The sequence below is a fragment of the Macaca nemestrina genome, chromosome 1 (assembly GCF_043159975.1).
Source record: "Macaca nemestrina isolate mMacNem1 chromosome 1, mMacNem.hap1, whole genome shotgun sequence".
In the NCBI taxonomy this organism is placed as follows: domain Eukaryota; kingdom Metazoa; phylum Chordata; class Mammalia; order Primates; family Cercopithecidae; genus Macaca; species Macaca nemestrina.
Window position 1 is genome coordinate 99,059,913 of NC_092125.1, and position 533,893 is coordinate 99,593,805.

Sequence of the window (533,893 nt, forward strand, 5' to 3'; positions counted from 1 at the left end):
TTATGTTGGAATTGCTTGTTTAGTTGTTGATTACTCCAAGAAAGAGTATAAACTCCATGAAAGGAGGGTGATCGATTGCTTTGTTGCTCTGTATATTGCCAACACCCAGAAGAGTGCCTGGCACATAGTAGGCACACAATAAATATTTGTTTAATAAATAATTAATGCTAGGCACTTTAAATTGGAAAAAACTAGCACAGTAATACAAAGACCAATGTTAACTAAATCAGTTAACTTGTACTTTCTTTCTTAAACGTCATTATAAAAAGGAGGAAGAAAAGTGAAACTGACTCTGCTAGAACAGTGCCGTGCTTTTCCGCAGAAGGTTAGACCCTGAGAGAGATGGCTCAGCACCACCTATGGATCTTGCTCCTTTGCCTGCAAACCTGTGAGTTCTGACCCTTGCTGATCCCCTCCTGGTTTTCCATAAAGTTTTAAAAATTGCCCTTAAGGAAGATATTGAACTGTCTTTTTGATCTGTATTTAACAGAACATCCTGGGTCTCAGTATCCACTGTACTCAACAGGATCCAACTGGCTGGGGAGAGACTTAAAATTCAAACCTAAGTGTTTTTCAGCTTTCAAGTTTATATTTCTGAGTTTTATCTAGTTTTGGAGATCTCAGTTTTCAAAGGTCTGAGGCAAAACCTTCTCAGAGGAATCAGCACTTGGTAAACCCACCCACAAAGCCTGGCAAAAAAAGATCATCTAAAAGCTCAAATGACTTACAAGTAGTCTCTTCTTAGCACTCAACTGTGATGGTGTTTGAGGGAGAAAATGTCTTTCCTAATTATCGTTGATTGTTCTATCAGGTTAGAGTGATGGATGACTCATCATTATCATTGTTAAGCTTCATCTCTATAAACTCCCTTTATTTTCAAAACACAGTTAGAGCTATTACTCTGCTTTTATCCTCAAGAAAGTCTAAAATAAATGAGGAAGAGATTGTTATCCCATTTTTTACAAATAGTCTCAAAAAAGAATTGGAGAACTTGAATTTAAAACCCTATTTTTCTCATTTGTGGCATAAGAGTAAACTAAAAGAACAACATGAATATTGATTGTTATTGGTACAAAGGAAATTATAACAACACAGTTGTGGGAGTGCTGTGTCATTGTACATATTATCTCATTAAATACAAACAACTGCTCTGTCTAACCGAAATTTACTATGTTTGGAACTTCTAAATCTACTTCTAGTATCTCTTGCCAGTCCTGAAAATGCACTAGCAAAATTCTGGCGTGAGTTAGAACCCTGGGGACCTAGTACATTAGGATTTTCTGAAAAAGGTACAATCAACGGACCGTGATCTCTCTGGTTCCCTTGGCCATTTCAAGCTATGGCTCCTTTAATTTGAACTTCATGGAGATTGTAATCACTAGTCAGACCAAATTTTTGGAGCCTCTGAAATGCAAGTAGGTGAGGAAAAGTTGGTACTAGGGATGTCCTTAATCTTCCAGAGAGAGATTAGACAAGGTAGCATTTGATACCACTTAATTTGCAAAACATTCTATGATGTTTATGTCTACATTTTCATGTTATCCATATGAAAACAATTGAGATGGGAAAGATAGATGTTATTAATCCCATTATGCAAGAAAAATAATAAACTAAGATTTAGGAGTTAAAAAATTCACCTGGAATTTCACTACCTAAATTGGTAGAGCTGGAAATATACGTTGGTTTTTCTAATCCCAAGGTTAATCCCAATCCCATTGGACCTTCTTTCTGCTTCACCTGACCTCTTCACTCATTGCTTTCAAATTCTTGATGCTCTTCAAAAGGTTAACACCTGCTAAAATAAAAGGTAGCTCTAGGATACACTGCTTTCATCTACTGAAACTGAAATAAAGTTGTCAAATCAGCTAGTAGTGAATTGCTTATGAGTTTTGTGACCTAGAGGAAGTTATATTCCTCCTCTGACTCTTGTTTCAGCTTCAAAATGGGAAGGGTATTAATACAGTAGAATTCTTTTGAGAATCAAAATGATGATAATGCATGTATAACACTTGGCATAGTACCTAAATATATTAAATGCTTAACAGATATTAGCTAATGCTGCTGTTTTTCACACTCGCTTTTCATGCATTATTAGGAAGAGCCATGGCTTTACCACACAGAGATCCTGGGCAGGACTCCTCTGTCAGGGAATTGTCCAAGGAACATAAACAGGAGAAAAGGTGGTGGGAGTTTGAGCTTAGGTGTTGGTTTATCGGGGTTCTGGAAAAGGAAACTAGGAGTGAGATACTCATTTCATCAAGGATCCATGAAAGGGGAATGGGAGCTTGTTTTATAAAAGTAAAGCCATTGAGTACTTTTTACATACTGTCCACCTTTACTGAATTATCTGTTTGCCTCTTAAGGATTATTCTGAAAACTTTTCTGAGCATAAAAATATACCTTGAATTCCTCCTGCTGCTGTTACTGGTAGAGGTAGTCCCTTACATTCAGTATTGGCCTTAGGAGTCTATACTTTATGCATTTCCCTGGAATTCAGAGCAGTTAAAGAGGCTGAGAAGCAGTGGAGAGATGCAGGGAGAAATCCCCATTTCCCCTCAGAAATCACCGACATAAGGAAAGTCTGAGTGTGCAAACTTATGACTGTTCCATGTTGGAAAAGTTTTCTCTGAGTCAAAATTCACAGTCTTATGCACTGATGTCAACTTTCTGATCATGACTTTGGAAACACCATGACTCTGACTGTCTCTCCACATACCCTAGGAGACACTCCCACTCTGAGGGTAGGAGATGGAGGAGTCCACCAGTTTTAATCCTTGCCCATCCACTCTACATATTCTGTCTCACACTCTTAAGTCTTCCTTTTCTCTACCCCATTCCTATTTCTATTTCTTCAACTCCCTGTCTTGTCTCCCATCAGTAATAGTAATAAATAACCATTTATGGAGCAATCACTGCATATTTGGCATTACTCTAAGTAGTCTACAGTTATTATTTTGTTTAATCCTTACAACACACTATGAGATAGGTACTGTTTATGTGTGCATATACAGATGAAAGCATTGATACACAGAGAGTCAAAGTCATTTAACCAAAGAGTGAAAGAAGTAGAATTTAAACTTCAGAGTCGTTAGACTTAACCTCTGCGTCATGCTGCCTCCACCCACTTTGATGCTGAAGTGGAGTAAATTACTCTCCCCACTATTAATATATGGGAATATGGCAGCAAAGAGTGATGATTTATTTAGTTCTGTCAAGACAGGATTATTTGGATAGAAGCTGTGCCTTTCTCTATACTCACCCATAGAGGAGGAAGGAGCTGCTGGCAGGTCCTTGCCAATAACAGAAGTTTAGGCAGGGCAGTGAGGCAGAATACCCAAGCAAATAACCATCTCCAGACATGTTTCAAATACCATTCACTTTAATATTATTCAAATGTGATTTGAATTAGTTTCTTTAAACAAATGAAAGTCCAATATCAACATGATGTTGATTTCCTGTTGGATGTTGAACATGGTCATGGACATTTCAGCAGTTGAGACTTAAAATTCCAAGAAATGAGTGGACCCACTGTGGGTAACTGCACCCCAACCATCATCCTGGGTCTCAGAGACAGGAAGCATACCTGTGGAAGTATGCTGACAAAACAACCTGCCACTGATCTGAAGTCCTTGCATCGTGGGGTCTTCAAGATAAGGACAAGGCCTCTGTATTAGAATGAGATGTAAGCAGACAACTACCATAGACATTCAGAAAGGGCTCAAAAGCAGAAATCCAGTTATAGAAATGGAAATATATTATATATGGGTAAAACTGGTTATCAAATACCCAGCTTCCAAACAGAGGGTGGGAAGCTGTTCCCCCTGTAATAACTCAGGCCTTCAGTGGAAGGTAGTGGAGGCCTACCTTGTCAACTCCAACTGCTGAAGCAGTCCTGGAGATCACTATGGAGTCCAACAAGGCAGCCGGAGCACCTTCACAACAGGAGCCTGATGGTCAGTGCCAAGCCATTCAGGCTACTGAAGTATTCCTAAATCAAACCTTTCTTGTGTTGGACCTTAGGAGAGGGATGGACCTGTAAGTTTGGAGATCACTGGGCTCATCTATGTGAAACTTGGAAGGAGGTATGAGCAATCATTTGGGGGCTGATATAGGTGAAGCTGACTAGGTACTCGTGTTTCCTTTGTTATACTCAATGTTCAAGTACCCACTAATAGAGGGCAGCAATGTTAGAACAGTGGATGAGCCATGATCTCATGTCTGTTTTGAGATTGTGTGTGTGTGTGTGTCTGTGTGTGTGTGTCTGTGTATCTGTGTATGTGTGTGTGTGTGTGTGTTTTGAAGGAACCAATTCAAGTAAACCTAAATCCCAATAAAGGTGATATAAAGTAAAACTCCTAGGGGAAAACCACGTACTATTGCATGGGGGTAGTAGGTTCCTTTTTCTTAAAACCTCATGATCAAGGACTTTCCGTTCCTTTGGAGAATGACACAAAATTTCTGGCTGCCCAGCCCTGTGCTTCCTCTTTCCCTCTACATCCCTTCACTCAATGTGAACAGTTATAATGGACTGTCTTCTGGGTACCACATGCTAAAGCTACCTCTGGTCACTCTCCCAGACCTACAATACTCAGCAATGTTCCACCCCCACTTTTTGACTCTAGGAAGCAGTGGGTGGAGAAGAGAGGGAAGTTTAGCTAGTGCCACAAAAAAAAGGACAAGAAATGTTTATCTGGAGGATCCTAAGAAAGTAAGGGGGTAGAAGTGTCTGTTAAGCAACAGTACAGTCTTCCCCATTTTCATTCTTATTAATAGCTACTTGCTGACTTTAACATCTCCCCAATACCCTAACTCTAATATTTCCCTTCATAGTTGTCTGAGGTGTTATTTTAGTCTCTTTGAAGATATTTATTTGTTTTACATAGCAAACACCTCTAGTGCCAAGCATACGCCAGGCACTATTCTAAGAGGTCTACAAATATCAATTCATTTAACCCTCATAATATTTTTATGAGGTCAAATATTGTGCTACTATTACCTTCACTAATGTGCTAATATTACCTTCATTTTAAAGTTAGGGAAACTGAGGCACAGAGAGGTTACTGACTTTCCCTAGGGTTCATGGACAGTCCCTGAGAGAGCCAGGATTTTAGCCCAGGCAGCCTAGGTCTCAGTGACTAACTCATTGTGCCACACAGTTGACTCCACAAGGCAAGGCTCCCCTTGGAACCACTAGACTCTTCTCCATTAGTACACACACTTGAGAGCACTCTCGTGTCATTTAATCCTCATAATTCCTCAAAGTGGCAGGACAGCTCTGTTTTACTTCTTTTACCAACTAGAACCCTCGGACTTAGCAAGTAAGTGACATTCATGGTCATTTAGCTAGTCCACAACAGACCCTTGACTCAAATGTGTTTCCTAATCCCTGGTTCAGGACACTTTTACTAACTATGTTGTGGGTCCCCATTCTGTAGATCTAAAAAATTTTCTTCACAAACAATATAGAATATAGAAGGAAGTTGCAGTTAGCCATCTGCTGCTTGTTAATAATCAGTTTAAATACTTGACCTTTCACATCAAGACCCAGAGATCAGTAAAGAGTCCTCTCTTGCCCTCACTCTTTCTCTTGCTGAGATTTTTTGCCTTGTTTTTCTATTGTTGGAAAAGGATAATTGAGTCAGTTGCAAAAAAAGAAAAAAATTTTTAAGACAGAATCTTGCCCTGTCACCCAGGCTGGAGGGCAGTAGCACAATCATGGTTCATGGCAGCCTTGACTTCCCAGACCCAAGTGATCCTCCTGTCTCAGCCTCCCAAGTAGCTGAGACTACAGGTATGCATTACCACATCTGACTATTTTTTTTAATTTTATTTTTCATAGAGATGGGATCTCATTGTGTTACCCAGGCTGGTATTCATTTTTTCAACAAACATTTAATAATCATCCACTAGTTATTGGAGGAACAGTAGTGATTGAAACAAACATTTGCATTCTTGATAATTGCATTATAGTAGCAGTGTATTGAGGGGATAGGTTGGGAGACGATCAATAAATATGCACAGGCAATGCTTTAGTGGTGATAACTACAATGAAGAGGATAGCAAGGCAAGGCAAGAGAAAATGATGGGGTGGGGATTGCTATTTTAGGCACAGTGACCAGGAAAGCTCTTTCTAATGAGGTGATGTTGGGACAGAGACCTGAACAAAGTAGGGGGCTGCTGAAAAGAGTGTGGTAGGAAAAGAGGAGAACAATGGTGCAAAAGCTCTAAGGCAAAGTGCCCTTGGCCTGTTTACAGAACAGAGGGAGCTGATGTGGTTGGAGTAGGAGAGAAGTAGGGGCTGATCAGGCAGAGCCTAGTAGTGATGGTAAAGGTTATGAAAGAAGAATAGAGAGCTCCCCAAACTCCAAAGGTACACTGTGTTCATTTTTAATAGAATCTAAGGAGAACTATGGGGTTTTAGGTCTAAATGACCTCTCCATTGTCATCCGTATTTGACTTTGGATTCCACCCAACACTTCAGTAGGTTTTGCTTGCCCAGCCTTGAAGAATTTTCCTCTTACCAGTTAAAGGCCTCATACCCCATCCATCTTTATACTTCATATGGGTTTCTGATTCTTCCTTTTTTGTTGTTGTTGTTGTTGTTTTTTCAAATATTCTTCTTTTTCTCACGATCCCTGTTGTCTTCTTCTAGTCAGTGGCTTTGAGCTGCCTAACCATGAAATGTACATTTGTAAAATCCATCCATACAACTAGGATCATCCAGGGAAACAGGGTTATCATCTTAGACACAGAAAGGTGTATTGCATTGGGAAGGGTGCCCCAGCCCAATCCAGGAGGGGAAGTCAACCTCCAGTGAGCAACCAGTCCTCAGTGCTCTCTTTCAACACTGGTCATCCTGTCCCCTGGGTCCTGGGCTCCCTCTCTGCCATAGCTACCTAAGAGTCACAGTGAACAGGTTTTTCCATCTAAGCCTTCACCCCAGGGTTTCAGCCTTTTCTTGCCTTTGCTTCTCCTCTGGAGGTATGGCCTTTCTCCTACCTTTCCCATTTGTGTTCTGGCATAGGAAGGTCACAAAATTACACTGGAAAAGGTTGTAAATGTGGGTTACTGCTTCTTCACTGGGCTCCCAAGGGTACTTAGCAAACACTTGATCCCCTTCGTCAATCTCTTCTTGACTCCCTGTGGTGTTCCTTATAGTAACATTTCCTCCCAATTTTTACATTCACCAAAATAATAGCAACTACCATTTATATGTGCCAGGCATTCGTAATTGCATTTAATAATTATCCAAGAGAGACCAGCTAGGAGGTATACAGACTAAAGGTGCAGATTTTGAATCTAGGAATATTTGAACCTAGCTGTGTTATCTTGAGAAAATCATCTGAGGCACCTGAGGAAGAGTGAATTTCAATAATTTTCTCAAGATGACACAGCTAGGTTCAAATATTCCTAGATTCAAAGATGAGGATAATTATCCAGAGAGGCCATGGGCAGAAGCATCTAACCTAGAGCAGGCCCACTGGGGATATCTCTCTCTGTTCACCCTCCCTAGCACCTCCCCCACAACCCCCCGTCTCTTCTATTTTAAAACGAAAATAAATTAGTTTTACCTGACCCTCTAGCTACTGTCCTATCTCATCACCCTTCTTTCACTGTCAAGTTTTTCCTCCACACTTTACTACCTACTCTGTCAGTCCCCTAGACTCTGGCCTTCCATCAAGTTGTCTTACTTGCACTATATTCTCAAAGGCCATCAATAACCTCGTAACGGGCAAACCCAGGGCCATTTTCAGTCTTTATCCCATTGAACACTGAATCATTAGACATCAGTGGCAATCTCCTCCTTGAGACTCCTTCTCCTCTCTGTGATATCGTTCATTATTGGTGCCTCTCTTGCACTCGTACCGCTTGGTCTATTGTGTTTCTTTTGATGGTGCCTCTTCTATAAATGTGAGCACTCTTACAAGGCTCAGTCGCGGACTTCAGGCTTACTCTTCCTGAATGACCCTCCTCTCCTTCACCCACTCCATTTCTGTGGATGATTTCTAAACCTGTTGGATTTCAGTGTTACGGTAAGTACCAGAGACACTGAAATAAGAATGCCTTAAACAAGAAAGAAGTTTATTTCTTGCTCATGTAAAAAAGTCCGGAGTTGGCAGTTCACAGTCGGTAGAATAGTTCACAAGGTCGTTGGGGTTCTGACTTCTATCTTCCTGCTCCGCCATCCTCAGAATTTGGCTTCCTCCTCATGACACAGAATGTTTGTCTAAGATCCAGCTGTCATGGACTTCTGGTCTGCAAAAGCAAGGAAGAGATGAAAAGAGCAAATTTCCCTCATGTATATATTTATTTATTGGTTTTTTTCTGAGACAGGGTCTCACTCTGTCACCCAGGCTGGAGTGCAGTGGTGTGGTCTTGGCTCACTGCAACCTTGATCCCCTCGGGCTCAGGTGATCCTCTCACCTCAGCCTCCTGGGCAGCTGGGACTACAGATGTGCACCATCATGCCCAGGTAATTTTTGTACTTTTTTGTAGAGACAGGGTTTTGCCATCTTACCCAGGCTGGTCTTGCACTCCTGGGTTCAAGCGATCCACCTGCCTCAGCCTCCCAAAGTGTTGGTATTGCAGATGTGAGCCACCACACCAGGTTCCCCACTCTTCTTAAAGACATAGAAGTCATATACAACACTTCCATTTTTATTCTGTTGGGCCGAACTTAGTCATATGACCAATGTTAGCTAGAAGAAAGCAGGAAAATATAGTCTTTACTCTGGGTGGCTCTATGCCCTGCTAAAATTTAACAATTCTATTACTAAGAATGAAGGAGGGAACATATATTGGAAAACAGCTAGCAGATTCTGCCACAATGCCCCAAATAATACTTTAAGTCCATTCTCTCTCCTTATCTTCCATCCTTCCAACAGCTTACTTACAGGGTCCACCGTCATCTGAAATTTAATATTTCTAAGATTAAACTTGTCCTTCCCCCTTTGACTTATTTCCATCATAAACTTTATGAGTTTTTCAATGACATAAAATAGAAACTCAAAATATATTGATGAACAATTGAATTCTAGCAGATGCCTCTTTATTTCTTGCCTTTCTCTGTGTTATCGTCAAATCCAGCCCTTCCTTTCCATTCCCGTTATCGTCCCCTGGTTCATGCCCGGAAGACTACAGTATTCCCTAAATGGCCTCTCTGATGCAGCCTCTCTTTCCTGTTTTCCTCCCCACACATTATTACTAGCTTACGATGACTAAAACATTATTTTAATCTTCACCCTCAAAAACCTTAATAGTTCCCCTCTGCCTCTGGTGGAGACCTCAAACTGAAGGCTGTCTCAAATCTAAGCCTAATTTGTATCTCCAGCTGTACCTCTGTCCACTCTGATATGCAAATTTATATTCATCCAACTAACATCACAGTTTCTGTTTCTAAACTTTTATTCAGGATCCAAGGACTTGAGACACTCTTCCTTTCCCTTTCCATCAAGTAGAATTCTATTCACCCTTCAAAATCCTCCTCAAATTCTACTTTCTTTGAGATGTTTTTTCTAACCACTACAGCTCAGCGATCCCTCCCTTCTTAGAATTCCTATCGTAACCACTGTTTCTACCATTCACTTGAATTTATTATTTACTATCTCATATTGCAAAGCAGAATTGTATGTGTGTGTGTGTGTGTGTGTGTGTGTGTGTGTGTGTGTCTGTGTGTATCTTATTTCCCTAACCAGGTATCAAATTCCCCCAAAAAGGCAGAGAATCTGTCTTTGCCATAGACTAGCATAGTGCATTTCATGGTAAGTCCTCAAGATGTTTTTGTGCCATAAGTTATCTCTGAAATTAGATTTTAGTAAGGTCATTTCCAGTGATAACATAATGTTAGAGTCCCCTTAGCACCTAGAAAAATAAATATTGGGATTGATTGATATGGACATTCTTTCTTTTAAATCTTAAAGTCTTCTAAGAGCAGAATAAAGTCTATCCAGGGTACCTAAAACTGTCCCCCCAGGCTTTACTTGAATTAGCCCTTAAAAATGGCTGTTGATATATGCTCCAGTATGGCCCTGGCATCACGAAGACCATCATAACGATGGCCTAGGGCAGGCCCAAAGGGCAGGTACCAATTGTTAAAGTGATGATAAAGAACATATGATGAATGTTAAGGTATCATTATCAACTCCAGAAATAACTAACATTTATTTTGCCTTGATGATCAGCAAAGCATTTCTACTCATATTACATCATTTGCTATTCACCAAATAGGACAAATAGCATAGTTATTATTTTCATTCTATGGATGAAGAAACGGAGGCTCAGAAAGGTTTTGTGACCTGTAATCCTAGCATTTTGGGAGGCTGAGGTGGGCAGACCATTTGAGGTCAGGAGTTCAAGACCAGCCTGGCCAACATGGTGAAACCCTGTCTTTACTAAAATTACAAAAAGTAGCTGGCCATGATGGCATGCCAGCTACTCAGGTGGCTGAGGCAGGAGAACTGCCTGAACCCAGGAGGCGGAGGTTGCAGTGAGCCAAGATCATTCCACTATACTCCAGCCTGGGTGACAGTGAAAGAGTAAGACTTTGTCTCAAAAAAAATAAATAAATAAAAAAGAAAGGTTTTGTGACCTCGTTAAGGTTGTCCAGCTCATAAGTAGAAGTACTTACACCTATGCCTTCTGCCTCCCTATCTTTCCACTGCATGCAATGGTTTTGCAGTTGCCTCTCTCAAAGCACAGTTGGAGTGTTTGAAGGTGGCAGAATCTTCATCTTAAACATGTGCAACCCCTTTGCCTTTTCTAGCAAGCAAAGTATTCATGCCAACAACACCAGCAGCACAAATAACAGCTTCCCCCAGCTTTGCCTATCCACCACCCCCACTGCCTGATTGCTGTTTGATACCCCACCATCACTTCCTGAATGACTTGCTACAGGAGATGAGACATACTTTTAAAACTGCACCACACACCAACCACTGTGGCTGCTCAACGGCCCTAATATTAAGAAGGTCTCAGCCTTAATAATCTACCTACATACTTCCTGGCGTTTGGTGAGAGAACCCAGCAAAATTACGAGTCTGTGGAATCTATGTTCTGTCTATCTCCTCACACCTAATCTCAATCCATAGCGTAGTGTGGCAGTTAAGCACTAGGGCCTGACTTCAAAAAAGACTTGAGACATGGGAGATCTGAGACCAGGACTGGCTAGATGATTTGCGAGGCCCAGTGCAAAATGAAAGTGGAGGGCCCCTTGTTTAAATATTATGTAGAATTTAAAGGTGGCAACGCAGCATTAAGTCCAGTTCAGGGTCCTTTTGAGCTCAGGGTTTTGTGCAACTGCATAGATCACATGCCCATTCCAGGACCATCCAGGGATTCAGGCTGGGACACTACAAACACCCCTCTCCTCGAACTCGTCAGTACAGAAAAACAGTTTATCTGGGAGAATTAGTGTTCTTGAATTTTAGCAAACTATGACTCTTACCACCAAAGGCAGCATTAGCCTCTTTCTGACCTGCCACCCCAATGGCTTATTTCTATTGCTTTTACCATTTAGCACTCATCGTGTTGTGTTATCTTTCACCTGTGTCCATATCTGTCTTATTTTCTGGGCTGTGAGCTCCTCAGGGCTGCAACAATGTCCTGTTTATCCCTGTGTCCCTAACACAGCATCTGACACATAATTAGCACTTAATAAATGTTTGCAGATAAGGGTTCCCAATTCCCCCTTCCTACTCTCACCCCACATACTCCCCACCCTGTTATATCTTCTGTACTTAGCCACCCCCCAACTAAATCCTCAGGCCTTGTCCTGGATACTGCTCCTACGGGAAAATCTCTGTTGGTCAGAAAGGAAAGAGGTTTACATCAGCTGTCCCTAAGACTCTTTCAGTGGTTGCTGAGCTAAAGAGCAAGGGTAGCCAAAGTGAGACAGCACCATCAGGTTAAGAAATCCCTTTGTTTTGTACCACTTTAAAGTGATGTGTATACTTTATGATCCTTATTCTTCCATATACCAAGCCTTGGATAAACTTTAGGGTCAGCCTGAACACACTTATGTGGAAAACTGATGTTGTGGTCATCAGAACCTACATGCAGCCAGTACACACCAGAACCGCCCAACTAGTTTTGTTTATGGCTAACACCCTTTCTGATTGGTCAGGGTCCATGTCATATTGGTTATTCAATACTTTGGATATCATCCATGCTTGCCCCAAACAGTATTTCTCACTAAAGAGCCCTCATTGAGAATTACAGGATAATGAAGAAGAGGAGGAGGAAGAGCAGAAAAATAATGTCTTAAAATTAGTTGTCTCTCATTTTACAAACTATATATTAAAACAGTTTATCTTCAAAAGTGATAGAGGAGAGAAAAGGGAGGAGGAAATAAGCTTTTCATCTTCCTATGTTACATTTTAAAAGCATTCATCCTTCAGCTTTCACTAGGAAATGTTCCCTGAATTCCCAGAGCAGATCAAGTCCCCTTGTTGGTCTCTCTCAAATCACCATAATACTTACATATTTTGTGCCTATCCATTTGTTTGTATGATTATCTGATCAACATTGGTATCTTCCTCTGACTGTAAGTCCCAAACAGCAAGAATTATGTCTGTTCTTCTCGCCATTGTATCCCCAGCTCCTTGTATCTTATTTAAAAGGGTAGATGTCCAAAAAACACTTATATTATGAATTAAATTAATAAATACCCACCATAGTATCTGGAACAAAACTGATCCTGAAAAAATACACGCATTCATTCACAAATGTATGAATGAATAAACAAAACTTGCTTACTTCAGAAGTTGTTCCAAGAGAGTCTAGGAAACACATGAATAAATTCTATCAATTAATTCCACAAATATTTATTAAGCCCCTTCTATGTGTCTGGCACTCTTCTAGAGACTAGGAATATGGAAGTAAACAGAAAAATATCCCCCAAAATCACCAACTTGGGGAATATTTTCTCCAGAAACTCCAAGCACTCTCTTCCTGTATCTTCCAAGAAGAGAGACAAAACGGTTACTTGCTTTTTGCAGAGATCACAGGAAAATAAAAAGCAATGACCCAAGACTCCATCAGCCAAGATATTCCAGGTTCTTGTTCCAGCTCTTCCACCACTTGGCAATATGATCTTGGGAAAGAAATGCACCTAATATCTTAGACTACATGGAGGCTTATGGCCTTCACCTCTCAAATGCCTTCTAGCTTTCAGAGTCTGTAAGTCTAAGTAAAAATATTTTTAACAAAATGGATCTCTAATGAGAAACTTAGCTTTTGAATGAGAATGCTGTAGAAAATTTAGTTGTCATGACATATCAAATATACCTAGAGTAGAATGCACAAAAAAAAGAAAAAGAAAAAAAAGACATCCTCAAGAAACTGGGTGAACTGCATTTGTGGCAGCTCCTCAGGGAGCTCCAAGGCCAGAAAGATTAGGAATTGAAAAAAGTGCAACAGTCAGATGGCTACAGTTTTCTTTTTATGTTCTCAGGGCCAGAAGCAGCTGGAAAAGACTCAGAAATCATCACAGTGAATGGGATTCTGGGAGAGTCAGTCACTTTCCCCGTAAATATCCAAGAACCCCAGCAAGTTACAAACATTGCTTGGACTTCTAAAACATCTGTTGCTTATGTAACACCAGGAGACTCAGAAATGGCACCCAAAGTTGCTGTGACCCACAGAAATTATTATGAACGGATACATGCCTTAGGTCCGAAGTACGATCTGGTCATTAGCGATCTGAGGATGGAAGACGCAGGAGACTACAAAGCAGACATAAATACACAGGCTGAGCCCTACACCACCACCAAGCGCTACAACCTGCAAGTCTATCGTAAGTCATGGGAAGACGGAGGGCTTGTGTTTTATTTTTACTTTGCAAATTTGCTATCTGAAACACATCTACATTTCTGATAATTGGGTCCCCTAAATCTTTTTATATCTATAAACACTTATATATTAATACATCAATACTTCTAAGAGGATGCAGTCTTATTTCAGACCTGGATTTGCCAACTTCTAGCTATGTAATCTTCCATCTGTAGTTGGTCCCCTGGGCCTTGGTTTTCTTTTTTATATAATGCCAATGATCATACTACTCACTTCCCAGAGTTATCATGAGGATCAAGTGAGATAGTGTATGCAAAGTGCTTTAAAAAAAACTTTTTATTTTGAGTTAATGATAGATGCAAAGAAGGTACAAATAAATGTACAGGGAGGTTCTGTGTACCCTTCACCCTGTGTTAACACCTTGCATAACTACACCACAATATCAAAAACAGGAAATTGACATTAGCACAATCTATAGAGCTTATTTAGGTGTCACCACGTATGCATGCATTCATTTATGTTTGAGTATGTGTGTAGCTCAGTACAATTTAATCACATGGGTAGTTTTGTGTAACCACTACCATAATCAAGATTAACCATCACAAGATTCCCTCATGCTCTCCCTTTACAACCACACCTCCACCTTTCTATTCCCCAATTCCTGAAAAACACTAATTTGTTCATATCTACAACTATGTTATTTCACACACGTTATGTAGATGGAATCCTGAAGGATATATCTTTTTGAAGTTGGGTATTTTTCACATAGTAATGTCACTGAGATTCATCCAAACTCTTGTGTGTATTAACAGTTTGTACCTTTTTATTGCCAGATAGTATTCCATGGTATGGGTGCACTAGGTTGTTTAACCATTCACCTCTTGAGGCACATTTTAGTTCTTTCCAGTTTGGGGATATTACAAATAAAGCTGCTGTGAATATGTATGTACACATTTCTGCATGAAATAAGTTTTTATTTATCTGGGATAAATGCTCAAAAATGTAATTGTATGATAAGTCCATTTACAGCTTTAAAATACACTGACAAACTATTTTCAACTTTCCATTCTCACCAGGAATGTATGAATGATCCAGTTTCTCTACATCCTTACTAGCATTTGGTATTATTATTTTTCATTTTGGCCATTCTGATGGGTGTGCAGTGATAACTCAATTTATTTTTAATTTGAATTTCTAGTAGTTGATGCAAAGTGCTTTTGAAAGGTAAAATATTATAACTATTTGTTATCATCATTATAATTGCCACAATTCACTGGGAGATGTGCGTACTTTGTTTGCAAGCTACCCCAAGCGTGGTCTGTAAACTGGCAGTATCAGCATCAACTGGGAGCTTTTTGGAAATGCAAATGTTCAGGCCCTGCCCCTGACCTTTGTGAATGAATGAAGTCCAGGAATCTGTGTCTAATATTACCTCTGGATTATTCCAACCTGTGCCAAAGTTTGAGTAAGCACAGACCTAGTGCTGTCCCGTTCAATATGGTAGCCTCTAGACCCATGCAGTTCTTGGGCATCTGAAATGTGGCGAGTCCAAATTGAGATGTGCTGTAAGTGTGAAATTCTTACCAGATCTTGAAATCTTAGCACCAAAAAAATATATAAAATATCTCAATAATTTTCTTTTTTTCTTCAATTTTTATTTTAAGTTCAGGGTATATGTGCAGGATGTCAAGGTTTGTTACATAAGCAAATGTGTGCCATGGTGGTTTGCTGCACAGATCATTCCATCATCTAGGTATTAAGAGCAACATCCATTAGCTAACCTTCCTGATCCTCTCTTTCCCCCAACCCCTCTCCAACAAGCCCCATTGTGTGTTGTTTCCTTCCATGTGTCCATGTGTTCTCATCATTCATCTCCCACTTGTAAGTGAGAACATGTGGTGTTTGGTTTTCTGTTCCTGCATTAGTTTGCTGAGGGTAATGGCTTCCAAATCCACTCATGTCCCTGAAAAGGGCATGATCTTGTTCCTTTTTATGTCTGCATAGTATTCCATGGTGTATATGTACCACATTTTCTTTATCCAATCTATCATTGATGGGCATTTGGGTTGATTCCATGTCTTAGCTATGTGAATAGTGCTGTAATGAACATACATGTGCAAGTATCTTTATAATAGAATGATTTATATTCTTTGGGGTATATACCCAATAATGGGTTTGCTGCAACAAATGGTATTTCTGCCTCTAGGTTTCTGAGGAATCACCACACTGTCTTCCACAATGGATGAACTAATTTACACTCCCACCAACACTGCAAAAGCATTTCTTTTTCCCTGCAGCCTTGCCAGTTTCTGTTGTTTCTTGACTTTATTAATAATTGCCATTCTGACTGGCAGGAGATGGTACCTCATTATGGTTTTGATTTGCATTTTTCTAATGAAAATGAGCTTTTTTTCACATGTTTGTTGGCTGCATGAATGTCTTCTTTTGAGAAGTGTCTGTTCATGGTTTTTGCCCAGTTTTTAATGGGGTCGTGGGTTTTTTTTTTTTTTTTTCTTGTTTTTTCCTTAAACATTTAAGTTCCTTGTGGACTCTGGATATTAGACCTTTGTCAGATGGATAGATTAGAAAAATTTTCTCCCATTCTGTAGGTTGTCTGTTACTCTGATGATAGTTTCTTTTGCTGTGCAGAAGCTCTTTAGTTCAGTCAGATCCCATTTGTCAATTTTTGCTTTTGTTGCAATTGCTTTTGATATTTTCATCATGAAATCTTTGCCCATGCCTATGTACTGAATGGTATTGCCCAGATTTTCTTCTAGGGTTTTTATACTTTGGGGTTTTACATTTAAGTCTTTTTTTTTTTTTTTTTTTTTTTTTTTTGAGACAGAGTCTCGCTCTGCCGCCCAGGCTGGAGTGCAGTGGCCGGATCTCAGCTCACTGCAAGCTCCGCCCCCCGGGTTCCCACCATTCTCCTGCCTCAGCCTCCCCAGTAGCTGGGACTACAGGTGCCCGCCACCTCGCCCGGCTAGTTTTTTTTTTTGTATTTTTTTTAGTAGAGACGGGGTTTCACCATGTTAGCCAGGATGGTCTCGATCTCCTGACCTCGTGATCCGCCCGTCTCGGCCTCCCAAAGTGCTGGGATTACAGGCTTGAGCCACCGCGCCCGGCCCTACATTTAAGTCTTTAATTCACCTTGAATTAATTTTTGTTTAAGGTACAAGGAAGTGATCCAGTTTCAATTTTCTGCATGTGGCTAGCCAGTTCTCCCCACACCATTTTTAAATAGGGAATCCTTTTCCCATTGTTTTTGTCAGGTTTGTTGAAAATCAGATAATTGCAGGTGTGTGGTCTCATTTTTGAGTTCTTTATTCTGTCCCATTGGTCTATGTGTCTGTTTTTGTACTAGTACCATGCTGTTTTGGTTACCTTGGCCTTGTAGTATAGTTTGAAGTTGCGTAGTGTGATGCCTCCAGTTTTGTTCTTTTTGCTTAGAACTGTCTTGGCTATTCAGGATCTTTTTTCATTCCATATGAATTTTAAAGTAGTTTTTTCTAATTCTATGAAGAATGTCAATAGTAGTCTAATGAGAATAGCATTGAATCTATAAATTACTTTGGGCAGTATGACCATTTTCATGATATTGATTCTTCCTATCCATGAGCATGGAATGTGTTTCCACTTATTTGTGTCCTCTCTGATTTCTTTGAGCAGTGGTTTGTAGTTCCCATTGAAGAGGTCCTTCACTTTCCTTGTTAGCTGTATTCCTAGGCGTATTAATCTTTTTGTAGCAGTTGTGAATGGGAGTTCATTCATGATCTCTGCTTGCCTGTTGTTGGTGTATAGGAATGCTAGTGATTTTTGCCCATTGATTTTTGTATCCTTGAGGATTGCTAAAGTTGTTTATCAGCTTAAGAAGCTATTGGCCTGAGATGATGGGGTTTTCTAGATATAGGATCATGTCATCTGCAAACGGAGACAGTTTGACTTCCTCTCTCCCTATTTTAATATCCTTTATTTCTTTCTCTTGCCTGATTGCTTTTGCCAGAACTTTCAATACTATGTTGAATAGGAGTGATGAAAGAGGGCATTCTTGTCTTGTGCCAGTTTTCACAGGGAATGCTTCCTGCTTTTGCCCATTCAGTATGATATTGACGTGGGTTTGTCATACGTGGCTCTTATTATTTTGAGGTATGTTCCTTCAATATCTAAGTTATGGAGAGTGTTTAACATGAAGGGATGTTGAATTTTATTGAAGGCTATTTCTGCCTCTATTGAGATAATCTGTGGGTTTTGTCTTCAGTACTATTTATGTGATGAATCACAGTTACTGATTTGGGTATGTTGAACCAACCTTGCATCCTGGAGATGAAGTCAGCTTGATCATGGTGGATAAGCTTTATGATGTGCTGCTGGTTTTGGTTTGCCAGCATTTTACTGAGGATTTTTGCATCAGTGTTCATTAAGGATATTGGCCTGAGGTTTCCTTTTTTGGTCTTATCTCTACCAGGTTTGGTATCAGGATGAGTTAGGGAGGAGTGCCTCCTTTTCAATTTTTTGGAATAATTTTAGTAGAAATGATGCCAGCTCTTCTTTGTACCTCTGGTAGAACTCAGCTGTGAATCTGTCTGGTCCTGGGTTTTTGTTTTGTTTTGTTTTGTTTTTGGTTGGTAGGCTATTTATTACTGCCTCAATTTCAGAACTTGTTATTGGTGTGTTCAAAAATTCAACTTCTTCCTGGCTCAGTCTTGGGAGGGTGTATGTGTCCAGGAATTTATCCATTTCTTCTATATTTTCTAGTTTATGTGCATAGAGATATTTATAGTATTCTCTGATGGTTATTTGTATTGCTTTGGGGTCAGTGGTGATATCCCCTGTATCATTTTGTATTGCATTTATTTGATTCTTCTCTCTTTTCTTATTAGTCTAGCTAGCAGTCTATCTATTTTTCATTTTTTCAAAAAGCCAACTTCCGGATTTTTTGATTTTTTTGAAGGGTTTTTTTGTGTCTCTCTCTCCCTCAGTTCAGCCCTGATCTTTGTTGTTTCTCGTCATCTGCTAACTTTGGGGTTTGTTTGCTCTTGGTTCTATAGTTCTTTTAGTTGTGATGTTAGGTTGTTAACTTGAGATCTTTCTAGCTTTTTGATGTGGGCATTTAGAGATGTTAAGTTTCCCTCTTAACACTCCTTAGCCTGCCTTGCAGAGATTCTGGTACATTGTCTCTTTGTTCTCATTAGTTTCAAAGAACTTGATTTCTGCCTTAATTTCATTGTTTACCCAAGAGTCATTCAGGAGCAGATTGTTCAATTTCCATGTAGTTGTGTGGCTATGAGCGAATTTCTTAATTTTGAGCTCTAATTTGATTGTGCTATGATCTGAGAGACAGTTTCCCTGAATGATTTCAGGTCTTTTGCATTTGCTGAGGAGTGTTTTACTTCCTATTATGTGATCAATTTTAGAGTAAGTGCATGTGTTGGTGAGAAAAATATATATTCTATGGAATTTGGCTAGAGAGTTCTGTAGAGGTCTACAGGTCCACTTGATCCAGAGCTGAGTTTAGGTTCTGAATATCTTTGTCAATTTTCTGTCTCAATGGTCTAATATGGTCAGTAGGGTGTTTAACTCTCCCACTATTATTGTGTGGGAGTCTAAGTCTTTTTGTAGATCTCGAAGAACTTGCTTTATAGATTTGAGTGCTCCTGTATTGTGTGCATATATATTTAGGATAGTTAGCTCTTCTTGTTTAATTAAACCCTTTACCATCATGTAATGTCCTCCTTTGTCTTTTTTTATCTTTGTTACTTGAAAGTCTATTTTGTCAGAAACTAGGATTGTAACCCCTGCTTTTTCTGTTTTCCATTTGCCTGGTAAATTTTTCCCTATCCCTTTATTTTGAGCCTGTGTGTGTCTTTGCATGTGAGATGGGTCTCTTGAAGACAGCATACAGATAGGTCTCAGCATACCAGCTTGCCATTCTGTGATTTTTAACTGGGGGCATTTAGCGCATTTACACTTAAGGTTAGTATTGTTATGTGTGAATTTGATCCTGTCATCATGATGCTAGCTGGTTATTTTGCTGACTTGTTTATATAGTTGCTTCATAGTGTCACTGGTCTGCGTACTTCACTGTGTTTTTGTAGTGGCTGGCACCTATTTTCCCTTTCCTTATTTAGTGCCTCCTTCAGGAGCTCTTGCAAGGCAGGCCTGGTGGTAGCAAATTCCTTCAGCATTTGCTTGTCTGAAAAGGATTTTCTTTCTTCTTCACTTAAGAAGCTTAGTTTGGCCAGATATGAAATTCTGGGTTGAAAATGCTTTTCTTAAATAATGTTGACTATTGGCCTCCAATCTCTTCTGGCTTGTAGAGTTTCTACTGAGAAGTCCACTTTTAGTATGATGTGCTTCCCTTTGTAGGTGACTGGACTTTCTCTCTCCCTTAACATTTTTTCTTTCATTTCAACCTTGGAGAATCTGATGATTATGTGTCCTGGGGTTGATTTTCTCATGGAGTATCTCACTTGTGTTCTCTGCATTTCCTGAATCTGAATGTTGGCTTGTCTTGCCAGGCTGGGGAAGTTCTCCTGGAAGATATCTTGAGTATATTTTCCAACTTGGTTCCATTCTCCCCATCTCTTTCAGGTACCCCAATTGGTCATAGGTTTGGTCTCTTTACATAACTCCATATGTCTTGGAGGTTTTGTTCTTTCCTTTTCATTCTTTTTTCTTTTTTCTTGTCTGCCTGTCTTATTTCAGAAAGATAGTCTTCAAGTTCTATGATTCTTTCCTCCACTTGGTCTATTCTGTTATTGATACTTGTGATCAATATTTCGTGTTGTGGTTTTCAGCTCCATCAGGTCAGTTATGTTCCTTTCTAAACTGGCTATTCTGACTATCGGCTCCTGTATTATCTTATAATTCTTATCTTCTTAGGATTGAGTTAGAACATGCTCCTTTAGCTCAGCAAAGTTTGTTATTACCCACCTTCTGAAACCTACTTCTGTCAATTCAGCCATCTCAGCCTCAGCCCAGCTCTGTGCTTTTGCTGGAGAGGTATTGTGGTCATTTGGAGAAGAAAAGGCATCCTGGCTTTTTGAGTTTTCAGCATTTTTGCATTAATTCTTTATTTTCTTTGTGGGCTTATCTACCTTTGATCTTTGAGGTCACTGACCTTCGAATGGGGTTTTGCTGAGGTCTTTTTTGTTGATGCTGTTGTTTTCTGTTTGTTGATTTTTCTTTCAACAGTCAGGTCACTCTTCTGTGGGGCTGTTGCAGTTTGCTGAGGGTCCACTCCAGACCCTAATCGCCTCAGTTTTTCCTGTACCTGGAGGTATCACCAGTGAAGTCTGCAAAATAGCAAAGATGGCAGCCTGCTCTTTTTTCTGGAAGCTCCATCCCAGGGGTGTACTGACCTATTGCCAGCCTGAATACATCTGTAGGAGGCGGCTAGGGATCCCTGTTGGGAGGTCTCAACCAGTCAGGAGGAACAGGATCAGGGAGCCACATAAATAATCAGTCTGGCTGCTTTTTGGTAGAGCAGGTGTGCTCCATTGGAGGGTCCCTTCCTTGTCCAGACTGTATGAACTCTCCAAAGCCAGCAGGCTGGAACAGCTGAGTTGACTGAATGGCAGAGATGGTGGCTGCCCCTCCCCACAGGAGCTCTGTCCCAGGGAGAATTCAAAGCTCCATCTGTATAACCCTGGCTAGAGTAGCTGAAGCCCCTGCAGGGAGGTCCCACCCAGTGAGAGTAAAGGAGCAGTCTGATCTGGCAAAGCAACTGTGCTCCGTTGTAGGGGACCCTACCTCCTCCGGATCATTTGAACTCTCCAAAGCTGGTAGGCTGTAATGGCTGAAGCTACTGAACCGCAGAGGTGGCAGACGCACCCTCCCCAATAATTTTCATATTAGGGAAATGAAATTTTTGTTATATTGGGTTAAATATAATGCATAATTTAAATTAATATTACATGCTTATTTTCACTTTTGAAATGTGATTATTAGAAAATGTAAAATTACATAAGTGACCCACATTACATTTCTTTTGGGCAATACTAGTTTCTAGCATAGAGAACACCTTGGCCATTTCTCAAAGATTTCTCTGTTCATCTGCCTCATTGCAGAAAAACACAGAAATGTGGCTAATCCATGTTGTGACAGATGCAATTCAGGTATATAGGTCACCCACCAAAATGCAAGTTCCATAAAGGCAGGGACTTTGTATATTGTTTATCACTGTATTCCCAGCACCTACATCATCAGGTACATAGTGGCTGCTCCAGAAGTATTTGTTGAAAAAGAATGAATGAATAGTAATTTTCCTAGGTTTCACAGTGCTTAGCAATTGTGAATGTTCGATTAATGTAAGATGATTGAATCAGATTCTATCTAGATGGACAGCATAGTGGAAAGAACATTAATGTTGGGATTAGGCATACTTTGTCAGTTGTATGATCTTGGGCAAGTTGTTTAACCTCTCTGGCCCAAAGTTTCCTCACTTATAGAATGTAGATTGTAATTGATGGTATTAAATGAGATAACGGTAGTTGAGCTCCTAGTGTAGTGCATGCCTTAAAGTAAATGCTCAATAACTAGTAATCATTAATTTTTTAATCCTTATCCCTTTAAAAAAAATCTCATTATGAAGGACTTCCTAGACGAAGAAGGCTCTGCATTAAGCTTGAATAATGTAGTCAAAGAGCCATACCCAAATGTCAACCCTTTAGAAAATATTTAACTCATTCAAGAATTTTGGCTGAGAAAATAAAGATGGCATTCAATTTTAAGATATTTATTTTTAATCCCTTTATATGTTTAATTTTGCCTACCCAATCTTCAGAAAGTCTTCTACCACCTACAATTAGGACAGAGTGCAGTAATATTTTAAAGAAAGACGTACTGTATGTACAATAAAATCTGTACCTTACGGGTAGTTAGTTGGGAAAATAAAGAGAAGAAAACTAACATTTATTGAACACCGTATATGTGTTTGGCATTCTACTATCTATTTTTAAAATATATACATTATACATATTCAAGCACTGTAACATGCACAAAAAGAGCAAAAGATAATACAATGAGATATAACTCTCTCTTCTCAGAGGCAGCGGCTGTAGCCAGCTTATTCTGTGTCTTCCATAGATAATTAATGTGCATACCAGCATAGACAGACAGATAGATGATAGATAAGTAAATAGGTAATTAGAATAATCTTTATCTTCAAAAGCTCATTTAATCCCCACAACAATCCTATTTAGGGAAAAAAAATTTGTTCTCATGTTATAAATAAGGGAGCTGAAGCTCCATGAAGCTGTATACATTCTCCATTATCCATAGCTAGAGAGCAGTGGAGCCTGGATTCAGAACCAGGTCTCCAGTGGCTTCCACACTCTTGGCTTGGGAGGATGAAGATCTGTCAGCCATGACTCTGACTTTCTCTTCCCAGCATCTTTGTGTAGGTAACACCACTGTTCCTGCTGAGAAAAGTGAGATGGGATCCTCTTCTTCACCACTATCCCCTATCTCAACACCAACCCCCAAAAATCTTTCTAAAAATTGGTAAATATCAAGCACTGCCTAGGCATTTTTGTAAATCAAATTTCTAAAGAAACACACATGCACACACACAAAATTTGATTCACTTTCCACTAATTGATATCATATCAATCACTATTATATTTAATCCAGGTCTTTTCCCCAAACTTGTTTTGGGTTTGCTCCAAGTCATCACTAATTCTAATATGGAATAGATCCCTCTAAAAGATTGTTAGGACCAGAATGTCTGGCTAGCTTGGAATCAAACATTTTTACAGCTTCTTACTGCTCATGTTGTGCTCCTTCACAAACACAAGATAATGGTTCTTATATCTTGTGTCTACACTTCTGAATTTATTGCCTTTCTAGACCCACCCTAATTAGAAAGTTTTGCACCAGTTCTTTCTGACTCCTCTATTCCCTTCCTCACATAGCTACAGTGGAAGAAACAAACCTCACCACAGCAACTTTGCTGAGAGGGCGCTGAACTTATTAACTGCAAATGTCGTCATTTTCTTATTCCTGGTAAAAGAAAAAACCTTACCCTTCTCCATGCCAGCTCCATTCCTAGCTACCACTTAAACTGAAATATTATTGTTCCTTAGTAACCCTTTACTACCCTTCAACTTTTATAGTTTACTTTTTGATTGCTTAAGTAAAAACATTTTTAATGAACTTTTAAAGAAATTATAGCTTTCCATCACAGATAGTTAAAAAAAAAGAAAAAGAAAATATACATACATCAGAAAACAGAACCAAAAAAAAAAGTAAAGATTATTTCGGCCAGGTGCAGTGGCTCATGCCTGTCGTCCCAGTACTTTGGGGGGCCAAGGAGGGTGGATCACGAGATCAGGAGATCGAGACCATCCTGGCTAACACGGTGAAACCCCGTCTCTACTAAAAATACAAAAACATAATTAGCCGGGTGTGGTGGCAGACGCCTGAAGTCCCAGTTACTCAGGATGCTGAGGCAAGAGAATGGCATGAACCCAGGAGGCGGAGACTGCAGTGAACCGAGATCATGCCACTGCACTCCAGCCTGGGTGACAGAGCGAGACTCTGTCTCAAAAAATAAAAAAATTAAAAAATAGAAAAATTATTTCATGCAGTGGTGTGCTGAGAAATGTTCAATTAGCTTTTAATTGGGTGTGTATATTCATATATATAATTTATGTTTAGTACAAATTTTATTGACTTGAAGGATGTATAGACACAGATTCATTAATGATAATAAAATATACAATAGTCTTTATTGTAAATTCCATATAGAATTTATTTTGCTGAGAGGGCACTACAGGATAAATTCCAATTATTCTCACAGATTGCTTTCATTGATTTTTGCTAAGCATTTATATCCCTAACCAGCCTATAGTTGTAATTGATGTGTGAGTATAGTTCCAACATGAACATTGGTTGATACTTTCATTTCAGTTAAATAATAAGAAAAAAAGTGATTCAACAAAGACATACATATTGGAGCTTCATTTGTTTATCAATGACATGAGTGACTTCTTTGCTGAGTTGCATAATGGTTTCCAAACACCAGAATACTTCCTATTTTTTGTGCTACTCACAGTGTAATGGCTACAGATATTATACACTTTTAAGTTTAATCTTCATTCTTCCATTGCTATCTTAAGTCTAGAGCAACAATCATCAAAACAGTAAATCAAGCCCTAGCTTATAGCAATTGCAAATTTCTGTGGGGCAAATACTCCTACCACAGCTGATTTTAAGACATGCAGAGTTGGAAAGACAGATACTCCGTTAACAAAGGACAGATACAATAGATGTAGATAACCTCAAGAGCATAGACAGTAGGAAAATGTCAAAAAAAGATTAGAAAGTGATGAGTTTTGAGTATTTATTACCTTTATTTTTAACATAATTTATTTAATTATAAGTTTTTATAATTTAATTTTTAATGATGGCTTGCAAATTTCTGAGAATTTAACAATTGGCTCCCACAAACTAGTACAAGCCAGCTCCAGCTCACCATTGGCTCATATGTTTGCCCCTCATAGGTCGACTTGGGAAACCAAAAATTACACAGAGTTTAATGGCATCTGTGAACAGCACCTGTAATGTCACACTGACATGCTCTGTAGAGAAAGAAGAAAAGAATGTGACGTACAATTGGAGTCCCCTGGGAGAAGAGGGTAATGTCCTTCAAATCTTCCAGACTCCTGAGGAGCAAGAGCTGACTTACACGTGTACAGCCCAGAACCCTGTCAGCAACAATTCTGACTCTATCTCTGCCCGGCAGCTCTGTGCAGGTAACCAGCTCTGCCCATCTCTCCTGGTGAGTCTCGGAGATCACTCTGAGGAGCTGCAAGGTCTGAATGTGGGCCACATTCTCTAGGGAAATGTGCTTCCTTTAAATTTGGCCTGGTCACTGAGGGCATCACCTCCCAAGAAGCCCACTGGGAAAGAGGCCAAAGCCTTCTGAGAGATGCTAGACATTTCTGGGTGTTCTGTGGCAGCCCCTGATCAACTCTGATTCAATTTCTCATCCTGGCTTTTCATAGCGAAAGTTTAGTTTCCCTAGGAGCTTTGGCACTCCTTTGGAGGGCACCCAATTTTCATAATGCCCCTGACTGTGGACAAACCTGCCCAGCCTCTTGGGCCTATTTCCTGAGAATCAAGACTCACTGCATCTTCTATTTTCAGACATCGCAATGGGCTTCCGTATTCGCCACACCGGATTGCTGAGTGTGCTGGCTATGTTCTTTCTGCTTGTTGTCATTCTGTCTTCAGTGTTTTTGTTCCGTTTGTTCAAGAGAAGACAAGGTAGGATTTTCCCAGAAAGTAAAATGTTGAAACTCACCTTCTCTCCTCTTGGGACTGAAGCCATTTATCCAAGGTTTGGCCGAAAGATCCATTGTTCCAGGGAATCTGCCTTCTTCCAATCCCTACCCCACCACCTCCCAGAATGATGGCTCTGAGGATGGTATGGCATTACCCTGAGTGGTCTTCAGAATCCATTCCTGAGATCACCAGTATCTGGTGGGCCCAGAACATGGGTTCAAGCTTAGTACCTACATGAACAAGCTGTGCTTCACTGTACAAGTGTGTTCACCTCTCCAACTCAGTGCCCTCACGTGTGAAATGTTTAGACTAGAGGATCTCCAGGGTCACTTCCAATTTCATTGTATTTTGATAATGACTATTGGAGAGTCATTGAGAAACATGTACTAATCCTGTACTCCATGGTTGTCACTAGATCCCTCTGAATCGCTCTGGATCATTCTGTAGTTGTGCCATTCTCAATTCAGAAAACCTGATCTTAGACCCTCAATGAATCATTATACCCTCCTATTCACCCATGTCTGCCCAAGAACTTCCTTTTCCCACCAATCACAATAAAAAACATGGAACTTCTGCTTCCATGTTCCTGAGTCTCCTTTGGGTCTGACTCCTCAGGTTCCTGCTTGAACACCTTCACTAAGAACCCTTGTAAGTTCTCAGCCACAAAGTTCCTTGAATAATAATTGGAAGGGATGGGGAGTTCACAACAGTGTGGTTAAGACTAAGCATGTGCTTTGCAGTCAGTCTGGGGGTGAAAGTCCCAGCTTGACCATTTATCAGCTACCAGTTATTTTATCATTATAAGCTTCTATTTCCTCAGTTGTAGAATATTCATAGTAATAAGGTGTGCTGCATATACTTGTGGAATTAGATAAATGGAATTAGAAATACAAAATACTTGACCCAATTCCCAATACATAGTAAGTACTTGATAAATGTTAACTAGTATACTGATAACTGATGGGCCTGGGGCATGGTACAGAGGAGGCATTCTAGAGGGAAGGGGATTTATGACATGTGCCATATTCAAATGGCCTCACAATGGGGAGATGGGACAGCCTGCTTGAGCCACGGGTGATCTGCAAGGTCCCTCAAAGAGATAACGTCTTCAATTCCTCACTGCCTCTTGGAAAGAGAAAAGGGATATTCTTTGCATCTATAAATGAGACAAGAGAGAGCACTCCATTTGTCTCATACTCACCAAATATGGGATGGAACTAAACTCTGAATGTTGGAGCCCTGTAATACTGCTCAGCTCAGATCTGTTATTTGTTGGTGTATTGGTGCCCTGGATTATGAAGGCCCAAAATTCTGGCCATTTTTTTTTTCACCTTGACCCTAAAATGTTCTGTGTTAGTACCAAAGCAAAGGAGTACACTGACGTGAATGTCTCTTCTAGCTTATACATTCTTAAAAGGAAAGACTTATCTGCTGTCTTTTCTTCTCTGGGTCCTCACACAGAGCCTGGCACATAGAAGGAGCTTAATAAATGCTTATTAACTGTGTGAATTGGCAGGGTGTTGTGGCTCATGCCTGCAATCCCAGCACTTTGGGAGATCAAGGCATGTGGATCGTCTGAGCTCAGGAGTTCAAGACCAGCCTGGGCAACATAGTGAAACCCTGTCTCTACCAAAAATACAAAAAAATTGCACGGTGTGGTGGCACATACTTGTGGTCCCAGCTACTCAGGAGGTTGAGGTGGGAGGATCACTTGAGTCCGGAAGATGGAGGTTGCAGTGAGCTGTGAGGTGCACCACTGCACTCCAACATGGGTGTCAGAGTGAAACCCCGTCTCAAAAACAAACAAAAAGACTGTGAATCAATCAAACAAGCAATAAATGTTCATGGAACATCTACTATGTGCTTAACATTGAGATGGTTACAGCAAGGTCTGCGCCAAAGGTAAAACAGTGTATAACTACAGAGAATCAATCAAGTTAAAAAACTAAGACCATGACATGCAAAGTCAACTAGCCATGCAAGACAGTCAGTGGTAAGTGTCAGAGACACAAAGGAAGATCCTGGGTGGAAGAGCTACATTTGACTGCCCACACAGGGAGGGGTTGGGGAAATTGTCTTTGGCCTAATCCGGACTCTAGAGTAGAAGAGAATTCCCACTGATCTGTGGGTGAGGCCTCAGCCAAGTGACTCCTGAGACATTCTGAGGATCCAAGCATCCATTTCAAAGGATGGGAGCCATTTAACCCCTGGTGGCTTCCTTTCTTCATCTTAAAAAGAGAACATTGGAATAGATCATCTCTAAAAAAAAACCACCTTTCACAGACTGTGGGTCTATATTTATTTGTGAGACAGATGCTGCCTCAAAGAAAACCATATACACATATGTCATGGCTTCAAGGAACACCCAGCCAGCAGAGTCCAGAATCTATGATGAAATCCTGCAGTCCAAGGTGAGCTGATGCAATTCATGGACACCCCTGTGCCACCATCTCCATGACAGGGAGTCATGGGCGCCATTGCCCTCTGCCTGTTTTTGTCTAGAAAGCAGTCACAGCCAAGAGTTCAGAGGTTCCAATCAGGAAATACCATGTCAGGGAAATGATGCCACGGATCTTTCTATGAGGACAGGAACGTGACCCATTGTCACCCCGTGGCAGCCTCCATGGGCTGAGGCCCTGAGTGTCCCACAGTGGGCCTGGCTCCAGGTTAGTTGAACCATGACTAGGAGCAAGACGCCCCCTAGAGGGGCCACACAACAGAGGAGCTCCTGGTATGAGGTGAGGGCTGCTATGTGACTACCAAGGTGGTGAACAGGTTGCTAAGGGGGCTCCGAGGCAACAGAACTGACAGACAAGTTCCCTTGAATGCCCCTCCTGGTCTAGCAGTAGCGGCTTGCTTTCCTCAGACTCAGAGTCACTGTTCCACACCCCTCCTCCCACCCCCGCTTTACCTGCCTGCCCCTCCCTCCCCTCCACCCTGGATCACCTTCTCCTGTGTCCCTACCAGCCTGCCTCCTTGAAGTCTGCATGGAATCGAGGGGGAGACTGAGGTCTGCCTGGTCAGTCTAGCGCCGTGCTTGGACTGGTAGGGCAGTTGGATCCATAGAGGCCATGGAAAGCTAAAATCTTGACTGAGCAGGACTCAGCCTGAACCATAGTATCCCTCCTCTTGGCCTCTGAGGTTTTTCACCCCCAAGACCCTGTCCAACTGCTACCCATTCACCCCCACCTTATCCCTTCCCGATCCTAAGCCTCTCCAGAGTTGGACGGAGCCAAAACTGAGGCCAAGGGGGAGGTCACCTAGTAAATGTGGGACCAGAGAAGGATGGTGGGTAGAATTAGGAAAGGGGACTTGTAAGATTGGGCCTGGGCTCCCTCACTGAGGGGAAGATGTGTGTTTTACAGGTGCTTCCCTCCAAGGAAGAGCCAGTGAATTCAGTTTATTCCGAAGTGCAGTTTGCTGATAAGGTAACCCCTTTCTGGCTTTTTATCCTTGTTTTCCTATCTTTTCCAGCCATTCTGGTGTACCCAGTCCATCCAATCAGGGACTAGCTGGTTCCCCTGGTACTCCTTGTAGTTCTCAGGACCCACTGCCTAGGGTTTTGGTCTATACATACTTCCACCCATGTACAGAGCCCCACTCCCCAGGTCAATGACCACCCACAAGTTGTCCTACTTGGGATGCTGATCCCACCCTTCAAATGCAGAAGTCCCTATGCCTCTGGACTATGGTATAGGAACTCCATCCTGTATAACACTTGGGGTCACTGCTAGCTCACGGTGTGAAAATGAGAAAACAGGTGCTTCCCTCTGAGGAGACACAGGCCCATGCCAGATGCCCAGATGGGTGAAATGGAGCAGAAGCTGACTTTCAGTTCATTTGCTCCCTCAGCTGCTCTTTTACCACACGCAGCCTGCACAACCATTTGTAGTGCCAAGTGCCTTGTGCCTTATGCCTGTGCCTTATGTCCTTCTCCACCATATGCAAAGCCCTCTGACAGGACTGTAACTTTTGGTGATCTAAGGAGGGATTGTCACTATCTGAAGGTCCTCACTGCGGCTACAGTCAGGACAGCTTTAGAGTTGCTTAAAGAATCATATTTTCTAAGTATTCCTGTTTAATAGCCGAGCTATCAAGCAGGAAGCTAAACTGAGTAAGAATTAAGAGTGATCCTATAAGGCAATAGGGAGGACATCTATGAGCTCAACGAGCAGGGTGGTGCTATTTCCTTTTAAAGAGGACTTGGAGCACAGGGCAGTTTGCTTGAAAAGATAAGCCAAATGGACTGGACAACCAGATAGAGGGACCTTTATTTTCTCAGTGATCAGGAGAGGGAAGGAGGGAAAGAAAAAGAAGGGGAGGAGTGAGGAAAGAAGAGGAGAAGAAAAGGAGAAGGACAGACAAGAAGTGAGGGTCAGGGTGTCCAGCATATTTGTGCCGGGATCTCAAGGAGAGTTGGAGGAAGAAGAGTAACCTAACTTAGAAGGAGATAAAATTTGAGGGATTAATCATGGAGTCCTGGATTGTGACATCTCAAGATAAATCCTTATAGACAAGTTAGATGATAATTATTGGGTCAGTATTTAATTTAAAACCTAAGACTCCTCAAGGCAGTGGGAAGATTGTTTGCAGCCTTCTAAATGCCTAGAGCACAGGAGATGCTAGCAGTGAGTCTATGTGAAAGTGGAGTTATTGGGATACAAAAAAACTAGGGCTCAACTAGGAACAAGGTATGCAGGTAGCTTGAACCTGAATGTTGCCTCAAGCCTATAATCAAAATCTATTCCAAATATGGCCCTGCCCCCATTCCCTCTCATTGCTCTTTTCTGGGCTAAGAAGTTAATTGCTCAGGGCCTCCCAAATCGGGGGTGGCTGGAGCAGACACAAGGGACTCAGCAAAGAACAAGGCCCTGCTACCCCAGATTTTCCCAGCACGAGGCAAATCTAAGGCATCCCCCTGTGCCATTTGCTTAACTCCCCTGGGAACTTGCAGGACTGGAGTTCCCCAGCAGCCCCTCTCAGTTAACATTTTCTCACATGTTCCTCTCCTGCACAGATGGGGAAAGCCAGCACACGGGACAGTAAACCTCCTGGGACTTCAAGCTATGAAATTGTGATCTAGGCTGCCGGGCTGAACTCTCCCTCTGGAAACTGAGTTACAACCACCAATACTAGCAGGTTCCCTGGATCCAGATCTTCTCTGCCTAGCTCTTACTGGGAGATTGCAAACTGCTACATCTCAACTTGTAAGCAAAGCAGGAAACCTTCTGCTGGGCATAGCTTGTGCCTAAATGGAAAATGGACGCACACCCTTCCTGAAATGGCTCCCTTCTGAATGAATGATAAAGCATGTTACCTAGTATAGTTTTCCCAAACTTCCTCCCATCATAGCACATGTAGAAAATCATATTTTTATGGCACACTGGGATAAGCAATCAAGATTGCTCACTTCCAGAAGCTGCATATGACTAGAGGCCTCTTGTGAATGGAGGTAACAACCCTGCCCAGTGACTGTGGGAGAAGGGGATCAATATTTTGTACACCTGTAATAGGCCATGGCACACCAGCCAAGATGCTCTGCTCATAGTCAGTATGTGTGAAGATCCCCGGTGCGTGTCCTCCCCCATGCATCTTGAGCAAATTAGGAAAAGGTACCCTTCGCTTGAGGCAGATGCAGCCCTTCCCCCGAGTGCATGGCTTGGGGAGCAGAATGTGGGCTGCATATAAGCACAGTCATCCCTTTGTCTGGGAATCTTTGTGCAGGGCACGACAGGCTTAATAAGTCCAAACACAGATGACAGTGCTGTGTGGGTCTCTGTCAGAGTTGTGGCTCTCAGCCATGTAGACACACTCTCCAAATGGAGTGTTGGAAAATGTTCTTTCTGTACAGTCTAGAGACTGCTGGGACACTTTCCTTGGACTGCTACTTCAGAAACCTCATAGGATTTTCTTTCTGGCCAAGATTTCCTTCTGTATCACTCCAAGCAGCCTCAGCAGAAGCAGCAGCCATGCCCAGTATTCCCGCTCTCCAAAAGGAGTTGACCAGCTTATATTTCTCATACTTCTGGGGAACTGGGTGTAATCCAACCATCAAAATAGACCTTGCAAGAAACAGAGTCATTCTCCAGAAGGAACTGGGGAGATGATGGTGCAGATGATGAAACTGGGTTCATCCCAGCTCCAAAGGCTCAGAGAACTACGGGGTTTAAGCTGAGACAGAATGCCCCCATCCCGGCATCCCCCACAAACAGACCACCAGCCAGCTTACACAGGCATTAACTCTCCACAATGAGGAGGAATCATTCACAGCTGAGCAGGACATTTATATGATCATTTGAGGAAGTGTTTCCCTTATGTGTTAGTAAATATAATCAGCTAACTCGTAAGTCCCCATGAACAGTCCTAGTCTGGACAGCAGAAACGGGCTGCATTTAAGCAGATAAAGACATCAGTCCCAGTAAATGAATCCATAGACTCATCTAGCACCAACTACCATTAGCACTATGTTAGGAGCTGCAAGGCCCCAAAATAGAAGATGTGCATCATGTCTGTCCTTGTGTAGCTCAGGAGACAATTCCAGCACAGACACTACAGTTAACGCTGAACTGAAGCTGCAAGTAATGGCATGAACAGTCAAAAAAGACTTTATGAGGGGGCAGGGCTGAAGCTGGGCCTTGAAGGATGGATGAAATTTGGATAGAGAATGAGGAAGACAGAGGGCCTCCAAGTGAGAGAAGCATGAAAAATGAGCAGGGGCCTGGATCAGTGGGATGTATTCAGAGCACCTCTCCAGATGCATGCTCACAGTCCCTTGCCTATGTGTGGCAGAGTGCCCCAGCCAAATGTGTGCCCTCACCCCATGTCCATTTCCATGTCCTTCAACACCCACCTCAAATGGTACCTCTTCTGTAAAGCTTTCCCTGGTATCAGGAGTCAAAATTAATCAAGGATCTTTTCACACTGCTGTTTCTTCCCCTTTGGTCCTTCTATCACTAAAACTCATCTCATTCTGCCTTACTGCATAACTAATTATTTGTTTTCCTCACTACATTGTACATGTGGGAAGTACAGATAGACAGAAGCCAGCTGGGGGTGGTGGCTCACGCCTGTAATCCTAACACTTTGGGAGGCCAAGGCAGGCTGATTACCTGAGGTCAGAAGTTCAAGATTAGTCTGGCCAACATGGTGAAACTCCATCTCTACTAAAAAATACAAAATTAGCCAGGTATGGTGGCACACATCTGTAGTCCCAGCTACTCTGGAGGCTGAGGCAGGAGAATCGCTTGAACCCAGGAAGTGGAGGTTGCAGTGAGCTGAGATCACAGCACCGCACTCCAGCCTGGGAGAGACACAGTGAAGTTCCATCTCGGAAAAAAAAAAAAAAAAAAAAAAAGATAGAAGCCAATAAGCATGATGCAATCAAATTCTGGCAAGCATTAAATATCAGGATGCAGCTGGGCACGGTGGCTCACGCCTGTAATCCCAGCTCTTTGGGAGACCAAGGCGGGTGGATCACTTGAAGTCAGGAATATGAGAGGAGCCTGGCCAACATGGTGAAACCCCTTTTGTACTTAAAATACAAAAAATTAGCTGGATGTGGTGGTGCACACCTGTAATTCCAGCTACTTGGGAGGCTGAGGTGGGAGAATCGCTTGAACCTGGGAGATGGAGGCTGCAGTGAGCTGAGATCCTGCTACTGCACTCCAGCCTGGGCAACAGAGTGAGACTCTGTCTCAAAAAAAATAAAAAAAAATAAAATAAATATCAGGATGCATACATCAGAGGCTGTTCTGAGTGTAAAGGCATTTTGGAGGGAGAAGACTTTCAGAGTTAGGCAGACCAACTAAGAGGTCAGCTGAAGCACCAAACCAGTTGTCAGGAGGTGAAACGCAGCACCCCAAGAAAAGACGTACAGGAAGGAATAAAGAGGCTTGGTCGTAAAAGATGGAAGAGCTCCAAAGTGACACTGAACAGGCTGCGTTTCTCCTAAAATAAAACCACTCCTCACTCTGTGGATGCATTGAAGACTCATTCCTGAACATCTTTATTCTCTAACTTACCCTCTTCCTCCTCCTAATTACTCACTCAAGGAAAATTCCTGGTGTCCTAATGCCCTTGTGTGTATTGTCAAAAATAAAAATCGGAAGCAGGTTAGATCTGTTAGGTCTTCCAGAAGAGCAAACCTGGAATGAAGCCAGAGCCCAGGAATTCTGAAGGTGGCCTTTGGGCTTAGAATACCCTGCTCTTGTCTCTCCTCTCACTGTTTCTCTCCCGTGAATCTCCTGATTCATGAACATATTATCTGTTCACCCTTCTCTCTAGGGCTCAGTTCTTAGATTTTCCTTCTGTAAAATACATGTGATCTTATTTTTCCCTCCACAACTTTCCAGATGAACTAGACTGTGACCAAGAGGTCTATAAAACCAAAGCATCATGGAACAGGATCTTGTATCAGACCAAAGTGTGCCGGTTTTTTAAAATGTGCATCAAAATGGAAATCTCAGAGACAGAGCCCTCTGGTGGAAAGTTCTAGTAGGTCAGGACAGTCCCTCTGCCCGCAGACACCTTGGGCTTTACTGAGGGACTCAACTGAGAAAATGAGGAATGTTGCAGCTCATGATTCTTAGAAGCAGAAAGTGAAGCTCATTTAAAATATGATTTTAAAAAATCTATAGAACACTCTAAACTACACAGGCTATGAGGGAATAGCCTAGTTGGGCCAGCTTGGAAACTGGGCACAGGCAGGAAGGAGCCTGTCAGGTTTGGACTGTGTCCACAGAGAGCATTTCTTAGGTCTTGCCTGGAGAGAAGGAATGGCTGGGCAATATTTTCTTCCAGACTCATTATTTTTCTTCTGTTTAACTTTTCTCTGAATTTCCGTTGATTTGTATAAATTTTCTCAAGAATAATTAGTGACAGTCTCTACTAGTTGTAAAATGAAGCTTGAAGGCCAAGCACAGTGGCTCATGCCTGTAATCCTAGAATTTTTGGAGGCCAAGGTGGGCGGATCACAAGGAGTTCGAGACCAGCCTGGCCAACATTGTGAAACCGTGTCTCTACTAAAAATACAAAAAAAAAAAAAAAAAATTAGCCAGGCATGGTGGCGCGTGTCTGTAGTCCCAGCCACACAGGAAGCTGAGGCAAGAGAATCACTTGAACCCGGGAGGTAGAGTTTGCAGTGAGCTGAGATCACACCACTGCACTCCAGCCTGGGTGAGAGAGTGAGACTCCATCTCAAAAGAAAAAAAAAAAATGAAGTTTGAATAACAAAGACAATAAGAGGAAGTATAATGAGTGGTCATAAATGTGGGCTCTGACAGTAGAGTGCCTGGTTCTGAATCTTGGTTTCTTAGTCATGTGACCTTAGGCAAGTCACTTTAACCTCTCTGTACCTCAGGTTGTCCATCTTTAAAATGGGGATAATAATAGTGCCTACCTTGTAGAGTTGATGTGGGGATTAAATGAGATGTTATTCATACAGGAATGTGCCTGTGCATGACAAAGTTCTGGAATTTTTTTATAAGCTGTTCTTCTAGGCCTGAAATCATCAGAAGATGCTAATCCAAATACATGAAATAAGCTTCTTACAACAGAAATGCAGCTAGTATTATGCAAAATTAATGTTGTATATCAAACTTTTAACTCTCATCCCTCCTTATTCAGATATATTTTGTTATATGCAATGTTTTTCCCCCTGTTATTATACAACAGTATATTTACCTGATGCTATATCTGCCTCCCCAGTTAGACTGAGAGAACAGGGGATATACTTAAATAATAATAATAATAAATAATAATAATAGAGAGCTCCTTGAAGGTAGGGAGCCTGTAAGAATCATTGAGGGCTTATTTTGTATACCAACTACTAAACTAGATGCTTCATACATTGTTGTCAATACTCATGACAGCCCTGTAAAGTAGAAATTAATTCTTCCAGTTAACTCTAAGGGTGACATAATGAATATCTTGGCAAAGTTGGAAAGCAGGGAAGACAGGATTTGAACTCAAGACTTCTTGCCACCAAGGGCCACGTACTTGTACTCTGCCATGTGGCCCCTTTTTACCTCCTGTGGATTCCGCATACCTGGCACTTGGCCTTAGGTATACATACACCTGGCACTTTGCCTGACACATAATAGGTGGACCACAAATATCTATTGAATTAATACTTGCATATGCTAATATTTTAAGGTACTAAAAGCAGCTCAAAGTAAATATATTAATATATTAATTCCATTGTTATCTAGATAACCACTCAACTTTTCTGTTGAAAATGCCCATTTAATTAAAGAAGGTTGGATAGAGCTCTTCATATGCATTTTGGACAGACAGGGGTTTCAGGTCATAAACACTCTGATGAGTTAATATAAAATGAGAGAAACCGTAAATTTCCACCACTAAAAATCACAAAAATAACAGAAACAAAAGAAGAGATAAGAATTTGGAGAATTATGCTGAACAATTTTGTGGTTAAAAAAAACAGCTGTGCATGTTTAGACTTAAATAAGCCCCCATCCAAGTGTGAGGAGCTCTGTAATTTTTCAAAACATATGAAAGTGTTCATGCATTTTGACAAAGGACCATTTAAAAAGTCTTGAATTCTGACTTGAGGAAGCAAAGTCATGACTAATACATTCTCTAGAGACTTGCAGACTTTGGGAATTCACAAAAGAATAGATGATAATTATTAACTGTTACTGGATGATTGCCCAGACAGTTCTCAACAGCCCTGTACGAGTCTCTGGGTTTGGGATGGATCAATTCTGTGACCGGAAAATGGCCAAATCTTTGCAAAAGAGAAATATTTTTCTTATAAGATCTTGTTGTAGGCAAATAATTCATAAATTATTTGTCAGAGAATCTTTAAATGCTCATAATCTCAACTCTTTCATTTACAACTTGTATTTCCAATAGTTTATGGATCATCTCTACATAGATGTCAAAAGTCACCTCAAGTTTAGTGTGTCCAAAATTGAACTCACAGGTCTGTCTCTGACCTCCCAACTTGCTTTCCTTCTGTTTTTCCTATGCTAATGATCCACCATAATCAAAATAATTAACATTTATCCAGTGCCTACTATGTACTATTCCCTGTCTTGTTTTACATTTACTCATTTAAAGCCCATAAGAAACGTTAAAACTCATCTGCCTTCTGAAGAAGATACAACCATCCTCCTTTTTACAAAGTAGGAAACCAAGTCACAGAAAGGTGAAGTCTTTAAGGCTGAGTCACAGTAGTTCATCCTAGTAAATAGAAAAGCCAGGATTCAACTCCAGGGGCTGGGTGCAGAACTGCGATTCTTCACTGCTTCACCAATCAGCAGCTACCCAAGGCAGACAACTTTTTCATCCTTGGCTCCTTCATTCTCCCTGTCACCCCAGATCCCTCTACATCTAGTCAGAGAATAGGTCGTGTCACTTCCAACTTCTCTATATGGCTCTTCTCAGCCATGTGCCCTCAATCAGTCTAATTCTCTAACACACCTTCCCTCTATATGCTCACTCCCTCAGATCGGTGCTTTATCACGTGTTACCTGGGTTGCTATTACATAAAGAGAAATCTTTCTAAAACAAGGATCTTATCACTTCACTTCCATACTAAAATGTTTTTCCTGGGGAACCACACTCCTTAGCAATCTGACCCATCAGACCTTCCAGGCTGTCTCCTGCCTGCTCCCTAGGCTCCAGCCACACAGAATTATCATGGGCCCACACACCCACCAAATCCTCCCATGCCTTTGCCCATGTTGTGTCCTCTGTCTGGGATGCCCTTCTCTCCTTTCTGTCTCTGACTTTTTCATACATCAAGGATTAGACAGAATATCCCCTTTGTATGGCCTTTCAAAACCTCCCGTCCAAAGCTAAATATATAGCCCTCTATTTATACTTTTATAGCATTTGGCACATGATTACAGAGTAGTAGCTTTTTATCACATTCTCTGATAATTATATAGATATGGTGTTTCTTAGCTCTTTTCTCCAACTAGCTAATAAGTTGTTTTGTGTCTGAGTGCCTACTTTTGTGTTTTGTGTCTGAGTGCCTCAATTCCTCAACAAAAAGTTTATTGATTAGTTCATTATTCATTTGAATGTGAAAATTATGCTCACTAGCGGCAAGTGCCACTAACCCTATTCCAGAAGCTAGGTGTCATGTTTGCAACAACATATCGTATCCCCTCTACAAGTCATCTTTTATTTCAGGCATTTGTAAGTGTCCATTAATAAAGTATGGTTCATAAATTTTACCTTGTAAGTGCCTGAGAAATGAGACTACAGGCTCCATTGCAGCAGGACACAATAAATATTATTTCATAATGCATCTATTCTCTTTTGTGTTTTACTTTGTTTTGGTTTTTGAGAGCAACAAAAATGAAGCAGATGAAACAGCAAAGGAGATAGTCCACCTGATAAAAGCCCTGTGCCATCTGAAAATCTAGGCCCTGAGTGGACACAAGAGACCAAGGGATTGAGGGTATAAGACAGACAATGAAAAAAAGAAAGACTGATGTGGAGAGATGATTGGGGCCTTGGGAGGAGACTGAGAAGCTAGAGACAGGAAGGACAAATACCAGAAACAGAAAGAACCCGGAGGGCAGCAGAGGTGCTTCGTCACAGATGGAGAAGAGAGTTCTGCCTTGATCAACCTAGAGAGAGGAATTTGAGGACTTAAATCACATTTTGGGGGTCATCTCCCTCCAGGGCAGGAGCTTTGTCTTACAATTTTTCACTCACGGTGCCCTATCACAGGAACCGGTGCCTAGTAGAGCTTAGTAAGTATTTGCTGAACTGAATTTGGATTGGCGCCCACATATCAGGAGAGGAAAAGGCGTCCTGGAAATCACATTCAGAGTCTGAGTCCAAAATTGGAGAGTAGAATGTCTCTGTGTCACCCATAGTGCCACTTGGAGGAAAGGGATAAAAAGACTGGGCTTTTAACTGAGGAGAATGAGGTTGTGGTTCCCACAGAACTGTAGGTGCAGGGCCTCAGAATGTTTGGTAAACACTGAAAGGGAGGTGACTTACTAAGAGGGGCTGTGTGAGATAGCAAATGGTTTTTAGGCCTGAGACAAAACCACTTCCTCTATTCCCTGCCTATCAAAGAGGCCGCAGCTGCTCTGTTCTGAGCCAGACTTTGCAGATGAGCCTGGTCTTCCAGCTCCCCAGCTACATCCTCTTGTGGGGTTGAAACTGACTGCTACCCATGAAGAATTTCAGAGTCCCTGTGTAGAAACTGTGTAGGCAGATACAGCAACAATTTGAGAAGATAAACAAATTTTGCTAGTGTTTCTCCAGTGCTCTCTGAGGTTTAGCACATTTCATTTCATTTCATCTACACGTTAGCCATAGGACTTTCAACTTGAGATTACCTCCACCTTCTTACCCTCACTACCTCCAATACACAACATCACTGATTTACACAGTGCCCATTCATTCATTCTTCTGGGATAAACTCAAGTGTCCCTTCCTGGGGAAAGTTTTCTCTGTTCCTCCAGGCCACATCTGATGCCCACATTTTGCGCTCATAGTACAACACCTCTCGCCTTTACAGTAGTTTTTAATTTTGTCTTTAAATATTTCTCCCTGTGATTATTTGATTAATTCCTCTCTTCCGTCACTGGACTGTGAGTTCCATCAGGACACAGATCATGCGTGGTTTTGTCACCATTTGTATCCACAGTGCCTGACCCAGTGCAAGTAGTCCTCAATTTGTAATACTTTAATTACTGAAGATGCAATAGTTTATCAGCCTTTAATTGCCTTAGCTGGGATGTTACAATCCTTTGGCATATGTATCAATGACAAAGCCAGATATTCTGTTTATTTCTAAAGTATATTACCTTCATAGATTCTATAAAACCGTTGGTTGGAAATGCACTAGAAAATAATGATTTTTACCTGCTTTGCAGGAAACACAGAAGAGTTAACACAGCAGGCCTAAAACTGCTGTCCTATGAAGGGCATGCTTATAAGGTTGGCCCTTGGCTGGTGTCTGGGAACTTGGACTTTGGGATGGTTCCTACCATTCCCTGATAAGGATGACTTACACTGTGCCTGAACTGTTGGCACAACGATTTGGTTTTTGCTGAATATCTGCTTTCCTTCTTGGATTCTGGAATTTTAGTGCATGCTAGGTAGAGGGTGCCTACATTACTGACTGCAGAGAAAAACCCTAAATGCCTAGGCTCCATCAAGCTTCCTTGGTAGATTACATTTCAAACATGTCACAACATGTTGTTGAAGGAATTACATACCTCCTGTTTGACTCCACTGTGGGAGGACTCTAGAAGCTTGCACCTGGTTTCCTCTGGACTTTACCCTTTTGCCTTTGCTGATTTTCTTTGTGTTGATTCACTGTAATAAATCGGCCATAACTATGGCTATATGCTGAGTCTTGAGAGTCCCCCTGGTGAATGACTGAATCTGGGGGTGGTCTTGAAAACCCCAACACAACTCCTGAATGTCACTACAGTCTATCTACCTCTCTTTCACCACTAACTACAATAGTCCGGGTTGCCATCATCTCTTACCCAAACAATAGCACCTGACCTCTTGCAGTCATGCCTGCTCCCAGTCCAATCCAGTCTCTACACCACAACCAGAGTGATCTTTCCAAAACACAAATAATGGTTATATTGTCCATGCTAATGTCATCTGGTGGCAGAAAGGACCAATGGATTGCTGTGGTATAAGGCTTTGTATATATGATAATTTATAAGTTGAAAATTTATAATTAAGCCCTGGCACAGTGGCTCACACCTGTAATCCCAATACTTTGGGAGGCTGAGGCGGGTGGATTACTTGAGGCCAGGAGTTCAAGACCAGCCTAGTCAACATGATGAAACCCCGTCTCTACTAAAAATAAAAAAATAAAAAAAAAATTAGTTGGGTGTAGTGGCACACACCTGTAGTCCCAGCTATCGGAAGGCTGAGGCACAAGAATTGCTTGAACCCAGGAGGTGGAGGTTGCAGTGAGCTGAGATGGTGTCACTGCACTCCAGCCTGGGCAACAGAGCAAGACTCTTTCTCAAAAGAAAGAAAAAAAGAAAAGAAGAGAAAGAAAGAAAGAAAGAAAGAAAGAAAGAAAGAAAGAAAGAAAGTAAGTTTATAATTAGAAGAACTTCTTTAACCTGAGAAAAATGGAAAGATATTCAGTGGTCTAATTGCCAAAAGTGTACCAGACTAGACAGTCTTATGGACTAGTCCTATCACCTATAGTGAAAGGATAATTCCCAGTCATCTTGACTGTCCCAAGGCATAGAAAACAGTGGGAAGCTTCCAAATTCATTAAATACTATAATATAACATTGATTCCAAAGCCAGATAAGGATGATCCCCCAAAAAGAGATACATAGACCAGGAGTTAGAAAACTATGGCCTGTGGCCACATCCAGTCTGCCATCTGTTTTTATTTGACCCACAAACTAAGAATAGTTTACATTTTTTAAATGGTTGAAAAGAATTCAAAGAATGATAATATTTTGGGACATGTTAAAATTATGTGAAATTCAAATTTCAGCATCTATAAATAAAGTTTTATTAAAACACTGCCAACATGTATTATTTTATGTGTTTATTATGGCTGCTTCCACAGTACAGCAGCAGAGTTGAGTAGTTGCAAAGGAGACTGTATGGTCCACAAAGTCCAATATTTACTATCAGGACCTTTACAGAAAAACTCTGCCACATCCTGATATAGTCCGATCTCACTTATAAATATAAATGTTAAAAAATCTTAACTTAAACTTCAGTCAATTTTAAAGCAATGCATTAAAAGAAAAAAAATGCAACCAAGTAGGATTTTATCCTTAGAGTGCCAGGATGATTTATCTCTAAGAAACCATCTGTTGTAATCTGCTGTTCAAACAGATTAAAGGAGAGGAAAAAAAATAATAATCTTGACATAGTCTACAATATATATTTGATAAAACTGAATACCCATGACTGATTTAAAAAGTTTTCAAGAAAGCTAAAAATAGAATGTATTTTAGTCAATGTCCAATTTTTAAAAAACTGAAACCATGTTAAATACTGAAAACTCAGCAAGTTGAATATAGGAAATTGATTCCAAAAGTGATGGAAGAGTAAAACAGGGAAGCTGAGGTTACCAGCAATTAGTAATTCCAGGAAGTTGCTATGGAACTTTGTCCCTATGGAAATTTGTCTTGGGAATCAGTGCTGCCAGCTTTCAAGATTCTAAGAGTTCACAGTCCCATCAAAACTATGAGACTCTGGGAGACAAAAATCACTCACCACTGCAGATGCTACCATCAAAGCCTGATCCTGCAAGTACCACACTAGCAAGACTTCTGACATGCTTGCTGGAACTGCACTGCTATACCAGGAACCCTGAAGTGGTACTCGTCTTCTGCTATCACTGCCATTACTGAAGACATTATCAGAAACTAAGATTATGGAAAAAATATAATTTATTCCTTCCATCCAACTTTAACCAATACCACCCAGTGACGAAATCTAATCAGAAGCCATCTGACAAAGGAAAAGATAAATGTAGCTTGCAGACTTCTAACCTTCTGAAAAATAAAGAGCACAGAAGGGTTGGAATAGAGCTGAGAGCAAATAAGCAAATGACTGGCTCAGGTTAAACTTTTACAACTTGATACAGCATATGTACTAAACATTTATTGGAAACATTAGAGGGATTCTTAATAAAGTAATGAATACAAGTAACCATTCTCATATTCAGTGAATACAAGATCACTGCTACTCTTCAACTGTATTGTATTGAAGATCCTTGTTAGTAAAGTGAGTCAAGAAAAACATATAAGAGGCTATCCCACATCTAGAATCAGTCATTTTTCTAAGGGGCATTGATTCCTTAGAGAAAGTATTATTTATCCACCAAGATCTTGGGTAATGTCACTAATTTTTAGTTACTTAAGAAATATGTTAACACATTTCTATAATTTTTTAAAAAATCAGTATAAAAGTATAGAGATAGAGAGAGTGATGTCAGCAAAGTGGTGGACTAGGAAATTCCAAACTCTCTCTTTTCCCCAACTTAGAGTAATTAAAAAAAAAAAAAAAGCAGCCAAACAAAAAAACCCCAAATGGTTGAATTAACCTTATAGGAACTCTGGAAAACAGTCAGAGTTTTATAACAACCAATCAAATGCCCAATGAAGAAAAAGCCACTTTCGAAATGGTAGGAAAAGTTCCATGGCATTTTTCCTGCCCTTGCCCTACCCCCTCCTCATCCCAGCAGAAAGCTTGTTTAGAGGAGGCAGGAGTTCACTTCTCAGTTCTCTCCCTTGAATGAGAGGGAACATAACAGACCTTATTTGCAATATTCTAACCTGTCTTGGGATTTCATGAAGAACTGGTCTCTATTTCACCTAATTCAGATCTCAAGTGGGAAAGTGCCACTACTATGAACCCAAAACTATCAGAATAAAGAAAATAATAAAGATTACACTGGAGATAAAATAGAGAAAATTGATGAACCCAAAAGTTGGTTACTTTAAAAGATCAACAAAATTGACAAATTTAGCTAGAGCAGTTATGGAAAAAAAACAGAGTGCTCAAATTACTAAAATTGGAAATGAAAATGAGGACACTACAACCAATTTTACAGAAATGAAAAGAATAGAAGAGACTACTACAAACAATTGTACACAAACAAATTGGATAACATAGATAAAGTAGATACAATTTTTACAAAGACTGAATCGTGAAGAAATAGAAAATCTGGTTAGAACTATAACTACTAAGAATATTAAGTAAATAATTTTAAAACAACTTCCCAACAAGGAGAAGTCCTGGATCAGAAGGTTTCACTGGTCACCAGAGTTTTAAAAGATTTTACACTAATCCTTCTCAAACTCTTCCAAACATTGAAGATAAATATATTAATTCACTCTGTCTTCCATGACAAAATACCACAGACTTGGTAGCTTAAGTAAATGAAATTTATTTCTCACATTTCTGAAGGCTTCGATGTCCAAGATCAAGGTGCCAGCTGATTCAATTGCTGCTAAAACTCTCCCTGGCTTGTAGGTGGCCAACTTCTCTATATGCCCTCATGTGGCAGAGAGAAAGCAAGAACTTTAGTCTCTCCTTTCTTATAAGTATGCTAATCTCATCATGAGGGTCCCACTCACATGACCTCATCCAAGCCTAATTATCTCTCAAAGTCCCCATCTCCAAATATCATCACATTGGGGGTTAGAGCTTCAATACATACATTTTGTAGAGGCATCAACACTCAGTCCTTAACAAGAAAAGACCACTTCCTAATTCACTCTGTGAAGCCAGCACTACCCTGATACCAAAGCCAGACAAAGACACTAAAAGAAAACAAAACTACAAACCAATATTGCTTATAAATATTTACATAAAAATTCTTACAAAATAAGTAGCAAACAAAATTCAACAGTATATTAAAAGGATTATACAACATGACTTACTGAAATGTATTCCTGGAATGCAAGGATAGTTCAACATACAAAAATCAATCAATGTAATATACTGCATTAACAGAATGAAAGAAAAAAACTGGTCATTTTAATTGAGACAGAAAAGCCATTTGACAAAGTTCAACATCTTTTCATGATAAAAACTATCCAACAAACTAGAAATACAATAGAACTTTCTTAACATAATAAAGGCCATATATTAAAAATCCACAGTTAACATCATATACAATGGTGAAATGCTGTAAGTTTTTCTCCTAAGATTAGGAACAAGACAAGATGCTCACTTTTACCACTGTGTTCAGTGTAACATTAGAAGCTCTAGCTAGAAAAAATAGACAAGAACAAGAAATAAAAGACATCTTAATTAGAAAGGAAGAAGCAAAATGATCTCTGTTCACCGATAATATAATCTTATATGTATAAAATCCTAAAGATAATATAATCTCATATGTATAAAATCCACACCACAAGCACACACACAAAAACTCTTAGGGCTAATTAAAAGTTCAGCAAAATTGCAGGATACAAAATCAACATGTAAAAATCAGTTCCATTTCTATAAACTCATAATAAACAATCCAAAAAATAAGAAAAACAATTTAATTTACAATAACATCAAAAAGAATAAAATACTTAGGAAGAAACTTAACCAAGGAGGGGAATACTTGTACACTGAAAGCTGTAAGGCATTGCTGAAAGAAATTATAGAAGACAAACATAAATGGAAAGACATCCTGTGTTCATGGATTTAGTATTATTAAGATGGCAATACAATCTACAGATTCAATGCAATCCCTATCACATCCCGAAGATTTTTTTGCAGAAATAGGAAAACTCATACTAAAATTCATATTGAATCTGAAGGGACACCAAATAGCCAAAATAGTCTGAAAAAAGAAGAAAGTTAGAGGCTTCATACTTCCTGATTTCAAAATTTACTACAAAGGTACAGTAATCAAATACAGACCAATGAAATAGACTCAAGAGCCCAGAAGTAAACCCTTTAATATGTAGTCAAATGATCTTTGGCAAGGATTCTAAAAGCACTCAATGAGGGAAAGGCCAGTCATCACAACAATTGGTTCTGGGGCAACTGGACATCTACACACAAAAGAAAGAAGTTGGACCCCTACCACATGCTATACATAAAAATTAATTGAAAATGTAACAAAGACGTAGCTGTGAAGGGGGTGGAGCAAGATGGCCGAATAGGAACAGCTCCAGTCTCCAGCTCCCAGTGCGAGCAACACAGAAGTCGGGTGATTTCTGCATTTTCAACTGAGGTACTGGGTTCATCTCACTAGGGAGTGCTGGACAATCTGTGCTGGTCAGCTGCTGCAGCCTGACCAGCGAGAGCTGAAGCAGGGCGAGGCATTGCCTCACCTGGGAAGCAAGGGGGAAGGGAATCCCTTTTCCTAGCCAGGGGATCGGAGACACACAACACCTGGAAAATCGGGTAACTCCCACCTCAATACTGCACTTTACCAAGGGTCTTAGCAAACGGGCACACCAGGAGATTATATCCCACACCTGGCCGGGAGGGTCACATGCCCATGGAGCCTCCCTCATTGCTAGCACAGCAGTCTGGGATCTAAGGGCAAGGCAGCAGTGAGGCTGGGGGAGGGGCGCCTGCCATTGCTGAGGCTTAAGTAGGTAAACAAAGCCCCTGGGAAGCTCAAACTGGGTGGAGCTTACAGCAGCACAAGGCCTGCCTGTCTCTGTAGACTCCACCTCTGGGGACAGGGCATAGTAAACAACAACAACAACAACAACAACAACAAAGCAGCAGAAACCTCTGCAGACGCAAACAACTCTGTCTGACAGTTTTGAAGACAACAGTGGATCTCCCAACATGTAGGTTGAGATCTGAGAATGGACAGACTGCCTGCTCAAGTGGGTCCATGGCCCCTGAGTAGCCTAACTGGGAGACATCCCACACTAGGGGCAGACTGACACCCCACACCTCACACGGTGGAGTACACCCCTGAGAGGAAGCTTCCAAAGCAAGAATCAGACAGGTACACTCACTGTTCAGCAATATTCTATCTTCTGCAGCTTCTGCTGCTGATACCCAGGCAAACAGGGTCTGGAGTGGACCTCAAGCAATTTCCAACAGACCTACAGCTGAGGGTCCTGACTGGTAGAAGGAAAACTAACAAACAGGAAGGACACCTACACCAAAACCCCATCAGTACGTCACCATCATCAAAGACCAGAGGCAGATAAAACCAGAAAGATGGGGAAAAAGCAGGGCAGAAAAGCTGGAAATTCAAAAAATAAGAGCGCATCTCCCCCGGCAAAGGAGCGCAGCTCATCGCCAGCAACGGATCAAAGCTGGACGGAGAATGACTTTGACGAGATGAGAGAAGAAGGCTTCAGTCCATCAGAGCTAAAGGAGGAATTACGTACCCAGTGCAAAGAAACTAAAAATCTTGAAAAAGGAGCGGAAGAATTGATAACTAGAATAATTAATTCAGAGAAGGCCATAAACAAACTGACAGAGATGAAAACCATGACACGAGAAATACGTGACAAATGCACAAGATTCAGTAACCGACTCGATCAACTGGAAGAAGGAGTATCAGTGATTGAGGATCAAATGAATGAAATGAATTGAGAAGAGAAATCTAAAGAAAAAAGAAGAAAAAGAAATGAACAAAGCCTGCAAGAAGTATGGGATTATGTAAAAAGACCAAATCTACGTCTGATTGGGGTGCCTGAAAGTGAGGGGGAAAATGGAACCAAGTTGGAAAACACTCTTCAGGACATCATCCAGGAGAACTTCCCCAACCTAGTAGGGAAGGCCAACATCCAAATTCAGGAAATACAGAGAATGCCACAAAGATACTCCTCGAGAAGAGCAACTCTAAGATACATAATTGCCAGATTCACCAAAGTTGAAATGAAGGAAAAAATCTTAAGGGCAGCCAGAGAGAAAGGTCGGGTTACACACAAAGGGAAGCCCATCAGACTAACAGCAGATCTCTCGGCAGAAACTCTACAAGCTAGAAGAGAGTGGGGCCAGTATTCAACATTCTTAAAGAAAAGAATTTTAAACCCAGAATTTCATGTCCAGCCAAACTAAGTTTCATAAGTGAAGGAGAAATAAAATCTTTTACAGAAAAGCAAATGCTGAGAGATTTTCTCACCTGAAGGAAGCACTAAACATGGAAAGGAACAACCGGTACCAGACATTGCAAAAACATGCCAAAATGTAAAGACCATTGAGGCTAGGAAGAAACTGCATCAACTAACGAGCAAAATAACCAGTTAATATCATAATGGCAGGATCAAGTTCACACATAACAATAATATTAACCTTAAATGTAAATAGACTAAATGCCCCAATTAAAAGACACAGACTGGCAAACTGGATAAAGAGTCAAGACCCATCAGTTTGTTGTATTCAGAAGACAGAAGACCCATCTCGCATGCAGAGACATACATAGGCTCAAAATAAAGGGATGGAGGAAGATCTACCAAGCAAATGGAGAACAAAAAAAAAGCAGGGGTTGCTATACTAGTCTCTGATGAAACAGACTTTAAACCATCAAAGATCAAAAGAGACAAAGAAGGCCATTACATAATGGTAAAGGGATCAATTCAACAGGAAGAGCTAACTATCCTAAATATATATGCACCCAATACAGGAGCACCCAGATTCATAAAGCAAGTCCTTAGAGACTTATAAAGAGACTTAGACTCCCATACAATAATAATGGGAGACTTCAACACTCCACTGTCAACATTAGACAGATCAACGAGACAGAAAGTTAACAAGGATATCCAGGAATTGAACTCATCTCTGCAGCAAGCAGACCTAATAGACATCTATAGAGCTCTCCACCCCAAATCAACAGAATATACATTCTTCTCAGCACCACATCGCACTTACTCCAAAATTGACCACATAATTGGAAGTAAAGCACTCCTCAGCAAATGTACAAGAACAGAAATTATAACAAACTGTCTCTCAGACCACAGTGTAATCAAACTAGAACTCAGGACTAAGAAACTCAATCAAAACCGCTCAACTACATGGAAACTGAATAACCTGCTCCTGAATGACTACTGGGTACATAACGAAATGAAGGCAAAAATAAAGAAGTTCTTTGAAACCAATGAGAACAAAGATACAACATACCAGAATCTCTGGGACACATTTTAAGCAGTGTGTAGAGGGAAATTTATAGCACTAAATGCCCACAAGAGAAAGCAGGAAAGATCTAAAATTGACACTCTAACATCGCAATTAAAAGAACTAGAGAAGCAAGAGCAAACACATTCGAAAGCTAGCAGAAGGCAAGAAATAACTAAGATCAGAACAGAACTGAAGGAGATAGAGACACAAAAAACCCTCCAAAAAATCAATGAATCCAGGAGTTGGTTTTTTGAAAAGATCAACAAAATTGATAGACCACTAGCAAGACTAATAAAGAAGAAAAGAGAGAAGAATCAAATAGACGCAACAAAAAATGATAAAGGGGATATCACCACTGACCCCACAGAAACATAAACTACCATCGGAGAATACTATAAACCCCCCTATGCAAATAAACTAGAAAATCTAGAAGAAATGGATAATTTCCTGGACACTTACACTCTCCCAAGACTAAACCAGGAAGAAGCTGAATCCCTGAATAGACCAATAGCAGGCTCTGAAATTGAGGCAATAATTAATAGCCTACCAACCAAAAAAAGTCCAGGACCAGATGGATTCACAGCTGAATTCTATCAGAGGTATAAGGAGGAGGTGGTACCATTCCTTCTGAAACTATTCCAATCAATAGAAAAAGAGGGAATCCTCCCTAACTCATTTTATGAGGCCAACATCATCCTGATACCAAAGCCTGGCAGAGACACAACAAAAAAAGAGAATTTTAGACCAATATCCCTGATGAACATCGATGCAAAAATCCTCAACAAAATACTGGCAAACCAGATCCAGCAGCACATCAAAAAGCTTATCCACCATGATCAAGTGGGCTTCATCCCTGGGATACAAGGCTGGTTCAACATATGCAAATCAATAAACATAATCCAGTATATAAACAGAACCAAAGACAAAAACCACATGATTATCTCAATAGATGCAGAAAAGGCCTTTGACAAAATTCAACAGCCCTTCATGCTAAAAACGCTCAATAAATTCAGTATTGATGGAACGTATCTCAAAATAATAAGAGCTATTTATGACAAACCCACAGCCAATATCATACTGAATGGGCAAAAACTGGAAAAATTCCCTTTGAAAACTGGCACAAGACAGGGATGCCCTCTCTCACCACTCCTATTCAACATAGTGTTGGAAGTTCTGGCTAGGGCAATCAGGCAAGAGAAAGAAATCAAGGGTATTCAGTTAGGGAAAGAAGTCGTCAAATTGTCCCTCTTTGCAGATGACATGATTGTATATTTAGAAAACCCCATTGTCTCAGCCCAAAATCTCCTTAAGCTGATAAGCAACTTCAGCAAAGTCTCAGGATACAAAATTAATGTGCAAAAATCACAAGCATTCTTATACACCAGTAACCGACAAACAGAGAGCCAAATCAGGAATGAACTTCCATTCACAATTGCTTCAAAGAGAATCAAATACCTAGGAATCCAACTTACAAGGGATGTAAAGGACCTCTTCAAGGAGAGCTACAAACCACTGCTGAGTGAAATAAAAGAGGTCACAAACAAATGGAAGAACATACCATGCTCATGGATAGGAAGAATCAATATCGTGAAAATAGCCATACGGCCCAAGGTAATTTATAGATTCAATGGCATCCCCATCAAGCTACCAATGAGTCTCTTCACAGAATTGGAAAAAACTGCTTTAAAGTTCATATGGAACCAAAAAAGAGCCCGCATTGCCAAGACAATCCTAAGGCAAAAGAACAAAGCTAGAGGCATCACGCTACCTGACTTCAAACTATACTATAAGGCTACAGTAACCAAAACAGCATGGTACTGGTACCAAAACAGAGATATAGGCCAATTGAGCAGAACAGAGTCCTCAGAAATAATACCACACATCTACAGCCATCTGATCTTTGACAAACCTGAGAGAAACAAGAAATGGGGAAAGGATTTCCTATTTAATAAATGGTGCTGGGAAAATTGGCTAGCCATAAGTAGAAAGCTGAAACTGGATCCTTTCCTTACTCCTTATACGAAAATTAATTCAAGATGGATTAGAGACTTAAATGTTAGACCTAATACCATAAAAACCCTAGAAGAAAACCTAGGTAATACCATTCAGGACATAGGTATGGGCAAGGACTTCATGTCTAAAACACCAAAAGCAACGGCAACAAAAGCCAAAATTGATAAATGGGATCTAATTAAACTAAAGAGCTTCTGCACAGCAAAAGAAACTACCAACAGAGTGAACAGGCAACCTACAGAATGGGAGAAAATTTTTGCAATCTACTCATCTGACAAAGGGCTAATATCCAGAACCTACAAAGAACTCAAACAAATTTACAAGAAAAAAACAAACAACCCCATCAAAAAGTGGGCAAAGGATATGAACAGACATTTCTCAAAAGATGACATACATACAGCCAACAGACACATGAAAAAATGATCATCATCACTGGCCATCAGAGAAATGCAAATCAAAACCACAATGAGATACCATCTCACATCAGTTAGAATGGCAGTCATTAAAAAGTCAGGAAACAACAGGTGCTGGAGAGGATGTGGAGAAATAGGAACACTTTTACACTGTTGGTGGGATTGTAAACTAGTTCAACCATTATGGAAAGCAGTATGGCGAATCCTCAAGGGTCTAGAACTAGAAGTACCATATGACCCAGCCATCCCATTACTGGGTATATACCCAAAGAATTATAAATCATGCTGCTATAAAGACACATGCACACGTATGTTTATTGTGGCATTACTCACAGTAGCAAAGACTTGGAATCAACCCAAATGTCCATCAGTGACAGACTGGATTAAGAAAATGTGGCACATATATACTATGGAATACTATGCAGCCACAGAAAAGGATGAGTTTGTGTCCTTTGTAGGGACATGGATGCAGCTGGAAACCATCATTCTCAGCAAACTATCACAAGAACAGAAAACCAAACACCGCATGTTCTCACTCATAGGTAGGAACTGAACAAGATCACTTGGACTCGGGAAGGGGAACATCACACACCGGGGCCTATCATGGGGAGGGGGCAGAGGGGAGGGATTGCATTGGGAGTTATACCTGATGTAAATGACGAGTTGATGGGTGCTGATGAGTTGATAGGGGCAGCACACCAACATAGCACAAGTATACATATGTAACAAACCTGCACGTTATGCACATGTACCCTAGAACTTAAAGTTTAATAATAATAAAAAAAGACTTAGCTGTAAGAGCTAAAACTATAAAAACCTTAGAAGAAAACATATAGAAAATCTTAATGACATTGCATTTGGCAATGATTTCTTAAATATGACATGAAAGGCACAGGCACCAAAAGAAATCTAGATATTTCTTTCTATATCTGTAATATATATAGCTCACACCTGTAATGCAAGCACTTTGGGAGGCCAAGGCAGGCAGATCACCTGAAGTCAAGAGTTCAAGACCAGCCTGACCAACATGAGAAACCTCGTCTCTACTAAAAATACAAAATTAGCCAGGCATGATGGTGCATGCCTGTAATCTCAGCTACTTGGGAGGCTGAGGCAGGGGAATTGCTTGAATCCAGGAGGCGGAGGTTGCCGTAAGCCAAGATCACACCATTGCACTCCAGCCTGGGTAACAAAAGCAAAACTCTATCTTAAAAAAAAAAAAAAAAATTAGACTTCACCAAAATAAAAAATTATACCATATCAAAAGACTGTGAAGAGAGTAAAATGACAACACACAGAATTGGAGAGAATATTAACAAATCAAATATCTGATGAGGAATTAATAACTAGAATACATAAAGAACACTACAACTCAAAAAAAAAAAAAATCCAATTTAAAATTGGGCAAGGGACTTACATAGACATTATTCCAAAGAAGATATACAAATGGCCAACAAGGTCAATAAGCACATGAAAAAATATTCAACATTATTAGTAATTAAAGAAATACAAGTCAAAACCATAATGAGATACCACTTCACATTCATTGGGATAATCATTATCAAAAAAAATGAAAAATAAAAAATATTGGCAAGGATATGGAAAAATTAGACCCCTTTTTCCAATTCCAGGTGAGAATGTAAAATGATGAAGCCATTATGAGAAACAGTTTGGCAGTTCCTCAAAAGGTAAACATAGAATTACCATATGATCCAACAATTTCACTCCTAGGTGAATCCAAAGAAACAGACAGCAGGATTCAAACAGATACGTGTACACCAATGTTCATAGCAGCATTATTCACAATAGACAAAAGATAGAAACAACCCAAGTATCCATCAATAGACGAATAGATAAACAAATGTGGTACATACATACAATGGAATATTATTTAGTCATAAAAAAGGGTACAATTCTGATACATGCTATAACATGGATAAACCTTGAATACATTATGCTAAGTGAAATGAGCCAGACACAAAAGGACAAATATCATATGATTCCACTTATATAAGGTACTTGCAAATTAATAGAAACAATAGGTAGATTATAGGTTACTCGGAACTGAAGGGAAAGGGAATGGGGAGCCATTGCTTAATGGTCACTGTTTCTGTTTGGGGTAATGAAAAGGCTTTGGAAATCGTGTTGATGATTGCACAACATTGTGCATTAATGCCACTAAACTGTACACTTAAAATGGTTAAAATGATAAATTTTAGGTTACATTATCACAATATATAATTTAGGTTATTTTACCTCAATAAAATAATTCCCTCCAAATGGAAAAAGTATATGGATGGAAAGTGAAATTTCCAATTCACATTGCACAATTAAGATTTGTGCAGTTGACTTCTGGGCAAGATGACCAAATAGGAAGAGCTCCAGCCTGCAGCTCCCAATGAGATCAACTCAGAAATTGGGTGATTTCTGCATTTCCAACTGAGGCACCCAGCTCACCTGGGAAGCAAGGGCTTGAGGATCTCTCCCCTAGCCAAGGGAAGCCGGAAGGGACTGTCCCGTGAAGAATGGTGTACTCCAGCCCAGACACTACACTTTTCCCACGGTCTTCACAATCTGCAGACCGGGAGACTCCCTCAGGTGCCTACACAACCAGGGCCCTGGGTTCCAAGCACAAAACTGGGCAGCCATTTGGGCAGACACCAAGCTGTCTGCAGGAGGTTTTTGTTTTGTTTTGTTTTTTTCTCATACCCCAGTGGCACCTGGAACACCAGTGGGACAGAACAATTCATTCCCCTGAAAAGGGGGCTGAAGCCAGGAAGCCAAGCGGTCTAGCTCAGCAGATCTCACCCCCATGGAACTCAGCAAGCTAAGATCCACTGCCTTGAAATTCTCGCTGCCAGCACAGCAGTCTGAAACCGACCTGGAAAGCTCGAGCTTGGTGGGGGCAGGGGCATCCACTATTAGTGAGGCTTGAATAGGCGATTTTCCCTTCACGGTGTAAAAAAAGCTGCCAGGAAGTTTGAACTGGGCAGACCCCAGGGTAGCTCGGCAAAGCCGCTGTGGGCCAGATTGCCTCTCTAAATTCCTTCTCTTTGGGAAGAGCATCTCTAAAGGAAAGGCAACAGCCTCAGTCAGGGGTTTATAGAGCAAACTCCCATCCCCCTGGGACAGAGCACCTGGGGGAAGGGGCAGCTGTGGGCTTAGCTTCATTAGACTTAAACGTTCCTGTCTGCTGGCTTTGAAGGGAGCAGTGGTTCTCCCAGCACAGCACTCAAGCACTGCTAAGGGACAGGCTGCCTCCTCGAGTGGGTTCCTGACTCCTATGCCTCCTGACTGGGAGACACCTCCCAGCAGGGGTTGACAGACACCTCATACAGGACAGCTCCAGCTGGTATTTGGCAGGTGCCCCTCTGGGGTGAAGCTTCCAGAGGAAGGAACAGGCAGAAATCTTTGCTGTTCTGCAGCCTCAACTAATGATACAGGCAAACAGGTCTGGAATGGACCTCCAGCAAACTCCAGCAGACCTGCAGCAGAGGGGCCTGACTGTTACAAGGAAAACTAACAAACAGAAAAGAATAGCATCAACATTAACCAAAAGGATGTCAACACAGAAACTCCATCTGAAGCTCACCAACCTCAAGGACCAAGGTAGATAAATCCATGAAGATGGGGAAAAAACAGTGCAAAAAGGCTGAAAATTTCAAAAACCTGAATGCCTCCTCTCCTCCAAAGGAACACAACTCCTCATCAGCAAGGGAACAAAACTGGAAGGAGAATGAGTATGATGAATTGACAGAAATAGGCTTCAGAAGATGGGTAATAACAAGGTCCTCTGAGCTAAAGGTGTAAAGGTGAACTGAGACTGGAGCCGAACTGAGAACGAAGACACAAGGCAAATGGCAGTGAGAATAGCCTTTATTAGGACTCGCAGGCGAGGTTCCTCGGTCCAAAGGTGCAGGCCGAGGAAGTCGTGCTGAGGGAGGAGGGTAGGGGGTTTCTTATAGCCTGAGAGGTAGGGAAGCTGGTTGTACAAACAGAGCCTGGGGGGTCTTGAAACTACTAGAGCAGGAGTCGAGTAAGGGTCATGAGGAAGGGGTCTTTGGAAACTGTTAACTGAAACTGCTGTTTACAAACTCGTGGAATGTAGGTGAGCTGCAGGTCATGAGGGAGTGTGGTTGCCCAGCTGGAACCTCTGACATATGCAAGTCTGCAGGTGTGTTCAAAGAGGAAGTGAAGTCTCGAACAAAGGGCCTGCTACGCCGGGTGGCACCGCCATGTCAGGTCTAGATCCCTGCCTAATATTCCGACCTCTTTCTAATAAGAAGAAAGGGGTGACGTGTTCATCTGGCTGCTTCCTGCTGGTATGGGTCGTCATGGGGTTCATCGGAGGTCAGAACTTGGGTATAGGGGTGGAGCAGCATCTGATTTAAAGTGACCCAGAAGACTTCTTTCATGCAGTCCTGGATGAAGGGGAGGATACAGGGAGCTATGAGTAGTAAGAAGCCAATGATTAGTAAGGGGCTTAGGAAGGGTAGGACCCAGCCGACCATGGACGACTGCCACCACCCGAGTGGGGACTCTAATCCTGAGGTTTTTTTGTGGAGTCCTTCTTGGACTTTTTCTAGAATGAGGAGGTTGGTTAGATGCAGTTTAAGGAGGCCATTTGCGCATTCTACCTTACCAGACGACTGCGGATGGTAGGGAATGTGGAGCTTCCAGGTAATCTGGAGTGCGGCTGCCGCCTGCTGGGTGAGTTTGGAAATGAAAGCCGGACGATTGTCTGATTGGATGGTTCAGGGGAGAACGAACCTGGGGACGATGTGCTCTAGAATAGTTGCTTCGACTTCTGCAGTCTCTCGAGTGGTGGGGAAAGCCTCAATCCATCCTGAGAAGGTGTCAACTAAGGTCAGCAGGTAACGAAATTTTTTATGTCAGGGCATGTGGGTAAAATCAAGTTGCCAATCTTCTCCTGGCTGGTGGCTTCTTAGCTGATGAGTAGGCCCTGGATGTCTGAGCCTACCTTGGGGGTTAGTGGCCAAACAGGTGGCACATTGTTGATGTACTTTTTAAATTTGGGCCTGCAGTGAGGGAAGGTGAAAGATGGGTTCTAGGAAGTTGTATATAGCCTTGGGTCCTATGTGGGGAGAGTGGTGTATGTCGGTCAGTATATGTACTGCCTGAGTCTGAGGGAGCGCTATTCGGCTGTCAATGAACACCTACCCATCCTTCTTTCGGGTAACACTGGGGTGGGCCATCAGGGTTTGAAGTTCCTGGGAAGAGTAGTCAGGGGAATATGTGGGGGAAAGATAGAGTAAAGGTGCTTGGGGAGGGGAGGAAGTGAGGGTAGTGGCCCACGTGGTGGAGTCAGCTAGGCTGTTACCTTGTGACACAGGGTCCTTAGAATGCTGGTGGCTTTTGCAGTGGATGATGGCTACCTCTTTGGGGGCCTGGACAGCATCAAGCAACCTCTTTATATGTGGTCCATTGACTACTGGCATCCCTTTGGTGGTAAGAAACCCTCTCTCTTGCCAGAGTATGTGCAATAAGGTAAGCATATTTAGAGTCTGTATAGATATTAACCCTCTGCCCTTCAGAGAGAAGTGAGGCATGAGTAAGGTCAGTAAGTTCAGCCTTCTGGGAGGTGGTGCCTAGAGGCAAGGGCCTGGTTTCAACCATTTGGATTGCTGTTACGACAGTGTATGCTGCCTGTCGGCGTCCATTGGGGGTTAAGACACAGCTCCCATCTACAAACAGGGTACGGTCTGGGTATTCTAATGGCTATTCGGAAAGACCAAGGTGGGCAGGTGGCAGGGTGGTGAGAACTTCTGGGCAGGAATGTGCAGGGGCGGAATCATATCCTAGAGTGGGCAAGAGGGTAGCAGGGTTTAGAGGGGGTGAGGTGATGAGAGTGATATGAGGGTTTTCAATGAATAGCAGGTGGAACTGTTGAAGCCGGGACGGGGTGAGATGGCTGAGACACTTGTGTGTGATGAGATCTGACAGTCGGTGAGAAGAGTAGACTGTGAGAGGATGCCCTAGGGTAAGCTTGAGGGCCTCTTGGGTAAGTTCTGTGGCAGCCACCAGGGCTCGCAGACAAGGTTGCTAGCCCTGGACTGTGGGATCTAACTGCTTGGAGAGATAGGCCACAGCCCGGTATGTGGATCCAACCGGCTGGGCTAGGAGGCCAGTAGCTATCTTCTGGCGCTCCTTGGTGAATAGATGAAAGGGCGGAAGGGGGTTGGGGAGAGAGAGAGCAGAGGCAGAAAGGAGACAGTCCTGAAGCTTCTTGAAAGAGTTGGCAACCAAGGAAGGGTCAGACAGAGGTCTGGTGGGTATTTCCTTGGCAGCCTGGTAGAGAGGCTTGGCTAAGACCCCGAAGTTGGGAATCCAATGCCTGAAATACCCTACCAGTCCTAGGAAGGACAAGATGTCTTCCACATCCTGAGGAGGATGGATAGTTTTGATGAGGCTCATTCTATCTACTGTGAGGCTTTTCGTAGTGGGTGTGAAGAGTATACTGAAGTAGGTGACAGTAGGGGTGCAAAGTTGAGCCTTAGCTGGGGTAACCCGATAACCTCAGTTGCCTAGAAAATTTAAAAGTGTAGCAGTGTCTGCAAGGGAGCACTCCCAGGAAGGACTACATAGTAATAGATCATCTACGTATTGTAGAAGGGTGCTATGGGTTAGGGGGCAGAGGAGGATGTCCCGTGCCAGTGCCTGTCCAAAAAAATGGGGGCTATCTTGGAACCCTTGAGGCAAGACAATCCAGGTCAGCTGGGAAGATACGAGTGTCTGGGTCCTCCCATGTGAAGGCAAACAGAAAGTGGCAGTCTGGGTGTAGAGGGATGGTAAAGAAGGCATCCTTTAGGTCAAGGACAGTGAAATGAGTAGTGTCAGGGGGAATGCGCGAGAGGAGTGTATATGGATTAGGAACAACTGGAAAGGTAGGGACTACTGCCTCATTGATGAGGCGTAGGTCCTGTACAAGGTGATAGGCCCCAGAGCTTTTCCGTACAGGCAGGATATGAGTATTACATGGTGAGTTGGCGGGAACTAGAATGTGCTGCCAGAGCAGGCATGTAATGATGGGTTTTAGTCCTTGTCGGTGTTCAAGGGAGATAGGGAACTGGGGTCTAGAGGGGAACTTAGAAGGGTCTTTTAGCCAGATGCGGACCGGAGTGTGGTGCTGGGCAATGATCGGGGTGGAGGTGTCCCACACCTTAGGGTTAATGGGGACTGGAAACGGGAGTGGGGGGTCAGCCTGGTGGGGTTTGTCAGGTGAGAGAAGGGGGAAGAGGAACACGAGGTGTGGGGAGGGATTGGGTCAGAAGTGAGCTGAGGCCTCTAGCTTGGAGAGATCTCGTCCTAACAAGGAGACTGGGCACGAAGGAATGATAAGAAATGAGTGCGAGAAGAGGGAGCCAAACAGGAGGCAAGACAGAGGAGGAGTCTGGCGGTAGGTGGAGGGAGTGCCGTCAATTCCCATGACTGTGACAGTGGAGGGGTGGCTGGGGCCACTGAAGGAAGGCAAAACAGAGTAGGTAGCCCCCATGTCCATAAGGAAAGATATGGACTTACCCGCTACCTGGAGCATGACCCTGGGCTCAGCAAGAGTGAGAGGGGTCCCCGAGTCTGGGCCTCTTCAATCTGTGTTGGTGTTGAGGAGCTGGAAGGCACCTCCAATACCTGGAGGAGGGTCGTCACGTGGAGGCGCAGCGACCGTCCTTAGGTCGGGGCAGTCTGACTTCCAGTGGCCTATCTGCCGACAGTTCGGACAGGGGCGCGTTGGCTCCTTTGGGTTAGGGCACTGCCTGGCCCAGTGGCCGTCATTGCCGCACTTGAAGCAGGCACCAGGTGGTTCTAGGGTAGTACCTCTTTTCTGGGAGCTCCTGGAGCCAACCAGCCTCAGGGCTGCTACCAAGGCCTGGGTTTGGAGTTGTATCTTCTGTTTTAGTCTGGCCTGTCATTGGGCCTCAGCTGCTTCCTCCCTGGAGTTGTAGACCTTGAAGGCCAGTTTGACTAAATCCTGGATGGGAGTTTGAGGGCCTTCCTCTGCCTTTTTAAATTTTTTTTTTGGATATCAGGGGCCGACTGAGAAATGAAATATGAGGCCAAGACGGTTCCTCCTGCAGGGGAGGCAGGGTCAAGGCGGGTGTACTGAATAAGTGCCTCAGTCCGCTGGTTAAGAAAAACGGCCGGATTTTCATCTGCGCCTTGGACTACCTCTTTTAGTTTGTTGAAGTTGACTGATTTGTTAGAGGCTGCCTGCATGCCAGCAAGAAGGCACTGAACCATCATGTCTCAGCGGCAGCGACCTGCCTGCCCTACCTGGTAGTCCCAGTCAGGCTCAGCCAAGGGCACTGCCTCAGTGCCGACTGGCATGGCGGGGTCAGTTAAATGAACCTGGTTAGTGTGCTGCCTGGCTGCCACTAGGATATGCTCCTGCTCCTCAGGAGACAGGGTTGAGGTCGTAACGACATGGAGGTCATGCCAGGTGAGATCATATGCCTGGCACAGATACCTGAACTTTTTGATATAACAAGTAGGATTGGCCGAAAAGGAGCCTGCACTCTCCTCAAACTTAGACAAATCTGCCAATGAAAATGGCACATGGACCTGGACTACTCCTTCAGCGCCTGCCACCTCTCACAAGGGACACAAGAGGTCAGTCCTGGACCGAGTATGGGCTGATACAAGCGAGGAAGGGAAGGAGGTGGAGGTAGGGGAGACAGAATCTGTTGGGTTTGGTAAGGGCAAATGAGGGGTGGAAGGGAGGGGAAGCGTTGACGAGGATGGGGATAATGGCGTGTCAGGGTAAGGAGGAGGTTGGGCGGGAGACTGGAGGGGTGGCCGGGATAGGGTGTCAGGAGGCTCAGAAAAAGAGGAGGAATCATCCCTCTCCTTGCTCAAGGGAAGAGACTTTGTGAGTAGGACCTGAGCTAATGAGCATTGGGTGCAGAGATCTGGGTGAGAACGCAAGTCCCAAAAGGCTTGAACATAGGGTATCTCGTGCCATTTGCCTTGTCTCTTGCAGAAGTTGGTCAGATCCGTGAGGATGTTAAAGTCTAGAGTGCCTCCTGCAGGCCACTGAGACTAATTATCCAATTTATACTGCAGCCATGCTACTGTGCAGAAGAAAATGAGCCACTTTTGTTTTAAGTCTTGGCTGAGACTTAAAGTCTGGAGATTCGCCAGGAGGCACCCCAGAGGGAATTTTCGGTCTGGTTTGGACTGGGTAGTTCCCATGGTCCTAAGACGGGCAGTCCAGAGGCAATGGGAGCGTCCTCCTACTGCCACATGGAGTACAGGGTACGGCAGCTTCCGGGGAGGTTGGACGTCTCCTAGTCCCCAGTGCCAAGGTCACAGTTGACCAGAGGGAGCCCCTGACATGGCTACACGTTTCGGACAGGGACTTCCTGGGGGGCCTACAGGACGGGGGAAAACTTACCCAGCAGTGATCGAATTGAGTCTTGGATTTGGTGAAGCAGCTCCTGGCTCAGAAAGGAGCTCCTGGCTCAGGGAGAGGAGAGCCTGCCTGACCCAGCAGGTGTCTAGGGGAGGGGTCTCCTCCCGGGTTTTGGCACCAAATGTAAAGGTAAACTGAGGCTGGAGCCAAACCAGGAACGAAGACACAAGGCAAATGGCAATGAGAATAGCCTTTATTAGGACTCACAGGTGAGGTTCCTTGGTCCAAAGGTGCGGGCCAAGGAAGTTGTGCTGAGGGAGGAGGGTAGGGGCTTTTTTATAGCCCAAGAGGTAGGGAAGCTGATTGTACAAACAGGGCCTGGGGGGTCTTGAAACTACTAGAGCAGGAGTCGAGTAAGGGTCATGAGGAAGGGGTCTTTGGAAACTGTTAACCAAAACTGTTGTTTACAAACTTGTGGAATGTAGGTGAGCTGCAGGTCATGGGGGAGTGTTGTTGCCCAGCCAGAACCTCTGATGTATGCAAGTCTGTGGGTGTGTTCAAATAGGAAGGGAAGTCTTGAACAAAGGGCCTGCTATGCCGGGTGACATTGCCATGTCAGGTCTAGATCCCTGCCTAACAAAAGGAGCATATTCTAACCCAATGCAAGGAAGCTAAGAAGCTTGAAAAAAGGTTAGAGGAATTGCTAACTAGAATAACTAGTTTAGAGAAGAACATAAATGACTTGATGGAGCTGAAAAACACAGCACAAGAACTTCGTGAAACATACACAAGTATCAATAGCTGAATTCATCAAGCAGAAGAAAGGATATCACTGATTGAAGATCAACTTAATGAAATAAAGCATGAAGACAAGATTAGAGAAGAAAGAATGAAAAGAAATGAACAAAGCCTCCAAGAAATATGAGACTATCAGAAAAGACCAAACCTACGTTTATTGGTGTACCTGAAAGTGACAAGGAGAATGAAACCAAGTTGGAAACACACTTTAGGATATTATCCAAGACAACTTCCCAACCTAGCAAGATAGGCCAACATTCAAATTCAGGAAATACAGAGAACTCCACAAATATACTATGTCTGGAATTGGTGGGTTCTTGGTCTCACTGACTTCAAGAATGAAGCTGCGGAGCCTCACAGTGAGTGTTGCAGTTCTTAAAGATGGAGTGTCTGGAGTTTGTTCCTTCAGATGTTCAGATGTGTCTAGAGCTTTTTCCTTCTGGTGGGTTCGTGGTCTCACTGTCAGGAGTGAAGCCGCAGACCTTCATGGTGGGTGTTACAGCTCTTAATGGCAGCGCATCTGGAGTTACTCGTTCTTCTCACTGGGTTCGTGGTCTCACTGGCTTTAGGAGTGAAGCTGCAGACCTTTATGATGAGCATTACAGCTCATAAAGGCAGCATGGACCCAAAGAGTGAGCAGCAGCAAGCTTTATTGCAAAGAGTGAAAGAATAAAGCTTCCACAGTGTGGAAGGGGACCCCAGTGGGTTGCCACTGGCTGGCTGGGGCAGCCTGCTTTTATTCCCTTATCTGGCCCCACCCAAATCCTGCTGATTGGTCCACTTTACAGAGAACTGATTGGTCTGTTTTTGACAGAGTGCTGATTGGTATGTTTACAATCCTTGAGCTAGACACAGAGTCACAAAGTGCGAGTTAGCTAGATACAGAGTACCAACTGGTGTGTTTACAAACCTTGAGCTAGACACAGAGTACTGATTGGTGTATTTATAAACCTTGAGCTAGACACAGAGTGCTGATGGGTGCATTTACAATCCTTGAGCTAGACACAGTCAGAGTGCTAGTTCTCCAAGTCTCCACTAGGTTCGCTAGATACAGAGTACCAATTGGTGTATTCACAAACCCTGAGCTAGACACAGAGTGCTGATTGGTGCATTTACAATCCTTGAGCTAGACACAGAGTCACAGAGTGCTAGTCTTCCAAGTCTCCAATAGGTTAGCTAGATACAGAGTACCAATTGGTGTATTCACAAACCCTGAGCTAGACACAGAGTGCTGATTGGTGCGCATATGATCCTCCAGCTAGCTATAAAAGTTCTCCAAGTCCCCATCCAGTTGAGGAGCCCAGCTGGCTTCACCCAGTGGATCCTGCACCAGGGCTGCAGGCAGAGCTGCCCACCAGTCCCCAGCGGCGCCTGCACTCTTCAGTCCTTGGGCTGTCGATGGGACTGGGCACCACAGAGCAGGGGGTGGCACCTGTCGGGGAGGCTCAGGCTGCACCGGAGCCCACTGCAGGGGAAGTAGCTCAGACACGCAGGCTGCAGGTCCGGAGCTGCAGGTCCCGAGCCCTGCCCCACCTGGAGGCAGCCAAACCAGGGGAGAATTTGAGTGCGGTGCTGGCAGGCTGGCACTGCTGGGAAACCCAGCACAACTGCCACAGCTGCTGGCCCGGGTGCTAAGCCCCTCACTGCCCTGCCTGGCGGTGCCAGCCGTCAGCTCCCTGTGCGGGGCCCATGGAGCCTGTGCCCGCACCCCCCCCCCCCGGAACTCACACCGGCCTGCGAGTGCAGTGGGCAGCCCCGGTTCCCGCCCCGGCCTCTCCCTCCACACCTCCGGGCAAGCAGAGGGAGGGGGCTCCCACCTCAGCCAGGCCAGAGAGGGGCTCCCACAGTGCCGGTGCCACAGCAGGCTGAAGGCCACCTCAAGCGCCACCAGAGTGGACGCTGAGGCTGAGGAGGTGCTGAGAGTGAGGGCTGCTAGCACTTTGTCACCTATCAATACTCCTGGAGAAGAGCAACCCCAAGACACATAATCTTCAGATTCACCATGGTTGAAATGAAGGAAAAAATGTTAAAGGTAGCCAAAGAGAAAGGTCAGGTTACCCAAAAAGGGAAGCCCATCAGACTAAGGGCAGATCTCTTGGCAGAAACCTTACAAACCAGAAGAGTGGGGGCCAATATTCAACATTCTTAAAGAAAAGAATGTACAACCCAGAATTTCATATCCAGCCAAACTAAGCTTCATAAGCGAAGGAGAAATAAAATCCTTTACAGACAAGCAAATGCTGATATTTTGTCACCATCAGGCCTGTCTTACAAGAGTTCCTGTAGGAACCACTAAACATGGAAAGAAACAACTAGTACCACCCACTGCAAAAACATACCAAATTGTAAAGACCATCAACACTATGAAGAAACCGCATTAACTAACAGGCAAAATAACCAGCTAGCATCATAATGACAGGATAAAATTCACACATAACAATATTAACCTTAAACATAAACGGGCTAAATGCCCCAATCAGAAGACGCAGGCTAGCAAATTGGATAAAGAGTCAAGACCCATCAGTGTGCTGTATCCAGGAGACCCATCTCACAGGCAAAGAGACACATAGGCTCAAAATAACGGGATGGAGGAATATTTACCAAGCAAATGGAAAGCAAAAAAAAAAAAAGCAGGGGTTGCAATCCTACTCTCTGATAAAACAGACTTTAAAACAACAAAGAAAAAAAAGACAAAGAGCATTACATAATGGTAAAGGGATCAATGCAACAAGAAGAGCTAACTATCCTAAATAGATATGCACCCAATACAGATGCACCCAGATTTATAAAGCAAGTTCTTAGAGACCAACAAAGAGACTTAGACTCCCACACAATAATAATGGGAGACTTTAACACCCCACTGTCAATATTAGATGGATCAACAAGACAGAAAATTAACAAGGCTATCCAGGACTTGAACTCAGCTCTGGACCAAGTGGAACTAATAGACATCTACAGAACTCTCCACCCCAAATCGACAGCACATGCATTCTTCTCAGCACCACATTGCACTTAGTCTAAAATTGACTACATAATTAGAAGTAAAACACTCCTCAGCAAATGTAAAAGAATGGAAATCATAACAAACTGTCTCTCAGACCACAGTGCAATCAAATTAGAACTCATGAAGAAACTCACTCAAAACAACACAACTATATGGAAACTGAACAACCTGCTCCTGAATGACTGCTGGGTAAATAAAAAAATTAAGGCAGAAATAAGTAAGTTATTTGAGACCAATGAGAACAAAGACACAATGTACCAGAATCTCTGGTACATAACCAAAGCAGTATGTACAGGGAAACTTATAGCACTAAATGCTCACAAGAGAAAGCAAGAAAAATCTAAAATCGAAACTTAACATCAAAATTAAAAGAACTAGAGAAGCAAGAGCAAACAAATTCAAAAGCCAGCAGAAGACAAGCAATAACTAAAATCAGAGCAGAACTGAAGGAGGTAGAGACATGAAGTACGCTTCAAAAAATCAATGAATCCAGGAGCCGTTTTTTTTTTTGTTGTTGTTGTTGTTTTGTTTGTTTGTTTTCAAAGATCAAAATAGATAGCTAGCCAGACTAATGAAGAAAAGAGAAGAATCAAATAGACACAATAAAAAATGATAAAGGGGACATCACCACTGATCCCACAGAAATACAAACTATCATCAGAGAATACTACAAACACCTCTACACAAATACTAGAAAATCTAGAAGAAATTGATAAATTCCTGGACACATACACCCTCCCAAGATTAAATCAGGAAGAAGTCAAATCCCTGAACAGACTAATAACAAGCTCTGAATTTGAGGCAGTAATTAATAGCCTACCAACCAAAAAAAAAAAAAAAAAAAAGCCCAGGACCAGGTGAATTCACAGCCAAATTCTACCAGAGGTACAAAGAGGAGCTGGTGGCATTCCTTCTGAAACTACTCCAAACAATAGAAAAAGAGGGACTCCTCTCCACTCATTTTATGAGGCCGGCATCATCCTGATACCAAAACCTGGCAGAGACACAACAAAAAAGAAAACTTTAGGACAATTTCCCTGATGAACAATGATGCAAAAATCCTCAATAAAATACTGGTAAACTGAATCCAGCAGCATATCAAAAATCTTATCCACCACAATCAAGTTGGCTTCATCCCTGGTATGCAAGGCTGGTTCAACATACACAAATCAATAAATGTAATCCATCACATAAACAGCACCAAAAAACACATAATTATTTCAACAGATGCAGAAAAGGCCTTTGACAAAATCCAACATCCCTTCATGTTAAACACTCTCAATAAACTAGGTATTGATGGAACGTATCTCAAAATAATAAGAGCTCTTTATGACAAACCCACAGCCATTATCATACTGAATGGGCAAAAGCTGGAAGCACTCCCTTTGAAAACCGACACAAAACAAGGATGCCCTCTCTCACCACTCCTATTCAACATAGTATTGGAAGTTCTGACCAGGGCAATCAGGCAAGAGAAAGAAATAAAGCATATTCAAATAAGAAGAGAGGAAGTCAAATTGTCTGTGTTTGCAGATGACATGATTGTGTATTGAGAAAACCCCATCATCTCAGCCCAAAATCTCCTTAAGCTGATAAGCAACTTCAGCAAAGTCTCAGGATACAAAATCAATGTGCAAAAATGACAAGCATTCCTATACACCAAAAATACACAGACAGAGAGCTAAATCATAAGTGAACTCCCATTCACAATTGCTACAAAGAGAACATAATACCTAGAAATACAACTTACAAGGAATGTGAAGGACCTCTTCAAGAAGTACAAACCACCGCTCAAGGAAACAAGAGAGGACACAAACAAATGGAAAAAACATTCCATGCTCGTAGATAGGAAGAATCAACATCATGAACATGGTCATACTGCCCAAAGTAATTTATAGATTCAATGCTATTCCCATCAAACCATTTGGACTTTCTTCACAGAATTAGAAAAAAATTACTTTAAATTTCATATAGAACCAAAACGAGCCCATGTAGCCAAGACAATTGTAAGCAAAAAGAACAAAGCTGGAGGCAGCACATTACCTGACTTCAAACTGTACTACAAGGCTACAGTAACCAAAACAGAATGGTACTGGTACCAAAACAGATATATAGACCAATGGAACAGAACAGAGACCTCAGAAATAACACCACACATTTACAACCATCTGATCTTTGACAAACCTAGCAGAAACAAGCAATGGGGAAAGGATTCCCTATTTAATAAATGGTGTTGGAAAAACTGACTAGCAATAAGCAGAAAATTGAAACTGGATCCCTTTCTTATACCTTATACTAAAATTAACTCAAGATGGATTAAAGATTTTAACAGAAGACCTAAAACTACAAAAACCCTAGAAGAAAACCTAGGCAATACCATTCAGGACATAGTTATGGGCAAAGACTTCAACACCAAAACACCAGAAGCAAAGGCAACAAAAGCCAAAATTGACAAATGGGATCTAATTAAACTAAAGAGCTTCTGCACAGCAAAAGAAACTACCATCAGAGTGAACAGGGAACATACACCAGTTAGAATGGCAATCATTTAAAAATCAGGAAACAACAGATGCTGGAGAGAATGTGGAGAAATAGGAACATTTTTACACTGTTGGTGGGAGTATAAATTAGTTCAACCATTGTGGAAGATAGTATGGTGATTCCTCAAGGATGTAGAAACAGAAATACCATTTGACCCAGCAATCCCATTACTGGGAATATACCCAAAGGATTATAAATCATGCTGCTATAAAGAGACATGCACAAGTATGTTTATTGCAGCACTGTTCACAATAGCAAAGACTTGGAACCAAACAAAATGCTCATCAATGATAGACTGGATAAAGAAAATGTGGCACATATACACCATGGAATACTATGCAGCCATAAAAAAGGATGAGTTCATGTGCTTTGTAGGGACATGGATGAAGCTGGAAACCATCATTCTTAGCAAACTAACACAAGAACAGAAAACCAAACACCACATGTTCTCACTGATAAGTGGGAGTTGAACAATGAGAACACATGGACACAGGTAGGGAAACATCACACACTGGAGTATGTCAGGGGGTGGGGGGCAAGGGGAGAGATAGCATCAGGAGAAATATCTAATGTCAATGATGGGTTAATGGGTAAGGCAAGCCATCACAGCACGTGTATACCTATGTAATAAACCTGCACATTCTGCACATGTATCTCAGAACTTAAAGTATAGTAATAAAAAATAAATAAGTAAAAGCATCCCCAAACAGCAAAAAAAAAAAAAAAAAAAGAAAGAAGAAAGAAAGAAAGAAAGAAAGAAAGAAAGAAAGAAAGAAAGAAAGAAAGAAAGAAAGAAGGGGCGGAGCAAGATGGCCGAATAGGAACAGCTCCAGTCTCCAACTCCCAGCACAAGCGACACAGAAGACCGGTGATTTCTTCATTTTCAACTGAGGTACTGGGTTCATCTCACTAGGGAGTGCTGGACAATCGGTGCTGGTCAGCTGCTGCAGCCCGACCAGCGAGAGCTGAAGCAGGGCGAGGCATCGCCTCACCTGGGTAGCCCAAGGGGGAAGGGAATCCCTTTTCCTAGCCAGGGGAACTGAGACACACAACACCTGGAAAATCGGGTAACTCCCACCCCAATACTGTGCTTTAAGCTAACGGTCACACCAGGAGATTATATCCCACACCTGGCCGGGAGGGTCCTACGCCCACGGTGCCTCCCTCATTGCTAGCACAGCAGTCTGTGATCTACCGGCAAGGCAGCAGCGAGGCTGGGGGAGGGGCGCCCACCATTGCTGAGGCTTAAGTAGGTAAACAAAGCCCCTGGGAAGCTCGAACTGGGTGGAGCTCACAGCAGCTCAAGGAAACCTGCCTGTCTCTGTAGACTCCACCTCTGGGGACAGGGCACAGTAAACAATAACAAAAGCAGCAGAAATCTCTGCAGACGCAAACGACTCTGTCTGACAGCTTTGAAGAGAGCAGTGGATCTCCCAACACAGAGGTTGAGAGCTGAGAAGGGACAGACTGCCTGCTCAATTGGGTCCCTGACTCCTGAGTAGCCTAACTGGGAGATATCCCCCACTAGGGGCAGTCTGACACCCCACACCTCACAGGGTGGAGTACTCCCCTGAGAGGAAGCTTCCAAAGCAAGAATCAGACAGGTACACTCACCGTTCAGCAATATTCTATCTTCTGCAGCCTCTGCTGCTGATACCCAGGCAAACAGGGTCTGGGGTGGACCTCAAACAATCTCCAACAGACCTACAGCTGAGGGTCCTGACTGGTAGAAGGAAAACTAACAAACAGGAAGGACACCCACAGCAAAACCCCATCAGTACGTCACCATCATCAAAGACCAGAGGCAGATAAAACCACAAAAATGGGGAAAAAGCAGGGCAGAAAAGCTGGAAATTCAAAAAATGAGAGCGCATCTCCCCCAGCAAAGGAACGCAGCTCATCGCCAGCAACGGATCAAAGCTGGACGGAGAATGACTTTGACGAGATGAGAGAAGAAGGCTTCAGTCCATCAAACTTCTCAGAGCTAAAGGAGGAATTACGTACCCAGCACAAAGAAACTAAAAATCTTGAAAAAAAAGTGGAAGAATTGATGGCTAGAGTAATTAATGCAGAGAAGGTCATAAACGAAATGAAAGAGATGAAAACCATGACACGAGAAATACGTGACAAATGCACAAGCTTCAGTAACCGACTCGATCAACTGGAAGAAAGAGTATCAGCGATTGAGGATCAAATGAATGAAATGAAGCGAGAAGAGAAACCAAAAGAAGAAAGAAGAAAAAGAAATGAACAAAGCCTGCAAGAAGTATGGGATTATGTAAAAAGACCAAATCTACGTCTGATTGGGGTGCCTGAAAGTGAGGGGGAAAATGGAACCAAGTTGGAAAACACTCTTCAGGATATCATCCAGGAGAACTTCCCCAACCTAGTAGGGAAGGCCAACATTCAAATCCAGGAAATACAGAGAACACCACAAAGATACTCCTCGAGAAGAGCAACTCCAAGACACATAATTGCCAGATTCACCAAAGTTGAAATGAAGGAAAAAATCTTAAGGGCAGCCAGAGAGAAAGATCGGGTTACCCACAAAGGGAAGCCCATCAGACTAACAGCAGATCTCTCGGCAGAAACTCTACAAGCCAGAAGAGATTGGGGGCCAATATTCAACATTCTTAAAGAAAAGAATTTTCAACCCAGAATTTCATATCCAGCCAAACTAAGTTTCATAAGTGAAGGAGAAATAAAATCCTTTACAGATAAGCAAATGCTTAGGGATTTTGTCACCACTAGGCCTGCCTTACAAGAGACCCTGAAGGAAGCACTAAACATGGAAAGGAACAACCAGTACCAGACATTGCAAAAACATGCCAAAATGTAAAGACCATTTAGGCTAGGAGTAACTGCATCAACTAACGAGCAAAATAACCTGTTAATATCATAATGGCAGGATCAAGTTCACACATAACAATATTAACCTTAAATGTAAATGGACTAAATGCTCCAATTAAAAGACACAGACTGGCAAACTGGATAAAGAGTCAAGACCCATTAGTCTGCTGTATTCAGGAGACCAATGACACATGCAGAGACATACATAGGCTCAAAATAAAGGGATGGAGGAAGATTTACCAAGCAAATGGAGAACAAAAAAAAGCAGGGGTTGCAATACTAGTCTCTGATAAAACAGACTTTAAACCATCAAAGATCAAAAGAGACAAAGAAGGCCATTACATAATGGTAAAGGGATCAATTCAACAGGAAGAGCTAACTATCCTAAATATATATGCACCCAATACAGGAGCACCCAGATTCATAAAGCAAGTCCTTAGAGACTTACAAAGAGACTTAGACTCCCATACAATAATAATGGGAGACTTCAACACTCCACTGTCAACATTAGACAGATCAAAGAGACAGAAAGTTAACAAGGATATCCAGGAATTGAACTCATCTCTGCAGCAAGCAGACCTAATAGACATCTATAGAACTCTCCACCCCAAACCAACAGAATATACATTCTTCTCAGCACCACATCGCACTTACTCCAAAATTGACCACATAATTGGAAGTAAAGCACTCCTCAGCAAATGTACAAGAACAGAAATTATAACAAACTGTCTCTCAGACCACACTGCAATCAAACTAGAACTCAGGACTAAGAAACTCAATCAACCGCTCAACTACATGGAAACTGAACAACCTGCTCCTGAATGACTACTGGGTACATAACGAAATGAAGGCAGAAATAAAGAAGTTCTTTGAAACCAATGAGAACAAAGATACAACATACCAGAATCTCTGGGACACATTTTAAGCAGTGTGTACAGGGAAATTTATAGCACTAAATGCCCACAAGAGAAAGCAGGAAAGATCTAAAATTGACACTCTAACATCGCAATTAAAAGAACTAGAGAAGCAAGAGCAAACACATTCGAAAGCTAGCAGAAGGCAAGAAATAACTAAGATCAGAGCAGAACTGAAGGAGATAGAGACACAAAAAACCCTCCAAAAAATCAATGAATCCAGGAGTTGGTATTCTGAAAAGATCAACAAAATTGACAGACCGCTAGCAAGACTAATAAAGAAGAAAAGAGAGAAGAATCAAATTGACGCAATAAAAAATGATAAAGGGGATATCACCACCGACCCCACAGAAATACAAACTACCATCGGAGAATACTATAAACACCTCTATGCAAATAAACTGGAAAATCTAGAAGAAATGGATAATTTCCTGGACACTTACACTCTCCCAAGACTAAACCAGGAAGAAGTTGAATCCCTGAATAGACCAATAGCAGGCTCTGAAATTGAGGCAATAATTAATAGCCTACCAACCAAAAAAAGTCCAGGACCAGATGGATTCACAGCTGAATTCTACCAGAGGTACAAGGAGGAGCTGGTACCATTCCTTCTGAAACTATTCCAATCAATAGAAAAAGAGGGAATCCTCCCTAACTCATTTTATGAGGCCAACATCATCCTGATACCAAAGCCTGGCAGAGACACAACAAAAAAAGAGAATTTTAGACCAATATCCCTGATGAACATCGATGCAAAAATCCTCAATAAAATACTGGCAAACCGGATTCAGCAACACATCAAAAAGCTTATCCACCATGATCAAGTGGGCTTCATCCCTGGGATACAAGGCTGGTTCAACATATGCAAATCAATAAACATAATCCAGCATATAAACAGAACCAAAGACAAGAACCACATGATTATCTCAATAGATGCAGAAAAGGCTTTTGACAAAATTCAACAGCCCTTCATGCTAAAAACGCTCAATAAATTCGGTATTGATGGAACGTACCTCAAAATAATAGGAGCTATTTATGACAAACCCACAGCCAATATCATACTGAATGCACAAAAACTGGAAAAATTCTCTTTGAAAACTGGCACAAGACAGGGATGCCCTCTCTCACCACTCCTATTCAACATAGTGTTGGAAGTTCTGGCTATGGCAATCAGGCAAGAGAAAGAAATCAAGGGTATTCAGTTAGGGAAAGAAGAAGTCAAATTGTCCCTCTTTGCAGATGACATGATTGTATATTTAGAAAACCCCATTGTCTCAGCCCAAAATCTCCTTAAACTGATAAGCAACTTCAGCAAAGTCTCAGGATACAAAATTAATGTGCAAAAATCACAAGCATTCTTATACACCAGTAACAGACAAACAGAGAGCCAAATCAGGAATGAACTTCCATTCACAATTGCTTCAAAGAGAATCAAATACCTAGGAATCCAACTTACAAGGGATGTAAAGGACCTCTTCAAGGAGAACTACAAACCACTGCTCAGTGAAATAAAAGAGGACACAAACAAATGGAAGAACATACCATGCTCATGGATAGGAAGAATCAATATCGTGAAAATGGCCATACTGCCCCAGGTTATTTATAGATTCAATGGCATCCCCATCAAGCTACCAATGAGTTTCTTCACAGAATTGGAAAAAACTGCTTTAAAGTTCATATGGAACCAAAAAAGAGCCCACATCTCCAAGACAATCCTAAGTCAAAAGAACAAAGCTGGAGGCATCACGCTACCTGACTTCAAACTATACTATAAGGCTACAGTAACCAAAACAGCATGGTACTGGTACCAAAACAGAGATATAGACCAATGGACAGAACAGAGTCCTCAGAAATAATACCACACATCTTCAGCCATCTGATCTTTGACAAACCTGAGAGAAACAAGAAATGGGGAAAGGATTCCCTATTTAATAAATGGTGCTGGGAAAATTGGCTAGCCATAAGTAGAAAGCTGAAACTGGATCCTTTCCTTACTCCTTATACGAAAATTAATTCAAGATGGATTAGAGACTTAAATGTTAGACCTAATACCATAAAAATGCTAGAGGAAAACCTAAGTTGTACCATTCAGGACATAGGCATGGGCAAGGACTTCATGTCTAAAACACCAAAAGCAATGGCAACAAAAGCCAAAATTGATAAATGGGATCTAATTAAACTAAAGAGCTTCTGCACAGCAAAAGAAACTACCATCAGAGTGAACAGGCAACCTACACAATGGGAGAAAATTTTTGCAATCTACTCATCTGACAAAGGGCTAATATCCAGAACCTACAAAGAACTCAAACAAATTTACAAGAAAAAAACAAACAACCCCATCAAAAAGTGGGCAAAGGATATGAACAGACATTTCTCAAAAGAAGACATACATACAGTCAACAGACACATGAAAAAATGCTCAGCATCACTGGCCATCAGAGAAATGCAAATCAAAACCACAATGAGATACCATCTCACACCAGTTAGAATGGTGATCATTCAAAAGTCAGGAAACAACAGGTGCTAGAGAGGATGTGGAGAAATAGGAACACTTTTACACTGTTGGTGGGATTGTAAACTAGTTCAACCATTATGGAAAACAGTATGGCAATTCCTCAAGGATCTAGAACTAGAGGTACCATATGACCCAGCCATCCCATTACTGGGTATATACCCAAAGGATCATAAATCATGCTGCTATAAAGACACATGCACACATATGTTTATTGTGGCACTATTCACAATAGCAAAGACTTGGAATCAACTCAACTGTCCATCAGTGACAGACTGGATTAAGAAAATGTGGCACATATACACCATGGAATACTATGCAGCCATAAAAAAGGACGAGTTTGTGTCCTTTGTAGGGACATGGATGCAGCTGGAAACCATCATTCTTAGCAAACTATCACAAGAACGGAAAACCAAACACCGCATGTTCTCACTCATAGGTGGGAACTGAACAATGAGATCACTTGGACTCGGGAAGGGGAACTTCACACACCGGGGCCTATCATGGGGAGGGGGGAGGGGGGAGGGATTGCATTGGGAGTTATACCTGATGTAAATGACGAGTTGATGGGTGCTGACGAGTTGATGGTTGCAGCACACAAACATGGCACAAGTATACATATGTAACAAACCTGCACGTTATGCACATGTACCCTAGAACTCAAAGTAAAATAATAATAAAAAAAAGAAATAAGATAAAAATAAAATAAAATAAAATAAAATTGATAAATGTAAAAGAAAGAAAGAAAGAAAGAAAAAACATAAAACAGAAGAAGAAAAGAAAAATTAGACTTTTAAAAATTTAGTTTTCTTCTGGCTTTTTGTTAGCTTTATATTTAAGTATTTTTCTGATATAATTAGAGTGGAATTGTTTTTCTAATTTTATTTTCAGATTACTCAGTGAGTATACACAATTGCAATTGAATTTTATATGTTGGTTTTGTATCTTTTCACCTTGCTGACCTCACTTATTTGTTCTAGTAGATTTTAGGAAATTCCTTACAGACTTTTACATATAAGTTTATGAAAGATGCAGTAAAGGACTTTATCTTCTTTCCCCCCCCCAAAAAAAAAGATTTGTGCACTTAGTTCAGAAAAAAGTAAACAAAAAATTGACACAGTTAGAAATTAGGATTTTCAGTTCAGGAGAAAAAGTTCTTACCACGCCTCTGAGAGGAAGGGGAAGTCTCAGTAAAAAGTATTTTCAGTTTATGACAGAAGCAAAACGTTGACTGCCTCAAGGTCTCAAGCACCAGTCTTCACCACGGAAAGCATGCTGTGGCTGTTCCAATCGCTCCTGTTTGTCTTCTGCTTTGGCCCAGGTAAATGTCAATGCAGACCGGTGTAGTCACTGAGTGACTTCCTGGTTTTGTGGCGCTTGCTCAACCTAAATCGTCTGTATACAATTGTCTGTCTGGTTCTCTGCCAAGGGATTGGGGTGGGAAAGGGGACGCTCACAGTGTTACCTGATATACTACTACCTCCTCTCAACTTTGGATGCAATAAGCCTGAGATGGTTGTCGGTGAACAATTTCAACTGTGTCTGCATGTAAGAAAGTTATTTGCTGGGGCAGAGGAAATAAGTTTTTGCAAGACAAGACTGTTTCTGGTTTATGACCAGCATCTTGTGTTATAAAGAGTACCAAGATCAAGAAAATGAACCCTCATACCAATTTAGCTACTATCATACTGTGAACCTCAGGGAGGTTACTTATCCTTCCTGAACCTCACTATCCTCAGCTGAAATATTAAAAACCTATTATTCAGCTGAGCCAAATTTTCTGGGCCCAATCGAACACACTAAAAATAATCCTCTCACCTTTTGCTCGTTGCGGAAAAAAAAAAAAAAAAAAAAAAGGTTTCCATCTCTCCCCTCCTTTAGTGCAAATAAGGACTAGCTAGTCCAGCAATACATGGCATTGAGAAAAGCACAGTAATATGACATTGCTTTTCTCACAGCAATATGGCAGTGAGAAAAGAATGAACTGATCCAACTGGCTTCTTGTTCCCTCCTGTCCATTATATGGAGAAGATGAAGATTCGTATCATATTTGGGGAACTACAAATGGTCCAAGGGAGACAAAGTGTAGCATTCAGGCAGAGATAGGCCAGGAGATAACAGAAACCTAGCCCAGAGCTAGCCCAGGGTAGCGGATGAAAGTAGGAAGCATTCACTGAGTGCTTATTGTATTTCAAGTATTGTTCTAGGTGCTGTACACACATTATGAGTCTCATGAGAATTCTATGAATTTATACTATTATTATCTCCATTTTAAAATAAAGAACTGAGGTGAAGTTCACTTAAATAATTTGCCCAAATTTCATTAGCCAGCATGCGGCAAGCTCTTGTAATAGTTCTGAGAAACAATGACAGTTGAATGAGTGTGGCAGCAGCATAAAAGAAAGAAGGGACCGAAGCAAGAGATCCCATCAATATGGAGTTAAGTAGATTAATTGGCAATTGGAATGAGGGGAAAGGAATAAATATTCATCAAGCGCCTACTGAATGCTTGGCACTGTTCTAATTTGCATGAATACATCATGAACGAAGCAAGCAAAAATTCTTGCTCTCATAGAGTTAACATTTTAGCAGGAGACAAACCGTAAAAAAAGATAAACAAGTAAAATAGTGTATTCGGTAGTGATAAGGCATAAATAAATCAAGTAGGAAAGGAAGAGATGAAATATGGTAAAGAGGGCAGTGAAATTTCAAACAGGATAAGCAAAGAAAGTGACAAAATTGGAAGGTGGACCGCAGCCACAGGAGGAAGGCAAGTTCAATTTTGGACCTACTGATTTTAGGATGTCAGTGTTCTATCCATGAGGAAGTTATGTGAAAGTTCCTGGGAACTTAGGACTAGGGGTAGGGCTGAGGCTAGAGACTTAAAAAATCAATGGCATAGAGATATGTTACATTGAGGAGAAAACTGGAATGAGTACAGAACTTTGGGAAATACATATAAAATGCAGAGAGAGAGAATTCTTTCTTTCATTCACGAGCCACTTGTGACCTGGGAGCAGAATCTTGAGTTTTTGCTTCATTTTTACCTCCCTGCAAAATTAATTCCACCTCTAGAATAAAATATTCTAAACGTCCTCATGTTAAAACTCCTCTTCTTCTCCCTATTTCCATGAATACTTCTTATAATGACCCTATGAAATTTACAGTGCTCCAATCTCCACTTCACAGATGGGGAAAGAAGGCACAGAACACTTAAGTAACTTGCTCACTGCCCCACACTTCTAGGGGAAATGGGTATAGAAAGAGAAACACATTTGAATGAGTTTTCAGGAGGCAGATGCAGGTGTTCTGAGACCCAGAAGGAGAGAAGTGGCTGCTAGAATTGGAAATCAGGAAGCCTGGCTCTGGAGTCTGTGCTTATAACAACTTCACTGCACTACTTAGCTTACACGCAGTCATATATTCACACAAATGCATACATAATTAGAAAATGTGAGGCTAGCAAAAAATAAATAAATAAACAAGCAGGGGACCTTGATAGAGAAAAACACGGGGACCTGCTTTGGACGGAGTGATGAAGAAAGGACTTTCTGGAAAAGTAACATCTCATCTGATATTTAAAGGGTGTGAAAAGTTAAACAGGAAAAGTCAAATGAAGAAGCTTTTAAGGCAGAGGAAATCAAGTGTACAAAAGCTCTGATGCAGGAAAGAGCCTGGAGTGATTTAGGAAGGGAAAGAAGACCACTGTTGCAAAAGCGTGGGGCAAATGAAATCAATGTTGGAAACAACCATGAAAAACAATGACTCACACCAGCCTACATTTTTTCAGGTGGGTTGGGCAGTATCCTGACTCCTTTTAGAAAATTTAGCTGAAGAGACAAACCATATTGAGAAATAATCCCATTTCCTTTAACTCAAGCCCTGGGTGGCAAAACTAACAGAACAAAACAATAATTATAGCTAAAATCAAGCATCATGACATCCTAGAGAAAATAAATCTCGTTCGTTTCTTCATTTCAATTTTTATAGATGGAAAATTGTCAAACTTAAATGTGCATATAAATTACTTGGGAGAATCTTACTAAAATGCTGATTCTGGAATAGGGAATGAGATTCTGCATTTCTAACAGGCTCGCAGGTGACACCAATGCTGCCTAACCATGGACCACACTGAGCAGCAAGGTTCTAAATTCCACTGGACTTCAGTCACACTGGGATTGCAGGGAGGAAGAAATAGGAACTAACTTTGAGTGTGTTTGCAGGAAGCAGACATAGGTATTCTGATGTCCAGGAGAGAGCGGTGGTTGGAAATGTAAGTAAAACAAACACATGAGGGCTGATTCTGAGGTTGAGTCAAAATGTGCAATGCTCTTCTGTGAAGAGATTGTGACCTGATGGCCCCCTGAGCAGTGTTATCTACTTTTTACCAACCGTCCACATCTTCAAATGTTTGTTGTGCTCAACAGGCAGAGAGCTGTTTTATATTTTTTCATTATCCTCAAAGACACGTGTTTTTCCACCTCTCAGAATCTGCAATCTCCAATGCGGCCTCCAGACATTCAGGCCTCTGTTTTTGGTCCTTTAAACCCAGATTCAGCTTTGGTTGTTTCTCTGTTCACACTCAGACATTTTTTATTAAGGTGAAATTCTTACAACACAATGTAATAATTTTAAAGTGACATTTTGTACATTCATTAATGTTGTGAAACCACAACTTCTATTGTTCTAAAACATTTTCATCACCCCAAAAGGAAACCCTGTACCCACTAAGCAGTTGTTTCCCATTCTCCCCTACCCCCAGCCCCTGGCAAATACTGATCTGCTTTCTGTCTCTGTGGGTTTACCTATTCTGGATAATTTCATATAAATGAAGTCATAAAACATATGACCTTTTGTGTCTGACTTCCTTCACTTAGCATCATGTTTTCCAGGTTCATCCACGTTGTACCATGTATCAGTACTTCATTCCTTTTTGGCTGAATAGTATTTTATATTCTGCATATACTACATTTTATTTATCCATTCATCTATCAGAGGACATCTGGGTTGTTTTGGCCTTTAGGCTTTTGCGAATAGTACTATTATGTATACAAGTATTTGACTACCTGTTTTTAATTTGTCTGGGTATATACCTAGAAATGGAATTGTTGGGTCATATAATTCTATGCTTAACATTTTGGGAAATTGACAAACTGTTTTCCACAATGGCTGTACTATTTTACATTTTCACTAGCTGTGTACAAGAGTTATAATCTATCCACATCCTCATCAACACTTGTTTTTTTTCCTTTTTAAAAGAAGAATTATCACCATTCTAATAGGTGTCAAGTGGTATATTATTGTGGTTTTGATTTGCATTTTCCCAATGACAAATGATTTTGAGCATCTTTTCAAGTGTTTATTGGCCATTTGTATATCCTCTTTGGAGAAATGTCTATTCAAGTCCTTTGCCCATTTTAATTGAATTATTTGTCTTTTTGCTATTGAGTTATAGGAGTTGTTTATATATTCTTGAACCCAGACCTTTATATATGATCTGAAAATATTTTCTCCCATTCTGTAGGTTATCTTTTCACTTTCTTTTTTTTTTTTTTTTTTTTTTTTGAGACGGAGTCTCGCTCTGTCGCCCAGGCTGGAGTGCAGTGGCCGGATCTCAGCTCACTGCAAGCTCCACCTTCCGGGTTCCCGCCATTCTCCTGCCTCAGCCTCCCGAGTAGCTGGGACCACAGGCGCCACCACCTCGCCCGGCTAATTTTTTGTGTTTTTAGTAGAGACAGGGTTTCGCCGTGTTAGCCAGGATGGTCTCGATCTCCTGACCTTGTGATCCGCCTGTCTCGGCCTCCCAAAGTGCTGGGATTACAGGCTTGAGCCACCGCGCCCGGCCTTTTCACTTTCTTAATAATGTTCTTTGATGCACAAAAGTCTTTAATTTTGATGAAGTACAATTTACCTATTTTTATCTTTTTTTCTTTTTTATCATTTTAAGTTCCAGGATACATGTGCAGGATGTGCAAGTTTGTTACATAGGTAAACATGTGTCCTGGTGGTTTGCTGCACCTATCAACCTCACCTAGGTATTAAGCCCTGCATACATTAGCTGTTTTTCCTGATGCTCTCTCTCCCCGCTGCCTCATCCCCGACAGGCCCCAGTGTGTGTCTTTCCCCTCCTTGTGTCCATGTGTTCTCATTGTTCAGCTCCCACTTATAGAACATGTGGTGTTTGGCTTTCTTTTCCTGCATTAGTTTGCTGAGAATAATAGGTTCTGGCTTCATCCATGTCCCTACAAAGGACATGATTTCATTCCTTTGTATGGCTGCACAGTATTCCATGGTGTATACATACCACGTTTTCTTTACCCAGTCTATCATTGATGGGCATTTGGGTTGATTTCATGTCTTTGCTATTGCAAATAGCGCTGCAATGAAGATACATGTGCAATGAACATGTACATACACATATCTTTATAACAGAATGATTTATATTCTTTTGGGTATATACCCAGTAATGGGATTGCTGGATCAAACTGTCTTTCTGCCTCTAGGTCTTTGAGGAGTCCCCACATTGTCTTCCACAATCGTTGAACTAATTTACATTCCCACCAACAGTGTAAAAGAGTTTCTATTTCTCCACAGCCTCACCAGCATCTGTTTTTTCTTGACTTTTTAATAATTGCCATTCTGACCCGTGTGAGATGGTATCTCATTGTGGTTTTGATGTGCATTTCTCTAATGACCAGTGACGTTGAGCTTTTTTTCATATATTTCTTGGCCACATAAATGTCTTCTTTTTTTTTTAACACATGAAGAGTAAGTTTAATGAAATTCATAGTTACAGATATTCAGAAAATATTTGTTGGAGGAACTAATGAATACTTTTTTTCTTTTAATTTTTATTTTTAGTTCTAAGGTACATGTGCAGGATGTGCAGGTTTGTTACACAGGTAAACCTGTGCCCTGGTGGTTTGCCGCACCTATCAACCCATCACCTAGGTATTAAGCCCAGCATGCATTATCTATTTTTCTTAATGCTCTCCCTCCTGCAACCCCACTTCCCAAGAGGCCCCAGTGTGTGTTGTTTCCCTCCCTGTGTCCATGTGTTCTCATTGTCCAGCTCCCACTTACAAGTGAGAACAGCCAGTGTTTGGTTTTCTGTTCTTGCATGAGTTTGCTGAGGATAATGGCTTCCAGCTTTATCCACATCTCTGCAAAGGACATGATCTCATTCCTTTTGATGGCTGCACAATATTCCATGGCGTATATGTTCCACATTTTCTTTGTCTGGTCTGTCATTGATGGGCATTTGGTTTGATTCCAGGTCTTTGCTATTGTGAATAGTGCTGCAGTGAACATATGCATGCATGTATCTTTGTAACAGAGTGATTTATATTCCTTTGGGTATATACCCAGAAATGGGATTGCTGGGTCAAATGGTATTTCTGGTTCTAGATCTTTGAGGATTCCCACACTGTCTTCCACAATGATTGAACTAATTTACATTCCCACCAACAGTGTCAAAGTGTTCCTGTTTCTCCACAACCTCACCAGCATCTGTTGTTTCTTAACTTTTTCATAATTGCTATTCTGACTGCCATGAGATGGTATCTCATTGTGGTTTTCATTTGCATTTATCTAATGATGAGTGATATTGAGCTTTTTTTCACATGTTTGTTGGCTGCATGAATGTCTACTGTTAATGTCTGTTAATGTCCTCTGCTCACTTTTTAATGGGGTTGTTTGATTTTTTTCTTGTAAATTTGTTTGAGTTCCTTGTAGATTCTGGATATTAGACCTTTATCAGATGAAGAGATTGCAAAAATTTTCTCCCACTTTGTAGGTTGCCTATTGGCTCTGATAATAGTTTCTTTTGCTATGTAGAAGCTCTTCAGTTTAGTTAGATCCCATTTGTCAATTTTTCCTTTTGTTGCAATTGCTTTCAGTGATTTCATAATGACATGTTTGCCCATGCCTATGTCCTGAATGGTATCGCCTAGATTTTGTTCTAGGGTTTTTATAGTTTTGTTTTACATTTAAGTCTTTAATTTTTTTTTTTTTTTTTTTTTTTTTTTTGAGATGGAGTTTCACTCTGTCACCTAGGCTGGAGTGCAGTGACATGATCTCGGCTCACTTCAAGCTCCACCTCCCAGGTTCACACCTTTCTCCTGCCTCAGCCTTCTGAGTAGCTGGGACTACAAGCGCCTGCTACCATGCCCAGCTAATTTTTTGTATTTTTAGTAGAGACCGGGTTTCACCGTGTTAGCCAGCATGGTCTCGATCTCATGACCTCATGATCCACCCACCTTGGCCTCCCAAAGTGCTGGGATTACAGGTGTGAGCTACCGCACCTGGCCCATCCTTAATCTATTTTGAGTTAATTTTTGTATAAAGCATGAGGAAGGGGTCCAGTTTCAATTTTCTGTATATGGATAGCCAGTTCTCCCAGCACCAGTTATTAAATAGGGAATCCTTTCCCCATTGCTTGTTTTTGTCAGGTTTTTTGAAGATCAGATAGTGGTAGATGTGCAGTCTTATTTATGGGTTCTCTATTCTGTTCCATTGGTCTATGTGTCTGTTTTTGTACCAGTACCATGCTGTTTTGGTTATTGCAGCCTTATAGTATAGTTTGAAGTCCAGTAGCATGATGCCTCCAGCTTTGTTCTTTTTGCTTAGGATTGTCTTGGCTATATGAGCCCTTTTTGGGTTCCATATAATTTTTAAAATAGTTTTTTCTAATTTTGTGAAAAATGTTGATGGTAGTTTAATGGGAATAGTAGTGAATCTATTAATTACTTTGGGCAGTATGGTCATTTTCATGATGCTGATTCTTCCTATCCATTAGCATAGAATATTTTTCCATTTGTTTGTGTCCTCTCTGGTTTCCTTGAGCAGTGGTTTGTAGTTCTTTTTGAAGAGGTCCTTCACTTCCTTTGTTAGTTGTATTCCTAAGTATTTTATTTGCTTTGTAACAATTGTGAATGGGAGTTCATTCATGATTTGGTTCTCTGCTTGCCTGTGTGTGGTGTATAAGAATGCTTGTAACTTCTGCATTGATTTTGTTTCCTGAGACCTTGCTGAAGTTGCTTGTGAGCTTAAGAAGCTTTTGGGCTGAGATGATGGGGTTTTCTAGATATAGGATCATATCATCTGCAAACAAAGATAACTTGACTTCCTCTCTTCCTATTTGAATACGCTTTATTTCTTTCTCTTGCCTGATTGCCCTGGTCAGAACTTCTAATACTATGCTGAATAGGAGTGGTGAGAGAGGGCATCCTTGTCTTGTGCTGGTTTTCAGAAGAACTGCTTCCAGCTTTTGCCCATTCAGTATAATATTGGTTGTCAGTTTGTCATAAATGCCTCATTGTTTTTTAAGATATGTTCCATCAATACCTAGTTTATTGAGAGTGCTTAACATGAAGGGACGTTGAATTTTATAAAAGGCCTTTTCTGTGTCTATTAAGATAATCTGTGGTTTTTGTCTTTAGATCTGTTTATGTGATGAATTACATTCATTGATTTGCATATGTTCAACCAGGCTTGCATCCCAGGAATACAGCCAGCTCGATCAGGGTGGATAAGCTTTATGATGTACTGCTGTATTTGGTTTGCCAGTATTTTACTGAGAATTTTTGCATCAATGTCCATCAGGGATATTGGCCTGAAGCTTTCTTTTTTGTTATATCTCTGCCAGGTTTTGGTATCAGGATGATACTGGCCTCATAAAATGAATTAGAGAGGAGTCCCTCCTTTTCAATTGTTTGGAATAGTTTCAAAAGAAAACTTTTTTTTTTTTAGACTATTTATTACTGCCTCAATTTCAGAATTTGTTATTGGTCTATTCAGGGATTCAGCTTCTTCCTGGTTCAGTCTTGGGAGAGTGTATGTGTCCAGGAATTTATCCACTTCTTCTAGATTTTCTAGGTTATGTGCATAGAGGTATTTATAGTATTCTCTGATGATTGTTTTTATTTCTGTGGGGTCAGTGGTGATATCCTCTTTAACAGTTTTTATTGTGTCTATTTGATTCTTTTCTCTTTTCTTCTTTATTAGTCTAGCTAACCTGCAGTCTATCTATATTATTAGCTTTTGCAAAAAAACCAGATTCTGGACTCCTTGATTTTTTGAAGCATTCTTCTTGTCTCTATCTCCTTCAGTACTGCTCTGATCTTGGTTGTTTCTTGTCTTTTGCCAGCTTTGGAGTTTGTTTGCTCTTGGTTCTCCAGTTCTTTTAGTTTTAATGTTAGCATTTCAATTTGAGAGCTTTCTAGGTTTTTGATATGGGCATTTAGTGCTCTAAATTTCCCTCTTAACAGCTGCTTTAACTGCGTCCAGAGATTCTGATACATTGTCTCTTTGTTCTCATTGGTTTCAAAGAACTTCTTGCTTTCTGCCTTAATTTCATTATTTAACCAGGAGTCATGCAGGAACAGGTTGTTCAATTTCTATGTAGCTGTGTGGTTTTGAGTGAGTTTCTTTGTCTTGAGTTCTAATTTAATTATGCTGTGATCTGAGAGACTGTTATGATTTCAGTTCTTTTGCATTTGGTGAGGAGTGTTTTACTTCCAATTATGTGATCGATTTTAGAGTAAGTTCCATGTGGCAATGCATAGAATGTGTATTCTGTTGTAGGGTGGAGAGTTCTGTAGAGGTCTGTCAGATCCACTTGATCTAGAGCTGAGTTCAAGTACTGAATATCTTTGTTAATTTTCTGTCTCAATGATCTGTCTAATATTGACAATGGGGTGTTAAAGTCTCCCACTATTATTGTGTGGGAGTCTACGTCTCTTTGTACATCTCTAAGAGCTTATTTTATGAATCTGCTCTTGTATTGGGTGCATACATATTTAGGATAGTTCTTCGTGTTGAATTTAACCCTTTGCTATGCCTTTCTTTGTCTTTTTTGGTCTTTATTGCTTTAAAGTCTACTTTGTCAGAAACTAGGATTGCAATCCCTGCTTTTTTCTGCTCTCCATTTGCCTGGTAGATTTTCCTCTATCCCTTTATTTTGAACTTATGCATGTCTTTGCATATGAGTCTCTTAAATACAGCACACCAATGGGTCTTCACAATTTACCCAGCTTACCATTCTGTATCTTTTAATTGGGGCACTTAGCACATTTACATTTAAAGTTAGTATTGTTATGTGTGAATTTGATCCCGCCATCATGATGCTAGCTATTTTGAAGACTTGTTGATGTAGTTGCTTCACAGTTTCATTGGTCTTCAGTGTGTGCTTCAGTATGTTTTGTAGTGGCTGACAATGGCTTTTCCTTTCCATATTTAGTGCTTCCTTCAGGAGCTCTTGCAAGTCAAGCCTGGTGGTGGATGAATTCCCTCAGCATTTGACTGTCTGAAAAATATTTTATTTCTCCTTTGCTTATGAAGCTTCATTTGGCCAAATATGAGATTCTGGGTTGAAAATTCTTTTCTTTAAGAATGTTGAATATTGGCCCCCAATCTCTTCTGGCTTGTAGAGTTTCTGCTGAGAGGCCTGATGTTATTCTGATGGGCTTCCCTTTGTAGGTGACTTGGCCTTTCTCTTGGCTGCCCTTAACATTTTTCCTTCATTTTGACCTTGGAGATTGTGGTTGATCCTCTCATGGATCCTCTCACGGAGTATCTTACTAGGGTTCTTTGTATTTCTTGAGTTTGAATGTTTGCCTGTCTTGCTAGGTTGGGGAAGTCTCTTGCATGATATCCTGAAGTATGTTTTCCAACTTTGTTTCATTCACCCTGTCTCTTTCAGGTACGATAATCAGTTGTAGGTTTGGTTTCTTTACATAATCCCATAATTCTCAGAGGTTTTGTTTTGTTTGTTCCTTTTCATTCTTTTTTCTCTAATCTTGTCTGCCTATTTTTTCAGCAAGATAGTCTTCAATCTCTGAATTCTTTCCTCCACTTGGTCTATTTGGCTACTGACACTTATGATTGCATTGTGATGTTTTCATGTTGTGTTTTTCAGTTCCTTCAAGTCATTTATGTTTCTCTCTAAACTGTTTTTTCTGGTTAATAGGTCCTGTAATGTTTTATCACGATTCTTAGGTTCTTTGCATTGAGTTAGAACACACTCCTTTAGCTCAGCAAAGTTCATTATTATCCACCGTCTGAAGCCTACTTCTGTCAGTTCATCCATCTCAACCTGAGCCCAGTTCTGTGCCCTGCTGGAGAGGTGTTATAGCCGTTTGGAGGAGAAGAGGCACTCTGGCTTTTTGAGTTTTCAGCATTTTTTAATTGATTCTTTCTCATCTTTCTGAGTTTATCTAGCTTTGATCTTTGAGTCTGCTGACCTTTGGATGGGGTTTTTGTGGGGACATTTTTGTTGATGCTGTTGTTGTTGCTTTCTGTTTGTTTTTCTTTTAGCAGTCAGAACCCTCTTCTGCAAGGCTGCTGCAGTTTGCTGGGGGTCCACTCCAGACCCTATTCACCTGGGTCCCTCCCCACCCTGGAGGTGTCATCAGTGGAGGCTGCAGAACAGCAAAGATGGCTGCCTGCTTCTTCCTCTGGGAGCTTCGTCCAAGAGGGGCACCAAACTGATGACAGTGGGAGTGCTCCTGTATAAAGTGTCTGGTAACCCCTGTTGGGGAGTCTCACCCAGTCAGGGGTCACATTGGATAAGGGACCCACTTAATGAAGCATTCCTTGTGTCCCTTGGTAGAAAGGGTGTGCTGGGATGGGGGGGATCCTACTTATCCAGACTGCCCAGATTCCTCAGAGCCAGCAGGGGAAAAGACTAAGTCTGCTGATCCACAGAGTCCGCAGCCCCACTACTAACAGGGGTTCAATCCCAGGGAGATCAGAGTTCTATCCATAAACGCTTGGCTGGAGTTGCTGAAATTCCCACAGGGAGGCCCCACTCAGTGAGAAGGGATGAGTCTGGGTCCAGCCTAAAGAGGCAGCCTGGCCACAGTCTGCCACAGCTGCTGTGCTGCACCCTGGGGAATTCCTTCGGGGTCCGAACTACTCAGTCCCTCTGGCACTGGCAGGGGAAAACAGCAGACAGAAGCTGCAGTGATGGCTGCTGCCCCTTCCCCCAGGAACTCAGTAGTCTCAGGCAGTCTGCAGCCAAGTGGTGCCTGAGAATCTGCACAGCTCTGTGCTTGTGATTCAAGGCCCTTGTGGTGTTGGATCATGAGGGGATCTCCTGGTCCATGGATTGCACAGATCCATGGAAAAAGCATGGTTTCCTGGGTGGGGTAGCACAATCACTCACCACCTCCCTTGGCTGGAAGTGGGAGCACCCCTTGTCCCATGCAGTTTCCTGGTGGGCTATCGTTCCACCCTGCTTTTCTTCACTCCCTGTGGGTCATGCCAACCACCTAGTTAGTCCCAATGAGTGAACCTGGATACCTTAGCTGCTGGTGCAGGATTCACTCACTATTTTTGTTCTTCTCAGTGGGATCCTCCAACCATAGCTGCTTCTAGTCAGTCATCTTGGCCCCTCCCCGCATTTTATCTTTTCTTACTCATGCTTTCAGTGTCATATATCAGAATCCATTTCCAAATCCAAAATCATGAATATTTATCATTATGTTTTCTTCTAAGAGTTTTAGCTCTTATATTTAGGTGATCGACAATTTTGAGTTAATTTTTGCATATAATGAAAGGAAGGGGTCCAACTTCATTCTGTTGTATGTGGATATCCAGTTGTCCCAGCACCATCTGTTAAAGAGAGCAATCTCTCCCTATTGAATGATCTTAGCACTCTTGTCAAAAATCACCTGGCCATAAATGTTTGGGTTTATTTATGGACTCTCAATTTAATTTCATATAGACATCTATCTATATGTCTATCTTTATGCCAGTACCACACTGTTTTGATTACCATATCTGTATCAGTTTTGAAATTGGAAAGTGTCTCACTTTTGGCTATTGGGACATCTTGAAATCACATATAAATTTGAGAATTAGCTTTTCCATTTATGAAAAAAATCAAAATTTTGATAAGGATTGCACTGACTCTATAAATTGCTTTGGGTGGTATTGGCATATTAATATTATCTTCCAATTCATGAACATAGGATATATTTCCATTTATTTACATTTTCTTTCTTTCAGAAATGTTATTTAGTTTTCAGTGTATTATCTTGAACCTCTCTGGTTAAGTTATTGCCAGATATTTTGTTCTTTTGAATGCTACTGTGCATGGAACTGCTTTTCTTAACTTCTTTTTCAGATTGTTCATTGCTAGTGTGTAGGAACAGAACTGATTTTTATATATTGATCTTGTATCTTACAACTTTGCTGAATTTATTTATTAGCTCTGATCATTTTTGTGGATTCTCTTTTTTTTTTTTTTTTTTTTTTTTTGAGACGGAGTCTCGCTGTGTTGCCCAGGGTGGAGTGCAGTGGCCGGATCTCAGCTCACTGCAAGCTCCGCCTCCCAGGTTTTTACGCCATTCTCCTGCCTCAGCCTCCTGAGTAGCCGGGACTACAGGCGCCCACCACCTCGCCCGGCTAGTTTTTTGTATTTTTTAGTAGAGACGGGGTTTCACCGTGTTAGCCAGGATGGTCTCGAACTCCTGACCTTGTGATCCGCCCGTCTCAGCCTCCCAAAGTGCTGGGATTACAGGCTTGAGCCACCGCGCCTGGCCCATTTTTGTGGAATCTTTAGGATTTTGTATTTTCAAGGTCATGTTATCTGTGAATAGGAATAGTTTTACTCCTTATTTTTCAATGGAGATGCATTTTATTTATTTTTCTTGCCTAATTGCTCTGGCTAGAACTTCCAGTTCAATATTAAATAGAAGTGGTGAGACTGGGCACTGTTGCCTTTTCATGATGTTAGTTGAAAGGCTTTTAGTCTTTTATCCTTGAGTAAAATGTTAGCTGTGGGTTTTCATAAACGCCTTTTATCAGACTGAGGAAGTTCCCTTCTATTTCTAGATTCTCAAGTGTTTTTATTAAAAGAGTGCTGGATTTTTTCAAATGTTTTTTCTGCATCAACTAAGATGGTCATTTTTCTATTTTCTTCATTCTGTTAATATCATATACTGCATTGATTGATTTTCATGTATTGAACCAGTTTTGCATTTCTGAGATAAATTTCACTTAGTCATGGTGTATAATCCCTGTAATATGAGCTGGATTCAGTTTGTTAGTATTCTGTTGAGAGTTTTTGCATCAATATTCATAAGGGATATCGATCTGTAGTTTTCTTTTTTCTGATTTCTTTGGCTTTGGTATCAGGGTAATGCTAACCTAATAAAATGAGTGAGGAAGTGTTTTTTTCCTCTTCTGTTTCTGGGAAGAGCTTGAGAATAATTGATGCTAATTATTCCTTGAATAATTAGTAGAATTCACCAGTGAAGCCATCTGGCTTTTCTCTATCAGGAGGTTTTTGAGTACTGATTCAATCTCTTTTCTTGTTAGAGGTCCTCTTTAATTTTTTATTTCTTCTTAAGTCAGTCTTGGTATTTTATGTGTTTCCAGAAATCTGTTTCATCTAGGTTATTCAATTTGTTGGCATATAGTTATTTAAAGTGTTCTTTTAATCCTTTTAATTATTATTTCCGTAAGATCTGTAGTAATGTCCCACTTCCAATTCTAATTTTAGTAATTTGAGTCTTTTCTCTTTTTTTCTTTGTCAATCTAGCTAAAGGTTTGTCAATTTTGTTGATCTTTTCAAAGAACCAACTTTTGGTTTCATTGATTATCTCTCTTGTTTTTCTATTCTCTGTTATTTATCTCTGCTCTAATTTTTATGATTTTCTTCATTCTAATAGCTTTGGGTTTAGTTTGCTCTTTTTTATCTAGTTTTTTAAGGTGTAAATTTCCTCCTTCTTTATGTTTTTATTATACTTTAAGTCCTAGGGTGCACGTGCACTTTGTGCAGGTTTGCTATATAGCAAACATGTTCCATGGCACATTTGCTACATGTGCCATGTTGGTTTGCTGCACCCATCAACTCATCATTTACATTAGGTATTTCTCTTAATGCTATCCCTCCCCCAGCTCCCCACTCCCTGAGAGGCCCCAGAGTGTGATGTTCCCCAGTGTTGTCATTGTTCAATTCCCACCTATGAGTGAGAACATGTGGTGTTTGGTTTTCTGTCCTTGTGATAGTTTGCTGAGAATGATGGTTTCCAGCTTCATCCATTTCCCTGCAAAGGACATGAACTCATCCTTTTTTATGGCTGCATAGTATTCTATGGTATATATGTACCACATTTTCTTAATCCAGTCTATCATTGCTGGACATCTGGGTTGGTTCCAAGTCTTTGCTATTGTGAACAGTGCCACAATAAACATACGTGTGCATGTGTCTTTACAGTAGAGTGATTTATAATACTTCGGGTATATATCCAGTAATGGGATCATTGAGTCAAATGGTATTTCTAGTTTTAGATCCTTGAGGAATCGCCACACTGTCTTCCACAATGGTTGAACTAATTTACACTCCCACCAACAGTGTAAAAGTGTTCCTGTTTCTCCACATCGTCTCCAGCATCTGTTGTTTCCTGACTTTTTAATGGTCACCATTCTAACTGGTGTGAGATGGTATCTCATTGTGGTTTTGATTTGCATTTCTCTGATGACCAGTGATGATGAGCATTTTTTCATATGTCTGTTAGCTGCATAAATGTCTTCTTTGGAGAAGTGTCTGTTCATATCCTTTGCCCACTTTTTGATGGGGTTGTTTGTTTTTTTCTTGTAAATTTGTTTAAGTTCTTTGTAGATTCTGGATATTAGTGCTTTCTCAGATGGGTAGATTGCAAATATTTTCTCCCATTCTGTAGGTTGTCTGTTCACTCTGATGGCAGTTTCTTTTGCTGTGCAGAAGCTCTTTAGTTTAATTGGATCCCATTTGTCTATTTTGGCTTTTGTTGCCATTGCTTTTGGTGTTTTAGTCATAAAGTCCTTGCGCATACCTATGTCCTGAATGGTATTGCCTAGGTTTTCTTCTAGGATTTGTATGGTTTTAGGTCTAACATTTAAGTCTCTAATCCATCTTGAATTAGTTTTTGTATAAGGTATAAGGAAGGGATCCAGTTTCAGCTTTCTACATATGGCTAGCCAGTTTTCCCAATACCATTTATTAAATAGGGAATCCTTTCCCCATTTCTTGTTTTGTCAGGTTTGTCAAAGATCAGATGGTTGTAGATGTGTGGTGTTATTTCTGAGGCCTCTGTTCTGTTCCATTGGTCTATATCTCTGTTTTGGTACCAGTACCATGCTGTTTTGGTTACTGCAGACTTGTAGTATAGTTTGAAGTCAGGTAGTGTGATGCCTCCAGCTTTGTTCTTTATGCTTAGTATTGTCTTGGCAATGTGGGCTCTTTTTTGGTTCCATATGAACTTTGAAGTAGATTTTTCCAATTCTGTGAAGAAAGCCATTGGTAGTTTGATGGGAATGGCATTGAATCTACAAATTACCTTGGGCCGTATGGCCATTTTCACAATGTTGATTATTTCTATCCATGAGCATGGAATAGTCTTCCATTTGTTTGTGTCCTATTTTATTTCATTGAGCAGTGGTTTGTAGTTCTCCTTAAAGAGGTCCTTCACATCCTTTGTAAGTTGGATTCCTAGTCCTCCTTCTTCCTTTCAGAGGTATAGAAATATCCCTCAGCACTACTTTCACTCCATTCCATAAGTTTCGGTAAGCTTTTTTTTGTTTGTTTTCACTTGTGTCAAGTTATATCCTAATTCCTCTTGGTATTTCTTCTTTGATCCATTGATTATTTTACACTATGTTGTTTAATTTTGACATATTTGTGATTTTTCCAATTCTCCTTCTGTTCTTGATTTCCAGTTTTATTCCATTATGGTCACAGGAGACATCATATAATTTATGTCTTTTATAGTTTATTGAGACTTGTTTTTGTGGCCTAATATATGGTCTGTCCTATGAGAACAACTTATGTGCATTTGAGGAAATGTATATTTTGCTGTGTTTGGATATGGTGTTCTTCGTATATATGTCAGGTACTGTTGGTTTATAATGTTTTCCAAGTCCTCTATTTCCTTATTGATCTTTTCTCTAGTTGTTTTGACCATTATTGCAAGTGAGGTATTGAAGTCTTCAACTATTACTGTAGAACTATCTATTTCTCCCTTGAATTTTGTTAATGTTTGCTTTATGTATTTTGGGGCTGTTGTTTGGTGCATATGTGTTTATAATTGTTATAACTTTTTGCTGGGTTGACCCTTTTATTAATATATAATGTCCTTTATTGTCTCTACTAATAATTTTTGACTTAAAGTCTATTTGCCAATATTAGTATAGCTACGGTAAGTCTCTTTTGGTTACTACTTGCATGGAATATCATTTTCTATCTTCTTACTCTAAATGTATTTGTGCCTTTGAAGCTAAAGTGAATCTCTGTATGTAGAAAATAGTTGAATCCTGTTTTTCCAATTCATTCTGCCTATCTCTGTATTTTAGTTGAAGAGTTCAATTCATTTACATTTAAAGTAATGACTAATATGTAAGGACCTACTTCTTGCATTTTGCCATTTCTTTTCTATATGTCTTAAATTTTTTCCCCCAATCCCTCCACTATTCTATTCTTTCGTGTATAGTTCATATTTTTTAGTTTAGATTCCTTTCTCATTTCCTTTCCTGTATTTTTAGTTATTTTATTGTTATCCTCAGTATTACATTTAACCTCTTCAACTTATAACAAGCTATTTTGAATTCACACCACCTAGCTTCAATAATATACAAACACTGTGCTCCTATGTTGTTTCATTCTGCTGCCTTTATGTTGTTGTAACAAACTACATCTTTGTACGTGTGTGCTAACAGATTTATAATTATTGTTTTACTCATTTGTCTCTTAAATCATGTGGGAAAAAAGAGAAGTTGCAAAGCAAAAATGCAAGAATACTGGCTTTTGTATTAATCTATGCAGTCATATCTACCTTTGTTCATTGTTTCTTGGTAGGGATTTCAGTTACTTTCTAGTGTGATTTTATTTCAGCCTGAAAGATTCCCTTTAGTATTTCTTATAGTACAAGTCTACTAGCAATAAACTCTATCTGCTTTTGTTTATCTGCAAATGTCTTAATTTCTCCTTCATTTTTGAAGGATAATTTTTTCAGATGTTGAACTCTTGGTTGATGGGTGGTTTTTTTCTTTCAACACCTTAAATATGTCATCCCACTGCCTCCTGGCAACAATGGATTCTTCTGAGAAATTGGCTGCTGATTTTATTGAGGATCACTTGTACATGACTAATTGCTTTCTTCTGATGCATTTGAGATTCTCTCCTTGTTTTTGTTTTTCTGGTTTGATTATAATGTGTCTTGTTATGGATCTCTTTGTGATCATTCTTCTTGGAGTTCATTGACTTTCTTGGATGTAAAAATTCATGTCTTCTATAAAGTTTGGGAAGTTTGGGGATTATTTTTTCCAAATATTATTTATGCCCTTTTCTCTCTCTCCTCTCCTCCTTGGACTCCTATTATGCGTACTTTTTGGTATGTTTGATGGTGCCCCACAAGTCTCTTGGGCACCATACATTTTTCTTCACTCTTTTCTGATCCTCAAACTCGATAATTTCAATTGACCTAGCTTCAAATTAGCTATTTCTTACTTCTGCCTACACAAAGCTTCTGTTGAAAGCCTCTAGTGAATTTTTTATTTCAATTATTGTATTTTTTCAGGTCCAGAATTTCTACTTAGCACCTTGCTATTATTTCTATCTTTTAAAAACATTTACTTTTCTTTATATATCCTTTTCTTGATTTTCTTTAGTTCTTTGTCCATTGTTTCCTTTAGCTTTTTGAGTATATTTAAGATAGTTGAGGCCGGGCATGGTGGCTTATGCACATAATCTCTGTTTTGGGGCACTCCTTTAATGCCTAGACAGGCTATTTACCACTCTGCTTGAGCCTTGACTTTTTTCTTGTACCCAGCATAAATATCAGCCATAGATAAAAATCTTAGGGTCTTCTCAGAACTTTTCTAAGTATGCAGCCTGCCCTAGGCATGTATGTGGCTTTCCAAATTCCCTGGTATAAGCAGACATTTTTTAATGCCTGAATTCTTCTAAGAATCTTTCTCCCCAGCTTTTCCTCCCAGGCATTCAGCGTATCTATTTTTTGCCTCCACTATAATGATTTACCCCAGGTATTGATGGCCTTTCAGTGTTTATGAGAAATGTCCTCTGCATGGCTAATTTTCTACCTGAAAGAGGTAGTTGAAACAAAGACAAGTGCTTTTCCTCAGTTCTTTAGGGAGCATCCAGATAGTTCAAAAAAAGACAAATTCAATTCTTTCAGAACCAGGTCTGCTCTATGCCTGCTGGAACCAGTGACCATGGTCTCCTACTGAAAATGTAGATGGCCATCTTCAAGACTGCTACCAAGATGGAGAAAAGAGATCGGGGAAAGGGCGATCAAACGTTCTGTAAAGCTCCCCAATCGTTTTTTAAATTGTATACATGTAAGCTGTACAACATGACATTTTGATATATGCAGTGAAATAGTTACTCTTATAGTCTAATTTACATGTTAATAGTCATGCAAATTAACATAGTCATTATCTTGCACAGTTACCGTTTTCTTGCAAGTATGGTAAGAGTATCTAAAATCCACTCTTAGCAAGTGTTCAGTATACAATACAATTGTATGAGTATAGCCTTCATGTTGTATATTAGATTCCAAGACTTATTTACCACATGTATCTGCAACTTTGTACCCTGTGACCTACATCTCCCCATTTCCTCCCTGTTCCCTCTCTCCACCTCTGATAAGCACTGCTTTATACTTTGTTTCTAGGTATTTGACTTTTTTTTAACTCCTTTTTTTTTCTTCTTTTTTTTTTTTTTTTTGGTGTGATCATGGCTCACTGCAACCTCTGCCTCCCAGGTTTAAACGATTTTCCCACCTCAGCCTCCTGAGCTGGGACTACAGGCATGTTCCACCATGCCCGGCTGATTTTTTTGTATTTTTAGTAGAGACAGGGTTTCACCATGTTGACCAGACTAGAACTCCTAGCATTTTTAAGTTGCCTCTTTTTTTGACTCATCATTTGCTTGGTTGCTATAATCCTTTGACTAGTTTCTACAGTTCTGACAAAGTTGATTCTGACAATGTTTGCTCATTCTGTGTGTGTTTGCATGAGTGTTCATGTTTTTTTGTGGAAGGATGGACCCTTGCAGCTATTTATTGTGTCATTTTCACTAATGTCACTGACCTTCAGACTTTAGGCCAGCAATTTCAACAAAGTAGTTACCATTCCCCTGAAATCCCTCTCCCCTTTGATGCCACACCTGCCTATACTATGCCTGTTGCTATATTAGGTGATCCCCAGCACCTTCTTTCCCTGTTCCTGGGCTACATGTGCTATAATCATTGGAGAAAGTTATTAGTGTGGTGCAAAGTGATTGCGGGTTTTCCCATTGAAGGTAATGGCAAAACCCGCAATCACTTTCACACCAGCCAATGCAAAACTGGACGGACTCTATGAATGTTGCCTGTCAACCAATCTTGGCCAATTCCTCCTCACTGCTTCCACACTCATTTATTGATCACTTGTCAGTTTCCTAACAAATTCCTCACAGCAGCTTTTACATGTCTCCTCCAGCTTCCTCTAGATTCTGTGAGATCTACTTCTCTTAGAACAACTTTGAGAACAACATAAGTGAAATATTCCAACTTCTTCCCCTTTAACCTCTAAATCTTTTGAGATCTTTAACCTCATTATTTTCAGTCTCAAAAGAAAAGGAGAACCACCTCTACCCAAGACTAACCTCTTCACGTATGCTCCTAAGTCCACCCTGGCTTCCTCCTCAGAAATGACACTGTTTTGAATACTCCCTTTCACCATATCTGAAGTTTTTTCTTTCTCTCCCAGCTGCTTCCCTTTGCTCCAAATTTGCTCAGGACTCTGCTACCCTAAAGAGTAATTTCCATTTGTCCTACGTTCTTCTCAACATCCTGACTATGTTTCTCCTCCCTTTCCTTTAAATTGTCTTGAGAAATCAGCCCCTACTCTCTTTCATACTGCACTTGCCTCCTGTGGAGCTAACACAGCTTGCTATATCCCTCTTTACTATATCGATGGACCTAAGCTAGTCCCTCAGGTTAGAAACCCCAAAGTTTCTTGACTTTTCTCTCTTTTTCAGAATCTGCTTAGTTCTACCTCTCTCCTCTCTTTCCTAAGACACTGCTCTCTTTATACTTTCCCAATTTTCAAAAATACTTCATGTTTTTTAATATCTTCCAAACTAATCCTCCACTAATCAGGTAACCCTTAAAAACTTCTCTATTCTAATCTCAATCTACTTAACATTTACTGAGTTCCCTGGACCAGGTTATGGGGAAATACAATGCTGCCTAAGACATTATTTGAGTTCCCCAAAACACATCATACAGTAGATGAAACTTGTAAACAAATGTACCCCAAATGTCTGCTGTTTTGACATCCTCACCAGAGGATGGGCAAGACTTTAGCACCACCTTCATGTTGCAAGGGGTTCCCCAGTGACTTATGAGACTCTCAAAGGAAAACTTCCCATGAGTCCCCAAAGCAGCCTACCAGTTGCTAACATGAGGCATCTTTCCCATTCTTAAATTCCTTTTCTGCTTCTAGTCCTCTACACAGGATGCCAGCAGAGCCATTTAGATGCCCTGCCTATTCCAAGAACATCAATATTCATGCCAAGGGTGCTGGTCCCGGATGCTCCCAAATCATCAGTGTTGATTCCTGGCAGAGCAGAGAAAAGGACCTCCGTGTGCCCTCTGGGCCACACCACAACACCTTGGCCCTGAAGCAGCTCTGCTCCTGTCCAAAGTGTCACGTAGGGTCTTTTAAACATTTTTAGTAGCGTCTGACCTTCACTGTCCCTAAGCATATTTTCTCAAATCTAGTTTTGCTTTGGTTTGGTTTTGGGTCTATGGGGAACTATTCCTACCATCTCATCCATCCTGTGCCCCTTCTCCCTTTCCTTCACCACAAACTACTTTCTCCCCTTCACCCTGTACCAATGCCAAACCCACATAAATATAAGCAGAGGCAAACAGATATTTTAGCTCATCCTTGAAGGATAAATAGGAGCTTACCATGAGGAAAGAAAGGTGAAGAAGGGCATTTTAAACAGAGGGAAAAGCAGTGAAAAACTAAAAAAAGCAAGGCATTCTTGGAAGAATTACAAATAATTAAGTAATGGAGAGCTCATAAGTTTTATTCAAGAGTTTGCTACAATGTCATCTCCTGTGAACTGTTCCCTGACAACTCCCGACTGTCCCCAGTTCATGATTCTATCAATTTGTGCTTCCGTGGAGCACATATCTCTAACAATTCAACATTTATTGAGCTAGAAAATGTGTGCTAAGTTCTAGGAATATAGAAATAATAATCAGAATCCCTGACCTCAAGATTATGGAAAAGAAAGGAAAATAATCTTATAACAAAGAGAAAGAACTGCTTGCAATTGCATGTGTAAGTGCAATAGTGATACGAGGGCAATGCAGATGCAAAGCCCTACACTAGCTCAATGCCCAGCCCACCACATCAGAACTAACTACTCATTTACCTGTCAGGCTCCTCTATCAGATGATGGACCCAGAGGACTGACAGTATTTATATTCCCAGTTTCCAGTCCAGGAACTGGTACGTAAAACAGACCTAATAAATATGGTCTGAATGCCATGGTTCCTGAGGTTTTACTAATTGAATTAGCATAGAAGTTAGCAAATAGAATGAATGACTTGTTACATAAACTAATTATTTCAATCTATAAAATCAATGGAACTTAAAGGAGTGTTCTAGGCAAGGGAAGAACAGCTCCTGGTGAGTCCTTGGGCCACTGAGTAAGCCCAGATCCCCTACCAAAAGGAGTTGAGCTTTAACATTATAGACAGAAAACCTCCAAGAGATGGAATGGAGATATGTCCATTCACTCAATAAATATTCAGGGGATGCTTACTATGTGCCAGGCAATGTTCAAGAATGTTCACAATAGTAAACAAAGCAGACAAAAATCTTTGTCTCCATAGAGCTTACATTCTAGTGGAGAGGTGACAAAATAAACAAAAACAAATATGCAAATTATAAAGTATACTAGATGGTAAGTCCTAGATGGTAAATCCAAAGGCAGCTGGATGTGCAAGGGTGGATAGGGGCTGATGGTGTGAAAAGAGTGGTCACACTTCCTTAAACTCTCTGAGCAGGAATGTTTGCATTAATGACTTTATAGAGGCAAAAGAGTAAGCTGCATGGATACTTGGAGGAAGTACATTCCAGACAGAAAGGATTGCAAATGCAAAAGCCCTGGCCTGTTCAAGGAATAGCCAAAGGGGCTGGAGCAAAGTGAACAAGGGAGAGAATATAGGAATTAGGTCGAAGAGAGAGAGATGGCCAGATCATTTTGGTCCTTATAGACCATTGACATGATTTTGTTTTGTTGTGTTTTGTTACTGTTTTAACTTTTTATACTGAAATACAAAGAAAAAAACTATACGACTCTTAAATGTCAGCTCAATGAATTATCATAAAATGAACAAATCTGTGTAGCCAAATACAGATCTAGAGATAGGACATTATCAGCATTCCAGGATCCTTTTTTTATACTCCCTCCTATTAACCACCTCTCCCTCCTCCTCAAAGGTAACCACTCTCTTGACTTCTGGCAGCATAGATTTGTCTGTTTATCAACTTTAAATAAATAGAATCATATCATTGTATTCTCTGGTATCTGGACATTTTGCTCAAAATTTTTCTTGTGGTATTTACCCATGTGATTCAGAGGAAAAAGGAGTCACGATGACAAATAACAGAGTATTAAAATGCTCATAGGAAAGATGTTGATGACAGCAATGATCATGTGCCTGGAACCCATATGACAATTCATGAAAGAGAGAGGAAGTGCAAGCTTACCCAGGAGCTGAGCACTAGGACGCCAAGAGACATTTCCTCCCCTATTCTGCTCCTCTCGTAAGAAGTAAGAAACCCTCAGAAATGACAACATTCCATGCTCATGGACTGGAAGAATCAACATCGTTAAAATGGCCAAAGCAATTTCTAGATTCAATGCTATTCCTATCAAACTACCAATGTCATTCTTCACAGAATTAGAAAAACTATTCTAAAACTCATATGGAACCAAAAAAAGAGCCCAAATAGTTGAAGCAATTCTAAGCAAAAACAACAAAGCCAGAGACGTCACACTATCTGACTTTGAACCATACCATAAGACTATAGTAACCAAAACAGCATGGTACCAGTACACAAACAGACACATAGACAACTGGAAGAGAACAGAAAACTCAGAAATAAAGCCACACACTTACAACCATCTGATTTTTGACAAGGCCTACAAAAACAAGCAATGGGGAGAGGACTCCCTATTCAATAAATGGTGCTGGGATAACTGGCTAGCCATATGCAGAAGATTGACACTGGACCCTTACCTTTAACCATATACAAAAATTAACTCAAGATGGATCAAATATTTAAATGTAAAACCTCAAGCTATAAAAATCCTAGAAAAAAATAGGAAATATCCTTCTTGACATTGGCCTTGGCAAATAATTTTTGGCTAAGTCCCCAAAAGCAATTGCAACAAAAACAAAAATTGACAAGTGGAACCTAAGTAAACTACAGAGCTTCTGCACAGCAAAAGAAACAATCATTATAGTAAACAGACATCTTACGGAATGAGAGAAAATATTTGCAAACTATGTATCCAACAAAGGTTTAATATCCAGAATCTATAAGGAGCTTAAACCAATAAGCAAAAACCCCATTAAAAAATGGGCAAAGGACATGAACAGACACTTCCTAAAAGAAGACATACAAGTAGTCAACAAACATGAAAAAATGCTCAACATCAGTAATCATCAGAGAAATCCAAATCCAAACCACAATGAAATACCATCTCACACCAGTCAGAATGGCTATTAATAAAAGTCAAAAAAAAAATAGATGCTGGTTTGGTTTATGATATGGTTTGATTGTGTCCCCACCCAAATCTCATCTTGAACTGTAGAGCTCCCATAATTCCCGCATGTCATGGGAGGGACCCGATAGGAGGTAATCGAATCATGGGGGTAGGTCTTTCCTGTGTTATTCTCATGATAGTGAATAAATCTCATGAGATCTGGTGGTTTTATAAAGGGGAGTTCCCCTGCACACATTCTCTTTGCCTGCCACCATGTAAGATGTGACTTTGGCTGGGCACGGTGGCTTACATCTGTAATCCCAGCACTTTGGGAGACTGAGACAGGTGGATCATAAGGTCAGGAGATCGAGACCACAGTGAAACCCCATCTCTACTAAAAATACAAAAAATTAGGCGGGCGTGGTGGCGGGCACCTGTAGTCCCAGCTACTCGGGAGGCTGAGGCAGGAGAATGACATGAGCCCAGGAGGCGGAGCTTGCAGTGAACTGAGATTGCACCACTGCATTCCAGCCTGGGTGACAGAGCGAGACTCCATCTCAAAAAAAAAAAAAAAGTGACTTTGTGCCTCCTTCACCTTTCGCCATGATTGTGAGTGCCATGGCCTCCCCAGCCATGTGGAACTGTGAGTCAATAAAACATCTTTCCTTTATAAATTACTAGTCTTGGGTATGTCTTTATCAGCAGTGTGAAAATGGACGAATACACTTTTTTGACTTTTTAATAATAGCCATTCTGTCAGAATGACAGCTGGAAGAGAATAGAAAACTCAGAATACACTAATCTACGTTTTTATATTTTTGTATAGCCATATACAGAAGATTGAAACTGGACCCTTACTATTCTGTCAGAATGGCTATTATTAAAAGTCAAAAAATAAAAAAAAATAGGTGCTAGGTCCCACGGTGAGGTTACAGAGAAAAGCAAACAGTTATACAGTTAGCGGGAAATGTAAATTTTCACTGTGGAAAGCAGTTTGGAGATTTCTCAAAGAACTTAAAACAGAGCTACCATTCAACCCAGCAACCCCATTACTGGGTATATAGCCAAAGGAAAATAGATGATTATGCCAAAGGAAAATAGATGATTATACCAAAAAGACATATGCACCTGTATGTTCATCACTATGCTATTCATAAAAGCAAAGACAAGGATCAACCTAGGTTCCCATCAATGATGGATTGGATAAAGAAAATGTGGTACGTATACACCATGAAATACTAACCAGCCATAAAAATGAATAAAATCATGTCTTTTGCAGCAACATGGGTGGAGCTGGAGGCCATAATCCTAGAAAACTAACACAGGAACAGAAAACCAAATACGACATGCTCTCACTTATAAGTGGGAACCAAACACTGAGCACACATGGACATAAATATGGGATTAATAGACACTGTGGACTACTAGAGGTGGAAGGAAGGGAATGGGTATGGGTTGAATAACTACCTATTAGTTAATATGCCCACTATCTGGGTGCGATATACCCATGTAACAAACCTGCACATGTACCCTCATATCTAAAATAAAAGTTGAAATTTTTAAGAAAAAGAAGGAAGAGATCCTGAGAAGGTTAGGTAATGATTATGGTTATTTATTCATTGACCCTCTAGAACATTTCCACAGACTCTACTACGTGTCAGACATGGTGCTGAGTACTGACATGCAAGGATGATTAAGGCATGGTCAGTTAGACAAACAGGTGAACAAGATTACAAAATAGTGTGAGAATTGCTAAGAATTTGGGAAAGGATGCTAAGGAAGCATCTTCTTTAAGAATCATTGTGACTATTTCACCTTTTTTGCTTAAACATTGATAGTTCTGAATAAGCTCACAAGAATGTGGCCATCATGTGTTACTATGAAATTATATATATTATTTCTATGTGTATCAATTTTGTCTCCTCCTAATCTTTCTGAGAGAATAAAGAAAAATCTTCTGGTATAATGAAAAGAATACAAAGTCACTGGAGTCAGAAGACCTGGGTTTGAATCCTGACTCTGCTATTCTTTAGCTGTGCAACCCTGGGAAAATTAGTTAACCTTTCTGTGGCTCAGTTCCTTTATCTATAAATGGAAGTAATAATATCCATCCTGCCTGCCTCACAGATTGTAGTCAGCATCAATGAAATAATGTATAAGAAGAACTGGCTATCCTATAAATCCCTGATATTAGTCCCTATTACCAGCCTTCTAAATTGCACAAGCCTACTAAGATGGACACACAGTAGGCAATCAGTAAATATCAGGCTTTAATTATACTTTATTAGCAAAGACTTGCAGTTTTTGGAGTCTATAGTTTCCTGTCCCCCTCAACCTAATGTCAGAGGAATTCAGAGGCTGGGGTCACAAAGTATAGTTATGACCTAGGAGTGACCAGCCAGTGTAGAACCCAGCGTGGACTGAGCCAGTTTCATATAGACTAGCTGCCTACTAACCAAGAGTGGCTGACATTTTGCTAGAGGTGAAGCTCTGGGACTGTGATTATTCGTTTAGAACCATCTCCTTATGCTTTCTTACTCTGTCATATCTCTGAGTTTTGGTATCAGAGCGCTCTAACAGACTGGCAGAGTTAGGTGAAAGGGTGCAGGACTTGGCAGGGAGATTGTCAGGAACATTTGTAAAACCTTTTCCTTCTGTGTTTACAGGGAATCTAGTTTCACAAAGCAGCTCAACCCCACTGATGGTGAATGGGGTTCTGGGAGAGTCGGTAATTCTTCCCCTGAAGCTTCCTGCTGGAGAGATGATCGCGTCCATCACTTGGCTTTGCAATGGAACATCTCTTGCCTTCATAGAACCTTCTGAAACCAAAAGTCCAAATATCCGCGTGACTCATCCTAAACAGCGAAAGCGACTGAACTTCACCCAGTCCTACTCCCTGAAACTCAGCAACCTGGAGATGGAAGACACAGGCTCTTACAGTGCCCAGATAACCACAGAGACCTCTGTAAAGCTGTCCAGTTACACTCTGAGGATATTCAGTGAGTCAAAATATGGGGTTTAATTCCATATGGACTGAAAAATATACATGTATTTCAATCCTATGTGACTTCAAATGTGCACTATCACCTAGTGGTAAAGAATATGGCATTTGGAGTCATTGAGTCAGTGTCAACACAATGACATTGCAAAGCCAGTTAATGACAGAGCTGAGGACAGAGCCTGTCTTGTGTCCCAGCTCAGAATTACTTCACTCCAGTAAAATGGTCTTCTTCAACCGGAAATGTAGCAGAAGTAATGGAAATCAAATATTTATGATAGTGTTGCCTTGTGCATTACATGTATTTGCCATGTAATTCTCACAAAGCCTCCATGAGGTAGGTACAGATCTTATACCCTTGAGGCACAGCCTCAGTCACAGTGATTTGCGTACAAGTCACAGAGATAGTAATGGCAGCACTTCCCACATAACTACCTGCCACAACACCTCCCTTTTCACAAAGGCTTGTCTGACCCAGTAGAGTGATCTGTGTATAGAATAGTGGTCTACCTAGAAAGTTCTCTGCAAAGATAGGCTGATAATGAGAAGCATCCTTTCTGTCAAGTTTATTTAATTTTTAACAATATTTTCCCCCAATGGCTCATATTAATCACCAGTCAACAATCTGCCTTCCCAAGATTAAAAAGAATGAAAACGTTATCAACATAAAATTATGGAAACTATAATGAGGTTGCTTATGAGTCAATATCAGAAAAATACCTCTCTAGCAACCAGTGATATTCAGAGATGCCATTAATGGCTTTAGAATAATGACTTAGCAGGAGATTCAAGCATTAAATTGGCAATCAGACCAGAAAACATGAAAGACCACTGAAATTCTATAATTCTTATACACTTGAGGGCCTGTAGTGTCTAAAATTCACTCAGAGTTCTTTGGGTTAAGACATGGTACTCAAAAAAGCACTGTTAAAATGTCTCCACAGACAGATTACAAGTTAACTTTTAGTATCCCCTGAATATTTGGCAGGTTTATCATGTTAGATTAGTCAAAGGCATGTCCTTGAAGAATAGAACACCAAACAGGTAAACGTAATGGGAAAGAGGTGATGTCTGGAAAACTTCTACACAAGCGATTCTAACTAAAAGGGAAAAATCACCCTGGGGCAATGTATTACTTTCCTGAGGCTGCTGAAATAGAAATACCATAAAGTAGGTGGCGGAACAAATTCATATCCTCTCACAGTTCTGGAGGCCAGAAGTCCAAAATCACAGTGTGGGCAGGGCTGTGTTCCCTCTGGAGGCCATAGGGGGCAATCTACTCTTTGCCTGTCCCATCTTCTGGTTGCTGTCAACACTCCTTGGTTTTCTTTGGCTTGTGGCTGCATCACACCAATCTCTACCTCCATAGTCAGGTTGCCTCCTTCTCTTCTGTCTGTCTCAAACATCCCCTTGCTTTTCTCTTATGAGAACACTTGTCATTGGGTTTGGGCACTATCCAGATTATACTGAATAATCTCATATAACTTAATTCCATCTGCAAAGACCCTTTTGTCCAATAAGGTAATATTCAGATTCTGGGAATTAGGACACGGACAGATCTTTTGTGAGGTCATTATTCAACCCACTACAGGCAGAATCACCCTGGGTGACCAGTAATTATCAAGGCAGTGTAGGATACTGGAGAGAAGAGAGACTCATCCAATGGAAAGCCTGAAATGGGTACCAGGCTTCATCACGTTTGCTGAGATAATGTTCCTCTAACATTGTTGAGAAGACCAAGTATGACTTATCTTGCAACATCCACCCTCTTGAGGCTCAATACTGATCTCTTTCACGGATTTTTAGAGTGCCATCTCCTTCAAAGGCACATACACAAAGAACTGTGTGAGCTATACCAGGTAGTTTTATGATAGTGCAAAGGAATTTCTTTTTTTGGTTTTTTTTGGTTTTTTTTTTGAGACGGAGTCTCGCTCTGTCGCCCAGGCTGGAGTGCAGTGGCCAGATCTCAGCTCACTGCAAGCTCCGCCTCCCGGGTTTACGCCATTCTCCTGCCTCAGCCTCCCGAGTAGCCGGGACTACAGGTGCCCCCACCACACCCGGCTAATTTTTTGTATTTTTTTAGTAGAGACGGGGTTTAACCATGTTAGCCAGGATGGTCTCGATCTCCTGACCTCGTGATTCACCCGTCTCGGCCTCCCAAAGTGCTAGGATTACAGGCTTGAGCCACCGCGCCCTGCCAGGAATTTCAAGGTATAAGTTATATAGATTTGATTTTTAACATTGCTCAATCTCTTGATATGTGCCAGGATATGAATGGCAAAGATTTGATTTTATGGGCCAATATCAATTAATTAGGACTGACTGCTAACATGGTTTGGCTCTGTGTCCCCACTGAAATCTCATCTCGAATTGTAAACCCTACATGTCAAGGGAGGGACCTGATGGTTGCTGATTTGATCATGTGGGAGGTTTCCCCCATGCTGTTCTCATGATAGTGAGCTCTCATGAAAGCTGATGGTTTTAAGTGTGGCACTTCCTTGCCCTTTCTCTCTCTCTCCTGCTGCCATGCAAGACACGACTTGCTTCCCCTTGCCCTTCCATCATGATTGTAAGTTTTGCTGAGGTCTCCCTATCCATGTAGAACAGTGAGTCAATTAAACCCCTTTTGTTTATAAAGTACCCAGTCTCAGATAGTATCTTTATAATAGTGTGAAAACAAACTAATACAACTGCCTAGAGTTTAATGTTAAGAAAATGTTGAAGCCATGATAAGTTTATTAATTGAGTCAACAATATTTGTTAGACATGGATAATGTCCAAGGCACTGTTGTAGCACCTGGAATACATCAGTGAGCAAAACAGACAAAGATCACTGTCCTCATGGAGCTGACATTCTGGAAGGGAAGTAGAGGCAGGTAACAAACAATTCACATAACATATAAACAAGTGATATAGCATGTAAGAAAGCCCTGATTGGTATGAACAAAGGAGAGATTAAAACAGCATAAGAAGCATCAAGAGTGCCAGGGAGCAGGGGACAATTTTAAAAGGAGTGATCAGAACAAGCTTCATTGAAAAGATGACATTTGAGCCAAGACCTATTGGAAGTGAGGAAGTGTGCCATGCAGACAACCGGAAACCATGCCATCTGGCATAGATAGCAAGATCCCCTGTGCCTAGCCTACTCAAGAAACACCAAGGAGGCCAAACATCCAGGAGCAGACTAAGGGGTAGGTAATAGAAAATGAGGCCAGAAAGGAAACAGGGGCCACATCGCATAAGGACTGAGAGCCATCACAAAGACTTTGGCTTCTACTCTCAGTGACACTGAGAGCCATCAGAAGGTTTTGCAAACAAGTAATATGATTTGACTTACTTGTCTAAAGGATTTCTTTGGCTGCTCTGTTGAGAATAGAGTTCAAGGGAGAGGGGTAGAAGCTAATGGCCCAATTAGGAGACCATTGCAATAGTCCATACAAGCGTTGATGCTAGCTTGGATCAGGGTGGTAGCAGTGGAGATGGTGAGTAGTGGTTGCATTTTGGACATATTTTGAAGATAAAGCCACCAGGATTTCCTGATGTGGGAGTATGAGATGAAGATATGAGTCAGCAATAACTCCAGGGGTTTTGGCCTCAGTGATAGGAAGGATGCAGTTGTCAACAAGTCAGGTGGGGAAAACTGTAGGTTGAGAAGGTTTGGGAGAGAAAAACAGGAGTCCTTTAGACTATACCAAGTTTGAGATATACTTACACACTTACATACATGTGGAAATGTCCTTACATATTCATTAAGTGGAAAAAGGTAGCAAGATGGATTTTTTTTTTAGTTCAGCCATCAACATTGGATGAGGAAGATGTGAGTTTCATGACAAATATTTGCTATCCCTATACCAGGCACTGTCTCATTTATTTCTCAAAATTACCTGAGAAGTGAGTATTATTACCTAGTCTTACAGATAAGGAAACTGAGGCTTGGATATAGCAGTAATTTGTCCATGGTCATGTAGCCAGTAAATTACAAAGCCATGATCTTAATTCAGGTCTTCCTGACTCCAAATCCAACACTTTTCCCATACATGAAAACTCTGTTCTGGTAAGATTTCAGTACAGATACTCCACAACCCCTACTCAACTAAGCTTAAAGCACTACTCGGTCTCTTCTAATCAGAGAATTGGAGTCATTCTCTTCCTGGTTGGGTCATCTTTACTTCAAACCTCAGGCCAAGGCTAAGTTAGTAGCCTTTTCTGTTTTGCTCCCATGTTCCCATTGGTTCACAGTTACATCTTACTAGGCAGTATTTCCCGGTCTTTGCTCTCAGAAATATCTGCATCACATGTCATCTCACATGCCTAGATATGCTGCACTTCTTTGCTCCCCAGAATTGCCTGCTTGCTTTCTCAGCTTCTTCACTTCTTCCTTCCCCAGTTCTTTGGTTCTCAGCATTTTCCTTTCTGTCTTGCTGACCTTCTACATCTGAGTCTCTTTCTCACTATTGGAGCCAGCTTTAGATACAGTGAGAACCAGGATCCCCATAGATTCAAATTCCCCAAGGAAGTGATGCTTCCATCTTCCACCCCAGTTAGGTAATTCTGATAGCAGAGGAAACAGGACTCTTGCACCTGGTCTTTTGGCTTCTGACCTCACTGAGGTGCCGTCAGAATTCTCAGCTTGGTCTCCAAATTGTCTTTACACAGGGGCAGAGTACAAGTACTAGAAGGGACCCCAGGGATAAACTGGAGCCCAGAAATATAAAATGACCACCCCAAAACTATCCAACTAGTTGATAGAAACCTCAGTCTCTCTCTTCCCACTTCTTCTGCTGGCTATCCTGTCCCATACTGATGTCCTGCATCATTTGGTCATCCCAGACCTTGCTACCATCAATTGGGCAATAAAAGCAGAGTCCTTTACAGAGTCTACAGACCATAATATATACAGCAAAGGTGAAATACAAAACATTGAGGTGAAGGATATTTTTCACAGGGGGCTGAGCCAAGACATTTGTCCTTAATCTAGATCTTATTTTTCTGCAAACAGGACAACTGAGGAGCATACAAGTTAACAATTACAGTCAGCTCTTTCAGAATAGGACCTGTGAGATCCATCTGACCTGCTCTGTGGAGGATGCAGATGACAATGTCTCATTCAGATGGGAGGCCTTGGGAAGCACACTTTCAAGTGAGCCAAACATCACTACCTCCTGGGACCCCAGGATTTCCGGTGAACAGGACTACACCTGCATAGCAGAGAATGCTGTCAGCAATTTATCCTTCTCTGTCTCTGCCCAGAAGCTTTGCGGAGGTAACAGCTTGCCTCAGGTCTGAGAGCCTTGAGCAGCTGTGGGGTGTAACGCGTCCTCACATCCTACATAATTTCCAAAACTGTGGCCCAGTGGGAGGCAGAAAATGCTGCTGGGAGGGGACAGATGCCCTCTGGAGCTCTGCATCTCTCAGTACTCCCAGAGGACTCTCCCTTCCTCTCCATTCCCCAACCCCTCCTCCAACCCACTCAGAACCCAAAAGCAAAGGCCTGGGAAGGTACGATTGCTTTCTCCCTACAACTCCACTGGGCCCCACCCTCCCCTGCCTGCCACATAGGACTCTCACCCCAAAGCCTCTGGGTATAAATAAACCTACCTAGCCCCCAAATATGGCCTAGAAGAGGCTCCATGAAGGCTCCAAGAACAGTGGGCCTCACTTGATGTGTCTCAAATGTCATTTCTTTTTTCTCTTTTCAGATGTTAAAATTCAATATACAGATACCAAAATGATTCTGTTTGTGGTTTTTGGGATATGCATAGTCACCGGTTTCATCATAATGCTGTTACTTGTTTTGAGGAAAAGAAGAGGCAGGTTTCCTTTCTTCCTACTTGTCTCCTCTCCAGGGTTCCAGGGATTGAGAGTTTGGGGCCTCTGATTCCCAAGGATCTCTTGTGGAGGACAGGAGGAGGGAGGGAGGCTGCAAACCCCGGCTCAGCTAGTCCACTGAGATGATCCTGGGGTGTGATCTTGCACCTGCTAATATCCTCAGAGAAATATCCTACAGGGAAAAGTAGGACCCTGTCTCAGGGCTGCTTGCCCTTCCTTTTGGGTCCCCTCCCACCACATCCCAACACTCATGGGGTTGGGGGTGAAATGCCTCTCCCACTGCTGTCACACATTTCAATTTTCTGGTTTTATTTTTCAGATTCTCTACCTTTGTCTACTCAGCGAACACAGGGCCCTGGTGAGCATTCAGACTCTTAACTCTCCATCATAAAGCAGATGGGAAGAGCCAAATGGAAGAGAAAGGGGGATGGCAGGGGGCTGGATAATGACAGAGGAAGGAGTCAGAATGTCATTACTCAGACCACATGGTGTGAGGGGAGATGACCTGTAATCATGGGTCCTACATGGTTCACAGGCACAGGCATGTGAACCAGTCACTCAGACAGTTTCTCTTGGTGATATCAGGTTCATTCACCACCCTGCTGATGGAGACACTAAGTCCCAGTGAAAGGGATCATCCCTCGTCACCCAGCAAGTCCAGGGCACAGGCAGGATTAAAGTATCCAAGACACAAAACCAAACTGACTGCATCATTACTGTTGAGCCAGGGTTTTGGCAATGGATAGACACAGTGGAAAGAGAAAACATGATATAGAAACACAAACACAGGCTCTGGACTCAAGATTGGCTTTGGGTCTCGTTTCACGCATGAGTGATGCATGACATCACTTGTAGAGGAAAAGGCATAAGGTCTGAAGTCGGAAGACATGAATTTGAGTTCCGGTTTCATCACTGCCTGTATGGCTTTGCACAAGTCAGTTAAGCTTTCTGAGTCTCCAGTTCCTCATCTCCAAAATAATCAAATCCACTATAGGGACCTCTGAAAAGCTTAATAATATCCTGTCTGTGAAATAACTGGCTCCTTATGTTTGCCAACAAGGTGTCTTTAGCCCTTCCATAGGCAGTGCTATTTGGTCCCAGGAGCTTCCTGACCCACATGTGAAGCCTGAGGGAGACTCTGAAGCTTTAGGGGACCTCAACACCACCTCCTACCCCAAGAGATGTGGTCAGAAATAGACCACATGACTGAGAAGGTTCACCCAGAACTCCAAAGACTGTCAAGAATGAGTGATCCCTCAGGAAAGCAGATGCTTCAAACACCTGCCTATCCGGGGACACAGTGTGCACTGGGGAGGGCGAGGTCCTGGGAGAGCAGTCCCAGAGTCCTTCTGCCGTTGACTGTGCCTTCCTATGTTAACAGCAGAGCCTGCGGGGAACATAGAGTATGTTTCAGTCTCTCCAGTGAACAACACTGTGTATGCTTCAGTCACTCATTCAAACAGGGTGAGTCCTTTCAGCTTTATACGCCATTGCGTTGTCAGTTTTACAGCCATTGTTCACAAACTTGTCACCATAACCATCTGACTGATCAAATGACCATTGAGGGGAGGAGAAGACAGCCACAGCAACAGGGGCAGCAAAGTTATGTGCTAGACCACTCTGGTGTCTGCCGTTCTCACCCTTAAGGACATGTTTATTCACACCCTGCTTTACACCGTTCTCCAACTGCTTGATACATCAGTAAGTCTTGTCCCTTCAGCTTAATTACAAGCTGACTGAAAGTACAAATTATGTCTTCCTCTCTCTTGCCCTGTATCCTAGCCTAATGATCAGTAAATACTTGCTGAATGGGTCAGAGTTCCACTAAGTTTGAAAGTTTCCTATGGACATAGTTCCATAGCAGGGGACTGACTTCTCACTGTGGATGTAGGGGTCTTAGGGGAGCTCAGAAATAGTCTCTCAAGAGGGGAAGGGGGCACAGTAGAGGCCACTAAACCATGAGCAATGTTTCACTCCTCCCCTCTCATCTACAACATAACAGGATGGCCTTAGTCAAGCATCAGCAACTCATCTGTCATGCATCCGCAGCTCCCCACCACCCCTAAATAAAGGACCTGCAGGTGGCACGTCTCTAAATAATACTATACATTTTGAGAGGCCAGTTTTCATGTCTTCTGAAAAATAAGCCAGGAAAGCTTAGTATTTTCCAAATGATGTAAGCAATGATCTATCTAGAAATCTTGGATTCCCTTCACCTATATTTGCAAAGTATGCTCCTTGATGACAGGGAGCAAGAAGGGGTACTCTCACTTGCTCAGGCATTTCTATTGCCTTTGCAAATTCCTCTTGAAGACAAGTTAACTCACACTCTGACAAATCAAAACACTAATTTCCTACAAATGTGTTAGCTTTCTGTTTAGCAAAAAGAAAAAAAAAATGTGCTTTGGAGAGTGCAGTGGCACAATCACAGTTCACTGCATCCTTAACCTCCTCAGGCTCAGGTGATCCTTTTTCCTCGGCCTCCTAAGTAGCTGAGACTACAGGTGCGCACCATTACATCAGGACAAATTTTCTACTTTTTGTAGAGACGGGGTTTCGCCACGTTGCCCAGGCTAGTCTCAAACTTCTGCACTCAAGTAATCTGCCTGCCTCATCCTCCCGAAGTGTTGGGATTACAGGCATGAACCATTGTGCCCAGTCGAGGTCTTGATAATTCTCTAAATACTTCTTTAATTTAAAGTGTCAAAATCTTTGAGTAGGTTCTTTGAGGGGCGTAGGGACTTCTGCTATTATTTCTGTAATGTGCATTCCACACAGAGCCATTCTTAAGGCCAAGTGTTCCTATTCTACCCATTCCCCATGCTTGAGGAGACCCCAATGACAGGATGACCAGGCAGTTAGAATTATAGCAAAAGATGGAGCAGGCAAAATGGGCAGTTTCAGTCATAGCTAGTAAAAATTTGAGGCAAAACATATAATATAACTATCTGGTATATAAGTTCTTTCTTAAAAAATGGAGGAAGGAAAGTAGAGGTGGACAAAGGACAAGAATACTTCCTTCCCTTCATACAGCAAGGCTGTCTTTCACTGGCTCTTGAGCCCACTGGTTTGCTGCCGTGTTGCTCTTCTGTTTGGGGCTCAGGAAATGCCACCAAACCCTCACAGGTTTGTTAGCTAGTGATGCTTGGTCTTCCACTAAACATTCCCCGGCCTTCCTCTGGAAGAACTTTGACATATTCTCTTTTTTGTTACACAGTCCTTCCTAAGAATATATCTATGCATTAATCTCTTTGTCTCTGTATAAGTCAAACTGGTATGATTCTTTTTACAGGAAACGGAAATCTCGACACCTATAAAAAATGCTACTGTCACAATTTACTCCACAGTTAATCATTCCAAAGAGGTAAACCCATGATTGCTCCATGTCTTTATATTCTTGCCTCTCTCCACAGACCTATGATTTTGCAAATAAAGTAAAAATAAAAAGGTCATCTTACAGATGCACAAACACCAGCAGCATACGGAAAGTCTTGGGACATCACCAAAACATATCCAACAAGTTATTTTGTGTTAGGGTCACCATGCATAACCGAGTTTTCAAATTACATGTTTTTTAATTTAATCCTGCCCTGTGCTGTCAATATCTCTACTATCTGCCTGTCAGTAGTCTCCAATTCTCCTCTGTAGTTATGAGGGGTGGGCTGAGGTTCCAGTTCCAATTAACCTACTTCATCTTCTTCTTTTTCCCACAGAGTAAACCCACTTTTTCCAGGGCAACTGCCCTTGACAACGTCGTGTAAGTTGCTGAAAGGCCTCAAAGGAATTCAGGAATGACACATCTTCTGATCCCATGAGAGAGAACGAAGAGCAGGAAGCTTGGTTCCTATTGTTCCTGGCAAAGGAATCTGAATATCTAGGATAGAAATATCACCTCCTGTCCTTCAGATTTAAAACTGCTTACCTGGGTCAAACACCTAAGGATAACATCATTTCCAGCATGTGATTCAAATAATATTTTCCAATCCACTTCAGGCCAAAACAGGCTAAAGATAACACACCAGCACATTGACTCTCTCTTTGATAACTAAGCAAATGGAATTGTGGTTGACAGAGAGTTTATAATCCAGAAGAGAACCACTTCTCTCCCTTTAGAAAGCAGTAGGATTGACTCGTTGAGAAATAATACAATGTGTTGGTTACATGTGTAGTCTCTGGAGTTGGATGGGCCCTGCTCATATCCTGATACAAGTTGAGCATCCCTTGTCTGAAATGCTTGGGACTAGAAATGTTTCAGATTTCAAATTTTTTTCAGATTTTGGAATATTTGCATTATATTTACTGGTTGAGTATCCCAGATCCAAAAATCCGAAATTCAAAATGCTCCAATGAGTATTTCCCTTGAGTTTCATTCATGTCAATGCGGGGCTCAAAATCTCAGATTTTGGAGCATTTTGGATATTGGATTTTTGGATTTGGGATGCTCAACTTGTACAATGTTTATTAGACACATCTCCTGGGACATAGTGCCTAACCTCTTGGAGCCTTAGTCTCCCAGACTGAAAAAGGAAGAGGATGGTATCACATCAGTTCCATTGTCTGAGCCAAGAATCTAAGTCATCCCTGGACTCCAGCGTCTTTGTCACCATGCCCTTTGGACTCTACCTCAGAAATATTTCTTGGACCTTCCACTGCTCCCCCAACTCCTTGACCACCATCCTGTATCCCACCATCACCACCTCTAACCTGAATCCTACCTTAACCTCAGAACAGTTCTCCCCACTTTTGTTCTTGTCCCTCTCTAACCCCCTCTCCACAAGACTGCCAGAGTAATGTTTTTAATATAAATTGGATCCTTCAGTTGCCTGCTTAAAACCCTGAAGGCTTCCCAATGCACTCGAAAGAAATACATTTTCCATGGCCCCGGATGGTCTGACCCACCTCCAGCCTCAGCTAGCTTTACCCTTCTGACACTCTCTATGTAACCTCCCTGATCTTCTTTTAGTTTCTCTATTAAAGGAAAAGTTCTTTATGTTAATTATTTACATATTCCTGCAGGCCTTTCCTCTGCCTGCTGGGGCCCTCCTATTCTTTATGCCTTAATTTAAATATGTCACCTCCTAAGAGAAACCTTCCCAGACCACTCTACCTAAAATGAATCTTCTAGACCGGGTGTGGTGGCTCATGCCTGTAATCCCAGTACTTTAGGAGGCCAAGGTGGGGAGATCACTTGAGGTCAGGAGTTCAAGACCAGCCTGGCCAACTTGGTGAAACCCTGTCTTTACTAAAAAATACAAAAAAGTTAGCCAGGTGTGATGGTGCACCCCTAAAATCCCAGCTACTTGAGAGACTGAGGCAGGAGAATCACTTGAACCCGGGAGATGGAGGTTCCAGTGAGCCGAAATCGTGCCAATGTACTCCACTCTGGGTGACAGAGTGAGACTCTGTCTCAAATCATATAAATAAAACTAAACAAAATAAAGTAAAATAAGATAGATCTTATTATTCTGTTACACCTTCTATGTCATTTATTGCATCATTAAACAGTTATTTTTATTTTGTTAACATCTATTTCTCCCACTATACCCTAAGCTCTTCAGGAACAGAGACTGTTTTGTTTATCACTGTAACCCTAGCACCTAACACAGTATCCAGTATATGGCAAGTGTTCAAAAAAAATTTTTAGTAAATAAATGAATATGTAATGGGGTTTTGTGAAAATGAAATAAGACAATACACCTGGAATCCCTAGCATAGCTCTCAGCCACATAAAGGAGTTCAATAAATGGCAGTCAGCATTGTTGGTATCATTACTGATATAATTAGTACAAATTAATAATAGTACAAATTAATTATTATTACTGAATTACACAGAATCATCTCACAAACCTTCAGCACAACAAGACATGTGACAAAGACCAGCTCTCAACACCATAAGATTCAAAGGGAAGGGGTTGGGGAGTTGGAGTGGGGAAGAACTGAAATAATGGCTGAAAAGAATAGAAAAGAAAAACAAAGCTCATCAAAGTTAATTAATCTCAAATGTTAGCCATCAGTTACATCATTAGTCAGTGGAGTAGGACAAGATAGGGAAGTTTAATCAAGAAAAAGGAAGAGTTTCCAAGGAATAGGTTCATGGAGACTTCAAAGAAAAGAGAAAAAAGAGGGTTACTGCCATGTTCGTGCAAGATGACCTGAAGCTCAGGGGAAATCTCACTGGGCAGGTAAGAGAGTGCTTTCCTTTTAAGCAGACCACCCCCCCAAAAAAATAGTAATTTTGTGTGTGTGTGTGTGTGTGTGTGTGTGTGTGTGTGTGTGTGTGTGGAAACTTTGAAGACTTCCAACCTTCTTCAGAGGAGGAAAAGGAACAATCTGTAAAGTCAGTGCAGGTAGAAAAATATTTGCAACATCTAGGGTGCCTAAAATCAGCAAGAAAATTAGGGAATATGTCATGGAAGGCACTACTAATTCATCTAGAGCAGGAAATCTACCAGAATCTACCCTGAGTCTGGACTGCACTGGGGAGGATCACAGACAAAACAAAAACTAAGGGCATATCTGTGGATATCTAAGAGGTGAATAAGAAAAGAACTCATAAGAAAATTCAGCTCACATGTCATTATAGACCAGTTACTAAAATACAGACTTCCTGATTGCTATATTTCTTTCAATCTCTTCAACTTTCTCCCTTTTTATCATAAATACCACACTCTCTTCTCTTGGCTTCTGTGACACTACGTTCCCCCAGTTTTACTCCTTCCTTCCTAGCTGCTTCTCAGGCTCTTTGCAGATCCACTGCCTCCTCCACAGGACGAGTAAAGACTGAAGCTAAGGCTCACATGTGGGTCCCTTTCACTTCTCCATCTATGTACTCTTCTTATCTGATGTCAGCCATTCCTACTGCCTTGATAGAATTTATAAGTTAATGGTTCCCAAACACATCTTAAGTCCTGACCTCCTGGCTTACCTCATTAATGCCTCCTTGGCATCACCATTTGCATATCTTGTAGATATATCAAAGGTTTTTTAAAAATCAAAACTCTTGGGCAGATGCAGTGGCTCACACCTGTAATCCCAGCACTTTGGGAGGCCGAGGCAGGTGGATCACTTGAGGTCAGGAGTTTGAGACCAGCCTGGCCAACATGGTGAAACCCTGTCTCTACTAAAAATACAAAAATTAGCCGGGTGTGATGGCGGGCTCCTGTAATCCCAGGTACTCAGGAGGCTGAGGCAGGAGAATCGCTTGAAACCGGGAGGCAGAGGTTGCGGTGAGCCAAGATCATGCCACTGCACTCCAGCCTGGGCAACAGAGTGAGACTCTGTCTAAAAAAATAAAAATAAAAACAATCAAAACTTGATTTCTCTTATCAAGCCTTTTCTTCTACTATGCTTTTTCGTATCAGTAAAGGGTATTGTTATGGGAGACTCTCAATCAGATCTCCTTTATAAAACTGAAAACTACCCAGTACTCACCATATAACTAATCATTTTTGTTTTCTTGTGGGAAACAAATGGATTTCATCAACAATAACCTAATGTATTGTTCTGAAGTTAAATACATTAAACCCGGATGCCCCATTCCCAAAAGATAAATTATGCATTTTGCAAGCAGGGAAGAAAACATGCAATGCTTACAAAATTCCTACCAAAAAACAAACTTTCTTTGCCCAGGAGGTAAGCTTGTTCTTTAATATTTTCATTATAGAATTGAGGAAATAGTAGCCCCATTAAACTACTTTGAATAAGGTAAGATGGCTGTGATTGGCTGTCCTGGAAAGGTAATGAAAGGGAATAAAAATACTCTTCCCTCTCTGCCAGCCCCCAGTCATTCCCACTGTGTGGTCACGAAATGTTGACAAGGCCTACAAGACCCCTACTCACATCTCTACTCCTTTCACAGCATTCCAGCCACACTATTCTTTATTCAGCTTCTAGAATAATCTAGACTCTCCCTGCTTCTGTGCCTTGTGCATACTGGGACCACATCCCTGTGAGGCAACAATTAGCTGGTGCTGAGTAGCCTCTGTCCTATTCTAAACGGGGCTTGCACTTCACATTTCACTCCTGGCCTGCCCTGCCTACTTCACTCACTTATGATACCTACCTCGTACTGAAAATAGTTAAGTTTCCAACCTCTTACCTACACCATAAAGCTTTGCCCCACATCATGTTGGTCAAAGGAGCACATTAATTCGTCCCAAAATAACAATGTCTGATCTCACTTGTCCACACCCCATCCCACCCTCAAGTCAACACCTGAACCCCATGTAGCTTTAGGACACTTGCCTGAAGCTTTTACCATTTAGCCTCCCTCAGGGTTCATTGTGTACATTGATATGAGGAAGCAGGGCCATAGCTGGATGCAGAACAGAGAGAAGGCTACCCTGTCCAAGGTCACTGGATAGACATTTCACACTGAGTTTCAAGGTGATGAAAAGAATGGGCTAAGAAGTGATTTCTCAAATGGAGGGGGAGCAAGTCTGACCCCCTGACTTTCCCCTTCCCAGAGGCTATCTAAAAGCACTCTCTGTGGGAAGAAAGGAGGGGGACATCATCACTGACCTTTTACTACCAGACCTCTAGAATGAATGGCCATGTCCAAAGCTTTCGCTTCCTCACCCCTAGCCCACTCTTCTGAAGCTGCATTCTTGGAGGATATCAACCTCTAGAGGCAGAGATCTTTTCTCTGCATTCTGGTGCTCTCTGCAGCATTTGACATCACACAATCCCCCCATCACCCTTGAGGTTTCCCTCCTTTTAATGCCCATTAAGTCACATCATCCTAGTTTTCTCTTTCTGGCTCCTCCTTACCTCTCTCTCACTTAGTTTCTCTTATTATTTATGTCCTATAATTAGATTTGTTTCCCTAGGTTCTGCTGACTGGGTATCTTCCTGGATGTCTCATAATCACCTTGTATTCTGTTGTTCATTCTCCCTTTGACTTCTAATGACCCAAGGAAAGCAGAACATCCCTCTCAGGATGCAACAACAATCCAAAACACAGGGTGAATGCATGGCAATTTAAGACACGGGGGAAGTAATTCCAATATCTAACTTCTGAGCACAGAGATTTTCAAAGGAAAAAGGGTGTGGGAAAGGAGCCTGCCTGTGATAGAGGGCAGAATGTGCCGTTTAAAAGGGCATAGTCAATATTATATTATATTTAGAAAACAAAAGGTACCTATTAAACAATGAATCCTACACATCATTTTGTTTAATAAATACTTATTATTTAGTCATTCATTTAGTAACCACTTAACTGCCAACTGTGTGCCAGGTACTAAACTAAACACTGGTGATGTGACCTTGAATGAGATAAAAATGGCCTCCATCCAGCATCATGCTACCTGACTTCAAACTATACTACAAGGCTACAATAACTAAAACAGCATGGCACTGGTTCCAAAACAGATATATAGACCAATGGAACAGAACAGAGGTCTCAGAAATCACACCACACATCTACAACCATCTGATCTTTGAAAAATCTGACAAAAACAGGCAATGAGGAAAGGATTCCCTATTTAATAAATGGTGTTGGGAAAACTGGCTAGCTATATGCAGAAAACTGAAACTGGCCCCGTTCCTTACATCTTATATAAAAATTAACTCAGGATGGATTAAAGACTTAAATGTAAGAGCTAAAACCATAAAAACCCTAGAAGAAAACCTAGGCAACATCATTCAGGACATAGGCATGGGCAAAGACTTCATGACTAAAACACCAAAAGCAATGGCAACAAAAGCCAAAATTGACAAATGGGATCTAATTAAACTAAAGAGCTTCTGCACAGCAAAAGAAACTATCATCAGAGTGAACAGGCAACCTACAGAATGGGAGAAAATTTTTGCAATCTATCCATCAGGCAAAGGGCTAATATCCAGAATCTACAAAGAACTTAAACAAATTTACAAGAAAAAAATCAAACGACTCCATCAAAAACTGGATGAGGGATATGAACAGACACTTCTCAAAAGAAGACATTTATGCAGCCAACAAATGTATGAAAAAAGGCTCATCATCACTGGTCATTAGAGAAATGCAAATCAGGGAGGATCAGGCAAGATGGCTGAACAGGAACAGCTCCAGTCTGCAGCTCCCAGTGAGATCCACGCAGAAGGCGAGTGATTTCTGCATTTCCAACTGAGGTACCTGGTTCGTCTCATTGGGACTGGTTGGATAGTGGGTGCAGCCCATGGAGGGCAAGCTGAAACAGGGCAGGGCGTGACCTCACCCAGGAAGTGCAAGAGGTTGGGGGATTTCCCTTTCCTAGCCAAGGAAAGCTGTGAGAGACTTTACCGGGAGGAATGGTACACTCCTGCCCAGATATTGCGCTTTTCCCATGGTCTTAGCAACCAGCAGTCTAGGAGATTCCCTCCAGTGCCTGGCTCAGCGGGTCCCATGCCCACGGAGCCCAGCAAGCTAAGATCCATTGGCTTGAAATTCTCGCTGCTAGTGAAGCAGTCTGGGATTGACCCGGGATGCTGGAGCTTGGTGGGGGGAGGGGCGTCTGCCATTGCCAAGGCTTGAGTAGGCGGTTTTATGCTCACAGTGTAAACAAAGCCACTGGGAAGTTCAAACTGGGCAGAGTCCACCACAGCTCAGCAAAGCTGACTGCCTCTCTAGATTCCACCTCAGTGGGCAGGGCATCTCTGAACAAAAGGCAGCAGCCCCCATCAGAGGCTTACAGATAAAACCCCCATCTCCCTGGGACAGAGCACCTGGGGGAAGGGGCAGCTGTGGGTGCAGCTTCAGCAGACTTAAACATCCCTGCCTGACAGTTCTGAAGAGAGCAGTGGTTCTCCCAGCACAGCGTTCAAGCTCTGATAATGGACAGACTGCCTCCTCAAGTGGGTCCCTGATCCCTGTGTAGCCTGACTGGGAGACACCTCCAAATAGGGGCCAACACACATATACACTATGGAATACTATGCAGCCATAAAAAAGGATGAGTTTGTGTCCTTTGTAGGGACATGGATGCAGCTAGAAACCATCATTCTCAGCAAACTATCACAAGAACAGAAAACCAAACACCTCATGTTCTTACTCATAGGTGGGAACTGAACAATGAGATCACTTGGACTCGGGAAGGGGAACATCACACACCAGGGCCTATCATGGGGTTGGGGGGAGGGATTGCATTGGGAGTTATACCTGATTTAAATGATGAGTTGATGGGTGCTGAGGAGTTGATGGGTGCAGCACACCAACATGGCACAAGTTTACATATTTAACAAACCTGCACGTTATGCACATGTACCCTAGAACTTAAAGTATAATAATAATATTTTAAAAAATAAGTAGGGGCCAACAGAAACCTCATACAGGAGAGCTCTGGCTGGCATCTTGTGGGTGCCTCTCTGGGACAAAGCTTCCAGAGGAAGGGTCAGGCAACAATGGTTGCTGTTCTGCAGCCTCTGCTGGTGACACCCAGGCAAACAGGTCTGGAGTGCACCTCCAGCAAACTCCAACAGACCTGCAGCTGAGGGGCCTGAGTGTTAGAAGGAAAAGTAACAAACAGAAAGGAACAAAATCAACATCAACAGAAAGGACGTCCACACCCCATCCATAAGTCACCAACATCAAAGACCAAAGGTAGATAAAACCACAAAAATTGGGAGAAATCAGCACAGAAAGGCTGAAAATTCCAAAAACCAGAACACTTCTTCTCCTCCAAAGGATCACAACTCTTTGCCAGCAAGGGAACAAAACTAGACAGAAAATGAGTTTGATGAGTTGACAGAAGTAGGACTCAGAAGGTGGGTAATAACAAACTCACCTGAGCTAAAGGAGCATGTTCTAACCCAAAGCAAGGAAGCTAAGAACCTTGAAAAAAGGTTAGACGAATTGCTAACTAGAATAACCAGTGTAGAAAACAACATAAACGACCTGAGGGAGCTGAAAAATGCAGCACAAGAACTTCATGAAGCATACATAAGTTTCAATAGCCAAATCAATCAAGTGGAAGAAAGGATATCAGTGATTGAACATCAACTTAATGAAATAAAGTGAGAAGACAAGATTAGAGAAAAAAGGGAGAAAAGAAATGAACAAATCCTCCAAGAAATATGGGACTATGTGAAAAGACCAAATCTAAGTTTGGTTGGTATACCTGAAAGTGATGGGGAGAATGGAACCAAGTTGGAAAACACTCCTCAGGATATTATCCAGGACAACATCCCCAACCTAGTAAGGCATGCCAACATTCAAATTCAGGAAATACAGAGAACACCACAAAGATATTCCTTGAAAACAGCAACCCCAAGACACATAATAGTCAGATTCACCAAGGTTGAAATGAAGGAAAAAATGGTAAGGGCAGCCAGATAGAAAGATCAGGTTACCCCCAAAGGGAAGCCCATCAGACTAACAGCAGATCTCTCAGCAGAAACCCTACAAGCCAAAAGAGAGTAGGGACCAATATTCAACGTTCTTAAAGAAAAGAATTTACAACCCAGAATTTCATATCCAGCCAACAACTTTTCTTAAAGAAAAGAATTTACAACCCAGAATTTCATATCCAGCCAACAACTTTTCTTAAAGAAAAGAATTTACAACCCAGAATTTCATATCCAAACATAGTTATGAAACTGTTTCATAAATGAAGGAGAAATAAAATTCATTACAGACAAGCAAATGCTGAGAGATTTTGTCACCACCAGGCCTGCCTTACGAGAGCTCCTGAAGGAAGTACTAAATATGGAAAGGAACAACCGGTACCAGCCACTGCAAAAACATGCCAAATTGTAAAGACCATCAATGCTATGAAGCAACTGAATCAACTAATGAGCCAAAAAAAACCAGCTAGCATCATAATGACAGGATCAAATTCACACATAATGATATTAACTTTAAATGTAAATGGGCTAAACACCCCAATTAAAAGAAACAGACTGGCAAACTGGATAAAGAGTCAAGACCCATTGGTGTGCTGTATTCAGGAGACCCATCTCACAGGCAAAGATACACATAGGCTCAAAATAAAGGGATGGAGGAAGATTTACCAAGCAAACAGAAGGCAAAAAAAAAAAAAAAAAAAAAAAAGCAGGGGTTGCAATCCTAGTCTCTGACAAAATAGACTTTAAACCAACAAAGGTCAAAAGAGACAAAGAAGGGCATTACATAATGGTAAAGGGATCAATTCAACAAGTAGAGCTAACTATCCTAAATATATATATGCACCCAATATAGGAGCACCCAGATTCATAAAACAAGTTCTTAGAGACCTACAAAGAGACTTAGATTCCCACACAATAATAGTGGGAGACTTTAACACCCCAATGTCAATGTTAGATCAATGAGACAGAAAATTAACAAGGATATCCAGGACTTGAACTCAGCTCTGGACCAGGTGGACCTACAGAACTCTCCACCCTAAGTGTAAATTAAAAAAAAAAAAAAAGAACTCTCCATGCCAAATCAAAAGAATATTCTCAGCACCACATCATACTTATTCTAAAATTGACCACATAATTGGAAGTAAAGCACTCCTCAGCAAATGTAAAAGAAAAGATATCACAACAAACTATCCCTCCGATCACAGTGCAATCAAATTAGAACTCAGGATTAAGAAACTCACTCAGAACCGTACAACTACATGGAAACTGAACAACCTGCTCCTGAATGACTACTGGGTAAATACCAAAATGAAGACAGAAATAAAGATGCTCTTTGAAACCAATGAGAACAAAGACACAAGGTACCAGAATCTGTGGGACAAATGTAAGGCAGTGTATACAGGGAAATTTATAGCACTAAATGCCCACAAGAGAAAGCAGGAAAGATCTAACATCAACACCCTAACATCACAATTAAAAGAACTAGAGAAGCAAGAGCAAACAAATTCAAAAGCTAGCAGAAGACAAGAAATAACTAAGATCAGAGCAGAACTGAAGGAGATACAGACACAACAAAACCCTTCAAAAAATCAATGAATCCAGGAGCTGTTGTTTTGAAAAGATCAACAAAATAGATAGACTGCTAGCCAGACTAATAAAGAAGAAAAGAGAGAAGAATCAAATAGATGTAATAAAAAAATGATAAAGGGGATATCACCACCGATCCCACAGAAATACAAACTACCATCAGAGAATACTATAAATACTTCTATGCAAATAAACTAGAAAATCTAGAGGAAATGGATAACTTCCTGGACACATACACGCTCCCAAGACTAAACCAGGAAGAAGTTGAATCTCTGAATAAACCAATAGCAAGTTCTGAAATTGAGGCAATAATTAATAGCCTACCAACAAAAAAATGTCCAAGACCAGACAGATTCACATCCGAATTCTACCAGAGGTACAAAGAGGAGCTGGTGCCATTCTTTCTGAAACTATTCCAAACAATAGAAAAAGAGGGACTCCTTCCTAACTCATTTTATGAGGCCAGCATCATCCTGTTACCAAAACCTGGCAGAGACACACACACAAAAAGAAAATTTTAGAACAATGTCCCTGATGAACATCAAAGCAAAAATCCTCAATAAAATACTGGCAAACCGAATCCAGCAGCATATCAAAAGGCTTATCCACCACAATCAAGTTGGCTTCACCCCTGGTATGCAAGGCTGGTTCAACATACACAAATCAATAAATGAGAAATGCAAATCAAAACCACAATGAGATACCATCTCACACCAGTTAGAATGGCAGTCAGTAAAAAGTCAGGAAACAACAGATGCTGGAGAAAATGTGGAGAAATAGGAAGACTTTTACACTGTTGGTGGAAGTGTAAACTAGTTCAACCATTGTGGAAGACAGTGTGGAAATTCTTCAAGGATATAGAACTAGAAATACCATTTGACCCCACAATCCCATTACTGGGTGTATACCCAAAGGATTAAAGTCATTCTTCTATAAAGACACATGCACACATATGTTTATTGTGGCACTGTTCACAGTAGCAAAGACTTGGAACCAACCCAAATACCCATGAATGGTAGACTAGATAAAGAAAATGTGGCACACATACACCATGGAATACGATGCAGCCATAAAAAAGGATGAGTTCATGTCTTTGCAGGGACGTGGAGGAAGCTGGAAACCATCATTCTCAGCAAACTAACACAAGAACAGTAAATCAAACACCACATGTTCTCACTCATAAGTGGGAGTTGAACAATGAGAACACACGGACACATAGAGGGGAACATCACACATCGGGGCCTGTGAAGGGGTGGGGGTTTTGGGGAGGGATAGTATTAGGAGAAATACCTAATGCAGATGACTGGTTGATGGGTGCAGCAAACCACCATGGCACATGTATACCTATGTAACAAACCTTCACATTCTGCACATGTACCCCAGAACTTAAAGTATAATTTTAAAAAATGGCCTCCATCCTGAAAGGGATAACAGATCATGAGGATAACAGACAGTAAGCAAATATATAACAGATCCAAGTAGGTACACACAAATAAATATATGATTACATCTTGTGATAAGTGTTACGAAGGAGGGCTTTGGAGATATCGGTCATGTCTTTGAAGATGCCAAGTTTGTACCACCTAAGGGTCTTAATGCTTGCTGTTCTCTCTGTGGAGTTCTCTTCTTCCAAGTCTTAGTCTAGCTAACTTCTTCTCACCATTCATATCTACACTATAATCTCATCTCTTCAAAGAGGCTTTCCCTAATTTTCCTACTTAAAATTGTTCCCTGTCTCCCCAACCCCATTCGTTCTGTTCTGTTGCCCTTTATTTTCTCAAAGCACTAATCACGATTGGAAAATACATTATTTCTTTTACTTATTTATTTATTTATTTATTTATTGAGATGGAATCTCGCTCTGTCACCTACGCTGGAATTCAGTGGTGCGATCTCGGCTCACTGCAAGTTCCGCCTCCTGGGTTCACACCATTCTCCTGCCTCAACCTCCTAAGTAGCTGTGACTACAGGTGCCCGCCACCGTGCCTGGCTAATTTTTTTTTTTTTTTTTTTTTTTTTTTTTTTTTTTTTTTAGTAGAGACTGGGTTTCACCGTGTTAGCCAGGATGGTCTCAATCTCCTGACCTCGTGATCCGCCCACCTCGGCCTTCCAAAGTGCTGGGATTACAGGCGTGAGCCACCACACCTGGGGAAAATACATTATTTCTATACAGTTTTGTTTTTTGTTTTTTGTTTTTTGTTTTTTTGTTTTTTGTTTTTTGTTTTTTGCACAGCTCCCTGACTAGACTCTAAGTTCAATGAAATCATGGATTGTGTTCCTTTTCATCACTGCTGTATTCCTATCACTCAGAATAATGCCTAATACAAAATACTCTAAATATTTGACAAATGACTGAAGAAACAATTAGAGAATGGCAAAGAGAAGCCTAAATAAATAGGGTGACTAGGAAGGCTACTCTTAGGTAGTGACCTTTTGTTTTGCTTTCATCCTTTTTAAATATACAAATAATAATAAACTGCAACAATAACTTCTTACCTGGTGTGGGTACACAAGAATAGAGTGATTCACAACCTATAACGTACTCTTTTAGGGATTCACATAATTGAGTATCAGGAGACGTCAATAAAATGGATTGATACTCAACATCCATTCTATCTTTCTTAGATGGCCTTCTTGTGTTATAGAAACAGAACATCTAATAAACTATATTTCCTAGACTTTTATAAAGCTAGGAAATGCCTCTGTTTTTCTTCCTCTGTTTTTTGTTGTGCAGACATAGCTTTGAAGGAGGCAAAGAGTTGGATTTAATCAGTGTTAGCATTTCAGAAATAGAATTCATCTTTCAGAAATAGAATCACAGGCATTGGTGACTTGACTGCATATAGGAGATGAGGAAGACAGACTATGATGAGTTAAAAGTGTCTTAGACTGAAATTCAAAAATGAAGAAGGAAGTTTGGAGAGGAAGATAACTAATTCAGTCTTGAATGAATTTAAGTTGCCTGAAGGTCATCCAAGGGCAACTTGGTAGGCAGTCAGAAATACAGGACTGAAGCAATGGAGCATAGTTGGGGTTGGAGACACAGATTTGGAAGCCACGTGCATTTGGATGGAAGCTGAAGCCGTGAGATTGGTGAGATCACCCAGATAGTGTGTGAACTGTGAAAAAGAGGGAGCTCCAGGTAATTGCTACTGAGAAGCAGAATCCAAGAGATGATAAAAAAGAGGGGGTTAGGTGGGGGCAGGAATTGACAGGGAGGTGGGAGAACCAGCAGATCCCAGGGTCATAAAATCTCAAAAAAAAAAAAAAAAAAAAAAAAAAAAAAAAGATCATGAAAGTGGAAATGATGACAAATTCTGTATAAAACTTCAGATCAATTTTTGGTAACTAGGAGGTCATGCATGACCTTAAGATGAGCAATTTTACAAAATCGTACCACCACTACTCTTCCTGTTGCAGTCATCTGTTATCCTCAGGTGACTACCTCCTGTTCCTTGAAGAGTTTAGCTTCTGGTTGACTCTTACATTCTTCAACACCACTCCTTCATAATTCTTTCCATGTACATGATCTTTCCATTAGCGCAGCTTTTCAGTTCCTTGACCTCCTCTCCTCTAATGATGCTGTCCTCTACCTTTTTTATTCCTTTAGCCTTTCAGCCTTTCACTTCCATAGTCAAACCCTAGTACCAAAAGCCATACCCTTCTATGATCTTAATTTCGAGCACCCCACTGTCTCTGATCACTACCTTCTATCTTTCATTTCATTCCCTCTTGTGCCCCAACTCTAACAATCCTTTAACTTCCATCCTCTGGCCTACAATCCATTGATCCAACCACTTTTTACTATCCCTCACACCCCTTGTGCCATCACTTTCCTCCTTATTCAGCTTAAATAATAGTCATTCTCACCACTTTCTTTCATACAAAGCAGTTGACTCTGTTGTCCCTCAACTTTATGTTGTAACTGCCAGGCCAAATAATAGTAGTTAGAGAAAACCATACAACCACATTGACTAGTCTTACTGAAAGTTATGATCCATAATCTCAATGCTGACAGACAATTATGCTTTATTTCCTTAGTTCATTCTCTCACTCCCTAAGACAACTAGGAGATGAGGGCAGAGAGGTAATGAGGGCATGAACCTTCCAATACTTCTACCCCCATCCTTGCTCCCAATTTCCTTATTGATAAAATAGAAGCCATCTGAAGAATATTTCTATGCACTTCCACCATAACATTTACCACCTGCCTACATCTATGCCCTTCTCTGTTTTCTCTTCTCTTACTGTGGATGAATTAACTGTGCTTCTAGCAAAGGACAATTCCTCTACTAAAACCCACCTCTTCTCACCTACTTAAGGACATCACTCCAGCATTTCTACCCTTTCCCTGCTTTAACAAAATGTTCTATTTACTGAATCTTTCCCATCAACTTGCAAACATGTTTTTATTTCTCTTATCTAATAAACAAAATTCTCTTGAGCCCACTTCTCTCTCTAGCTACTGCCCCATTTTTCTCCGTCCTTTCCAGAAAAATTCCAATTTCTTTCCTCCCACTATTTTGACCCATTGAAACACTCAGTCCTCAAATTAACTGACCTATCAGCAACATTTGCCATGGTCAATTCCTTCCTTTTAGAAACATGTCTTCAGTTATCTTCCCAGACATCACACTCTTCTAATTTTCATGCCACATAGTGGCCATTCCTTAATTTCCTTTGCTGATTCATTCTCATCAGCCCTGCCTTTTAACACCAGATTGCTCCAGGGCTGAGTTCTTAAAGCACTTCTCTTTTCTTTTTATTTTCATTCCAGTAATAAACTCATCTAGCCTCACGAGTTTAAATACCTTCTATAGGATGACGAATTTCAAATTTATACCTCTAGTCCCACTTAACCACTAAACTCCATTCTTTATCCAGCTGCCTCAGGACTTCCACATTTGATTGTCTAATCAATAGCTCATATGTAATTGGTCCAAACCTGACCTCCTAATCTTCTCCCAAGTCTGTTTTTCCCACAGTATTTCTCAACTTTGTAAATTGCAACTCCATCATTCCAGTTACTCAGGCCAAAAATATTCGAGTTCTCCTTTTTCTCAAAACCCAACATCCAATCTGTCATCATATGCTGCTGGTTCTCCAATAACATGTATTCATGACCAGCTGCTTGACTGCCACAGCTCTGGTCCAGATCACCACCATCATCTCTCATCTAAATTATTGCAATACACTCCTAATCTGGTTGCTCTGATTCCTATTTTGCTCTTTTCAATCTATATTCAATACAGAGTTATCCTTTTAAAACTCCAGTCAGAATATATCACTTCTTTGCTCAAATCGTGCAGTGGCTTTTCATCGCACTCCCAGTAGAAGTTAGGATCACTAACATGGCATATGAGACCTTACATGATTTGACCTTCACTCTCCTACTGCTTCTCTGACTTCATTTTCTAGTAATTTTCCCCACACTCTGTCAGCTCCAGCCACACTGGCTTCCTTGCTTTTCTTTGAACATGATGAAGACACTCCTACCTCAGGGCCTTTACACTTGCTATTTCCATTCCCTGAAATGTTGTTCTTCCAAATATTCATGTGATTCATTCCTTTACCTCTTTAAGGTCTTAACAAAAGAATATGGTTGGAACTAGAGATACAGACTTGGGAACAATTTTTGTTTGGGTGGCAGCTGAAGCCATGGTATTGGTAAGATCTTATAAGGAGTATGTGTTTAATGAAAAGAAAAGATTATCACATACAGAGCCCTGGGTAACATTACTGATGATGAGAATCCCAACAGAAGGAAAAAAAACAATTGATAGAGAGGGGAACAAAAAATTCCTAGTGTCACAAAATTTAAGGAAGAAGAGAGTTACAAGAAATAGAAAATGTGTAACTAAATTCTACAGAAAACTTAAGTAACATATGATTTTGTGAGTAGGAAATCATCAGGGACCTTCCGTTCACATGGTAGAGTCGAAGCCAGTAAACAATGAGTTGAGAAATGACTAGAAGAAATGGAAGTAGAGACTGAAAATGGAAATTCTTATTTTGAGAGTTTGGTTCAGTACAGAAAGAGAAAAATTAGCTGTTAGCCAGGAGGTGAATATAAGCACATTAGAAGGAAGATTTTTGTTCTTTTGGGATTCTTTTTGACTTTCAGGGAAAAAAAAACCATTTGAATATATTTACAGACTAACAGATAGGAGGTACAAGAGGGAGAAGCAAAAGATTCAGGAGAGAAAAGGAATAATTGATGTAGCAAAGTTCTACAAGGAGGCTTCAATAAGTATTCAACAAATATTTATGGTGTGCCTACTACCACATGATGACAAGTGTTGGTATACAATGATGACTGAAATAAACATCAGGTAATTTGTAGCACAATGATTGTGGGTGAGGTTAAGACCACAACTGTAGGTTCTAGTTTAAAAATTGAAAGGAAACAAAGAAAAGAGGAAAGGTTGGTTATGGGAAATTAAGAAACTTTGTATGTCATAGCCTCAATTTTCTTAGCAAAGCAAGGGACTGCAACCCATTGAGAGTAAAAAGGATATGAGAAGAGGGGTTAATAAAGGTAGTGTATGTTAAAGATTTTCAATAACAATTAAAGGGAATAGGAGAGGCGGCTAATGAAAACAAAATAAAAAGAACTAACAAATAGTTCTGGGTGCCTTAATGTCATTAACTTGTAAAATCTGTAAAAGTTTCATTATTTACAATTTTGTAGGTTCTATCCAGTAACACACAGAATTCAAATACAGAATGATTTGTAAAGTTAGAAGGTAGCTGGTTGTTTGTAGGGCAGGTGAAAATGTAAGATATAGTTCTGGAATCCAGAGAAAATCCAAGTTTTCAACTTAGGTTTGTCCATTTCCAACTCTTCTTTCTTTTGCCTACTTCTAATACAGAGATGATAAAGGCTAAATACTTAATTTCCTAGCTCCCCTGCAGTTGGGTAAGCCATGGGACACACTTCTGACCAATGAGACATAAACAGAAGTCTGCAAATACGGTCTCTTCATGTCCTGTTTCCTTCTGCCTAGAGCACAGTTGTGGCGCCAGAGAAGCGGCAGCCACTTGGCAACAAGTAGGACAAAGTCCACATAGTAAAGATGACAGAGCAGAAACACAGAAAGACTCTGGATTCCTGATGGTAATGCTGAGCTGCTGCATTAGCTCTGGACTGCCCTACCTTAGACTTTACCATGTGGAGCAAATAAACTCTTAATTATGTAAGACATGGTTTTTGTGTTTTCTGGTAATTTGCAACCAAATGCATTCATAACTGAAATAGAGGTACAGGCTAAGAGTGTTAGTCACAATGCTTTTGGTTGTTAAAAAACAAAAACGTTATAAAATAGTATAAGAAAAAAAGCTAAGAAACGATTTATTGGTTTATACAGCTGGAATGTCTAAGGAATAGAACTGACCTCAAGTCCAACAGGGTCCATGGTTCAAATGACATCATAAGAATGTTGTCCCTCTTCATCTCTCAGCTCTGCTTACCTTTGCTTGACTTCATTCTCTTTAAAATATATCCAAGCACAACAGGACAACCTCCAGCAGTTCTAGTCTTATGTATTCCTTAGAAAACATAACGCCATAGGTAGACTCCAACCCTTTCTTTCACAGTGTACATATCAATCCCCAATAGGGATTGCTTGGTCAACCTGAGTAAGGAGCCCACAGCTGTGGTGAGAATGGTTAGGTCATATGAGCAACAGCTTCACCAACACCGAATGGAGTGGGAGAAAAGCAGTTCCCAAAAGACATAGGTATTTAACATACAGAAAAGCAATAGGTTGACCATAGTAGAAGAATTAAGCAAGGCCAGAAAGGAGAAAAATAAACTGGGAATAAATGAGTGGGTCATTGATAAGCCTTATCATTTGTGTGGAGAAATGACATAAGAGATAGAAGGATATGAAGCTGTAGTCAAAGGTAGGATATAGAATCAAGTATTTCAGAAGAGTGGAGCAGTTTTAGATGATAACTGGCAAGGTCTAGTTTATGTATGTATAGAAAAGGATGGTTTTAAAAAGATTAGCCAAGAAGATAAAGGTACTAGATCAAAATTATCAATGCTAGATTTATATCTTTAAGGTCTTAAGCTAGTCAAACAATTATGGTACCTGTATTAGTGATCTATCTCTATGTAACAAGTGACCCCAAAATTAAACAACTTGAAAAAAGAGACATTTATTAGCTTTCACAGTTGCCAAGCTTCATAAATTCAGGAATGGCTTAGCTGGGTGGTTCTGGTTCAGGATTTCTCATGAAGTTGTAGTCAAGATACTGGCCAGGACTGCAGCCATCTGAAGTCTGAAGGATCTACTTCCAAGCTCACTCACATGACTGTTAGCAAGCATCAGGGCCTCATTGGCTATTTGTCATCCCTGACCCCTGTTGATTCCAACAGGGATAGCACCATGTCCACGAGGCCAAAGAAGAAACCCAGAACCAGCAAACCAGACGTAGAGTGTATTGAGGACTTACACACAGAATGGCCCAGGAGCGACGGCTTGGACAGGAAAAATTGCTACTGTTTATAAAATGCATGCAGTTTATATAGGAATTTTCACTTAGCATCCTTCACCTACCAACGTCCACCAAGTTCAAAACAAAGAATCTCAGCTCAGTTCCTTGCACAACCTGCATTCCAAGGAAGGGGCCAAGGGCTCAGATGTCCTTTGTATAGGTTGGTGCAAAAATAATTGTTGTTTTTGCCATTTTAAAAGTAATGGCAAAAACCACAATAATGTTTGCACCAACCTAATAAAGGGTAAACTTCTGGGTTGGCCACTACTGGATTCCCTACCTGGGAATTTTGAATCAACATTCTTCTTACACGATAAGGTCATCCTCAGGGTATGCTTAAGTTATTGCTGTCAGATGCATCCGCCATACACTATCGACCAAAGACGTCATTTTCTGGTAACACAAGTCTCTCCATAAGCTCCCTGAGTGTTCCCATGACATGGCAGCTGGCTTTCCACAAAGTAAATGATCATAAACAGAGTAATAAAACCCCTGATATTTTTAAACTAAATGCTGAAAGTGACACGCCATCCCTTCTGCCATATTCTATTGGTCATATAGAGCAACTGTGATACTGTGTAGAAGGGGATTACACAAAGCTGTGAATACCAGCAAAAAGGGAGGCCATCTTGGAAGCTAGCTACTCAGTACTTCAACTACATAGAATTCAAAATAAAGACAATGCTAAAGTTAACCCAGGGTCTTGAATCTCAATAGGAACAAGAAATGAAGCCTTGAGACCTTTTGAGGTGCTGATGTGAAACAGAAAACCCCAGATAAAGTTGGAACAATATAATAGCTGCACAATCTGATAGACGAAGGAGAAAAGTCATCCATCTGAATTGGGAGTTGACGAAGAAGCTTGTCTGTCTGCCTGAGCTCTGAGTGGAAAAAAACAAAAGTCTCCTCTAAGAACCTGAGAATTCAAAACCATGGCTCACCATCTTCTATTGGGTTTAGGGTTCAGATTTATGCTCCCCACATAGCCTTGGAATCCTCAAATCAAGAATTAACACCAAACTTAGTCTCAATTTGTGATATCCCTCTAGATCTTACTCAGATAGGATAGGTCCAAAACCTAGACCGCTAGGGATTCTCACAGGAAAAGAAAAAACAAAAACCTGCAAAACATGAGCACACATTAAAAAATCCGAAGCACACAAGAAAACAATTCGTTATGAGGAAAAGCAAATTTAAAAAGGAAAACTAAAGCTCTCAAGCACTTAAAATAGTAGGTTGACAATATGAACTAGAATATAAAATATTTATATTTAAAATTACTAAAAACATAAAGAAAACAAAAAGTGAGATTTTAGAAAATTGAATTTTTGTAGATTAAGCATATAATCACTAAAATTAGAAACTTCACTAAATATTTTGCCCTAATGGAAATTCTGTCACATACTACAAAATGGATGAACCTTGGGAACATCATACTGAGTGAAATAAGCCAGTCACAAAAGGACAAATACTGTATGATTCCACTTGAATGAAATATCTAGAGTAGTTAAAATCACAGAAACAGAAAGTAGAATGGTAGTTGCTAGGAATTGGGAAAGGGAGAAATGGGAAGTTGTTTGGTATGTGTAGAGTTTCAGTTTTTGCAAGATGAAAAATTTGTAGTGATCTGTTACACAATAATATGAATATAATTAACACTACTGAACTGTACACTTCATGGCCAAGAGGGTAACTTTATATTATGTGTTTTTTAACAAACTTAAATTTTTTTTTTATTTTAAAAAAACCTCAGTAGGCACTGCCACCAAGATAGAGTTGATATTTTTTTCTATTCTTCCCACTAAGTAAAAGAAAAACACCTCTAGACATTATGTATCACTATATATAGTATGTATAATTATATATAATATATATATACAAAAGAAGAAAGGTGGGTAGAAGAAGACAGACAGGCTAGGGACCTGAAGACCCAAGGAATGACTAGATGGTAAGTTTCCTGAGTTTTCTTCTTGCTTCGTATACCCCAAACTTGGAGCTGAAGAAGCCAGCAACCCAAAAATGCCAGTGGGAATAGATAACTCATGCCTTACAATCACCAACATATAGGTGATATTTAAAGGCACAAGACTAAATGAGATTATTTACACGTGAGCATAGACTGAAAGGGGAAGAGCTAAGGCAGACTGCTGCCCCAAAATAGGACATGAAAAAGGAGTCTGACCAGGAGTGGTGAGTAAGGTGGGGGAAGCCACTATGTGCCGAGCAGCATGCTGAGATTGTATATACATCACCTCATGTCAGAAGTCCTGGCCAGAGCATTTAAGAAGAAAATAAAGGGCATCCAAACTGGAAAGAAGTCAAATTGTTCCTCTTTGCAGATGACATGATTTTATTTATAATAGCAATCAAAAAAAAAAAAAAACCTAGGAATAAATTTAGCCAAGGAGGTAAAAGACCTCTACAAGGAAAACTGCAAAACGCTGAAGACTGCCAGGAGCCGTGGCTCACACTTATAATTACAGCACTTTGGGAGTCAGGGATGGGAGGATCGATTGAACCCAGGTGTTCAAGACCAGCCTGGGCAACATGGCAAAACCCCATCTCTACCAAAAAAATACAAAAATTAGCTGAGTGTGGTGGCTCATGCTTGTAGTCCCAGCTACTCAGGAAGTTGAGGTGGGAAGATCGATTGAGCCTGGAAGGTCGAGGCTGCAGTGAGCTGAAATTGCACCACTGCACTTCAACCTGGGCAACAGAGCGAGACCCTGTTTTAGGGAAGGAAAAAAAAAACTGATGAAAAAAATTGACGAGGATACAAATGGAAAGACATCCCATGCTCATTAATCAGAAGAATATTGTTAAAATGACTATACTACCCAAAGCAATCTACAGATTCAATGTAATTCCTACCAAAATACCAATGACATTCTTCACAGAAACTTTAAAAATCTTAAAATTTATATGGAAGCACAAAAATCCTGAATAGCCAAAGCAATCCTGAGGAAGGGACAAAAATGCAAAGTTGTAGTCATCATACTACCAGACTTCAAAACATACTACAAAGCTATAGAAACCAAAATAGCATGGTGCTGTCATTAAAAAAAAAAAAAGACACGTAGACCAATGTAACAGGATAAAGAACCCAGAAATTAATCTGCATATCTATAGCTAACTGATTTTTGACAAAGCCTCCAAGAATACTCACTGGGAAAAGTACAGTCTCTTCAATAAATTCTGCTAGAAAGACTGAATATCCTTATGCAAAAGAATGAAATTAGACCCCCACCTCCCACCCTGTACAAAAATTAACTCAAAATGAATCAAAGACCCAAATGCAAGACCTGAAACCATAAAAATACTAGAAAAAAACATAGAGGAAATACTTCTGGACATTGGTTTGAGAAAAGATTGTATGAATAAGACCTCAAAACTACAGGCAACAAAAGCAAAAATTTTAAAATGGGATTATATAAAACTAAAAAGTTTCTTCACAGCAAAGGAAACAATCAACAGAGTGAAAAGACAATATATAGAATGGGAAAAAATATTTGTAAACTATTCATCTGACAGGGGATTAATATCCAGAATATACAAGGCACTCAAATATCTCAACAGTAAAAATCTCAGAAACGAACAATTTGATTAAAAAGGGGAAATGATTCAAATAGTCATTTATCCAAAGAAGACATACAAATGATCAACAAATATGTGTGGGGTTTTTTGTTTTTGTTTTTTTGTTTTGAGACGGAGTCTCACTCTGTCGCCAGGCTGGAGTGCAATGGCACGATCTCAGCTAACTGCAACCTCCGCCTCCTGGGTTCAAGCAATTCTCTTGCCTCAGTCTCCCAAGTAGCTGGGACTACAAGTGTGCACCACCATAATAGGCTAATTTTTGTATTTTTAGTAGGTATGGGGTTTCACCACGTTGGCCAGGATGGTCTCCATCTCCCGACTTCATTATCCACCAGCCTTGGCCTCCCAAAGTGCTGGGATTACAGGCATGAGCCACCGTGCCTGGCCCAAATACGTGTTTAAATGCTCACCATCACTAACCATCAGGGAAACGCAAGTCAAAACCACAGTGAGGTATCATCTCACTCCACTTAGCATGGCTATTATCAAAAAGCCAAAAAATAAATGCTGGAGAGGATGCAGAGAAAAACGAACTCTCATATACTGTTGGTGGGAATATAAATTAGTACAACCACTGTGGAGAACAGCAGGGAGGTTCCTAAAGAAAATACAAATAGAATAAGCCCAGGCACAATGACTCATGCCTGAAATCCTAGCACTTTGGAAAGCCAAGGCAGGAGGATTGCTTAAGGACAGGAGTTTAAGACCAGCCTGGGCAACATAGCAAGACTGCCTCTCTACAAAAAGCTTTTAAAAATTAGCTAGGTGTGGTGGTGCATTGTAGCCCTAACTACTTGGGAGGGTGAGATGGAAGGATTGCTTGAGCCCAGGAGTTCCAGGCTGTAGTGAGCTATGATCACACCACTGCACTCCAGCTTGGGTGACAGAGTGAGACACCATCCCTAAAAAATAAAAAAAATAAGACAAATAAAAGCTACAAATAGAACTGCCTTATGATCCTGCAATCCTACTACGAGGCATTTATCTAAAAGAAAGGAAATCAGTAGATCAAAGGGACATCTGTGCCCTCACATTTATTGTAGCACTATTCACAATAGCCAAGATACGGAATCAAGCTAGGTATTCAATAGCAGATAAGTGGATAGAGAAAATGTGGTATATACACACAATGGAATACTATTCAGTCATAAAAAAGAATAAAATCCTGTCATTCACAGCAACATAGGTAGAACCGGAGATCATTATTTTAAGTGAAATAAGCCAGGAACAGAAAGTTAAACATTACATGTTCTCATTCAAATGAGGAAGCTAAAAAAAATGATGATCTCAAAGAAGTAAAAAGTAGAACAGAGGATACTACAGGTTAGAATGGGTAAGACAAGGGGAGAATAAGGAGAGATTTGTTAAAGAACACACAATTACAGCTAGACTAATTTCTAGTGTTCTATACCACTGTAGGATGATTACAGTTAACAACTATATATTATATAGTTTCAAATAGCTAGAAGAAGAATATTCAATGTTCCCAAAACAAATTATAAATATTTAAGATGACAGATATTCTAATTATCCTGACCTGTTCATTATGCATCACTATGTACCCAATAGATATTTTTATTTATATTTTTAAAGTAATACATCATCATGAAAAGGAATTTGGAAAATATAGAAGAATATAAGAAGAAATTAAATCATATCATATACAAAAAAATCACCTCATTTTATCCTCACAACAACTCTGTGGTTTAGGCACTATTATTATTTCCATTTTACAGCTGAAGAAATGGAGGCTTAGAGGCTAAATGACTTGCCCAAGTTTCCACAAGAGAAAGAAGTAGAGCTGGAACAAAATCCAGGTCTAAAAGCAAATTTCACTCTTTCAGTCAGCACACCATAGAAAGAATTGGGTTTCCAAAGCCAATGTAATGGATGTGTGTTAATAAGATAGTCTGGAGAAAGAGCCCAGGAAGCTGGAGACCATTAAAATTAGAGAGCTATGGAATAATTTGGGTATAAGGTAATATGAAGTTAATCAGGAGAATAAAAATGGAGGAACAGAGCAACCAAAGACGCATTGACAAAACATTGAAACTGATTGCACATGGGAAATAAGAAGGTTGTTCAAAGATGAATCCAAAGCTTCAGGCTTGGTGATTGTGGTGCAAAAATGGAAACTTGGTAGTGTGGATAGGAAGTTAGTTTGGGTGACTTTATGAGTTTGGTTATAAATAAGTTGAGAATGAGATGAAAATAGAACAGTAAGTGGAAAAGTGTAGCCAGAGGTATAATTTAAGCTTCCTGTTAATATTCAGACAACTCTGATAATTTAGGAAAGTGGTTACAGATGGCTTTCTAAAACTCAAATGTAAAAATTAGATAGCAATCTGCATGTATCCAGCATCCTTAAGGAACAAAATGATTTACATTAATGCATTTTTTAAGATAACTAAAGTTTACTTATTCAAGTAACATCTTTTTGTTGTAAACAGTTTTTATGAAAATCTGTCTAGACTATTTTATTAACATCTCCCTTCTTAAATAGATGGCAATAACTATTATTTCACCATTTCTTTATGAATTGTGTTTGTATTTTATTAGGTTGTCCCTATCAGGACAATAATAGTAACTTCTTTTGTCATAGAGTCTGTCTCTTACAATCCCAGTACTTTGTAACCTGCTGTCTCCTTTTCTCTGTAGTCTGAGAATACAATAACCTGGATTCTACATGAATAAGAGTTGGTGGGCTCTGAAAGACCATCCAAGGACTTCTCCTACAGGCTTTAGCACAAAGGAATGGTGGTGGCCACCTTAGCAGATTCACTCTTATTTACTTACTGTTTCTCCTGGTCAGGGAATCTGAATGTCTACCATTTCTGGAAGTCTGGGGCAATTTCTGTAATAATTTTACAGGCACAACTTTTGGGACTCACTTTTTGTACATATTGCCATGCCAGCCCTGTTGCCAAGGGAGGAATGGGGGTGGACAAGTGATTAGAACCACTCTTCATTTGTCCAATATCCAAATGAAATAATCAAATCTTATCTCTTTGGGTCATTCTTAGTCATTTAAACCATTTTTAATATTAAATATTTAAACCAAATGTTTCTAGGTCTTCCAGCCTTCTGAGATCACCCTTTCCTTCAACATTTAAATAAAATACCTCCCCCACCTTCCCACACCCAGCTGGAGACCTCCATCTGTGAAGATTGCTGGATGGGTGGGAAGGGAGCAGTGCTTATATTCCGCTGGTAGCCTCTCATCCACGTTGCTGCTCCCATATAATTTCGGGAGCCTACTGTGTCTTACTCTCCTTCTCTCCAGGTTCCAGACCTCCAAATCTAGTCACATGAGTCAATCGCTAAAATGTCAGGATTTCTGCAAGTTAGTTGTTAAGCATCCCATCATTAACTAAATGCTGATATTTAAATAAATTATATATTTTTTAAAAGGTAGTAAGTACTCAAATGCATCATTTCTTAATTATTTTACTATCCTTTACTATTCTAAGATCTTGGGAGGGTTTACATCTACTGCACATACATAGAGGAAACACTGTATAATGGTGCACGTCTTTTCCTAACTCAGTGACTTGATGGAAATGCTACCGCAGAAATGGACAAGTGCTACAAATCCGAGTTTTAGGGTGCTTTGTATTGTTTGGTTGTCGTTATTGGAGAGGTGATTGTTAAACGTTTACCAGCACAACACTCCCCCACTCCTCCAGGAAAAAATTGAAACACACCTGTCACTCCAGTATACAGACCAATTTAAACTCTTTTTACTCATAGTATCTCCCTTTTCAGAACATGCTATGGGTCCTAGGTCTGAACAAAGTGGCCTGTTGAGGAGTTTGTCTAAACCCAATAGGCTTCTACTTCTCAGATGAATTTTACCAGCATCCCTAAAATTTGAAACGGCTGCCATGGTTTTTCTCAAATAATCAATTTACAAATCTTTGCATTTTCCTCTGTTTTCTTCAAAAGTGTATGTTGAACACAATATTCAGTGTTAAGATGCCTCATGAGAAGTTGGGGTGAAAGAAGAGGGCAGAGAAGTGTGTTGTAACTTTGGAAAAACTGAGTCTCCCTCAAAGAAGGGGGTTAGGAGGGTTAGAGTTAGAGTTGTTGTTGAAGAAAAACTCCCAAAAACAAAGCTAGTGGAAACTCTTTCTCTCTGAGGGGGATAATAAAAGTGAGGGGAGCACCCCTTCCATTGTTCATGAGTCATTTCCTGTTTTAATTCTTCCTCTTTGTCCTTGGTTTTTCCACAAGTAATTGTCAACTCCACCTTTCACTCTTACCTCCCCTCCTGGGTCATGCCCAGTATTGGGTGAACATGTTGGTGGCCCGAAAGCACTTTGAGGACGAAAACTGTTAGGGAGCCAGAAATGACTTCTAAACCTGCAAACTGGTCTGAACTGTTTCTTCCTTCTTTGATTTTATTTATTTCTCTTTCCTTCTTTTTACCTTCCTTCTTCATGATCTTCCCCCCTGCCCTCCCTTTTTATCCTTTCTTTCCTTCTTTTGAGTGTTGCTTTCAGTGCTTTAAATGTTTCTCAATTGGGAAGTGCTACCACAAGGACAGGAAGTAAGGTTTTGAGCACAAGGTTTTGACATTGGTCTACTGGCGGCATGAGAAAGAGACAGATAAGAGAAAGGAGCAAAACGGTGTTCCTTTGAAAGCAGAACCCTAAAAATGAAACTTCTTAGCCTTGTTTACCCTTATCCAAATAACTTCAGAGTAACTACCTCTGAGAATAATAATAGCTAGCCTTGGTGTCTGCTTTCCTCTGAAGTGTTTAAATAACTAGAAAGAGCAGGAACTTTGCCGTGGGGCGCTCTGAGAGTCACCCTGGCGCTCCTTGCTGGCTGGCTGGCCCTGTGTGCCTTGCTCCCCTCCTCCAGCCGCCTCCCTGGCACAGTCTGCCAGTCAGTAGCCAGCATCATTGTGACTGGCCAACAACTGCGCTGGACAAGTTGCTAAATATTTTTTAGTCAACTTTGATTAAATTAAATAGTGTCTATAAAAAGCCTATCACAGAGCCTGCCTGGCATATAGTAGTGGGTGTTTAAACGTTTTTAGTTCTAACAAATTTTTCCTACCCACCCACCTCCAAACTTCATTATCAACACAGTTCTGTTGGGAAGCAGTTAGGGAAAAAAGTATTATTAATTATTCTTATGTGACACAACTTACATAAAGGAAAATTTAGGTGCAGAGGTGAATGGACTAAGAACACAGTCGTGAGTCAGAGGTACCAGCACTTGAACAGGACTCCCCATGCCAACTCAGAGCATGAACCACAAGACTCAGGACTCTGGTAATCAACTAACAGTTTCAAAGTGGAACGGGCAGAGTCAGAAAAAATCTGGGTTTAGATTTTTCTGCCACTTATCATGAGACCTTGAACAAATCACTTGACCTCTCAAAGCCTCAGTTTTCCCATGTGTAAAATGGGACCAATATACCTAAATGATTAAGTGATATAATGCATGTGTAAAAGGATTTAAAATGAGATTCTTGTTTAGTTTGAGCCCAGGCTCCAAAAATCACAGTTAGCCTTGGTGTGGTTGCTTTTAAAACAAAACAATAGATGCTAAGCTCTCGCCACATTACAAAGCTTGCCCACTTTTTCAGGGATTGACAAAAGAGATGATCAAAAGCTGATTGTGTGGTTCTTGGCACATCACCCATATCAGGAGTCAAAGTTGAAGAGAAGGAGGGGAGGGGATTTCTCCATAAAGAGTCATTGGAATGCTGTGCTACTATGGGGAAGGGGGGCTCCCTTCCATGGGAAAGGGAGACTTTCCCTTCACCTCAAGCCAGCTGAGTGAGCTTCAATAGTACCATAAGCGGAAGATCACTCAGAGTGACATGTGTCCTCTGGAGTTTGGCATATATAAGGAATGCGAAGAGAGGCTGTGGATAGATGTGCCTGAGGCCACAGAGCAGAGAAAGAATGAGGACTGACCATCTACAGATGGTGGGACAACAATGCAGAAGTGTTTCCCAAGACCACACATAGACTTTCCAAGTCGGAGTTGGCCAGGAGTCTGTTTGAAAGCTCACTGTAGAGTGATAATCATAACCAACTCAGGGAAGCTCAGTCCCAAAAGTTGAAGTGAAAACCAGCCAGTCACGTAGGAAGCACCATCTACCTCACAGGAATTACAGTTAAAAATTCCCAGCAGAGGAATCTTTGAAGAGCCTAAAATATATCCCATGGGAAAACTAGCCAGCAATTGTACATCTGCTCCATTCCCAGTCACAGAGGCATATAAGGTGCACTTAAGCCTCTATTCTACATCCTTTCCTGACATGGCTCCCATGGTCACCTCTGGCTCCAAATTCCTGATTCTGTTTAATTAGTTCAGATTATGGGTCATTTGACCTCTTGTGTATGTTTCCTTATTGTTACCACCTTAAACCTAGGCAAGGCCCAGCATCCTTGCCATAATTGTCACCTAAACAGCCTGATTTACACAAGTCTACTACATGGATGGAACATTCTGGTTTTACGGAATGTTTTCGAAAGAGGCATTGGTTTACACTGAAGCAACACAAAGTGACAACTATTATTTTATCTTCCCATCAAGAATTTCCACCTCCTTTCTTCTCATGAAAGACCCTTACCCCCAGGCAAAAACAGAGGCACATTACCTGTGTGGGATAATCATGGTGCTCTATTTCCCTGGCATTGACAAGGGATGGACATGTAATCCAAGCAGGGACAATTATAGCACATCCTTGGAATTGTTATATGGATACTTAGAGGAAAAAGGCTCTCTATGGTTGCTGAGCTGAGTCTGGCTGCAACCATGTCTCCTTTCACATGGCAAAGTCCTTTCTGTCATAGAAAAATATGAAGTCAACATGGAAAGGGAAACAGAGTTAAGCAGAGATGAGAAAGATAGGAAAGGAAAGGATGGAGTGAGGGAGAGAAAGAGATTTGGCAGTGTTAATTCAGGTTTCTGTACAGTGTCTGCACTTTAGTTTCTATAATTCTTCCTTGGATGCAGCAAACGATCCTGGAATCTTTCCAAACGTTGTGAGTCACTAAGATCCCTTTTTTGTATAAGCTTCTTGGAACTGGGTTTATGTTACTTTCAAACACCAGAAACCTCAATAATACAGCAAAAAGTTTCCAATTAAATGTTGGGTATCTCTAACCTTAAAAGCCCCTTTTCCATTCTGTCCTCAGGGATCTTCACTCCATTTACCTCTCTAGCTTTATACCTTCTAAAGGCTTTGCTCCTTCCTCCTTCCCTTTCCTGTTCCCTCCTAGGATCAAAACCAAATTCCTTGCTTCTTTTGCTTATGCAGAACAATTCAGCCATTTTTAAAAAACTCTATTGGTTCCTGAAATCCATGGCCACATCTTTTGCCATGAGTGGTTTATCAGGATATTTTCCCAAAGACAGTTCAATACAAGAAAAAGTCGTGAGCATTTTGTTGGCTATTAGAGAAAAAAATCCAATCCATACAGTCTTTCTCTAACAAGTTTTTGGATAGTTGGTCAGGTAAATTCTTTTTTTCTCACCTATAACGTTACATTTTAGAGTTAAAAAGTCTGTATAGATAAGCTAACCCAGCCCTTTAATAAGATTAGAGAAGGTAAGTAACTTGTCATGTACTAAAAAGAAGTTAGTAGTAATGTCATGATTAGGACATTGGTGCCGAATTTTGGTCCAGGGCCTCGAGACCCCAGAAAAAAGAACAAGCCTTTATGACTTGACTATTGTCGTAATTTAGGTTGATTTCAGTTTGTAAACTCAGTATTCAAAAGAGACCTCAAAGCTTCAGTCCCTCAACCATAACATGGTTAAAAAATAGATCACCAGTTCTCACTTTTGGATATAGAATCTTTTCTTTTATTATTATTATTATTATTATTTTAAGACAGAGTCTTGCTGTTGTTGGCCCAAGCTGGAGTCCAATGGAGTGATCTCAGCTCATTGCAACCTCCGCCTCCTGGGTTCCAGCAATTCTCCTGCCTCAGTCTCCGGAGTAGCTGAGATTACAGGCACCCACCACCACACTCGGCTAATTTTTGTATTTTTTAGTAGAGACAGAGTTTCAACATGTTGGCCAGGCTGGTCTCGAACTCCCGACCTCTGGTGATCCACCTGCCTTGGCCTTCCAAAGTGCTGGGATTACAGGCGTGAGCCACTTTTTATTTAAGTGAAATCTTATACTAATGGGAAATAAAAATAAAATAATGGCAATAATAAATGTGTTAGCTCAGATCCTCCAGGAAGCAGATGCCAAAGATTTACTGGGGGAGATGGCTATGAAGGAAAAAGAAGATAGAGATGGAGATGATAGGGAAACTCCTTAGACCATGTAGATGTGACTCCTGGGAAAAAGGGAGGAAAGGAAGGAGGATTAAGTAAGAATAATCTCAGACTTCTGCCCTGTTCTAAGATAGTTTTAGGCCAGGTGCAGTGGCTCACGCCTGTAAGTAATCACAGCACTTTGGGAGGCCAAGACAGAAGGATCACTTGAGCTTAGGAGTTCCAGACCAGCCTGGGTTACATAGTGAGACCTCGTCTCTACAAAAATTAAAAAAAAAAAATTAGCAGGGCATAGTGGCACATGCCTATAGTGCCAGGTATTCAAGGGGTGGTGGGGCCGGGTGAGTGGGGACTGGTAGTGCTGAAGTGGGAGGATCGCTTCAGCCTGGAATATCAAGGTTGCAGTGAGTCCCAATCGTTCCACTGCCCACCAGCATGGGTGACAGAGTCAGACCCTGACTCAAAAAAAGAAAAGAAAAGTGTCAGCCCGGCTGATGGGCAGTCCTCAAGTCAAAGTCACCCATCAGAAGAGTCTGCATCTTGCTGAAAAAGGTCTGCAATTACATTTGTACCACATTCAATCATTGGTTAGGAGCAGCCCATTAAAGTCTGGCTTCAGTGGAAATACAATGGCAGAGTCAGAGAACAGCTGCTGGAGTCACCAATCAATCAAGCTTCCCAAAACAAAAGGCCTGACATGTACTTTCATGGCTGCTTCAATTTAAAATTTCTTTTAATTTTTTAAGTAGAAGGAGGGGAGGAAAAAATTGAAATAATAACCAAATATTCCAAATTTGATAAAACTATAAATTCTTATGTCCAAGAAGCTCATTAAATCCCAACCATAAGAAATTTAAGAAGAGTATGCCAAGGTACATCATAATCAAATTACTTAAAACCATTAATAAAAACAAAAACTTAAAAGCAGACAGAGAAAAAAGACACAATATGTACAAAGGAAGAGAGGTAAAAATGAAAGTAGACTTCTTGGCCAGGCGCAGTGGCTCACGACTGTAATCCCAGCACTTTGGAAGGCCAAGGTGGGTGGATCACCTGAGGTCAGGAGTTTGAGGCCAGCCTGGCCAACATGGCGAAACTCCATCTCTACTAAAAATACAAAAATTAGCCGGGCATGGTGAAGGGCACTTGTAATCCCAGCTGCTAGGGAGGCTTAGGCTAGAGAATCACTTGAACCCAGGAGGGAGAGGTTGCAGTGAGCCGAGATCATGCCGTTAAACTCCAGCCTGGGTGACAAAATCGAAACTCAGTCTTGCAGGGGGGAAAAAAAAAAAAAGACTTCTCAAGGCAAGCCAGAAGACACTGGAGCAGCATCTTGAAAGCAAGGAGGGAAACACACACACACAAACACACACACACACACACACACCTGTCAACATAAAATCCCATCCTTAGTGAAAATAGCCTTAAAAAATAAAGGTAAAATAAAGACTTTTGCAGACATACAGAAGCTAAAAGAATTCACCACAAGAATATCAGCACTGTAAGAAATGTTAGAGGAAGCCTTTCAGGAAGAATGAAAGTGATCACAAATGGTTTTATCAGAGGAGGTGGCACAGCTACCACTGAGCCTTTTCCTTACCCCTCTCCTGAGGTGCTCCCAATGGAAACTTTGGAGATGCCAAAGAATGCCTAAAAACCACCTCAAGTTATTTCTAATGGTCTTTCCAGTTCTTGCCTTTTAAAATGACTTAATTCTGGATTGTGTATTTTCTCTTGGGCATTTTGCCTATAACAGAATCAACACCCATCCAATAAATAGTAGCAAATGAGTTATGGTTTCATGATGCAAAGAGTCGGGAATAATAACTTAATGAGATGATAGTTCAGAATTTGTCCTTTTTGCCGGTGCTAGTGATGTATATCAAGTATTGTTTTCATCATTAGCAATCAGGGATGTGGCAGAGGAATTACAAAGGGGAAGAATTTGTGCTAGAACTCAGAGTCAGGCAAAACTGATAGTACGAATCAGGGCATATAGTAGTTGAAAGCATACTGAAGTTGACTATTGGGAAATTTAGTGCTAGGCCAGCTCCACACTAGTTGTGCAAGTTTGAGACTCACTCTTCCCTCTGGACCTCAGTTTCTTCATATTGGGATGTTAGCTAAGTGACTCCAAAAACCCTTCCAAGTCTAACCACCTGTGATTCTACAAGTGTGACTGAATTCAAGCTAGTCTTATACTGCCTCCGACTACTTCACTCTTCTTCATCTGACTAGTTACCAACAGGGAAATCCCTCCAACCCCAAAATAACCATTATTTTCATAATTCAACTATTAAAATGAATAAGTTTTAAGTTTGAAAATCTCTTCGAACTGTATATATTGTATAATGTCATTGAAAAGGTAAAACTATAATGACAGAGAACTCATCAGTGGTTGCCAGAGTTGCAGGTGGGGAGAGAGGTTAACTACAAATTGGTAGCACAAGGGAATTTTTGAGGGTGATGAAACTGTTCTGCATCTTGATTGTGAGGGTGGTTACGGGACTATATGCATTCGCAAAAATCCATGAAACTATATATCACGATGAATAAGTTTTACTGCATGTAAATTTAAAACTAAATAAATAAATAATTTTTAAAAATAGGGCAACAGTTTTGGTAGTGATTTACATCCATGTTTCTTTAAGTGTGCATCATTTTAATATATTCTAGATGATTTTCCAGGGATTAAATTTATTCTTATTTGAATATCTAGCCTCTCAAAAGTGTATAATTTATTAGCATACACTTTAAAAATATATAATGTATGTTTTAAAATAAATAATGGTTTTCAAAATATGGCAGTTATAGTCTTAAAAGACTTTCTAAAAACAGATGTATTGAGACATAATTTACATACCATGAAATCACTGGTGTGAAGTATTGAGTTCAACGACATTTAGTAAATTTACTGAGTTAGGCAACCATCACCACAATCTAATATTAGAACATTCCACCATCCCAAAAAGATTCCTCATGCCCATTTTCAGTTTAAGAGACTCATAAAAGTAGAAGAGCAGTCAGTCTGCTAGTAAATTTGTTAACACAGAATCACAACATTTTTAGTGTTGGAAAGCTCTTAAGATCACCTTAAACTCCCATCCCCTGTTTAAATGCCTCTGTAACACGTCTGATGGGTAGTAACCCAGCCTAGCTAGACAACATTCAGTGATAAGCGATTGTCTTGTCTAACAGTCATTTCATCCTTGGCCAGATCTATTTATTACACAGTTATTCCTCACTTTGAAGCACTGAGGCTTTATATGGGTAATCCCCCATACATTCTAACTGAGAAGTACATTAGTATCCAAGAAAGGTGGCAGGAAATGTTTAAAAGGAATTATTCCTGAGCATTTGAGGTTCAAACACAAAGCTGATGTAAGTAAAAGAAGCCTGCCAGCTTTAAAGCAGAAGCAAAGGTCAAGAGAATTGAGTATAGCATTCAAAGATGGGCTGGCATTGGTGGATGGCTGTGGAGCATGTCCTGAGTAAAGGACAAAGAGCAACAGAGTAAAAAATTAGGAGACATCAATGGGAAAGTGCAAGGGACCACATAAAACCATTGAAGGCAGCACTTTTATATCAACCATGTCAAGAGGCCCTATCATGAAAGTAGACCAAAATCACTAAAACTAAGATTATTTACATTTTGGTATATAATATCTTATTCTGGCTGGGCATGGTGGCTCATGCCTGTAATCCCAGCACTTTGGGAGGCTGAGGTGGGTGGATCACTTGAGGTCAGGAGTTCAAGACCAGTCTGGCCAACATGGTGAAACCCCATTTCTACTAAAAATACAAAAATTAGCCAAGCGTGGTGGCGCACACCTGTAGTCCCAGCTACTCGGGAGCTGAGGTATGAGAATCACTTGAACCTGGGAGACAGAGGTTGCAGTGAGCCAAGATCACACCACTGCACTCCAGCCTGGGCGACAGAGTGAGATGCTGACTCAAAAAAACATATCTTATTCAGTGAATTTTCTCACTTTTTACTAAATTGGTAATAACTTGCATGATTGATCCTTGTGTATTGCACTGGGTGAGTGAAAAGACAGAAGCAGAAGTCATAATCTTGTAAACCAAGAAATGCAAGGACAGGCCAAACATGGTGGCTCATGCCTGCCATCCCAGCACTTTGGGAGGCCGAGGCAGGTGGATCACCTGAGGTCAGGAGTTCAAGACCAGCCTGGCCAACATGGTGAAAACCCGTCTCTACTAAAAATACAAAAATTAGCCAGGTGTGGTGTCATGCACCTGTAATCCCAACTACTCAGGAGGCCAAAGCAGGAGAATCGCTTGAACGTGGGAGGCAGAGGTTGCAGTGAACTGAGATTGGGCCCCTGCACTCCAGCCTGGGTGACACAACGAGACTCTGTCTCAAGAAAGAAAGAAAGGGAGAAAGGGAGAAAGGGAGAGAGAAAGAGGAAAGAAAGAAAGAAAGAAGGAAAGAAGGAAAGAAAAGAAAGAAAGAAAGAAAGAAAGAAAGAAAGAAAGAAAGAAAGAAAGAAAGAAAGGAAGGAAGGAAGGAAGGAAGGAAGGAAGGAAGGAAGGAAGGAAGGAAGGAAGGAAGGAAGGAAGGAAGGAAGGAAGGAAGGAAAGAAAGAAAGAAAGAAAGAAAGAAAGAAAGAAAGAAAGAAAGAAAGAAAGAAAGAAAGAAAAAGAGAAAAGGAAGGAAGGAAGGAAAGAAAGAAAGAGAAAGAAAAGAAAGAGAGAGAAGCAAGGAAGGAGAAAAAGAAAGAAAGAAAGAAAGAAAGAAAGAAAGAAAGAAAGAAAGAAAGAGAAAGAAAGAAGAAAGAAAAAGAAAGAAAGAAAAAAGAAAGAAAGAAAGAAAAAAGAAAGAAAGAAAGAAAGAAAGAAAGAAAGAAAGAAAGAAAGAAAGAAAGAAAGAAAGAAAGAAAAATGTAAGGATAGCAAACATGCTAGGTGCCTGGAAAATTACAATCTGGAAACAAAATTATCAAGGCTGGATTTATGGACTTGTGACCGCATAGTCAAGTCACCAAGACCATAGTCACTCACGGTCTCACATTTGATTTAATGCTCTGCTATTGTTGTTTTTAAATTCTAAATAATTTTTTAACAGGGGACTTGTTTTCACTTGCAATAGGCAAGAGGTCTTGTTTTCATCTTGCAGTAGGCCCCACAAATTAGGTAGCCAGTTTTGCAATCCATTCAAACGTGGGGAAAGAGTGCGGTGGTGATAGTAATAATCACATCTCATTTGCATAGCTTCTTAAGGTTTCAAAGTCCTTTCACACACATCTTACTTGACTCTTACAACCTGTCTACTAAGGAGGCAAAAATAACAAGGAATAGCTGTGTTTGTCCAGGGGCACAGAATCAGAATTTTAGAACAGATATTACCAGCTGTCCAGTTTATCTTTCCTATTCCTCATTGTACAAATTATAAAGCTCAGATTCAAGGAAGTTAGAAGACTTGGCCAAGATCACACACAAGTACACTATCAGGAAACAAGCCTTCTTGCATCTACTCCAGTATTCCTCCCATGATACCATGTTGTCTCTAAAGAAGTTCTGGACTGTGAAATCCTTGAGGACTGGGATCATATTTTATTTGTTTTGACAGGACCAGAGTGGATGCCTAGTGAATGCCTATACAGTTGTTTCCATTTTAAAAATATTTTACTATTTACAGCTATACTATCTGATGTGATCTTCCCAATAAGTTTATAAAGTGAGGTAGCTATTGATATTCTCATTTGTTAGTGGAGGAAACAGGTACAAAGAAGATGTATTATTTTAAGCTTCAAAGTGACCCCAGGGGCAGCCTGGGTGGCTCTTTGCCCTTTCTCATAAACTTCTCATCTCCTCTCATCAACTAACAGTCCTCTTTTCCATTTCCTCCTTAGATACATCAGCACAGTTCTACCCAAAGCAGGAAGAAATCAAATATTTACTTATTACTCACTCTAAACAGTATCTGTAAGAGAAACTGGAGCTATGGAAAGGAAAACCAAAAAGATATTTAGATACATATAGTCACAAAGAAAGATGGTGACAGAGTCTCATTTGAATTTTAGAAGTGAAAGAGATAGTGTAGCTCATGTAGCCCAACAAATAAGAAAACTGAGAACAGGGTCACACACAAAATAGTTAAAAAAAGGACGGAGATCCTCTTGCTTCCAGGTTAGTACACAACTTCCGCAGGCACTACTCCTTTAGTTCACTGCCCATATTATTTGCTTAGTGACTTGAATTTTCTCCTTCTTCTCCCCAGGTATCAAAGCCTGAGAGTCAACTATTCACAACAGTTACCAATCACTCAGCTCTGATTTGCATGACTTGGGATGAGGCCACCGATGGGGACACAGCATCCAAGGGGACTTACAAGTCACGAATGGTAGTTAAATCAAGGAAGTTAAGAGACAATACTGTTTACACTATAGTGCTTTCATGATAGTACATCTGTAAAATAACCACATAGAAACAATAAACAGAGAAGAAGAGAGAGCAAGTACACAAAGTTAATCATTCAACTATTCTCAAATGTGGACAGAGGACAGTGATTACCCCACTGGAAAAAGTCACGGAAAACTGATATATAACAAAGATAGTAATGTGTATCAGTAGAAAAACAATGGATTTTTAAAAATAAATCACACTGGAACACTAGACGTCCTCCCACTACCTGACACCATACACAAAACTCAACTCTAGGCCGGGCGCGGTGGCTCAAGCCTGTAATCCCAGCACTTTGAGAGGCCAAGACGGGCGGATCACAAGGTCAGGAGATCGAGACCATCCTGGCTAACACGGTGAAACACCGTCTCTACTAAAAACATACAAAAAACTAGCCGGGCGAGGTGGTGGGCGCCTGTAGTCCCAGCTACGTGGGAGGCTGAGGCAGGAGAATGGCGTGAACCTGGGAGGCGGAGCTTGCAGTGAGCTGAGATCCGGCCACTGCACTCTAGCCTGGGTGACAAAGCAAGACTCCGTCTCAAAAAAAAAAAAAAACAAAAAAAACAAAAAAAAAACTCAACTCTAGGAGTATGAAAGACCTCAATGTAAGAGACAAAAATACATTGGCCGGGCGCGGTGGCTCAAGCCTGTAATCCCAGCACTTTGGGAGGCCGAGACGGGCGGATCACAAGGTCAGGAGATCGAGACCAGCCTGGCTAATACGGTGAAACCCCGTCTCTACTAAAAAATACAAAAAACTAGCCGGGTGAGGTGGCGGGCGCCTGTAGTCCCAGCTACTCGGGAGGCTGAGGCAGGAGAATGGCGTAGACCCGGGAGGAGGAGCTTGCAGTGAGCTGAGATGCGGCCACTGCACTCCAGCCTGGGGACAGAGCGAGACTCCGTCTCAAAAAAAAAAAAAAAAGACAAAAATACAAAGACTTTAAAAGGTATTATAGGAGAATATCTTCATGATCTTAGCATAAAAGAGGATTTCTTAAACAAGAAATAAAAAGCACTAATCCTACCCATACATTAAATTTTTAAAAATCCTTTTACTTAAAGAAACCATAAAGAAAGTAAAAACCAAGCCACAACTGGGAGCGGATATTTACAATATATGTAACTGACAAAGGACTAATATCCAGAAACATTTAATGAATTCCTATGAACATACACACACACACACACACACACACACACACACACACACACACACACACACACACAGAGGCAGCATTTCCCAAAGGGTAAAGAAGAAATCCAAATGATAACTGAAGATATGTAAAACTGTTCACCCTCTTAATAATCCAGGAAATGTACATTAAAATCACAGCAAAGGATCACTACATACCCCTACATGACAAACGCATTAAAATCTAATAACACCAAGTATAAGAGAGGAGGTGGAGCAATGGAAACTTGGTATCCACTGGGTGCAGAGTCATTTAGTGTAAACGGTTTAGCTTTTTCTTCCACTCAGTAAATCTACCCATAAATATGTACACTAGACTTGGAGGGATTTCTGCCATCTGCGCCAGGAGACACATGTAGGAATGTTCACAGGAGTGTTGTGCTAATTAGTTAAAACCCAGAAACAACCAAAGTGCTCAACAGTAGAATGAATAAGTACACTGTGATTTATTCACAGAACGGAATATCATACAACAACAATAAAAACTATAGGCCGGGCATAGTGGCTCACACCTGTAATCCCAGCACTTTGGGAGGCCAAGGTGGGCGGATCACAAGGTCAAGAGATGAAGACCATCCTGGCCAACATGGTGAAACCTCGTGTCTACTAAAAATACAAAAATTAGCCAGGCATGATGGCACATGCCTGTAGTCCCAGCTACTCAGGAGGCTAAGGCAGGAGAATCGCTTGAACCTGGGAGGTGGAGGTTGCAGTGAGCCGAGATCGTGCCATTGCACTCCAGCCTGGCCATAGAGCGAGACTCCATCTCAAAAGAAAAAAAAAAAAAAAAAAAAACCTATAAATACATACCTATGGCTTAGCTCCTACTTAAAAATGAGAACATGCAGTATTTGATTTTCTGTTCCTGAGTTACCTCACTTAGGATAGTGGCCTCCAATTCTGTCCAAGTTTTTGCAAAAGACATTACTTCATTCTTTTTTATAGCTGAGTAGTATTGTGTGGCATGTATATACACCATTTTCTTTATCCACTCATTGGTTGATGGGCACTTGGGTTGATTCCTATCTTTGCAATCATGAATTGCATTGCAATAAACATACATGTGTAGGTGTCTTTTTTAGTATGACTTCTTTTCCTTCCTACTGGGTAGACATCCAGTAGTGGGATTGCTGGATCCAAGTGTAGATCTACTTTTACTTATTTAAAATATCTCTAGATTTGATAAATGAATTCATCAAAGTCTTCAGGTTACAAAAATTAATGTACACAAATCAATAACACTGCTATACACCAACACAACCAAGCTGAGAATCGTATCATGAACTCAATCCCATTTACAATAGCTACCAAAAAAAATAAAATAAGTAGGAAAAGAGGTGAAAGATCTCTACAAGGAGAACCACAAAACACTCCTGAAAGAAATCATAGATGACACAAACAAACATCCCATGCTCATGGATTGGAAATCTAAGAAAGGGGTATAATGGACATTGGAGACTCAGAAAGGGGGAAGTCGGGATGAGAAAAAGGGATGAAAAATTATCTATTGGGTACAATGTACACTAATTTGGGTGATGGATACACTAAAAGCCCAGACTTCACCACTCTACAATTCATCCATGTAACTAAAAAACACTTGTACCCCCAAAGCTATTGAAATAAAAATTAATTAATTAATTAAAACTATAAATGCATGCATCAGTCTGGAAAATCTCATAAACCTAATATTGAAGGAAAAAAGCAACTTGGAAAAGAACACTTGCAGTATAATCCATTTATATAAAGACATAAAAAATAAAAACTAACTATATTCTGTAGTGATGCCAACACAGTTGTTAAACTACAAAGAAAAGAAATGATTATCACAAAAGTCAGCATAGAATTATCTACAGAGGGGAAGGAGGAGGAGGGGCACATAGAGGGCAATGCTCTACTCTTTAAACTGTGTGCTGATTATATTAGGGTTTGCTTAACTTTAGTTCATTAAACTAAGATATAGTAGTTCATTAAATAGGTTCATTAAATATGAATGAATTGGCTGGGTGTGGTGGCTCAAGCCTGTAATCCCAGCACTTTGGGAGGCCAGGGTGAGTGGATCACTTAAGGTCAGGAGTTTGAGACCTGCCTGGCCAACATGGTGAAACCCTGTCTCTACTAAAGATACCAAAATTAGCCAGACATGGCGGCACATGCCAGTAATCCCAGTTACTCAGGAGACAGAAGCACAAGAATCTCTTTAACCCAGGAGGTGGAGGTTGTAGAGAACCGAGATCATGCACTGCACTCCAGCCTGGGTGACAGAGTGAGACTCCATCTCAAAAAATAAATAAATATATATATATATATACACACACACACACACACACACACACACACATATGAATGAATTAATATAGTTCATTAAAATACAATATAATATATTAAATCATGAAGTTACTATTGTTATGTGCCAAATCTGAGCAAATATTGACAATTTCACATGGTTCAACAAATATAGTCTGTGTGTTCATCCAATATAGTCTGTGTATGACATATTTCACATTAAAAAAAAATGAAAAAAGCAAGAAAGAAGCATTGGATAAAAGTCAGGACACCCAGGTTCTAAGGTAACTAATTGGATTCTAACCTGAGTTATAATACCACACGGGTGCCCTTTACCCTAGATTCCACTCGTTAGTGGTTAAACACTGGACTCTGCAGATGGCAGACCAGGTTTGAATCCCAGCCCAACACTTATAAGCTATGTCTCCTTGGCCCAATTAATCAACTTTTTGTCATTGATTTCCTTTTGTGTAAAGCAGAGGTAGGTAACAGTACCTATCTTACACAGTTATTATGAAATGTATGTAAATATATACATATATAAATAAAGTGTTGTCAATAGTGTATATCAATAGCTTAGCTTAATACCTGACACTTCATAAATAACTTATCAATGTTAGTTTTGTTACTGGGTCCCATTCTCTTCTGTCACATTTCTTCAGATGGTTTCAGAAAGGGGCAAATGAAGAATTGTGTGAATATGCTTTGAAAACAACAAAAGATCCCATGCAAGCACTATGACTGTTACTATTCTTATTCTCTTACACGTCCATGTCTGTCCATTATCATTCATCAAAAGAGCGACATTATCAGTGTGGAGACACTGGAGGCAAAGCAGCCAAAAAGAGTTAAGACAGAACCACCACTGCTTTCATGAAGTCTGGTGAACAGAACAGAGATTTAAACTGCACACTCTTCCTAACCCCAATCTCCTAGTGCAAAACTGAGAGTCTCGAACTCACAAATCCCAAGCCACTTTTCCAGGGGAGCCAGTTGTGCCAGGGAGTCAAGGTCAGCCAAGGCTTTGAGGATACCAGGAACAGAAGCTCTGAGTGTGTAAGGTCCCTTTTCAGACAAAGCCACAGGCTGCCCAGACTAGGGTGGATTTCTGCCTCACTAGGGCTTGCAGATGGCTTGTTTTTTTCCACACTGAAACTCTTTTTTTTTTTTAATTCGAAGTTGTACAAACTATTTCTATATAGAACGTTAAAAAAATAAACAGGAAATGGGAGGTATCTGCCGTGGAAACAGGATGGATTGTGCCAACGGTCCCTGCCCCACCCTCGTAAACACCCCACCACCATCCAATTAGCATTAGGCACCAAAGACTGGAAACTCAGTTTAAACCTGGGACCAGAAGAAAGCTTAAAATCCCTGGCTGATTCAGTTTCAACCAGTTTAGTTTAAAAACAAAACAAAACAAAAAACAGGCATGTGGAAAGAAGGCAAGTTATGTAGAAATGTAAGCACAGCATAGCTCTCTCATTCATATTTCAGGTAAGAACCTCAAGTTTTGTATTATCGTTTGGCTGGTACTGTTGGGTGAATTAAGAGAATGCAACAGACTTCCCAAAATTCAATGCAAAGTACTCAGTTACATCCTTCCAAAAATTTCCTAAGACCCCCTCAGCCCATAATGTCACAGATATCTGGATCTAATCTCTGGGCCATTACCTTGTTGGGCTCATCATTTATTGGTGTAAAAACTAACTTTGACAACCCCCGGTGAGTCCCAATACTATTCTAGAAACTCAAAAGAAACCAAACACTAACAAAAAGTCAAAATGAAAATAAATACTAAGACTGACAGCTGGGCAACATAATGAGACCCCATCTCTACAAAAGAAAAAACAAAAAAAAATGTTTTTTGAGATGGAGTCTCGCTCTGTCACCCAGGCTGGAGCTCAGTGGCACAATCTCGGCTCACTGCAACCTCTGCCTCCTGGGTTCCAGCTATTCTCCTCCCTCAGCCTCCCGAGTAACTGAGATTACAGGTGCGCACCACCACGCCCAGCTAATTTTTGTATTTTTAGTAGAGATGGAGTTTCACCAGGTTGGCCAGGCTGGTCTTGAACTCCTAACCTCAAGTAATCCACCTGCCTTGGGCTCCCAAAGTGCTGGGATTACAGGCATTAGCCACCGTGCCTAGCCCCCCAAAAACTTTTTAAATTAGCTGGATAAAGTGGTGCATGCCTATAGTCCCAGCTACTCAGGAGGCTGAGACGGGAGGGTCGATTGAGCCTAGGAGTTCAAGGTTGCAGTATCACGCCACTGCACCCCAGTCTGAGTGACAGAGCAAGACCCTATCTCTAAAAGAACAAAAAATACTAAGACTGACCATACACCACATTATTCTTCCTTCACTTCATTTACATTGTCTTTTACCCAGAGGATGCCCTTTTAAATATGATGTTTATATAGGTATATTTTATATATGTATATATACAAATGAATTAATATGGTTCATTAAAATACAATATAGTATATTAAATCATGAAGTGACATGAAGTTACTCTATTTACAGTGACTAGTTTAGTCATAGATAATTATTCAGATAATTTAGAAATTATTAATTATATCATGTAGTGATGCCTATGAACTCCAGAAAGTGTAGCCCAGAGGTAAGAAATTGTCAATGGTTTTGCTACTGTTGAATTACCTTATATGGACCATCTGCAAAAGTGGTCAGTATGGACATACTGTCTGGATTATTCTCTATCCTAGACCTTGTATGAAAAAGGCCCTAGCTGCTTAGTTCACTGGCCAAAACTCACCTTAGCCCAGTTCCATTGTTACCCACAAACACCAAGTCCAGTGTTTAAAAGCGAGTGAAGAGTATGGTTCAGGTACAGACATGGCAACATATGAAGAAGGTTCTTATTTGTCTACCAAATCCTTATTCCAGACTGGGATAGTGATAGTGAAGTTAAAATTGAGATATCATCCCATTAGCCATTTGACACACATCCAATTGCTGAGCTTGGAGTGACATGTTGCAAATGATGGCAAACCTGGCAAATCTTAATGACCACTTTTCTTCATCAGTTTATTTCAGGGACCCTACAGCCATCTACACTATTTTTTTGGCCTACTTATTACCTTGCAGTGGTTGAGGGGCCAAATGATAAAACAATAACCCCTCCTGCCCTCCTGCCTGTGATGTGTTGCTCCTATGTGGAGCTTGTAAAGCTGAATTCTTGTGTGGTAGGCCTATTGAGGTTCCAAGGAAAAACTTCATCCCTTTAGGTAAGAGTGAAGTTTTTCCTGAAGGGAAGGTCTTAACCATGCTATGGAAAAGTAAGTGGAAAGTAATGATGAGTCTACTGTTGGGTCAGAATGAAGATGCCCGTGGATAAGGCAAAAGGGGAAACCAAGATACGAGTTGGATAATTGGTACCTGGAGCCACGCTACATAGCTTATGTGAAGTCTCACTATACAGACAGTGCCAGACTTAACAATTTAATATTTTTTAACTTTATGAGGGTGCAAAGGCACTACACATTCAGTAGAAACCACACTTCAAATACCCATATAACCTTTCTGGTTTTTACTTTCAGTCCGGTAGTCAACAAATTACATGAGATATCAACACTTTTTTATAAAATAGGCTTTGTGTTAGATGGGTTTGCCCATTTGTAGGCTAATGTAAGTGTTCTGAGCACTTTTAGCTAGGCTAAACTATAATGTTCAGTGCATTTTTGACTTGAGATATTTTCAATTTGTGATGGATTTATTGGAACATAATCCCATTATAAGTTGAGGAATATCTGTATTAGTAAACTTGTTATTTTATCAAGCAAGTCAGCAGATTTCTTTACAACCAATAATCAAAAATTATGTGCATTGTTGATTGAATTAAATAACAAAAAAATGATTTGCAAATTTAAGTGCTATTCAAATGTTCAATTAGCTTGAACATTTGAATAGTATAACTTTCAAATCTCCTAGTAAAGTTTGCAGCACTACACAGAATCACATTTTTTAAAAAAATTTCAGCTCAGTTAAAAAAAGGATAATAATAAACACCTATGTAGTCAGCACCCAGTTTAATAAATAAAAATTATCATATAATATAGAAATAGATACATAGACCAGTGGAAAAGAATAGAGAACCCAGAAATAAAGCCAAATGCTTACAACCAAGTAACCTTTGACAAAGCAGACAAAAACATAAATTAGGGAAAGGACACCATATTCAATAAATGGTGCTGGGAAAATCGGATTGCCACATGTAGAAGAATGAAACTGCATCCCTATCTCTCACTATATACAAAAATTAGCTCAAGATGGATCAAAGACTTAAATCTGGAAGATAACCTAGGAAAAACTTTTCTTGACATTGACCTAGGTAAAGAATTTATGACAAAGACCCCAAAAGTAAATGCAACAAAAACAAAAATAAATAAATGTGACCTAATTAAATTAAAAAGCTCCTGCACAGCAAAAGAAATAATCATCACAGTAAACCTACATAATGGGAGAAAACATTTGCAAACTATACATCCAACAAAGGCCTAATATCTACAAGGAATTTACAAGGAACTCAATCAAAAGAAGGCATACAAATGGCTAACAAACATGAAAAAAAAAGCTCAACACTGTTAATCATCAGGGAAATGCAAACTAAAACCACAGTGAGATACCACCTTACTCCTGCAAGAGTAGCTTTTTTTTTTTTTTTTTTTTTTTTGAGGCAGATTCTTGTTCTGTTGCCCAGGCTGGAGTGCAGTGGCATAATCTCGGCTCACTGTAACCTCCGCCTCCCAGATTCAAGTGATTCTCCTGCCTCAGCATCCCAAGTAGCTGAGATAACAGGCACCCACCACCACACCCAGCTAATTTCTGTATTTTTAGTAGAGACGGGGTTTCACCATGCTGGCCAGGATGGTCTCAAACTCCTGACCTCAAGTGATTTATCCACCTCGGCCTCCCAAAGTGCTGGGATTACAGGCGTGAGCCACCAAGCCCAGCCAAGAATAGCCATTACTAAAAAGTCGAAAAAGAATAGATGTTGGCATGGATGTGATGAAAAGAGAATGCTTAGTCACTTCTGGTGGGAATGTAAATGAGTACAACCATTACGGAAAACTATGGAGATTTATCAAAGAACTGAAAGTAGATCTGCCATTCACTTTGGCAATCACACTACTGGTTTTCTACCCAAAGGAAAAGAAGACAATATGTCAAAAAGACATTGGACATGTATGTTTATTGCAGCACAATTCACAACTACAAAGATATGGAAACAACCCAGGTGCCCATCAAACAATGAGAGGATTTTTTAAATGTGATATATACGTACACCAGGGAATACTACTCAGTCATAAAAAAGAATGAAATAACACCTTTTGCAGCAGCTTGGAGCCAGAGGCCATTATTCTAAGTGAAGTAACTTAGGAATGGAAAACCAAATACCACACGTTCTCACTTATAAGTGAGAGCGAAGCTATGAGTATGCAAAGGCATACAGAGTAAGTCTGATGGACATTGGAGACTCAGAAGCAGGAAGGGTGGAAAGGGGTGAGGAATAAAAAGCTACATATTAGGTATAATGTACACTACTCAGGTGACAGGTGCACTAAATTCTCAGACTTCAGCACCGTACAATTCTTCCGTGTAACTAAAAACCACTTGTACCCCAAAAGCTTTTGAAGTTAACAATACGTATTAATTTAAAAAGAAAGAAACAAAGAAAAGGTGAATTTGTTGTTAGTCCCAATGTCTAAGGAAAAACAGAGATTAATAGCAAAGAGATGTTTAAATGGGTGGGGGCAATATTTCCTTATTGTATGAGACATATATCTTAAACAGAGGCCTTACTAATAGCTTAGCAGGATTAGACCCCTCTCAGTAAAGTTCAAACTATGTCTTTTTGGAATTAAATTTGATTCTCATCCATTAAGTCAGGGCTTCTTGAACCTCTGAATGAATCATCCTTAATGCTTTATAATAATTTAACACAACATTATCCATCATGTGGATGTCTCACCAGTGCATGGCCATTAGTAACCAGACATCTCATGAACCTACTCATTCATATTTCATTTGAAAATAGTACTAGCCTTATATTTGTTATAACAGTCCTGTTCATTATACTTATGGACAGAACATCTGGTCACTGTACTTCGAATGAATAAACTGCCATAACTCTTGGCCAGCTTTTAAGTTCCATTAGTGTTTTATTACCCTCCTTTAATTTTGTAAGAAATTAAAGGCAGTGAAAACTTTGATAAATCTCGAGGTTTTCAAATTTTATAATCTGTTCCATAAGGTGTGTGCCCCTATTACTATTAACAGACAAGGATATTGCAAACTGAGAGATAGCGTCTTCCGGAAATCACTTACAGACCATCAAGCCCTTACTTATAAACATGCTAGATGAACATCCTATAAAGTTATACATAGTCACTAAAGAATATGTAGGTGAACAACACTTTGCTTGTATAAATCAATCCAACTATTTACTAATGCCCCCCACAAGGGGACCTGAGCTGACCCCTTTCCCCTAAGGCCTGATAGAGGAAAACCTGTACAATACCATTGAATAACTCTGTTCTCATCCAGCAAGCCAGCCATGCCTGATAATTCCTTTTGCCCTTTCTTTGTTCACGTGTGCCATATGATAGACTACACAAGCTTGGTGCTACCAAGCATCTACTTAAGGAGCCCCAAAAACTATGGATGCAAAAAATTTTTTAAAAAGCAAAAACAAAATCATTCTACTGGTCTCCAAAAATTCTGAATATGAGATCTGATTTTGGAGAAGAGAAGCATTTGATAGAATCACCAGGGGGAATATTCTAATAAATCTACCATTTTTACCTTTATACAAAACAAATTTAGGCATGGAGTCTCTTGCATTTCTTTGTAATCAAATTTAGATGGATTTTTTTCCTCCTTGGAAGTCTTTGAGATCCCCCCAGAGATTTGCAGTAAGCTGATGTCCACTTGTGCTGACAACCTTTCGCCATTTGTAAAGCAATTGCTGGCTTGCTTCTGAGAGCTGGTAGAAATTGAATGTCTGCCTCGGGACACCAAATTATCATGCAACATGAACTGTCCATCATGAACTGGGTGTCACCTGAACCACCAAATATAAAACTGAATTGCCTAGCAGGAATTCATTATAAAACAGAAGTGGAATATACAAAACTGGATCTGAACACGTCCAGAATACACAAGTATGCTGCATAAGCAGGGGACTTTGTAATTCCAACTACTCTTCCACCTCTCCCTCACCCTACACTGACAGCCTCATGAGGAATTCCCTATGAACAGTTAATGGAGGAAGAAAGAGCATGGGCCTGGATTTGCATGCTATGTCAGCCCCAGATGAATGAGAATGGCCTCTCCACTACAGTGAACCTCACTCAGTGGAGGCTTCAAAGTCACTAATGAAAGAAAATCTCTCCAGCAGGCAGAACTTGAAGCAGCATATCTAGTTGTACACCTTGTTTGGAAGGAGATATTGCCTGAGGTACACATCTACATTGACTCATGGGCAGCATCTTAACAGGTTGACCACCTTTCAGGCACTTAAACGAAAAACAATATTGGAAAAGCAGTAAAAAGGAAGTCTGGGAAAGAACTACATAAAATGGTCAGAGTATTAAGATACTTGTGTCTCAAGTAAACGCTCTTTAAAATACTAGGGTTTCCTAATCCCAGGGTTCTCAACCATGACACAAACTTACTGTATGCAGAGCATCCAGATTGGCTGCTCCGTATCACCCAGTGGAACTTAGAAGCAAGGAGAACTAATGCAAATATGAAGCTCATGCTACCTACTGGGCCAAGGGTAATAAAGACCTTTGTCTCTGACCCAGGAGTCTCATGTTTTTTTGTCAGTACCCATGAAACAGTAGCAGGCAAACTTATTAGTTTAGAAGTGACATAACATCTCAGGCTTTTCACAGTTGTTGGAAGTTCTGGCAATGGGGACAAGATGCTGACAGAGATATGGCTTTGGGGAAGAGGAAAGTACAATGGCCTCTTTGCAGGCCTGGTTGGAAGATCTGAGAGACTCCTGGGGATCCAGTAGTGACTGTTCTCATCCAAGTAGTGAGTGAGAGGTGTAGAATAAGGATACCCACTGTTCTACCTGTTAATGGGGCTGAGAGGTAAGAGTTAGGATTGAAGCAAGCTGTCCAAATGGTGCTTGGTGATTGTTCTTTCTCTTCTGGGCAGAAGGAGGGAGGGGCATTATTATGATGAAACAGTAAGCCCCATGACACTAACCAACAAGCAATAAGGCAGTGGCCACTAGTTAAGGGGTCCCCACAGCTAAAATAAATAGTGTTGGTAGTGAGGATATACATGTTTGGGTAGACCGCAAACAGAATTTGTTTACTTGAACCTGGATCACCACCAGTCACTTGAAACTGAAAGTAAGAGTAGATTGCTTACTGACACAGAGCCGTACTCAAGAGCCTGGTAAAATCATTGCTCTCCACCCCAGAGACAAACATTATCTTTATCTCACTAGGCTATTACTTTCTATAGTAAGTTTGAAATCTCTCTTAGATGTCTTTGTGAAGATGTCAAATAAGCACTTAGATTTATAAGTCTAGAATTCTGGGGAGAAGTCAGGGCAAGAAATAGAGATTTGGGAGTACTTGGTATATAACTAACATTTATTGGGTACTTACTACATGCCAGGCATATCAAAGCAGTTTATGAATATTTTCTCAGTTGCACTCCCAACATCCCTATGAGGTTGGCACTGTGTTATTGTCTTTATTTTAAAGATGAAGAAGCAGAAAATTTCCCCAAGGCCACATAGCTACTGGGAGCAAAACCAGAAGAAAAACCCAGGCAGGTTGACCCCAGAGCCCATGTTCATTACTACTATGCTGTGCTACCTGGTACACAGATGGTATTTGAAGACTTGGGATGAGATGAGGATACCCATGGGTAGTATGCAGAAAAGAGAAAATGGGAATGAAGTACTGCAACATTTAATGGTGTCCTTCAGAATCTCCAATTCCTCTTGTCTGGTTCTATACTTAATAGACAAATGCTAATTTATCAATTTGAACTGTCCCATCAGGAATATACCTGTACAAATTGCCAACTCCAGTTCCCAAACTAGATCTATCAGTTGTTGTAAATTGATAAATTAACATTCTTATTTATAATTGCTCTTTTATATGTATGGCTGGTTTTATTCCATTTCCAGAATGTTATTTCCCTTTAATTACTTAATGAAGACAGAATGTCTGGACCAGTAATGACCTCCTAAGATACCGACACTCTGTGAGGTACTATCTGAAGCAAACAGGCCTTCTTGGGCATCTCTTTGGCCACAATATGGCACCATACCAGGAATCTGAGGAAGCAGAGGTTCCACATGGTTTGTTGAAGATTCGAGGGGAAAACAACATCTGAACTGAAAATGCTTAACTCAGAGCTCTCCTCAAATAGTAAATACTATTTCAGGAACTGTTGATAAGCTTTGGCAAGACGCTGCCCTCAGAAAGAGCCATGGCAGCTGAGAAATAGTGAGTACCAGGTATGGGTTCTGTGGTATAAGCATGAGGGGTTCCGCAAAGGTGCTCTTCTCTTTAGTGTCAAGCAATTATGTGTACATATACACAGGGTACATTAGATGTTCCAATTCTTCTCCCTGTCTTTGATTTTATTCTTAAAACAAAAGATTCATTTGTAACTTTTATTTCAGTTGCCGTCACTGAGTCTTAGTAAAATAACAGTCCCTTAGTTGTTCAGAAATTCATTTTTATTTTTAATTATATGGCTACATAATAGTTGTACATATTTATAGAGCACATATGATGCTTTTATACAGGCATATAGTATGTAATGATCAAATCAGGGTAATTGGGGTATTCATCATTTCAAGCATTTATTTATCATTATTTCTTTGTGTTAGGAACATTCCAATTCAACTATTTTAGTTATTTTTAAATATACAATAAATTGTTTTTAACTGCAGTCACCCTATTGTGCTACCAACTACTACAACTTATTCATTCTATTTAACTGTATTGTTGTATCCATTAACCATTCCCTGTTAATCTCCCGGTACCTCCTATTCTCCCCAGCTTCTGGTAAACATTATTCTAGTCTCTATCTCCATGACTTCAGTTTTTTTTTAGCTCCCATATGTGAATGAGTACATGCGATATTTGTCTTTTTGTGACTGGCTTGTTTTATTTAATATAATGTCCTCCAGTTCCATCCACGTTGTTATAAATAACAGAATTCCATTGTATATTTGTATCACATTTCCTTTATACATTCCTCCATTGATGGACATTTAGGTTGCTTCCGTATCTTGGCTATCGTAAATAGTACTGCCATAAACATGAGAGTGCAGTTATCTCTTCAATATACTGATTTCCTTTCTTGTGGGCATACACCCAGCAGTGGGATTGTTGGATCATATAGTAGTTCTGTTTTTAGTTATTTGAGGAACCTCCATACTGTTCTCCATAGTGACTGTACTAATTGACATTCCCACCAACAGTGCACAAGCATTCTCCTTGCTACACATCCTTGCCAGCCTTCTCAAGAAATCTTTTGACAACTTCCAAGGTCCAATTATTTTGACACTCATTTTTTAGACAGCAATTACTTGTATAGAGTTTGGTTATTGAAGAGAATGAGGAAGCTCTTCCTAGTCAAAAAGATTTTGTGCCCCATCCTTTATTTCAAGGAAACCTTTCCTGACAACCTTGGTCAGGTTCCTACTGTAAGATCCCATAGTCCCCTATACTTCATCACTACATTCATCACCTTTGAAATTAAGTGATTACTATCTGAGAACAAAGATTATATCTGTGTTATTCATTGCCATGCCACCAATACCTAGCATAGTTCCTGGCACATAGAAGGTGCTCAACAAATATTGGTTAAATGACAGAATGAGTGAAAAACACTAAACACAGATAAGACAGCTTCCAGCAACATTTAACTACAAGATTGTCAAGATCTTGAAGTTTGTGCAGTGACCACGATTTGGGAAAAGAAACTTGAGAAGATATTTCTAAATTATTGATATATGATGCTACCTACAATTATTGAAATATGATGTTACTTTTGTGAAAGGAAAATGAATCTTGGGGCCCCAAAATCACTAAGCTAAATGGAAAAGTCAACCAAGGAACTGCTTAGGGCAAACCTGCCTCCCATTCTATTCAAAGTCACCCCTCTGCTCACTGAGATAAATGCATCTATGCTTGCCTCCTTTGGAGAGGCTAATCAGAAACTCAAAAGAATGCAACCATTTGTCTCTTATCTACCTATGTCCTGGAAGCTCCCTCTTCACTTCGAGTTGTCCCACCTCTGCTTCAAGTTGTCCTGCCTTTTCCAGACCAAACCAATGTTCATCTTACATATGTTAATTAATGTCTCATCTCTCCCTAAAATGTATAAAACCAAACTGTGCTCTGACCACCTTGGGCACATGTCATCAGGACCTCCTGAGGCTGTGTCATGGGTGTGTGTCCTCAATCTTGGAAAAATAAAGTTTCTAAATTAACTGAGACCTGTCTCAGATATTCAAGGTTCACACTTTCATTCTATACCCATAGAAATTAATGCAAATATTGAAGTACATTGAGTCACCTTATCATGCTATCTCAACATGGTAAAACTCATGAATTTCCTCTGTTCTATTGGTATTTGATATGATTTGACTGTGTCCCCACCCAAATCTCATCTTAAATTGTAGTTCCCATAATCCTCATGTGTCATGGGAGGGACCAGATGGAGATAATTGAATCATGGGGGTGATTACCATCATGCTGTTCTCATGATAGTGAGTTCTCACAAGATCTGATGGTTTGATAAGGGGCCGCCCCCTTCAGCTGACACTCACTTCTCTCACCTGCCGCCATGTAAGACATGCCTGTTTTGCCTTCTGCCATGATTGTAAGTTTCCTGAGGCTTCCTTAGTCATGAGGAACTGTGAGTCAATTAAACCTCTTTTCTTCATAAATTATCCAGTCTTGGGTATATCTTCATAGCAGCATGAAAGCAGACTAATACAGAAAATTGGTACCACAGAGAGTGGGGTACTGCTATAAGGATATCCAGTTATGTGGAAGTGACTTTGGAACTGGGTAGCAGGCAGAAGTTAAAACAGTTTGGAGGGCTCAGAAGAATACGGGAAAGTTTGGAACTTCCTAGAGACTTGGAGGGCTCAGAAGACAGGAAAATGTGGGAAAGGTTGGAAGTTCCTAGAGACTTGTTGAATGGCTTTGACCAAAATGATGATAGTGATATGGACAATGAAGTCCAGGCTGAGGTGGTCTCAAATGGAGATGAGGAACTTGTTAAGAACTGAAGTAAATGTCACTCTTGCAATGCAAAGAGACTGGCAGTTTTTGGTTCTCATTCTCTCTCCTGCTGCCAAGTGAAGAAGGATGTGTTTGCTTCCCCTTCCACCAGAATTATAAGTTTCCTGAGGCCTCCCCAGCCATGAGAAACTGAGTCGATTAAACCAGTTTTGGGTATTTCTTCATAGCAGCATGAGAATGGACTAATACAGTCACGTTGGCAAAAAAATTTCTAGCCAAAGATAATTTATATTGTAAACTGCTCCTTTAATTTCTGTGGCCTTTAGTGATAAGATCTCATCTTGGCTCTTTTTTGTGTCATTTTAAATGTCTCATTGGATCAATGAAGTTGCCTACTGAACTGCTTTTGTATAATGTCCGGAGCTGCACGCCCCGGCCATAGCGAATAATAATTGAGGATTAAACGCCTGAGCTATATTCATTTTCACCCCACACCTTCTCCCTATCTTTGCCTTTTTTCCCCTGTACTAATACCTCATTAAAGATGGCGCTCTTCCTGCTTCTTCTTCACTCACTTTTCCCGCACCCCCGGGAAAATTGTTACTTAATAGCGCAAGTGCAACATGACGTCCGACCGGAGAAACCGAAACTAACCTGGCCACGCCCTCGGCAATGAGATCATTTCCGCCTTAGCCCAACCCCTTCCCTTCCAAGTGTATATAAGGCAGTGCATTACCGCCATTAAACGAGACTTGATCAGAGCACTGTCTTGTCTCCATTTCTCGTGTCTCTTGTTCCCCAAATTCCCACACCCTCTTCCAGGGCCTGCTCTGACTATCCCGCGGGCCGGGATATGTGGCGCCCGAACAGGGACCTGGAAACGAGGGACTCCGTGAGGAAGAGGACGCCAAAGGACGGTCGACCGCTAACGAAGACAAAAGGAGTCAAACTCTTCCGATCACCGCGGGAACCTGCCGCGTCAGGATCGAAGGCAAGTGACACATCCGAAATGGGACAAGAATTAAGCCAACATCAAATATATGTAGGACAATTAAAAGAGGCTTTAAAGATACGAGGAGTAAAGGTTAAAGGTAATGATTTGTTTAAATTTTTTGATTTTGTAAAAGACACTTGCCCTTGGTTCCCACAGGAAGGAACTATTGATATTAAAAGATGGCATAGAGTAGGGGATTGTTTTCAGGACTATTATAATACTTTTGGGCCAGAAAAAATTCCTGTAACCGCCTTCTCTTATTGGAACCTCATTAAAGATTTAATAGATAAGAAGGAGGCCAATCCGCAAGTCATGGCTGCGGTCGCTCAAACAGAGCATATTTTAAACGTCAGCTCCCGCTCTAACCTCACAAAGCCTCTGCAAGATACGGAGGAAGATCTCATTTCCCTCGAAAGTGATAATGAGGAAATCAAGTCTCCTTCTGTAACAGATAAAGAAATACCACACGAAAACAAACCAAAAAAATACCCAATTTTACAGATGATTCAAAAGGAGGAGGAAATTAATAAGCCTAATCAATCGGATGTAAATTGGGATGATTTAGAGGAAGAGGCGGCTAAATATCACAACCCTGATTTGCCTCTCTGTTCTTCATACCCACCCCCATATAATAAGACACATAATGAGGCTTCTGCGCCCATTGTTATGGCAGCAATAGATCCCAAAAAAGAATTAAAGCAAAAAATTGCTCAACTAGAAGAACAGATTAAACTTGAAGAGTTACATCAATCATTGATAATTAGGCTCCAAAAGCTAAAAACAGGAAATGAAAAAATACCTAACTCAGACGCTATGGAGGGTTCCTTGCGCCCACTTCAGCGGCCTGGACAACATGTTCCAAGAGGGGGGTTAGTTGCTAGCCGACATAGAGAAGACTCCTCTCCCAAAGACGTTTTTCCGGTCACGGAAACCATAGATGAACAGGGACAGGCTTGGAGGCATCATACTGGGTTTGATTTTACTATTATAAAAGAGTTAAAGACTGCTGCCTCTCAGTATGGGGCTACTGCTCCATATACTCTTGCTATAGTGGAATCTGTAGCTGAGAATTGGCTCACTCCTACAGACTGGAATACCTTAGTAAGGGCAGTTCTTTCTGGGGGACACCACTTAATTTGAAAGTCAGAGTTCTTTGAAAATTGTAGAGATACAGCTAAAAGAAATCAACAGGCAGGAAACAGTTGGGATTTTGATATGTTAACTGGTTCAGGTAATTATGCAGACACTCAGGCCCAAATGCAATATGACCCTGGACTGTTCTCACAAATCCAGGCTGCTGCTACAAAGGCCTGGAGAAAACTTCCCGTTAAAGGAGATCCAGGGGCCTCGCTCACAGCGGTTAAACAAGGACCCGATGAGCCATTTTCAGACTTTGTACATAGACTTATGACCACGGCAGGTAGAATCTTTGGAAATGCAGAAACGGGTGTAGATTATGTTAAACAGTTAGCCTATGAAAATGCTAACCCCGCCTGCCAAGCGGCAATCAGACCTTATCGAAAGAAAACAGATTTAACAGGATACATTCGCCTTTGTTCAGATATTGAAACGAATGTAAATCTAAAACTGACATTCAAGGAAATCCTTTACCCCCCAGGCAGGGAAACGGGATGAGGGGCCAGCCTCAGGTCCCAAAACAAGCATATGGGGCAGTCAGCTTTGTTCCAGCCAACAACAGCAATCCATTTCAAAACTTAGTAGAGCAACCCCAGGAAGTGCAGGATTGGACCTCAGTTCCACCTCCCACACAATACTAACACCTGAAATGGGACCGCAAACCTTAAATACCGGAATATATGGACCCTTACCACCTAACACTTTTGGGCTACTTTTAGGAAGAAGTAGTGTCACCATGAGAGGCTTACAAGTCCTCCCTGGAGTTATCAATAATGATTATAAAGGAGAAATTAAAATTATGGCCAGAGCAATTGATAATATTATTACTGTCCCTCAAGGAGTTAGAATAGCTCAGTTACTCCTGCTACCTTTGGTTAAAACAGATAATAATATCCAATACTCTAATAGAAATATAAAAGGTTTCGGATCATCAGATATGTATTGGGTGCAACCAATTACAAATCAAAAACCCTCTCTAACCTTATGGTTAGACGGGAAGGCATTCACTGGACTAATAGACACAGGGGCTGATGTAACTATCATTAAACAGGAAGATTGGCCCTCTCATTGGTCTACCACAGACACTTTAACTCACTTGAGAGGAATTGGACAAAGCAGTAATCCTAAACAAAGTTCTAAATACCTAACATAGACAGATAAAGAAAACAATTCAGGCCTCATTAAGCCATTTGTCATCCCTTACCTACCTGTTAACCTTTGGGGGTGAGATCTACTCTCTCAAATGAAAATTATAATGTGTAGTCCAAATGATATAGTTACTGCACAAATGTTAACTCAAGGATACACCCCTGGTAAAGGTCTTGGAAAAGGAGAGAACGGTATCCCACAGCCTATACTGGTTTCAGGACAATTTGATAAAAAGGGGTTTGGAAATTTTTAGCTCAGGCCACTGACATACCTGCACCCCAAAGGTGCGCTGACCCCATTACTTGGAAGTCAGATGAGCCCGTTTGGGTTGATCAGTGGCCTTTACTCAATGATAAACTAAGTGCTGCCCAACAGTTAGTGCAGGAACAACTAGCAGCAGGACATATTGAGAAAAGTAATTCCCCTTGGAATACACCTATTTTTGTTATTAAAAAGAAGTCTGGTAAATGGAGACTCTTACAAGATTTAAGAGCAGTAAATATCACTATGATCCTTATGGGTGCCTTACAACCAGGATTGCCTTCACCGGTTGCGATTCCTCAAAAATATTTTAAAATCATTATTGACCTTAAAGATTGCTTTTTTACAATTCCCCTTCACCCTGCTGACCAGAAAAGATTTGCCTTTAGTCTTCCATCTACAAATTTTAAACAACCAATAAAGCACTATCAATGGAAAGTCTTACCTCAGGGTATGGCCAATAGTCCTACCTTGTGTCAAAAATATGTAGCTGCCGCTATAGAGCCAGTCAGAAAAACATGGGCACAAATGTATATTATACATTATATGGATGATATTTTAATAGCAGGAGAAATTGGCGAACAAGTCTTACAGTGCTTCGCCCAACTCAAACAAGAGTTAACAGCAGCCGGACTACAAAGAGCCCCAGAAAAGGTACAATTACAAAATCCATACACTTATCTTGGTTTTCAGATTAATGGACCCAAAATCATTAATCAAAAGGCCGTTATACGTCGTGATCATTTAAAAACTTTAAATGATTTCCAAAAATTACTGGGAGACGTAAATTGGCTTTGACCGTACTTAAAGCTCACCACAGGAGAGTTAAAACCTCTTTTCGATATATTAAAAGGAGACTCTAATCCAAAATCCCCCAGGTCCATTACTAAAGAAGCATTAATAACACTCCAACAGGTAGAACATGCCATTGCAACGCAATTTGTTACCGGTATTGATTATTCTCAGCCATTAATATTCCTTATTTTTAACACAACAATAACCCCTACTGGCCTATTTTGGCAGAACAATCCCATTATGTGGGTACACCTGCCCTCCTCCCTAAAAAGGTTTTGTTGCCTTATTATGATGCCATAGCTGATCTAATTATCTTGGGAAGAGAAAACAGTAGAAAATACTTTGGAATAAAACCCTCTACCATTATACAGCCCTACACTCAATCACGCATCCATTGGCTGTTACAAAATACGGAAGCCTGGCCAATTGCTTGCGCTTCTTATACTGGCACGATTGACAACCATTACCCACCTAACAAACTTATTCAATTTTGTAAACTTCATGCGTTTGTATTTCCCCATATTACCAGTCAAGAACCTCTCAATGACGCATTACTAATTTTCACTGATGGATCTTCCACAGGACTTGCCGCTTACACTTACAATAATGTAGTCGTTAAATTCCAGACCACTTATACATCAGCTCAGCTGGTCGAATTGCAAGCTATAATTACAGCACTATCAGCTTTTCCTTGTCAGCCACTTAACATTTATACAGACAGCGCCTACCTGGCTCATTCAATACACCTCTTAGAGACCGTGTCTCAAATTAAACATATTTCAGACACAGCTAACCTATTTTTACAATGTCAACAACTTATCCGAAAAAGGACTACTCCCTTTTTTCTTGGGCATATTAGAGCACATTCAGGATTACCGGGACCTCTAACACAAGGTAACGCAACAGCTGACACGGCAACAAAAACCATAGCCACAGTCACTACAGACAATTTGCAACAAGCGCAAAAAGCACATGCCTTACATCATTTAAACGCCCAAACCTTAAGACTTATGTTTAAACTTACCAGAGAACAAGCTCGACAAATAGTTAAACAATGCGCCAACTGCATAACATATTTACCTGTTCCCCATCTAGGAGTTAACCCCCGAGGACTCATCCCCAACGAAATTTGGCAAATGGACGTTACTCACCACTTAAAATTCGGTCAACTAAAATATATCCATGTATGCATAGACACCTATAGTGGATTCATCAGTGCAACTCTCCAAACAGGAGAGGCCACCAAACATGTCATCGCTCATTTATTACACTGCTTTTCTATTTTAGGAATACCCAAACAAATCAAAACAGATAATGGCCCCGGTTATATAGCCAAAACCTTCTTACAATTTTGTAATACCCTACAAATTAAACATACCACAGGCATTCCCTATAATCCCCAAGGACAAGGTATAGTAGAAAGAGCTCATCTGTCATTAAAAACTATCATCACAAAATTAAAAGGGGGGAGCTGGTACCCCGTGAAGGGTACCCCCAGAAACATACTCAATCATGCCCTGTTTATCCTTAATTTTTTAAATTTGGACAGTCATGGAAAATCGGCTGCCGACCGTTTCTGGCATCCTGAATCTCAAAAACAGTTTGCAATGGTAAAATGGAAAGATCCACTTGATGGTTCATGGCATGGCCCCGATCCAGTTTTAATTTGGGGAAGAGGCTCAGTATGCATCTTCTCACAAAAAAATGATGCAGCCAGATGGCTGCCTGAAAGATTGGTAAGACAAATAAATCATAACCATTGTCAGTCCAGGGAAGATAAATCTCCCTGAGAAGTTCTTTCCTTCTTGTTTTTCAGAAAATGAAGCCTAACATGAAATTCCTTTGGAGAATAATCGCTCTATATAACATAGTGACAGTCTATGCAGGTTTTGGTGACCCTCGTAAGGCAAAAGAATTATTACGAAAACAATACGGCCAGCCTTGTGACTGCAGAGGGGGACAAATATCTGAACCTCCGTCAGATAGAATCACCCAGGTGACCTGCACGGGCAAGACAGCTTACCTAATGTCAAACCAGTTATGGAAATGTAAGTCTACCCCAAGAGATACCTCACCTAGCGGGCCGCTCCTAGAATGCCCTTGTAGCTCTTTCCAATCTTCTGTACATAGTTCCTGTTATACCTCCTATCAACAATGCAAATCAGGCAATAGAACATATTATACGGCCACGTTACTAAAAACACAAACTGGAGGCATCAATGACGTACAAGTATTAGGATCCACTAATAAACTTGTACAATCTCCCTGTAACGGCCAAAAAGGAAAGCCTGTTTGTTGGAGCACTACCGCCCCCATTCACATTTCTGATGGAGGAGGCCCATTAGATATTGCAAGAATTAAAACCGTCCAGAAAAAATTAGAAAAAATTCATAAAGCTTCATATCCTGAACTTCAATATCACCCTTTAGCCCTGCCTGAGCTTAGAGATAATTTTAGGCTCGATGCCCAAACCTTTGATATCCTCAATGCTACTTACAATTTACTTCAAATGTCCAATACAAGCCTGGCCCACGATTGTTGGCTTTGTCTTAAAATGGGCCCCCCTATTCCTCTAGCCATACCTAACCTTTCATTGCCCTATGTCAATTACTCAAATGAATCCTTAGTAAATAATTCCTGTCCTATTACCCCCCCCCCTTAGTTCAACCGATGACGTTTTCTAATTCCTCTTGCCTCTTTTCACCATCATATAATAACACTAAAGAAATTGATTTAGGCTATGTTGTGTTTGGCAACTGTACTTCCATAATCAATGCCACCAACCCTTTGTGTGCTATAAATGGCTCGGTTTTCGTTTGTGGAAACAACATGGCATATACGTATCTACCTACAAATTGGACAGGGCTTTGTGTTCTGGCCACTCTTCTCCCCGACATTGATATCATCCCTGGAGATGAATCTATCCCCATCCCCGCTATTGAACATTTTATTTATAGACCGAAATGAGCCATACAATTTATTCCCTTGTTGGCTGGACTAGGAATCACCACTGCTTTTACTACAGGAGCCACAGGCCTAGGAGTCTCACTAACCCAATATACTAAATTATCCAATCAACTAATCTCAGATGTACAGACCTTATCCAGTACTATACAAGATTTACAAGACCAAGTAGACTCGTTAACTGAAGTAGTTCTCCAAAATAAAAAAGGTCTAGATTTGTTAACGGCAGAACAGAGAGGGATATGTTTGGCTTTACAGGAAAAGTGCTGTTTTTACGCCAACAAATCCAGAATCGTCAGAGATAAGATAAAAACTTTGCAAGAAAAACTAGAAAAGCGCAGAAAAGGCCTGGCCGCCAATCCACTATGGACTGGACTCGATGGACTTCTCCCCTATCTCCTGCCATTTCTTGGTCCTTTACTCACCCTTCTACTTTTCCTCACTCTCGGGCCTATAATCCTTAATAAGCTTATGGCATTTGTCAGACAACAAATCGAGGCCTTCCAGGCCAAACCTATACAGGTTCATTATCATCGCCTTGAGATGACTAAAAATGGTGAGTCTTATTTACCTTAATAAGACCACCTCCCCTGTGTGCTGAACTGGACAGTCAATGACGGGTAAGAGGACACTATCTCCATCGGAGCCTAAGACAGGAGGGCCGCCCTTGCTGCTGCCTTATCCCATGACGGGCCTAGAAGGTGGGGGTGAGTTGACCCAACCTAAGACAGGCGCAGTCCCCGAGGGGTTTTCTTATCATAAAAATATAAAAAGGGGGACCTGTCCGGAGCTGCACGCCCCGGCCATAGCGAATAATAATTGAGGATTAAACGCCTGAGCTATATTCATTTCCACCCCACACCTTCTCCCTATCTTTGCCTTTTTTCCCCTGTACTAATACCTCATTAAAGATGGCGCTCTTCCTGCTTCTTCTTCACTCACTTTTCCCGCGCCCGGGAAAATTGTTACTTAATAGCGCAAGCGCAACATGACGTCAGACCGGAGAAACCGAAACTAACCTGGCCACGCCCTCGGCAATGAGATCATTTCCGCCTTAGCCCAACCCCTTCCCTTCCAAGTGTATATAAGGCAGTGCATTACCGCCATTAAACGAGACTTGATCAGAGCACTGTCTTGTCTCCATTTCTCGTGTCTTTTGTTCCCCAAATTCCCACCCCCTCTTCCAGGGCCTGCTCTGACTATCCCGCGGGCCGGGATAGTATAAACTCCACACATAAGGCCTATCAGGCCTATCTCGCAACATATCATTTAAGATTCTCATAAAATCACAATTTGATACAGGTGGTGCAATTTTATAGCATGAGCAACAATGACTTTACCAAACTACTTATTACATTCATAAAATTTAGACTTCTTAACAATTTTGATCTCTTGCAAATTATCTTAGAGTTAAGTAAGGCATGTTTAGGACCCTCAAATTGTCAGGGGTATATTAAGCTTCTTTTAGGGCCTTGCTACTCAAAATAAGGTCCGTAGAACAGTAGCAGCAGCACCTGGTGCTTAACACTGTGTTGCCCCAGAACGCATATGTTGAAGCCTAACCCCCAGTTTGATGTTATTTGGAGATGCGGCCTTTGGGAGGTAATTAGATTTAGATGAGGTTATGAGACTAGGGCCCTTGTGATGGAATTAGTGCCCTTATAAGAAGAGATGTAAGAAACCTGGCTCTCTCACTGTCTTTCCCTCTCTCTCTGCCATGTGAGGGCACAGCAAGAAGGCAGCATCTTATAAGCCAAGAAGAGATCCCTCATCAGATCCAAACCATGCTTGTCAGCCTGATCTCGAACTTCCAGCCTCAAGAACTATGAGGAGTAAATTTCTGGATTTTAAGCCACCCAGTCAGTCTATGGTATTTTGTTACGGCAGCCTAAGCTGACTAAGACACCTGGGCACCTGTTCAAAATGAAGAAACTCAGACCCTACCCCAGACCTGTTGAATCAGGATCTGTATTTCACATAATCCTCAAGTGATTTGTACACTTGCTATATGTACCACTGAAGTTTGAAAAACTCTATTTTGGGGACCTATTTCAAGACAGAGTAAAAACCCGATGAACCTTTCAATTCCAGGAAAAAGGTTGCCCAGCATCGAATTCTTCAATATGCTCCAAATCAGAAGTACACAATCTCGTATCAGTCACTGAAAATGAAATCTACAAGGTCAGTTTTCCCTGCATACGGTTTGGCTGTGCTTTCACTTTAACCTAGATTCCATCTTTGAGGCCGGAGGTACTGTGTTAAGATATAAGTAAACCGGCAGAAGACAAGAAGTCCTTCAACAAGTGTTCTTTATTACAGTAAAAACCATCCCAGACAACCCCACCCTAAAATCACACATTCGTATTTCAAAGAGAACTAACATTAACAGGAACTTGAAAGGAGCGAAAATCTTCACTAAGTTAAATCACATGTTTCCTGACTCATTTAAGTCCCCTCATGCAAATTTTTGGTTGTCACAGTATTATTGATGGACCAACAGAGCTTCAGCTTCCTCTTCAGTGGTCTTTAACTGATTTCCAAGCTCCAGAGTGACACTGTTAAGGGATTCAAGAGAAACAGCACACACCTGCACTTTTTGCCCCCTGCATCACAAGTACCTTTAATACTATCACTTTATTACTAGAGCAGTATCTAGAACTAGGTAAAGCTGTGCTTGATGTCTTCTTAGTCAGCTTTTATTAAAATAGTGTTTGTTTGTATTTATTTATTTATTTATTTATTTATTTATTTATTTATTTTTGAGACGGAGTCTTGCTCTGTTGCCCAAGCTGGAGTGCAGTGGCACAATCTCAACTCACTGCAGCCTCCACCTCCCGGGTTCAAACAATTCTCATGCCTTGACCTCCCGAGTTCCTGGAATTACAGGCGCATTCTCCCAAAATAATTTTTGTATTTATAGTAGAGACGGGGTTTCATCATGTTGGCCAGGCTGGTCTCGAACTCCTGACCTCAAATGTAAAAGACTTTTTAGAGTAGTTTTAGTTTCATGCGAAAATTGAGTGGAAGGTACAGGGATTTTTTATACATGCCCTGCCCCCACACTTACATGGACTCTCCCATTATCAACATCCCCCACTAGAGTGGTACATTTGTTAAAATTAATCACTCAAACCTCATAATTTACATTAGGCTTCACTACTGGTACTGTATATCCTATGGGTTTGGAAAAATTTATAATGTCAAGTATCCACCTTTATAGCACATATACAGTAGTTCCACTGCCCTAAAAATCCTAAAATCCTTCACTTTTAACCACATACTTACCCTAAGTGAAGCAACAACATGACCTAATTGTGCCCAAAAGCAAGAAGGGACAAGACACAACCGAACCTCATCCTCCTGATTTTTTTTTTTTTTTTTGAGACAGAGTTTCGCTCTTGTCACCCAGGCTGGAGTACAATGGCCCAGTCCTGGCTCACTGCAACCTCTGCCTCCCGGGTTCAAGTGATTCTCCTGCCTCAGCCTCCCAAGTAGCTGAGATTACAGGTGTGCGCCACCACGCCCAGCTAATTTTTGTATTATTAGTAGAGACGGGGTTTTACCATCTTGGCCAGGCTAGTCTGGAACTCCTGACCTCAGGTGATCCACCCACCTCGGCCTCCCAAAGTGCTGGGATTATAAACGTGAACCACTGCACCCAGCCATGCTCCTAATTTTTATAACCTTGTTACCAAAGTCATTCCTGTTACAGGATATCAGAGCACAGATGGCTATTTTTGAGAAGCGACATCAAAATAGTTTACATATCAGGCTCAATACCCTCATACACTGTTGGCTTCAGTCTGCCTTTTACAGATGGCATTTACCACCTCCAGGAAAACAGTGTACTTCCTTGGCTTGCCTACAACATATGACAAAATAAAATTTCCCAACTTATCTAGTAAAAGTCCCATGAGCTCCAAGGGGAGGGGGCCAATGTTTTATTTATCTTTGTATCACAATGCCTACCACACAGTAAGTGTGCCCCCAAAACTTGCTGAGATGAAATGAGAGAAGCCAATGCCTTGGCCAGGTTTCCCAACTCTAAACCAGTACCTTCTCCCTTCTACATACTTAAATGTGGCATTCACTGTTATGAGCAGGTAGGATATCATGTCTGCCCTGTCCTTTGTACCAAGCGAAATGGACCCCATTCTCAGCCTAAAAAGAAACTGGGGAACTGGACAGGGATGACTATTCTCCAAGATTTACTATGTAGGTGGTCCCTTATTATCTCTCTAGCATCTTCTATGACCTTGTGTATACTAATGCTGCAGTGGTTTTCCAAAGGCTGACTTTCCCCTACCCCAGCCTTCCTGGCAATTGGAAGAGCATTACTATCATATGCTTAAAGTATGAAAAAGCCAAGGGTTACATTAAGCAAGCTGACTTTCAATCTGTAGAAGCCATTAAGCTATCCCAAACAAACAAACAAAAAGTAACAAAAAAATTAAAATTAAAAAATAAAAAACTAATAACAAATCAGTGAGACCTTGGTCTAAAGATCTTTATATCTCCTCGTCCAGAGCCCCAGCCCCCCAGTTCCCCCTCTCAGCTGTATTTCAAAGGCAAAGGCTAAAAAACAAAAATCACACATGGGCAGCATATGTAATCACATATAATCACATATAATGTCATGAAGTGCCAGGCATGACCCTGACAATCCACCAAGCTGGGTCCCTAACTTCAGTGCTATTTGAAGTACTCCCATGGAAAACACATCCTTTCAGACAAGAGTTACAAATACTCTTTGCTGCATGGCAAATGGTCAGAATTATCACTTTTGCTTGCAGCAAACCTCTAGAGAAAATATGATCTTATCAATCAAATATTGAGGTCTGGCTTTAAATCTATGAATTCCTGGGGCCAGCATTACAGGAGGAGGTCCCTGAGGTTAACTAGGCTCCTCAAGGGTCCACCAAGGTTAGCTCAGAGAGGGCAGGACCATATCCAATATCTTTACCAGAGAAAATACTTTAGCATCAGGCTGGGAACATCATAGGCACTAAATAAAGAATAAACTTAAAAGGTGTTTACTATACTTCATTTCACTGTTGAGAACAAGAATAATTTCAGAGGCATGCTAAGGTAGAAATTTGGTCACAATGTAAGTCACAAGTTGACTCTGAAATGAACTGAAAACAGCAAGTGAAACTATTCTACAAGCCTAGTTACAAAAAGAACAGAGCTGTGAGAATGGGGATGCAGTTTCAAGGGGGAAGTATTTTTGTTTGTTTTCACATGAGAAAGACTGGAGTGTAATTTTAAAGGGAGAAGCAAGTACATGATCCCTTTCATGAGCCCCTATTGTATTGTTAGTTGTTAAGTTCATTATTCATTCAATAATTTTTTATTGAGCACCAACTATATGCGAGGAACTGGTTTCGATTCTAGGAATACTTAGATGAACAAAACGTAATCTCAAGGTAAGGGTGTTCCCCCATCTTGAGCCTTAAACAAACTCCCTAGATTTCTTGAAGAAGGAAACTCGAGCTCCTTGGAATTCAGCCAGGGTTCGTCTACACTCTGCCTGAGAACACACCATGAAGCCTTGCACTAGGGTCACCCGGCCTGTCACCCCTGTAAACTGGGTCATCCTCCAGGATGGAGCCTCTCTTGCCTTTGCATCCCCAGAGCCTGGCAGAGTATGAGGCAGGGGAGAAGAGGAGGAAATCTAGTGAATAGGCCATCTCCATACAGAAATGCTTGTTTTTAACCTTGGTAGGCTGTTTACACGTGAAGCATCTTGCCCAAAGTCCCAGAGGTCAGGTCCAGGTAAGACTGGGAGAAGGGCCCCAATCTCTTGAGGATGATTTTAGTGCCTGATTACATGCATTACAGTGACAACGGAGCAATGAGCTCTCTACATATTTAGAACTAAGACACATACTTCAGAAACTTGTCTCAATGAATTGTGATGAGTTGTCACCATTGACTGAAATCTCAACTATCCCCTGAAATTCCTATGGCACTTTCTGTTTTAGAAAGACGTTTTAAGGCCGGGCGCGGTGGCTGTAATCCCAGCACTTTGGGAGGCCGAGACGGGCGGATCACGAGGGCAGGAGACCGAGACCATCCTGGCTAACACGGTGAAACCCCGCCTCTACTAAAAAATACAAAAAACTAGCCGGGCAAGGTGGCGGGCGCCTGTAGTCCCAGCTACTCGGGAGGCTGAGGCAGGAGAATGGCGTAAACCCGGGGGGCGGAGCTTGCAGTGAGCTGAGATCCGGCCACTGCACTCCAGCCCGGGCGACAGAGCGAGACTCCGTCTCAAAAAAAAAAAAAAAAAGACGTTTTAGAAACCCACTCCTGTCCTAGAGGCCATACAGATACAAGCTTGCTCAGGACAGTGGACCCAGGAAATAATCTTTCTTTCTCTATCCTGACAACTACACCAGGAAGTGGTTGAGTCCTCATATTCTTGTTTTTCTCTCTTTAGAATCAGGATTCGGAATAAGCAATTTCCTTTTTCATTTTCCCATTTCTCTCCAACACACCCTGAAGGCCTGTAGAGCAATGACGGGCTCACACTGCCCCCTCCTGCCCATTCCCTCCCTAACAAGGAGTATATATTCATTCTCCCCTGGCCCTCTTTTGCTCCCATTCCTGTAAAGAAAGAAAAGCAACAGAATGCCCCCACAAAAGTCAAATGTCTTTATTTTATATAAAAAAAATTTGTACAGTTTTAGTTCCTATGTTTAAGAAAAAAACCCTAAAATTGCCATAATGTTTAGATCCACTGCAAACTGTAGAAACAAGCTTTTTATATATTAAAAAAAAATTTACATTTTACAATTTTCTACATGCATGCACAAGGTCTCAGCTCTGTAACCCCCCCCCAAAAAAAGAAAAAAAATCTAGATCCAACAGTGGAAAATTCTACATTTACAATCTCACTTGGAAGGGACTCAAAAAGCCCCCTTCCTTTTGCGCACAGAAGAACAAATCACAACAATCACACACCAGGACTGAATCCATCAGCAGATACTGCCCCGTGGGAAGGGCAGAGGAAGGAGAAGACAGACAGACTGACAGACACCACAGAGGAACAGGGGAGTTCGCCTGGGAAAGAAGAGAAGTACAAACCCTGGGGAAAAGATGTGTCAAATGAGAAAGTTCCGGAGAGCCCGATGTCTCATCAAAGGTGTTACATCAGGGTTTGCCATTGGAATATTGAGTGGAGATGGGAAAGAGAAAAGCAAAGGACTGAAATGGGAGGGGAAGAGGAAGAAAAGATGAGAGACAAGAGGGAAATAAACGAGAAAAAAAGAGAGCACAAAGACTAGTTTAGGAGAAAGGACCAATGAGGACAGTGGCAGAGTGGCGAGGTAGGTGAAGGACTGAGGCACAGCGTCCTGGTGTGGAGGGAGGAAGGGCAAGCGTTCCGAGGTGGTGAAAAGGAAGGCCTGCTAGGCACGGTGGGGATGAGCGAGGATGCCATGAGTCACACAAAAGAGAGTACTGGAGAGGCCCAGCCACACCAGCCCTATGGTGTCTAGGGGGTAAGAGGTGGGCACACCCCCACAGCAGGAGAATGAGCAGATCCAGCGCATGATGGGACAGACACAGTGGGGAAACTGCTCAGAGGGACTGAGTCAGCCGCACACCCCACAGCAGTTTACAGCATGGAGACAACTTCCCACAGAGGAGAAGCAGAGGACAAACACATGGCCATACGTCTGACAATTCATCCTGACATTTTAAAAAACAAAAGTAATAATAATAATAATAACAACAATGAAAGAAGACAAAGATACCACAGTTCTGACGCAAAAGACCAAAATGTTACCATTCTCAGGCACAGCCCTTAGTGCTTAGAGAGAGAGTTGGAGGAGAAAATTCTTTTTTTCAGGAAAGGGGAATGAAAAAAAATCACAGTGATTAAAAACATGGCAGGATCTTAAAATAAACACTCCCCTGCCCCTAACCTAGGACAGCAACTAAGATCCCAAATCCTTTCCCTCTCTCCAACCCCAATCTGCTCCTCAGACCACACCACACTCCATCCTGCCCCCAAAGGCAATGACCCCAGTCACCATCCAGGCCCTGTTTTCCAGGATAGTGAGGTATTTATGTGACTAAGAAGGGACTCCTCTGACACAAGGATTTTGAAGAGAAGAAAAGAGACAGACCCCCAGAACAGGACGTATTTCATACAGGCCTATCTCGTAACCCTGGCCCCAGCCAGAGGCCATGCCTAAGTGAGCTCCACGACCCACCCCTTTGGGGGCAAGGTAGGCATTGGCCAATGAGCCCCTCTCTGGCATGTGGTGGGTGAACAGGTGAACTTTTGCAGAAAGGACAGCAGGAGAAACCCCGATCACTAGGCTCCATCATTCCCAGGGCTGGCACTACACAGAGAGGGGGCCTCCCAGGTGAGACCCTGAGGATCTTATCCCAGGATGTGCTCTGCAAGGTAAGTACCGACGAGTCTTCCAGGGAAAAGAAGGGCCTACAAAGGGACACTGTGAGTTACTCAGAGGAATGGCCTAGTCATTGCAGCCATTGGAAAGGTCCTCCATGTGGATCCTGGCTAGATGTATATGGGTACTTCCTAATTCTGTTTTCCTTGGCAAAAATGTCTGAGTCAAAGGCTCAGATTTATATTGAAAAGATTTACTAGAGGACCAGCAAATTTTGCTCAAAATGAGATCTAAATTATCAAGAATTTGGATTTGGTGCAAAGACTATGGAAGCTAAAATGGGGTGAGGGGTGAAGTACCTACAAAAGGCAGTGATCCTTGTCCCTCAACCCAGTACAGAGGGAGCCCAGAGCTCAGAGAATCAGGCAGGGAGAAAAGGGGTAGGGACCCTGGAAGGCCAAGGAAACCAGACCCCTGAGGCAAAGAACTGGACTTAAGGCAGGGGATGAGGAGGAGCTGCCAGCTCTTCCCCAAAAGAGATGAGGCAACAGGTCTCTGGAGTTGAGAGAAGACAGCAGGACAGGGGTGGCTGATGACAAAAATAAAAACATTTGTCTAAGACCACCGGGGCCGGGTCAGGGTCTGCAAGCCACTAAGTCTGTACAGGACTTACCATCCTTCACTGGGAAGAGCAGGGAGGAAAGTGAGGGTAGGGTCAGGGAGCAGGAGTCAATGATGGGGGTCTCTCCAAACCCTCAGGGATCTATTCAGCCCTCCTCCTCAGGGACTGCCTAGGAAAGACACATTGGAAGAAAGGTACCTTCCCCCAAGTCCCTGGAAAAGTGGTCACAGACAGTTTCCACTTGTTTGCCTATGGTCACGTGGCCATACAAACCAAAAACATGAGGTGGAGATTTCTGGGAAAAGGATGGGATCCTTCTTTGCTCTAAATATATGTGGAAGCAAATGCTCCTGGCAAGGAGATTCCTAACTCAGACTGTGTGGCAGGAGTATCCCTGCCCCAGAACCCAGGGTTTGTTGTGGCTGGTGTGAGGGACAGGAGGGCTAGTTGCTGCCCTGGAGGAATTTGGCACTGTGGCTCTCTGGAGTCATGACCATGTGCCCCAGAGAAACCCTGCTGGGGCCACTGAAGAGAAATGCTACAAGAACTTGGGTTTGTGAGTCGAGGCTCAGGAGGGGAAGGTACAATTAGCAGGGTCCTGTGCCCTTTCAGGAGAGACTGCAATCTGGGAAAAGACTAGGTAGGGAAAGAAGAGGGAGAGAGGCACTGATTCCTGCAGCGCCTAGAGTAATACAAAAGTTGTTGGGGGCAGGGGGGAGGGGTCCTTCCCAGGTACTGTTGACAGCAGGATGGTCCAGGTTCACATGGGGTAAAATAAGGAAGAGGCGAGAGAAGGTGGGGGTAAGTTAATTCAAGTAAAAAAAAACAAAAACAAAAAAAAACAAAAAAAAAACAAGAGCAAGAAGAAGAAGGGTGGCAGGAATGTGGCTGGGCCTGAGAACCAAGCCCCTTCCTACTCCCTCAGGAGCCCTCCAGAGTCTCCCACTCCCCCCTGCTGTTGCACAGTCACACTGAGGTCTCAGACTGCAGCCTCATGACAAACTTGTGCGACTTGGGATCCACAAATTCCTCGGAGAGTTTGAAGAATGGGACCTTCTTAGTGCTGACCACCAGGCTGAAGTCCTGGCGTTTTAAGAGGAAAACGATGCCATCCTTAAGCCCGTTGGTCACCGGCTCCTCGCTCACCAGTGTCCACTGTTTGGCCAGCCAGCGTTCCTTGTGGTACTGGATGGTAGGTCCAGCCGCCAAGTATCGCTCCAAGAAGGCCTGAAGAGAAAAGAAGGGGCTGAATACAAATCTCTGTCGCCTACGCACTATCCTTCATCCCCTGGGGCATAGTTTCCAAAGACAACAAGGACGTCCCTGAGCTCACTCTATGCATATGAACTAGAACTTCAGAATGTTACAGCAGGAAGGGGCCTGAGATCATCTGCTTCAGACCCTCATTTTATAAATGAGGAAGCTGGAGTGCACAAGGGGATGTGGCTCATCAGGTAGGACTGAACTTGGCTCCCCTGACCCCCATCTGCTGCTCTTCTCCCTGCACCAGGCTGTGACCTGGGTAAGCCCTCCCTCATTCTTCCTTCCTTCCCACACAGCTTATATGATTAATGCCAAGCAGGTTTTGTTTTTTGGCACCAGGAGGGAGCCAGAGGTGTCAAGGTTAAAGTGCAACATCTTTAGTTACCTGCTCACCAAGGGTGGCTCACGGAAAGCAATTCTTGGAAGCTGGCAATAGAGTTAAGGGTGGGCAATGGCTCAAAATGACACAAAGCCAAGACCAGCTAGTGGAGGCGAAGAGGGTAATGGGGGTAAAGGTGGGCCTTTGGATCTGGTAATTCCAGAGCCCTCATAGAGATTAGAACTAAGTCTCAGCCATCCCCAAAAATGGTCCTGAGGACTCCCTTCTCCTCATCCACCTAAAGACTTCACCCCACACAGATGGGGCAGGTGGAATAGGAATGAGAGAGAAGATTATAAAGAGGAGGTGATGAGGAGAGAGAAATGAGGTGAACAGTGAGGAAAGTAGTGAGAGAATCAGGGAAAATGAATGTGGGAAAGAAGAGGAGCTGGGGAAGGAGGAAGGATGCTGGCAGCAGGGCAGGCCTACCTTGGGCGTCATGTCATGCGTGATGCAGAATTCGAGGTGCTGCAGGATGCTCTCCATGGTGTGGTAGGGTTGCTGCTTGGTGGTCCGAAGGTACTTCTGCATGGCACGGGCCATGGATGCGAAGATGGCTTGGGCTGCCTCCCGGGGGTCCATCACTTCCCTGGGGTTCTTCTGCTCCTCTTCCTGCAGCCGCTTAATGTGAGTGAAGGCCTCTTCCACTGCCACTACAAGCCTAGGGGACAGGAGGGGACTGGGCCAGATGCCCACCTCTCTTTCCACCACCCCACCCCTCTCCCCTAGCTCCAACACTCCAGCTGCCTGAATGAGGTCAGGCCTTTGTGCTCACCCAAAGCAATACAAAGCCAGGGGCAATCGTGCCTTTCTCCCACTGGGAACAGTAAACAGTCAGAGTTCATTGGGCCCAACCCAGGGATTCAGAGGGCAAACCTAGTGTCAAACCCCAGAGAGACAACTGGGAACTGTGCTATAGGAAAGACAAAGCATTCCATCCAACTTTAAGGAAAACCTTCTTAAATAAGACCCCCAAATCATATTTCACTGGGTCAACAATTAATAGATATGACTACATCAAAAAGACAGATTTCTATTCAACCATGATCGCATGGGCAACATTAACTGACATCTGATGGAGCTGGGGAAAATATACGCATCTAAAACCAACAAGGGATTCATATCTAGAACATGCAAAGAATTTGCTACAATTTCTATCAAGAAGAAAAAGGCAGGAAGCCTAGAGAAAAAAGGGCAAAGGAGGTGAACAGAAAATTCACAAGAGGACTGAAAGGCTAAAGAATATACGAAGTAGTTACTGGCCAGCAATTAGAGAGATGCAAATGAAAATGTTAGTAAAATACTACTTTTCCATCAAAATGGAAAAAAGAAAGAAGTAACTATAAACCAAATATTGGATAGGATGTTGGGAGTATTCCACGAACTACCGTGCAGCAAAAAGATGCAACAAACTAGATGTACAGGCAACTTGGATGAATCTCAAAAACTCAGTGTTAAGGAGGAAGCAGGAAAAAGAAGTCCATTTACATTAAAAGCATACAGATGGCCGGGCGCGGTGACTCATGACTGTGATCCCAGCACTTTGGGGTCAGGAGTTCGAGACCAGCCTGGCCAACATGGCGAAACCCCATCTCTACTAAAAATACAAAAATTAGATGGGCATGGTGGCGCACATCTGTAATCCCAGCTACTGGTGAGGCTAAGGCAGGAGAATTACTTGAACCCAGGAGGCGGAGGTTGCAGTGAGTCGAGATCACGCCACTGCACTCCAACCTGGGCGACAGAGCAAGACTTCGTCTCAAAAAAAAAAAAAAAAAAGCATACAGACACACACACCAACACCAACAAAGATCACTACACTAACACTAACTTTGCACAAGGATACATATGGGTTTTAAGGAAATCAAACACACTCAACTGGATGCCTCAAATGTGGGGCTGGAGTGAAAGTGGGAACTGGAGGAAAAGAGAAAACAGAACAAAGAACCATGAAAAACCCTATAATGACAATATGTTAGAAGCTGAAAAGAGCCATTAATCCAATTATCTGCACTTCAAGTCCAAAAACCAAAGTAAAAGCCCCCTGGCCTAAGAGCAGGACCAGCCTGAAGTGACAGGACAAAGAAAGAAAGTGAGGCCTGTTATGCAGAAACCCAGGAACCCAGGAACTTGAGTCATTTCAGATGGGACTCTGGGTATGTAGGTGTGGATCTGTGTATGTCTATCATTTCTTTCTTTATTCTCTTGCTTCCCCTACATTTCTCAGTAAATTCCCTTTGAGAAGATCCTTTTATCTCAGGTAAACAAAGGAAAAAGTTTGCTCCTGGTTACAAGCAAGGTAATGGGGAAAGGAAAGAGTCCTCTATGTGCCAAAAATGGTGGTGGCAGCACAGGAGACTGGATGACCCTGGTCAGAGCAGAAGGTAAAGGGGTAGGGACATCACTGGTTTCCTTCCCATGAGGGCCATTTCCAAGACAATTAGAGAGAGGTTGGAATGCCACAGAAATGGCGTTGGTGATCTTTGTTCTACTACAGGGGATGCCAGCCTCATATAAGAACAAAGTAAGGGCTACCTCTTGCCCTTGAAACCTGGAGATGGTGTGGGAGATGGGGCGGAGGGCAGGTGTGTAGTCAAGTCCCAAGGCACTCTGCTCCTCCCTCAGGGAACTCCCGACAGACCAAGATGGAACCCGGCAGAGTAGGCACCAAGTAAGATTCTTCAGAGTTGACTAAATTCACGTAATAATATGAATAGGGAAAGGGAGAAGCGAGGATGGCATTTAAGAATTTACCAAAATATAGGCACTAAAACCTCATTTTTTGAAGGCAACAAAAGCACCATCTGGTGAGTCCCCTCAAGATCTCCTGGTAGGCGGGCTAGTCTAGCCTGAGTCCGTGCTGTTGCAGGTAAAGCTCACATCCCTTTATTGGGTCCCTACCCCACTGTGGCAGGCAGAATTCAAAGATACCCTCCACTTCTACCAGACTCCCATCCCCTCATTAGACAACAATCTTGGTACATTTCGCAGATGTAATTAATGTGCCAAGTCAGTGGCCTTAAAAGAAGACTGTCCTGTTGGGCCTGATCTAATCACATGAGCTCTTTAAAAATCAGAGTTGGGCTGGGCGTGGTGGCTCACACCTGTAATCACAGCACTTTGGGAGGCTGAGGCAGGTGGATCATGAGGTCAGGAGTTCAAGACCAGCCTGGCCAGCATAGTGAAAGCCCATCTCTACTAAAAATACCAAAAAAAAAAAAAAAAAAAAAAAAAAAATCAGAGTTATCTCCAGCTGGTGGCAGAAGTTAGAGACCTGTTTCTGCTGGGAAAAAAAGTGCACTGCCATCTTGTAAACTGCCTATGGGGCTATGTGACAAGGAACGGAATTCTCCCCGTAATAATGAGCTTGAAAGAGAAAGCATAGGCTCAGATGAGAGTCCTCTTGATTTCAGCCTGTGAGGCCTGAGCACAGCCTCCAGCCAGCCTACACCTGACCCACGGAACTGGGAGATAATAAATGTGTGCTGTTTCACAGCTGCTAAGTTGATGGTAATCTGTTAGGGCAGCAATGGAAAGCAAACACACCCCCCACTCATGTCATCATTGCTCTATATTTCCAGCAGTTATAGAAGTTCCTTGGTCTTCCTCTCCCCATTCACCCAACAAGCACCTCCCCTCCTCTTCTCCCCCAGGGACCCACCTGGCCCTCCTCTTGCGCACCCTTCGCTCATGCTCAGCCTCCTCATAGTAGTACTCATTGTGACTGTTGTCCCGCCTCCGAGCTGCCGCTGCGATCACAGCCCGAGACTGGCCAGTGGAGTTGTTGGTGCTGTTTTCTGCACAAGAACAGGATAGAGGAGATGGTCACATCAGAGTGTGGCCTCTCTTCCCACTCCAGGAGCTCTGGAGACAGCAGCCTGACATGTCCAGAAGAAGCTGTTCCCACCACCCAGCAATACCTCCTAATCCCAACCCTCCTGGCCACCTCTGGGAGGGGCCACAGGAAAGCAAAAAGGAAGGCACTGGAAAGCGCAGGAGTCCTGCAGGGGTTCCTCCCCAGTGCAGGGGGTTCCGCAGCTCCGAGAGCTGAAGGGCTTAGACCAGGGCTGATGAGAGATACTGAGGAGCCAGATCAGGGGACACGCCATAGCATAAAGGGACAGCAAGTAGGATGAGCAGCTCAGCCACCTGGAGTCAAGGGAAGTGACTGAGCAGAAGCGGATGGAACATAGGCTAAGGAAAGGAAAAAGCAAGGGACGAAGGGTAAGAGAGAGGCGGGAACTTGGAGTCCTGCTTGGGAAGAGACAGGGAAGGGCAGAGGAGCAGGGCTGCTCACCCTCTCCGAGGGAATACACCTTGAAGCCAGACACTTTCTTGGCCAGGACGGACTTGGGCAGGTTGAGGAGGGCAGGGTTGTAGACAGGGAAGTCATGGTAATACTTCTCCAGGATCCACACTGCCACGCGCTGGATGCTGTGGGGGAGACGGCAGGAGGGAGCGGAGAAGGGACAGACAAGGGGCACAGGGGAAGGGACACATTAGGGCAGGTTGGCAGGGCAGGAGAGGACACAGGACAGGGACAAGCTGCTTCCAAGAAGCCCGACTCTGGGCCTGAGGTCTACTTACCAGGCTCCCAAGCCTTCCCCAGGGCTGGGCCTTCCAGTCCCTCCCCGCCATGCCAAAGCCCAGCAGAGAAAGGGCATTGGGCCTGGGTCCCCAGTCAAAGATCATCTCATCCCCATCCGGCATTCCCCCAAGATTCTCTACAGGACCAAGGATGTGCCACTGATACTCTGTGTGGCCTCGAGGGGTAGCTTGTTTACTGGCAGCTGAGGAACTCTCCTCCTTATCTCTTTCTCTGGGGATCCCTCCTCTGGCCAGGTCACTTCACAGGCCACTGAGTGCTCACAAGAAGCTGTGCCTCCCAGAAAGAGTGGGGATTCCACTAGAGAGGGGATTCCAAAAAGCCCGTTTGTGCACCCCCCCCAATATTTCTTCCCTTTGGTTCATCCCCCTCTAATATTCCCTACCTCTAAATGCCTGTTCATTCCCAATTCATAACTCCCAACTGATCTTGCCCCACAACGTGTACATGAACTTGCCCATCAAGCAGCAAACATTGGTGAAAACCTACTTGGTGCAAAGTACTCAACTGCCTCCCACATAGCCCTCCAAGCCCATCACCTCCAGCCCACCATCACACCCTCCCACCCTAGCAGTCACTCCACATCCTCCCATGCCCTTTCCCTCCCAACCCTTCTCCAGCCGTGGGCTAGTACCTGAGATGGCCAACGTTGTAGAAGCGGCTGGCGCCGTCGGTGGAGCGCACGACCTTGAGCGTGAACTGAGGCTGGAGCTGGCGCAGCTCCAGCAGGACCACGGCCAGGTAGTGTACGAAAAGAAGGGCGTCCACCAGCGACACGGCGAACTGCACCACGCCCTGGTAGCTGCGCTCCCGAGCATCCAGGATGCGCACACCATAGAAGAGCCAGTAGGAGACCACGAGCAGGAAAACCAGCACCATGAGTAGGGCGCGCAGCACAAAGACGCGGGGCAGCGAGGCCTTGGGCCGGCGGAAGAACAGAGCCCAGCTGCCCAGCAGCAGGATGAGCAGCTTGAAGGCCACAGAGATGAAGAGGCCCTCGCAGGCCGTCCCGCAAGGCTCCAGCTCCTCCCGCCACAGCAGTGGGGGCAGCAGCAGGAAGGCCAGCGGCGTGAGGAAAGACAGCAGCGCCAGGGTGGCCCCTGCCGCCACACCCAGGTGACGGGAGCAGTCCAGAGGGACACTGTCCTCCATGTCCTTGGCGATGCGCGTGAGGTCATCGTGGGAGATGCTGTGCTCTGAGGTGCCCGTTACTACTGTCGTCGTTTCCCCCCAGTTGTCATCCTACAGGCAGAAGGGGGCCAGCCACACAATAAGGAGGAAAGGGTAAGAAGAGGAAGAGGAGATGAACAGGAGAAAGGGTGAGGGGAGAGGAGGCAGAGAGGAACACATGGGAAAGGAGAAGGCAGAAAGAAGAGAGGGTAATCAACAAATACGCAACCATCAAAGTATTTACTGAGCTCCACTGTGTGTCCAAGTCTGGCCTCTGCAGATGGCCAAGTCCAAGACCCGAGCCCTCGGGGAGCTGGACACTGGTCAGTGAGAGAGGAAAAAACCACACATGCGGCAATGACCCTCAGAGCAGACAGCACAGGACAAATACTGAAGGAGCTGCTCAGGCAGTGACTGGGATCCGAGGGCAAACTCGCCAAGCAAAGCAGGCAGGTGGGACCTGAGCTGATCCTTGGGGGAGGGGAGCTCCCAGGAAGATGTTCCCAATCCCAGATGCACACATTAGAACACTTAATGGAGGTCGGAAAATAATACTAATTACTGGGGAATACGATCTGCTTGTGAACCTTTTCAAAAAAAAAAAAAAAACTCCCCAGATGATTGTAGTGGTCATCCAAGATTGAGAATCGCTGAACTAAATGATCTCTAAGGGCTGGATGGCTACTCAAAATGTGATCTGTGGACCAGCAGTGTGGACATCACCTGGGAGCTGGTTAGAAAGGCGGAACCTCAGGCCCACCGCACGTTTACTGAACCAGAATCTGCATTTTAACAAGATCCACATGAATCACTCAAACATTAACATTAATTCTGGAAGTCCTGCTGAACACAGTGGCTCATGCCTGTAATCCCAGCACTTTGGGAGGCCAAGGTGGGCAGATGACCTGAGGTCAGGAGTTTGAGACCAGGCTGACCAACATGGAGAAACCCTGTCTCTACTAAAAATTTAAAAAAAAAAAAAATTAGCCGGGCATGGTGGCACGTGCCTGTGGCTACTCGGGAGGCTGATGTGGGAGAATCGCTTGAACCCAGGAAGCGGAGGTTGCAGTGAGCCAAGATCGCACCATTGCACTCCAGCCTGGGCAACAAGAGCAAAACTCCATCTCAAAAAAAAAAAAAAAAAAAATTATGGAAGCCCTATCTAAGTTCTTTCCAGCATGCCATGATTTCAGCAGAAGCTAGAGGAGGAGCCTCCAGGGTAGGAATGGCATGAACTGAGGCACCCAAGGGCTATGAGAGCAGAGGATCCATGTGCAGAAGCACAGCAAGGTGCAACCAGGAAGGTGAGGCAGAGAACAGCCAGGCGGGGCTTGTGCAGGCCATGCTGCAGTGCTGGGCTAGGCAATAAGCACCTATTATCCAGGCATGGAGAGCCACTGAAGGTTTCCAACTAAGGGAGTAACCTGACCAAAGCAGCACAGAGAAGAAGAGAAGACTCCAGGGGTAAAGGGGTGAAGGTGTGAAGGACACTGTGCAGACTCAAGGCCACCCTGGGTCTCTGGGTCTCTGGTTTGCAAGGCCACCTCTGCTGGGCCATCTAAATGCCTATCCCTAGAGGCAAGAAGGTGGCCAGGATGAGGTCCCCAGGTGCCCCTCTAAGTGTGGTCTGCTCAAGCTGTTTCTCTGCAGTGGCTGGAGGTCATCCCACAGAGGAGTCCCAAGACCACCAGCCACCTTCAGCACCCACAGCCTTCACTCCTGAGACAGCCTGGGGATATGGAATCACATCCTGACACTTAGAAGTTTCAGATTACAGGATGAAGGCAGCCCGACAGCACCAGTGATTAGGGAGGCTGAGGAACCTCCCCTCCACAGGATGGGGAACGAGTCTGATGTGAAGATAGAAAGCGGATGCACTGACTGCTTTCAGCTCAAGGCCCTGGGTCTGTTCCCTGCCCTCTGACCCCCAGACATACTGCCCACCCCCTCCAAGGACCAATGGCTTGGGATCTCCTCCCCAACAGCAGGAGAGCTGGTCGTGCCTCAGGGTCACTTCAAGAACTCAGGAGACCAGGCCCCAGGGAGAAGGGATTGGCAGAGAGGGAAAAAGAACATTTCCTTCAGGTATTGACCTGCTCCCAAGGCCCAGGAATTCCTAATGTCAGTCACAAGGATTTCTTCTGAGGAAAAAGGAGCTGGGAATCTCCAGCCCCCAGAGATGCTCCCAAGAGGAATGAGTCTTGGGCAACCTCAGTGTTACCTCGAATCCTGCCTCTGCCCTATTCCAGGACTGTGTTCTGTCCACTGTCCTCCCTACCAGGTGAGCACAGCGGGCAACAGAGGTTAGAATAGAAAACCTGCTCCCCCCTGTCCTGGAGAACTCTCTCCGGGGGTCTCTGCTCCATCCCTCAGCCTCACTTCTTCTCCCTCAGGCTTTCTTCATCTACTCTTCCCATACTCCTTTCCCAAGACCTAGGTGACGCCATTCTACAGGCTGACACCAGAGGGCACAGAGCGCCCACACCTTGAGGCTCCAGGAAAACTCAGCTTTGCTCACACACAACCCAGGCCCAGCCACCACCACCGCCCTCCTGCTCCAGACTCCCAGCGGGCCTGACCGGCTGGCAGCAGCTGCAGAGGAGCTGGGCAATTTCCCATCACACAGCCCAGGTCACCCCCCCCCACGCCTCTGGAGATAAGGAAGGAGAGGCTGCTGCTTCCAGAGGGATCTCTATACTGAAATTCCTGAAGGTCCAAGACACACTCCCCAATCTGGCAGCTGTCTGAGACCAGGTTTCCAAGCCCTCCCCCAGTCTGTGGAGCCTCCAGCCCCTCAGGAGCAGTCTGAAAATGCCCAGTCTGGGCCACCACATCCCCGGTGCTCACCCGCTCATCCCCTCGTGTGGACTCATTGTCCAGCAGGGGCTCCCCGGGAGCCTGGATTGTCACCGACTTGTCCCCTCGGCTCCCATCTCGACTCTTAGAGCGGTGTCGGTCCCGGCGGTCCCTGCGGCAGGAAGCCAGAAGAGGCACAGAAAGTCCAGCAGTGGACCAGGGTCTTCTCGGCAGCCACTCTATCCCACCACCCCTGCACGTGCCCACCTCTTAACAGCCCCCAACCCTCCCTCCGCCACACGTCACCCCACATGCCTGCCCACCTGTGCTTGCGGGAGCTGCGGGAGTGGCCCGACTTGTAGGAATAGCCCGAGTACTGGGACTCGGTGTCCATGGCGTCTGAACGCCGCGCCTTATAGCGCTCCAGGGCCGCAGGCTGGGGCCTCTTGGGGGGCCCCACAGCCACCTCCTTCAGCACCGGCTTCTTCAGGCCAAGAGGCACCTTCAGGAAGTCAACTGTCACCCTGAGGGACTCTATTTTGCTGGACGGGTGGGCTTGTCTCAGAGAAAATCCAGCGACGCTCCTGGTGAGAGGAAGAAGCTGGTTAGAGGCGGCTTGAGCTCTCTATGGGGTCAGAGCAGAGGAAGACCATCCACACACAATAGCCACAGAAGGCTCAAATGAGCCCAGCCATGGCCTGAGAATATCTCCACCCAGGTTCCTGCTGTCCACTGGGCCCAGTTCCTCCTACCCTCCTCTAGAAAGAGCCCTGCCAGGCTGTGCCACGGACTCAGGCCTGGGGGAAGATGGCTAGCAAAGGCTCCCAGGGCAGGAAGGCTCACCCAGAATGACCTAACCACAAGCCCTCTGAAAGGGAGGAGCAGGGCATTGCTTCCCTATTCTCAGCCAGGAAAACTGAGGCATGAAGAGGGCAGGTTCTGGCCAAGCCAACAGGCTGAACCAATGGACACCTCAGAGAGCAGAAAGGAGCTGGCTTCTGTCCAGGGGCTACCCCAGGCATCTCCTCCACATGCTACACCTCCTCCCCTCACTCATACTTTCTGAGTGTGCCCACAGCGGGCTGCTTCCCTTGGTACCATCTCCCCAGCATCTACTTCAAACACACCCAGGGTTACTGGTAAGATCAGGTGTGGCAGCTTCGTATGCACACCCCCAGGTGAGGGTGAGGGGTGGAAACTATGGATAATATGGTGGGGGTGGGAGGAGAAGACAAGTTTCTACTTGCCTAAAGTTCTGAAATAGGCAAGGCACAAGTTTATCTGCCTACTTATAGGCTTATCTTTCAACCATACTTCACCTTCTGATTCTGCAGAGGAGGATGACCTCTCCTCTCTCTAATCCCTACCCAAATCCTGCTCATTCTTCAGAGCCCAGCCCCACCCCCTCATAGGAGCCCCCACATACTCTAGCACCCAATGTTATCTTCCCTGCTGACCCTGACTCCCCTAACAGTCATCATCATCCACTGAGCACTTACTTCCTATCTTCAGTCATTGACGCATCAAATCTTGTTTGAGCACCTTCTATGAACATGTATTCTGCTAGGTGTAAAGTAGTATAACAAACCCTGAGTTTACAGTCTAGCAGGGAAGAGGGCACACCAAACAAGTAAGCAGATAAGTATAAATGACCGATTGCAGGTCGTTTATACTTATGGATGGAAGGGCGGAACAGGAAACTATGAGAGACACCACATGGGGCAAGGGCTACTTTAAACTTAGCGGTTCTAGAAAGTCTGAAAAAAATGACATCTGGTCAGGAGATCAAGACCATCCTGGCTAATACGGTGAAACCCCGTCTCTACTAAAAAATACAAAAAACTAGCCGGGCGAGGTGGCAGGCGCCTGTAGTCCCAGCTACTCGGGAGGCTGAGGCAGGAGAATGGCGTAAACTTGGGCGGCGGAGCTTGCAGTGAGCTGAGATCCGGCCACTGCACTCCAGCTTGGGCGACAGAGCGAGACTCCGTCTCAAAAAAAAAAAAAAAAAATGACATCTCAGCACAGGCCTGAAGAAGAAACAGGAATTAACCAAGCAAAGGAGCAGAGGAATCACATGTGTGAAGGCCAAAGGCAGGAAAGAGTTTGTTGTATTTAAAGAACCAACAAAGGCCAGTGGGGCCAGAGTTGAGGAAGAGAGTGGGCGGCAGAAGGTGGCACTGCAGAGACTGCCAGGCACCAGGTGAAGAGCATGAACTTTATTTTATTCTAAGGCCACAGGAAAACTTCGAAGGATTTTAGCTATGCAGATATGGATTGAAAAGAGGGAAAAGTAGAAACAGGGAGATCAGTAAGGAGGTGACTGCAGTAGTACAGGCTTGCTAAGGGTAGAACCACAGAAGAGTGAATAACCGTCAAATCAACAGGACCTAATGAGCGGGACAGGAGTGTCAAGAATCCCCAGCCTGAACAAGTGAGCAGATGGTAGCACCATCAGTAGGGTAGGGAAGACTGGGGAGGAAGCAGCCTTGTGAGGGAAGACAATTAGTTCAGCTTCTAGCCTGCTAAGTTAGTGGCCATGAGACAGTAGGCAGCCAGGTATCAGAGGAGCCAGACTTGGAGGACAGTCCGAGCTGGAGGTACTGAGGGTGTGAAAAGCTATGGGGATAGATGGAATCACCTAGGGAGAGGACTACATAAGGACATAAAGGACCCCGACATGTACACATGTCTAGAGGAAAAGCAGCAAATGGGATGAGAAGGCCAGACAAGGAGGGGAGCCAGAAGAGTGGGGTCTCAAGGCAGCCAGAAATTTAAGAGTGTTTTGAGGTGGCAATTAAGTCAACCAGGTCAAATGCTGCTGAGAGGCTGATTATGTTAAAAACTAAAATGGGGCCAGGCGGGGTGGCTCACACCTTAATCCTAGTGCTTTAGGAGGCCGAGGTGGGTGGATCACGAGGTCAGGAGTTCAAGACCAGCCTGGCCAAGATGGTGAAACCCCATCTGTACTAAAACTATAAAAATTAGCTAGGCGTGGTGGCAGGCGCCTGTAATGCCAGCTACTCGGGAGGCTGAGGCAGAGAATTGCTTGAACCTGGGAGGCGGGAGTTGCAGTGAGCCAAGATCATGCCACTACACGCCAGCCTGGGCGACAGAACGAGACTCTGTCTCAAAAAAAAAAAAAAAAAAAAGACTAAAATGGATAAATGGATTTGCTGTGTATAGTTACCTTTACTCCGACTACTCTAAACCATCAGTAATTTGAGAATAAACAATATGATTGATACATATTTATATCAATCTCCCCTCCCATGGGCGCAGAGCAAGGAACTGATACCAACCTAGTAAATGAACATAGTCATGCCTCGCTTAACCACAGGGATACTTTCTGAGAAATGTGTCATTAGGCAGCTGCATCCTGGGAACATCAGAGAACGTACCTACACAAACCTTGTGTTTTTGTAGTATAGCCTACTACACACATAGGCCTTATGGTATAGTCTATTGCTCCCAGGCTACAAACCTGTGCAGCATGTTACTGTACTGAACACTGTAGCCAACTGTAACACAATGGTATGTACTTGTGTATCTAAACATAGAAAAAGTACAGTAAAAATACAATAGTATAATTTTATGGGACCACCATCATATATGTAGTCCATCGTTGACCAAAACATCCATGACTGTACACCTCTCTGGCTCTCAGGAAAACTATAATGACTGTAGGGAGATGAATGTGAAATCTATTCATTCATCCTCTTAACAGAGCTCTATAGACGCAATCCTCCATAGGATTAGTTATATTTGTCAGTATCCCCATGTCAAAGCATGTGTGTGATAAGGACACACTTACAGGACAGAGACATAATACCTTAACCCAACCTTAAGACTTTCCAAAAATCTTTGCAGCAAAAATGACCCTTATTTATCCACTTACCTGAAAAATATATGTTGGGCTCATCTACCCACTCTCCTGAGGACCCATTCTACTGGCCTATCCCTCCATATAGTTTAGACATCTCACCTGCATTTCTCTTGTGGTTCCAGCCTATTCTTTCTAGTCTTCCTCATAAAAACTGAATTTTGCCAGGAGGCTCAAAGATAATAAGTGGGTCACAGAGTGACATGGGGGTAGAAAAGGGGGTGGAGAAGTAAACAACTGCCATGGACTAGAGTCCAGACACACACACTAGATCCCAGGCTGTCCATCTCCTCATCCTCCTGTATACCCACCATCTGCCAAAGCCAACAGCCAGAAGAGCCAGGGATGTGCACTCAAAGATCTGAGTTTAAAACCTAACTCTTCCACTGACTAGCTGTGTGACCATGTGCAAGTTACTTAACATCTCTGTGCCTGTAGCCTGGTAAGCTCATTAGTAAAATAGGGAAGATAATGATGTCTTTTTCATGGGGTAGCCGTAAGGATCACGAGGGTGAAAGAAGTGCTTTTATAAATGGCTCAGCTAGTAATTAGTTAAGCAATTAACAAGTTTTAGCTCCAGGATCACTCATACTCCAATCCCCAGGCACTTCCTCTGAGACTAGAGAAAGAGGTGGTATAAATAAATCCTGCTGTTAGTACAACTAAATAAAGCAGTCACACACACACACACACACACACCAACCAGAACCACCACTTCAAACACACCCAGGAGGTAAACTGATGCCATTGCATTTCCCCTCCAGATAAATTTCAAACCAGACAAGGATGCCAGTCCCCTCCCATCCTTTTGTTCTGAGCTGCCCAGCCTAGTGCCCCCTATCTTCCTCCCCTGCTACTTACTAAAGACTCAACATGAATCCTGCTCCCCTGGCCTGCCAACCCAAGTCAGGGAGCCCAAAAAGCACCAAAACACGCTTCTCTCCTCCCTACCAAACACAGGCACCAAAAATGAACCCGACTTCTGAGACCCTTGCCTGCTGTGTCTTCAAGTACCTCAGGGAACTAATCCAAGCACTGCTGCTGGGGGGCCTGGGAGGAGGGAGGGGAGGGGAGTAAAGAGAAGGGCAGAAGTTCCCCTTATTTAATCAGTCTCAGGAATCAGGGGTTTGGAGGGTCTCCCGGGTGGGCAGCGTTCCCAGGGAAGAGATGGGGGGAGGGGATCACTGGATGAGATCAACAAGTGGAAATGTCAAAAGGGATGACGAGACGGGGAGGGAAGTCCGGACTCGGTGCAGGACAGGGAGCTGCCCTAGTCTGGGGAAGGGGGAGGCTGTAGAAAAGGAATGTGCCCCACTGCCTTTCACCTTGCCTCCCACTTCCCAAGACACAAACACACACACTCAGTCCCCTGCTCAAACCAACCATGGATTATCTGGGGTTAAAAAGAGGCCAGGGAGGAGAGAGGGAGAGAAGAGAGAGCCTGTTACAAAAAGGAGACCCTTCTCCCCTCCAAAGGCCTTTCAGAAATAAAATTAATGGAATGTGCCTCAGTATCATCCCAAGGGGATTGGGGGGAGCTCGGCGGGGGGGAATGTGGGGGCTTTTGTCCCGGCTGCCCAGCTTCTCCCACATTGATCACCATGGCAACAAAAGCCCCCTGTTGCCTAGGTGATGGCAGCCAGGTCCTGGAACCCATACCCAGCATCCAAAGGGAGGGAGGTTATAGAGGTGGGGGCGATAGGGACAGAGGAGGAGAGAATGGGGTTTCTCCTCTGGCGGCCCCAGCTTTTGTCTGAGCTCTGGGATCAGGTTTCTTCAGGAAACAATTGGAGGCCTCTGGAAAAAATACACTCAGAACCTGGCAACAGGAAGAGGGAGCAGGGCCCTAGAGTAGTGTGTATGTGGGTGTGTGTGGGTGTGGGGGTCTGTGTGTGTATAAGGGAGGTGGGTGTTGGCCAAAACACAGACCAGGGCGGACCAACCCTTTCCCATTTCCCACTCAAAGGAGGCAGCTTAAGTGGGCAAGGCATTGAACACAAACGCCAGCACCCCCATGCGTGGCGCGTGCTGAGGACCGATGACCAGACGCAGGCAGCTGCAGGCGCCACCTCCTGCCACTGCTCTAGCCCGGGCCCACCCCGCAGCCCAGTCCCAGCTACTTTAGGCCTGGGGTGGGGTAATGAGACAGAGCATAGATGAAGATGGGGCTGGGAGAAAGAGCTGTGGAAACCAGGGTGATTCTCGTGAAGAAAAGGGGGGCGGGGACAGAGCACAAACATGCACCTAAAAAGGGCACCTATTTTTCCTCATCACCAAGGACAGGGCTGGAAGCACCTAGCCAGCCGAGCTGCAGAGGGTGCTTGGGTTTGATTTTTAAAAGACTTCCAGCCGGGTGGGAAGACGATGGGAAAGAGGACAAGAAGCCTCAAGTTCTCCTCAGACAGGAGCAGAGATCTCTGATAGGACCATTTTCCTCTCCACAGTCAGGGACTAAAGAAGGGTGGTTCTGCCTGAACACAGGGAAATGGGCGTGATTACTGCTTCAGACCCTGCCTGAAGAGTCGTCTGTGGGCCCCTGCCCACTAAAGGTCTCCGATTCCTACACAGGGGCCTGGGTCTTCCTGCATATGCCCTGCACCCCTTTCCCACTGCAGCCCATGGGCAGGGGTATACATGTGGGCACCCCCTAGCTGCCTGGCTCCCTAATCATCACCAACCGTAGCGCCAAGGTCCAAGGATATCAATGTAAGTTCCACTCAAAGTGCTGGATGCCCACCTTCAGCCGTGGAGATGGCAGGAACTAAGCTGAGAGTCCAACCTCCCAACTCACGATCCCAGGAGCTAGCTCTCTGTGCAGTCAGGCACCTCACCAACGCCTAAGGCCAGTGCAGGGCACAGCAGAGACTCGAGATACAGCTGTCCCACTTCACAGCCCTGCTTGGTTTTCCTCCTTGTCACACCCCTCCCCTGAGTTTCACAGATGTGCTTAACCCAGGCAGAGCTGTCAGGCCCTGGTAGGGGGCTGAAGTTGATGGGTGTGGGTTGAAAATGCAGATACCCAACATGGCTTCCACAGAGGAGAGGAAGGTACCCGAACCTCTGACTATGCCCACATCACTCCCTGACACCCCTTTCCTTTTCCCTTTCCCCTTCAGGAGGACACAGCTGGCTGAATCACCCTCTTCTCAACAGTTTCCAGCACCAAGCTGAAAGGGGCCTCTCTCTGGGACCCAGAGAGAGAAGGTGACTACTTCTCTCTCTGGGTGCCACTACTCCCTCATGGCCACTACTTCTACAGCAGCCCATTTCCGGCCTCCTCTGATTGTTGGAAAATCGTACTAACACTGACTTTGAGGGGTGCTCTCTTGGAGTGAGACCAGGTTTCTCCATGAGACTGCTCTGGACGCTGCTTCCTTGAGTAGACACAACTGCAAGAGGGCCACGACAGGAGAGGATTTGCTGACTCCATTCTGCCCCCTCTTCTCACCAGGGACAAAGAAACAGAGACTAGACAGGCCTCAGCTAAGACAGCCAGAACCAAAGAGCCTCTATCCCCAAAAGGGGTGGTTCCTGCACCCATCCTTCTACCACTTCTAAGAACCGTGATGTTCCTTCATCCCCACCCAGCCTTGGGCCGTGGGCAAGCCACCCATCCGGAGATGCTAGGCTTTGCTATCACCAAAACGACTAAAGTACAGCGTAGGCAAGGAACAGCTCCAGTCCTGGACCACAAATAGGGTGGAGATTTTGTCCCGACCCGCATTCCTAAACCCTGAAAAAGGCTGTCCGTGGATGACAGTGCTGCCCAGGAGGCCAGAGAGAACAGCTGGATCTTGGTGGGCTGAGGGGTGGGAAGGGCAGAGCAGGGAGCCCAGGAACTGGCACCAGGTGCCCCACCCCCGCCCTGTTAACCAGGCATTCTCCCAGGACAGCCCCAGACATGAGCTCACCATCCTCATAGCCCCAGGGTGGGGGCAGGATCCTTCTCCTCACTGGGTTGAGTGGCAGAGGAGGGGTGGGATCCTGGCCGTGCTTGGGTCATCCAGGCATCTAGGCTTCCAGAGCAGCTTCTCACCAGCAGACCGCAGTGCAGGGTGCACCACAGGAGAAGGGCCCACAGACTAGGCTCTTGGCCAGGATACCTGAGCTTGCATTCTAATTCAAAAGCAGTTGGGGAAGCCAGAGCCAAGCCCCTCTCCACCTGCTTCCCTAATTTTCCTCAGTCTAAGGCCAGGGGTGAGGCTGGGGACCTCTAAATCCACAGAACACACCGAAACACCTGCCCCCCACACACATACACCCACACTCTGTTGCCCCTCTGAAACCTGGACTCACTCCTGCCTGCTCCACCCAGCTCCACCCACCCTCGCTAGGCAGGTTCTGTAAAGACCTGCTCTGCTGTGTCTCCAGCACCCCCACCCCCATCCCAGCTCCCAGAGGTACCTGCCCCCCAACACAGCACACAAAAGCACACACGTGTGTACATACATGTCCCATAGCACCCCATGCCCTAGCCTTCCCCAGACCCATTCCCAGTCAGTCTTGCAGAGAACACTGGGGGTGGAAAGGCTGCAGGAGAAAAGGTGAGTAATCCCCCTGGCATCTGTCCCAGGTGGGGGCCGGTGAGAAGACGGGACACTAAGCTGGTGGGAAGGTAACCAGGGCTTCTGGATTCTCCATTTAATTTTTACCAATGGGCAGGCGCCACAATTTCCACCACCAGGATTTGAGCTGCTTCCTCCCTTGACCTAGGCAGAGAACTGGCCCCTACCTGCCCACCAGGTGAGCTGTGGAAGAACCAAGAAGGAAAACAGGCAGCTTGAGGTGTGGTGGACCTCAGGGAAAGGGTGGACAATGGGAGGTGGGTGAGCTGTGCTGACCCATAAGCCAGCTTCCTGTGCACTCCAAAAACAAATGCCCCCTCTTCATAGCCTGCTGCTCAAGGTAGGCCGCAACTGTCCCTGGCCCCAAAAGACCTTCAAAACCTACTCACCCAGCCCCTGCCTGGGAAGGGGAAGTTAGCCAACCTTGGGCTTGCTGTGGATGGGGGGAGTTGAGCTGTGAGGATGGAGTGCGGGGGAAGAACACATGGGGACGCTTTCAGGAAAGGCTGAATTGTAGGAAGGCAGTAGAGTGTGAGATACAGTGTGACTGGGGGTGAGGGTGGCAGAGCTGGGTATCCCCATCCTGAGAACCTCCTGTTGCCTCAGCCCAGAGCCTTGGATCTGGCAACTTGGCTAGTTCTTATCTAGAAAACCAGAGACAGCTGAAAGGCCCAAGTACCAGCCAGCCTCCACCATCTTGACTACCCCCCTACCTAAGATTCTCACTCTTTGCTGAAAATTCTCATCTCCCCCATCCCTTATATCTACCATCTCCATTCCTGAAGTAAAGCAGGTGACAAAATGCATGTTTTGTTCACAGTCTGTTGTTTTTTAAGTGACTGCATTCACACCTCGGGCTCAGCACCTGTTCCTATCTAAACCCTACTTGCCCTAAAAATCCAGACCCCCTAGGCCAGGCGCAGTGGCTCATCCCAGCACTTTGGGAGGCGGAGGCAGGTAGATCACCTGAGCTCAGGAGTTCGAGACCAGCCTGACAAACATGGTGAAATCCCACCTCTACTAACAAAATTAGCTGGGCATGGTGGCACATGCCTGTAATCCCAGCTACTTGGGAGGCTGAGGCAGGAGAATCACGTGAACCAGGGAGGCAGAGGTTGTAGTGAGCCGAGATCATACCATTGCACTACAGCCTAGGCAACGAGCTCTGTCTCAAAAAAATAAATAAATAAATAACAGAACCCCCTCTCCAGACCCACAAACAAACACACCCTCTGTCTCTGACCAGGCTGAGGGAGCCAAGAACACTCTGGTGAAAACAGGGGTCTGAAGGACATTGTTAGGGGCTGTGAAAAAACCCTATAGACAATAAGGACCAGGCTCCTCCCAATCACAAACAAGATCCCATGGGCCATGGTGGCCAGAACCTACAGTCACTCCCTTCCCTCAACCACTCTGCAAAATCATGGCCCAGCAAGGAGAGGTTTCTGCAGAAATGCCAGCCCCACCTCAGGTTTATGACACCAAGGTGCTCCTCCTGGAGACGAGATCGTTCTCTGACTCCCACCCTCAAGGGTAGGCTTCTCTGCTCCTCAGGCTGACAGTGGACTCATGTTTGCTTTTCAGAAAACGGGGGAATTACTCAAGTGCAAGATTAAAGGCAATAATGAGCAATCAGACCTAACTGGAATGACAGTCGGGGAAGGTGAAGAAACTTTGGGAAAAAGGAAGAGCACTGACGTCAGACCTGGCAGAGTCTTTTACGAGCTATGTAATCTCAGGTGAGTCGCTCCTCTTTTCCAAACCTCAGTTTCCTTATCTATAAAATGAGAATAATAGTGCCTACTTCAGAAGGTTAAGAGTTTTCAGCAAAATAATGCATACAGAATATTACAGATTCTGGCACACAATAGATGCTTTAAAAAATGTTAGTTCCCACCTTTTCTCCTTTAGTGGGTCCACAGCCAATCCCCTCCACTTTCTGCTCCCATAACCTCACTGTAAGGAGAAACACCCCAGAATAAGATGGAACCACCTTTAGGTGCAGCGTTGGCCCTGTTCTAAATTAGACCATATCCAGGTACTGCCTGAGAGAGCAACCAAAATGCCTCTTCCTCCTCTCTGCTTCTTTCTTCAGCGGCCCTTGCATCCCCCAACTTTCTTCCTCTCCTTCCTCCTTCCTCACTTACAGTAAGGCAGACCTGGGTTCCAATCACCTCCCACTCTCCTCTAGGCTCTATGCCCAGCTGTGTGTGGAGTGGCAGGGGAAGGGGGTCCCAAGCCTCCCACCCTAGCCAGCCCCCAGCTTCTTCCCACTCTCCCCTCCCCCTGCCCCACCCTGATTACTAGGATATCCTCAGCTCTGCTGATTCCAAGCCTGCTTCTCCCAAACCAGTTCCCAGCTGTTATGTCTGTAATTACCAACCTTGCCAGGGGCATCTGACAAAGCACAGCAAAACTTCATTTCCAAAGGGCCCCACCATAAAGGGCCTCTGCCTCCTATTCTGTACCAAGCAGGGTAGAGACAAGGAAAGCAAAAATTCTCCCTGGCCTACCACAGTTCTAGCCAGATCACAACAGAGAAGGTGAGAGAGGGCTGCCCAAGCCACATCACCAAGAGACAGGATAAAGAAGGGGAGGGCCGCCGTAGGCTAGAGTGTGAGTAGGACTTACTCCCAGGCTTTCCTTCACCTCTGCTGACAAAATCTCATCATGCACAGGGTTACCCATCTTTGGAAGGTAAAAGGGGAAATTTCAGGTCAATTCAGAGAGAGGGGAAGCTGATGCCAAGTGAACAGGGAGATGGCTCCCCACAAGGATGAGGGTTGATGCATACAGTTTCCTGCCCAGGAAAGAGGAGGAAAGAGCAAGTTTTAAAAGTCCCATCCCTAGCCCAGAGCCTAAGAAGAGGCAATAATACCCTAGCCTCTCTTCTCCCTTAATACCTCCAACTCTACCAACCCCATAGGACAAGCAGGAAAGGGATGATAACTTTGTTTTCTAGACAGAGAAACTGAGGCCAAATCCCTACTTCATACTTCAAGGTGCAGGACTCCCAAACACCCTGTGTGCCTTCTTGCTCACACTGAGCCTCCACCAGCAGTGCCCTCCTCAGACCCTTCCTGTTGGCCTAACTCATTCTTTAACCAGCTAAAGTCTATCCACACAAGGGAATAATATTCAGCTATAAAAGGGAATGAAGTACTAATACATGCTGCCTGCTACCATGTGAATTAACCTGGACAACATTATGCTAAGCGAAGGAAGCCAGATTCAAAAGGTCACGCATTCTATCATTCCATGTGTATGAAATATCCAGAATAGGTACATCCATAGAGACAGGATGCAAATTGGTGGCTGCCAGGGGCTGGGGTAAGGGGAAATGGGGACAACTGCATAATGGGTATGGGTTTTCTTTCAGGATGGTGCAAATGTTTGGGGACTAGACAGAGGTGGTTGTCGCACAGCACTGTGAATGTACTAAATGCCACTATTCACTTTAAAGTGGTTTATTTCCTATTATGTGAATTTCACCTTAATTTTTTTTTAATCCAGCTAAGGGGGCATCTCCTCCAGGAACCTTCCCTGGCACCTCACCCCAGGGCCAAGCACTCTTCCTCTATGCTCCAGTGGCCTCCTGAACACACATCCACACAGCACTCACTGGGCTGCAGTGAATCAACGTGTTTTCGCATGTCTCCCCTGGGAAACATCTTATTAGCCCCTCCATCCCCTGTGCTTCACACAGCGCCTGGCAGATAGGAGAGAGTGCCTAATGTGGCCGGACAGAGGAAGATCAGAACCAAAGCCTATTTCTCCTGTCCCGACCCCGACCTCTCTCCCTTAACGATGATGATCCCTCAGAATCCAAACCATCCAGCTAACATTTACTATGTGCCAGGAACTGTGCAACGTGCTTTCTCTATTATTTCAGTTAATCCTCATAACCCTAAGAAGTAGGGCCTATTATTAATTCCAATTTACAGGTGAGGCTTCAAAAAGTTACCAGTTTTGTCTGATGTCACAGAATTAGAAAGTGGCAAAGCCAGAATTTAAAAGCAAACCAGGGAAGAAAGCCACTTGGCAGGGGACCAGGGATTCCTTGTGGAAGGGCTCAGTCTAGGCTTGGAGGATGTGCCTTAAGACACCTAAGAGGCTGGGGAAGGGGGTTTATTACTTGCCGAGATCACACCACTGTTAAGTACTAATTCCAACCAACTCTGACTCCTTTCTCTGGCCTCACAATGTGAGGAACACTTGAGGGAAGGAGAAGACTGGAATCTCTAAAACTCAGAGGGGATCAGATCTCTTCCTTTTCCCTGCCAAAGCTTCTGTTAGCCAAGTTCCCTCCCCATTAACTGGAAGGACCTGGAAACCAGATGAGCAGATAAAAGACTGTCCTGCTCTAGGGCCAGGGAAGGGGGGATATTTCCTCAGACCTAAAAGGATCAGGAGAAGAGGCAAACACACCAGAGAGGCCTGCCCCGGAAGAATTAGAGGAAGTAGAAGTCAGGAGCAAGACAATGGGTGAGGAGGGGCCAACGTGGCCACCGACTCCCAATCTGGAAGTACTTTCAGAAATGGCATTTCCTATTATCTGACCACAATTCCTCCTTTTTGGAAGAGCCCACACCAGTATAATATATCATGCATGTGATGAGTGTATACAGAGCAAACAAGGTACCCCAGAGGGCCAGGGCACACCATCTTAGATGCAAGTGCCTTGCTAGCCCTGGGAGCCCTAACTGTCAGACAGGTGTTGGGTTTGGGGCAATGATCCATTAAAAAAAAAAAAAGGTTTTTCCTACTCTGCCCCGTTCCTCATTCAAACATTTTGTAACTCCCACTACTCTTATCTCCAGGCCTTAGGGAGGGTAGGGAGCCCTGAGGACTAAAGAGAGAACATTCCAATTGCACATGCCCATTAGAGACTCTAACATTCCAATTGCAATTGCCCAGAGACCCTAATGGGCATGTGCAATCTCACCTCAGCTCTTAAAACTGGGTGCCGCAACCCAGCCACTGGCAGCAAAAAGAAAACTGCTAGAGTGTACAATGGAGGAAGGCTATCCTTAAGAAGGAGGTGAGCAACCCCTTCCCTATACCCCAAAAGAAAAAGGATGAGAGAGGACAGGGAGAGAAGGGAGTTGTAGCTTCTTGGTGGAAAGAGACATTCACTTCCTGGATAGTCACCGACTTCCCACCACACTATCATGACGATGAGTATGGCAGTATAGCCTGCAATGGGTGCCTGGCCCTTTCCCCACACACAGTCAGTCCCTGGCCCCACACCCACAGCTCCATCTCAATCATGCTTCACACCAGGGAAAAGGGAAACTATGTGATAAACCACACAGACTCACTTGCAAAAACTCCTGAAGAAACACCCTATGCCACCTTCTCTACCCCATGGGCAGGGAACCCAAGTTGTTCCCTACCAGGTCTCACCCTCCAGACATGCTTCCTCCTCTTGTTTCCATCCCGCACCAAAATCCCAAGACTCCTCAGGAACTTTAAGATCTTAGAGTTAGGGCAGAGTTAGAAGGCTCTGAAGCAACAAACTCTGAGACGGCTTTCCAAGAGAACTGTGGCCTGAGGCTTTTAACTAAGGCTGGGAATATAAGAATATAGCCTCTCCAAGCACTGGAACCCAGCCTATGATGATGGGGGAGGAAGTTCCTCTTATTCTTCTCCCTGACCCTGCCAATCTTCCAAATTCCTCTAGGACTACAACCAGACCCCTTGTTCCCTATTCCCCACAACACACGCCCTCTTCCAGAAAAACCCATCCCCCAAAAACAGGCACTTCATAAGACAACCCATTCCCTCCCACCCATAGGTCTCAGATACTTAAGGTACTACCCCTAAATCCAGGCGAGGCCATCCACGAAGTCTCAAAATCCTGCAGACAGCCTTCCTTTCCGGACTTTTGCCAGGAAAATCTGCCTGCAGAGACAAGAGGTACCCCTTACACACACTCAGAAACATACATACCAGCTAAGGCAGGCAAACACACTGATACCCATCAACACAGGTTACACACAAGAGAACACAGATTCACTCACACTTCTTCCCAGTACACAGGTGCACACGCACCTATCCACATACACTCCATTCTGCTCTTATACACCCACCTTCCTTGGTACCTACACACCTCTTTCCCGTGAAGCCCTCTCCCAATACACACACATAGACATACACGCCTTCCCCTAAGTATACATATAAACATATATCCAAACACACAGCAGATGCGTGGTCAGCCGCTCCTTGGGTGCACACACAGTCAAGCACAGAAAAACACCTACACATCCAAACCAGGGGCCCACCTGCAGGAACATGCAGCACGTCAAGGCATGCACACACACCAAAACAAAGAATCATGCACACGGATCCTCCACCAACCCTTCAAAACTCACTAACGCAGAGCCCACAGTCCCCTAAATGGGTAAATATGAGTGGGGAGAGGGATGCCAGCGTCTGTTCCCTCGGCCCGTATACACAGTCTACCGCTTCCAGCCCCATCCTCTGGCTGTACACACACCCTATCTACTCTGCCCAGCCCGCCCCACAGCCTCCACTCTAAACCCTTAATGCATAGCTGCCTCCGTCCCTCCCCACGCTCCTGAGGGGTGTGTGCACCCCAAAACACCCTTGGCTTCCAATACCTCCAGACTCCGATCCTTCCACGCCTCTCCCCCCACCTCCAACACAAGCTCCCAGTCTCCGGCTTCAACCGGCTCCCCTGGGATCATTGAGGCCCCCGCCCGGGCCCAGGAAAGTCCCCGGCTCTCCAGGCCTGGGCTCCGCCCCCTCCCCCACGAGCCCCTTCTCCTCCCCAAAGTTGGGGGGGGGGTACTCCGCTGTGCCGTGGGGAAGCGCACCGGAAGGGGGTTGCCCGGAGCCCAGCCCCCCTTCCCCCATAAGCCACCCCGCTCGCTCTGGGGTCGGGCACCCCCTGGCCCCTTGCATGATTTTCCTCCTTTTCCGTTTCTTTTTTTCTCTTTCTTTCTTTTTCTTTCTTTTTTTTTTTTTTTTTCAAACTTTGCCCGCGCCCCCGCGGCCCGGCACTCACCCGCCGCTGCGAACTGCCGGGTGGGCTCAGCGGGCGCCCCGCTCGGCCCGTCGCCTTTGTATCCGCAGCGCTTCGGGTCGCTCCGAACTCGGCGCTACCGGACAGGCAGCGCGGGCGATGGGGGTGTTGAGACGGGGGGTTCTTGAGTCTGGTCACCCCCTGCTCCGTCCCAGACCTCTGCCTCTTCCCCCTCAAGGCCCCGGGGGCTGGGGGCCAGGGGGGAATAGGGGGCGCTCAGGCTCCCATGGCGGGACCAAGGATCAAGGAATCAAGGATCAGGAATCAGATCGGGAGCCGGCGGCGGAGGGGGGAGGGGGCGGAGGGGGAGGGGATGAGGGTGGGGGGGTGCAGGGGGCGGGGGAGCGCGAGCTCCCGGGTGCCGCCTCCCGGCTGTTCCCGCAGCCGCCGCCCCTCCTACCGCCACATCCATTGTCTGCGGCCCCGCTCTTCCCGGAGTCGCCGCTCCCCCAGCCCTGCGCCTTCAGATGCCCGGCGGCCCTCAGCGATCCTGGGAATCCGCGGTGGGGCTGACACACGGGTCCCGAACGGTGGGCTGGAGAATGCCTCGATTCTTGGCCTTGGCCCAGCCCGCAGTCCCTCCTGGGACTGTCTTCCTCGACCCCTCCTGTCGGAGACGGAACCCCCAGATCCCCGGGGCTGGGCATATTCTCTTTAGGGCCACGGACCCGGCTGCACAAAATCCAATGGAATCTGGGACGTGGGAAGACTGAATTTTTTTCCCCCTAGGGGTGCGAGAAGGGAGGGTCATCCCTGATTTTAATTAGTGGCGAGAGACGCACGCCTCTTCCCATGCATACGGGGATTTCCCTGACACCATCACCACCATATCCCCTCCTTCCAAAAATAATTTAATTACTTGGAGTTCTAGCTGCGAGCAGCGACCGCCCCAGTCAGTCTGGGACGCTCCCTCATTAACACGTTTTTCCTCCCCTCTGGTTTGAGTGTTGGGATTAATTACAAAGGGAACCCTGCCCTGGGGAAGAAGGGGAGGAGGAGACGACGCGGGCGCCTGGGAGTTTGGATGGCGGAGGAGAGGGGGCCTTCTCCCAGGAAACCTCCAAGAGGAAAAAGGTCTTGGCCTGTTGGGTCCCCAACCCCAAGCAGGCAGACTGTGCATCTCAGGAGTTTCAGATACTTTAGAGTTGAAGGTGCCACACAGGGATTGTAGGGTCTCACAAAATATCCTACACGTCTGAGGCATTTCTGCCTCCCAGTATGCCAAGAAATCAGTTAGGGTTCTTTTATACCTGACCCTGCAAGAGTGACCCTACACCGTAAAAGCCTGGGCTGTGGGAAGTCCATGTTCCCCTTGGAGTAAGTGAAAGCAGTATTCAATTATCATTAGTGTTATTGGCGTGCAACCCGCCACTTAGAGTAGTATCATTTCGAAAGCATCTTCACATACTTCTCCCTAAGCAGGCCAAGGCCTTTTCAACATCTCAGCGTCCTTCAGTTTCCAGTCCTGGCACCTGCTCTAACAACCCTGTGATTAAGGAATCCCAGAGAAGGAGACTCCCAGTCTCTGTTCCTCACTTGTTTCGGAATTTTTGCTCCTCCCTAATGAAAATTATTTCCTGAGACCTAATCTCACCCCTTTTGATGGTTCATTCTAACCTGTCCAAAGATGAGGACAGAGCCAACTTTGCTGCATTGTTCAAAGATGCAGAACAGTAAAACACACTTCCTTTCTCCTTTGCCCAAACTCTGCCTTTCTTCATCCCCTCCTCCAGTAGTATGGGTAAGCAGGTGACTCAGCACCAAGACTACATGAAATATGCAGAATCATCATTTCATGTACCCAAGTCCCTGCATGCGTCCAGGCACTCATTCACTTTGTGCCTATCGTGTGCAGGCACCGGGCTGCACTAGGGCTCCTATGAGGGGGTGGCAGGAGAGCTGGGGAAGAAGGGTTAAGGGAAGTAGGGAGGACATGGGTGTCCCCAGCCTTGCCCCAAAGCACACCCCAGTGCTGGGCAGCTAGTGTGTAATTTGACAAAGAGTCATGGCTGCCGTGGCACCGTCTGTCAGGCAGATTCAGTGTGAATTATGTTCACACGCTGCTAGCCTGTTTCTCAGACCTCAGAAGGGCCCGAAGAACTGGAAAAAGTGCTCCTGATGCCAGAATTACAGATAATTCCATAGTCTGGCCCCACTGAAAGCTTGAAACCTAAGTCAGGATGTTAACAGACGAAGCTTCCCAATTAACAGGTATCAGGCATCAGGCTAGAGTAAGTTTGGTCCCTCCTTTCTCTTCTCTGAGGGTGAGGTTGGGGGCTTTCAGTTACATCTCTGCAATGAAAACACCGGATTACAGAGTCCAACAATAAATTTTACTGGTGTAGTCTGTCCCATTCAGCAATTCTCTGTACTACCTTCTACCTTCACCCCAGGATAGAATCCCATCTGGATTTCACACGTCCCCAAGTCACTGAGTAAGGAAACAGAGACCCAACTAGAAGGCCCATGTGCCCTACGGTCTAAGGGACCTAGCTTAATTCTTTAGAAGGAAGGAGAGCACTGAAATGACATTTGACTGAGATTTTCCCAAAGGGGTCAACCTACAATAACAGAGGGAGGCCAGGAGCCTGAGGGACAACAGAATGGAACAGATTGGATTTTGTACAGCTCCTGTCCTTGAGGACATAGTCCAGTTTCTTGATTTCTTCAAGCCTCACTTTCTGCTTGTATAAAAAGGATCTAATGAGATAACCGAAGGAACACCCTCCACATACCCATAGTGCCACAGTCAATTCCCAATCGAGCTTCCCATCTCTGTTCTGTGCCTAGGACAAACACTTCTCTAGGACACTTCTTTCAGTACTCTTCCTAGGGGAAGGAGGGCCCTAGCTAAAAGCCAGGACTCTCCATTAAAGCCCTTTCAACGCCTCACCAGCTCAGTAGGTGGAGGTGGGGCTGGCGGAGTCAGATCAGAGGCTTCCCAGGAGCCCTGGGAGTTGGACTCTCCTGGGGAAGATTCAGGGAGCTCAAGAAGTGACAGTAGACTCTCTCTGAGGGAAGGTCCAGACTATAGAGAAGCACCTACCTACTTCCTGTGTGGTTGAAGCTGTCCCTGGAGGTCAGGCCCAGACCACAGTAGCAAAAGTTAGGTTTTCTGCTCTGATGAAAAGTAGGGCCTTTTTACAATGCTGCTCAGAGAAAGGGAATCCTTGGTACCTTACTCGTAGAAGCTTCTCACACTAGCAGAATGGCCATCAAAGTGTTTCCATGTGAGCAATTAGCAATTTTAACCACCTCCCAGGTACAGGTGACTGCAGTAATGTACCCACATGCAGGGCCACAATCACCGTCTACTTCCAGCCCTGCTGATGAGCCTGGGGATGAGTTGATCTCCCGGAATAGTTAGAGATCTTTCCCCAGCACCCACCTTCCCAGAAAGGCTACTCTCAATGCTCACAAAAGGATTTCCAGAACCAGTCTATATTGTGAAATACCTGGGTTCTGAGGGTGAGGGATTTCCCCCCTCAGTTTTAGTAAAAAAAAAAAAAAAAAAAAAAAAAACTGCTCACACACAAAAAAACTTAACTGGTCAAGAACTGTACTACATCATAGGCTTGTGGTGAGGTGTCTCTCATGTGAGATCCTGATCTCTAAGAAGAAGGACCACGCCTCATTCATTTCTATATCTCTGGCACATAAAATACACTAAGTTAGCATAGTTAGCATTAGCTGCCTTCCCTTCTTGCTTCCTTCTCTTTCTCCCTTCCTCATCTATGAAACCTTGATCACTCCCTATTCATCAGACCTTTATTAAGTGTGAGTTTCCTCAAATCCAATCCTATTATCGTGAATCTAAAATGTTACCTACAATTAAACCAGTGGTTGTGAACTTTGCAGATTTTAATCTCCTGGGAAGCTTTGAAAACACATCAATGCCCAGGACCATCCCGGACTCATTAAACCAGAAACTTCCGAGGTGTGACCCAGCTATTGGCACTTTTTTAAGATACCTCAGTGATTCTAATGTGAGAACCACTGAATTAAACTCTTTCTGATTTCCTTCCTCCTTCTAGGGAAGAATAAACACTCTCCACCTCCCTTGCCTGGGTCTAGGCCCTGCAGGTGTGTGTTATATCCCATCCTTTCCCACCTCCATCCATTATTCCCAATCTCTCCGGTAACCAACTTCGGCCTCTTCACTGATCTTTGCTCAGCAGACATAATAAAATGAAATACCTTCCTTCACTCAGTAGTCTCCTCTTGCTTTAGCCTTCGCTTTCATTTCTTTCTCATCTAACCCTCTTAAAAAAGTAGATTATTAGGCCAGGCCTGGTGGTTCACGCCTGTAATCCTAGCACTTTGGGAGGCTGAGGCGGGTGGATCACCTGAGGTCGAGAATTCGAGACCAGCCTGACCCACATGGAGAAACCCTGTCTCTACTAAAAATACAAAATTAGCCGGGCGTGGTGGCAGGTGCCTGTAATCCCAGCTACTTGGGAGGCTGAGGCAGGATAATCGCTCGAACCCGGGAGGCGGAGATTGCGGTGAACTGAGTTCCCGCCATTGCATTCCAGCCTGGGCAAAAAGAGTGAAACTCCGTCTCAAAAAAAAAAAAGTAGATTCTTCACTACTATCTCTCTTCCTCCCTTCACTCCTCAGCTCCTTGAACCCAAGCCACCCTTCCAATGTGTTTTCTACTCCTGACTCCAAATACTGTTACTTCCCAGAATTTAGCCTTTGGCCCCCTTACTCCCCACTCCACATGCTTTTCCAAAGCAATGTCATTCACTCCTGTGGCTTCAGTCAGTGCTCACTTATGAATGCTGCTAAATCCAGGTCTAACTTGTGAGCATAAGACTCAAATTTCCGACTTCCTACCATACATTTTCACTTGGACATTTCTTGGGTATCTTAAATGTAATAGGTTTAAAAGGAACAACATTATCTTCCTTCCACCTCTATCCCCTTGACTTATTCAGACCTTTATCTTTTCCAAACATGTCTCATTCTCTTTCAATCCATCTTCCTCCCTGTTGCCAATGCGATTTTTATGAAAGGGAAATCAGCCTGTCACTCTCTTACCTAAAACAACCCATGGCTTCCCACTGTCTACAAGATAAAATCAAAACTTTTTGGCACCATATATAAGAAACTTCAGGCCCCAACTCATTCCCTTTCTGCAGGCTTATCTCCTAGTACTCCCTGTGCATTTAAAGCCCAAACTTTCAGTACACATATATCCAAACTATAACCATCTACTCGTTGTTCTGCCAACTTGAGGCTCTACTACTTCTCTGCCTTCTCACAAAGTTCCCATTGCCTAAAATGCCCTCCTCCTTCTTTCTGCCTGGAAAGTTCTGTTCATCCTTCAAGACTCGACTGTAGCCTCCTCTGCAACTCTTTACCAACTTTCCCAAGCAAAGCTAGATGGCCCCACACCCAGAGAACCTCCTTTGTGCTCTCAAAGCTCTGCATACCTTTGTTTTAGCATTTATGATATTGTATGGTAATTTCTTCATAATAATTGAATGGTAATTTCTCAATAATAGCATTTTAAGGTTGGAAGAGACTCTGAATTTTACAGATGAGGAAACAGGTGCAAAGTAAGTGCCTCATTGCCCAAAATCATACGGCTAATTAGTGGCAGCACCAGAACTAAACCCCAGGTCTCCTGACTTACTGTTCAGTAGTCTGTCAACTGCACCACATTAACTGAGCATGGTTTCATCCGAAATAAAGATACAGGGTAGTGACTCCTAGTGTTTTGTGGACTTTTGAGACTTTGATGAAAGCTACAAGTACTCCCCAGAAAAATGTACACATGTACACATGTACACACACAGAACTTCACATCCATCTCAGGGCATACAGGGGGGTATGTGTGGCATTGGTTGAAAGAGAGAAGAATCTAGAAGCAGCAAAACCAGTAAGAAGGCTAATTAAACAGTTTGGGGGGCAGGGTGGGGGAGGGGAGTTGAGCCTGGCTCCAAGGCTGTGGGGATAGATAAGGATAGAAAAGAAAGCTCGTTGCCAGGCACCGTGGCTCACACCTGTAATCCCAATACTTTGGGAGGCTAAGGCGGATGATCACGAGGTCAGGTGTTTGAGACCACCCGGCCAACATGGTGAAACTCCGTCTCTACTAAAAATACGAAATTAGCTGGGCATGGTGGTGCATGCCTGTAATCCTAGCTGCTTGGGAGGCTGAGGCAGGAGAATTGCTTGAACCTGGGAGGCAGAGGTTGCCGTGAGCCAAGATCACTCCATTGCACTCCAGCCTGGGCAACAGGAGCGAAACTCCATCTCAAAAAAAAAAAAAAAAAAAAAAAAGCTGAAATTTGGAAGATGACCTGCAGGTGGGATGAATAGGGTTGAGGAACAAAGAGGCATTTAAAATGACTCAAAATGACTATCTGGTATGTATATTAAGCAAGCTGGTGATACCATACATAAAATTAGGGACTATTGAGAGAGCAGGTTTAAAGAGTAGATAATATGTGGGATTTGACAGATATCTCAGGTATCCATGGGTTATCAGGGTAGGGACATCCGTAGGAAGCTGTTAATAACATAAGTACTTTCCACATCTCTCCTGCCACTCTTTTTCAGGCCACCTGAACAATCTATTATTCCCTAGCCCAAACACATGCTTTACTGCCTCCAATCCCATTGTTCATCCTATTGCCTCTATATAGAGCACCTTCCTTACACCATCGCCCATATCCAAAATATTTTTTTTTTTTTTTTTTTTTTTTTTTTTTTTGAGACGGAGTCTTGCTCTGTCGCCCAGGCTGGAGTGCAGTGGCTGGATCTCAGCTCACTGCAAGCTCCGCCTCCCAGGTTTATGCCATTCTCCTGCCTCAGCCTCCCGAGTAGCTGGGACTACAGGCGCCCGCCACCTCGCCCAGCTAGTTTTTTGTATTTTTTAGTAGAGATGGGGTTTCACCGTGCTAGCCAGGATGGTCTCGATCTCCTGACCTCGTGATCCGCCCGTCTCGGCCTCCCAAAGTGCTGGGATTACAGGCGTGAGCCACCGCGCCCGGCCATTATTTCAAGGTTCAATTTGAATATTTTCTTAAGTCATTCCTGACATCATCAGTTTGACTTAATATCTCTCTTCTGTAAAGTCCCAAATCTTTCTTTGAATCTCTCCCACCATATTCACTATTTTGTCTTTTTTTTTTTTTTTTTTCTTGAGACAAGGTCTTGCTCTGTTGCCCAGGCTGGAGGGCAGTGGCATGATCTCAGCTCACTGCAGCCTCAACTTCCCCAGGCTCAGGTGATCCTCCCACTTCAGTCTCCCAAGTAGTTGGGACCTGCCACAATACCCAGCTAACTTTTGTATTTTTTGGAGAGACAGGGTTTCACCACATTGCCCAGGCTGGCCTCCAACTTCTGATCTCAACAGATCAACCTGCTTTGACCTCCCCAAGTATTAGTATTACAAGTATGAACCACCATGCTCAGCCATATTCACTATTTTGAATTTCAGTTATTTATGTTCCTGAGAAAAAGGGGCAAGAAGAAACAAAGAACAGATGGTACAAATAGATAACAAATAACAAGACAAAAATTTAAGCCAGGCTATATCAGTAATCACATTAAATATAAATGGTCTAAATACTCCAATTAAAGGCCAGGTGCAGTGGGGTCATGCGTATAATTCCAGCACTTCGGGAGGTCAAGGAGGGTAGATCAGTTGAGGTCAGGAGTTCGAGACCAGCCTGGCCAACATGGTGAAACCCTGTCTCTACTAAAAATACAAAAATTAGGCGTGGTGGGGTGCACCTGTAATCCCAGCTACTTGGGATGCTGAGACAGGAGACTCACTTGAACCCAGGAGGTGGTGGTTGCAGTAAGCCAAGACTGCACCACTGCACTCCAGCCTGGGTGACAGAGTGAGACTCTGTTTAAAAAAAAAAAAAAAAAAAAAAAAAGCATAATTTGTCAGATTAGATTATAAAAGCATGATTTGTCAGATTAGATTATAAAAGCATGATTTGTCAGATTAGATTATAAAAGCAATATCTAACTGCCTAAAAAAATCCTTTTAAATATAGACACAAATAAGTTAAAGCTAAAGGGATAGAAAAAATGTACCATGCTAATGCTAATCAAAATAAAGTTGGAATGGCTATACTAATACTAATAATGTAGATTTCAGAGCAAAGAATATTGCCAGGGATAAAAAAGATCATTTCATAATGATAAAGAGGTCAATTCATCAAGAAGACATAATAACTCTAAACATTTACGTACCCAATAACAGATATTCAAAGTACATGAAGCAGCTTTGCACAATGGCAAGTATCATAGCCAATGAGGTTTATCTGAGGCACGACTATTGCTAATTGAAAACTTTTCCCAATACCCCACTGTGATGACTTGTAACATAGTCAGCATTGACAATTTTTGACAGTCTTTACGAAGACTGAATTTGAAAAAAAAAAAAAAAAAAAAAAACCTGGGCTAGTCATAGTGGCTCACGCCTATAGTCCCAGCACTTTTGAGAGGCCAAGGTGGGTTGATCACTCGAGCCCAGCAGCGCAAGACCAGCCTGGGCAACATGGTGAAATCCCATCTCTACTAAAAATACAAAAATTAAACAGGCTTGGTGGCGTGTACCTGTAGTCCCAGCTACTCAGGAGGTGGGGTCTGAGACATGAGAATTGCTTGAATCCAGTAGGCAGAGGTTGTGGTGAGCTGAGATCATGCCACTGCACTCCAGCCTGGGCGACAGAGTGAGACTCTATTTCAGAAAAAAAAAATACAAATACAAATACAAAAATTAGCTGGGCATGGTGGCTCACACCTGTAGTCCCAGCTACCTGGGAGGCTGAGATGGGAGGATCACCTGAGCCTGGGGAGGTGAAGGCTGCAGTAAGCCATGATTGTGGCACTGCACTCCAGCCTAGGTGACAGAGTAGGACTCTCTCTCTCTCTCTCTCTATGTATATATGTTTGTGTGTGTGTATATATATGTGTGTGTGTGTGTGTATGCATATATACATGAAGCAAAAACCAATAGAACTATAAGGATAAATTGACAAATCCACAATGATAATCAGTAATATCAATACCCATATCTTAATAATTGATAGAACAAATAGAAAATCAGTAAAGATATAAAAGATTTGACCAACAGTATCAATTAATTTGACTCAATTGATTATTGAACATTCCATCCAACAGCCGAATTTTTTTCAATAACATTTCACTGGAACATTTACCAAGGTAGCCATAAAGTAAGTAGTGATCAATTTTAAAAGAATCAGATTATATAAAATATATTCCCTGGCTACAGTGGTATTAAAGTAAATATCAATAATAGAAAGATATCTAGAAAATCTCCAAATATAATACCAGAGACTGGAAAGGGTGGAGGGGAAGGAAAGGATGAAGACAGGTTGATTATGGGCACAAACATATAGTTAGACAGAAGACATAAGCTCTAATGTTTGATAGCAGACTAGGGTGACTATACTTAGCAACAATATTATGTATATTTCAAAGTAACTAGAGGAGAGAACTTGAAATGATACCAGAACTTAAGAATGATAAACACTCATTAACAAGGTGATGGGGGATAGAAATCTGACATCAAGGTGTTGGTAGGGCCATGCTTTCTCTGAAGGAACTAGGGGAGAGTCCTTCCTTGCTTCTTCCAGCTCCCGGTGTTTTCTGACAATCCAGGGCATTCCTTGGTTTGTAAATTCATCACTCCATTCTCTGCCTCCATTGTCATTTGGCTGGATTCTCTCTCTGGATCTCTGCATCATCTTCCCTCCCTGTGTGTCTATGTCCAAATTTCCCTCTTCTTAAAGGATACCAACCATATCGGATTAAGGGCCCATCTTACACCATTACCTCATCTTAATGAATTGCATCTGCAAAGACTTCTATTTATAAACAAACTCAGAGTCACAGGTACCAGGGGTTAGGACTTCAATATATCTCTTGGAAGGAAGGGTCAATTCAACCCATAGAACACTCAAAAGATTAAATTTAAAACACCATTTACAGTGACACCAAAAAATGTAAAATACTGGGGGACAAATCCCACCAAAGATGTGCAAGTCTGATGCACTGAAAACTATAAAATATTGCTCAAAGAAATTAAAGAAAGTTAGAGTCCATTCCAAGATGGCTGAGTAGGAACACCTCCAGTCTGCAGCTCCCAGCATGATTGACAAAGAAGACGGGCGATTTCTGCATTTCCAACTGAGGTACCTGGTTCATCTCATTGGGACTGGTTGTACTGTGGGTGCAGCCCATGGAGGGCAAGCCAAAGCAGGGCAGGGTGTTGCCTCACCGGGGAAGTGCAAGGAGTTGGGGGATTTCCTTTTCCTAGCTAAGGGAAGCTGTGACAGACTGTACCTGGAAAAATGGTACACTCTTGCCCAAATACTGTGCTTTTCCCATGGTCTTAGCAACCAGCAGACCAGGAGATTCTCTGCCATGCCTGACTCAGCACGTCCCATGCCCACAGAGCCTTGCTGACTGCTAGCACAGCACTCTGAGATCAACCTGCAAGGCAGCAGCCTGGTAGGGGGAGGGGTGTCCACCATTGCTGAGACCTGAGTAGGTAAACAAAGTAGCCTGGAAGTTCAAACTGGGCAGAGCCCAACACAGCTCAGCAAGGCCTACTGCCTCTATAGACTCCACCTGTGTAGGCAGGGCATACCTGAACAAAAGGCAGCAGAAACCTAGGCAGACTTAAATGTCCCTGTCTGACAGCCCTGAAGAGAGCAGTGATTCTCCCAGCACAGCGTTTGAGCTCTGAGAACAGACAGACTGCATCCTCAAGTGGGTCCCTGACCCCCGTGTAGCCTAACGGGGAGACACCTCCCAGTAGGGGCTGACAGGCACCTCATACAGACAGGTGCCCCTCTGGGACAAAGCTTCCAGAGGAAGGATCAGGCAGCAATATTTGCTGTTCTGCAATATTTGCTGTTCTGCAGCCTCTGCTAGCGATACCCAGGCAAACAGGGTCTGGAGTGGACCCCCAGCAAAATCCATCAGACCAGCAGCTGATGGACCTGAATGTTAGAAGGAAAACTAAAAAACAGAAAGGAATAGCATCAACATCAACAAAAAGGACATCCACATCAAAACCCCGTTTTTAGGTCACCAATGTCAAAGACCAGAGGTAGATAAAACCACAAAGATGGGGAGAAACCAGAGCAGAAAAGATGAAAATTCTAAAAACGAGAGTGCCTCTTCTCCTCCAAAGGATTGCAGCTCCTCGCCAGCAATGGAACAAAGCTGAATGGAGAATGACTTTGATGACTTGACAGAAGCAGGCTTCAGAAGGTCGGTAATAACAAACTTCTCCAAGCTAAGGGACCATATTCTAACCCATTGCAAGGAAGCTAAAAATCTTGAAAAAAAGGTTAGGCAAATGGCTAACTAGAATAAACAGTGCAGAGAAGACCTTAAATGACCTGATAGAGCTGAAAACAATGGTATGAGAACTTTATGATGCATGCACAAGCTTCAGTAGCCAATTTGATCAAGTGGAAGAAAGGGTATCAGTGATTGAAGATCAAATTAATGAAATAAAGTGAGAAGACAACAATAGAGAAAAAAACAGTAAAAAGAAATGAACAAGGCCGGGCGCAGTGGCTCAAGCCTGTAATCCCAGCACTTTGGGAGGCCGAGACGGGTGGATCACGAGGTCAGGAGTTCGAGACCATCCTGGCTAACATGGTGAAACCCCGTCTCTACTAAAAAAATACAAAAAACTAGCCAGGCGAGGTGGCGGGCACCTGTAGTCCCAGCTACTCGGGAGGCTGAGGCAGGAGAATGGCATAAACCCGGGAGGCGGAGCTTGCAGTGAGCTGAGAGCTGGCCACTGCACTCCAGCCTGGGTGACAGAGCGACACTCCATCTCAAAAAAAAAAAGAAAGAAATGAACAAAGCCTCCAAGAAATATGGGACTCTGTGAAAAACCAAATCTAAGTTTGATTGGTGTACCTGAAAGTGATGGGGAGAATGGAATCAAGTTGGAAAACACTCTTCAGGATATTATCCAGGAGAACTTCCCCAACCTAGCAAGGCAGGCCAACATTCAAATTCAGGAAATACAGAGACCACCACAAAGATACTCCTCAAGAAGAGCCAAGACACATAATTGTCAGATTCACAAAGGTTGAAATGAAGGAAAAAATGTTAGGAGCAGCCAGAGAGGAAGTTCGGGTTACCCACAAAGGGAAGCCCATCAGATTACAGCAGATCTTTCAGCAGAAACCATACAAACCAGAAGAGAGTGGGGGCCAATATTCAACAGTCTTAAAGAAAAGAATTTTCAACCCAGAATTTCATATCCACCAAACTAAGCTTCATAAGTGAAGGAGAAATAAAATCCTTTACAGACAAGCAAATGCTGAGAGATTTTGTCACCACCAGGCCTGCCTTACAAGAGCTCCTGAAGGAAGCACTAAACATGGAAAGGAACAACTGGTACCAGCCACTGGAAAAACATGCCAAGTTGTCAAGACTGTCGATGCTATGGAGAAACTGCATCAATTAACGGGCAAAATAACCAGCTTACATCATAATGACAGGATCAAATTCACATATAATATTAACCTTAAATGTAAATGGGCTAAATACCCCAATTAAAAGACACAGACTGGCAAATTGGATAAAGAGTCAAGACCCATCAGTGTGCTGTATTCAAAAGACCCATCTCATGTGCAGAGATACACATAGGCTCAAAATAAAGGGATGGAGGAAGATTTCCCAAGCAAATGGAAAGGAAAAAAAAAAAAAAACAGGTTGCAATCCTAGTCTCTGATAAAACAGACTTTAAACCAACGAAGATCAAAAGAGACAAAGAAGGGCATTACATAATGGTAAAGGGATTAATACAACAAGAAGAGCTAACTATCCTAAATATATATGCACCAATACAGCAGCACCCAGATTCATAAAGCATGTCCTTAGAGACCTACAAAGAGACTTAGACTCCCATACAATTACAGCGGGAGAATTTAACACCCCACTGTTAATATTAGACAGATCAACCAGACAGAAAGTTAACAAGGATATCCAGAACTTGAACTCAGCTCTGCACCAAGTGGACCTAATAGACATCTACAGAACTCTCCACCTCAAATCAAAAGAATATACATTCTTCTCAGTGCCACATCACACTTATTCTAAAATTGACCACATAATTGGAAGTAAAACACTCCTCAGCAAATGTAAAAGAACAGAAATCACAACAACCTGTCTCAGACCACAGTGCAATCAAATTACAACTCAGGATTAAGAAACTCACTCAAAACCTCTCAACTACATGGAAACTGAACAACCTGCTCCTGAATGACTACTGGGTAAATAATGAAATGAAGGCAGAAATAAAGATGTTCTTTGAAACCAATGAGAACAAATACACAATGTACCAGAATCTCTGGCCCACATGTAAAGCAGTGTGTAGAGGGAAATTTATAGCACTAAATGCCCACAAGAGAAAGCAGGAAAGATCTAAAATCGACACCCTAACATCACAATTAAAAGAACTAGAGAAGCAAGAGCAAACACATTCAAAAGCTAGCAGAAGGTAAGAAATAACTAAGATCAGAGCAGAACTGAAGGAGATAGAGACACCAAAAACTCTTCAAAAAAAATCAATGAATCCAGGAGCTGGTTTTTTGAAAAGATCAACAACATAGATAGACTGCTAGCAAGACTAAAAAAGAAGAAAAGAGAGAAGAATCAAATAGAGGCAATAAAAAATGATAAAGGGGATATCACCACCGATCCCACAGAAATACAAATGACCATCAGAGAATACTATAAACACTTCTATGCAAATAAACTAGAAAATCTAGAAGAAATGGATAAATTCCTGGACACATACACCTTCCCAAGACTAAACCAGGAAGAAGTTGAATCTCTGATAGACCAATAACAGGCTCTGAAATTGAGGCAATAATTAATAGCCTACCAACCAAAAAAGTCCAGGACCAGACGGATTCGCAGCCAAATTCTACCAGAGATACAAAGAGAAGCTGGTACTATTCCTCCTGAAACTATTCCAATCAATAGAAAAAGAGAATACTTTCTAACTCATTTTATGAGGCCAGCATCATCCTGATACCAAAGCCTGGTAAAGACACACACAAAAAAAGAGAATTTTACACGAATATCCCTGATGAACATCGATGTGAAAATCTTCAATAAAATACTGGCAAACTGAATCCAGCAGCACATCAAAAAGCTTATCCACCACCATCAAGTCAGCTTCATCTCTGGGATGCAGGGCTGGTTCAACGTATGCAAATCAATAAATGTAATCCATCACTTAAATAGAACCAACCACAAAAACCACATGATTATCTCAATAGATGCAGAAAAGGCCTTCAACAAAATTCAACAGCCCTTCGTGCTAAAAACTCCCAATAAACTAGGTATTGATGGAACATATCTCAAAATAATAAGAGCTATTTATGACAAACCCACAGCCAATATCATACTGAATGGACAAAAACTGGAAGCATTCCCTTTGAAAACCAGCACAAGACAAGGATGCCATCTCTCACCACTCCTATTCAACATAGTGTTGGAAGTTCTGACCAGGGCAATCAGTCAGGAGAAAGAAATAAAGGGTATTCAATTAGGAAAAGAGGAAGTCAAATTGTCCCTGTTTGCAGATGACATGAATGTATATTTAGAAAACCCCATCATCTCAGCCCTAAATCTCCTCAAGCTGATAAGCAACTTCAGCAAAGTCTCAGGATACAAAATCAATGTGCAAAAATCACAAGCATTCCTATACACCAGTAACAAACAGAGAGTCAAATCATGAGTGAACTCCGTTCACAATTGCTTCATAGAGAATAAAATACCTAGGAATCCAACTTACAAGGCATGTGAAGGACCTCTTCAAGGAGAACTACAAACCACTGCTCAGTGAAATAAAAGAGGACCCAAACAAATGGAAGAACATTCCATGCTCATGGATAGGGAGAATCAATATTGTGAAAATGGCCATACTGCCCAAGGTAATTTATAGATTCAATGCCATCCCCATCAAGCTACCAATGACTTTCTTCACAGAATTGAAAAAAAACTACTTTAAAGTTCGTATGGAACCAAAAAAGAGCCCACATTGTCAAGACAATCCTAAGCAAAAAGAACAAAGCCGGAGGCATCATGCTACCTGACTTCAAACTATACTACAAGTCTACAGTAACCAAAACAGCATGGTACTGGTACCAAAACAGAGATATAGACCAATGGAACAGAACAGAGGCCTCAGAATAACACCACACATCTACAACCATCTGATCTTTGACAAACCTGACAAAAACAAGAAATGGGGAAAGGATTCCCTATTTAATAAATGGTGCTGGGAAAACTAGCTAACCATATGTAGAACACTGAAACTGGATCCCTTCCTTACACCGTATACAAAAATTAATTCAAGATCAATTAAAGACTTAAATGTTAGACCTACAACCATAAAAATCCTACAAGAAAACCTGGTCAATACCATTCAGGACATAGGCATGGGCAAAGACTTCATGACTAAAACATCAAAATCAATGGCAACAAAAGCCAAAATTGACAAATGGGATCTAATTAAACTAAAGAGCTCCTGCACCACAAAAGAAATTGCCATCAGAGTGAACAGGAGTAAACGCGAGAAATTTTTGCAAACTACCCATCTGACAAAGGGCTAATATCCAGAATCTACAAATAATTTAAATTTACAAGAAAAAAAACAAGGACCCCATCAAAAAGTGGGCAAAGGATATGAACAGACACTTCTCAAAAGAAGACATTTATGCAGCCAACAGACACATGAAAAAATGCTCATCATCACTGGTCATCAGAGAAATGCAAATCAAAACCACAATGAGATACCATCTCACACCAATTAGAATGGCGATCATTAAAAAGTTAGGAAAAAACAGATGATGGAGAGGATGTGGAGAAATAGGAGCACTTTTACACTGTTGGTGGAAGTGTAAATTAGTTAAACCATTGTGGAAGATAGCGTGGCAATTCCTCAAGGATCTAGAACTAGAAATACCATTTGACCCAGCAATCCCATTACTGGGTATATACCCAAAGGATTATAAATCATGCTACTATAAAGACACATGCACATGTATGTTTATTGTGGCACTATTCACAATAACAACGACTTGGAACCAACCCAAATGTCCATCAATGATAGACTAGGTTAAGAAAATGTGGCACATATACACCATGGAATACTGTGCAGCCATAAAAAAGGATGAGTTCATGTCCTTCACAGGGACATGGATGAAGCCGGAAACCACCATTCTCAGCAAACTATCACAAGGACAGAAAACCAAACACCACCTGTTCTCACTCATAGGTGGCAACTGAACAATGAGAGCACTTGGACACAGAGCGGGGAACATCACACACTGGGGCCTGTTGTGGGGTTGGAGGCTGGAGGAGGGATAGCATTAGGAGAAATACCTAATGTAAATGACGAGTTGATTGGTGCAGCAAACAATATGGCACACGTATACTTATGTAACAAACCTGCACATTGTACACATGTACCCTAGAACTTAAAGTATAGTAAAAAATAAAATAAGAAATTAAAGAAGGTCTAAATAAATGGGGCAATATACTATACATTGTTTATGGGTTAGAAGATTTCATATTGTTAAGATTTTACTTCTCTAAAAGTTGATCGGCGGGGCGCGGTGGCTCACGCCTGTAATCCTAGCACTTTGGGAGGCCAAGGCAGGTGAATCACCAGGTCAGGAGATCCAGACCATCCTGGCTAACAGGGTGAAACCCCATCTCTACAGAAAATACAAAAAAATTAGCCAGGCGTGGTGGCGGGTGCCTGTAGTCCCAGCTACTTGGGAGACTGAGGCAGGAGAATGGTGTGAATCCAGGAGGCGGAGCTTGCAGTGAGCCCAGATCGCGCGCCACTGAGCTCCAGCCTGGGCGACAGAGCGAGACTCCATCTCAAAAACAAAAACAAAAAACCTAAAACTATAAAACTTCCTGACAAAAACAGGGAGAAAATCCTTGTGAACTTGGGTGAGGCAAAGATTTCTTACACCAAGAGCATGATCCATAAAATAAATAAAATTATAAGTGGGACTTCACTAAAAATTAAGAACTTCCACTTTCAAAAGACACTTTTAAGAGGTGAAAAGACAAGTCACGGACTAGAGGGAAACATTTGCAAATCACGTATTTGATTTTTTAAAAACTTGTATTCACATTACATAAATAACTCTCAAAACTAAAGAAAGAAAAAAGAGAATAATATATAAAAGTATTGCAAAGGGAGAATAAAACTATTATTTCAATAAAGAAAAGATGGATTGTTCAATAAATGGTGTTGGAACAACTGGATAGCCATTTGGAAAAAGTAAAGCTGGATTCCTACCTCATTTCTTATTCTAATAACATGCAGATGCATTAAAGTGTTAAAGGTAAAATACTACCCACAAAAAATTAATATATAAGTATGAAAAGAGAAGAAAGGAGATTTTTTTTTCTTTTGTGATTTTGGAGCAGGGAAAGCCAAGGCCCAAAATACAGAAGTCATAGAAGACAAGATTATACATTTGACTAAACAAAAATTTTCTGCATGGCAAGTGTTACTGTCTATAAACCTATGGATTCTCAGTTTAATAATTCTAGAGATCCTAAAATCAGTTAAAATTCCAAACAATCAAACAGAAAGTGGAAAAAAATATCTCTCACTTTACATCACTTTACCTAAGCAGCAAGATTTACAGTTTGGATAATATCAAGTGCTAGTGGCTGGGCACAGTAGCTCATGCCTGTAATCCCAGCATTTTGGGAAGCTGAGGCAGGTGCATCACCTGAGGTCAGGAGTTCAAGACCAGCCTGACCAACATGGTGAAATCCCGTCTCTACTAAAAATACAAAAATTAGCCGGGCATGGTGGTGGGGGCCTGTAATCCCAGCTACTTGGGAGGCTGAAGCAGGAGAATTGCTTGAACCCAGGAGGTGGAGTTTGCAGTGAGCAGAGATCATGCCATTGCACTCCAGTCTGGCGAACACAGCAAGACTCCATCTCAACGTTAAAAAAAGAAAAATCAAGCACTAGTGAAGTGGTAGGAAATGAAGAGCATCGTGAGCTGCTAGTGTGAGTATAAATTGGTACCTTTTGTAGGGTAATTTAGAAGTGTCTAGTAAAATTGAATATGTGTGTAACCTATGATCTAGTTCCAATATCTAGGAATGTATTACAAAAATAATTCTGCAAAAGATACGTAAAATTACATACTCAAGGCTATTCATTGCAGCAAAAAATTAGGAAAAATATCTTCTATGATAAACATATTGTGGAATGTTATACATATAGGAAATGTAGATAAAAAGAATGAACTAAGTCACCATATATTGTTTTAAATTCCAACTCATGTAAAAGCAGAATAGAATTTAATAACAAATGTTTGGTAAGAAGGAAAAGTAAAAGAAGCAGAGTGAGATGTACACTACAAGATTGTTCTGAAATGTAAAATATGCAAAATAATCTAATGTATTGATCATGGATACACAGACAAAGAAAATAAAGGAATAAAAGGTAGATTCGAAGACACACATTAAATAAATAAGTCAATGCCTATGGGGTGTGGAAAAGAGAATTAGGTGGCTGGGTGCAGTGGCTCACACCTGTAATCCCAGCACTTTGGGAGGCCAAGGTAGGTGGATCACTTGCGGTCAGGAGTTTAAGACCAGCCTGGCCAACATGGTGAAACCATGTTTCTACTGAAAACACAAAAATTACCCTGGCGTGGTGACACACACTTATAATCTCAGTTGGTGGCCTGAGGCAGGAGAATAGCTTGAATCTGGGAGGCAGAGCTTGCAGTGAGTTGAGATGGCGCCCACTGCACTCCAGCCTGTGTGACAGAGCAAGACTCCATCTAAAATAAAATAAATAAATAAAAATAAGGAGAATAAGATTAGGGATGGGAAAATAGAATGCAACAAAAAGGGATACAGGAACCAATTATTTAGTGTGCCAAAAAAATAAATAAATAAATAAAACACTAAGACTACTCAGGAGGCTGTAACAGGAACATCACTTGAGTCCAGGAGTTTGAGGCTGCAGTGAGCTAGGATAGCACCACTGCACCCCAGCCTGGACAACAGAGTGAGCTACCATCTCTGAAAAAAAAGGGGGAATAAAAACATTTTTATTTTACCTAAAATAAATTGTATTTTTAAAAAAATAAATATTGCTTAAATTTTAAAAAGGCTTAAAACAAATTTTACATAGGCCCAGGATATGAACAGGAAATTCGCAGAAGAAAAACAAATATATAATAAGTACATGAAATTATCATCAACCTCAAATAATAGGAAAAATTCTAATTAAAGAAAAACGTGACATTTCCTTTTGCCCATCAAACTGGCAAAAAAAAAAAAAAGATGATATTCATTGTTATAAAGGGTAGGGAGAAATGTAGACTCCTACATGTGGTTGGAAATAGTGTGGATTGATAAAGCCTTACCGGAAGGGAATTGCAAGTACCTATCAAAATGTAAAATGTACATTATCTTTAATCCAGCAGTTTTATTTCTAGGAATCTACCTTCACAAAATGCTTATATAGGCTGGGTGCGGTGGCTCATACCTGTAAACCCAGCACTTTGGGAGGCCGAGGCCAGCAGATCACTTGAGGTCAGGAGTTCGAGACCAGCCTAGCCAACGTGGTGAAACCACGCCTCTACTAAAAATACAAAAATTAGCTGGGCGTTGTGGCGCATGCCTGTAATCCCAGCTACTCGGAAGACTGAAGCAGGAGAATCGCTTGAACCCAGGAGGCAGAGGTTGCACTGAGCTGCGATTGCACCACTGCCTTCCAACCTGGGCGAAAGAGTGAGACTCCATCTCAAAAAAAAAAAAAAAAAAAAAAAAAAAAAAAAGAAATGCTCATATAAATGCACAAGTATATGCATGGGATGATATGCACTGCAGCATTGTTAATAATGGAAGATTGAAGCCATCAGCAGGAGGAAAGCTCAATGAATTATATACATATATATACATATGTCCTATGCAGAAGTTTAAAAAGTGAAGCTAGGGCCGGGTGCAGTGGCTCACACCTGTAATCCCAGCACTTTGGGAGACTGAGGTAGGTGGATCACTTGAGGTCAGGCGTTTGAGATGAGCCTGGCCAATGTGGCGAAACCTCATCTCTACTAAAAATACAAAAATTAGCCAGGCGTGATGGCGCATGCCTGTAATCCCAGCTACTCTGGATGCTGAGGCACAAGAATTGCTTGAACCTGGGAGGCGGAGGTTGCAGTAAGCTGGGATTGGGCCACTGCACTCCAGCCTGGGTGACAGAGGAAGACTCTGTCTCAAAACAAAAAAAACAAAGAAGCAAACAAACAAAGAAAGAAAACATAGTCAGAGATTTGAAGTAACTCACCCCAGGTCACACTGAAACTCATGTGCTAGCAGATAGATGATTTCAGTAAACTTCAGTGTGGTGAGTGCAATGACAGAGATTTGCATAGAAAGACCAGGGAGCACATGAGGAGCCAAGCTGGGGCTATAGGAGAGACACACCAAGTTGTGGCACTTTTCTGAAGGCGAAGACATCTGCATTGTCTTGAAGGATGAATAGGACTCATACAGGTGAAGTACAGGAGGAGGAACCACGGGAGCAAAGGCACAGCAGTCAGGAGTACTACAGACTGTGCCAGAGAACCTTGAGTGCCTTTGAATTATTAGAGCAAAAAGTACAAAAGACAGAATGACCAATGGGGCTGGACAAACTGGCAGGAGCTGCACTGTGAAGAGACTTTCATACTATGTTGAAGAACTTGGGTTTTATTCTGGGGAAATAATGGGGAATCGTTTAAAGGATAGTGTAGAAGTGTCCTGGTTCAGTTTGCATTTTGGGTAGCTAAGTCTGAGGGCAGTTTGAAGGGTGGACCTACAGGGAGGAAACCGAAAGGCAGGGAGACTAGCTAGGCCACCACAATACTCCAGGTGAAGAAAAGCATTGGTAAAACTGGTAGAAAAACAGAAGTCACGTTTAGGAGGTAAAATGAATAGCTACTGATGATGGATTGGAGGTGAGACCAGAGGGAAAAACGAGTAGCAATAGTCAGGGCAACTGAATGCTGATGGTACCATGTTTTGCCGTGGGGATACCAGGAGAGGAGAAGAGTTGAGGACAGGAGAAGATAAGGTGGCCAGTTTGAGATATGTGGAGGTGGACATTCCTGGGAGACATCCTAGTAAAGAGGTACAACTTTTCAACTACAAGCCCAGAAAGCCAACTTCCTTCTGGGCAGCTCCACAGGAAGGCTCCTAGGGGGCTTTCATTCAGTTTGTCCTTATTACACCACCTTACTGCCACCATCTCCACCACAATTCCCTACAATGTTCCTCCTCCTACGTGCTCTACTTTGGAAAGTAGCACCACTGTGCACCCAGGCTCCCAGGCCAGAAACCTGGGAGTTCTCCTCTAGCCTGTCACATTTAATGAATCACGACATCCTGTTGAATCTACCATTTAAATAGCTTTCTAAATCTGTCCTCCCTTCCCCATTCCTACTGCCACTACCCAAATACAGACCCTCATCTTCTTGCAGCTGACTTTGTGATAGCCTCCTAAAACTGTTCCCTGCACAGAGCTTACCTTTACGCAGCTATCTTCAGAAATGTCCTGAAAGTGGCCAGGCATGGTGGCTCTCACCTATAATCCCAGCACTTTGGGAGGCCGAGGCAGGCAGATCATTTGAGGTCATGAGATCGAGACCAGCCTGGCCCAACATGGTGAAACCCCATCTCTACTAAAGTACAAAAAATTAGCCGGGTGTGGTTGTGCACACCTGTACTCCCAGCTACTTGGAAGGCTGAGGCAGGGGAATCGCTTGAACCTGGGAGACGGCAATTGTAGTGAGCCAAGATCACGCCACTGCACTTCAGCCTGGTGACAGAGTAAGACTCCGTCTCAAAAAATAAATAAACAAAAAATTAGCCGGGCGTGGTGGCGCACACCTATAATCCCAGCTACTTAGGAGGCTGAGGCAGGAGAATGACTTGAACCCAGAGGCAGAGGTTGCAGTGAACCGAGATCGCACCACTGCACTCCAGCCTGGGTGATAGAGCGAGACTCTCTCTTAAAAAAAAAAAAGAAATGTTCTGAAAGTGGTATTTCTAAAACGTACATCTGAGGATGGTGTCTATCTACCCTACTAGAGAACATTCCTTGGTTTCCCATCACTGTGTGGCCAAGCACAACACTCCCTATTATGCTTCTCCTGACCTGGCCCCTGCTTACCTCTCCAGACCATTCTGTCACTCTCCTGTCCCATCAGCCCCTTGCACTTAATGTCCCAACAATACCACACTGCTTATAGTGTGCTCTTGCTCACCAGAGCTTCTCAGGGCTCCATGCCTTCATACCTACAGTGCCTTTACATCTTAGGTGGAGTTCCCTGGGAAGCGGATTCCTGAACTCTGAGATCGTATACAGGAGAGTGCCAGCCGGAGAGATCTTGAGAACACCTGTGAGGTGTGAGGGAAGCTGCAATAAGCCGAGAGAGAAACGAAAAGCAACACAATGGCAACGGAGGCTTCCGTCCATCCCATGGGGGCTCTCAAGCTGGGATAACTTTGTAACCCCATATCAACCAGTCGTTGCCCTAGGGAGAGAGCAGCACCTCAGGCAAGGTGGCTTTCTTCCTCCAAAGGCAATTCCTGGAGAGGGACTCAGCTGTGAGTCAACACTTCCACAGCTGGAGAAGTGAGTGGCTTGTCCAGCGAAGGAGGAAATCTGTAAGGAGGGTCTTGGCTGCACACCGCAGAATTCACTGTACGCATCTCATGGTTTTCAAAACCCAGCTCAGATTTTACTGGCTGCCTTCCTCACCAACACCCTCTCTGAGGTAATCACTCGCTTCCTTGCACTACTTCTTTTCCTTGCAGATGCCTCTCCCTTTTGGGAAATTGATATGTTTACATGCCTGTCTCCCACACTCCCTCACAAGCAGATGGTGGGGAGGGCCTGATCCTGTATTTCAGAATCCAGAACAGTGCCTGGTATACATTGGCTAGTCCATAAATGCATGTTGCACTGAATAAATTGGAATCAACCAATGAAAGAGGTAGCTACAAACTTATGAAAGAAGGAGGCTGGAGTTTAATGCCAGAAAGGATAAAAGGGAAGTAGACAGTAGAGATTCTCACTTGGGAACCACACTGGAGGCCCTGCTTGAGAGGTCCAAGAGTCTCAGGTTAGAGCAAATCAAGGCTCTGAGCTTGGGATGTCCAAAGAGGGGCAGGAGCCAGAATAAAACCTGTAACCTATAAATAGCCATAGGTTATAGCTCATGGAGCTGGGAGACAAAGGCAAAACTTCAAGTGGAGAACAGGCTTCTAGGAAAGAGGAAATTAGACAGCTTCCTGTCCTTGCTCCATACCTGACAGCTGTCACTCAGAGTCCTACATTAAAAAGAGCACACACACACAAAGTACACAGACATAGACGTGTTCAAAAACTACAGAATTAGGTAAGCATACCCAGATACAGAACACGCACATAACACAGATGCACGATAAATGAAACAGGCACAGACCAGAAAAAAAATCAATCTGAAAATTATAGGTCATAACATAGCTAAATGAACCACCTGTGGATTCTAAACTCTATTTACTCCTAGTCAGCCCTCAAGCCTCCTTCACCTTCCAGAAATCTCTGACAAGTAGAAAATTCCAGATTGCAGAATTGCAATTCCTTCGTGCTTTGTCCTCAGTCGGGTCATTTCTTCTCTTTTTCAGGCTCTCAGCAGCTCCTAGCTGGGAATAGGGAAGAGGGAAAACGTTTCTGCTGGTAGCCAGCAGGGGGCAGTGTTCAACAAGAAATAATCAAATCAGCCTTCAACTTGCTAAAGGGAGGGAATGGAGGAGGAGGGAACCAGAGAAAGGTCCTCAGACCAACACATTGCTCTGATCACACCCTCGACCCACGTCTCCCTTTTATTTTTTTCTGCTTCTTCAGCCCCCTTCTTCTCCTCAGCTGCAGTTTCTCCATCCTTCGTTTAGTAGATCTCATAGATTGTCTATTTGTTCAGAGAAGACTGAGCGCAGGAATTTCCCCCTCAGGGAGAGGCATCCCCCATAGCCTCTTGTCCCTTTCCATTCTGTCTTGGTTCCCAAGGTGGTCAGGACTCCGGAGTTTTCATCTGGACTCCCGACCAATGCTCAGGAACCCACATGAGGGGCTCAGTTCCAGGGCCACCTCTCAGGGAATGCTTGCATCCTGGTACACAGCTGGTTTAGTAGAGGGGGTGTTGGGAGTCAGGCCCCCACACTGCCCTTAGCCTGGTGCTTTCTATGGTGCACAAACTGTGTAAAAGTACAGTTGACCCTGCTACTTACTGCCCCTGAGATAGCATCTGATGAGCTTTTAGGATGCTGAACACTTTCATGATGATCTCATTTAATCCGCATCACACCCCGGTGGGTCTTGTTGTCTTTCTGCTTTCCATATGAAAAAGCTGTCACTCAGGGAGGGCCTGCGGTTTGCTCACTGTGGCACAAAGGGGAGAGGTGGAGACAGAGCAGGGACATGGGTCCTCTGGCTGCCGGGTGTGGGTTTTCTCCCCTCTAGCACAGTGTGGCTGAGCTGCCACCACTGCCTTCCTTCTTCCACTCCCTCTCAGCCTTTCAGGCTCATCTCTGTTTGCTCCCTTCTCCTCCCTTCGCTGACATCCCAGCACTGTGAGCCTCTTTCTTCTGCCCATAATCCTCATCCAATGAGAGGTCAAAAGCTCAGGAAAGAACACAAGAAAAAAGCAGAAAGATAAAGGAACTGGGTGGTAGAAAGGGCTTTCCAGATAGACGAAGAAGCAAAGACAAAAAAGGCAGGACCTGCACAGGGGGTGGAGAGGGAAGGGAGGTAGGTGGAATGAGGGAGCGGAGCACTCTCCACACTGTGCCCAGACTTGGGAAAGGGCACAGACAGGGCCTCCATTGTGTGGGCACAAAGAAGCCATATGCCTGGCAGCCTATGACTGTGTGTGTGTGTGTGTGTGTGTGTGTGTGTGTGTGTGTGGTATTTTAGGCATCCCCCCAAGCCCCTGGGGCCTTGCCTTCTGCTCTGTCACTGGTGGTGGGGTTTGCTGAGTTACAGGACAGAGGGGGGCATTGATGAAGACACGACTGGAGGGTCAGGCATCTGTGGTCACTAGAGCTGGAAGAGGGCATGGACAGCTGGGGGAGCTATGGCCATGCATGGGATACTTGGCAAGGGGATAGAGGAGGAAAGCAGGGGTGAAGTGCGAGAGTCCCATTCTGGGGTCCCCCAAGCTGCCCCTCCCCCACCCCCCCACCCACTAGTTGGGTTTAGAGGGATGTGGAATGAGGGATGTAGAGCAGACCCTCTTCTAACAATCCCTTTTCTCCATCCTCCCTGTCTGCTAGCCCCAAAGCTTTCACTTTCCCCTCAGCCCAGGGACTTCCATCTCCCTGCCCTCTCCCTCCTCCCCCAGTGCCTGGTCCCCTGCCCCCTCCTCCTCCCACTCTCCACCTCCTTCTCCTGTCCTGCCCAGAGCGAGAAGAGCAAGAAGAGCGGCAGCGAGGCCAATTGATTATCTGAAGAAATTCGGAGCTAGCAGTAGAACAGCTGCAGCTTCCCCATCTCACCACCCGGAGGCCCTCAGGGATTCCTGAGGGGAGGGGCCCCCTAACCCCTTCTGCTCTCCAGCCCAGGCAAAGAGACAAGAGAGGCAGGCAGGGAGCCCAGAGGACTGTGGCTGCTGAACACAGAGAAGCACAAAGCTCTCAGGGCCAGGAATGGAAGACTTGGCTTCTAATCCCAGGCCATCATCATGGGTGAGTTATGTCACCTGTCTGGACAGTAGTTTACCTGCCTTTGAAATAACGTTGTTGGATTCACTGATTTCTGTGTTCCCATCCAACCCCGGCCCTTTGGAGTCCTAAAGTTCTCCCTGATCTCAGTTCAGCCCTCCCTTTTGTCAGCCTCTGGGCAGAGCACATGTCATTTAACTCACATGGGAAGGGGAAGATGTCAAGTCCTCCTGTATGGAAGCTCCTCCGTAAGTCTAACTTAAGCCCCTCGTGCTGTTTATGTCATTCTTTGTTCATCAAAGATGAAAATCCATAGCTGGGCACGGTGGCTCATGCCTGTAATCCCAGCATTTTAGGAGGCCAAAGCAAGAGGATCACGTCAGGTCAAGGGTTTGAGACCAGCCTGACCAACATGGTGAAACTCCATCTCTATTGAAGACACAAAAATTAGCCAGGCATGGCAGCAGGCAGCTGTAGTCCCAGCTACTCAGGAGGCTGAGCCGCGAAAATGGCTTGAATCGGGAGGTGGAGGTTGCAGTGGACTAAGATCCTGCCACTGCACTCCAGCCTGGGCAACAAAGCAAGACTCTGTCTCAACACGATTAAAAAAAAAAAAAAGAAAAAGAAAACCCTTCAGGGACTGGAAGGTGTCTCTGCATTTCCCTCCTGCTGTTTGCCTTCAGCCTTCTCGTATGACCTTAAGTTTGGAAAGGATCTTCTAATGATCCTAGCCAGTCTTCCATCAGAGGCAGGAACGTGCTCTATGATTTCTTTGTGTGTGGTTGATGCTCCAGCTTCTCTATTTGGAGTTCTCCTCTTGAGGCAGTCACTGTCATTGCTGGACAGCTCCAGGTATTGCAAAATTTTTCTTCCAATTAAAATCCACTTTCCTCTAACTTCTACTCACTGGTTTTGTTCTGCCTCCTGGGGCCCCACAGAATATCCACTTTTGATTCTTCTTTCAATATTTAAAAGTGGGTGTCCTATTATCCCCAAGTCTACTCTGATCAAGACACATATCCTCAGTTTTTCAACTGTTCTTTCTATGAAGTGGTCTCCAGACCTTTTGGTTTCTTCGCCACACAACCTTAAATCCTCTCTAGTTTATAAATGCACCTATGAAAATATGGGCTCCAAAAGAGGGCTGTCAGGCTGGGTCATTTTAAGGAGGCAGAGGGGAATTGGCAGCATATGGTACAAAGAACCTGGATTTGGGCCTTAGTTGTGCTCCCAATTAGCTGTGTGACCTTGGGTAAGACCCTGACCTTCTCTGAGCTTGTGTGTTCCCATCTATAAATTCATTGAGGGTTCCTTCAGCACTCTTTTTTTTTTAATCCCTGTCCATACTCCTCTGTGAGTCCCAGGCCTGCCGTCTGTTTTCCCCAGTATCCTAAGGCTGGGGAACACAAAATAGGCCAAGAACTGAGATTGCAGGGAATTTTGACCCAGCCTAGAGACAATAAAGGGGAAGGCAATGTCTCAGTTTCATACCATAGCTTTTACCAGCAGCACGGACCCACAGACACATGTTTAACTTAGGTTCCACTGGAATATTCACCTCTTCCTCAGGCCGTAGAGAGCAGGAGCAGAAGCACAACATCAGAGAAGTCAGATAGTGTCACTAAATAAGTACCAAGAAGGGAGTATCTGGCACCCAGATTTTGGTGGGGCAATCTTGGATCTGTATGTTATACTCTCCCCTGAACCTCTTTTCCCTGTGGCCCCTTCTCTCTGTCTTCGTTTGTTCCCCAAACTGAGCTCTCTGACCTCATCAGAAGAGCCTACGAAGCCTAGGACCCTTAATGCCCACCCTACCATAACCTGCAGGCCAGCTTCCTAACCCAACTGAATGAACCACAACCATACCTGGTGCTAGAACGAGGTCACTTTTATTTTTCCTTTTGTATGAAATTGGGAATGCAACCAGAAGGAATCACACACAGAAATAAGACACAGACCCCTGGGGCCTGCTCTTGGGAGTATCAGGAAGAAGCAGGGGTCATGGGGCAGGCTGGGGAGAGAAAATAGGCAGACGGGACCGGGTGGGACTGTCTAGGGGTGGAGGGCATTGAGGAAGGACATCCAGGAGCCCCGAAGCTGGGGGAGGAGCACTATCCTGGAGGACTAGAGTGTCAGGACAGGTGGATCTGGGGAAAGGATATGGTGTGGCGAGCAAAGGGCATGCTCACACACACCAAGAGTTGAAGAAGGAGCAAGAAAAGGAGAGGAGTAACAGGGAGGAAGCAAGAAAGACCCAGCTAGAGCTGCTGGGAGCCCCTCACTCTATCCCAAAGTGCACAACTCGGCAATAAATAGCAATATTTATAAATAAATAAATAAATAAATAATAAATAGATGAATAAATAAATATACTTGTAGAGCTAGGAGTTTGTTGCGAGGGAGAAGGGAACGCAGAAATGCAGTGAGTTCATTTCTTCTATGCAAGTTCTAAGGCCCTTCATTCTACTGCTGACCCTGGGTTATAGTGTGCAGGTGGGGATCAGCAACATGGAGTAGGGACACAGAGTTGGGGATCTTTTCCCTTGCCAAAAGCAGATCAAGGAAAAACAAAAAAAAAAAAAAAATTTAATCAGTAGGTCCTAGGGCCAGGAGAACCGAGCACTCCCAGAGGGCAACAATCGGGCACCCTCCTTGTGAGGGGGAGGAACCAATGAGGGTGCTACACATTTTCAGGGTGGGTTGAGATGGAGGAAGCAGAAGTGAGATGTGGCCCACTCGTTGCCTGAGCCTCCTGCAAATACTCCGGGCTGTTTGGGATGTCATCCCCTAATCTGGGATCTAGGTTTTTTTTTTTTTTTTTTTTTTTTTTCTCTAGTGACACACAGGGAGGGAGAAAATTGGGACAGTAGGAGTCAAAGGGGCAGGGAAGTGGCCAAATAGCTCGGAGAGGGCAAGGCACTCACTACCAAGTAAGATCTGAGGTCTGTATGTGCTAAGCCACAGGAACGAGATGGGCAGAAACAGGAAGAGTTTTTCCATAATTCCCGGCTACCGAGATTCCCCTCACAGGAGTCAGGGCACCAACCCCTGCCTCCCCAGGGCCCCGCCCCTCTGCCAAGCACTGAGAGACTGAGATCTTGAAGGAAGAAGCCCACTCCCACTCTAATCCCAGTCTTCCTCCCTTGCAGTTCTGACAGCCCATCCCCACCATGGGCAGGAGAAGCTAGAACAGATAGGATACAGAGCTGGGGTCTGTAGTCGCTGAAAATTTGGACATAGGGGTAGAAGAGGCAGCATTCCGTGAGAGAGCTTGGGGGCAGACTCCAAGTGCGGCTGGCTTAGTAAAGCTAGCAAGGATTCCATACCAACCACACTAGCAAACAATTCTGCACAGCTGGGCCTCAGCAGTAAACCCCGGGAGGAACCCAGGAGAAAAGCCCTCGAGGTGCCCGGGTCAGTGAAAGAAAGATGCCCTCATGACCAGCCCGTGGGCTCTCTGCCTGGGCCCAGGGCCTTTGGGACTCCATGCCAAGGTTTAAGGGCTCGGGGAGGATGCGGCCATTCTAAGCAGTGAGCGGTGGAAAGGGGCCCCAGAGAAGTCCGGGAGGTGGGAAACAGGCCGAGTTCAGACGTCCAGCACGTGGTTCAGGTAGGAGATATAGCAGATGGCCAAGCGCAGGATCTCAATCTTGGAGAGCTTCTTGTCGGGGGGCAGCGTGGGCAGCAGCTTGCGCAGCTCGGCGAAGGCCAGGTTGAAGGCTTCCACGCGGATGCGCTCTCGCGTGGCATGGGCCGTGCGGTACTTGGCTGTGGCGCGGCGCCGGCGCCGGCGCTCCTCGCGGCTCAGATGCTGCATGTCTTTCCGACCAGGCTCTCCCGGCTCTGGGCCTCGGGCCTGGCCCCCTCCCGGACCCCCAGGCCCAGCACCATCAGGGCCCGCCCCGCCCCCACAGTCACTGAAGCCCGACTCAGTCTCTGAGTGGTTGGGCGGCAGGTCCAGCTCCATGGTGTCTGAGTTGAGCATCATGATGGAAGCCCCCTGCCCTGTGAGATCAGGATCCCCTCCCCACCCCTCCCTCTGGGAGCTTGAAAGCTGGTGGTGGGAGGGGGAGGAAGGGCCTGGGGTCGTCGGGTCTGCCACTGAGCTCTAGAAGTCACTGCCACTTCAGGGTTCCATGGTCAGGGTTCTAGTCTGAAGCCTGAAAAAGAGAAGAGAGAAGTGGTAGCAGCAGAGGGAGGAGGGAGTGCTCAGCTCAGAGGTAGGAAAGCAGGTTTGAGGTGGGCTGGGAGGGGTAAGGAACTGTGAGTGTGAGGGAAGAACAGCAGAAACGAGTGTGGGTCGGGGTGGGGAGAGGCTGAGAGACAGAGGCAGGTGGACAGGGTGAAAGGAAGAGGAGGAGGAAAGGTAATAAGAAGGGAAGAGAAAACGAGTAACAGGAAAGGAGCAGAAGTGATGAGAAGGATACACCAGGCAGGTTAAAACTGAGCAAGAGGATTGAAGATCTAAAACCATAAAACTCCTAGAAGAAAACAGGGAGAGACCTTCATGACGTTGGACTCAGCAGTGATTTCTTGGATGTGACACCAAAAGCAAAAATAGAAAAAATGGGACCACATCAGACTTTAATTTATTGAAGAACATAATCAACAGAGTAAAACAGCAATCTATGGAATGGGAGAAAATATTTGCAAATTATATATCTGATAAGGGGTTAATATCTAGAACATACAAATAAATCCTACAACTCAATAACAAAAAAAAAAAATAAAATAACCCAATTTAAAAATGGGCAAAGGAGGGATTGGGAGGGGGGTGAAATGAGAAATTACAGAATGGGTACCATGTATGTTATTCAGGTGATGGACATCCTAAGAGCCCTGACTTGACCATTTTGCAATCTATGCATGTAACAAAATTGCACTTGTACCCAATAAATTTATGTAAATAAAAATTTTTTAAAGAAAAAAAATGGGCAAAGGATTAGAATACACATTTCTCCAAAGATGTTATACAAATGGCCAAGAAGCATATGAAAAAATGTTCAACATCACTAATCATTAAAATGCCAATCAAAACCACTATGAAATATCACTTCATACCCATTAGGATGGCTACTATAAAAACAAAAACCAAACAAACAAAAAATAAGTCTTGGCGAGGATATGGAGAAATCAGAACCCTTATGCCTTGTTGGGACTGCAAAATGATGCAACCACTATGGAAAACAGTATAAATGTTCCTCAAAAAAAAAAAAAAATAGAACTACCATATGCTCCAGGAATCCTACCTCTGGGTATATATACAAGCCAAAGAGATATTTGCACACTCATGTTCATAGCAGCACTATTCACAATAGCCAAGAGGTAGAAGCAAGCCAAATGTCCATCAATAGACAACAGAGAAACAAAATGTAGTATATACATACATTGGAATATTATTCAGCCCTAAAAAGGAAGTTCTGTCACACACTACAGCATGAATGAACCTTGAGGATATGATGATAAGTGAAATAAACCAGTAACAACACAAATACTGTATAGCTCCACTTATATGAAGTATTTAAGGTAGTCTAATTCATAGAAAAGGAAAGTAGAATGGCGGTTGCCAGGGACTGAGTGGGTAAAGGGGAGTTGTTGTTTAGTGGGTATAGAATTATACATTTGCAGGATGAAAAAGTGCTAGATATCTGTTTCACAACAATGTGAATATACTGAACACTACTGAATTGTACACTTAAAAATGGTTATTATAAATTTTATGTTGTTTTTTACCTAAATGAATAAATAAAAGGAGGAAAAAATCTGAGCAAGACTGCAGCCACAGCTCCAAGAGAAGTTAGCTATGACTCTAGATGCTTCCCAGTTGTGAGGGGAGAATACAAGCCTTGGTCCTGTGGTCCCCTCCCTCTCAGGTCCCCTCTCCACCCTTGCTGCCTGGGGTGGAGGAGCGGATAAACACACAGATTGCCCATTGTAGAGTAGACTAGGACATATGGAGCTCTACACAGCTGCCCCAGCTCTGCACAGCTCCCTTCCCAGTTCCCCAAACCTATCCAGTAGAACCATTGTGGATGTCAGATCCTGTCCACTAAAACCAGGGGAAGATAGCTCTTCTCACCACCACCCGCCTATGCACAACCAGCCCCTTCCTCCACCTCTGTCCTTGAAATTTTCAGCCCTTGCCATTCCCTGGCCCTTTTGGAGGCTCTGCAAGGAAGGCTGGGGAAAGGGAACATAATCAACCTTCTACCCCCATACTCTCCCATAGCCCAGGGTAGGTTCAGACATGGCCTGCAGAGGAGGACACAGACAGATTTTTGGAGCTACCCTTATGGGACTCAGCTAAGGTTTGCTTGTCCTAGGACCAGAGGAGATCAGGGCAGGGCAGCACAAACATGGCATTGGAAAAGCTGGGGAAAGGGCTTTGCTTGTTGCAGTGTTAAAGGGAACAGTGGGCCACTCACCATCAGCTCAACTAAGAATGATTAGAAACAGAAGCCCCAAGGTGCCTGCACCGTCACTATCTCCCCTTCTTTCCCCGCCCTGGCTTTCCTGCCTGATAGATACTCTCACAGGGGTTAGGATCCTCCCAAGCCTTGCCCCACCCCATCACACAGAAGACAGGTTCAAATCAAGCCAACAAACAGCTATGAAGCTCTGGAGGGATGCAAAGTCATCCACATCTGATGACAAGTACACACACAATCTTAACAGGAAACAAGGTGGTTAGTGCTGAAATTGAGAACACATTCCATGTTCTGGGGTTCAAATGAACTATGGGGGGATGGCAATAGTGTGGGAGGCCCCAAAGTCAGCACCTCCCAGTACATGTTTAGTGCCCCCAACTCCCCACCCCCATGCTGGAGTTGGGAGCAGGAGTTCAGCTGTGGGGTTCCCAACACATTTATCACATCTATCACAGGCTAATTCTCTCTGCCTGGTCCCTATGTTCCTTCATCCCTCATCACTTCGCCATGCCCTTCCTTCCCCGCTCTGTGCTCCCCATCTGGCCCCAGTCTCATCTCCACCTGGCCCCACTGTCCTCCCCAGTTCCAGTCCCGGCAGCAGCTTCTATTTACCCATCAAATCCTCACCCCCAAATCCACTTCTGGTCTCAAAGTTCCAGGGTCCAAGGATCAGGGGAGCAGCAATTCCAAGCCTCCAGGACAGGACTTCCCACCCGACTTCTGCCAGCCCTAACCCGACTGAGGATAGATAGGCACAAAGAGTCGAAGGGGAGGAGTGGAGAAGAGGGGCATGCGGAGACGGAGAGAGACACAGCGCATGAGAGAGAGAACTAGAGGGAGGCTCTAGGAAGGGGCTTGAGCCAGAGAATGGGAGGGACACGCCCATCCCTCCCCACCCGTGGTTTCCCCTTTACCTAGAAGGACCCTGTCAGGGGATCCAAGCCGGCAGCACAAGGGGCAGCGCTGACAGCCCCAGTCTCCTCTGGGTGCTCAGGGCTCATCCGTCTGCAAAGTTAGTGACCAGCTTTCTAGACTCTCAGGGGCAGCGTGGCATGGCTGTACAGGCTCCAGGGCAGATAAGAGGGGTACACATTGTGGCGGTGTAGGGCCCAGGTGGAGGTGGTAGGCTTGGCAATGTACTGGGGCCAGCCACACTCACACACACACCCTCAGACACATACACACCTGAGCTGGCCCAGCCCTATGTATATATATGAAGATACACACACACACCCCCAGCTCTCCATTGGCTGGCCCAGGCCCACCCCCCTTCATCAATATTAAACAGCCAGGCCAGGCAGCCATTGGCAGAGGGATCTGGGAACCCCCCGGGAGCTGGGGGCGGGGGCTGGCCCTGGGGGGGCGGGGAGTGGGGGAGCAGGGACATCTGTTCTCCATGCATATTTCATAAGCAAGAAATGGAGAGCTGGGGAAGGGGTGGGGCTGGGGCGAGAGCCAGGGCAGGACCACAGATGAACCCCCTCAGTCTCCCACATCAGAGGCAGCAGGGCAGAGGCTCCCAGCAAGCTATGGTTAAGTGCCATGGCCCCATTCTGAGTCCCAGCGTGACTTGGACAGCCCTTTCCTGGTGTCTCCTTTTTCCTGAGAGGAAGACTCTTCAAGGTACTGACAGGGAAACTGAGAAAACAGCAAGTGGACAGCACTACAATGCAGAAGAGGACCCTAGGGTCCTGGCCCTCAAGTTCTTATCCTTCATAAAACTGGTACCCACTGTTTGCCAGGCTGCCTGTAGCAACTGTTCCAGCCCCTACCCTCATCACCCTGGGACTCAATCACCCCCACACCCTCCTTACCCCATCCCCTATCTTCCTACCTAACCCATCACCAAGGGGAGGAGCAGGATCAAATTTGGGACACAGATCCCACAGGGAGTTTTTCTAGGCTGGCCAGCCCAACCTGAACCACTGGGAATTAGAGGGCTCTTAGGAAGAAAGAGGTAAGGGCTAAAAGGAGAGGAGTGGAGGAATGCCAAGACAGGAAGAACCAGGATTGGAAGGACACTGGGAGAGGAGGGCAGGGCAGCCTAGGCAGGCTCTGAGTGTGTTTTGAGGGCATCAAATCAGCAATAAGAAAACCAGATACAAAAATAGATGCAAATGGCCACTGATTAAGTTCCCATCAATAGCTCAGTAGCCTCCAGCATGTATATGCAAGTGTGTGTGAGTTTGAGTGTGAATGTAAGTGTGAGAGTGTGTGTGTGTGTGTGTGTGTGTGTGTTGCCGAGTGGCAGGATTGAGGAGGGGCAGCACAGGGACCAGGGTACATAGAGAGAGAGTGCACAGAGGGTTTCAGTATCTGAAGTTCTCTCCCTACTCAGCTGTTCGATGTTTTCACTGAACCTTTGCGAGTATTGAAAAGAACCATGGCTGGAGAGGTAGTGTGGTACAGTGAAAAAGGCTCTGTCAGCTGTGTGACCTTGGACAAATAACAATCTTTTGAGCCTTGACCTCTTTTTCTGTAAAATGGGGTTGATTATAGCTGCTTCTTAGGTTGCCATGGAAATTAAGGGAGATAAATATGTGTAGTGGGCCTAGAGCTTAGTAGGAGCACATCCCACCTTCAGGCTGGAGGAACTTGCCATTTCTCTGTTGCTGGTCAACATTTTCTGGGCTTTCTCCAGGGTGAAGCATTCCCTAAGGGGAGTCCCATAATTCCTCCCCAAGCTCCCCCACCTGCCCCCACCCCTGAGTCTGGGAGGTGCCAACTCCCACCTGGGCAGGCCCAGACAGGTGCCCAGGCGCCAGCAGATGGGCTGAGCTGGAGGGGAAAGGAGGCTTGAGGAGGGGGGCTGGGGGGCAGGGGATCAGGTGGCATCTCAGTTCTTGCATCATCATTGCCATGGTGCTGATTAAAAACCAATCTCCACCTAATGAGCCCCCAGCAACAACAATTCTGCCTCCTCCACTCTCCTGCCCTCCACCCCATCCAAGAAATTGGGAGACCAAGAGACTCAGGAGAGAGTGCCATGGGGGAGATGAGAGATTCAGAAAGAAGGGGAGATGAACAGGGACAGGGGAAGTGGAGGGAAACGACGAGAAAGACACGGGAAGATACCGAGACTCAGGGAGGGAAAAAAATGAGAAACCACAGTCATCGGGTAACAGACATGGGGAAGACATAGGGAAATGGGAAGACACAGTCTCATGGGGAGATTGACACACAAAGGAGGCAAAAAGATTTTTTTTTAAGAAAAAAAAAAAAAAAGAATGGAAACAGAATTGCCAGGTTGCCAAGGCTCTGTGGAAGACTTGGAGACCCAAGCTATGGGAGAGATAGAGACTTGGGGAGAGGCTTTAAAAGAGGATGCTGCAGCCAGGCACAGTGGCTCACACCTGTAATCTCAGCACTTTGGGAGGCCAGGGCAGGTGAATCACCTAAGGTCAGGAGTTCGAGGCCAGCCTGACCAACATTGTGAAACCCCGTCTCTACTAAAAATACAAAAATTAGCTGGGTGTGGTGGCAGGCGCCTGTCATCCCAGCTACTCGAGAGGCTGAGGCAGGAGAATCGCTTGAACCCGAGAGGCAGAGGTTGCAGTGAGCCGAAATTGTGCCATTGCACTCCAGCCTGGGCGACAAGAGCAAGACTCCGTCTAAAAAAAAAGAGAGACACAGACTTGGATGAATACAGATGTGGAGGAAACACAGCCATTCAGCGACAGGGAAATACTGACACCATGGGACAGAGTCCTAAGGGAGGCCCCAAGGCAGGGTGGGGCCACATAGGCACGGGGTAAGCAGAGAGCAGACAGTTGGGAGGAAACAAAAAAATACCAGAGACAAAGAGAACAAGGTGGGGGAAAGGTGATAAACTGAACGATGGAGATGAGGGACTATTACTGAAACAGGGAGGCCAGATCCCAAAAAGTAAGACACTGAGGAAAACAGAAGCAGAATCTAGAGAGACACCCTAAGCAGAAAGGAACCTTGAGGATCACATAGAGAAGGCAGGAAGAAGCCAAACCCCTTGCAGGGCTCCCTCCTTTCAGGCCATTTTGCTCAGATACTTAAGCTCTGCAGCCTCCATCCTGGAAGCACCCTGCCTGAACCTGTCCCAGTTCAAGCTAAGGTTCCATAGGAGAGGAGGGTGCAAGAGTGCTCTGGGGGCCCCTCCTCCTCCTCTGCATCTGGCATCCCAGGATCCTGGACTCTGGGGCCTCCTGCCCCAGTTTTCACTTAGGACTTCACTTAGAATTTGCTCCTTAGGGGAGTAGCGAAAAAAGAACACAATTGTGATAAAGAGGACATAAACGCATGAAATGGTGGGAAGAACTACATCTACTAAATTTGGGGGCAGTTAGACATGGGTCTAAGTCCTGGTGACCTTGGATAAGTCACTTAACCTTGACTGAGTTTTATTTTGTCAGAGTAGTGACACCCAGGTGAAATAATGCATGGGAAAGTGCTGGGTAAACTGTATAAAGTGCTCATCCCAACCTCCTGTGGTGATTTTAAAGTGGCAAGAAGTTTCATACACACATATATCTGCGGCATTATGATTATGGAGGCTGGGGAGAGTTCTGAGGCCAACCCAGCTTGTCTGGCCTCTGACCCCAGGGGAAGGGAGAACCCCTGGAGTTGAGTGGGGGTCTTTGCTGCAAGGAGGGCAGGAAGACCAGGGCCTGGGGATAAGGAGGAGGATTATGGCTTTATAGTTTGTTATTTTACTTTCTTTTTGTTGTTTAAAAATCTCCACTGGTTTTTATTTGTGATAATCCAATAATCAGGCAACACCTGATACAACAGAACGAGTGTTCCTGCTATTTTACATTTTACAGGCATTCACTTTTTCAGATCATGATTCACAAATCTTTCCCCATGGCCTGAGAGGTAGATCGTTGTGGGAGGGGAGGGAGGTTGGTGTGTAGGGAAGACACAGGGGCCTGGGCCTTGTCCTCGAGGGTGGGGGGAGGGCCTGGAGGAGCTGGGAAGCAGTGGGTTTGGCAGGAGAGGGGGTGACATATGTGGGGAGCCCTGGGGACCCAACCAGGCAAGCGGCTGGCAGGGAGAGCAGACGACATTAACCCTCGCTGTGCCACACTGCCTGACCCTTCCCGGGAGTGGCCTATGGCTAGGGTGTTATTTTGTAACAGTGGCAGTGTTTTGGGTCACAGGAGCAAGACAGGCAGAGCTTGCTCCTCCTGGGCAGGAGCTGTTGTTTCTGGGAAGGGACAGCCTGTCTTGGATGTCTTTCGTCTTAGCTTCTCTCCTTGTGTTTTTCCACATGGTCTCTGTCAGTCTGTCTTTCTCTGTCTCCACCTCTCTGTGCCTCTGGAAGGTGACAGCGGGTCTCCACTCTGGCTCACTACACAATCTGTCACTCTCTCTGCTGCCAGCCCGGCTGGAAGCCCCCCTTCTCAGCGCCCAACCGAGCCCTCTCGTCCCCGGCCCTCTAGGCTGTATTGCCTTTGTCTCCTAAGGCGGCCTCCCCTTTCTTCTTTCCTCTCCACTCACCTCTCCTCAGCTCATAGCCCATCTCCAATCTCATTATGGCCTCCAACTACTGGGCTCCCCCCAAATCCCCCCAACCTCTTCTCTTCCCTCCCCCATCCATCTGTCTTCCCTGAAGCTCTCTTCTTTGTGTCCACCCATCTGTCACCACCAGCTCTGGGTTTACTCCCCTCCTGGCCACGCCCGCCTGGCCTTTCTCCCCTCAGGCTCCCATCCCTCTCAGTACAGCTTTCAGCCTCCCTTTCGGCCTTCAGTCCTTCCAGGAACCCCCTACTTCCTTAGTTTCCTTTCACTAGCTTATCCTTTTCTGGATACCCTCTCATTTTTTTTCTTTCTTCCCTCAGTTTATCTAACTCCTTCTCAGTTGTGAGTTGGGGGAGATAGTGGGGACTCTAGGGGTCCTAGCCCCCAGCCTGTGAGCATCCAACCAGCCTGAGCCAGAGGCTGTAACATTTACTCAACAATTGCATCATCTCAGACTAATGACTTCTCCTTAGGCCTCCTGAGATGACCCCTCCACTCCTTCTCCAAGTTTCCCCGACTGGGGACAGGGGCAACAGCTGCCCTTTTCCACAATAGGAGTGGGAGAGCTCCTCTAGCTTTGGAGTTTGAATTCAGGAAGGAATAAAAATCCAATCTGAGGCCCACTGGGACCCCAACCTTCCAGGGGTCCCTGCCTCCCCAGTTTAACTTCAATTCCTGCCAAACTTTTTTTGGGAATGGGATGCTGGGTGACAGGGTCTTTTCTCTGGTGTTATGCCACAGTTTCCCCATATTCCTGCTGTCCCTGGGTTATACGGCAATAGTGCCCCTCAGGCCTTCCTCCCTAGAGTTGATTCTCCTGCTACCTTTGAGAGTTCAGGAATTGATCAACCTCTCAAACGTTCCCTGCTCCGAGTTTTCAGATGAAGGGAGACGGAAGAGGCTTCAACTCTGGCTCTCTTCAAAGAACAAGACTGACAGAGCTGGGGGAACCTGGGAGCAGTCCCTTGTCTAACTACATTTTACAGAGGGAGGAAATGCCCTTTCCAAGGCCACAAAGAGCATTAGTGGCAGAATCCTGGTCCTGAGCTTTTCCCACGACGTTCCTCCATACTGGCCTCGCCTGGCTGAAGAAAACCCTTCATCCTCTGAACTTCTCTGTAGAACTTGTTTATAGCACTGATTTTGCATGGGGACTATGCTGCCTTGCCTGTTATTTATCTTATGTCTCGTCCTGCCATCTAGACTCTGGGTCCCAAATCTCCAAGGGAAGGTGCTCTCTCTCTTCCCCTTTGTCCATGCTGGGCAGAATGCCCTGACCAGAGCCATGCTCAATAAATAAGCCATGCTTATTACTGCTGTGGCTGCCCGTGCAGATGTACAGAAGGTTCTAATCCTAGTTCTGTCTCTAATTTGCTGTGTGACCTTGGGCAAGCCACATCACTCCTCTGGGCTGTTTCCCTCTTCAATCAACTGAGTTAGACTGTGCAAATGATTTCTAAGGTCCCTTGAAGAAACAAAAGTCCTACTGAATAATAGTGACACAGAGTACAGACCACCACACTCTGGGTAAACAGTATCTCATCTCAGGATGTACCTTTGAGAGCAGTGACCCAGAGGTGAAAAAGAAAAAAATAGAAAATCCCTTTACCCAGATAAGCTGGGCAAGAAACACCAGTGGGTAGGAAAGCCTTCGTCTTGAGAGACGAGATATCACAATAGGCAGAGGCAGGCTGGGTCTTGGAGCAGGAGTGGTCAGTTATTCAAGTATTGGCATGGGTTGGGAGGAAGAGAAGGTACAGTGTCAGCTAGCAACAGGCAGGAGTAGATAGGGAGGAAAACCCTCGGGGAAAGGAAAGGGGCTGGAAAATGAAACATTTCAGAAGGCATGGGTAGGCAAGGCCAAGATCAAGGGAGAGGCGGAGGCTAAGGAACTGAGAAGTACATGGCCCATTAGATGCTTCCAGCCAGTCACACGTGGTCTTCAGGGCATAGGAGATAACTGGTAAGAAGTCAGAACCATGGTCTCAGAAAGGAAGGGTGTTTGAGGGACCAGTGGGTCATCTGGATGGCTGTGCTCCTTCTATGGGGCCCGGCCTCTCCATGAGCCATGGAAAAAGCTAAGCTGGTTTTTTAGGAGGTGGAAGGTAAGGGAGCATGGAAGGCAGTAGACAAGTTTGTGTTCAGGATGCTTCCCTAGGCAGAGGAGATTGAAGTAGTGACAGTCCTACATCTCGAAACTTCTTACTTACCCCTTCATCACGATTCCGCCCAACCCTGTTTCCCTGTTCAGCCCCCTCATTGGTACCCAGCCACTTCTCTGCTTCCTGAAGCTGCCAGCAGGATGAGGGAGTTTATTGCTCTGTCCGCTGGGAGACCTGTTGGCCGAGGGAGGTGTGGAGCCCGGCCCAGTCGATGGTGGCAGCTGTGCTCGACTCCCGCCAGCACCACACAGCCTCTCCAGCTCAAACTGGGAGGGTTGGGGTGGGGGAGAAGTAGCAGGGTATATTTCATCTCTTGGAACTCCAAACATGTCTCCCTTCCCCCCAGGGGAACTTGGAGAGAAACCTGGAGAAAAATCACCTCTTCTCAGCAGGATTTGAAAAGGTAAATAGTCCAATCAGGGAACTAAGAGGAGTGCTTGAAACCCTGTGAATACTGCCAGCCAGTCCCTTTCCATTGCTGCTGGCATTCAGGCACGTGTCAGAGGCAGCCTCCTGGCCAGCAGTGGAGTGAAGGCTGGGTTTAAGCTTCTACTCCTGCAGGTTCTCTTTCCCCCTTGGCTGACTCAGCCGTTGCCCACGATCATTTAGCAGGGCTGCTATACTCCAGAATTTTGCCTCCGTGAAGACCTAGGGAATTTGAGCATCTCTACAGAGGTCAGGTTCTTTTTCTAAAATAGTCCAAACCTGTTTTGGCCTACAAAAGGCCCACCATTAACAGAAACCCAAACTCCTTAGCATGCCAGCCAAGAACTTCGGGATTCAGCCTAGTCTCGCCTCCTGCTGATCCTTATGGCTCAGACACACTGAACTTACCATCTCCCAAACGTGACTCACGCCTTTTCTTGATTCTGTGCTTCCACACCCGGTGAACGCTTTAATTCATCACTTGAATGTCACCCGCGACATGGTCCTGAATTCCTCTATGTGCTACCAGAGCACTTGGGATACACTGAGATTATTCCTTATATTATACTGGATTACATGTAGCTGTGAGAATGTCTGTCTCTTCTCTCATCCCAACTGTGAGCTACTCAAGGGTTAGGGTTATATTCTCTTCATCTCTGTACCCCAGCCAGTGTCTCAGAGTGAATAAAGACATGCCTGTTCATTACAAAGTGAGAAGAAACTACGTTAACATTGTTCTTACAAGAGGAGAACCAGGGCTCTGCAATTTGAAAGGACTTCAACTGTTTTTGACAGAGCCTTACCCCTTGGGTCCTCTGGAGCCCAAGACGATAGCATAAAAGAGAACAACTTCATGACTTCCAGTCCAGGCTCGCTGAACAAAGTTGCCTGGGAAGAATAACTGTAGCAGTACAAGTAATGTGGGATAATCTATTTTAATGAAACTCATTATATATATATTTACAAAAAGAATAAAGGAAAAAGACAAAAACAAAAATAGATATTACAGCTTAATAAAAAGTACGCTGAGCACTGTGGGCTGGAGGTGGGATACCCACCCGCAGCACGCCCACCCTAATGTGCCGTCTGAGGGCCTGAAGAAAGGACGGTGGGAAGGATACAGGAGGCTCAGCCCAGAGATGCCCCTGTCCTCCTCAGGGGTTCAATGTAGTTTGACCCTGACATTCCACCTTTTATGTCCTTCCCAGTCAGGAAGGTAACTGGGTACAGGGGTGGGGGTGAGGAGCAGAGAGAGGTACAGGGCAGGACGGAAAAAGTAGAAGGATACTGAAGGGCAAATTAGGGTGGGTAACTAGGGAGTTAAACAGGAGCAAGAAGCTTCTATTTGTATTCCCAAAATCTGGCATGAGTAGAGAAGGAGGAGGAAATGGGGAAGGGGAGATGGGAAAGTGGAGTGGAAGAAGGGAGGCAACTTATTTATCTCTCCCTGTCTCTTTTGGATAGTTCCAGTCTTTTATGTTAATCCCAGTCTGAGACAGGCCCAGGGAGGTTCCAGTGACAAATTAGTGGTTGTGTCCCAGTGGGACAGATGCTCTAGGAAGTGAACTGCTGAGCTGGTAGGAAAAGCTGGGGTCCTCCTCAGTATGACACAGCTCCTGGCTCCCGGGGAGCAATGAAAAGGACATCAGCTTTGGCATTGATGCAGTAGGTGACGATGAGGGAGAAGACGAGGATGCCGAAGCCCACTATCAGGGTGATAAACTGCAGGGGGAGGGAGGGCAGGAAAGGAGAAAGGCATTCTCAGAACTCAGTGCCGTTTTTTGGATAATTGGGGTTTGGAGCCATGGGAATTCGGATGCTGGCTCTAAGCACCAAGTATAGAACAACCATGGGCAACATCTCCCCAGCCTACAGACTTTGTCTCCCCATTTGAAAAGAGAAGTGAAGTATCTCTGTTCTTGCTTCCGTCTCGTATTTTAGGCATTTTGAAAGGAGGGCCCATGGCTTTGGTTCTCTTGTGGCACTTACATTACTGACTTGTGACAGGAGCTCAGTACATTAGACTGACTCATCCCAGCTGTGCCAGACGGGGAATGCCAGATGGGAGTGGAAGCTGTGAAGGAGTTCTGGGATCCACAGGAGTTCTCCAGAATGAACACCTACTCAAACTATCTGTGAAGAAAGGTGCTCTCCAGAATGAACACCTACTCAAACTATCTGTGAAGAAAGGTGCTCTCCAGAATGAACACCTACTCAAACTATCTGTGAAGAAAGGCCTCCTGGCTGGGCACAGTGGCTCATGCCTGTAATCCCAGCACTTTGGGAGGCCAAGGCGGGTGGATCACCTGACATCAGGAGTTCAAGACCAGCCTGACCAACATGGTGAAAATCATCTTTATTAAAAATTAAAAAAATTAGCCGGGCATGGTGGCACACGTCTGTAATCCCAGCTACTTGGGAGGCTGAAGTAGGAGAATCACTTGAACCTGGGGTACGGAGGTTGCAATGAGCCGAGATCACGCCATTGCACTCCAGCTTGGGCAAAAAGTGAAATTCCATCTCAAAAAAAGGAAAGAAAGAAAAGAGAAAGAAAAGAGAAAGAAAGAAAAGAGAAAGAAGAAAGAAAGAAAGAAAGAAAGAAAGAAAGAAAGAAAGAAAGAAAGAAAGAAAGAAAGAAAGAAAGAGAAAAGAAAGAAAAGAAAGAAAAGAAAGAAAAGAAAGAAAAGAAAGAAAAGAAAAAGAAAGGCCTCCTAAGAGAACACGCTGGCTGACCAGGGACAGATTTGCAGTAAGCTTTTGCTACAGATGTGGGGCAAATGGGAGATGGAAGGGGCTATGTGACACAAGAAAGCAGAAAGAAGTCAAACAGATCCCTGCCACCTCCCCTCCTGCCCTATCTCACCTCAAGCTCTTTGCTGGCGATGAGAAATATCCGGGCACGGATATCTTTCCAGCGGCTCTCAGTCCATGTAGAGTATTCAGTAGAGCTCCACTGACTCAGTTCGAAGGCAGGAGACAAGGCCCTGGCTAATCGTGCAGTGGAACGCACACACCGGGGGAGTCGGTCCGTCTCATTGGAATTCAAAGGGCCCTGAACCCACGAGTACTCATACAGCTGCACAGAAGATGGGCCACAACACATGGCTAGGCCTCTTCTCACTCGTTCCCTGTACCCTCTATCAGTGCCATGCTCTAACCAATTGAGCTAACTGGTTGCTGTCCCTTTATCCTTTAGATGGTCCATTTTCACCCAGGTTCTTCAACACCCAATTGCTGAGGACTGCATCTCTCCACCTCTCCATCCCAACCCCTGGGTCTAACTGGGTCCAGAAGAACCTCCAACTTTCCCAAGGGAAAGGGGCCCCAGGGCACTTCCGACACCCACCACCACTCACATCCTTGTTTTCACTTGGGACTTTACTTGGATCCTGGCACTGCTCTCGGGTGAGGTTGACCACTGTGCCAGTCAAATTTGCCAAGGCATACTGTACAACATAAGTGGTGTTGGTGGGGCTGGAGACAGCGATGTAATGTTGAAGAGGCCCATCACCTGATTGCAGACCAAAGGGAAGGGAAGATTTGGTGGGTGGACGGTGGGTGAAACAAGAAAAGCCCAAGATTGGCAGGAGCCAGAAAGGAGCGCAAGGGGAAAGGATCCATCAAATATGAGAAGAAAGGAAAACAGGGGGTAAGAAAAACAGAGAGGAAAAAGAAAAAAATAGTAAAGGTTAAACCAAAATGACTTTTTCTCTATCCCTTTCCATAGCTAAGGGTCCCATTCCCACACCAGATGCTTACCCAAGTAGGACCTTAGGTCCTGCCTGAGGATGGACTGGAACCATGAGTTGTTGGCTTTAATCAGGAACCCATAGAGCAGGCGGGTAACCTAGGATTGGAACAGTGAGGAGAAAAAACCCTGTGACTTGAAGGGAGCCCAGGGAAAGAATTATCAGCGGAGACCCAGTCATGGGGCAGGAACCAGACTGGCCAGATACACTGGAGTTGCGAGACAGTGGCTGGCTCATAAGATGCAGATGAGGCCCACCTAAGAGCTCTCTGGGGCATCAGGCATTCTCACCGGCATCAACAGTAACGTGGAATTCCAAGGTTTGGGACACTAGGGCAAGGGAGGATAGGGACAGCTTGCTGTGTAAACAGAAAGAAGGAGCTAGGGCCCATCTTCTTACCGTTTGGGGATCAGCCTGAACTGTGTCGCTGAAGTTGGTTCCTCCTGCAAGCTCATACAGAGCACGTCCCAGCACCGTGGCCACATCTGCCAGGGCCTGTGGTAGGTGAGGAGGGGGCTGAATGGCCCACCTCTCCTATCCTCAAATGCTAGCTCTTCACTGTGTGCCCCAGGCTCCCACCCAGCCTGACTCAATGCTACCTTGGCAGTGTCTGTTACAAAGTTCAGGTCCTCTTCAGGGCTCAGCCATTCGGGATAGCTCACATTAATGTTCTCAGCAGTGTCGTAAATACTCTGGTAATATCTGCCAGGAAAGCCGGCATGAGCCTTGGCTACATTTAGCCAGGGCTCTGCCCCTCTCCTCCCTCAAATGCCCCTTATGCAGGAACTCAGTATCTCATTTTCAGCATCCAGAAGAAAGGGGTGAGAGAAAATCAGGATCCCATACTGAAAAAGGTGTGGAGAACAGGGAAGTAGGAGTGAGGGTGAGGTAGTTACAGAAAATTAAAGATTTTCCTGAGAGACAAGGTAGAAAAGGTGAATGAGCTCAGATCTTTAAACACAGGAGAGATTTCTGTATCATTTGGGCTGGAGATATGGGGACGGCTAAGATGATTTTCAGAGAACTCTGCCATATATCATGAGATCAACTGTATAACTGTTCCAATGAACATTTAGATTTACGGTGGCTGGGAGCAGGAGGTGATTAGCACGTCTTAGGATCAGGTCTGCTCATAGATATCTAAGAATGCACTGATAAAAGCACCATGATGATCCTTATGGAGCCCCAAGGAGATAGACCTTAAGAGGGGCTGAACTCCACAGTCTTTACCATCAGTAAATCCCTGTTTACACAAGTCAAGTCAGCCACATAATCAAATCCAAAATGTGTTCAAATGATGAATCCTCACTTGCCCCAGAGTGGTACAAGGATAGCTTTAGAGGCTGCGCGCAGTGGCTCAAGCCTGTAATCCCAGCACTTTGGGAGGCCGAGACGGGCGGATCATGAGGTCAGGAGATCGAGACCATCCTGGCTAACCCAGTGAAACCCCGTCTCTACTAAAAAAATACAAAAAACTAGCTGGGCGTGGTGGCGGGCGCCTGTAGTCCCAGCTACTTGGGAGGCTGAGGCAGGAGAATGGCGTAAACCCGGGAGGCAGAGCTTGCAGTGAGCTGAGATCTGGCCACTGCACTCCAGCCTGGGCAACACAGCGAGACTCCGTCTCAAAAAAAAAAAAAAAGGATTGCTTTAGAAAAGACAGCTGACCCTAAGTGCTAGGACTGTCACTCCCCTAAATGAGTGAGAAGGTGCTACTTGGCTGGGGTCAGAAACAGAGCTCAAGCATTTTCACTTTGAAACTCATTTGGCCCCAGGGAAGCCTGGTAATCCAGCCTGAGTAAGAAGTCCCCCGTTATCCGAGGCCTCAAGTTAGGAGCAGTTTAAGGGTAACCTGGACCAAGAAAGAGGTGACTAACAGGGCCTTACTATCTCTGGAGCTCCATCAGCTATAGGAGGCACTTTTACCCTCACACTGAACCATGGATGGACACCTACCACATGTCAAGAACATGGTACATTTCACAGAGTATGAATACTGTTTCCGGCACCTCTGGGTGAGTTCCAGAGAAGGACTGCTTTTTGTCCTCTAGTCAAAGGGCCCCCACCATCCTTTCCATGCTTGTTTGAGATGATGCCCTCTGCTGGCAGCCCTGAGGAACTCAGGACCCTGGAGAGCTTGGGAGCAGTGGAACCATAACTGAGGATTGTGACAGGAAAGGGCTAATGGTGAGGATGATTTTCTAAGATGACTAGACAGTCAAACAAATAAGGGTTTCAGGTCAGATGTGAAAAGGCCACTGAGCAAAGAATACAGATGGACCAGAGATTTTGGAGGGGGCAGTGTGGGAAAGCGGAGGGTAATAACCTTCCTCCCAGACTACAGAATAGACTCTCTTCAAGAATGAAGAGGGTGCAGGGCCAAGTGATTCTTACTTGTTATGGAAGGCACCAGAGTGGTCAGCCAGAACAACACCAGAGATGTTTCGAGCTCGAAGAAATCGCTGCAGGGAAGATGGTGGGAGAGGCTGGGACTGATTTGGCCTCCTGAGGATGACAGCAGGGACGCCAGCACCACTCTTCTCCAATGTGGCCAGGAGATCCTCCACCTGGGGGGAACGAGGGAGATTAACTGATGGGAGGCTGGGGGATGGGAAGCAGGAGGTCTCTTTTAGGCCTGAAATGCTCTATACTTCAAGTCCCCTGCTTGGGGAGCTACCCTGTCTCTAGTAGACCTTTATCCCTCAAGCCTTTTGGGACCAATTTCCTGTAGCTTCCACCATTCTTTTTAGAATTAGAAAATTGGGGCATAAAGAAGAGACCTATTTTTTTCATATTTATAAGGAAATTCTACTGTCTTCAAGACTCTGCTTTATCCTCAGTGGATGCTTCATTTATTACTTATTGTGCAGAATTTCAGGGAGCAAATAATAATAGAAAACTGTGAGCTGAATGCCAAACAGATAACCAATTCTTTAAATGCTACAGAATTCCACAGCAGGGATGATGCTGAAGGCTGGAATTGCAGAAAGAGGACCACCCGGAAAAAAGCAGACCTAAAGGTGGACATAGAGGGAAGGGAAGGTTTTGAACAAGCAGTGAGGAAAGTGGAGGACAAGTTGGATAGGGAGTGTAACACAGCCAGGAGTTGGGCAGAGCAGCCTTGACAACTGGATCCATGGGGCAGCAAGGCAAGAAGGGAGCTAGTCACTCACCTATCCTTAATGGGCAGTAGTAGTCTGCTAGGCAACAAATGATCAGAGAACTACCCAGTCCAGGGAACCAATGGAATGCCACTGAGCTCCTGATTCTTCCCAGCAGCAACAACAGCTGTGGTGTTCATCCTTTGGCCAACACCCAATCCAATCCTGTCTCCTACCCTGTCTCACAGGCCCTGGGGGTTGGTGGAAACAGGGCAGGGGTTGGGGTCTGGATTCTGAGCTGTAGGAACAGGAAATGAGGGGGAGATGCTCAGGTTACCTGGTTCCGTACAGAATCATTTTTCTGAGACACAGGGTCTGTGTGCATCCAAAGCTCTAGTGAGGTTCTTAAGGCCACCTGGGGGGAGGATGAAGAAACAACACTTAGAATCAGTCTCCTGTTCTGGGCCATACCTAGGTGACAGAAGTCAAGGGAAAAGGTGGTGGTTCCTGCAGTTGAGACCACAGCATAACAAAGGAGGAAGTTTTAATTAAAAAGGAAGGGGCTGGGGGACATGCCACATACCTGTCCCAGCTCCACAAATGAGTCCACATTCTCTAACTGCACAGGAAACTTGCCCTTCTCCATATCGTAGACCATCCTCGAGCTGCCAATGTAGTCAAAAGTTTCCTGAGAGATGGAGGAAGGTAGGAGGGGGAACAGAGATTCCAAAGGGTTAGGAGAGCCTCGAAGAAGACCAGATCATCAAAGCTGTAAGCAAGACGACTGTCTCAGGTCACCTCAACTGCTAGTTAGCTTACAGTCATGCAACTTTGTGCTTCTCTTGGCCCCACATCCCAGCTGTGACTATCCCTCATACGTATGTATTACAAGATTTCTCAAGCCCAGAAATGGGGAAAGCAGCCTCAGTAAAGACCTAAGATGAACATCAGCTATAATGTGTCTGCTTCTTAACTGTCCCCCACCTCCAGTGACTCAGCCACAGATGCTGTTCCCTTAGTTTAGGGCTGTGGTCCTAGTGATGAGAGTCAGGAGCCTCAGGGCTCCTGGATGGAGATAGCAGTAAAGGAGTCCAGAGAGTAAAAGTAAAAGGCCACCTCCAATATATCTTATCAGTGCGGGAAAAAAGGGGCTGGTTACATACCAATTCAGGGTGTAAAAGCTTCCTAAAAAGAAGGACTCTAAGCTTCCTAAAATGGAGGAATCTAAAGGGGAGACATACGTAGACACATCCAGAAGCTCTATGCTGATTAACAACTTAGGTCAAGTGCCGAGGTCTTCTCCAACCAGTAGCCACTCTCATCCTTACTATCCTCTTTCTTCCCTGCCATTGCACCCCAGCAAAGAGCCCTTACCCCTTGGAAGAAGACAAACATGACATTGCGGGGCAGGGTGGTCACATCGGGTGCCTTTTGCAAAGCTTCAGCAGCAGCCAGCTGGGTGACGAAGGAAGCCACCGCACTTTCAGCCCCTGGGGCCACATTCCAGAAAAAGGAACGACTATCCAGCTAGGTACAACAGAAGAAAAGTCAGGGGATACATACTTTAAAACTGGCCCCAAACCTCCTTTCTTGCTCCAGTCAAGAGAATATACCTGTCCTGCGGCAACGGAGACAACCCAGGAGTCCCACAGCCCAGATTCCTCCCCATTTGAGGCTTCCCAATTTAGCAACTTTGAAATCTGATATGCTAGAAAGGGGCCTACCAGCTCTTTTTGTGCCAGCCCTGCCCATCCTGATCAGAAGCCAACACTCACCCGGGTGGCAGCAACCACAACCCTGTCGTCAGGCTTTAATGTCCCAGTTGTATTTATAGGCTTTAGCATGCTCCACACATTGTAATCAGACAGGGGGTCACAGACGATTTCTAAGCAGGATGAAAACAATGAGAGATCAACAAGGCTAAGGGAGACAGTAGCTATAAAGGCAACACTGGAAAACTTCTGACCAGTGCCCCACGGAATCTAAGTCGTTTTCTCTACTTCCAACAGTCCCGGCTTGGCTTCTCTGCCACGATCCGCTTTAGGAACAAGCTGCCTCAATTTTTCAGAATTGTTTCTAGTTCTCCCACGCAGAGCTCCTTCATGGTGTCTACTCCTTCTCTATTATAGTCTCTCTTAAAATTCCCCGGCCTGGTTCCACTCTCCCTCTGCCCCTTATTCCATTACCCACATGGTTTGGATCTGCCCTACCTGGGTTGATGCTGAAGGTGCTTTGGATGGAGCTGCGCCGCATGCAGGTGGCAGTGCTGATGACAGCGTGCATGTGTGAGAAGAGCTGCATGGCACACAGTGGGAAAGTTGGTGCTGAGCCATTCTGACTCAGGTTGTGATCTTGATAGCACTGAAAGGGGAGATGGACCCCACTGAGACAGCTAGTTGGTGGAGGCCCTCCCCCACGTCCCAGAAGGAGGAGGGCCCAGTTCCATCCTTTTGGGATGAAGCTACACTTTTTTCAGAGACATCTGTCCCTGAGCTATAGTTATCTGGTACAACCACAGGATCTATAAGGTCAAAGAGAAAAACTCATCAAGAGGTAGAAAGGGTTGCAGACTCAGTGGTTTAGCTGGAGATGAAATTATCCCATTCCAGATGGCCAGGCCCAATTGAAAGTTTCAGCCACTGAAAAGACTCAGTGTGATCTGATACAAAGAGCACCAAACTAGAGATAGAAAATCAGATATGACACAGCTAGGAGATCAACTCAACATGCAACTTTGGACAAATCTCTTAACTATTCTATGAGTCAAAATGGAAATACTAGGCCAGAATTAAGGCACAGTAGAGCTAAAAAGAAGCCCAGAAATTACCAAATTGAATCTCTCAATCTCTAGTCCAAAGCTTTTTTTTACGATACTAGTGGTTCTTCACGTGCGCTGTGTACCTTGTTTCATATTATTCTTTCAGATATTCTTTGTATTTTCTTCTAGTCTAAACGGCTTTAATGCTGTGAGCATTAAAGAAGCAGGAGCAAAATGTGGGGAGAGAAAGTGAGAAAAATAAACGTCTTGGTTCTTTTTGGAGCAACCATCTTTCAGCAGGTGTACTAGTAGAATGAGCCACCCTCCAAATAGGAGAGCCTATAAAATAATCCTTCTTTCTTTCTTTCTTTTTTTCTTTTGAGATAGAGACAGCCTGCTCTGTCACCCAGGCTGGACTGCAATGGTGCCATTTCAGCTCACTGAAACCTCTGCCTCCCGGCTCAAGTGAACCTCCTGTCTCAGCCACCTGGGTGGCTGGGACTACATGCACACACCACCACAACTGCCTAGAAAAATAATCTTCTTTCTAACTGGAACTGCTAGGAGCTGGCAGAGTCATTACCTGCTTGATGACCTTGGTTTCATTTTCATCTTCAAGAAGAAAGATGGGGAAACTAAAGTCTTCATAAGCCAAACCATTGCCCAGTGAGTTCCACTGTATTTCTCTGCAGTGAGCAAACTCTGGCCCATAGGAGTTGGAGTAAACACCTGAAGGGAAGGATGGGGAATAGGGGGACTGGTTACTGGGACACCAAGTAGTTAGGAATCCAGTGAGGGAGGAAGACTCTTACAGTTGGAACTAAGAGTTCAAAAGCAGATGGTGACTCAAAGAAGCAGGCATGATGTCTGTCACCATCCACACTAAAATGGAAAGACAATGGTATCAGGGAGTCTTAGGCTATAAGATTAGGGATGTGAACATGTGACAAAAAGAGATGATGCCATGTAAGGCAAAGGAAAGGGAAGCAGGAGAGGGAAGGGGTGAGCAGCAAGGACAAATAAACACCACCTCCTGTTTGGGAGTCAGTTACTGACACCACACACAGACACAAACACACATACATCCCTCACAAAGACATAAGACCGAAGCAACAATGAGCCTTAGGTGACAGTAGGCTCTCCTGATCCTTTGGGACACTTACCAAACCCATCATTTGGGCACTGCACACTAGGAGAGAATCCTGAGGCAGGATTGGGCTTGGTCAAGGACACTGCAAGACCAGCAATTCGGCTGGTTCTCCCTTTTAGCTTCTCCATTAAATGCCTGGAATAGGAAAGGAATTCCATGAAGGAACACAGGAAGGTGTCGGACAGCCTGACATCCTGCCCTCCAGGATGGAAACAAATGGGGAACTAGTGGAATCATACTGTTGACTTATTTCTTCCCTTTCAGTCTCTAACTTCTGAGTCTGGAGTATGATCTGCTCTAAAAAGTAGAGGTCTAGTGAGTCAGCACCCCAGGAAGGAAGGGGAGGGGTACCCAGGGTTACTCAGGGACAAGATAGGTGAAATTTGGCCCTGAGCTCAAGATCATTTCTTTTGATGGTACACCTTTCCTTCTGAGGACCACCCTGCCTTCTCCCCTGACCAGACTAGGGCAGCCAAGGGAAGTTTTCACTAATAAGTGGGAGGACTGTTCACTGAAACTTTCCCTCTATGGATGTTTTCCCAGCAGATATATCTATTCTTACCTGGTAAAAAGCTTGCTCTCCAGCAGAACCATGTAAGGGGGGTTGGGGCCATCAGTCAATACCCACTGTAGGTCCTCTTCTCTCTCTACTACGTGGATAACCCCTGTGTCTCCACTAATTGAAGCTGCCAAGACAGAATGAGTTAAATTAAAGCTCCCACAGTTGATAATTCTCACTCTGCCTCACTGATTCTGCATATCTTTTATCCCTAAAGATGTCACAACATATTTGGGTGAATACAGGCACCTCTAGATTTGAACTGAAAAGCTGTTGCCCGAGCTCCATCTGAAGTTTATCAGGAGGGAATGGAATATAAAAGAGCACAAGAGGACTCATTATATGCCAGAAAGGTTCTGTGAACTTCATTTTCTTGCTCTCTGCCCCCAACCTTATTTAGCCATATACATAAGATTCTACAACAACAGACACCAAAGTTTTCAAACCTATATTTTCTCCAGGAAATGCCACTAAATCTCTAGCTCAGGGTTTTAGCTTTGAATCTTCCTTTGTGAAAACACATGCATAGATGCCCTTGGCCTCAGGAGCCTTCCTGGATCGGCATTCCTTTTGCCCTTTTTGGGAATGACTTTACTTGCTTCTGGCCGGTTTTAGATGAGGTTAATCAAGAACTCTGAGGTTTCTAAAACAGAGCTTCCCAATTGATGAGCCTTGAATGGATCAGAGATGTGCTCTCATTGGTTCTCCTCATTCCAGGAAACCTAGGGTTTCCAAAGTCACCTCCTGCCAGGAGGAGTCTACTTATCATTTACCCCAGGATGCCCTGAAAATATCACCCATTTCTCTATGTGCCAGGATGCCATACAAATAACATTTTCCATGTGTCTCATGACATAATAAAGATTGGGAAGCACTGTATTAGAGGATGGATACCCAGAATCCAGAATACTTTGAATTCTACATAATTCAAGACATTAGGTAATACTCCTTAAGTCCCCAGTGATGTGTGTAGAGATATCCTAGGGTCTCCCTGTGAGTCTTCCCCCCACAGAAAATTGGATGTGTTATTCATAAATTATTTAAGACCAGTAGTTCTCAGCCCTGGCTGTGTATCAGAATCACTTTAGAGTTTTAAATGCCCGCCTCGGCCCCCCAAAGTGCTGGGATTACAGGAGTGAGTCACCATGCCTGGCCCTTGCCATAGCATTTAAAACATGGGAAAAGGAACAGATAGTGTGGCAACTAAAACATATATAACTTCGGCCAGGTGCAGTGGCTCATGCCTCTAATCCCAGTACTTTGGGAGGCCGAAGTGGTTGGATCACTTGAGGTCAGGAGTTCGAGACCAGCCTGGCCAACATGGCGAGACCCCATCTCTACTAAAAATACAAAAATTAGCCAGGTGTGATGGCACATACCTGTAATGCTAGCTACTCAGGAGGCTGAGGCAGGGGAATCACTTGAACCTGGGAGGTGGAGGCTGCAGTGAGCTGAGATTGTCCCACAGCATTCCAGCCTGGGTGACATAGTGTGACTCCAACTCTCACACACACACACCCACCCACTCCAAAACTTCAACTCCAGGGAGGACAGGAAGAAGACAAACTATGATACTGGACTGAAAAAAACCTGGATTCTAATCTGGATTCCAACTAGCAATGGTGTAGTCTTAAGTAACTTGCTTATTTTCTCTGGGCCTTCGATGAGGAGGTTTTCTACCTCTGTTCATCTCATACTGTGGGGATAGATGAAAGAAGGAAGAAAGGATAGAAGGAGGGAGGGAGGGAAAAGAAATCTATTTATAGCCCCCTTTCAAAACTTTAAATTGTCCAAGAGAAGCAGAGCACTATAATGAGAAATCAAACCTGGGTATCACTTTTTCTCCTTAGTTTTATCACGTTAGCTACACTAATTAAAAAGGGCGCAGCCTGCTCAGAAAAGACAGATATGACAAAGTAAGACTTAGAAATAAGTACGTTGAAAAGGAAACAAGATCTTAATGAGGCAGTGGCCAGAGTCCCGCTTGCCCCCTCTTGTTTCTCTGTACTGGCACTTGGCTTTACCTCCAGAGGCTTTGCTTCCCACAGAGCTGTTTTAAGAACATAGAGCAGAATGACTCATTCCCAAAGGAGTTTTCTTAGAGCCCAGTTACAAGAAGATGGGGTCCTGGCCTTCTGTACTTTATAGTGAGGTTCCAGCAAGACCAGCAGTCTGATCTCAGCCCACCCTGGACCTAGCTCTCTTCTACCTACAAACCAGTTCAGAAACTAAGTCCAGAGGGCTGGGCACGGTGGTTCATGCCTGTAATCCCAGCATTTTGGGAGGCCAAGGCGGGCAGATCACGAGGTCAGGAGTTCGAGACCAGCCTGGCCAACATGGTGAAGCCCCGCCTCTACTAAAGATACAAAAAAGTATCTGGGCATGGTGGCACACACCTGTAATCCCAGCTATTCAGGAAGCTGAGACAGGAGAATCACTTTAACCTGGGAGGCGGAGATTGCAGTGAGCTGAGATCGTGCCACTGCACTCCAGCCCAGGCGAGAGGGTGAGACTCCATCTCAGAAAAAAAAAAAAAAAAGAAACTAAGTACAACAAAAACTTTATTTGGGGCTGATTGGAACCAGTCAACCTACTCCCAGTGCTCTGTATAGCAGGGACACGGGACAATGAACAGATACTATAGCTCAGGGAAAGATGGCTAAAAAAGTAGTAACTGCTTCCATGAACAAGTCCTTCACTTCTCAGTGTCCCAGTTTTCTCTTACCAAATTGGAAGAAGGCTTCAGGAAATTATACAGCACTTCTGAGATCACCCTCTTTACCTAGCATCATCAATAACCATCTATTAAGAGATATTTGACTTTCAGTTTTATGCAAGTATTCCAACCATTATTCCAGGGGTAAACTGAAATTCAGAGGTGATCAATTTGATGATGAGAAAGCCAATATCAGACCCCAAGTTTCCTGCTTATCTGCAAAACTACCTTCTGACAGAGCTATTGTCCATAGGAAACAAAATCTGAAGACAGCAGGTTAGCCTTTAGATTACTACTTTTCCTGCCCTATGATTTTAACAGTTTTTAAAGCCATAGTGTCGTGGAACCTTCTTTTGAAACACGCAAAGTGTAAAACTAAGTGGCCTCACTGTCAGTTGAATTTAAGGAAAAACAAAGTTTTAAAAAAGGATAAATAGAATGCTTCACTAATTCCTCCTGCAATTATTTGGCATTTTCTTTTTTCTTTTTTTTTTTTTTTGAGACAGCGTCTCACTCTGTCACCTACGCTGGTGTACTGTGGCACAATCTCTGCTCACTGCAACCTCCACCTCCTGGCCTCAAGTGATTCTCCGTCCTCCACCTCCTGAGAAGCTGCGACTATAGGCACGCCACAGCAGCCAGCTAATTTCTGTATTTTTAGTAGAGATGGGGGGTTTCACCATGCTGGGCAGGCTGGTCTCAAACTCCTGACCTCAAGTGATCCACCCGCCTTGGCCTTCCAAACTGCTGGGATTACAGGCATGAGCCACAGCACCCAGTCTATGTGGCATTTTCAACGCCTTCTCTTTAAATAGTTCATTGCCTTTAAGAAGCCCATTTTGGTTCCAAAAAGTTCAGAGTGCAAGTGATGACTGGACACCATAGAATATGAGACTTTTTTCTCCTTAAAAAAAGTGTAATAGGGTGGTTAAGAGTCCTGGCTCGGCTGGGCACGGTGGTTCACGCCTGTAATCCCAGCATTTTGGGAGGCCAAGGCAGGTGGATCACTTGAGGTCAGGAGTTGAGACCAGCCTGACCAACATGGTGAAATCCTGCCCCTACTAAAAATACAAAAATTAGCTGGGCATGGTGGTGAGTGGCTGCAGTCCCAGCTACTTGGGAGGCTGAGGCAGGAGAATCACTTGAACCCGGAAGGCAGAGGTCACAGTGAGCCAAGATGGTGTCATTGCACTCCAGCCTGGGGAACAAGAGTGAAACTCTGTCTCAAAAAAAAAAAAAAAGAGTCCCAGTTTAGTGCTTGAGCCACCAGATCCTGGCATCATCACTTATTACCAGTATGATCTTGGGAAAGTTACTCAACTTCTTTAAGTTTTAGTTTCATCATTTATAAAGTGACAACAATAGTAAGACCTATTTTACGGGGTTGTCGTGGGGGTTATATGAGATGCACATGTAAAAAGCTTGGTATGCAGCATTTACTAAATGTCAGTTCTTATTAATTATCTTGCCTAGCTTGACAGACCGTTCTCTACAACTGCCTACTCTCAGTCCAGTATGAGTGTCAGAACTCCTAAGCAGGACATGACTGTTACTTACTATCTAGGGCACAGACAAATATCAATGTCCATAAACATGAATCCCAGTCTCAACTCACACTGGCAGCCAATCTGATGAGTGGCGTTGAGCAGGCGAACACAGGGAGCTGTTTTATTTAAGGGGATATATATCTTCCTCTCCACTGAGTTTCCCCTGCACAAACCTGATTGGAAGATAAAAAGTGTTAGAAAAAATTGAGAGACACAGGTATTAGCTTCTATCATGTAATTAACCTGACGTATGGCTTGGGTAAATCATTCAATATCACACTTTCTAAAATGAGGTTAAAGTCCATTATTCTTACTTCTTGCGCACATTATTGTAACAGATACATGCTCTACATGGCACTCAGCTATGTGCCTCAAAGGGTTATTAGAAAGTCCATGTAGCGTCATTGACAGTGACACTAAAAGAGAGAAAACTTGGTCAAAGGAAAGGTGTTTGACCTTAGATTTGCCAAATTCTGGTTGCACAGGTGATCACACTTCTGCTTGTATATCCTGTATGTATATTACTAACCAGTTAATACAAAGGTGCTGGGCTAAGAAAACTTTCTGAGACATTTTTCCAAGAGTGTGAACAGAATTGAGAGAAACCTTATGACATACACTGGTCAGTTAATTTAACATCAGTAGGTCATTTGTGTGCCCACAGTGTGGGGCAGCTGTAGTTTCTCCTTTGAGGATCTTTAAAAACAATGTGAACTAGGGGAAGGCACAGTCATAGTTATATACAGACATTTGCATTTTAGGGCGTGACCAACTAAAAAGCCATGTATCAGTAAATAAACGCGTATAAGCAAACAGTCAAGTATATTATAAATGCCAAAAGTTCCTTGAATCGTTACTTCACGGTTTGGACAGTTAAGAGTACCCATATCCTACCTTATTCTTGCTTTACTGATTAAAAAAACAAAAACAAAAACAAAATCTGAGGCAAGGCAGAGGGACACAGACTTTGGGTGTAACCAATAGAGGAAGAAATAAGAAATCTACCTTTTAAGCGCCGCACAGCACCCACAGAACAAGATTGCTTTCGTCTCAAAAAGTCTAAACGCGGGGAAGAAAGCTAACTTTCACACCTGTTTCTTTCGACTGTGGGGTGGGTGGCTGGGGTTGTGGGAAAAACGAGGCATCTGGACAAAGTGGGAGAGGGTCGAGTTCGAAGTCCAGGAAGAGGCCTAGAGAAGGGAGTGAAGCGACACGACATGCTGCGGGGGAGAAGGGACCTTTAGGTCCAGGCAAAGGGGGAACTTCTGTCGTGGGAACGAAAGAGAAAGAGGATTTACAGGGTGGGGGGACAGAGGGGCAGCAGGAACCAGAAGGGAGACAGTGGCGCTCGCGGCTGGGCCGATCCGGAGAGTTCCCTTTAGAGAACGGAGCTCACGGGTGGGGAGGCCTCACCTGCTAGTAGGACGCAGAAAAACAGAAGACGAAGGAGACCCCGACTTCCCGGGTCAGCCCCAGAGCCACCCCCTGCCGTGGCCATCTTGCCTCTCTGCTGAGCGGAAGCCTCCGTTCGGCTCCTGCCGGGTAGCGGCCTCTCTAGGCTACCACTGACACCATCTCTGTGGCCCGGAGCCCAACAGACCGGAAGTTCGTGTTTCCAGGAGCTTCCGGAAACCGCGGCAGAGGGTAGCTGACGTGGAGGCTTCCGAAGGGCAGCAGGGTGTGTTGGGGCTCGGATTAAAACATCGGAGTCGGAGACCTGAGAGATGCTAACCAAATTCGAGACCAAGAGCGCGCGGGTCAAAGGTAGTGGAGAAAAAAGGAACATGGAGGTTGGATGTCAAGAGCGGCGCAGACACCGGGGAAGAGAAAATGGGTAGACGTGCTGGCCGAAGTGGGCCCACTAGACGGACCCAGAGGAAGACGGAGGGTGGGAGAGAGGTTAGGCCTGGCTAGCGGTTCTCCAGTCCGCTCTTCTTTGGTGTGTCCTTGGGCTTCGATTTACCTATAAAGTGGCTCCCACACTGTAGGTGATTCCTTAGACCACCTCCCTATTCTTTCTTCTCCCTTTCTCTCTTTGCTGTGCTCCCAACTTGTATTGTTCTGCTCCAAAGGCCCTGTGACCTGTTGACTTTTTGATTGTGTTATATGGAGTGGCCCTGGGGCTTGAGTCTCGATCTCTGTTACTTGCACCCGAGTCAGTAGCTTTTTTGGAGACGTGTAGTGGCTACCTCACTTAAGGAGGCCTTGGCTGCAGCATCTCAACATCAGTACCTTCATTCGGCTTTATTCACTACCCGGAAGTAGTACTTTGAGGCTTATAACCCCAATAAAGTCTCAACTTGATAGGGTTGCCAGATAAAATGCAGGACACCCAGTTAAATTTGAATTTCAGGTAAACAATGAATAGTTTTTTTAGTCTGTCCTTGCTTACCAGAAGTTCAAATATATCTGGGCATCTCGTATTTTTATTTGCTAAGTATGGCGACTCTAGAGCTCGAGTGTGGGTCGTTGGGGGTGGAGGGCAAATACTGAGATCTCAGTATTAGCCTCAGAATGTTAAAATGTGAAAGGCAGAGAGAAGTAAGGTCTCCAGAGACCTGGAAAAAATAGTATCTAGAGTATGTAGTAAGGTGCAGCGTAACAAAATGGTTAGTCTTTGAAGTGGTTGGTCTTTGAAGTCAGATGGTCTTGCTTTGGAATCCTGAGACATCCACTAACAAGCTGTATGACTTGGGTGACTTAAGGTCTCTAAGTCTCTATTTCCTCATCTGTAAAATAGTCTTTTATAGAAAGAATTAAAATGAGAAAGTATGGAATGTATTTATTACAGCACCTGGTGTAGACTCAGTAGTGCAAAAAGTGGAGGCTGCTCTCAATGTGTGAATATATTCTGAGCAGTTTCTAAGTCTCCTGGGAAACTTGACCTTGAAAGGTGGGTACCATTAAGAATTTCTGAGACCTGTGTAGGTGAAATGGGTCTTCATAATCTTTCAGTTTTCTTTTCTGCTCCTAATTTCTTGCCGGGCAGTAGAGAAGGAAAAACAAAGATGTTGTAATAATTGAGGGCAAACATCCATTGTTGAGTGTACTTATATATCATAATGGAAAAAAAAAAGAGAACCTAATGGAAAAATAGACAATTTAGAAGAAAAATTGTAAATGTTCAATAAATAATTAAAATAGTTCCACCTCACTAGTAATGAAAGAAATGCAAAAAAAAAAGTGAAGTTACTTTCTTGGGGGGAGGGTCTTAGATTTATAAAACAAAACAACAAATAGCTGATAACATCCTGTGTGCAAAATGGGCACCTCCATAAACTTCATGAGACTGTATATTGATACAGTGTTTTTACATTTAAATATATGTACTAAAATGTTAAGTGCACATATTCTATTCCTGAGCAATCTCACAGGTCTTTAGCCTAGAGCAGTAATAATGCAAATAGGCTAGATTATGTGTAGAAGTATCTTCAGTAGGCTCTTCTGATAGCCAAAAATTGGGGGACAAAGGTAAATGCCTGTTAGAATAATGTAAAAGTTTGCAGAACAACATCATAATGTGATCCCCACTTTCATAAAATAGTAAGGCCTATGTCTATGTGTAACTGCATTAAAAATCTGAAAGGGTACACTCCAAACTGTTAGTAGTTGTTACCTCTGGGGACTTCCATTTCCAGTCTTGATAGAATAACAAACAAAATGTATGAAACAAAGGTTCATACATTGCTCACAGACGTTGGGTGACACGCAGTGCAGGGAAATGATTCTTGAGAGAAGGGAAATAAACAAGGTGAGTCCTATGATTGTCATAGATTACTGCCTAGAGAGTTTTCAGGCTTCAGTGAAAAGGGGAATCCCTTGTTCTTTCTGAGGAGACAAAAGTTTAGAGTGTGGGGAAGCAAAGATGCTAGATTTTGCAGGGCAAAATACTGGAGAAGAGGGGGCTGCAGAGAGAGAGCACTAGAGGTCTGCAGGATGTCCTCTCGGGTCTTTGAGTACTGATCTGCATGTGAGAAAACTATTCAAAACCTGACAAAGAACCACTGGAAAGGAGAAGGCAGAGCAATCCCCAGAGCTCACACAGGGCTGGGACTAGTTTGTGTTCCTACTGGCCAGAATGGAAAGACTTCCTGATATTATAGAGCTTCAAATAGAGACCTCAGATGGGCTATTGCTTTAATAATGGTTCCAGATTAAGCCTAGAATGAAGGCTGCTGTAGCCCCCCTGTAATAGAACCTAAAAGGAAGCCTTGAAAGGATCAACTGATTCCAAGTAACTTAATTGCATCCTAGAGCAAAGCCCAACAATATTTAAAGGAATATAACAAACATCTAGTACCAAACATAAAATTCATGATGTCTGGCATCCAGTAAAAAATCATCAAGTGCGTCGAATGAATAAATGAGCCTAGGATTAACCTTGCTGTTTCTTTTTCTTATCAGAATTGACAGAAGGTGACATCATGGGGCTTAGTTAGCTCATTGTATCATTTTCTATTTTTTTCAGGGCTCAGCTTTCACCCCAAAAGACCTTGGATCCTGACGAGTTTACATAATGGGGTCATCCAGTTGTGGGACTATCGGATGTGCACTCTCATTGACAAGTTTGATGAACACGATGGTGAGATATTTCTAAGAAGATGTTAAAGGAGTATAAGTATTTATCATATCCTGGGGTATTTAAAGCCTTGTTTGACATGGATTCCTCTAGATTAAAGAAGGTGGAAGTGATAAAACTTAAAAATCATGAATAGGAATCACCTTAGATATTAGAAAGGATAGCTCTCTCTAACATACATTGCCTGCCTTCTCTACCAGGTCCAGTGCGAGGCATTGACTTCCATAAGCAGCAGCCACTGTTCGTCTCTGGAGGAGATGACTATAAGATTAAGGTACAGAGGGTCTGTCATGACTGAGAATAAAGGACAGAGGATGTGGGAAGGTTTGGGAATCATGAAAGGGACTGAAAGACAGGGAAGTTCATTCATACAGAGCTCAGGCTTTTGACAACATTATCTGGAGAACTTACTCAGCAAACATTTATTGAATGCTTACTGTGTACCAGACACTGTTTTCTTTTTTGGGAATTCAAAAATAAATAAGAAATCTGTTTTCAAGGAGCTTTTATTCTAATAGAGGAGATAAACATATATCCAAGTAATAGCATGTACAGTTTGGTGAGTGATGTAATAGAGAGAGATTCACAGTGAAATAGGAAAGAGCAGTACAGGTGCAAAGACAAAAGGCACGATACAGCTAGATACAGGGCAACTCTTATTAGTTTTGTATGGAGAAAACCTGAAGAAATGTTGAGAGAAGGGGCAGAAGATGAGAGGGGCCAGATCATGGAGTACCTGTTTGCAGCACTCAGGAGTTTAGATGTTATCATGCAGATAACAAGGAGCAATTTAAGGAACTTAAATACAGGAGTGATATCAGATTTATATGTTTTTAAAATGATTACTTGGTGGTAATTAAAGAAAAGATTGGATGATTTGGGCAGAACTGGAGGCAAAGCTTCCAGTCAGGAAACCTGAGCTTAGGTAGTAGCATTTGAAATGGAGAGAAGGAGATGGATGTGAGAATTTAAGGAAATGAATCAGTATATCCGTTGGATGATAGTCAATAAGGAGAAATAAATAAGATGGCCAATAAGGAGAAATAAAGGCCAATAAGGAGAAATAAATGGGATGACTTTCAGGCTTCTAGTTTAGGTCACTGGGTAAAGGGGGTGTCATTAACTAGGAAGGGAAAATCAGGAGGAGATAGTTTTCTGGAGTGGAAGAGAATGGGTAATGAATTCCATCTTGTCTCTGATAATTTTGAGGGAGCTAAGAGACAGTCTAGTTGAGGTGTCTGCTAGAAATATATTTGTGATTTGTCATCATGAAGGGAGGAGCCAAAGGAGAAGCAGTAGAAGATATTGCTCAAGGAGTACGTTGAATAAGAAGATAGACCATCATTTAAGGGAGAGAGAGGAAGTAGAGTTAGTATGGGAAACAGTGATTTGAGGGGTTCAAGATGAACCAAGAGGGAGAAGAAGCCCCTTGCATGCCAAGGAAGAAGAGAATTTTGGGAAGGAGAAAGCATTTAGAATAAGATCAAGACTGAGAAATAACCTTTAAAGTGCTTAATTTGGAAGGCCTTAGTATAAAAAGAGGAAGCAGACAGAATATAGGCAATTCTTTGAAGACGATTGACTATCATAATAGCGAAAGTTAGAGCTAGAGACTAGCAACCTATAAAAATAAATCAAAATTTCCTTTATTTACTTCCTTTAGTTGTTTTCATTAAGTCTATCTATCAAACCAAACCAGTGAAATTTACTTGATAAAAAGGTAAAGCCTTTTTCATAAGCAACTTCAAGAAGTTATATATTGTGATTATACCACAGAACTTAGGTGACAGGAGTAATGAGTGACAGCTGCCTACAGAGAAAAGAGCTATTGGAATTATAGGAAGGACATTTATTTCTGTTTTCTAGTTTTTAAGCACCACATCCTGGGGCAATCAAAACTCAAATCACCTGATAGATCTCAGAAGCCCATAAGGATATCACCTCATTATAATATTTTTGTATTTGTTGTTTATAGTGATGAACATTGAGTATCAAGAATGGTTAACTTGGGATTCTTATAATCTGTTTAGAAAGGAAAAACTGGGTGTTAATTAAGAAAAAAGTTTTCCCAAAATGACTAATACTTTGGAAAAGAAATAATCTTCCACTTATGAAATGTCCAGAATAGGTAAATCTATTGAAACAGAAAGTAGACTAGTGATTGTCTAGGGTTGGAGGGGTTGGGAGGAAATGAGGAGTGATGGCTAATGGGTATGAATTTCTTAGGGGAGTGAATAAAAATGTCCTAAAATTGATGGTTGCACAACTGTGAATATAGTAAAAACCATTGAATTTTATACTTTAGATGAAAAAATTGTATGGTATTTGAACTGTATCTCAATAAAGCTATTATTAAAACAAAGGAATTCTTTACTAGCTGGTAGGTGTATAGTACTATCATTTGGTGGAGTTTTGTTTGTTTGTTTGTTTGTTTGTTTGTTTGTTTGTTTGTTTTTTGTGACCGAGTCTGCGCTGTCGCCCAGGCTGGAGTGCAATGGCGTGATCTCGGCTCACCGCAACCTCCACCTCCCGTGTTCAAGTGATTCTCCTGCCTCAGGTTCCTGAGTAGATTGAATAACAGGCATGCGCCACCACGCCCGGCTAATTGTGTATTTTTAGTAGAGATGGGGTTTCTCCATGTTGGTCAGGCTGTTCTCAAACTCCCAACCTTGGGTGATCTTCCTGCCTCAGCCTCCCAAAGTGCTGGGATTACAGGCGTGAGCCACCGTACCCAGCCCATTCAGTGGTTTTAATTAATTTAATTTCTCTGATGACTAATAAACTTGAACATTTTTTCATAAAAAGGGGGATTATCTAGAAAAGTTATGTCTGTGGACTATCATATTGCTTGCTATATCCAGATAAATTAGTATAATCTTCATTTACAAAGAGTAAGACGGGGAGCCCAGCAAATGGTCAGAGTATTGGTCTAAAACACCTATAAGTCTTTAAGGATTTACAGTTTTGGAGCTTGACTTAGGCCATTGAAGGAGTCAAGACATTTTGAAGCTAGAAATATGAAAGTTTAAAACACTGAACTCTGTAAGGGGGAAAAAGTCAGTTAAAGAATAGTGTTTATGGTATGATCTAATTTTTATGTAGAACTCCACTGTGTACATGTGTATTTATATGTAACTGATTGAATAGATAGAGGCGAAGGTATTGGAATACTTTAACTTTTCATGTTATTCTTATTTCCATGCATAATGCTTGCTGAGCACTTACCTAGTGTCAGCCACTGTGTTAGGTGGTAAGGGTATAGTGTTGAGCATGCTGGGCAAGAACCCTGCCTTAAGGAACTCAGCATTCTTGTTTGGAAGATCATACTTTTGGATTGTTTGAATTTGTTATAGGAAATGATATTTTTATAATTTACTAAAGAAAAGTTAAAAATTAGAAATAGTAACAAGCTGGCCCAGATTGATTATAAACAAATATTAAAAAGAAATTTTAAAAAATTAAATGAAATAAAAAGAAAAATGCATCTGGTCTCTTATTTTTGTACCTTTTAGGGGATTTTCTGAATGAGGAAGATACCTATTTTATATTTATGCTCCTGGTTTTCGTGTCTTCAGTTGTGTTCGTTGATGCCTAGTACTTTGGTAGTTGACTCAGCTTCACATCTGAATATGATATTGTTTATCTGCTTAGCTCAGCCTTACTGATCCATGTAATAAGTTAAAGTCTGTTTGCTTGACAGTTGAGTACAGACCACATATGTATGGGCGTCATTTGCCGTCAGGGTAGGAGTCTAAGAAGCTGATGCCGTATATTACTGTTCCCCTTGGAGTCATGGTATCTATCTGTCCTACTTTTTTTTGAGATCAGGCCTCTCTGTCGCCCAAGCTGGAGTCCTGTGGTGCGATCTCGACTTACCGCAACCTCGGCCTCCCAGGTTCAAGTGATCCTGCTGCTGCAGCCTCCCAAGTAGCTGGGATCACATCCGGCTAATTTTTTGTGTGTTTTTGTAGAGACAGAGTTTCCCCGTGTTGGCCAGTCCGGTCTCAAACTCCTGACCTCAGGTGATCCCCCCTTGACCTCCCAAAATGCTGGGATTACAGGCATGAGCCATCATGCCCGGCCTGTCATACTTTTTAAAAGTGATGGGTAAAGCATTAAGGGGCCTGTATTCAAGCTGAGAGCACAATTATGCAGTAGAAAAAAGAGTTTCAAATCAAGCCCTGGATAAATATTTCCCGCTACTAAATACAGATGGTGTCTTCCCAAAGAAAGAAAAACTTTTCTCTTTTTTTTTTCGAGACCGGGTCTGACTCTGTCGCCCAGGCTGGAGTACAATGGCATGATTTTGGCTCACTGCAATCTCTGCCTCCCGGGTTCAAGTGATTCTCCTGCCTCAGCCTCCAGAGTAGCTGGGACTATAGGCGAATGCCACCATGCCTGGCTAATTTTTTGTATTTTTAGTAGAGACGGGGTTTCACTGTGTTAGCCAGGGTGGTTTATTCTCTTGACCTTGTGATCCACCCACCTCGACTTCCCAAAGTGCTGGGATTACAGGCATGAGCTACTGCGCCCAGCCTGAAAAACTTCAATAATTTCATATTTATCTTTTCCCTAATCATACCCCAACCCCACATTGTTTATCTGACTTATAGTTTCATTCTTGTTCTTTTTCCCTCAAATCTTAAGGCTTCCTACCAAGGTTCCTACCTATTTAGAAATGCCAGAGTACAAATATGTATGTAAACCCGTATTTATATACATATTTCTATCTCTATAGAGGCCGAATAGCTATATTTCTGTTTCTTAGTTTGATTTCTGTCTTTCCAGGTTTGGAATTACAAGCTTCGGCGCTGTCTTTTCACATTGCTTGGGCACTTAGATTATATTCGCACCACGTTTTTTCATCATGTAAGTAGTCATGGGGCGCTAGTTTTGGAGCATTCTTACTTTCCCCATAGTAATCTTTATTTGATCCTTGAGAACCCATGTTTTAATAACAGAGTTGTTTTTGGAGTGGCTCTTCTACAATCTGTGTGGTATTGACCTTTCTGCTTTGTTTCTTTCTGCAAAAGGAAGCACTCGGGATTGTACTGAATTTAATTTTATTGGATTCAGTGGATTCTATGGGAAGTCATTGTTTCTCTGTAGGGAAAAGTAGGGATTTGATTTCAGGTTTGCTGAACCAAAAAACAAAAGTTTGCCAACTAATCCCATGTAGGGTATTATTAGTAAGTAGTAGGTGTGTCTGGAAGATCAGACTAAGATGCCATTTTGATGAGCTAACAAACGTTTTGAAGTATTAACAATCAGACCCCCTCTATCCTAGGATTTTTGGGTCTGGTGGAGGCTGTTCCCTTAGCCAGGCTTACTACTTTCTTTGAGCTGCCAGGTATCATAGTAGATTTAGATACTGAGATTACCGACTCCCAACCTCTGAATCAATTTGCAACCTGAGAGGATCTCCTTATAATTCTGTGTATTAGCATTAACTTGTACTATTCTTTGATTGCCAGTAAATTAAGTCTTTGAATTAAGTTAGAATATGATGAAATAAACAATAATTTACTGGTTGAGTATACATTGTTTCTTTAATTAAAAAATTTTAGGATAGGAGAGAATGAGAAAATTACAATTTAAACATTTCAGAATGATAAGCACTCAGTAAGATAATTTAAGTAGGAATTGTTTGTCATTGCCATAAAGGACTTCCTGAAGACCCTTGCCTAGAACAAGTTGCCATCTACCTGGAAAGTTATGAAAAACCTTATTTTCTTTCATTTTACCAGCTCAGTAAATACGTGTGTGCGTTATACTTTCTAAGCTTTGTGCTAAATACGGATGTTAGAGATACTATCTCTGTATTGAAGGTAGAGATACTGTCTATCTTCAGTGTTTAACACAAAGCTTAGCAAGTGTAGTAAGAAGGAAGTGTAAATAAGAAATACTTCCTTTTCTCAACAATCTTACAGATTCCAAAAAGATTAAATTGTCTTTATATGTTACTTTCTGCTTTCCTTGCTGAGACCTGGGAATTTTTTGAAACTGGACAGAAAGGAGTCAGACAATAAAATAATATTCCCATCCTGGAGTTAAAGGTAGAAGAATCTTTCACAGGATCTTAATTTACATGATTAACTATATATAAATACACACACACACACATATAGAAGAAAATGTAAATGTATGTGTCACTATCTGCCTCTGAGAATCTCTTATGCCTCTGACTGGCTTCCATTCTTAAGTCTTATAGGTGAAAGTGCCGAAGTTGAAAAAAGCTGTTAGAGTGGTAGAGAAAAGGCGACAGCTAACCTGGTAGCAAAAGCAGCAGCCCCTTTGCTAATGTAGCTGAACTGTTAAGCAATGCAATTCTTTAGAGAAAAATGATTACAAGAGGCTGATGAAACAAATTTGTTTAATGTTTAAAGCCTTTGTCTGGAATATCTTTCAGGAATATCCCTGGATTCTGAGTGCCTCAGATGATCAGACCATCCGAGTGTGGAATTGGCAATCTAGAACCTGTGTTTGGTAAAGCAGGAGGCAGAGGGCTCAAAAAGAGTCTTCATTTTTCCTACTTTTTCATAATCAGCTTCTCTTACAACAATCTTCTCCCTTCCCAAATGGCTATGTCGGCTGATTAATTACTGATTGTATTTGTAGGATGCTTTTAAGTGCAAAATAATAAATGTAGAGGCAATCCCATATGTGAATCTGGATCTTCCAATAATTTCTTACCAGGAAGAGAAGTCATACAGCCTTTTAGAACAAGAAATTTTAGTTGGTTTTCAATTATTTTCCCAGAAAACCTGAGTCAAGGTCTAGACCTTTGTTTTGTTTTGTGTTTGGAGCTGGAGCTTTACATAGAACCTTCCACGAAGAGTTAGGGACCATTTAAAGTGATGGCCTTGGCCTGGCACCATGGCTCACGCCTGTAATTCCAACACTTTGGGATGCCAAGGCGGGCAAATCACCTAAGTTCATGAGTTCGAGACCAATCTGGCCAAGATGGCGAAACCCCGTCTCTACTAAAAATTCAAAAATAAGCTGGACATGGTGGCGCGTGCCTGCAGTCCCAGCTACTTGGGAGGCTGAGGCAGAGAATTGCTTGAACTGGGGAGGCAGAGGTTGCAGTGAGCCAAGATTGTGCCATTGCATTCCAGCCTAGGCAACAGAGTGAAACTCCGTCTCAAAAAAATAATAATAATAAAAAATAAAGTGATGGCCTTTAAATGAGATACCTTACTAAAATCTCACAGATAATTTACAGTATGAATTACTGAGATTACATTTATTTTGATATTATAAAATATTTTTGAGAGGAGAGCTATGCAATCTCAGTTCTCCTGAAATTAGTAATATTTAAATACTAAAGCATTAGAGGCAAGAAGAGAACTGTTGTTAAAATACTGACTGGGCTTATTATTAGTTCACAATTGGTAGGATGACCTACCTTTGTCTCCATAAAAATATAATTGGATAAGCATTTATTGAATATGGAGAAAGGTATTTAGTTTAGGAGTCTGTTGACTTCCACCTCTAATTTGGTATTGTCTTTTTTTTTCTTGCAGTGTGTTAACAGGGCACAACCATTATGTGATGTGTGCTCAATTCCACCCCTCAGAAGACTTGGTAGTATCAGCCAGCCTGGACCAGACTGTGCGCGTTTGGGATATTTCTGGTGAGCTGCCCATGTTCAGGGGACAACCTGGTCATGTCTGGTGCAAAACTGCAATTGCTTAAAATAGTGAGGAGAGTTGACTTAGAACTGGAAAATTTAGAATATTCTGTTTTATAATAGCATCTTTGTTTCTGAGGGTGTTGAGTCTGCTTTGATCGTTCTTCATATTGGAAGTCTTCTCTAAGAAAAGAGGTAACTCTAGAAAATTCATTTGATTTGAAGAAATTTTAACTTTCTAGTTAGATCAGGTTTTAGTTAAAATCTATATTCTGTTGGGACATTTGATTAAGAATCAGGCTTTCCACTACAAATAAGAAAAAAATACATCTATGACAAAAAGAAATTTTTAGAATAGATTAATACAGGGAAACAAGACTGTTGGACCCTGTTGCTTTATTTAAAAATAGTAAAATCTCTCTATTACATTTCTTCTAGTGCAAGGAGCATGGTTGGGTTCTAGGAGTTGGTAACTTTTATGTCCAGAATACCTTTTTTTTTTTTTTTTCTGAGAGGGAGTGTTGCTTTGTTGCCCAGGCTAGAGTGCAGTGGTGCAATGATCTTGGCTCACTGCAACCTCCACCTCCCGGGTTTAAGCAATTCTCCTCCCTCAGCCTCCTGAGTAGCTGGGACTACAGGCGCATGTGACCACGCCTGGCTAATTTTGGTATCTTAATTAAAGACGGGGTTTCCCCATATTGGCCAGGCTGGTCTCAAACTCCTGACCTCGTAATCCGCCTGCCTTGGCCTCCCAAAGTGCTGGGATTACAGGTGTGAGCCACTGTGCCTGGCCTTTTTTTTTTTGAGATGGAATCTCACTCTGTTGCCCAGGCTGAAATGCAGTGGCACGATCTTGGCTCACTACAACCTCTGCCTCCTGGGTTCAAGCGATTCTTGTGCCTCAGCCTCCTGTGTAATTAAGATTACAGGTGTGTGCCACCACACACAGCTAATTTTTGTATTTTTAGTAGAGACAGGGTTTCACCATGTTGGCCAGGCTGGTCTCGAACTCCTGACCTCAGGTGATTCACCCACCTTGCCCTCCCAAAGTGCTGAGATTACAGGCGTGAGCCACTGTGCCTGGCCCGGAATACCTTTTAATGGACAGATTTAGGACTAGAAATTAAACAATTTATAGATTATGGATAGTTGGGATAATTCCTCCTTTTACAGTTTACATATCTTTATTTTGAGACAAGGATTTAAATGTTTAGTCTTATATAGAGGAGATCTAAGAAGGTGCTACCTAGAGAATTTAAATGCAGAGAGTGGACTGTACCTGTGAGAATGATGGAAGTGCTTCATGGTGGAATAGAGAAATCAAACACTAAATGCTGTAGTTCCCTGACCAGTTAGTATTTGTTGTTTCTTTCATTCTTTTTTTTTTTTTTTTTTTAACTTTTATTTATTTATTTTTTTTCTTGAGACAGTCTCACTCTGTCACCTGGACTGGAGTGCCATGGCATGATCTCAGCTCACTATAACCTCTGCCTCCCAGATTCAAGCAATTCTTATTCCTCCACCTCCCGTGTAGCTGGGATTACAGATATGTGCCACCGTGCCCAGCTACTTTTTGTATTTTTAGTAGAGACAGGGTTTCACCATGTTGGCCAGGCTGGTCTCAAGCTCCTGATCTCAGGTGATCTGCCCACCTTTGCCTCCCAAAGTGCTGAGATTACAGGCACGAGCCACAGTGCCCAGCCTGTTGTTTCTTTCTATTCATTTCCTTAGAAATTCTTGGAGATTTGAGGCCGGGTGCGGTGGCTCAAGCCTGTAATCCCAGCACTTTGGGAGGCCGAGGCGGGCGGATCACGAGGTCAGGAGATCGAGACCATCCTGGCTAACACGGTGAAACCCCGTCTCTACTAAAAATACAAAAAACTAGCCGGGCGCGGTGGCGGGCGCCTGTAGTCCCAGCTACTCGGGAGGCTGAGGCAGGAGAATGGCGTAAACCCGGGAGGCGGAGCTTGCAGTGAGCTGAGATCCGGCCACTGCACTCCAGCCTGGGTGACAGAGCAAGACTCCGTCTCAAAAAAAAAAAAAAAAAAAAAAAAAGAAATTCTTGGAGATTTGAGTTCTTTGAAATGTCAGTGACTGGACTACAAAACATGTTTCATTCTATGAAAGGAAGGCCCCCCTCATAGATCTTTGTTTGGTTCTTTGTAATAAAGGAGTCATCCTCTGCATTGTACAGCGGAGGTGATAACTGTTCCCAACTCCATTGTGGCATGGGGGGCTGGGACAATAATGGCACTTGTTTTTATAGACCATTAATGAACAGCAAGCTGAAAATTTGGATTCTGGGATACAGCATTTGGAATGTTGGAATAGCAGTTGTTTAGGTTAATGTAGCATAGAAACAAGACAAGGGGAGATGGAGACAATTGTAGAGTAGAACCTCTAGATCATGCTGTCTTTGTAGTTTTCAAAGGCTTAGAATGAAAGGGAGTAGTATAAACGAGGTATTGGAGATAGGGCAGTTGTACACTCTTTCCCTAGGGCTTTGCCATTGCAGTTTTTCATCAGACTGACAAGGTTTTTTGAAGTACACCCAGATGTGACCAGCCATGCCAACAGGAGGAGCTAGACACAGGCACTGTGAACCTGTGTCCTCTCCTCTCCTCACTGCCAGTACCAGGGAGCTTAGCATCTACTCTCCCAGTAACCTCACTATGGCTTTCCATGATTTTTCACCGTGCGCACATTCAAAGCACTCTCTCTGTCTCAGGATATAGGAGCCTGATGGGGTTGGATCCCAATTCATGCTGTTCAGTCTCACTGTTACCCAGGCTGGAGTGCAGTGTCATGATTTCAGCTCACTACAACCTCCACCTCCTGGGTTCAATTACCCTGCCTCAGCCTTCCAAGTAGCTGGGACTACAAGCACATGCCACCATGCCCAGCTAATTTTTGTGTTTTTAGTAGAGGCAGGGTTTCACTATTTTGGCCAGGCTAGTTTTGAACTCCTGACCTCAAGTGATTTGGCTGCCTCAGCCTCCCAAAGTGCTGGGATTACAAGCATGAGCCACTGCCCCCGGCCGGCAATTATCCAGAATAGCCTTTGTCAACCTGGATTCTGTGAGAGAATTAAGTGCTATAGAAAGTACTTTCAGTGGCTGTTTCCATAGTTCTTCCAAGAATGGTATATAGCTAATGCTATTCTAGATCATAGAAAATTTATTACATACCTAAACTGATGCTTTCAGGCATTAAGACTTAATTCTTTTCCAGAACACCAGGTCGAGAAGGACTCCACTCTAAGAGTAATGTTTGTGCCACCTGATGCCAGCCCAGCATGTTCCCTGCAGTCTAGCCAGTGCCGTTTGGGGGCAATCAGGTGGTTGGATTATTGGTGATCATGAAATGCTCAAGGCACGAAATACTTTTCTTTACCTTTTGCAGACAGAGAACATTTTTACATCAAAAATAAGGGCCCTAGATCAGGGAAGAGAGGGAGAGAGTGTGACACCATGGGGTTTATACTTGCTTTTGAATGTGTGAAGTGCATGAATTACTAGATAATAATCTTGCAATTGCTATACTTTATTTATGTGGTAGTGAGAATTTTGTGCTAACTTGCTGTACTAATGTTAATGCTGTCTTTACCATTTCTAAGTGTTGTTCTTTACCCACAACTTTTGACTTCCAGTAACCCCTTAACCAGAGTGGAAGGAGATGCTTTGGTGTTTAACAAAGTGCAAGAAGCTTTTGGGTTAGACTTTTATGCTTTCCTTCTGTAGAAATCAGCATATTCTTTTTCAGCAGAGTTCTTTTTTGCTATTGGGTTCAAATAAGTCAGAAAACAGGAAGAGTAATTAGCTTTCCGATCTGTTAAAGACCAGTGCTTATATTTCCAAAACAGAGAAGTTAGTTCTGAATAAGAGTATGAATACTCCCAAATTTAGAGGACTAATTCTAATTTTTTTGACTATCTTTTTTTGAAAGGGACACTCTCTGAGTTAGTTAAGCAATAAGAGAATATAGAGATCTTTAAAGGAAAACCTATCTCTTGATACCTCTCCCATGGAGATTGAGCCCCACGGGGCTTAGCTTAACCTGAATCTTTTGTGTTAGCCTGGCAAAAACTATTTATTTAAAAGGGAATGTATTTACAAACCTATATATAAAAGATTACTTTCTTAACTTGAGCTCCCAAGTAAACTGACAGTTAAATTATTTTAATAGGCTTGTACCTTTGCATGTCAAGCCCATGTAATTCAGGCTCAGTCTTTGAAATGGCTACTAAAAAAGTATTAATTTGCTGCCAAATCCTGTTATCATCCCTCTCTTTTTCCTGCTTTCCCTGGTCCGTATTGGGAGGTGTGCATCAAACTGGTCCATTCTGAGAGTGTCCTCTCCTCCCTCTGGATTTGGGTAGCTGCTGTAGAAATTTTCCGTCTGTCGTTCAGTCCTAGCGAGTGGCTTGTTGAAGGCTCAAATATTTCTTCTCTAAGTATCTTTTCACTGCCTGTCACCATTCATCTGTCTGTTTTTGCCCTTCCCCTTTTCCTGGATCATTACACGCAAATGCAACAAAGCCTTCCATTCTGTCATACAGCTTTCCTTTTAATGTGTTTGTTGAAGCTTATTGGAGGTGAAGTTTCTCACAGCTGTCTATCTTTGTATTTTCCTTTGAATCTGTTTCATATACCAGACTCATTAGAAAAAGTTGACCGATCTTATTAAAGGGACAAGTGTAATAAGTGAAAGGAGGCATCCCAGCAATGAAGTATTTATGAACCTTTGGGAGAATACATTGTAAAGCATCAGCTTTATTTCTGTCTACCTACCGGCTAAATGCTCATCTTGAACAGAGGACAAAATAATTTTAAAGTTGTTGTGGCCTTCTAAGCTCTTGCTTCTCCAGTGTTAACATGTAGGTGCCACTATAACAGAAGAGATATATCACAGTTTTAAAACAATAAATATAAATGCGGTTATTAAACTTAAGTTCTTATATTTTCCTACAGATGGCAAAGTTTAGGCTTAAAATGACTTAGGTTTTCTTTCCTTGTTTTTTGAGACAGAGTCTCACTCTGTTGCCCGGGCTGGAGTGCAGTGGCGCGATCTCAGCTCATCGCAGCCTCCATCTCCCAGGTTCAAGTGATTCTCCTGCCTCAGCCTCCCAAGTAGCTGGGATTACAGACATGCACCGCCATGCCCAGCTAATTTTTGTATTTTTAGTAGAGACAGGGTTTCACCGTTTGAGCCAGGATGGTCTGGAACTGCTGACCTCAGGTGTTCCACCTGCCTCGGCCTCCCAAAGTGCTGGGATTACAGACGTGAGCCACTGCGCCCAGCCTCCTTTTTTTTTTAATTTGAGACAGAATTTCGTTCTTTCGCCCAGGCTGGAGTGAAGTGGCACAATCTTGGCTCACTGCAACCTCTGTGCTACACCCTCGCCAACCTGCCCCCGGGTTCAAGCAGTTCCCCTGCCTCAGCCTCCCTAGTAGCTGGGATTACAGGCGTGCGCCACCATGCCTGACTAATTTTTGTATGTTTAGTAGAGATGGGGTTTTGCCATGTTGACCAGGCTGATCTCAAACTCCTGACCTCAGGTGATTCACCCACTTCAGCCTCCCAAAGTGCTAGGATTACAGGCGTGAGCCATCACACCCAGCCTTCAGGTTTTATTTTCAATAAGAGTTTTTGTTTTCCATTATATGTAACTATCTTTTTAAAAAAATTTTGCAAGTGCTGGGTAATTTCATCTTCCACTTTCCCCCTAAAATACTTCAAAAGATAGGATTTTAGTCTCAATTCTTTTTTTTCTCGTCTACAAATGGTTACAGTTTTACCTGCTTGCTCATTCCAAAGGTTTGTTATCAGAATCCAGTTACATAGCATACACTCTGAAAACTGCAAAGTACTTTTTGAATGTGAGATAGTAGTAGTGTTATCATAATTTTGGTTCTGACTGTAGCACAAATAGCTTTTAAAGATAGTTGTACTTGAGCCATATATGTGGGTCCTCTACAAATAAGACTGTTATTATTCTGGTGTCTTTTTCCATTGTTTTTAGGTTAGAGCCTAATTCCTCTCAGTAAAACTAGCCTCCAAAGGTTTTAATGGCAAAATCCAAGTATTCAAATGTATAATCAGCCTTTTAAGCAGGAACTTAAAAGGACATGACAGTTTTAATTATCTTGTTCCTTGTCCAAGAGTCAAGTAGTAGGCATGAGTACACTTTTTTACATGGCTTGTGGTTTTACATTATCTTGTACCAAATAGCTGTTTTGTCCTTAATAGGCCTAGTTTCTGTAACCCATTTGGAACTTCCCCCATCAGCTGTCGAAAGGCTTCAAGTTGAGAAACACTGCGCTGTGGCCTCTTCAAATGGCTTTTCTTTTTTGAGATAGGGTCTCAGTGTCACCCAGGCTGGAGTGTAGTGGCACCATCATGGCTCACTGCAGCCTCGACTTCCTGGGCTCAAACCATCCTCCCATCTGTCAGCCTCCCAAGTAGCTGGGACTATAGGCATGCGCCACTGCACCCAGCGAATTTTTTTTTTTTTTTTTTTTTTTTGGGAGAGATGGGGTTTTGCCATGTTGCTCAGGCTGGTCTGAAACTCCTGGGCTCAAGCGATTCACCTGCCTTGGCCACCCAAAGTGCTAAGATTATAGGCTTGAACCACCATGCCTGCCTCAAATGGCTTTCCTTTTAAAGTTTCTTGAGCCTAGTCTGAAGATAGTGAGTTATCTCAGTTGATTGTTCACAGTCAGTTACAGATTGAACTCCTTGTTCCACTCTTTTCCCCATTCTCACTGCTGCACTTGACTAGTCTTTAAAAAAAAGGAAAAATTTTCTAAAATGATGGGAAAAAAGCTGCTATAAATTTTATGAAGTTGAGAGTAGAAATTGAATGTTTACCATTTGGGGCCACATTTCAAGAACACAAGAACACTGAAGAATGGAAAGTGGGCATTAACTGAAGCAGACACCTCTTGAGGTAAGATTTGCGGAAGAAGAGGTTAAAGTGTGCCAGAAATTTGGGTCACCCTCCTCTGGAAAGAAGTTCCAGTAATGGATCTGTTTAAGTGTTAAGGGAGCAGAAGGGAAGATAGTGAATGTACTTCAATATTTTGAACATTTTTAGAAATAAGAATTCTTGAGTCTGTTTTCTTTCTTCAGTCTTTTCCATTTCTTTTTCTCTTCTTTTTCACTGTAGTTTCTGTGTTTCTGATACTGTGCTGTTTTAGATAACATTTATGTTTACATCTTTCATCCTGCTCCTTATCCCTTCAAAGGTCTAAGGAAAAAAAACCTGTCCCCTGGTGCGGTGGAATCGGATGTGAGAGGAATAACTGGGGTTGATCTATTTGGAACTACAGATGCAGTGGTGAAGCATGTACTAGAGGTACTTATCTTTACAGCCAGGGGCTGGATATGGGCTGTCATCTTGAGAAAGTCACAATATGCTGTTCATTTATTCATTCCTTCAACAAATATTTACAGAGTGCTTATTAAGTGCCAGGCACTGTTTGAGGTACTAGAAATCGAACTGTGAGTGAACCAACAGAGAAATGAAGCTTATGTGCCACCTGAGGGAGAGTCTTATCACCTTATAAACCCAGTGGGGAGAAGGAGAAGGCCAGGCGCAGACTTCATCACCATCCCAAAGCAGAGCTCATTCTCAAGCTTTCTGTCAGGCAGGGCAGTAAGAAATTTAATCAAAGTTATTGAGAACCAGCCATGTGTAACTTTTGTGCAGGTGAGAAAACAGAAAAGCATAAGGGAAAGAAACTAGTTTTTCTTTAAAAAATGATCTAATCTTCATAGCTACCCACTGAAGTAGATATTATTATCCCTATTTAGCAGACAAAAAAAAAATTGAGATTTAGAGAAATTAAGCAGTCTACCAAAATCTACATGTATCTACTAAATAAATGTAAGAACTAAGATTTGAATTTGGATCTGACTGCAAAACCCAGGTGCTTTTCACTGCACTATGATATATCTCAATAATACTGCTAATTCAAAACTGCCTTATCCAGGATTCTGTCACAGTATACCATATAACTGTATAAATAGGCTATACAGTATCTTAAAATCAGCAGTTCTTAAACTTTTTGGTCTAAAGATCTCTTTAGACTCTTAAAATTTATTGAGGACCCCAAAGAGTTTTTGTTTATGTGGGTTATGTGTGTCAATTTTTTACCACATTTTAAATTAAAACAACTTTTAAAAACGTGAAATGTGGCTGGGCGCGGTGGCTCAAGCCTGTAATCCCAGCACTTTGGGAGGCCGAGACAGGCGGATCACGAGGTCAGGAGATCGAGACCATCCTGCCTAACACGGTGAAACCCCATCTCTACTAAAAAAAATACAAAAAACTAGCTGGGCGAGGTGGTGGGCGCCTGTAGTCCCAGCTACTCGGGAGGCTGAGGCAGGAGAATGGTGTAAACCCGGGAGGCGGAGCTTGCAGTTAGCTGAGATCCGGCCACTGCACTCCAGCCTGGGCGACAGAGCGAGACTCCGTCTCAAAAAAAAAAAAAAAAACGTGAAATGTATCAGCACACATTCTGTTAGCTGTCAGAGCAATGATATCACGTATCATGTGCTGGGAAACTCTATTGTATACTCATGAAATAATAAGAATGAAGAAGATAAATAGGCTGGGTGCAGTGGCTCACACCTGTAATCTCAGCACTTTGGGAGACCGAGGCTGGAGGATTACTTGGGGCCTGGAGTTTGAAACCAGCCTAGGCAACATAGCAAGATTTTGTGATTTTGTGTCTACCAAAAAAAAAAAAACAGAAAAAAACTGGGCATGGTGGTGCTCACTTGTAGTCCCTTGGGAGGCTGAGGTAGGAGAATCACTTGAGTTTGAGACTGCAGGGAGCAATTAGTATGATTGTACCACTGCACTCCAGCCTGGGTGACACAGCAAGACCTCATCTTAAAAAAAAAAAAAAAAAAAAAAAGAATGAAGAAGATGACATCTTAGTAATATTATGAAAATAGTTTTCACCCTGCAGATTTCTTAGAAGAATCTTGGAGCTCCTTCAAGATCAGACTGAGATTTCTGCATTAAGTTATAAAATTTGTCGGCTGGGTGCTGTGGCTCACGCCTGTAATCCCAGCACTTGGGGAGGCCGAGGCAAATGGATCATGAGGCCAGGATTTCAAGACCAGCCTGGCCAAGATGGTGAAACCCTGTCTCTACTAAAAATACAAAAAATTAGCCGGGCATGGTTGTGGGTGCCTGTAATCCCAGCTACTTGGGAGGCTGAGGCAGAGAATTGCTTGAACCCGGGAGGCAGAGGTTGCAGTGAGCCGAGATCACGCCACTGCACTCCAACCTGGGCAACAGAGCGAGACTCCATCTAAAAACAATAAAAAATAAAATAAAATGTGTCTGGAGATACTAATAATGTTTTGTAGAAATACGATAAAAATGGGCAAGTGAAAAACAAAGCAGAATATGCTAAATGCAAATGAGGCTGAGTTTGGGGTTAGAAATATGTATTTGGAAATTCACATGAGAATTTGGGGTAATATTGGAGGACAGACATAATTCTGATGCTCAAAATTTTAGAGCAGCATAGTCTCTTGAATCTGTTCACATGAAGAATAAATCAGAGATATCTTTTACAACGGGTAGCTTGATTCATTGATTTGCTTTGAGTGACGGCTATAAAGATGTTTTAGAAGAACCACTCTTTTTCTACAGGGTCATGATCGTGGAGTAAACTGGGCTGCCTTCCACCCCACTATGCCCCTTATTGTATCTGGGGCAGATGATCGTCAAGTGAAGATCTGGCGCATGAATGGTGAGTGAACTGGTTACATTATCACCATATCTAGGAAATTGCCAGCCAGCAAGGTAAAGTAGGCAGGTCTTCTGGACTCTGACCAGTTTTTCTACCTTAGGTGATTAATTAATGCTAATGCCAGGAGCATAGAAATTATTTATTTTACAAATAAAATATATCATCTTCACAATTTTTATGTGTACAGTTAAGTGGTAATAAATATATTTATATTCTGTTTTCCTCCCTTCATTTCCTCCTTCACCTCCTTCCCATTCTACTCTCTATCTTAATAATATCCACTTTTTAGCTTCCACATATGAGTGAGAATATGCCATATTTATCTCTTTGTTCTTGCCTTCACTTAACACAATGGCCTCCTGTTGCATCCATCATTTTGCTGCAAATTACAGGATTTCATTGTTTTTTATGACTGAATAATATTCCATTGTGTGTGTGTGTGTAATCTTCTTTATTCATCCCTTGATGAGCACTTAAGTTGATTCCATATTTTGGCTATTGTGAATAGTGCTGCAGTAAACAAATATGGGGATGCAAATACTGCTTTGATATATTGATTTCCTTTATTTAGGTATATACCCAGCAGTGGAATTGCTGGATAATATGGTAGTTCTATTTTTAGTTTTCTGAGGAACCTCCATACTCTTCTCCATTGTGACTATACTAATTTACATTCCCACCAACAGTGTAGGAGGGTTCCCCTTTCTCCATGCCTTCGCCAGCATCTGTTATTGCCTGTCCTTTTGATGCAAGCCATTTTACCTGTGGTGAAATGATACCTCATTATGGATTTGATTTGCATGTCTTTTATTTCTGTATATATGTGTATATATTTCAGCATTTATGTTAAGGACACATTGATTTGTGTTTCTCTGGTAATTAGTGATGAGCATTTTGCCCAGACCAATATCCTGGGACATTTCCCCAATGTTTTCTTCTAGTAGTTTCATGGTTTCTGGTCTTATATTTAAGTCTTTAATCCTTTTTGTTTGATTTTTGTGTGTGGTGAGAGATAGGAGTTTCATTCTTCTGCATATAGTTACCCCGTTTTCCCAACACTTTATTTTATGTTATTGGCACCTTTGTTAAACATGAGTTGGCTATAGATTTGTGAATTTATATCTGGGTCCTCTCTTCTGTTCCATTGGTCGATGTGTCTGTTTCTGTGCCAGTACCACACTGTTTTGGTTACTCTAGCTTTGTAGTAAATTTTGAAGTCAGGTAGTGTGATGCCTCCAGCTTTGTTCTTTTTGCTCAGAATTGCTTTGGCTATTTGGGGTCTTTTGTGCTGCCACATAAATTTTAGGATTTTTTTCCTGTTTCTCTGAAGAATGTCTTTGATATTTTGATGGGGATTACAATAAATCTGTAAATTACTTTAGGTAGTAATTTACCCTGTCATTTTTACAATATGAATTCTTTCAACCCACAGGCATGGAATATCTTTCCATTTTCAGGGGTCCTCTTCAACTTCTTTCATCAGAGTTTTATAGTTTTCCTTGTATGGCCCTTTTACTTCTTTGGTTAGAGTGATTCCTGGGCATTTTATATTTTTTGTAGTTACTATAAATGGGATTCCTTGATATTTTTTCAGATTGTTCACTGTTGGCATATATAAATGCTACTGATTTTTTGAGACAGGATCTCGCTCTGTCGCCCAGGCTGGAGTACAGTGGCTCGATCTTGGCTTCCTGAAACCTCCCCCTCCCTGGTTCAAATGATTTTCATCCTTTAGCCTCTTGAGTAGCTGGGACTACAGGCGCACACCACCACACCCAACTAATTTTTGTATTTTTAGTAGAGATGAGGTTTTGCCATGTTGGCCAGGCTGGTCTCGAACTCTTGACCCCAAGTGATCTGCCCACCTTGGCCTCCCAAAGTGCTGGGTTTACAGGCATGAGCCACCGCACCTGGCCATGCTACTGATTTTTGTATGTTGATTTTGTATCCCGCAGCTGGACTGAATTTATCATTTCTAACAGTTTTTTGGTTGAGTCTTGGGTTTTTTTAAGTATGTGATAATGTCATCTGTGAACAAGGGTACTTTTTCCAATTTGGTTGTCCTTTGATTATTTCTCATACCTACCTGACCTGGTCAGGACTTCTAGTGTTTTGTTGAATAAAAGTGGTAAAAGAGGGCATCCTTGCCTTCTGGTCTGCAGATAAAAGGCCTTCAATTTTTTCCCATTAAGTATAATATTAGTTCTAAGTTTACCATATATGTCCTTTATTATTTTTTGGTATGCTCTTTCTCTACCCATATTGATCATAACTTTTGTTATAAAGGGATGTTGAATTTTATCCAATGTTTTTTCAGCATCTGTTGAACTATCATATGGTTTTTGTTTTTGATTTTGTTAATGTGATATATCATGTTTATTGATGTATATTGAGCCATTCTTGCGTCCCTGAAATGAATCTCACTTGATCTTAGTGAATGATCTTATCAATATGCCATTGAATTTGACTTGCTAATATTTTGTTGAGAATTTTTGCATCTATGTTCATCAGTGATACTGGCCTGTAGTTTTCTTTTTTTATGGTGTCCTCGTCTGGCTTTGTTATCAGAGTAATGCTGGCCTCATAGAATGAGTTTGAAAATATTCCCCCCTCCTCTTCCTTTTTTTTTTTTTTTTTTTTTTTTTTAAGAGTTTGAATAGGATTGGCATTAATTCTTTAAGTGTTTGGTAGAATTCAGCAGTAAAGCAATCAGGTCCTGGGCTTTTCTTTGATGGAAGAACTATTATTAAGGCTTTGATCTAGGCACTGGTTTTTAGAAGTTTTTCTGTTTTGTCATGGTTCAATCTTTTTTTTTTTTTTTTTTTTTTTTTTTTTTGAGGTGGAGTCTCGCTCTGTTGCCTAGGCTGGAGTGCAGCAGGGCAATCTCAGCTCACTGCAGCCTTCACCTCCTGGGTTCAAACAATTCTCCTGCCTCAGCCTCCCAAGTAGCTGGGACTACAGGCTGTGCCACCATACCCAGCTAATTTTTGTGTTTTTAGTAGAGACGGGGTTTTGCCATGTTGGACAGGCTGATCTTGAACTCCTGACCTCAAGTGATCCACCTGTCTCGACCTCCCAAAGTGCTGAGATTGCAGGTGTGGGCCACCATCCCTGGCCTCATGGTTCAATCTTTGTAGGTTGTATGTGTCTAGGAATGTATCCATTTCTCATAAGTTTTCCAATATGTTGGCATGTCATTCTTGTAATAGTCTCTAATGATTCTTTGTATTTCTGAGGTCTCAGTTGTTATGTTTCCTTTCTTATTTCTGATTTTACTTATTTGGATCTTCTGTACTGTTACCTTAGTTGGTCTAGCTAACAGTTTGTTGATATTATCTTTTCAAAAAGCAAGTGTTTCATTTCATTGATAGTCTGTATTTTTTTAATCTCAATTTTATTTCTGTTCTGATCTTTATTGTTTCTTCTACCAATTTGGGGTTTGGCTTTTTTTTTTTTTTCTTTTTTTTGAGACGAAATCTCGCTCTGTCGCCCAGGCTAGAGTGCAGTAGCGCGATCTCGGCTCACTGCAAGCTCTGCCTCCCAGGTTCGCGCCATTCTCCTGCCTCAGCCTCCCGAGTAACTGGGACTACAGGCACCTGCCACCATGCCTGGCTAATTTTTTTTGTATTTTAGTAGGGACGGAGTTTCACCGTGTTAGCCAGGATGGTCTTGATCTCCTGACCTCGTGATCCGCCCGTCTCAGCCTCCCAAAGTGCTGGGATTACAGGCGTGAGCCACTGCGCCCAGCCTTCTTTTTTTATTTTCTAGGTCCTTGAGATGCATCATTAGATTGTTCATTTGGAGTCTTTCCTTTTTTTTTTTTTTGACATAGGTGTTTATGGTATAAACTTCATTCTTAGTACTGCTTTTGTTATTTCCCATAAATTTTGATACATTGTATTGCCATTTTCATTCGTCTCAAGCAATTTTTAAATTTCCTTCTTAATTTTTTCATTGATCCATTAGTCTTTCAAGAACATGTTGTTTAACTTATATATGTTTGTATTTTCTGAGGTTCCCCTTGTTATTTATTTCTAGTTCTATTGTGTTCAAAAAAGATACTTAATATGATTTGTTTTTCACAATTTTTTCAAACTTGTTTTGTGGCCTAAAGTATAGTTTATTCTGGAGAATGTTCCATGTGCTGATGAAAAGAATATTCTGTAGCCATTGGGTGAAATGTTCTGTAAATTTCAGTTAGGGCTATTAGATCTAGTGTGTAGTTTAACTCCACTGTTTCTTTGTTGATTTACTGTCTGAATGATCTGTCTGTTTTTGAGAGTGGAGTATTAGTTCTCCTACTATTATTATATTGTAGTATATCTCTCCTTTTGGATCTATTAGTGTTTGCTTTATATACTTGGGAGCTTTGGTGTTAGGTGCACAGATATTTATAATTGTTATTTCCTCTTGCCGAGTTGACCCCTTTATCATTATATAGTGACCTTCTTTGTCTCTTTATAGAGTCTTAGGTTTCGTAGTCTGTTTTATCTGATACAAGTATAGCTACGCCTGCTCTTCTTTGGTCTCCAGTTTCATGGAATGTCTTCTACCACTTCATTTTCAGTCTATGTGTGTCTGTATAGGTGAAATGGGTTTCTTGAGGGCAGCATATAGTTAGGTCTTCTCTCTATCCGTTTAGCCGCTCTGTGCCTTTTAATTGGAGAATTGAGAGCATTTACATTCAGTGATGTTATTGATAAGTAAGGACTTATTACTGCTGTTTCTTGCTTATTTTCTGTTTTTTTTTTTTTTTAAGACTTCTTTCTTCCTTTTCTTACTGTCTTTTGTGGTTAAGTGATTTTCTTTAGTAATATGTCTTAATTTGATGCTTTTTATTTTTAGTGAGTATATTATAGGTTTTTGTGCTGTAATTACCATGAGAGTCACAAAAAAAAATCTTATAGATAGAATAAGGTATTTTAAAGAGATGACAGCTTATCTTATATCACAAGAACAAAAACAAAGGCAAAAACACACTCAGGAATTATACATTTAACTCCATTTCTGCTCCTGCGTTTTTTACTATCTCTTAACATGTTGCTATAGCTATTATTGATTTTGATAGATTTGTCTTTTGGGCTTCTTAGTAAAGTTATAAGTGGATTGCACACCACCATTATAGTAATATAGTATTCTGGGTTTGTCTGTGAACTTAATTTTACATCTTGAGTTTTATATCTTGAAAAGTTTTCTTTTTGCACGTTAGTGTTTTTTTCTTTCAGATCGAAGAACTACTTTTAATACTTACTGTAAAGATGAGTCTGGTGGTGGTAAATTCTCTCACCTTTTGTTTGTCTGGGAAAGACTATCCTTCATATTTGGAAAATAAAATAATCTTGCTGGGTACAGTATTCTTAGATGTCGGATTTTTTCTTTGAACACTTTGAAAATATCATTCCTCTTTCTCGGCCTATATGGTTTGCATTGGAACATCTATTGTCAGACAAATTGGAGCTCCTTTATGTGTTCTTTGCTTCTTTTCTCTTGCTTATTTTTATTTTAGGATCCTTTCTTTGTCCTTGACTTTTGAGAGTTTGACTTTTATATGCCTTAGGGTAGTCTTATTTAGATTGGACCTGTTTGGTGTTCTCAGGCCTTCCTGTACCTGGATATTTCTTTCTTCTCAAGTTTTGGAAAATTTTCTGTGATTATTTTTTAAAATAAGCTTTCTACCCTTGCTCTTGCTTCGCTCCCTCTTGAAAACCAATCATTCTTTTTGTTTTTTGAGACAGAGTTTCTCTCTTGTTGGCCAGGCTGGAGTGCAATGGTGCGATCTCGGCTCACCACAACCTCCGCCTCCTGGGTTCAAGTGATTCTTCTGCCTAAGCCTCCTGAGTAGCTGGGATTATAGGCATGCGCCACCACACCCAGCTAATTTTGTATTTTTAGCAGAGATGGAGTTTCTCCATGTTGGTCAGGCTGGTTGCAAACTACTGACCTCAGGTGATCTGCCCACCTCAGCCTCCCAAAGTGCTGTGATTACAGGCATGAGCCACCACGCCAGCCGATCATTCTTTTTTTTTTTTTTTTTTTTTTTTTTTTTTTTTTGAGACGGAGTCTTGCTCTGCCGCCCAGGTTGGAGTACAGTGGCCGGATCTCAGCTCACTACAAGCTCTGCCTCCCAGGTTTATGCCGTTCTCCTGCCTCAGTCTCCCGAGTAGCTGGGACTACAGGAGCCCGCCACCTCGCCCGGCTAGTTTTTTGTATTTTTAGTAGAGACGGGGTTTCACCGTGTTAGCCAGGATGGTCTCGATCTCCTGACCTCGTGATCCGCCCGTCTCGGCCTCCCAAAGTGCTGGGATTACAGGCTTGAGCCACCGCGCCCGGCTAGCCGATCATTCTTAAATTTGGTCTTTTGAGGCAATTTTCTGTTTCTTGTAGTCTTGTAGGTGGTCTCTGTTCCTTTTCATTCTTCTTTTTTTTTTTCTCCACTGACTTCTTTTTTTTTTTCTTTTTTTGAGACAGAGTTTTTCTCTGTCACTCAGGCTGGAGTGCAATGGTGCAATCTCAGCTCACTGCAACCTCTACCTCCCGGGCTCAAGCGATTCTCCTGCCTCAGCCTCCCAAGTAGCTGGTATTACAGGCATCCACCACCATGCCTAGCTAATTTTAGTATTTTTAGTAGAACCAGGGTTTCACCATGTTGGCCAGGCTGGTCTCGAACTCCTGACCTTGTGATCCACCCACCTCAGCCTCCCAAAGTGCTGGGATTACAAGTGTAAGCCACTACCACTGGCCTAACTATGTGTTTTTCAAATAGCCGGTCTTCAAGCTCACTGATTTTTTTCCTCCACTTGGTCCCATCTGCTATTCAGAGTCTCTAATGAGCTCTTCATTTCAGCAAATGTGTTTCTGTTTCAAGATTTCTGTTTGATTTATTTTCATTGTTTCAATCTCTTTGTTAAACTTCTCTGGTAAATTTCTGAATTGTTTTTCAGCCATCTCTTGGAGATAACAGGGTTTCCTTTAAACTACTGGTTTGAATTCTTTGTCAGAGATCAGAAATTTCTGTCATTTTAGGGTCAATCATTGTATTTTTGCTTTATCCTTGTGGGAAGGTTATGGTTCCGTGTTTGCTATTGTTACTTTTGGGTATACACCTATGTCTTTGTGTTGAAAGATTAGTTACTTATTCTAGTTTTCTCTGTTTGGCTTGCTTTAGTTTTTATTGAACATATTTGCTTAGCAAATCTTTACTGCTCAGTCACTTCCTCCTTTTTGACTTTAGGTGACACCTTAAGCCCAGGTTCACCTTGGCTTTAGTAAATGACCCGAGCATTGTCTGTCCTGAATGGGGAGGTCCCAAAGGGATTATCCCATCTGTGTGTCAGGCCTGGCTAGAGGTTTGTGTATGGGGGGACCTGTGGAACATACTTCCTGCAACGCAGTGCTACTTGGCATCTCCTTTGGCCAAGTAACAGAGCAAGTTTTTGGGGCTGGGTATGATAGTCCTGCCTCCCTTTTCTCTCTGCCTGTCCTCAGGGATATTTCCTCTCTCAGGCAGTCGTGATGCCTCCCATGGGTTAAGTCAAGGTTAGATGTCCTGCCGGGGCACCCGGGAAGATGGGGAAGATAGTTGACCACCTCAGTCTTACTTTTTGCGCTGTAGAAACCATGAGTTGGGGGGAGAGGCATTGCAGATGTGGAAATCAGATTCTCTTACCATCTGCTCAGAGTTTTTTCATCTTTCTATGGCCCCGGGAACTGTCTCATTGTCATATTTGAGGTCTGGGTTGTTGCTGATGAAAATCTCAGCCCTGTATATTTGTTTTGGGTTTTCTGTGGAGGGGAGTGAAGCCAACTTGTTTCTATACCACCGTTTTGCAACTGAAAGTATTCCTTCTTTCCCTTTTTTCCTGTGATGGTACCCTTGTTTTGAGGAGTATGAACATAGAATTCATCCATTCATTTGACAAATATTTATTGAGTACCTCCTTTGTACTAGACTTTGTTTAAGGCTCTGGAGATACAGTGGTGGCTAAAACAGATAAGGCCCCTGTCTTAAGGAGCTCATATTTGTTCTAAAATGGCAGCTCCTGAAGTGGCAGGTCCCTGAAAAAAAATAAAAAATAAAAATAAAAAGGGCAACTAGGACAAATCGTTATCAGGACAGATAAAACAGGATAAAGGGATGGCGAATGATGAAAAAGAGGTGTTTGTTTTTTTGAGACAGGGTCTTGCTCTGTTGCCCTGGAGTTCAGTGGCGCATTCATGGCTTACTGCAGTCTTGACCTCCTGGGCTCGGGCGATCCTCCCCCTCAGCCTCCTGAGTAGCTGGGACTACAAATGTGTGCCACAACACCCAGCTAATTTTTTATTTTTTGTAGAGGTGGGGTTTTGCCATGTTGCCCAGGCTGATCTCGAACTCCTAGGCTCAAGTGATCCCCCTACTTTAGCCTCCCAAAGTTCTGGGATTACAGGTGTGAGCCACTATGTACGGCCAAGGGAAGATGTGTTATAATCAATAAGAGGGTCAGAATGAAAGAACCAAGAAATGTAAAGATTAAGAGGCTTAAATGAAGGAGATTGCCATATTAGAAAGAAGTTGGAAATTTAGCATTCTATAATAGTACTTAGTTCTTGATTAAAAGGATGTCATATCTCCAAATCCTACAGTTATAGTAGTAGGGAATTGTGATGACCTAATTCTTTTTGTCCTTCAGAATCAAAGGCATGGGAGGTTGATACCTGCCGGGGCCATTATAACAATGTATCTTGTGCCGTCTTCCACCCTCGCCAAGAGTTGATCCTCAGCAATTCTGAGGACAAGAGTATTCGAGTCTGGGATATGTCTAAGCGGTAAGTTAGTCATCAATGTTGTGTGAACTTTCTCTTACTCTCTCTTTTAAAACTAGATTGGAATACTTCTTTATGTCTCTCATCATCTTCAGCATGTAGACAAATCAAATCATATATTATGAAAATTTGAGGAGACCTAGAGATCAGTCAACATTTACAAATTTTCCATCAAATAGAAATCTCCACGTTTATTATTTTTTGCCTCTAAATTTAAACATTTTTTCTTCTTCCCCCTTTCTCCAGTTCTGTAGCTAGACAAGTAAGAAATGCGGAATGAAAGCCATAAAATTATGCTGAAAAGGGGAGATCTATATATCATGATAATGTGGTCAGTTTTGAAGTCTCCTCTTTTTGTTATTTGGTAGAACTTATCACGACTACTGTTACTTAGGATATGCAGTTTACTCTCCCTGATTTACATTTTAATCAGCTTGCTGGCTTACCATTTAATATTCTTGTGTAGGATGGGCTGAAGATTCCTAGGAAATTAATATTTTTCTTTTTGTGTACCTTTTCTAGGACTGGGGTTCAGACTTTCCGCAGAGACCATGATCGTTTCTGGGTCTTAGCTGCTCACCCTAACCTTAACCTCTTTGCAGCAGGTAAGGGCCATTTTCTCTCTTTTTTCTTTGTTTTATATAAGACTTGAAAGTGATTATTAGCTTTGTCTCTAGTAAATATATAGTAGGATGACAAGGAGAAGAAGGACTCTCAGCCACTTAGTTGAAGCTTTCCTCCTTTTTTTCCTCCACTTTATATGTACATAAAATGATGTGTGGTGAAAAATGCTTTGAAGAAAAATTAAAGTTAAGGGAGATAGAGATGGATAAGTATGGGGACTACTGCTTTATATTGGGTGTTCAGAAAAGTGAAAGGGTATAAGGCAATGGGAACAGGAAATGCAGAGACTGTGTTGTGAGAGGTGCTTAGTGTGTCACCATCACATGCTAAGGAACACCAAAGAAGCCAGCCAGTTGGAGCACAGTGAGTAAGGGACTAAGTAATAGTGTGAGGTCAGGCCAGATCGTGTATTGCCTTCTATGCCATGGTTAGAACTTAATATTTTATTCTGAATAAATGGAAAGCCATTGGAAGGTTTTGGGCAGGAAAGTGACATGATCTGGTTTATATTTGGAGAGCAAACAGTAGGAGAACAAAAGTGTAAGGGTTCTCTAAGGGACGATGATGCTAGTAGGGAAAGAGCAAAACATTTTAAAAAACAGAATAATAAAGGGTTTTTAAACTAACATTCATTTTTTCAGTAAATACTTTTTATACTCTTTTTATATGCTAGAGACTGAGGAAGGACAGAAATTATAATTTCTGCCTTCAGGGAATTCATGTTATAATGTGGATAATAGACCTAAATGATTACAGTGCAGGATGATAAGTACTGTAATGGAGGTTTGTACAAAGCATTAGGGGAACACAGAAAAGGGCAGTGTGAATAGTGGCACTAAGTATGGCAGTGTGAATAGTATTAGAAAAGGATTCACAGAGATTATTTAAATAAAGATTCCAAGAACTGTGAGAATTTAGGCAAGTAAGAGATGTATTCAGGTGTCTTGTCTTTTATTAATAGCATACAGATATAATCTTCATCCTTATGTATCTCCAATTTCCAGGTTTTTTTCTTGCCTACAGCTTAATTCTTTCTCCTCTTCTCCCTGTCCCCCAGGCCATGATGGTGGTATGATTGTGTTTAAGCTGGAACGGGAACGGCCAGCCTATGCTGTTCACGGCAATATGCTACACTATGTCAAGGACCGATTCTTACGTCAGCTGGATTTCAACAGCTCCAAAGATGTAGCTGTGATGCAGTTGCGGAGGTAAATCGGACTTGTTTCTTTCCTCCCAACCCTCTCATCTGTCACCCTGATACAACTCCCGCAAACAAGACTCTTCTTTTATTTATTTATTTACTTTTATTTATTTATTTATTTATTTATTTATTTATTTTTATTTATTTTTTTGGAGATGGAGTCTCATTCTGTCACCCAGGCTGGAGTGCAGTGACACGACCTCGGCTCACTGCAACCTCCACCTCCTGGGTTCAAGCAATTCTTCTGCCTCAGCCTCCCAAGTAGCTGGGATTACAGGCATGTGCCACCACACCTGACTAATTTTGTATTTTTAGTAGAGATGGGTTTTCACCATGTTGGTCAGGCTGGTCTCAAACTCTTGACCTTGTGATCTGCCCACCTCGGCCTCCCAAAGTGCTGGGATTGCAGGCGTGAGCCACCGCACCCGACCAAGACTCTTCTTTTAAATGACATTTTGGATCTCGTATTCTGTCACAGATGGAATCCCCATTAGATGAGCCTGCTCAGTGTAAACCCAATGAGTGAGGGAGGCAAGGAAGTGGTCATGAGTAGAATGAGAGTTCCCTTCTTGAGAATGCTAGTGACCATGTGGATGGAAAATCATTCTGCCACAATTTCCTGGGTCTCTTGCAAGCTAGAGGAAGTTTCTTGATAGAGAATGGCCCAAACTGATAACAGAACTTTTTGCCTTTATTTGGCATTTCTTGTCTTTAACTGTCCATTGCCTTCCCTCAAAAAGCACACCAGAAAAAGCTCTGAACCAGAATATATGTCCCTGGAAACTCTTAATTCTGAAGATATGATAACCTCTGGAATGCCTGGCAAAAGGAACTGTCCTTTTGAAAAGCCAGCTGCATCAGCATGCTGAAACATTAATGGTGGCAAACTTTGGCATGAGGGTTTGATAACCGCCCTCTAGCATCACTACAATAAAAAAATGGGTTTATGTGAACACTCCAAGGGACAGGAGAAACCAGCCAGAGACAAATCACATTATGTTACTGTGTGGTGTCCACTGCAATTATGTGTAGGAATTTCAGTCCCACTCACTACAGTGAGTGCTAACCCTACCTACCTTCTATTGAATAATTTGACTTCTACTATGGCTTACTTTTTAAAACTGTTTGTTCAAAGCTGAGCTAAGGAAGTTGCCAAGCCTTAAAGGAAGAGAATACAATATTCATTTTACTCCTGATTATAAAAGTGATGAGTATATAGTGTAAAGATTGGATAAGTAGGAGGTGTGGGGGTGATTCCTTTCTTCCTTCTATTCTTATGTGTCTTCCCTGTTTTTTCCTTTTTCTATATATATCTCTAGTGGTTCCAAGTTTCCAGTATTCAATATGTCATACAATCCAGCAGAAAATGCAGTCTTGCTTTGTACGGTAAGTAACCTGTGGAGCCCTCCTAGGTTCTCCCCATTTTCCATAGGTCTCTTTCTTATGCCCTCAGGGAATCTCTAATGGCTTCTTAAAAACTATTTAATGGTCACTTTGTGAGAGCTGACACAGTGATCACTCAGAGACTCAAATCAGGTAGGTTTCAGTTGTCGTAAACATATTGAGCATTTGTGAACTGCCTATCTTTCATAAAGCTGAACTTAATGGAGCATCAGGATGAATGACCCAGATCACTAGAAATAATTTGAGAGAATGTTTAGGCTATATATATCCTATGGAAAGAAAATGTTTACCTTGATCCCTTCCTTTGGGTGAAAATAGAAGAACTATGATTTTGAGAGGGAGTTCATGTCAGTGGGGTTGGCTTCAGAGTCATCAAAGAGTCCTCTCTGTTTCTTGCAACAGAATTTGAAAAAAAAAAAAAAAAATGACATTCTAATTTTAGTGCCCTGGTGGCCAAGTTAAAAGGAATGAAGTTATATGTCTTTCCTCATATAACTATATTGTCTAATCTTTTCTTCTTTAATATCTAGCAGTCCCATATTCTGACAGTTTTCTTTCATGTTTTTTCTTTTCTTTTTTTTTTTTTTTTTTTTTTTTTTTTTTGAGACGGAGTCTCACTCTGTCACCCAGGCTGGAGTACAGTGGCCAGATCTCAGCTCACTGCAAGCTCCGCCTCCCGGGTTTACGCCATTCTCCTGCCTCAGCCTCCCGAGTAGCTGGGACTACAAGCGCCGCCACCACGCCTGGCTAATTTTTTGTATTTTTAGTAGAGACGGGGTTTCACCGTGTTAGCCCGGATGGTCTTGATCTCCTGACCTCGTGATCCGCCCGTCTCGGCCTCCCAAAGTGCTGGCATTACAGGCTTGAGCCACCGCGCCCGGCCTGTTTTTTCTTTTCTTCTTTTTCCAATAAACATTTGCATTCCTATAGTGTCTTTTCTTTGATGTCTTTTTTTTTCTTTCCAGTGGTTGAGTACTCCGTTGATGAGTCCTCAGGGTGGGGTACCAGAATATCAGGGTCCTAGTCTGCTAATTTGTGGAATAGAGAGCAGTTCTTACTTTCATTCAGATAATATCTGCATCTTTGGAAGATAAAGAAAATAAAGTGGCATCAGTGCCGAGTTGTTTGGCAAAGAGCCCTATAATTCATAGATGTAGAAACAGTCAAATGCCCTCTGGGTGAAGGGTAAGAAAAGTATGGTTTCAGATTGATGTCTGTGCAATTGAACTGTTTTCTCTGTCAGAGTAAACTGGAAAACTGTTATCTTGGGTGCTTCTCACTAACATTTTAATTTCCCCTTTTCTTCTACAGAGAGCTAGCAATTTAGAGAATAGTACCTATGACCTGTACACCATCCCTAAAGATGCTGACTCCCAGAATCCTGATGGTAGGTGTTCTTTTTGTCTAACCCACTCTGCTTCCAGCTCTCCTCACCCGCATGATAACTCCTCTTCAAGTTTTTCACATTCTATCCGCAAGCCATGGCCACATCACTCATGTCTGTTGGCAGGTGCTGCTGACAGTTGCATCAGTGGCGACCATGGTGTGAAATATTCATGTTCCTCCTCCATTTTATTACCCCAGCTAGATATATATATTTTATAATTTGGTTATTAGAAACTCTCCATTTTCTCTTTCAGCACAGCATGTTATCCTAGTTTATTGTCAGTTGATACGACTTTCACCCTGGTAGTTTCATTTATTTAAAAATGTGGTTCCAATCTTACAATGCCTCATCCTGGGACTAGGGATTTATACTCTCCCATCCACATCCAGATTCGATTTGCTTCCTTTTGCGTGTCAAAAAGATGAGGCTGCTAACAGCCCCACACCCCACCTGGGATCCCAGGATCCAGCTGAGACTCCTGCCTACCTCTTCCATCACCACCATCCCTTGTTGACGTCCTTGTGATTAGAACTTGCTGACAAAACATTCTCAGAATGGATTTGACTATTGCCTATGGTCCTTTCAGTGCACTTCCTCCAGCGGGTTTATAGCTAGTACCAGATCAGAGATTTATTCTGCAGATCCCCACTCTTACTGGCATACTTTCATGATATTTTAGACCCCATCAACAGTTTCCTGAGAAATAATTTACTAGCTGGGTGCCACTGGGTTATTATTGTTGCTAATCTATCTCCTCTCTTTTAAATGTGTTCATAGTGAGAGAAAGAAAATGTATTTGTATTTGGTATCCATAAGTCAAATTCTCCCTTATAAATTAGTTAAGCCATTTCTGACTAAATCTTATGGTTTGGTACCTCCCAACTCAGCCCTTTGCTTTTTTTTTTTTCCCCCATCTGTGTTTACAATTAATAGAATTTAAAATATTTTGTTTTGTTTTATGACCACTTTTATATTCTGTACTTCATTTTTTGAGGGAGATAATAATAAAGGGGCAGCCCAATGGTGGGCAACAGTGATAGGCTTGAATAATGCAGATTCCTGGCCCCTGGAAAATGGGAGTGTTAGTTTTGATAATAATTAGTTTCATAAATTGCCTGCCCTCCAGATGCCAGGGGCAAGACTGGCCAACATGTTCTCTCCAGTTTTCTGCTGGTCTAATAGGTAAAAGAGTATTTTGATGCACCCTTCTGTTTATCCTTCTACAAGTTTCCCAGAAAATGGAGTGTCCATTTCAAAATTCTAATAAGCCACTGAACTGAGAAACATTTTTTAACTCTAGTCAAGTTGATAAGAATGGTCAGTTGACATTTACAGAGCAACAGCTTGGTTCTAAATACCACCCAGCACCAAGCTCTCCTGTCAAGATTTAGTTGGGAGCGCTCTGCCCCACCCTGCCCTACTAGGAAGTCAGCATTTGCATGTTAAAAGCAGCAGAGCAGCTGCATCCTGGGGAGGGGGTCCTATGACACAGGCTTGCTTTGCTGCAGCTTGGCCAGGGAGGCCCTGCTCGTTAGCTTGATGGAGTGTGCTGTCTCCCAAGATGGGCGGCCCTTCTGCCAGTACATGATGTTGGCTGAAATGCAACCACTTGGCCTAGAGAAAAGAGCCTTGGCAGGGGTGGTGGTTGGTGTTTGGAGGGGACTGGTGGGGAAAAGTCACTCAATAATAGCCCCAGGTTATGGCTGAATTAGTTAGGAAGCAGCTCAACTGGCAAAGCCAAGATGGCATCCAGCAAGACTGGCAGCTCCATGGCACCCGACTATGTCACCTGCCAGTGACTCACCACATGCTCCCCACCCTTTGGTTTTGTTCTTCTCAGCGCCTGAAGGGAAACGATCCTCAGGCCTAACAGCCGTTTGGGTCGCTCGAAATCGGTTTGCTGTCCTAGATCGGATGCATTCGGTGAGTTAAGACTAAAAGCGGAAACTAATTTGGGGAGTGTGGTGGCAGCGGCCTGTGTATTGCAAAATAAAGACCATTGTTTTTTCTATTCTCCCCCAAGCAGCCGTGATTCTCATGTATTGGCTATACCTCTGTCTCTAGCCCTACACTAAACCCTCTTGGGGGAAAGGCATTAAAACTGATTTGATTGGGTAGATGATTGCTGTGGCTCTGGGTTTAAGAACCAAGCTAAAGTCACTGTTGACTACAGGAGCCCAAAATGCATCAAATCTGAAGTGAATGGGCTGGATGAGGAAATTTCCCTCCTTGTTCTGCTGTCTCCATTGTTATTTGAAATGTAATAGGTCCAGCACAAGATAAAGCACTCTGAAGAAAATATTTAACAAAATTTAAGCCCCAGAAACACTGTTTTCTCTCTGTTGTTCATTGAGGAATTCAGACTTTAGTTGGGACTTCTCAGAATGTTTTAGTTGGAGGAGAAAAAATATGTATTAAAGACCTTAGAGAAGATCTTGGTTGGCGTGGTCTGTCTGCAGTGGTCATTGACATGGACAGGACAAAAAATACTTGTTAATTGACGCTGAGGAACAATTGCTGAGAGACATCGTCAGTTGCCATCATCATCTATACACACTTCTTCTCTTAACCCCATCTTTAATACTTATTGCAGCTTCTGATCAAGAATCTGAAGAATGAGATCACCAAAAAGGTACAGGTGCCCAATTGTGATGAGATCTTCTATGCTGGCACAGGCAATCTCCTGCTTCGAGATGCGGACTCTATCACACTCTTTGACGTACAGCAGAAGCGGTAACATATCAGGTGCCCCTAAGCAAACAGCCATGTAGTTGGGGAGAGTGGACATCTTTAGTGGGAACCTTTTTCCCCAAGTGAGTTTGTCTTGTTGCTTGGCCACTTCTTGTGCTCCAAGACTCTTTGTAGTAACTTTTCCTTTCTGTGATCACTCTCCATCCTGCACATCCACACTAGCATTACAGCGAGAGTCTTGGTTATTTATCTGGTTTTACAGTACTTACCTGAACAAAGCGTGTTCTCAGGGCTTAGAATGAGAGAGACACAGATTAATAACATAGTTCCTATATTTAAAGGAGCTTACAGTCCAGTGGTGAAAATAGACATACACAGATTCCCTAACAATACAAGGAAATGAGGGAGAGGGGGTTGAGGAGGGGGAAAGTGCACAGTGTGAGCCAAAATGTTTAAGTCACTGAGCTACTATGTAGAAATTACATTATTTTGTGTAATTAGTATTGCATTAAGAAATTGGGGTTTACATTAATTAGAGGGTGCAGTTGATGTAGATCATAACCTGAGATAAGGGAAATAGATCCATTCATGTTTGCACATCTCTGTCTATCTCAGGACTCTGGCATCTGTGAAGATTTCTAAAGTGAAATATGTTATCTGGTCAGCAGACATGTCACATGTAGCACTACTAGCCAAACACGGTGAGTCTTCATTATATCCACCCTGATTTAGAGACCAGTCCCTCCCACCCCCATTCCTGCCAGTCTACGGCACTTACCCTATCCAACAGAACACTCATGCCCTTTGCCTCTTACAGCCATTGTGATCTGTAACCGCAAACTGGATGCTTTATGTAACATTCATGAGAACATTCGTGTCAAGAGTGGGGCCTGGGATGAGAGTGGGGTATTTATCTATACCACAAGCAACCACATCAAATATGCTGTCACCACTGGGTAAGTTAATTATCTGGGATACAGAATGGGAGAAGGCAGCTTCCTGAAATCACTGTCCTGTCTTGAGATGTAACTGAAGCCCTCAGTGAACTTCCTTCATGGAAAAGTCTTACCTGCCATATATGTGCAAAGGGCATCAGAACATTCTTTTTTCAACTTTTTAAAAATTGAGAACTCTAAAACAAATGTAGACGATTACATAAAAAAATATATAGAATAACAAGTTATGTAGTGAACATCAACATAACTACCACCCAAGTCAAAAAACAGAACAGTGCTGGCACCCCAGAAGCCCTTTGCCATGTGGTCACAACCCACCCTGTTTCCACCAAAAATAACATTCTAGTTTTTACAGTTAATTTCTTCCTTGCTTTTCTTTATAATTTTACTGCCCTGTGTTTCTTGGTATGATTTAGTTTTGCCTGGTTTTGCCTTCCTATAAATGAAACCATACTGAATATATTTTTTCATATTTTGCTCAATATTTTGTAAGATTCATCCATCTTGTAGCTCCAATGTAATTATTTTCATTTTTGTATAATTATATGATTATACCACAGTTTGTCAGTTCTACTCTTTTAAGGAATATTTGAGTGAATTCTAGTTTTTGGCTTGTGTGAACAATGCTTAACATTCTCTTACCTGTTTTCTGGTGTACTTGTACATACATTTCTCTAGAGTGTATCCTCGGAGTAGAATTGCTAGGCCATAGAGTATGCATATCTTCACATTTATTAGGCAATGTGAAACTGCTTTTCTTTTTTTTTCTGAAGTGGAATCTCGCCCAGGCTGGAGTGCAGTAGTGTGATCTCGGCTCACTGCAACCTCCGCCTCCTGGATTCAAGTGATTCTCCTACCTCAGCCTCCCAAGTAGCTGGGATTATAGGCACGCACCACCACGCCCAGCTAATTTTTGTATTTTCAGTAGCGACGGGGTTTCACCATGTTGACCAGGCTGGTCTTGAACTCTTGACCCTGTGATCTGCCCGCCTTGGCCTCCCAAAGTGCTGGGATTACAGGTGTGAGCCACCGCACCCAGCTGTGAGCCACCGTGCCCAGCTGTGAAACTGCTTTTCAAAGTGGCTGTACCAATTTGCATGCCCCCCAGCTTGGTATAAAAATTTCCTTTTGGGCCGGGCGTGGTGGCTCACTCCTGTGTCCCAGCACTTTGGGAGGCTGAGGCGGGCGGATCACCAGAGGTCAGGAGTTCAAGACCAGCCCGACCAACATGGAGAAACCCTGTCTCTACTAAAAATACAAAAAAATTAGCTGGGCTTGGTGGTGGGTGCCTATAATCCCAGCTACTCCAGATGCTGAGGCAGGAGAATCACTTGAACCCAGGAGGCAAAGGTTGCAGTGAGCCATGATCGTGCCCTTGCACTCCAGCCTGGGCAACAAGAGCGAAACTCTGTCTCAAAAGAAAGAAAGAAAAAATTTCCTTTCTTGCCTTCTTGACCAACACTTGGTTTGGTGAGACTTATTTTTGTCCATCTGATGGATGTGTAATGGTATCTCCTTGTAATTTTGTTTTGCTGTTCTCTGTTTCCTAATGAGATTGAGCACCTTTTCATCTGGCCATCCAGTAGGATTTCCTCATATGAATTCTGTTCAAATCTTTAATCTGTCTTACATTATCTTTCTTTTTTGAATGTCTGTCCTTTGTCAGGGCTACATGTTGCAAATACCAGTATCTCCCCTTTTGTAGCATGTCTTCTGATTTTCCTTATGGTATCCTTTAATGAACAGACAGTCTTAAAACGTAGTTAAGTTTATGAATCTTTATTTTTCATGGATATTAGGTTTCATCCTATTTTAAAGATCTTTATTGACTCCCAAATCATAAAACTATTCTTCTGTATTCTTTTGTAAAAGCATTGTAACTTTGCTTTTTATATCTAGGTCTATAATCTACCTGACATTGATTGTTATGTATGCTGTGAGGTATAGAAAGCTTAATCCCACTTTTTCCATAAGGACACTCAATTGCTCAGCAGCATTATTGAAAAGACCACTCTTTCTCCATTGTTCTGCAGTCTCATCTTTGTCATACATAAATCATGTTTTCAAAAATGCAAGGATCTGTGGTCTATCTCTGCTCTAATTCCACACTGTCTTAAATAATGTGGCTTTATGATAAATCTTCACATCTGGTACAACACTTACTCTGATCCTATTTTGTTTATTTTTTAAAAGTTGTTAGGGTATTTTCAAGGAAATTATGCCTTTTCACATAAGTTTTGTTGTCGTTGTTGTTGTTGTTGTTTTGAGATGGAGTCTCGCTCTGTTGCCCAGGCTGGAGTACAGTGGCGTAATCTTGGCTCACTGCACCCTCTGCCTCCCAGGTTCAAGTGATTCTCCTACCTCCCCAGATTCTCCTGCCTTATATGCGCATGCCACCACACCCTGCTAATATTTGTATTTTGAGTAGAGATGGGGTTTCACCATATTGGCCAGGCTGGTCTCAAACTCCTGACCTCAAGCCATCTTCCATTGGCTTACCAAAGTGCTGGGATTACAGGCGTCAGCCACCAGGCTCAGCCCTTCACATAAGTTTTTAAAGTAACTTGTGAAATTCTTGGCCAGGCACCGTGGCTCAAGCCTGTACTCCCAGCACTTTGGGAGGCCGAGGTGGGCGGATCACGAGGTGAGGAGATCAAGACCATCCTGGCTAACACGGTGAAACCCCGTCTCTACTAAAAATACAGAAAATTAGCTGGGCGTGGTGGCAGGCGGCTGTAGTCCCAGCTACTCGGGAGGCTGAGGCAGGAGAATGGCGTGAACCTGGGAGGCTGAGGTTGCAGTGAGCTGAGATCACGCCACTGCACTCCAGCCTGGGTGACAGAACAAGACTCCGTCTCAAAAAAAAAAAAAAAAGTAACGTGAAATTCCACACAAAAACATTTGTCATTTTGTTTGGAATTGCATTGAATCTCTATATCAGTTGGGGGATAACCACCATCTTTACAGTCCTTACAGTGTTCAATTTCCTAATCTGTGAACTTGGTATAGCAGCTCTTCATTCATTTAGGTCTTCTGAAACATCCTTCAATAAAGTTTTATAGTTTTCTCTATAGAGATCTTGCATTTCTTTGGTTAGATTTATTAGACACTTGACGGTTTTAAAATTCTGTTTGTAAATGGATATCTATTTAAAATTTTAATTTTCTAATTTTGTTGATATTTAGAAATATAGTTAATTCAATTTAAATACAATAAAATCAATTTAAAATTGATTTTATTTTAAGGAATCTTGCTAGACTCTTATCAATTCTAGGATTTATATTTCCTTTACAAATAATAATAGTATCTGTGGGTAATGACAATTTAGTTTCTCTTTCAAGTACTTATATATTACTATATTTTTCTTGTCTTACTGCACTGACTAGGATCTCCAGCAATGTTGAGTTAACATAATGACAGCAAACATTCTTGTCTTATTCCTAACTTAAAGGGCGAACTTTCAGTGTCTTAGAATTATGTGAGCTTACAGTAGATTTTTTAAATGTATATCCCTTTTCTGTGAAGGAATTTTGCTATTTCTTTTTGCTAAGAGTTTTTTTTTTTTTTTTTTTTTTACCTTGAATGAATGTTGAATTTATTTATTTATATATATTTATTAATTTAATGTAATTTATTTATTTTTGGCAGAGAGTCTCACTCTGTTGCCCATTGTGTAGTGGCATAATCTTGGCTCACTGCAACCTCTGCCTCCTGGGCTCAAGTTATCCTCCCAGCTCAGCCTCCCAAGTAGCTGGGACTACAGGCATATGCTACCATGCCCAGCTCATTTTTGTATTTTTTGTAGTGATGGGGTTTCATCGTGTTGCTCAGTCTGGTCTTGAACTCCTGGGCTCAAGCAGTCGGCCTGCCGTGGCCTCCCAGAGTGCTGAGATTACAGGCATGAGCCACCATGCCTGGTCCAAATGTTAAATTTTATTAGATAACTTTTCTGCATATACAGGTTGAGTATCTCTTACCTGACATGCTTGAAACCAGAAGTATTTTATATTTCCGATTTTTTTCTGATTTTGGAGTATTTGCGTTGCTGATTGAACATCCCACATCCAAAAATACGAAGTCCAAACTGCTCCAATGAACATTTCCTTTGAGTGTCATTTCAGTGCTCACTTTTGGATTTTGGAGCATTTCAGATTTCCTGTTTGGGATGCTCAGTCTGCATTGAGGTAGTCATACAATTTTCCTCCTTTCATTGATTAATGTAGTGAATTAAATTGATTTATTTTTTTATTTTTTATTTATTATTTTTTTTTGAGACAGAGTCTCACTCCAGGCTAGAGTGCAATGGCATGATCTCAGCTCACTGCAACCTCCACCTCCCGGGTTCAAGCAATTCTTGTGTGTCAGTCTCCCAGGTAGCTGGGATTATAGGCGTGAGCAATTATGCCTGGCTAATTTTGAATTTTTAATAGAGACGAGGTTTTGCCATGTTGGTCAGGTTGGTCTTGAGCTCCTGACCTCAGGTGATCCGCCTGCCTCAGCCTCCCAAAGTGCCGGGATTACAGGCATGAGCCACTGTGCCCAGCTGATTTTTTTATGTTAAATCAACATTATATTCCTGATATAAACCTAACTTGGTCTTGATATTTTTACCCTTTTCAAATATTGCTAGCTTTAGGTTGCTAATATTTTGCTGATGTTTTCACATATTTATAAGTGAGATTACCTGTAATTTTCCCTTTTCTTTCTGTCCTTGTTAGGTTTTAGTATCAAGGTTGTGTGAATTTCATAAAGTAAGCAAATAATGTGTCTTTTTCTGTTCCCTCAATGAGTTTGCATAAGATTGGAATTAATTCGTCCTTGAATATTGGTTAGAATTTGCCCTTGAAGTCATATGGACATAGGACTTTCTCTATGGGAGGATTTTAAAAATTTGATTCAGTTTATTTAGCTATTACAGGACTATAGGTGTTTTCTATTTATTTTTGAGTCAGCTTTGGCAAATGTTATTTTTTAGGAGTTTGATCCTTCGATCTGCCTATCTATCTATCCATCCATCCATCCATCCATCCATCCATCCATCCATCCATCTATCTATCTATCTATCTATCTATCTATCTATCTATCTATCTATCTATTTTGAGTTGGAGTCTTACTTTGTTACCCAGGCTGGAGTGCAGTGGTGCGACCTCGGCTCACTTCAACCTCCGTCTCCTGGGTTCAAGTGATTCTTCTGACTCAGTTTCCTGAGTAACTGGGATTATGGACAAGCACCACCACGCCTGGCTAATTTTTGTATGTTTAGTAGAGACGGGGTTCTACATGTATATATTAGGAGAAACTTTATTGGGTTCTACATGTATATATTAGGAGAAACTAAAAATTAGCAAGCACTCATCTCAAAAATGTTACTGTTCTTTTTAAACCAAAGAAAGTACTTAGAAGAAAATAATAAAGCCAATAGTAGAAATTAAATAGAAAACAAAAATACAATAGAGAAATTCAATAAAGGCAAAACTTGAATAAAATTGATAAGCCTCTCATGAGAGTAATTCAGAGAAAAGAAAATAGTATGAATGAAAAAGGGGATATCACTACAGATCTTGCAGAATAAAGATGTAACTTTTTAAGAGAATCAAACTGGCCAGGCACAGTGGCTCACATCTGTAATCCCAGCACTTTGGGAGGCCAAGGCAGGTGGATCATCAGGTCAGGAGATAAAGACCATCCTGGCTAAATGGTGAAACCCCGTCTCTACTAAAAATACAAAAAATTAGCTGGCGTGGTGGTGGGCGCCTGGAGTCCCAGCTACTCGGGAGGCTGAGGCAGGAGAATGGCGTGACAGGAGGCAGAGCTTGCAGTGAGCCGAGATCGCGCCACTGCACTCCAGCCTGGGCGACAGAGCAAGACTCCATCTCAAAAATATATATATACTTTCTGTTTTTTATTATTTCTTTGTCAGAACTCTTCACATATACCTCTCTTCTACTTTCAGTTATAGCTTATAAAGGAGTTATCTGTCCGTAATCACCTACTGGTTATATATAAGAACTTAAGATTTAACTGTTAGGTCTGATTCCTATAGCCATGTCTGTTACTCATCTTCTAGGATAATAGTATATAAAGAAAAATCATGCCATCTACCCCATCATAGAAAGAATACGATAAATTTGGCATTTAGTTCTGCTCTTTTTTGAATCTCTTCCCATCTATATCATTGTTCAAATGGCACTTGACAAAAGACCGTTTCCTAGGTGTGTTCCATTTCTTCACAGGATGGATTTTCCCTCTCACTTACTGAAAGTTGTGCCATTTACCCTCTGTTCTTAGGGACCACGGGATCATTCGAACTCTGGATTTACCCATCTATGTTACACGGGTGAAGGGCAACAATGTATACTGCCTAGACAGGGAGTGTCGTCCCCGGGTACTCACCATTGATCCCACTGAGTTCAAATTCAAGCTGGCCCTGATCAACAGAAAATATGATGAGGTACGAAGTGAGGATGCAAACTAGAGTATTAAGAGAGGCAGCACTCTTTTTTTTTTCTTTCCTGTGAGTGATGTCTACTTCTTGCCCAACCCTACCCCAAATGTCTAGGTACTGCACATGGTGAGGAATGCCAAACTAGTAGGCCAGTCTATTATTGCTTATCTCCAGAAGAAGGGCTATCCTGAAGTGGCACTGCATTTTGTCAAGGATGAGAAAACTCGCTTTAGTCTGGCACTGGAGTGTGGAAACATTGAGGTGAGAGGAATATGGTCATCAGCCCCATATTATCTTAGAGGTGAGAGGGTTAGAGTGGCATTGGGAGGGCATTATTCTGGGCTTGCTTCTTTAGCCAGAATAATGAAATTTGGGATTTTTTTAGTTGTTACATTGAGCCATCTTCCTGTTGCTCTTTGCCCATCTCTACTTTTACCTGCCTCTGCTTCTCCCACAGCATTTCTATTTTCGTCAACCTCAATTAGTGTGAATTTAGTAACTTCTAGGATAAAAGCAAGATGGTATGGAATTTGAAAATCTTATTATTTCCTTGACACTTAATCTTGCTGACTGGCTACTTAGATGAAAGAGTACCTATTAAGCACTGAGGCCTAGAATGTATAGGCATTGCTTTCTAAGGTGAAAAGGGCTTAGGAAAACGTTTTCCAGTTCTGAACTTCTTCCTAGTATTATTTCCTCTGTCTTTGCTAAAGCCCCTGTGGATCTTCATACCTGGCAGTTAGGAAGTAAGGTAGCTAAGCAAGAACTGGCTCTGTGGAATCAGCAACTGCTGGGTGGTTTTGTTGTAGAAGTAAATTTCTGAGGAGGAGGATAAATGTGATGTGATTATTTCTATCCCTGTATCTAAAGGGGTTCTATGTGTTCACTGGATTTTTTTTTCTTTTGTTTTTTTTTGAAACAGGAGTCTCTCTCTTATTGCCCAGGCTGGAGTGCAATGGCGCGATCTTGGCTCACTGCAGCCTCCGCCTCCTGGGTCCAAGCGATTCTCCTGCCTCAGCCTCCCGAGTAGCTGGGACTACAGGCGCGCACCATGATGCCCAGCCAAATTTTTTGTATTTTTAGTAGAGACAGGGTTTCACCATGTTGGCCAGGATGGTCTTGAGCTCTTGACCTCATGATCCGCCTGCCTTGGCCTCCCAAAGTGCTGGGATTACAGACACGAGCCACTGCGCCTGGCCAATTTTCAATGGAATTAGACTAAAAGCTAGGAGTAATTGAAAGTATAAGAAATTCTTTGGGAAATTTATATAGAGTCAGATGCTTTGCAGAGTCCCTGGTTTTGAGTCACATTGTCCTTCAACCTGTTAACACAACCCTGGGGATTCTTTAGATTGCTCTGGAAGCAGCCAAAGCACTGGATGACAAGAACTGCTGGGAAAAGCTGGGAGAAGTGGCCCTGCTACAGGGAAACCACCAGATTGTGGAAATGTGCTATCAGCGTACCAAAAACTTTGACAAACTTTCCTTCCTGTATCTTATCACTGGCAATTTAGAAAAACTTCGCAAGATGATGAAGATTGGTGAGGCCCTCAAACTAAGGATGGGAAGAGGGGTTCTTGGGGGAAGGAGGAAGGTGAATAAAGGAGAAAGGGAACTTAAAAGAAAAGACCTAACTTGGTGTCTCTTACTTACTTGGTGCAGCTGAGATCAGAAAGGACATGAGTGGCCACTATCAGAATGCCCTATACCTGGGTGATGTGTCAGAGCGTGTGCGGATCCTAAAGAACTGTGGGCAGAGTAAGTATCTGGGACTTGCCAGCTTTTTCAGGGTCTGAGGAAGTATTTTTCTGTTCTTGTTGAGTTAATTTGTGTACAGCGGTGAGGGATTTCTCTTTATTGTGCATTTTTTCAGGAGAGACAACATGTTCCTCCTGTGCTTAGAAGATTTTCTTCAAAGCCAAAGCGAGGTGCAGCCGGAATATTCAGTCCAGCCAAACACCCTTAGGAAAATAGTTATTCATGAGGAAGATAGGAGATTTTAAAAGGCCTAGAGCAGACACCCTAGTAAATGCACATGGTTGGATGCCATTAGAATTTTATTCTTTATTTTCAGTTTGGAGGTTTCACTCATTTATTCATATATATAGTCAAGGGATATTTTTGAGAACCCACTATATACCAAGCATTGTATTAGCATTTGAGATATATTAGGGAACAAACAAGGTGAAAGATGAAGTTTGGACCAAGGTGCTCTTAGTGGAGGGGTGAGCACTGGTCAGATTCAGGATATATTTTGAAGGTAGAAACAACATGATTTGTTGCAGTAACTAGATTTGAGATGTAACAGAGACGAGTCAGGGATATCCAAGGTTCTCAGCACTGATGGATAGGTCTCAAAGATAAGCAGCTAGTTAGTTCTCTGTTGCTGTGTAACAAATTACCCCCCAATTTAGTAGTTTAAAACAACAAACATTTATTATTTCACAATTTGTGGCATGGCTTAGCAGGGTCTCTCGTGAGGCTACAGTCAAAGTGTTGGCCAGGACTGCAGGTATCTGAAGACTCACCAGGGAGAGAATCTACTTCTGCACTCACTTAATGGCTGTTGACAGCCCCCATGTCCTTGCTCCCTGTTGTCTAAGAAACGTCAGTTTCTTTTCGTGTTGCCCTCTCCAAAGAAGTTTGTAACGTGGTAGCTAATTTCCCTTACAGCAAGTGAGCAAAAGAGGGCACCCCAAGATAGACGCCACAATCTTTGTAACCAGATCTAGGAAGTAACATCCCATCACATCTGCCATGTTCTATCCATTAGAAGCTAGTTAATAAATCCAGCCCACACTTAAGAGGTGGGTATTATGCAACAACTTGAATACCAGGAGTCAGTGATCACTGTGGGGACCATCTCAGAGGCTGCTTACCCCAGCAACATGCATTTGGAAATGTACCTATACCACAAAGTCTGTTTTCTCTACAGAGTCCCTGGCCTATCTCACAGCTGCTACCCATGGCTTAGATGAAGAAGCTGAGAGCCTAAAGGAAACATTTGACCCAGAGAAGGAGACAGTGAGTCTTTATTTACATGATTGTCTCTTATTACAGGAGTAACTCTAAGATCTTAGAACAGTTTAAAATTATGAATATCACTCTCCCACCTGGTTATCAGGAGAGGCAGAGAAACAAATGACATCAAAGGAGGCTCCATAACTTTCCTTACGTGACTTCCAAGTGCTGTTTGTTTTTAGCCTCTTTTCTTCTACTATTCAGATCCCAGACATTGACCCTAATGCCAAGTTGCTCCAGCCACCTGCACCTATCATGCCATTGGATACCAATTGGCCTTTATTGACCGTATCCAAAGGATTTTTTGAAGGCACCATTGCCAGCAAAGGTAAGTACCTACTTCTCCCATACCACTTTTGTTGTTTGTTTTGTGAAGAACTGTCCTAGAGAATACCATTAGCATTTGGTTTAATCTGTCCTTTTTTTCTGCATGAAGCCTAATGGAGTATTGAAATGCCAGTCATTTATGGTGCGGTCATAAAAACTTAAAATAGCATTTTCAGGTCATTAAAGAAAATTTGGAAAATAGGGAGAAAAACAAGGGATCCCTCTACTACCATCAATAACTTCAGTTAATATTTTGGTATATTTTCTTAAGTTTTACTATATATGTAGTCACGTTCTTTGTTCAGTATTTTATCATTCATGACACAATCTTAAAGGTACTAATTCAACTACCTGTAATTCCGGTATGTGGGTATAGGCAGATGTGTGCTACCACCCTCCACCACTTCCACCCTTAACCTCCTCCTGTTTTCTTGGTCTCCTAGTTTATTTCACATGAGTAAGAGCCTAAACAGACTCTTAAGCATTTTGTGCTGAACCCCGGTCTTTCCTCCACCTCCTCTATCTACCCTATGCCTGACGCCTTGTACATATTGTAGTGGTGGTAGCTTAGCAAAGCTCTCAGGAAGAAATTCAAGAGTGGTAGCCAAAGGCTGGTAAGTACAAATTATTTAAGAGCCAGTTTTTGGTAGCAGGAAGGCCAGTTCCTTCCATCTGTCTTCTATTCCCTCCCTCTGTGAAACCTACTGCAAGTTAGCATAACATATATACCACAAAAATAAATACTACACAAAAATAAGTAATAAGTAGGCAGAAGCTTGGCACCTGTTTTTGAAAGGATTTAACCTGCCTGCAGAAAAGGCCATATCTCAGACTTGCTGGACTATAACCAGTTCCGTTCTATTCCTTCCCTCTGTAGGGAAGGGAGGAGCACTGGCTGCTGACATTGACATTGACACTGTTGGTACAGAGGGCTGGGGAGAGGATGCAGAGCTACAATTGGATGAAGGTAAAAGTGCTGTTTTAAGACTGTTCTGGGGCAATGGACACCTTGGATTGGGACTGGGTTGTGGGTAGATCTGCAGACCTCCAGGCCATGAAACCAACTAGGATTGATTTTACTTTCTTTGGCTAAGATTATGCCACTGCCCAAATCTGTTTTGAATTTTCCTTACAGATGGGTTTGTGGAGGCTACAGAAGGTTTGGGGGATGATGCTCTTGGCAAGGGACAGGAAGAAGGAGGAGGCTGGGATGTAGAAGAAGATCTGGAGCTCCCTCCTGAGCTGGTATGTGGAATTTGTACCCTTAGAAGGTTCTCTCCATATCTCCCTGTGGAAGCTAGAGGCCTTATTGTCCCCCACCACTATCCTAAAGTCTCCAGAAGGGAAGGGGACTAGACCCTCCTTCTAATCTGATGCTTATCTCCCATTTGAAAGAAGGAAGATGGCTGGGCACGGTGGCTCATGCCTGTAATCCCAGCACTTTGGGAGGCTAAGGCAGGACAATTGCTTGAGCCCAGGAGTTCAAGACCAGCCAGCCTGGGCAACATATCAAGACCCTGTCTCTATTTTTAAAAGTAAAAGAAGCAGGAAGCATGAGAGAGTCAAAGTTAGTGGCCTTGTCACTTCCATCTGTCCTGATATGCTCAAAGAGGAGAGGATGTAGGACTTATCTCTAATCTGATGCTTAACTCCCATTGAAAGAAAGAAGAATGAGGTAATCAGCGTTCTTCCAGCAGCAGCTTATGAGAAGGCAGCACCTGGAGTTTTTGATAAATCATTTTGTCACTGGTGAGGTGGCTCCTCTTTTGGCAGTCTTCTCCCACAACTATCACCCCTCTTCCTCAGTGGAGGCAGGGAACAATGTAAATGGTTGTGTTCTAGATTCAACAGAACAAAGTGCTTGAATGGCCTAAAAAATTACTCAATTTGGCTGGGCACGGTGGCTCATGCCTGTAATCCTAGCACTTTGAGAGGCTGAGCCAGGCAGATCGCTTGAACTCAGGAGTTGGAGAACAGCCTGGGCAACATGGCAAAACCCCATCTCTACAAAAAAAATACAAAAATTAGCCAGGTGTGGTGACTTGTGCCTGTGGTTCCAGCTACTCGGAAGGCTGAGGTTGGAGGATTGCTTGAGCATGGAAGGCAGAGGTTGCAGTATGCCGAGATCATGCCTCTGTACTCCAGTCTAGGTGACAGAGTGTGACCCTGTCTCAAAAAAAAAAAAATTACTCAATACTCCATTTTTGGTTTTCCCCTAGGATATATCCCCTGGGGCAGCTGGTGGGGCTGAAGATGGTTTCTTTGTGCCCCCAACCAAGGGAACAAGTCCAACTCAGGTAAGCAGGAAGAAACCAGCAGGGATGAATGGCTAATACTCGATTAGTGTATAACAGGTGTTGGAGAATAGAGAAGAACAAAGTTTCACTTGGCTTGGGTTTTCTTGTTTCTTGTTAGATCTGGTGTAATAACTCTCAGCTTCCAGTTGATCACATCCTGGCAGGCTCTTTCGAAACAGCCATGCGGGTAAGTAACCTTGGCTTTTCCTCTTGAGTGTGCCTAGCCCAGGGTCCCAGGGAGATGGTTGACTCATTTTAATCAAGTGAAATTATCCTACCCGCAAGGGCAAAGGTGTATATTTTTCATGAAAACTCTTTGTTAAGTACGCTTGACTTTCTGTTATCTGCCTTCCACTTGGCCTAGTAATCTTTTAGGGCAGATCCTTCAGTCATCTTCCACCCATTTATAGCTTGCTTTCTGGCTCACATCAGTGAGATAAGTACCCCTTCCCAAGCAGGGGTCTGTTTTGAACACTAAGCCAGTATTGTTATAATAACAACAATAATGATAACATTGCAATAACCGCTAACGTTTATTTAATGTTCACTATGTGCCAGGCACTATCCTAAACACTTTAATAGGTATTATTAAATGAGGTAGGTCTTACAATTAAATGTATTTTACTGGTGAGGAAACGTGAACAGAGAAGTTAATTACCTTGCCCAAGGAAAAGTAGCTTTTTATGCAGCAGGGCCAAAATCCTTGTTTCTTTCCTTCTGTTCCAGCTCCTTCATGACCAAGTAGGGGTAATCCAGTTTGGCCCCTACAAGCAACTGTTCCTACAGACATACGCCCGAGGCCGCACAACCTATCAGGCTCTGCCCTGCCTACCCCCCATGTATGGATATCCTAATCGCAACTGGTAAGGCTCTTCGCTCTTTGCTTTCATCTGTTCCAAGTTATGGTCGATATTTCAGATGGTAGCCTCAGTGACATAGTCAGAATTCTTTCAGAGCTAGGGTTTTCCAGTAGAAAAAAAGATCTTTGGCTTGTTACTCTATGGGGTTTGGTTTACATCTGCTGTCTTTGACAGCAGCTACTTTTGACAGGAGACAAGAGGGTAGCTATGAGGATGTTTGCCAGAAAAGGAAATTGGATCCTAGTTGGCTACTGACTATCCCGTCTTCTTCCTACTTTTCCCTTTCCAGGAAGGATGCAGGGCTGAAGAATGGTGTACCAGCTGTGGGCCTGAAGCTTAATGACCTCATCCAACGGTTGCAGCTGTGCTACCAGCTCACCACAGTTGGCAAATTTGAGGAGGCTGTGGAAAAATTCCGTTCCATCCTTCTCAGTGTGCCACTTCTTGTTGTGGACAATAAACAAGAGATTGCAGAGGTAAGAGGGTCTAGCCACTGTCCCAGTTCTGGGCACTCCCACATTCTTGTCTCTGTATCCTGACCACCTGCCCCCTCTACAGGCCCAGCAGCTCATCACCATTTGCCGTGAGTACATTGTGGGTTTGTCCATGGAGATAGAAAGGAAGAAGCTGCCCAAAGAGACTCTAGAACAGCAGAAGCGCATATGTGAGGTAAGATCTATAGGACCCTGAGTACAACAGAGACGTCCTTCCCTTCACCCTTCACTAGGTTTGAATTCTTTTAATTTCAAACCCAGATCTGAGTGGGGACGAAGAGAAATTTAGGCCCTTCATTTCTATGAGGGGAGGATACATTTCTTCACCCTACTTCCTCATCTCACCAGTCCTCCATACCTAGGAGGCAGAAGACCTCTCTGCTTTATAACCCATCCTGTTGTGTTGTGTTGTGTTTTGACCTCTACCAGGTGTAGCATCAACCTGGCATGTGTTCCTCTTTCTGTCCACCAGATGGCAGCCTATTTCACCCACTCAAACCTGCAGCCTGTGCACATGATCCTGGTGCTGCGTACAGCCCTCAATCTCTTCTTCAAGCTCAAGAACTTCAAGACAGCTGCCACCTTTGCTCGGCGCCTACTAGAACTCGGGCCCAAGCCTGAGGTGGCGCAACAGGTAGATGGAGCTCCTTCAGTGACCATAGGGAAGCCAGATCAACTCTTACATGGAGGGAACAGACCAAGGTCCTTGCCTCTGAAACAAAGCAGTAAATAACAACATTCAACAAAAAGAGCCAACAGAATGCTACCTTCTGTTTACTTCCTGACTTGGTGCTTCCTTTTTTCCTGGAAAATTAATAGTTTATTGAGACATGACAATTGTCTAAGAGTGCTGTGCAACCTAGAATAGCTCCACTGCACCTGAAAGTAACCCCAGTCCTGTCCTTAAGCTCCAGATATCCCATCACAACCACCACAAAGCTTCACATACACATCTCATTACTTGTGTTCTCCAAATGCATTCTTTTTGGGTGATGGAAGTCTGTTTTAACCCTTTCTAGGACCTGATCCTGATAATCTCCAGAGTTGGTGGAGGAATGTGGGTCTAGATTATGGAGCCACTTTTGTATTAAGGAGGGGAAAGTTTGATACAATAGGAATGGTGATTGTTAACCCTTCACATACATCCAGTACAGAGGTTGGGACCTCTTTTCACCTAGTACAGTTGTATCTCACATCAACGGAACTACCAAACCATGGTGATGGGATCCTTTTGAGGTGTTGTCTGCAGCTTTCCATCCTCCTAAATAAAATACTCCTTCCTTTTCCTAGACCCGAAAAATCCTGTCTGCCTGTGAGAAGAATCCCGCAGATGCCTATCAGCTCAATTATGACATGCACAACCCCTTTGACATCTGTGCTGCATCATATCGGCCCATCTACCGTGGAAAGCCAGTGGAAAAGTGTCCACTCAGTGGGGCCTGCTATTCCCCTGAGTTCAAAGGTCAAATCTGTAGGGTCACCACAGTAAGTACTGTCCTCAATAAATGTATCTAGGATATTGAGAGAAGGGGAAAAAGAAAGAAACATGGTGGTGGTTTTTTGTGCTTGTCCCCTGCTCCCTGAGGCAGTGACACTGGAGAAAGCTAGAGCATCTCCCCACTGCTGTTTGCCAGTCAGTGACGAACACCCAAATACCTGTCTACTACGCCCATTGAGGGTATAGGGAATAAGTTTTCTAGAGTTCTCAACCTTACAAATCTCTAACTTATTCCTCTGTTTGCTCTTCTACAGGTGACAGAGATTGGCAAAGATGTGATTGGTTTAAGGATCAGTCCTCTGCAGTTTCGCTAAGGCCCCCTTTGTGTGCATGGATCAGTCACCATATGTTCCCCCCCGAGAATGTCTCTATATCCTCCTTCTAACAGCACCTTCCTCCTGCAACTACTCTTTGGATTTGGCTTTCTCTACCCTAAAACCTAGTATCTTTTCCTCTTCTATGGAAAAATCTGAAGTCTAAGCTTGACTTTTTTGAGGTCTTCTCAACTTGACTATAGTTGTTCTAATAATTGGCCCTCCCTTTCCAGCTTAATTCTAAGGAACAAGTAAAACTCTGGGCTGGGTGGAGTGGCTCATGCCTGTAATCCCAGCACTTTGGGAGGCTGAGGTGGGCAGATCATCTGAGGCCAGGAGTTTGAGACCTGCCTGACCAACAGGGTCAAACCCTGTCTCTAATAAAAATACAAAAATTAGCCTGGCATGGTAGCATGTGCCTATAGTCCCAGCTACTTGGGAGGCTGAGGCATGAGAATCACTTGAACCTAGGAGGTGGAGGTTGCAGTCAGCTGAGAACATACTACTTCACTCCAGCCTGGGTGACAGAGCAAGACTCTGTCTCAAAAAAAAAAAAAAAAAAAAAAAAAAAGGAAAACTCTGTGATGGACATTTATTTAGTAAATCCCTTCAGTATTTATCCCTTCTCTTCCCACAGCAACTTTCTTTCCTGTCAACTAGAAAGGAGCAGGATGTAATAAATACATGTTGGTGTGACTAGGCCACACCAACTCTTAATCATCTCCCATTTTCCTTAGACATTTAAATTCCCAGGCAGGTACCCTCTGTGTACTCAGAAATTTGAAGAAGTTATTTGGTTTCCCAAAATGCACACTGCTGGTTATTGATTTGTTCTTTACAACTATTGTTCTCATATTTCTCACACTAAATAAATCTCTACGAGAGCTTCTTGACTTGGTCATTTATTTCTTGGACACTCTCATGTTCTTGTTCACCCATGCAGGTACCCCACCAAAGCACATGTCTTCCTTCCAGTAATAATTTTTAATTACAAAATAAACATCCACTATTGCGGGGAAAAAAAAAAAGCTAGCCGAGCATGGCAGCGGTTGCCTGTAATCCCAGCCACTCCGGAGGCTGAGGCAGAGGATTGCTTGAACCCAGGAGGCAGAGCTTGCAGTGAGCGGAGATCACGCCACCACACTCCAGCCTGGGCGACAGAGTGAGAGTCTGTCTCAAAAAAACAGAAAGAAAAAAAGAAGCACATATTTTTCATAGGATATATATGAGGACCTAAACTGCTGTGAAAATGATAGAAAGCAAGTAGCTCCCCTATTCTGTTTTTGATTGCAGCCTTTTATCTCTTGCTGATTATAGCAATATTTATTGAGCAACTGCCATGTGCCTGTCACTGTTCTAGATATTTTACATGTAATAGATATAAGAATAGAACATTATATATATTACAATGATAAAATTTTTACATTGACAATACAATATTTTGCTTGTCATATGCTAAGAATAATTGGGTAGACGTTACTGTGCCTTTGATTAAAATATGTACTTTTTTGCATTTTAAATTCATGTTTTCAATAAAAAATGCATATAGTTAAAAAATCAGTAAATATAAAAAGCTATTCTGTGACAAATCTTTCCATCCTTTCATCAGGCACCCAGTTCCTATCACCTTCCCCAAAGCAGGTAACCACTGTTACCAGCTTGCTTACATCCTTCCAGAAATTTTTTATGTATATACTAGCAGATATGACTATGCCATTCTCTATCCCCCTTTATACACAAATGAAACCATATTATTTAACAATTTTGTACCTTTGTTTTTTCATTTAACATTTTTGGTATTTTCTCATATCAATATATTAGGGAGCTTCACTTTGTTTTTTACTTCTCTTCATACTATATACATTGTATTTTTCTTTTTTTGGAGACGGAGTCTTGCTTTGTTGTCGCCCAGGCTGGAGTGCAGTGGCGTGATCTCAGCTCACTGCAAGTTCCGCCTCGCGGGTTCACACCATTCTCCTACCTCAGCCTCCCGAGTAGCTGGGACTCCGGGCACCCACCACCACGCCCAGCTAATTTTCTGTATTTTTAGTAGAGACGGGGTTTCACCGTGTTAGCCAGGATGGTCTCGATCTCCTGACCTCGTGATCCGCCTGCCTCGGCCTCCCAAAGTGCTGGGATTACAGGCGTGAGCCACTGCGCCCGGCACGTTGTATTTTTTTACCTTTATCTTAAGAGTTGCTTTTTTAAACAGCATCCCTAAACTAAGGCTGCCTTCTCAAAAATGTACATACTACTAATGAGATTGCGTCATTGCACTCCAGCCTGGGGGACAAGAATGAGACTTCATCTCAAAAAAAAAAAAATGTACATATTGGCCGGGCACAGTGGCTCACACCTGTAATCCCAGCACTTTGGGAGGCCAAACAGGCAGATCACCTGAGGTCAGGAGTTTGAGACCAGCCTAGTCAACATGGTGAAACCCTGTCTCTACTAAAAATACAAAAGTTAGCCGGGCGTGGTGGCAGGCGCCTATAATCCCAGCTACTGGGGAGGTTGAGGCAGGAGAATTGCTTGAACCCGGGTGGCGGAGGTTGCAGTGAGCTGAGATTGCACCATTCTACTCCAGCCTGGGGGACAAGAGCAAGACTTCATCTCAAAAACAAAACAAAACAAAACAAAAAAAGGCTGGGCACGGTGGCTTACGCCTGTAATCCCAGCACTTTGGGAGGCCGAGGCAGGTGGATCACGAGGTCAGGAGATCACGACCATTCTGGCTAACAAGGTGAAATCCCGTTTCTACTAAAAATACAAAAAATTAGCCAGGCATGGTATCAGCCCCTGTAGTCCCAGCTACTCAGGAGGTTGAGGCAGGAGAATGGCGTGAACCTGGGAGGCGGTGGTTGCAGTGAGCCGAGATCGTGCCACTGCACTCCAGCCTGGGTGACAGAGCGAGACTCCGTCTCAAAAAAAAAAAAAAAAAAGTACATAGTACTTCGATGACACTTTCCCAAGTTACAAACATTATCCCTATAAACATAGGCAAGTTGGTGATAAATTTTGGCAAATTTTTTTATTATTTGCAAATTAAATTACAAAATTAATTTTGCACACAAAAACATTACTAACTGAGGGATATGGAAAAACTTTACAATTCCTGCCTCTTGAATCTTACATAATTGGGGAAACAAGATTGATGTATATGAAATAATTGTGAATCCCAGGCAAGAATTAGAATTTGATAAACTGGAGAGCCATTAAATCCTTAAGGACAGAGTGATATGAAAGTACTATAAAATACTGTTATTCAACAGTATTCGCTATACATTAGAAAGGCAGAAGGAGCAGTCAGTAGTAGGTCAGTAAATACTGAGATGAGATGTTAGGAGTATTAGTAGTAAAAATAGAAAAGCGGAAACAAGTTTAAGAAATAATGCAAAGAAAGAGTCATGCTTGTTTTTTACTCCATTTTAATTAGCATGCTTTTAGCATGCTTTTAATTAGCATGCTTATATTACATTAGTTTAAAGCCAATTGACCAGGTGTAGTGGCTCACATCTGTAATTCCAGTACTTTGGGAGGCCAAGGTGGACATATAACTTGAGGTCAGGAGTTAAAGACCAGCCTGGCCAACATGGTGAAACCCTGTCTCTACTAAAAATACAAAAATTAGCCGGGCATGGCGCAAGCCTGTAGACCCAGCTACTCAGGTGGCTAAGACAGGAGAATCACTTGAACCCTGGAGATGGAGGCTGTAGTGAGCCAAAATTAAACCACTGCACTCCAGCCTGGGTGACAGTGAAACTCGTCTCAAAAAATAAAATAAAGCCAATAGAGATGCCTGTTGATAGACAGGTTTTCTTTTTTTTTAACGTGTTTGTTATACCTATAGCCATATTGGAGATCCACATGTAAGCAATTTGAATGAGAAACCCTGGAATAAATTATGTTGCAGGTATTGGGGAAACAAGTTTATCAGGAAAGGATTTGATTACAGAAGTTTAGAATTGTAAAGGACTTAGAAAGTGATTTAGTGGCAGAATTAGGGCTGGAATTTAGGCTTTATAACTTACAGTTCATAATATTTTTATCCCAAAACACACTACTTGTGGTCAGAAGGAAACAGGTTTTGCACAGATACTATTTTACAAGTCTGTGCCCTGTCTGTGAAAGACATAGTAAGTGCTTGATCTGGTGCTTGATGCAGTACTCAAATGTGTGTTTGGGAAGCTAAGCATGAAAGTGATGAGGTGACTTAACACAGGAATTTTTTTCATTTAAAATTCTTACCTTGTGTCATACTTACTGTGTGTATATCTCATCATACCTGCGGCTCACCTCCACTTAGCTACCTTACAGCAGGGGGTGGTCCTGATTTATCTCTTTGTCCTTGCTGTGCCCAGAACAAGACCTAAATAATAGGTGCTCTCCAAGTGCTAAAACAGATCTGTATGTGAAACAGTTGCTACATTCTTACAGATCTGAATAGAACAATTCCAAAGGAGGAAAGGGACGTCTAGAGTTACCTCTATCTGAGCATCCCCGGTGTTCACTCAGTTGGAGGTTGGGTTCTGTGTGGAGAAAAGGAGATTGGTCAGGGAAAGCAAGTCTATTACTAACTACTACATTCTAATTGCCCTGCTCAGTCCAAGGTCCCAGATGCTCTCTTTCTAACATTGAGTTCTAAGTTCCTGGCCCTGTGTCCTTTAATCAAACAGTTCTAATAGAGAATAGGAAATGAGAAATGCCACTAGATTGGGCGGACAGATGTGCCTGATTAGGGACTGCAAGAGCAAAGAGTGGCCAATGAGTGCCTACTAAGTTTTAAACCCTAGCCTAGGAGTTGGGCTTTACAGCAGCGAAGACAACAGACGAAAATCTTCGCCTTCATAGTGTTTAAATTCTGCACGGTGGGGAGCGGAGAATAAACAAGCACGGTAGATAATATGTCAGATAGTGTTCAGTGTTAAGAAGAAAAGGAATGGCCAAGTAAAGTGTTTCAGAAAAGATAACATTTGAATGAAATAATGAAGTGAAGCCGGGCGCAGTGGCTCACGCCTGTAATCCCAGCACTTTGGGAGGCTGAGGTGGGTGGATCACCTGAGGTCAGTAGTTCGAGACCAGCCTGGCTACCCAGACTGGCCAACAAGGTAGTCTCTACTAAAAATACAAAAATTAGCCGGATGTGGTGGTGCATGCCTGTAATCCCAGCTACACGGGAGGCTGAGGCAGGAGAATCGCTTGAACCCAGGAGGCCAAGGCTGCAGTGAGCCAAGATAGCGCCACTGCATTCCAGTCTAGGCGACAGAGCGAGACTCCGTCTCAACAAAAGAAGTGAGAGAAAGTAGTATGTTATGTACCATAATTGTCATATCAATCATATATGTATAGATTCTGGTTATTTGTAGGCAGTTTGTCTCAATCTAGCCTACTCATAGCTCAGGAAGAAATAATGAAAGAGCTTCGCCAGGTAATTTGGGAAGTTGAAAGGAGTCCGGGCCTCTAAAACCAGGCAGAAAATAACACTATCTTATCCTTAATTCTGTGTTTCACAGGCGAAAGGGGAAAAATACCCAAAACAGAAACTCAAAGCTTCCTGGCCCTTTAAAAATGGCGGTTCCGCACTGGCCAACAATACCATTGGTTGCCCGAGGCAGAAGAGGGCAGGAACGAAGGGGTGGAGGGCGTGGCGGCGCCGAGGGGTCCCGCCTCCTACGGCAAGTCGGAGGTAGCAAGATGGCGGCCGCTGAGGAAGACTGTGGTGTCGGGGCAGAAGCAGACAGGGAATTGGAGGAGCTTCTGGAAAGTAAGAGCCCATAGTGGGAAAGGCCCGAAGAGGGCAGTTGTGAGGACCCATTCCGGGCGTTAAGTGAACCTGAGATATTAGGGACAGGGCGGGAGAGGATCTCCAAAGGTTAAATGGGGGCGGAGAGTCTGACCGCGAGCCCCCCAAAAATCTCTGGGTCATCCTGCCCCACCTCCGCGATTGGAGCTGGGGAACTCACCTGGGGTCCCCCAGTGGTCCAGATTGTGGATGTTTCCGCAGGACGGCGTTTCATGATACCTCTCCAAACTCCTCTTTCTTTAGGTTACTAAGTTCTTAAAGTCCGACTTCAGCAGCAGCAGCAGCAGCATTTGGTTCTTGTTGGGTAGCGAACCACGCACTCACTGATTGCTTACATTAACTCCTAGCAAGCTCGTGGCCCATGCTGCTGCGCCTCGTCCTGCCTTCCTTGACATGAAAGACACTTTTCTCCTCGTAGTCCTTTTCTCTTTCTCTCGTTAGGCCCCTTAACAGTTCTTTCATCTTGTTAGTAGCTCAAGCGGACTCCTTTCCCTTATTTTGAGAAACTGAGGATGTGGCGATTTCAGGGGAAAGCAGTTCACCCTCCTGAAAGACGGTGGATGTTTTCTTAGCATTACTGTCCACTCCCCTGTTGGCTTCCTGCCCAGAGTGGGGCCAGTGCTCTCTCCCTGGGCCTGGCAAGCAGAATGGTGGTGAGGACACAGGCTTTTCAGGGCAGAGGTGAATTTGTAATCTCTTGCTCAATCACAGAGATGTGGGCAGGCAGAAGAATGAACAGAAACGCTGAGGAGTGCCAAGTGACTGTAAATTAGCCTACGGTTATCTGCAAAGATCAGACCAAAAGGAGCTCTAGGAGGTTGTGGGAGAGCACTAAACTGGAGAATAAGAGAAGATAGTTTAATGCCTTACCATGGAATGTAGTATGTGGTCCCTCAGTCTGTGCTGGTACCAGTACCAACAGGAAGCTGGGTGGGATGTCATGTGCCTTCTCACCAAGTTATTCCTTTTAGAGCTCCAGAGTGAGTTCAGAGGGATGAGGACATCTGTGTTCTCTACTCCTGTTGGGTATTTATTTGTATGGGATTTCTAGGGAATCATTAGGTTGTGGCAAGGGAGACACTATAGATGGAGATGTCTCTGCAGAAATTTTTAATCCTCTCCTCCCAGCTCTGAGATGGATACTTGTTCCACCGTAAGGGATTTCTTGCCTTTGCTCACAATAAATTAGGTAATCTGGAAGGAAGTAGGAGGCTCATTGAGGGTGGTCTGGGGAGGTGGGGGCCTCAAGGCGGAAAATTGAGGAAAGTTGGCAATTTGAGAAATCATATTCCTAATGCTTTGCCCAGAAACCACCCAGCCTTGCTTGCATCCTCATCTGTCGCCAACACACACACCATGTCTCTTGTCTCTGAAGGTGCTCTTGATGATTTCGATAAAGCCAAACCCTCCCCAGCACCCCCTTCTACCACCACGGCCCCTGATGCTTCGGGGCCCCAGAAGAGATCGCCAGGAGACACTGCCAAAGTATAAATTCCACCCCCTGAAGGGATGGGGAGGGGATGGGCATGCAGCTCTGAGCAGAGGTTGGGCAGGCCCCTATGGGCCAGAGGGGAATGGGGGAGGGTACCTTGACCTCACATTGGTGAGTGCTCTTGCCAGCCTCAGTCCTTGTGAAATAAGGACTTGAGGTTGAGTGGAGGAATCTCAGAGTTCCTTGAAAAAATAGTAGGTTTAAATGGTTGGATTGGTATGCCATCCCATACCCTCTTTCAAAGACTAGATACCTTTTTTGCTATTCTCATTAGGAGCAGTAGTTAGAGTGTCCAGTGGAAGTGGGTAGGAGGGAAGTGCATTTCCCATAGCTACTGCCTGTGGCTTCTATCAGAGGCCAGGTGCAGTGTAGTTCTAAGTAAGAGATGCATTTCAGCCACCCTTCCCCCGCAGGATGCCCTCTTCGCTTCCCAAGAGAAGTTTTTCCAGGAACTATTCGACAGTGAACTGGCTTCTCAAGCCACTGCAGAGTTCGAGAAGGCAATGAAGGAGTTGGCTGAGGAAGAGCCCCACCTGGTGGAGCAGTTCCAAAAGCTCTCGGAGGCTGCGGGGAGAGTGGGTGAGGAGACCTTAGATACATGGAAATATCTGAACAGATTCTTAAGTCTTTGTTGCCTGAAAACACCAGAATTCTTAGTGAAGTTGATAGTAATCATGATGTCACAGCCATGGAATGGGTAAAGGCAATGAGAGAAGGGGTGGAAATCCCTCTTTTTTTTTTTTTTGAGACGGAGTCTCGCTGTGTCTCCCAGGCTGGAGTGCAGTGGCGTGATCTCGGCTCACTGCAAGCTCCGCCTCCCGGGTTCACGCCATTCTCCCGCCTCAGCCTCCCAAGTAGCTGAGACTACAGGCGCCCGCCACCACGCCCGGCTAGTTTTTTGTATTTTTAGTAGAGACGGGGTTTCACCATGTTAGCCAGGATAGTCTCGATCTCTTGACCTCGTGATCCACCCGCCTCGGCCTCCCAAAGTGCTGGGATTACAGGCTTGAGCCACCGCGCCCGGCCGAAAATCCCTCTTAATGAAAAGGGGCGAGATAGGTTAGAAAGTAATAGAAAAGATTATTCAAAACTGACCATTTGAAAGGTCACAGTGTTATTGTGGGTATCATCATGGAGAATAAACTGACATAGAGTCCGTGTATTAAATAGATGTATGAAAAGACTATCAGGATAACCGCAGTTTTCCCAGATGGGGAGTGATAATGATTCACTAGTAAATGCTTCATATCCAAGCTGGTAACCAGTTCAGTCTAGGCAAGGAAACAAATTCCTAAATGACGCTGGCTTTTTAAATCTCTCCTAGGCAGTGATATGACCTCCCAACAAGAATTCACTTCTTGCCTAAAGGAGACACTAAGTGGATTAGCCAAAAATGCCACTGACCTTCAGGTGAGGAGAAAGTAGTAGGGTCCCACAAGGGGTCCACTCTCAGACACTTCTGCAGCAGAGTCTCAAAAGACAGATGCTTTGAGTATCATCCCAAGTCTGTTCCTGTCTTGTTTTGTTACAGGCAAGTTTAGGTAGTTTATCTTTCCCACCTGACAGAGTGTGAGCATCCCAAGAAGGTGGTATACCTGCTCACCTCTTACTTGTCCTATCTAGAACTCTGGCATGTCGGATGAAGAGCTGACCAAGGCCATGGAGGGGCTAGGCATGGACGAAGGGGATGGGGAAGGGAACATCCTCCCCATCATGCAGAGTATTATGCAGAACCTACTCTCCAAGGATGTGCTGTACCCATCACTGAAGGAGATCACAGAAAAGGTTTGTGAACTTCCATTTCTGCTTTTTCTCTTCATTTTCCATCACATCCACTCATGTGGGCTATTTTGTCTACTCAGAGCCTGCAGAAAGAGTAACTTGAGTCTGCTTTTTTCCTTTATTTATTTGAGGCGGGGAGAGTTGGGGGGTGGGGAGAGTTGTGTCTCTGAGAGAATAAAGCTGTCACACTGTATGTTGGGGTATAAGGGGTATAACTTTTGGGGTATAAGAGGAAATCCTGCAGTTCTAGTTTTCTATAAACTGGTTCAAGACTCTGGGGTTGTTGTCTAATCAGTCTTGCATTTCTGACTTCATTTCTCCAGCAAGAATTTGGCTGGGCGTGGTGGCTGATGCCTGTAATCCCAGCACGTTGGGAGGCCGAGGCGGGTGGATCACCTGAGGTCAGGAGTTCGACACAAGCCTGGTCAACATGGTGAAACCCCGTCGCTAGTAAAAATACAAAAATTAGCCGGGCGTAGTGGCTCACACCTGTAATTGCAACTACTCAGGAGGCGGCAGGAGAATCACTTGAACCTGGGAGGCAGAGGTTGCAGTGAGCTGAGGTTGCACCACTGTACTCCGGCCTGGACTATAGAGCAAGACTCCATCTCAAAAAGAAAAAGAATTAACTGAGGATTTACTTACTGGCTTTGTGATGTGAACAGTGTAAGAGTAGTTTAAATGATGGTCCCTGCCATAAAAGAGCTTATATGTGTGGTTGTATCGTTTTGTTTTGAGACAGGGTCTCACTCCAGCTGGAGCACAGTGGCACGATCTTGGCTCACCACAGCCTCCCCATCCTAGGCTCAAGTGATTCTCCCATCTCAGCCTCCTGAGTGGCTGGGACTACAGGTGTGCGCCACCATGCTTGGCCAATGTTTTAAGTATTTTTTGTAGAAATGAGCTCTCACTATATTGCTCAGGCTGGTCTCAAACTCCTGAGCTCAAGTGATCTTCCCACCTCAGCCTCCCACAGTGCTGGGATTACAAGTGTGAGCCACCATACCTGGCTAAAGAGTGTATAGTAGTTTTTCTGGAGAGATAAAATATGGGAATAGAAGCTTTTCAGTGATACAGGGAAACGTGGGTAAGTGTGTTATAATAATACATACCACAAGTCAGCAGGCCAAGACCTGAGTGGGCCAAATCCAACTCTCAAGCAAATAATGGTTTTTACATTTTTAAGGTCATTTGAAAAAAACTACAAAAAAAATAGGCAACGGTCGAGGATAGTGGCTCACTCCTATAGTCCCAGCACTTTGGGAGGCCAAGGTGGACAGATTGTTTGAGCCCAAGAGTTTAAGACCAGCTTAAGCAACATGATGAAACCCTGTGTCTACAAAATACAAAAAAATTAACCAGTCACAGTGGTGCACACTTGTAGCTACCTGGGGAGGCTGAGGTGGGAGGATTGCTTGAGCCTGGGGAGATCGGGGCTGCAGTGGGTGGTGATCACACCATCATACTCCAGCCTGGGTGACAGAGTAAAACTCTGTCTCAAAAAAAAAAAAAAAAGAAAAAAGGGGTGCGGTGGCTCACGCCTGTAATCCCAGCACTTTGGGGGGCCAAGGCGGGCGGATCACGAGGTCAGGAGATCGCAACCATCCTGACTAACACGGTGAAACCCCATCTCTACTAAAAAAATGCAAAAACAGTAGCCGGGCGTGGTGGTGGGTGCCTGTAGTCCCAGCTACTAGGGAGGCTGAGGCAGGAGAATGGCGTGAACCCAGGAGGCAGAGCTTGCAGTGAGCAGAGATCGAGCCACGACACTCCAGCCTGGGCGACTGAGCGAGACTCTGTCTCAAAAGAAAAAAGAAAAAAAAAAAAAAACACAACAGAGACCATATGTGGCCCTCGAAGCCTAAAATATTCACTGGCTCTTTACAGAAGCTTACCAATTTCTAGTGACCATAAATGCTAACATGGCCAGGTGATCTGATTGGAGTCAGTGCCACTTTTCATGATGAACTTACTTATTTAGCTTTTCGTTTTTCTACGTCCCCTTCCCTTTTACATTTTAATCACATTGTTCTGATTACCCATCCATATCCATTGTTCACTTAATTTTTTTCCACCCATTCTCTCTTTTCCTAGTATCCAGAATGGTTGCAGAGTCATCGGGAATCTCTACCTCCAGAGCAGTTTGAAAAATATCAGGAGCAGCACAGCGTCATGTGCAAAATATGTGAGCAGTTCGAGGCAGAGACCCCCACAGACAGTGAGACCACTCAAAAGGCTCGTTTTGAGATGGTGCTAGATCTTATGCAGCAGGTAAGGCCTCTTGCCCTCTGCCCACTGGTGCTGTCCACTTAGGTGTTCAGTGGAGGAGGTATCTGGGAAGGATGCAGTACTGCTAGACCTAGGTGAAGGAGGGATCCTCTCTTGTCCTCTCTCTCAGAAGAAATGGAGAGATGATTTGTTAGATTCCTTTTCTGGATCCTCTGTTGTTTTCTGGGTTTTTCTCTATTTCTTGTTCCATTTTCCTTATTTTCTAGCTACAGGATTTGGGCCATCCTCCAAAAGAACTGGCTGGAGAGATGGTGAGTATGTCTTCTTTTTCCAGATTTTAATCTGAGCCCCCAATTTCCAGAATTCTTTAACCTCTCATGATTCCACCTAAGGTGATAACTGTGGCTACTGGGGATGGATCTTCAGAAGGTCTGTCCTAAAAAATGAGCAATTATCTGAGTCCCTTCATCTCTTCCCCAGCCTCCTGGCCTCAACTTTGACCTGGATGCCCTCAATCTTTCGGGCCCACCAGGTGCCAGTGGCGAACAGTGTCTGATCATGTGAAACACAACACGTTTTCCTCTCTCAGTCCCAGCCATGGGGAACATCTGGAGTCAGCAGAACCATTGGGACCTGAGGCAGGAGTGTCATCTGCGGGAGAAGTCTACCCGCTGCCCTCTGTCATCCCATTCAAGATTGTGCCATACCAGCTGAGGCTTTTCCTCTGTCTAGGAATAGGGTCTGTTTCAGAGACCATTTCTGTGACCCCTACTCCGTTGTGGTTTCTGCCACTATCAAAGTTCCAGCTACCTGCCAGGTGAAGGAAGGCATCCTTTCTGGGGCATGCACTTTCTTTCCTTTCTCAAAATAATTTTATATGTGGCCACACTGATGTTCATCTTTGTGCCCAGGGTCTTTGTGCCTTGTCTGTACTCCCTCTCTTGGATCTGGGGAGGAGGGACAGACTCCTGGGACTCTGTATTTCTATAGTTCTCCTGGCAGAGCCTTTGGGAATGGGGAGAAACAGCCTGGGCTGGGGCAACAGGTCTGTCACTATGCTCTCTTGCCTTCAGACAGACCATTCTGAATTCTCTAAAGGGAAAGGGCTTTTGCATCTAATCACAATAGAGTTGAAAGAGAGGCCTTAGGATTCTCCTCTCTCTAGGTGCTGAGCCCTCACCTCCCTGTTCCAGCCTGAGAACTCAAATTGTTACCCTGCTTCTTCCTACAATGCTGTGTGATATGGGTGGACCCAGCCCCTGACCTTCCTCTATCCCCTGCCCGTCCTGCCTCTTACCTCCTCTCTTTTAAACACCTGTTTATCCCAACCTTTTTGAGCTCAAGCTGTGATAAAGAAGGGCCCATCCTATTTCCCCTCATCTAGTCCATCTACCATTCTCACTGACTCCCCCTCTTCCTGGCAGACACAAATAAACCCAGTGTCAGGTCTGGGAAATTAATGGCTATTCTTTCCCGGATACATTCTGGCTTATTGAGATACATGATTCTCTTAGAATCCTGTCCCTTGGTTCAGGAAAGTAGCTTGGGAAAGGAGTAGGGGTATAGCTTGGGTCCCTTTTCCTGCAAGGCCCCATGGGGCAGAATATAATAAATATTCTGAGTGAGGAGTGTGGCCTATTTTTCATTCAGGTCTTTTTCTGATCTTCCTCAGCTTCTGTAAGTTGCAGAGTGAGGTATATTAGGAGACTAGTTCTACACAATATTGTAATGCTGGCTTCCATCGCCACCCACCTTCTACAACTTAGTCTGCACCTCAGTTGGCAAAGGAGACTGGGTGGCCATCTTTCCTCATGTTCCCTTGAGTATTTCAATGTAGAAAGCCCTTCAAGTGGTACTATAATTTAACATTTTACATTATTGTTATTAATGTTAGTAATATATTGTTATGTTTTCTAAATTATTTTTCTTTGAGCTGACCTGGCTTTTTTTTCTGTGGCTCCCAGTGGGTCTATGGACCTTGGCTGACATATGTTGGTAGATACTCTGGTCAGCCCAGCTGGCTGTCCTGGTTCACTCAGAAGATAAGTCTCTCCAGAGCAAATTCGCGTTCATTATTGTCACTTTGAGCTTCTGACATGTCACTTGCCCCTAGGTTAAAACTTTTCACCCCTTGAAGACCATACATGTTTTATGGTATTAACTAGGAAGGAAATGTTCTTAAGGCCTCAGGCTATTTGGGAAATTCCAACTCTTATACCTTACCAGAGCATGGAAGAGCCAGGATCTGAACGTGAAACTTCTCTGTTCTGCAAGAGATGGAGAAAGTACAGGTAGACTTGTGATATAGTCATGTGGCCTGAGTGTCACTATTTTCTCCTTAAAGCTCCAGCCAAAAACTGGACAAGGATAGAGAGGAGGAGGGAAGAACAAAAGAGCCCTTCTCTATGAACCTTGTGCCTCCTGTCCTACCAGTTTTCTTTTACAGATTCTCACTTCTGCTAGCCTAGCCAGGGATTACTCCAGGAATCTAAATAGATGCCCTAGTCCACTTTAGCTTTATTCCCAAGGTACTCATTTTTATTTTGATTTGATAGAATGTGAGCAAGTTGACCTCAGGTCACACTTTGTTCCAAAAACTTTTGGAATTATTCCAGGACTTGTGGTGGAAGTATGGTACTCTAGGGCAGTCTTTCTCAAACTATATATGGTAAAGGACCAGGTTTTTTGTTTTCCAGTCCTTCATTTATCAATATGCATTCTTATTGCCTATGACAAGTATGGAGTTCACACTGTGTGCTGCCCACCAGGCAAGTTTGACAGCACCCAAACTGGCCAGACTGTTCTGTAGGTTAAGTCCATTGATCATGTACTTGGATATCACAGCAACATTAAAACGCTAAAAAGTTTTTAAACACTTTCAATTTCTAATTCACCATGTCACAGACTGGTAAAAAAATACACACACACACACACGTACACAGACCAGCACAAGTCTGCAAATCACCTTTGAGTGGCACTGTTCTGGGGCCTTCCGTCTCTCTGAAGATCCTAGCAGAGCTGATACCTATCTGTACCTCTTGTTCTCTCCTATTTGAGTTTCACTTCCAGAGAACTTATTATTCAGCAAGAATGTGTCACTAGTAAGGACATCTCTAGCATTTCCCTAGCCTTCCTTTTCTGCTGCTCAAAAATAATCATTACAAAGCATAGGTTTAAGCTGTATATGAAATATTTATGCGACTCCCAAACTTTAAAGGAGTTGCTCCTTTGTTCCAAAATTAAATGTGTTAGATAACAAATTTATGATTGTATGGGTGGCTTCATGAATTAAGAATTGAATTGATACAGACTTTGTGATAATTGGGACATTTTCTGTGACTCTGGAAGGTCTTGTCAAAGCCCCATGAGGCAGTTATGATATGATGTTAAGATGGCTTTGGGGAGCTAGGAGAAAACATTGGCCCATATTGAATAAAGTGGAGATGGCAGACCATACAAAAAAGGACCAAAAGACTTAGAGGAAGTGGATATGCAAGAATGAATGTTACATAACACTGGTAAACCCACGAGCTGACTACATACCCCGGAAAGACCTGGGAATTATTTTTTAATAAAGGCAATAGGAAAGGCACTGATGAAGGGTTACCAACATCTTTGAGAAATTTAGAAGTGGCTGTCTCTGTAGATTGAAGCTGATAGAAGATGTAAAAGAAATTGGTTTCTTAGTAGTAGTTGGGGAATGATAGGATCCTGACATAGCAGAGGCCAGATGGCAACACTTAACTCTCAGAAGCAAGGTGCGTAAATTTCCCTAAGGGTAGCAAGGTCAAAGTGGAGATGGCTAACGGAATGTGGGTGGTCCTAGGAGCAGGATAGATGGGCAACCAAGAAGAGTATTGCCTTCTTATGTATAAGGGAGATCAAGAATGGTTGAACAGAAGGCTGAAATCAGAAACTTCAAAGAAAAGTCCCAATTTCTTGTCCAGTTTTTAAGCCTGAGATAGTTCTTAGACTCATAAACTCTTAGACTCATAAACTACAAATGGAAAGAGCCATTTATCAGTTAATCATTGAGTGGAAAAGCACTGTTCATCCTCTGTTCTCACACCACAACGAGCAACACAGAAGTCTTCTGTAATCACGTGTGGACTTCCCTCCCCTCAACAAGCAAGCAGTTCTGCAGTGGATAACAGCTGGATATCCTCTAATTTCCTTTAATTCTGACACTGTCTACCTGGAGACAGTGTCAGATCCTGCAGGTTGATCAATCAGTCACCAAGACTGTCTCCCCAGCTTCTGATGTCAATTGCAATTCCTGGGTTATTTTGCCTGTGCTATAAGTCAGGGTGTCTACAGCCCCCTCCTTGGGTTTGATTAATTTGTTAGGGTGGCCCACAAAACTTGGGGAAACACATATTTCAGTTTATTTAAAGGATATTACAATGAATATAGATGAAAACATGGCTGGAGCCAGTGGCTCACGCTTGTAATCCCAACACTTTGGGAGGTCAAGGCGGGTGGATCACCTGAGGTCAGGAGTTCGAGACCAGCCTGGCCAACATATAGTGAAACCCTGTTTCTACTAAAAAAATTACAAAAATTAGCTGGGTGTGGTGGTGCATGCCTATAGTCCCAGCTACTTGGGAAGCTGAGGAAGGAGAATTGCTTGAACCAGGGAGGCAGAGGTTACAGTGAGCCAAGATTGCGCCACTGCACTACAGCCTAGGCAACAGACAGAGGAAGACTCCATCTCTCAAAAAAAAAAAAAAAAAAAAGATGAAAAGATGTATAAGGCAAGATTGCAGAGCTTCCATTCCTTCTCTGGGCATGCCACCATCTAGGACAGTGGTCCCCAACATTCTTGGCACCAGGGACCATTTCAGAAGACAAAGTTTTCCACAGACGGGGGTCTGGAGATGGTTTCGGGATGAAGCCATTCCACCTCAGATCATCAGGCATTAGCTAGATTCTCATAAGGGGCACACAATCTAGATCCCTCGCATGTGCAGTTCACAATAGGGTTTGCACTCCTCTGAGAATCTAATGCCGCTGCTGATCTGACAGGAGGTGGAGCTTAGGCGATATTGCTGGCCCACCTGCCACTCACCTCCTGCTGTGAGGCCCAGTTCCTAACAAGCCATGGACTGGTACTGGTTCGTGGCCCAGGTGTTGGGGATCCCTCACTCTAGAAACCTTCATGTGTTTTACATCTTGGAAGCTGTCTGGATCTTGTATTTTTTGGGTCTTTTTGGAGGCTTTATATGTAGGCATGATTAGTTGAACCATTGGCCATTGGTGATTAATTTAAAATTCAGCCCCTCTGTTTTCTCTAGAGGTTTGGGGGTGGGGTTGAAAGTTCCAACCCTCTAATACTGCTTTAGTTTTTTTGTTGACTGGCCCCCATCCTGAAGCTACCTAGGGGGATGGCAACCATCAGTCAACTCATTGGAATATGATAAGACATCACTTTGAAGATTTCAAGGATTTTAGAAGTTATATTCCAGGAAAAGGGGTTGAAGACCAAATATATATTTTAAAATATCACAGCCAAACACTGGGAAAAGAATATGTAGATGTTTTTGAGTTGGGAAACAGGGTTACAGGGTTCTGAGTTGGCACTGATACCCAGGAACCCGAAGTACCACCACAGTGTCTTCCCCTCAACACCCCTAACCCTGCTCTTACAGTGTGTTCCAAAACCCCGCATTATGATCATATCCCCCATTTCCAAATGTATAATCAGAATGAACATGTTTAGCAGTTTTGGCAGAAAGGCCATGCTCCTGAAACTGCACCCCCACCTCTGCCAAGATAGAAAATAAAAAATACTGTATTCTGGGGAAAATGGCAGAGATGAGTTCAACCCTTAAAGACAAAGGTTGTAGGGGTGTTATCTCCATTATAGTCACATTCAGTTTCAGCTGTTTGACCTGTGCAAAAACTAAATGGCCTATAGTGAATAACAATGAAATACTATAAACTTAAGCAAGTAGTAGTCCCAATTGCAGTGCTGTGTTGGATATGCTTTCTTTACTGGACAAAGTAACAGGCTGTTGTATAGGTATGTAGCTGCTAATCTAGCTAGATCACAAACTACAGCCCACAGGCCAAATCTGGCTCATTACCTGTTTTTGCAAATAAAGTTTTATTAACATGCAACTATCATTTATTAACATATTGTCTGTGGATGCTTTTGTGCTACAATGACTGAATGCAGTAGTTGCAACACAGACCATATGGCCGGCAAAATTGAAAATATTTACTATCTGGCCTGGCGTGGTGGCTCACACCTGTAATCCCAGCACTTTGGGAGGCTGAGGTGGGTGGATCACCTGAGGTCAGGAGTTTGAGACCAACCTGGCCAACATGGTGAAACCCTGTCCCTACTAAAAATACAAAAATTAGTTGGGCGTGGTAGCGTGTGCCTGTAGTCTCAGATACTTGGGAGGCTGAGACAGGAGAATCACTTGAACCTGGGAGGCGGAGGTTGCAGTGAGCTGAGATTGTGCCATTGCACTCCAGCTTGGACAACAGAGTGAGACTCCATCTTAAAAAAAAAAAAAAAAGTTATATTAATCAGGTATTAAGGATATGTTAATCAGACCCTACAACCAAGCAGTGTCAAGTACCCTGGATTCCTTGGTTAGACATATTTACTCAAGGTGGTAGGGGATAAATGCTGCAAAGATGCAGGGGCCTGCGACTGGTGAAATTTTTAGTTCAGTGGTCTGAAGCATTCTAGAACATCGCCTCTAAAGTAAAGTACAGGTTATTGCAGGCCTCTTACGGTTTTGGAGGCAGCATATTCTGCACTTGGGTATGCAATGAACAGCTCTGCAACAGGTCCAGGGGGCCATATCACCTGGAAAATTCCATTGTACTAGAGGTATCTATGGTAGGAAGAGATTGTAGATTCTTTGATAATACCCAGTAGGAGGGAGAGTTCCAGCCCAGACTTCCAGGATTCTGGAGTAAGGTGATGCCATTTTTAGCAGAAAAAGTTTTACCATTTGAAATGCATTTTCTGGCTTGCTCTTAGGCCCTGGAAGAGACTCAGCGTCTGGCCATGAGATATCAAGTGATATCAAGTGTGACCAGTTGCCCATATAACCAGCTGGTTATCATTAGACCTTCCAAGTCATGAGGTTGGGTGTATACAGCAGCAAACCATCTTACAATGGAAATGGTACATTTGGGAAGAAGCCCAAGCAAACTTAGTGGCACAAGTAAGTTAAATTGAACAAGGGGCCCCAGCACTCCCATGTCACCTACTCTTTTTCTTAGCTCATGCCTCTGGCCATACAAAAATTCCTTCAGCCACCTTACAAAGGAGGAAAAACTCTAGGCCTGGTTTATGGGTAAGACTGCCTTGTTATGCTGGGGCAAGCCAGATGGACTACAGCCTCTCACTGAGACCTACTCAGGTGGTCATGAAAGACAAAGATGAGGGAAATCTTAACGTGTAGGGCTTCAGGCAATGTACTTGATCATTTCCTTTGAGAAAAGAAAAAAGTGGCTGGAGATAAAGTTATACAAGAACTCATGGTCACTGGCTTTGCTGGTCAGGGGCCTGGAAGAAACAAGATTTAAAAATGGGTGACAAGGTTGGATGAAGAGTATTTGGATGGGCCAGGGAGAGTGGAGCCTATTAAAGCATTGCCAGCAAAGGACGAAGTAACCAGATGGACAAGATGTTTTTGGTTGTTTTTTTTTTTGTTTTTGAGACAGTCTTGCTCTTGTCACCCAGGCTAGAGTGCAATGGCGAGATCTTGGCTCACTGCAACCTCCACCTCCCAGGTTCAAGCGATTCTCCTGCCTCAGCCTCCCAAGTAGCTGGGATTACAGGCGCCTGCCACCACACCCGGCTAATTTTCGTATTTTTAGTAGAGACAGGGTTTCACCATGTTGGACAGGATGAATTTATCAGAACTACCTCAGCTATCCCAGTGCTTGCACAGTGTACTCACGAATAGAATCACCATGGTGGCAGAGATGGACGCTACTCATTGGCCTAGTAACATGGACTCCTCTCACCCAAAGCTGACCTAGCTACTGCTATTGCTGAGTGTTCAACAATAGAGACCTGTCAGCAACAGAGACCAATGCTGAACCCCCAGTTCAGTACTACTCAAGGAGAACAACTAGACACTTGATGGTGAGTTGATTACACTGAACATTTTCCATTTTGGAAAAAGCAAAAATTTATCCTGACCTGGGAGGCAGAGGTTGCAGTGAGCCGAGATTGCACCACTGCACTCCAGCCTGGGTGACAGAGCGAGATTGTGTCTCAAAAAAAAGAAATATTACAAAATTCCTCCCTGTTTCCTCAAGGTAGGACAAATGTGGTGCCATTTATGTTCCAGAGTTCCTAGTGGAGGCTAAACTTACCATCTGAATCTATATCTTTGGGTAACTTTCCCCCCTGTCCTGTATTGCTTCCCTCACTTTGTTACAGGTTTTACTTGAGAGCACTCCCTCAATAAACCATTTGTACAGAATCACTTTCTCAGGCTCTGCTTTTAGAGAATCCAACCTAAGACAGGTTAATAGTGGTGCCAACTAAGAAATATCAAGAATCAGAACAGTTTGGGTTTGACAGAAGGTAGAGCAAAAGTGAGTTCAGTTTTGGAATGTTAAGGTGCCATTGGCTGGAATAGATGGGGACTTTGTCAACTTCATAAAATTGCACCTATGAGTAACCTATAGCTAACATCATAGCTTAATGGTGAAAGACTGAATACTTTTCCTCCAATATCAGGAACACAAGGATATTCACTCTTTCCACTTCAAGTCAGCATTGTGCTGAATGTTCTATCCAGAACAATTAGGCAAGAGAAAGAAATAAAAGGCATCCAGATTGGAAAGGAAGAGACAAAACTATATTCACAGATGGCATCATCTTGCATACAAAAAAATCCTCCAGCCTGGGCAACACAGTGAGACCCCATTTCTACAAAAAAGTTAAGGGTGGGTGCAGTGGCTCATGCCTGTAATCCCAGCACTTAGAGATGCCAAAGCAGGAGGATCCCTTGAGCCCTGGAGTTCAATATTACCCTGGGCAACATAATGAGACCTTGTCTCTACGTAAAATAAATTTTAAAAAGTTAGCCAGGCATGGTCCCAGCTATTTGGGAGGCTGAGGTGGGAGGATCACTTGAGTCTAGGAGGTCAAGGCTGCAGTGAGCCGAGATCACACCACTGCACTCCAGCCTGGGCAATAAAGTGAGACCCTGTCCAAAAAAAAGAAAGAAAAAATACAATGTGGAACTGGCACAAGAATTGATGTGGTGATCAATGGAATAGAATTAAGATTCCAGAAATAAACTCATACATATAGTCAATTGATTTTTGACAAGGGTGCCAGGACCATCCCATATGGAAATAATAGTTTTTCAACAAATGGTGCTGGGACAACTGGATAGCCACATGCAAAGGATTGAAGTTCAATTTTTACCTCACACTATTTACAAAAGATAAAATCGATGAATGACATAAAAGAATTAAAACGAAAGTTCTTAGAAGACAACACAGAGGTAAAATCTTCATGACTTTGGGTTTTGCAAAGGATCCTTAGATATGACACCAAATGCATGAGCAACAACAAAAATATAAGTTTGAACACATCAAAATTTAAAAGTTTTGTGCCTTAGGGACATCATGATGAAACACAACCTGCAGAAAGGGAGAAAATATTTGCAAATCACATATCTGATAAGAGACTTGTATCTAGAATATATCCTTAATAATAAAAAGGCAATCTGGGCCGGGCATGGTGGCTCACGCCTGTAATCCCAGCACTTTGGGAGGCCGAGGCGGGTGGATCACCTGAGGTCAGGAGTTTGAGAACAGTGTGGCCAACGTGGTGAAACCCCATCTCTACTAAAAATACAGAAATTAACTGGATGTGGTGGCGGGTGCCTGTAATCCCAGCTACCTGGGAGGCTGAGGCAGGAGAATCACTTAAACTCAGGAGGTGGAGGTTGCATTGAGCCGAGATCGCACCATTGCACCGCAGCCCAGGCAACAAGAGCAAAACTCCATCTCAAAAAAAAAAGTCTGGGCTGGGTGTGGTGGCTCTCATCTGTATCCCAGCACTTTGGGAGGCCAAGGCAGGAGGATTGCTTGAGCTCAGGAGTTCAAGAACAGCCTGGACAACAAAGAGACCTTGTCTCTAAAAAAAAAAATTAGCTGGACATGGTGGCATGTGCCTGTGGTCCCGGCTACACGGGAGTCTGAGGCAGGAGGATTGCTTGACCCCAGGAAGTCAGGGTTGCGATAAACTGTGTTCATGACAGAGCAAGACCTGTCTCAAAAAAGAAAAAAGAAAATCTGTTGGGCATGGTGGCATGCACTTGTAGTCCTAGCTACGCAGGAGGATCCCTTGAGGCCAGGAATTCAAGGCTGCATTATACTATGATCGTGCTTGTGAATAACCACTGTACTCCAACCTGGGCAACAGAGTGAGACATGGTTCCTTGAAAAATTGTTTTTTGGCTGGGTGTGGTGGCTCATGCCTGTAATCCCAGCACTTTGGGAGGCCAACGTGGGCAGATATCCTGAGGTCAGGAGTTTGAGACCAACCTGGCCAACATGGCGAAACCCAGTCTCTACAAAAATTAGCTGGGTGTGGTGGCGTGCACCTGTAGTCCCAGCTATGTGGGAGGTTGAGGCAAGAGAATTGCTTGAACTTGGGAGGCAGAAGTTGCAGTGAGCCAAGATCACACCAGTGCACTACAGCCTGGGTGGACAGAGCAAGACTTTGACTCAAAAGAAAAAAAAAGAAAAAAAAAATTTTTTTTTTTTTAAAGAAAAGTCAATTTAAAAGTGGGCAAAGGATCTGAATAGACATTCCTCCAGAAAAGACATAAAAATGACCTATGTAAGCACATGAAGAAATACTCGACATCATTAGTCATCAGAGAATTGCAGATCAAAACCACAATGAGATACCACTTCACAACCACTGGGATGACTAGAATCAAAAAGTGAGATAAGTGTTGTCAAGGATGGGGAGAAATTGGAATTTTCATACACTGCTGCTGGGAATGTAAAATGGTACAACTGCATTGGAAAACAGCCTGGCAGTTCCTCAGATGTTTAAATATAGAGTTAACCATATGACCCAGCAATTCCATTCATTCCTAGGTATATACCCAAGAGAAATGAAAACACATTCACACAGAAACTTGTATATTAATGTTGATAGCAACATTATTCATAATAGCCAAAAGGTGGAAACAACTGAAATATTCATCAACAGATGAACACATAAAATGTGGTTCATCCACACTATGGAATATTATTTGGCCATAAGGTGAAATGAAGTACTGATTAATGCTACAACATGGATGAACCTTGAAAACATTGTGCTAAGTTAAAGAAGCCAGTCACAAAAGACCACATACTATGTGATTCCATTCATATGAAAGTCTAGAGTTAAGGAATCTATAGACACAGAAAATAGATGAATGGTTTCTTAGGGTTCTGGTTGGGGGAATGGGAAGATGGAATGGAGATTAGCTTAAAAGGCACTAGGTTTCTTTTTGAGGTGGTGAAAATACTCTAAAATTGACTGTGGTGATAGTCACATGTATCTATAAGTATACAAAAAGCCATTGAAATGTATACTTTTTTTTTTAACCTAGGAATACATTTTTTCCCCAAAAAATGCCATTTAAGTATATACTTTAAATGAGTGAATTTATACTTTTTGTTTGTTTGTTTGTTTCTTTTTGAGACAGCCTCTCCCTCTGTTGCCCAGGCTGGAGTACAGTGGTGTGATCTCAGCTCACTGCAACTTCTGCCTCCTGGGTTCAAGTGATCCTCCCACCTCAGCCTTCTAAGTAGCTGGGACTTACAGGTGCATGCCACCACACCTGGCTAATTTTTGTATTTTATTTTGTAGAGATGGGGTTTCATCATGTTGCCCAGGCTGGTCTCGAACTTCTGGACTCAAGCAATCTGCCTGCCTCAGCCTCCCAAAATGCTGGGATTACAGGAGTGAGCCACTGTGCCTGGCCAATTATATACTTCAAATGAATGAACTGTATGTGAATTATATGTATGTGAATTTATATGAATAAAGCTGTTAAAGGCTGGGTGCGGTGACTTATGCCTGTAATCCCAGCACTTTGGGAGGCCGAGGAGGGTGGATCACTTGAGGCCAGGAGTTCAAGACCAGCTTGGCCAGCATGGTGAAACCTCATCTCTACTAAAAATATAATCATTAGCCGGGTGTAGTGACGGGTGCTTGTAATCCCAGCTACTCGGGAAGCTGAGGCAGGAGAACAGCTTGAACCTGGGAGGCTGAGGTTGCAGTGAGCCAAGATTGTGCCACTGCACTGCAGCCTGAGCGACAGAGACTCTGTCTAGAAAGAAAGAGAGAAAGAAAAAAAAGAGAGAGAGAGAGAAAGGAAAAAGAGAAAAGAAAAGAGAAAGAGAGGGAGGGAAGAAAAAGAAAGAAAAGAGAAAGAAAGAAAGAGAAAAAAGGAGAAAGAAAGCTGTTAAAAAAAAAAAAAAAAAAGTGCCATTGGCCATCAGGTATGCGAGTCTAAAGCCTGAGTTGGAAATAAAGACTTGGAAGTCATCATTATGTAGATGGTAGTTTTTCTTTTTTTTGGAAACAGGGTCTCACTCTGTCATTCAGGCTGGAGTGCAGTGGTGTGACCTCAGCTCACTGCAACCTCTGCCTCCCAGGCTCAAGAGATCTTCCTACCTCAGCCTCCTGAGTAGCTGGGACTACAGGTCACACTACCATGCCCAGCTAATTTTTGTATTTTTTGGAGAGACGAGGTTTTGCCATGTTGCCCAGGCTGGGCCTGAGCTCAAATGATCCACCCACCTTGGCCTTCCAAAGTGCTGGGATTACAGATGTGACCCACTGCGCCCAGCCCTGGACAGTAGTTTAAATGTAAGAATGGATACAATCACTGAAAGAACACATAGAATGAAGGGGAAGAGAAGCTAATTGAATAAATGATTAGAGAGAGAAGATAGATACACAAGGGATAATAATCATCACAACCTCAAATAGGAAAGCCCAAATAAGAAAGGGACAATTCAGTGGTAATGGCAATTGATTTGGTGGTAATAACCATTGTGTCCACAAAACGGTACAAAAAGCAGATCGTAGAAAGAGAGGCCTCTATCCCTATAGCTCCACTAAGATGACTTGCCATGGTCTGATCCTCCATTTTCCAAATCCGATGGTCAATTTTCAGTGATCTTAACCTGTTTTATAAGCAGGAATGATGGAGATTATAGCCCCTTCTTGAAGCCTTTTTTTGGTTTGTTTTATAAGACCCCTCACTTTTGAGTTTTCTTCCTATTTCCTGGCTACTCTTTTAAAATAAATTTTGTTGTATGTTCCTCCTCTCTGACCTTTATTTCGGAATGCCTCAGGATTAGAGGTCTCAGTCTTTAAACTGCTTCTCTTTTCTTCCACATTGATTTCTCTCCACCCCGTGGCTATGTATGCCATTTATAACTTAACTACTCCTTAATTTATACCTCTCACTGTCCCTTCTATGAGCTCCAGGTTCATATTTCCAATTGTTTACTCAGTAACTCCATTCGGAAATCTAATAGGGATCTCCACTTTCATATGTCTGAAGTAAAATTGGACGTTCCCCCTGCCAAAAAAAGAAACCCTTGCTCCTGTCTCCCCACATGCGCTATCTCAGTAAACGACATCACTATCCAGTTACTCAAATCAAACTGATTTTTGTATTTTGTACTTTTTTACTGATTTTTGATTCTTGTCTTTATCTTGTCCCCCACATTCAATCTATTAACACATCACCTCTCCACCACTTTCAGAGTACATCCTGAATCCTACCACTTTCATTGCAACACTCGTCTTGTAGGTCTTCTTCAATAGCTTCCTAACTGGTCTTTTAGCTTCTATTTGGCTTCCCTATAGGGAGTTCTCAAAGAATCAACCACAGTGAACATCTTCAATTACAAATCAGATCATGCCACTCTTTTACTCAGAACCCTCCATGGCTTCCCAGCATTCTTAGGATAAAATTCAAAGTCCTTTCATTGGTCCATAAGTCGGTAAGTGATCTGGCTCCCATCTTGTTTCTCCAAACTAAGTTCCTATCTCTTCTTTTGCCACGGTGGCTTCCTTGCCAAGCACACTCAAGCTGCAGGGTCTTTACCTTGTTGTTTCTTCTGCTTGAAATGTTCTTTCCCAAGTATGTATAGCTTACTGTCTCACTTCAAACCTTTATTTAGATGTCACCTCAGCAGAGGAGCCTTCCCTGAACCCACTATGTAAAAGAGCACACCCATCCATGTAACCCATTTTTATTCTGCTTTATTTTCCTTTACAGTACTCTTAATAACTTTATTATCTGTGTGTCTTTCCCCTCCTCCTATGCTCCCAACCCTTGCACTAGTAAGTTCCATGAATGCAAGAATCTTGGTTCTATTCACTGTTGCAGCCCCAGCACATAGAACAGGGCCTTCCAGAGCAGGAATTCAATAAATAGTTGTTGACTGAATGAATGAAAGAATGAATAGGATGGTGGGGCATTAAATAGCTACTTTGTGCTGTAGTCCTCTTCTAGGTGTTGAGATTACAAAACTGGTAAAAACATAGTCCTTGCCCTCAAGAATTTATATTCTAGTAGTATAGCTGGATTATAAATATGTAATTTTAGATTAAATGTTATAGGTAAAAAATGTTACGAAAAAAACAATGCAGAGGAAGGGGATAGAGGAGAATAATGGCATGAGGTTCCATTTTAGTTAAAATAGTCAAGAGCTGCCTGCCTTAGGAAGTAGGATTTCAATAGTCACTTCAAGTCTAGTAAAGATCTAGTAGATGAACATTCCAAGAAAAGGAAAAAACCTTAGGGCTGGGACATGCTTTGATTGGAGTGACAGTAAGGCTAGTGAGGCTAGAACAGAGCTAGGCAGTGCGGGAGGAGATGAATCAGATAAATAGGCAGGTGCTAGATCAGATCATGTAGGGCCCTTCTTAGAGGCAACTGATTTTTTGATGGCCTCTAAGGCTATCATACTTTTGACTTTTATTATGTGATGGGAAGCTTTTGGAGGTTTTGAACAAGGTGGGGACTGGGGAAATAATACGACCTTACTTTTTTTTTGAGATGGAGTCTCATTCCATCACCCAGGCTGGAGTGCAGTGGTGCGATCTCGGCTCACTGCAACCTCCACCTCCGGGTTCAAGCGATTCTCCTGCCTCAGCCTCCCAAGTAGCTGGGATTGCAGGCACGCTCCACCACGCCGGGTAATTTTTTTTTTTGTAATTTTAGTAGAGACGGGTTTCACCATGTTGGCCTGGTTTTGAGCTCCTGACCTCAAGTGATCCGCATCCGCCCACATCCGCCTCCCAAAGTGCTAGGATTACAGGCATAAGCCACCGCGCCCGGCCAGACCTTACATTTAAAAAAATCACTCTGGCTGCCTTATGTTTAATTGCAATGGCAATAATGGAAGTAGACAAACGAGGTAAGTTTCTATTGCGGTAGTCTTAAGTAATATATAATGACTTGGACTAGGAGAGTAGCGGTAGGGGAGGTGAGAAAGGGTCAGATTTTTGCACCCTGGCCTTCTGGTTGGAAAAAAAAAAAAAAAAAAATTCCCCAGCTTGGCAGCTGGGATTAATCCTCTGCACGGTTCCTGTAGGTGTCATAACGAAACAGGGTACAACAGTCACCCCATATCACCCGATATGGGAACCTTTACCACACCACCCCTCTTCAGAAAAGAGCCTCTGGAATAGCTACACCTCAAGCTACTGAGCCCCTTCTTTAAGAATACGTAAATGGAGACTCTGAGGGGAAAATGGGCCTCGATAGTATAGAAACCACTTAAGGAAACGAAGTCCTGAAAGGAAACGGGTATTTTCAGAAAAATCCTTGTGGCAATCATTGCTCGTTCCCAGTATTCAAAAACGGCAAAATTGGCCATCATCCAGGAGGTAGCCTGGAAATTTAGTTTATTTCTATCACAACTCTGGGAAGCCCCTAACTCGCATTTGTTTTGAGTATCACAAGAAAAGCAAGCCCGAAGAAACTACAAAAACAACTTTGCCTCTTCGGTAATGCGCACGCGCCCCTCCCTCTGTTTTCCGTTGGTCTTAAGCCCCGCCCCTTGTGCGTCCTTCGAGGAGGGTTGCGAGCCGTGAGCTCGCGCGACCACTCTTCCCTCAGTCTTCTCGAGCACATCGTCGCAAACGGGGCCGGAAAGCGTGGCAGCGCAGGCGCAAGCGCAGAGAGCGGAGGCGGTGGTGGTGGCGGCCGCTGGCCAGTGTAAGATGGCGGCGGCGTTGGTGGTGGCAGTGGACGGGGCGGCTGGGCCTGGAACAGTCGGAGCAGCCGCTAGCAGAAGGATGACCCAAGACGGGAAGCGGGCTGCTGAGCCTCGCCGATTCCCGTGCTTGTAACTGCCCCAGCCGGACACCCCCCCCCCTTGACCTTACCCGGTCTGTGTCTCGTTCCGGCTCGGCCTGCCCCCTCTCCGCTCCCCAGCCGGTTTCCCTTAAGGATGGGCCTGACCCCTTTCCCAAGCTCTTAGCGCTCAGGTCTTTTCCTTCCGCCGACCCGAAGTCATCGCCGGGAATACTGGTTGTCCTTTCCTCAGGTCAGCCCTGGGGTTGCCCCCAAGAGCGAGCCCCACAGTTCACAGGGACGCCTTGCTTCGTTGGGTGACCCATTTGTGCGCTCCTATTTCTCCCCTTAGATTGAGGGACATGGCTCGCCCTGCGTCTCCCCCTCACCTCAGGGCCACCGCGCAATGGGTCCCCCTCCCCCATCCCAAGTTCCCAGGCCCAGCACTTTGTACGGAAGGCGGAGGTCCAAGAATCCCGGAGTCGGTTGTTGCCTTGTGGTCTTGTACCCTTTGTGTTATAATTCTCTTAGTTTACCTCCTCTAACTCCCAAATCTTTTAGGATATCTTAGAACGGTCCCATTTGGTCCCTGTTAGTTGGAAAGCATCTGGTGGCTTGAATTTCTGACTCATGATTGTTACTGGAGTCTCTGTAAACAAACCGGCACTAGCGCTATCACATTCTCTCCGGGATTTCCCCCTCTGCTCTGTGGCTTCTTGTTGAGAGGTTGTTTGGTTATGGTTTAGCGTTAAAAAGATTCAGGTTATCCTTTTAAATGACTTTACGTTTTAGTGGAGCTGGGAGATTACTTGCCTGGCTTCTTATCTTCATGTTGGTTCATTTTCCATATGCGTGTGGGTTATTCAGTAATTAGAATTAGATAAATTATTTTGCTTTTAAATAGTTTTGAGAAGGCCTAAACATACTGAAGTGTATTCATAAATATTTTTATTATGTTCAGTAGAAGACACACCTTTGCCATGTAAATTTTAACTTTTCTCAGTCCTTCAGTGAATCGACAGACCTATTTTCTCAGGAGCTCAACCTGGCCTTACTTCAGTGATAAAAGGAGGAAAGGTGAGTGGGAGTTGGAGGCATTAAAATTCTTGAGTTCAAGACAGACTACCCTGATGCTCAACTGCTGACCACTACAGTCATAAAATTCCTACCAGTTTCCCAAAGAGTTTGGGTGTTGTTCTTGGCTTTGTTCCAGCTCTGGTTGAATTACTTTTACAAGTTTAATTGTCTGTGGGCTTCTTGTCTTTCCGTCCTAAACTATTGCTGTATGTCTTCAAATGACTTATGCCTAGAAGTGAGTGCGTGTCTCCTACCCCATGTCTTCTTTTCTTCTTTATTCATTTTCATTGTATTTTGTCTGTGTGTCGATCATATTTCTTACGTTGTAAAAAACTGGAACTTAGTTAGCCTGCGTTCTGTTCAGCCTGTTGTCAAATCAGATCTCTTCCCCTCTCACAGCTTTGGGTTGTCATCCCTTGGTATTTAGAGGAGAATATTTAGCTGCTTGTAACTAAAAGCTGGGGAGTGATGAGTGATGCTGCTTTTAGTTGGTGTCTGAGTCCAGTCTATTTCAGAATTCCGACTTTTTAGGATATAGTGGGAAATTTTTTGTAAAAAAATAAATAAATAAATAGTGGCTGCTCTTTCTTTTGTAGCTGGTCTGAAGAATTCTTGGTTAGCAGAAGAAACATCCTGGGCATTCAGCAGCATGGGTTGGTGCCAAAAAGGGAGTCAGAACATACTTATAAATGCAGTTTTCCTGAAGCTTTCAGGTTTCTGGTAGCAGAGACTAGAGGCTCATGGCATGTGACAGAAAAGCTAAGTGACTGGAAGGCAGCCCTGGCTGATTCCTAATATCTTTATGATTTGTAGTGGGAAAAGATTGAGTGACGCTGGTGATTTTTATTCCATTTGATGACTGACTTAGAAAACGCTAATTATGTACTGGAATAAAATGATTAGTGATGGTGTGTATGTGTATCAGTAAGATATAAAGAGAAAAGGACAGTCTTTAGAGATTGGACAGACTTTTAATTTAATTTTAAGGTTTAAATACTAGACTAATATTTCTTAGCCATGTGACCTTGAGCAAGTTACTTAAACTTCTCTGACTCTTAATTTCCACAACTCTAAAAGTGTGATAATACCGCTTACCTCCCAGGGTCATTGTTAGTATTATAGGGAATCTATTTAAAGCTCTTAGTAATCTAAGAGCATGTGGTACACACTCAAAAAATGTTTTGTTTTTTTCTGCATATCATTGATATAGCTTTGAATAAGTTATACATCAATTTATGCTTCTTTTACATTTCGCCTTAAAACATATTTTACTGGTTAATTTTCCCAACAGATTTTTAATTGATCAACTTAGACGTGTCCTTTGTAAGTGCCCACCTAGAATTGTCTTCTGAACATGAATCCCCTGGTGGGGGTTCATAACCAGAGGACAGAATATTAGATATTGGTGTATGTATATTTCAAAATGTATTCTTAAACATCAGTAAATTTTTTTGTTCATTGGTTCCTTCTTCTTGGTCTCTCTGTTAGCACACCTGATCAGAGTTGGCAGTGTTGCAATTCTTTCCCTTTCTGCTACAATGTTGTTTACCTCTCCTGCAACTACCCTTTATACTTTCCTTTTTTGCCATGAAGGGAATACATTTTTTTCCTTGTTGTTGGGCTGTACAGTGATCCTCATCAACAAATTATCAAAGAACTGTGTGAGGAGAAGGTTTTCATTTCTTTTTAAAGTGAATCAGGGCTAGGGAGTTAGGAATGAAGAGGGGTTTTTTGTTTGTTTTTTGTTTGTTTGTTTGTTTTTGAGATGGAGTCTCGCTCTGTTGCCAGGCTGGGATGCTGTGGCGCGATCTCAGCTCACTGCAACCTCCAAATTCCTGGTTCAGGTGATTCTCCTGCCTCAACCTCCCGAGTGGCTGGGATTACAGGCATGCGCCACCTTGACCAGCTAATTTTTGTATTTTTAGTAGAGGAGGGGTTTCACCATGTTGGCCAGGATGGTCTCAATCTCCTGACCTCATGATCCGCCCGCCTTGGCCTCCCAAAGTGCTGGGTTTACAGATGTTAGCCACCGTGCCCGGCCAAAGAGTTCTTTTTTCAGCTCCACAGCTGGACCATCTTAATAATATGACAGCACAGATGAAGAGTTTTAAACCCTTTGTTGGCTTTTCTTTCACATCTTTTTGGCAAGGGCACATGAAAATTAAGTACTGATAATATCGCAATGAAAGCGGCTGTGTCATTCAGACCAGTGATCAGTTTAGATTTGATGAACTTTTAACTGCCATCATCCAGGGTCTGAATTCTCCATTGTAAGGTAAGGACTCTCCAGGGTGGTGGTGAGATGGGTTGAGATTGCATTTGTATCATTTGTGTTTTTATAAACTCTGAAGATCCGTGTCGGGTGACGGAAAGGGTGGGAGGAGAAAAGAAAATACTTTGAAAGAGATAACTTGGACTCTATTTCCTTATGTGCTGGGTACGAATCCCCAGGTAACATCTGTGTATAGTAAATCAGTATTTCTAGTCTGTGGGCCACACTGTAAACTTTTTGTCTTCTAAAGTTTTTTTTTATTTTTGGTTTTTGTAGAGATAGGGACTCACTTTGTTGCCCAGGCTGGTCTCAAACTCCTGGGCTCAAGTGATCTTCCCACCTCAACTGAGTAGCTGGGACCACAGGCATATCACCATACCTAGCTAATTTTTTTTTTTTTTTTTTTTTTTGAGACAGAGTCTCGCTCTGTCGCCCAGACTGGAGTGCAGTGGCCGCATCTCAGCTCACTGCAAGCTCCGCCTCCCGGGTCTACGCCATTGCCATTCTCCTGCCTCAGCCTCCCGAGTAGCTGGGACTACAGGCACCCGCCACCTCACCCGGCTAGTTTTTTGTATTTTTTAGTAGAGACGGGGTTTCACCGTATTAGCCAGGCTGGTCTCGATCTCCTGACCTTGTGATCCGCCCGTCTCGGCCTCCCAAAGTGCTGGGATTACAGGCTTGAGCCACCGCGCCCGGCCTTTTTTTTTTTTTTTTTTTTTTTTAAGAGATGAGGTCTTACTTGCCCAGCTCGTCTCAAGTGATGCTCCCATCTTGGCCTCCCAAAGTGCTGGGATTACAGGCATAGCCACAGCACCTAGCTTGAAGATATTTTTATATTTCCAGGGTTTTAGGTCTTTACTTAAGAATTATGACATCTTATTAGGTAGTATTTCCTAGGATGGTTGGAGTGGAAGGCTAAGAATGCTAGTGACCTTTTAGTTCTCACCACCAACCTCTTAAAGTGCAGTCTATTTATTTATTTTTGAAACAGGTTCTCACTCTGTCACCTGGGGTGGAGTGCAGTGGCACCATCATGGCTCACTCCAACCTCGACCTCCTGAGTTTAGGTGATCCTCCCATCTCAGCCTCTCGAGTAGCTGGGACTACAGGTGCACGCCACCATACCTGGCTAATTGTTGTATTTTTTATAAAGATGAGGTTTCACCATATTGCCCAGGCTGATCTCGAACTCCTGGGCTCAAGCAGTCCTCCTGCCTCAGCCTCCCAGAACAGGATTACAGGCGTGAGCCTCTGCGCCCTGCTCAGTGCAGTCAATTAAATGTATAAAAATCTGCCAGGCCAAGTGCGGTTGGCTCATAGCTGTGATCCCAGCACTTTTGGGAGGCCAAGGTGGGAGGATCACTTGAGCCTAGTTGTTCAAGTCCAGCCTAGGTGATGTTGAGACCTTGTCTCTACAAAAAGTTAAAAAGATAGCCAAGCATGGGGCAAGTACTTGCACTCCTATCTCCTTGGGAGGCTGAGGTGGGAAGATCGAGTCCAGGAGTATGGGCTGCGGTGAGCTGAGATTGCACCACTGCACTTTAGTATGGGCAACAGAGCGAGACCTGGTCTCAAAAAAAAAAAAGAATCAGTCCCGGTGCCATGGTCCTTAGTGTTGAGTAGGATCAACCTAAGACAGAAGCTTGTCTACAGAGAGCTGAAAGAAAGCAGCCTCTTTGTTGCCAGTTTAAAACAATACTGACATTTTAAAAACAAACAGATTCTAGTAAGGAGACATTGTATAGAAGCGCACCCTGTTGTGAAAGACTGGGATCTTGAGTTTCATCCTCTAAGTCTTGTATTCATCAGGTGAGTTATAGACTTTATAAAGTGACTATTAAAATGCTTTCAGTAGATAGATTCATTACTCCATTATTTTTGCTGTAGAAAAGTTTATTCTAAACATGTCTAGGAAATACCCAGATTATAAAAGAGAAATAACGGTATCCACACAGGACTTTGTATTGCATAACATTGGTGTTAGAGTTAGTTTTTAAGTCTCTGAGACTGAATTACCTTTTTTTTTTTTTTAAAGCAGATTATCAGTGAGCTAAGATAATCTGCTGTTTACCCTCACCTGTTTGGAATGCAGGCAACTGAATTAATTGAATCAGCAATAGGCATGGAGTGGTGACTTTATATATTTTCATTTTAGAGCCAAAAGCCATTGAGTTTTAGCTTAGCTTTGTAGTAATATTAAAAGCTTCATCTTTTATTTTCACGAATGTACCCAAGAAACGTCATTGCTGTTAAAATCAGTCAGAAAAGGAGGCTACTTGCTCTTTATTGATTTAGTCATTCTGCTCTTGGAGTGAGTAGAAAGTCTTTGAAAGCTTTTCAAAAATTGGTGAGTGATGAATTTTATGAATTAGTCACTTCTTTGTAGCAGGTTTTTTTTTTTTTTTTTTTTAATCTCTACCTCTACAGGACATAGTTCCTGGGCCAGAAGCCAGATTTCTCAAGTACCACCTAACCTCAGAAATGTGTTATGATACAGATAAATTAATGAACGGAGGCTGCCTTGAGGTTGCCAGTAGGGCACTGGGGAGTAATTAATATGACAAAGATGGCATCTTATTAATGAAATGTATTAATAGTATGTCTAGTGGATTGGGTCATTGCAAAAATTTTCATCATTGTATCTGAGATTAGATATTTGCTATTTATCCTCTGAAGATACTATTTAAGGAAGTCTGGCCAAGTTCTGAAGTTAAGCATACATATTTGCCTCACATGCCTTTTTTTTTTTTTCTTCCTGGTTTTTTCTTAGCCATCTGGAAAGCTACTATAGGGTTTACCTCTAGTGGTAGCCAAGTGACTGTATTCCTCTGGTGTACTTTAATCATTGGCACATTACCAGGTATGTTTTGGTAACCTTACTTAGGATCCAACATTAGACCCTTTCTTCTAACCTAACCTGTAGGAAGGCACTTCTTGATGTTTTAAGCCTCTCTTCACTGTTTTATTGTAAGTTGTACCTTTGGAGCATGATTTTTTCATCTTAAATCCTCTCTAGCAATTTAAGAAAAATTTGAAATATAAATGGCAAAAACTGTTAATGGCAACAGACTTCTGATGTAAACGTAAATCGAGATGGAAACAAAATGAAAAGTAGATATCCCTAAGAATTAGTTAAATTGAGATAAACGCGCTTGGATGTTTTTATAGAAAGGTCTCTCAGCCAGGTGCAGTGGCGTGTACTTGTAATCCTGACTACTCAGGAGGCTAAGTTGGGAGGACTGCTTGAGCCGAGGAGTTTCAGGCCAGCCTGGGCAACATAGCAAGACCTTGTCTCTTTAAAAAAAAAAAAAAAAGTTTCTTAGTTCTGCTGCTGGAAATTAACACTGAAGGGTTAGAGTACGTTCCTGACATAGTCTGAAATACTGTTATTAGAATTAAAACCAGAGGCCACGCATGGTGGTTTATGCCTGTAATCCCAGCATTTTGGGAGGCTGAGGCGGGCGGATCACCTGAGGCCAGGAGTTCGAGACCAACCTGGCCAACATAGCAAAACTCCATCTCTACTAAAAATGCAACAATTAGTCAGCTGCAGTGGCATGCGCCTGTAGTCCCAGCTACTTGGGAGGCTGAGGCAGGAGAATTGCTTGAAGCCGGAAGGCAGAGGTTGCAGTGAGCCAGGATCACAACACTGTACTCCAGCCTGGGTGACAGAGTGAGACCCTGTCTCAAAAAAAAAAAAAAAAAAAAAGAATTAAAGCCAGTAAACTATAAACACTGGGCATTTGATGTTACCAGTAGGGAGAGAAGGCATTAATTCAAAGAAGGAACAAAGTTCCTTATTCATAGTTTGAATCCTCATCATTATCCATGGTGATTGCTTTGCAGTCCTCCATCTTGGGTATCCTCAGAACCTTCAAGAGGGAGAAGAGGCCAGGTGTGGTGGTTCATGCCTATAATCCCAGCACTTTGGGAGGCCAAGGTAGGAGGATTACTTGAGCTCAGGAGTTTGAGACTACTCGGCAAGATAGTGAGACTCCGTCTCTACAATAATAATAGTAAAAAAAAATTTTTTTAATTAAAAGAGGGAGAAAAACTTAGGGAGGCTTATATTATGGGTTCCTGGGTAGACTGCCTTACTGTAGTTCGTAGAACATGAATACTTGAAAGAAGATATTAACGGAGCTCTCTGAATTCTTTAAAACGCCAGAGAGAATGGGTAGGCAGATTTCATAGACTTGGAACTGTGTCCTATATTGTATACGATGTTTGGAGAATCATTGCTGAGTGGTAAGGAAGTCTAGGCTTCTAGGAAATGTAGTCTGGTATAGAGACCGAAACTAGAAAAATAATATAAATGCCTACTATGTACAAACAGGCTCTTAGCATACGTTGTCTTTAATCCTCTAAATTCCTGCAGTGTGGTGATATTATCCTATTTTACAAAAGAAAAACTCGAAAGCAGGTGGTAGAGGTAGAATTCAAACCCAGGTCTGCTTGACACCAAAGCCCTTTTCTTTCTTTCATAACGCATGCTGTCTTTAAAAACAGGACTTTTTTTTTTTTTAGACGGCGTCTTGCTTTGTCACCAGCCTGTAGTGCAGTGGCGTGATCTTGGCTCACTGCAGCCTTCTCCTCTTGGGTTCAAGCAATCCTCCTGACTCAGCCTCCAAGTAGCTAAGACTACAGGTGCATCCCACCATGCCCAGCTAATTTTTGTATTTTTAGTAAAGACGGGGTTTCACCATGTTGGCCAAGATGGTCTTGATCTGTTGACCTCATGATCCGCCCGGTCTGGCCTCCTAAAGTGTGGGGTTTACAGGCATGAGCCACAGTGCCTGGCCAAAAAAAAAAAAAAACAAACCAGGGCTTTTCAAAGCCAAATGATGAAGCAAATGAACTGAAAGGTAGAATTAAATATTTCTTATAAATATATGTATATAAAGTATTCAAATGGCAGTAGGAATAAAGACATTTTTCATTGTTTAGACATAGTTATGCTATATTGGTAAGCTAATGAGTTTTTTAAGGAAACAATTTTTTTTTTTTTTTTTTTGGAGACAGAGTTTCGTTCTTTGGCCCAGGCTGGAGTGCAGTGGCACAATCTTGGCTCCCTGCAACCTCCGCCTTCCAGTTTATGTGATTCTCCTGCCTCAGTCTCCCCAGTAGCTGGGATTACAGGCATGCTCCACCACACCCAGCTGATTTTTGTATTTTTAGTAGAGATGGGATTTCACCATGTTGGCCAGGCTGGTCTCAAACTCCTGACCTCATGATCCACCCGCCTCGGCCTCCCAAAGTGTTGGGATTACAGGCATGAGCCACTGCACCCAGCCCAGGAAATAATTTTTATAGACCTAAGAGACAGCCAAATCCTAGTGTTTTATGATTCTTTACTAGAGAGAAAATCAGCATTCCATTCAATCTCTGAGATAATTTCAGGGGAAAAGCTGTTCTGACTCTTACAGCCTTTTAACAGTATACTGTTTTCTGTATTTTTTGGAAGCATGGACTGTCCTCCTTACCTTCTTGGTTTCGTTTTTCTGAGACAGGGTCTTGCTCTGTCACCCAGGCTGGAGTACAGTGACCCCATCATGGCTCACTGCCATCTTGACCTCTGGGTCTCAAGTGATCCTCCCACTTCAGCCTCCCAAGTAGCTGGGACTACAGGTGTATACCACCACACCCTACTTTTTATTATTTTATTTTATTTTATTTATTTATTTTTGAGACAGAGTCTCGCCCTGTCGCCCAGGCTGGAGTGCAATGGTGCGATCTCGGCTCACTGCAACCTTTGCCTCCCAGGTTCAAGTGATTCTCCTGCCTCAGTCTCCCGAGTAGCTGGGATCGCAGGCGTGTGCCACCACGTGTGGCTAATTTTTGTATTTTTAGTAGAGACAGGGTTTTACCATTTTGGCCAGACTTGTCTCAAACTCCTGACCTCAGGTGATCCGCCCGCCTCAGCCTCCCAAAGTGCTGGGATTACCAGCATCACTTAGGCGTCAGCCACTGTGCCCGGCCTAATTTTTGAATTTTTTGTAGAGACAGAGTCTCCCAGTGTTGCCCAGGTTGGTCTCAAACTCCTGGGCTCAAGCGATCCTCCAGCCTCGGCCTCCCAAAGTGCTGGGATTACAGGCATGAGCCACTGCGCCCAGCCTATCCTCACGTTGAAACCTTTTTTTTTTTTTTTTTTTTGAGATGGAATCTTGCTCTGTCACCCAGGCTGGAGTGCAGTGGTGTGATCTCAGCTCACTGCGAGCTCCACCTCCCGGGTTCATGCCATTTTTCTGCCTCAGCCTCCCAGGTAGCTGGGACTACAGGCACCCGCCACAGCACCTGGTTAATTTTTTGTATTTTTAGTAGAGATGGGATTTCACCATATTAGCCAGGATAGTCTTGATCTCCTGACCTTGTGATCCGCCCAACTCGGCCTCCCAAAGTGCTGGGATTACAGGCATGAGCCACAGCGCCCGGCCACCTTGAAACCTTTTTATTCTTGACTTCCAGAGACTTAATTTTTATCATTCGTTCTTCTCAATTTTTCTCTCTGCTCTCCTTTCTTTTCTCTAAGAGTAGGTATTCCTGAAGATTCTTCCCTTGAACTTCCTCTCCCAGAGCCACCTTAGGTGCCTAATTGTTTGAGGTATGATTTACAAGGTGTTTGATTTTGAAGTTTCTCTGTACAGATAACTCACAAGTCTATATCTCTGGCCCTACTTTATTTAAGTTTCAAACTTAAATTTGTTTGTCACTACTTTCCTACCTAACATGTCAGCTTGGATTTTAAATATATTCAGAATAATCTCTTATCCCACCTACCAGCATCTCATTTTTGTCACTTGATTTCCTCTGGGCACCAGACTAAGAACTTGTCTTTTTTGACTCAGCTTTGTAACTGCTTATTGAGCTAAACATTACCTCCCTTTACGACCATTCTCATGTTGATCCCTTTTTAATTCCCTTTGCCGTCCACTCAAGACAGCCCCTCATTACTTCTTATCTTGGCAACTATAATAGCTTTTAAACTTGTTTCTCATTCCTTTTCCTTCGTTTTAGTCCATCTTATTATCTTTGACAAAATAATTTCCCTGATGCCTGACACCCCCCCCCCCCCCCAAGAACAAAGCTTTTATTATACCTCTTAACTTATCAACTATACCTTACTGGCTAGCCAAACTAGACTACCCGTGTATGTTTCTTGACCATGTCAGGTTTTTAACCTCCATGTCTTTTCTCGCTCTGGTCCTGTGGAATGTCTTTCTCAACTCTACCCATTGAAATCCTGCCTGTCTTTTAAGGCCCATCTTAAAACCTAATTTTCCATAGAAGCGTTTCCTTTCTCCCTGAAACTAAATATAATCTTTTCCTCTGTTCAACCACAACAGCATTCTATTTATCTTTTTAAAAAAAGATACTGATACTTATATCTCTTGTATCATGCTTACTCATTTTTCCTAATTGATTAATTGGCTACAAAAGGGATTGTGACTGCCTTGTTTATATTTGTAACTTCTGTATATTGCCTGGTACCAATGCTGTTGTGTAACAGCATGTTTGCTTACAGATAGGCCACTGGGTGGTGCCAGAGGCTTGTAATTTGTATAAAAATGAGTAGCCTAGACTCCCAGCTAGAGTGTACGTGCTAGAGCCTCTCTGCAGTTGGGTTGTTTGTACTGTCAAATCTTCAGCACAGTAGGAATAGAGATTAATTTTCCCGTTCCAGAAACATTCAGTTTCTTTCTGCTCATCTGTCCAGACTACCAGAGGAGACAGTGTCGTATGTTCGACCCCTCCAAGTACTTATTAGAAAATAGCCCAGAACTAAAGTCCTACCTACAATAAACATGCTTTATGTAATGAGTTTCAGCCTCTTTGGGGTCATCCTTTGAGTTTCAGTGCCTGAGGTTCTCTGATTGATAAACACCATCCGGCCAGGTGCGGTGGCTCACACCTGTAATCTCAGCTTTTTGGGAGGCCAAGGAAGGTGGATCACTTGAGTCCAGGAATTTGAGACCAGCCTGGGCAACATGTCCCCCACCGCCATCTCTACAAAAAAAATACAAAAAATTTAGCTGAGCATGGCGGTGTGCACCTGTAGTCCCAGCTACTGAAGGGGCTGAGGTGGGAGCATCACTTGAGCCTGGGAGGTCGAGGCTTCAGTGAGCTGAGATCCCATTACTGCATTCCAGCCTGGACAACGGCGAGACCGTGTCTTAAAAAAAAAAAAAAAAAAAAAATCTGCAAAACCACTATTCTAAGTCAGGAAAGTAGGCTTGGAGAAGTAAGTGTTTCTTGTGAAGGAGAAATATTAAGGAAAGTAAAATGAAGTTAAAATGAGCCATTTCATCTTGGAAACAAAAATTGGAGGTGGAGAAAGTAGAACTAGTTGATACCAGATGGACTGTGGGACCTAGAAAAGCAAATTTGTACTTTGGATGGAGATCAACCCTGAACAGCTGTTCATTTATGAGTGGTAAGGGACATCTGTCCTCCTGAGAGAAACTTGGGACTGTGTGGCTCTCTGTCTTAATAATAATTGAAGTATTTTCTCATCACCTTCTAGTTTCAGAGGAAATTCTAAAACCTTGTCTCATTTAAATATGGATGTTTATGTAGGAGAGTTGGGTACTTGAGTAGCAGAATGAGACAGGCACTGGTTTGAGAGAATGCTGGGATTATATAAACCATGAGATTTGACAGACTGAGTTCAGGTCTTAGTAAAGGGATCAAGGACAATAATAATATTTAGATGTTGATGTTTCGATCGGGCTCAAGGTAAGGTAGTTGTCAGACTAGTATTCATAGACCCTAGACACCAAAGGATTTAAAGTGAACTTCAGAGAAATTTAAAAAAATAAAGAGCATAAACATACAAATTAATAGTACAACCACAAGAATAACTGAGCTACTTAAATTTCTGCTCTTCTTAGTTATCACCAAGACAATAGGGTTGTAGACTTTTTATGTATTTAGAATTAATCTTGCCATTAATGTGGTCGCTGAGAAATCACATAGGCAGTCTTGGTTGCAGCAAAAATCGTTTCAGCACTTTCGTTTTCAGGTGAGAAGTCTATGCTGTCATTTGCTGTGACATATTGACCATTTTAGTCAACTTCTATTAATCACAGCCTTGAGAATTTAGTGTTTTTGATGGTATTATGTCATTTAACAGTTTGCATTATTTTTTCTCCATCACTCTTCTCTCATCCTCTCTCTTTTTTTTGAGACAGAGTTTCTCTCTTGTTTCCCAGGCTGGAGTGCAATGGCCCGATCTCGGCTCACCGCAACCTCCACCTTCCGGGTTCAAGCAATTCTCCTGCCTCAGCCTCCCAAGTAGCTGGGATTACAGGCATGCGCTACCATGCCCGGCTAATTTTTTTGTACTTTTGGTAGAGATGGAGTTTCTCCATGTTGGTCAGGCTGGTCTCCAACTCCTGACCTCAGGTGATCCGCCCCCCCTTGGCCTCCCAAAGTTCTGAGATTACAGGCGTGAGCCACCGCGCCGACCTGCATTCTCTCTTTTTAGGCCACGTTTATTCAAGTATAATTTTTTTTTTTTTTTTTTTTTTTGAGACGGAGTCTCGCTCTGTCGCCCAGACTGGAGTGCAGTGGCGCGGTCTCGGCTCACTGCAAGCTCCGCCTCCCGGGTTCACGCCATTCTCCTGCCTCAGCCTCCGGAGTAGCTGGGACTACAGGCGCCCGCCACCACGCCCGGCTAATTTCTTTTTGTATTTTTAGTAGAGACGGGGTTTCACCGTGTTAGCCAGGATGGTCTCGATCTCCTGACCTCGTGATCCGCCCGCCTCGGCCTCCCAAAGTGCTGGGATTACAGGCTTGAGCCACCGCGCCCGGCTCAAGTATAATTTATATACAGTAAAATTTATCCTTTTTTAAGTTGGCCTATTCTTTTAATTCTGACAAAGGCATAGTTATGTAATACCAACATGATTGGGGCATAGAACATTTCCATCATTCCAAAAAATTTTCTCATGCCCTTTTGCAGTCAGTTTCATTTCCCTACCCGCAAGCCCTAGTAGTCCCTGATCTCTCTATTCCTATAGGTTTATCTTTTCCAGAAAGTACTATAAGTGGAATCATATATTGTATAGCTGTTTGAGTCTGAATTATTGCACTTACCATAACATACTTGAGATCTATCCATGTTGTTGCTTGTGTCAGTAAGTAGTTCATTCCTTTTTATTGCTCAGTAGTATCCCATTGTGTGGACCTACCACAATTTGTTCATCCATGACCCAGCTGAAGAACATTTGTTTCCAGTTTTTTGATGAATTTAAGTAAAACTATTAGAACATTCACCTACAGGATATTTTTAATTTTGTGGCATACATTTTCATTCTTATTTATTTTATTTATTTATTTTTAAAGATGGGGTATTGCTATGTTACCCAGGCTGGTCTTTAATTCCTGGACTCAAGCTGTCCTCCTGCCTCAGCCTCCCAAATTGCTGGTTTAACAGATCTGAACCTCTTTTTTCTTATATAAATTTCTGAAGCTGAAGTGGGATTCCTGAGTTGTATGATAAGTGTATATTTAACTTCATAAGAAACTGCCAAATTGCTTTTTTCAAAATGACTGTACTCTTTTGCATGTCTAGTAACAGTGTATAAGAGTTGTGCTACTTCTTGTCAGTACTTAATAAAGTAAATTTTTGTTATTTAAACAATTTTTGACCATTCTAATAGGTGTTTAGTGGATTCTCATTGTGGTTTTAATTTATATTTTCTTAATTATTAATAATGTTGAGGATCTTTTCGAGGGATTATTATTTACAGTACTTTTTTTTGTTTGTTTTTGAGATGGAGTCTCTCTCTGTTGCCCAGGCTGGAGTGCAATGGTGCGATCTCGGCTCACTTGCAACCTCTGCCTCCCAGGTTCAAGCGATTCGCCTGCCTCAGCCTCCTGAGTAGCTGGGACTACAGGCATGTGCCACCACCCCAGCTAATTTTGTAATTTAATAGAAATGGGGTTTTACCATGTTGGTCAGGCTAGCCTCGAACTCCTGACCTCCCGTGATCCGCCCGCCTTCGCCTCCCAAAGTGCTGGGATTACAGGCCTGAGCCATTGCGCCCAGTGAGATTTTAATTTTGATAAATCCAAATGATTAATTTTTTTTTGTATATGCTTTTTGTGTCCTATCCTAAGAAATTGTTGCCTAACCCAAGGTCACAGAGATTATTTTCTTTGTTTTCTTTTGGAAGTTGTATTGTTTTAAGTTATATTTAGATCTGTGATTCATTTTGAGTTAGCTTTTGTATATTGAACAGTGTATGGATTGAGGTTTTCTTTTTCTTTTGGCAGTCGAATGTTCAGTTATTCTGGTACAAGTTGAGCATCCCAGATTAAAAAATCTGAAATCTCAAATGCTTTGAAATCTGAAACTTTTTTTTTTAAATACTTTAAATTCTAGGGTACATGTACACAACATGCAGGTTTGTTACATATGTATACATGTGCCATGTTGGTGTGCTGCACCCATTAACTCATCATTTACATTAGGTGTATCTCCTAATGCTATCCCTCCCCACTCCCCCCTCCCCACAATAGGCCTCAGTGTGTGATGTTCCCCTTCCTGTGTCCAAGTAATCTCACTGTTCAATTCCCACCTATGAGTGAGAACATGCGGTGTTTGGTTTTCTGTTCTTGCGATAGTTTGCTGAGAATGATGGTTTCCAGCTGCATCCATGTCCCTACAAAGGACACGAACTCATCTTTTTTTATGGCTGCATAGTATTCCATGGTGTATATGTGCCACACTTTTTGATTGCCAACTTGATGCTCAAAGGAAATACTCGTTGAAGCATTTTGGGTTTTGAATTTTCTGATTTGGGATGCTCAACTGGTATATTGCAGATATTCAAAAATTTGAAACACTTCTGGCCCCAAGCATTTTGGATAAGAGGATACTCCAGACAAGGGATACGTAGTCTCTTTCTTGTACAGATCTTTCATCATATTAGGGGGAAAGAGCAGCCCCAGTAGTTTTAAACAAGAGACACTTCGTATCTCTTTTACAAAGTACTCTTATCCAGCGTATTGAAGTCTTTCTGCCTGGTTTTTAGTTAATATTTTGTCATGTAATTGGTTAAAAATTTAAGGCTTTATTCTTACTAAGACAAGAAAAATCTAGGTCACTGGAATTTCTTAGTGAAATTAAAATGGCACTTGGGCCTTTTTTCCTCACCCTCCAATGGGTTACTCTTTAACCTTCAGTTTGGCAGGGGTTATGGTTATTTTTAGAATATGAGCAGTGGAGCTAATCTAATTAAACTCTTCCAACTACCTGGGACAGTGAGCTTATCAGCTTTTCCAACCTCAGTGAGATTAGCTTTGGACTAGATTTTACGTGAAAGTTGATCAAAGTAAAAATAGTGGATTTGTTGGAAATATAGTGAAAAGTGAAGAAGATAGTTTGGATTTGGGTCAAATATGTTCTCTGCAGACCTCAGTTTATAAAGTTAAAACTGTATTTTTTGGTGATGGAAAAGATTTTTTATTGTTTAATGTTTTGGAGACTGCGTCTTGCTCTGTTGTCCAGGCTGGAGAGATGTGGTGTAATCACAGCTCACTGCAGCCTCAACTTCTGTGGCTCATGTGATCCTTCCAACTCAGCCCCGCCCCGAGTAGCTGAGACTACAGGCATATGCCTGACTGATTTTTTTCTTTTTTGTAGTGATGGGGGTCTTTTATGTTGCCCAGGCTGGTCTCCAACTCCTGCCTTGACCTCCCAATGTGCTGGGATTACAGACATGAGCTGCCGTGCCTGACTAGAAAAGATTTTTCAGTGGCTCCTATACTTGACACCTAGGGCACAGCATCTCTGCCTCCTTGATTAATTGATTGAGACAGGGGTCTCACAGTTCTGCCCAGGCTGGTCTTGAATTCCTGAGCTCAAGCAGTCCTTTCTCAGCCTTCTGAGTAGCTGTGATTACAGGTGCATGCCACACCTTTGAACGTCAGGTTCATGCTCAGAGTTTTCACTGATAGAGGTTCATAATCAAAGTTTGGAGACCACTGCTCTAGAGTATCCTTCTGCAGAAATTTTGACATTTAATTCTACTTACCTTTGTCATCTGTGCACATGTATTTTCTAGAGCAATTATGAGTCAAAAGTTCAGGCAGTCTGGACTCCTGTGGGAGTTGATACTTGGTTTTAAGAGAGGTTCTCTGGAGCTGCTTTTTAATTATCTGGGAGTGGATAATGGTGGGGTGAAACATATGGTAAAGAGTTTTGATTATGGAGGTGGGAAAACAGCAAATCTGTTCTTCGTGTTACACTGGTCTGCGTATTACCTTTGTTTTTAATGTGTTTTTTTGTTTGTTTATTTTTGTTTTCTTTGAGATGGAGTTTTACTCTTGTTGCCCAGGCTGGAGTGCAATGGCGCAGTCTCGGCTCACTGCAACCTCCGCCTCCCAGGTTCAAGTGATTCTCCTGCCTCACCCTCCTTAGTAGCTGGGATTACAGGCATGTGCCACCACGCCTGGCTAATTTTGTAGTTTTGAAGAGACGGAGTTTCTCCATGTTGGTCAGGCTCGTCTAGAGCTCCTGACCTCAGGTGATCCGCCCTCCTTGGCCTCCCAAAGTGATGGATTAATCTTAACAAAGTAGTACATTTTCCCCACTTGATAGGAATTGATACACTTTTAAATTCTAGATGGAGAAGATAGGCTCCTATGCTAAAGAATATAAACAGGACTATTGAGAGGGAAAAACAAATGCTGTGTGAGGAATGCTATACAAAACTGTCTACCTCAAAAACAAAATGCAATGCAAACAGCTTCTCACTATTTTTCTTTATGTTGCTTCACATATCTGTTTTTTGTTGGCGTTGTCTTTCATCATCACCCTTCCAGGTGTCCTTTCCTGAAATTCAGTCAGCTTCAGCCCCACTCTTGCAGTATTTCTGTTCCCACCTTGACCTATTACGAACAATCTTTGGGCTGCTGTCTCTTGACATAGGATACTTTTAATGAAGCAGCTTAGATTTCTGTAGAGGGTAGCAGGGAAAAGGATAAGGATGAGGCTGATTCTGGAATAATTGTCATGGGAATGAAAGGGCTGTTGAAAGATTAGAGGCCAGGGTGCCTGGGTACAAGGACTGGGGTAATAATTATACTTTGTCTTTTACCAGTGACTTTTGTCCAAGTCACTGAAAGGGCTTAACAAAATTCTGATCTGAATAATATTATTCTTTGCTCTTTGGAATTTACTGGAGGTGGCAGTGAGGCTCTGAAAAAAATATGTTTTATAGTGGCATGAAAGGAAATGAGTTAGATACCCTGATTCTAAGAAAGACGAGTCTAGTGAAAGCTGGTGCTGTTAGGTGAAACAATGTTTGCCATTATTATATGAAATGGGATGAGATGGTTTAATGGAAATGTTGCCCTTTTCTTCCCCACCTTTGTCTTTGTGCTTAGAGACTCTGACTGTTAGTCTAAGAGAAACGAAACAACTTAAGGTTCTTTCCTAGGGATAGGGTGCTCCTGATTTCTAGTTTCAGCTCTATAATCCTTAGTATCTGTGCCTTTAATAAGTTTGAAGTTAGTTGGGCCGGGCGTGGTGGCTCACACCTGTAATCCCAGAACTTTGGGAGGCTGAGGCGGGCGGATCACAAGGTCAGGAGATCGAGACCATCCTGCCTAACACAGTGAAACCCCATCTCTACTAAAAATACAAAAAATTCGCCGGGCATGGTGACGGGTGCCTGTAGTCCCAGCTACTCGGGAGGCTGAGGCAGGAGAATGGTGTGAACCCGGGAGGCGGAGCTTGCAGTGAGCCAAGATTGTACTACTGCACTCCAGCCTGGGTGACAGAGTGAGACTTTGTCTCAAAAAAAAAAAAATAAATAAATAAAAGAAATAATAGGTTTGAAGTTAGGCATCTGAGTGAATAGAGAGAGAAAGTTCAATCTCTTCCCCCACGAGCTTGATTTCTTCTATCTGTTGATTTGTGTGTAAAATGATATTCAGAATCTGACTCACCTCTTCATGTTGTGAAAACAAGTGTTGTACGGAGTTTGAGGATACATATGTCACTTATTTATGTGGGAAGATTCTTGCCTAGGGGGCAGTGCTGAAGTTAGCTTTATGTATTGAGACTCTTGGCTTACAGTACCTGTCATTTGATATGCGCCTGCTGTTCCAGGTTTTTAGTTCCCACTTTCTCATCTGAAAAATCACTGCCAGTTACTGAGTGAGTGAAGTAAAGAGATGGCACTTGACCTCCCCCAAAATATGTCATTATATGGAATTTAAACATAGGGAAGAAAAAATTTCTGGTGTGCTTTTCACAAGCTGAGAAGCTGTGTTAAGCATGCATACACAAATCATTTTTATAAAAATGATAAAACCTGTACATTGTTAAATCTTGTCCCTATTGTCTTCTTTCCCAAGTGGTTTCTTAATTGTTTTGGTTTCTTCCTCTCCCAAACCCAGGCTGGCTACAGCAAACATCATTCAAGATGTCCAGCAAAGGGAGCAGCACAGATGGCAGAACAGACTTAGCTAATGGTAAGGGGCCAAAATGAAGGTGAAGCTATTTTTACTATCAACTGAGGTTCTCCTCCTCCCTGCAAGATAGAGTGGAGGCCTGGATTTTAGTGGAGGGAGGGAAACTTTGCTGTATTGTTCTGAGTATAGGAAACTACACAGGAAACACCTTGGACTATATTGTGCTTTTGCTTCTTCTCATTTTGTCTGATCATTTTCAAAAGATCAATAATAGAGGTCTACTTCTAAGAGGTCAAGTGGTTTGGAGTTGTATAAAGCTATAAGGATGGGGAGAACCTAGGAAATGCTGTTAATAAAGGAAAAAAATAAAATCCCATGACTGGTAGGAACAAGGGAATTTTAGGGAAGATGAGCTTCCCCAGTTATATTGAGAGGCCCTTTTCCACAGTAAGTAGTAGTTTGATAGAGAAATTACATGGCTGGGCATCGTGGCTCATGCCTATAATCTCAGCACTTTGGGAGGCTGAGGCAGGCAGATCGCTTGAGCCCAGGAGTTTGAGACCAACCTGGGCAACATAGCGAGACCCCATCTTTTTTTAAAAAAAGGTGATTTCATAAGGGATGAAGTTAGAACCCAACTAGGAGTGGGACATCTTTCCCCTCCTTATTTCCTTCCCTTCCCCTTCCTTCCTTCCTTTCCCTCCTCCTTTTCAGGACCAGTGCTGCCAAGTGTCAAATCACTGGCTTTAGGGCAGATTTGAAGGCAGAATATAAAAATTCTAATACAGTGTAACTACCACCTGGGTTATTTAACCAGTGTTTCACCTCTGAGCCAACTTTTAAACTGGAGAAGCTGCCTTTAAATGGATATAGTTGGGCAGTACAGAGTCCAGCATTCCTTAGCACCTTGAAGGTCAGGATAACAGGCTAAATTCTAGTTGATGTGATTGGAGGAAGGATAGGTGAGATTTTCAACATGCTTTTTCATTGCTCCATATGTTCTTATCACTGCCATTCATTCATCTTTTGTAAAGGAAAGTGCTTCATATTTTTCACTGGGTTTAGTTGAAAGGCACAGGGTTCTAGAGGAGTTAAAGTATACTGTTGATTTGGAGCTTGACCATTAGCTAGGTCAGGGATTGGCAAACTATAAATTGCAGGCCAAATCCAGCCTGCCACTTGTTTTTGTAAAGTTTTAATGGAATACAGTCATGCCTGTTCATTTGTGTAGTGTCTATGCGTCGCTTTTGTTCTACATACTGGAGTTGAGTAGTTGTGGTGGAGCCCCATATGGTCTGCAAAGCCTGAAGTTTTTACTGTCTGGCCCTTTACAGAAAAAATTTGCAAACCCCTACTCTAGATCTTGGTGATTTACTGTTGGGGCCTTTTTGATGAGCTTGTGATACCTAAGGCCTCCAAAGTTGTCTATATTTGTTACTTATAATTTTAGCAATAAACACTAGATGTTTTGGTGTTTTATTTTTTCTTTTATTTTTTCTTTTCTACAGACCTGTTAGGTGTGTTTCAGTTCCTGCTCACCACTCCCAAGCTCAAGCCCAGTTGCATTTCAAGAAATTGTTAACTGCTAAACTTTTGTAGCATATATAACCGGCTCAGCACATGTGGTTCTTGGGTTTAAATTTCTGTACTTTGTAACTTTTTCTTCCAGCCCCTAGCCCAGTTGTTTTATACTGTGCTCTTAGTTGAGGCTTTTTTTTTTTTGAGTCAGAGTTTTTGCTCTTATTACCCAAGCTGGAGTGCAATGGTGCAATCTCAGTTTACTGCAACCTCCGCCTCCCAGGTTCAAGCGATTCTCCTGCCTCAGCCTCCCAAGTAGCTGGGATTACAGGCGCATGCCACCACGCCCGGCTAATTTTTTGTATTTTTAGTAGAAATGGGGGTTTCACCATGTTAGCCAGGCTGATCTCAAACTCCTGACCTCAGGTGATCCACCCACCTTGGCCTCCCAAAGCATTGGGATTACAGGCGTGAGCCGCTGCACCCAACCTGCAAGAACTGTTTATGTCTCCTGGCCTTCTGTTACTGCTTGAATCAAAGCACTTGTATTGTTGATCTTTTTTCAGTATTGGGTTTTGCCTAAGAGTACATTGAAAAGGGTTTCCATTGCTTCAGAGATCTTCACAAATTACTGCTCTAATCCACATGACTAGGCAGTAGGGTGCTCCACCTTTGAATCCTTAAACATCAGTGTGGTATTGGAGTTGAATAGCTCTCTCATACTAGAGTTAACGTTAAACATCAGTGTGGTATTGGAGTTGAATAGCTCATACTGGATGGTCTGCCTTTCCTGACAGCTTTTACTTCTGGCAGGATAAAATTTATAGCCATCTGAGGAAAGGAGGCCCATGAGCAGCATTTAAAATCTTTATTCTCCCCTTTTTTTCTTCACACCTTGACTTAGGTTGGAAGTTGTGGTTGTATTGGCTCTAGAACATTCCTCAAGTGCTCATTGGAATTGACTTGGCTGGTGTGAGATAAGAGAATGCAATATGTAGTTACAGGAGATAAGATTGATGAAAGTGACCTTGTTATTTAACTACCAGCATAGCAGACCTAGAATATACTGAACTTTCTTTTTAGGCACCACTATAGTTGCCCAGCTTTTTCTCAATTTCATATATGCTTCCTAATAAAATTTTGTCCCAATAGAGAGACTAAAAATATGTGACTAAAAATTATATTAAAAAATTCAAGCTAATGGAAGTAAGTCAAAAATATATTTACTAGCAAAAGGTGAGCAAGAACCCACTCAAATGATCACAATTCCCACTTACCCCTTCAGCTTCCTTTCTTAGTGAATTTTAGAAACTTAGGGGAAGAAACTTAGGATTTAGGTGACAGGAGGTATAGTGGTACTTTCTTTTTTTTTTTTGAGACAGAGTCTTTGTCACCCAGGCTGGAGTGCAGTGGCGCGACCTTGGCTCACTACAAGCTCCGCCTGTCGGGTTCACGCCGTTCTCCTGCCTCAGCCTCCCAAGTAGCTGGGACTACAGGCACCTGGCTAATTTTTTGTATTTTTTGTAGAGACGGGGTTTCACCCTGTTAGCCAGGATGGTCTCGATCTCCTGATCTTGTGATCCACGCGCCTTGGCCTCCCAGAGTGTTAGGATGGATTGCAGCTGTGAGCCACTGCACCCCGCCCAATACTTGCTTAAAGTAGAAAATGGTGCGACTCCACATCCATAAGTCAGTGATTTTTATCAACTAGTTTCCGTCTTTCACTAAAAAGATGGCTATGCTATCTCTTGGCTGGAGTTGGCTCTTCTTTTTATATTCTGTTTAATTATTTGCTATAACTTAATAAGTGCCCATCCAATATAACAGAGCCAATGGTAGATGTATCAGGCACACTTTTATACAATATGCCAATGTTTTGCCTCTTGAGAACTTAATGTAATCTTAGATTGTCCTTAGATTCTTTGCTTTTGTTGAAGTACTTTATGTGTTTGGATTTCATCTTAATCTTTCCAGTTTCTTGTCCTTTACAAGATTTCCCCTCAGAGGGTACTCTCTGTAATCATTTGTAATGAAAACACTTTGACCAAAGTTCCATTTTTGGTCTTTTGATGTGATGATTTCTTAGACTAAGGTGGGAAGTCCTTCTGATCACTATCCTGTTTTCTTATTTTTCCCTCTCATCTACCCATTCCTCACTAACATGCAGGAAGCCTGTCTAGCAGTCCAGAAGAGATGTCTGGAGCTGAAGAGGGGAGGGAGACATCCTCAGGCATTGAAGTGGAGGCCTCAGACCTGAGTTTGAGTTTGACTGGGGATGATGGTGGCCCCAACCGCACCAGCACAGAAAGTCGAGGCACAGACACAGAGAGCTCAGGTGAAGATAAGGACTCTGACAGCATGGAGGACACTGGTCATTACTCCATTAATGATGAAAATAGAGTCCATGACCGCTCAGAGGAAGAGGAAGAGGAGGACGAAGAGGAGGAAGAAGAGCAGCCTCGGCGCCGTGTACAGCGCAAGCGGGCTAACCGTGACCAGGACTCATCAGATGATGAGCGGGCCCTAGAGGACTGGGTGTCCTCAGAAACATCAGCTCTACCCCGACCTCGCTGGCAAGCCCTCCCTGCCCTTCGGGAGCGGGAGCTGGGTTCAAGTGCCCGCTTTGTCTATGAGGCCTGTGGAGCAAGAGTCTTTGTGCAGCGTTTCCGCCTACAGCATGGGCTTGAGGGCCATACTGGTTGTGTCAATACCCTGCACTTTAACCAGCGCGGCACCTGGCTGGCCAGTGGCAGCGATGACCTGAAGGTGGTGGTGTGGGATTGGGTGCGGCGGCAGCCAGTACTGGACTTTGAGAGTGGCCACAAAAGTAATGTGTTCCAGGTGAGGCAAGGGAGCATAATAGCAACTGAGAGAATCAGGCATGAGTTAGAGAAATCTGAACTGCAGCATGGAGTGGGAGCTGATAGTGAGTTATTCTAGGAATTAGGTATCGGAACATGACCCTACTTTGGCTCCCATAATAACCTGAATACACTGAAAGACTCTTGGCAACCTTAGATTCCTTGAGCATTATGGACTGTTGGAAGCCTTATAGATAGGGTGCATGCAGCTTACTAAATGTGTGCTGGTAGGAGGCAGTGTAGTATAAGCACAGGCTCTTGAGCCAAACTGCCTGAATTCAAATCCTAGCCCTTCTGCTTACTAGCTCAGTGATGTTGGGCAAGTTATTTTACCTTTGTCTTCAGTTTATCTGTAAAATGGGACTAATAACACATAGAGTTATGAGGATTGAATAACAATAGAAGCTAAGCAGTTAGAACTGTGGCTGGTACTTAATAAACATTTGATAAATATTAGCTTATACTGTTATTATTCTGTAAAGATTTTACTCCTTGGCCCCATCTACTATATTGGTACCAGCCATTTATCCTAAGGGTATTCTCCTTTCTTCCCTGACATTCCCCCTATTTTCCTTTTTCTTTGTGGCAAATTTATATTTGCTTTCTGAATCAAGGTAGATTTTCCTCCTCTATTCCTTTTCTCCCCTGCTAGGTACAGTCCTAGTTCACCTGAGCTCTTATGTGCCAGTTCAGTCTTCCAGAGCCAACTGAAATGCTCTCTTACATCAAAGGACGTTTTTTCTCTCCCTTTCCTTTAACTCCTGGAAGAAATTGGGCTTAGCCAGCTGTACAAGAGTAGGAAAGCTAAGTTTCCAGCTGTCATGTAAGAAAAGGGGGTAAGTTGAGGTCATCATCGTATTTTTCATTCTCAAGTTTACCTCTCTCATTTCTTTTGTGTGTCCTTGTTTTCATTCTTAACACCCCAGGCCAAGTTTCTTCCTAACAGTGGTGATTCCACTCTGGCCATGTGTGCCCGTGATGGGCAGGTTCGGGTAGCAGAACTGTCTGCTACACAGTGTTGCAAGAATACAAAACGTGTGGCCCAGCACAAAGGAGCGTCCCACAAGGTAAGTAAGACCTTGCTCCCAAGTTTGTGCAATCCAAATCCTCTGTGGTTCTCAGCCAAGGTTCTCCCTTATCTCTGCCCATTGTGTCACGTTTGTTGTGGTCACATGCCTCACCTCTTTCAGTCCTAAGATTTGTAGTTAAAGGAGCAAAAGAAGCCACCCTAAACTCCTAGGAAGGCAAGTATTTGAAAGATCCCTGGATCATGCACTTACAGTACTTGGCCCCTAAGCTAAGCCATAGCTGGTTTGGAGATCTTTGAGGTCTCCTGTGCCCTTTAAACCTTTTACGTTTATTCTGATTTTTTAGGGTATTTTGACAGTTTCAAGGTGCTAGTGGTTGATTCCTCATGTGTGAGAGCTTCAGCTTACCTGCTTAAACTCTGAGTTCACAAATAGCACTGTTTGTGGAAGCCCTATTTAAAGCTGAGAATATAGGCCAAATAATCATGGTGGCAGCTAGCGAGGAGTTAAGAGCTGCCAGTTTTAAGGTAGGCATGGCGGTGTTCTTTTGTGCCATGAAAAGAGTTTGGTACTCTCTTAGAAACCCTAAGCAAAAATGTAAGTGGACCTGGAGTATCCTTTTCTAGCCAAGACAGCCCAGGATATGTGAAAATTACCTATTTCTTTGATTCTTAAGTCTACTCTTAACCCACTAGATAACTAATTTTTAGATAATAAGGAACTAAGATGTAAGGAATGAAGTTGGACACCATTTCTCTCTGCACCTAAGGGTATGGAATTGATTTTTTTCGAGAATGAACTGTTGCTGAATATGGTAGCTTATGCCTGTAATCCCAATACTTTGGGAGGCTGAGGTGGGAGGACTGCTTGAGGCCAGGAGTTTGAGACCAGCCTGAGCAATATAGCAAGACCCCATCTGTGGGAAAAAAAAAAGTGAAAAAATTAGCCAGGTATAGTGCCTTGTGCTTCTAGTCCCAGCTACTTGGGGGGCTGAGGTGGGAGGATCACTTAAACCCACAAGGTTGAGGCTTTAACGAGCCATGATCATGCCACTGCACTTCAGCCTGGGTGGCAAAATGAGACCCTGACTGGAGAAAAAGGAAATGAACTCTAATGGCTGATATTTTTCTTTGCTATCTCTGTTCATATCTCTTGGGGACTTAGTTGAAATAGCAAATCACCTGTCCTTTGACTTGTATAGAATAAACAAAGCTATAAATAATTCACATAGAATAAGAGTAAGTGGACTTAAATTATCTCCTTTCCTGGGATTTTATGACAAAAAGGTAGACATTTCTCTTTTTGGTATATTTTAAGTGCAGCCCTTCCTAAAGTTACAGGAATGAACTAGATGACCTCTAATTCTAATATTTAGAAACCTCATGTTTTTCCTTTTTCTTCTTCAGTTGGCTCTGGAACCAGACTCTCCCTGTACATTCTTATCTGCAGGTGAAGATGCAGTTGTTTTCACCATTGACCTGAGACAAGACCGCCCAGCTTCGTAAGTGTAGCAGTAGTATCATTATAGAACTGTATCTCTTAGCCTCGAACATATTCCATTATGTCTTGGTAATGCCTAACTCTGATTCATCAGAATAGTACCTTAGTGCCTATGGTTAAGAGGTAGTGTAAGGGGAATTCCTTACTTCCTGTCTTTCTCAGCAGTGAAATACTATTCAGTCTACCTTCATTTCTCAAACAGTTTACTTATTATATGTGGCCTTTAATAATTTGATGATCTTTTGCTCTTTATTCACTCAGATATCAATCATTTTACCCACAGAAAGCACATTATTCCACAAACTCATTTAGAGATAGGTCCTGTAAATTTTAAAATTTAAATTTTAATAAATTTTAAATTTTAATAAATTTTAAATTTTAATAAATTTTAAATTTAGTTATTTATAGAAACATACAAATATGATAAATTTTGGACAAAAATAGTAGCTGTAGTTGAGTTCTGTTTTATCACAGTTCATTTGTATGTGAATCTGAGACTTATAGGTAAATTTTGTTCCTTTTTAACTGGGTGATATCATGGAAAAAACACAGCATCTTGTTTGGATCCAGGCAGACCTAGGTCAAATCTCAACTCAGGCACTACTAGTTATGACTTATTGATAGATATCTAGATTGTTTATTGTTCATTGTCTTGTCTGTCTTAAAAATTATTACAGCAAATCTTTGTTGGGTGCAGTGGCTCATGTGTGTAACCCCAGCACTTTGGGAGGCTGAGCTGGGTGGATCACTTGAGGTCAGGAGTTCGAGATCAGCCTGGCCAACATGGCAAAACCTCATCTCTACTGAAAATACAAAAATTAGCCGTATGTGGTGGCACATGCCTGTAATCCCAGCTACTCAGGAGGCTGAGACAGGAGAATCCCTTGAGCCCAGGAGGTGGAGGTTGCAATGAGCTGAGATCATGCCACTGCACTCCAGCCTGGGTGACAGAGCGAGACTGTCTCAAAAAAAAAAAAAAAAAAAAAGATTATTGTAACATCTTATAGGTCAGTACCAGTATTGAGTAAGGGATGGCAATGATTTACATAGGACATAAGTAAAATATAAATTAATTTGGGGAATATAATGTGAAGACTGATTATTAGTAGTCTTTTATTTTTGGAGAGATAAGTCCAGAAAAAGCTGTTGGGATAGTAGAAGAATTTCTACGACTACTTAAAAGATGGAAATGTTTTAGGTTTGGGGAAAAAATATGTTGCTTGTTTATGTAACCTTCAAGAGGACAAAGGTTGGGAGATTTATACTGGAAAGGAAACAAGCCTAAATGACAAGTGTTCTGCCTTCTAGTACTAGCTTTGTAGTTATCTTTGAGGAAATCATTTAATCTTTTGAACTACACAATGTTTGTTATTTCCAGTTCTAAAGTTCCACGATTCTGTAATGGTAATGGAAGATTAGCAAGTTTTTCATAGGGAAGGGCAAAAAAGCAAAAAATGATAATAAGTTTATTTAATCTGCTGTGTTAAAGAGTTGTGAAACAGAATGAGATCTTATCTTGTGGATCAGGTTCAGAAGGAAACTTTCTCCCCATATACACTTTTGCCACCAGGAATTGAATCTGGTTCAAGTAATGAGTAGAGCAAATGACTTTGGCAGATTATTGAATTTGTAATGAAATTATATAGGCAGAAAGTCTGACTGCGAGTTAACCATGAATCTGAACATAAGCAATGATAGGATAGAATCTAAAGAGGGGAACAAGGAGAAAAGGAAGAGTAGAAGGAGACCCAAATCTAGATTTGAATAATAAAGACAGTGAGTCTTGAAAGTTTTTGTTATAAGGGTTAAAGTAGTGTTATAGGCTGGAATGGGGTAAAAAGCTGAACATCTGCTTATGTTAGAGGCTTTTTTTTTTTTTTAGGTGGAGTCTCTGTCACTCAGGCTGGAGTGCAGTGGCATGATCTTGTCAGAGGCATTTTTGTGTGAAGTTGGCATAAGGGAGATTTTCTTTTGTATATATATGATGATAGCCAAGTCTCTGAAAGCTAATACAATTGACTAACATCTTAGGAAAAGAGTTTGATTTGAAATTGTGGATGTAATATTCCTTTAGCCAGTGCAAGCCAGTTTGAGGTATTCTTCAAAGAAATCCTTTGGTCTCACCTGTAATTATTTTTCCCTTTTTGCTGGGAAATACTTATTCATTAATTTTAAGGCAAAATTTGGTGAATTTGTTTCATGTTTCCTCTAATGTGAACATTTTTTCTTCCTATTGCCATGATAATCATTTTTATAGCAGCTCTGCATGTCACCTGCAGAGCTCAGGGTACTCTACATTTACCCATCAGGAGGGAGAAATGTTTGTTTTATGGGATTAAGTTGAGGCATAGAAAGATTGAGCTCTTCGTCAGGATTACATAACTGTGGAGCCAGTACTTCATAATCTATTCCTTAGTTTCTTCATTTTGCTTCCACATGATAAGTTTTGTGTTTGTTTGACCTTGTCCTTCTGAAATTTCAAATTGCTGAGAAAATGAGATGGTCCTGTGGGAAGGAGCAGCATCAGCTCCTACTTTCTTTCCCTGTCTAAAGCTCATATTAGAGCAGTCTCGTAGCTAGTTTTGTCCCTGAAGCTGTTATTCTTTTGACATGTTTCCTGCCTTGTGTTTTTGAGGTGTGTGGGGAATACCATTAGGGGATGGAGGTTTCCCCTAATGACATTCATTTTCAGTGCCCTCTCTCTTTTTTTTTTTTTTTTTTAAATTTTAAAATAAATAGAGATGGGAGCTCACTTTGTTGCCTAGGCTGGTCTTGAACTCCTGGGCTCAAACGATCCGCTCACCTCAGCTTTCCAAAGTGCTGGGATTATAGGCGTGAGCCAGTGCACCTGGTCCTCTGTATTCATTTAATGAAAAGGTGCAGAGATATTAAGTAAAATCTTTCCACTTTACCTAAAACAGTTCTAGGCTGAAGTGACTTTGGCTATGCAGAAAATATGCTAAAATCATTTCTTTACAAAGAAACTTGTTGTCATGGTTATATTTCTTTTTGTTTCCATAGCATCAGAAATAATTAAAACCTTAGACTTAAAAACAAAAGCTAAAGCCAAGCCTCTTCCTATAGTTTCTTGAAGTCTTTCCTTTCCTGTAAATTTACCAATCTTCATTATGTCATGTTTGACTAATCGAATGCTTCGATCTGAGAAGAATATTCATCATGCTACCCTTAACCTGGAACAAATTTTGGCTGTTTTAGACAGATTCTTCTGGATTTCTTCAGTGAAAAATGTATGTTTTCAGTGTGCATGTTTTAAGCTGCGTTTTTTATTTTTTTGCTTTTTGAGACAGGGTCTCACTGTGTCACCTAAGCTGAAGTACAGTGGGAAGACCACGGCTCACTGCAGCCTCAACCTTCTGGGCTCAAGGAATCCTCACACCTCAGCCTCCTGAGTAGCTGGGACTATAGGTGCATGCCACCCCACTGGCTAATTTTTTATAACAATTTTTTTCTTTTTTGAGACAGTGTCTCCCTCTGCCACTCAGGCTGGAGTGCAGTGGCATGATCTTGGTCCACTGCAACCTCTGCCTCCCGGATTAAAGCTGTTCTTCTGCCTCACCCTCCCGAGTAGCTGGGATTACAGGTGCATGCCACCATGCCCGGCTAATTTTTGTATTTTTGGTAGAGGCGGAGTTTCACCATGTTGTCCAGGCTGGTCTTGAACCCCTGACCTTGTGATCCACCCGCCTCGGCTTCCCAAAGTGCTGGGATTACAGGGGTGAGCCACCACACTTGGCTTTTTATAATTTTTTTTATAGAGATGGGGTCTTGCTATGTTGCCCAGGGTGGTCTTGAGCTCCTAGCCTCGAGGGTTCCTCCCAAAGTGCTGGGATTATAGGCATGAGCCAATGCTTGGCTTAAGTTGGGTTTTAAGTGACTTTTTTTTTTTTTTTTTTTTTTTTTGAGACAGTCTTGCTCCGTTGCGCACGCTCGAGTACAGTGGCATGATCTCTGCTCACTGCAACCTCCACCTCCCAGGCTCAAGTGATTCTCCTCCCTCAGCCTTCTGAGTAGCTGGGATTCTCCTGAGTAGCTGGGATTACTGGCACGCGCCACCACGCCTGGCTAATTTTTGTATTTTCAGTAGAGGTGGGGTCTTGCCATGTTGGCCAGGCTGGTCTCAAACTCCTGGCCTCATGTGACCCACCCTTCTCGGCCTCCCAAAGTGTTGGGATTACAGGCGTGAGCCACCATACCTGGCCTTAAGTTACATTTTAATGGAATCTGAGAGCGAGTCTCTGACCTTAAGGTCTTTTTTAGCCTACTGTTTCTGTGATTCTTCCACTTCTCCCTTTGTTCCCAGGTGATTGGGAAGATAAGATGTATTTATCAATAAAGGGTAGGAAAGTATCTGTAGTATTGTCTGATTAATGACTGGCTGTTACTGTGTTGGACTCCAGCTAAACTGAGGCTTCCTGAGGAGCGGTACATTCATATACCTTTAGTTTATACTTCTTAAGGAACACTAGAAAGTGACTTCACTACAGGTTTTTTTTCCCCAATCCCCGAAGTCCCATATAATACATGTGTGTGCTTTTTTCCTGTTGTTACGTACAAAACAAACAGACAAAACACAACACTTCTTTCTTTCCAAATGAGAATCTCTTTGATTACTTATTAGCCATGTTACTCTCTTGGCTCTCCTTTACCATGGCCATCTGGATCTTTTGGAGTATATAATTTTCTGTGCTTTTCTACTCTTAAAGGAAACTGGTGGTGACAAAAGAGAAAGAGAAGAAAGTGGGACTGTATACGATCTTTGTGAATCCTGCCAATACCCACCAGTTTGCAGTGGGTGGACGAGATCAGTTTGTAAGGTGAGTTTGTGGCTCTTTTGTATCTTTGACAGTTTATAAGACTGATTACCCGGTGCTCCTTTATGGAGAGTTATGAATTTTCTAGGAATCCATTAACTATTATCTTGGATTTTTTACCATTTTCCAAAAATCTTACATGTCTTTGGAGATGTTCTGTTCTCTAATGTAACAGTCTCTGAGGGGTGACTTTACATATTTTAGAGATTATCAAATTTTGAAGTTAGATGATGGTCAGGTGCAGTGGCTCACACCTGTAATCTCAGCACTTTGGGAGGCGAGGCAGGTGGATCATCTAAGGTCAGGAGTTTGGGACCAGCCTGCCCAACATGGTGAAACTCTGTCTCTAAAAAAAAATACAAAAATTAGCCAGGCGTGGTGGTGCATGCCTGTAGTCCCAGCTACTCAGGAGGCTGAGGCAGGAGGATCACTTGAGCTCAGGAGTCAGAGGTTACAATGAGCCAAAATTGTGCCACTGCACTCCAGCCTCAATGACAGAGCGAGAGTCTCTCTCAAAAAAGAAAAGAGAAGTTGTTAGATGAATTTACCAAGGTCCTTACATGGCAGCTAAGCCGTGAATTTAGGTTTACCAGCAGCTGCTGTATTAGTAAATAATCTTCTACCTTTTTCATATATAAATAAACATGCACTAGAAATTTTATTTTACTTTATTTATCCTCTTTTTTGAGATGGAGTCTCACTCTGTCACCCAGGCTGGAGTGCAGTGATGTGATCTCAGCTCACTGCAACTTCTGCCGCCCGGGTTCAAGTGATTCTCCTGTCTCAGCCTCCCGAGTAGCTGGGATTACAGGCACCTCTCACCGCGCCTGGCTAATTTTTGTAGTTTTTGGTAGAAACGGGGTTTTGCCATCTCGGCCAGGCTGGTCTTGAACGCCTTACGTTGTGATCCACCCACCTTGGCCTCCCAAAGGGATTACAGACGTGAGCCACCACACCCAGCCTAGAAATTTTAAATAACTGGTTTTCAATTCAGAAATAGTTAGACTTGGGAGCACTTAGTGTGAACTGAGGGTTTTTCGGCTCTCACTGTCCTGAGCTACCACTTTTTTTTATCCATAGTGATATCTTTGTTACCGTGAACACCTTTTGTTAACACTGGCTCTTGATACATGACCTAAGGAAAACAGACACTGGATTCAATCTCCATATGTATTAGTTAATTTCCTCTGACCCTTAGTAGTAAGCTGTATTCATCTCTATCCAGTTGGCCTATTTTAACTATGTTTCTTTGGGCTCATCAGTTAGAAAGGAGAGAGAGGGACAAGATCACTAGAAAAATGAGTGACTTTTTGCTTTCCTAATGGTAAGTGAAAAGCGTCATCTTTTGAAATGAGAGCACATTTTATAGCTGTATTTCCAGATTCATTTTATCAGTAAGAATCATGCGGAATAGGGTACATTTTTAGAAAATACATGAGAGATGACTTTGCCTTGTTCAGGAATCCTGGACAGAACCTTGTTTCTCTGTTCTTCCCCTATTCCCATGTCTTCAAAACTCATTTCCTCTAGTTACCAACAGTCCTCAAATGTGTAGCCATAGATTTTTTTTTCTTTTTTTTTTTAGACAGAGTTTCGCTCTTGTTACCCAAGCTGGAGTGCAATGACACAATCTCGGCTCACTGCAACCTCTACTTCCCGGGTTCAAGCAATTCTCTTGCCTCAGCCTCCCAAGTAGCCAGGATTACAGGCGTGCCACCACGCCTGGCTAAATTTTTGTATTTTTAGTAGAAACGGGGTTTCACCATGTTGGCCAGGCTGGTCTCGAACTCCTGACTTCAGGTGATCCACCCGCCTCGGCCTCCCAAAGTGCTGGGATTGCAGACGTGAACCACTGTGCCCGGCTGATTTTTTTTTTTTTTAGATAAGAAGCTGTTGATCAAAAAGGGTTGTACTTTTACACATTTTCAGTTGCTACCTCCTCCAAGTTGAGCATTCACTGAAATTTCGAGTTGGGAGTTCCTACTTAGAGCTCCAGGTTACTTGAAAAGTCTGTGTCTCTAACGAATTCCACCACTAGGACCAAGGTGTTTGGAGGGGAATGTAGGAATTTGCTGTATTGAGAACTGTAGTTCATATTGCCTTAACCCAAAGCTGATACTTTCCCAGGGTTAGAGTAGGACTTAAGAGTTTTAACATTTCAACACAAGGAGAAATACTCAAATCTTCTGTCTCTTATCAGCCTCAGTATCCTCTATTGGCCATTTACTTGGCAGAAGTTATGTGAAGATTTTTGGGTTTTTTGAGACAGAGTCTCACTTTTTTGCCCAGGCTGGAGTGTAGTGGCTTGATCTCGGCTCACTGCAACCTCTGCCTCCCGGGTTCAAGTGATTCTCATGCCTCAGCCTCCCAAGTAGCTAGGATTACGGGCATGTGCCACCATGCCTGGCTATTTTTGTATTTTTAGTAAAGATACAGTTTCGCCATGTTGGCCAGGCTGGTCTCGAACTTCTGTTTTCAAGTGATCCACCCGCCTTGTTCTCTCAAAGTGCTGGGATTATAGTTGTGAACCACCGTGCCTGGCTGCATGAAGATTTTGAGGCACACTGATCCTACTTGAGCAGGTAGCCCTTTCAACACTCCAGCTCTTCTCTGACATTAGGTTACACTCAACTTCTCTGGCACCTCTCCTCCGCAGCCAACTGAATGTTTTGAGGTTTCTCCTTTCTTACTCTTTCTTTGAAAGAACCCGAACAGCTCATCTTCTGGTATAAATTTGAAAACATTTTTGCTGAATGTTTTATATCATAACATCACTAACTTTCACTCCTAGCCTAAAGAAATTACTTCAAGGGAATACAGAGAAATAGCTTACTCATCCTCAAGGCTTTTGCATCATAAATACTGAATTTTAGTTTAGAGTTATTAAAAAGTATTTAAGGGAAGCTCTGGGGAGACATGCTTTTTGGCCTGTGGTCAAAAAAAAAAAAAGTAGGCACGTAGAGGAGGTATAGGTGTGAGTCCCTACTATACCTGCTAAGCTAAGCTAATTCCTGCTTAGGTTAGTTTTAAGAATTTATAGGAGTAAAGAAAAAGAGGATATATCAAATGAATTCTTTAGTGGTAAATTTGGCAGTGTGATTGGCTGACATGAAAATTTATTGCTAAAGGATTAAGAATAGGCCCTGATTGATGAAGCACAGTCAGTAAATCATCTCTTCGCTTCCCAGTTATTAAGCCAAAATCAGCAACACTGAGAGAACATTAGATTAAAGGCAGGTACAGAAGACTTAGGGTAACAAGTTAGTGGGTGCCTGAAGGCATGTGGGAAGAGATGTGGTAAAGGTATGGAGAGGATGCTAAAACTATTCCTTATGTGACTTAAAATGTCAAGGGGCTTGGTGTGGTGGCTCATGACTATAAAACTAGAGTACTTTGGGAGGCCAAAGCTGGAGGATAGTTTGAGGTCAGGAGTTCAAGACCAACTTGGGCAATATAGCAAGACTGTGTCTCTACCAAAAAAAAAAAAATTAAAACATTTTAGTTTTTTAATTAATTAAATATCTCCAGGTGTGGTGGTATGCTCCTGTAGTCCCAACTGCTTGGGAGGCAGAGGTGGGAGGATCTCTTGAGCCCAGGAGTTTGAGGCTGCAGTGAGCTGTGATTACACCACTGCGCTCCATCCTGGATGACAGAGTGAGACCCTGTCTCAAAAAAAAAAAATAACTAAAAATAAAGTAAACTATCAAGGACCTATCATATGTTCAGAAAGTAGTAGGAAAGTTTGTATTAATCTTTCTATGCTTACTGTCTATCACAGGGCTTGACAAACTGTACTGCTTGTTTTTATAAATAAAGTTTTATTGGAGCACAGCCATGGCCTTCATTTTCATGTTGTTTATGACCACCTTCATGCTACAGGGCAGAATTCAATAGTTATAGTAGAGATTAGATGGTTTGCCTCTTGACCAACTTAAAACATTTACTGTCTTGTCCTTTAAGAAAAAGTTTGCCAAAGTTCTAGCATCATATGTAGAATATAGTAGGTTATTAATAAACACTTAGTTGGGGTGTAGTGGCTTATACCTGTAATCCCAGCGCTTTGGGAGGCCAAGGCAGGATAATCTTTTGAGGCCAGGAATTTGAGACCAAACTGGGCAGATGCTGTCTCCACCAAAAAATAAAAATATTAGCCCGGCATGTTGGTGTGTGCCTGTAGTCCCAGCTACTTGGTAGGTTGAGGCGGGAGGATCGTGTGAGCTGGGGTTGTCAAGGCTTAAGTCATCAGTAACCTAACTGCCAAAGCCAACAAGATACTTTTCAAGTCTTTTTCTCTACTCTTGACATTATTACTCCTTCCCTGAAACACCTTCTCTCCTTGATGTCCAACCACTCCTCAGTGTTGTTCATGGGTGTGTCTTCCTTTCCTCACCCATTAAATGCTGATGTTCTTCAGCATCTCAGTCTTCAGCTCTCGTCTTGCTTTATACCAGGGAATTTTAACTTGAAGTACAAGTATTATGTGAACCTCTAGAAAGTGTGCTTATGTGCATTTTTCTGGGGAGAAGGGACTAGAGTTTTCATTGTATTCTGAAAGAGGCCAGAGATTCTAAAGGAGGAAGGGAAAATCCTCTCTATATTTTCCCCTGGAGATCTAATTCCATTACCAGTGCTTTAACTACCACCTATACACGGATATATGACTTACATCTGTGTCTGCAGACACACACTTATTCTGAGCTCTAGACTTATACCTACTTGACAAATGGATATAATTAACTGATGACTTCAGTCAGAAAGTCTCAGTGGTGAGTTGAGGACCAAAACCAGATTAGGATGGACTGAGAAGTGAATAGGAAATAAGGAAGTGGAAATATTGAATTGATCGTTCTTTTACAGTGTGACTGTAAGGGGAAGGAGAAAAAAAGCAATAGTAGGAAAGGACAGTCAGTAGAAGGATTTTTAGAAAGTGGCCAACTGGTGATGAGGAAGAGGTTGAGAAATTAGATAATCATCAAACAAGGTCCCTGGAAGGATGAAATGAAGAGCATTTGTCAAAAGATTGACCCTGAGATTGGAGGAGACTGGGTGAGGACAGATACTAGTAGATCTGTCTTGTTCCTCACTGTAATTTTAGCACCTAGCATAATATTTGACACATAATATGTGTATCCTAAATATTTGAGTTTAAAGCTTGGATTAGAGAGAGGAAGGAAAGTGAAGGTGTAGTGTGCTTGATAAGAATGTGGAAAGGAGAGGGAGTCTTGAGCGTATGGGTGGTAGTTTTTAATAAGTATTGTGGGGTATGAGAGGGAGAACAGGCCAAATAAAGTTTCAAGGAGTGATTATGGACCCACTGACTTACATTAAGCGTGGTTTCTGCCCGTGAGTAACCCTTTTCTGTAGGTAATGTACACATAAAAAGCTCCATACTAATGTTAGTTGTTTCGGTGAAAATTATCAGTATGTGATATAACACTTCAGGAGAGAGATAAACAACTTCAAACTGACAGAATTGAGGATTGCCACTTAAAATGGGAAGTACGTGGATGAAGGATTTAGGGTCTGATGCTAGGTGTGGTGGCCCATCCCTGTAATCTCAGCACTTTGGGAGGTCAAGCCAGGCAGATCACTTGAGGCCAGGAGTTCAAGACCAGCCAGGCCAACATGATGAAACTCTGTCTCTACTAAAATACAAAAATTAGCCGGGAGTGGTGGCGTGTACCCGTAGTCCCAGCTACTTAGGAGGCTGAGGCAAGAGAATCGCTTGAACCCACAAGGCAGAGGTTGCAGTGAGCCGGGATCATGCCACTGCACTACAGCCTAGGTGACAGAGCAGGACCCAGTCTCAAACAAACAAAACAAAGACTTGGGAAATGGATTGGAAAAGGGATGCCCTTTAAGAAGAGCACAAGCCAGAACTTGGTTTAGAAAATGTTGTTTATTTTCATCCAGCTGGCAGTTTCCTGCCACTATATCAAATTGCAGCTCGTTAAGGGATTTGTTTGTAAATTTTTACATTTTCATTGCTTTCCAATTATAGGATTTATGACCAGAGGAAAATTGATGAGAATGAGAACAATGGAGTACTCAAGAAGTTCTGTCCTCATCACCTGGTAAGATTCATGAAGGGCCAGTTGCTCCAGGCTTCCCTGACTCAACCCCAAGGCTGCACCTGAACTTGTTGGTATGGTGGGAAGAGCTTGGACTTTCAAGTCAGTCATCTGGATTTGATTCCTGGCTTTACCACTTACCAGCCTTGTGATCTTGGCAGTCACTTCACTTCTGATAGGCTCAGTTTTTTTAATCGACAAAATAGAAAAAGAAATAACTGCCTTGCACCTTGATGGTGAGGCCTAATGAGACAGTGTACATAAAATGGCTAGCACACAGATGGCAACCAAGAGAAAGCCCCAAGATGCTACCCCCTGAGGTGGTCATGTTTCATCAGTTGTACTCTTGTCTCTGTCTGTCTTTCTCAAATCTCTGGGAGAAGATATAGGGGAGTTTGAAGGAAAAGCTGTTTCCTGAAGATGGTATAACAAATGGGGGGGTGGGGCATCAGTCAGTATCTGCTCCTTATTGCAGGTGAACAGTGAGTCCAAAGCAAACATCACCTGTCTTGTGTACAGCCACGACGGCACAGGTACGTGAGCAGGGCCCAGCTCCTAGGCTGGCATGCCCCCTCTGTCTAGGGAGCTGCTGAGCCAGTGAGGCATGTGCCCTCCAGTGCTCACCACTGTGCTATAGCTCCAAGTAGAGCAGCTGGGGAGTAACTGCTGATGGTGAGCACATAGCGGGAGGATACAGCAGATGACCCTTGGAAATGCCAGGTACCATTTGCAGAATGCTGCAGATGATATTTGGCAGGGCCTGTCCTGAAGCCCAGGTTGCTTGCCTGAGCAGGTTCTTATGCCTTTGACTCATTCCTGAGTTAATGGGTATGATCTTTTTGAGCATTCTGCTGCCCCTGGGTTGGCAGTGTGTTCCTAGTCTACCCTGTACAGTCGGACTTGCCTGGTGTTCCAAATAAGATGGGTGCTACACCTGGGTATTTGGAGGGGGCACTACTGGCAAGAAGCCCCACCCCAACCCCCAACTCCTGGTCCCTGCTTTTTTCAGCCTTTGCCTTCACTGCTATGTTCTTGTTCTTGGCAGAGCTCCTGGCCAGTTACAATGATGAAGACATTTACCTCTTCAACTCCTCTCACAGTGATGGGGCCCAGTATGTTAAGAGATACAAGGGCCACAGAAATAATGCCACAGGTGAGACTGTCTTCCTAGGTTTCTGTGGCCCAAGCCTGTTGGCTTTGGAGAACCACAGTGTCTTGCTCAGGTTATAGAAATAGAAACTACCGGCCGGGCGCGGTGGCTCAAGCCTGTAATCCCAGCACTTTGGGAGGCTGAGACAGGCAGATCACGAGGTCAGGAGATCGAGACCATCCTGTCTAACACGGTGAAACCCCGTCTCTACTAAAAATACAAGAAAATTAGCTGGGCGAGGTGGCGGGCGCCTGTAGTCCCAGCTACTCGGGAGACTGAGGCAGGAGAATGGCATGAACCCGGGGAGGTGGAGCTTACAGTGAGCCGAGATCGCGCCACTGCACTCCAGCCTGGGGCACAGAGCAAGACTCCGTCTCAAAAAAAAAAAAAAAAAAAAAAAGAAATAGAAACTACCTGCCTGTGTTGCCATGGGCACTGAGCGATTATCCTGAATTGGGCTGGAGTTTTCATGTTTTCTCCACTATGCTAGAGGGGAATGCACTCAAGAGCATCTCTTGCCACTCCAATAATGTTGCTTCTAATTGGTTTGGACATAAGGAGACTAGACTGTTATTTTAAGATTTCAGGTAACTTCAAAATAAGCACAAATGTCTTAGGGAGTCAGGGAAAGCCCTGTTTAGTCAGTGGTCCTGAATTGCTTAAAATAGGGAGTGACCTTACACCTCTAGGAGGAGGAGTAAACTATTCTTTTAGATGAGGCAGAAGAGGAGGAATGGTGGTAGTAACTAGCCCAAGATTGGCCTGTTTTGTTCCTTTGGGGCACATTGAAATCACCTGATGTGTTGTGTTGTGTTTTGTTTTGTTTTGTTTTGTTTTGTTTTGTGTTGATGAGACAGGATCTTACTCTGTTGTCCAGGCTGGAGTGCAGTGATGCAATTATGGCTCACTGCAGCCTCGACCTCCCAGGCTCAGGTGATCTTCCCACTTCAGCCTCCTGAGTAGCTGGGACTACAGGTGCATGCCTCTACACCTGGCTAATTTTTGTATTTTTTGTGGAGTTGGGGTTTCACCGTGTTGCCCAGGCTGGTCTCTAACTCCTGGGCTCAAGTGATCCGCCTGCCTTGACTTCTCAAAGTGCTGGGCATGAGCCACCAATCCCAATCCTGATGTTCTTTTAAAAATAAGTTTGGCCTTAACCCTATATATTCTGATTTAGTAGGGATGGGATGGAACTTGAGCACTGAGATTTTTAAAAACTACCCACATGATTCTAATGTCCAGAAAAGTTGAGGAATCATTACTCTGTTGTTACGACTCCTAACAGATACCTGTCATGATTTTGTCTTGGAGATAGCAGTTCCTTTTAGTTTTTTTCCTGAGCTGGTAAGGAGGGAGGGAAAAATCTGTTCTTGGATCTCAGTACACAGGCAGATAAAGGAAGGGTGCCAGTCTCATGGCCAATATTGTACTGACCATAGTCATTGGAACTCTTGGCTTCTTTTACTGATTCTGGAGAGTGGAACCCTGTTAATGGTAGCAAGCACAGATGACTTGCTTCTTGAGGCAGTTGTGGCCTTCATCAGTCTCAGATCAACTGATGACCCCAAAAATATTGACAAAGTACCAATGAAGCCCACATATCAAAGATAATCCTAGGCCATAAGACAGTACTGCCTAAGAGTGGACACAGCTGGGACGAATCAGGATGGGACAGGTAAGGGATTAGAGAGGCCTGTGGTTGCTTGCTAGGGTATAAACTTAGAGACTGAGGCTGCTGCTAAAGGATTGCAGATTCCTCTGCCCTAAGGAGCGAGCTCTTTGGGAGAATATAAATCATCTCTGGGACTGTTGTGATTCTTATAACTATCTGTTAAACATGCATAATCTCTTGATGTGTTTTGAGAAAATGAAAATAATTATTTGGCCCTCAGCTGATTTAGAGTTTGTGAATAATTAAATTCCCTTTGAGATGAATATATATAGGCCTGATGCCAACCCTCATGTGGTTTGTTCCCTCATTTATCGTTTCAGTAAAAGGCGTCAATTTCTATGGCCCTAAGAGTGAGTTTGTGGTGAGCGGTAGTGACTGTGGGCACATCTTCCTCTGGGAGAAATCATCCTGCCAGATTATTCAGTTCATGGAGGGGGACAAGGGAGGCGTGGTGAGTATGGTATGCTGAGCTGGCTGGCTCCCTAATCTCTCCAGTCATTAAGGTAGGTTTTAGCAGGGACACTGAATTCTGTGACTACATAATACCATGTTTTAGAGGTCCAACCAGCCATAAAAGGCTAGTTAGCCTGGGGGTGCTGAGTTTTTGATGGAGTATTTTCTTCCTGTTCCTATCTTCTGTCCCTGTAAAGCACAGTTTATTGAGACAAGAAAGGGATCTTAGGGAAGAACCTCTGTCCTGTCCTGAGTGATGTAACTTATCTCTAGGCATGCACCTTTTCCAAATGAAAAAGTGTTAGCGTTCAGGGCACACCCTCCTACACAAGGCTAAAGATTTCTCTATGTCTCTTCCCTTTAAACTAAACTAAGTAGTGATCTTGGCTGGATCTTAGATCAGCAGATAAAAACTATGAAGAGCATTTTTTGGACAGTTGGGAAAATTAGAATATGGTTTATACATTAGATAACATGGTATTCAATATTACATTTATTTGATTTGATTACTTATGTAGGAGAATATTCTTGTACTTAAGATATACATGTTGAAGTATTTAGGGGTGAAGTGTCATGCTTACATTCAAATAGGTAACAAACACATATAAATGTGTATATGTAAGGAGAAAGCAAATGTAATTTTTTTCTAGTAGTTGAGCAGTCTGCTTGCTGTATAACCCATGATCATATCATAGTCTGCCTGTCCTTTGAGTTCTGCAGACCTCTGTGGAGTTAGGTCAAAAAGGAAGAGTGAGAATCGAGTTAGGGAATGAAGAGCCATCAGCTCTTTAGATGTATCTGGTTAACCTTATCTTTTTTTTTTTTTTTTCATTTTTGAGACCTAGAATTAGGAAAGAGTTCAATTGCTTTCTGTTACAAGGTTTTTGGACCACAGGAGATGGAAAGACAGTTTGAAAGACTAAATTATACTGATTGCCTAGAATAGTCTGGTTACCCAAGACCTCTAAGGAATGACTGAGACAGCTAAGTCTCTCTTCCTTTTTATTCCTTCTTAGCTGTGGGGAACTTTACAGAGCCTAGCCATCTCTTGATGAAGTTTTTTTCAGAGAGTGGTTTTAGAATTTAGAATGGTTCCTTGCAATCAGGATCCCATTCCTTATGTTTTTCTTGCCCTGGTATGAGGGTATTTCAAATTTTCTTCTGGTTTCCTCTAAATTTTGGGGACCTGGGACCTGCATAGATCTAGGGTTTTTATGGTTTGAATACAAATGGAGAGGAATCTAGAAGTTCAAGATGTGTCTCACTCTTCCCTGCTTCATTTCCTACTCTTCCATAGGTCCCCCTGTGTCATCTGCAGTGAACAAACCCAAAACACTTGAGTCTTAATGGGAATTATGCAATAGGCATTTAGAGAAAGGAAGTCAGAAGGGGCCAGTGAATTTTTTCTTGACATAAGCTATTGCCTTGCATTCTGTTCCAGAGAGATGCAGGGCTGAATGCCCTCTGCCAGGCCAGCATTTGTCCATTCTCCAAAAGCATTCTGCAGGCCAGTTTGCTTTTAGCTCAGCCAATGCCAGGGTTTGATGATTAACCCATTTGCCCAGGTGAGGAAGGCATTTACTTGGGATGGGTGGGCCCTAGGCCTAAGTTTTAGTGGTCCTAAGAGTAAATAAGTAGAATAAGAGATATAGAGGCTACCCCTGAAGCAAATTTCCTTACATATTCTTGTCTCTGTGTAAGCTGAATGATCGATGTGGTCTTTTACTTGGCTCCCTCTGTTCTGTTTTTGGTCCTAATTTTCCAGCAGTGGGGGTCACCAGGCACTAGTTTCAATGTAGTAGACTCAGCAGTTCTATATCATGCAAATTGTAAATGTAGAGTAGAATGTAATTGTAACGTAGAATGTTAGAACCAAAGATCTTAGAAGTTATTTTCTAACTTGCCCAGATCTCCTGACTCTGATTTGAGGATCATTTCTTTGTTCCCATTCAGCTTCACAGGGACAAGAATGGGGGGTGGTATCAGAGGACAGCCCCTTAGTCTCCCAAGAGCACTTTGATGCTTGATCCCATTCTCTACATTCCCCCAGCCCAGTCATCTAAGGCCAGAGCTCTTTTCTCTGCTCAGGCATTATTGACAGGATAAGTCCTGGCATTCAGACAGGTCTGGTGAAGTGACCAGGTACTCTGGCCCAGAAGTTCTCTGTCGGCTCCCCCCGCAGGCTCCAATTCAGGTACTGTATGTTATTCTCTTGTTCCTCTTGCCACTGGCTTTTTCCTTAGTCTTAAGTTCCAAGGAATTGTTCCCCTGCGCTTTTTTATTTTGCTGACTTATTCAAGCAGAGCTAGCTCAAAGAGTACAGGTCTGTAACAAGGGCTTATTAGGAGATAGATGAAAAAGTTCAGGTTTGTATGTGTAAGTTGTCCATTACTAGAGATAGATATTATTCCAGGCATTGAACTGCACTGCCTAAAACAGCCCAAAGATAAACTTCACAATAGGCTGATATGTGGAATGGGAGGAGATAAAGAACGAGGTTTCTGTTTTATTCATAAGCTCAGTCTTAGCTTCAGTCTTTTCTGAGCATTTGTTTATTTGTAAGATGGAGTCAAAGTAAGTGGGAAGTCTGTAGGTCAGCTCTGTTTTCCATGCCTGCCCTTGACTTATCCTCAGCTGCCTGTGCAGGTGAGGCAGGGGAGGTGGTTGGTCCAGAGAGAACTAAAAGAAGTTATTTTCTTGGACTATATGGCCAGCTGCAAGGCAGGGTGCCTTTCCTATGTGTTCCTCCTTTCACTAAAAGACTCAAAATGCTTTAGCAGCTAGATCTGGAACTAACTCTTTTGGATGGGGTAGGAACTTCCCTGCCCTTCCCTTAGGGAAGCTCATGTTTCCAAGTCAGACAGCAGGGGTCATGGGTGCCTTTCGGACAGAAGGAAACTGCCTAAGCTAGAAGGCCTTCCTGCTGTAGTTTATTTCTTTTGCCTTGTTCAGTGAATTTACCCAGAGGGTGGCTGAGATTGAGGCTATGGGAGCCCCAAGAAGCTGCTTTATTTTAATGTGCTGCCTTATAGCTGAGCCTGTTGTGCTCAGGGCAGGTAGTAGGATGCTCCCCCTGGGATGTGCAAGGTTCTCTCAAGCAGACATGAGCCTCCATCACTCCCACCACTCCCTGCAACTCAGCCTCCTCTTCTCAGCCTGTGCCTTCCTCCAGTTCTAGTAAACAGTGCCAAATGAATGTAGTTGTTCTCCGACTCTTCTCTGGGGGTTCATTGGCAGCTGCTACTTGCTTCATTTTTTAAAATTTATTTGCCATTTGGTGAAAGCCACTGAGATGGTTTTTTCCAGCCTTGGGCAAGTTGGAGCTTTGGAATCTGGAGTGAATGAGGTCATCTGGATTTCATTGTCTTATGAAGCCAGCAGTAAGCTTGGGCAGTCCACTCACCCATCCCTAGGGCCATATCTGGGGATGAAGCCACCCCTGACCTAAACATAGGAAATGATTGATGTGCCTGGTCTTATACCCAGTCTGTGTCTGGTTTCTCTACCCCCAGTGCCCTTTGGCTTAGGCTCAGGATGGGTGGGCCTCCCTTCCCCAGCAGCTGCATCAGCCCTGATCAAGGGCAGTTATTTGGCTCAAGGTGAGTAGTGGTTTTTAAACCCTACTCCCACACACTACTGAGTCTGTTTTCCTTTCTTCCTGACCAGGTAAACTGTCTTGAGCCCCACCCTCACCTGCCTGTGCTGGCAACCAGTGGCCTAGACCATGATGTGAAGATCTGGGCACCCACAGCTGAAGCTTCCACTGAGCTGACAGGGTTAAAAGATGTAAGTGGCTGACTGCAGAAGTTATTTTCTTTCTGCTTATCCACATACTGTTGATTCTTAATTGTCATAGGGAGGAATAACTTGCTGCCCAGTTCTTTAAAGGCACTGCTCTAACACCCTCCCCAACATTCCTGTAATTTCCTCTGTGGGAATAGTCCTGCTCCAGGGGGCAGCTGTGAAGTAGCACTAATTTGTAATAGGATGGGGATAAGGAGCATCTTTAAGAATTATTCTATATTAAAGCCTGCTACCTTTGCAGCAGCTGAACCTAGGGCATCGTTTCCTAATCTAATGTAGCTCCACTTCAACTTAACGGTTAGCTTTTATTGGGGTAGAAGATCAGCCTTCTTGATCAGGTCCCGGGTTCCTCTTCATTGCTGCCCCCTCTTCCCAACCTTTTTGGGTTCCAGGTGATTAAGAAGAACAAGCGGGAGCGGGATGAAGATAGCTTGCACCACCCTGACCTGTTTGATAGTCACATGCTGTGGTTCCTTATGCATCACTTGAGACAGAGACGCCATCACCGGGTAAGCTGGGGTTGGAAATGAGTTCCCAAGGGAGTGACCCTCTTAAGAGGGCTAAAAAGTTCCAGAGTAGTGACTTTAAGGAGGAATCAGGTGATCTTGGTTGGATTTCCTATCCATTGTCCTCTATCCCCATCAGATCCCTGATACAGCCTTGGAAGAGACATCAGCAGAAAAGGGTGGTATCTACTCTTGTCCATTGCCATCCATGTGTAATCCTATCTTCATAAAGGCAAAGGCTGGAGGGTGGAGGAGGGAATTGAGAAGAAATAACAAGTCTCGGTGTGACCCTTCTATTTTTCCTCTTATGCCAAAAGAGGCCTAGTTCAGGGGTTGGCAGACTGGCAGTTGGCCTGCTGCTGGTTTTTGTAAATAAAGTTTCATTGGCTTGCAGCCACACCCATTCTGTGTATTGTCTGTGGCTGCCTTCACGCTACAATGAGTTGAATAGTTGCAATAAAGACCATATAGACCACAAGTCTAAAATATTTACTATCTGGCCCTTTAAGAAAAATTCTGCTGATCTCTGGCCTAAAGCATCTATATTCTAGCTAAGACCTAACAGGCTTGTCCTTGTTCCATCCAGGGAAGTTACTAACAAGCCTTTCCCATCCACAGCGCTGGCGAGAACCTGGGGTTGGGGCCACAGACGCGGACTCTGATGAGTCTCCCAGCTCCTCAGACACATCGGACGAGGAGGAGGGCCCTGACCGGGTGCAGTGCATGCCATCTTGAGGCCTCATACCTAGGTGGGGCAGGCTGGGGCTGCCAATCTGATCCTGCCTGGGCAGCCCTTTCCTGTCCCAGGTCCTACATTCAGCAGAAACGCACTTTGGACTTTTTGCTTTAGATAAAAGAAAGACATCCCAGGAGAAGGACAAACCAGAGGAGTGAACCAACAGAGTTCCTAGGAATGGGAGTTGACCCCTGGAATGGGGCTCCATGGAGAGGTGCATAGGACTCAGTAGAAATGGCCTCTCCCCAAAGCCTCTTTTTGAGAGGAGAGGGAAACCTATTTTGTTAACTGGTTTGGGATAGGGAATGGGGTTTCTTTTTCTTTAAGCTCCCTTGTTTGTTGGGCAGGGGGGGTGGGTAGAACAACTGGCTATTCAGTACCAAGGGGCCAGAGTGGAGGGCAGGAGTGCCACTCTCTCTTTGGTTTAGGTTTTTGACCTTTTCTTCCTTTGTTTTTTAAAAGTATATGACAGTTGATTATTCCCCCCCTCAGCAACCCCATCCCAGAATCCTATTTTCCTGGGAAGTCCTTAAAGCCCCTAACCATCCCACACTCTTCACTTTCCTATCCACCTTATTCATTCTTTGTACTTATCACAGTGTTTTGCACTTGATTACATATCCTTCACTCTCTTCTCTTCATCCCATCACCCCCTAATACGTCAGGTGAGGGAGGTTGGGGAGAGGTGGAAGAGGGGCAGACGTGAAGGAAGAATAGGAAGGATGTTACCTCTTCTGTTATTTTTTTAAAAAACATTGTTTGGTGGCAGCAATCTCCCTGTCCCTATCACTGTTAGAGGCCTAATTTTATATCTATAAATATATTAAAAAGCAAGTCAAACTTGGATGTATCAAGGTAAAATTATTGTCAAAGTTTAAATACCTATATATTCTCTATGAATGCAATAAAGGGACTTAAGAGTGAACAAGAGTAATGGTGTGGAGGTGACACCTGGGGTCAGTTTACCTCTGTGTATGGTCACTAGAGATTGGGACTTACCCTTTAGGTTTTTGGAGGTTCGAGAATGGAAGGATCCTCATTTCTGCCCTTCCTCGTTCCCTGCTTTGGTGTGGGGGTTGGGAAAACCAGGAAATTCCTCTCAGCTCTTTGCCTCAGATCTCCTACCTCTCCTTTAGTCTTGTAGGGGGTTCCAAGGATGGCTCTTCTAACCAGAGGCTGGCCTGTCTTTAAAACTTAAAATACTTTAGGGTGGTGCCACCACTGCAGACTATTGTGGTACTTTGTGTGACAGAAGACACGTACACACACACCACACACATACACATACACACACTCTCTCTCTGTCTCTCTTACCTTTAGCTGCTTGATCTTTAAGCCATCCAACTTGATGCCAGTTCCCTTCTTCATAGAAGAGTGAAGGGAAAGACTTCCTTGGTTTGACTTAAACCTTGTCCACCTCTTGATATTTTAGGATTGAGGAACAAGTCATTAAGGACTGATTACAGTGGCTGGAGCTTGGGCACTTGTCTTATCACTGGTCACTGAGTCTGAAAGTCCCAGCTGAATTCTTGCCTTTAAGTGCTTTTGCTGCTATTTTTTTGCCCCCAGTTTCCACAAGATCCAATCAAGAATTCTGTATCCTGGGACAGTCAGATTCTACTAAATCAGGCCAGGAAGGAGGGGAAAAGAGTGAGAGAATGGTATTCCCAGACACTTCTTCCTCCTGCCCCTTTTCCCAGCAGCTCTCAGACCAGATGTTGGCTGCTGTACTTATTCCCTGAGGTAGGGAATGTGTGATTGAGTGGTCTGTGTTCCTATTGCTGGTGGGGTGATAGGGTGGGCTAAAAACCATGCACTCTGGAATTTGTTGTATTTTCTCCCAGTAAAGCTTTTCTTCCCCCTGACTGCTGCTCTGTGTGGTATGTGGTCCATTTATTCACAATGGATGGTTTTTGCTCCTACTAATGTAGCTACCCCTCTCATTCTGCACATGATACAGTGTTAGAAAGTCCATTTTGGGAGACCCGTATTTCCAGTGCTTGGGCTCCAATTGGAGACTGTTGGAAGTAGGATACGCTCCATTTAGCTCAGTGATACTTAGGAGATTGGGTGGGGTGAGGGTATACACTCGGGGTATTTTCCCAGCCCTTGTTCTGGGGCATAAATATTGTTCCCCCTCCCTTCCCAGTGATTCAAAGGCTTCAAAATCCTCGTCACTCACAGAAATTTTAAAATCAGTTAGTTACAATACAATCAATCACCTTTATTCCAGGTTAGAACAAGGCCGTGCACACTGCAGACAGAAGAGCACAAGATAGGGGCAATCTCACAGCAATATAAGGAGTGGGTGGGCAGGTTAGTCTTTTTAGATTATTTTGCCTTACAGAGAAACTACTAGACTCTGCTGAAAATAACCCTGTCTCTCTTCTCCCATTTCTTCCATAAGAAAGGCTCCTTATTCTCTCTCTTTCTAATGTAACATATCCCAAATGGAAGGACAGTTTATGCTCATTCCTCCCACCCAATTCTACAAGTATCTCTCTCTTCTTAAGGGAGAAGCCAGACAGGGAAAGGGAGACTTGGGAAGGTCCTTTAAGGCAAAACTGTGGAGTCCTAGAGGTGTGTGTGTTAAGGCAGGTGTCTGCAGCAGTGGCCAGAGGGGCAGGACACGCTAGGCTGGGCTAGGAGTTAAGAATACTGTCTAACCAGTCTGGCTTCTTCCTTCTTCCAGCAGCCAGCCCTCCCCTCCCATTAAAGTTTTACTCTCACATCCTGAAAGCTCCTAACTTCAACTTTGTCTAAATAGTCTCTGAGACTGCATGTGAATTAAATGTTTTTTGAAAAAGCTTTCTTTTTTGTTTGGACTATGTAGCAATTTGATTCTGCCACTCCCTTCACTGTGGCATTCCCCTCCCGCCCCCGCTCTGGCCTAGACAATAAGTTAATGCTAGACACCACAAAAAAGGGCAGACATGGCAGTGCAGTTTTAATATACATATATGTAGAATATATATGTACACACAGTTAGCACGGTCAGGGTGGGGAGGGGCATCTTGGGGTAGGCAGGAGGCTGGGGTCACTCACTGTACTGTAGTGATGTGGCTAGGAGGTGTTCACAAGCCCAAGGGGCCAGAATATCTAGTAAAGAAGGGTTTCCTAAGTCCCTTCCTGGATTGAATTGGGGTGGGGATCAGTGCAAAGGAAAACACTGTAGTTAACTTCTCTTCTTTCTGGCTTGGGATGTTCTTCACCAAGGAGAGAGGGAAGGTTGCCTGTAATAACCAAGTTGGGACCCTATAGATGGTGGGGTCAGGATGCAGGTTAAAACCTAAGGATCTCATTCCTCAACCTCCCTAGGTTTAGAGTACAACAGTCTGAGTAGGAACAACTGAGTGGAAAAGGGGCTCCCCTCTCTCTGCCCTCATCCCCATCTCAGGCTCAGTGGTACATGTTCCCAGCACAGTCTCTCCAGAGTACAGGTGGGTGGGGGCATCTAATGCTGGCTGCTCCATGGGGTTTGATCTTAGGGGCCAGGAAAGGATCCCTGGCTCATACCTATGCTAGGCCCATGAGAGGCAAAAAAGGGACCTGCTGGTACTCAGGAAACAGCTAGTCCAGCACAGGAGTACAAACAGGGAACTCTGGCTTTTCTTTGCCCCTTCCAGGTGGGGGTTGAGTGGCCTCTTTGCCTTCCCTCCCCACTGCTTTTCCCTGGATCCACCCACCTCTCCCATACCTTACCCCCATGTCAGCTCCTCAATGTAGGAAAATGCAGGTCCTTTCTGCTTCCACACTTTAAAGATATGGGGGGAGAGTGGAGGAAAGGGAAGTAGGAGGAATGTGCTGATTTCTATTTGCATAGAAATAGCCCCTACCTCCTCCTAAAGTGGGGAAACTCAGCCCCCTCCCCTAGCCCCTGACCCCCATCCCCTTAAGAAGAGGAACTAGATGAGCTAGACATATAGACAGACAGCCAGAGCGTGCGCACACGCACACACACGCGCACAGTAAGGGGGTTAGGACCAGGTTAGTAAGTGGGTAGATGGTGGGTTGCCCTTGCCCCCTCCCCTGGAGGATGGGGGAAGGGAGTGGTCTGATGAAGGTCCAACCTTCCTCTTCCTCCCCCTTGCTCAGGCCTTCTTCGGTGGGGGAGCCAATTTGATGATCTCTTCCTCGGAGGGCTGCCGGATAATGTCTGGGGACAAAAAGGGATGTGTCCAGGGACAGCAGTATGGGAGATGCCAGGCAGGCCCATTGGGCATCTGCCTCCACTCTCCCAAAACTCAAGTACTCCAAAGATAGTCAACGGGACGAGGCAGAGGTGCAGCTAGTTAAAGGAATGGCCTCTTACCTTTGTACTTCTTGGCACTGGGGATACGGGTTAGCTTGGTGTCCAGCTCATCCTCCTCAGAGATCTTCAGCACACGGGTTCTATAGTCAACCACCATAGTGAGGAGGTCAGGACGGCGGGAGATCTCAAAGATGTGCTCAATGTAGGAGAGGTTGTCTGGAGGAAGGCAGGAGATAGGGTCAGAGCTAGGCTGTAGAGGTCACCTCCCCCTACTCCACCAGACTAGGGACCTGGAACCAAAGCTGAGTCGCTGACATTGGTTATGGGAGGGTACAACACTGGAAGAAGAGGGGCTACTAATCCAGTAAAAGAAAGCTAAGGCACCCAAACAACAATACAGGGGACTGTTTGCAGGAGGGACAGATAATTGGTCAGTGAAGTTTCTAGACTGTGGTTAGAATGAGGGGTTTAGCTTGGATACTAGCTCCCATATGTTGTGGGGAGGGGACAAAAGAAAAACTTGACTTCCAGATACCCCATCCCCACCCCCATCCTTTTCCACTTTCCATCCAAGTAAGTATAAGAATTTGCTGACAGCACTTGTAGGACCAACAGAGTGGAATCTCTAGGCAACCCAGGGGAGAATCTGGGCCTGGTGAGAAAGGTTATTCTAAATGAGAGAAGGTATGGACACCACCAGAAGGATGATGTCCATGGCTTGGCCAATTTCAGGAGATTATAGATGCCCTTAGACCTTCTTCCCTGGCTCCTCCCCTCTGACTGTTGCCATAGTCTAACTGTAACATGTCCTCCTTTATACTTTCTCCCTGCCAGCCACACAGCAGTCAGAATAGTGTATCTGAAGGGCTCTGAGTTCACTCACCTCACCTATCCAATACCCAGGCTCTCTACAACACGGTCTTACCCTTACCTTCCCAGCCATTTCTAAACACCCTGCATCCTAGTCAAGCCAAGCAGGACTGCTTGCATTTCCAAACACACTAGATACTCTGTGACAGTGTTCCTCTGCCTGACATGCCCTCCTTTGGATCTTGCCTTAGAAATCCCACTCACCTTTCAGGGCCATCTTAAACACCAATTCTTCCCTAAAGCCTCCAGCTTGTGGGATTAGTCTAATCCATAGACCCCACTCCCCAAGCAGTAGTCTCTCAAAGTGGATAAGAAAGTGTTAGAACTTGTAGTTTTAAATTTTACCAGTTTTTAAAAAGTGCTTAACAAAGATTAGTATTACTATTTACCAGATGAGATTACACTTCGAGTTCTCCCCTCATTCAAGTATTCTTCTATTTTTATTGTCTAGAATTCTTCCCAATTTTTGTCACTTAAAATTTTACTATTGTTAGATTGTTTTTACGTTCTGTTGTGTATGTGATAATAGCACAGGAGTATCTGAATAACGTTTTTTACTGATGAGGGGCACAATGAAAAATGTCTAAGGCCCCCATACTCTTAGAGCACCTCTCTTCTGCCTTGCTATAGAGGGGTACACATTGTGGATGTAAGAGCTTTGAGCTCATCTCTGTTTGCTGAATGAACTGAGCCTGAAAGACTGATGACAGGACCCCTGTGCTCCCCTCCCCCACCTTTGTCCAGCTTGTTGTGGCTCTCCAGGAAGCTAAACCAGGCACTGCCAGTAGTGATCTCCTCACTCTTTTCGCTGGGGATGTCTTCCTTGCAGGCCGACTTGAGCTGTTCTAGATCTTCAAGGGTGATGTTATTGGTCAGGTCTTGCAGGAGGGTCCCGTACTCAGCCATGACTGGGGTTGGGAGGCAACAAAGGAATAGGAGTTGAGCTTAAGGTACGGAGTCTGGTTTACTCCCCGGCACTACCCTCCTACTCCCCACTCTGCCGTACCAGGCATGTGCCTGGAACATGGAGGCTGGAGGTGGCTAGGGCTGAGGGAGAAAAGGAAGACCTAGGGGAGGTGGTCAGGGTAGACGGGATGCTAGGAGCCAGGCAGGAGCCTAGAGTGACAAGTCATACCTCCTTCCCCCCACCATCTTTTTCTTCTGTTTTCCCCCTCTAACAGTAACCCTGGCAACAGTTCCCTTGACTGAGGAGGCGGTTACCATAGCAACCTGCTCCCGACTTTCTCACCCGCTCTCTCCAAGTCCCCCCCCAGAATCGCCCCACCCACTTCCAACCCCTCCCCATGTCAGGGAAAAAAAACTCCAAAACAACCAGGGCGAGGCTTGCTGTGGCAATGAGAAGCTGAGAAGGAGCTGGAGGGTTTGGTAGGAGGTTGTGTGTTCTAGCTTCCCCATTCTGCCTTAGAGGCAAAGGGGTCCCTCACTTCAACTCCCCGCCACTCCACTAATGACTCATTTTGGATGGATGCCTAGTTGCTTGGTCCAGTGGTTCCTTGGCCTCTCCATGCTAGCCTTGTATTCAGTCATTAGGGCTCGAGGTGGGGGAAGCAAGGACCACCCCCACCTTTGTGGAGCCCATTTTCTCCCCTGATGGTTACCAGGCCCCCACTCAGCTCTCTCCTACCCTTTGTGCTGTGCCTGCAGCCCCCATGCCCAAGAATACCAAGTGACTGGCTCTGGCCCCCTGCCCAGTTCCCAGGCTGGCTGGGTGGTGGAGGGAGGGGACTTTAGATGCGGCTTTGGGAGAATGGCAAAAGGGGACTGCCCCCTCTTCTTGCATCAACATCCTACTGGCACTACCTTCAGCATGATCTGATGAGATCAGCAAGGCCAGATCTCACCTAGGCCTTCACCCCATCCCTCTTTCGTGATCCTTAGGTGAGAAGTAGAAAACATTCAAGGCCTTCCTTCCACTAAGATAGGAACTGTGGCTAAGACAGAAGAAAGAAGGTCAGATATTTGAATGAACTTTCTGGATTTCATAAAATGTGACACTAGTGGGTGAGCTCAAAAATGGAACTTATTTCCACAATGAGTATCTGTTTTCTTTTAGTCAGAAAAGTAAAGCATGTTTTAAAAAGTAAATTGTATCATAAACACACTGTATGCGACTAGACCAAGGGGTGGGCAAGCAGCAAGATGACCTCGTCCCTGACTGAGGCTGCCCGCAAATCACCCCAGCATTAGGCTGGAAATGTGGCAGATCAAAGGGGCCTGGTTGACACACTCCCATTTTCCTTCCTTCTTGCTCTACTGCAGGGGAACTGAGATTGGCATGGTGATCACAAAATAAGAGATGCGGACCCAGAAGTCCCCATTCCCAGCCCTCTACTTGGACCAGAATAAACAAGCCTCCCTTGGCGGCAGGCACCGTGACACAAACAGACAATGAGCCAGACAGCAGGGCTACCATGACCCCCGCAAGAAACAGGCAGTCATAGGCATGCTCAGTTGCACACCCAGGTGCAACCAGACAGAAGGGCCCAGCAGTGGCCCTGCCAGGCCGGGCCAGGAACAATGCTCTCTGACTGTCAGCACCAGGAACTGTCTCTGTCTTGAAATCTAGGTCACAGCAGCAGGCTCTGGAGCCCAACCCCCCTCACTCCACTGATAATCCAAGGACAGAAGGAGGGGGATACGGGTGAGGGGGATGATGGGGAGGGGACTAGAGATGGAGATAAGAATGGGTTGGGGGGGTGTGAGTAGAGCTGGAAGGGAAAGCGCAGCAGGAGACAAGACTCTGCCCCAATGGAGGAAACTCTGGGGTCAAGCCCTTAGCTGGAAATGGGGCAGGATTGGGGGTTATGCTTCCCTGCTTTCATATGGAAGGAGAGTTTGTAAATATTATAGATCCTGCAGGAGGAAAGAGTGCACGCGTGCGTGTGTGTGTGTGTGTCGGGAGGAGTTAAGATTTAGGGCTTTGAATCTAAAACAGATCTACAGAGGAGGTAGGCGGGAAGAGATTAATGTGTGTAACACACTCACCCACAAAGACTTGGGGGCAGTGGGTAGGAGCTTTCTAAGAGAGTGAAAGATACAAAGAGGCCCGTAAGAGAGACGGGGTTAGGAATGTTAAAGTGGCAGAGGAGAAATGTGTGTGTGCTTGGATCTTATGGATGCTCATCCCTGGGTTGTGGGCACAGCTCTGGAGGCGGCAGTGGCTGGGTGTCTGTGGGTGTGTTTGGATGTTCCGGTAATGGAGGTGTATGTGCCAGCACTGGATATATGGCTGTGGGTGCACTGGCTGTGAGTATCTGTGGTGTGTGTTTTTATGTGTCTAAACCAGCCAAAAGCATGTGTAAGAAGGCATATAACCATAGGCTCACATCCAGAGGGGTGAGGGAAGCCTGCAGAATGGAGGAAGAGAGCTGGAGTTGGGAGACAGAAAGAGACTAAGGCTGCAAATGAGGCATGGGGGGGGGGGGGGGCGAGGGAGAGGAGAGCATACAGTCAACTATAGAAGGCTGTAACCTCAGCTCATCTGTTACTATGGCAACCTCAGTTCTGGGTCCCCCCACCCCCCAGTCGTTAGGACAATGACACCACTAGATGAGAGGGGTGTGGGGAATGGTGAGTAAGAAGGGACAGAAAGGATAGGAGTAAGGCCCCCTGAGGGTACAAGGAAAGGCCGCCCTGTTGCCTCCCTTCTTGGAGAGATACATTTGCTTAGGCCTTAGTATGGCAGAAGCAAAGGGAGTGTTGTTTAGGGGAACTGCTGTCAATTCTCACTGATCAACTGTTGTACCTGGGCTGGTCTGGCCTGACCATGGTGGGGCTTGGCAGAGCTTGTTTCCTTCATCCTCCATGTCACTTTCCTCACCAGAGATTCAGATTTCCTTAGAGCCTGTGGAGAAATCTGCTCTCTGGGCTCTGAAAAATCCTCCTGATCTCTGGAGCAGTGCAGAGAGCTGCTCAGGGATCACCAGGCAGTCTGGGCGGAGGCCATTCTTGGGACAGGATACCAGGGCAGGAATCAGGAACCGGAGCCCTGGCTGCCAGGAAGTCAGTCCTCTTCCCTCCCAGCTTTCTGTGCTCTGCTCACCGCTTCCTCACACCTTCCTTCCTTCCTGCCTCCCTCTCCTTCCAAGTTGGCCCCAGGCACAGCCCTGACAAAGGTCAAACCAACTGAGGATGCTGGGGAAGAGGGGCAGGAGGTAAGGACCATTATATACTGACCTTTTAGGGTGGGACAGGTGGGAGAGCTCCATGGGCACTGGGGTAAGAAGAGTCAGGCCCTGGGAGTGCTTTGAGAAGCCTGGCAATTGGGATAACCACCTGTGGAGGAGGTGGCAGCACCAAAAGAATTTCTGTGCATTTTGACATTAAGTCGTGGTAGATTATCCCTTCTCTCTAATGTTTGGTTCCAAATCCTCTGTAAATTCGAGAAGGAAGCCTGAAGATTAGGAGTTGCTGCCCCTCCCTCTTCCACATCTGTTGCAGCTGCCTAAGGCTAAGGGGAGGGGCCATCCCACACAGCTGCAAGGACCTAGAGGTCCCTGTATTGGGCAAGAGAGGACTCCCAGGCACTCAAGTCTGTCAGTCTTCTGCCTGAAGTTGGAAGTAATCATGGAGAGACAGAGGGGTTGGAAGGGAGAGAGTAGGGGTCCAGCTTTCCTCTTTTAAATTATATCTGGGCCCCAAATTCAAGCAGTCCTGTAGTTTATTTCCTTTAATATCATTCTCGATTTCTTCTTTAAGCTTTTTATCTAGCTTTGCCGGGGAGGAGGGGGTTGTCTTTATTCCTGTAACAAGGAAATTGAGGGTTCTGAGGCTCCAGGGTCAGCCTGGAAGTGACGAAAGGCAGGACATCTGGGGCCCAAAATGTTCAGTCCAAGAAGCAAAATGGATTACCTTCGGGCATGGGGACAGGGATTAGCCTTCAGCCTTTAGTCTAGAGAAGAGCTAGACCCAAGATGGGGCATCAGGAGATAGCTGGCACTGGATCAGGCAGGGCAGAGGAGGGCCGGCTGACGGTGAGGAGGGGAATGAGGCCTAGGACTCTCCCCAGACCATCTCTGTCTCCACTCTTCTGGTGTGGCACTCCCTGATTCTATTTCCATCTCTCTCCATCTCTCTCACTCTTCATCATCCATTTCCTTTCTACTTCATCTTTCAGTATCTCTTTTCTTCCTTTCTATAGGCTTTCACCCCTTCTAGCATTTCCTACTCACCTATCCAACTTAGTCATAGCAATGAATACTTAGGACTCCTGGATCTGTGTTTCAGTGTCCCCATCTGAATACTCAGAGCTGCAATTAGGAAGGGGTGAGCATCCCTGCTACAAAACAGAGTAAGTTTGGTGGGAGTGGCTTGGAGATTCAGTGGTTGGCTGCCTACCAGCTGGTGAAGATATCCATCATGACATTGTTGGTGAGGATCTGTGTGAGCGAGTGAGGCGCTCTGATTCTGTGACCCTCTTCATGCATGATAATACATCCACACATGATGGGCACGGAATTGAGGAAGTAGGCAACCAGGGAAGCCTGCAGCCTAGGGCATCACTGGCAATTTCCCCAACGGAGTATTTAACCACAAAGGGAAGAGCAATTAAAGCTAATCGCTCTGACAGCCTGGGGCCCAGACACACATACCACTTTCCCTAACTCCCAGTGGTCTTCCCCCACCTTCATCCTCCCTAATTTGTTTAGTGCACTTTCAAGCACTTCTCACACTTCTCTGACCATCTCTGTCTCTCACTTCCTCCCTCTCCTTGGTTCCCTGACTATCTCTGGACCTCTCTGGAGATGTCTATCTGCTTCTCACACACATTCCTCTCATTCTCTCTCTGACGGGCTCCATTCTTGGCTGACTCATACCCATTCTTTTTCCTCTCCGTTTCTTCCACCCCCTCCTCCTCCATCCCTTGGCCACTCTTACCCAGAAACTAGCCATTCCCAGCACCCTAAGCCCTAACTGGACCCAGGAAGAGAGGCCACCAGAAGCCCCTACTCTCATTAGCCCGCAAAATCCTGTCTCCTTGTTTTAGAGGAATGAGACCAAGATTTTCTCCCATCTTTCCCCACTGTTAAAGAGGAACAATCTGAAGCCAGGGGCTGGGAAAAGCTGCCAGAAAATCAGGATGGATTTGGGGACAGTGGCCCTTTCTGTCCACTCAGCTGTCCTGTCGGACTGATGACTTGGAGCCCGCAGTTCAGAAGACTCCTCATGGGATGCCCCACCCCACAGAGTGGGGGTGTGGTGGGCGGCCGGATGCGTAGTGCAGGGACGTTTGTGATTTGGAGTGTGCTAGACTATGTGTATAAGTCACATGGGTGTGTGTCACTGTGTGTGCTGGCGTGCCTTATAGGTGTGCGTGTTTCCCTGTCAGTTTTGACACGGATTATATGAAATTAATAAGGGTTTTTACGTTAGATACATCACTCCTCTACACCCCCAGCTCCTCCTTCCCTCTGGACAAGCTTTCCACCAAGCCCACCTCTTCCTCAGGTGCAGTGGGCTGGGGGTGAGGGCACATGGAACCGAGACAGGGCTGGGCCGGGAGACCGCCAGCGGAGGCGAGTCCGAAGCCTGAGCGGGGAGGGAGGGGCGGGCGCTGGCCTGGCCAAGCCGGCTGGGCGGGAAGCAGGCTGCATCCTAATCCCCAGGCCCCGGTCCGACTCTCAAACTGCCATTCAGCGTGGAATGGGCTGGCCAGAGCCACGCCGCCTCCAGCACACGCTCGGCGCTCAGGACGCACCGACCGAAGGACGGACCCCGTGGGGCCTGACACAAAGTGGACTCGTCCGGGGTCCCCACGCTCCCCGTCTGGCCCCGGTGTCCCAGATCGTTGCCCCTCCAAGCCTAGACCCCCAAATCTGCCCCTTCCCCGCGACATGTCTCCTCTCCGCCCCTCTCACCGCCTCTGGAGCTGAGCGCTCAGGGCGCGGGCACTCCTGAGTCCCCGGTTCCTGAGCAGCGTCCGGAACCTCCTCCTCGGCTCCCGCCGCCGCCGCCGCTTCTGCCGCCGCCGCCGCCTCTTCCGCCCGCGGAGCCAGAGCCCGAGCCCAGCGTCGCTCACTCCACCCGGCTGGCCGGTGATGTCAGAGCCGGGGAGGGGCGGGGGGCGGGGAATGGCGGGAGGAGGGGGAGGGAGGGGGAGGCAGGAGGGGGCGGGGGACAGAGGGGCTGGGGTTCTGGAAGACTCCTAGGATGGGGGACAGAATTGGGCGAAGGGCTGGAGCAGAGATGGTCTCTTCCCCCTGAACTGCGAAACAATTCTCATATTTAATTATTACCCAGTAGGGCACCCTCCTCCCCTTTTGACCTTTGGATGACCACGGGGCCTAGGACCCCTGGGAGGCACAGAGTAGGTTCGGTTTAGAAAGCCTTTGGAAAGGTTTGGAAAGCCTTTGGGGGCTGGATTCTCTTAGCTGCTGGCTTTGATATTTGTAAAAACTTACTTCCTTGCCTTAAGGGTCAGGGGCGCAGTGGTAAATGACTGATCAGACTTATCCACATTGGGAGTGAGGGGTCCGGGCCACATGGGGTCTTGAGGAGCCCTGGATCTTCTCTTTCCAGGATGATGCCTGCAGGCCCTCTTGCATTCCTCTCACCTTTCCCAAACATGCCCCACTCCTGCCTTCCCCCTACCATGATGTAATTTTATTTTCTGGGGAGAAAAAGAGCAGCAGTGAGCTCAGCATGCAAATATAGACAACTTGCAAAGCCACACTTAGCTCTGTCTCCTAGCTCTGCCCCTCTGCCCAGGCCCAATGTGGCAGCTCTCACTTCCCCTCTACCCCAGGGACTTTCCTCCCCCAGATTCTCAGCCAGACTGAAAAGAGGAAAGGAAGAATTGGAGAAGCATCTGTTTTCACCCCCATCTCTATAGCTTAAGGGGTCTGGTCTCAGTTCTGGGCAAGGTTTGGCTCTGGAAAGAAGTCTGACCCTGGGTAGGTCCTTTCTGCCAAGAACTCCAGCAGGCCCAGGTTGGGGGATTCCCCTCAGTGTTTGTGCCACTTCCAGGATCACCCCATCTCGCCTCAGTTCCTACCTGGCAGAAACTCCTCCAGAAACCTCAAATGAGCCCCTCCTTTCTCAGGTCTACACCACTCCTAGAAGAGGCTCAAGTTCCTGCTGCTCTGGATTTCACAGCCTTTCTCTGCTGTTTCCTCTCCCCAGCATTCCCTGTCACACCCTAATCATTTGCCTTTGCATATATCATGTTTGCTCTGTGTTGTAGGGACAAAACCTATTTTGTTGACCCATCTTTGAGACTCATGTAGTTTCTAAGTGAAAGGCTCAGGTCTGGAGGCAACAAGACCCAAGGGCCTTGGGCTGCATGCTAGTTCCACCCCTTCCTTGGGCAAGTTATGTCTGAAAGCCTTAGTGCCCTCACCGGTCAGATGAGGGTGCCGATGCCTATTTCTGAGGGTTCTTCTGAGATTCAGAAATAGTAAGTCTCTAGGGACTGGCACAGATGGGTGCTTAAAAAATAGGAGCTATTAGGCCAGGCGCGGTGGCTCACGCCTGTAATCCCAGCACTTTGGGAGGCCGAGGCGGGCGGATCACAAGGTCAGGAGATCGAGACCACGGTGAAACCCCGTCTCTACTAAAAATACAAAAAATTAGCCGGGCGCGGTTGTGGGCGCCTGTAGTCCCAGCTACTCGGGAGGCTGAGGCAGGAGAATGGCGTGAACCCGGGAGGCGGAGCTTGCAGTGAGCCGAGATCGCGCCACTGCACTCCAGCCTGGGCGACAGAGCGAGACTCCGTCTCAAAAAAAAAAAAAAAAAAAAAAATAGGAGCTATTATTTAGACCGGGGCCTTCCACTGAGCTATGCTAGACAGTAAGCTCCACAATATTATTGTAATACTAGCTTAGCGCCCATACTACTATTAAACATTTATTAAATAGCGACAAGTTGGAATGAATACATAGTTTCTGCTTTCTACACCCCTGCCACCTTCTCCAGGAACACTTCCTGGACTTGTTTGTGGAGAGTGAAAATATATTTAATCTCAGGTCTCATCTTTCCATACTTAGAAATCCTCTAAGTCTCCCAGCAACAACTTTACACCTGATCCATGAGAAATAAAATGTTGGCTTGGCATGGTGGCTCACGCCTGTAATCCCAGCACTTTGGGAGGCTGAGGCGGGTGGATCACCTGAGGTCAGGAGTTAAGACTAGCCTAACCAACATGGTGAAACCCCATCTCTACTAAAAATACAAAAAAGTTAGCCAAGTGTGGTGGCGGGTGCCTGTAGTCCCGGTTACCCGGGAGGCTGAGACAGGAGAATCGCTTGAACCTGGGAGGTGGAGGTTGCAGTGAGCCGAGATCTCACTAGTGCACTCCAGCCTGGCGACAGAGTGAGACTACATCTCAAAAAAAAAAAAAAAAGTGTGTATATATATATTCAAAATTATGGGCATCATCTCAAATATAAAATGTATATCTTTTATGGGCTTGTTTAGCTATTTGGCCCTCCCATCCCCAACCCCCTAAACTCCTTTTTGCTTACCCCAGCCTGGGCCTATTCTGGAAAAACTGTGGGTCCTTCTTGCCAAGACCTCCAGCAGGCCCAGGTCTGGGAGATCCCCATTGTATACATTATCTTCTCTCCATTCCCATGACCACCACTTGGGTCCATGTTCTCCCAACATCACTCCAATTATTATAACAGTCACTGATTATGGGTTGGGCTCCTTACCTCTGGCATCTCTATCATCTCCCCTCCCCATCCTGCTTATCACTACCAGATTAAATTTTGCCCTGCCTCCTCAGCTGGCAGGATTCAATTCAAACAGCTCTACAACCCAGCCCCATTATGCTTACCCAGCTTCATGGCCACAACTTGAATTTCTCTTCTTGTCTCTCTGGTCTCTGTGCCCCCAATATGACAAACACATCCTGCCAGTGCTTGAAATTTCCACTGACTGAAATGTCTCCTCCTCAGCTCCTTTGTCTGCAACCAAATCCCATTCTTCAATTTAAGGCCTAGCAAAGGCTTACTTCCTTTGTGAAGTCATTAAGCCCACTCTGATCTCTCTTCTGAGTCCATTCTGTTCTTTCCTTTGTTCTTCCTTTAAAAAACATTTATTAAGGACAACTTTTGAGTGTCAGACCCTGTGGACACAAAGAAAAAGCTTGGGTTCCTGCCTTCAAGGGGCTCACAATTGAGTAGGGAAGACAGACATGTAAATGAAGAACAATAATAGACTATGCTGAGTACTGGAATGGAAGTGCAACAGGAACTCAGAAGAGGTCATTGCTGGAGGGGCCACCTCTGGAAAGGCTTCACCAAGGAAGTATAATTGGAGCTCTGTCTTGATGTTCAAATAAGAGCTGCAGAGAGGGTGCTATCGAGCAGTATATAATCACTTAATTACATATTGCTTTGTATTCTTCTTTGATTGTTTAGTATGCTTGTCTTGACTGCTCGGTGAGGCTAATCAGCTCAAGAGCAGGGACAGGCCTGACACTCTCTGTTCTCCCAGAGCCTAACAGTTGCCCTGGACAAACACTATGTGTTCAGAAAAGGCTTGTCGACTTGAAGTAGATAAATAATCCAGGCTTCTCTGGGAAAGCTGCCTGGAGGAACCCCAGCCCCCACTATAAGAGTCCCCCAGCTCATCCCTAGCAAGGCACCCACATCTGAATCCCCTATCAGAGGCCACCTCCTCCTGCCATAGCGGGGAGATTTCACCAACATACACTTGTTCATGCTGCCCCAGATGTCTTTATTGAGGCCTCTCATTTGACCCAAATACATTAACAAGTGATTGCTGAGATACAGTCCCAAACACAGTATCCTCCCTTCCTTCTGGCCAGGGACAGGACAGTCAGAAAGATACAGGATTAGAGAGAGTGGGGGAAAGCTGTGCGTAGATGGAGGGAACAGAACAGAGATGGGGCCCATATATATGGCTAGAGGAGAATCACAAGAAAGAGTATGGAGAGTGATGGAAGAGACACATAATAGATACAAGTAAGTATGGGATAAGAAACAGAAGTCAGATAAGAGAGAACTGGGCTGATGTCTAGGGAAAAGTAGCTCATTTCCTCATCAAATGAGGGGGATCAGGGTCTCAGCACCCAACGTATAGACCCCAGTTAGCTCTATGGCGGAGAATAACCTAGTCTCTCTGGAGGAACTCAGGGAAGGACAAAGGAAGGCAGGAGAGAGTATGAAAAGACCAGTGGGGTTGAAAGATGGTTGCCATAGCAACTAGTCATCATCATCGTCATCATCATCGTCATCGTCTTCTGTGTTGATCTCGCCCTCCAGCACATCCTCCAGCCAGTCCTCCAGCTCCTCAGCAGAAGGCAGGTCCTCCTCATCGTCCATTTCCATCCATACGCTATCCGCCTAGGAGATGGCACAGGCAGGGGATGGAAGCTAAGTCCGACCCAGGTCTTGGGATCTGTGCTCCCACTCACTGTACTCTGTACATCCTTCCCTACATCCTCATTCCCTTCCTTCCATCTGCCAGTGGCCAGAGAAACTGTCCAGGTGAAGGTGTGGGTTAGAATAGTGACAGGTGAGAGTGGGAAGAAAAGGTGGATTGGCAAACAGAGCTTCTCCCTTCAATCTGTCTTCTATGCTCTTGCCACACTGAACTTCCCTATCATGCCTTTGGTACAAAACCACTGGCAGCTCTTCATGGCCTATAAGAATAAAGTTAGCAACTCTTCCAACATTCAGGATGTTTTTTTCTTTCTTTTCTAAAAGAGACAGGGTCTCACTCTATTGCCCAGGCTCAAGTGCAGAGGTGCAGTCATGGCTCACTGCAGCCTTGAACACCTGGGCTCAAGTGATTCTCCTGCCTTGGCCTCCCAAAATGCTGAGATTACAGGCCTGAGCCACCACCTCGGCCCCAGGGCTTTTCATAACCTGCTTTTCAAGTACCATTCTCAGTGACCTCTAGACTCTCAACAATAAAAATCTACCTGCCTTTTCCGGGAACCTGATATTCATTTTCCTGTTTTGAACTTTTGATCTTGTTTTGCCTTCAGTTTGGAACTGACTTCCCTGAATCATCACTTGTTGAAATCGTATACAATGTATAATCTCCATTTTGAATGTCACTTGTTCTTAAACTTTTCTCTGATTCTGTTAAGCAGAAATCAATGTGATTCCTGTGTCTTATTTTATTTGTATCATTATTTTAAAGTTTATCAGATCTGGCCTTGTAGTTAATGGAATACTTGCCTCTCCAATTAGTCTGAGAATTCTATGAAAGTAGAGACTGTGGCTCATTCAGTTCAACTTAGCAGTTTTGAAGCACCTACTGTGTGTGCATGAGAAGACTTCTGCCCTGAACAAGCTCAAAAATCGACTGGAAGAGACAGACATAATACATAAATAGCCATTTAAATGTCATGTTCTCAATGGCTAATGAGCCCTGGGAATGCCAGGGAGGGAATGATTCTAATGGGAGATCTGGAAAGACTTCACAGAGGAGAAAGGATTTGTACTGGGCCTTGAAGGATGAGCCACTGATTCCAACATGTGGGACAGGGCCACATTCAGATCCTAAGTCTCCCCCTCCATCCAGCCACTAGACTGGGCATGTCTGTGTCTTGTGAGAAGGGCCCAACTCCTAGTTAGCAGAGAGGAGGAGAGCTAGCTATGCTGGGAAGTAGAGTCAAGGGTCCAGGTATGAGGACAGGAAACTCACATCAGTAACATTGACGACTCCTATTTGCGGGGCTGACAAGTCGATGTCAAACGTTTTCTCCCAGTATGGGACCAGCTGTAGAGAGATCCAAATACGGCAACTTAATGGATGCTAGGAGCACAGGAATCCAGGAGGATGAGTGCGAGGGTCAGCCCAGGGATGGAGATGGGACAACATGAACTGGTAGTGGATGGGGACAGGTCCAGCTGTGAGGGCATCAAGGCAATGGGTAGAACTAAACAGCGAAAAAGGAGAAATCCTCAAGGGGAGAGCATCGGGAGGGTCAGCCAGGCATACTGGCCCCTCTTTTCTAAGGAAAACTAGATAGGAAACCCTGCTCTGATCCTGGATCAGATCCTTGTGTTCAAGGTCAAGTCACTTCTCTCTGGCCCTCCGATCTTACATTTCTGAAATAAGGCAAGTATACCTGGTAAGTGCCAATGCGTCTCACGTTTCTCTTTGTTCTTTCAGGTACTCATTCAACAATGAGTGCTAGGTGTTAGGAATGTAGCTGAGAACAAAATCATCTCCTGAAACATGGAATCTCTGTGCTATGATTCTATGATGGAGTGTGTAGAGCCATATGCAGGGCTATTGTGCCTCCAAACACTGGTTCTCTTTAGGAGTCAGCCCTAGCACCTGAGCTTCTGCTTCTGGGAATCGTGTGTGATGTCCTGTCCTATTTCCCCTTGCTCAGGATGCCCTCCATGCCAACAGTGCCCTTAAGCATGCAACACACATACCCTCCCAGGGCCCCCCAGCTAGAAGCTGGGGATAGGAACTCTGAAACAAAGCCCTCACTAAGAAGATGCCACAGTCCAAGTCCCTGCCTTAGGATAGCAGTGCCTGAGCTGTGCCTCTTACCAGGGGGAAGTCATCAGGGTCAATCCAGATGATGCTAAGATCTGGGTTGTCAGTGTTATCTTGGGCCACAGCCTTGAGAGTCTCTAAGAACTCGAAACCATCTTGGAGGGAACACAAGTGCAAGGTGTGAGGTGTATGAAGAGGAAAGGGACCCAGATGAAACAGGAGTGCAGAGCTACCTCCCTGCTCCCCAAGCTTCACATGTCTAGCCCTAGGCTGTTTGCAAACTCCCAGGAAAACCTCCGAGTGTCCAACCCAGTATTCCTCCCTCACCAGGATCAGCTTCCTCTGCGAAGGCCACAATGTGGATTCCATCCATATCATCCTCCTGTCGGGCGGTAAGAAGGAGAACAGGGTTTTGGAGAAGACCTTACTATACTCCCGGAAGTTGGGGAGCCCAGAACAGATCCTAGATGTTCATTGAACCTCAATTTTGTGGAAGTCCAGCTTCGGGACCAGATATATTCTTTTGTTTTCTGGTTTTTTTTTTTTTTTTTTTTTTTTTTTTAAGACGGAGTTTCGCTCTGTCGCCCAAGCTAGAGTGCAATGGCACGATCTCGGCTCACTGCCACCTCTGCCTCCCAGGTTCAAGCGATTCTCCTGCCTCAGCCTCCCGAGTAGCTGAGATTACAGGCATGTGCCACCACACCTGGCTAATTTTGTATTTTTAGTAGAGATGGGGTTTCACCATGCTGGTCAGGCTAGTCTCGAACTCCTGACCTCAGATGATCCGCCTCCCTCAGTCTCCCAAGGTGCTGGGATTACAGGCGTAAGCCACTGCACCTGGCCAGATATATTCTTGTGATGGTGACCTTTTTCCAAGTGACACTCCTTTCAGCTCCAAAGCCCCACACTTCCTCTGATAATCCCTTTATCCCCAGGCTTGAGGCTCCTCCCTTGTCATCTTCAGTTATGTCTGTCTCCCATTTCCTCATACATTCTTCAGCGTAGAAATCCTTCAACTGCTGCTAGTGCACTGTTTTTTTCTACAAATGGGCCTGAGGAGCAGCAGGGTGGGATTTTGCTAGGACTTGAGTCTTCTAGCACTCCTGCTTCCCTGAGGGCCTGACCCTGGCCGGGGGCACTCACCCAGGTCTCATACATACTCTCTGGCTTCAGTTTCCTCAGGGTTGATCTAGAAGAGACAGACAGTGTCATTACTCAGTGGGTTAGAAGTACGCCCCCTCCAGAGGGTCCCGTAGCAGAGGCTGCCTCTAGGTCAGGCCCAGGGCACAGACAGCTTGTAGCCTAGAACAAAGCCATCTGGCAAGGCCTCAACTCTGGGCACCAGGCCCAGCTCACTGCATGGTTAAAGCGGTGGGAGAGGGGAGGGTGGGCAAAGGGACTGGAAGAGAGACTCTGGGGAGAAAGGCAAGAACTGGACATCAATGTATTCATTAATGTATTCATTCATTCACTCAGTCACTATGATTGAGTGCCCGATATGTTCTAAGCACTATGCTGGGTGCTGGGTACAGTTGAACCAGGCAAGCATGTTCCTGCCTTGATGAAGGGAGCCAGCAGTATGGGAGAGAGTAACTACTGTTTATACTGGTGATTGGATATTTCCAGCTGTGGACTACTAGGAAGGAAGGGAATTATGTGTAAGTGCCGGGCAGGGTTATTCAACCTCAGCACTATTGCCATTTGGAGCCAGATAATTCTTTGAAGTAGGGGGCTGTCCTGTGCACTGTAGAATGTTTAGCAGTATCCCTGGCCTCTATCCGCTAAATACTAGTAGCACTCTGCACAACCAAAAATGTGTCTAGACATTGCCAAACATCCTTCAGAGGGCAAAAACCTATGCCCACATCGCCACTCCTTCCTACCTTTTAGAGAACCATTGGTTTAGGGTATATTGTATTAGAAAGAACACGGGGCCGGGTGCAGTGGCTCATGCCTATAATCCCAGCACTTTGGGAGACCAAGGCAGGCGGATCACTTGAGGTCAGGAGTTTGAGACTAGCCTGGCCAGCATAGTGAAACCTCATCTCTGCTAAAAAATACAAAAATTAGTCAGGTGTGGTGACGGGCCTGTAATTCCAGTTACTTGGGAGGCTGAGGCAGGAGAATCGCTTGAACCTGGGAGGCGGAGGCTGCAGTGAGCCAAGATGGCGCCACTGCACTCCAGCCTAGGGGATAGAGTAAGACTCGGTCTTGGAAAAAAAAAAAAAAAAGAACAAACATGGGACACATCAGGGTTAAAATCCCAGCTCTGACACTTATTACCTGTAGAACCTTTCACTGAGGTTAAAAGGGCTTAATATAATCATAGAGATGGAAAGCACCTTGCAGTTCCTGGCCGGCCACAGGCAGTCAACACTCATTTGTTGACAGAGATTATTTAAGTCTCAATCAACCTCACACTGAATTATACATATGTATGAAGGACCTTCTCCTTGTAGAGCTCAGGGCTAAGTACTGGGGTGTAAAATATTGTGCAAAATTATCAGTGTATCAGAGAGCACTGGTGCCCAACGTGTATTCATCTCCAGGCAAGACTGGCTTCCCAGTTGGCTAAGCTTTCCCCAGCCCATCTCACGCAGTGTGTTCTAGCCCAAGGAGGAGCCGACCCCACTCAGAGGGTTGCCCTTGGTCCCCACCTCCTGTGCTCCTCCACGAAGTTGACAATCTCCTCTTCACTATTGGGTTTGTCTGGGATGGTCACAGGCTCTTCCATGAAGGCTTCATAGAAATCAATCTCATTCAACTTCAGGGTCAGCTTCTTTGCCACCTTTGGGAGAGGGGGTAGGAGGGGAGTGGAGCAGGAGACACAGGGTCATGTTGAGAAGCAGTATTATGGGGGAACAAATATTAGGAAGGGAGTCAGAAAGCTGGGATCCTTGTCACTGCCACTGTGACACTTGACAAGTGTCTTAACTTCTCTAGGGTTGGGTTTAACATGAGACGGGTTTTAGATCATCTAAAGCCCTTCTTCAGCTCTAAATCTATGGAGTGGGAGGAGCCGGGGTGGGGTAGGGAGTGCCAGTGCGTAGGAAGGGACTAGGTCAGCCATCGATTCTGGGAGAGGAAGGTGGAGGACAGCTTCGGGACATGAGGGAGAACCAATACAGCTGTGGCGAGGAGAACCTTGCTGTCGAAGGTGGCGAAGAAGGGGATGTAGGGATGAAACTCCTCAGCTGCATCCTCGAAGGCTTTGTAATCTGTAGGGGGAATGCAGAGTCGGTCTCTCGGGAAACCAGGGTCTGCCAGGGAATCATCCCCCACTACCGTCCCCAGTTCTTTGCAGGCGGGGTTCATTTTGAGACCCACCCCCTCTAGTTCTTTGAGAGTGAGGGGAAGGTGGGATACTGGAGGTGCTTGTCTGGGAACTCCCAGAGTACAGGGGGTTCAGGTGCTTGCCTGGGAACCCCCAGAGTACAGGGAGGTCAGAGCTGTTGATGGTGCCGACCACAGCCAGAGGAAGAGGTGGGAAGTGCGGAGGTAGAGGCTGAGACACTGGGTGACATGGGGAGGTGGGAGAACGGGTGAGATGGGGATCCAGGGAGGGGTACAGTGGAGTCTGAGGGTTACCCACGCTCTGAGTCTTTGCTCTTGAAGTAGCCAATGAGTTTGATCTCATCCTCAATATTCTCAAATGCCTGCAGCTCTCGTTCACCTTCAATCAATTCCACAGGGTCCTCTAGGACCTGAAAGAGGAGGACATCGCAGGAAGAGGGTTTCTATCCTTGAGTAGAACCAGAAAGGGACCTAGGGAAAAGAAGGCTGGGGACCTGGAGGAGGGGGCTAGATGTTGACAGTGTGTGCGTGTGTGTGTATTGTGTGCAATGTGTGCAGAGTGTGTGGTGTGCATGTGTGGTGTGTGTGTGTGCATGTGATATATATGCATGGTGGGTGTGTGGTATGTATATCATCTGTGTGTGATGTGTGTCGATGGTATGTGTGTGGTGTGCACATGGTGCGTATGCGTACTGTGTGCTATGTAGGTGATGTGTGGTCTACTGTGTGCATGTGTGGCATGTGTGTGATGTGTGTGAATGTGTGTGGTGTGTGTGCATCTGTGTAGTGTGTGTGCATGTGTGGTGTGCATGTATATGTGTGCATGTGGTGTGTGTGTGCATGTTTGGTGTGTGTGCATGTGATATATCTGGTGGGTGTGTTGTATGTATATGATGTGTGTGTGGTGTGTATGGATGGTGTGTGTGTGGTGTGTGTAGTGTGTGTGTGGTGTGCGTATGCATAGTGTGTGGCATGCAGGTGGTATGTGGCCTATTGTGTGCATGTGTGGCATATGTGTGATGTGTGTGCATGTGTGTAGTGTTTGTACATGTGTGGTGTGTGTAGTAAGTGCATGTGTGTGGCATGTATGTGGTGTGTGTGCATGTGTGGTGTGTGTGGTGTACGTGCATGTGGTGTGTGATGTGTGTGGAGTGTGTGGTGTGCATGTGTGGTGTGTGTGCATGTGATATGTGTGGTGGTGGGTGTGTGGTATGTATATGATGTGTGTGTGGTGTGTGTAGTGTGTGTGGTGTGCATGTGGTGCATATGTGTAGTGTGTGGTATGTAGGTGATGTGTGGCCTATTGTGTGCATGTGCGTCCATGTGTGTGGTGTGTATGCAGGTGGTGTGTGTGCGTGTGGTGTGTGTGCATGTGGTGTATGTGTGTGCGTGTGGTGTGTGTGTGCAGTGTCAGGTTGGGGTTGGTAGGGACTAGGGGGCAGGCAGTGGAGTTTTCAAGCAAAGCCGTCAGGTCCAGGAGAGTCCTTACATCAAGCAGAAACTCCACGATGGTGTCAGCAGAAAACTCGCCATCGTACTCAATGACTTCATCTCCCTTGAATACATACACGCTGTCCACTTCAGTTAGGCCTAGGGAGTGAGCCAGGGCGAGTGAGCCATGATCCCAGGCTTCCCACAGATCCAAGGTCCAAATCCTGGGCCACAGCCCATTTGATAATCACCGGGGCCCCACATGCTCCACCACATGAGCCCGCTGCCCCCCCCACCTCCTCTGACCCCGAGGCCTACAGGCCTGATGTCTCTGCTGCTGGATTTAGCCCAGGAGGCTAGCCTGGCCCCAGGGCTTTCTAGGGAGGAGCTGGGGGATCAGGTAGGGGGAGGGGAGGGAATCGAGAGGTGTAGATTCTAGCAGTATTTCTCCCCTTCTCTGACTGCCACGACTAGGAGATGAGTATTCATGCCACCCCCTCTGAGGACTCCAGTAGCTGGTTCCCAGTCAAGCTCTTTAATTGCTATTACTGACCAGATGACTTCATTATTACTAACCACCCCTCCCCCATCCATGTCCAGAATCCCGTCTCAAGCCTGTGCTTCCCCCTGGTGGCTCGCTGCTGTAACAACCATGGCTCTGTAGGGGAGGAGTTGGAAGCGGAGTTTGCAGAGGTCTGGCCAGTCCAGCCTGTATTCCTTTGCTCCAGCACCTACCATGTTTTTTAGGTAAGTATAAAGAAGGCCTCCCCCACCTCTTTCTGGGATTTGAGCATGGAACTTGATAAGGAATAGAGAGCCAGAGTCTCCCAGCCATAACCCTCCCAACTTCATATTTTCTCACCCCCTCTTTCAGAATAGACATAAATCTGAGATTTCCAAGCCCCTCAGATCCCAAGGTCTGTCTGACAGGTCCTCCGCCCTAAGCCTCCCTTGGTCTCAATGCCACCTTCCCCTCCCCTGCCCTGCCCTCTCTTACCCAGTTTCTTGGCCACAGCTGCATCCTTCTCAGAGTCTACCAGCCCGAAGCCAACACCCTTGTCTTCTAGGACTTGGGCTGCTAACTGGAGGGAAGGATTATGATGAAAATTAGCCCCTGGAATTTTTATTATACCCTATTCTCCCTCTCATGCTTTCAGGTTGGGTCAGTAGAGGTGCAAGAGATATAAGAGTTGACCTTGACCCTTTGCTGAGATCCAGAATATCCCCCAGATTCCCTACAGTCACACAGTTCTGTTTTTGGCTCAACTTAGTTCATGAATATTGATTGCTCGTTTGCAATGTGCTTATTATGTTGGACTTGAAGACACTGCACTCAATACTTCCTAGTGCCTGAGAGGTGCTGAGGATTCTGGCTTCAGAGTGACTGAGGGCCCCTTCCCTCCTTCAGGGTTGAGCCCTGCATTCCATCCTGGTCAAGTCACACCTGGAGGTCCCTGTACCTGGTCAAGGGCCAAGCTCAGTGTGGGGTTGATCTTGGAAGTCCCTGAGATTCTTCAGAATGACTCCCAATGGGAAGAATTTTGGAGGGTGGGAGGGTAGTGGTGGGTCTGGTCATGTTGCTGAGGAGTGGGGAAGGCCAGAGAGCTGAGAGAAGAGGTCACTATTTGTCATCCCCCAGAGGGAGAGAGACTGACAATGACTGGACAGTTCTCCCCATCAGGGCCCAACTTTCCCCTTCCACACTCTACTTCAGCCTGTCCTTAGGCTGTGGACAGTCACTCCTGGAGGTCCCTGCCGCCGTAAGTCGTCCAGCTTAGCATTCAACCCTGATTCTCTCTGTTGTGGGCACAGCTTGCAGCTCTACCCCCACTCAGCACAGACTCAGGCACTGTGATTCTCAGAGGGGCGGGGAAGGGAGGCGGTTGGCAGGTGGATGGCCAGGGATACTGAGCAGTCAGGATAAAAATACTCGGCTCATTAATCAGATGGCAGGTTCTAGCACCCAGCAGGGGTGTACAAAATGAGAGCCTGTGGTTCTGGTGTCTCACCCTGAAATGCTCCAAGCTCTGGACAAGCTGAGTCCTATCTGCATGCCAAGCCAGAGAAGGGGCCACAGGAGCTTGGACAAGAAAACTCACACATCCCAGCTCCTAAAGGGGTGTGTACGACCACATAGCCCCGTCATTCCCAAACATAGGGTTTTTTTTTCTTTTCTTATGATAACTCATTTCTCCTTTGGGCCTGAAGTCATTTTGGAGGTGAGAAGGCTCTTCCCACAAAGAGAAGATTGGGGAAGACATTCTGACACCTCCAGCAAGCATAAGAAATTTTCCAGTGAAGGCATCTGGCTCATCCAATGGAGACAAATGGGGAATTAGGGAGGGAGAAGAAAGAGGGGGGGGACTGGGAGTCCAGTGGGAGGCATGATCTCTAGAAGATATTTAAACATGGCACGCAAGTATCATAACATTTACATTTACACTCAATTTGGATTTCTTTGGGGTGCAGCCCCTGAAGTATATGGAGAGATGTGTTCTGGCTAAGTGGATGGGTGCGGTAGGTGAGTGCAATATACACTGCTGTTCTCCCCTGGCCCTCCAAGTACCTTTTTCCCTTCCTCCCTCCCACCGTCCTAGCGAAACCTAAGTCAAATACTACCAGCCTCCTACAGCAGGGAGGGGAGTTCTTCCGGCAGCACCCCCACTAAAGGATTACCTAACGACGACAGTACTTTGAGGTTCCTGAGACTCTGCTTCTCATTTGACTAAAGCCACATGCCACTTGCGTCCTGTTGGTCAAGACAGGGGTCCTACCGCACTGCCCCTTGCCCCCAGATCCCATCCTCAAAGAGCTGGGATGTAGGATAGGGGATTCCAGAGAGGGGCCAGACATGCTTTGCAGGCCTGCAGTGCCCCCAACTCACCTCCAGGATCAGCTCCTCCATCTCAAATTGTCTTTGTGAGGCCTTGTCATCCTCGGGGGGTTCATGGTAGAGGAGTGCCAGCACCTCATACTTCTTGAACACATTCTTGTAGTTCTTTGCATTGACATTGATCACACGGTCCACACCATCGTATTCAGGGAAGTCCAGCCCTTCCTCCCCCTGTACCCCTGACTTGGGTGTCGTTAGCACCAGCAGCAGCAGCAGTGCCAGCCGCAAGCCCGGCACAGCTCTGGGCCCCATCCTGCCTGTAGCACTCATGGAGGCAGTGGGATCTGGGTTGGCTCTCCTGGTCCAGAAGAGGTTAGCTGGGGTAGGGAGGGGCCCCTGGGTCCCAGATTCTGAGTTAGAGGCTCAAGTGGGAGGGGGGATTGGGGAATGGCCCAGAGCAGTGGACAGAGGACACTGCTGAGTCCTGGAGAAACTGCCGACAGAGCCAAGGGAAAAAGGGTCAGGAGGAGGAATAGGAGCAGGGGGCGGGGAGGGAACCGGAGCTGCCCCCTTAAATTGGCACCCCTCAGTCCCCACCTGGTCCTGTCTAAATATGTCTCCATGGTTGGCAGGAGAGACGGATAACCTTCTGAGGCCAGGACAGCTCCATGTGGGCCGAAATCCTCCCACCTCCTACACTTCTACCCCAGGCTCCCGGGGGCTCCTTCCCTCCCCCTCCTCTGGTGTCCAGGGCACCTCAGCCCTGGTCCCCATGCTGGCCTAAGAGCTCATCGCCATATTAAGAAAGGAAAAGGAGAGATGCCGGAGCTAAAAATAAGACCAGATGAGTCGGAGGTAAATGAAGCTGGGGCTGGGGGAGGGGAGGAATAAGGGTAATTAGGGAGGGCCGAGGGTAGGGCAAGGGTAATTAGAAGTTAAATGCAGTGGAGAGGAGGAGCTAACGGGGTCAGAGGCTAAATTGATAATATAGGGTAAAAGGGGGCACATGTGGTGTTGGCTGTATGTCCTCAAGCCTGGGAATCTTCTGTAGGTGAAGTCTGATTCTGATTCTTTGATCCTGTGTAGGAGAGTGGGGCAAAGAAAGTGCAAGCCAGGCTGCAGGAAAGAGACCCCCCTCCACTTTCTTTTAAAGAATCAGGACCAAGGATGAGGTCATTCTCTGAATAAAAGATGGAGCCGCGTCCAAGACTGGCGACCTGGCTCAGCTCCAGCCAGTTTCCTTTGCTTCACTCAGCACTCCTAACTTGGGAATGCAGGGAAGGACGGGGCTGACCCGGATCCTGTCCTGTAGAGATGTGGGTTTGGGGTTTCTCTGCCCATACAGCCCACAGTGAGAAGGGAACTGTCATTTGGTTGCCACCTGTGTGTGCACTCCCTCCCCTGATCCTATGGGACTCAGTTTTCTGGGGCACAGTGGGAAGGGAGGTTTTCCCAGGCTGCCTGCTTCCAAGGAGAGTGAATAGCTACTATTTATTCCCACGTCTTTGACAAGACAAAGAGGATCAGTTACTGACACTAGGGCAAAAAAAATTAACATTAGGTAAGCATGAAGAGGTGAACCCTGTGCCCTGAACCAAGACTGATGATTAATTCTGTGCACCCGAGATCCGAAGCAGAGTTGGGCAGGCAGGGGCTTAAACTTCTGGATCCAGCTTGGGGGTGAGGACAGAGTAGTGAGTTTAACTCTGGATACGTAGAAAGGAAGGATCCTCTTCATGGCCCTCCAGGGTTCTTACTATGCACAGGTAAACTGAGGCATGAGGGAGACCATAGAGGGTCAGATCAAAGTCACATGCTGCCACCGCACCCTGAGGTATCTCTGATTCTAGAGAGAGAGTGCCGGTTTTTTGTGTTTGTTTTTGCATCCGGGGAGGGGCATGTAATTATGTTAGCAGAATAACTTTTCCACATGTCTGTGCAGTGGACCTTACACAGCTAAACAAGAAGGCCACAGAAAATCTCAAAAGCATGGCAGGAGTGAGGCCAAGATGGACAGCTGTCACTCTAGTAGGAGAGGTCGGAGCTAGCCTAAGCACGGCACGTTGGAGCTGAAGAGACCTCGGAAGCCCATCTTCTGGTCTCCCTGAAGAGTGACTAATGTGGGAAAGCACCATGGCCAGAGGAAGACAGCCAGGTGAGATGGGGAAGCCTGGCCAGAAGCAGATGACCTAGGTGATGTCCAGCCCCGATTTCTCACTTCTGCATTCCAGGGGAGGAGGGAGACACTGGGACAGAGATGCTGGAATATAAAACTTGTTCCATCTTGAATCTGACCTTTTGTACCCCCAAGAGTGTGAGATGGGACTCTGATGGCGAGTCTGCTCCATCTCCTAGTCCTTTCCTACAGCTACCGGACATTGCCATCCATCCCATTCCCTCTCGTTGCCCTCTCTGGCTCCAGTCCCACCCTTCCCCTTTCCAGCGCCCGTCCCTGCTGCTCTCTCTCTTGATGCTTCACTCTCTCTACTTTCTACTCAGTCTCCTTTCCTTCAGGCCCTTGGACTTGAGAAGCCTCAACCACTGGTATCAAATGACCGTGAGTTGGGGCCTCTGTATTTTTAACCCATCAGACACCTGAAGCTCCTGCTACTGAAACCTGAGGAGCTGGCCCCTCTGTGCTCCCGCTTCCCACCTCACTCACATATACCCTGGACCACTGATCTTTCAGGGTCTGGTTCAGCCATGTCAGCAACTGGGGAAGGACCCCAGGCTAATATAGCACTGTCCCTAGGAGACCTTGTGTTGGAAGAGGGAGGAGAAGAGGGAGAGAGACCTCTGAGGAGGGGCCTGATGTAGGGAAAATGGCAGGCAATACTCATGATGGCCTTCTCCTTGCTAGCCCATGGCCCCTCATCCTCCAGACCCACCCCGGGTCCTTCCCCATCACTAGCCTATTTTTTTTGTTGTTGTTGTTTTGTTTGCTTTGTTTTTGTGTATTTTTGACCCAGCCCTCACTGAAAGACTAGTCTGAAAGTGATTAAGGGCACATGTTCTGAAAACTGACAGACCTTGGTTTCTTCTTGGATAACATGGAGTGTGTGGTAGGGAAATATTTATGTGACTTACTTGATGGTGTATATAAAGCCCTCGTCCCAGTGTTAGGCATAATGTGCTGACTCCTAGTACGTGTGTTTTGTTTTGGATAATAGCTGATGGTTTTCCCCTGGCTTTCTTTAGCATTTCTCTTCCACCCTGTAGACATTGGCACAGCCAATGGTCTACTCTGAAAGAGGCCTGAGAATGAACTGACCCACATGGCACGGTGGAGGGCCTCACAGAGCAAAAGTGAATGAGCGGGTGAAGGGGAAGGAAGAAATGCTGAGATGAAGAGGGGCAGGAGAGAAAGGCCCCCCAGGACTTTTCACTCATCTGAGAAGGCACCTGGGCCCAGGCACAGAGGCCAGGTTCTTGGGAAAGTCCATCACCCCATGCAGAGCGCGGGCAGCTGCTTTACCTATAGTAAAGGCCACAGGGATTCAGAAAGTCTTGTTATAGCCTCTATCTCAAGGTTACACCAGAGAAAACAGGCTGAGGGTCAGAATGGGGTTGAGGAGTCCTGATGACAGAGGGCAGGGACCACCAGTATGCCTGGAGTCTGTCCCTCCTACCTGTCCCTTTCTCAGATGAGGGACACCACTCAGCACATGACCGTTCCCAAGTCATTTAACCTCTCCGGACTTCAGGCTTTTCACTGATGCAGTCTGATCTCTTCTAGCACCACAGTGCTGTGGTCTGCAAGCTGGTCTCACAAACTGCAAGGTGTGGTCGGATGAGTCCACCCCACCCACCCCCTGTGGATGCTGTGGACCCTCTCCTATGTGTGGCTCAGCTGCTCCTCTCTCCCCCACCTTCCATTTCTCTGATCTCAGCTGGAGTTTTGAGGCAGTCACTTGCCCTGTCCTTGCTGTCCAGTGGCTCAGAGAGTGACTTTAAAGGGCAAGGATGCTTGATACTGATCCTATCCCAGCCTTGACTCTGGTCCTTAAAACACTTCCCCAGCCTGGTCATCATGAAGACCTGTGGAGGGAGCTTCACAGTAATCCTCACTCCCCCAATATCAGATTTGACACATCCAGCCGGTGAGGGCTTTTCCAGACATTTACTGTCTAGACTGGCTACAGGATTCAGCAGGACCATGCCCCTCCCTGCAGGGCTCCAGCTAGAGGCAGGCCGGGCTTCCCTTCAGCCCACCTCATCCTCTGCCTGTGATGCCCTCAAGCCAGCCCAGGATTGCCCATCTTTCTCATCCAAGATAATTCATCCTAGTGTCTCAGATGTTGTGTCAAACTTATAATCTCTGGCCCCACCCCAGCTCTCACGACACCCCTGTGTCACAGGAAGCTCTTCCTCTGCTGAGTTTAGTAGTACGTCTCCCTCTCCACCCAGCCTGTGGAAGAGAAGAGGCCAGTGTGAACTGGAAGAAGGGAGGAGAGGCATCCAGGGGAGATAGGCAGAAGGGAAAGCAGGGACAAGGTTGGAGGTGGGAGGTCTGGAACACAGGGCACTGAGGGTCAGATGGAGCAGGCGGGTGCAGCCAAGGGGTGGAGAGGTCTGGGTTCCAGGTGCAGTCAAGGCTGGCAGCAAGGAGGGGAGATAGTCAGTGGTGGGTCTGGAGGGACTAGGCGGGATGGCGGAGCTAGTCAGGGGGCTGGTGACCACTCAGTCAGAGCGGGGCCCAGGGGAGCCTCACCACCCGGGTGCTGACGGATGAGGAGTTTTCTGATTTCATCATAGATGAAGATGAGAATACTGTAGGGAATGGCACAGAGCCACCAGGTTATCCTGTAGAGAGCAAGAGCCAGTCAGCATGGCAGGAGAGACAGATGCTAGAGGACAGGTGCAGAGAGTAATATGCACAGGAATTGCATGTTTCATTGCTTGTGTCTACTGTGTGCCTGGGACTGTGCTGGGGACAGTGCAGTTGCGTAACATCTGGTTGATCCTTCCTTTTTTTTTTGAGACAGTGTCATTCTGTTGCCCAGGCCGGAGTGCAGTGGCGCAATCTCGGCTAGTGAGGCAAGCTCTGCCTCCCTGATTTGAGTGATTCTCATGCCTCAGCCTCCTGAGTAGCTGAGATTACAGGTGCGCACCACCACTCCCAGCTAATTTTTTGCTTTTTTTTTTTTTTTTTTTGAGACAGTCTCACTCTGTCACCGAGGGTGGAGTGCAGTGGCGTGATCTCAGCTCACTGCAAACTCCACCTCCCAGATTCAAGCGATTCTCCTGCCTCAGCCTCCCGAGTAGCTGGGACTACAGGCATGCACCACCACGCCCAGCTAACTTTTGTATTTTTAGTAGAGATGGGGTTTCACCGTGTTGATCAAGATGGTCTCGAACTCCTGACCTTGTGATCCGCCTGCTTCGGCCTCCCAAAGTGCTGGGATTACAGGCGTGAGCCACCGTGCCTGGACAATTTTTTGTATTTTTAGTAGAGACTAAATTTTTTGGATTTTCGCCACTTTGCCCAGACTGGTCTTGAACTTTTGAACTCAGGCAATCCGCCCTCCTCAGCCTTCCAAATGCTAGGATTATAGGCATGAGCCATCGTGCCCGGCCTGAGACCTACCTTTGAGGAGGTCAAAGCCTGTGGGATTAGTGATTGGGAGTGGAGAAGAGAGGCATGAGACAGAAACATAAAGAGCCAGTGATAGCCGGGCGCGATGGCTCACACTTGTAGTCCCAGCACTTTGGGAGGCCGAGGCAGGCGGATCATGAGGTCAGGAGTTTGAGACCATCCTGACCAACGTGATGAAACCCCGTCTCTACTAAAAATACAAAAATTAGCCGGGTGTGGTGGCATGTGCCTGTAATCCCAGCTACTCAGGAGGCTGAGGCAGGAGAATTGCTTGAACCTGGGTAGTGGAGGTTGCAGTGAGCGGAGATCGCACCACGTGCTCCAGCCTGGGCGACAGAGCGAGACCGAGACTTCCTCGGAAAAAAAAAAAAAAAGCCAATGATAATATAATATGATAAATGTCATATTAGAGGTACATGCAATGTTCACAAGATTCTCTGCCAACTTTTGTGGAGCCACTGAGGGAGACCCGTGTGCTCTCTGCATACTCGAGGGCTTGTGCCCACAAAGGGAGGTTGTCTGAGCAGGAGGGGTCTATCTGAGACTTCTAGTGTGGGGATACTTTGTCAGCGAGTATACTGATGCTTCTGTATTACAAAGATGGGGACATTGTTTTCTTCCTCCACCTCTTTTTATAATTAGACCAGGAAGATGGATTCTGGGGAGGGGCTGAATCAGGACAGCAGTTGTCCCCTTGGATGACAGAAGAAATGGCCTAGACCAGCACTGTCCAATAGAAATATAATGTGAGCCACATGTAAAATTTAATATTTTCTAGTAGCCACATTAACATAAGTAAAATGAAACAGATGAAATTAATTTTAATAATATTTTTATTTAACCCAATATATCAAAAACATTATCATTTAAATATGTAATCAATATAAACATTATTTATTTTAATTACATTTAATGTATTTTATAGAGACAGGGACTTGCTGTGTCCTCCAGGCTGGAGTGCAGTGGCACGATCATAACTCACTGCAGTCTGGAACTCCTGGGCTCAAGCGATCTTACTGCCTCAGCCTCCTGAGTAGCTGGGACCGTCGGTGTGCACGGCTACACCTGGCTAAGTTTTAAATTTTTTTGTTGAGACAATGTCTCACTTTGTGTACAGTCTGGTCTTGAACTCCTGGCCTTACGCGATCCCCCCATCTTGGCCTCCCAAAGTGCTGGGATTGGAGCCACTACACCCCCGCCTCAATATTAGCATTATCAAGGTCGGGCGTGGTGGCTCACGCCTGTAATCCCAGCACTTTGGGAGGCCGAGGTGGGTGGGTCACGAGGTCAGGAGTTTAAGATCAGCCTGACCAACATGATTAAACTAAAAATACAAAAATTAGCTGGGCGTGGTGATGCGTGCCTGTAATCCCAGCTACTCAGGAGGCTGAGGCAGGAGAATTGCTTGCACCAGGGAAGCGGAGGTTGCAGTGAGCTGAGATTGTGCTACTGTACTCCAGCCTGGGCAACTGAGTGAGACTCCATCTCAAAAAAAAAAAAAAAAAAAAAAAAAAAAGGCATTATCAATAAGATACTTTACATTCTTCTTCTCATCCTAAGTCTTGGAAATTCAGTGAATATTTTTCACTGACAGAATGTCTGAACTCAGATATAACATTTCAACAGTTGAAAGGGAATGTGGTCCAACCAAAATAATGAAGTTGTAATGTAGAAAAATATTTCACATTGCTTTAGTTTTTGACTTTAATTAAAATTGAATAAAATTACAAATTTACTTCCCCAGTCTCACTAGTCTCATATGTCGAAAGCACAGTAGTCGTATATGGATATATGGTATATGGATATACCGTATTGGACAGTACAGGCCTGGGCCATGGCTCATTCCACATGCACACAAATATATACATTTCTTTTTTTTTTTTAATTATTATTATACTTTAAGTTCTAGGGTACATGTGCATAACGTGCAGGTTTGTTACATATGTATACTTGTGCCATGTTGGTGTGCTGCACCCATCAACTCGTCAGCACCCATCAACTCGTCATTTGCATCAGGTATAACTCCCAATGCAATCCCTCCCCCCTCCCCCCTCACCCCCTCCCCATGATAGGCCCCGACAAATATATACATTTCTACACAAACAGCCACCCCACCCCTTCATTCAACAAACAATTGTTTTATATACTGTGTGTCTGTGTTAGGTATTGGGGAAATAAAAATGATAACATGTTGGTCTCATGTAGCTCTCAAGGAGCTCAGGGGAATCAGAGAAAAGAGGGTGAACACACACACACACAGAATACAGAATTGCAATATTAGGTGCTAAGTTTTATGGTTAAGGTGTACACAGAGTGTTTGAAAGCACAGATAATACTCAAGGGCATTTGTTATTATGTCTATAATGGCATTAATAGCAACAAGAATAAAGCTACTAGTAACAAGGCGTCCACCATGACCCAAGCATGCTTGGTGCTTTATGCCCATTTCTACGTGTAAATCTCACAACACTCTGCAAGGTCCATCCCGGGAGTGTATTATTGAGACTTTGCAGGTGTAGCTGAGGCTCAGAGTGGTGCCGTACTTGTCCAAGGTCACAGAATAATACATAGTAGAGTTGAGATTTCCACCTGGGATTGTCAGTGTCTAAGGCCAGTGCCAACGTCTCCTATTAAACATTAATTGAGTACCTACATTGTATAAAGCATCGTGTGAAACACTACAAGGATGGAAAGGTAAGCAGAGTACGGACATACACAGAAATGTGTTGGAAGAAGGACAGGTGTGGTGGCTCATGCCTGTAATCCCAGCACTTTGGGAGGCAGAGGTGGGTGGATCACCTGAGGTTGGGAGCTCGAGACCAGCCTGGCCAACATGGTGAAACCCCGTCTCTACTAAAGATACAAAAAATTAGCTGGGCATGGTGGTGGGTGCCTGTAATCCCAGCTACTCGGGAGGCTGAGGCAGGAGAATCACTTGAACCCGGGAGGTGGAGGTTGCAGTGAGCCGAGAATGTGCCATTTCACTCCAGCCTGGGCAATAAGAGCAAAACTCTATCTCAAAAAAAAAAAAAAAAAATGTGTTGGAAGAATACATACTACATCCTTAATTGAGGCTACCTATGCAAGTTGGGTTAGGTAATGGGGATGGGAGTGGAATGGAACATTTGCTTTCTTCTCTGTACATTTTTAAATATAAATTTTTCCACATCAAGCATATACTAATGTTAATGCAAAGCAAAACAAAGCAAACACCTGGAGTTGAACAAGAGAAGGCACCAGACAATAAGAATTTCAGTAGGCACGATCACATACATATACATTAAAACATATTTGCATAAGTACAAGAGAATTAGCTAAGCATAGATTAGGCTATTTTTATGGTTACTTCAGCTCCAAGCAATATGTATCCTTGGACAACTACAGCACACATCATCACGAAAAAGATTTCATTCTGTTAAACACTGGTAAGTCTGCTAAATTTGTGTGTCTAGTGGGTTGTGATCATTTGGCACAGTCTCTAATATCTCCCTAAATAAGATCCACTTATCAGAGCACAGATGACTCTCCTTGTACCACTGAGTGTACATGTAGCCCCACGTATCCAGGCAGCTCCTGGCTCATTACAATCCTAGTGAAACACACCCTTCCTCTACATGCTCCCCCATTCCTGGACATCCCCTGCTTGCATCCCTTCCCTTACTCACTTGAGTGGGTACATTCGCAGGGCCACGTCCATGCCTGGAGTGTAGGACAGAAATGCAGCCAAGAGTGTCTCCTCCAGGATCCCAAATATTAGGACTTTGTTTCTGGGTAGAAACATTCATGGGTGTGACGGTGAGGGAGAGGAAAAGGCAAGGGGAAATGATATGTTCTGGTGTGTAGGGTTTGGGAGAGTGTTGGGGCTGTTTTGTGGGATGTTCACCTCATGCCCTGCTGGAAAGCTGAGTTGCGGCGAGTCTTGGAGATGATGAGATCCGCCCACTGCACAACCACGATGGTGACAAAAAAGGCCGTTTGGCACGTGAACTCCACAACTTTTCGTTGCTCATAGGTCTGGAGAGGGCAGGGAGGAGGAGACAGTGTCAGAAGGGGATTCTGTACACCTTAAGGCTTCTTCCCTCTCCCACCTTCCAGGACCCCGGGGCTGAGTCAGGTCCTCATTTTTTTTTTTTTTTTTTTTTTTTTTTGAGACGAAGTATCACTCTTGTTGCCCAGGCTGGAGTGCAATGGTGTGGTCTTTGCTTACTGCAACTTCTGCCTCCCCAGTTCAAGCAATTATCCTGCCTCAGCCTCCTGAATAGCTGGGACTACAGGCCCCTGCCACCACGCCCGGCTAATTTTGTGTATTTTTAGTAGAGATGGGGTTTCACCATGTTGGCCAGACTGGTCTCGAACTCCTGACCTCAGGGGATTTGACCACCTCTGCCTTCCAAAGTGCTGGGATTACAGGCGTGAGCCACCACGCCCAGCCAGGTCCTCACTCTTTAGACCCCCACAGCACTTCACAGATGTCTCTGTTTTAGCGCTTTTCATGTTGTATTATGATTTGTTTATGTTTTCCTTGCCTGACTGAGAGCTTCTCAAGAAAAACTACTTGCCTTATTTAGCTCTATGTCCTCTCCCTGTGCTTAGTTCAGTGGATGGCATGTAGCGTGGTCAATAAATATGGATTGAGCTAATAAGAAGGAAGGGGTAAGAGAAGAAGGTGGAGTTAGAGAGGAAGGCAGGGCTGGGCATGGTGACTCATGCCTGTAATCCCAGCACTTTGGGAGGCCGAGGCAGGCGGATCACGAGGTCAGGAGATCAAGACCATCCTGGCCAACATGGTGAAACCCTGTCTGTACTGAAAAATACAAAAAATTAGCCGGCCGGACGTGGTGGCGGGTGCCTGTAGTCCCAGCTGCTTGGGAGGCTGAGATGAGAGAATGGCGTGAACCTGGGAGGCGCCACTGCACTCCAGTCTGGGCAACAGAGTGAGACTCTGTCTCAAAAAAAAAAAAAAAAAAAAAAAAAGGCAATAAAAGGAGAGGAAAGCAGAGTCAGGAGATATAGGTCAGAAAGGGTGGGGCCAGAGGACAGTGTGAATACAGGGGGGAAAGAAATACCCCAAAGAGTGGTATCAGATAGGAGACATTCATTCATTCGCTTGCTCTTTCATTCACACTTTACACATAAGGAACTTAGAGTCTAGTGGGGAAAATATGCTCACCATGTCAGCACAATAGATAGGTTATAAAAGAGAGATTGCAGAGGGCTATGGGAACACAGAAGAGGTGCATCTAAATTACACTGGAGAGAAAAGCTTCTGTTTTAAAAACTAAAACAGCATGTTTATAAATAACTCGTAGATCAAATAAATTTGAAAATATGGAAGACTGCACAATCATGAAATACTATGTATCAAACCCCATGGGATGGGGTAAAGTTGTACTTGGAGAGGAATATAGAGCCTTAAACGATAGAAGACAAGACAAAGGCTGGAAATCGATGAGCCAAGCATGGAACTTAGATTAAGACCAATCAGCATGTTTGTGTGCATCAGATCATCCCACCACTGTCCATCACAGTCAGTTGCCATTTCCTGCATCACTCACTATCATTTCTTGAAGATTTTAGCTTCTGACACTGTTACTCCACTATTACTTCTGTCCTTGTTTTTGGAGATTGAAATGTCCATGTTGATGATCCTTCCAATGCTGTGGTCTCACAGTTCCTTGATCTTCTCCTCCAATGATACTGTCCTCCACTCCCCACCTGGGCTGCTTGCTCCCATCCTTAAACTCTAGATATTGTCCTTTCCAATACCTATTATTTCTTTGTAATTTCAAGCATCTTTCTCTCTCTGACCAGCATTTTTATAATTCCATCTCACTCTAGTATCCTAGTTCCAACACTTCTTGGACCCCCCTGGACTTACAATCTCTTGATTAAATATGTTATATATTTGGTTATTATCTGTCTTCCCATCCCTACCTAGAAATAAGCTCCATGAGAGCAATAACTTGATGATTTTTGTTCACTGTCATATCCCCAGGCCCTAGAACAGTACCTGGTACATAGAAGATGCTCAGTAAATATTGTCTGAATGAACAAGTGAGTGGGGGAATCACTGGAATTAATGAAAGATATTTAGAAAGCAAGGAGCGATCCTTGCTTCTACAGTGCATCATGCACTTCCTGGGTGGGTGGCTCTATACTAGATTATCTGAAAATTACAGTCATACAAGAGACACGGACGCGCCTTTATAGAGTTTGTTGCCCAGGGCAACTGTTCTCAACACATTTTTGTGATACTTCAAGATGTCTTCAATGTGCAGGGGGGAATTCTTAACTTTTTACCTCAAATTACTTTTAATTACCATTAATTTACTGTCAATAAATTTATGCCATGCTGCATCTTGGCAGCAGGGAGGAAGTATCAAGATGGAAAACAAGGGCTTGAGCTGGGAGTTGAGATGTCAGCAGGGTGCACAGCAATGAGAACTTTGGGTGTCATTGGATCCTGGAGCAGTGTTGATAGCTGGGAATATTGACATCTGATGGCCTTTATAAGACTCAGCTAGTGGAAGCCAAGTGAGGGGCATCTTCCCAGCAATTCAGATTTGAACACAATTTGAGAAACCTGCAATTGGCTAGGTTTGGAGCCATCATGGTGAAGTGGGAAAGTGCTGGGCAGGGATCAAGAGTCCAGAATTCAAGTCCAGCTCTTTTAGGAATTCACTGTGGGACTTTGAGCAAGTTACAGAATCTTCCTAGATCAGTTTCCTCATCTGTAGAATGATGATAATTGACTGTGTCCTCTATGACACTACAATTCTAGCAATAATTGGTGTCACATGTCACATGTCCCACTATCTTAGAAATTGGGACAGGAGTATTCACAGATACCAAAAAAGCATACTTACTAAAATTCTTGCACACATATTGTTGGGGAGAGGGCTTCAGTTTGAGCTTCATTCATCTTGGATGTTAGAAAAGACAACTATAGAGGGGTATCCTCTAGGTTAAAAAGGTTTAGAATGATTAGGAAGGGATATACAAAGAAAATAGGTTTTCAGGTTTTTTTTTCTTTGAGATGGAGTCTCGCTCTGTCACCAGGCTGAAGTACAGTGGCGCAATCTCGGCTCACTGAAATCTCTGCCTCCTGGGATCAAGCGATTCTCCTGCCTCAGCCTCCTGAGTAGCTGGGATTACAGGCATGCGCCACCATCCCCAGCTAATTTTTGTATTTTTAGTAGAGACGGGGTTTCCTCATGTTGGCCAGGATGGTCTCGATCTCTTGACCTCGTAATCCACCTACCTCTGCCTCCCAAAGGGCTGGGATTACAGGCATGAGTCACTGTGCCCGGCTGGTTTTCAGAATTTATATTTATTTATTTAGTTAGTTTTTGAGACAGAGTTTTACTCTTGTTGTCCAGGCTGGAGTGCAATGGCATGATTTGGGCTCACTGCAACATTTGCCCCCCGGGTTCAAGTGATTCTCCTGTCTCAGCCTCCTGAGTGGTTGGGATTACAGGCACACGCCACCAGGCCCGGCTAATTTTGTACTTTTAGTAGAGATGGGGTATCTCCATGTTGGTCAGACTGGTCTTGACTCCCAACCTCAGGTGATCCACCCGCCTCGGCCTCCCAAAGTGCTGGGATTACAGATGTGAGCCACAGCGTCTGGTCTCAAATTTTAAATCATATCATTTGAACTATCAGGGAGGAAGAGTATAACAGGAGAGGACCCAGCATTTATTTCTGGGGCAATCATGGTTAGAACCTGGGACAACAGAAACCGGCTCAGAAAAGTTGATATGACAAAGACTTCAAGGAGCCAAAGGACCCAGACAGGCAGGGCCAGACAACAGACAGGAGGGGCCAGCTGGAACGAGCTTATGCTAAACAGAAGAGGATTTGCTGTTGTGACTGGAGACTGAGGGCAAGTGTGAGAATGCTCATACAGGACTGAAGAAAAGGCATCAGCTCTGCTTGTGTGGTGCTTCCCTTCTTCCCTCTTAAAAAATTTGCTAGACCCACTCTCCCCTGTCACTCTCACTCTTACTGGTCTCAGCTCCTACCTTATCCCTTCTACTCACCCACTGCTGTCCGTAGCTGTCCTCCAGGTCATTCAAGTATTTATCTTCCCAGTAGAGGCGGATGCCCAGCAGATCAACAGGCCTAAAACCATTCTCAGCCAGGATTACAAAGTAGGTAAAGAATCCAGCCAGAGCCTGGATCATCCCTGTGAATGACAGAGTTGCAGGACAGGGAAGCTTGGTTCAGAGAAGGGCCCCAAAAGGTAGGCCAGGGGAGGGCTGGGGGCTGGGACTTGCTTCTGGCTGGGCTGGTGTGTGTCTGAAGAGTAATGCGGAAGAGTCTTGCCATCAGCCGCCTGAGCCTGTCATCTCTCATCTCTGTGGGACTTTCCTTCAAGCCCTGACATTTATTTCTAAACTCTGACCCAGTGTCAGCTTTGAATCATATAATCTTAAAACTAAAAAGGACTTTAGAGGCCACTGATTCCCTCTCCCAATTTGTTTTTTTTTTTTTTTTTTTTGAGACAGGATCTTACTCTGTTCATCGCTCACCCTATTTTCTGAAATACCATTGCACTTGGAAACTCAAGAACAAAGACTTCTAATGACTCTCAAATGTCTGTCAAGGCTGACCCCAACACAAGTGATATCTATGTCTACAGCCTTATTTTTCACTACTTTATAAAGACTAACAATTCTACCAACCTGGTTTATTCACTCTTCTCTAACTGTGCCATATGAAATTCCCCACTCCTTTGGTCTCCCACACCTGACCACACACTTACTAGTCTAAGCCCCATTTTCCCACACCAAGTTTAAGTCCTATTTCCTGCAAAAGGCTTCTCTGGCTATCCTCATAATGGTGAGCCTACTTGCTTTGTAATCCTGTAGCATGTTCTGTCTGTACTCATTACTTGGCACTTGGAGATGCTATCATTTTATGTATGTTTGTTCCTTTTGTACTGGAGTCTAAGTCAAGGGCAGATCAGAGGTGAGTGGTTCTTTGTGTTTTCAGGGCCTAGAACAGTTTGTTGCTGAGAAAATATCTCCCTGACTTCCAAACTGACATGGCTCACGTTGCCAGGCAGGGGCAACCACTCCCCGCTCCCTCCACTCCTCATTCCTCTGGGCGCACCAATCTGTCCATAGGCCACGCCAATGAGACGGTGGTTCACCAGATTATCCGTCTTTGGGTTCCGTGGAAGCCTCTTCATGATGTCGCTTTCAGCTGACTCATAAGCCAAGGAGATGGCAGGGACCTGGAGGATGGAGGGTGGGGACGACAGGGGTCACAAAGTTCAGAAGGAAACTCAGCAGTAATTCGAGCTCTACCCCTCTGTCTTGACGCAGCCTCAATCCATCTCACAGGAGGTGCGAGAGCTGGGTCATAAGTGGGTTGTCATGAGTTTTAGTAAGGTAGCTCCAGGCAGAAAGAAGGGAGCTGAGGAGGCAGAATTCTGGGAATCTCTTGCTCACCAGCTTGGCCCTTACCATGTCAGTGCCGAGATCAATGCAGAGGATGGTTATGGTTCCCAGAGGCAGGGGTATACCGAGGATGATGAACATCAGGAAGGGGGTGATCTCAGGGATGTTGCTGGTCAGGGTGTACATGATGGATTTCTTCAGGTTGTCAAAGATCAGGCGGCCTGGGGAGGATGGTCAACCTTCTGTGAGAAGCCCTGGGAGAACACACCTCCCTCATACCAGCTCCAGGACAGACAGGCCACCTCAAAGAAGTGTCACAGTCCAGGAAAGGGTCTGGAAGTCCTAGACCTCTAGGGTCCCAGTATTGTTTCAAAATTGTGTGCCTTTTAATCGGAGCCATGCCGTCTGTGTACTCTTTGTTCTTAGATTCACCCTAGCTAACGTTATCTGATCTCTGAAAATTAGCAGGGTTGGGCCTGGTTAATCCTGCGATGTTTGAGAATGTCAGTATAAAAGCCTTTACAAGATTAAGGCTGAAATGGAAAGAGCCGGGGCTTGGGACAGGCTTGCGTTCAAATCCCATCTTCTGCCATAGCTAGCTGTGACCTTGGGCACCCTCACCTCTGTGAGTTTCATTCCTCCTGCCTTGCAAGATTGCTGCATCCATCTTGACTGTCTTTTCAAAGATCGAATCCCTCTGTGCACTCTCTGCTTGGTCTGTCCCATGACACTTATCTTCTTTTAACATACTATATAATTTACTTATTTGATTGTCTGTCATCCCCACTAGAAATTAAGTTACATGAGGGCAGGGATTTGTGTCTTTTGTTCTCCCTACTGTTGTATCCCCAGTATCAAGCATAGTGCCTCCCACATAATCAGTGTTCAAACGAACTTATCGAATTGAGTGGATATAAAATACCAAGCAAAGTGTCAGGATTATGCAAAGTTTCAATAAAATGGTAATCATTATTATGATGTGGATTGCTATATGTTTTAGTAAGATAGCTCCAGGCAGAAAGCAGGGAACCTGGAATGCAGAATTCTTGGGCTCTCCTGTTTGCCGGAGAGCATGCTCTTCACAATTCTCTGGGGCAGAGGGTGTGTAATTGGGCTCATGCAGTCAATTCATGGGTCAAGCTCCAGCTGATCCTGATGTGTCACCACTATTTAGGCAACAGGTTCCTAGAAGACCCTCCTAAAGATGGCAGCGCATGGAATAGTTCCAGGGGTGTGGCTACATCTTGGAACTTGCTGTGGGCCTACTTGAATTCCAGTGAGAGGACAATGAAGATATTATATTATACCAGAGTCCCAGTCTCCCTGATAGGAAAATAAAATGAATAAAGTGGACTTTTCTCTGCTCTCATCAAAAGGGGTTGCAGATAGTGATGTACCAGCTGATCTAATTTGCAAAATTTTGTCTTAGAGTGATTTTCTTCCGAGCCCATACAGGCTCATGGAGGTTGGATGATGGGAAAACAGAAAGAGGGGATGTACACCAACCCCAACCTGAGTCCAAGGTTGAAGTCTCCACCCTGGGCACCCTGCCTCCTCACCCTCCTCCACCCCCGTGACGATGGAGGCAAAGTTGTCGTCCAGCAGGATCATGTCGGCTGCCTGCTTAGAGACGTCAGAGCCAGAGATGCCCATGGCAATGCCAATGTCAGCCTTCTTCAGCGCAGGGGAGTCGTTCACCCCGTCACCCGTCACGGCCACAATGGCTCCCTGAGGAAGTCCAGACAGAGGGAGTGAAAAATTTATTGCATCAGATCCAGAACTAGTCCCAAAGATCAGTATGATTTCTGCATCCCTCGTTTTCTGATGTAATCATGCTTGATCTAGGGCTCCTGTTCTTCTCCCACTCCTCCCAAGATATTTAAACTTTCAGGGAGCCCCCAAACTGAAGGCCACCATGGAGGTTCCAGATGGGTACTCTCTGGAGTCTCCTCCAGCCCAGCCCATATGTTCCTCTGCTTGGTTTGGAACTGGGCTAAGCCACAGGAGTTCTGCCAGTTTCCTTGGGGCTCCTTTTCCTTCCTTACCAGCCTCTGACATCCCTCGACAATGATGAGCTTCTGCTGAGGGGAGGTCCGAGCAAACACAATCTCAGTGTGGTTCTGGAGGATCTGATCAAGCTGCTGTGACTGTAAGTCCTTTAGTTCTGTACCATGCACCACAATGGCTTTGGCAGCACTGAGGGAAAATAATTTCAAAAGGCTAGTTTTGGGTGTTGAGAATTCACCAGGGGTCTTGGTGCCAATCTTGACTATAGCTTCATTGCTTCTTCTTTCAACCTAGTCTCCTCACTTGTCCCTAGCCCTATATTGTCCCCAAATTAACACATCCTATTCCCTCCCCACACTTTTGTCAACCACTTCTCTCTTTACTTCTTTCTTCATCTTGCTTCCTACCTATTGAAGGAGACTCCAAGAACTTTAGTAAAGTGGCCTCTGGGTGGGGCAGGCTGGGGATGGAGGGAACATGGCAGATCTTGAGTTCTTTAGTGATCTCACCTGGCATCAACCTTGCTAATAGGGATCTTAAGCCGGGCAGCAACTTCCTCTGCCATCTCAGTGCCTTCTGAGATGATGCCCACACCCTTGGCAATGGCCTTAGCTGTAATGGGATGATCTCCTGTTACCATGATCACCTGGGTTGGGAAGGGGAGGGAAGAGGAGCAGAATCATCTTCAGAGCCTGGATCCTTCATCTTTCTCCTCTAAGAACTGACAGACCACTGCTTTTTTTCAACAAGGATTTTAGTTGCTCATTCCCAAGAACTTGTGGTGCAGACCAAAAACCATGCTACTGTGATTTCAACCCTCGGGAGTGGGTCAAGACCATGAGACCATAAAACAGGACAATTCGGGTCCTAGATTTACCAGGAATAAGCCAGAGATTTGACTATATTCAGAATTTCATTTAATTGCTCCAGAAGCTATTCTGCTTTCTTAAGTGCAAAGGCAGAAACACCTACACATAGAACAAGTGGTAATAAAGGAATGTCTGGAATAATCCATCTGCCTAGCAAAATTTCATCTAAGGCCCAGTGCATTGAAATTCTCACTCTACCTTTCTTCTTTCTGTGGCCTCACCCTGCCCCTTAGTTTCAGCTTGGTTTTGGATACCTGGTACCTAGTCCTGTCCCATTTCTACCCAAAGATGAATACCCAGGCTATGTGCTTTCATAGCATTCCATTCCTGTCATATTTCAGCACTTGCCACACTTCTCTGTATGGTGATTGCCTGTTTCTCTCTCTCCCGCACTAGACTGAGAGCTCTGCAAGGGTGGCTTCCTTGTAAAGTTTCCTGCCCTAGCACAATGCCTAGCACGTAGTAAGCCATCAACAAATAATTACTGAATGAAGGAATGGAGGAATGATCACTACCTGGAAATCACTGCTCAAGGTTCCCAAGTCCCTCCCAGCACACATGGCCCAGACTGACCCCAGACAAACTGCCAACAGTCACAGGTCTAACATAGAGCCAGTTCCAACAGAGAGCACCTAGTTCTCCTTAAATACCTCCAATCCCCCAAACCTAGGAGCCAGAATATACAGGTAATCCAGAATGTAAGGTATGAGCAGGGAAGGTGTCTATATCTAAGCTGTAAAGATGTGTATGAGTCTTAGAATTTGACCCAGGAAACATGGGACACAGAACATCTCAGAATTTGAAGAATTCTATTGCTGCCATTCCATGAAGTTCAAGGCCCAACCTGACCAAAGAGGATTTTCTACCTCTGGGTTTGTTCTGAAGCTGAACTTCACTCTCGGTTGGACCGATTTTTGGTTTCCAGTTTTTACACCTGGACATATACCTCTTAGGGCAGCTGTTCACACCCACTGAAGATCCTTCAGCTCTCAATATCTCGTTCTCACTATTGCCTGGTCCAGAGCCCCAGCCCTCCTAGCCTCACCCTTTTACCACCCATCTCGGCAGCACATTTACACGACGTCTTCTAGCACTTTGCTATTCCTAGTGTGGTCTGCAGACCAGCAGCAACAGCATCGCCTGGGAGCTTGTCAAAAATGCAGTCTCTCAGGTTTTCCTGGACCTTCTGAAGCCAGATATGCATTTCAGAACGATCCCTGAGGGATCCGCACGCACGCTGGTCTGAGAAGCACTGTGCTGGACACTGGTTCTCAGACTTCTCTGCTCATTGGAAACTCCAGGAAAGTTTTTAAAAATACTGTTGCCAGGATCCTATCCTGAGAGTTTCTAATTAAATTAGTCTGGGGTGTGTCCCAGACATCCAATTTTTAAAGGCTCCCTGGTGATTCTAATGTTCAATACAAGTGGAATTCTAACTAGAGAGGAAACTTACTATTAAATAGAAATCAGAAGCCCAAGGAAACAGAAATCGGCTCAATTAAACTAAGATTATTGAGCACCTACTCTGTGCAAGGCCTTCTAGTAGATGTTCCAACTTGTGACAGGTGGGGGGCTCCTGGGCTGGCAAGTTATTTACCTTAATTCCTGCACTACGACACTTGCTCACAGCATCAGGCACGGCAGCTCGGGGAGGATCAATCATGGATATGAGGCCCACAAAACAAAGGTTATCCATGGGGAAATTTATTTCATCTGTATTAAACGGGAATCCCTTGGAGAAGCTGCTAGGCAGATTCAAGAAGCAGAAGCCTGGAGAGACACAGAGGGAGGGACCAGTATCATCCAGCACTCTACATTCCTGCCTGCTTACCCCAACATCCTTGATTTCTCACCCCACGGATAATAACCATTTTGATGCCATTCTTTAAAAAATTCTCCTACAGCTCCTCACCTAGCACACGTTCCCCAAGACCTCCCAGTTCTAAATAGGCCTTTTGGAAGGCTTCCTTCATTTCATCGTTCATTGGGTACTCTTGCCCATTCAGAAGAAAAGTAGAACAAAACTCCAAGATCCTCTCCGGAGCACCCTTCATCATCAGTACGTGGGTCTGGGAGCTGTCCTCCCGAAGGTGGATGGACATCTAGGGAGAGCAGAGGGAGCACTGATGGGACAGGAGGAGAGAACAAGGATCAAGGGCAAAAAGAAGGGGAAGATTTCAAAAGTAAAAAGACAGACAACGTGTTTCATACTCCCATTTCTTTTGTTCCCTCCCCTCCCCAGTCACATCTCGCCCAGGTTGAGCCCAGCCCCTCCTCCTTTTTCCAGGAAACTGCAGCCTGGTATTATTTGCACAGGAATCTCTATTATCTTCCCAGCCGGAAGCTCCCTGGGGGCAGGACCAGGCACTCTCACTTTCCCCCTGCATCCTTCCTTGCCAACTGGATGGCGAGAGAGCAGAAATAGTGGGACTGGCAAAGAAAGAAAGCAGAGTAGACAGGAAAGAAAAAGAGTCTGAAGGCCAGGCGTAGTGGCTCATGCCTGTAATCCCAGCACTTTGGGAGGCTGAGGCGGGTGGATTGCTTGAGGTCAGGCATTCAAGACTAGCCTGGCCAGCATGGCAAAGCCCCGTCTCTACTAAAAATACAAAAATTAGCTGGGCATGGTGGTATGTGCCTGTAATCCCAGCCACTTGGGAGGCTGAGGCAGGAGAATCGCTGGAACCCTGGAGGCAGAGGTTGCAGTGAGCCAAGATTGCACTATTGCACTCCAGCCTAGGTGACAGAGCCAGACTCTACCTCAAAAAAAAAAAAAAAAAAGTCCAAAGACCTATGTTCTGGGGCCAGCAAGAATGCATTATGGCCTCAGATCAGTTCATTTAACCTTGCAAAATCTTAGTTCCTTCGACGAAACATAAAAGTGTCTGCCTGGCCTCCTTCCTGGGGTTTTTTGTTGTGTTTCGTTTTTGTGTTTGAAGCCAGAGTCTTACTCTGTCACCCAGGCTGGAGTGCAGTGGTGTGATCTCAGCTCACAGCAACCTCTGCCTCTGGGTTCAAGTGATTCTCCTGCTTCAGCCTCCTGAGTGGCTGGGAGTACAGGCACCGCCACTATGCTGGGCTGATTTTTTGCATTTTTAGCAGAGATGGGGGTTTCACCATGTTGGTCAGGCTGGTCTTGAACTCCTGACCTCAGGTGATCTGCCCACATTGGCCTCCCAAACTGCTGGGATTACAGGCATGAACCACCACACGTGGCCCTTCACTGGGTTTTTATAAGAGATAGTGTAGAAAATACTTTGACAACTGTGAAGTACAATCCAAAAATAAGTTAGTCATTCTAGTGCCTGGGCCTCTGTCTCCTAAAAGCATGAGAAGTCTCCTGAGAGGGGCTAGCTAGTGTGGCTGGGCATGGGGATCCTTGTGGCTGTGGTGAGGGAGGGAAAGGGCACATTCATGAAATGAACCCGAGGGGACAACCCACAGCAAGGAGAGAGAAATGTGGGTTTTGCATTTCCTCTTGATCTCTGATGTATGAAAAGGAGCTCTCCATGGGGTTCCTCTTGTGATGGACAGGAAATGCCCGCTAGGTCGCCTGTTGAGAACAAAATCGACGCATTGAAAGGAACAGTGGGAGTGCAGAGGAGGCCAGACTGTACTGCCCACAGTACAGTAAGCGGGGTGGGAAACCAGTGCACAAAACGTGGTTACAACTGTTCGGTTAGTTTGTTCAGTTACATTCAAAATATGCTTAAGCAATTAAGAGGAAGCACCGTAACTCACTTAAGCAGAAAGCTGGAAAAGGTTTAAAGAGCTCAGTTTTCTTAGTGCTCAGTAAAATGTGTTGAATAAGTGAAGGGCCCAGGAGGTGAAGGCAAGACCTATTAGTAATTTGGTCACGGAAGAAAATCACATGTTGATAGAAAATTACAAATAAAAGAGATGGAGGGAAAAGTCTGGAAATGCTGGAACAGAGCATCTTCTTCGTTTCCTTTTTATCTCAGAGGGAAACAGACCAAGCTCTGCAAACCACCAGCAGTCTGAGATGTGTCTTGCAAAGACTGGAGTCTCCACCGTTAGGGCAAGCTAAGGAAGGCACAAACTGAGGGCCTCCCAGAGCGAGTGCCTGCCAGAGCTTGGTGGCCAGTGGGACAGTCTGTCACACTTGGTGAACCACTGAGGACAAGTCTGCCATTTGAGCCACATGTTCAGTAGCTCAGAAGAGGCACCAACATAGTCATTTGGGAGAAAGTCACTATTTGTTGGATGCGCCAACATATGTTGTGAATATTTTTTGCTTTTATTTTGAATCACATGGAAGGAGAGGTACCTAATTCTTTCCAGTTAGAGGCTATGCTGCCGTCAAAGGCCCTGCCAAGCCACAGAATTCCTGTCTGACTAGTGAGGCCACTAAACATCAGAAAAAGATGGGAATAAGTTTGCCATTTGGGCCTCAAAGACCTATTTTGTTACACTGACTAAAAACCAGTCGAGACAGAAAAGGATAGATCTATTTAACCCTTACTTGCTCAGTGTTCAGTGTAAAACTATGAGTAATTCAGTTTAAAAAAATTTATATAGAGGCCAGGCACGGTGGATCACACGTGTAATCCTAGCACTTTGGGAGGCTGTGGCGGCTGGATACGTGAGGTCAGGAGTTCGAGACCAGCATAGCCAACATGATAAAATCTCATCTCTACTAAAAATATAAAAAATTAGCTGGGCGTGGTGGCACATGCCTGTAATCCCAGCTACCCGGAGGCTGAGGCAGAAGAATCGCTTGAACCTGGGAGATGGAGGTTGCAGTGAGCCAAGATCGCGCCATTGCACTCCAGCCTGGGCAACAAGAGCGAAACTCTGTCTAAAAAAAAAAAAAAAAAGAAAGAAAAAAAGATACCAGCTGACTTGGGAGTCTCGTTGTCATTTTCTCTGACACGTTTTCCCAACACCTGAATGTCTGGCCTTTTCAGTAATGCATGGAGTCGAAGAATCTACTTCCCTAAGCAAATCTTGACTGCCCTGTGGAACTCAGTTCGTGCCTGGCAAAGCTCCAGTTCTGATAATGCCACTGTTCCTGCATCCTACCATAACCCTCTCTTCAGTCTGCCCAGATTCTACTTGGGAGAGAAAGACTCTCTTTCCTGTCCCTCCACAGTCTCTCACTCAGCACTTCCCCTGCTCTCGTCCACTCCTCCCTGGAGAGTGGACCAAAATGTTCCTGGGAAATGAAAAACTTCACGCACATGAACACATGTAATTAGTTAAGGTTACATAGAAGTAGGGGAGGCCCTAATCTAATATGATTTGCATTCTTATCAGAAAAGAAGATACAAGACACACAAGGGAGAGGGTCAGGTGCCAACAGAGGCAGAGACCCCTGATCGCCTACCCACTGACAGCCACTAGAACTGCAAGTCAAGTGTGGGGTGAAAGGAAATACTTGATGGCTAACGAAATAAAGTGTCTTGCAAATGCAACCTAATTCTGCAGTGGCAAATCTCCTAGTAGACACAGAGGGGCCCCCTAACAGCTGCATGTGACTCCAACATGACTTTCATCAACCAGCTTCTGCTATCTACAGGCATTTCAGAGAGCATTTTATGACTCGCTTTTTCCCCAAGTGGCACAGCTCAGAGCTCTGCATAGGACTGACTGATGCCTCTTCCTTTATCACCTGTTTCACCTCTCTTTACCTGTTTGTCAGGTTCTCTTGATGTGAGTCTTCTGTTAATTGGGATGCAGGTTCTACTGAGCTCCTCCACTGCTCAGAGGTGAAGTTGAAGGCAGAGGCAAAGCTCCCCTTGCTCCAGTGATGAGCCCATCCCCCACCAGCATTCTCCTACCTTTGTGGGTTCTGTACCTGGTACTTGTTGGTGGAATTAAAGGGAATCTCTGCCACCTTGGGGTTTTTCTCTCTCATCTCCGCCACAGAGCTGTAAGACTGCTCGACGAACTTGAGGAGGGCTGACTCAGAAGCATCACCCGTTGTGGCTCTCTGCCAGGATGGGGTTTGTATAGTAAGCCCCAGGGGCATGCCACCTGGGCATGAGGCATACCTGTGGCAACATGGAGAGCGGACAAATGGGGGAGGGCGGGTACCTGGGGTGAAATTACTGAGCTCCAGGAGAGGATTTTTTGGGAGAGGGCAGGTTATGTCCTGGACACTGAGGTACCCTCTTCCCCTTTGGGCCTGACACCTGAGCAATGGGCAGGATCTCCTGATTGGCCTTAAAGTCAGCCCGGTTGCAGAGGCCAGCGATTTGGGCCAGGATAAACCAGGTATCAGAGCTCTTGGCAAATGTTTTTCCTAGGGAGAAAGAAAAGAAGAACTGTGAGCAGGGAATGAGAATTTTAAGCAAGCAGTTATTCACATCCTCTTTGGCACCCAGATACTTCACAGGAGCAGTGTTTCTTTCCTTCACACCTCCCTCTTCTTCACTCTACTTTCAGGCTCCCTCCTCTCTGTCTGGACTCACCATTCTCTCTCAGCTCACTCATCACATCCCCCAAATCCCTCCACTCTTCTTCCACCAATACCACTAGTCACCAGTCTGTTCTTCGGTGGTGTCAGCCTCATACACGGTCATATCAAACCACATGTGGGCGACGGTCATGCGGTTCTGGGTGAGGGTGCCCGTCTTGTCTGAGCAGATGGTGGATGTGGAGCCCAGCGTCTCCACCGCCTCCAGGTTCTTCACCAGGCAGTTCTTCCGCGCCATACGCTTGGCTGTGAGGGTCAGGCACACCTAAAGCCAAGAAGAGAGGAGAGAATACACACAGGAGATGGAATACTCACGCCACTTTGCATTGTGGACGTTTGATCATTTTTAATGCTATTTTAATTTTTTTGTACTTATTTCCCTTTTGTTCCCACCTACTCTTTAAACATTTCATTTCTGGCTGTGGTAAAGGAATTAAGAAAGTGATTGTGGTTTGTGCTTTATGGTAAGAGTTTCAAAAAATAGTGCATTTTTAAAAAAATGTCTTTTTCTGTTTTTGTTTTTGAGACAGAGTCTCGCTCTGTGTTGCCCAGACTGGAGTGCAGAGTGATCTCGGCTAACTGCAACCTCCATCTCCCAGGTTAAAGCGATTCTTCTGCCTCAGCCTCCCGAGTAACTGGGACTACAGACATGCACCACCATGTCCAGTTAATTTTTGTATTTTTAGTAGAGACAGGGTTTCACCAGGTTGGCCAGGCTGGTCTCGAACTCCTGGGCTCAAGTGATCTGCGCGCCTTGGCCTCTCAAAGTGCTGGGATTACAGATGTGAGCCACTGTGTCTGGCCAAAAAAGAGCGTATTTCTTTACTAGGGTATCATAGGCAAGGATCCTCTTTATTCCCTCCTGGAATATTCCTCTCCCTCAGGATCCTTGCATCTTTTCTATTCAGCAATATCTTTTTCATTCAAGTTTAGGCCCCACCTCTTTAAGTCCAATCTTTCCAGGGACCACATAGATAGCTAATCTTTTATGATGGTATAAGATGCTAGGTGATGGTATAAGAGGGGGTGTTGGACCAATAGTTTAAACAAAGAATGTGGAGGAGATAACAATAATATCACAGCATTGAAAAGGACTTGAAAAATCATTTAAATGAAAAGACTTTTGTTGATCGTGAAGGCAATGTAAGTCAAGTGTGAGGCAAGATTGTTTTAAAAGCTAATGAATTCTTAGGCTGTGGTTATGTTAAGTATGGACTTCTAATAATAGGATTAGGGGTTATAATTTATTTACATAATATCACTAGACCCTACATTTTTGTGCTAGTCCAAACACACCCCAAGTATTATTCTCATTTCTCTTTTAAGAATATTGACAAACTAGAGTCATCAAGACAGGTGGCCTACAGACCATGTCATAGGAAGAATGGCTAAGGGAAGAGGGATTATTTCACCTGCTACCACAAGAGTTTGAGGGGACATAATGGCTACCATCAAAAATCTAAAGGGCTAGTCTGTAGAAGAGAAAGAATTGACTTATTTTGTTTCTTCAGCTGGGAAACTTAGGACAAACAGGGATTTATAGTTCTGCTTAACACAATGAAATTTAAATAGAGCAAGCCAACAATGAAATGAATTGAGACAGAAAGGGGTGGACTAGAAATAATAATCATCTCCCATGGGTTTTATAGAGGATATTCAGCATTGGTTGAAAGGTTGAATTTATATGATCTTTGAAGTCCTTTCCTGTAAGATTCTATAATTCTAAATTAATCTTCCTCTATAAACTGATGAATAAATTAAGGTCTGGAGATGTTAAGTGATTTAGCCAATACTAGAACTCACTCTCAGTGACTGATAATCCAATGCATTTTCCATTGAAACTTGCTTCCTCTCTCATTGAGGAAAGAGAAGGCACCAAAATATATGGGCAGAAGGAGTCAGTGTAATATTGAGAACTAAATTATTCCTGATACCTAGGTACATATCAGGAAGACTCTGCACTTGAGAGGTTCGATGACAAAAGAGATGCTAGTGATCCCTTTTCCCTGGGGTGATTTGTCTGCCCTGAGGCCATTTTCCACCCTGTCTACTCACAGTGACCGTGGCCAACAGCCCCTCAGGCACATTGGCCACAATGATGCCAATGAGAAAAATGATAGCCTCCAGCCAGCCATAGCCCAAGAGAAGTGACAGCACAAAAAAAGTGACACCAAGGAAGACGGCCACCATAGTGATCAGATGGATGAAGTGTTGGATCTCAGCAGCAATAGGTGTCTGGCCAACTGCCAGGCCTGACGTCAGGGAGGCAATTCTGCCCATCACTGTGGAGTCACCCGTAGCAATCACAATACCCCGGGCGGTTCCTGTGGATGAAGCAGGAGAGGGCAATGTGATGTTGTGATAAGAAGTATAGATATTGGTCTCTGTCCCCACTTCCTGATATAGAACTTCTAAAACCCTTGAAGATAGGGGTGCTAGGAGAATCTTTTGTTCTAATATTTGGTCTCTGACCCAGTTCTGGACACAGATCTCCTAAGACCTTTGTAATTTCTTGAATGATAGGAGCGTCTAGACGTAGAACTCTTAAATGCCTTGGAGTTTCCTGGGTGATAGGAGTATCTTTGTTCTAATGAGGTGACTCTTTGTGGCTTCCTGGATAGCCACAGGATGGGGCTGGTCACCAGGGCAGATAACCATGTGATTAGAGAGTTGGAACTTGCAGTTCATGGCCTGACCTCTTTGGAGGGGAGGAGGGATGAAGGTTGAGTTGATCACCAATGGCCAATAATGTAATCGATTATACCTATGTAATGAAACATCCATTAAAAACCCCACAGGACTGGGTTTGGAAAATGTCTACATGTGTGACCATGTGGAGGGTTACTGGAGAGCAGCCTGGACAGGATGTGGCACGGATGCTCCTCCATGCCCCTTCCCACGTGCCTTGCACTATGCATCTCTTCCATGTGACTGTTCATCTGTATCCTTGTAATAGCCTTTATAATAATGGGTAAACCTAAGTAAAGTGTTTCCCTGAGTTCTGTGAGCCATTCTAGCAAATTAATCAAACCTGAGGAGGGAGTCGTGGGAACCCCAATTTACAGCCAGGCCAGAACCTAGGACTTGCGATTGGTGTCTAGAGTTAAGGACTGTCTTGTGGGGCTGAGCCCTAACGTGTGGGATCTGATGCTATCTCCAGGTGGATTGTGTCAGAACTGAATTGAATTATAGGACACCCAATCATCGTCCTTTGGAGAACTGGTTGTTGGTGGGAAGAACTGTCTACATGTTGGACACAAAAGTGTCCTGTGTTCAGTGTGAGTGTAGGAAAAAAAAAAGCTGTTTCTTTTTTTTTCCATCAGAGATGGTCACCCAAGACATGCCAAGTCTGAATTGAGGAAGCTGTTTGGTTTGGTTCCTACAAAGAGGAAGCTGTCAATGGTCAAAAACGAAGTGGAGACTCAAGGCCCTCTGAGAGGTCATTATGTTCTACTCTCCTCATATTTAGTTTATACAAATAAAGGTCTTCTAGTCTGAAAAATCTCTGAAGAGGTCTCACAGTTCTCCCGAAACACCCAATTTTATTGCCTAATTGCCTTCACTGTCAAGAAGGCCTTTATTATACTTAATCTGAGTATCTTCTATTGCCTATATAGTTCTTATATTTTCCTCAGCAGCTAAGGAGTTTCTAGATCCCAGGAATAGTGGTGACCCTTCTGGTGGAGCCCTATGTTCCAACATCCCCTTATCCCCTAACCCAGTGGTTCTCAACTGGAGGCAATACCTACCCACCAACCCCCTTCCCCGGGGACATTTGGCAATGCTTGGAAACATTTTTGGTTGCCACAACTGGGGTGGGAGAAGGCTGCTACTGGCATGCGGTAGGTAGAGGCCAGGGATGCTACTAAACATCCTGCCATGCACAGGACAGCCCTCCTGTCCCGCACAACAAAGAATTATCCAGCTCCAAATGTGAGTGGTTGAGAAATCCTGCTCTAACCTGCACCCCCTCCCTGCTTTGCTGGCTGGAGCCAGTCTGACCTCTGCTGGGTAGCATGGGCCATAACAGCTGGGCTTCTGTGCTTATGAGGTCCCTCTTTCCTCTCCACCAGCACCGCCCCAGTCAGAAGGGCAGCTTGGACGTCATGTTTGGCTTTACACACACATGATGCAGGCTACTCACCTTGAAATGAGGGGCACGACAAAAGTTTTTTCTTAAAGTAATTCTTCCTGCTTTACCATAATGACTGAAATTTCTACCATTAACACCAGAGTCAGAATCACTCAGACAGGCAGCATATCACCGAAACTGCATTTATTTTAAAAGCAGAAAGACTCAGGGCTGGAAGTTCAGCTTTCTAAATTACTAGCTCTTTTCAATGGGGCAAATTACTTAAACTCTGAGAGTCAGGCTTCCTCATCTTTAAAATGGAATGAAAGCACTTACTAAACTATTTTTAAGAGTCCAGAAGAAGGTTAGGCACATCATAGGCACTCGAAAATTAGTTTCTTTCTTCTCATCATTTAGATGAACTTAGGGATTCCAGTAGCACCAACATAGAATCATGCTTGTGACTTAGTAGGGGCAGCTCTAATCTGGGAGCGCCCATGAACATTGTTGCCCGTGGTGGTCTCCATTTTCTAAGGTTGTCTTTAGCTGTATGAGTCTGAGAGCAGGGTACTACTCAAGGAGCAGACAGGTCAGGTCAGTGTTTATGTGGAAGAGGAATCCTGAAAAGGTTCCCAGGCCGAGGCATTCTATAGATGGGCTTCAAACTGGTTGCCAAGGGCATATATTTGGTCCTGTGGAATGAAGATGCTGAAATACTTGAGAGATGCTGAGGAGTTTTCTATTTTGGGTCGGGTGGGGGAGGGTGGGTAGAGTATGGTGTCACCTACATATATTTTGTGTCATGGTTTAGTCTAGTTCTTCCGTTTTATTCCTTCTGCTATGGTTTCCTCACAATTGGAGAAACGGGATTTAATAATGAATCTCAGTGTGTCTAGAGAAGGGGATGGGTTGATGTCAACCTCGGGGAAGGCTGAGAAAGCCAAGCATCCGGCACCCCAGGCCAGACTGGCTCCTTCATACACCTTCCATATATTGCCAGAGAAATAGCCTGGGCTCCCTTGAAGATGCATGAGAGTTGCTGAGAAATTCCTCAACTGAAAGTCCTTTGGCCCAGCTCCTTCAACCTAGCTCCACCTTCTTCGCCACATCTTGGGTTTTGTTAGTCTCCTACAAAACCATTTTCTATCTAAACAGATCCTTGCTTCCCAGTCGAAATGCCACCACCCACTTTCCTCCATACGCTTTATCTGAACGTGTACTTAGTTGATGAAAACCCTCCTTTGTAAGGATAAATTTGGGCTAATTTTTTCCTAAAATCTAATAGTAGGTATCTAGTGTTTTGGGGGAAAGCTTGCTAACTTGCTTCTGTCCAATCAATTTTAAAACACTTTTGGCCGGGCGCGGTGGCTCAAGCCTGTAATCCCAGCACTTTGGGAGGCCGAGGCGGGTGGATCACGAGGTCAGGAGATCGAGACCATCCTGGCTAACATGGTGAAACCCCGTCTCTACTAAAAATACAAAAAAAAAACTAGCCGGGTGTGGTGGCGAGCGCCTGTAGTCTCAGCTACTTGGGAAGCTGAGGCGGGAGAATGGCGTGAACCCGGGAGGCGGAGCTTGCAGTGAGCCGAGATCACGCCACTGCACTCCAGCCTAGGAGACACAGCGAGACTCCGTCTCAAAAAAAAAAAAAAAAAAAAAAAAAAAACACTTTTAATATATGTATATTATTTTCTAGTTGGATTCTTTCTCATAGTCTATTCTGTCTTAACATGACTCTTCTTCTTAAAGGTATTTTCAAATTAAATAGTAATCTTTCAGTACAGAGTAGGGACTGTGGAAGAAGCATGAGCTATGGAGACAGACCTACATTAGAATCCCTGACCCGCCTCCTTTCTATTGAGCTGTACTCTTGGATATGGTGCTTAATTTCTTTGAACCTTAGTCTGCCATGTGTAAAACAGGGATAATATCTGGTATTGTGCACATTGTGGGAATTAGAGATAATATTTATAACATTTAACAAATACTATGCATTCAATTAAAAAATAACTATTTCTAGGCTGGGCATGGTGGCTCATGCCTGTAATCTCAGCACTTTGGGAGGCCAAGGCAGGCAGATCACTTGAGGTCAGGAGTTCGAGACCAGCCTGGCCAACATGGTGAAACCCCATCTCTACTAAAAATACAAAAAATAGCTGGGCATGGTGGTGGGCACCTGTAATCCCAGCTACTTAGAAGGCTGAGGCAGAATAATTGCTTGAACCTGGGAGGTAGAGGTTGCAGTGAGCTGAGATCACACCACTGCATTCCAGCCTGGGCGACAGAGAGACTCCGTCTCAAAAAAACACAAAACAAACAAAAGAACTAATTTTAGATAACTAAACATTTGTTCTTAAGCATGAATAATGGTTTTCAAGTGTGCTCCATGGAATCTTCAGGCCTCCTTAAGGGAAAAGGGCAAAGGAGAAATTGACAGAATGATGTTCAGTCCCTTTTTATGACCACTTTGCCAGAACTGTCTCCCAGTTCAAGGATTCCTAGATTCTAGGAACAAAGCGAAAGTTTAAGTGGCAAAGTCTAAGTGGCACCTCTGGTAATTCAAGTTTCCAATGCCAGTATCTTCTCTTGGATAGGGGAATAGTTAGAAGTTAGGGTTTACCTTAGGAGAAGAATGACTTAGCAGGGCTGAACAATTTTCCTCCCTTCTGTGCCATTTTCAGCTTATAGAGCATAGTCCATTTACAAGCCAAAATAATAGCTAATAATTGTAGGTCACTTACAATGTATTAGGCTTTGTGCTGGGTATTTTACATATATTATCTCAATTCACACAAAAATCTATGGAGTAACGACTTTTACTGTCATCATTGTGCAAATGTGGAAATGATGGCCTTGACCTTTCACCAGAGGTCATACAGCTCATGAGTGATGGAGAAGCTTGACTGTTACTGGCTCTTACCTACCCCGCTACCTTTAGAAGACAGTTATTAAAATCTTTATGTTTTGGTGTCTGCTTTTGAATCTATGCTACTTATGGTTTGATATTCACCTTCCACACAGTTGGTAGAAAAGAAGCAGATGTTTCGGGTCTCCAGAGGGTTCTCATGGGTGAAGTCAGGGGAGCGTGTCTGGGGTTCTGACTCCCCAGTCAAGGATGAGTTGTCCACCTGGGATGGGAGAGGGGATGGGTTGTAAGGTGAGCATAGGAAAAAAGGCAGATTTATTTACAAAGATAGCATGTCTTCATCTGGTGACCAACGTCATCATTGACAGACAGAGAGAAACACATTTACACAACGTCTATTGTCTCTAACATCAAATCTGCACTTGTAACTTCTCAAGATTCTGAGTAATAAGCTTATACTTTCTCTAACAGCACAGGTGTCTACCTTGCCATGAGATCATGCTTGGGTGCCTCACATAGCTTTCTGCATCCCCTTACCTTACATCCTTGTGCAGAGATAAGCCGGAGGTCAGCAGGGACTCGGTCTCCACCCTTGATTTCCACCAGGTCCCCCAATACCACCTCTTGTACATTAATTTGCATTTTCTCTCCTTCTCGAATTACCAGAGCTTGCTGTGGGAGGATAGTGCAGGATCATTTCCAAAACTGTTGGCTTCCCCCATCCCGCTCTTAGCCTAAAACCTCCTGTTACTGGTCTCCTTCCTCCTTACTCCCGTTTCTTACTATCACTCACCACATCATTCTTGAAGGTGTCTTTGGTAGATAGCAAATTCCCATGATGCTGTTTGCAGGGCCCTTTGCAATGTGACTTTGACGCTCTTCCCGTTAAGAGGTGGAGTCTATCTCTCTACCCCTAAACCTGGGCTTGGCCATGTGACTTGCTTTGGCCCATAGAATGAATGTGATGGAAAGAAGAGTTTAAAAAGTGCTTTCAGGCTGGGACTGGTGGCTCACACCTATAATCCTAGCACATTGGGAGGCCAAGGTAGGAGGACTGCTTGAACCCAGGAGTTTAAGACCAGACTGGGCAATATAGTGAGACCTTGTCTCTACAAAAAATGAAAAAAAATTAGGCAAGTGTGGTGGCATGCACCTGTAGTCCCAGCTGTTTGGGAGGCTAAAGTTGGAGGATCGCTTGAGCCCGGAAGGTTAAGGCTGCAGTGAGCCATGATCATGTCACTACACTTCAGTCTGAGAAGTGAGACCTTGTCTCAAAAAATAAAAAGAAAAGTGCTTTCATGCTGGGGCTTGCATTCCTGTTTCTGAGAATCCTCTGCCACCATACGAACAAGCCCAAGCTAACCTCTCTGTAAAAAGAGAGATCACGAAGAAAAAGGCTCCAACTGTCTCAGTCATCTTAGCTGAGGGCCCAGACATGTGAATGAGGTCATCTAAGACCATCCAACCCCAGCTGAGGTCAGCTTAGATCAGAACAACAGCACAACCACAGAATTATAAGAAATAGGAGTTTGCTATTTTAAGCTACTAAGTTTTGGGGTAGCTTGTTAGGTAGCAAAAGCTAAGTGACCTTCTCTAAACTCCTAGTCTCCAAAACTGCCCAAACACGTTGTCCCAAATCTCTTACCCGAGGAAGGAATTAAGTGATACCAAAGAGAGAAGGAAATCCTGGGCTGTACTATTGGAACATGATCATATTCTTGGGAAAATGTGGAGACTATTCCTTTGCAAGTTTCCAGCCCTGTGCCAAGGAACCTCTGTTTACCGTTGTATTCTTTCCAGGTACCTTTACAAAACATTTAACTTGCAAATAATTTTAAACTTTCAGAAAAGTTGCAAGAATAAAAATAGTACCAAGAACACCTACATAACCTTTATCCAGATTCACCTATTAACATTTCACCCCAGTTACTCTGTCATTTGTTTTCATCCTCTTTCTCTCTCTCTCTCTCTGTCCCCCTGTGTGTATGTGTGTGTGTGTGTGTGTGTGTGTGTGTGTGTGTGTGTGTGTATACTCTTTTCCTGAACTACTTGAGGGTAAGTTACCTACATCATGATCTTTTATCCTAAAAACTTCATGTGTATTTCCTAAGAATTAAGATATTATCTTAAATAACCACAATGTAGTTATCAATTTCAGTAAGTTTCACATTGATACTTTAATCTACTGTATTAATCTGTCAGCATTCCAGTTTTGCCAGTGGACCCAATATATCCTTTAAAGCATTATTTTCAGTGGAGCTGGAGGACATTGTCCTAAGCAAACTAACAGGAACAGAAAATCAAATACCTTATCTTCTCACTTATACCTGGAAGCTAAACACTGAGTACATATGGACACAAAGAAGAACAACAACAGACACTAAGGCCTACTTGAGGGTAGAGGGTGGGAGGAGGGTGAGGATAGAAAAACTACTTATCAGGTACTCTGCTTATTACCTGGGTGATGAAATAATTTGTACACCAAATCCCTGTGACACACAGTTTGCTTATAAAACAAACCTGCACATATATCCCCGAACCTAAAATAAAAGCTCAAAATAAAAAGTAAAAATAGAAGCATTATTTTCTCCTCTGGCACAGAATCAGATCTAGGGTTAGATATGGCATTTAGTTGCCATGTCTGTGTCTTTTTTTTTTGAGACAGCATCTCTCTCTGTCACCAGGCTGGAGTGCAAAGGCGCGTGATCTCTGCCTTCTGTGCTCAAGCAATCCTCCCATCTCAGCCTCCTGAGTAGCTGGCACTACAGGCACGCTCAGCTAATTTTTAAATTTTTTGTGGAGATAAAGGTCTCACTATACTACTCAGGCTTGTCTTGAACTCCTGGACTCAAGCAGTCCTCTTGCCTCCCTCCCCCAAACGGTTGGGATTACAGGCGGGAGCCACCACCCTCGGAATAGTTGTCATGCCTCTTCAGCCTCTTTTTTTTTTTTTTTTTTTTTTTTTTTTTTTTTTTTTGAGGTAGGGTCTTGCCCAGGTTAGTCATAGTTCACTGCAGGCTTAAATTTCTGGGTTCAAGTAATCCTCCCGCCTCAGCTGCCTGTGTAGCTTGGACTACAGATGTAGACCAGCTATTTTATTTTATTTTATTTTTGTAGAGATAGCGTCTCAAAATCCTGGGTGATCCTGTTGCCTCAGCCTCCCAGAGTGCTGGGATTACAGGCATGAGCCACGATGCCTGGTCTGTCTAATCTGGAACATCCCCACAGCTGTTCTTTGTCTTTGAGGTCACTGACATTTGAAGAATCCAGCCCCCCCACCTCACCCCCCTCCCAGACCCACCAACACTTGTCCCTTTAAAAAAATAGAATGTTCTTATTTGGGGTTTATATGGTGTTTCTTCTTCAGATTCAGATTCTGCCTTCTAGATCAGACCACTTCATAGATGACGTTATGTCTTTCTCAGGGTTTCACAGCTTTTCCAGGTACTTTTAAGGACTAATAGAGTACCTTGACCTCCTCATCACCAAACTCACTCAGCTCACTCGTCGTAGGATATAATTTTCCACGGGACTTCATCATTGTGTATTTGGCCATATTCTGCTCCTTGTCCCACTAGATCCTCCCACTCCAATCCTACCTGAGGCACCATGTTCTTAAAAGACTCCATGATCCTGGAGCTCTTGGCCTCCTGATAATAGGAGAAGCAGCCGGTGATGATGACCACGACAGAGAGTACGATGCTCAGGTAGAGCTGGGGGTGGGGAAAGAAAGCATTTATCAGTGCGGCCTTGTCTTTCTCTTCATCCTCAGAAAATCAGTTTGCAAGGGGCATGGCTGTTTCACCAGGTGTAAGAGACCATAGGACTGAGTTGAGAGCAGAGGGATAGAGAAGAATCTGAGGTGGGGCCAGTACACTTGGCTTCCTGGTGAAGGAACCCTGAGCCTTGGTGAGCCATCAGCAAAATTCCTGGTCACAGAAGGCCTGTATTTTTCTCTCCAGGAAGGCTAATTTCTGGATGGAGGGAGCGGATCGTGAGGGAGGCTGGGAGGAAGGAGATGAGGTTAAAATTGTGGAGAAGAGAAAGGGACTGCAAAGTGCTTTGGGGATCAATTGGGAAGGTCGTCAAAGAACAGCAAGTTTTTCGGGGACATTGTGCATCTCAAGGAACTGAACCAGAAGCTTTTTAGATAAAAGGTGAGAGGAACCAAGATGGCACTTAGAAAGTGCTGGGAGTATTAGGGATTTTGGTTTAGTACATTAATGTACATTTATTACATTATTATGTAATGTACATTTATTATATTAATGCACACTTAATTATATTTTATATGTGCATTATATAATGCACACTTAATTACATTGTAATCAATGTAATTAATGAATTACATTGCAATTAATTACAATCAATTACATTTACAATTAATGTACATTTATTACATTATTACATTAATGTAATAATGTTATTAGGGATTTGGGCCAGAGGACTTCAGGAGTGCTAGACTGCTGAGCAAGAGTGTCTGGGGCTGAGCAGAGATAGGGCTGGCTAGTAGTAGCTGAACAGACTCACGTTGTCTTTTGCAGGCTCCTCATTGAAATATATCTGGATGCTGTAGGCCACAAAGCAGAGAATGGCCCCAGTCCATAGTAGGAGGGAGAAGCCTCCAAACAGTTGCTTACAGAATTTGACCCATTCTGGAGTGGTGGGGGGTGGGGTAAGGGTATTGGGTCCATTTCGAGTCAGGATTTCCCTTGCCATTTGGTGGCTATGGCCCTGTGTAGAGAAGAAATAGGGTTGGATAGAGAGCTGTGAAAAGAGGAACAGCCATTACAAAGGGGAACCTGACATTTGGAGCCCCAGGACGGGTCTAGAGACTAGAGACACTTTCGGAAGGTCAGTCTGGAAGTTCTTCCTAGATAAGGTGAGGTTTTAAAATTTGCATTAGAGGAGGGATGTCATTTAGCGCGCTTACATAGGAAAGTTTTTGTTTATGGATTGATTCACAAACCTTTTTGAACTTGAGAACCTATCTTGGGTCCTAGGTGCTGAGGATACCAACTTGAGTAAGAATGATCCCCACCCTTAAGGTGCTCCAGTGGGGAGATAAATACATACAGATAATTATAATGTGCAGGGCTAATGTCATGATGAAATATAATACTTAATGTTGATAACATATTAACACCCACACTTTGACTCTCCAACTTAGAGGGAATAAGATCTAGTGTTTGGTAGCACAGTAGGACAACTATAGTTAATAATTTATTATAGATATCAAAATAATTAGAGGAGTGGCTTTGGAATGTTCCCATGCAAAGAAATGATAAATATTTGAGGTTATCCTAAATACCCTGATTTGATCGTTACACATTGTATCCTTATATCAGAATATTACATGTATACCATAAATATGTACATCTACATATCCATTTTTTTTTTGAGACAGAGTCTCGCTCTGTCACCCAGGCTGGAGTGCAGTGGCGTGATCTTGGCTTACTGCAACCTCTATCTCCTGGGTTCAAGTGATTCTCCTGCGTTCAAGTGATTCTCCTGCCTCAGCCTCCCAAGTAACTGAGATTACAGTTGTGTGCCACCATGCCTGGATAATTTTTGTATTTTGAGTAGAGATGGGGTTTCACCATGTTGGCCAGGCTGGTCTTGAACTCCTGACCTCAAGTGATCTGCCTGCCTTGGATTACAGGTGTGAGCCATGGCACCTGGCCCATAAAGTTTTAAAAAATATAAATAGAAAAGAACACCAACAAAAAACATGAATGCATAGATTCTCATTCCACTCTTGTGCACAAGCTTATATGCTTTTTCCTGTTAATGAAAATGATACTAGAACCTGCCAGTCCCCATCAGCCACTCCCCAACCTCTGCCTGAAACACCCAAGGGGCCCCAAGACCGTTTCAGGGGGTCCACAAGGTCAATTTTCATAGTAATACTAAATCATTGTTTGCCTTTTTTTACTCTCATTTTCTTAAGAGTATATAGTGGAATTTTCTGAAGGCCAACTGGCATAACATCCAACAGATTTTATACGGAAAATATTTGAGAATCTAGCTATCTTCCATTAAAAAGCAAGACATTGAAGAAGTTTGCAAAAATGTAAGATGCTGCTAATTTTTTTGTTTTGAAAAATACAGCTATTTGTCAAAACATATTATATATGAATATATGATATTGTTTTTGTTATTTTTAAATGAATTGAGAAATGCATTTTAAAACTGTCAATTTTAATTTCTAATATGGTAAATATAGACAGACGTAAGCCACATAAGCACAAGATCTTTGCAGTCCTAGATAAATTCTAAGAGTGTAAAGGAGACCTAAGGATGAGATGTTTGACCAGCACTGCCCTAAAGCATTCTTATTCTCTTATCTAGTCCTAAACTCTCTTTGGGGGTAGTTACCATTTTTAGCTTTTTCCAGGTAGTGTCCATGGAACGTGGCCAGGCAGAGGGTGAGGGGTGGGAACATTGGACTTGAAGTTAGGGGGCTGGATTCCTAGTTCAGCTTTTGTCCTGGCAGCCTCACAGTTGAAGCTGGAGACTCTCTAGCTCCTCAGGGAGCTTCTTACTCACCTTTGTCAGGTCCACAGAGTACTTGGTGCTCAGTTCTTCCAAGGTTAATTTGTGATCATCCTGAGGGGACAGTAGAGGCATTGAGGGACAGGCGGTGGCCCAGGTCATTTCCAGGGAGAGGGGGAGAAACAGACTGGAGAATGTTAGTCCAAACTGTAACTGCACCATTTTGTAAGCTCCTTGCAATTTTTTTTTTTTTTGAAAGGCAGTCACTCTGTCATCCAGGCTGGAGTGCAGTGGTATGATCTCGACTCACTGCTACCTCTGCCTCCTGGGTTCAGGTGATTCTTCTGCCTCAGCCTCCCGAGCAGCTGGGATTACGGGGGCCCATCACCACGCCTGACTGATTTTTGTATTTTTAGAGGCGAGGTTTCACCATGTTGGCCAGGCTGGTCTCGAACTCCTGACCTCAGGTGATCTGCCCGCCTTAGCCTCCCAAAGTGCTGGGATTACAGATGTGAGCCACCATGCCCGGCCTAGCTCCCCACTATTTTACAGACTTTGGTCAAAGTGAAACATTTCATGGGGGTTCGGGCGGGAGAAACAGCCTGCCTAATCACCTGACCACAAGGCAGACAAAGGCATAGTTAAAGACAAAGGCCCCACGAAAGAAACATCCCTATCACATCCTGCTGGGCAAAGGTCCAAGGAATACCATGATCATATTCTGTGGAAATAAGGGCCAAAAATCACCTCATCATGAGAACATCTTATCAATATCCTGCCAGGCAGCAGGCCATACAGCCCAGACCCCTCCTGCCCATCTCTAAAAGTACCCCAGCCTGTAAGTGGCAGTGGACTGTGGAATGAAGCTGGTCCCCCACTTCCGCAGGTGTCTACAATATACCTGTGTTTGCGGTTGAGCTGCCCTGTCTCTCTGTGTGTGTCTTTTTTTTTTTTTTTTTTTAAACCCTCTCCTTCCCTCCAAAACCTAACAGAGAAGAGATGTGGCTCTGGCCTGTGTGTTTCATTCTCAAGGTAAGATGTTAAAAATATGTGGAGGAGTGTTTTGAGAGGGCAGCTGTCAGCGCCCACTTTGGGTGACCTCACCATGACCACTTCCTTCTTCAGTTCCTCCACATTGCGCTTCTGTTTTTTCCTCTTCACCATTTTTTTCTTGTTAAGCCCCTTTTTAGGTCTTCGGCTTGGGTTCTGGTCTTGGGGAGCCACTGTCCATTTCTTTCCCTGAAACCCCATAGCTATCCCCAGAAAGAGATGCCTGAGCTCAACTGTGGGAAGAAAGCTGAGAGAGTGAGGGAAGGGGAAGGGAAGAGGGTGTGTGGGCCAGGGGGCCACGAGAAGAGAGTGATGGGGAGAGAATGAGGGAGCAGAAAGGAAGAGGCACAGAGGGAGGCGTTGGGTGGTGAAGGTGAGAGAGGGGAAGGGGAGTGAGGGAGGAAAGACCCAGCGGTCCTCGAGCGGTCCGCCGGGAGGAGGAAGAGTCAGGAGTGAGGGAGGAGGGAGGAGAGGAGTCTAGGGTGGAAGGATGAAGAGGTAGAGGTGAGGAAATGCAGTGAGGGCCTCAGGAAACAGGAGGTGAAGCTTAACCAGGTGCCTCAGTGATGAAGATGCAGCAGGGCCCACGGGCAGGTGGGAAATGCAGTGAGAGTGAGGAGGCAGAGTGAGCTTCAGGGACCTGGGAACCCCCCAGTCCCAGGCCCTGTGGTTGCCGGGGCAATGACCCAGGTCTGGCATCACAAAGGCCTCGTGAAAGTTCTAACCAAGAATCCAGAAGTCTTGCCTTGGCGATCGTCCAGGTCTGCTGTTGCAAAGGCCTCATGAAGGTTTTAACCAAGAACCTAGAAGTCTCAGTCTTTGGGTTTGAGGACGATTGGAGCAGGCCCTGCTACAGAGAGAGTTTCAGTCTGAGGGCAGAACTAGAACAAAGTTCTTGTGTGGTCCTGCAGACTTTGGAGGCTTAGAGGTATCCCAAACAGCTGACTCAGAAATAAAGCGGGTACTCAGCCAGGTGCAGTGGCTTACGCCTGTAATCCCAAAACTTTGGGAGGCCGAGGCAGGTGGATCACGAGGTCAGGAAATTGAGACCATCCTGGCTGACATGGTGAAACCCCATCTCTACTAGAAATACAAAAATTAGCCGGGTGTGGTGGTGGGCACCTGTAATCCCAGCTGCTCGGGAGGCTGAGGCAGGAGAAACATCTGAATCCAGGAGGCAGAGGTTGCAGTGAATCGAGATTGCATCACTGCACTCCAGCCTCAGTGACAGAGTGACTCTATCTTAAACAAACAAAACAAACAAACAAAACAAAAAACCATAGCAGGGAGCTTCCAAAATGGTGCAGCTGCAGTATGGACTAATATTCTCCAGTCTGTTTTTGAGACTCCATCTCAAAAAAAGAAAAAGCAGGTACTCTGTGTGTGAGTATGGTTTTTTAGTGAGGCACACTTTTCCACCAACATTGGGTTTGATCTTTTAATTTTAGGAGATCAGCTAGCAGAATAGATCAGATTTTGGGCTCTGGAACCAGTCCTAGATTTCAATCCCGGCTCCTCCACTTGTCAGCTGTGTGGCTTTGAGCAAGTTACCTAACCTCTGTACCTCTCTTTTCTTGTTTGTAAAAGACGATGCCTTTAACCTTAAGTGAGGTGCTCTACAAAAGGCACTATGTGACATATATAGTATGTGCTTAATAGGTAGCTTGAATTTAGTAGTAGAAGTTTTATTTGTGGCTTAAAATGCAGCTCTTCTCAGTGAGAGTAAAAATATGCTTTTCCATGTGACAGCATTGCATTTTCTTGTTGTAAAATGATGTACTTATCTCTTCCATTGACCTTCTCTGGTGTCTCAGTAAGTGCTTTGACTATATTATTTGTATATATGTTTTGCATGTCCATAGGATTCCACCTCCTTCCAAGAATAATCTGAAGCATCTATACATTTCTATCAACCATTATATATATTTTCAATTATGCACATCACATAGATTTTCCCTTTCTGTTGTTTGATATTTGCTTATTTACTTTTTGAGACAGGATCTCACTTTGTTGCCCAGGCTGGAGTGTAGTGATACGACTATGGCTTACTCTATCGTCAACCTCCCAGGTCCAAGTGATCCTCCCACCAGAGCCTCACAAGTAGCTGGGACCACAGGCATGTGCCACCACGCCTAGCTAAAGTTTTTTTTTTTTTATTTTAGCAAAGACGGGGTCCCCCTGTGTTGCCCAGGCTAGTCTCAAACTCCTGGGCTCAAGCAATCCTTGGCCTCGGCCTCCCAAAGTGTTGGGATTACATAAGTGAGCCACCAAGCCTGGCCTGATATTTATTTAATTGCATTTTGGTTGGGCATGCTTTTTAAAAATATGACTGTATCTGGAAACATTCATCTTGGTGCTGATGCAATCCTCCTTCAATATTCAGAAATAGAAATGTTCCCTTCCCAGCTGGGATAAATGATCGTCTATTTCTTTAACAGATTGGATTTTTCTTCTCTATTAAAAATGTATAAGATAAAAATTGAAAGCCCCACCTTCCCTCCCTCCAAACTCAGATTCTCCCCACTGCTGAAGTTACTGCTGGTAACAATGTGCTGCATGTCCTTCCAGTCTTTTTTCTATGTTTATACAAATAGATATCTAAAAGGAGATATTTTTCAACTTTTATACAATCATTCAACTCTCTATCAACCTGTCATGTACATAAAGCTTATTTTTTTCAGTGCTGTGAGGCTTCTACATTCTGTATTGACCATGCTCTATTCAATCATTCCCATTACTGCTGGATTTATGAGATATTTTCCATTTTTTAACCATTAATAAAATAGCTAGTGTCATTCTGGCACACAGAATGTGGCCCTTGAGCTTCTATTTCTGTAGAATCAGTTCCTGTTGCTGAATCATAGAGTACACTCTTTAACAATCTTAAAAGATTCTGCCAATTGGTCTTTAAAAGGGTTTATCTATCTACATCCCAACAACAAGATGCAAGAATGTCCACTCTCCACACCTTTGATTATGCTAGATGACCTTGATTTTTACTATTATAATCAGTGAACTTTGATATCTTGTAGTTTTAATTTGCATTTTTAAATTGTCAATGTGAGCATTTTGTCTTATGTTTACTGGCTTTCTGGTTTTTACCCTTCCTTCCTTCCTTCCTTCCTTCCTTCCTTCCTTCCTTCCTTCCTTCCTTCCTTCCTTCCTTCCTTCCTTCCTTCCTTCCTTCCTTCCTTCCTTCTCTCCTGTCTTTCTTTCTTTCTTTCGACAGGCTGGAGTGCAGTGGTGTGATCTCAGGCTCACTGCAATCTCCACCGCCTGGGATCAAGCGATTCTTGTGCCTCAGCCTCTTAAGTAGCTGAGACTACAGGCACAAGCCACCATATCCAGCTGATTTTTTTGTATTTTTTAGTAGAGATAGGGTTTCGCCATGTTGGCCAGGCTGATCTTGAACTCCTGACCTTGGGTGATCTGCCCACCTGGGCCTTCCAAAGTGCTGGGATTACAGTCATGAGCCACCATGCCTGGTCTTGGACTTTATTTATTTATTTTGTGAATTGTCATTCTTACAATTTGCCCAATTTTCCATTGTTTTCTTTTTTATATTGATTTGTAGGAAACCCTTGTCACATACATTACAAATGTTTTCTCCCAGTCTTTGTGTTTAATATAGATGAACATAAAATTCTTAAGAACAAGGTTAGAATTAAAGTTAAAATTCCTATTTTTTCTATGCATCATCTATGCGACAGTAACACTTGGCTCAGTCTTGCACATGGGGATTGCCCAAAAGCAACTTTATGGAGATACAATCAATTTTTAGAAGCCTCATTTTGTTCTAGAGATCTTAGCTCAGAAGTCCACCTCTTCGGAGAGGCCTTCTCTCATAGTTAAATCCAAAACAGCCCCTCTGGCGCCAGCCCTCTCTCTATCACTTTCGGTCTTCACAACACTTCTCTCCCTCTGAAATTATCCTGTCCATTAACTGTTGACTTGTCTGATTGACTTGTCTTGTTGACTTGTCTGGTTCTCCATGACCCTAGGGATCTTCCCTGTTTTTTTCTCAGCTGTATACCTGGCTCCTAGGATAGTGCTTGGCACAGAGCAGCTGGTCCACAAATAGTCCCTGAATAGATGTTGAATGACTGATGAGTTTTCAGGTTTTATCTTAATGCTACAAAGTTTTGATAATTGCCACTTTGGTCTGATTTTTTCTTTTTTCCTTTTCTTAATTTTTGAGACGAAGTCTCACTCTGTTGCCCAAGCTGGAGTGCAGTGGTGTAATCTCGGTTCACTGCAACCTCCACCTATTGGGTTCAAGTGATTCTCCTGCCTCAGCCTCCTGAGTAGCTGGGAATACAGACATACGCCACCATGTCTGGCTAATTTTTGTATTTTTAGTAAAGACGGGGTTTCACTATGTTGGCCAGGCTAGTCTTGAACTCCTGACCTCGTGATCTGCCGACCTCAGCCTCCCAAAGTGTTGGTATTACAGGCATGAGCCACCGCGCCCGGCCAGTGGTCTGACGTGTTTTAAAATCTGTTGGGGTAAATATGTCAGCATCAGTGATCTATTCATTTGCTTCAAAATTACTTAGAAAAAAACCTCTGAGATTCCCTGTGCCTGATTACTTTTGCAGCTGAATGTCACAACCCATATGTCATGTTTTATAAAAATATAGCGAGGATTTTAATTGATATTGAATTGACTCTTTCATAGTAACTTATTTTTATCTTTACTACATTCTGCCTTCCCAAATGGCAGTCAAGTTTAGCTTTCCATGAATTCATGTTTTTAAAATTTCTTTCACTGTACTTTTAAATTATCTTTAATAATTACTATATGCTGCACATGGTAAACCCTGAGTATAATTTGTTTCCATTCTATTGTAAATAGAAGCTCTTTATGCTGTATTTTCTGTCTCCCTAATATTTAGGGATACATTTGATTCTTTGAAAACTGGTATCATGTACCCTGTAACTTTGAAGTTATTGCTTCTAGGAATTTTTTTGCTATTGATGCTGTTGCTTTGTATTGGTTGAATTTCTTGGATTTTTAGGGAGTTATGCTTGCTAAAACACAAAGTTTTTATTTATTTAGAACTTTTATTTATTTATTTATTTATTTTTATTTTTTGAAACGGAGGCTTGCTCTGTTACCCAGGCTGGAGTGCAGTGGTCCAATCATGGCTCATTGCAGCTTCAACCTCTCAGACTCAAGTGATCCTCCTCCCTCAGCCTCCCGAGTGACTGGGACCATAGGTGTGGGCCAACACACCTGGCTAATTTTTTTTTTTTTTTTTTAAGTAGAGATGAGGTCTCACTATGTTACTCAGGCTGGTCTCAAACTCCTGGGCTCAAGCAATCCTCCTGCATCAGCTTCCCAAAGTGCTGGGATTGTAGACATGAATCACAGTGCCTGGCTTATTTAGAACTTTTTTTTTTTTTTTGAGATGGAGTCTCTGTTGTCCAAGCTGGAGTGCCGTGGCACCATCTCGATTCATTGCAACCTCCGCCTCCTGGGTTCAAGTGATTCTTGAACCTCAGCCTCTTGAGTAGCTGGGATTATAGGCACCCGCCATCATGCCTGGCTAATGTTTTTTTGTATTTTTAGTAGAGATGGGGTTTCACCATGTTGGCCAGGCTGGTTTCAAACTCCTGACCTCAAGAGATCCACCCACCTCGGCTTCCCAAAGTGCTAGGATTACAGGCGTGAGCCACTGCGCCCGGCCCCAAGGATATTTTTGAAAGACTCACTTTGTATTAAATGTCTTCCTTTGATATTGATCTAACCTCTTTCTTCCTATTTTTTGCTGCGTTCTTAGCATTATGAATATTTAGTGACTATCTGTGATTATCTCTATGCATGATCACATTTCCTATTCTGTAGATAAAAAGAAAATGCCATGGAAAGTCTTTCTGCCTGGGTCAAAAGTTGGCTTTAGCTCCTCAGATTACATTCAATAGTAAGATTCTTCTTTTGCTAAGATCCTCTAGCAGACCATCACATCTCTTTGGATCTTTTTCTTTCTTTCTTTTTTCTTTATTTTGAGATGGAGTCTTGCTCTGTCGCCCAGGCGAAAGTGTAGTGGCACAGTCTCGGCTCACTGCAGCCTCTGCCTCCTGGGTTCAAGCGATTCTTCTGCCTCAGCCTCCTGAGCAGCTGGGATTATGGGTGCGTGCTCGGCTAATTTTTGTATTTTTAGTAGAAGACAGGGTTTCACCATGTTGGCCAGGATGGTCTCGAACTCCTGACCTCGTGATCCGCCCACCTTGGCTTCTCAAAGTGCTGGGATTACAGGCGTGAGCCACTGTGCCTGGCCTGGATCTTTTTCTTAACCCCCTACTGCATCTTTGAGATCATGTCTTCTCCCTTTCTTATGGGTCTGCCTTGCCTCTGCTGCTCAAATGTTCATTGTCCACAGATTCCTGGCTCCCTTGGCAGCCTCCCCAGTTCACTGAGCCACTGGGCTAGTCAGGCTCTGTCCATGCCCATAGGCTTTCTGTTCTTGCAGTTGCAGAGCATGGCACGGTTAAGAGGGCACGCCCTGGAGTCAGACTGGCTTAGGTTTGAATCCTGCTTCTGATGCTTACTACCTTTGAAACTTTGATTAATAATTTGACTTTCTGAGCACCAGTTTTCTCATCTGTAAATTGGAGATAATAGTAGTCTCCATCTTACTGAATTATTGTGAGGATCCTTTCAGTCATCCAACACGTATTTATTAGTTGCCTAATGTGTGTCAGATGTTTTAGGTGCTAAGGATAAAGGTGTTGAACAAAAGAAATAGAGTCCCTGTCTTCATGGAACTTATACTGGAGGAGTCAAACAAAAGCATAAATAAACAACAACAAAATACATGTTTATCTTTCTAAATATTACATCTAGCTGTCTTTCTATCTGAATTTAAGGTAATAAGTATTTATGAACAAAAACAAAGAGAATAGAGAAAGAGGTGCCAGAAAGTCATTATTTGAGGTCCTCTGTGAGGATCTTACTGAGGATGTAATATTTAAGGCGTGATCTGAATAAAGGGACAAAGCTAGGTATGTGAACAGGGAAGAGTGTTCCTGGCAGAAGGGCCATCAAGAAGAAAGGCTCTGCAGTGGGATGAACAGAGACTATATAAATAAAATTTTGGCATAGTTATGGCACAAAATGAGCTGCGGTTAGTGCTCTTATAATCACTACTACTGTAACTGTCATTAATGACACTGTTAGAGTCATAATAAAGGGGCTGTAATATGGCTTGGGCAAGAATTGACTTCTGACCATTATTCTGAGATCCTGGCACAGGTTGTAAGAGTTGGTGTCTTTCTCCCTGTCCATTACATTCTGTCCATGATAGTTTCTGATGTCTACTACTCAGGTGAATTTCAAGGATTGCATCCACTTTACCCCCACCCCTTAAAGAGAGCACCCAGGACAAAGCTCTGCATGAAGTACAGACTGTCAATTGGTGTTGACTCTTGGGCCCCTCAACCCACTATCTCCTTCCTCCATCCCATCAGATCGAGAGTGGCCTGATTTTGGTCTGGAACAGAAAAAGCAGAAGTGTCCCTGAGGATCTGGGTCTTCATAGACTCACAGGCCCTTCCCTGTCCTGGACAAACCCTTGTGGCTCTTAGGGTGGGATCAGCACGAGGAAGGAGGCTCCTACTATAGTTTCTTGTAGGTTATTTTGCAACCTAACTTCTTCCCCTCTCGTTTTCTCCACGGACGTCATCTGCTCCCAGACCATTTCCCTCCCATCCCTGACACTTGCTATCTCTTAGTTGTTTCCCCTACAAGCCCAAGTTCTGCCACAGCACACATTGCAATATCACAATTTAGGAGGGAGGCAAGTATAAAGTGTAGAAATCTGAATTATGGAAGAGATTTCTTTTTTTCATAAAGAAATGCAACTTTATTATTTTCAAGTACATAGGTAGTACCTCAAACTAATGTCTTACAAAAGGTCACCGATAAAGATCCTGTAAATGTTTCTTTAACAAAAACATAAAGATTGATGATAATTAGCCCATGCACTTGCTGCTTCTAAAAGGATATTTCTTAAGTGCCTGAAAAGTATTGTTTTCGGTAGACTAAACATGTCACCTCTAGCAATATTGTTTATACTCTTAATTTACTAAACAAATGCCATTTTTGATTGTGCAAAGATAAACTTTTGTCCACAGTTAGTAATCTCCAATTAATCGGACCCAAATTAATATGGTCTCCCACTTAGATTCCCAGGCCCAAGGCAATGACTCCCTTACTTCCAGGTGCTTCTGATAAAGCTAAATTCCAGTGCAACGAAATGACAGCATTTGGGAGGTGGTTTATGGGTCTGACCCAATGCTTGTCTTTTGTGCTTCCTTCCTGTCTGCCTTAGGTCTTCCATTTTCCTCAGATGTCTCTCTCACTTGCATGACTTATCTAGGTCTCTCTCTACAGGACATTCCCAGGGCCTTCTAAGCCAGGCTTAGAGAATGGGCAAAGCTGCCTGCAGAGCACAAATGTTAGATAGGGAGTAAGGGAAAGAAAGGTATCTCCTGTAGGAAACTGAAACCAACTCTCCAGCCCAGGGAAAGTGGGCACAATGATCGTCGGTGTGAAGGGCATTTGCCTGGAGGGAATAGCCCTACCACCTAAGACGTCAAAAGCAAAAATTTTTTTTTTTTGAGATGGAGTCTTGCCCTTTCACCCAGGCTGGAGTGCAATGGCACGATCTCAGCTCACTACAACCTCCGCCTCCCAGGTTCAAGCAATTCTCCTGCCTCAGCCTCCTGAGTAGCTGGGATTATAGGCGTGCGCCACCATGCCTGGCTAATTTTTTTTGTAGTTTTAGTAGAGACAGGGTTTCATCATGTTGGCCAGGCTGGCCTCGAACTCCTGACCTCATGATCCACCTGCCTCAGCCTCCCAAAGTGCTGGGATTACAGGCGTGAGCCACCGCGCCTGGCAAAAGCAAATCTCGTAATATTTTTCCTCTTGTCCAAAGGTTCTGATCATGTTCATGACCTAAGCTTGTCCCTGGAAGCATACATGTCCCTGCCCTGGGAGACAGGAAGGTTCTGGGAACTTCTCCATCCTGATTCTAGCCAATGGCCAGGGAACGCCTTTTCTAGGGTTGCCTTGGCAGTGCCAGGGAATGATGCAGGTTCGTCGGGATGGGCATGAAGAGAAAGGGAATGGAAGGGGTTGGGAAAAAACTTGTGGCCATCCCTCTCAGAACAGCATGGAGCTCTGAGGACTTAGTATTACAGAAGGTGAGGTGTTATTAAGTACATGAGTGACATCTGGGCCTTGTGGACCAAGAGGACCCCTAACCAAGGGTCAGCAGGGAATTCTGTGGTGTGGCATTTCTGGAAGCTCTTGATTGCCTTCTGGTCCTGCCTTTGCTGCTACCCTGATGAGATCTGAGTTTGTTCTGCCAGTGGGGTATTCTAAAAGGCAGGACATAGAGCTGGAGTCCATGACATCTATCTGGAGACTCAAGACACGTCAAATGTCTTGTCATTGGCACTACCTTGCTTCCTTTGTTGTTTCCTTCCTCCAGCCAGCACTACCCCCACCTCCCACCTGTCTGCCCAGCTCTCCCTGCAGGTCCCTTACCAGCCTTGACTGGGAGACAAGTCAGCCTTTTCCAGCCTCAGGCTCTTGCACTCACCCGAAGAACCTTTTGTGATTGCAAGGTCTGAAGAGGAAGCCAGGGACAGAGTCCTGCAGGAAGCTAACGGGGGTGGAAGTGGGAAGTGGAGTGAAGCTGGGGTGATCTGAGAGGGCTTCCTTCTGGTTTAGACAGGTTCCTGCCTTTGGATGCTGATCTATTACAGTAGGAGGTGGGATTGAAGGGATGGGAGTGGGGAGGGTGGGGTAACCCTTAATTCCTCAGAAAAAAATAGACAACATAGTGGAGTGGGATGGAAAAGGATCTGGTTGGGGGACTCTAATGTAGTGTCTAATCTGATTGTTCACAGTTAGGTCTATGGGGTCATCACTCCAATTTATTTACCCCGCAACTTAGCCTGCTGAGTTGCCTCATTATCTCTCCCCAAATCTCGCCACCCAACGCCACCCGTTATTTCCATCTCTCTCCATCACCATCCCCACAACACCTCCAGAGCTCCCCATCTTTCTGTGCCTGTTCTTCTTCCAATGGGGTCAGTAGTATGTCTCCTTCTCCACCCAGCCTGTTAGAGAGATTGGGAGTGGAGATAGCAGTGTGAACTTAAGAGAAGGCAAGATATCAATATCCTAGGGGCTTGGGTCGCTGAGGCCAGGTAGAAGGAGAAAACTGGTGAAGGGCACTGAGGAAAGTGGCTTAGGAAGGTGAAAGGAGGCCAGGAGCAGTGGCTCACGCCTGTAATCCCAGCACACTGGGAGGTCGAGGCAGGTGGAGATCGAGACTCCTGGCTAACACGGTGAAACCCTGTCTCTACTAAAAATACAAAAAATTAGTTGGGCGTGGAGGCATGTGCCTGCAATCCCAGCTACTCTGGAGGCTGAGGCAAGATAATTGCTTGAACCCGGGAGGCAGAGGTTGCACAGTGAGCCAAGATCGCGCCACTGCTCTACACTCCTGGCTAGGCAACAGAGCGACACTCTGTCTCAAAAGAAAAAAAAAAAGGAAGGTGCAAGGGAGGAGAGGCAGGTCCAGTGAGCTGGGGCCATAGGTCAAAGGAAGGGAGGGTGAGCCTGCCTTTAGGGGAGACTTGTATTTAGCACAGTGGAGGCTGGGGCAGAGTAGGTCGGGGGTGAAAATGCAAACGCCACAGGGCCTCTTCAGGTAACGAATGAGAGTCTAAGGGAGCAGCTGTCCATTATTGCTGTGCAGAGATGTGGACATGGGGTTAACAGCTCTTCTGATTCTTCAGGAGAAGTCGAATTCAGATTTTATGTGAAAGACCCCAAATGTTCTATACTGGACCAATTAATCGCCCCTCCTCCCCACACACACAAAATATGGGACAGGTCAAACCAAACAGTATTCCTGGACAGTATTTGGTTTGTAAGCCACCATATTTTAACCTCTACTAAGTGATAAAAAAACGCTTATAGGAAAACCAATAACTGGTCGGTTGATGCATGGGGATCAGGAGGCCTGGGTTCTAGTACCAGTCCTGCTATTCTTTGCTTTGCGACCCTGAACAGATTCACCTCTGAGCCTCCTCTATCTGTAAAATATGGAGGTGGGGCTAGGTGACCTGGAAAGGCCCTTCTAATTCTGATGTTCTGTAGTTTCAGGTGGAAGGTAGAGGGCCTCAGAGACCAACTGTGAGTTAGGCGGGACTTAGAATCTGACAGGAAGAGGGCAGAGACAACACGTTCGAAAGAGTCAGGGCTCCTGGGACCTGGGACCCCAGGATCTGAGGGTGTTGAGGAACAGGAGCAGGAACCAATAGTGGGAGTGGAGTCTGTGTATGGTCCTGGAGGGAGGAGCTGGTGGAGGGGCTTGCACTTTGCTGGGGGGGATGTGGAGGGGCTTACCACCAGGATACCGCCGCAGGATAAGCTTTCGGACCTCGTCATAGATGAAGATGAGGAGGCTATAGGGGAAGGCGCAGAACCACCAGGTGACTCTGAAAGCAATGGAGGAGAGTGTCAGGAGCATCAGAGGTCGGCTTGGCGGCCATCACATAAAGGAGCATTCAAACCGATCAGAACTTGGATCCTGGAGGAGGCTGAAGGCCCCCTATATGACTACTCAGGCTGCCCGAAAGAGACACTCACTTGAGCGGGTACATGCGGAGGGCTACACCCATGCCTGGGCAGTAAGAGAGAAAGGCAGCCAACGCCGTCTCCTCCAGGAGCCCAAAAATCAGGATCTTGTTCCTGAAAGGCAAAGAAAGGAGGGTAGCAGGTGAAGGGGGATCAAGGAGGCAGAGATCCTGGGATACCCCTGGGGTGCAAGGGAAAGATGAGAGAGAATTCTAAATGACATAGTCCCATGTCTTCTTCCAACATCCTCTTCTCACGCTTTATGTAACCAAAGGAAGATGTTATTTGTTTTTCCGCTTACTGAGTTTACCTCCGAATGTTGTCTATTGCACGTATATTCATTTATTAAATAATTGTTTCTAGGTGTTGGGTGATGTGTTCTGTACTGGAGACACGGTGGTCAACATGGGGCCTGTCTCATGATCTTGTTATTGCTCCAGGCATAGGGCCCGTGAAAGTGTCGTCTCCCGAGCAAGATGCTTGAAAGCTCCTTCAGTGCAGGGCCCATGTATGTCTTCTACCGTCTCAGCATCTCCCACAGTTCCTAGTGGTGGTTTCATCATAGATATTGAATTCAGAGAATGTAAAGGGGATGCTCACTGCATAATAAGTGGTTAATATATGTTCACTGTATCAGAATTGAAAAGCAGGATAGAATAAAGAGGTTCTGAGGGCAGTTTCTGCAGTCAGACAGGTGGTATCTATTCCCAGTTCTGCCATTGACTAGTTTTGGGTTGCAGTCAATGTTGAATTTCTCTGAGCCTCATGTTCCTTCTCTATAAAATGGAGATTTTACATTTTTATCATAGGGTTGCTGGGAAGATTAAGGGAGATAACACGTGAAAAGCTCTGAAACATGGAAAATGTTAGTCATATTGTTATTCCCCCCCCTTTTTTTTTTTTTGAGACAGAGTCTTACTCTGTTGCCCAGGCTGCACAATCACAGCTCACTGTAACCCCCACCTCCTTGGCTCAAGTGATCCTCTTGCCTCAGCCTCTCCAGTAGCTGGAATTACAGGTGTGTGCCACCATGCCCTGCTAATTTTTGTATTTTTTGTAGAGATAGAGTTTCACCATGCGCCCGGGCTAGTACCAAACTCTTGGGCTCAAGTGATTCTCCTGTCTTGGCCTCCCAAAGTGCTGGGATTACAGGTGTGAACCACTGTGCCCTGCTGCTTCATCTTTTGTATTCTTACACAAGGTACCTCTTTTTGGTTCAGGCCAGTGATTTCCAAATTTTCACTCACTAAAGACCCCTTATTTTCTTCTGTAAAGGCCACATTTAATTGTTTGTCTCTCAAGCTACGTTTGTGAATAAGTATTGAATACATTTTCCCATTTAAAATTAATTAGAACTATCCATGGCTTCCAAACAGAACTGTGGATCAGCATTCGATCACTACTTCATGATATGTGCTCTTGGCTTTTGCCTAAGAATGCCACATTAGTAAGCCTGGTTGCCTTCTCATAGGTGGGTGCTTTATTTTCATAAATCTTTTCAAAATAAGGCAAATAGTATCTCTGAGGATCCCCAGTGGCCCAGGGACCTAAGGTGAGGCCTGCAGTGGCATTAGTACTCTTCCTCTGTACCCAGCCAGACTTTCATTTGCTATTTTTCCCATCTGCCTCTAAGATGGGCTGGATGTAGCCAGTGTGGCCACGTTCGCATCTTCCTGTGTTGTCCACGCAGTGCATAGCAAGTCCCAGGTTCCAGAACTGTACCCAATTTCTTAAGAATCTCTGCTCCTTGTTCTCCTCAAACTGCATTTTTTCCCATTAGTATTTTTAGCTTACTGGAATCTCCTTCCTTCATATTACCTTTATTTATCTAACAGGCTTTTCACTTTGTTCTCCCTTGGACCTTAAGTGTTATTAACTTCACTTTGGCATCTTCTCCCCACCCTCCCCAGCCCCAAACTAAGAAACTGTGACAAGCTCATGTGAAGAATTGTGGCCATTGTTTATGGTAGGAGAACATAAAAGAAACCAGCATGAAACCTTCAGCGCTCAACCACCACCCATGCTAGAATCACAGTCATTATTGAGTTCCAAACAGTGCCAGACAGTGTGAGCACAGAAATGTTGGGTAGTAGCCAGGGCTGGGCTTTAGAGACAGGTCTGGTGAACCCTTACCATCTTGGTGACCTTGGACACATCATTTAACCTGTCTGGGGCCTCTTATTCATGAAATGTAAACAGTAATACCCACCTCATAGAGCTATTGTGAGGCTAAACAATGTGTTAGGCACTTAGCACAGTGCCCGGCACGTTGTGACTCACACTGCAAGAAGGCACTGAACTGGATCCTCGGCAGCGTGTGGCCTCCAGAACCACAGTGCAAGTGCTATAAACTAGGCTGCCTGCGGAAAGCCAGGGGTGGGCATAAAAGACACTGAATTTGGGGATGGGCAAAGGATAGGAACAGGTGGCACTCAAGTAGGAGATGGGGGAAAGAAGGGAGGGGGGAGGGAGGGGGGGAGAGAAGGAAGGTGGAGAGAGACGATAACAAAATGCAAAATTAGGAGCTTGAAGCATGGCTTCTCTCTTCCATATGAAGCCTATCTATGGATATACAGATGGAAGATTAAAATCTGACGCCCTCCTTACAACTCTGGGCCAGGGCTGAGTGGGAAGCCTGGCCTGTGTGGGTTGGTGAGTGTGCCCGGAGCCGGGGTGGGCAGGTGCCATGGGGCGGGCACTCACTTCATGCCCTGCTGGAAGACTGAGTTGCGGCGGGTCTTGCAGATGATGAGGTCAGCCCACTGCACCACCACGATGCTGGCAAAGAATGCCGTGTGGCACGTGAACTCCACCACCTTCCGCTGCTCATAGGTCTGGAGGGAGGGTGGGCAGAGAGAGATGAGTGTCGGAGGAAAGGGTAAGACCAGAAGGTAGCAAGGTTTCTCCTGATCCACCCCTAGCCCCAGTCCCTATTGGCCACTACTGGACACTCCTGCCAGGCATTCAGCTCCCCACACCTTCAAACATGCGCACTGCACTTACACAGTGTCACTCACCCACTCCTGTCCATAGCTGTCCTCCAGATCGTTCATGGTCCGGTCATCCCAGTCGAGGCGGATTCCCAGTAGCCGTGATGGCAGGAAACCGTTCTCTGCCAGGATCACAAAGTAGGTGAAGAAGCCACCCAGTGCCTGGATCATCCCTGTGGGTAGAGGGGCAAAGGCAGCGGCAGGGTCAGAGCAGGAAGCAGAAGGGGCACAGCCCCTCAGGGCCAGAGATGGAGGTCCCTGACCCTTGGGTAGCTGGCCCCTGTCCTGGAATTTTGCTTGGGGCTCATTCCTCTGAAAGCTGGGAAAAGAATCCTGTTGGGGTTCCCTCCTGAGCCCCAGGGCTTGGCGCACCGATCTGTCCATAGGCCATGCTGATGAGCCTCTCATTCACCAGCTTGTCTGTCTGGGAGTTTCGCGGCTGCCGCTTCATGATGTCACTCTCAGCTGCCTCATAGGCCAAGGAGATGGCAGGAACCTGTGTGGGGTAGGAAGTGGGGCAGGGAGGGCATTTGAAGGGGTGTAGGAGACGACAGGAGCAATTGATCTTCGACAGTGAAGATCTTTGACACAGTTAAAAAAGCATGTATTCAGACCCCATTGTCTTCCAGGCCTGTGCGTGTCTCCTGTAACCCCCACAGCTGGGGCCGCTGCCCCAGTACACCCCTTCCCCCTGCCACTGTGCCATCATGATTGCCTTGCCTGTCCCCTCCTCCACCACCTCTGCTCACCATATCCGTGCCCAGGTCAATGCAGAGGATGGTCACAGTGCCCAGAGGCAGGGGGATGTTGGCAATGATGAACAGCAGGAAGGGGGTGATCTCCGGGATGTTGCTGGTCAGGGTGTAGGCGATGGATTTCTTCAAGTTGTCAAAGATCAGGCGGCCTGTGGGGAGATTCTGAGGGCATCAGGGAGGTCAGAGGGACTCTTCCCCACCCCCAGCCCCTGAAGCATGGCTGCCGGTCTTCCCAAGAGAGGAAGATTTTGTGTTCGAGGGAAGCTAAAGAAGGCTGGGCTGCCTAGAGTCATGGAATGATTCTTCAACTGGGGTAAAGGGACGGGGAACAGAGGTGCTGGCTTCAGTATCCTGCGAACCATCCCAGCCTATGCAACCTCCTCACCCTCCTCCACCCCCGTAACGATGGAGGCAAAGTTGTCGTCCAGCAGGATCATGTCGGCTGCCTGCTTAGAGACGTCAGAGCCAGAGATGCCCATGGCAATGCCAATGTCAGCCTTCTTCAGCGCAGGGGAGTCGTTCACCCCATCACCCGTCACGGCCACAATGGCTCCCTGGAGGGAAGACAGCCAGCACTTGAGGACGAAACCCCTGCCCAAGCCTGGCCCCTCACCCCTCACTCCATGTTTGTCTTGGCCCTGTCCCTGCCTCCCTGGTTCCTGCCTGTCATCTGCCTCCCATGGCTGTGCTCACCTGCCTCTGACATCCCTCCACAATAATGAGCTTCTGCTGGGGAGACGTCCGAGCAAAGACAATCTCCGTGTGGTTCTTGAGGATCTCATCGAGCTGCTCCGATGTCATGTCCTTCAGGTCAGAGCCGTGCACCACGCACGCCTTGGCTTCTCTGGAGGGTGGGTGGGGGCAGGGACAGCTGACCCCTGGCACCTGTACCAGCCCCTCCTGCCCCCTGCCTCTCCTCACCACCACGGCCTGCAAGCTCCCTGCTGAGCCTGCTTCCCCTGTTGCTTCAGTTCTCCTCTCCTCAGTACTCACTTCCCCCATTTCTCTTTGAGAATGGGACTCTAAATCCTCACCATGGGATCATCGCAGTCGTAAGTGCAGTTTGCTAGGCCCTGGGCTAGTTTCTTTACTCACATCCCACTCCTACAGCAATGGAGATGGTATCCTAATTTTGTGGTGAGAAAATGGAGGCTCAGGATGGGAATGTGACATCCCCAAGGTTACACGGGAATTCAGTGGCACAGCCTGGACACAAGCTCAGGGCTGAGGAACCAGTCATAGTAGTGTCAGAGGTAAGACCTATAAAGGTCCCAGAAATGCTGTCCAAATACTTCCAGGGGACACCCAAGCCTTCTGTGCAAGAGGACGTGTTGATAGGGGGAGCAGGAGCTTCCTGCAGAGGCCTCACCTGGGGTTGACTTGACTCACGGGAATGTTGAGCCGGGCTGCAATGTCCTCCACGGTCTCGTTACCCTCTGATATGATGCCCACGCCTTTGGCAATGGCCTTAGCTGTGATAGGGTGATCCCCGGTTACCATGATCACCTAGTGGGAAGGAGAGGAGACAAAAGGAAAGCAGTATTAAGAGTTTATCCCCCTCCTATTCCTCTCCCAAAGTGAGAGAAAGCTAGATAGTGAGTTGTCTGGGGCTGGCAGATCCCAGCCCCGAAATAATGGTGTGTGTGTGTGTGTTGGGGGGGCAGGGCTGTGTGTGTGTGTGTGTGTGTCTGGGGTGTGTGTGTGTGGGGGGGACGTGTGTTTGTGGGTGGGGGTGGGGACTGTTTGTGTGTGGGGGGAAGGGGGGGGTGTGTGTGTATGTAGGGTGGGGATTCTTGTGTGTGTGTGTGTGTGTGTGCAAATTTGGGTGGGTGGGTGAGGAAGAAAGATAATGGCAAGTTGTGTTATGTTCAGAGGGTTAGAGAGAGATAGTTTGCTTAAGTGCAGGAAAGTATCCATAACAGAGTAACAAGTTCATGAGGATCCCCTGAAAGAGAAGCCTCAAATCTTTGGGATTATTTAGGAGATTATTTTAGAGTTTGGATTTCATGGGCTTCAAGGCAGTCGGAGCTGGAAGGACCCTTGAACAACTCCTTTGTTTTACACATGAGGAAACCAAGACTTAGAGAGGGCCTACAATTTGCTCAAATGCACAGGGGCTTGGAAATAGGACATGAGGTTCTTAGTGTGAAATACTGATCACTGCAGCAATGTAATGGACAGAACAGGAATAAGATGGAGACAACACCCCTGCCTCCACCTCCTCTGACATCTTCCCTGGTGTAAGGCACAGTGGTCCCTGCCTTCACCATAATGTTCATTGCTATTGTTGCAGAGTGAATGGAGTTGGGATGGGGAGGGTGGCTGGCATCTGATGGGTTAAGCGGCTATTCTAAACATGAGGTGAGCAGAGTTGGGTTAGGATAACATTTGCATGTGTGGGCTTGTGGGGCAAGTCCCATGAATACTGAAAAGGAAGCCTCTATCGTCCCCACTGCCTTCTCTTCCGCTCCCACCACTTCACTGAAACTGCCATCCAAAGGCCAAATGGGCCTCTCAATTGAAAAATGAAAGTGTCTTTGCTGTCCTCATCCTACTTGACCCCTCTGAGGCATTTGGCACTGTTGACCTCCTCTCCTTGAAACCCTGCCCTCCCCTGGCTCCCACACACTCCTCCATTTCTGGTTTCCCTCCACTCCTCTGCATGCTCTTTCCCAGCTTCTCAGGGCAGCCGCCTAGTAGGATGGAAGAAGCAGCGGCTTTGGAGTTGAATGAGGGGCTCAAGTTTAAACACTGACCTTCTCCAGCTACAGTACCTCAGGCAAGTCAAGCACTGAGGTCTCAGCATAATTCAGAGATGATTCCTGCCCTCCCAGGTGGTCATGAAGATTAAATGGCATTGGGTCCTACCACCCTCTCCCCTCCTCACTGGTTCCTCTTGCCCCTAAATATTGGTTTGGCACAGGGTTTCATTCTCCTCCCTTCACTTGAACTGTCTGCTCTTCCTGGGCAATATAATAAAATATACTATAAGCCTTTAGTTTGCACCCTTGCGCTAATGAGATTCAAATCTCCAGTCGTGACTGTCTTTCATGAGCTCTAAGCCATACTCCAACGTTCGCTGGAACATCTGTCTCTCCTGGGCTATCTTATAGACTCTTCAAGCTTAAAGTCAACATTGAACTCCTTTTCTCTACTCCCACCACCCCACCAAGCCTGCAACTGCTCCCTACCTTAGATGTTGCCCTATCTAATTATCCTGTCCCTTCTCTCCTGTATCCTCCTCACCTTCCATATCCAGTTTGGTCACCAAGTTCTTAAAACATTTCTCAAACATGGCTATTCCTCTCCACTCCCTTTGTTGCTGCCCTAGTTCAGGTCATCTTTCCTTGCCTGAACTACGGCGATGGCCTGTTAACCTGTCTCTCCCTGACTCCAGTTCTTCCCCAGATTCAGTCCCTCCTCAACCCAGGTAGTCTCCTAAAAGCTCAGCCTCCCCCGTGACACTGGTGGCTCTCTGTGGCCTGCAGGATAAAGCCCAAGTCTGGCATTTAAGCCAAGTCCTTCCAACTGACTCTGACCCAACGTTCCAGTCTCAACCGCCAGTGCTCCTTGCCACCTCTCCCCTGCCAAGCCCTACACACGCCCCATACAGTCTAGTCACGCCAGGGTACGCACTGTTCTCTGATCTTGACGTGCCTTCCTCTCCCTCGCTGCCTTGCAGAATACTCTGACCTCCAAAGCCCAGCTCAAATATCATTCCCTTTGTCAAACATCGTCCAGTTCTCTGAGGCAGAATTAATACCTCCCTGAGCTGATTTCCCGTAGAGGTCCTCTGCCCAGGCCTCCGTGATGGTTTTGATCACAGAAAGAGGCACTGGCCAAGCAGCAGGAGCTCAGGCTTTCCGGTCAAGCTGACCACGCTTCATAGTCCCAGTCCATCGCTTACTGGCAGTTTTGTTTTGGGAAAACAACTTACCCACTTGTAGTTTCCATTTGTTTTACTTTTTTTTTTTTTTTGAGATGGAGTCTTGCTCTTGTCGCCTAGGCTGGAGTGCAGTGGCCTAATCTCGGCTCACTGTAACCTCTGCCTCTTGAGTTCAAGTGATTCTCCTGCCTCAGCCTCCCAAGTAGCTGGGATTACAGGCGCCTGCCACCACACGTGGCTAATTTTCATTTTTTTTTTTTTTTTTTTTTTTTTAGTAGAGATGGGGTTTTACCATGTTGGCCAGGCTGGTCTCAGGCTCCTTACCTCAGGTGATCTACCTGCCTCGGCCCCGCAAAGTGCTGGGATTACAGGCATGAACCACTGTGCCCAGCCTTGTTTTACTTTTTTTTTTTTTTTGAGACGGAGTCTCGCTCTGTCCCCCAGGCTGGAGTGCAGTGGCCGGATCTCAGCTCACTGCAAGCTCCGCCTCCCAGGTTTACGCCATTCTCCTGCCTCAGCCTCTGGAGTAGCTGGGACTACAGGCGCCCACCACCTCACCCGGCTAGTTTTTTTTGTATTTTTTAGTAGAGACGGGGTTTCACCGGGTTAGCCAGGATGGTCTCAATCTCCTGACCTCGTGATCCGCCCGTCTCGGCCTCCCAAAGTGCTGGGATTACAGGCTTGAGCCACCGAGCCCGGCCTGCCTTGTTTTACTCTTAACAGGGATAATGATGCCTGCCTTGGAGACAGAGTGGTTATGGGGTTCAGAAACCACATATACACACAGCCCCAAGTCTCCTGGTGTGATAGTTAAGAAATAGCAGATTGCCTTGGTTCAAGTACTGGCTCTATGACTTACACCAGCTGTGTGGCCTTGGCATTTTACTTTGTGCCTCAGTTTCCTTCTCTGTAAAAAAGGAAAAATACTAGTGCTTATTCCCAGGGTTGTTGTGTAGATTAAATGAAATCATACAGGTTTAGTGATTAGAATAGTGCATGATTTATATGCGTCCTCCCTGGCACAGTACCCACAGAACCTGGACCCATCTGGATGTGTCCTGTGACACAAATTGTTTACTGTGTATCAGACACTGTGCAAGGTGCTAGAGTTTGCACCTTGCACAGTGTCTGACACACAGTAAATAATAAATATTTGTTGAATGAACAACAAACATAGCACAAAGGAGGGAGTTGTCAATGAGAAGCAATTGCAGTTGAACAAGAGAACCTTGAGTTGGAGGCATTCTGTGGGGTTATGGGCTGAGCCACTGGGAGCATACAAGAGCCTGCTAATCCCATCCTAAGTTGACAGAGAGGGTGGGCAGTAGCTGGGAAGAGTAGGACAACTAGGTCTCCAAAATAAGAGTGACAGATTGTGCTTCAAATCAGAATGGAAGGATGCACATGCAGATGGGACAATGAGCTGTTCCAGGGAGGGACAGGAGGGGCATGGGACAATGGCCTCTCTGAGCGGCCTCTATGAGCAAAAGGGATGAGGGTGAGTGCTCCAAGGCAGGGGTGGGCCCTTCCTTGCAGATGGACAGCTTCTTCTATGAGTCAGTGGGAAGGAGGTCACTGTGGCCTGCGCCTCCCCAGGGCAGCAGCCACTGCAGCTCCTTGACCTCTGGCATGAGGGAGGCTAGGATGGAGAGGAGGAAGGGAGGCCCGTACCTTGATGCCTGCACTTCGGCACTTGCCCACAGCATCTGGCACAGCAGCCCGGGGAGGGTCAATCATAGACATGAGCCCCACAAAGCAAAGCTTCTCCGTGGGAAAGTTCAGCTCATCCGTGTCGAATTTGAAGCCCCGAGGAAACTTTCCAGATGGCAGATTCAGTTGACAGAACCCTGAAAGGGGGCAGAAGGGAGCAGTGAGAGCCGCAGAATGGCTTCCTGGACGCCCCCACAGTCCCTCATCCCAGGGATGCTGCAGAGGCTTGGGAATCCCCTTCTGGGCCTCCTGTTTCTGGCCTCTCACCCAGCACACGCTCCCCCAGTCCCCCCAGCTCCATGTAGGCATTTTGAAAGGCGTCTTGCATCTCCTTGTCGAGTGGGATCTCCTTGCCCTGCACCAGGATGGTGGAGCACCGGTCCAGGATGCGCTCTGGGGCCCCCTTCATCACTAGCACGTGGCTCTGGGGGCTGTCCTCTCGCTCGTGGATGGACAGCTGGAGAGACGACAGGCAGTTACAGAGATGGCCATGCTTGTCTTGGTAGCGCGGCATAAAGCAGCAGCTGGTAAGGAAACCACCTTAGTAAAGTAACCCGGATCCATCCAAGACTGTCAACAAAGAGAATATCCTTGTGCAGGGAGGTGTTTTGACCTCATAGTTCCAACACTTGTAACCTGAGAGCCACTTCCGTAAGATGGTCATTCATTCAACAAATATTTATTGAGGTCAGTTTAAGACAGGCACTGTGGTAGGGGCTGGACGGCTCCCTCCTCAGCATCCCCAACACCACCTGGCCTCAGGGGGCTTTACCTCTACGGATCATGTGGAATGCTGAGATTACATTCTTGGCCTAAAGGCTAAGGGGCACCATAAAGGAATTACAGAATTATGGTTTCACTGACTGGGGTAGAAGAGTTTGAAGGCTAGGCCAGAGGATGGGGAGCTATGGGAAGAAGAGTTGAGAGAGTGACAGATTGTAGTAAGGGATGGAGTAAAGTTTGGGAGCTGGGTCTACTTGCAACCAGACATGCAGTCATATGAGCTGTCCTGGGGAGACTGGCAGGGGGAGGGAATGTGACCTTCAGACACCCCCACTCCTCCTGGTGATGATTCCCCTTGGCTTTGTCTACCCTCACCTATTTCTATCCCTCTCTCTTCCTCTGTCCGGGCAACCCAAGCAGACCTGGTACTTGTTGGTCGAGTTGAAAGGAATCTCTGCCACCTTGGGGTTTCTGTCTCTCATCTTCCTCACTGAGCCACAGGACAGCTCGATGCACTTGAGCAGAGCTGACTCGGAGGCGTCACCAGCTGTATCCCGCTGCCAGAAGAGACCAGAATTCAGTGTCAGCGTGGGAGGGAAGGGAGTGGAGGATCAGGTGAAGGGGGCACTGAAATCCCTAACGCAGCCACAGCATGTGAGAAGGAAAGCTGGGGCCAGCAAGAGGTCTTTGGAGACATCCCCAAAACACACCTATTGTGTGTCCTGATCTCCTACCTTAGACACAGAGATGTTCTCCTGTCCTGCCTTGAAGACGGCACGGTTGCAGAGACCAGCAATTCGAGACAGGGCTGTCCAAGTCGGGGATCGTTTGTCAAAAGTGGCCCCTGGGAGAAAATGAGGGAGAACCAGGAGCATGGCTCCCTTTAGAGCCTTTATCTCACCCACCCACCCCGCCATGCCACTGCTCTCAGCGTCCTCTAATGCTCTCCACTCCCTCTGGAGCACCCAATCACCAGACTGATCTTCGGTGGTGTCGGCCTCATGGATTTGGTTGTCGAACCACATGTGGGCGACGGTCATGCGGTTCTGGGTGAGGGTGCCCGTCTTGTCCGAGCAGATGGTGGACGTGGAGCCCAGCGTCTCCACTGCCTCCAGGTTCTTCACCAGGCAGTTCTTCCTCGCCATGCGCTTGGCTGTCAGGGTGAGGCACACCTGGTAGAGAAAGAGGAGAATAAAAAAGGTTAAGGCTGGAGCCAGAGATGGCCATAACCTTACCCTAGACCGTGGCTCCACTCCTCCTCCCTTGATTCTACTCCACTAACTTGAATGGGTGGGACTTAGCTATAAATAATGAATGTTCAATTTTAGATGTGTTGAGATCATGAGTATCTATTAAGATGAAATGCCCATTAGGGGGTTTAAGACATTTGGCTAGAGCTCCAGAGAGGGCCAGAGCAGAGCTGGGCAAGGGGATGTCCGAGTCATCCACACAGAAGGGACACTGGAAACTGGGAGGAGATTGGCTCTCGCTCAGGGTGTAGGAAGAACAGAGAGCTGAGGCCTGAGAATCACTATAAGGGGAGCAGGAAGGGACAGAGGAGAAGCGAACCAGGATAGTGACACATCACAGCAATCGACAAAAGAGAGAGTGCTAGGAGGGTGGACAGCAGTATCTGTTTCAGCAGCAGAGTTAGGGAGGAGAGCTGAGAAAAGGTCACTGCATTTGCTGGTTAGTGACCAGTGACCTTTGAGACAGCATCTACAGGAGACTTGGCCGGAATGAGACCCATACTGCTGGCAGATCGTGAGAAAAAGTAACCGTGACAAGCTCAAAAAAAGAGAAATTGAGTGCCCAAGTATAGCCCCACCTGAGATTTCTCAACTCAAACTCTGAGCCATGTATTAAGTGATCTCTGAGTATCGCATCCAATATGTGACTCTAGGGGAAAAAAAGTACTGAGAAGCTACAAACAACTGTGCCTCTATCACTTCGAGGAAAGAGTAGTGGGACCCTCCCCTGATGGCACCTCACCCTGACCCACTCACAGTGACAGTGGCCAGAAGCCCCTCGGGCACATTGGCCACGATGATGCCGATGAGGAAGATGACTGCCTCCAGCCAACTGTAGCCCAGGATGAGGGAGAGCACGAAGAAGGAGACCCCCAGGAATACAGCGACCCCTGTGATCAGCTGGATGAAGTGTTCAATCTCCATGGCTATGGGTGTCCGCCCAACCTCTAGGCCTGAGGCGAGAGTGGCTATGCGGCCCATCACGGTCCGGTCGCCTGTGGCAATCACAATGCCCCTGGCAGTGCCTGCAACATGGTAGGACATCAGGTTGGGTGCCTTGTGGCTCCCAGGGACTGCAGTCCCATCCTATTTCCTGAGCAAGGAAAACCATCACAGGGTAGATGAGCCCAAGCCGCAGATCTGGAGGCCACTTTCAGTAGATTGTCCCCACTTGACCTTCCTTTCCCTGGATAGATCACCAATCCCAGAATCAATACAATAGCAAACTATTTTCTCTTGTACTTGAGCCTGGGGAGAAGCTTGCAAATAATCTCAAAGGTCAAATAGAGGAAATTCAATAAATAAAAATTGCCTGTGGCATTTTGGTAAAATCAATCCCATACTTGATACCATCCAAAAGTGTATTATGGACACAAAGTAAAGTACTCATTATGGATTTTCCAATCAGTCTTAAGATTTTTCTTTCTCAACATTAGGCATGAATCTCTATAGAGGAAGTCAGGCAATTGCTAACCCTTGTGTGACATCACAGGGGTCTTCCAGGAAGGAAGGGTGGTGTATTGAAGAAAGCAGGCACATTGGAGCCAGCCAAATTTGGGTTTGAATCCTTGCTTGAATTCCTATCTCGGTGTTGTTTTGATATTTAGATGAGATCATGCTCTAATATACTTAGACCAGTGCCTGGAACATAGTGGGTGCCCAACAAATATCTCATTTATTTCCTTTCTGCTTTTCAAAGCCAATCGCAGAGTAAGCAATAGGAATATATTACTAGGCATTTCTGAATAAATCAATTGTGGGAAATGTAAATTTCAAAATCTCAGTGCATTAAAAATTTAGGAAATTTGGCCAGGCTCAGTGGCTCACGCCTGTAATCCCAGCACTTTGGGAGACTGAGGTAGGAGGATCACTTGAGCCCAGGAGTTTGAGGTCAGCCTGGGTAACATAGTGAGACCCCATATCTAACATATATATATATATATATATATATATATATATATATATATTAGCTGGGTGTGGTGTTACACGCCTGTAGTCCCAACTACTCTGGAGGCTGAGGTGGGAGATCGCTTGAGCCTGGGAGGTCAAGGCTGCAGTGAGCTGCGATCGCACCACTGCACTCCAGTCTGGGTGACAAAGCAAGATCCTGTCTCAAAAGCAAAACAAAAAAAAACTTAGGAAATGTAATGTGTGGTGATTTTGATTTGTACAGTTGGCTCTCCGTATTCACAGATTCCACGTTCACAGATTCAACCAATCTCAGATGGAAAATATTTGGAGCTAAATAAAAATAACAATGCAACAATAAATAATACAAATTTAAAATGAAAACAGTATAAAAATTTCATTGCACTCAGTATTATAAGTAATCTAGAGGTGATTTAAAGTATATGGGAGGATGTGCGCAGGTCATATGCAAATATTATGCCATTTCATATCAGGGGCTTGAGCATCCTCGGATTTTGGTAACCAAGGGGGTCCTGGAACCAATCCCTCGTGGATTCCAGGCAGTGACTGTGGTTCCAACTTGTGGAAGGAGGGGAAAAAAAAATCCAGACAAACATAATATACTGAGGAAAAATGAGTAATGGATAGGGGAAGTGTGGATTGGGATATGAGGCCTCCTTTGCCCTATTTTCAGAGGCCATTGGTCTACTGAGGCCTCTTTCTGTCTTTTTCCTCCTACTCCTTCTCTGAGTCAGCCCTGACTCTGCTCACTGGCTTGACCACAGAGGACACAGGTTTCAGTTGTGCTTGGACCCCTGCCGTTAAGTGATGGCAGCTCTGGGAGTTCTTATTGACCTTTGTTTATCTCTAGAACCCAGAACAGGGATGGGGCAAACTGGATAGTCTGTGCATGGTGAAACACGTCTTTTGGTGTAACAAAGGTTTAGAAGCAGCCTGAAGTAGGGCCCAAGTGGTCACCAGGCCGGAATGCCTTCCTGGCACTCCCACACCCTGGGGCTCTGGTCAAAGCAAAGGTTAGAGAAGGAGGAAGCTAGGCCCAGAACCACAAGGAATCGAAGCATCAATCAAATCCAAAGACTCCTAAGAATCCAGGTTGGTTCTGAGTGTATGTGCATCTGTGTGCGCGCATGTGTAAGGGGTTCTTAACCCGATACCTGAAAGCTTTGGAATCCACTCAGTCCTTGGGGTGGACAGAACAGAGATCTCCCTGGGGAAGGGAGACATATTTCCCATGGAGTCAGGCTGCCCCCAGCCAATACCCTGCTTTCTGGAGGGTGTTTCCATAATATTCAGGGCCTCCTGACTCCTCAATTGCGCCACCAATGGCAGAGCTTTTTGCCAGATAAGTACTACCAGAGCCCTTCCTCCTGACCGTGGATTTAGGATTCAGACTCTTTCCTACGGGGTGCAGGCTGGCTTCTCACCTTCAACACAGTTGGTGGAGAAGAAACAGATATTGCGGGTTTCCAGGGGGTTCTCATGGGTGAACTCAGGGGAGCGGGTCTGGGGCTCCGACTCTCCTGTTAGGGATGAGTTATCCACCTGAGGAGGAAGGGGTGCATAGTCATCAGACTGGCAGAGCCACTTGTATGCACACAGCTGTCTCCTGAACCACCTCCAACCACATTCAATCTTCATGACATGAGGAACAAAGTTACACTTGCCCTCATCACATATTTATGGCATTACTCATCTATTGCCCCTGCTCTGGTTTGGAATTCTGACTCCTCCTGACTTCTTATGTGACCTTAGGTTACTTGCTTAACCAACAGAACCTCCACGTACTCAACTGTAAAATGGGGAATGTAAACAGAATCGCTGCCTTGCACAACCACAGGGGGAGCCACTAACTGAAGTTTATGAAAATGCACCTCCTGGGGTCATTCAGAATGCAATGTGTGTGGCCACATGCAGCAGCCCTGCATGATTATACCACCCTTTCAGAATTACATCAGATAGCACATGTGAACACATATAAAGCAGCTGACACATAATTGGTACTCATTACATGATTGCTAAAAAGTGGACAACAAAGAAATACCTGGGGCATAAAGCATTTGTAACACACAGATGCAAGGAGGCACTGCACAAGCCCCCCACACTGAGAGAAGGTTTAACAGGGGCATAGGCAAGGTGTTGACATTTGGACCTGGGTCTCTCCACCTTTAAACCTCACTGGACCCCTCTCAGCTGTGCACACAGCCTGCTCCTTAGACTCAAGTGCTTGCTCCGGTATGACCTCCTCACCTTACAGCCATGAGAAGAGATGATCCGGAGGTCAGCAGGGACGCGGTCTCCGCCCTTCACCTCCACCAGGTCTCCCACCACCACTTCCTCTGCATTGATCTGAATCTTCTCTCCCTCCCGGATCACAAGGGCTTGCTGTGGGGAGCCACAGGCAGCGCATGAAATGCTTGTCTCTGCCCCTGCCTTATTCTCCTGCTGGCCTCCCCCCCAGCCAAGCAGAAGGAGAAGCCCCATGAAAAATTAGGGGCTGGCATGGAAAGTTGGAGGATCTTTTCTGCCCATCTCCATCTTAGAGCACAGGAGTTGACAGAAGATGAGCTGGACTCTTGCCAAAACTTTACACCCTAGCCCAGAGCCCAGCCCTGCCATCTTACCTGAGGTACCATGTTCTTGAAGGAATCCATGATCTTGGAGCTTTTGGCCTCCTGGTAGTAGGAGAAGCAGCCAGTGACAATGACCACAGCTGCCAGCACCACACCCAGATATAGCTGGTAAGGAGAAAGAGTTTCAGGGACCTGACCTTCCCCCCAACCCTAAAGGGGCAGCTGCCACTTGGGATGAGCAGGCAGTGCCATCCAAGATGAGAGCCCATACCTTTGTCTGTGACTGAGAGTGATGATGGTAGAGGAAAGCCCTTCTCACTAACCTCCCCCTTGATCTGCCAACCTCAAGCCTGCTAAGACTAGAAACAGGAGGGAAAGTCTTAGGATGTTCCCAGGGTTGGGATTTTGCTAGCGGATGAAGACCCAGGCATACAGACAGGCTCCCTTAAGTGAGGAGGAACAGGGAGAGATTGTTTCATTAATTAATGAGTATGTGAATGTGCGTGTGCTGTGTGGGGGGAGTGCTTTACAAATACGTATAGAAGCCTCACCCCTTTCCAGCCCAAGGTGCGGGGGCATCTGTAGGACTGTGATGTGAGGGCCTTGTTTCCTGCCCACCCCCCAACTATGTTGGGGATTCAGGATTAGAGGACAATCACGGGCTGTTCCAGGGCTCAGGCGTGTGGGCTCACATTGTCGTTGGATGGTTCATCCTCCATGGCAGCCTGGATGCCGTAGGCCAGGAAGCAGAGGATGGCCCCAATCCACAGCAGGATGGAGAACCCTCCGAAAAGCTGACGGCAGAACTTGACCCACTCAGGGGTTGTGGGAGGTGGCGTTAGGGCATTGGGCCCATCTCGAGCCAGAATGTCCTGAGCCCGCTGGTTGGTGAGGCCCTGAGGGAGCAAGGAGAGGCGTAGGGGCACGCATCCGGAGCAATCCAGCCCCTCACCATGCCCATCCCTTCAGCTCCCGGGCATGGGAAGAATGCCCAGGTGGAAAGTCCCACCTGGTTGGAAGGGGTGGGGGACCATCAGGAGAGACCACATGGAGGAGGTGGCATTTGTGATACAACTTGGAGGGCTTGAGGGCTGAGAAGGGTTTGACTGGGCTCCACCCCTAATTTTATTGGATTGAGACAACACCTATGGTTAGGACCATAACATCTCCCCTGGAGGCAGTCTGGATAAGCTCCCTGGAAAGACACCTCAATTGTTTTTTCCCCCATCTCTCTTCCTTCAGATTGTTTTATCAAGGATTCTAGGAGAGTCCTAGATTTTTTTAAGAGATGGGTTCTTGCTGTGTTGCCCAGGCTGGAGTGCAGTGGTGCAATTATAGCTCACTGCAGCCTCGAACCCTGGGCTCAAGCAATCCTTCCACCTCAGCCTCTCAAGTAGCTGGGACTACAGGTGGGCACTTCCACACCCTGGTGTGTGTCAGTGTCACACAACTTTGGCAATCACCTGACACTTTCCACAGAAAGCCTTGCCTGGCCCTATTCCCTCAGCCCCAGGCTGGTTCAGATGCTTCTTTCTGGTTCCCCATGGTGTTCTATACTTGATTCTAGAGCTGCACTCACCATATTGCGTTGGAATCCTATGACTGCATTTTTTCTGCTACTAGACTTTGAGCTCCTTTAAAGCAGGGACCATTTCTTTTTTTTCATTCATTCATTCATTCATTCATTCATTCATTCATTCATCTAATAAATGTGTATCCACTGCCGGGCACAATTGTCACCCTGGGGATGCAGAGATGGACAAGACCAACAAAGTCCCTGCCCTTGAGGAGCTTATGATCTGGAGAGGTGACACACAATAAACAAATATATTAGTGCCAGATAGTGAAAAGCGTTACTACGGAAAATAAAGTAAGGTAAAGGAATAGGGGCATAGAATTTTAGACAGAGCAGGCAGGGAAGGCCCATAAAGGAGATATACATCCACTAAATTTTTGTTTGTTTGTTTGTTTTGAGATGGAGTCTCACTCTGTCGCCCAGTCTGGAGTACGATCTCGGCTCACTGAAACCTCCGCCTCCTGGGTTCAAGCGATTCTCCTGCTTCAGCCTCCCGAGTAGCTGGGATTACAGGTGCCCATCAGTGTGCCCAGTTAATTCTTGTATTTTTAGTGGAGATGGGGTTTCGCCATGTTGCCCAGGCTGGTCTCAAACTGCTGACCTCTAGTGATCTGCCTGCCTCGGCCCCTCAAAGTGCTAGAATTATAGGCATGAGCCACCACACCCAGCATTTTTTGATTAATGATTTTTAAACAAATTTTTAATTGAAGGGCTTAGCAATTGATTGTACCAGTTACTGTTCACGTGACCTTGGGAAGTTACTCTCCCTCCCTGCATCTCCTTTGTTTAATAAACAGGTCTGCAATATCTATCTCAAAGGGTTGTTGTAAAGATTAGAGAAATGTATGTAACGCATCTATCACAATGTCACACATGTAGCAGGGGCCCAGCAAATCACTGTAACCACAGGAATGGGCTGTCAGCCCACGTGCGTCAGCTGTCAGCTCTGTGGAAGGCTGTGTGCAACTGAAGTTGCTTGGGGTATAGGGAAGGGCCCTGCCTGGAGGCCCTCTGGGGTCTCGGTCATAGGGAGTCCTGGCTTCTAGGGCATACAGGGAGAGAGCTTTGGGCAAGGATGCAGGGGATCCAGATTCTAGTTCTGTCTGTGCCACCAACTAGCCACATGACCTCGGGCCAGTCCCTTATTTCTGGGCCTCAGTTTCCTCATCTGTAAAGAAGGCTGGATTACAGTTTTAAGGCTCCTGCCACCTTGATGCTGCATGGTTTCCTTGCCTCTTTTGTTCCTTCCCTAGAAGCTCCTCCACTCACCTTGGACAGGTCCACTTGGTATTTGCGGCCCAGCTCATCCAAGGACAGCTTGTGGTCATCCTGGGGAAGGGAAGGGAGGGCGAGTTATTTTGGGGAGGAGGTATCTAAGATGCATATGAGGGCACTGCAGGGCGCAGGGGTGAGGTGAGCAGCATGGGGGGACACGGAGTTTCTCTGAGCCTCTGAGGGCTGCAGGGACAGCTCTCCCAGCATGGGGCCCCTCCTCCACGGCCCAGCAGTTCCCTCACCATTGCCACCTCCTTCTTCAGCTCATCCAGTTCCTTCTCCTTCTGTTTCTTCTTGCCGCCCCCATTCTCTGCCGTGGTGGCGGCAGGTGAGTACTCACGGCCGGCCTGCGGGAGGAAGGGAGAGCCAGAGGGTCAGGGAGGAGAGGGGCTGGAGCCTCCATTCCCACCACGTAGCCAGGGAGCCCAGGCAGTGGGGGTGGTGGGTTCAAAAACAGTGGCTGCCTTTGGGGACACCGGGGGGATGGAGGGTGAGGGACCCTAGGCCCTCAGTTTGTAGACTATTGGCAGAACCAGGGGCTCCCATGTGAGTTTCAGAGAAGGGTGAGGGGCTCAGGACTGAAAAGCACCACTTGAGCTGTTTAATGCTTGGGTGTCTGCTAAGATTTTGTTCGCTGAAAGGACCCTGCTGCTAAATACAAAACAAAACAAAACTTTTGAAAACCTGTATCCTACACTATTTGGGAAAATTTTGGAAGGGAGTGGACAGGGTTTTGTGGGGGATTGTCGAGGGAGTAGAATCACTCTGTAGGAATGTCTTAGCCCAACACCATGGCAATTTTACTTAGAGAGGGCTAGAAATACTCAGGAACTTGGGGGAGTAAGAGTCTTAGGGGAGCCAGGGGGTTAGGCAGGAACGTGTCCAGAAGAGAAGGTCTGGTGGTGGAATGGTAGGCATGGAAAGAGCAGGCCTGATGGACTGAGAGGAGGCAGTAGCTGGAGAGTCAGGTAATGCCCAGGAAGTGGAGACATGGGGTGTGCTGGGAGCCCTCTCCATCCTGCTGGGCAGGCCTGCCCGTTACTAGACAGGAGGCAACTCAAAGGACTGGACCCCTCAAAGCACAATTGGGTAACATGGGAACTGAGCCCCATTTGTCCCAAAACAAAAGAAATTGTATCTGAGAATAAATCTAAAACTACAATTTATATAGCTTTTAAGTCTAGACATTCCTGGGTTATCTGGTGAATCAGAGGGACTTTTTTTTCCCTTGAGACAGGGTCTCACTCTGTCACCCAGGATGGAACGCGGTGTACATTTTCAGCTTACTGCACTCTCCGCTTCTAGGGCTCAAGCAATTCTCCCACCTCAGCCTCTCAAGTAGCTGGGGCCGCAAGCATGCACCACCACACTCAACTAATTTAAAACAATTTTCTTTCTTTCTTTTTCTTTTTTTTTTTTTTTTTTAGATATAAGGTCTCACTATATTGCCTAGGCTCAGGTGATCCTCCCACCTCAGACTCCCAGAATGCTGGGATTATAGGTGTGAGTCACAGCGCCTGACCAGATGGACATTTTAATTGTAGCCTTATGAGGCTCCTGATTTCCCTTCCAGTCCAGGGCCTGTGGGCTCACCACCACCAGCCTTCCAGGGTCTCACAGGGAACTTCTGGGGGAGAGGGTGGGAAATCTTTCCTTCTAAGAGGAGGCCCTCTTGGGGTGATAGAATAGGATAGAGGCTGAGGAAGGCCTGGGCAGCCATGAAAAGTTCCCAAAAAGGTACCTTCTTCCTCTTCTGCCCCAGTCTTCTCTCCTCCCACTTCCCTCAGGAAATAGAGTCCTTGTCATAGAGGGGCTTCTCAGTTTCCACCTGGTGCCTGTTTCTCCACTGGATTCTGCAAAGTCTGCACTAGGCTTTCAGGAATTAGCTTTCCCACACTATGATGTAATTTTTGTTTCCCATGAAGAGTGGATACCTGGGTAGGATCCACAGCCAAGGTGTTTGCCCTTTTTTTTTTTTCTTCTTTTTTTTTTTTTGCAGGATAATGGAGTTTTGGGGGTTTTGTTTGCTTTTTAAAAAATGTACTTTTTTGGAGCAAGTTTTTGGTTCACAGCAAAATTGAGTGGGAAGTAGAGAAAGTTCTTATATATCTCCTGCCCCCACACATGCACAGCCTCACCCACTATCAACACCCTGCATCAGAGTGGTACATTTGTTGCAATCATGAACCTGCATTGACACATCTTTATGGTCCAAAGCCCAGAGTTTAAGTTTGAGTTCACTCTTAGTGTACATTCTATGGGTTTGGACAAATGTATAGTTACGTGTATCCACCATTGTGGTATCATATGGAAGAGCTTCACTGCCCTAAGTCTTTTGTGCTCCAGGGTAATGCATTTTTTACTTATCAGAGTCAGGAGCAATCCTAGAAGTGTGGCAGTTGTCTTGTTCATAAGAGGTCACCAATTCAGCATCTAGAGAGGTAGAAGTCTGACCAGTACAATCAGAAGCAAGGGTAGGGGTGGGGAATGCAGGGAGAAGTCAACACTGTTGGTCCCAAGATACCAGTGATTTAAAAGGATATGAGCTTTTAGAGGCTGTGTTGCTCAGAAGTGCTCTTCTCAGAAAAGGTGACCAGTCAAATTGTGCATTTGTCTCCACCTGAAGCATCTGGGAATCCGGCATAATTTTGGCTTCCTAAAGCCTGATCTTCTTGGGGAGACCGAGCAGCCCAATGGAAGGGATGGGGAAAGGCTTTTGAATGGTTCTACCTCTCCCTTTCCTGGGTGACCTAAGAGGATTCATTTAATTGAATGGATTGAAGTGCTTTAGATTCACTAACTGTCTGTGGTGGGACAGAGCTGAGAAAAGGATGAAATGCAATCAAAGGACCAGAGGCAAGAGATCAGGCTGGTTGAGCTTCAGTGTGACCCTCAGGAACTTCAGGGACAGAAGAGGGCCTGGGCATACACAGAGGAGCAGCGCTGGGTCTGTGGGGAGAGGAGCAGGGTGCAGAGGAATTTCTGTATATTCAGATGCAAAATAAATTTCACAAAATTGGAATCAAATGCACGCTTTTTAAAAACTTGCTGGTCCATGCACTTTGGCATGCTGGATTGTGGCTGAGCTAAGCAGCTCCATGCAGTGCCTGCTTTCCCCAAGCTCCTGCCCGGTTTTCCGGCAGGCTGAAAACTTGGGACACACTGCCCCTTCCCCCTCCTTCTGTCCTGGCAAGGATCTCAGGCTCTGCAGCCAGGAACCTGCAGAGATTTGGGGCCAGCGGCTGCCCAGGCAAGAAAGAAAGAGAGGAAGCAAGGACCCCCCCCAACCTCCCTCTGCTCCTCCCTCCCCCAACCACAAGTCCTCCTCTCTAGGTCTTGAATGCTGAAGGAGAACAGAGAGTCCTTTTTGAGAAAGCCAGAGGCTGGGACAGAGTGGGGGCAGCTGGGAATCCGCCAACGCTCCCCCCATCTCAGCCTCTCGGTGGCAGCTGGAGCAGGCTGCGCTCCCTCCCACCAGTGTCGTCCCTTCCCCCAGCTCCCACGCTGCCCTTCACAGCCACTGGGTAATGGGGGGACAGTTAAGACTGCCTCTGCAGTGGAGATGCAGGGGAGAAGGGATTGGAGGCAAAATCATCCCTAGAACAGGTTGTGGGTAGCAGATGCTTTCCCTCTTCAGGGGTCTCTGGTAGGTTGAACTCTAAGCTCCAGGTCCTAAGTACCCCCACCTCACCCAGACTGTTAATTTAAACAGCCTAGACCTGCTCCTCATCTTGTTATTGCATCACCCACAGCAACTAAGGATGGTGATTAAGGGGAGTTTTGGGGTTCTAGGGGAAAAAGATAGACTGGAAAAGTTGAGGTCTCATTACCTCCTAAGCAGGACCTCCTGAGCTGGGTCTACCTTGCTCTGAGATGGAGCAGGGTAGGGGGCTACCTTCCCTCCTTCTCTCTTCACTTGGATGGGGGAAGTGAAGGGCTTATCTGATCCTTTAACCCCTGCCTCTTCTCAGAGGTCCTGCATCTCAGCTGGGGATGCCCTTTCCATGGGGAGCCAGAGATGTCAAGATGCAGCTGAAGGTCCCAAGACTGTGTATCTTCCCGCAGCTATGACCTCTTCCTCCGTGAAACCCATACCTCACAGCTCCTAAGGGCAGGCTCACAGACTCTCAAGCACCCCACACAGTGACATTTATGCTTGTGCAGGCTTGAAGGCTTGTACATTTACAAATTTGCCTGCTGAGACACAAACACAGGTACTCATCCATGAGTAACTGCAGGACTCCCCGCCTATGGAGAACACGTGGTCAGGACACACACACACTCACACACACACAGACACAGACATGCAGATACATGCATGCACTCTGATTCTATTTATGGCTCCCACTCTAGCTCAGGAACCCTGGTGTCCAGGCTCAAGATTTCCCAGCTGTTCAACTCGGTGCAATAACACGTCCTTGCCTGACTCCTCCTGGGCCCAGAAACACCCATGGCTCCCCCTAGGCACAGTCTTCCTCACACCCTCCTGTTCCTCAGCATGCCCTTTCCCTCTGTGTCCTCTTTTGCCAGTATTCCACAAAAGGAAAGCAGCCAGGCACAGCATGTAAAGGGACTGGGCCACTCTTCTCCATATGGGAATTTCATTTCCAAGAATTCAAAGCCCTCTCCCTGCCTGCCCCATTGAGGTTGTTAATCTTCCCTTTGGTGTAGCCATTGCTGCAGAATGCCATGGACGGGTGGACTGGGGGGGTCACTGTCATCAGCCTTTGGGAAAGTCCTCAAAGCCCATGGCTTGGAGCCCACGGACAATGCTGCTTGGGACATCCGGAGGGGTGCTGGGGTAGGGGCTGGGGCGCATTGCTCTTCCTCCCCACACCCCGCCCAGCTGTCCTTGGCACTCAGGGCCCCTGGAACTGGTGTCCGGAACTGCTTGGTGACTCTGGGAGCCGGATGCTCCACTGCCCCTCTCTAAGCTCAAAATGGACCCCCAACCTCTCAGGCTACGACTCCCAGAGGAATGGGTATTTTCAGGGGGTGGCAAAGACGAGGACTCGCGGTGCCAAACATCCTTTCAGCTGGGAGGCCGGGAGATGCAGTGAGAGGAAGGACTGCCGCAGGGAAGGGCTAGAGATGTGGGAGTGGGGTGGAGGGAGAGATGGAAGGGGTGTGTGTGGTGGGCTGTGGGTCTAACTGTGGGCAGGGGGCCAGGGGCAGGCAGAGGAGAGGAGAGCACTAGGGTATGTGACCGCCGTGGGATCTGTACACGCATTGGTAGTTTGGAGACTGTTAGTTTCAAGTTCCAAGTATCCCACTCAGCTTCTCTCTCCCTCTCCTTCCACATCCCATTCTCACTTCATCCTTCCTCGGCAGCCTCCCTCACCCTCCAGAGTGCGACCCCTGCTCTTTAGGGATACTCACCCCACGGCCCATCTTGGGGCAGAGTGGCTGAGGGACCTTAGCGGGAGAGGTCACCAGGAGGATCCCAAGCCCACACCAGCCCGTCTGGGACAGCCGGAGACCCTGGCAGACAGAGACAGCCAAAGCAACAGGGTAGCTTTAAATAGGTCCTTCTCCCCCTCTCCCCCGCCTTCCCCTCCTCCGAAAGAAACGTTTGTTGAAACAGGATCCCTGAGGACTCCTCCCCTCCCGCCCCTTTAGCCACTGGCCCTAGACAGCCCATTTGTCCCGCGGCATGCCCCCCCTTGGCTCCTCTCAACCCCTCTGGCCTGTGGCACTTGTAACTGGGAGAGGCTGAAGGGAAGTGGGCCTGGGCCCCAGGTGGGGGGAATATGCCCCCTAGGATCTGGCTGAGGGGGAGCAGTTGACTCAGAATCCCAGGATGCCAGAGACCATGTGGCCTAACTCTTCTTTTCCAAGTGGGGAAACTGAGGCTCAGAGAGATTAAACAATTTGAATTGATAAGACAGAGCCAGAACTCAGGTCTCCCGAGTCTACATCCAACCTCCCAGGGAAAGAAAGAAACATAGACTACTCTGTTCCTTCTATGATAGAGGTTGCAGGGACACTGAAGCCCAGAAATAGTTAGAACTTGAACCGAAGGCTGACCTCTGCACTTGAGGCACCTGGAAGGGGAGCCCAGGAGGAGTCAAAGGTGGCTCCGGAGGCAGCGGGAAGTTTGGAGATGGAGGCGAGAGGGTGTCCCCAAACCCTGCCAGGTGTAACCTCTCCAAAGTTTTGGAGGAGAATCAAGACTCTGGTAGAGAGGGGCAGACCAGGGCTAGAGGGGAACGGTGGGACTCCTCGCAGGCATCTGAAACATCTCTGGGCTTTGTTTACCCCTCATTTACCGTTTCACCGTTTCATCGTTTCATCGCTGTGGAAGAGCTCTAGACTGAATCTATGCCTGGGGTTGGTGAGTAGCGTTAGGGAGAAGACAAAAGAGAGGAAAATACAGAACCTCTAAGATATGTGTGAAGGTCAATATCATAGCAAATATCAGACACGTGAACGAGAAAGGAGAGCGACTGTTTTCTTCTTCCAGTGGGGAAGGGGAGGCAAATCTGCAGCATGCAGGACTGAGGCTGGAGAAGAGGCCTCTCTGCAGTGAAGTGGGGGAGACTGAAAATGTCTGAGGCATGAGGATGCCCATCAGAGTCACGAGCAGTCCCAGAAATGCCTAAGGCTTTGCCTGGGGCTGGAAAGAGTATCTTAAACCTTATACCAGCTAGAAACTGGGGACAATGAGATGACCCAGGAAAGGACCAGCTGGTCTAGGGGTGTTGTTGCTGCTCATTTGATGAAAAAGCCAAAGGATGAGGGGCACAGAGAGGAAGGGGAACCCAGAAGGGGCAGAGAGAAAAGAAAAAATTCTGCTCCCCCCTTCTACTGGGAACAGTCAGAGGACAGGATTCCCCTGGAGTGCCCCTGTTTCTCTGGGCACAGAGATGGAGTGATGGAAGCCAGCGGAGTGGGGCAGGTCTAAGTGTCCTGAGTGCAAAGAAAGCAGAGAGGAAGGGAGGGAGGGAAGGGGGGCTTTGGCCAGAGGCCTAAGGTGCCTGCTGGCCGGGCTGGGTCCATCTCTGGCCCCAGAGGGAACTCCCTGCAGAGGGATTATCAGCCCCTCCTCTAGCAAATCCACTCTCAGGGCACAAGGCTCACATCTGAATTCCCTAAATAACTGGCCCCCTCCGGGTCTGCAGTTGAGATTTTCCATTACAGGGCCCTGGTAGGTCACATCTCACTTCCACCCTCCTTCCCGCTCTGGGTTACAGTCAGAAAGGGTGGGTAGGATGGGGCCAACAGGGCCGTCTCATGGCCCCCGTCACTGAGCTCGGATTTGGTCTTGGGAGAGAATGGGCAGAGGGAGGAAGCAATGAAGGGAACAGATACCAGTTCAACCCCTGTGTGTTAAGGAGAGAGTGAGAGGGGAGTAGCGGGAAAGCCTGTGGTTAGACATCAGGAGAGGCTGTATGAAGCAAAGTCACTCCAGAGTGGCCCCGAGGCAGCTAGGGCATCAACACTGGGGCAGCCTTGCCTGGGGGCTGCGGGGACAAAATGGTAAGTTGGGGTTTAGGAATCACCTGTTCCTTAGGTTCCTGGGTTGGAATTCCTGGATAATCTTCTGCCCAGCCCTCTCCAGGACACAAACTGATATAGAAGAGAAAGTATCAGTTCCCAAATCTGAAGGTGTGCAAACTTCAAGCACTCGAACAGTTCTCATCCCACCCCTCACCCCTGCTGGCACCTCCCAGTACTGCCCAGTCCTTCCAAAGGCCCTGGCTCTGGTCCCTGTGGCTAAGCTCAACACCGGAAAGGATGTGCTCTTCCACTGCCCCTACAGCCTGCTGGGGCTCCCTGCCATGCCCTGCATTTGGGCGAGAGCACAGCCTGAGGGGCACTGCTGCTCACATATTTAGGGCTCAGAGAAATCAAAGAGTGGGCAGGACACCCAGGGCCTATACTTCCACCATGCATCACTGACCACCCTCCCTGCCCAGTGAGAGCTTGTCCACCATGAACCTCAGGCTCTAGGACATTAATAGGTGTAGACACCTGATCCTTTGATCTGGAGTGCCTGGGTTGGGCTACTGTTTCTTCAAATGCAGTCAGCGGGACCAGTTTGGATCCAGGCCCTTGGAGTAAGAGGAGCAAAGGAGAGAGAAAGAAAGACTTGAAAGCAGGAGGATGGAAGGCCAAGATGCCTGGGCTGGGGAGTGGGCTGAGAGAAAGTCACAGATCAGGAGGGGGATCCACCAAGGGCAGAGTAGGGATGGAGTGGTCCTGAATCAAATGTTTGGTTGGTAAGAAGTGTGTGTGTGTGTGTGTGTGTGTGTGTGTGTGAGAGAGAGAGAGACCAAGAGAGTTGGAGACAGACAGGAGTGTGCATGTGCCTGTATACGGATGTGTGCTAGTTAATGACTGGGAGGACCTGAGCGTTGGGTCCTGCGTGTGGTGTGAGACAGCATGGTGGTACCAAACCACATTCCAAAGGAGGAGCTCCTCAGGGGAGAAGACAACACTCATTCGGATGTGTGGCCAATCTGCTATGAATCAGTGTCTGTATGCAAGCATGAGTACAGAGGTGCGTGTGAGTCCGTGTGTGCACATCGCTTCTCGGCCTTTTGGCTAAGATCAAGTGTGGAGTCCGTGTGTGCGTGCGTGTGGGCCAGTGGGGAGCTCATGCGAAGCCGGCTGTGGGTGTGCGTGAGAGTCCATGGGAGAATGTGTGTGCACAGGGAGGGGGTGGGGACGCTGCTCAGCTGCAGATGGGCTTTCAAGGTCTCCAAGAAACAGTTTTGTTTCCTAAGTGACTGGCCTCCTGGGGCCTCCAGCCCAGACTTGAAGGTTGTTTCAAGATCATGAAAGAGAGAGAGGAGGAGGGAGAGTGGGAGGGAAGGAAGAGCTGGGAGGCTCTATCACCCCCATCGTCCCTCCTCCCACCCCCTCACCCCACTTCTCTGCCTCAGTCCTGATTTGGGCCCAGCTCTCCAGCCCTGCTCCTCCGGTCTTCCTCTCGGCTGCCAACCCCCTCTGGGCATCTCTCCTTCTTTTCCTTCTTCCATTCCCTCTAACTCTCCTTTTCCTTTTTTCTTTAGGGCCTGTGGTCTTGTCACTGCTGTCAGGCTTCTGAGGTCTTCTGGGAGTGTGGGTGGAGTTTTTCTGCTTCCAAAGGGAGCCCATCTTGGGGGATGAGATGAGGAGAGCCGGGGAGGCCTGGGGTGGCCATGACAAGTGTCCAAGAAAGATGACTTCTCACTCTTCTTACCTTTCCAGCCCTCTGTCTTCCCACTCCCTCAGGTTATAGTGACCTATTAAAAGGTTGGGATCGGCCAGGCGTGGTGGCTCATGCCTGTAATCCCAGCACTTTAGGAGGCCGAGGTGGGCGGATCAGGAGGTCAGGAGTTTGAGACCATCCTGGCCAACATGGTGAAACCTCTTCTCTACTGAAAATATAAAAATTAGCTGGGAGTGGTGGCACATGCCTGTAATCCCAGCTACTCGGGGCACTGAGGCAGAAGAATCACTTGAACCAGGGAGTCGGAGCTTGCAGTGAGCCAAGGTCGTGCCAGGGCACTATAACCTGGCGACAGAGCGAGACTCCATCTCAAAAAAAAAAAAGGTTGGGCTCTGAGCCCGAGTGGCTGTCCAAGTCCTGCTGCTGCCTCAGTTTCCTCACTGGAATACAAGGATGGTGTTGAATTTTCTCCCCACCTCTCCTTTAACATCTGCTCCTCTGTTTTCTTTTTGGTCTTTCTTTTCTTTTTACTTTCTTTTATTATTTTTTTTCTTTATCTGTTAAACCATTCCTTCAACATGGTCTTTCTTTTCAGTCTACTCAAAGTAGATTCTAAAAATCTCCTCTGGCTGAGCGTGGTGGCTCATGCCTGTTTTCCCAGCACTTTGGGAGGCTGAGGTGGGTGGATCACCTGAGTCTATGAGTTCAAGACCAGTCTGGGCAACATGGTGAAACCTGTCTCTAATAAAAATACTAAAAAAAATTAGCTGAGTGTGCTGGCATGTGCCTGTAGTCCTAGCTACTCGGGAGGCTGAAGTGGGAGAATCACCTGAGCCCAGGGAGGTTGAGAGGCTGCAGTGAGCCAAGATTGCGCCACTGTACTCCAGCCTGGGCAATCTAAGTGAGATCCTGTCTCAAAAACAACAACAACAAAAACAAAAAACGAACAAACAAAAACAGCAACTCTTCTCTCTCCCTTAAAAAAAGAAAAGACAGATTCTCACTCTGTCACCCAGCCTGGAGTGCAGCAGCACAATAAACTCACTGCAGCCTCAACCTCCTGGGCTCAAGCCGTCATCCCGCCCCAGCCTCCAGAGTTGCTGCATCTATTGGCATGTGCCACCACACCCAGCTGGTTCTGTCATTTTAATCTCTCCCCTAGAGTATTTTTATTATCCTCTTTATTGTTAAAACCACACTGTATAGAATTTAGAAAAAGAGGATGAAAAAGCACCCAGAAGCATTTTCCCCAGTCTCTGCCTGGGCTGAATTCCCACCTCCTTTTCTCCTTCCTTCTCTCTGGATTCAGATAGCTCCACGTTGTGTTCTGCCTGTGCCTTCCTCAGGTGGAAGTCCCAAGGGAGAAAAAGGAAAGAACCCATGGTGTGGCCCAGGGGGCCCGTGTCAACCCTTCCCAGGAGCATGAAGGCCCTGAGCTATTCTGCGTCTGCTTTCCCTCCTGCCCTCTCACGGTCGCCACCGTGGTCCAATGCAATGGGCGCTTGCCTGAAAGTCAAGTCAGCTGAGACTAGTCCTGCTGAAGCCACTAACCACCCGTGTGATGTTGGACAAGAGGCTTCTCTACTCTGACCTTGGCATCTTCATCTGAATGACAAGGGATTAGAAAATCTGTGAGTAATCCCAGCACTCTGAGAGGCATGAGGTCAGGAGATTGACACCATCCTGGCTAAGACGTGAAACCCCGTCTCTACTAAAAATACACACACACACACACACACACACACACACACACACACAATTAGCCAGGCGTGGTGGCAGGCCCCTGCAGTCCCAGCTACTCGGGAGGCTGAGGCAGGAGAATTGCTTGAACCTGGGAGGTGGAGGTTGCAGTGAGCCAAGGTCACGCCATTGCACTCCGGCGTGGGTGACAGAGCAAGACTCTGTCTCAAAGAAAAAAAAAAAAAAAAAGAAAATCTCTGAGGTCCCTCTCCAGTTCTGATGATCCCCAAATTCCAGGCTACTTCCTCCTCAGCGCACAGCTCAGCTCAGGTAAACAGCAGGAGTTACCTGCAGGTTGTACCTGTGTAAGAACCATCAGTTGGAGACCTGGGTTCAGAAGGAGATCCAAGGGGGTAAGTTCTCCTATCTTGTTTGTTAGCATGGAAGCAAGTGCTCTTATTTTGTTTATTATTATGACTCCTAGAAATGAGTCGGATCTCTTTAACTCTTGGCATGGGAAAAAGGAAGGGCTCAGGTTTGAGCAAAGACTACCTTGGTTTCTTACAGAGCGCCACTGTGAGAGGTGGGACAGGGTCTGGGTATCTTTAGGGGAGAAAGGCAGGGCTGGTGGTGAGACTGGGAAAACCTGACATCTCTTGGCTGGTATCTGATCAGCAAACACCAGGGGAGTCTGTTTGCAAAGATTCTTTGGGCTGGGAAAAGTGTGTCGAGGATATGGGGAGGACAGGGTTAATGGGCCCTGCTGAGTGTGAGGAGCAAGGGTCACAGCTGGACCCTCAAGGGGTCCTGTTAGCCTTTGATTCCATCTGGGCAGGGAGGGAGGGGCCCCCCAGCCCCCTGAGGCAGGTTTGCTTTGGCCAGAGATCTGACCCAGCCACTGGCCCAGAGCACCCCGCCTCCCCGCTTCCCCTATCAAGAGGCAGCTGGCTTGGCCCCCAGCCTCCTTCTTCCCACCTCCTTCTCCCCTTACCAGGCCCCCTCCACTTGGCCCAGGATACAGCTCGGTTTATCTGCCTGTCCCCTGTGGCATTCTGTATGCTCAGAGAGTTCAGGATGCCCTGCAAACATCTGGCACACAGGGCCACTGCCTCCCATAGCAGCTTCTCCTTGGAATTTCAGGGAGCTTGGCCTCCTCTGCACCTCAGTGTCTCTGAAAGTCCAAGATTCTTGTACTTTTGTGCTGCTGTCTGGATGTTCTCACCACTGCCCCCTTGAGGAATGTGAGTGCCCTCTGGGTGACTTAATAAACAGAACATGTGCTTTTTGATGCTATTGCATCATTTAGACATTCAACAAGCATTTGTTGAGCACGTACTATATGCTATATTCTGTGCAAGGCACTAGAAAGACACTTACAATCAAGGCAAACAAGGTCCCTACCCTCATTGTCCCTTCCCTCAGAATCTCATGCCATTTAGTCACTAGATCCCCCTATCCATTCTCGACCTTGTCCTCCCAAGCTCATAGTCCTCAGGGACTCCCCACTTCCATTTCCTCAAACTTTTCCCACTTCTTTACCTCTATTTTTGCTGAGTGAGGTTGAGTGGGCCTGGCTCTGCCTCCTGCCTAGATGATTCTCCCAATCCAATGACGCGGGAGCAAAGGCTGGGCAATGGCATATTGGAAATCGTATCGGAAATCACTGTGGATTAGACTAGAGGGAGGGCAGAGACTTTCAGTGTGGGACTTGCTCTACCATTAACCAGCTGTGTGCACTGGAGTAAGTCCTTTACCTATCGTCAATAAAGTAGGGGGTGGAGGGTTGGACTAGCTAAGGATTCTCACCCTTAGCTGCATGCTAACATCCCATGTCCAGGCCTCATCTTCAGGTACCATGTTTTTAATTGATCTAAGGTGGGGCTTAGGCATCAGCGTTTTGTTTTGTTTTATTTTTTGAGACAGAGTCTCACTCTGTCGCCCAGGCTGGAGTGCAATGGCACAATCTTGGCTCACTGCAAGCTCTGCCTCCCAGGTTCAAGTGACTCTGCTGCCTCAGCCTCCTGAGTAGCTGGGATTACAGGCATGCACCACCACACCTGGCTAATTTTTGTATTTTTAGTAGAGACAGGGTTTCACCATGTTGGCCAGGCTGGTCTCGAACTCCGGACCCCATGATCTACCCACTTTGGCCTCCCAAAGTTCTGGGATTACAGGCGTGAGCCACTGCGCCCAGCCACATGAGTATTTTTTTTACTCCCCAGATGAATCAACAGGCAGATCTGAGAACCACTGAGCTAGACTGTCCCTAAGATTTGTAGCTCGTCATAGCTAAGTTAGTGAACACTTATTGTAGATTGCACGTTTGTGTCTCCCCAGAATTTACAGATTGAACCTCTGCTGTGATGGTATTAGGAGGTGGGGCACTTGGGAGATAATTAGGTCATGAGGGTGGGATTAGTGCTCTTTTAGAGGAAGCGTGAGAGAGCTTGCTTCCTCTCTCTGCTCGCCACCATGTGGGGACACAGCAAGAAGGTGGCTATCTGCAAACCAGGAAGGGACCCCTCATCAGATACTGGATCTGCCAGCACCTGGATCTTGGACTTCCCAGACTCCAGAACTAATGAAGACAACATGCAGGACTTGCCTTAGTCCTCAAAACTCTATTTTACAGATGGGAAAACTGAGGCACATAGATCCTAAGCTTACCCAAGTAGGGGGGCTGGGGTTCAAACCTAGTTACTTTGTTTCCAAAGCCTGCACATTTAACTTCCATGCTGTAAGGACTCACTGAAGCTTCTCCTTTGGGTTCTCGTCCCCAGGAGTAAATGACCAGAACCGTCTGGATGCAGTGGCAACAGTGAGGAGTGCTCTAGAAGATAAAGGGAAAGAAAAAGTGCCAACTCTTGTGCATGTGTGTTGAGCCAGGTATTGCTGGCTGCTGGTTGCTCACCATTGCATTTTAGAGGGTGGTGGGAGCCCAGAGAAGGGGGAGATGGTTCTCAGTTGAAAGAATCAGAAAGGTCTTCATGGAGGAGGTGGCATTCTAGTTGGGCCTGGACAGATAGGTAGGATCTGACTTAGAGAGATAAAGGAGAAGGAACAATGTGAGCACGGGCACAGAGAGTGGAAGCACTCAGGGCACAAGGAAGAAATATGGATGGCAATACTGGAAATAGATGTTGGAGCCATTTCATGGAGGGCCTTGAATGCCGGAATAATTGCCATTCTAATTGCTAGTGTTTCCTAAAAAGGCTCTGATGATAAGAATCACCTGGGTGCTTGTTAAAACTATAAAAGAACAGGGACATTTCTTCAAGATTCTGATTCATGAGGGTGGGCGTGGAGAGTGGGAATCTGTATTCCTACCACCAAGCAAGTTTGAGAAATATTGCTATAAACAATATGGAGCCACTTAAAGTTTTTGAGCGGGGGAGTAATCTCATTGAAATTGTGTTCTAGGAAGGCTCATTTGATGGCAGGGTGTGCGCCTGTACGTGGACAGGGTGTTGGGTTGGAAGGGAGAGACTGATGGGGGCTATAGGTGGTGACGGTCTGGAGCAAGACAGAGAGGTGACAGAGATGGATGAAAAAGATGTTTGGGAGGTAGAATTTCAGTATTTGGCAGCTGATTGGACATCAGGGTAAGGAAGGCAGCAGTTGGAGATGGTGGGGGTGGTGAGGACTTTGGTGCAAAGTTAACTAAAATAAGGGTAGGGGAGGAAGGAGATTGGGAAATAAGCCGCAAGTTTGCTTAGGGGCATATGAAGGTTGAGGTGCTCCAGGCAGGGCTTCAGATGAAGGCACTCAGTGGGTGACAGAAATGGGGACTGGAGCTTGGGAGAGGGCATGGGCCATAAGAATCCCCGCATGGAGATGAACATTGAGCCAGGAGAGCAGAGGAGATGGCCCAGACAGGGGAGCTAGAGGACAGAAGTCTGTGGATCCTGGATGATCCTGGATAGTAACACCTACGGCAGAGGAAGAGGATCTGGGAGATGGCAAGGTAGAGAAGACAGAGAGATGGAGAATTAGGCTGAGTAGAGGGGCCAGGAAGCTGAGAGAGGAACAAGTTTTAAGGGGCAAAAAACTAACAGTTTCAGATTTCAGACGCCAAGGGGAAAGGAAAGCTGGTCACTTTTTTTTTTTTTGGTCAACTCAGAGGTCACTGGTGTGTCCTTTGGGAAAACCATTTCCATGTCAGGTCAAGTTTGGATATAACCTGTGGAGGGTTGAGGAGTGTGGTGAGGAAGCTGAGGCAGGCTGTAGGTTACCCTCTCCCAAGGGGATTGTGGGAGCTGGAAGGGGAAAGAAGACTGGGCAAACTGAGACAGCGGATGGGGAAAGCCAGTGAACAGTAGAGACCCATTTAGAAGTCTCCTCTCCTTTGTCACTGGTCCCACTCTGCCTGTGGGCCCTAGCTTTGATCATAATGGGGCATCATGATACATATGTTTTCATTTCATCTTCACAACAATCCTCGAAAAATAATGAGATGAGCACTCTAGTAATTCTCACTTTACAGACGATGACACTGAAGCTAGAGAAAGTGAGTAACGGGATTCAGGCTACACGGCTGGCAAATCCAGGTCTGTGCTGTCTGCTTCTGAAATCCCAGCCCCCAAGCTTTTCACTTAATTGAAAACACAGAAGCTTTCTTTCTTACGCCTGAGCTGCTGATTGGTAACCTGGCTCATCCCCTGATTTCCAGGTTTGTTCTGGCCGGTCCCCTGTCCCCAGGGCTATCTAGTTCAGGAGCTGGGATCCTTCATGCCAGTGCTCAGGGCCTCAGTACCAAGTGGATTCCCTGTCACCCTGCCCTGCTGGCTGGTTGGACCTCTACACCTTTGTCATCTCCCAGCTCCTTCTGAGGACAATAATTTGTATGGTACAGATGCAGCCCGCAACATGGCTGAGGACTTGTGCCGTGGAGTCAGAATGCCTGGAGAAGAAATCCTAGGTCTACCACTAATTGGACACATTTTTTTTTTTTTTTTGAGATGGAGTCTTGCTGTGTTGCCCAGGCTGGAGTGTAGCGGTGCAACTGTGGCTTACTGCAGCCTCACCTTCCTAGGCTCACGCAATCTTCTTGCCTCAGCCTCTTGAGTAGCTGGGACTACAGTTGATGCCCACCATGCCTGGCTAGTTTTTTTTCTTTTTTCTTTTTCTTTTTTTTAAATTTTTAGTAGTGACAGGGTCTTGCTTTGTTGCCCAGACTGGTCTTGAACACCTGGCTCAAGCGATCCTCCAGCCTTGGCCTCCCAAAGTACTGGGATTACAGGTGTGAGCCACTGTGCCTGGTTTGGACAAATGTTTTAGCTTCTCTGAGCTTCAATTTTTTTTAACAGCTCTAACTTATAGAGTCATTTTGAGAATTACAATGCCCAGTGAAGGTTAGCAATTATTTTGTGCTCTTGATTTCCAATGTCCTGGCCTTCAGACTGTAATTTCTTTTTCAGCTTGATCTGATCTCCAGCACCCTTCCCTTCCTACAGGACAGAACTCAGCCCTTCCTAGGCTGCTTGGGAAGCCAGCTTGGGTTGTTTGCCTAGGGATGGAAGGTTCAGGTTCTGAAATAAGAGGAGGAACTTTCTATCAGTTGTAGATGGAAGTGACTAGTGTACGATGGACTCCAGAGGAAATAACAGTGCGCACTGTGGAGGCGACATGACCACCAGAGAGGAAGGGCCCAGATTCCCTCTCTTGTCACTCGGTGTGTTCTCACTCCCTCAGTCACTCAGCAAATGTCTACTGAGCTTCTACTCTTTGCCAGGAGACTCTGTAGGCTTTGGGGAAGGGCAAAAAAGAGTTAACAGTAGCCTTGAGAAGCTCACAGCCAGGATGGAGAGGCAGATATAAACAAGCCCTGTAATTACAATGCAGAGTGGGAAACTCTACCAAGGAGCTGAGAACAGGGTGCAGTGGGAGCAAGGGGGTGGGTCGCGCTAGCATCAAAACTCTAGGCCCCCACTCTTTCCCATGGCCAGCTCGGTCACCCCCACTGTTCCATCTGTTTCTTTGTTTTTGCAGAGTATTTCTGGCTTTGTTTTCCCTTCACTTTCCTAATAGAGAGCCTTTGGAAAAATTCCACCCTTGTTTCAGTTGGAACAGGGAAAAGGAGAATTGTCTACTCTTCGGCCAAAATAGCCAAGGGGTGCCGGGTTCCTGGAGAGTCCAGGTGGACAAGCGGAGGAAGCAGGGACTGTCCCGAGGGAGCCAGGGGAGAGCCTGCAGTGCAGCGTGGCAGGCATGGGGCAGGGAGAGGTGAAAACACAGGAGGAGCTGTGCCTGGCTGGAAGGCCCAGGTGGCTGTGTGCCTCAAGTCCTCTTCCAGAGCTCTCTCTGCATCCCCTGTCTTCAGAGAATCCTGTAAAGCCTGGTTACATTGCTCTTTCCCCACCCAGGTAGCTGTGAAGGACTGGGACCCCAGAGTTAGAAGTGAGTCTTTGACATTATTCGCAGCAGAGGGCCGTGTGTGTGTGTGTGTGTGTGTGTGTGTGTGTGTGTGTGTGTGTGTGTGTGTGTGAAATCCCTCCTTTCCCCTCCCTCTTTCCCCATACCACCACACACACAACGCTCATTGTTCCCTGGGCCTTCAGTTCTGCATTCATCCATTCAACACATATTTATTGAACACTCACTATGTGCTGGAAGCTGGAGCTGTGTAGTGGCAAAAGTTATTTCAGAAGGTTGCATAGGCACCAGATATGCATGTGTGTGCCTGAATTGTATGTATGTATCAATGTGTCACTTGGTGTGTCCTCACTTCCTCAGTCACTCAGCAAATGTGGGCAGGCTAGGGAAACAGGAGGAAGAAGGGAAGGAGAATGTTTGGGAAACTGAAGTTTGGGAGTCAGATAGCTTGCGTTTGCATCTGGGTGCTACCATTTGCTAGCTGTGTGACCTCAGGTAAATTATATGAGCTTTCTGTGCCTCTGTCTCCCACCTGTAAAATAGAGATACTCGTAGTATTCACCTCATGGGGTTGTTGCGAAAGCTGAATGAATGAATGTGCACAGAGTGTGTGCAATGGTGCCCAACATGAAGTAGATGCTCTGTAGGTATTAGCAATTGTTGTTCCCTTCTCACCCCACTCACAGCTGGGTGGAGACAAACTCGTAAATGACTGGCAGCCACCTGGTGCTACCCGCCTCCTGCCCCCTGAGCCTCATCTACAACACTCAGCCCACAAACCTCTGTCTAACCAAACCCCTGCCATCTCCTGCCCTTGGCTGACCCCCACCCCACCCTAGGCTGCTCAGTTAGAGAAGAAGTAATATCACACAGTGGGGATTGCTTCAGTCCCACGCTACCCTCCAGACATATCTGAGTTGTCAGTTCCCTCTTAGCAGACTGGGAATGGAGAAGTGGGATGGGTGAGCATCTGGGGCGGAGCCCAGGCTCCCAGGCACCCACCCGATGGGACTGGGGAACAAATAACTTGTCAGGAGGTCAGGAGGGAGACCGAGGGGATTCCAGTTCCAAGGAATCCATGCATGGCATTCGAGCGTGGGTGGCAGCTGGCAAGAATCCTTGGTTCAGAAATGGCAAGGCCCCCTCAGAAGTCAGGGCCAGGTCGTGCCAAAGCCCCAGTGGCATCGTGGCTCTGCTATTCTTGAACAGCTGTGCTGCTCCCCTTGGCACAGGGTTTAAGAATGGGGGCAGGAGTATGGGCTTAGCCAGGGCAAGAGGAGGGCTCAGAGAGTAGACATGCATACACACACATACACACAAACACACACACACTCCACCATGAAGATGCAGATGCCTGGCTCAGGGAGAAAAGCAGGGAGGGAGAGGGTGGAATGCAAGTGTATGTGTGTGTGTGTGTGTGTGTGTGTATGTGTGTGTGTCAGAGGGGGAGATGGCTTTGTGGTTCTGTATTTGGTGTTTGGGTGTGCATAATGTCTCTGTGTTTATCTTTGTATGTGCACTTCTGTTTCAGTGTGTCTCTGAATGAGTTTGTTATCAGGGCGAGGGTAGGTTTTTGCACTACTTCTGTCTCTGACCCTGCTTGAGCCTCTCAGCAACTCAGCAAAGAGAATTTTCCCTTCTGGGAGGGTGGGAAAATATAGCTCATCAGGGCAGTATGGGCCATCGCTTTATAAACACACACAAATCACAGGACATTCTTGTGTGTGATCCTTAGCTCCCAACAAAGCTAGGGTTGATACACATTTAAAAGAGAGAGAGCTGAGTTCTATGTGTATGCTTGTGCCATTTCTATATGTCTGACTGTCTGATGAGCATGTGTGCTTATGGATTTGATATAGTTGTCACTTTGTCCCCATGGCAGTATCTGTGTCTACAGCTTGGTATATAGTCATGTGTGCTAAACTCATATTTAACTGTGTCCCTAGTGACATTTGTCTTTAAGCAGCAACATAACAGGAGTTAGAAGCACAGGCTCCACAGGGAGGCGATCCAAGTTTCGAATCCCTGTGTGGACAGTAACTAATCCATTAACCTTGGACAAGTTTCTTAACTTTTCTGTGCCTCAGTTTTCTCACAGGGATAATAATAGCACATGAGGATAAATGAGATCACATTTAGTGCCTGACACAGGCCAGCATATGTGAATGGTCCTGTCTTTGAACGTGCTCCTCTCTGAGAGCTGTCTCCTTGGTTGTGACTGCAGTGTGTCACGTATCAGCTGGATTATAAACTGCTTTTGGGCAAAGTGTGGGTCTCAATTATCTTTAACAACACTCATGACACCTCAGTGCCACCTTGGTGCCTTGTCATCTCGAGGTGAAATGAGACCTGTTTCATGTGAAGCAGGACCGGTGTCAGATGCAGGCCCATGCCTGGGGTGGTATATGGAGGGCAGGTGGGAAGCTGGTGATGGCAATGACAACACAGCCCAGCCGGGCATCAGAGTCCCTCACGGTCACTACTGCATGCCTGCCCAGGTCTCTCTGCAAACCCAGGCTCCCTCCTCCGTGTCTCAGTCTGGCCTGGAAACTCATGGAAGGGCTTCCTTCCTCCTTTCTCTGCTCACCCCACCCTAGGGCACCAGCCTAGGTGCTGGGAGGCCTGTGTGTGTTTTTAATGGATGAGATGAGTGCTCTCCAATCTTCACCATGCATCCTTGTTTTTGCAGCTTGTATGTGTTTGCGCATGGCTCTGTGGGGGTGTGTTTCTGGGAGCCGTCTTTCTGTATGATCCCCGCTCCATTACAGTGGGGACATGTGTCCGTGTGTGTGACGTGCCTCGTGCCTGGGGTTTGTTCTCCTCCCCCAGCTTTCCCAGTTACATAAGCAGCTGAGGGGTCCGTCAGGCCTGGGCTGTGGGCTCCCCCTGCTGGCCGCCGCTGGAACCCGGAGTCTGGGGAGGGGCCTGCTGAAGACACTGCTCTCTCCTTGGGCCTTATCCCCTTTGGAGGGAGACACCAACCCAGCTCTCAACGCCAGCCTGCCCCAGCTCCTTCCCCGTCCCAGGCCGCGGGGTAAGAGAGGATATCTCACCTCCCTGAAGACTTCTCTCATCATGCTTATACCGGGGGTTGGTTATGACTTGTTTATGAAATGTATCCCTAACATATAGAACTATGTTCCCTGAGGGCAGGGGAGCAGGCCTGCCTTGTTTACCACGGCATCTCCAGTACCCAGTACCAGGCCTGGCCCAATCAATATTTGTTGAATGACTGAGTTTACAGGGTGGAGAGGCTTGGGAGGAGGGACAGTGAGGTGTAGGAAGATTTGGGGCTTTGGGGATAGACAAACCTGGGCTCAAGTCACCCCTTAGCCACTTAAAAACTGTGTGGCCTTGGGCAAGATACTTAACCTGTCTAACCTCAAGTTTCTCTTCTGTTAAATGACACTGCCTTGCAAAATATGCCATAAGGACTAGGACTAATATCCAAAAGGGCCTTCTTGTGTAAGCATTTCATAAATGACATGTCATTATTACAATTGGTAACGTCTTTCATCCCTCAAGCATCATGAAGGCATTCAATCCACTCGATAATTAAATCCATTATAAACGGAGAGACGTGTTCTTTCAAAAGCTTCCCTATGAGTTTCAGTTTTCACATAGCTCAGTATGCCTGTGGATGGATTTAGATGATGAGGCTCCGGAGCAACCAGGCTGTGGATATTTCAAAGTGGGAATAAAAGGCACCCTACTACCCTGTTCATGGGCCAGTGCTGGCAGTCCTGGGAGGTGAGGGCTGGACCTCTGATCTCCCTTCAAGGCCCCAAACATTTGGCCTCAGTTTCTCTGGCTTCTCCAGGGTTCCTCAATGTGGCTTCTACTGGCAACCCCATGAGCGTCTTCTCAGAGTCAGGCACTCTGCCACGCTTGAGGAATACAATGTCAAGGAAGGTCTGGTCTGGCCTGTGCCACTTACCCTCTCTGGGCCTCAGTTTCCTCTTCTGTAAAGGGGGGGGTGAGTGAGTGGGAGGGAAGAGGGGAGAGGGAGGGTGTTGGAGGGTAGAGGGTGGCAAATGGGCTCTGGGATCACCTCCCACTGACAGCCACTCTGACAGCCTTGGCTTTGCAAACCTGGCCATCTCTTCTCCCCATTTTGGTCTCATCCTTCCTGCCCGTCCCCACTCCCCATCTTTACAGTTCAGGAAGAGACAGAACACCTGGGAAGGGTGCCTCCTCCATTCTCCCACCTCCAGGGCAAGCCCCACTCTTCCCAGAACAATGTTCATCTCTTCCCACTGTCACTGAACATAGACACTCCTTCACCTAAACGCCAGGTCTAAACTAGGTCTAAATTAAGCCTCTTAGGAAGCAGTTCAAATAATAATTCAAAAACTAAAACAAAATAATCCTTCGTTATCTCCCATTTCGTGTTAGTTTCCTGTGCCAAACACTTTATGTACATTACCTATCATCCTCTTTGGGTGGTGTGATCAACCTCAATTCAATTTGCAGAGGAGAAAACTGAAGTTGAAGGAGGTTAAACAACTGGGCTAGGATCACCCAACCCAGAAATGACGTCACATGGACGGCCGCCTCTCCCAATCCATTTTTCTTTTGGTTTTGCCCTCTGAGGGGGTGAAAAACAGGTCTCCAGTGACCTTGTGGATCCTGGAAGCGCCCTTCAGCTCAAACCCTTCGCCTTTAGGAACTCCTGGGTTCTGCCAACCCCTACTTCAACAGGGTTTGCAGCGAGGACTATGGCTCAGAGAAAATAACTGAATTCTAAATGCGTGGCCACAGCCAATCCCAGGGCCCCTGCACCCAATTCTCCAGGAAAGGCTGGCAGGTGCGGGGTGGGGTGCGCTCTGTACGAGGGTGGGTGGGAATTTCGATGCGCCGAGGTGCAATTAGCTCACTCTTGCCAGGGCCTCGGGCGGAGCCAGGGCCAGGGGCGGGGCGAGGCCGGGGTCCATGGCGGAGTCAGGTTTGGAGGCTGACGTTAGCCCTGGGGGGACTGGGAAGGGGTGGGGCTTGGGACTGGGGCGGGGCCGGGTCCCGGGGCGGAGCCAAGATTGTAGTCCTACTGTAGTCCTGGTGGGGCGGGGCGAGGGAGGGGCCGGAACTGGGGCTGGGCCGAGACCCGGGGCGGAGCCAGGGCTGGAGTCTTGCGGGACGGGACGGGGCGGGGAGGGGCGGGGAGGGGCGGGACCGGGGCGGGGCTGGGACTCGGTGCGAAGCAAAGGTGAGTTTCGAGGGTCAGGGCGGGGCCGGGGCCAAGTGCGGAGCAAAGAACTGAGTCTGGCGGGGTGGGGCGGGCCGGGCCAGGGCTGGGTCCGGGGCGGGGCGGGCTTAGACGGGGCGGAGGAAGGGGCGGTGCCGGGGCGGGCTGGGGCTAGAATGGTCTCAGAACTGCCGAGGGCTGGAGGGAAAGCAAGGGGAGGGGCGGAGGGAGGGGATTCGGCAGCTCCAGCTCAGCTCGCTCGGCGCACCCACGCCTCGCTGCCCAGCTTCCTGCCCCCCACCTGGGCATGCGCCCCCCACCCCACCGGTCCCCCAGAACCCGCGCCATCCCCCGGAGCCTCCCCAGAGCTGGCCGCGCAGGATGGGCGCCCTCAGGCCCACGCTGCTGCCGCCGTCGCCGCCGCTGCTGCTGCTGCTGCTAATGCTAGGTAAGTCAGGCCCCCGTTCCGGTTCCCGGCCCCGCCGGGCAGGTGCCTGCCACCCAGCACCTCCCGAGCATTTCGGGGCTCCTCACATCCTCCTCCGTCAGGGGTACCTCCAGCCTCCCCGGGGTCGGCGGCCAGCTGCGCTTTGTGGCTGCCCGCCGAGCCAGTCTTGGGAAGAGTGCAGGCTCCCCAGCTCTAAGTCAGGGAGTGGGGCACAGGGAGGACCCACTAAAGTGCTGCCCCAGGCACTGCTTGGCCTCCTGGGGCAGGCCCCACTTCTCAGCTAGCATACCCACGTCCTGGGGTCGCTGCACCAAATGCTGCGACTCCTTTCTGCCCCACACTCAGCTCCAGGCCTGGCCTTGGGTGCCCGCCCTGCGTGGGCAGTGCCTGCCCAGCTTCATAATTGCCCTAGAGTTGGCTGGAGGCCCAGAGGCCAGTTCTGCCCACGATCTTTGAAGTAAGTCTCTCCCAATTGCGCTCCACACACTTCATCAACTGGGGGCAGTTCTCTCTCTCACCCCCATCTGCACCCCAGGTTGGGTCCCTCTTTGCCCTTCTTCCTCTCTCCCAAATGGCACTTGGCTCTGCAGCCACCCATCAGTTTTCACACCCGCTTAGTTCCAGCTTCCTTGCCTCAGGAGAAACCAGGTTCCATGGAGACTGATCCTGGGATCTCAAAGCACCTTGTGCCTGCTGTGGTGGGTGTTCATGGTGGGTTGTTCTGGGCTAATCTTGCATGGATGCCTGGGGGTAATGACAGTGGAATTGTTTTTGGCCTGAACTGGAAGGCTGCCTGTAGGAGGTGGTCTGGGGAAGAGTATGGCGTGGAGAAGTGAAACTGCCAGTACAGATGTTGATGAGGCTGAAGCCCTTGAAATGAGAGTGAAGCGTGGAGGTGGGGATGGTAACTTCAGAGCTGCTGTTGTCAAGGCAGAGGCTGAAGGTAGCCCCAGCTGCCTGTTTCTAGACCAGGGCTCCACAGTGGCACCAAGCAAAGCCTTCCCCTGCTGCAGGTCCCTGGGCCCTGCAGGGCTAGGATGAGTCCTCTCCTTGGTCCCTGGGCAGGTGGCAGGAGGATGTACAGAGAGGAAGGCTCTGTGGGACCTGGGTTGCCTAGCACTTGCTGTGTTTTCCCCAGTGGGCAGCATGGAGCAGGGAGGAGCCCAGGGAGGTGGGGAAGTGCTGGCCTGTGGTTGAAAAAGGAGCACGCAGACGTCTGAGCACCCACTGCCTGTGGGCACTTATATTCATTTCACAAGTGAGGAAATTGAAGTAACTTGCCCCAGAGAGCACATTTAGTGAGTATTAGGGCTAGGATTTGAACACAGATCTGATTCCAAAGCAGGCCTCTTTGCTCTCCCTTTCCTTGCTGCAACTAATACAGAGGAGGTGAGAGAGAGCTGTGTGGCAACTGATTTCCTAAGGCTGTGGAGGTAACTTTCCCATGGGGATCTCCAAGCATCAGCAGTTGTGGAGCCAGGAAGATGGGAGGGGGCCTTCTGAGCAGTCTGCCCCGAGGCAGTCAGGGAAGGTGTCAGCTTGGCCGTCTCCACCATCACCCTGATTATGAAACTTGCCTGGCCTGGGGCAGGGCTCTCCTGAGTCACATGCGCACTCATGCATGGTCAGAGCTGGAGCTCTTAGTTCTCCTCCAGTGTGGAAACCGAGGCCTAGGACAGAAAGAGACTGGATCCTATGCCACACAGCTGGGCATGGGGATGGTGCTGGAATCTCACTTCCTGATTGACAGCCTGTGCCCTTAACAACAGACCATGAGTTCTCCCTGTGACTCAGCCAGAGGATAAAGGAAGGGGCTAGGAGCCCAGCAGCAGGGGTGGGGAAGTTCAGAGGAGCCATTCTAGAGAAGCTGGAGGGTAGAGTTTGACCACAGACTCCTGGGCATTTTCCTCTAGCTTCTGCAGAAAGTCCATGGTATCCCCCTGGGAGGCCTAAAAGTGACACTCTGGTTGGTGAGGTCAGTCCCTTCAGGCCTGGCCTTGGAGTTTCCCCATTTTCCTCCCTGGTTTTGCCCCTCTGGAGGAGGGTGTGGAAGCCATCTAGGGACAGCATGATCTTGGCTAAGATATTATACTTTTCCTGCCTTACCTTTCTCATCTGTAAAATGGGGAGGGGGGGAGGGGTAGCCTAGCCCTCTTTACATTCTGAGGTTCTGCGATTTTATCTAGTGGGAGCTATGGAAGGAGAGAAGGGAGGAGCTAAGCCCTCTAAGTCTGCCAGGAGTATCTGCTGGGGTAGAGTTGGGCATAGGGGTGGAGTAGGGTGAAGAAGAGAGGTTTGACCTTTCTGAAGGGAGAGAGATGAGAAGGGGCAGGTTGGGATTTAATGCCTCCCTACAGAAAGAAAGCCATATATGTAAATGAATGCATACCATATGCAAATGAAGGCTTTGTTAAGGAACTGGGGCAGGCGCCTTGTGTGTCTGCTGGGCTAGCCAGGAAGGTTGGCAGGCACTGGAGGAGGGGATCTTCTGCCCCAATGGCGAGAGCAGAGCCTGGACCTTGCCCCAGAAGCCCCAGCTGCCTGGGCAGCCCTGTGGGGTGAGAGAAGCAGTGAGCTCATGGCGCAGCTGGAGGGGGGAGGGCATTGTGTGGTGAGAACTGACTGGGCCTGTGCCCTTTCCAGCTAGGGTCACTGGCTCCATTGTCTGGTCCAGGTGACACAGCTGAGCCAACTAGCACTTCTGAGCAAGACTGCCAGCTCCCCTCAAGCAAAGGGGAGGGACATGTAGTCTCAGCATCCCCCAGCCAGAAGGCTCCCCTGGCCAGGCACTGAGGAAGGAATGGCAGACATGGAGGTGGGTGAGTGGCAGGGACAGATCAAGGTTTAGCTGGAACCAAAGCCTGGTTAGGTCAGGAATCAGATGTACTAGGCGCTCTGCTTCTAGTCCACCAGAAATGGGATGCATCTAGGTGCCAAGGCAATCCTGGGCCCGTGCCACCTTCTTGAGATCCAGGTGTCTTATATCACAGCATCCCTTTCCTATTCTCAGAACAGGGTCCAAGCTGTGGACCATCTTCCCCAGGTGTCCTTTCCTTTTGTAGGCAGAGATCAAGAATGGTGCTTGTGGTGGCAGAGGGCATGGAATGGGGAACCAGGCATCTCCAACTTCTTCTGCCTTTCCCTACAGGAATGGGATGCTGGGCCCGGGAGGTGCTGGTCCCCGAGGGGCCCTTGTACCGCGTGACTGGAACAGCTGTCTCCATCTCCTGCAACGTGACCGGCTACGAGGGACCTGCCCAGCAGAACTTCGAGTGGTTCCTGTATAGGCCTGAGGCCCCAGATACTGCACTGGGCATTGTCAGTACCAAGGATACCCAGTTCTCCTATGCTATCTTCAAGTCCCGAGTGGTGGCGGGTGAGGTGCAGGTGCAGCGCCTACAAGGTGATGCTGTGGTGCTCAAGATTGCCCGCCTGCAGGCCCAGGATGCTGGCATTTATGAGTGCCACACCCCCTCCACTGATACCCGCTACCTGGGCAGCTACAGCGGCAAGGTGGAGCTGAGAGGTACTGGGCCCTGGGACGGGGTGGGGCCACACACCCTCTCAAGGCAGAAAGTCAAAGCCACAAGTGACCTATCTAACTGCCCCTTAGGTTTTGTAGCCAAGGAACTTGAGGCCCAAAGAGGTTAAGTGACTTGCACAAAGTCGCCCAATAACTCAGTGACTGATATGGGACTCAAACCCAGATTGCCTCACCCAGGCCAGTGCTTGTCTTATCATATCAAGACCCCTCCTGGGAGAAGAAGGGTCCTTAAGTTGTCCATTCCCCTTTCCATTCCCAAGAACGAGGAAGACTATTGGGTTGAATAGACTCTACTCCTGGACAGTACAGGACCCAGATCTGGCAAAGAGAGTAGAGTTAGGGAAGGAGTGAGACTGTGTGACATTCTCACTAAGTTTCTTTGTGTTCTGAGAAGGAAGACAGAACCACTTTTCTCAGTATTTCAAACAGGGGTCAGTCTCGAACATAGAACCAACATGGGCTGGTTCTATGAAATTCAACAAGTATTTATTGAGTGCCTGTGCTGTGCCCAGTACTGCACTTGGCACCACTGAGTTACAGAGGAAATAATACAACATGCAATCTTTGCCCTCTGAGAGCTCACAGTCTATTTAGGGAGATAGGCTGTACACAGGAAACAGTAACAAGGGCTGCCAGCTCCCAGCCCTCCCTCACTCCAGCTGTTCTCTCCAGTTCTTCCAGATGCCCTCCAGGTGTCTGCTGCCCCCCCAGGGCCCCGAGGCCGCCAGGCCCCAACCTCACCCCCACGCCTGATGGTGCATGAGGGGCAGGAGCTGGCACTGGGCTGCCTGGCGAGGACAAGCACACAGCAGCACACACACCTGGCTGTGTCCTTTGGGCGATCTGTGCCTGAGGCACCAGTTGGGCGAGCAACTCTGCAGGAAGTGGTGGGAATCCGGTCAGACTTGGCCGTGGAGGCCGGAGCTCCCTATGCTGAGCGACTGGCTGCAGGGGAGCTTCGTCTGGGCAAGGAAGGGACCGATCGGTACCGCATGGTAGTAGGGGGTGCCCAGGCAGGGGATGCAGGCACCTACCACTGCACTGCCGCTGAGTGGATTCAGGATCCTGATGGCAGCTGGGCCCAGATCGCAGAGAAAAGGGCTGTCCTGGCCCACGTGGACGTGCAGACACTGTGTAAGTACCACTTATACATCCCACTGTGGGAGCTGGGAGGGACAGTATCCTGGTGGGCGCTGTGGCCGCAGGGGGTACCAGAGAGCTATCATCTGACTCCAAGGAACTCATCTTCCACAGAGTGAGCAGCCTTGTTAGCATTTCTTTCCCCTCTGCCCTTGATGGGTTTTCTCTGCTCAGAAATTGGGTATAGAGATAGGAGGCCCATGGCTGAGGGGTGAGATTCAAGCCCCCAAGTAGAAAAATGATCATACCCAGTGAGGGGCAGACAGGAGGTTTTGAAGTTGCTGCTGTCAAGGAGGAAACAGAAAATTGGGAATCAGGTGCTTCTGTGTCCCCTCCTGCCTCCATGACACCTCTTCCCCTTCCTGTGTTTCAGCCAGCCAGCTGGCAGTAACAGTGGGGCCTGGTGAACGTCGGATCGGCCCAGGGGAGCCCTTGGAACTGCTGTGCAATGTGTCAGGGGCACTTCCCCCAGCAGGCCGTCATGCTGCATACTCTGTAGGTTGGGAGATGGCACCTGCGGGGGCACCTGGGCCTGGCCGCCTGGTAGCCCAGCTGGACACAGAGGGTGTGGGCAGCCTGGGCCCTGGCTATGAGGGCCGACACATTGCCATGGAGAAGGTGGCATCCAGAACATACCGGCTGCGGCTAGAGGCTGCCAGGCCTGGTGATGCGGGCACCTACCGCTGCCTCGCCAAAGCCTATGTTCGGGGGTCTGGGACCCGGCTTCGTGAAGCAGCCAGTGCCCGTTCCCGGCCTCTCCCTGTGCACGTGCGGGAGGAAGGTGAGAGGGGGCTGGGCCCTGGACAGGGTTTGAGGATTGTCAACCCCTTTTCCTTCTGTTTCCATGCCCCCCTCCCTCTCCATCAGCTGCTTGCATGCCACAGCCTCACGCTCCTCTTCTCCCAATATTGTGGGAATACCCTGAGTTTCCTGCGGCGGTGCTTGGCAGCAGCTCTGACCCCATGCTCCCTGGCCCTGCACCCTCTGACCCCATGTCCTTTGTTCTGCAGGTGTGGTGCTGGAGGCTGTGGCGTGGCTAGCAGGAGGCACAGTGTACCGGGGGGAGACTGCCTCCCTGCTGTGCAACATCTCTGTGCGGGGTGGCCCCCCAGGACTGCGGCTGGCCGCCAGCTGGTGGGTGGAGCGACCAGAGGACGGAGAGCTCAGCTCTGTCCCTGCCCAGCTGGTGGGTGGCGTGGGCCAGGATGGTGTGGCAGAGCTGGGAGTCCGGCCTGGAGGAGGCCCTGTCAGCGTAGAGCTGGTGGGGCCCCGAAGCCATCGGCTGAGACTGCACAGCTTGGGGCCCGAGGATGAAGGCGTGTACCACTGTGCCCCCAGCGCCTGGGTGCAGCATGCTGACTACAGCTGGTACCAGGCGGGCAGTGCCCGCTCAGGGCCTGTTACAGTCTACCCCTACATGCATGGTAAGTGACACCCCTCCACCCTCTTCACTCTGCCTTCCTGCCGGCCCCTGCTGCTGGCCTTCCCTTCCCATCTTCTCACCCTCCTGCTACTATCTCTCTCCTCCACATCCTGTCACATGAAGTCTCAAAAAATCCAACTTCCAGCCCTGCAGTGCCCACCTGCATGGGGTCCTCTGTGGTTGATGCTGACTTGCATGCTGAGAGGGCAGGCTGTGGGCAGGGATGGGGTGCCTGTGAATGGAGAAGGTGGGTTCAGAGAACTTGATGGGGAACGTGTAGAGAGGCAAGTGTGATGGGTGGAGGATGATGGCATCCTCTCTGAACAGTCATACTCTCTCCCCCAGCCCTGGACACCCTGTTGGTGCCTCTGCTGGTGGGTACAGGGGTGGCCCTAGTCACTGGTGCCACTGTCCTTGGTACCATCACTTGCTGCTTCATGAAGAGGCTTCGAAAACGGTGATCTCTTACTCCCCAGGTGAGGGAAAAGAACCCCCCAACCTTGTTTTCACTGGGCTTCCCACCACCAAGTCCTGAACCAAGCTGCTCCCTCCCAGGCCCCACCTGGAGGAGGAGTAGGCAGCTCAGATCCACAGGGCCCTGTTAAGGGGTGGAGGCCACGAGGGAGCCCCACGCAGGGCTCTCTGTCCTTAGCTCACACTGGGTGCCCTTTTCTGGTCTTGCAGGTGTTGACTGTCTTCCGGCCCAGCTCCAAGCCCTCCTCTGGTTGCCTGGACACCCTCTCCCTCTGTCCACTCTTCCTTTAATTTATTTGACTTCCCACTACCCAGAATGGGAGACATGCCTCCCCTTCCCCACTCCTTCCCTCCCAAGCCCCTCCCTCTGGCCTTCTGTTCTTGATCTCATAGGGATCCTATAGGGAGGCCATTCCCCATCCTGGAATTAGTTTTTCTAAAAGGTGAATAAACTGGTTTTATAAAAAGCAGGCTTGGCTGTGTCTTCCCTACCATGAGACTGTAAAAGGCTCAGGGTGCACAGTAGGGAGGTGGTTGGGGGTTGACAACCTATTCTGGACGACCCAGGCCTCTCTTCCCACCACAAACACCATCTGGCCTCCGCGGGCCATGCCACCTACCCCAGGAGGGGACACCTGGGTTCCATCTGCTGCCTGAACTGTCAGGGCTGAGACAACTCCTGACTGGACTCCTGCTTGGGGAGGGAAGCATAGAAAAGGAGGGTAGGTTCCAGCTGCATGTGGTCCCCCCTCCCCAGCTTCTCCCATGTTAAAGGGCATGGGCCTCTAGGGGCAGTGCCTTTTCTGAGCTCCCCAGACTTTCCCCCACTCTTCTTATTCTCCTGGTCAGGCTAGTCTTGGACCTGAGTCCTCCCACTAGACCCTGGGGCTGCAATTCTTGTTCCTTCTGACTGAGAGCAGCAGAATAGAAGCCTCAGAACACAACTGATACTCAGGCTGGGACAACAGGCAGTCAGGGGAGGGCCTGTGTGTCCACAGAGCCATTGCACCCGCATGTACTTGCTGTACCTGCATGCACCCACTACCCGCATACACCCACTACACCCGCATATACCTGCTACACCCGCATATACCTGCTTCACCTGCCTATACCCACCCTGGGATCTCCTCCCTCCCATCCTTCAGCTTCACCCCTCCTCCAGTGCCTCAGGGGTTTCATGAATTTTCTTGCCTAAGGATTCTCTGATCCTAAAATTCTTACCTGCACGGCACCTTAAGAGGCATCCAGTAGGCCTCCTTCAGTTGTTATTTAAACATTTATTGAGCATTACGAGTTTGCTAAGTGTCATTTTTACAGATGAGGAAACTGAGGCCCAGATATGCGATTTGCCCGGAGTCATAGAGCTAGTTAGCAAGTGTCAGGAGTAGGACCTAGGTCTCCTGACTTGTTGCACTGTACAGTGGTGCCCTGAGTGGTGACAGTGGCGAGGAGAGGTGTGGCAGGGTCCCAGTGACTTCAGCAGGCAGGAGGGGCCTTTCCAGCCTCAGTTTCTCTGCTTGTTCAGTTGCAAAGGGTTGGCTCCTATGTGAGTGCGTGTGTCTGGATACCAAGTAGCCCATCCCCTCTTGTCCAGACTCCCCTGTTTTTCTGAAACCCAAATGAATCCCCATTCCACACCCCAACGTCTGTTCTTAGGGGACCAGCCAATACCAGCATTCAGGAATCTCATCTTTGATGACAGGACCCCCTGGTGCCCTGTGACCTGAGGCAAAGATATCCGTGCTTTGACTGAAAGGAAGGGACTGGGACTTGGGTCCTCTCTGAGTGAACCCAAACTGTCTGGGCTCCTTCCATGGCCCCCTTTCTTGCTTCCAGAGGACCCATAGGACCCTGGCTGTGCCCATAGGACCCTGGCTGTGCCCATAGGACCCTGACTGTGCCCATAGGACCCTGGCTGTGCCCATAGGACCCTGACTGTGCCCATAGGACCCTGGCTGTCCAGCCTGGAACAGAGAAGACGGGTGCTTTCCCCAGGGGACTTATGAAAGGGCAGGAGTGGGATGTGGCCAGGGCCAAGGGAGAAGGTTCTTGCTGGGCCAGTGCTGCTGTGTGGGAGACAGGCACTGTCCCAAGGCAGGCTCTCCTGGGCCTACGCTTTTCTCCAGGCCAGCTTCAGGTCCCTTGCACCCCTCTGCCCCTCTCAACTTGCCATTGTTCTTCCCCACCATCCAGGAAGCTGCCGCTGGTGACTGGGATGTGATCAGGAAGCAGGTGGAGGTGGGGTGAGAATATGTGTCTTTGGGACCCCCTGGCCCAGTTGGGCTGACAGCAGGCTGCAGACACATCCAGATGTTCTGACTCCTATCACTTCTCTCAGATTTTCTCCTACATTCAATCCTGCCTCCAGTCCTACAAGGGGTTCGTTCTGTCCTTTGCCCCTAAAACCCTTCCTGTTCCACCTCCCCCTGGCCTCCCCAGGAACCCCCTCAAGTCCTTCTGATGGCTTCATCTCTCTGTCGGGCCTGCTCAGCTTCCAGACAGCCCCTCCACTTGTCACTGCCCTGTTTCCACTGATGGTTGAGTTCCTGGGCCCAAAGTTAAACTCTTCAGCCTGGGCTTCGGGTCCCTTTCCCACACACAAAACCCTGCCCTTCACATTTCTCTGTCTGCTCCTGTGAGGATCCTCAGCTTCTTCTTAGCTTCTCTCATCTTCCTCTCAGCTACTCCTCAGTTTCTATACCCCATGTCCTGATATGACTTCCAAGTCTTTGCTTAGAGCACAGGTTCTCAAAGTGTGGTCCCCAGTCCAGCAGCAACAGCATGACCTGGGGACTTCTTAGGAATGCACATTTTTCTCTGACCCACCTCTTGGGTCAGAAACCCTTGGAGTGGAGCCCAAAAATCTGTGTTTTAATAAGCCCTCCAGGTGATTCCAATGCACACTGAAGATTTCTAACTCCTGACTTACATATTCCTTATGGCTTACACCGGCCCCAGCCTTCTGATCACCCACACTCCCCCACCCTCCGCGGGACTGCACAGGTTGTCAGTTTGAATCATCCCTTGTTCGGTCGCCACAGGTCGATTCCTCTGTTTTCCCAGGTGCCCCTTATTTTGAGGACAGGAACCAGGTTTTTGAATGTCCACTCACATGGCACCCAATCAGTGATGTGAATGACTGTGCCCCAAGGACACACTGCTTTCCTAGGGGCTCCCTGTGTCCCAGCTCTAGTGAACCCACTTTCTAGATCTCTCTCTGTCCCTTCCTCCTCAGGAGCTCTCTCCCTCTTCCTGCCTGTGCCTGATACCTGTAAGATCTCACTCCACTGTAAGAAAATAGCCATCGCTGGTTTTCCTTTCCCAGGCCCTTCTCCAGGCCCCAGCTCAGGCACCTCCCTGCTCTGCCTGCTTCCCTGAACTTGCAGACTAAGGTCATTCACACCTTGCTGAGCCCCCTTGCACCCCTTCATCCTGGGGAGGGTGGAGCTAGGAGGGCACCCGCCTCATGTGTCCATCTTGGTGCGGCTCCTTTCTCCTTTGCTTCAGCTTGGCCTACCGTGTCATTAGACAGTTGTGCCATATGTGGGGAGGCTGGCAGAAGAGGTGAGTGGGGACTGCAATCCATCCTACACTCTGCTCCCCAAGCCATGCACCCTGGTTTGGGGCTGTATCTGTCTGGAGGAAAAAGGTTCCTTTTTAGAATTTGCACAGAGGTGTTCTACAGGTTAGTGGCAGCCCTGAGTGAACCAATTGTCTATTGGTCCATTTATGTATCTGTCAGCTGTCTTTATCTGCCACCATCTTCCCATCCAACCCCCAAAAGTCCATCCTTCTGTCCATACATCCACTCATGAACAAATGTGAAGGTCAAACACAGACTGGCATGTTCACCTGGCCCCACCCTCCATTTCCCTGAAATCAGGACCCCTCCCTTCCATACTGGATTCTAGACTTGAGATTCTGGGGGATGGGGACTTTCCAACGTTAGCACATTTCCAGGGGCTTTGCCTACCTTCTCCTCCTCCTCCTCCTTCTCCTCCGATATGCAGTTCCCCATGTACCTGTGTCTGGCCCCCGGTCTGCCACAGGGGTCCGGAGGAAGCTGGTCACACCTTGGACTCACTTTCTGGGGGTGGCAGGCAGCCATTCTGCTCCTTGTCGGCCCCAGCTTCCCCACCCGCCCCCTCCCCCGCCCCCTCCTCCTCCACCTTCTCATCCAGCCGGCTGGGGATGGACCAGTAGAGATGGGCATCAAGGCGGGCCGCAGCCTCTGCCAGCTCTCGAGCACTGCATGAAGGTGTGGGCACCTCAAAAGTCTCATGAAAGCTGGCATAGTCCACCTCGTAGAAGCCGTCCTCCAGAGTCAGCACTGACGTGAAGCGGTGGCCCCACAGCACCTCGTCTACCAGGTAGGAGCTCCGAGCTTGGCATGTCATTCCTGAGAGGAGGGGCATGAGTCAGGGGGGATCTCAGCTCCAGGCTTCCCTCTCCTCTTCTCATTCCACAACCCTGCTCCCAGCATCCTCCCTTCTATTCCTTCCTAAGGGCTCCCACCTCCCTTTGGTCCAGTCCATTTTCTCCCCTGCCCTAGCTCCTGTTCTTACCCAGCTCCCTCACCTCTTCTCCATTTGCCCCAATTCCTCTTCATCTCCAGTTCTTTTTTCCTCTCCTGTCATTTGGTGATGCCAGCCAAAAAAAGCTTAACCTTGAAACTAACCTTGGGGATCATCTAGTCCAACTTCTCACTCCATATAGGGCTCCCCAAAGGGGCATTTCTAACAATGGGCATCTGGCTTGTGCTTGATTACCTCCCAGGATTGATAGCTCACCACTTCATAAAGGACCCACTCCTTTGTATGATAGCTCTAATAGGTGGGTTGTTCTTTATACAGAGCTAAAACCTGTCCCCTGGGATTTCCAACCCTTAGCGTCATTCCTCTCCCACTTCACAGTCCTTTGAGTATCTGAAAACAGGAGTCTCAGATTCCCTCATGTTTTCTCTTCTTGACTTAACATCCCTGGCTTCCTCCACGATTCCTCATTTGACCTGGTTTTCCAAAATTCTGCTTGTTTGATTACAAGCCAGAATGGCCAAGGAGGGCCCTTTAAGCATTTTGAGTGTAGTAAATTTTCCAACTGTGGCCTGCTCCGCGCATAAGAGAAGGTGCACCATCTCTCTCTTCTGGCCATGACGCTTTCACTAATAGGGCCCAGGATAACATTACATAATCATTTTGGAGGCTGCATCACATTGCTACGACATCAAGCCTGTAGCCAACTAAAACTCCCAGTTCTTTTTTTCACCAGTGCTCTTCCATGCTGTGCTTACATAAGTGATTTTTTTAAAGCCTAAATGTAGAATTTTATATTTATTCCTTTTAAATGTCATCTTGCTGGGGTTTGGCTCATTATTCTTGCTTTTCAAAAGCGTCTTGAATCCTGACTGTCTCACCCAAAATATTACCATCCTTTCCAGCTTTATCTCTCTAGAAAAACAGACAGATTCCTATCCTTATCTCCTCTGTCCTGGTCCTCCCTGTCCGGGGCCTGTGTCTTATCTTCCTGTTGGACTGGTGCACCCCTTAGGGCAGGTCATTCTCCTTTCTGTCACAGGGTCTTGCCCCCAACCCGTATCCATCTCGGAACAAGGGGAAACAGAAGAGTGAACATTAGCTAACCGGAGAGTGGCTGTCAGCTCGGAAAGCCTGGCCCTGAGACATTGGTATTTCTCAGTGAAGCTGGGATAGAAAATATCCAGTGGGAGAGAGAAGAAAGAGGCATAAGGGACACTGGGCAGAGAAGGGCTTCGAGGAGGAGAGGGCAGGGCTGGGGGTACAAAGAGAAAAGAGGGCCGGGCAGGAACTTCACTGGAGGGTGAGGGGCCTGCCTGAGATACTGGCAAAAAAGGAGTGACAGCTGGAGAGAGAGAGAGGAAAGGGAACGGGGTGAATGGGGGAAGGGGAAAGAGTCGGGGTTAAGCAGGAATGGGAACAGTGATGGGGAGGTGGGGTTGGGGTGTGAAGCGGAGGCTCAGCCTAAAGGGGCCAGGGAAAGGATCTGAAGGCACCAGCTTGTCAGCGAAGCCGGCAGGGAGCATCAGCAACTCTGGCTTCAGAAGCAGGGACTGCCGCGCCCCCTAGTGGGCCTTTGGTCCTCCACCCGCAGTTTCCTCATCCTCATCCATCCTCTAGATCTCAAGTCCTAAGTAAACTCCTTTGCGACTCCTGTAACACTGGTCTTTTCCCACCTGCTTCCAAAGCCTTCACTGTGTAGGTCTGGGTTGGACTTATTGACATCACAGATGAGTTGCCAGTTCCTTTTGGAAAAGGGCTAGAAATGGTAACATCATCTATATCCCTTGTCAGTGGAAATGGATGAATTGGGAAACCGAGGCAGAAGTGAGACCCGGTATTAAGCTCCCCTCAAGATCCAGCCTAGAAATAACTCAGGCAATGGAAAACCTTCACCGTCAAATTCCAGGGGCCTGAACCTGGCTGCAGTGAGAAAACCCCTGAACCTAACCCTTCCTTCCAACTCGGGACCACTAAACATTGAAGCCACATTGCCTATGTCCAATCCAGGCATGGCCACTTATTGGCTTAGGAAAGTGGACAATTTCCTTAACTTCTCATTGGAGCAATCTCGTCTCTGAAAATTGAGCACAATAACAAGAAGTTACCTTTAATCTTGTTAGGATTAAATCGACTCAGAGGTGGAAAGTGCTTTGGAACTGTGCATGACACAGGGTGAGTACTGGCTGAGCACTAGCTATTATTACTCTCCCTATTCCAAGTGACACATTCCTCTGGGCCCAGGGCCCCACGCCAGTGCCATTTCGAAGAATTCCTCCAAGCTTTCTCTTGGCCTTCTGCAGCGTTGCTCAGTTCCACCTCCACCCCCGACCCCTGTCTCACCTCACTCTGTCATCCTCCACCAGCCCCTCCACCCATCCTCCCCACCTCCCCTGGCCCCTCGTCTTGCCCCTGCCTTCCTGGGCCCTGCCCACCCTCTGCCAGCCCCGCTCCCCTCCCCAGGCCCGCTCGCACCCGTGGCTTCCACCATGCCCTCGAGGATGACAACGATCTCGAAGTCGTCCCTCTCGAGGGCACGGCGCGACGCCTCCCAGAAGGGGCTGGCAGCGTCGATCTCGTGGCTGATAACCAGCGGCGAGACGAGGAAGAGGCGGTCGTCTCCCGTGTCGAAGCCCACGCTGAGGTCGGTCTGGTGCAGCGGGATAAACTCGCCCTCCAGCGTCTGGCGCGAGCGGATGAGCTTGGCGCGGATGGAGGCCTCCACTATGTGTGAGGAGCGCAAGTCGCCCACGCGGAACATGAGGCAGAGGCGCCCGTCGCGTAGCGACACCACGGCGTGCGAGGAGAAGACGAGCGTGGCGGCGCGCTTGTTGGGCTGAGAGATCTTGACGAACATGCAGCCCACCATGAAGGCGTTCACCATGGAGCCCAGGATGGCCTGCAGCAGCAGCAGCACGATGCCCTCGGGGCACTGGTCGGTGATGACTCGGTGCCCGTAGCCGATGGTGGTCTCGGTCTCGATGGAGAAGAGGAAGGCGGCCACAAAGCCGTTGAGGTTGTTGACGCACGGCGTCCACGCGGTGTCCTCCAGGTGCTCCAGGTCGCCGCGGCCGTAGGCGATCAGCCACCAGATGGCGCCGAAGAAGAGCCAGGTGAGCGCGTAGGCCAGCACGAAGAACAACAGGCTGAGGCGCCACTGCAGGTCCACCAGCGTGGTGAACAGGTCGGTCAGGTAGCGGTATGTCTCGCGCACGTTGCCCTGCTGCACGTTGCACCTGCCATCCTTCTCCACGTAGCGCTGGCGGCCGCGGCGCCGCGGCGGCTCCTCCGGCCCGGGCGAGAAGGCAGCGTTCTCCTGCGCCATGGCGGCCGCGTCAGGACGAGCGCTGCGGGCGCCTCGAGTGCGGCGGGGGCCCGAGCTGCCGCCACCCGCCGCGCGTCGCTGGGCGCCTCGGCGGCGTCGGGGATCCTGGAGGGGCTTAATAAAGGTTTGCCGAATGAGTGGCCCCTCGGGAGACGGGGAGACACGGGACATCAGGGCCAGCACCGAGCCCTGAGGGCCCTGGGCGAGTCCCTTCGTGTTTCCCAGCCTCTATTTCTGGGAATAACACATTCAGCCCTAACTGCCCCCCAGGCTCAGAAAGTGGTGAGGGTCAAATGGAATAATGTACCTGAACTGGATAGAACTGTAGAAGTTCCACGATGATTTTCAGGGGAAAGAGGTACCAGGGATCTTGGTGCCATCACCTCCAGCTGGGGTGTGCAGCGCCTCTGGGGCAGCCCCGGGGCCAAAGACCCAGGCCCAGATCCCCCTAGTGACTTCCTGAAATCACTAGACTGGGGACTTTTTGGGGAAGGGGGCAGGCTGCTAATGGAGCTCTCCCTGCCCTAAGGACTTCCACCATCTCTTCCCCAGCTGTAGCCAGTGCAACCACCAATGGCTCGCCTCGCAGGCTGTTTTGAAGTTCACCCCAAGACTGACACACAGTCTTTCTCATTCTTCCCTCCTTGGACCTCACTCACTCCACTCCACTCCCTCCCCTCAACACGCTTACAAAGGAGAAAAAAATGAAAGCCGTGGAAAGTCAGTGGAAACCCTCCAGTGCACAAGGGTGGAACATTAGGAAATTCCCACTAGCAATCCTCCCTGAGACCTACCCCCGATCACTGCTGCTCTTGGGCCAGCCCCATTTCCCTTGGGTTTTTTCTCCTAGTGGAGACAGCTTGCAAATGGGGAGAGGAACTGGAAGATCCCCACACAGAGGCCTGGGAAAGGAAGCCCAGAGTTATCAAGAGTTAGGCTCATATCCCTCTGGGATCCTATTCTTCATGAGAGACATGGAATCAGATCAAGTGAAGCACCAAGCACCCACATTTATTTCCCCACTCCCTCTAGTTATATTTTCCCCCAGCCTCTTACTTCCCATGGACTATCCTAACACCAGCCCCGCCCCCACCTGCCATATGCCCCAAAGCCCACATTCCAAGTGAAGCCCACCTGCTTTTGCTTCACATGCTTCCCTCCGAGGAGTTCTCTGAGCTGCAATCTGCTCTGAGAGAGGTCCAAAGCCCTTCCCCAAAGCACCCAGGGTCCTCTGGGAGATATGGACCATACAGGGAAAGGTTTAGAATAAGGATTTGGGACTCTTCTACCTTCCCTTCTCTTTCCTGGGAATGATCCTCTCCTCCCACTCCACGGAAACGTGGGCTGGCTAGTGGGTGGGGGATGGAGGAGTGTGCCATAGGAACCACAGATGGCCTGGATGGTTGACCAGGTCCTGGGGAGAAACTGCCTGGGTATGTGACTCTAAACCTAGCACTCCAGCATTTTATGTTCTGGGGTGAGGTGCTGTGCAGTCAGCACTCTGGAGAGGGTATGTGTGTGTGTGTGTGTGTGTGTGTTGGGGTAGAGAGGGCAGGAAGAGAAATCAAAATGAAATGGCTTTGAGCTTAGGGGCACCCCCTGCATTTATTGTCCATGGAGTCAGGGGACACAGGGTCCAAGAGCCCCATGGCAATGGAAGATTAGGGTCTCCCCTGCCCCCGACAGTGAGCTTCCTTTTCCTTCCCTGAAGCTCAGATGTCCTCAGGAAGAGTAAGCATTGACTGGCTCAGAGACCCCAGGTCATGCAGAAAACGACCCTGCTGTCATCATCCTAGCTTTAGTTCCAGGTAGGCTTTCAGATGTTCTCTCAGGGTCATAAGTAATCTGACCCCCAGTTGGCCTGCTTAGGCAGATCTGTTTGCCCAGGGATGGGGAAGGAACCCCAATGTCTGATCACCCCCAGAACTCTCTCACTCTCCATTGCCCCAGGGATCTAGGCAAACCTTATTTTGAATGTGTCCCAAATCCTGTCTTCCTGAGTGGGGGACTGCATTTTTCTCAGGGGAAGGGAAAGTGTGAAATTGTTACCTCTATCCCAAGATCAAGGACTTGATTTCTCCATCTTCCCTCCAAGAATTTCAGTTCCTCCAACCTACTCCTCATTTCTTGTGCATGCTATGACCCCTTTGCAGACGATCGCAGTACCACTTTTCCTGGGCCCCTCTTCCTCCCTCTAGAGATCTGGGGAGTAAGGGGGCTCATTTTTTGGAAGGAGAGACCTGGTGTAAACTCCCCCAAGAACCAGCTCCTCCCAAACCCCCACTTGCCTTGGAAATAGGGGCCCAAACCCCAAGTCCCCCGCAACTCAACTCACAGCACGTGGAGAGGAGAGTAGCCGGCAGCAGAGACCCCTGGGGGGTGGCGTCCATGCCCCTGACACCGCCCCCCCCACGGGCCCCCTGAAGGGTGGGAGCCGCAGACACCGCTGTTTCTCCTAAATGTAGCGGCGGCTCTGACTAGGACTTGCTATCTGTGTCATCCCTACTTCCCAGGCTCCCCTGCTCCTCTCTCGTTTCCACGGCAACCAGTCTGGCGACAGCTCCAGAGCATCCCCCTCCCCTCCCCAGTCCTGGGTACCACTAGGGGTTGATCCAAACCACACGCCATAGCTATTTTTAGCCTAAGTCCCTCCTTCTGGACAACTCAGAGCTTGGCTCCTCACCCCCTCATAGGAAAAAAAAAAAAAAAGAAGAAGAAGAAAGAAAAACAAAGCTGGCACACTGGCTCTTTCCTAAGAAGCTCCTTGCTCGGGGAAAATACAAGCCTTCATGTATTTGAGAATAAGGTGTTAGGTTCCCTGGGGTTTCAGAGGGCCATCTGGGAACTGGCAGCTCACCACCTTCAACATGGGTCTCTGTGTGCAAGTGCTGCTCTCAGCTCAGGCCGACCATCACGGTCTCTAGTTCTGGAGAGGCCATGGATCCAGAAGGTGGTAGCTAGAAGGAAAATAGATCTACTAAAGGAAGGAAGGCAGGGTCAGGGGTTCTAATTATTGTCACTGATTTGCACTGTGACCATAGGAGTCCCTTCACTTCCCTGAGCCACAGTTATTCCATCTATACCAGGGTGTGGACAAGTGCAAATATCCCCTTTCTGCCTGCTTCACAGGGTGTGCAGATCAAATGAAAAACAAACAAACAAAAAACACCCCAAACGACAACAACAACAAAAACACGAAGGCTTTGAAATGTATTTTGTTCATAGCAAAAACCCTGGAAACAACCCAAATGTTCACCAGAGAGAAAAGCCTAGGTTAGAGCTTACTAAGTATTCACTCAGCAAACTTCTATGGAGCCCAAGTGCCAGGCAGTGTGTTAGATGGGTGGTTACAGAATGAGTAAGCCCCTGCCCACAAGGAGCTCATTAACCCATGAGGGAGAAAGACACACAAACACACAGTGGCTACTGCTACTAATTCATTGAACATCGGATATGAACGAGACACATGCCTCATTTCATACCCATGGCAACTCTATCAGATAGGTATTATTGTTCCCAGTTATAGATGAGGAAACTAAAACTGAGACACGTTAAGTGATTTATCAAATGTCACGGAGTTGGACAGAGATAGGAGTCAAACTCCCACATCTGTATCACCTCATGCTTTTTAAATTTTTTTTTTAAAAAAGACAGGCCGGGCACGGTGGCTCACGCCTGTAATCCCAGCACTTTGGGAGGCCGAGGTGGGCGGATCATGAGGTCAGGAGATCAAGACCATCCTAGCTAACATGGTGAAACCCATCTCTACTAAAAATACAAAAATTAGCCGGGTGTGGTGGCGGGTGCTTGTAGTCCCAGCTACGCGGGAGGCTGAGGCAGGAGAATGGCAGGAACCCGGGAGGCGGAGCTTGCAGTGAGCCGAGATCGCGCCACTGCACTCCAGCCTGGGCGACAAGGCAAGATTCAGAGCAAAATTGACAGGAAAGTTATACAGAGTCTCCGTATGCCCCCGTCGCCACACATGCACAGCCTCTCCCACTGTCAACATCCTCCACCAGAGTGGCATATTGCTTACATGTGATGAAACTACATTGACATCATAATCACCCAAAGTCCATAGTCAACATTAGGGTTCACTCTTGGTGTTGTACATTCTGTGGGTTTGGACAAATGTACAATGATGTGTATCCACCATTATAGTCTCATTGCTGTAAAAGTTCTCTACGCTCTGCCTAGTCAATCCCCCTTCCCTAACCCCTGGAAACAACTGCTCTTTTTCCTGTTTCCATAATTTTCCTTCTCTGGAAAGTCATATAGTTGGAATTGTACAATACGTAGCCATTTCAAATTGGCTTCTTTCACTTAGTAATGAAATTTAAGGTTCCTCCATGTCTTTTCAGGGCTTTGTAGGTCTTTTTGGCACGGAATAATATTCCATTTCAGGATGGCCAGGGTTTATTTATCCATTTACCTACTGAAGGACATCTTGGTTGCTTTCAAGATTTGGCCATGATGAATAAAGCTGCTATAAACATCCATTAGCGGATTTTCATCTCCTTTGGGTAGATACCAAGGAGCATGATTCCTGGATCATATGGTAAGAGTATGTTTAGTTTCTTAAGAAACTGCCACACTTCCTTCCAAAGTGGCTGTACCATTTTGCATTCCCATCAGCCACAAATTCCTGTTTCTGATGCTCCACATTCCTGCCGGCATTTGGTGTTGTCAGCCTCAGCCTAGTGTTCTCTTCACAAAGTTACACTGCCTCAGTAATGTAGTATCTGTGGCATATTAACATCATGGGTTACTGTAAAGCCATAATAATTGCTGTGTTTAAATATGTGAATGTGTATATAACACAGTTACATAAAAAAGCAGAACCTAAAATTATTCTTATAAATTGATCATGACTATATTGAAATAGCTTCAGGAACACTGATAAAAACCAGAACAAAATTTGGAGAAATAGAAATATCTTATTGTTTATTTTTCCCCAGGGAAATAATGAAGAGAAGAAAGTGGTTTACAAATGCAAAGTGTTTTTGTTATTGTTATCAGTGTTATTATATCCCAGATATGGATCTATTCTTATCCAGATCCTATAAATTTGGATCAAGAAAATATGAGCTAGAGGAGCAGGAAGACATAGAGATGGACACGGAGGGCTAGAAGCTCCTGGAATGACCTGGTAAGGTGAGAAATTCTGTACTGGATAATATAAGCTCGGGAGGCAATGACTTGGGTTCAAATCCCACCTCTGTCCACTACTAGCTGGGTGAACCAATTACTTAACCTCGTTAAACCTCAGATTTTTCGTCTAGAAAAAGAACAACCATATTACTCATCTCTTAGGGGGTTGTCATGAAGACTACATAAGGCAATGCCTGACACATTGTTAGTACTCAGTAAATGCTAGCTACTATCTTCCTCTTCCTCCTCCTCCTCATTGTCTTCTTCATGGTCATCATCATGGTCACCATCATCACCATCATCTCAGGGATGTCCTAAAAGCCTCACCCTGCCTGTGCCACCTTCCTCTGTTCTGGCACCACCCTGCGAGGCCTGCAGGGGGCACCCCCGGTATACTGCCCTCTCCTCAGCTCTCTTGCTGGTGATTCTTGTTGTTCCAAGTGGAAATATCGAGTTTTCAGCCCGAGATTGGCATCAAGAGTGCTGTTAAAGCCCCAGTCAACATCCCCGTCTCCTGGGCCTGGTCCTGTCACCCGAGCTTTGAGACTGCTAGCCTGCCCTTCTCTGTCCTGCCAAGCAGCTGCTCACGTTGGTTCCACTGTGCCAGGAGCTCAGAAAGAAGAAACCAAACTCCTGGGCAAGAACACATTTGCATAGAGCTGGCCCCATTTGCTGGAGGGGGCATCACTGGCAGGGCCCTCCACGAGGCAATTTCAGCCAGCCTCTCGCGTCAGTCCAGGTGCCCCTGAACCTAGCCTTGCTGACAAGGAAGAAGACCACCACTCCCTCACCTGATTCACTCATCCTGCATGTCCTAGACTTTACCTGTTATCTAACCTCAGTTCCTTATTTATCACTGAGCTCAAACTGAGGCAGCAGAAAAAAAGCTTTCCTAGGCACCAGGACACAAAACCATAGACAAGATTCTAGCTTTTGGCCTGGCACGGTGGCTCACACCTGTAATCCCAGCACTCTGGGAGGCTGAGGCATGCGGATCACTTGAACCCAGGAGATGGAGATCAGTCTGGGCAACATGGCAAAACCCTGTCTCTACAAAAAATACGAAATTAGATGGATGTAGTGGTATGTGCATGTGGTCCCAGCCACCCTGGAGGTTGAGGCAGGAGGATCGCCTGGGCCTGGGAGCTCAAGGCTGCAGTGAGCCATGATTGTGCCACTGCACTCCAGCCTGGACAACAGAGTGAGACCCTTTCTGGAAAAAAAAAAAAGGAACTGCAGTGCAAAATAGAAAAAGAGCTTAGAAAGAGCCTACTGTGGCATGTCGCTTGGAGAACAGGGAACAGGTGATACTTTTGGGAGAAAATAAAAGGTTCACTTCCTCCAGCAGACAGCTCTGAGCCGGGTGCAGGAATTGGCAAGCTGAATGCAGTTCAGTCCTCAACTTGCCCCATCAGCAGGTGCCTTTGTGGCAGCCCTGAGATCAGCCAATCTGGGGAGGCTTCCCTGGGCAAGATCATGAGACAGCTTGTGCAAAATCAGGCAAGGGGAAGAGGAAGCATGATGGGGAAGACAGGAGACAGTTGAGGATATGAGTGTAGTGGATCAGGGAGGCCAATCTTGTTGATTATAAAAATTTGTATAAATTCAAGGGGAATGGGGTTCTAGAAAACTCAGAGCAAAGATATGGTTGAAGGAGTAGATGTGGCAAATGACTGAAGCTGAAGATTAGAGTGAAATGGGGAGAAGCAGAGCACAGCTCCAGGTCAGACGGAGCCCCGGCTGGGTTCTTGAGGCTGAGGAGCTTGCTGCCTTTCTGGCTACTTTCAGCAGAGCAGGAGGATCAGAAGCCTTCTCACATAGAGTTCTATCTTGCTTTATAGGACTGGGTAGAGGCAGGCTAAGATTTAAAAGTTGTATGACAATTAGAGGTGGTACAGAATTAGCCCTTACTTTACAGTTAGGAATAGGTCCCAAGAAAACAGTCAGGACTAAGACTCAGGCCACCGGACTCGAGGTTCCTCGTATTTCTTTATTCCCAGTTGCCTCCCTCCTATCACAGTGCATTGGATGTTAATGGAATTTCTATCAATTGGACCCAACTGAAAAGGTACTAGAAGTCCCTAGTTAAATAAATTCATTTTTTTCTTTTTTTCTTTTTTTTTTTCCTTTTGAGACAGAGTTCTGCTCTGTCATCAGGCTGGAGTGCAGTGGCGCAATCTCAGCTCACTGTAACCTCCACTGCCTGGATTCAAGTGATTCTCTTGCCTCACCCTCCTGAGTAGCTGAGATTACAGGCACACACCCCCATGCCTGGCTTTTTTTTTTTTTTTTTTTTTGTATTTTCAGTAGAGATGGGGTTTCACCATGTTGGCCAGGCTGATCTTGAACTCCTGATTTTAGGTGATCCACCCACCTTGGCCTCCCAAAGTGCTGGGATTACAGGTATGAGCCACGGTGCCTGGCCATTTTTTTCTTTTTTAAAAGAAAGAACTCTTTAGTAGGTAACTAAGTATTCCCCAACTTATGTCTTTTTTTTTTTTTTTTTTTTTTTGAGACGGAGTCTCACGCTGTTGCCCAGGCTGGAGTGCAGTGGCGCGATCTTGGCTCACTGCAAGCTCCGCCTCCCGGGTTCCCGCCATTCTCCTGCCTCAGCCTCCTGAGTAGCTGGGACTACAGGCGCCCGCCACCGCGCCCGGCTAATTTTTTTTTTTGTATTTTTAGTAGAGACGGGGTTTCACTGTGGTCTCGATCTCCTGACCTTGTGATCCGCCCGCCTCGGCCTCCCAAAGTGCTGGGATTACAGGCTTGAGCCACTGCGCCCGGCCTCCAACTTATGTCTTATAAATGTGGGTTTGTGTATATTGCATTTATTTAAAGGGGGTGATCTACTGACGTAATGATTCATTAGTGACTAGGGGAATATAGCTCAGTCCTTCTCTTGGATTTCTCCTCTGCAGCCTGAGTCATTCAGCTACGAGTTGCTCCACTACTAATGGAATTTGTTCAGCACTGTGGGATGTGAGCACCAAAATGTCACTTGGAATCCTGAATCCGGTGGTGAGCCATGTCAGTCTCTGTTCTTTCCAGACTTGTTAAATACTGACTATTCTGAGTCTCTATCATGCCTCCCAACCCAAAGCTTTCCTGACTCCCTCTGTCCACATCTGCTTTGCCAAGCACAAGCCCCTCAGACTGCTGCCCACTTGTGGATTCTCTTTCCAAAACAGGTGGCACACCCCAACTCTCCTTCTCCTCTGCTCTGAGGTAGCCTCTGCCCCGTTGTAAATGAAGTAAAAGTAGAGATGAGGCCAAAGCTGGAAGCAGTGAGTCTGAAAGGAGAAGTGGAGGAGAATAAGGAAGATGCAGGCTGGGAAACGGAAAGAAGAGAGAGGGTTCCTCAAAGAGAGAAGGTTCCTCTGTCATGTTTCACGGTGGACACTGGACATTGTAACTCTGGGGAATTTTTCATACCAACATGTACTCAGGGGTCATAGCCTCTGGTTGGCAAGATTGTGTTTAAACCATGCAAATTCCCTCTGGCATTATTCTGAGACAAGCTTTGGGGTCAAATATATGTGGATTCAAATGCCAAAACTAACACTTTCCAGCTATGTTACCAGAGGCAAACCACTTAACTCCTGAGAATTTGTTTCCTCATCTCCTGATCTATCTGACATAGTAAACACTCACAAATATTAATGTCCTATGCCCCTTATTACCGATTCCCTACTGGGCTCCTAGAGACTGTTCTAGGACTTCTCTTTTGCAAACAAATTTAAAAATGAAAACCTGACATTTGATATGTACAAAAGAATATAGATGGTGGATATATGTCTATATGTTACAAAACAGAATTTAAGAACAAAAACTCAATTTAAATCACTTTTAAAGTCAGAACATTACAGTGCTGTTGAAGCTACCTGTGTACTTTTCCACAAGCTCCCACCCCTGCTGCTCAAGGACTTATAAAGTCTTTCTAACTGCCCAGTCCCACCCCACTCTATCCTCACTGTGATTGTTAGTAGATGACACTTCTGCAGATCACTTGTAGTTTTTTAGTCTGATTGACCAGAAGTAACACGGAATTAAGGAAGTCATGAGCACTTCCAGCCTTGGAGAGGAAGATGCCGAGTTCAGTTTGGGGGCCTGCCACGTTTTTTATCTTTTTTTTTTTTTTCTAGGTCTTCTGTGGTGAAGACCTCCTTCACTGTGACCTGTAAGCAAGAGGCACCTGTTTGGGGTTTTAAAACAAGGGCACAGGGACCGACGTGATGAAAACATGTTGCCTCTTCCTTTGAGACTGGAGAGAAAGGTGAAGGATGGGTCAGGTCCTGGGCTGTACTGATCTTTCTGATCCTGGTAGTGGTCATATGAATGAAAAAGGACATTGCAAACAGATGAAAGAAAGGGAGACTTGACAGCATTTGTTGGCTTAATTGACATGTCCAGGAATGGGCCCAAGGCAAGGGTGAAGAGTAAAGGTCACTTATTCTAATCGACCAGGAGTAACACAGAACTAAGGAAGTCACCGAGCACTTCCACCTTTGGGGAGGAAGTTACTGAGTTCAGTTTGGGGCCCGTCAAGTCAGGATGGAAATTGCCTGCAAGCAACTAGAAATATGGAGCTCCAAAGAGAGTGTAGGATTGAAGATAGAGATTTGGGCTTCACTCAGGGACAATAGTTGGAGCTATGTAAATGACAAAGGATCAAGGGGCAAGACACAGAAAGAGAACATAAGGTTGAACCTTGAGTATTAAAAGAAGTCGCTGTAGCTTTGGGTGTGTAGGGGCAGTGGAAGAAGATGAGGCTGGAATGGCACCAGGTCCAGGTTATAATAAGCCTTCTCTTCCAGGGTAAGGAACTTGGACTTTACTTATAGATAGTTGGCAGTTGCTGAAGGTTTTAAAACTTGGAAGTGATATGGTCAGACGTGTGTTCCAGAGAGATGTATTTTACTGGTGCTTAATTACTTTTAAATAAAGAAATTCATAATCCAAAGAATTATTAGAGTGGAGGAAGACTGGAGGTAGGAAAACTAGTTAGAAGGCTGCTGCAGTAGCCCTGCTGTATTAGGCCGTTCTTAGAGTTGTTATAAAGAAATACCCAAGACAGCACATGGTGGCTCAAGCCTGTAATCCCAGCATTTCGGGAGGCTGAGGTGGGAGGATTGCTTGAGCTCACAAGTTCAAGACCATCCTCATCAACATAGCGATTTTTCGCCTCTACTGAAAATTAAAAAAAAAAAAATAGCTGGGTGTAATGGCGAACACCTGTAGTTCCAGCTATGTTTGAGGTTGAGGCAGGAAGGCTGCTTGAGCACAGGAGTTCAGGGTTGCAGTGAGCTGTGATCACACCACTGCACTCCAGCCCGGGGGACAGAGTGAAACCCTGTCTCAAAAAAAAAAAAAAAAAAAAAAAAAAAAGATTAAAAATTAAAACAACAACAACAACAAAAACAACAGACACTGGGTAATTTATAAAGAAAAGAGGTTTAATTGGCTCACAGTTCTGCAGGCTTTACGGGAAGCATGGTGCTGACATCTGCTCAGCTTCTCGGGAGACCTCAGGAAGCTTTTACGGTGGAAGGCAAAGCAGGAGCAGGCACATCACATGGCAAGAGCAGGAGCAACAGAGAGTTGATGATGAGGGGTGTTGCCACATACTTTTTTTTGAGACGGAGTCTCGCTCTGTCACCCAGGCTGGAATGCAGTGGCCAGATCTCAGCTCACTGCAAACTCTGCCTCCCGGGTTTACGCCATTCTCCTGCCTCAGCCTCCCGAGTAGCTGGGACTACAGGCGCCCACCACCTCGCCCTGCTAGTTGTTTGTATTTTTTAGTAGAGACAGGGTTTCACCGTGTTAGCCAGGATGGTCTCGATCTCCTAACCTCGTGATCCGCCCATCTCGGCCTCCCAAAGTGCTGGGATTACGGGCTTCAGCCACCGTGCCCGGCCTGCCACATACTTTTAAACGACCAGATCTCACGAGAACTCAGTATCATAAAGATAGCACCAAGCTGTTGAGGGACCTGCCCCCAAGATCAAAACAGCTCCCACCAGGCTCATGTCCAGCATTGGGGATTACAATCCAGCATGAAATTTGAGCAGGATCAAAGATGCAAACTTATTACCTGGTGAGAGGTAATGGTGTCTTAGACTACAGCAATGGTAATGGAATAGAGAGGAAGGGGACAATATTGAGGCTATTTAGAACACAGATGCATTGATTCAATAAAGGAGATGAGGTGAGGAAGATTGAAGAATCTAGGATGGCTGCCATGTTTCTGGTTGGGTGATGATAGTGTATCTACCACGGTAGGGAATAAATGAAGAGGATCACTCTTGTGAGCAAGGTGACATGTTCTACTTTAAATATGTTGAGTTTGAAATGGATATCTGGGTGGGCTGGACATATTGACACGTGGGTGGTAGTTGAAGCCAAATGCATGGATAACATTTTTGGAAAAATAATAAGTGCACAATAAATGTCTGTTAATGATTCCATAAATCATTATGGTCCCCTTGCTTTCTCTTCTCTGGTGTTCTTCATGTTTATTTTGGAGTTCCACCAGAGCCTCCAAGCCAAGCTTGTCCAACCCTCAGCCTGTGGGCTGCATGCAGCCCAGGATGGCTTTGAATGAGGCCCAACACAAATTTGTAAACTTTCTTAAAACATTATGAGGGCTCTTTTTGTGATTTTTTTTAAAGCTCATCAGCTACTGTTAGTGTTAGTGTATTTTATGTGTGGCCCAAGACAATTCTTCTTCCAGTGTGGCCCAGGGAAGCCAAAAGATTGGACACCCCTGCCTAAGTCCTCTCTGTCTTTGAATGTCAAGACTGTGGCCCCCTTAAGGATCTTTTGGATGTCCTATTTTTGGTAACTTAAAGTTCTTATATCAGCCTTGCAAGCTGGCCCTCAGACCATCTCACCACAGCCCCTCATCCACATTGACTTAGGAAGAGAGGGTATTGGGAGTGTGAAAAAGAAAAACTGGAAGACTGTTTCTTTTTTCTTTTTTTGTTTGTTTTTTTATTTCATTTTGTTTTGTTTTTGGAGATAGAGTCTTGCTCTGTCCCCCAGGCTGGAGTGCAGTGGTATGTTCTCGGCTCACTGCAACCTCTGCCTCCCAGGTTCAAGTGATTCACATGCCTCAATCTCCCAAGTAGCTGGGATTATAGGCGCGCACCACCATGCCTGGCTAATTTTTGTATTTTCACTAGAGATGGGGTTTTGCCATGTTGGCCAGGCTGGTCTTAAACTCCTGACCTCAGGTGATCCACCTGTCTCGGCCTCCTAAAGTGCTGGGATTACAGGCATGAGCCACTGTGCCTGGCCTGTTTCTAGTACATTGTCTGGTTTCTATTTCTCTCCTCTCTGTGAGTAGAGTTCTCAAAAGTGTAACCTATACTTTCTGACAGTTTCTCACTTTCTAGTGGTAACTTGTAATCTGGTTCCCACCTTGCTCACTCTTCTGAAATTGCTCTCAAATGTCACTAGAGACTTTGTCACTGCCAAGCCCAAT

General features: G+C 44.6%; 15 protein-coding genes, 4 long non-coding RNA genes and 1 other non-coding gene across 53 annotated transcripts; 10 read left to right on the forward strand and 10 right to left on the reverse strand.

The window, feature by feature from the left end:
- Positions 1–280: 280 nt before the first annotated feature.
- Positions 281–33,437, forward strand: LOC105498182 (CD84 molecule). Of its 3 annotated transcripts, XM_011770088.2 has the most exons (7): positions 281–388; positions 13,451–13,792; positions 25,293–25,544; positions 25,939–26,058; positions 28,390–28,487; positions 29,442–29,504; positions 31,094–33,437. In XM_011770088.2, exons 1-7 carry the CDS (start codon positions 343–345, stop codon positions 31,157–31,159), a joined length of 987 nt encoding a protein of 328 aa, XP_011768390.1. In that variant the 5' UTR covers positions 281–342; the 3' UTR covers positions 31,160–33,437. The 3 variants fall into 3 exon arrangements, 2 of the variants coding, with proteins under 2 accessions (XP_011768390.1, XP_011768391.1); XR_011615538.1 differs by lacking the exon at positions 31,094–33,437 and having other exon boundaries at positions 28,390–28,742; XM_011770089.2 differs by lacking the exon at positions 28,390–28,487.
- On the reverse strand, positions 7,555–152,851 carry LOC105498181 (uncharacterized). Of its 3 annotated transcripts, none has more exons than XR_011615562.1 (3): positions 152,731–152,851; positions 8,519–8,699; positions 7,555–8,256 (listed from the first exon to the last, which is right to left on the reverse strand). It is a non-coding gene; the product is annotated as an uncharacterized lncRNA (long non-coding RNA). The 3 variants fall into 3 exon arrangements; XR_011615563.1 differs by lacking the exon at positions 152,731–152,851 and adding an exon at positions 115,474–118,839; XR_011615564.1 differs by lacking the exon at positions 152,731–152,851 and adding an exon at positions 74,186–74,263 and having other exon boundaries at positions 7,583–8,256.
- LOC105498183 (SLAM family member 6) lies at positions 59,303–113,105 on the forward strand. Of its 6 annotated transcripts, none has more exons than XR_011615506.1 (8): positions 59,303–59,663; positions 101,474–101,806; positions 106,805–107,068; positions 107,505–107,615; positions 107,954–107,992; positions 109,016–109,335; positions 110,927–110,998; positions 111,348–111,366. XR_011615506.1 is itself a non-coding variant. In XM_011770091.3 (8 exons), the coding sequence occupies exons 1-8, from the start codon at positions 59,597–59,599 to the stop codon at positions 111,393–111,395; spliced, it is 1,014 nt and encodes a 337-aa protein (XP_011768393.2). In that variant the 5' UTR covers positions 59,438–59,596; the 3' UTR covers positions 111,396–113,105. The 6 variants fall into 6 exon arrangements, 5 of the variants coding, with proteins under 5 accessions (XP_011768393.2, XP_011768392.2, XP_011768394.2 ...); XM_011770091.3 differs by having other exon boundaries at positions 59,438–59,663; positions 109,019–109,098; positions 111,348–113,105; XM_011770090.3 differs by having other exon boundaries at positions 59,440–59,663; positions 109,016–109,098; positions 111,348–113,105.
- Positions 152,852–160,074: 7,223 nt separating the features above from the next.
- Positions 160,075–166,163, forward strand: LOC105498177 (endogenous retrovirus group K member 8 Gag polyprotein-like). Its single transcript, XM_071068672.1, has 3 exons — positions 160,075–160,156; positions 160,948–161,269; positions 164,852–166,163. Exon 3 carries the CDS (start codon positions 164,883–164,885, stop codon positions 166,161–166,163), a length of 1,281 nt encoding a protein of 426 aa, XP_070924773.1. The 5' UTR covers positions 160,075–160,156; positions 160,948–161,269; positions 164,852–164,882.
- An 11,805-nt stretch (positions 166,164–177,968) lies between these two features.
- LOC105498176 (VANGL planar cell polarity protein 2) lies at positions 177,969–206,304 on the reverse strand. Of its 5 annotated transcripts, none has more exons than XM_024798083.2 (9): positions 206,004–206,304; positions 204,794–204,877; positions 190,852–191,112; positions 190,580–190,700; positions 187,197–187,804; positions 186,254–186,390; positions 185,618–185,753; positions 182,386–182,617; positions 177,969–181,541 (listed from the first exon to the last, which is right to left on the reverse strand). In XM_024798083.2, exons 3-9 carry the CDS (start codon positions 190,920–190,922, stop codon positions 181,281–181,283), a joined length of 1,566 nt encoding a protein of 521 aa, XP_024653851.1. In that variant the 5' UTR covers positions 190,923–191,112; positions 204,794–204,877; positions 206,004–206,304; the 3' UTR covers positions 177,969–181,280. The 5 variants fall into 5 exon arrangements, with proteins under 5 accessions (XP_024653851.1, XP_024653849.1, XP_011768384.1 ...); XM_024798081.2 differs by lacking the exon at positions 206,004–206,304 and adding an exon at positions 205,597–205,743; XM_011770082.3 differs by lacking the exon at positions 204,794–204,877.
- Positions 206,305–214,271: 7,967 nt separating this feature from the next.
- LOC112426605 (U4 spliceosomal RNA) lies at positions 214,272–214,413 on the forward strand. Its single transcript, XR_003021837.2, has one exon. It is a non-coding gene; the product is annotated as a U4 spliceosomal RNA (small nuclear RNA).
- Positions 214,414–233,670: 19,257 nt separating this feature from the next.
- Positions 233,671–239,412, reverse strand: LOC105498175 (nescient helix-loop-helix 1). Its single transcript, XM_011770079.3, has 2 exons — positions 239,146–239,412; positions 233,671–235,963 (listed from the first exon to the last, which is right to left on the reverse strand). The coding sequence occupies exon 2, from the start codon at positions 235,789–235,791 to the stop codon at positions 235,390–235,392; it is 402 nt and encodes a 133-aa protein (XP_011768381.1). The 5' UTR covers positions 235,792–235,963; positions 239,146–239,412; the 3' UTR covers positions 233,671–235,389.
- A 7,819-nt stretch (positions 239,413–247,231) lies between these two features.
- On the reverse strand, positions 247,232–263,464 carry LOC105498172 (nicastrin). 3 transcript variants are annotated; one of them, XM_011770075.3, is made up of 17 exons: positions 263,303–263,460; positions 261,958–262,062; positions 257,630–257,753; positions 257,081–257,202; positions 256,501–256,646; positions 255,370–255,520; positions 254,935–255,044; positions 254,534–254,686; positions 253,743–253,847; positions 253,497–253,574; positions 252,453–252,625; positions 250,661–250,763; positions 250,461–250,556; positions 250,072–250,159; positions 249,669–249,823; positions 249,176–249,388; positions 247,232–248,034 (listed from the first exon to the last, which is right to left on the reverse strand). In XM_011770075.3, the coding sequence occupies exons 1-17, from the start codon at positions 263,385–263,387 to the stop codon at positions 247,912–247,914; spliced, it is 2,130 nt and encodes a 709-aa protein (XP_011768377.3). In that variant the 5' UTR covers positions 263,388–263,460; the 3' UTR covers positions 247,232–247,911. The 3 variants fall into 3 exon arrangements, with proteins under 3 accessions (XP_011768377.3, XP_070938711.1, XP_070938720.1); XM_071082610.1 differs by lacking the exon at positions 247,232–248,034 and adding an exon at positions 248,512–248,808 and having other exon boundaries at positions 263,303–263,464; XM_071082619.1 differs by lacking the exons at positions 247,232–248,034; positions 263,303–263,460 and adding exons at positions 248,512–248,808; positions 262,895–263,042.
- Positions 263,465–263,496: 32 nt separating this feature from the next.
- Positions 263,497–317,081, forward strand: LOC105498174 (COPI coat complex subunit alpha). Of its 2 annotated transcripts, none has more exons than XM_011770077.3 (33): positions 263,497–263,653; positions 266,358–266,471; positions 266,669–266,742; positions 271,257–271,337; positions 272,878–272,954; positions 273,995–274,104; positions 281,349–281,458; positions 283,775–283,874; positions 292,541–292,676; positions 293,196–293,278; positions 294,355–294,505; positions 295,818–295,884; positions 297,214–297,289; positions 299,130–299,212; positions 299,883–300,022; positions 300,596–300,681; positions 300,771–300,936; positions 307,225–307,387; positions 307,496–307,642; positions 308,733–308,922; positions 309,044–309,139; positions 310,317–310,405; positions 310,607–310,730; positions 311,607–311,696; positions 311,865–311,974; positions 312,949–313,026; positions 313,145–313,213; positions 313,753–313,889; positions 314,176–314,362; positions 314,445–314,555; positions 314,853–315,014; positions 315,671–315,865; positions 316,133–317,081. In XM_011770077.3, the coding sequence occupies exons 1-33, from the start codon at positions 263,614–263,616 to the stop codon at positions 316,190–316,192; spliced, it is 3,702 nt and encodes a 1,233-aa protein (XP_011768379.1). In that variant the 5' UTR covers positions 263,497–263,613; the 3' UTR covers positions 316,193–317,081. The 2 variants fall into 2 exon arrangements, with proteins under 2 accessions (XP_011768379.1, XP_011768380.1); XM_011770078.3 differs by having other exon boundaries at positions 300,798–300,936.
- LOC139359550 (uncharacterized) lies at positions 313,536–322,622 on the reverse strand. Its single transcript, XR_011615593.1, has 3 exons — positions 322,156–322,622; positions 320,677–320,721; positions 313,536–315,092 (listed from the first exon to the last, which is right to left on the reverse strand). It is a non-coding gene; the product is annotated as an uncharacterized lncRNA (long non-coding RNA).
- Positions 321,820–329,126, forward strand: LOC105498171 (peroxisomal biogenesis factor 19). 2 transcript variants are annotated; one of them, XM_011770073.3, is made up of 8 exons: positions 321,820–321,956; positions 323,371–323,480; positions 323,901–324,066; positions 324,812–324,897; positions 325,111–325,272; positions 327,364–327,540; positions 327,765–327,809; positions 327,979–329,126. In XM_011770073.3, exons 1-8 carry the CDS (start codon positions 321,887–321,889, stop codon positions 328,060–328,062), a joined length of 900 nt encoding a protein of 299 aa, XP_011768375.1. In that variant the 5' UTR covers positions 321,820–321,886; the 3' UTR covers positions 328,063–329,126. The 2 variants fall into 2 exon arrangements, with proteins under 2 accessions (XP_011768375.1, XP_011768376.1); XM_011770074.3 differs by lacking the exon at positions 323,371–323,480 and having other exon boundaries at positions 321,858–321,956.
- Positions 329,127–343,602: 14,476 nt separating this feature from the next.
- Positions 343,603–390,591, forward strand: LOC105498167 (DDB1 and CUL4 associated factor 8). Of its 12 annotated transcripts, none has more exons than XM_011770059.3 (14): positions 343,605–343,742; positions 344,824–344,897; positions 362,581–362,655; positions 366,281–366,954; positions 367,901–368,041; positions 369,409–369,503; positions 374,227–374,337; positions 380,336–380,408; positions 380,881–380,938; positions 381,451–381,558; positions 383,548–383,678; positions 387,347–387,466; positions 387,877–387,993; positions 388,609–390,591. In XM_011770059.3, exons 3-14 carry the CDS (start codon positions 362,607–362,609, stop codon positions 388,723–388,725), a joined length of 1,794 nt encoding a protein of 597 aa, XP_011768361.2. In that variant the 5' UTR covers positions 343,605–343,742; positions 344,824–344,897; positions 362,581–362,606; the 3' UTR covers positions 388,726–390,591. The 12 variants fall into 12 exon arrangements, 9 of the variants coding, with proteins under 9 accessions (XP_011768362.2, XP_011768361.2, XP_011768370.2 ...); XM_011770069.3 differs by having other exon boundaries at positions 343,641–344,073; XM_011770058.3 differs by lacking the exon at positions 343,605–343,742 and adding an exon at positions 343,749–343,915.
- Positions 390,592–390,929: 338 nt separating this feature from the next.
- Positions 390,930–400,882, reverse strand: LOC105498168 (proliferation and apoptosis adaptor protein 15). Of its 2 annotated transcripts, none has more exons than XM_011770070.3 (4): positions 400,727–400,882; positions 394,583–394,756; positions 393,039–393,194; positions 390,930–392,882 (listed from the first exon to the last, which is right to left on the reverse strand). In XM_011770070.3, exons 2-4 carry the CDS (start codon positions 394,752–394,754, stop codon positions 392,818–392,820), a joined length of 393 nt encoding a protein of 130 aa, XP_011768372.1. In that variant the 5' UTR covers positions 394,755–394,756; positions 400,727–400,882; the 3' UTR covers positions 390,930–392,817. The 2 variants fall into 2 exon arrangements, with proteins under 2 accessions (XP_011768372.1, XP_070938780.1); XM_071082679.1 differs by lacking the exon at positions 400,727–400,882 and adding an exon at positions 394,984–395,002.
- Positions 400,883–404,525: 3,643 nt separating this feature from the next.
- On the reverse strand, positions 404,526–415,366 carry LOC105498165 (calsequestrin 1). Its single transcript, XM_011770055.3, has 11 exons — positions 414,910–415,366; positions 413,023–413,107; positions 412,084–412,184; positions 410,893–411,004; positions 410,445–410,518; positions 409,958–410,088; positions 408,444–408,489; positions 407,628–407,682; positions 407,355–407,455; positions 406,491–406,565; positions 404,526–405,178 (listed from the first exon to the last, which is right to left on the reverse strand). The coding sequence occupies exons 1-11, from the start codon at positions 415,186–415,188 to the stop codon at positions 405,038–405,040; spliced, it is 1,200 nt and encodes a 399-aa protein (XP_011768357.1). The 5' UTR covers positions 415,189–415,366; the 3' UTR covers positions 404,526–405,037.
- LOC112429509 (uncharacterized) lies at positions 412,418–418,489 on the forward strand. The gene is made up of 3 exons (XR_003021809.2): positions 412,418–412,772; positions 415,491–415,713; positions 416,801–418,489. It is a non-coding gene; the product is annotated as an uncharacterized lncRNA (long non-coding RNA).
- On the reverse strand, positions 415,489–454,369 carry LOC105498166 (ATPase Na+/K+ transporting subunit alpha 4). 2 transcript variants are annotated; one of them, XM_011770057.2, is made up of 23 exons: positions 453,711–454,348; positions 452,661–452,720; positions 450,642–450,845; positions 449,711–449,824; positions 446,649–446,783; positions 446,256–446,373; positions 441,229–441,497; positions 439,240–439,438; positions 438,890–438,999; positions 438,553–438,687; positions 434,650–434,839; positions 434,335–434,507; positions 432,378–432,514; positions 431,907–432,057; positions 431,421–431,589; positions 429,928–430,082; positions 429,572–429,695; positions 428,497–428,642; positions 424,338–424,468; positions 424,120–424,221; positions 419,570–419,661; positions 418,488–419,266; positions 415,489–415,936 (listed from the first exon to the last, which is right to left on the reverse strand). In XM_011770057.2, the coding sequence occupies exons 1-22, from the start codon at positions 453,855–453,857 to the stop codon at positions 419,238–419,240; spliced, it is 3,090 nt and encodes a 1,029-aa protein (XP_011768359.1). In that variant the 5' UTR covers positions 453,858–454,348; the 3' UTR covers positions 415,489–415,936; positions 418,488–419,237. The 2 variants fall into 2 exon arrangements, with proteins under 2 accessions (XP_011768359.1, XP_070938702.1); XM_071082601.1 differs by lacking the exons at positions 415,489–415,936; positions 418,488–419,266; positions 419,570–419,661; positions 424,120–424,221 and adding an exon at positions 425,014–425,090 and having other exon boundaries at positions 453,711–454,369.
- An 8,980-nt stretch (positions 454,370–463,349) lies between these two features.
- Positions 463,350–489,517, reverse strand: LOC105498164 (ATPase Na+/K+ transporting subunit alpha 2). Its single transcript, XM_011770054.2, has 23 exons — positions 489,362–489,517; positions 484,225–484,329; positions 483,977–484,036; positions 481,824–482,027; positions 481,183–481,296; positions 480,809–480,943; positions 479,986–480,103; positions 477,389–477,657; positions 476,356–476,554; positions 476,117–476,226; positions 475,805–475,939; positions 474,927–475,116; positions 474,621–474,796; positions 470,433–470,569; positions 469,757–469,907; positions 469,449–469,617; positions 469,058–469,212; positions 468,681–468,804; positions 468,336–468,481; positions 468,022–468,152; positions 465,331–465,432; positions 465,088–465,179; positions 463,350–463,790 (listed from the first exon to the last, which is right to left on the reverse strand). The coding sequence occupies exons 1-23, from the start codon at positions 489,371–489,373 to the stop codon at positions 463,762–463,764; spliced, it is 3,063 nt and encodes a 1,020-aa protein (XP_011768356.1). The 5' UTR covers positions 489,374–489,517; the 3' UTR covers positions 463,350–463,761.
- A 17,081-nt stretch (positions 489,518–506,598) lies between these two features.
- On the forward strand, positions 506,599–513,872 carry LOC105498163 (immunoglobulin superfamily member 8). 3 transcript variants are annotated; one of them, XM_011770052.3, is made up of 7 exons: positions 506,599–506,821; positions 509,970–510,347; positions 511,038–511,499; positions 511,879–512,286; positions 512,516–512,929; positions 513,274–513,404; positions 513,613–513,872. In XM_011770052.3, exons 1-6 carry the CDS (start codon positions 506,755–506,757, stop codon positions 513,387–513,389), a joined length of 1,845 nt encoding a protein of 614 aa, XP_011768354.1. In that variant the 5' UTR covers positions 506,599–506,754; the 3' UTR covers positions 513,390–513,404; positions 513,613–513,872. The 3 variants fall into 3 exon arrangements, with proteins under 3 accessions (XP_011768354.1, XP_070938845.1, XP_070938848.1); XM_071082744.1 differs by having other exon boundaries at positions 513,274–513,403; positions 513,603–513,872; XM_071082747.1 differs by lacking the exon at positions 506,599–506,821 and adding an exon at positions 509,021–509,636.
- A 787-nt stretch (positions 513,873–514,659) lies between these two features.
- LOC105498162 (potassium inwardly rectifying channel subfamily J member 9) lies at positions 514,660–523,831 on the reverse strand. The gene is made up of 3 exons (XM_071082757.1): positions 523,595–523,831; positions 520,410–521,373; positions 514,660–517,801 (listed from the first exon to the last, which is right to left on the reverse strand). The coding sequence occupies exons 2-3, from the start codon at positions 521,257–521,259 to the stop codon at positions 517,470–517,472; spliced, it is 1,182 nt and encodes a 393-aa protein (XP_070938858.1). The 5' UTR covers positions 521,260–521,373; positions 523,595–523,831; the 3' UTR covers positions 514,660–517,469.
- A 1,792-nt stretch (positions 523,832–525,623) lies between these two features.
- On the forward strand, positions 525,624–530,980 carry LOC139359551 (uncharacterized). Of its 2 annotated transcripts, none has more exons than XR_011615595.1 (4): positions 525,624–525,817; positions 526,317–526,413; positions 529,329–529,428; positions 530,553–530,980. It is a non-coding gene; the product is annotated as an uncharacterized lncRNA (long non-coding RNA). The 2 variants fall into 2 exon arrangements; XR_011615596.1 differs by lacking the exon at positions 530,553–530,980 and adding an exon at positions 529,599–529,728.
- Positions 530,981–533,893: the final 2,913 nt, after the last annotated feature.

Excerpts from the sequence above, each read along its gene's own strand:
- LOC105498166 (XM_011770057.2), bottom strand. The coding sequence starts at position 453,857 with ATGGGGTTTCAGGGAAAGAAATGGACAGTGGCTCCCCAAGACCAGAAC. Across the intron at positions 434,508-434,649 it reads TCTTGGGGAACGTGTGCTAG|GCTTCTGCTTCTTGAATCTG; the intron begins GTGAGGAGCTGT and ends GTGTCTCTCCAG. Across the intron at positions 424,469-428,496 it reads ACAGCTACGGACAGCAGTGG|ACCTATGAGCAACGAAAAGT; the intron begins GTGAGTAGAAGG and ends TGCCCTCTCCAG.
- LOC105498176 (XM_011770082.3), bottom strand. The coding sequence starts at position 190,922 with ATGGACACCGAGTCCCAGTACTCGGGCTATTCCTACAAGTCGGGCCAC. Across the intron at positions 186,391-187,196 it reads TACAACGTTGGCCATCTCAG|CATCCAGCGCGTGGCAGTGT; the intron begins GTACTAGCCCAC and ends TCTCCCCCACAG. Across the intron at positions 181,542-182,385 it reads CGCATGACATGACGCCCAAG|GCCTTCTTGGAGCGATACTT; the intron begins GTAGGCCTGCCC and ends TTTTCTCTTCAG.
- LOC105498162 (XM_071082757.1), bottom strand. The coding sequence starts at position 521,259 with ATGGCGCAGGAGAACGCTGCCTTCTCGCCCGGGCCGGAGGAGCCGCCG. Across the intron at positions 517,802-520,409 it reads GGGCATGGTGGAAGCCACGG|GAATGACATGCCAAGCTCGG; the intron begins GTGCGAGCGGGC and ends CCCTCCTCTCAG.
- LOC105498172 (XM_071082610.1), bottom strand. The coding sequence starts at position 263,387 with ATGGCCACGGCAGGGGGTGGCTCTGGGGCTGACCCGGGAAGTCGGGGT. Across the intron at positions 257,754-261,957 it reads TCATCAGATTGGCTGCCAGT|CTTCAATTAGTGGAGACACA; the intron begins GTGAGTTGAGAC and ends CTGTCTTGGCAG. Across the intron at positions 252,626-253,496 it reads ATGATTCTGTACGGAACCAG|GTGGAGGATCTCCTGGCCAC; the intron begins GTAACCTGAGCA and ends CGTTCCCCCCAG.
- LOC105498164 (XM_011770054.2), bottom strand. Across the intron at positions 481,297-481,823 it reads ATGAACCATCCAACGACAAT|CTATATCTGGGTGTGGTGCT; the intron begins GTGAGCCCACAC and ends TCTCCTTACCAG. Across the intron at positions 463,791-465,087 it reads CCTGCGGCGGTATCCTGGTG|GCTGGGTGGAGAAGGAGACA; the intron begins GTAAGCCCCTCC and ends TCTCTCTAACAG.
- LOC105498163 (XM_011770052.3), top strand. The coding sequence starts at position 506,755 with ATGGGCGCCCTCAGGCCCACGCTGCTGCCGCCGTCGCCGCCGCTGCTG. Across the intron at positions 506,822-509,969 it reads GCTGCTGCTGCTAATGCTAG|GAATGGGATGCTGGGCCCGG; the intron begins GTAAGTCAGGCC and ends CTTTCCCTACAG. Across the intron at positions 512,930-513,273 it reads AGTCTACCCCTACATGCATG|CCCTGGACACCCTGTTGGTG; the intron begins GTAAGTGACACC and ends TCTCTCCCCCAG.
- LOC105498171 (XM_011770073.3), top strand. The coding sequence starts at position 321,887 with ATGGCGGCCGCTGAGGAAGACTGTGGTGTCGGGGCAGAAGCAGACAGG. Across the intron at positions 324,067-324,811 it reads GGAGGCTGCGGGGAGAGTGG|GCAGTGATATGACCTCCCAA; the intron begins GTGAGGAGACCT and ends AATCTCTCCTAG. Across the intron at positions 324,898-325,110 it reads AAAATGCCACTGACCTTCAG|AACTCTGGCATGTCGGATGA; the intron begins GTGAGGAGAAAG and ends TGTCCTATCTAG.
- LOC105498165 (XM_011770055.3), bottom strand. The coding sequence starts at position 415,188 with ATGAGTGCTACAGGCAGGATGGGGCCCAGAGCTGTGCCGGGCTTGCGG. Across the intron at positions 410,089-410,444 it reads TCGCCACCTTCGACAGCAAG|GTGGCAAAGAAGCTGACCCT; the intron begins GTTCTCCTCGCC and ends CCTCTCCCAAAG. Across the intron at positions 407,456-407,627 it reads CGCAGAGGAAGCTGATCCTG|ATGGTTTCGAGTTCTTAGAG; the intron begins GTGAGGGAGGAA and ends GTTCCCTCCAAG.
- LOC105498175 (XM_011770079.3), bottom strand. The coding sequence starts at position 235,791 with ATGATGCTCAACTCAGACACCATGGAGCTGGACCTGCCGCCCAACCAC.
- LOC105498174 (XM_011770077.3), top strand. The coding sequence starts at position 263,614 with ATGCTAACCAAATTCGAGACCAAGAGCGCGCGGGTCAAAG. Across the intron at positions 299,213-299,882 it reads TCCTAGATCGGATGCATTCG|CTTCTGATCAAGAATCTGAA; the intron begins GTGAGTTAAGAC and ends TACTTATTGCAG. Across the intron at positions 315,015-315,670 it reads AGCCTGAGGTGGCGCAACAG|ACCCGAAAAATCCTGTCTGC; the intron begins GTAGATGGAGCT and ends TCCTTTTCCTAG.
- LOC105498183 (XM_011770090.3), top strand. The coding sequence starts at position 59,597 with ATGAAAATGGCACATGGACCTGGACTACTCCTTCAGCGCCTGCCACCT. Across the intron at positions 59,664-101,473 it reads TCTCACAAGGGACACAAGAG|GGAATCTAGTTTCACAAAGC; the intron begins GTCAGTCCTGGA and ends CTGTGTTTACAG. Across the intron at positions 109,099-110,926 it reads CAGTCACTCATTCAAACAGG|GAAACGGAAATCTCGACACC; the intron begins GTGAGTCCTTTC and ends TTCTTTTTACAG.
- LOC105498168 (XM_011770070.3), bottom strand. The coding sequence starts at position 394,754 with ATGGCTGAGTACGGGACCCTCCTGCAAGACCTGACCAATAACATCACC. Across the intron at positions 393,195-394,582 it reads CCACAACAAGCTGGACAAAG|ACAACCTCTCCTACATTGAG; the intron begins GTGGGGGAGGGG and ends GCCTTCCTCCAG. Across the intron at positions 392,883-393,038 it reads CAGTGCCAAGAAGTACAAAG|ACATTATCCGGCAGCCCTCC; the intron begins GTAAGAGGCCAT and ends TTTTGTCCCCAG.
- LOC105498177 (XM_071068672.1), top strand. The coding sequence starts at position 164,883 with ATGTGGCGCCCGAACAGGGACCTGGAAACGAGGGACTCCGTGAGGAAG.
- LOC105498167 (XM_011770060.3), top strand. The coding sequence starts at position 362,607 with ATGTCCAGCAAAGGGAGCAGCACAGATGGCAGAACAGACTTAGCTAAT. Across the intron at positions 380,409-380,880 it reads AGTTCTGTCCTCATCACCTG|GTGAACAGTGAGTCCAAAGC; the intron begins GTAAGATTCATG and ends TCCTTATTGCAG. Across the intron at positions 381,559-383,547 it reads CCACAGAAATAATGCCACAG|TAAAAGGCGTCAATTTCTAT; the intron begins GTGAGACTGTCT and ends TTATCGTTTCAG.
- LOC105498182 (XM_011770088.2), top strand. The coding sequence starts at position 343 with ATGGCTCAGCACCACCTATGGATCTTGCTCCTTTGCCTGCAAACCT. Across the intron at positions 26,059-28,389 it reads TTTGTTCAAGAGAAGACAAG|ATGCTGCCTCAAAGAAAACC; the intron begins GTAGGATTTTCC and ends TTTGTGAGACAG. Across the intron at positions 28,488-29,441 it reads ATGAAATCCTGCAGTCCAAG|GTGCTTCCCTCCAAGGAAGA; the intron begins GTGAGCTGATGC and ends TGTGTTTTACAG.